The sequence below is a fragment of the Mustela nivalis genome (assembly GCF_964662115.1).
Source record: "Mustela nivalis genome assembly, chromosome: 11".
In the NCBI taxonomy this organism is placed as follows: domain Eukaryota; kingdom Metazoa; phylum Chordata; class Mammalia; order Carnivora; family Mustelidae; genus Mustela; species Mustela nivalis.
The window spans coordinates 80,449,673-80,913,317 of record NC_139030.1 but is presented as its reverse complement, the minus strand read 5'-3'; the positions used below and the strand labels follow the sequence as shown (position 1 = coordinate 80,913,317).

General features: G+C 38.9%; 2 protein-coding genes across 22 annotated transcripts; both read right to left on the bottom strand.

Annotated features, from left to right (window-relative positions):
• Positions 1-11,278: 11,278 nt before the first annotated feature.
• Positions 11,279-22,428, bottom strand: CCDC195 (coiled-coil domain containing 195). Its single transcript, XM_082689805.1, has 3 exons — positions 21,946-22,428; positions 16,816-17,068; positions 11,279-11,562 (listed from the first exon to the last, which is right to left on the bottom strand). Exons 1-3 carry the CDS (start codon positions 22,205-22,207, stop codon positions 11,439-11,441), a joined length of 639 nt encoding a protein of 212 aa, XP_082545931.1. The 5' UTR covers positions 22,208-22,428; the 3' UTR covers positions 11,279-11,438.
• Positions 22,429-64,647: 42,219 nt separating this feature from the next.
• Positions 64,648-326,121, bottom strand: DOCK10 (dedicator of cytokinesis 10). 21 transcript variants are annotated; one of them, XM_082690399.1, is made up of 57 exons: positions 325,658-326,121; positions 215,665-215,784; positions 199,898-199,987; positions 181,828-181,910; positions 173,831-173,903; positions 173,429-173,551; positions 173,040-173,174; positions 162,350-162,533; positions 160,653-160,738; positions 160,302-160,385; positions 160,022-160,177; positions 153,197-153,418; positions 152,887-153,009; positions 151,165-151,247; positions 145,507-145,629; positions 143,741-143,820; positions 141,388-141,575; positions 140,774-140,839; positions 138,945-139,037; positions 134,950-135,073; positions 134,635-134,756; positions 134,174-134,260; positions 131,242-131,334; positions 130,701-130,819; positions 128,853-128,922; positions 125,380-125,493; positions 122,543-122,614; positions 116,160-116,306; positions 108,748-108,831; positions 106,559-106,655; positions 104,652-104,696; positions 102,656-102,831; positions 102,413-102,529; positions 101,211-101,322; positions 100,377-100,498; positions 100,175-100,289; positions 100,018-100,084; positions 99,745-99,792; positions 98,890-98,991; positions 96,804-96,928; positions 95,417-95,529; positions 93,482-93,619; positions 92,954-93,136; positions 92,314-92,424; positions 90,111-90,326; positions 88,614-88,671; positions 88,188-88,286; positions 85,552-85,658; positions 83,710-83,832; positions 83,460-83,573; positions 76,050-76,196; positions 73,456-73,666; positions 72,121-72,311; positions 70,108-70,208; positions 69,852-69,990; positions 68,506-68,581; positions 64,648-65,406 (listed from the first exon to the last, which is right to left on the bottom strand). In XM_082690399.1, the coding sequence occupies exons 1-57, from the start codon at positions 325,778-325,780 to the stop codon at positions 65,345-65,347; spliced, it is 6,582 nt and encodes a 2,193-aa protein (XP_082546525.1). In that variant the 5' UTR covers positions 325,781-326,121; the 3' UTR covers positions 64,648-65,344. The 21 variants fall into 21 exon arrangements, with proteins under 21 accessions (XP_082546525.1, XP_082546512.1, XP_082546526.1 ...); XM_082690386.1 differs by having other exon boundaries at positions 100,377-100,471; positions 325,658-326,107; XM_082690400.1 differs by having other exon boundaries at positions 215,665-215,781; positions 325,658-325,913.
• Positions 326,122-463,645: the final 137,524 nt, after the last annotated feature.

Here is a 463,645-nt window from a genome sequence, read left to right as displayed (position 1 = left end):
GAAGGGGCAGAGGGAGGAGAGGGAGAGAATCCTCAAGCTGAGAGACTCCCCGCTGAGCAGAGAGCCCCATGCAGGGCTGTATTGCAGGATGCTGAGACCATGATCTGAGCCGAAATCAAGAGTTGGCCACTCAACTGACTAAGTCACCCAGGCTCCCCTATTTTCACAATGTTTTAAAAATTGAACACATTGCTAGTATTTATGTACTGGGATATTTTGCATAAAAATCCAGATTTTTAACACCTTTGGAATATAGGGCATGTGGCAAAAGAGTGCTTTCCCACAGAGCATTACAAAGGGGAATAGCTGTACTTCCCTTTGGTTTTTTGTTTTTGGTAAGCATTTTTCAAAAAAATTTGAGTATTGTTTTTTTTTTTTTAATTTTTATTTTTATTTTTTATTTTTTATTTTTTTTTTATTGAGTATTGTTAATACACATTGTTACCGTAGTTTCAGGTGTAGAACTTAGTGATTCGATAAGTTTATACAACATGCTATGCTCACCACAGGTGCAGTTGCCATTTATCCCAGTACATTGTTATTCCAATATCATTGACTATATTCATTATGCTGTGCCTTTTATTCCTGTGACTTTCTTCTTCCATAACTGGAAGCTTATTTCTCCCTCTCCCCTTCATCCATTTTTGCCTAGGCTCTTACTCTTCTTACCTCTGGCCACCATCAGTTCGTTCTCTGTATGTATAGTTCTAATTTTGATTTTTTTGGGGGGGCGTTATTCACATTTTTAGATTTTATTTAGATTCTATTTTAGATTCTCCATTCTATTTATGAGTGCAATTATGTGGCATTTGTCTTTCTCAGTCCAATTTATTTCACTTAGTATATTACCCTCTAGGTCCATTCATATTGTCTCAAATGGCATGATCGCACCCTTCTTTATGGCTGTGTAATATTCCACTTTGTGTACATATACCACATTTTCCTTACTGACTCATCTATTGATGAACCCTCAGGATGCTTTTATGTCTTGGCTATTGTTAATAATGCTGCAATAAACATAGGGGTGCATATATATTTTTGAGTTAGTATTTTCATTTTCCTTGTGTAAATACCCAGTGGTGGAATTATTGGATCATAACACATTTCTAGTTTTTTTTTTAATTTTTTATTTTTTATAAACATATATTTTTATCCCCAGGGGTACAGGTCTGTGAATCGCCAGGTTTGCACACTTCACACCACTCACCAAAGCACATACACTCCCCAATGTCCATAACCCCACCCCCCTTCTACCAATCCCCCTCCCCCCAGCAACCCTCAGTTTGTTTTGTGAGATTAAAAGTCACTTATGGTTTGTCTCCCTCCCAATCCCATCTTGTTTCATTGATTGTTCTCCTACCCACTTAAGCCCCCATGTTGCATCACCACTTCCTCATATCAGGGAGATCATATGATAGTTGTTTTTCTCTGCTTGACTTATTTTGCTAAGCATGATACGCTCTAGTTCTATCCATGTTGTCGCAAATGGCAAGATTTCATTTCTTTTGATGGCTGCATAGTATTCCATTGTGTATATATACCACATCTTCTTTATCCATTCATCTGTTGATGAATGGTTCTTTCCATAGTTTGGCTATTGTGGACATTGCTGCTATAAACGTTGGGAAAATTGGACAGCCACAGGCAGAAAAATGAAATTGGACCATTTCCTTACACCACACACAAAAACAGACTCAAAATGGATGAAGGACCTCAATGTGAGAAAGGAATCCATCAAAATCCTTGAGGAGAACACAGGCAGCAACCTCTTCGACCTCAGCTGCAGCAACATCTTCCTAGGAACATCGCCAAAGGCAAGGGAAGCAAGGGCAAAAATGAACTATTGGGATTTCATCAAGATCAAAAGCTTTTGCACAGCAAAGGAAAGAGTGAACAAAATCAAAAGACAACTGACAGAATGGGAGAAGATATTTGCAAACGACATATCAGATAAAGGACTAGTGTCCAGAATCTATAAAGAACTTAGCAAACTCAACACCCAAAGAGCAAATAATCCAATCAAGAAATGGGCAGAGGACATGAACAGACATTTCTGCAAAGAAGACATCCAGATGGCCAACAGACACATGAAAAAGTGCCCCATATCACTCGGCATCAGGGAAATACAAATCAAAACCACAATGAGATATCACCTCACACCAGTCAGAATGGCTAAAATCAACAAGTCAGGAAATGACAGATGCTGGCGAGGATGCGGAGATAGGGGAACCCTCCTACACTGTTGGTGGGAATGCAAGCTGGTGCAACCACTCTGGAAAAACAGCATGGAGGTTCCTCAAAATGTTGAAAATAGAACTGCCCTATGATCTAGTTTTAATTTTTTAAGGAAACTACATACTTTTTCACAGTGACTGCACCAGTTAAGATACCCACCAAAAGTGCAGGAGGATTCCTTCTCCACATTCTCACCAACATTTGTTGTTTCTTGTCTTGATTCTAGGCATTCTAACAGGTGAGACATGATATCTCATTGTGGTTTTGATTTGCATTACCCTCATGAGGAGTGATGTTGAGCATAATCTCATGTGTCTATTGGCCATCTGGATGTCTTTTTTAGAAAAAATGGATATTCAGGTCCTCTGTGCATTTTTTCTCTTGGATTGTTTGTTCTTTGGGTGTTAAGTAGTATGAATTCTTTATATATTTTGCATACTAATCCTCATTGGACATATCACTTACAAATATCCTTATTCAATGAGTTGTCTTTTGGTTTTGTTGATGGTTTCTTTTGTTGTGCAAAAGCTTTTTTTTTTTTTAATTAATTTTTTAGAGGGAGAGTTGGGGGAGGGACAGATGTAAAAGAGAGAGAGAATCTTAAGCAGACTCTATGCTCAGCATGGAGCCTGATGTATGCCTCAATCTTACCACCATGAGATCATGACCTGAGCTGAAACCAAGAGTCAGATGCTTACTGACTGAGCCATCAAAAGCTTAATTTTTTTTTTTTTTAATTTAAGTAACCTCTACACCCAGTGTGGGGCTTGAACTCATGACCCTGACATCAAGAATCACATACCACTCTGAGTCAGCCACATGCCCCTTTACTATGAAAAAGATTTTTATTTTGAAATAATCCCAATAGTTAATTTTTTGCTTTTCTTTTCCTTGCCTTAAGAAACATATCTAAAAAATTGTTGCTATGGCTGATGTCAGAGAAATTACTGCCTGTACTCTTTTCTAGAATTTTTGTGGTTTCAGGTCTCACATTTAGGTCTTTAATCCATTTTGAGTTTATCTTTATGTATAGAGTTAGAAAGTAGTTTATTTTCATTCTTTTACATGTAGCTGTCCAGTTTTCCCAGCCAGGACCATTTATTGAAAAGACTGTCTTTTCCTTATTGAATATTCTTGCCTCATTTGTCATAGATTAATTGATCATATAAATGTGTATTTATTTCTGGGATCTGTTCCTGTTCTATTGATCTCTGTGTCTTTTTTTGTGCTAGTACCATACTGTTTTGATTACTACAGCTTGTAGTATATCTTGAAATCTGGAATTGAGATACATCCAGCTTTGTTCTTTCTCAGGATGGCTTTGGGTATTTGGGGTCTTCTGTGGTTCCATACAAATTTTAACATTATTTGTTCCACTTTTTTGAAAAATTCTCTTGGTATTTTGATGGGGATTGTATTGAATCTGTAGATTGCTTTTGGTAGTATGGACATTTCAACAATATTAATTCTTCAAATCCATGAGCTTGGAATATCTTCCATTTGTGTCATCTTCAGTTTCTTTCATCAGTGTTTAAAGTTTTCAGAGTACAGGTCTTTCATTTCTTTGGTTAAGATTATTTCTGGGTATTTTATCCTTTTTGGTACAATTATGAATTTTTTTTTTAAATTTCTTTCTGTGACTTCATTGTTAGTGTATAGAAACGGTACTGATTTCTGGGCCTTAAATTTGTATCATGCTATTACTGAACCTATTATCTCTGGTAGTTTTTAGTGGAATTTTTAGGATTTTTGATACATATGTCATCTGCATAATGACAGATTAACTTCTTTACCAATATGGATGCCCCTATTTCTTTTTCTTTTCCAATTGCTGTGGCTAGGACTTCTAATACTATGTTGAATAAAAGTGACAAAGGTGGATACTTTGTCGTGTTCCTGTTGATTTTGGCTCAGATTGTGATCTCGGGGTCACGAGATGGAGCCCAGCATCCAGCTCTGCCCTCAGTGTGCAGTCTGCTTGAGATTTTCTCTCTCCCTCTGCTCCTCTTTTACATTGTGCTCTTGCCCTCTCTAAAATAAATTAATTAATTTTAAAATATTCTCAATCTTTCACCATTGAGGATGATGGTAGCTGTGGTTTTTTCATATTTTATTGCAGTGTGTTCCCTCTAATCCCACATTGTTGAGAGTTTTTGTCATGAATGGATATTGAACCTTGTCGAATGCTTTTTCTGCATCTTTGGGATGATCATATGATTTTTATCTTTTATCCTGTTGATGTGGTGTATGATGTTGATTGGTTTGTAAATATTGAACCATCCTTGCATCCCAGGAATGAATTCCACTTGATTGTGGTGAATGACCTTTCTAATGTGTTGTTGTTGTATGAGGCTTGATGATATTTGGTTGAGGATTTTTGCAACAATATTCATCAGGGATATAGACCTGGAGCTTTCCTTCTTCTTTTTTTCTTTCTTCTTTCTTTCTTTCTTTCTTTCTTTCTTTCTTTCTTTCTTTCTTTCTTTCTTTCTTTCTCTCTCTCTCTCTCTCTCTCTCTCTCTCTCTCTCTTTCTCCTCCTCCTCCTTCTTCTTTTTGGTATCTTTGTCTGGTTTTAGTATCGGGGTAAAGCTGCATTATGGAATGTATTTGTAAGTTTTCCTTCCTTTTCTATTTTTTGGAATAGTTTGAGGAAAATAGGTATTAACTATTCTTTAAGTGTCTGATATAATTCACTTGTAAATCCTTCTAGTTCTGGACATCTATATTTTGGTGGTTTTTTGATTACCAATTTAACTTAGCTACTTGTAATCAATCTATTCAGATTTTCTATTTCTTCTTGGTTCAGTTTTGGGAGACTGCATGTTTCTGGGAATGTATTCCTTTTTTTCTAGGCTCTCCAGTTTGTGGTATATAATTTTTCATAGTATTATCTTATATTCCTTTATATTTCTGTGATATCAGTTGTTATTTCTCCTTTCTCATTTCTGATTTTATTTGGGTCTTTTTTCTTTTTTCTTGATGAGTCTGGCTAAGGGTTTGCAAATTTGTTTATCTTTTCAAGGAAGCAGCTCTTGGTTTCATAGATTTTTTTCTATTTTTTTTTTAAGTCTACATCACTTACTTTTTCTAGTTCCTTCAGGCATAAGGTTAGATTGTTTATTTGAGTTTTTTCTTGTTTCTTGAGGTAGGCTTGTATAGCTATAAACTTCCCTGTTAGAACTGCTTTTGCTATGTCCCAGATATTTTGAACCATTGTGTTTTCACTTTCATTTGTCTCCATGTATTTTTTGATTTCCTCTTTGATTACTTCATTGAATCATTTGCTGTTTAGTATAATGTGTAGTTTCCGTATGTTTGTTTGTTTTTTCCAGTTTTATTTTTCTTGTGATTTAATTCTAGTTTCATTCTGTTGTGGTCGGAAAAGATGCATGGCATAATTTTGATCTTCTTAAATTTATTGAGGCCTAATATGTGATCTATTCTAGGGAATGTTGCATGTGCACTTGAAAAGAATGTATATTTTGTTGTTTTTGGATGGAATATTCTGTATATGCCTGTTATACTCATGTCCAATGTGTCATTCAAAGACATTGTTTCTTTATTGATTTTCTTTCTGAATCATGAATCCATTAATGTAAGTGGAGTGTTAAGTCCCCTACTATTATTGTATTACCATCAACTTCTCTCCTTATATCCATTAATATTTGTTTTAGGCATTTAAGTACTTCAGTCATGGGTTCACATGTATTTACAATTATTGTATCTTCTTGTTGGATTGATCCCTTTATCATTAGGTAATGCCGTTCTTTGTCACTTACTATAGTTATTGTTTTAAAGTCTATTTTGTCTGATATAACTACTCCTACCCCAGGTTTCTGTTTTGTTCTGTTTTGTTTTTGTTTTGTTCTGCTTCCATTTGCATGGTGGGTGTTTTTCTATCCCTTCACTTTCAGTTTGTATGAGCCTTTAGCTCTGAGGTGAGTCTCTTAAAGGCAGCATGTAGATGAGTTATTGTTATTTAAGCCATTCTGGCACTTTATATTTTTGATTGGAACATTTAGGTCATTTACCTATAATTATTGATAGGCATGAACTTATTGCCATTTTTGAAACTTTTCTTATTATTTTGCAGTTCTTCTTTGTTTTTTTTTTTCTTTTCCTCTTGCTCTCTTTCTTTGTGACCAATGAGTACCTAGTGTATTTTGGAATTTTTTTTCTCTTTACTTATTTGTGTATCTATCATAAGTTTTTGTGTTTGTGGTTACCAGGAAGTTCATATTTAACATCCTAAGTAAATAGCAGGCCATATTAATTTGATGGTCATTTAAATTCAAACACATTCTTAAAAAAAGAAGAAAAACAGAAAATGAAAAAAATATTGTTTTCTTTTTTTTCCCCATTCTCTTCCCTTTTTACTCCCTTCTCTATGGTTTATGTATATGTTGTTGCATTTTACATCTTTTTATTCATATTTTTCTTTTTCTAATTATGGTCATTTCTTTTCCACTTAAAGAAGTTTCTTTCATATTTCTTGTAAGGCTGGTCTAGTGGTGATAAACTCCATTATATTTTGTTTGTCTGGGAAACTCTTCATCTCCTCTTAAAATATGAGTGATAATCTCACTGGGTAGAGTATTCTTGGTTGTAGGCTTTTTCCTTTCAGCACTTTGAATATATCATGCTACTCTCTTCTGGCTTGCAAAGTTTCTACTGAGAAATCAGCTGATACTATTATAGTGTTTCTCTTTTAGGTAACTTTTTGGTTTTCTCTTGCTGCTTTAGGATTCTCTCTTTGTCTTCATACTTTGATATTTTAATTATTATGTATTGTGGTATGGTCCTGTTTGGGTTCATCTTGTTTGGAACTCTCTGTGCTTCTTGGATTTGGATGTCTATTTTCCTCCTTAGGTTGAGGAAGATTGCAATTATTATTTCTTCAAGTAAGTTTTCTACACCTTTCTCTCTCTTCATTCTTCTGAGACCCTGATAATGTGAATGTTCACTTGATGTTGTCCAAGAGATCTCTTAATCTATCCTCATTAAAAAATTCTTTTCTCTCTTTTTGTGTTAAGCTTGTGTGATTTTCATTATCCTTACTTCCAGATTGCTGATACATTCTTTTGTGTCCTTGAAGTTACTGTTGATTCCCTCTAGTGTGTTTTTTAAAAATTTTAGTTACTGTATTTTCAGCTTTGATTAGTTCCTTTTAGTGTTTTCTATCTCTTTATTGAAGGTCTCAGTGAGTTCTTTCATTCTTTTCTCTAGTCTGATAAGTATCATTGTGATCATTACTTTAAATTCTTTATCAGGCATATTTTTTTATCTCTGTTTCATTTAATTTCTCTACTGAAGTTTTTTCCTTGTTCTTTCTTTTAGAGTATATTCTTCTCTCTCCCCATTTTGCTTGACGTTCTGTGTTTGTTTCAATGGATTATGTGAAATGGCTATCACTTCTAAAGTTGAAGGAATGGTCTCCTGCATGGTGACCATGTGCAGACTGTGTGTGCTTGATGGCTTTTGCTTGAGCTTTGACTGTATGTGCTAGTTACTCTTTTAAATCATGGCTTTTTACAGAGTGAGTCAGAAAAAAATCATAAAAGAAAATTATAAAAGGAGAGAAAAAAGAAGAAAAGAAAAAAGAAGAAATAAGGAAGAGGTGAAAAAAAAAAGAGAGATCAAGAAAGAAAAGAATAAAACCAAAAATAAAAGAATAAAAACAATGCAAGACAACACATAAATTTTAAAAAGTAAATAAAACAGGATAAAACAATAAAAATTACCCCCCCCCCAAAAAAAAAACACCCCACAGCTTGTTTTATGAGCCCCAGCACCACAGAGCAGCTGGTATGGGCTTGAGGGTCCTGGGCTCTTGGAAGTCATGAGCTCATGAAAAATATTGGACTCCCTGGTTGTGGTGTATAGACCCTGCTTCAGTCTAGGTTTTTAAAGTGGGGTGGAAATGTAAACTGTGTTGTTCTCTAGTCCCTCTGACCTGGAGGACTTTCCTGCAAGTCTTTCACTGCTTGGCAGAGTTCTAGCATTGTTTCTTTTACATGCTAGCTCCTCTTCTAAACCGTGTTTTTTGTTGTTGTTTGTTCTGTTTTGTTTTTGTTTTTGTTTTTGTTTTTCGGTGCCCAAGCATAGAGGGATCTATTCCAAGGCCCTCAGTAGTCTCCCTCCTCACTGCTCTTCATGGCATTGGGTTGGGTGTTCCCTTTGTTACTCTGTCTCCATGTCTCTTACTCTTCTCTTGCCATTCTCTCTGTCTTTGGATGTTCTGTAGCTGTTCAGTCAGCCTTCAATTCTTCTTCAGGAAGAATTTTCCATCCATAGGTGTAATTAAGTGTGTTCCATAGAGAAGGTGAGTTCAGAGTTTTCATATGTCAATATGAACCCAAATGTCAGCTTGCAACTCCTTTTGGATGGGGTCTATTCTCCAGAGCCCCCACTCATTTGTTTCTTACAGTCTCTAATAGGCATTTGAGTTCCTGACTTATAGAAGTTTGAGGCATAGAATAAGACAAATATCACTGGTGAGAACATGACTGGGATAGACTTCATATTCTTTGTGGTTCATCATATTTAAAAATCTCAGAAGGTTTACTATCAAACAGTATAATGAGTCAGGAAATAGAAGTGGGCTTTGTACTTTGGAGAACAGTGTGGAGATTCCTCAAGAAATTAAAAATAGAGCTTCCCTATGACCCTGCAATTACACTACTGGGTATTTATCCCAAAGATACAGATGTAGTGAAAAGAAGGGCCATCTGTACCCCAATGTTTATAGCAGCAATGGCCACGGTTGCCAAACTGTGGAAAGAACCAAGATGCCCTTCAATGGATGAATGGATAAGGAAGATGTGGTCCATATACACGATGGAGTATTATACCTCCATCAGAAAGGATGAATACCCAACTTTTGTATCAACATGGACAGGACTGGAAGAGATCATGCTGAGTGAAATAAGTCAAGTAGACAGAGTCAATTATCATATGGTTTTACTTACTTGTGGAGCATAACAAATAACATGGAGGACATGGGGAAATGGAGAGGAGAAGGGAGTTGAGGGAAATTGGAAGGGGAGGTGAACCATGAGTAACTATGGACTCTGAAAAACAACCTGAGGTCCTTGAAGGGGCGGGGCATGGGAGGTTGGGGGAACAAGATGGTGGGTATTAGAGAGGGCATGGATTGCATGGAGCACTGGGTATGGTGCAAAAGCAATGAATACTGTTACGCTGAAACGAAATAAAAAATAAAAAATAAAGAAGTGGGCTTTGTTTCTTCTTTGTTTCTTTAATCATTATATTAAATATTTAATATCAAAGTTTAACATTTGATGGGTGTTTTTTAGTGGGCAGTGTTGGAATCTTGTAGTTGTTAATTCAGCTCAGTTCACAGAGCATATATGAAATGCCAATCACATATTAGTCATTAAACTTGGTATTGGGGATAATTTGTCATTACAGTTTTGTCAGTTATTACATTTTAATTTGGGTGATTGTCATTTATTTATTTAGTTTTTTAACTGGTAAATGTCTCATTTAACTCATGTTAACACAAAAGTATTATGTAAATGGTAAAAAATAAAATTGTGTATAAACTAAAAACTAAAAATGCCAGGAATCTCATAGGTTACTATCTTAATTATCTATTGAGTATGTGTCTTTATTCCCAGATGAATGTGCTTTTAAATCTCATTTGTATTTTTCCCCTCTGGTTATAACCTTGCTCTACGGTACATCTGTTTTAATGTTGAGAATATTGTTAATCTTAAATGAATATCATAAATAAAAGGAACATTTGACCCATTATGTGGCTTTTACCTCAGGGTATTCATTGATTCATCCATCTGCCTTCTAGGAGCCTGTCTGCGACTATTAAAATCCTTTCTTAGAAATGGATTGTACCGTTCTTACCCTTTCATTGCTTCACCACTTCCACTTCAACTTAGCCCCAGATTTGGGAGCCCTGGAGTGTGCTTCTTAGTATTTACAATAGTGAATTGTAAGCATTACTGTCTAGCGGAAATCAGCTGAGAAAGCTTACTTAAAATGGGAATTTCTGGTTTGCTCCCTGTTGGTCCCCCTACTTCTGTAGTCAGTTCAGTTGTCTAGGGTGAGACCAAAGAATCTTTATTTTAATACTCTGCCTATTTTAATGTATTTTTTAAAAAGAGTATTGGCATTTGGATGGAAAGAAGGAATCTGCATTTTATTTTTCTTAATATTTATTTATTTTAGAGAGAGCATGCACATGGTGGGGAAAGGGGCAGAGGGGGTGAGAGAGAGAGAGAGAGAATCTCACGCAGACTCCCCACTCAGCTTGGAGCCCAGTGCCAGCTCGATCTTAGGATCCTGAGATCATGACCTGAGTCAAAACCAAGAGTTGGAAACCTAACCAACTGAGCCACCCAGGTGCCCCAGGAGTCTGCATTTTAATGCTCTGAATATTTTAATATATTAGTATACAAGATATTAGTTTTTTTTTTTCAAGATATTAGTTTTAAAAGGGTATTGGTATTTGACTATGATTGCTGTAAACCAAGATGGGGAAATATTCTCCTGAAAAGAAGTTCCAGAATTGAAGGAATTCTGAGATTTCCAACTCCTAAATAATGATCATCTGAAGCCTTTCTGCTCTCCTTCCAAGCAGGTTTAGGCTTTGTCATTAGTGAGCCCACAATTGCTCTGAGCCCACCATGGATGCTGTGGGAGTCTGCTGTGTTTGTGCTCCCATGCCTGTGACATAGGATATTAAAAGATGAAATGAATTAGTATCAGTGAAATATCAACCAAGAATTATCTAAAAGGATAATTATTCTTGCTTCTATATCATTAATCAAAACAAGAACTTTTTTCCCCCTATATTTGTTGTAAGTTCATCTGGAGAGGGACACTTATAATGTAAACAGCGGCATTTCTTGATGGCAGAAGGCAGCTACTGAACACTACCATGCAATTTAATTTAATTATGTTTAATTGCTCATTGCTGCATAGAGAGACTGCAATAGTCACTGTACAGCAATCAACATTAGTATTCGACAATGACATAAAGAAATTACTTCCATTTCTTGGCCAAGTCCATTCACAAGTCCACTGACCTGATGCCAAGCATTTTGTGTGTCTTACTGGGAATCTTTCCAGAGCTCTTTGTAGAGGAGGACACTGACCCAGAGGGGCCTAAGTGTTCTCATTTTTGGGAATCAGCTGTTTCTTAAATTTCATCACCCCACGCAGCCTATTCTGCAATGGTACTTAGCTCATTTGTGGTCCGATTTGGTGAACACTTCAAAGAACTTGAATCTTTGGAATATGAAGACAAGTCCATGGGTAACTGGAAACTGACTGTCTTTATCTTGTCCCTAAAGAAAGCAGAATAAGAAGAAGATAAGCAAGACTTTTTAGTGAGCCTTTATATTAAACATCTACTTTTTTTCTAAGCCACCAAAGATTGCCTAAACTGTTAAAAGCTCATTTGAAACATATCACAATATATTTTGTTTAGTTATTCAACAATAATACAAAAAATATATTGGAATTGGCTTTTGATTAAACCCAATGAAGGATGTTGATGAAACCTAAATTTAGAACAATTGAGGGAAGATTATTCTCTTGATGTTTAAAGTTAAAGAATATCATATTGTCTCAGGTGAAGGGTCTTTCACATTAGAAATCTTCAGGTGAAATGAAGCAGAAATTTGAGGCAATTATTTTATAATCCAGATCAGTCAGCAATTATAGACTTTGAATTAACGGAATATCCATCACACCTAAACAGTAAAGGGGAGAGAGGAAAGACAGCAATGAATCATGTCATCTCAGGGATTAAATTGTTATATAGAATCTTGACATAAATTAGGATATATCGTTCTCAGGAAAAAGTAAAAAGAATAGTGTTTGAAATGTTTGCCTTTTCTCCAATATTGTCCTCTCTCTGTTCTTCTTTCTTTGTATTGGATAAGGCAATCATTTCACTGAGTGGCATATAGTGGTGTGCATCGAGGGGAACACATCTGCTCCCTCCCTTGAGAGGAAGGTCAGTGGTTCCATATGTTGGAATCAATAAAATAATAACTGCTCTGTCATTTATTAGCTCTCACTTGACTATCTCATTTATTCTTCACAAAAACTCTGAGGTAAATGTTATTGTGATTCCTTTTTTTTAATTTTCCATTTTTTTTTTTTACAGAAGAAAGAACTATTATATAAAACAGACTGATAACTTTTTTTAAGGCCAATGATGCAGTTGAGATTTTAGCCATCTGATTTCAGAGGTTGCCTTCTTAACCATTTTGATATGAAAAGGAAAAGGTACAGTTGATCCTTGAACAACACAGGGATTGGGGGCACTCAGCCCTGGGGCTTTGGAAAATCTGCACATAACTTTTGATTCCCCCCCAATCGCCTACTATTGACTTGGGACCTTACCAATAACATGAATAGTTGATTAAGACATATTCTGTATGTTGTATCTATTATTTACCATATTCTTACAATCAAATACACTAGAGAAAAGAAAGTGAAGGGCAATCATTAAGAAAATGTTCCTTAAGAAAATCATAAGGAAGAGAAAGGACATTTACAGTACTGTACTGTACCTATTGAAAAAAATCCATACATAAGTGGACTGGCACAGTTCAAATCTGTGTTGTTCAAGAGTCAATGGTGTATGAACTTAATGTATCTGGTTTTTTCTATCTGCAAAATGAATAATATAGCATTTCTAATTAAATTAGTGATTTATTACTAATTTATATTTATATTAATTTATAATTTATTAAAAATTAGAGTATAGTTGACACACAATGCTACATTAGTTTCAGGTAGACAACATAGTGATTCAACATTTCTGTGTCTCATGCTATGCTCCATATGGACGCTTTCTCTTAATCTTAAGCTTTTTCTTAAATGCAGGACATTAGATTTCTAGGTTCTAGTTTCTCTGAAAATCAGGAAAAATTAAAATTCTGTCTCTGGTTTTTGGAGAGCATTTGTTCTTAGAAATATTGACATTGGCATTATTCTGTAAAACACTTTCTTGGTATAATAATGAAAAGGCTCACAAGCAAATTAGGTACGATGTTTGACTGCTTCAAAAGCCAGTTCAAACAAATTGGTTCTTGATAAATCTTTTGAAAAAATTTTTAAGAACTATTAGAAAGTAAATGAATTTACAAAAAAATTAGTGGGCTAATGTAATGACACATTACTTGACTAGTTAATCACCGAGGATGTAAAAGACAAAATTAAAAAAACGCTATAACAAAAAAATACACGCTTCCTTTTTGTCAACAGTTCTCTGCAATTGACTGGGTTTTATGCCAACCCAGCTGTTGATTTCAAGCCATTACTGACTTTCTTGTTTTCACAGAAACCTGCAATTGGCTCAGTCTTTCCCATTAAAGTAGATTCTAAATTACCAATAGATTGTGTTCTAAATAGTTTATTCCTTGGCAGCTTGGAATTTGGAAAACATTTTGTTTTAGAAAAATAATACATTATAAATGTTGGCTAGGCTCCCAAGCAATCACAGAAAATAATGTGAATTTTATGAAAATTAATAATACTGTATTTCTCAACATGATAGGTTTGTGAGAATGTAATGGATTAAGTGCAAAAAATAAAACATTATGATAATGTGCACTGCACAATTTCAAAATAGGCAGACACAGACTGGAAAGATAGATGCGCATCAAAATCTACCTGGTGGTTATTCAGACAGTAAGTTATGGAAGATTTTCCTTTTTATACTTTTTTACTTTGAATCTTGCATTTATACTTTGTAATTTGCAATTTTCTTATTATACTGAATATTTAGTTCCATTATATAACTGGATATATATATGAATTTGGATATATATATGTATATATATATATATAATTTTTCAAAACAAAAGACATTCCTTTTTATGATGAACATTTAGTGTATAATATGTATACACATATATATATCTTTTTTTTAGCAAAAGATACATCTTCGCCTTTCCTCTTTCTTCCCTCTGAAAACACATGGTCATCGGGAGGCCTGGGTGGCTCAGGGGGTTAAGTTGCTGCGTCTGGCTCAGGTCATGATCCCAGGGTCCTGGGATTGAGTCTTGCATCAGGCTCCTTGCTCGGTGGGGAGCCTGCCTCTCTCTCTGCCTCTGTCTGCCTCTCTGCCTGTTTGTGTGTTTTCTCTCTCTCTCTTTCTGACAAATAAATAAATAAATATAATCTTAAAAAAACAAAAAAACAACAACAAAAAAACACATGGTCATTGACACACAGTGATTGGTTATACACTTCTTGTTTCCATGTCCCACATCTGCTCTGCCAATAAATCTTAGGAGCTCCATATTCAAAGTATATCCAGCAATCACATCCACCATTACTACCTTGGCCAAGAAATGATCATCTCTTTCCTAGATCATATTTTTTAGCCTTAAACCTGGTCTTTTTATTTTCTGTATTTTTTCCTACAATCTTTTTAAAGCAGAACTCCCAACATGATCCTTTATCTTTATTTTTATTTTTTTTTAATGAAAAGAATATGTTATGTACTCAGTGTACTTGGGATAAATCTAGAATCATTGGAGGGGAGTGGAAGGTCACCGCTAGTGCTTTGCCTTCATCTTCCCCTGTTCTCTTGCTTGCTCACTCTTCCAGCCACACCAGCCTCTTTTCCCTTCCTCAAACACAGTCATGCACCCCCTCTCAGCATCTCTTGCATTTGTTGTCCTCAATTCTTGGAAAGTTTTCCCCACCCAGAAATCCTCAGAATGCTTTCCCTTTTCACTCAGATGGTGAGGTATTTCCTAGCGACCATATATACAATTTCAATAATGCTTGCTTCTCTGACCCTTCCTTTTCTCTTTGAATTGGTTTGATGTTCTCTTTCATACGTATCACCATCTAATACAAATGATACACTTTTATGTATTGTCTTACTTATGGATTATCATTGTACAAAGGAATGTGCAGGGACTTCTGACAATTTTTTTTTTCCTACCCAGCACATAACATGCCTCCAGGATTATTTGTTGAATGAATGAATGAATGAATAGAATGAAGGCATAGAAAAAAATAGGTCAAAAGGATAGAGGCAAAAACTCATGGTCCCATGTGCTCATTGGCAGGACCAGGGAAAAGAGATATAGGATTTTTCTCTCTGTTAGTAACATCTCTTCCCTTTAATATATAAAAATATCTGAAAAAAAGCGACAAAATTCTTGCAGAGTAAAACAGTGATCTTTGTAACTTTCATTCCTGAATATTTTTGCATTTTAAAACTTTTCAGAAAGACATTTTGTACTAGTTTTCCAGTAAGTACAGGACAAAACACACACTTGTGAGCCTTGCCTGGAAGTCCTCTTATGATGGTCTGTGCTCCCTCCTTCACCCTCATTCACTTGACTACTTTGGTTTTCCCCATAGTCGTGCTTCCTTCTGTCTTGTCTTTCCTGCTCTACCTGAGGTGATCTTCCCATTTTCCCCTGCGTGACTATATGCAGCTGTCCTTCAGGATACAGGCTACTCTCTCTGTTCCTGTAATAGCACTATCTGTAAGGGAAACACAATTTTCATCCTGTCTTATAAAATCCAAATGAAACTGGCTCAGCCTTTGTGTCCTGTATCATGTGGTAGGTCCAGTACTCTTTCCAATATTGAAGAGAATCCCTGAAGGGCTATCACGGTTATCTCTTGATTTGATTTCCTGTCACTGCTGAGCGTGATGATTTCTTTATTCTCTCTGCACCCCATTTATTCCATTTTCTCTTCTTCATGAGAACCCAGGCCTCTTTTTCTCCTTGAAGGAGACAAATATGTAGAGACTCTCCCTAGAAAGTCAGGGCCTAACTGGGAATTGGAAGTTGGGGTGGAGCATGTGGGAGAGGGGAGGTCATGCTCTAGCCTTATAGAGGGGATAAGTTAGACTTGATAGTGACAGTTTTGTTCTGAAAGGGGCCCTTGGCTCTATCCACTCCTGACGTCACCATCTGACCTTCCTCTTAGAAGACTCCCGCCCATCTCTCAAATGTCTTCTTAAATCTCTCTTTTTCACAGACTGAGCCTACCTCCCCAAACATCAGCTCCTGGATTTTGAAAAACAAATTCCTTTTCTCTTTGTCTCTTGGCCGTCTTGAGTAATGATTTTTGTATACCACCCAAAAGCCACTGGGTCACTTCCCCCTCAAGAACAGTCGTCTCTCAGAGAAGATTTCTGTGTTCAGTTCCTAAAAGAAGTGTGTCTTTTCCTTGAGAAGTATTTTGTTAGAGTGATCAGTTCATTGGTGTGTCTTTGTCATGGAATGAAAGTTTTAAACGTAACGTTTTGGTTTTGCTGAATCTTGTATCACTGGCGGCCAGCTCAGAGTACAGTCATTAGTGCTCGATGACTAAGGGCAGACCGATTAAGTCTTCTGCTCATAGAGGCATCTGTTAGAGTGACAGTTGATCTCAAAAAATATTTCTTTCTTTTGACTCCCTAAATACACATGTGAGATGGAAATTATTTTGGCCTAAGACACTATTTGGTTGTTTCTTCAACCTAAGACCTTGCCTATCAATGGAAATGCCTGAGTGCTTTCACAGCATGTGCCTATAATCATTCTAACTTGAGGCAGATGATACATTACCTGGTTACATTATCAAAAACATGATCAGGAGAGGTTCTTTGGTTGGAACTAGTGCTGGTTAAAGAATCTGCTGCAAACAGATTTTCTTCATTGTCTTGCTTCTTAATTGAAGAACATGCCAGAGATTTAACTCTTCCCTGAGCTCCTAGAATTCCACTCTTTGGGTGTCTTTCCTCAGGTTTCCAGGGATCATTTGCAGCAAATGAATGAATTGGTGAGGAGATGGAATAGCGTCTAACAATCATGACGTTGCCTGTGTAAGAGACACAAAATTTAAGTTTATGAAAATTTCACCTTTAATGATGTCCACAGATGTCATATTATATTAGTAGTACTTCATTAAAATGACCTAAGCAAAACTATTACTTTTGATTAATTTTTTTCACATAAACTACATCTAGTCATTTATTTATTTGACAAATAATATCAGGCACTTTTTTGTGAGATAGAGATGAGGATAGTGGCCCACTCAAAACTCTTGCTTACTATCTTTTTGTGCAGACAGGTGATAAACAAACATTATGTGATAAAATTCAGGTAGTGACAGATCCTAGAAGGTCAAGTTAGGCTGATAAAGGCAAGGGGATAGAGACATGAAAGAGGAGGTCTGGAAGCTCTATTAACAGTGTGGTTGGCAATACCTTTGTAAGGATACAGCATTAGAACAGAGACCTGGACATGTAGAAATAATAAAACAAGACTTTAAAATGGGAAGAACATGGCTATTCTGGAGATGACAATGCTGGACATTTTTTCTCTCTCCTTCTAGAAGATAGTAGAAGAACATATTCATCATAGCCTCTCATCACAAAAATTGAACTGGCCGCTGCTAACTGGGCTACATTTGTGTGTCTTGACTTTAGACTTTAGTTGAGATGGTCACTATGAGGAGGCCTGTTGACTGAGAGACGAAAGCACAGGAGGTCTGTGGAAAGAAGCAAAGGTGCCTCAATAGAAAACTAGAGTGTTCTTGAGAGAGATGGAGGGATTTATGGCCTTGTTTGTGAGGGCTTTCAATTCAATTTTTGTCTGTAAATGTCTGCCAATAAACTCTTTTCTTGATGTGAATCGAGTATTCTCTGCTCCTTGTAACTCAGGCACTTCTATTAAAAAAGCTTTGTTTTACAGAGTATAGTTTTTCTGAATCCCTGTGACACCAAATCTATCCAAAGTGTTTAACCGCATGCAAATACTGTTCCTAAATTATCTTTAAACACTACTTTGGCCATACTAATGCTGACCAGACATCCAGTTCTCATCCAGGGGGTGAAGAAGGCTGACCTCGGGTTGGTTTTCATTTTCTGGAACACTTAAGGAATGTTTACTGAATCTTTTTTTCTCTCTAGTCACAGCCTTGGCATGAACTAGCATGGGTGTTTAAGAAAGGCTTGCATCATGTTTGGGTTTTAAGAGTGCTAGAAGCACAATTGTTTCTTAGTTAAGTTTGCTGCCCACATCTGCAGAATGCAGACAGCAGATTATTAAGGCCATTGCAAAATGTGGAGGCTGCCTTGGCTTTTTATGGTTTGGAAGAGTGGAAGATCCGCTTTCAGGCAAGAGTTTGGGGCAGAGAGAAGTGTTTTAGGTTCAAATCTATCCAAAGTGTTTAACCGCATGCAAATACTGTTCCTAAATTATCTTTAAACACTACTTTGGCCATCATCTATAACTTCTATAATTGTCTAAGAACAAATTTATGTCTATTGACAATCATAAAAGTTTCTGTTTGGAAGGATTATAAAGTATTCTCTTTAAAGTGACTGGTAGGAAATTACAACCGAAGAAATTGTGCTGATGATGGCAAGGGGAAGTTTATTCTTATTTGGAACCTGTGCTCCAGTTTGACTGACTAGCAACTTGGCTCTTTGTTCATCGCTCTGGGTCACAAGTACAGACTCAAGTCTGTATCCTTTAGTTTCTTATGAATAAAAGGCAAAGGATATTCAACACAGCATCATGGGGTCATTAGCACAATTTCAGAACTTGCTGCCAAATGCAGTGTATTTGCCCGCAAAGGACGTGAATACATTGCAGAGACCTGGAGGTCCAGTGATGCTGGGGGATCCCTCTAAAGAGTTATTTTTTGGGGCACCTGGGTGGCTCAGTGGGTTAAGCCGCTGCCTTCAGCTCAGGTCATAATCTCAGAGTCCTGGGATCGAGTCCCACATTGGGCTCTCTGCTCAGCAGGGTGCCTGCTTCCTCCTCTCTCTCTGCCTGCCTCTCTGCCTACTTGTGATCTCTCTCTGTCAAATAAATAAATAAAATAAAAAAATAAATAAAGAGTCATTTTTTTTTTTAATATATAAGGGCAGCATCTGTGAAAATGCTGGTTGATTTCATATCCACCAAGTGCTTATCCACTATGACAGATGCTTCCATGAGAATTTAGCCAGCAAAGACTCTTTCTAAGCAGGTGCTCTTCTGCTTGTTACTATGTATATGTCCCCATATATACTATAGATACATAATATAGACATCCCCTTATTACAGGCATATAATATATATATCCCTTTATTATCTATATCTATATATCCCCAAGCAGCTGTGTTCCTGGGCTGTGGCATATATATGTCCATATATGTATGTGTCCTACTCAGCATTGACTAAGTATTATAAAACTGGGACTGCCATCTGGTGTCCTCATGTTCAGGCCAATGTTCTTCCTACTTATGTCCCTTACTTTAATGATAGTATATTGCATTTAAGACACGGATAAATACATGTAAAGTAACTCAATGGGCTTCCAAGCACAAACTTAAATCATGTGTCTTTCTGTGTTTAACTGATACAACTAACTAGAGTCCCCCCAATTTTACCAGTCCATTTTTTTTTAAGATTTTATTTATTTATTTGACAGAGAGAGAGACCACAAGTAGGCAGAGAGGCAGGCAGAGAGAGAGAGGGAAGCAGGCTCCATGCTGAACAGAGAGCCTGATGTGGGGCTCCATCCCAGGACCCTGAGATCATGACCTGAGCTGAAGGTAAAGGTTTTAGCCCACTGAGCCACCCAGGCACCCCCCCACCTTTTAAAAAATTTTATTTATTCACTTGACACAGATCACAAGTAGGCAGAGAGGCAGGCAGGGAGAGAAAAAAAAGGAAGCAGGCTCCCTGCTGAGCAGAAAGCTTAATGTGGGGCTCCATCCCAGGACCCTGAGATGATGACCTGAGCCAAAGGCAGAGGTTTAACCCAGAGGCACCCAGGCACCCCTCACCAGTCCTTTTAAAAGTTAGTGCTAACGTTCTTATTGGGAGTTACCATCCATATGTTGAAGGAGTATGCTATCAATTGTGTGCTTAGCTCTTATTAATAGTCTAAACTCTCCTAAGCTTGATGGCATTCAGGCCCTAAGAGTGTAAAGCGTATGCTATACTTTTTGTTCTTTCACTGGTGTATTTCTTGTTGTAAAATAGCCACAATATATACTAAGACAAAACTTATGTTTTTTGTCAAGATAAGTTTTATAGAAAATAAATTTGATAGAGTGTCATTTGCTTTTGGAGTAAGGCCGTGGTTTTCAACTGGGGGAAATTTTGTCCTTTGGGCAACATTTGGAATCTCCAAAGACATTTTCCTGACTAGAGGGTGAGAGGCAGGTATTACTGGCATGTAGTATTTAGAAGCCAGAAAAACTACTAAACATCCTATAGTGAAGACAGACCCATACAAATACAGAGATAGTCAGTACAAAATGTCCAAGATTGCAGAGGTTGGGAAACTTTAGGGTAAGGATGTATTACAAATATCTTTATCTTTCTTTTCTTTTTCCTTTTTTATTTTTTTTTAAACCAGGAGAAAGTCTAACCTCCTTGTTAGTTACCCTTTTAGTTTTATTAAATATCCAGCAGACAGAACTACTCAGATCCAGAGTTGCACTTGACAAAGAGGGAAAAAGCTCCGATGGGAATCTCTTCTCAGCCTTGAAATGTAGGGTCGCATGCTAGAGAGAAACCTCTCCAACAGAGGAAACCAGCTGGCAAATAGGACCTGTTCCCTTGCCAAGCTGCTCAGAACCTCTAAATGGCATTGCCTGAAGCCTTTGACAGAGGATATTAAAAGAGAGTTGACTATTTAATTACGTATAGCCATTTTATTTGAATCTGCTGCATGTAGGCAAGCACTGATCATTTACATGCAGAACATAGTTTTTGCCCTGCTGATTTCTGACTTTGTGTAGAGTCTTAACAGTCAATATTCTTTTCCCACAAAAGGTGAGAGATTTGATTCTTAGAATGTATCAAACACTGACCCTGCATCTTTTTAAAAAAATTAACCTACAATGTATGATTTGTTTCAGGGGTACAGGACTGTGATTCATCAGTTTTACACAATTCACAGCATTCACCATAGCACATACCCGTCCCAGTGTCCATCGCCCGGCCACCCATCCCTCCTCCACTCCTCCCTTCCAGCAACCCTGACACTGCATCTTGAAGCCTTCGACCTGTACAGGATGTTGAATTATGGGCAACACACATTCACACAGGGCAGGAAATTTCTTTATAAAACATGGATAAGAAACAACATCTGCCATTTGTTGTGTGCTCGCCAGGTGTCAAATTAAGCACTCAGTCTATTATTACAGAGAGATAGGTACCATAACCATGTCAGGTAGGTACTCTAACACTTCCCGACGTAGAAAACAAAGGTGAAAGATGTCTCCTAAGTATCTCTGGGTCAAGTGGATAATGAATGACAATCACTTGCAACCATAATTGTCTGACTGTCATAATCATACGTTTAGCTATTGTGCAATATTGTAACTTAATAAGTGAGCATGGCTTTTGACACACACCCATTCAGTATTCTATGATGGGACATTTAAAGGCTTGAGGTCAAGAAGGAAGAAAACACATTGTTTTTTATGTGACTGATTTTCACAAACCTGCCATTCCCACCTTTCCAGGAAGATCTGGAAATAGTGTTTGATGTTGCTAAAATATGTTGCTTGAAGATGCTAAGGATTTTTCCCCCTAGGGATTTAGAGGTAATCTACCAGGAGAAAAAGGATGGAACTCACCACTACCAAAGCCAACTTCTGCAGTTATGTGAGAGGCACCATAAACCTAATGTTTAGGAGGGCTTTGCAAAGATGGGCACAGCCCAGAAGAGCTATGGATATTCGGTACCTTGATGTTCAAGCACAGCTGGTGCTGCATTGACGGAAACACCACCGTGAAGGGTTGCTGGAGATTTTTCAGATGCTTTTTCGAGGTTACCAAGGTCTGTGACTTCCTCTTCCCTTTCATCTTCCGATTCTCTGCTGGGGCCTGGGGTTCTCTGACTACTTGAGGCCAGCTTCATCTGGAGGACTTGATTCTCTTTCTTCAGCTTGTTGATCTCTGCCCGCATTTCCTGGATAATCCTTATGAACTGGATGTTAGCTTCCATTTGCCCCTTCTCGGGCGGCCCTGGTTTGCTCCTCTGGGGAGAGAGGTCACCTTTTGCTCATGGACCGAATGCACCGTTTACTCAGCAGGCCTGGTGGATCCCACCCATAAATCTTCCTGAACAATAGATGTCACTCTTCTCTGGGCCATCTTTCAGCACCTGGGGAGTTAGACTGTCAGAGAGGAAAAGGATCTCCATGACTTATTCATTCTGGGGTTTGTTTTTCAGAACAGAGCTTTTCTTTGTATCTTTCATTTCATATCAATCCACAGTTCTAGAATATTGCTATGTGACTGAAGAGAAGGGAGCATTCCGAAAATTTCCAGGGTGTAATAGAATCTCTTGTTTCTGTTGTGAACTCACAACCTACCAGCTACTCAGTTTTCTGTGATACTACTTCTGGAATCAAATGTTTTATAGAATCATCAACTGTCATTATTAAATGAAAATGGGTACATAAGAATTGTGCCTTGTTTTTTTCTATAAAATATGTCATAATTCTGTACTTTTGGGGTAAGTTATTAATCTTGACACTTGTTGATTGAGGGTAACAGTATTCATAGGGAACATATGATTATAGAGATTATTATAAAAGATAATTAGTTATACCTAAATCCCTCAAGATAAGGGCACTTATCACTTTTCAGTAGGTTTCTATCTTATAAGCATTTTTGCTATTACTTGGTTTTAGATTGTTTGTTTGGGCAAAGGTTGCCCAGGGATATTTTGGAAAGGTAAGAAGATATAGGTTGAACATTAATGTTGAATGAGAAGGACATGGAACAATTAACAGCTTTCATTACTTATTTCCTGAAGAGGCTTCTTTTTGGGGAATGAAAAGTATGAATCTTAAATAGCATATGCTCTGATAGCAGTATCTGTTTGGAAATTCAATTAATGTTTAAACATATGCACTTCTGCAATAGGGTAAAATGATTAGAAAATTTTTCATGGTGATTGTTTTCTCTGCACATTCATTTCCTTCTGTTTTCTGTATATATCGATTTTTTTTCTTTTGCCTAGCTTAATAAATATTTGTTGATTGATCCAAGGCTGCAGTTTGAAGGAGTGATTAGAGAAAGTCTTATTCCCTTTATATGTATACACATTTTTGTATGTATTTAATCTTGGGATGTGTTTATTAAAAAATCAGTCTAAAAATAATGAGGCTATTTATACTACTTCTATTTGTATGTAAATGAATTCTAGTAAACATTTCTGTGCCAGGCACTCTACATGCTGTAGCAGTGGGTAGTGGGAATATGGAATTTGGATTTTAAAGGTTATCAGTTGAACCACCTATCAGATGTTAAATTCTGTTCCAGAACATCTCTGTAATGGATTATTGACCCTATATTTGAGAATTTCTCCTTTAGGGGGGATCCCCTTCTTATCAAGGTATGCTGTTTATGTTTTTTTTTTTTTAAATATTTTTTCTTTATTTATCTGACAGAGATCACAAGTAGGCAGAGAGGCAGGCAGAGAGAGAGGAGGAAGCAGGCTCCCTGCAGTGCAGAGAACCCGATGTGGGGCTTGATCCCAGGACCCTGGGATCATGACCTGAGCCGAAGGCAGAGGCTTAACCCACTGAGCCACCCAGGTGCCCCTGCTGTTTATGTTTTAATTAAAATTATCCACAATGACCAAAAATTGGCCTCTATCTATATTGTTTCTTGTTCTTTTCTTTGGAGAGCTTATGTAACACATCTAATCCTTGTTCTAATAAAAACTCTTATTCCATCATGTTCCAATGAATGTCTCTTCTCCAGAATGAACCTCCCCAATTTCTTCAGCTATTTGTGATCTAAGGTGGGATCAAGAGCCTTAGGTCCATCATAGACACTCTCTTTCAAACATGTTTCCATTTGTTGATAAACCTCTTGAATTAGAATGTCTGCCCTGAAAACATTCTCCTGAAGGATCAGAATAACGTAGAATACACTGCCCTAGGTTCTATAAAGTGTTTTTTGGAAACTATGCCATGAAAGTGGTTAGTAAAAATTATTTTTGGAATTGCATCCAGCACAACAGAGCAGGAAATAAAAATAACTTGTATAACTGTTGGAAATGACAAGAAAGCCATCATTGTATACAGACAATTTGATTGTGTATCTAGAAAGTTCAAGGAAAAGAATAAAAAATTTTATTTTGTAATTTATCCTTATGTTGCAAAATAAGCATTTAAAGATCGATAGTTTCCCTAAATACAATTAATAACTGTATAGAAAATATAATTGAAAAGTACTCCACTGACAAAAGGTCCCCCCATATATAAAAACTCAGAAATGATCTTTTAAAAAGTTTGTAAAGTATATAACGAAGAAAAATGTAGCATTTTATGGAGATGTAAAACTTGAGAAAATGGAGATTACGATCCCAGTAAGAAGATTATATATTTTGAAGAAGTCTTAAATTATTTCAAATTTATAGATTTAATGGAAGCTCAATTGAAATCTCTATGAGACTTTAAAAAACAAAACAAAACTGATGAACCCATTCTAAAGATCATCTGGAGACAATAGTTTTGAAGTATGTGAAAGCAGAATATTTATTGGGTTCTTGCCTTATTAAATTTTTCAGTATAGTCTGAAGCTCTGAAAGTGAAAACAGTGAACATTGGCAAATTTGCAGATGGGAAGTTACAATTCCTAGAAGAAACACAAATGGCAAAAAAATGTGAAAAAAGCCCAGTATCACTAGTAATTTCACAAATTATAATACTGAAATACTTTTTTCTTTTTTTTTTTTTTTGGGAGGGGCCCAATAAGTTAACAAAGGTTTTGATAAATGAATAAAATTAATGTAAAACAACAATTGTTTATTGACATATATCAACTGACAATACTTATTGATTGATAGGTTTCTTTTTGATAAGCAATTTAAAAGCAAGTAGTAGGGATATTTTAAAATTTTTTAACTGTAGACTTTTAAGTTCTATCTTTAGACTCTACCTAATAAAGTAATTACATTTCAAGTTTTTTATATTTTATATTTTTATTTTATAAAAGGATGCTCTTTGCACACTAATAGCAAAACCTTGGAAATATCTAAATGTTCAAAAAAGAAGAATCAATAAATAAAATATGGAATAGACATAATACAGAATAGTATTCTGAACCTGAAAACACTGAGTAAAAAAGTAATATATCCAACTGTATATAGACTAAAATCAAAACCATGTGAAATGGATTGGAAACACCCCAAAAGGAAAACAATTCCTATTTCTGGGAAGATTTTGGATGATTTTTATTTATCCCTGTATGCTATCTGAATTAAAAAAAAAAAATATATATATATATATATATAGTTACTGTAAGACTTCCATAAGGAAAAAATTAAGAAATGGAAAGAAAGTAGGTAATATGAAAGAAATTTAATAAAATGAACTAACATCACATTTTCTTGGGATTTCTTTTTAACTTGTGATTAAGCCAAATGGTTGTGAGAACTGGAAATTTTTTTCCTTCCCAAACTAGTTTTTTTTTTTTTTTTTTAAGATTTTATTTATTTATTTGACAGACAGAGATCACAAGTAGGCAGAGAGGCAGGCAGAAGAGAAAAGGAGGAAGCAGGCTCCCTGCAGAGCAGAGAACCCAATGTGGGACTCAATCCCAGGACCCTGAGATTATGACCCGAGTCGAAGGCAGAGGCTTTAACCCACTGAGCCACACAGGCGCCCCTAGTTTTGGTTTTTAATAGTTGTCAGTAATTTTGAAATTTGATGTATGAGTGAAAGCTATTTAGAATTGGTACATTTTTATGTAAATGCTAGGACTATAGGACTATATATAGGACTATAGGACTATAACTATATGTGATTTATTTTCAAGTAATAATACAGGCAATAAATTGGCTTGGGGATCCAGTCTGAAGAATGGCAGAGAGGAGATTGTTGATGTGTGGAAGGACTATGACCACTGCCACCATGACTCCTTGATGGGGCTTTTGCTCTTTCTCTTGAGCCAGCAAAATCAAGACTCTGGGTCTTTTTTCTAGAGCAGGAATCCATCAATATCACCTGGCAGTACTTGCTAAAGTGCAGGTCTAGGGTTCAACCCTGCACCTGTTGCACACTCTCCTGCAGTAGACTTGGTAAATTATATTATAAGAAGCTTCCTGAGAGCAATTACAAAGCTTCTGGTAGCACATTTAAGAAGAAAAAGAAACAGATTAAATTAAGGTTAATATATTTTATTGAACACAATAGATCTAGAATAGTTACATTTCAAATGCAAATAAATATTAAAATTGCTAGTGAGATATTTTTACATGATTAATGCTCTTGCTAAGTCTTTTTTTTTTAATATTTTATTTATTTATTTGACAGAGAGAAATCACAAGTAGATGGAGAGGCAGGCAGAGAGAGAGAGAGGGAAGCAGGCTCCCTGCTGAGCAGAGAGCCCGATGCGGGACTCGATCCCAGGACCCTGAGATCATGACCTGAGCCGAAGCCAACAGCTTAACCCACTGAGCCACGCAGGCGCCCACTCTTGCTAAGTCTTTAAAAATCCAGTGTACATTTTACACTTACAGCCCATCATAATTCAGACACTAAATTTTCATTGGAAATACTTGGTTTGTGTTCAGATTTATAAAGTTATTTGAAAAAGTGGATTTGTACACCTGAGTAAGTTCAGACATACTTAAATGCACTTGGTATTAGTCTGTCTTCTGCACAGTAGCCTCCAGTTATCCTCCAGAGCAGTGGGAGTAAAGGGCAAATTCCTACAGTGATGCTCGAAGTCTTAGCCCTCTGGTTTTGGTTCTGTTCTCATTTCATCTGCCACTCCCCTTGCTCCAACACTCCATTCCACCCCAGTCACATGGGCCTTCTACATTCCCTAAACACTCCAGACACATTTTTGCCTTAGGACCCTGGTCTTAGCTGTCCTTGGGATTGATGGTGCTTCTCCCCAGATTTCCATGTAGTGAATTCCCTCATCTTCTACATCAGCTGATAAACCACTCCCCTCCAGCATGAGTGCACATGGTGGGAATGCAGTAGATCTTTGGCTTTTCCTACATCTAAGGAAAAAGTTTAAGAAAGCAGATGAGCTGCATTAGGATGTCTATTTTCCAGACAACAGAGTTGGTACTGCCTTCGATCCTCCTTGAATAAATGACGACCCAGCCTGTCTTTTTTCTGGACATAAAATCATGCCTTGCTAGAATATGGTGTGTAGAGCTGATGTGGCTTCCTTAATGTGTCAGAACCTTCAGTTTTAGTCAGTGATAGAGGATGAGCAAGGTCAGATTAGAACTCTGGGATTTAACTGCATCATTACCACTAGACCACACGTCCTAGGTAGAAACACCTGATTGCCTTCCCCTCTAAAACATAAGAGAAAAATGTCACTTACGTGAAATCTTACGTCTTGCTTTCAGGCAGGCATACATCCTGCTGTTTTAAATTATTTAAACAGTTGCTGAGACATTTGACTTTTGCACGATCTGCTGAGAATTCACTCTGACCTTGAACTTGATATGTAGCCATTGTCAGAGTGATTTCCCAGGTGACCGGAAGCATCTGGTGTTGCAATGAGCCCAGACTCAGGAGCCTATTTGACAGTCTGCCATCTCGCCATTGTTTTGACATTTGAGTACCACACAGTGCCAGAGCAGCCATGTGGAAAGGAAGGAGGAGATGAGAAGTTTTTGATGGGTACAGCATGCATGAAATGCTAAGTTTGTGAGAGGGATGTTTAAAGATGCCCTAGGTCAACTCACATGAAAGAGATTAGCTGCCTCTGTGCAACCTGATGTGAGATGATCTTGCATTGGCTGGCTTTGTGAGCATGAGGAGACTGCTGTGGAGACAGGCATGGGAAGGAACAACCACCATCTGATAGGTGACTGCGGAACTCTGGTGAGTCTCTAATTGGCGAAAGAATTTCAGCATTTCCCTGAGACTGGCATGTGCGCAAAGAATTTGCACTGATATAATCGACGGGGAAGATCATGGGTCCTAAAGTCCTAACTTCTGCTCTGTCACTAATTCATTATTAAATCTTATTCACAAATTATGGGCATCGCAGAAATTATAAATCAAATGCCTTACACAGAGAGGCGGTAAAGTCAATGGATGAGGATGCCAAGTTCAGCAACTACTCACCTCCTGACATTTGTTGCCATGAAGGAATGCAGTGCTTTGGATTCCCCAAAAAGCTGAGAATCCAGATTTTATATGAGATCTCCACATTTTTAAAGCTAGACAACTAATTCAACTTTTCAAATATACTGTGCGGCCCCAACAAAACGTGCTAGAGAGAATGAGTAGATTCTCTCAGTTTTAAATGTGTGGAAACAGAGTCCTTCCTTTTTCTCACCAGAAACTTAGGATCAGAAAAGTAATACAGCTCTCCAAGATCAACTTGCGTTAATGAACGTTTGCTGAGTCCCAAGTTTATGCCTCCAGGCAAGATAACCTGTAAAGATCTTTACTGGAAAAATTTTGACTGCAAGACCAAGCCACTCCTTTTTTTCTGAGCTTGTATCTGTACCTGTAAACGAAACAGAAGTACAGTTATCTCCATGAATAACTGTGAAGAGTAAATGAATTTACAACAAGTACTTTGAAATGAGTCAATTTCAAATAAATGTAGTTGAATAGCATCAAATGTTAAAATCGAATAGTGCTGGTTGGTCCTTCTTTTTGTTTTCCAGCATCAGCCCTGCAGGGAGAGGGCTTCTCAGGCGAGGAGGGGGATGGGAAGGCGGAGGAAGGGGTGGGGAAGAGAGCCTGGTCTGCTGCAAGGTTTGCAAGCTTTATGTAAGCTTCATACTTGTGTCACCATCAACAAGTTATTCCTTTCTGCTGAGCCATTATATTTTTACTTTCTGAAAATCCTTCTTGTCACTTATGGGTCATTTGGGAAGAATCAACATCTTTTCTGCATTAAGTCTTTATTACGACATTTATTCAGATCTCCTTTTAAGTACTTCCATGGGGTTTCTTAGTTTGATCCATTGGAGTCTTGGATTTGTTTTATTATGCAATACTTGCATTATCATGTAGCTCTGAATGTTTTGTCATTTCTATTGTTATCATCACATGCATTCCGTTAAGAAATATTTACTTCTTATCATGTGCCAAGCCCTGTGCAAAGTACTGGGCTTTTACTAAAACACAAGACAGACAAAAACTCCCTACCTGAGTGGAATTTATATTCTAATCAGATGGAGAGCAAAGAAGCACAATATATAGGAAAAATGTAAAGCATATGAGAAGGGGTGTAGCTATGGAGAAAAATAGAGCCGGGAGAAGGCACACAGAATGCCAGGTGAGGGCAGTGAGAGTTCGATTTTAAATTCATTTTAAAAGCTGAGCAGCTAGGAAAGGTGTCCCTGTGAAGGTGATCCGAGGAAGGGAGGGAGAACACTGATGAGGAAGCAGCGTGTCTGGCATAGTGAGTGGAAAGAACACAGGCAATGAGGCAACCATATTCTTGTCATGTGTGCTGGTGTCACAGAGCCCAGAGCCAGCTGAATGGATAGGATATGGGAGAAAGTACTAGAAAGTCAGGCAGGTAAAGGGGTAAAGGGGGAGAGCAGGTGGCTTCAGATGATTTTTCCAAATGATAAATGTATGAAACCCAAATTATTGATGTATTTGGACTCATTTCTACTTAATTCTCTATTTGCAATTCTTTTCCCCTTGGCTTCCTTTTCTTCCTTTACCTCTGTCATCAGATGACTTCATAAAATCACCTTTATGTCGTACTATAGAAAGGAACACAGTCTCTAAAAGTGATAAAGTTCTAGAACATAGGTGAGGTTCGGTGGGGTGAGGTTCGGAGCCGATGACCAAAAAAGAATTCTTGAGACATCTTTGATGCAAAATGGTGGTCTGTTAGAGCACAGGGACAGGACCCATGGGCAGGAAGAGCTGCTGCCCCGGGGATGTGAGGAGTGGTCTATTATATACTAGTAAGTTCGGGAGGGGTTTAGGGATGATGTAAGTCTTTAAGGAATTTTAGAAGCAAGGTTTCTAGGACCTTGAGGGGCTAGCTATTTCTGGGGAAAAGGTTATCATTACCAGTAATAAAGCCTTCTTGTGAGACCCTTTAGATATATATCAGTGGGCCATAAGCTTGGTAATGATTGTCGACACTATCTTGGAGGTTTAGAGGTAAAGTTTCCTAAGGGAATTGTTAAAGTAGACTTACTTTACTGGTTGGGGGTAGGGGGTTGTCAGGCTAAAATTGTCCTTTGCCTTTAGCAAAGTCTTAAGGTGGAGGTCACTCTGCCTGTTTTAAGGGCTTGTCAGGGGGTAGGGGGTTGGTCAGGCTAAGATTGTCCTTTGCCTTTAGCAAAGCCTTAAGGTGGAGGTCACTCTGCCTGTTTTAAGGGCTTGTCAGTAGGTAAGGAAATTTAATAATTATTCTTCTGCCTCTGTGTCCCACATCAAAAGCACTCTCTGGCACTGAGTTCTGGCTTTCCCACTTTTTAGCAATACGACCTCGGGTCTGTCACTTCTCTGTACCCTTGGCTGCCTACCGGAGAGAAATGCTGACTAGGACGGGTCCTCTCACGGCAGGTTGTAAGGATGGCATGGAGCCCTTCAGCAGTGGCTAGTATACAGAAAGTCCTCAAAATGTGTATGTTATTCTTCTGCTGGTTTGAAAGCTCTGTACTGATTATATTTTACACTGTCAATTTTTAAAGACACATTTTTTAATAATATGAAAAGTTATTTGATATTACTTCCTCCTCTTGGCCACCACAAAACCTAACATTTTTTACCTTCCCCTTAAACATTTCTTATTTGTGATTGTTACTTAGAATGTGTTTTTTAAAAACATGCTTTTTTTTTTTTTTTTTGCCGTCATCAGATTACTAAATTTAACAATATATTGTGACTCTTCTGGACTTGTTCTGTGTTTTCCTTGGATTCCTCTCTCTTCTTGATTGAGTGTATTTTTTTTTTACCAGTTTTTTTTTTTTTTTTTTTTTTTTTTTTTTTTTAATGAGGGTCTTTGGGCATCTGAACTATGCTTTTATAACTAGATAGGCTTTTATTTTGTTCTAACTTGTGAATAAGGGTTTACTGGGATATAAAATTTCACAATACTGGTAAGGATTCCTGAAAGTTCTTGAACCTCATTGGACATCACTTTTTTTTTTTTAAACACTGTGTATCAACTACAAGATCACAAAATTGTTCTGAGCACTACAGCAGAGAGAGGCAGGTGAGAGGATTTTAGTACCCGGGATCTCTCCAGCTTGTTCCCACTTTGTTTCTATGTTGGTCATTACTGATGGAATCAGATAGTGTAAACATTGTAGCTTGGATAACATCCTTCATCTATAAAGGAATATGAGCAAGATTTGTTCTCTGTGTGATTCAACTTTTATTTCTCCAGTAACATTGCACTTTTGAAGGTACCTGTATTTGTATGGACTCTACATAAAAGGAATTTATTTGTTCAGAAGAAAAAATTGTATTTTGAATACACCTTTTGGTTGCTTTTTGGCTTCTGTTGCTAGTGAATTTGTGGTAAATTTAATTCTCATTCCTCTAGAAGCAATTTTTCTATTCATCAGAGTATGATTTTATCACTATTTATCTTGTTCATGATTCATAGTGACTTCTGGTCTGTTCACATGTCTGCTGTTAAGAGTAAATAAAATAACCAGGCCCCTGCTTACCTCTCATTGTTCATCTTCATGTGACCCTTCTCTCACTGCCACATTCACACCACCTGCACCTTTATAGATGTCCAAAGGTCCTCTTCTCTTAGAGAGTCTTGACACATCTTGCTGGTTTTGACCTGAAAACTCCCTTCTACATCTTCTTCTGAAACCTATTTATCCTTCAGGTCGCACCTTAAGTATGTCTTCCTTGCAGATACTTATTTGGAATCCCCTGACCAGCTTAGAGACCACAACACATTCTCTCAGGGAACTCCATATACTTCCCTGGTAGCTTTTGTCAAAATAGTAAGAAAAAAAAATTGTTCCTTGTATATCTGCCTCCGCCTTTGTATTTTAGGCCCCATGAAGACAGGGACTGTCTTGTTCCCACGGCATCCCCAGTTCTTGACTGTGCCCATCTTGTGCTTCCCAGAAGCAGATGTCAAGAAGGGTTAGACATACAGGAGATTTCTTAGGGGAAGTGTTGTGAAGGCTAAAGGGGAAAGAGGGCAGAAACCAACAGGGAGAGTCAGGGAGCGGGGGAAGGAAGGGTTGAATAAGAAGAGTGTCCGACTTCAGCATGACATTGAGAAAATCTGGGCCAGGTCCGTGTGGAGTCTGCAAGCAAAAGCTGCTCCTTAGAGAAAGCCCGTGTTGGGCAAAAATCTCCAGCATGGGTCACCCTCCACCCCCCGCCGCTACCGGGCTCAGCATGGACCCGGAAGAGTTCAGAGACGTGGGGCTTGGACATGTTTGTCCCAGCAGATCTGGAGCTGTGACAGCTGAGCTGCGAATGCCAGGCAATAATGCTCCCACAAAAGGTCCTCTCGAGGGGGTTCTGGGTGGGTCTTCCCACGGGTCCCAGGCTCGTGTGGTTTCTGGAATGGATCGAATGGGCTCCCCAGAATCAATGTCTACGTCTCGGTGCCTGGACCCTGTGAATGTGATCTTATTTGGAAAAAGGGTCTTTGCTGATACAATTAAGATAATGAACGAGATGAGTTCCATAGCTGCATGGAGGCTGCATCGGACAGTCTAGACCCAGAACCTATCCACCGACCTGGGAGATCCTTCAACAGTACAACTCCTGATTATGCTGTTTATCGCAAGCAATGTGATAAGTGTGTCTGTGTGTGTGCATGTGTGTTCACCCTCACACACACAACACCTAAAATCTTACAGAAGGACTATCTGAAAAATGCACACTTCCTGCACCCAGCAGCAGGCCTCAGTGTGGGTCAGATCCTTTCTCGAGACCTGTTTGGTGCTCTTCCTCTCTCTTACTCCTTTTATTTCCTCAAAATGTTGCTGGAAGAGCAAACAGTTCAATAAAAAAAGAAGTATCTCCCACTGACTTGTATTCCCTAACTGATTTCAGTGCCTTTTATTTTTGAAGAGAACTTTCTCTAGACAATAATTCTTAGTTTAGGCTGCCTCTGTGTGTCTGTGGACTCGTATTTCCAAGCTTTCTCTCTTCTCCAAACGTTATTGTCTGAGGAACTGCCGTGACCCAGAGGGACTGTCCCATTTGGTTTTTCAGGTGTGCTGGGCTAGAAAAATCCTGGAAACAGTCCGTGAGCATTGATATGCTTCCTTATCGTCACCTGATGATGATCATATGAACATCCACACTCACGTACAGCTCTGTGAGATGATTCACAAGGAGTCGGCAGAGCGCTCCGTCTTTCCAGGAGGCCATGACTCACAAGTTCTATCCCTGAGAGGAATAAAGTTACGCAAATAACAAAAAAAGTTACCCATTTAGAAACATATCTGCTTTGGGAAGCCAATTTGCTCGAAATGTGTCTGGGGTTATATTGCTTATCTTGTTTTACAGATGAAAAGAAATCTGTGTCTTGTGGTTTTGCTGAACCTTGGCTACTATTAATTATCAATGAGATGGGACTTTGAAAAATTTCTGATTTCATTTAGTGTCTTGCATAGCATGATGCTCCTAATCCTAACAGTGTTAAACAGACTACAATGTCTGCATCAGGGCCTCCCTACTTTTGAAAAGGCATTCCTTCTTTCTCCCAAATGGTCACATTCCATTGGCTCATATTGCAGAATATTACAAAGCTGTTGTCTAGCACGAGCTTCTGAAAATAGAAGCTCTAAGGAGGATAGTTGTTACCTAGGCAGTATGTGTCTTCTCTCAGTCCTGGGAGGTTGTTGCTTCAGTCGCCTCTATGGTGCCAACCTTTTGCTTATTAACATTTTTTTAAAGGAAAGATTGAAGCTCTTCTGTTAATCTAGATCCCCTTTGGGTATTTTCATTATGCTTCTCATTAGCCAGCATCTTGGACAGGAGTACAGAGAATTAGGTTTGGAATGAAGGACAAGAAATAAATAGGGAAGGAAGAAGCCAACTTTGTAATGACTTTTGGTAGACGGTCAGCATTCTGAAATTTAAAAAAAAAAAAAGTAATCAATTATCAGAGTTGCTGTGTTTGGACACTTCTTATTCTGTGTGCTTCACCCGTTTATTGTGTTGATTCTTCTTTATAATTAAGTTTTTTTTTGTTGTTGTTTTTTGTTTTATTTGAAAGAGAGAGACACAGCAAGAGAAGGAACACAAGCAGGGAGAGTGGGAGAGGGTGAAGCAGGCTTCCCACTGAGCAGGGCTTCCCCGCCCCCGCCACGCGGGGCTCAATCCCAGGACCCTGAGATCATGACCCAAGCTGAAGGCAGATGCTTAATGTTGGAGCCATCCAGGGACCCATATTGTGTTGATTCTTTAGCTCTTAGTTCTTTACAATTACTCACCACACAAGTAAGCCCCACTAAGATGAAACTACAGCACTTTATAAGATGTTTATGTTGTAAGAAACAGCAACATTCCCGGAGGTATTAATTCTGTTTTAATTCTTGTAGTACATGAATAGTTACAGAGGATTTTCCCATTCACTGCCCTACTTGGTTCTAAGAGCAATCCTGTCTTATGGAGCGCTATCTCGTGCCGTGATGGATACTGTGTTAGCTTTGCAGAGAAATGGCCCTGAGTTGTAATTCCATCTCTGTCACTTTCTAGATGTAGGACTCATATGGTCTGAATGTTTGTGTCCCTTCATAATCCATTATGTTGAAGACCTAACCCCTCAGTGTGGTTATAGTAGGAAATGGAGCCTCTAAGGAAGTAGCTGATCGCGGTCCTAAGGATGGTCTTTGATCTGATAGGATGAATGTCCTTATGAGATGAAACACTAGAGAGATTTCTTTCTCTCCCTCTCTCTCATTCTTTCTGTCTCTCTGACATCTTGCTCCCTCTTCATGCATACAAAGGAAGACCATTTGAGGACATACCAAAAAGGTGGCTGTCTAAAAGCCAGGAAGAGAGCTCTCACTAGAAATCAAATTTTCTGGCACCTTGAAATCACGGACTTCCAGCTTCCAGAACTGTGAGAAAATTAATTTCTGTTGTGTAGGCTACTTAGCCTCTGGTATTTTGTTATGGCAGCTTGAGCTGATTCATACAAGGATCTTGGATGCATTCACAAATATCTGAGTCACTTCTGTATCATAGAGACCTGGAGTTTCAGGTCATGGTATCTCAGAGTCATTTATTCAGTGTTCTGTTTAATGATCAACTCCTCAAAAAGGCTTTTATTACCTAAGACAGTGGCCACTATCACACTCTACCTCCCACCTTGTTTGTTTGTTTTTTTTTCCCTCCTGAGACCATCTCTACTTGACATCATATTCATTTGTTTATTTCTTTATGCATGTGTACCTCTCTCACCAGAATATAGGCATTATGAAAGGAGGCTCTTGGTCTGCTTTGATTTTTACTGTATCTTTATAACCTAGAAGAGTGCCGGACACATAGTAGTAGCCAATAAATACTTGTTAAATACATAGGTTTCTGGAGGCAATTAATGGAATGCATATGTTTTGAATCTTAGAGGGTATCTTTCTCATAGTAAGTCCTCAATGATGGTAACCATGATTAAAAGGATGGCATACGAACACAAATTTTACTCTGCCATTTTATCAAAAGGCATTTTCTTAATTCCTCCCTATATGCTAGTCACTAATCTAGGACATGCAAACAAGTTCAAGGTTATACAATTAATTAGAGGCTGATAAAATCTTGATCATTTGGGAGTACCCAAATATTTTGGAGGTTAGATCTAATCTTACCAGTAATAATTTGTCCATTTAGGGGCACCTGGGTGGCTCAGTGGTTAAGCCTCTACCTTTGGCTCAGGTCATGATCTCAGGGACTTGGGATCAAGTCCCACATCAGGCTCTCTGCTCAGCAGAGAGCCTGCTTCCCCCTCTTTCTCTGCCTGCCACTCTGACTACTTGTGATCTCTGTAAAATAATAAATAAATAAAATCTTAAAAAAAGTAATTTGTCCATTTACCTCTACCATTTAAGTTGAAAATATAGCTAAATTATTTTATTTTGCTACTAGTTCCCATCCGTGAAATGAAAGAACAGGCAGAAAGGAATTTCAAGTCAAATAAAAAACTATTTTGTATGTATTGAAAGGTTTGTGGTCGTTACAACAACGTAATGATGTGGTTAACAGGAAGATGAGAGATGACACAATAGAAAGATATACTTTGAAAAAATAAGCATGTGAAAATTTATTGAGGTGGCTACACTACAGAGAATGTTGACGTCCCCCCAAAAGAAGTTTTCTAAGATCCACAAAAACATAGAACTACTCACAGACCTGCTAGGGTTCCTTACCTTTTCAAAAACTGGCTACAAGTCCCTCTGTTCATGAGGAGTGAATAATGAATGTACACTACTGCAGTAGATTCTTGGGTGTACTTTGATTAGGTGAATCAAAGTCCCATTTTCTAGGCCAATGAGAGAACAGTTTGGAGACATTGGGAATTGATCCAGGAGTCTCACATCTGTCCAGTAAGAGGTCCCAAAGAAGTCAAAGCAACTCTGGGAGATTAAATATGCCCACAAATTCTTTCCAGCTCCTCTCATTGATATAGGGAGTCTGCTTCCCTAGTCTTGAATCTAGGTAGTTCTTGACACTTGCTTTGACCAATAGAAAATGATGGAGGTGCTGTGTGACTTCATTTAGACTCTAGGATCCCCTGAAGTTTCCATGTGTGTCTTCTTAGAATGCTGCATTGAGTCTCCCATGGTATGAAGAAGCCCAGATGGAGAGAGTGTTCCAGTTGAGCCCAGCCCGGGCTGACTTGCCAGCTGAAAGCAACAGCATGAGTGACCTCAGGTAAGGCCAACAAAAGAACCACTCAATTAATTATCCACAGAATTATGAGAAATAATGAAGTGCTTTAAGTCTTGAAGTTTCGACATGGTTTGTTATGTTGTGACAGATAACTAATAGAACAACAATAGAGATTAGAAAAAGAGGAGAAAATATATCTGAAGAAAATATATCTGACATGCTGAAGAATGGCACATCTTCTTGAGTGCTGAACAGGAGGAATTTTTTAAAAAGACTCATATCTGGATAGATCTTAATGTGTCTACTATCAAAATCTCTAAGATGAAAAGAAAACTCTTTAAGTGTCCAGAGCAGAAAACAAATGGACAAAAACAATTCCTGCTCCCAAAACATTTGTCATTGGCAGCACTTGGACACTAGAATAAAAGGAGACATAAATATCAAAGTCTTGAATTAGAATATTTTTTTTTTTTTTTTTTTTTTTTTTTTTAAAGATTTTATTTTTTTATTTGACAGAGAGAGATCACAAGTAGGCAGAGAGGCAAGCAGAGAGAGAGAGGAGGAAGCAGGCTCCCTGTGGAGCAGAGAGCCTGATGTGGGACTCGATCCCAGGACCCTGAGATCATGACCTGAGCCGAATATTTTTGATCCTAGAATTCCATACCCAGCCCAACAACATTTAAGTGTAAGAGCAAGAGGAAGAAAATTTAAGACCTGCTAGAACCCAGAAAGTTTACCAGCCACATACATTCTCTGAAAGATTTACTCAAGGATATATTACAGCAAACTGAAAAATGAATCAAAGAAAGAGTAAGATCTGATATATAAGAAATTGACAGGTAAACAAAATCAGTAAAACACAGAATTAATCTTTGATGCATAATATGGAAAGCAATTCATAGTAACCTATCTGGAACTAAAGTCCCATAATTTATGACCTGATGTATTGTGGAATTGGTAAAATGATTGAGTGTTAAGTTTCTTTTCCTCTTTAGGAAAATATGTAAATATTGATTTATTTCATGTAACTATAGAAGAATATAGATTTTAATAGTTCTGTCAAGAATGTAAAGGCAGGGGGCACCTGGGTGGCTCTGTGGGTTAAAGCCTCTGCCTTCAGCTCAGGTCACGAGTCCTGGGATCAAGCCCCGCATCAGGCTCTCTGCTCAGCAGGGAGCATGCTTCCTCTTCTCTCTCTCTCTCTCTGCCTGCCTCTTTGCCTACTTGTGATCTCTGTCTGTCAAACAAATAAATAAAAATCTTAAAAAAAAAAGAATTATTAAAAAAATGTAAAGGCAGTACTGAAAAAAGAGAAAGAGTATGTATAGGGTTCTAAACTACTAGAGAAAAAAATTTACAGTACCACCAAAAAACCACACTTGCTAGTTAATAGAAAAAAAAACAACTAAAAGAATACTTCTAAACATATCAATATTGCCCTAATTATGGATGGATAAATTTCACACAGATGCTTGGGTTGGGGATTATGTGTGGGATTGTACAATCTAGCTCAGTGTTGGCTACAATGGAAAGATTTAAAAGACACAGACAATCTAACAATAGAGAAAAAGAACATGATATGCTGGGTCTTCAAATTCAGCATAGCAGACAGAATGTGTATGTTTTTCTCTACCTCCTCTCACAGGTTCATTAAAGAGAAAGGAAAGGAAGGCATGACCCTACAAGGACAAAGAGACAATAACAATTTTCTGAAACTAGAAATCAGAGATAAAAGTGGTAATTGACCTGGCCAACCAGAGAGAGAGGGCATGGGAGGCTGGGTAAAATCTCTGAAAGGATGAATCATCATGAAAACCCTGAGAATTTGGTGTTAGGTACCTATAAATGTGCAGATATCTGAAAGGCCAAAGGAAGGAGAATGGTTAAAACAATTGGGTTCCTAGATGCCCTCCTTGTGCTACATATCCAGTTGATTTCCCATGTGTTAATTTAACATTGGAGATTTATTCTTAGGTGAGAATGAACCGAAGGGACTCTGAACTGGGCACACCAAGTTCAAAGTGTGAATACCATACTGAAAGAGGAGGATTAAGTGAGCATTACCATTTTCACCATCATCCAATGGTGAAAATTCCAGTGTAAGGGCCAATTTAGCCAGAGGGATTCTATCCCGTTAAACAATGACTTTGAATGACTTTGTTGTTTATACAGTAAAACTTAAACTGTCCCTGTCCCCACCACCCCCAGGGGACTTACTTAAAAGCAAGTCCCAGAAACCAGTCCCAGGTAACAAAGCCCAAATACAAAGGTGGATCAGGCCAGGTGGAGGTATCCAACAGTGGGGGCGCATACTGTCTCCCTAGCTACCAAGGAGTATGGGCCCCACCCTTTGGGAGCCTTTTGGGTGCCAATTCTGACCAAGGTGATAGGCTAGTTCAAATACCTATTATAGGGTAAATTGTAATTCAATTGATTCAATTGGTCACTTTTGTGTGACCTAGCATGATTGTGCAGCTTTCTCTGTGTGTTACAATCTCATTGGCCACCTGTGCATGGCCAGGCCCAACCACATGGCCTTTGCCCTTAAAAGCTAGTCTGTAAGGCAGAGAGAGGTCACCTCTTTGCAAGAGATGGCCCTGGCCGGTCGGTTTGATTCTTGATGCTTGGTGCAAAATAAAGCTTTGCTTGACCTTCGCTTTGTATCAGTCTCGCCCCTTTGACCATGGACCCAACACAAGAACCTTTTAAAAAGATGCTTGTAACTATTAGTTAATTTTCTCTGGTTTCTGGGACATTGATCAGCCCAAGATCTATAGACATTGTCAGTTGATGGTTTTACCCATGGAGAGGTAATTTCTCTTTTCTCACTCCATCCCCCAATCTCATATACACTGAGTTTATGTCAGCTTGTAGTAGTACCTCACTTTGCATATGAATGGGAAGTAAAAAAATAACAATCAGGAGAATTATCTATCAAGAAAGACGGAGGTCAAACAAACCAATGGAATAAAGGTCCTTGTAGGAAATAGAGACAAGTAGAGGGAAAAGAAAATTTAATTAACTGTAATTAACATTCCTGGAAAATATGTGAAGAATAGCATTCATGAAAAAAATCAAAATATATATATAAAAAGAGAACATTTAGAAAAATAAGGAACTGATGAAGTCCCAGAACCTAAGTCAGGTTCGGTGGGGTGAGGAGGTTCGGAGCCGACGACGAAAGAAAGAATTCTTAAGGCGTCGTTGGTGCAAAAGGTGATTTATTAGAGCACGGGGACAGGGCCCGTGGGCAGGCAGAGATGTGGCTGCCGCCCCGGGTTGTTAGGAGTGGTTGGTTATATACACAGGAGTTGGGTAGGTGAGGACAAAGGGGTATTCAGGAGGGCTATGTGGGCAAAGAATACTATCAGGATATTGAAGGCTTAGTTGCTATCAAGTAAAGACAATTAGGAGTCTGGTGGAATGTTACATTCCTGCTATCAAGCATCCTTGTTAATGAGATTTAGGTTTAGAAGAAATTTAACTTTATTTACTTTTCCTTCCACCTCCGCCTCCTTAGGTTTTATGGAGGGGAGGGTGACATTTGACTTGAGAAACTGAGTTCTGTGTCCTTGGAGATTGGGCTATTGATAAGGTAACTTCTTTGTTGTAATCTCAAAGAAATTTGCAAACCAAGGGAGACTCCTGTCTTGCAGGATTGTGATCTCAGCAAGTTAACTATTTATCACTTTATGGCAGTCAGGGGTGCCTGAGGAATGCTACACCTATGGAGGGGAGCGGATGAAGAAAAAAAAGGGGGGGGGGTTGCAAGGCGCCAGCTCTTGCTTTGTCCTCAGCCAGCCTCCTGCTCCCTCATCAGAACCTCTGAAAATTAAAAATAAAATAGTGGAGATTATGAGTCGTGGTCTCTGAAGATAGTAAATATGGACAAAAGGAGCGATCTCTATCCCTTACCCCAAAGAATTCACCATATAGAAATGAAAAAACAGTTATGTCTTAAAAAAAATTAAAATGAAATTAGGACCGTTAGAAATGAAGATTTGTGGGGTTTGACTACAACAATCTTCAGAGGAAAATATCTACAAATGTATTTATTTTTCCTTCTTGGCTCACATATAAACTACATTTCCCAGCTTCCCCTTTAGTTAGGTGGAACCACGTGATTGAGTCCTGGCCAGTAGAATATGGGAAGAAATAATTATGCTCCTTACACACCGGACCTCTGACAAAACTTGTTCTCTAAGACTTCCTATTCCTTTTCTCTCTCTTTTCTCATAAGTCAGCCAGATGGAAGGATTCAGTGGAGGCAAGTAGTGAGTGTCAGTACACATTACCCCTTGCTGCTGAGACTGTTCTGGTTTTCTGACTGGTGACAGTAGTGTGTGTGTAGGGGGCAGGTTATTTATCCCTGTGATGAGGAAACTGAAGGCTGGCTGAGCACAAAGCAAAAGACTGATACCCTGCAACCTTCCCCTATCCCCACTCCTGGGTGGGACATATGTGACATTCTTTGGGAATACCTTGCTAGAGGGAAAAACCTTGACAATGGCAAAGCCTCAAGGCCCCCTATATCTTGTAGGTCCTCTTTAGCATATGAAAGTTCTTTTGAAACCTCCCTTTTCCTTACCCCCCCCCCCCGCCCCCCATGGTACATAACCTGTCACCCCTCACAGCCCCAGGGCAGCCCCTCTTTCTGCCCATAGGTCCTGTCCCCATACTTGAATAAACCACCGTTTTGCACCAAAGGTGTCTCAAGAATTCTTTCTTGGTCATTGGCTCCAGACCTCAGTCCACCGAGCTTGGAAAGGTATCTTTATCACAAGCTAAGATGCTCTGTGTGTCATTCTTTTTGAGAGTTTGAAGCAATTCATTTATTCCCTCATCTGTTCATTTTCATTTTGGGAAATAACTTTTTAAGCATCTACCTATCGAATGTACTATGCTGGGCATGGAGACAGATAGGTTTCATGCTTGAATAAGAGAGACAACTAAATAAATACAGACAATAAAAAAACATAAATTGTACTTAGCATTATGGTTAGTGGTTGTGTTAATCAGTATTAGGAAGAAGCCATGCTTATTTAAGGAGACTTTTCTTTGAGGATGGTCAGGGAAGATCTCTCACAGCACAAAGGGTGAGAACGTGAGAACCCTACAAAAAAACTGCAAGATGGATGACTCGGGCTTTCATTTGGAGTCTTTTAAGTTTTAAAAAGGTCTTTTGGGCTTTGATGGAAAATAGATTAGAGCAGATATTAAGTAACTGGTAATGAATGTGAAGAGACAGGATGATTTATGAGAAAATATTTTTGTGATCCATTAACATGTAATGTCATATAAGGAATTTCTCCTACCCAGGATATTTTAGTAAAATAATTTTCAATCCCAAGCTTGCCAACAATGATCTTGTTATGACATGTTTGGAAGGGTCTTGCTTTTGGAGTGACAATTTTATTTTCAAGAAATACTATTTACTGTGTCTGATTATTTTTAAGTGGCAAGATATCCTTGGGTATATCTGAGGATGAACTGTCTCACTGAATTTTGTGATTTGTGTGTGATTTGAAGAAAAAATTTCATTTCAGTGAGGAGACTAAATGAACTATTTTTGTTCTCTTACTAGTTTACGTTAGAGACTGTTCAAAATAGACTGTGCTATTTTGACTACTGCCATTGTATTAGAACAAAGAGCATTCTTTGTTCCTTATACTATTAGGGCATGTTTGGTAAAGAAAGGAATGAATAGTAATTTTCTCTGAATATATTTAAAAAAATAAATAGAAGGTACTTTGCCAATAAAGAGAGAAGTAAGAATACCTGCTTAAGAAAATGGCTCATGTCCTAAAAATGGACCCTGTGGCTGATTCTTCTATAAGCACGGAAAATACTTTGGATTGGACACGAGTTTTTGACTATTTAACTCCAGATGGAATCTCTGTGAGGTCATTGGTATGTGGTTTTATGCAGTCTGGCTGGGTTGGGACGTCTTGAAATAGGGATCCTATGCCCCTTCTTTTCCCAACTACACTGCCATTATAGTGGCCTGAGGTGGACCTCTTATGATAGTAGTAATTCTCATGACAGCTCATGGAAAAGGGTTCACAGGGCAGAGGAGCCATTTGACTATGGGACTTTTAGGTACAATGATGGGCAGGGGTGAGTAGTTCTCTTTTGATCTTGCCAGAATTACAACTCACTGAAAATGTGATTGGATTTTACTTCACTCTGGTCTAGTTTTTACATGAGAACTGTATTAGATCTGGTTCAGTGGGTTTTATGATAGATTTGGTTTAATGAGTACAGAAACATATAGGTTGAAGTTAACAATAAAAATATATAGTCTTTGATGGCATTCATGATTTTGTTAAAAAATATTTTCCATCAAGTATTTAAGAGTTTATTCTTGCTTATGTTCAATTCAAATTCTTGGTTTCTGGAGGTGCTTATAATTAAGCAAATGGCCATCTGTTTTTGTTTGTTTTTAGACAGCCATTCATCCACTGAAGCATTTTTGAGGCTGTCTCTAGCTCTAGGCTCTTGGGAATGAAGCAGGAAAACATGTTAACCTTGTTCAGGGACCTGGTCCTCCTCTATGATTTCTATGATTCTAGAGAATAGCAATGTTTCAGAAGGTGGGCTTTAAAAAAAGTATCAAGGAAAAAAAAAGTATCAGAACTAAAGGACACGAGTAAGTGTCCTTTTGTTTTATTCCATTGAAGTTTCTGTATTTATATTGCTATTGCCATTTTTTTCTGACTTTCATTCAAATTAAATAGTCCATCAAAAAATTTTTTTTGTAGTTAATATTTGGAGGTCCTCTGTTCTTTTTTGTGTTCTTGACAGAAAAGTATTATGCTGGGTTTTCAGACTTGCCTTTTTTTATGTCACTCAGGTAATGATTAATCTGAAAGGCAATGGTTTGGGGATATTGAATGGTAATGAAGTGACACAGAAATAGGGTATCTTGTTCGGCTTCTATTTATTTCTTCAGGTTTTTAAAAATAAATGCATAGAGCAATTAAATACTGAGATCACCGATCACAGTATACAAACATTTAAGATCTGTTATTCTCTAACCATCAAGAAGAACTCTGCACATTCATGTTTTCTTGCAGCTCACTTTCCCATCTGTCGCTAGGTTCATGAACCTACTGAATGTTTACTGGTGTTCCCTAAAAGGATGAAGAAATTAAAGGTAGTGTTCTCAAAATGGCCAGTGACCATTTTGGTCCACTTTCAGATTTGTTCAAGCCTTTGTCATTTACAAGTCATCAACATTAAATTACATTTCAGTCCTCATCATTGTCTTTTTTCTAGATTATATTCATCATTCCAGAAAGAAACACTTTAGTTGTCAGCAGTCACTCCCTATGTCTGCTTCCCTCCCTGTCCTTAACAATTATTAATCTATTTTTTGGTATCTGGATTTTTATATTCTGGACACCTCATACAAATGGGATCGTAACATATGTAGCATTTTGTGTCACTAAAGATAGTGTTTTTAAGATTTATGCATACTGTAACATGTATAATTTTACAGCATGTGAATTCTATCTCAATTAAAAATGTACATAAAAGCCACGGAAGAAATAAAAAAAACTTGCCATTCAGATGGGGCCACCAACTGTATGAAAATATTTACTCAAAATTAATATGCAAAAGTATAATTCTTGGTTTCTAGGTTACCTCTAAATTCATGATTTGCTTTTTTTCCTATGTATTAAAAATGGATTTGAAATAACTCTTTTTCTACCACATCAACCATGCAATCAATACCTTCTCTTGGACACCTACTGTTCATCTTTGCTTCTTTTGGAAACAAGGTCCTTAAAACCATCCTGAGGCAGAATAAGTTGAGGACAAACGTGTCCACGTGGTGTTGAGTGCTGGGGTTTGTATTTTTGATCAAGGTGTGATGTGTGTTTCTTCTGCCGTAAAATAGAGACAGTAATAATCCTTCTGTAGGGTTGTTGTGAGGTGTAAATAGTGTTTAGAGCAATGCAGAGAACACAGTATATCTTCATTTAAAAAAAAAGATTTGATTTATTTATTTGACAGAGAGAGAGAGTGTGTATGAGCACAAACAGGGGGAGTGGCAGAGGGAAGGGAAGAAACAGGTTCCCCTCTGAGCAGGAAGCCTGATGTGGGGCTCTATCCCTGGATCCTAGGATCATGACCTGAGTTGAAGGCAGACATTTAACCAACTGACTTAGCTACCCAGGTGCCCCACAGTATGTTTTCAAATGATATAAGTGATTATTACTCTTATTGGTGCTGATACTTATACCAGCAATAGTGTCCAGTCGTATGTGCTCATGGAATGAGAAGTTTTGAAGTAATGATTATAAATTTTCAACAGAATGGAAAGGTCTCAATTAATTCCTACCTCCTACATTAGAATTCTGCATATATGGCTAATGAGGTTCAGCTTTGGTTGTTTATTCATGGTGAGCACTGTGGTCATATGACTCATGGAGAGCATAATGGAAATACAGATATGGAGCAGGGAGAAGCTACTGAATGAAAATAAAAGTAATTCAACTCAGCTTTCATGTTCAGCTAAGTATTGTTTGTGGTAAAGTGTTAGTTAAGAGGGTGGAAAGAACTTGATGTTCAGATTGAGGTCATCAATAACTAGAATTACTGAAATGCCAAAAAGCAGGAGCAACTTGATAAGAACCATGAAATTCCAATTCTTCCTCAGATTGGTAAATGGATTGCTTTCATCTAATGTTGAGATTATGAAAACAATCCCACAAAAATTTTAATTATTTGCAGATTTTCTGACATTTTTAACTGAGAATTTAAACTACTGACTTTTCATCTATAAGGAGCTTATTGCACGTAATAGTTATATAATATTTCACTTATTAATAAATATAACAAAATTGGAAGAGCAAATTAACACTGCTATTGACATCAGATACATTCTGTGTAAAAAATAATTTTATATCTTTAGATGAAGCTATATATATTTTTAACAGTAGCCTAATAGTAGTAAGATACCTAACTGGGGAATTTTTGGTTTACAAAGTGATTTTACGTGCACATACATGGATCTTAGCAGGACTCTAAATATACATATTAATTTACAAAAAATTATATTTTTGGTTTTTAAGATTTTTATTTATTTGTTTGAGAGAGAGAGAGAGAGTGCGTGCTTGTGCACAGGGGAAGTACAGAGGAAGAAGCAGACTGCCTGCTGAACAAGGAGCCCAACTCGGGGCTTCATCTTAGGACCTTGGGGTCATGACCCGAGCCAAAGGCAGATGCTTACCCGACTCAGCCACCCAGGCACTCCAATTTACAAAAATTTATTAAAGGCTTATTGTAAGCTAGATACCATTTGAGATTTTCAAGGTAGATTAGATTAAACCAAATACTGCAGATAAACATACCTGGCTGCTGTGGTCTGAATGTTTATGTCCCGTAAAATTCACATGTTGGTATCCTACCCTCAAGGTGATGGCATTAGCAGGTAGGGCCTTCTGAAGGTGGTCAGGTCATGAAGGTAGAACCCTCAGGGCTGGGGTAAGTGTCTGCTGCTGCCCCTCGGAACAATTTGTTACTTAAACTGTAACCCCTGGAGGATTTTACTAGTTACCAAGCACATTTAGATATGGCCCTAAGAAATACATATACTGGCAACAGGTCTTTGGGGAGAAGGATGATGTACGACCATGAAGCTGGGCAGCCGGGAATGCCCGGCCCGCCCAGGGCAGAAGGCCACCGGCTTCAGGGAAGCAGAGCACCCGGGAAGGCCCGGTCAGCTCAGGGTGGAAGGAAAACCGCCTGCTTCCCTTTTCTGTGATCGCTCCTTTCTCTTCCCAGAAGTTCCCGTTGTTAGTAGGATGAGTCCTTTGAAAGTGCTTTTTTAACTATAAACTTTACCCTCCTCCTTGCAAGAGGGGATTAACGTTTGACCTTCATCAATCCTTCCGTTGGCTATTGTTTCTATCTAATAAAAGTGAGACAATGCGGTTACTCGTGGCAGCAGTCCTTTTCGACTGTTGTCCGCTGCTGCCAATCTCTTGCAACTGACTTGCTTGTGCCTAATTCTTCTCTTGTCACCGACTAGAAGCCGCAAGTGTCCTTTAAAAAGAGACTTCAGGGGCGCCTGGGTGGCTCAGTGGATTAAGCCGCTGCCTTCGGCTCAGGTCATGATCTCAGGGTCCTGGGATTGAGTCCCGCATCGGGCTCTCTGCTCGGCAGGGAGCCTGCTTCCCTCTCTCTCTCTGCCTGCCTCTCTATCTACTTGTGATTTCTCTCTGTCAAATAAATAAATTAAAAATCTTTAAAAAAAAAAAAAAAAAAGAGACTTCAGAGAGCTAGTTTGTACCTTCCACCATGGGAAGAGACAGCAAAAAGACATTGCTCCTGAGGAAATGGGCTCTCACCAGATACCAAATCTGCTGGTGTATGATTTTGTACTTCCTAGCAGTGAAGTGGTGCGATGGTGAAGTCCATATGTGTTACCCATAGTCCCTGGAGACCTCTGTGATAGACAAAATTTGGTCAAGGATCAGAGCCAATCTGGGTGGTGCAGTTGGTTAAGCAATGGATCCTTGAGTTCAGTTCAGGTTGTGATCTCAGAGTCCTGAGATGGAGCCCTGCATCTGGGCTCTGTGCTGAGCGGGAGTCTTCTTGAGAGTCTCCCTCCCAGTCTCCCTCTGTCTCAGCCCCGCCTCTCGCCCTTTCAATTTTTCTCTCTCTCTCAAATAAATAAATAAATCTTAAAAAAAAAAAATCTAGGATACTGATCTGAAAACCAAACAGATGGATTCTGAGGCCTCATCTCATCCCTACCAATCAGATGCTCCTGGAGAAAAAAGCCTGGGAATCTGCTTTTTTAGTAACTGCATCAGTCTTATCTCATAAAGCAAACCTGAGAAGACTGAAATAGCAGGATGGGGGTCATCTAGATCTTCCCAAAATCTGGGTCACCATAAAATTACAGACACTGTACTATAATTTAAGAAAAATACCGAAGTTTAAAAAGTTTGCAAAGAAAAATCACCAGTAAACCTGGTAAATGGGCCTGTTTCTTCCAACATTTTTAGGAAAATTCTTACTTGCATTTACCTAGGATGTAAAATTGCTATTTAAACAGAGCATACTAATGATCATTGCACATTCTCACTTTTTTCTTTTTCAACAGAAAGATAGAATGAAAAATTAGATGGCTTGCATGTGTCTTCATTTTCCCAAATTTTTTACAACTTTGAGAATGATTGCATGAAATATGGGCACATATAAAAAGTAATGTTCCCTAATGACTGAATCTTATTCTCATTTTTTCCCCCACTACTGCCTGATGAGATGCAATTTTTGTAATGGTCCTTGGCAAAAGTTTCTCTGCTAGCTTTTGTTTTGAAGCAAAGAGATATAAATTATGGGACTGAATATTTCTAGGATATCCTTCCCTACCATGCCCTCAGAAACAAATATAATCTTAATGGGTATCCGTGGAGTTTTGTAGAGCAAAATTTAATTTAAAAATATACCATGAAGACTTGCTGCACCCCATCATCCAGTTTTATTCTTTGTCTGCTCTCTATTGTAAATGAGATTCTGGTATAAGCTGTAAAGGTATTTTTTCCTTCTTATTTTTGGCCCCAGGATCTAATAACATCATTAAAAAGAAAAGCAAAAAGACACAACCACTAAAATATTGAAACTAAAAAGACAGATAACCCCACATGCTGGTGAGGTTGTGGAACAGATAGAACTCTCATATATTGTTGGGGAGGTATAAAATGGAAATCAATTTGAATAAAAGTTTGGCAATTTTTATAAAACTAAATGTACATTTACTATTTTACCTATTAATTCCACTCTTGGGTGTTTATATAAGAGAAATGAAAAGATTTGTAAATAAATATTTATAGTAGCTTTATCTATAATAGCCCCAAATGTAAATAGCCCAGGTGATTATCAGTGGGAGCATAGAAAACAAATTATGGCCTATCTTTATAGCAGAATACTTACTATCCAGCACTAAAAAGGAACAAATGACTGATATATGAAAAAAGCTGAGTGACTCTTAAAAACATTGTGATAAATAAAAGAAGGCTTACGCAAAAGATAGCATATGATTCTATTTATATAGTGTTCTAAAATCGGCAAAACTAATCTGTGGATAAAATATTGGAACAGTGGTTACCTCAAGGGAGTTAGGGGATGAATTCTGACAGGAAGGAACATGAGGGAGCTTTCTGGAGTGGGAGTAATGTCATATGTCTTGAAAGAGAGGATATATATATATATATATATATATGACACATATAATGTTATATGTCTTGAAAGAGGAGAAAACATTTGTCAGAAATGTGACGAAGAGTACATTTAAGATTTGTGCATTTCACTTTGTGCAAATTTCTCTCCTCAAACCAATGAACAGATCTTAAATTCTAGTTAATGATATTCATGCTGAAGTTTGTAGGAGTGTTAAAAGTGATGTTCGAAATTTACCTTAAAATATATTTTAAAAATGAGACGGATGTATGGATGGTTATAAGAAGACACAGATGGATAGATGTGTGCTAAAGCAAAGATAGGAAATGTTTGTTGTAGAATCGAAGTAAGAGCATGGGCATGGTCTGCTCTCTATTTTTACATATTATATGACACCTTTCTTTCAAGTTCCCTTTGGAACTCTATGAAGTTCAAGGAATCCTCCTCAACCCTCTAAAATGCTTAGGTCTTTTCCTTCCGTAAATTCTATTATTATTATTATTATTTTCTACTCGGAATTCTTTTAATAAATGTAGCAGACATCACAACCTTTTGACACTTGATTATACAAGATCATGCATTTTCTGGAATCATGTAAATAGCATTTATCTCTGTGACTAGCACATAAACTTCTCGAGAGCAGACCAGTCTCCTTGTTTCCTATGACTTTCCCGCCATGTCCCTTCCCCTGCTCTCACAGCATTTATGAGAGTATCATCACATCAGGATAACGTTTGTCAGAATGGCTAAGCTTCCAGACACAGACAAATGTGACTCTTTTAATAATTTTCAGATGAGTCTGTAGTTTGTATTTTAAGAATAGCCTAGCCCTGGAGCACTGACTAATCTGTTTCCTGGATAGATTCCAATTTCCATTTCATAGGCCTGAACATTTACTATTTACAGCTCAATAGTATCCACAGAGAAGAGAGGCTGTATCTAAGAGAGACGCCAAAAGAAATTTCTCCAGTGAATCAAACTCAACCTTATTGAGTTGCATTTTGAGCATCTGGGACAGTAGTTCTTTCCTTGGCAGTCTTTAGAGACACTGAGAAAATGTGGAAAGTTAGTGAGACAAAATGACATGCATATCAGTAGCTTATGGATATCCTTATTCAACATACAGAACTAGATCAACAATCACAAAATTATCAGAGCATGGTTTGTACTAGGATGGCCTGATGGGACCTTGACACTGATCTTGACTTTCTTCAGTGGCTGATGATCCTTTTAGACACAGAATTAGGACAATATGAGTAGTTAATTGTCCTTGTTAATTCCAAGAACCATGCTTTCTAGGATTAGTGAATAGTAGTAATTAATAGTAGAATAGTAGTAATTAATTTATACCAAGAAAGGTACTGAAACCTCAAAGTAGATTATTAATCCCTAAATAAGGATGGGTTTAGTGTTCTAAGATATTTTCTACGTTCTCTGTATTTGGCTTTTATTAGTTATATCAAGTTTTTGCTTTTTAAAGTCACATTGTTTTTTAAAATAAATGTGGGACATTAATGAAGAAATTTGTTGTATTTTTGAAATGAGATGAAATTCTAATCTCAAATTCTCACCTCACTCCCAAGAGGTATCAGTTCAGTCAGCCTCTGCAGGATGAGACACATATTTCTATTTTATCTTTGGATCCCACCATTCTAACCTTTGAAATAATTACACTAGATCCTAAACAAACAAACAAACAAACAAACCCCCCCCCCCCAAAAAACCCTAGTGGATTTGACTAAAAGTTGCTTTTTTAAAAAATGTATATTTCTGTGGCTAAAAAACACAAACCATGAAATTTACCATTTTAAACATTTTTAAGTGTACAGTTCAGAAGTGGTATGTTCATATTGTTGTGTAGCCAAGCTCCAGAATTCTTTCATCTTGTAAAACTGAATCTCTGTACCCATTAGACAATAATTCCCTGTTTTCCCCCTTCTGTAGTCCCTGGCAACAACCATTCTATTTTCTGTTTCTGTGAGTTGACTACTCTAGATACCTCATAAAAGTGGAATCATACAGTGTTTGTCTTTTTGTGTCTGGCTTATTTCACTTAGCATAATGTCCTAAAGGCTTATCCATGTGGTAGCATGTGTTAGAACTGCCTTTCTATTTATGGTTGGATAATATTTTGTCATACATATATATGGTATACCACATTAAAAAAAAAAAAACAAAACCTCTTCAGCTGTTGATGGATCCTTGGGTTGCTTTCACCTCTTGGCTATTGTGAATAGTGCTGCTATGACCATGGGTGTACAAATATCTCTCTGAAATCCTGTTTGCAGTTCTTTTGGATACACACTGAGGAGTGGAAAAGTGAAATTGCTAGATCATACTGGTAATTCTATTTTTAGTTTTTTGAGGAACTGCCACACTATTTGCTATAGTGGCTGCACCATTTTTCATTCCTACCAACAATGTTCAAGGATTCTAATTTCTCTGCATCTTTGTTAGCACTTGTTATTTTCGGCTTTTTTTTATTTTCCTTAAATAGTAGTCATCCTTATGGGTGTCAGTAATTTAAAAAAATTACTTTTTAGTGGAAAAAGTCACTCTCTCACCAAACGAGTTGAAAATATGGAGGGAACAAAATCCAAATAAGATTCATTTCACATTACACCTGTTGTAGCCTATATCATTTGTCACATGGTTCATGCATCTTTTCTCCTTAGGTTTCTGAAATTAGCCGTATACTGAAAGGAACCACTTATCCCATTATTTACTGAGCAGAATTTAAATGTGAACTTTTGCAATCCCATTTTCTTTGGTGAATAAATATCTATTAGAGAAGTTACTTTCTAAAATTGTGAAAAACTGATTATATAAATTTGGTTTGTCGCTAAAAAGAGAATGCAAATTAGAGTTGGTCATTACCATGAACTTCAGCGTCCTCATTGTAGATAAACAAAGCCTTGTCTAGATGAGAGATGGCAAACCAAAGTACCCACAGGTCCCAGGCAGGCCTTGGAAATGAATGAAGTAGGCTGGTTTTGAAACAGGAGAGCAAGGAGTATCTGTGTCACATTAGGGGGCAGGAGTACACATGCCTTCAGAAGGAGGAAGCGTCTCAGGGCAGAGGCACCATGTCGGGAAGGAACACACACTTTTGTCCACATTGTGTATTGCTAGACCTTCAAACTCATCAAGAAAAGTTGAAAAAATGTTAAATATGGCTTTTTTTTTTTTTTAAAGTAGGTGTACTTTTAATCTTCTTTATTTCACCAATTCCCTGCTGGCCACCTCCCTTTAGGCAACTACCAGTTTGTTCTCCATAGTTAACAGTCTGTTTTTTTTGTTTGTTTCTTTCTTTGTGCATTTATTTTGTTTCTTAAATTCTACATAAAAACGAAGTCATACGGTCTTTGTCTTTCTCTGACTGACATATTTCACCTTTAACATTACATCCTTTCGCATCCGTGTTGTTGCAAATGGCAAGATTTCATTCTTTTGATGGCTGAGTGATGTTCCATTGTGTCTATATATATCACATCTTTTTTATCTATTTATCTATGGAAAGATCTTTGAATTGCTTCCATATATTGGCTATTGTTAATAATACTTCAATAAACATAGGGGTGCATATCCTTTTCAAATTAAGATTTTTGTTTTCTGTGGGTAATACTCAATAACAGAATTACTGGATCATATGGTAATTCTATTTTTAATATTTTAAAGAAAATCTATACTGTTTTCCACAGTGATTGCACTAATAATATGCCAATAATTTTAATTAATAGAAAAACACTGCCATGTAGGACAAGTAAAGCACATTTCTGAGTGGGATGTGGTCCATTGTCTGATGGTTTGCAATATGTGGATTAATGATCTTTAAGGTTCTTCAAGTTCTAAAATTCATTGATTTCCGGATTTCAAGAACATACTAAAAGTAGCAGCAATAACCAGAGTCTGTGACTTTGTTTTGTATCTTGGATTGCTCAAAATTATAAGCTTGAAACTTGGTTTCACTAGAATGGATCAAAATGACTCAATTGTTTGATGTATAGACACTGTCTGTTTAAGCACTATATTTATCTTCAGTGAATTGTACTAGGAAAGATTTGTGTGACAACTCACATCACATTTGAAATGATACATGGCTTTCTGTAGCAAAAACTGCTGTCTTTTATTTGATTTCTCAGATCTGTATTGAATTTCAGCAAAATTGAAGAGACAAAAAAAATCAGTTTATGTCTCAATCAACTTTATGAACTAAAAGACAGATGAGATTTCTTTTTTTGGCTTCAGATTTCCCTGTCTCTGAAGAATTGTTGGAAAGTACTGGGGGTTGCTTGAGCTCTTTTATAAGAACTCTTTTCTTTTTAATTTTTTTAAAAAAGATTTATTTATTTATTTGACAGAGAGAGAGAGAGATCACAAGTAGGCAGAGCGGCAGGCAGAGAGAGAGTGGGGGAAGCAGGCTCCCTTCTGAGCAGAGAGCCCGATGTGGAGCTTGATCCCAGGACCCAGAGATCATGACCTGAGCCAAAGGCAGAGGCTTAACTCACTGAGCCACCCAGGTGCCCCAAGAACTCTATGCTTTTAATAAGAATGTGGCCGTGATTGACATCTGTTTCCTGCCTGGTATCTTTGTTTTGTTTCCTTCTTTTGTTACTAGCATGTTGATTTCCCAGTGAGCCACTCCTGTTGCACTCTGGCCTTGGAACAGCGATTCTCCAAGTGTGCTCCCCAGACCGCAGCATCAGCATCATCTGGGAACTTGTTAGAAATGCACATCCTCAGGCCCTGCCCCACTGGGTTAGATAATTCTGGTGTTGCTGATCCATACCCTAGCTCTAGGCCTGGTCATTTATGCACTATGATTGGTTTAAGGATGCACATATGATTTAGGTCAGTGATTTTCAAGGTTTATGATGAATCTGAATCACTTGGAGTGCTTGGAGGCTGGTCCCCTCCCTCATTTCATAGTTTATGATTCTGTAGGTCTGGGGTGGGACCTACCCATTTTAAGTAAGTTCTGAGACAATATTGTGCTGCTCCTAGGAGATGCTGATGACCACATTTTAAAAAATTAATTGTTTTTATTAACATAAAATGTATTATTTGCCCCAGAGGTACAGGTTGGTGAATCGTTAGGCTTACACACTTCACAATACTCACCATAGCACATACCCTCCTCAGTGTCCATAACCACACCACCCCCTCCACCCCTCCTCCACCCAGCAACCCTCAGTCTGTTTCTGATCTAATGAGATCAAAACCTGAGAATTATCTTGGAGTTTCACATGCACGAGTTATCCAAAGCCTCATAAACGCTGTGTGAATGACTACCCCAAATCTTAGTTGCATGCAACAATGTGTATTGATTTCTCTTTTACAGAGGTGATAACTGTGACCACTGGCTGGTATTTGATAATTGGAGTCTGTTTGGCTGGATTGGGCTCCAAGCTGTAGGTTCAGCCCAGCTCTGCTCCATGGGCTACTCAACTCAAAATACAGTCCTTTAGTAAATGAAGGCAGAATGCAAGAGATCAGGTCCTAGTGGCTGAGATTTTGGCAGCTCTCACCCATATCAGTCATATTATTAATATTCCATCAGACAAAGCAAATCACATGGCCAGTGTTGATATTGAAAGCACGCATGAAAGTCAAAGGGAAGATCCTGAATATTTACTGAATGGTGATCTGATATATAACATCTGGGGAAAAGTGCTTTCTTTCCACTCATTTTTGAAGCTGGTAAACTGTAGTCTTGGATCTGTTAGTGACTAACTTCGCAGCCATGGAGGAAAAGATTGCCTCAGAATAAGTCAATAAAAAGAAAGAGTTGAGAGCTGAAGTGCGAAAGACTCCGGAAGACCTAGCGTCTTAGAAATCAGATCTGCCACTGGAATTTTTTGTTAGGTAAACAAGTACTTCTGTTTTTCATAAGCTATTTCTTACAACTTAAAGTCCATAATCCATAGCTGTAAACCAAATATGCAATAATTATTTTGCTGTTTATAGATCTCCATCGATCTTTGAGACAATGGGCATTTCAAAAAATACCGCACTGAAGTTGTATATTGAAATGTTTATTTGCCAAATTTTTTTTAGTACAGTAGTATTCTGGAAGTTTGATTTAAAGTTGGATTTACTGCAAAGGAATTTGTCTTTAGCCAAAAAGACTTTCAATACCTTTAACATTTCACTGGTCATACCTCAAAAGATAAGATAAAAGTTAAGTGGTTAAGCACCAGAGGTGACCAAAAGAGAACTCTCTCTTCATAGGAATACATTTGTTAGAAATTGCCTCATGATGCTAATAACAATGATGCTGGCTTAAATGAATTTTTAAGTTCTCTTTTTCCTCTCCAGAAATTCTAGTTCACAGATATCAAGGGTTTCTTGTTCCCAGGCCATATGCTACTGTTTCTGCTCTTTAGTTCACTTACTCCTCTTTACAACGCCATGGAATCAGTGTGTTCATCATGACCATTTTACAGATGAAGCTGAGGCTCAGTAAGGAAGCTCATGCAACATCACACACATGATTAGTGGTGGAGAAGGGGTTTTTAGATCTGCTCCAAAACCCGAACTAAAACCACTATGCCATTCCGATTTAATACTTCCGCCTCCAGTGGAAAATTAGAGTCATTAGTTGGTAAGAAGTTGCTCAAGGAAGTCTAACTTTGATACCTTTTTGCTTCATTCATTCATTCATTCATTCACCTACACATCCAGGGAGTGTTCATCAAGACCCTTCTCTATGCCAGGGACGTCGCTAGGACTCTGGACTGAGGAAGCATGCTAAATGTTATCTTTATCTTCATGTTTTGACTCAACTACTTGTTTTCTGTTTCCTTTTACGGAGTGTTCTCTTTTCTCTTGAACCAAGCAGCATCTTAGCTGTGAGAGGCCAGGAGAAGGTGTTTGTCTTTGACCAGTGACAATGGATTGCTATAGGAAGTCTTTCAGATCTCATTTTAATTGCATATTCAAATGTTAAGAGATCACAGTACAGAAATATAAGTGGTGAATTCTGACAAGGAGAATGTTACTTCTTTTTTTTTTTTTTAAACATTTTATTTATTTATTTGATAGAGAGAGACAGTGAGAGAGGGAATACAAGCAAGGGGAGTAGGAGAGGGAGAAGCAGCCTTCCAGGGGAGCAGGAAGCCTGACATGGGGCTTGATCCTAGAACCCTGGGATCATGACCTGAGCCAAAGGCAGATGCCAATCGACTGAGATACCCAAGCGCCCCAGAATGTTACTTCTTAATTTACAAAAGGCGAATATGCTAACCTTTCAGCTTCAAAAAACACATCATCTGATATGATAAATACATAATCTAAGAAGTTGCTAATTCTGATGAAGGATGAAGTGAATGAGAAAGTGAACTAACATAGTTCTCACTGCACTCAAGGCTGTTTCTGAGGTGAAACGGTGGAGCAACTTTCAGTAACTCCAACCACGAGTTATTTCTATGGCTTCCAGGAGAGGGAATGGGTTGCAGCTGCGTAGTCCCCTGGGAGCCCTGCATTTTTTGCCAAAGTCACTCTTTCTCAGTTTCTCTTTAAAGGAGTAGAAAAGCTACACATTTGATGGGACTGGAAAAGTTGATAGTAACCAAAACACTAAAACCCATTCTTCAAATTAAGGCATCTTGTTATCTTACTGACCGCTTGATTTGAAAATCCACCTTCTAATGATGTACTTATGAATAATGCCAAATGGAAGTTATTTTAAGAAGTATAAAATAATGTTGCCATGATATCCTCCAGCAACAAACAGATGTCTCATCGTACAGGCGCTTTTGCAAGTGGAAAACCTCAGACTCCCGAGGGCTGGTGATCAGCCTGGGAGTCAGGGAGGTGTTGGCTTACTTTGCTTGACTAGGCTTATTTGTTTCATGCATTTTTTAAGCCTCTTATTTCCTTCTTGCCAATGTATGATGTTAGGAAATCCCCATTTCTGGGGAGTGGCACCTACCCATCTACTCTTGAGGTTCTGACTCATTCCAAGCAGGACCAACAGTAAGATAGAAAAAAAAAAAAAAAGATGGGGAGAGAAGCTCTGTTAGCACAGTTATAAATGCCAATGACACTGCAGGATGCAGTGAATACTGGTTTCATCAGCCTGTTACTGTTTTTTCACCACTTTGTCCAGCAGTAACTCTAAATACCCGTGGTTTCTGAATCAGGGACTCTTAAAGGTAGAGTAAAGATCTTTTGCATCATGATTTGCAACTCTTAAGCTTGAAATCCTAATGGGAACAGTTTCTTTCTAGAAAGGAATCCTATTTTCAGCTCTTTTAAGGTTAAAGGCAGAGTGAGGGGCCATGTACTTCCCAATCCTCTAGCTTAGGAATAACTAATTCCATAAACCTAGGAGAGTCAATGCCTATTTTACTCAGCTGCTCAGGAGAGTCTGAACTTTGAAAACCACTCCATAGAATGTGATAGGCCATTTGACTCCCTGGATCCAAAGGAATATTTTTGAGCTGAGGTGGTAAAAGGCCTCTGCCATGGCCTTGGGTCACCGCTAGGAAATATTTTCAAAGAACACTCCAGAGCCTTCCTGGCTAGATTTCTAGTTTACTTGACTTTTGTTAAAAAGTAAAAATTTCTTTTCTAAAGAAGTGATTTAAGTTGGTTTCTGGAATGTTACTTTTCTTTTATTTTTAAATTGCTCATTCAAAGGGAAAAATAGCATTTCAGAAGATGAGTCCCTTAGAAATCCAAAGGGACTTACTAACCTCCCTGTAAGTATTATGGAACAAACTTCTTTGGTCAGTGGGGCATTCTATTTAATAAAATATCCTGCAACTATCACTCGCTATCTTATTTATAACTTAGAAACTGGATTTCGTAGTTACAGTACAAAGTCATCAGCTTCAAAAGCAAATGTCCTTTATACGTTAGCAATACATCCAAGGAACAATGACTTTATAGTTGGGTATTAATATTAATGATGTAAGAAAATGGCAAACAGATTCCTCTGGAGGATCCTTGACATTAGTGTTATTTAAAGTTATTCTTTGTAAACCCTCACACAATTACTCAGGCTTAATCACCATTACTTTCTCCAAGCAACATTCATGAACCCCATTTGGGCACGTTTTGATCTATTTTTTACTCCTTATTCTTGTAAGATCAACTTTATGTGCTTACTGTAGTATCTCTCTTGAGACTTATGATTTATGGTCATTCTATCAAATTATTCTTCCTTTCCTTCTCATCCCAAAGCACATGCATTCCCTATAGTAATATCTAGGGGCAAGGGGAAGGCAGAAGAGTTTAGAGCTTTCCTGGGAATTTCTCTCTTTGATTGATGTCTTCTCGTCTCTATAATTTACCCACAACACCTAATCATCCAGATTTGAGCTCAAACTCGTTTATCTGCCTATCTGTTCCCTAATCATAGCTGCTCCTCTCCCGGTCCCATAGGCAAATCAACACTCACCACTTCCGCATCTCAGGCAAATTTGCTCCTTGCCAGGATGGGACCGTGTTCTCTAAGTAGACCGTGGATATTCTCATTATTTTCAGGACATAACTAAGGTGGAGCTGCAAAAAACATAGCGAGGGGACTCTCAAATGTCAGTTCTTATGATGTCTTGAGCTCCTTTTCACTCTCTTTAAAAATTCAGTATCCTCCATAAACTTTCTCATGCCTTCAAGGTTCATTAGCATTTTGTACATGTGGCTCTCTCAGTGGCCATCATACCTTGAATGTTGTCTGAGAATCAGGAGAATCAGATACTGATTGCATTGGGATAATGTGGGAAGATAGCATGAGTTGGTAGGGTTGATATCTGACAATTTTCAATTAGTGACTAGCATAAGACATACATGGATAACACTCAACAAAGTACCCATACATCTGTTTTATTCATTTAATTTTCATAACAACTTGTTCAGGGGTGGTCATATCTTTCTCTTAGAGAGTTCAAGTGATTGGCCCAAGGACATACATAGCTGAGACTTCAGGCAATTAGTAGGGATGGTTTTTTGTAACTCATGTACTGTTTCACCTAGATCTGATTTAAATGAATACATTCAGGGATGATTTCAGCCTACATGGAAGAGATGATTGTCTATGCAGTGATACGGTAGAGAAGAGTGTGGGTTGAGGAAGAGCTTTAGTGGCAGAATATCTGAAGACCTACAATTCCAACATTTAGAATTTCACTTTCTGGGGTTTACGATTGTTGTTTGATTGGGTTAATCATGTTGTTAACAACAATGATTGTAGTTAATATTCCTAGGAAACCGTATCACTCTTGCCTATAATCAGACAGTGGCACTATAGCTTGAGATAATATGACGTTAGCCTTTGAGGAGGGTTCATGCAAGGATGGCAAAGGAACAGCAGGTAGGCTGCCATTCCTGGCTCTTGTGCCCATCATGTAGCTAGTGGAGCATATCTTCTGGGAGCAAAGGTGGCCTTGAATAATTCTCCCCATCCCCGCATCCCAGGCATCCCAAGCAACAACCTACCTTTGATTGGAATTGGCATTTGAATCAGAACCCATTAGGAAAGAAGGCAAGCACAGACTGGAAAGGTGTGGGGTTTCTGCCTGAGGAAGATAGGGCTGGGTGGAGGGCTAGAGTAGGGACGATAGTGAGACAACATTGGGTGATGGGGTGGGCATAGGAATCTAAGGGAACTGGAAACAAAGAGGAACTGGAAAGCTTCCAAATGAAAAACATCATGTCATTAATACTTTTGCCTTAATTTGTTCCTATGTGTCTACAAATTTAGTGCCAAATACTTTAGTAGCAGAATTCTGCTGAAGCTAACTGAGAAGAAACTGGAAAAGCAGTAAACTCTGATATTTTCAAAAATATTCCCTTAAAAAAGAGATTTGAGGACAATTGACTTCTGGCCTCAAACCTATCGTCTCACAATCTGCTCTTCATTCCTCTGCTCCTCATTCCCTTCCCTAGCATTTTTTTCTGGAATTGTTTCATCCTGACAAAAGTTTGAGAACTGGGCTCCAGAACTCTGAAGTTCAGGTCAGTAATTTGAACTGCCAAGAATACAAAGAATATTAAGACACAATATGTCTTCAAGGAAGGCATGATATGGTTGGGAAGAACACAGGTATGCATGAAATGATAACCGACAACATAATTAAGAAAAGAAAAATGGGAGATTTAGGGCAATTTGGCCACTGAAAAGCAGAGGATGTGAAATCCAGGTGAGCAAGAGTCATAAGCAAAGCATCTGAAAAGCTGTTGACTTGATCGATTCCCAAAGAAACAGAGTCTATGTGGAGGTGTACATGTAGGAAATGTATTGGGAATCAGTGCCTCTTGGGAATCCTCTTCAGAAGATGAGTGGACAGAGAGAGTTGTTCAATCATGATGTGGTTACAGATGACCTCTTATTTAGGAGCCAGGGAGCTGGGATGGCCTTTCAGAGTTGTCTTGGTTTGGAGCAAAGAAGCCAGGCTTTTGCAGTTTCCACCATCAACCAATCCTGATGTGTAAGCAATCCTTGAGTGTAAGCTTCCTCTGGGCAGTGATGTGACCTTGGGCCAGAGGGACTCAGTGGAGAGCTGTTAGCTGCCAGACCTCTGAGCAGCTGGCAGAATGGGTATCTCAGTCCTCAAGGGTGGAACTGGTGTGGTGTCACAGCATCCACCACAGGCATGAATTCAGCTAGTCCTGATGTCTATGGGTTGGATTTGTGTGGTTGGAGAAAAGGGAAATGGATCCCTCTGTCAGAAGGAAACACAAAATAGTTTTGTTTTGTTTTGTTTTTTTCCCCCAAGTGAGCAGAACAATGTGGATCTAAGTAAAGGGTACATGTAGGCAAATAGGCATGAAAAGAAACTAGAAGGAGGGAAAGGGGTTTCCTGCAGAGAATCCTGAACATTAGTCATGCCTGTACTTCATAATTTTCTGAACAAAATATCACATTTCATCATATAATATCTATTTTTACATATACATAATTTTTCACCAATACAAGTGTAGGAGTGGAGGATATGGAGACCACTTGTAATGTGAGCAAATTTAAAGTGTAATTTGGGATCATTTGTCACATTTGCTTTCAAATTTGTTTCTTTTCCTAACTGTTCATAAGAGTACTGATTTTATATATACATATATCTTTTTATATTTCTGAAGTTTGACAATACTGTAAGATGAAAAATCAATCTACACATATGGTAAAGTCTTGCAGAGCAGCGTTTAGGGTTCTGAAAGTTGATACTTCCCTATAATTTGTTCTCCATTTTTCAGAAAACAGTGTGTCATTCTGAAGGAAACAGGCTAATTGACCCATTTATATTGGTCTCTAAATGAATGAGAACCCGGTTAAAATAGGGACATACTGTGTGGGTTTGGATAATGGACACTTGTTTGTAAGGTAATTATTACCAAAAATTCATGGACATGTTAAATTTTTTTTAACAGGCTGGGCATTTTGCACTTTAAAATGAGAATGGGAAGAGAGGTAGCTACTGAGTGAGATGATGAATGAATGGTGGACAGAGCCAGGACTGAGCCCAAGCACTACCTCCACATATTCTGTGTTGGATACTTTCCAGGGTAAATAATGAAAATGATCCCACTTGTCTTATTTTTACTCTTTCCATTTCCATTTGTAGAACTGTGAGATTTACTATCATTTTTTTCTTTACTGAGCTTATTTTGAGGAGTTATTAATTTGGGTAAAATGCTGTAGATTGCTTTGAGAGAAGTTACACAAAGATAAAAAGAATATAAAATAAGAATTCACTGTCTTGGCAACTGAAAATCAGGTCACTGGTATACAAGGCATTGTCTTCTGCAAAGTACATTTTTAAGGGTAGTTAATTAGAGGACTCAATGGAATTTTTATACCCTGGTGTGCCTAAGAATCATGTGGAGCTGGGTATGGCTCCTAGGGGCTTCTATTTCAGAAGATTGATAGAGCTCAGAAATATGCCTTTTAACTTGTGTCCTACCCAGTTCTGAAACAGATGATTTACTGTCCACATCTAGTGATCACTATGCTTACATATAAAAAGCTTATCTGAACAGAGGTCTGCATGTGCCTAGGTCTAGGCAGGAAATAGGTAAGAGGGTTGATCAGGTGTAAGTCAGTTAGGACCTGGTGCCAACTCTGGCAAGCTGGAAGGCACATGTAAAGGGTCAACAGTACCTCAGTTTTAACTGATTGTTGTCATGTGGGAATTGAATCCAGCATTGCCATAGAGCCTGATTTCTTAACAGATGTTAAGAAGCTGGAATTTTATCTGTCTCTGAGTATTTAAGTGTTGATATCTAATTGCAAAAACCTAAAGACATTGTGTGCCACAGATAAAATATGGATGTGCTTGGGGCACCTGGGTGGATCAGTGGGTTAAGCCTCTGCCTTCGGCTCAGGTCATGGTCTCAGGGTCCTGGGATCAAGCCCCGCATCGGACTCTGCTCAGCAGGGAGCCTGCTTCTTGCCCCCGCCCCCCTGCCTGCTTCTCTACCTACTTGTGATCTCTGTCTGTCAAATAAATAAATAAAGTCTTTAAAAAAAAATATGGATATGCTGGCTTCAGTCTCCGAGAAGCCAATTTTTGATGCATCTGGTCTAAAGAAGTCAGGAATACAAGGTTCTGGGACTGTGCAGGGTGAGTTTTGATGCTGCTAAGGCAGAGAGGTTTCAGTTCATTGTCTCTAGAGCAATTGTGTTTAGGCTATTGCTATATGGGGCACCTAGGTGTCCCAGTTGGTTGAGTGTCTGCTTTCGGCTCAGGTCATGATCTTGGGGTCCTGGGATTGAGCCCCAGATTGGATTCCCTGCTCAGTGGAGAGTGTGCTTCTCTCTCGCTCCCTCTTGCATTCTCTGTTAAAAAAAAAAAAATCTTCAATGACTTGATCTCAGAACCACTTTGGAGCAAACCACAATGAAGTCATTGAACATACTGCTCTTTGTGAATAGAATATTGGGCATTTAACAAAAGTAAAAATATCTATTTTTAAAAATATTTATTTTAGAGAGAGAGTGTGTGTATATAAGCATAAGGGAGGAGGGGCAGATGTACAGGGAGAGGATTTTCAAGCAGACTCCATCGGAGCCTGCCAGGGGGCTCTATCCCAGGACCCCAAGATATGACCTGAATAAAAATCAAGAGTTGGACACTAAGTGGACTTAGTCATAGGTGGCCCAAAGACCCATTATTTACGATTACTTCCTTATAGATTGTATTTTCAGATTTGGACAGGTAGCCCATTGCTGACAGTGTCCTTGGGGCAGGGGGATGGATGGGTTGGGAGGGGCTTAAGGTCTTGAGACTAAAGGTGGAAATTGGGTGGAAACAGTAGCAGGGGAAGAGTCTTCCTGGGTTCTTGGTATAGTAATGATGAGGAAGTTAGATGAGATGACCAAGATTCTATCCCGCCAGACAAATACCCAGAAAGTTGGAATCAGAATGAAGCAGGGAATGTTATTCTGAATCAGAGGTCATCTCATCACAGGGCTTTATTTATTTATTTTAAAGACAAAGCAGTGCATTCTTTTTGAGAAAAGAGCAGTTACTTGAATCTTGAGTGATCAGAGTTTTCATCTCAAATACGATTTTATCACTTCTGTGTTCACAGTATTTAAATATGTCTTCTAAGCTCTACCCTCCTTTGTGGTCCTCTGCGGATAGTGGCCAATGGACTTTTGAAAGAGAAAGATGAACTCAGCCAAAGTCTCCGAACTGGAGGCCGGACCTGTGGAATGGCTGCCGGGGGTGAATGTAAAATGCTCATCCTGAGCTTGCCTTCTGCATCTGGAGGCAGCTTAGTTCAGCTGCACTGCTGCTGGTGTTGCTTGGGGGAGAGAGCTGGCTGGAGGAGGAGGTGGAATGTGTTAGTGGTTCCCAAACACGGTTGAGCATCAGTCACAATTCATCCAGGATGAGCTCATAATGCTGTGGTAACAAACAATCCCTGAATCTTGGGACCTTAATACAACCAAATGTGCTGCTGACTCAGACTGTAAATTTGACAGGGTTGGTGGGGAGTGGTGGTAGTTGTGGGGTATGGGTGTGTGTGTGTGTGTGTATGCTCCTTGTGGTCTCTTGGGGACTTGGGCTGATAGAGGCCTCATTTCCATGTGAGGGCCTCAGTGAGGGGATTGGGCAGAACTACTTACTGGCTGAAAATGACACATGTCACTTCTGCTTACATTTCAAAAGCAAGTGACATGGCCAACTCAACATCAAAAGAGGCAGGAACATGCTATCCCACCGCAAGTTTATATGGAATATTTGTGAAGAGCCCTATTAAATACTACAGCCCTCAAGATTCTGATTAATTCTATCTTCCCCAATCATCCTATTAATGTAGATTTGGAAACCTCTGGCATGTTGGTTTGATCTTTGGAGGAACAGCCTGTCTGAGTGTAGAGTCCTTTCCCTAACCTCTTAAGGAGGCACCATACGTACTGAGTGTGGGATTGCATTCAGCAGATGTCCAGTCCGATGAAACACATTTAGTAGGGACTCCACCCACTCTTCAAGAGGGAACCAAATGCAAAGTAATTGTATTTTTTATTTCTATTAACAACAAAATACTTACATAATTTCACATCCCATTGCTTTTAAGAGCACATATATTACAAATAAAGGAACTTCACAAACTTTAAAGGTTAGTATTTATCAACACTTTTGTACACATACACAAATATTTTAATATAATGGTATCTGAAATGTTATTCATACAATTTTAGCACTGTCATAAGTATTAACTAAAAAGGTTCTTTTAAATTTGGTAAAAACCATATATCTTACAATCTTCTATTTACATTTGAAATGTGCTTAAATGTTACAAAAACATTCACTTTGACCTTTAAAATGTGTGTACTAGGACTTGGTATTGAACACATTATAACTGGCAGCAAACTTGGGTTTGCTTTTGAGCTACACATTCATTGCAATTTCATGGCAAATGTTCAGCTTGGCTTCATCAACGTTGCTCAAGGAAAAAGAAAAAACAAACAAATCATAAAAAATGTGCAAAACCGGAGGCGGGCAAAATTTTCAAGCTAGCAAGGTAAAAAAAAAATTATTAACACTATAAAAACTTCAAATAAATTAAATCTCTCTCTTCCCCGAGATGAGCTGCAAATTCAGGGGGTTCCCTCAGAGGTGTGTCTGATGCAGCAGACCGCCACTCAAGCTTCCTCACTGGCTGAGATGGAGACGGTGGGCACAGTCAGGGCGGCCCTGCTAATTACCAGAGGGCAGGTTCGCTCCGCTCCGCGCTTTGACGGGTCGTCCCTGTATGTAATCTTGACAGGATGAAATGCAACACGGCAAATCAAAAGGAAAAATAAAGAGGTTCGTGTTAATATTGGCACAAAATTAAAACCCAGAACAGTGCTTCTTCCCCACCCCCATAAGGACCGCTGTGAGTTGTTGAAAATGAGCTTATCAGAATAGTTCTGGAAGTTTTTGCAAGCCCATGTCAGAAGCATTTTGGCAAGATTTAAAATAGCTTCACAATACTCTGACTATCAGAGATAACTTTATAAATAATGACTTTAGGATTGTATCTGAGTACTTCCAGAATTTCATTTTATTCTAAAAGTTTACAACTTATACTGTCAAAATACCAAAAAGGGGAAGCACCCAAAAGCTCATTTAAATGTTTGCATTAATGGAAATATAAGAAAAAAATACACCTTGCCTTCATTTTACTTTGAAAATAATATTATTGTGCCTAAAGTAATAACTTCCTGTCAAATCTGTGCAAATAATGATATGTAAATATGATAACTACAGTAGAAACTGTAGGTACCTCTAAAATGTATCTCTGGAAGGGAGAGACTTAATGGATATTTCAAAAGATTTTTCCACTTAGTTGACATATTACTGTGGTTTAGCTTTAACCCTCCAAGACAGGTTAACACTTCAACCTGCACAGAGCACGAAGCATCTGGGTATCCGAGACTGCCCATAAATCCTCCTTATGATAGATGCCACAAGTTCTGCTGAAATAATTTGGGAAATAAAGTGTTCGTAGAGTATCTGACACTCCCGAAGCAACATGCCTTTGCATCTTGCCTGCTTGCCACCATAACAGAGTGGACCCATTCCTTTCTCTGTATTTTATATTTGAGATTCATTATGGCTGTTGATTTCACAATGCTATCACTGTCAGTGCTGAAACAGATTCCAAATGAGTGTCTTATATTTATGTTTCTTCCAGTTACTTACATGTATCACTTTGGCCTCCATCAAAGGAGGTTTTATGTTTTTTGGCTACTTATAAAATAGAGTGGCATTCTGGCTGCCTATAAAGGTAGTTGTTGTCTGCCTGTCACTTTAGCAACCCGAATTGCTTCATCCCAATATCTCCATTTTACACGCTAGCATCCGCTTTATCCTAGTCCATCTCCTTCCGTATACTGAAGTTTCTTTCACTAAGTAGGTGGCTTCCGGATACCCTCTTAGCTAGGACTTTTCTGGGCACTCTTGGAGTCAACTGCATAATTAATTCCATTGCTATTTTTCTTTCTTTCTATGTCTATCTATCCTAACACTATTTCTATTTTTAAAAGTTCAATGGTAGAATTTCTCTCTTCACTGTAGCTATATATGTAATTATCTTCCAGAACATGTCATAAGTATAAAGGTATAGGAATGAATTAATGCATTACAAGATCATGCTAATATTAGACAACCCTTCCCTCCACTAGAGTTCGAATTCAGGTATTACAGCCAGATGCTTTTTCACTTAAAAAAACTAAGAAAAGAAGTAAACAATTTTTGTTGTTGTTGTTGTTGTTGTAAATCTGAACTGAGACGACACCCATGTTTTAAAATACTAGGGACTTTATAGATCTTAATCGTTGGCTAGCTCTTTCTGATTTTAGGAAATTGTTCATTACAACCAATGAATAACATTTATTGATGATTGCCATGAAAATAGCTAATTTCACTGAGATATCTTATAGTTTTGCTATGGATAATTTATACTTATGATTGATGATTATTAACTAGTTTCTCTTCTAGAATCTCTTTTACAGAGTTAGAAGTTTAACTTTGTCCTCATTTTAATTTAAGGTGGAAATATGGAAAACCCATATAATAGAGTAAATCATTTTTTTTTTTGAATTTCATAGCAGCTTTATTTTTAAGAATTGAAAACAGTGGAAATGTTCATCAATGTCCATCAATAGAGCAAAGACAAATTATGATCTATTCATTAAAGAGATTACTATTCAACATCAAAATGAACTATTAACAATTGGAGATTCTCAAAGTAATGGTGCTGAGAAAAGAAAAGCCAGGCAATGAATAGTATATACTGTGTGATTCCATGACTATAAAAAATCTAGAAAATACAAATTTATATATAGTCACAGTCATCAAATATATTGGTGTGATTTTAGTGCCTTCTTCTGTGCTCCCATAGCTTCCTACACTCGGATCTCTGAGCACTTGTTACACCATGTGAAAATATGAACTCTTTTTCTTTATTCTGTCTTACTAGAATAAGAATCCTTGAAATTTTATGGACATTTGAACTCTCAGTTATTAGCAGAAATTCTATCACACAGTAAGTTTCCAAATATAAAAGCCAAAGTTTTACAATGACTTCTAAGCTTTTACATGATCTAGCCTAGAGTAAATCATTTTTAAGGAAAACTTTTTTTGAAGGTAACATACATTGTTGTCATTGTCCCATATATAAATACCAATGTGACAAATCCCCAGGACCAGGGGAAAGTTTATCTGTCCTGCCAACAGATCTGTTTCTTTTACTGAATAATAAGATCTGTGCAATCCATACATTTCTTTTCTTTGAATCAACTTCCAGGAAGCACAAACTTAAACTTTGCTTCTTTTAGTAAAGGTATCCTGTAAAAGAATTATTTTTCTCTCCTCTTAATCAGCTGGTTCTTATATTTGTGCGGAAGATTTTTGTTGTTGTTGTTTTGTTTTTGTTTTTTGTTGTTGTTGTTGCAATTTGAGGTATACTGAATCTTTGTTTTAGATACAACTGACCTCAAATATATTTTACAAATTGGCTGAGTATGAATTTTCTTTTTAAAAGCTAAGTTGTTGGGGTGTCTCATTGGCTCAGTTGGTAGAGCATGGAACTCTCAATCACAAGATTGTGAGTTAAAGCCCCAAGTTGGGCATGGAGCCTACTTAAAAAAAAATAAAATAAAATAAAAGATAAGCTTTTAACTTTAATCAACAAGCTTTTTAAAAAAATATCAGTCTATCTCGAAATGGAAATAAAATTGTTCTAATTAAATAAACACTCAGAGAACACTAGACACCGTGGAGGTGTCTGGGGGAATATGAACAACCAGGAAGAGATAGGCAGACCAGAAGGCCACAAAGGACAGTGTAGACATAAGGAAAGAAAAACATACCACTTTTGCTTATAGTACTGAGGGAAATACTAGACACAGAGGAACAGAAGCTGTACAGACACGGACCGCGACAGAGCTGCCAGGAAAAAAAAGAGAAAAGTATTTTTTTGCCTGAAGTTTCAAGGTCAGACGTAATTTATAGTTGGAAACAAACATTTCTTCACTACCTTTTCCAGTTTTAAGGTCCACTGCTCGTTCTTTTGTTTCACTCGCAGATCTATGATGGCCTCCATGCAACCGAGGCATCTCTCTTGAGTGTTTAATTCCCATTGCCCCTTCAAAATCCCAAACCACTAACAATAATCCCTCATTGAGGAATCCTATCCAGGGAGATTAATGATCTCCAACATAAATCAATTTACCAGTTTCTTCCCCTAACTACTTTGGAGAGTTTAAAATGTGGGTAAAAGGAGACGGAGAAGAAGACAAAAGAAACAATGAGAAATGCACTGGGAAGAAAACATGCATGAGATACATTTTATGCTTTGTGAATAGTGTTGATAGTGCCAGGCCATTTAAAGAAAAGAAGGGGAACTAATCTTTAATGAGTGGCTGCTGTGCATGAGGCACTGTTAGGAGATTATTCAAATTCTCCTGCTCAGTTATTCTGTAAAGAGCACATCAAACTCCTGGAGAAACCATGAATAGTAAGATGTCCAGGTTGGGATGTCCAGGTGTGGGAGTTGATGGATGCTGGAAAGTCAAAGAGTGGCCCTTGGCTTTTCCGCTTGATTTCTGCACCTCAAAAAGTATTGTGATTAATGAATATCCAGATTTTGTGCATACCCTTATGGAACATGCTAGATGTGGATGACCTGCTGGTGGGGCAGAGGATCAAGTTTTACCCAATTCTGCACATCTTCAGGAATTCCCAGCCTCTCTAAGTGCAGTCTGGACCTTACAAAGCCTTGACCTTAGACCTAGGGTTCTTCTCGAGTATGGTGCAGAGACCCCTGGTGGCAGAACTGTAGAACTCCACCTCACAACCTGGGCGTTGCTGAGGTGTATATTGGGGTGACAGGAGTGGCAGCAAACCTAGTGGAATGTCATCCTGTGTTCCTTGGTGTTCCATCTATTTTAGAAAGCCAACTTTGCATAGAGTTTGGATAAACATAACTGAAACTTTGGAAATTACCTGGGTTCTCATCTTTTTTTTTTTTCCCCCTATAGATTTTTTCTCCCCTAACCTGATCTCTGCTTTGAGAGGCAAAGAATCTTGGACATGGAGGAGTGAGAACCTCTGTGCTCATGCTGTTCATGTAAGAAAAGGGACATTTACAGTCCTTCTGGCACTAGGGACAGTTTCTATAACGTGGCATCTTGGACCACCTCAAGCCAAGTCTTACCTGCTCGTTCATGATTGCGGAGAGTTCACTAAGCATGTCCTTATAATGGGACCTCAGTTCTTCCTGGTACTCCAGCTGGTCCTCCTTGATGAGCCGCTCGTTCACATCAAGGGCTTGCCCACATGCATCTGCAAATTGCCTTGAGTGACAGCGAAAAGCAAATGACCAATTAGCCGCAGAAAGTGGCAGCTCTGAGTCAAGCTGCTGAGAGACTCTGCTACCTGGTGGAGGTACGTTCCAACACAGAAAAACTTACCTGAAGATTTCCTTCAAAAGTTTTACTTGGTTGTCAGGGTATCTCTTTGCATTGGTTTCTTCAAGAAAAGCTCGTGCATAGGCCATAGGCCCAGCATTAACCTGTTGGGGAGAAGAGAATTGGCTGAGGACCATCCTGTCTCTTCCTTGGATGGGGCCTTCTCCACCGCTGGAAGGAGTAGAACCAATCATGCAGCACCCCAATCCTCTCACAGAGCCTGGTGACCTAATGATGCACTACCTGTCTCAGCTGCTGTCCTCTAACTCAGTAGTAAGTTCCGGAAGGACGAATCCGAGTGCTGCACTCCATGGCCACCCTTCGCAAACTGTCACTTGCCCATTGTTTCCCATTTTTGTCATATCTGCACTCGGCTTGCACCGTTATTTTCTCACTATCTTTGAAAACGTGACTCATTTTTCCTTACTTGAAATCCATTTAATTTTAACATCTGTGAAATCAAATATTTGATGTGCTCCTTATTATTTTTTTTTTTTTCTGTTCACATTACAGTAAACACTGAACTATTAACAAGCGACATTCCACGGTGGTGGTGTATGTGCTGTCCTGGGAAACTCTGTTTGACTGTATTCTACTTGACAGTCTGGCCTAGATACTGGCTGGAGGAAGCATTTATCAGATTTGCTGAGTGAATGCGCAATGCCAGGTCCTGTTCACGCACACACACGCGTAGGCTCACACTCGTGAAGGAGTCCATATTCTTTAGTGTTTGTAGCCTTTTGCTGTGACTGTAGAGCTTGGAAGGAACACGGTCACAGAAGAAGGAAGCTAACACTGTATTAGAGTTGTCTTCGAAGGCCCTTATGGGGGAGGGATTGCCTGCATGGCAGAATGAGTAAACGTTATGGATTCTCTTTTTTGCTTCTCCAAATCCAATGCTCACTTTCCTCGACACACCTATGTGCTGAGGGAAGCTGTTCCGTTTGGAGTATAGCAATGGGTCTTCTGCCTTCTGGCTTTAAAAGGTTTATTATTATTGCTATGTTGAGTCAGCCATGGGGGACACAGACAAGAGGTAGGTGCAGAAGCGGAGAGCAGATCATCAGGATCTGTATTCCTGATTTTGCCTTGGGCTCCATCGTAGTTGCACAGGGCATACTTACTGGCCTGCCTTTATTTACAATGTGAACACTTGGTTCATTATAAATTTTTTGACATTTTTAATTTAAAAAAACGTGCATTAATATTATTTTATCGTGGGTACTGAGTGTTTTGATGCCTATTTAAATTCTGTGCCCACGGTGAGTGCCTTGCTTGTCTCTCCCTAGTTCCAACTGGTCAGGGTGTTTTGGGACCCAGGGTTTCCTCCTTGTGGTCTTCTCTCTAGCAGAGGCAGCTGTCTGTCTGTCTCACCAGCTGGCTCTCCCAGCTCTGTCTCTGCTCCCATTCACTCTTCTCTCCCCTTGTCTTCAGATCTAGGGGGTAACGTTCTAGCTAGGACCTGCGCCCACCTTGTTGATTTTTCTAAATACTGCTTATGCTTTTGCAAACAGTCTGCTTGTTATATATTCTTTAATCCCCCACTGTGAGCAGGCCATCCGCTGCTTCTCAGGCCTCTGACAGTCAGATAAATACTGACACACATCTTATGAACTAATACTCTTTTAAGAATTTTGTTTTGGAACACTTTCGTAAGGCTCTTCCTTACAGATACTTATGAGAAAGCCACATTTATTATTCATTAATTAATTCATTGGTTAGATTTTAGAATATAGAACATAGTTTATCCAGAGAAGATGGGAAAGGAGGATTGAGGATGAAGAAATCTTATTTAGGCTAAAATTAAAAAAAAAAAAAAAAAAGGGTTTATCTCCTGGTGTTTAGCACCATCCATGTGTACTTACAGCGAAACAAAATTTGAAAGACTCAGATAAAGTTGCTGGATGGTATCACACAGAAAAAAGTCTCTCTTAGCCCTTTTGTAAAGAATTTCTAGGGTGTTTTATACCAGGCTTCATGCTATAACAAGCGCTTCTCCGCTCCGAGAGCGCCTACCTTCACGCTGACGCTTCCTTGGACTTTGAGCTGCAGTCGGATCATGTCTACGTCGTCCATCGTGCAAAGCTGGTTAAGCTCAGAAACCTTCTTGGACATCTCATCAATCGCCACTTCGATAGGATTCAGTTCTGTGCTCGACTGGCTGATGACTTGTATTCTCTTCTTCACATATGGGAACAAGTGACTCGCTGCACAAAAGACATGCAAGAGAAGGTAAAGGTTGAGGTGAGTCTGGGGTGGCCCTGGTAGGTCCAGAAATTTTTTTTTTTTTTTTTTTTTTTGGCATACAGCATCTTCCACTCTGCATGGTTTCTGTGTATGTGAGTTATTTTTCCTCCAGTGTACTGTGGTGTCTCACATCTCAGCTTGGGGCCCAGCGGCTGTCACCTGACTTGCTTTTCTACACTTCGCTAGCCAACGACTACTCATCTGTGGGCTGGGTTTAGGCTTTTAGAGTCTTGAAACAGAACCCCACCCCAAACTTCTAATTCAAATAAAAACTATACTAAACCACCCTAAAGAATGCTTAAATGTGTACTCAGTAGCATATAGTACGATAGTTTTGTTCTCATTTTTGGATGATAAAAGTTCCGGAAAAGTTTACGGAAGATGAATGTTTCCTATAATTTGGGACACTGCTATTGTATCTATTGCGTACTCCAGGACTGCTCGTCTCTCAAGATTCCTCCAGAACACCTTTGCTCAACGCTCTCTTTGGTCTGCCCTAGGAGACCGCCCCCTGCGCAGCGGGATTTCCTCTGCCTTCCCTTTTTCTTTCTTGCTCGCCTGGATTTCTTGCTTTACTTGGTTTTCTCCTACCAGACCGTGGACACATTGAGAGCAAGACTCGAGGTTCATTTATTTAAATTCCCAGGAGAGTGTCCAGCCCCTCTCATGCCCTCCTGGCATGTTTACCGAATAGGTAAGAGGATGTCGGAGAGGAACTGGGGAGGTCATCCCTTGCCTTCAGTTTACAAATGAGAAGCCTGAATTCCAGAGTGGTTTGGAATTTGGTCCCAAGGCACACACTCCGGAGAGCTGCTAACCCTGAAATCCCTGGGGGGCAGGCTCAGGGCGAGGGCAGGGGGAAGTTCCCAGTGCCTCTCCCAGGATGCGCACACCATGACCTTGACGGCTGGAACGTCTCAGGGGAAGAGGTGCATTAAGTAGCTCTACTGAGAACTTCTCTCCTAGTCGACTTTCCCAAGCAGGGGAAAGAGGTGCTTCCCAGCACACACATCTCATTTAGCGCGTCCCGGTCCTTGTCAGCAAGCCCAGAAGCACCCGAGAGCCACGCAGCCCCGAAGAGGGGCTCGGCTCGGCGGCACTTACTGGTGAGGACCGTGCGCCGCTTGCACTGCTCCTCCACGCCGCCGTGCTTCTTGCCCGACAGCGTGAACGGCGTCTCGAAGACGAAGCGGTTGATGTTGTGGTGCATCTCGAAGTCCGTCTTGCGGTCCTCTACTTCCTTTTCCTCAAAGAACGGCGTGACATAGGTCACCTGGATGTAGGCATATTTGGGGTCCAAATCCTTGGGGTTTACCTGGGTTAACACATTATGGCAAAAGAAGAGTGGTGAGCCCCAGGGGCTCCCGGAAGCCAGCAGGCTCTGCGTTCCCGCCGCTGGACTCCCAAGGGAGGGGCCTGTCCCTGTCCCCACGGGGGAAAGATGGGCGATGGGATCGCTTCAGAGCTGGGCCAGCTGAAGCGACAGGAAGGGGAACTGGCTAGACGGTGGTCCAGAGGCGGCAGAGCCAGCCCTCCACGGAGCTGAGGTTCTTGGACACCTAAGTACCTGCTTAGGGCATATAATTTAATCTTTGATCTTTCTCTTCTGTAATGAATACCCCTACCTTTGTCTAGAATATGAGCTTTGCTTTTTTTTTTTTTTTTTAAGACTTTATTTATTTGACAGACAGAGATCACAAGTAGGCAGAGAGGCAGACAGAGAGGGGGCGGGGAGCAGGCTCCCCCCTAAGCAGGGAGCCCGATGCAGAGCTTGATCCCAGGACCCTGGGATCATGACCTGAGCGGAAGGCAGAAGCTTTAACCCTCTGAGCCACCCAGGTACCCCTAGAATATGAGATTCTTGAGAGTAGAACTGTACCTCTTGGTCCCGCCAGGATTCAACGACATACCTAGACTGGGGCCATGGGCTCTGGGATTGTAATGTGGAAGGAAGGTTCTTCGTCTGTTTAGGGGATTAACTGATTCACCTATTTCATGAGTGCCAGAATTTTTATTTTCAGTTTCTCTATTTTTTTTTTTTCTCTCCTATCTGCAATAAATCATCCTAGATAATGTATTTACTGACTCTGCTGCAGTGACTAGCCTTCTCAAACAACAAGGCAGGCAGCCTGGGGGTCGGGGGTCCCAGGAACAGCCAGGGAATGGTTTTTGCTATTTTTCAAGGTTGGAAGAGATGAGACTCATCCTCTTTCCTAATGATTTCTGGAAGAATTTTCCAACTTCCTCCAGCTTTCTCCATCTGTTTAACCGCTTGCTGCCTATCTGATTCCAGAGACTTGAGGAAGCTTGAGAACTTCTTTGTAATGCTCCTAAAAATTACACTGTAAAATGAGTATAATTGTAACCACTTTACAGATTCAAAAAAAAAAAGAGAGATTCAGAGTGGCCACCTAGTTTCCCCAAGAGGGATCCCCAGCTGATAGGAGGTGTTCTGGTGGAATGAAGACTCCAGTGGCCTGACACCAAATTCGACATTTTTCTTGTCCCACTAGAAACTCTGTCTATGCCCCCTATTGCAGAGAGCCACCATGAGGGTAGCTCCAGTTCTGTCCACCTTCACGGCGAAGGGGATTGTACCTTTCCAGCTAAGGGAGAGAATGATGAGCCCATTATCACAACTTCAGTCTGGATCCAGTAGCCTCAGGCCCAGATACTTCCAAATACCAGCTATGTAAAAGAGGAGAGGCGCAAAAAGACCTTTTCCTTTGTGGCCTAGGAACAGCCTCTACATTTGGGCACAAACCAGCTTTTCCGGCTCCCTCACTCTGCCACGCTCTTCTCTCCAACCTGTGATTCTGAGACCTGGCAGGCTCTAAACACACCTCCCGCTTTCATTCCTCCCTGGCATTGCCTGTGCTGGGCTTCTTAGAATGCCCTTTGCTTCCAGCAGACACCTTCTCACTCTGCAATTCCCAGAGCAAACATTCTTCCTCTGTGGAGCACTGCCCAGCCAAGAATGAGCTTTTAAGGGAGCCCTGAGCTTTCTCCATGTGACTTGGACCATGTCTCTTGTGGCACTTCACTGGCTCTATTTAATTAACTGTTTGCATATATGCTTTTCTTCTTAACCCTATATGAACTGTGAGCTCTGGAAGGAAGAGACTCCATGTGTCCCAGCTTCTAGTTCTGGGCCTGGCATGTAGTAGGTGCTTGATAAAAGTTGGCTAAATGAATGAAAGCACACTAGAAGATTCAGTTTTGACTAATCTAATCAGAGTATGTAAGCCCTTGCTTCATGCAGCCATGAGGAAGTAAAATGAATGTTCTCAGTTTAATACAAGTCTGCCACTGTCACAGAGGACAGATTTCAAAATTGGTATGACTCCCAAAGACCTCCATGACTGAATACATACATTGTGCTGTTTCGTCCAACTCCACCATTGGGCCCAAACACTTTAACCCTTAGATTGTTGTTCAAATGCAAACAAATAACCTATGGCATAAGTACAGAAATTAGTAAATTGTTTCTATGATGACCTATAAGTTACTTGAATAACACTGACAAAAGAAAAAAGAAATCACCGATCAACCAGCTGATAAACAAATGAGGAAAACATCCAAAATAGTTGAGGTGGTTTACTTTGCACAGTCAGGCAGAAAATGAAAACTTCAACTACGACAGTGAGAAAAAATTAAGTCAACTCCTCACACTTGCGTGAATACGGGCTTTCCTTTACCTTATTGGAATCCTGGATTATCTTCACATTGTCTGCTCCGAATTTATCTGCATAGAGCTTGAGCAGTCTTTGGGAAATCTCAGAGAGGCCTGTCAGCTTAGGCTCTTTATAAATGTACTCTTTACCTTCCTCCTCTTCAAAAAAGCCCTAAGGGAGAGACATAATGAACCACCAACTTTTTTAGGGAACTCAAATCGCAAATCACAAGCAAAACAAAAACTCTACTTAAACAATACACCCAGTCTTCCGTTGTCATCCAAGCCATTGATTAGTACCCTATAAAATTCACAATCAGAATATGTCAAGTAAAGAAAACAAAATATCATGTTAGAATCAGTCGTTAATGAAACACTCCTGAACAGGCTAAAGACCCTTGTGAGATAATCTTACACATGTTTTTCTCTGTAGAAATCAGTGGTAAACCCTGCTTGCATATATTTTGGGAGAAGAATGCCCTCTTGTGGCAGCCTGGGGTAGAACACAGAGTCTGAAGTAATTTTTGGCCTTTTTAAATAAGGTCTTCTGCACGTCTTTTCCTGCATGTCATGGAACGGTATCTAATGCTATGCATTGATATGAGTCCCGTGTCATGTTAGAAGCAAAGCCAACATACTTTGGATCGTTGTCATCACAGAAATGACATATGGTATGCTCCCAAGTACTATTTTTAAAATGACTGTAATATGTTTTTAGAGGCCCGAAGCAACTTACGCAATTTCATCACTCAGTTGACTTTACTAATAGATCTTTTACATTCTTGCAAAGCTAGAATTGGGATTCAAAAGAGTAACCACACCGTCATTTTTATGCCATAGGTGCAAGTAGGTTTTAGCCTCTACTAATTATAGTTGTCTGATTTGAAACTGTGGGAAGGTAGGATTTCATTATCTGAGGATCACTCATAACTCCTTCCTTTTGAATACATACAGGTGCATCTTTCCTGTGGGACTCATGTGACCTCAGAAGACTAGGTAAAGTTGGGAGTTAAGAGTCCCAGCGCATACGGTTTTCTCCTGACTGCAGAATTTACCTCATGGAAACGGCTTTCGAGGGCCAAGTGAAGATACTGCAGATCAGAAAAGTCTTAGCTGTGCTGTTTTTGTTTTTATCATTTTTGACTAAAAAAATATTCATTTTATGTAACAACAAACATAGATAATCTTGTTGGCTCATGTGAGGTGATCTAAGAATAATGATCAAAATGCACATCTGTCCAGGTGTGACCACCGTGAGCTGTGTACTTTGTATCCTAAGTGGGCGGCAAGTGAAGACGAAAATCAAGGCACATTCACCAGCACAGGCTTTGTCAAGCATTTCCCAAAATCGATGTTGGGTTTTTTAAAGGCAGGGAAGGGTCTTTGTTCAACAGGGCACGTTCAGTGTTTAACACAGTGCTGGTCTTTAGGGAAAACTCACTCCACATTTGTCGAATGAATAAACAGGTGAATGAAATAATTCTCAGAGGGCATACATCTAAAAAAAAGGTATATTTGCACCAGGTATAGCTGGAAAAGATTCTATGGATTTTAATCAAGATGTTTTTATTGAACGATTTCTTTGAGACTGTTCATGACCAAAAACAGCTGAATATTCGAGTGTCCTGACCCCAAACTGCTTTAAGAAGTGACTTGGAGTGTCGTGAGCGTGAAAAGCACCTTGCGGTCTTTCCTCAAGACTTGGTAGGGGTAAGTGAGGTCTGGCTCAGTTCCCACATGACTTCCAGTCTGCCATGATTTCTCTGTTACTGTCTTTGTGAAGATTTGTCTGATTCAAGGTCAGAAGTTAGTAGCTAAATTGACAGACTGACACATGAGAGAGATACGGCTTCTGAGGCCATCAACCAGCACCTCCACAGGGCAAGAGCCATAGAAACTGACAGCTTCCTTTTCAGGAAGAAAAATGTCTCCAAGTTCCAGGAAAAGATTTTCTCACCACGGTGTGAAAACCAGCACAAAGGGACATTTCACTGCAATTTTTTTCCTCTAACAGATTTCTGAATCCAGGGTTAGCCAGAAAGGAAGGGTGGGAAGGAGGATTTTCTTGTCATTACTATGACCGCATGGCCTTGGTCATGAACTGTGACCTCCTCTCAGCCCTGCTCCTTGATCTGGGGGATGGGAACTCTACTGGAAGGCCCCAAGAACAGTGCCTGGTACACAATAGGCCCTTGGTGTGTGTTGGCTGTGATGAGAAGGAAAGCGGTAACAGAGAACATTCTGGGTCACTAGAGCAATTTGAGCTCTGTCTAACGTTTGGGGAACACTGTTTCACTGTTTCGAGTGCTTAAAAATACATACCCTCAGCTTCTCTTGCACGAACTCTACAATTCTCCTCATTGTAAAAAGTCTACTGGTGTTGATTTCAATATTTTGGTAAGCGATTACTCAGAAAAACATTGTGATTATTATGTATGTAGCCTGGAAATATCAACCTGTTGGGCCTGTCTTCCAAAATAAGGAGAAAGGAGCTGGAGTAGCAGAATTAAAAATTTAATCGGCTGTCTTCCTGGGATCGTGGAAGAGCTTTTGGAGCCGGATCAACGGCAGCTCTGAAAATATTTGGAATGTGCGCCTACTTTTCACCTGGGAAACAACCAAAGCACAGCCCACTGAGCCACAGGACATTGTCTTAAGTTCCAATTTCAGCTCTATGAAATACATGATTTATAATGAGAGACCTAGATGATGAAAATCCATGGGCAGTTCCTGTTTTGTTTTAATCCCAAGGTTATGAGTAGACTGCATTTCAGAGCAGTGGGAAATGTACATTTCCCCTGCTAGTTTGATTTTCTAAATGTCACTGTACAATGTGATAAATGTTCTGATCAGTTATCGTTAGGAAATAGCACATATTCCAGTTAAACAAGGACTTTGAATCAGTAGAGTTAACATGCATAGATTATGAAACTGGAAGGCAATAGATTATGATAAAAATGCACTTCAGTAAACTGAAGACAACTAAAATAGACTCTTGGACTCCCTCTTAGATGTTTTTGCAAGTTTTCGCAATGACCTTGAATCATCATTGGGATGTCAACTATAAGTGCCCCTGCCATTGTATTTAAGTAATTCAAAATTCACAAAGGAACGCATCTTAAAAGGAACCTTATGTCTAAATGTGGGTCAGAAAGTATTAAAAATAGGCTAAATACTATGAGAAGAGAAGCTCCAAGAAATGTTTTCATATAAATATAAGTCTTTCTTTCTATACATATTTTGTATACTTATTTTACGTATTAAAATGCACATTTTATATCAATGGTTTTCATATAGGTGGGGAGCCACAAGGATGTATCACAATCCAGAATGGAGAAGGGTTTTTGTTTTGTTTTTAAACTATACCTGCACCTTCCCTCCTCCCCTTAATCTTTTCTATCAAGATTCTGAGATACATCTGCACCCATGTAGGCATAACTGAGAATCGGGGACTCTATATCCTTTGGTCAACAGAAGAAAATTTCTCACAGCCTTTGATTTATTCATTCTGGGAGCATCTGATGTTTTAAGTTATGCAATGGGCATTCACTTGCTTCCTTACATGCTAAATATCAGAGTCTAAGTATTTCATTGATTACAGCTAATGTTTGATTACTACTGTTGTTTCATTACTCTGGAAAGGAATACTTTAGGGACACTTTAGAGGGTGCTGTATATGGGCTGCTCTGTGTAAAATTATTCCCATAGTCAATGATGCCAGGTGTCGCATTAGAAAATTCAAGCTATGCAAGACTTGCAATTTTAAGACTCCTGCCACGAAAGAACAGTTTCCAACTTGTCTTCTATTGTCTGGCTCATTGCAGACATAATATTAACTACTCTAGCCAATACCATGTAAAGAAAGCACAGTCCACATGGGACACTAAAATACCCAAAGGCCTTGTGAAGGTGAAGAGCCTACTGCATATTATATTCCCATAATCTTTGCAACATGATTGTGAGACATGCCAATTTGGATATTAAAAATGAATTTTACAGAGACATAAAGTACCATGATGAAAAGAGATTATTTCTGACTATGGGGATTATGCTAATCAAGTAGTTACGACTTTATCTTAGATCTTTGGAACCTTCATTCTGTACACGTTCAGGGAAATGTTCATATCTAGTTGGTATTTCTTTATCATCAAGTGTAAATTGATGTGCACCGTCTGCTTCTGCTGAATATCATAGTTCATATTCTCCATTTGGTATCCTGGGACAGGTATTTGAATTTCATTTGATGACTGAGGCTCTAAATGGCTGTGTATCAAGACGACTCGTTAGTTTTTGTTCAAAGGCAGCTGGAGTTTGAGCTTATAATGTACCATGCCTTGGCTTGCACTCAGGTCTGCAGATTTAACAAAACATTTTTAAGCTCAGGTTGGAATTTTTAATAAAAGACAATTGAGAATATTGGTGGCACATATTTAAAAAAAAAAAAGGCCAAATGTGCAATTAGCACTCGTTATTGAGAAATCTGCAAAAAGAACAAAGTTAGATCATTTGAAAGTAGCTCTTCCCAGTTCTTCCCCCAACCCCTCCCCCCAGTCTATTTAGTACAAGGGTTTTCAAGTATTCTTTTAGTAGGTGAGAGTTAAGGACCCATGACCCTCATTTTATAAATGAAGGTAGAAAATCTTGGTATGGACATGGGGAGGGCTTAAAGAATTACAAAAAAGTATGTTGTGGTCAGATGAGCAGAGCCAAATGTGGACAGGCAATGTGTGGATAATGAAAATAATTTGTTTTTCCAGCTTAATTAGCAATAATTATATTGAATTATGGTGAATAATTTTTGTAGGTAAAAAATGTATGACTATAGGGGCACCTGGGTGGCTCGGTGGGTTAAAGCCTCTGCCTTCAGCTCAGGTCATGTTCTCGGGGCCCTGGGATCGAACCCTGTATCAGGCTCCCTGCTCAGCAGGGAGTCTGTTTCCGCCTCTCTCTGCCTGCCTCTCTGCCTACTTGTGATCTCTATCTGTCAAATAAATAAATAGAATCTTTAAAAAAATGTATGACTACAGGCACTTTTACATGGTTCAAAAATGGAAGAAGATTCTTTGGTGTCACAGAGCTTTAGGTGCTGGCGTGTATCTGCCTCTACTGGCTTTCCAGAATTTCTTACATCACTTCTCTCTGAATCTTTAGGAGACCTAATCTGCCCTACTGGCTTAAGGTTTAGTCCACTGGTCATCTTTTGCATTGGGCATTAAGACCATCACGGCTGAGAATTCTCACCACTACAGAGAGCCCTGTTTCTCCACAATACTTATGTGGAAAGGAACAAGGTTCTTTCAGGAGCCTGGGAAGGTGCCTATCAATGGCAACAACTCCAACTTCTAAAACTCTGACCACCATGCCCGTCTTCATCAGTTGCAGTTCTCAGTGGTCTGAAATGAGCAGATCATCTCTAATACTAAGTCTGTCCTACACGTACTGCAAATATGTGGTGCTCATATTTATCTGGGTGTGCACACAAGGGTGTGTGTGTTTACGCAGGTTTTTAAACCACATTTACCTTTGTGTAGAATGATAATATACGTGAAAAGTAAACGATACATTTTTGTAATTCAGATAACTGGAATAAACACAATTTAGTTCAAGAAATGCCGGATGACTCCAAAATGAAGGGAAGCAGGATAATCTCACCTTTTTACCAAACGTTGATTTGCACACAAAAAGTTAAGGTTCAGTATGACTATATGGAGGGAAGTGTGAGGATATTAGAGCATGCCAACAGAGAAGAGAACACTTACCACAGCCTGGAACCATCAAGACCAAAAGAAGGAAAGAGTAAATGTCTGCATTAAAATCTGGTAGGAAAAGAGCAACATTTGTTTCTACCTGTTTAGTATCCCTATATTAGAGACCGGCTGGAGGAACCATCAGGTGGGCAATTGGGCTTTCAAGACTGGACTATTCGTGTCAACTTACTACTTTTTCTTTGGAAGGATTGTAGATTTGAATCTTATTTGTCACTTCCTTGCTGCTCAGTTAGCCTGTGACCATTCCCTGAATACCCTGTCTTTCCCTCTGCCATCCCTCAACACACACATTTCCTTTCCAATGGGGTGTTCCGCCACTTTTCTTGTCAATGTTTCACCAAGGTCAAATATTGCTTCTTTCCTTCATGATGTTCAAGATATCATTCCCTTACCTTCTTCATCCTCCCCTGAAGCTTCCCCCATTTTCTCCTTGCAAGGTACACCATCACTTCAAGGTACACTACACATGTAGACATGTGTAGACCTCACACATGTCTACATTTAGTCTGTATCTGTGGACTGTCTCCACTAGTTTTGGCTATCTCTGCAATCCTGGTGCTGCTATGTGAGGAGGAAAATCTAAGTTGGATGAACTCGTTTATGGTAAGTGGGTAATGGGTAATACTTCTCTTTCCAGGTAGAGAACAGCTAAATCTTTATTAATTCAGAAGTTAGTTTTTAAGCTGCCTTTGGCAATTGGGGGAAAACAGATGTTTTTTCAAAAGACTTTAATGGCAAGCAATATGGAATGACCATGCTGGATTTGACTTCTTCAGCTACTGCCTTTGAACATTCTGAGGAGAAAAAGAAGCTATCGGCAACACTGTCTTATGTGAGGGAAAGGTAGGAAAGGAAACAAGGCAGAGTCATATGAAAATAAAAGGATGGAACGTTCATGCACTCAGGTCAGAGTCCGAGGTATGCCTGCTGCACTGTCATCATGTTATAAGCCTTCTTGAAAAGAAGCAGAATGGTGCCTGGGTTTGCTCCACTTAAAGCACTGCTCAGAGACATTCATAATTAATAGAGAATATGTTACTTAATTTTCTGGCTAATGCTTTGGCTCACTAATATTATTATTCTGGTTCACTGCAAAGGTGGGAAGCTGGGCAAGATAATGCAACGGTTATACTGACCTACAATATAGAAAAAAAAAAAAAACATACAGTGTTCTGCCTGGAATCAGTGGTAGTTTAGAAGGAGGAGAAAAAAAAATGCATGACTGTAAGGTGAAAGGACTTTGACATGGTGGAGGCCCTACGAATTCTTTATTTCCCAGAATGTTATGAATTTCATTCCTCAAAACATGTTCAATTTAATTCCACTTTAACATAGGATGTGAAACTCTAATTAGATATTTGGGGTTAACTGGGAAGAAGATGATGCTGAAAAATAAATGCTCTCTTTCTCCACGAAGTTAGAAATCATGGTTTAACTAGATTTGTATTAAGACCTCTGGATCTCTCTGCCCATTTGTTCCCCAGTTCACTGCATTCCCATGGAAAAACATATGACCCTCACATCCATACATCCCCTCAGACATACCCAGATACACCCACATTCTCTCAATCCATTGGCATGTGGAGTTTGATGTCTCATAGAGAATCAAAGACAAAGTTTCATTGTTTAACAGAATGTAGAGGCCACATAGCTTCTGTTGAACTTACCTGCCCATAAAATGCCACACGATAGTAGCGACCAAACAGCCGTTTCTCTGAGTTGACCACCTCTGCAACTTTCAGGTATGACCGATGAATGTCGTAGTAGAGATCTGATAATTTCTGAAACCATAAATCAAAGGGTTTCATGAAGGTGATGCTGACACAAAAAACAGAGTTTCCCTTTTTTGAACATTGTAAGTAAGTCACCAACTTAAAGCAGGATGTTTTGACCAAAGTCTGGCCTCAGAAAACGTACTTTGAAATCTCTCTGCTTTTCAAAGACAGCGATGATGGGTTTGTTGACGTCAGCAATGAGTTCATATCGCTCAGACTTCCAAAGAAACTCCACACACATGTAGAGCTGTTCCACCAGGATATTCTGTAATTCCCCAAACCAAAATGAGATTTTACACGATTGTGTAAACACAGTGTACACATTGTGGTTCACCCCTGAAACTTGTTTTCAAAACCTTTAAAGTGTCAGTTTTCTTTATAGTAGGGCTGCTATGTCCCCTTTGTTACTGGCATTTACACCATCCTGGAAGGGATGGTGGTATCTTCTTGATTCTTCTCTTTCCATCACTGAATTCATCCTTCAAATCTGCTAATTTGAATCTACAAAATACCTTCAGCTCTGTCTAGTCCTTTCCCTTTCCATGGTCCCTGCCTTAGATCAAACCCCTCTTCCGTTACTTCCAGACCCCATAGTGGTCTTCTAGTAATCTGTTTTCCACTCTGGTCCATCCTATGTGTTGTTCTCCAGGAATCTTTCTTTCTAAAACGTAAATCTGATCTCAAGCTCTCCACCGCCCTAGACCTTTGTAGGAACTCCAGTGTCTCTGAATGGCCATCCAAACTCTCTGGCATGGCACTGAAGGAGCTCCACAGTCAGTCCAACCCCCCACTTGCCACCGACTTTGCACTTTGGTTATACCATCCCGTACCACTTCACTCTCCGAATACTTTTGCACCTCCGCACATTTACCTATGTTGTGGCTGCAGCTACAAGAACCTTATTTCCTCATTTGGCATCTTCAAGTCCCATCAATGCCAAGATCCCGTGTAACAGTCTGGAGAGCTTTTTCATGTATGTCCCAACCATCTGCATCCCAGTCACTGTCACTTAAAAAGTTTCCCTTTAATTGCCTAGATTTATAGTTGTTGGGTCTTGGGCTGGCTAGTCCCCACCCTGAAAAAATTTGTCCTTCTCAAGATTCTAAGCTCTTTGAAAGTCAGCGTTATGTCTTATTTATCTTTGTCCTCCACCCTGAACTCAGTGCCTCACCTATACTAGTGGTTTAAAGAATATTCAGCTGAATCAAAATATATCCTCACTAAAGCAAGTGGATAATATTGTAGGAATCTTTTCAACAATGTCTTTGAAGAAAAGATTCTTAGATGTTATTTGAAATAGTTAACAAATATGTTGTTGCATTTACTGTTTGTTTGCAAGGTATACGAAATCAACATTAACTATATGAATTTTAAGTAAAAATCCACCCCAAAACTTGCTTTCTGTACCCTTTTTTTCCCAATCTATGTAACATTAAAATTTAAGCAATTAGCTGGTGAAATATTTTATTTACTTGATGAGGGAGCTCTGTTTTCTTTATCAGAATTGTTGCTATGTAGATTAACACTAGAAAGCTTATTTTGAATTAATAAATAATAACCATGGTTTGCAAATCAAAAGGTTTTTTGCAGAAACCAGTTAGGCTTTCTGTTCAAGTGTATTTACAAACAAACTTTCTAATGCACTAAAAAGCTGTGGCCAGCTCACAAAATTTTCATCATCCCTTATGACATTTACCAAAGGACCAATGACTTCATATCTTATAGAAGGGATGACATTATATATTTGGGTCCATCTTAGAGAAATAAAGCTTAGTTTAAATATTCATTGAAAATTATGCTTTATCAATGGAATCTGAGGTCTATTAATCTCAGCTTAATTTTAGCCCGCCTTTCGCTTAACCTAAGTCCTATTCTTCAGTAATCTGATTTCTGAATAACATTTTCTCCTCCATATTTAGCTTAATGTAACAGTTCAATGCATCTTTTTACTCAGTTACTGTACGCTAGATTATATTGATCTAACCTCATTGTACGGTGTGTCTTGCATTCCCGAATCTTCTTTCATTGCTCCTTCTTCTTTAATATTTGGTGTAATGCTCAGAAAAGCTGGCCAGCCCATAGAGAACATGCCTTGAGTGGACCAACAAAATGTGACATTATTATTTTGATTCAAATCTTGTTTGGAAAAGATAGTGCCTTTCTTCATGACGTTACAAGTGGTAGTACAATAAAACTCATACAGTCAGTGAGATGGGTAGATAATTCTGTTGATAAATATTCTTTTCCAAGGCAACCAATCATCCTGTTTTATAAAATTGTATAATTTTTCAGATGACATTTTCTTTTAGAAGCTGGCATGGAATCATGGACAGAATATAGAATTTGAAGATAGATATGGTTCTAATATTCTAATTTAGCCAGACTTTGAGCCTGCTTCTCTCCATTTGCTAGGCTGAAGATGTTAATATCTATCTCAAAGGATGGTTGAAGCAATTCAAAACATTAATATTTGAGAAAACACCTGGAATGATCAGTGCATTATGGAAATAATGCCCATTCCTTGCAAATTTTCACTCTTATGTATTATCTAGAAACTTTCTTAAAATTTCCTAGCACTGTGACTACAAGATAAGAAGGAAAAGATCTGGCTCTACAGATAATATATAAAGATAGTTGGTCATGGGCCATGTCCCCGGAGGAAGGACTGGAACTGAACAGTGGGACATTTGAGTAGTCAGGAGCACAGCTTGGAGTGACAGACCAGCCCTTGAACTTTGATCCTATCACAAGCTAACCATGCACCCTGGGTCGGATTGTATCACTTCTCTTGGTTTTCTCACTTGAAAACAGGAGGCCCTAATAGCACCTAACTCAAAGACACATAAGAGGCAACTAATGGAGATATTGCCAGTATAAAGCCCAGTGTGGTCCCTTACATGGAACATGTGCTTTTAAAATTATAGCTAATACTTCTGTGAGGTTTCCATTTTTAATTATCAGCTCATGAGCTATGTAACAAAATGATCACTCCCCAAATGTGCTTGAAATTATAATTAGAATAGTTTTTGCAATTTAATCCTTGCATTAAAAATTCTACTTCCCGGGGCGTCTGGGTGGCTCAGTGGGTTAAGCCTCTGCCTTCGGCTGAGGTCATGATCCCAGGATCCTGGGATCGAACCCTGCATCAGGCTCTTTGCTCAGCAGGGAGCCTGCTTCCTCCTCTCTCTCTGCCTGCCTCTCTGCCTACTTGTGATTTCTGTCTGTCAAATAAATAAATAAAATCTTTAGGAAAAAAAAATTCTACTTCCCTACTTTTTAACATAACAATATTCCTTCTGTAATTAAACATATATTAAAATATATGACAACCCACTAGTAGGGATATATAGCAGAGAAAGTCATGATATATATTTTTCAGGATGATGATTATTACAGTTGTACTTTCTGGAGTTGTTTTTCTTTGCCTGTATTCTTATTATGTGTACATTGTATTGAAGGGGGTACTTTATTCCTCTGATTAAGAAACATCATAATATAAAAGTATATTGAGGACTTCAGATATATACCAATGGATATGAATATATGTTAATGCATCATAAAAATCATTAGACAAAACAGTGATGAGTTTGATGACGTGCAGATAAAAAGGAAGCTAAATCCTAAGTGTGAAACTAAGCAGGAAGATCCCTGCATTTTAGTATGGACAGGAGCCATGATGCTGGGTCTGGTCTCCTCCTCAAGTAAGTGACCTCACTGTCTCACCTTTCATTTTAGTCATTTGGTCAAATGCCTTATTTGGAAAAGCCACTGAGATTTTTTAGAAAATATATGCATATTTAAAAGAACAAGGGATTAATTATGCTTCCAAAATATTGTAACTGGAGTCTATTTACCGTTTGCTCAATTATTTTGATTTTAGTATCTCAGGATTTGTTTCTGTTTTTCTTACACTGAGCTTTCCACTACATTTTGAAAGTTAAGAGAGCACTAGGGAATAGATCGCAGGCCATAACCTTTGGGTTTGAACAAACTTTTGTAAGAGAAAACAAGTTAAATGGATTAGCTATATTGCTAAATGTTTTACAAAAAGTAATTCTTCAGTTATTGTTACAAAACCTTTCATCAAACTTTAAAGATGACATATTTTTCATTAAAGGGAATCAATACTATAAATTATTATGTGTTGCAAGTTTTTTTAATCGGTTTAGGCTTTTAAAAAAGAAAATGGAATATGATGAATATAGAGTCCTGCATATACATTTTTGGCATTCCTTGTTTTGAATGAGTTTTCTTATTACATTTCAAAATTAAAATAGATTTCTCTTGCAATTTTCAACAATTTTAGAATAAAATCCCAAGGGCAAACTCGTATGCAGATTGGTAGCAAATATGGCTATGACTCGTCATCCTAAATATTGGATAAGATGCAGTTCTCTATGCTGAGAAGTTTTCATTTCTAAACTTCAGACATTTGGGTAGATTTCGGAATGGTAGGAGCTTCGAGCTTTTATGAGTGGTAGTTGTGAAGGTCTGAGATAGTTTTTCTTTCAAGAATACATTTCACAGTTCTATCAAAGTCGACTTTAAGCAGCAATGGAATTTCTTTTGCACTGTTCCATGGGGGTAAAGGAGTTTATGTGGGAGAGTTAGGCCACTCACTTCCTCCACCAGGAGCTGTTAGTAATGGGTAGCTATCACAGGGGTGAATATCCTCCAGGAGCAGGGGTGGTGTGCAAATCTTTTCCACTTTCCAGTAACCTATGGTAGTGCGAGATGAGGTTAAGACATTGTTACATGTTAGTGTTAACACAAGCTTATGAGACTATTAATCATTAACCAATGAAACATTCTCATTTTGAACTAAGAGGCTGACGAGTTAGCCTTTTTGTACATAAAATAAACATGATAATGGCCCGAGAGAGCTAAAGTTCATAAGTACTGTATAATTAGAAATGTCTGTGAAAATTAATGTTACTTAATAAAACACAATTGAGATTAATACAACGTAAAATTAATAAGCTAATTGTAACTTAGGTTTCAACCTGTCAACTTCTAGACTTTTATCCCTGCACACGGTCGTCTTACCCTTTCTTTTCAGGTATTCTGCAATGAGGGCAGCTATATGGATGTAGCACATCGCAGCCTGTAATAAAAAAAGAAAACTGTTTCAGAGGATAACACAGTGTGGATTTCACTATTCGTCTAATCAGGATGAATCTTCCGGGGTGAGTCAATATTCCATGTGAGAATATGTGGAGGAATCCTTTTAGTTAAAAGAATCAAAAACAGGAATCAATTTGATTTCTAAAAAGTTCACCATGGAGAATAAAATGGGTATTTGGGAAATTTTGTTTGTGTTCATCTGGGTATAGTCTTCAAGTGGGTGAATGAACTGACCTGAAGAATTTTTCAACAGAAATATCTTCCTTCCTGAATATCTAAGTCTAATGTATATATTTTAAAATCCACAGTTCTATTTCCTTATTAAAACTATAAGCTATAGCACCGGGCTCTAAACTGGGGGGAAAATTAAGCTACCTTCTTACTGTTCCTACTACCAGTAATGGCCCCTTTGGACTATCTACTGCCTCTAAGATGGTCAACACACAAAGTGGTACTTGATTAAATAGTACGGCCTAATGAGCCATGTATGCTCCCGCCAACCACATTATATGGCAACTTTTTAAAAAAGGGTTTTATTTATTTAAAGCCTGACCTGTTGAGGGCTCCAAATGACTTCAGCTTTTCCCTTTAAAGGTTGTGGAGTTATTTCTCCATTTTCTGGGCCGTCCAAGGGAACCAGAGTTTCTCATTCTTGTCCCACCAAATTGCCTCCAACCGGGGTTTCTGATTGGCTCTATCTCTATCCCAGGATCCCTTATATGTGTTTAGAAAAACTTCAGGTGTTAGGATCATCCCAGATAAATTAATCTCTTCCCCAAAGGGGCATATTTCTGAGAATAAGGCAGAAGTTTCCCACTTGGTGTCCAGAAACCACTTGGGGGCTGTGAATTGCTGCATAAAATTCCACCCAGTGTTTGAATGGACATAAAAAAGTTAGGTATTGATTTATAACCTTCACACAGTGCACTCTCCTCACATGGCTCATGGGAGCATTAATATTTCCAACACCAGTTCAGACTAGCTGCAAATGAGGACAGATTACCCCAGCCTGAGATTACACACCACAGTGGCAAACTTCCCCATCCTAGTCCAATTACAGGGAAGGTGTTTTAAAACACAGAACATTAACTTACATAACTCACTTTCCAGACATCCTTACAACCATCCTCCTTAGTCTTAGGCTTTCATCCTTCGTTTCTGCATTGCGTATCCTACAATTACAGCTGATACTAACAACTCTGGCCTTGACTTGGTATCCTTTACATGGAGTTGGGCATTCTTGAATCCTACTTGCCAACTTAATGCACATCATATATCATTGGGTCATATCTAGATACATGGAAAAATATGGTAGCCTACTGTAAATGAAAATTCAATTGTCCTGATTAAATGTCCTGATGATTAAATGTCCTGATAAAGAGGACAATACCAGTGGAGGACCGAGCCTTGGCTAGTTACCTCAGATAAGTCTCCATTTCTCGCGTGAATCTTGGCCATGCTTTCAAGCCATGTCCTCCGCAGCTCGGGGGTGCTTGCATAGGAGTTTGCCAGACTGTACTGGAGATCCACCAGCATCTCAGGGTCCTTCTCATGCTCCTTCATCTGAGCTGTCGCCATCAAAACAGTCCTTATGCGTTTCGTCAGATCTTTCACCTCTGCTGGGAAGTTGCTGTTCTTTGGAAAACAGAGCACCTGGGTCGTTATCTGTTCTTAATCCCTAAGATAGGTTACTTGAAGTTATGCTATTAATCATGGCTTGGCTTCATAGTTTGGTGCACTCTCTATGTTGTTCATAAATATGTACTTTCTTTAGATATGATTCTACATATTGATTGTGGTTGTACACATTTGAACATAAGAACTGCAGTAGACTCCATCTTCTCTGCTCACCTAGCTTCTAGTAAGAGCATCCTGATTGCTCTTTGAAGCTCTCACCTCTCTGGCTCTGGTTCATGTGATTTGAAAGGGTCTACTTCATTTGGGGGCACGGATGTGTAGTCCACCAAACTGGCCTGGCCAATCACCTTCTTCGATCCCTCAAGCCAGTGATTGGTTTAGGAATGATACAAGGTTTAAACAAAGAGATTCAAGTCTGGGACGTTGATTGGCACTACAGAACGAAGTGTTTTTTCTTTTCTTTTCTTTCTTTCTTTCTTTTTAAACAATTTTATTTATTTGAGACAAAGAGAGAGAGCGTGAGCTGGGGGAGAGGGGGAGGGGCAGAAGGAGAGGGAGAAGCAGATTCCCTCTTGAGCAGGCAGTCCCACACAGGGCTCAATCCCAGGACACCAGGACCATGACCTGAGCTGAAGACAGACACTAAGTCAACTGTGCCACCCAGGTGATCTGAGGCACTTTTTCCACTTATGGAATATTCCAATGTCCTCAGGATTTCTGAAAGAGTAAGCTCGTGGGGAGAGCATTTACATTCACTTGTAAATGAAGTAAGCAAAGAGAGGCAAACATCCAGGCAATATGGAAAGGGGACCTGAAAACATGATCATTTTTTTAACATAATGATTATTTAATTAAAAAAACTTTTTTTATTAAATTTTTTCTCAGAAGTATCTGACATACATCACTGGGTGAGTTTAAGGCATACAGCGTGGTGATCTGATATCTATCTATCTATCTATCTATATATCTCAGGAAATGAGTACCACAATAAGTTCAGCTCACAACCATCTTCTCATGTAGATGAAATACAGAGGAAGAAGGAAAAAAAGGAAAAAGGAAAAGAAAATCCCCTTATGATGACAACTCAGGATTTTCTCTCTAAGCTAACTTTTCTGTATAGCATAGACCAGTGTTAGCTACGGTCATCATGTTGTACCTGACATCCCTATCTCTCCTACAATGAGAGGTTTGTATTGGTTGACCACCCTCCCCCAATTTCCCCACTCCCCACCACCTGCCTCTAATAACCACAGGTCTGATTTCTTTTTCCATGATTTTCAGGTTTTTTTTTTTTTGTTTGTTTGTTTGTTAAGATTACACATAAGTGTTAAGATACACATAAGTGAGATCATACAGTATTTGTCTTTTTTGTCTGACTTATTTCACTTAACATAATGTCTATCCATGTTGTCATAAATGGTAAGATTTCTTCAGTTTTATGGCCTAATGCTATTCCATTGAATATATACACCATGACTGCATTATCCATTCATTCACTGATGGATCCTTAGCTTGTTTCCATGCCTGGGCTAGTGTAAGTAATGCTGCTATGAACATGGGGGTACAGCTATCCTTTCAAATTAATGTTGAAACATTGTTTTAATCCCTGGCCTCAGTCATGCCCTGGACTCTATCCCTGGACTTTTTAGTACTATGACTAAAGAAGTCTTCCAAAATTTCTAAATAAATTTGGCCAAGAGTAAGATTATAAGAAAATGACTGTATTTCTGAATGTTTGTGGTTAGTTTTTTTTGCTATATCCCATTCAATCACACATCTTGCAAATTCCACTTAACAGATGACAGACTGACAGTGTTAGAACTGATTATTAATTCAAACAAGCAAACTCAACATTAGCACTCAGCTCAAGTCTCAATAAACAAAATACAGAACTTATATTTTTAAATGATTTTGATATTTCACAAAAGAATTCGGTTTAATTTTATTCCTAAGTCTTTGAAAATGCCCACAAAGCATTTCTTACTTTCATCTGCTTGTCTCCATTGGCAAAATTATTGGTAATTGCAAGGGAATGTTGAAACCGAGAGCCTCCAATCCCAGCATCAGCTATTAACTGGCTTACGGCCTTGATGAGCTAGAAGAGAAAAGAACAATGGAACTTCAAAAGTGATAATTGAGAAATAGCAATTTTAAAGAAATCCATTGGACTGGATGAATACATCTTTGATTTCTCCCTGTGGGTCCCAAGAATAGCATCTTCATGCATTAAATTTTTAGAAGGTCATGTCGTCTAGGGCGTTTCCTATAATTTTAAATATTTATATAAGAAGGTTGCAGGAATCTTGGGATGCCTTAAAGAAAGACATTTCTGCGAGGAGAATCTGGTGGGATTTGGCATTCTAGAGATAGCCTTGGTCTCCCGAGTTGTGTATTCTATTTGATTCTGTTCCCTGGCAGAAGAAAGGAAAAGTCCAAGTGGAGTTACGGACTTTGTTGATTTCTGCCCTCTTCTTCTGAGTGAGAGCTGACTGTGCCAAGGGTCTTCAAGGAGGGGTCTGGTAGAGGAGTTGGTAGCTTTTGCCTTGCAGCCAGGAGGCTTTTATCAGTGCTGGAACAGATGAGTGGTTTTCACAACAGCATTAATGAAACTTGACAGCACTTACTTGTAAGTGAGACCGGACAATTGACTTCTGCTTGTTAAATTCAAAATTCTTCCTCATGAAAAAGTACAGAAGTGCTGATGCTTCAGTCTGTGTTGACCGTGACCTGTGGTTACAGCATTTCAGAACTTCATAGCAGAATGATCCACACAGGTCAGCTGGCCCCTGAAAGAATGCTGAAGGAAACTATGGAAATAGAAGGACTGGTTAAGGGTGGACCATGCTTTCATGTCGCTCTGTTTATGCTCAATTTTAGAATTCCTTAGAACAGAAGGGATAGAATTGTATTTATTTAAGTCTATATTAATATTTTTTTCCCTAGAAATAATCATTCTCTACATTGTAAGTCTCCCATGCATCAATAACCAGTGACAACCCAGAACTAGAGATTAAGAGCTTTGAAATGCTTTCTATTCACCCAACATTGTTGAAACACAGGGATCCTTTCCTCCATACTGAGAGATGTCAGGATTAATATGCATTTATCAGCATCCTTCCCTGAGCTTTCACTGGAACCAGGAGAACGCTTACCTTGCATACAAACAACCTCAAGGAGGCAAACACATGCTTCAGTGCTGTGGCTGACTGGTTGACTTGGAAAAAGAGCATGTAGGTGTCAAAGACCCTCTTCATCATTGAATTTTGACATTCAGATTGTTGGAGCTGCCTCTGGAAATTTAACAAAGAAGTTATTTAGGATGAGTGAAAGGACAACTGTTTTCTTTTGAAAGATATTTATTGTGAACCTACTATGTGGTAGGCACAATTCTAAGTGCTGGAAATTGTAGTGAATAAGGTGATAAGACCTATGTTCCCACTGAAACTTATACAGCAGTGATTGAAAAAATTATGAAATAAGAAAATAGAGCAGAATGATAAAATATAATAAAAAGTAATTTGGGGATAGGGCTACTCTAGACAGGATACTTCGTCAAGACTTCTTTAATGAATGAACTGATATGTGAACTAAAGGAATTGGTTATGGGAAGATCTGAAGGGACTGTTTAGGGAGAGAGAAACAGATAGTACCAGGGACATGAGTTGGGAAGAAGCTTATGAGTTCAAGGTTGAAAAGAAAAAAAAAGAGCCGAGCAGCCTGAGCGTGGGGCATGGGGTGCGATGAGGAGAGGTGTAGAAGATGAGGTCACAGATGAGGTCTCAGAGAGGCTGGTCCTCGTCGGTTTTGATAGGGCCTTGGTGATGTCTGAGATTTGATTGACATTGTCACTGAGTAATAAATAATTAAAATATGGTGTTTGCTTTTCCTATGACCCATGATGACATTTCACCTGAAAGCAGAGCTTTCTTGGCATAATCATTCTGTTTGGTGCAGACTTTATTCAATGGATCCAACTCTTCTGAGTTCAACCCTGAACATCTATAAGCTCATTAGACTGAGCTAATAGTTTAAATATCTTTATTGAGGTTTAGCTGACATGTAATTTCTATAGTTCACCTTTCTAAAATTTTATGTAAATGGAGACATACAATACTAACTTTTTGTTTGGCTTCTTTCGCTGAACATGAGTGAGCAGTATTGTAGTATATGGATATATGACCATTAGTAAAATCCATTCACCTGTTGATGTATATTTGGGTTGTTTTCAGCATTTATTAAAAATAAGGCTTCTATGAATATTTGTGTACACAGTTTTGTGTGACCAAATGCTTTTATTTCTCCTGGATAAATTCTCAGTGTTGGAATGGCCGATCACACGACAGACACAGTTTTAACGTTTTAGACTGCTATACTGTTTTCTAGAGTGTCTGCATTCCCATCATCAGTGGAAGAGACTTCCAGTTTTTCTATACACTTTCCAAAAATTGGTATGGCCAGTCTTTTTAACTCTAGTGATTCTAATAGTATGTGGTGGTATTATTTCACCCAAGCTACATAAATGACAAATAAGCACACGGAAAGATGTTGGGTCTAGCTGTCATTTGTCTCTCCCCTCAAGACTGAAAAAGTAGAATTACACTTCCCTTAGCTGGGCTTGCCTGAGAGTGAAGCAGGAGGACCAAGGAAAAATGTTTATTATTTGACAATAGTGACGTATGTACGTACGTATATCATTTGAACAGTAGTCAACTTCTGTTAAATTCTGAGTCTCATCTTTCAAATTTTTTTACACTCACGCTTATGTTGATTTATGGAAGGTTAGTTGATTTCATAAAATACTTTAAAAATAGGTTCTTGACGACGCCTGGGTGGCTCAGTGGGTTGGGCCACTGCCTTCGGCTCGGGTCATGATCTCAGCAGGGTCCTGGGATCGAGTCCCGCATCGGGCTCTCTGCTTGGCGGGGGCCTGCTTCCTCCTCTCTCTCTCTCTCTGCCTGCCTCTCTGCCTACTTGTGATCTCTCTCTGTCAAATAAATAAATAAAATCTTAAAAAAAAATAGGCTCTTGACTTCCTACGACTTTTCTATCTCCCATTTTATGTTGTGAAGATGTTAGAATCAACTTACCTGGTGAATCTGGGTGAAGAGGGATAGCAGGTCCAGAATAGTTAGGCAAACCTCTGTAGCTATATTGGCCTCTGTGTCCACATGGTGCACAATGTCTATTTCATTGGAGTTGCCTACAAAATATAAGGTAGAACATGCATAAATGTCTAAGAAAATCCCATAAAGGACTTTTTTCTATTATAACATATTCAATGTTTACTGGTATTTTGTTAAGTAATTTATTAAATCAAGTGTTTTTGTTTGTTCAATTACCTTATTGGCTGAATCAAAAACTCTAGACAGAGTCTTTAGTGGATGCTATAGACAGTTGGTGTCACCCCCGCAGATTCATATGTTGAAGCCCCAAACCCAATATGATGTTATTTGGAGGGGGATCTTTGGAGGTAATTAGCTCTTGAGGATGGAACCCTCCTGAATGGGTTAGTGCCCTTATAAAAAGGGACACCAGAAAGACCACCTATCTCTCTGTCATGTGAGGACCCAACAAGAAGGTAGCTGTCTGCAAACCAGGAATAAGGCCCCCACCAGACATCAAATCTGTTGGCACCTTGACCTTGGGCCTCCCACCTTTCCAGAACTATGGGAAATAAATTTTTGTCGTTTAAGCCACGCAGACTATTAATGTGTAACAACTCAAACTGACTAAAACAGTGTGTTTTGCCCTTTTCATATGTCAGCTGTAGACGAGAGTGATCCATTTACCATTTGTTCTTAATTCTTTTCCATTGACACAGGCACTGACAGAGTCACATTTCTCTCATTCTCAGTCTGGGTCAAGTTTTATGCTCCAAGGCTAATAGACTAAACATACAGTCTCTGTGGACAGTGGGCATTAATGGCCATTAAAGGCACTAAAGGTATTTATAGGTGAAGGCACATGTCTTCAAACAGGTAACTCTGGTCATATGCCCAGATTCACTAACATGTACACGGTACAAAAAACACTGGGTCCATTTTTCCTCATTCACAAGCTGGAGTGTGTGCATTATTGTGTTCAAGATGTCACATACGTTGTTTCTAGTACATGGGCAACTTTCTGCTCTTCTTGAAGAGCAGACAATAATCTGGTTGCCAGAGGCCCCATAAGCCTGACAATAGCAAAGTCACTTGATACCAGAAGAGCTACACCCAGCAGATTATACCTAGTGATTCGCCTTTTTCCTTTCTTCTTTATAAGGACACAACATTTTTTAAATCTCCTTCTCTGGTGATTTTTTTTTTCCCTAAAAAAAATTCTCTGGGCTACAGCAAGCCTGAAAAGCAGTAATCTTGGTGGCACACCAAACATTTCCTACATTTCTGAAACATTATAATGCATTTCATGTTTTCCACACATCTATAGAAACACTGATCACCATCATGTTCCTATTATTTCTTGTTTACTTACTGGATATGGTGTTGTCTAACATCTGTAAGAGTTTGGGGTTTGAAAGTGCATTTTTGCCTCGAATTATAGGTAAGGTTTGTGATCTGTGCTGCTTATGCCCTTCATGACTGGACGTGGTATGCATCCTGAAAATTAATAGGAAAAAATGGTTAATGTACGAGAGATATGACATATAGGTGTTCAACCAAGTATTCTAGATTGAGTAAAACATAAACAATTTTTAAATAGAGATGTTGCATAAAAATATTGATTATAGATAACATGATAAAAAGGGGTTTTAAGAATACTCTAGGAGAAGTTTTTTTTAAATGAAAAAAAGGTTCAGAAGGATAATTAATACCAAAGTATGATAGAAGAATAATAGATACTGAATTTAATCTGAACAAGCATATTCATTACTGTTTAATGAAATCATGGGATTCCATGGGAAGTTCATGGGATTCTGTCCTGGTAAGGGAGAGAACTAGGGGGTCCCTGAGTGCAGGTACTTTCCAGGCCGAAGACAATGACCAGCAGTGGCTCTCATTTGATGTCTCCTTGGCACTTCCACCTGGGGAATGAGCCAGTGTTATGCGGAAGTAGGAACACTTCCCATTCTCAACTTTCATTTAAGCTATATTTTGGCCAAGATAATAAGAACATTTTTTTTGAGGAAAGCTGGCAATAGGAAAAACCCTGAAGAGTCAAGCCTATAGATATGGCAATGGTTTTCTCTTGGTGACACTTTTCAAGGCTCATTTGGTTCTGACCAAATCAAACGCTCCAGATGGACTGAGGCCCAGAAGATCTAACTTTGGTTTTCAAGAGCCAGAGGAGTCTTAGCTACAAGAAATAATGGGTCCTGGGCTGTATGGCTTGGACCTTTGGGACTGGTTTATTTCTAGGTTTTGAGTGTATTTTAGTCTGGAAATTCTGGAGGAAAAAATCCTGGTTTCTGGAAAGAGAGAGGTGGGAATAACCAGGACCTGTCTAGATCATTCAGGAAGAAGCCTGAAATCTAACTGACCAAACATCAACAAAACGACAGTGACCTCAGGTACATGACTATAGTCTTTAAACATAAAAAGTCGTTGTTTATAGTTCTCTATTCTATTACCATTTGCGAAACACACCTATTACATTTTCTCATTTACTTTCACACAAGGGGCCATTTTAAGGAATCTTATGGATGAAGAGGCAAAATTTACTCCATGATTTATTGGTTATTTACCACTTTCTTATTTCTAAAATTCTTTCTAAAATACAGCCATTTTCCTATTATATATTATTATGGTAACTCTGGGAAGAATAAATCAAACTGGAGAAAATTTTAGCATAGAATTCTTACTTACTAGACCCAGGGGAGAATTAAAGTAGGATTTCAGGGCAAAATTTCTCCACAGGGTAGGTTAATAAAGGATGACTCCAGGTCCTATATGCTAGTCAAATCAGTGTAATGACTAGGAAACCTACCATAAGCTTATGGATCCAACTAAATCCTCCCTGCCTTTGACCCTTTAGAAAACAATTTGAGCTTGAAAGATGCTGCTGACATATTACAATTATTGAGAGGAATGGGGATACAACCTCTCATTTTACTTTGTCACTAGGAGGTTAAGAAACATTAAACGAGTCATATATTGGAATTACGTCTTTTTGAGTTCAATTAAATTAAGGTACCTATTAACCCTCATCCTATGCATGGCATTGTGCCCTGAGTGCACATAAATAAAGCATAATCCTTGCCTCTTAGGTCTTCACAAGCTAGCGGGGCAGATCAGGCAGTACCTGAGAAGTTTTTTCAGAAAAACACAGTTACTTGAAATCTGCATTTGGTTTGAAGTATATGCATATATACACACGTGTGTGTGCATCCACGCATGCTCATGTGTGTACATCCATACCCCCATACACATATACACATCCATATCCATGTATCTATGCATATATATATACACACAAATACATATATACAATACATTGAAACATATGTATATATGTGTACACATATACATACATACACATGTATATACACACATGTATACATATATATACACACATTTATACACACAATATGATTACAAATATCAAGCAAATTTGATGTTACCATTGTGACAAGGGACCTGATGCTTGACAGGAAGGATTAGATCCCTTGAGAGTTCCATTGTTCTGGGTAGACTGCACAAATTTAAATGCAGCAGCAATTTTTCTGCAAGGAAAACATGTTTTAATCATAGCTTAGTATTAGTAATTTATTTATAAATACAGAATGGCAACTGGCAGGTTGATTATTGAACAAGAAAATAAGTTCACATGTTATGAAAAACAGAATCATATTTTCTTCCAGCAATGGGAGATGGGGGGTTTAGTGAAGGTACTGGGGGCTTCATGGTCTCTCACGAGAAAAGGATGCTAACACAATAGTTATTCCAGATTCATTTTTCTCTTTAGCATACTGGGAGTTAAATTTTTTCTTTTTTTCCTTCTGATTGAAGAATAGTTGACACACAATGTTATATTAGTTTCAGGTGTACAGCATACTAATTTGACAAGTCTGTATGTTTGTGGCAGTCACCAAAAGTGTACCTCATCTATATTCCTTATGTTGTACCTTTTATTCCTGTGACTTATTCACATTGGATGTATTTTCTTAAATAGGAATCTTCTACATTACATCTATACAAATGATAGGTAAGTTAGTTCAGACTATGTAGGATATATGGTTTCCTTTCAGAAAGGTATGTTTTGTGTTGTATTTTCTTAACAGCTTTAACTAGTCCTAGACCTACTATGGGTACAGGGTAATCATCAAACTCCTATGTCTACTGTGAAGCCAACCTTACAATCCTTATGTGCATTTTAAGATTTCTAACATATATCTATAAGTCTAACTGGATAAATTACTACTTGGCATAATTTTTTAAAAGGCCAGATTAACCGATTGAAATTTTAAAGTTATTACCTTATTATATTGCGTTTCCCTAGGTATCTGAAATTTTGAAGACAAACACTGGAAAGGCAAAAAAAAAGTCACATTCTAATTATTCATGCCCTTTTATTTATACAAACCATTAATTTAAGTACATTAGAAGAAAAATATTACATTTTCTTTAAATATTTCATCCATTACTAGTGATAGATAGTTTAGCAAATGGGTCCTTAGAATGAAGGATGGCATACTAGACTATTTTGAAGTTTCAGAAAAAAGTGTTAACAAATCAACTCTATAACTTACTCCAAGATACTGAAGAAGTCGGATACCTCTGGGCTGGGTGCTCTTTGCCAGTAGGCAATCAGTGTCTCTGAAAGGAAACACCATGGAGCATGAGACTCTTGGAAACTCAAAGTTTCTTCCTTTTTTCAAAATTGTAATTTTCAAGAGCTTCCCTTACCTTCCGAAATGGTCTTCATAATGTGAAGAAAGCACATGAGAAGACTCCTGGTTTCTGCTTGATCTAACTTGTCAAATCGAAGGGTTGATCCTATCAAAGACAAGGGTCTAGGGACCTAGAAGTGGAAGAACCAAGAAGGGTTGAGGTAGAGTGAGAGACTGCTGACCCGGAAGGTGCTGCATAGTTGGGAAAGAAGCCCCACCTTTTCACAGTTGTCAGTCTTCTCACTGCTCTTCTCATTGGTGCTTGGGTTGGAGTCAAGACTTGCTAAGGAGGCTCTGGAGTCAGCATGGTTTACTGTAGAAATAGCTATTGATGAAAATGCTGCAAACACAAGCCACAGCACACAGATGATAATGAGATGCAATGGGCACACACATGATGACCCAAAAAGATAAGGAGCATGGAGGTGGTGGCAGTGTTGGGCAAGGCTGACATAACGGAGTCTGGAATTGCCATTAAAGACATGCCACATTGTAAGAATGGTCATGAAGACCACACTGGCATTTAAGGATTTAGGAAAATTTAGGCCATTATAAATGGAAATAAAGTACTGCTTGTTCCTTTGATTTCTTAAAAGACTTTTAAAAGAAAGTTTCTCTTATAAAAATGCTTTAAACAATGTGCATAAGGTGGTTTTTGGGGAAGAAGCTTTCAAGTTTTGACAGTTTATAAGAATTGAAGATGACATTTCCAAAATAGTTCTTAGAAGTAAATTTTGAAGTTGATGGGCTATTATATTTTACAGGTTGTATGCAATGAACACTTAAAGATTGTTTCCAGAATGAAGCAATTTGCTAACATTTGAGCAGATTGCTCTTTGAGCCAAGAAAAACTGAATGCTAAGTAGAAGAGGAAGGCCCTGGATGGTTTTTAAATAAATGGGAAAAGAAACTCTTTAGCTATATAACTATAGTGTACTTTGACATACAGAAATTATGCACATTGAATTATGGAGTGGGTAAAAAACATGATGATATGTGACGTAAACATGGATGAGAGTGAAACACAAGTGTTCCCCAAAGGTCTTAAGTACCTGCTATGGAGTTTAAAACATCTTTAGAAAATGATGTGTCCACAGAGTTTGCGTGTTTCATAGCTGACTGGGTGTGAAATCCTCCATTGGTGCTGAGGTCGTCTCTAGACCCCTGCATTTCAAGCACAGAAGAGATTAATGGGAATTGCCATATTTCAACATTGGAAACCCACACATGCTTTCTTTGTTACGCTTTTGATTTGATGCTATTTGACTTGCCCTTTTTTATATTCCAGCAAAGGTCTTCTGCAAAAGCAGGTAGTAGAAATGGATAGTCACAACCATACTCTTTGACAAATCCATACCCCTAGTAACCACTTGATTTCTTATGTGATTTTTTCTTTTTTTAAAATGTAGTGGAAACTACCTTCTAGATATAAACTAAATGGTTGGAATGGCTACTGTTTTTTTATGGATTATGCTATAGATTACATATCATTATAATCATGGGTTATCTTCGGTATATTACTAATACTAAAAACTAATTCCAAATACTACGTGCCAGTCTCTATAAGTGTTTTCTACTAGACCATTTAATCCTTATAAGTGTCCTGTGATGGAGTAATTCTATTCCATTCTATAAAGAAGATGGTAGAGGTTGAAAGAGCCTGGATTACTTATCTAAGGTAACATTGCGAGAAACTGGCATCACTGGGATTTGAATAAGGTCTTCCTCTAAACAGCTTTCCAAAGGCATAGCTCCTAACTTCGAGGTGGTAATATTTTGCTTTCCGTAGTGTGTTAATTCATCTGGGATGTGAACAGAGGAATCCGATCTCAGGTGGCTTGCTGTGCAGCCACTATGGTGGCTTAGTGGAGGAGAGATGGCAAACAGGCCACTCCTGGGTGTGACTGAAGCACTTGGCTACACTAACACCAGGTGGTCATGAAGCTCATGTAGGGAAATGGTCAGGGGAGGGAGGAGGGGCACACTGAGGATGGAGCCATGCATGTAACAGAGGAACCTGGTAAAAACTGGACAGAACTGGAAGGTGATACAGAGAAGAGAGGAAAATGATGGATGAGGTGGAAGGCTTCAGGGACCGATGTGGACCAAATGACATTGATGCCAACATCTCAAAATGGCTAGCACAAAATGCTTAGTTTGCTCACAGTTGAGGGGAAATGGCTCTCCAGGGCAAAAATACAAAACAGGCAAACTCTTTATTAAAATCAACATTTGAACCATTTTGTAAACTCACCTGATTAGATGTGTTGACAGTAAAAGGATACAGGTCCTTAAGGTAAATCCTTGGCATGTTGTCCAGAAGCATGCCATAGAGGGGCATATATAAACTTGCTATCTGGGCCTGCTTCTCCTAGGGGGAAAGGTAGTCAAAAGAAATTATTCACATAAAAATCAATAGACTTGTAGGTTTGCTATGCATTTAATGCAGTGAGCCATTAAATGGTGTTTAGGGAAGGGAGAAAAGAAAATCACTCACTGGTTGTCTGTATCGATCATCGAATGAATGCTTAGCCATTAAATTTTTTAGGACAGCTAAAGCTAAGTGCCTGATGTCTTGGTCTTCTTGCAGGGCAAAGCCAACTTCTCGGAGTAGAATTCCAATTAAGAAGTGTTTGCGGCAAAATTCATTCGTGACTGAATATTCAGGCATATCTTCGTGAGGAAAGCAAAGAGATCATGTTATTGAAAATCAAATGATCACTTTATAATTCAGAAAGATTTATCCAACAGCTACCAACCCTCTCACCACCAGGGAAGGATTCAGTAATGCAGTCTTACTACAGAGATGAGAAATGAGAGAGAGGAACATCCCAGAAGTATTGTATGTACATTACTACCAATAATAATCACTGACCATGGTCAAATTCTATAAAAGTGGTATATCTACAATGTTACAGGAGTTGAAAAGAGAAGATTGAATTTTTGTCTGGAAGAATCAGGAAGTGTGACTGGAAGGAATATGTTGAGATGGGCCTTTGAGGCTGTTGAAGGTATGGAGAGGCAGAGGGTCAGGAGCCAGTGGTGGTGGGGGTAGGGTGTGAAAGAGAAGAGGTTGGGAGGACCAGGGGACAGAGTTTCATATGGCACAGATTTCTGAAAGCACAGTGTATGGGGATTATAGTTTGGGGGTGTACAAGTCAGCACAGCAGCCAAGATGGGGTGGTGGGAATTGAGACTTGAGGGGCACTTGGGGCCAGATGATGGACAGACCTAAACACAAATTCTTTAGCTAGTGCCTAGGACCCTCCACTATTTGGCACTGAATTCTGTATAGAAAGGATTATGTCACCAAAGGCTTTGAGATCAGACCCGTGCCTATTTATTTGCTCACATGGCAACAGGATGTAAATGAGTTATTCCTTGGGGGAAATGTGGAATAAGGGCTATAATAAAAGAAGTTTGACCCCAGGGAAGGGAGGGGGGAAGTGAGATGCATGTGGCCTGGGTTAGGAGGACCCCCGTAGTAGAAAAAAAATGACCAGGGCAAGTTGGCTGAAGAATGTGAAAGAGCAAGAAGAGGAACATCAAAGGGTCTGCAAAATCTGGAGCCTGAATTATGGAGAAATTGGAATCTTAAAATTTCCACTAAATATGGATTTATTCGGAATTGCCCAATGTGCTTCCTAAATGTAACGATTAATAACAGGACTAGCGCCCACTTCTAGAACACGTATTGAGTGCCAACATGAGGCCACACCCTTTATAGGGGTTATCTCAGTGAATCTGTGGGGTTACATGTTAGATGTAATGAACTGCTGAAATATTACAGTTCATCACTGACTAGGGGCAAATGAAGAATGTGGAGATTTGTAGTTTAGGACGATGCCACTGGAGGTGGAAGAAAAGGGAATGTGAAAGTTCTAGAAATTGTGGTCCAAGGGCGTAGTTAGGTTAAAAACATTTCTCTGTGTAACAGTGAGTATTCATGAGGGGCCAAAAGTAGAACACAACTTTGTAATTCCCAGCCTAGGGCTAGAGAAAAGTTCTGCCCAGACTGTTCTAAGTTATGAATCTATTTCAAGTAAAAATGATAAATTCAATCTTGAGAAATGAGCTCAAAAACCCGACCATGGTTTACTGACAGAAATATATCACATGAAGCTAGTTACACTGAACAATCATGTTATTGCATATAGCTGGAAATTTTATTTATGATACACCCTAAGAAAATTTTAGATGGTTTGGGAAATTTAAAAAAAGAAGTAAAACTCTGGAGAAAAAAATAAGAAAGAATTGAGGTGGGTAAAGCATTTAATTATCTGTAACCAATGTTCAGTCAGCTTATTGACTGTTTTGATTTTATGATAAACATATGGCTATTTTTTGGCATCTGGAGATTGGAAACTTGTAGTATGCATATCTATCAATATTATCTATCAATATTATATGTAGTATGAGCATCTATCAATATTATCAGATTATGGTATGGCTACTGATGCTTAGATAATGTAATATAAAATGTAATTATTTACCTGATGCATGTAACTCTTGAGTTGATTCTGAAGGTGTCAAAGGATCTGGATTTAATGGGAATAAATAAAAAGTTTAGATGTACACATACTCAGGTATACACCATATTCATTAACAATTGGTAATTTATACTGAAAAATTAAAATATATTTTCCTAAACTATAAGTAGGACTCTTCAATAAAGTTTTGTTTCTTGGAAACGAATACCATAGGTTGTTTCATGAAGAGAATTATTTTAATTCTTGGCCTTGTACTTGAGCACCTGTTATTTTCTATCAGAAATCTGCACGCCACAAAACATATATTTTTATGTTCATTGTTGATAATATTAGATCTATAAAGAGACTATTAGGACTTTTCCTGAGCTACTGACAAATAGTAAACAATTAGAATTAAAATATATAACAGGTTTGCTCCTCTTGAGTATCTTAAACAGCACATCTCACCCAATAATAACTTGACACTAATTTATACAATAAAAAGGAATACAAAACAAAAGTCGAAAGTGACATTTCTACCTCTTTTTCTATAAAGGCATTAAGATTAAATGTACTTTGTAAATAAGAAAAAAATGGAATAACTAATTAAATAGCTTATGTTAATTCCTTAATAGAATTCAGTAGCTTATATTTAAGATTAAAATGACGAAACGTTTATGGTATGGCATATCATAAGAGACTCTTAACTACAGAGAACAAACTGAGGGCGGCTGGAGGGAGGTGGGCGGGGATGAGCTCAGTGGGAGACAGCGATTAAGGAGGGCACCTGGGATAAGCACTGGGTGTTGTAGGTAAGTGATGAATCATTAAGTTCTACTCCTGAAATCAGTATTACACTATATGCTAACTAACTAGAATTTAAATAAGAATTTGAAACATTAAAATAAAATGACAACACTTTCATAGGCTGGATAATGTACTTTACCCTATTTTCCCTCCAAAATATTATGCACAATTTACTCTATTTTCCCTCCAAAATACTAGCTTTGTATAATACGTATAGTATAAGTTGCAATACATGTGAGGAGGCTCTTTACCGTCTTAGTGTCTGCTTCCCATGAATATCAAAACTGTGCCCTGTGGATAATTTACTCACACATTAGAAGCAAAGCATTTTGTCTTGCTTCCTCTCTCCCTCCATCCTTCACCCCACGCCCCCTTCCTTCCTTCCTCCTTTTTTTGAGGCATGATTGACTATAACACTATATTGGTGTTATAGTGGACAACACAATAATTGCCTATTTGCATGTATTGCAAAATAGGAAAAGAATATTTTAAGTCCTTAAATCATTTTAGTGTTTTCTTTGAATCTTGATGTTCGATTAGTTTCTGATGGCTAGATGTGTGATGGTCGTTTTGGTATCTGTCTATATTGGTATATATAACATATATATTAATAAAGTCATAAATGGAAACATTTTCTGTAGACCATTTATACTTTAGCAAATATGGAATCGAGGCGCCCCATTCTTCCCTGCACACACATCAGGGGCTCTTTCTAACCCACAGATGCTGAGTATTTACAGTGCCGCCCTCCTGCCTGCCTTTTTTTTTCTCCTTTTCAAGGCAAAAGTTTTTTGTTTTTGTTTTGTTTTTGTATAAAACTCATTTTGAGGAATTGCATTTTAACTAATTAGACACTTTAATTGATACCTTTAATTGAATTTGTACTCACAAAGTGTAACTTCTCCTCCCCATAATTTTCTGCTTTTCAAAATCAAAGGAAAGTTTTCTTTTGGAGGCAGTATAGTAAAAGTATTACTGTAGGTTAAAATTCTTTGATGTATAATCATTGAGGCACAAGCAAGACCAAGGAAGTAGGAAAAAAGCAACACATAAACAAAGGTAAAAACAAATAAACAAATTTGAATGTTCATTTTGTAGGAACGGGTGCAAATTCTGGGCATTACCTGGAATGTTTGCTGATCTTATGGGGAGACACAAAGGTATAAAGTGTTCATGCTGACATACTTCTTGAAGAAAATCAAATTTATACTGGCATAAGGTCTGAAAAAGAGGCAAACTAAATGACTTATTTACTCACCAAGAAGGTTAATAAAAAATCTGCCTTTGAATCTTATACCTAGAAAGATGTAGTTACTTTTGTGGACTTTTGTTTTTGAGCTTCTAAGAGATATGAAGATATGATCTTACCCAGTAGTATTTTCTATTTCTTTAAGCTTCTATCAGCCCATGTTTATTCTGAGAGAGCTTGAGTCTCACCACAGGTACAGAACTCTAAAACTACACTGAGCTCATGGAACAGGTCACTGTAATCAACCCTTCTTATCCAGTGCTAAGGAAGATAATGGCCCACGTGATCTCTCTGTAGGCCTTTTGTTCTCAGACTATATTATTTAATCTCACCTCTTTCCTGCCCTTGCAAACAGGCCTGTCTTCTCAATAATGTTTTGATTAGGACAGTGATTAATGGAATTCAGACATGGTCTAAGACAGCTTAATACATGTGTTAAAAACAATCACATAAGAAGAAACAATTAACAATTCATAAATATTCTGTTCTCCTCATTGTGCAGACCAAGTAATCAATTTTTAGGATCCAGTTAGGTTGTATTCATTGTAGTCACTAATATCAGCCAACAAAATAAAATATATTCCATTTGCTCGGATATTTTAGAATTATATTTTGTGGCAACTTCAGTTAATAATTTAAAATACTCTCATTTCAAACAAGGATAGTATTTGACTTAATCCTTTGTGCATCAAAGTGAATAAGAGCATAATTAAATTGTATGTTAATTATTTTTCATTGAGTATGTTCTGTTTGGTTTCTGAAAAAAATAAATAATTTAGGCCTCCTGGAATTATATCTAAAAGGATATTTGGCAAATTTCATGCATAATTGGAGCACTAGCAAAGAATATTCTTTCAAAAAATATATACAGAGGGAAATGGATTCTCAAAATCCAAATGGCATATAATCATATAACTCCCCTAGTCAAAAGTAAATCTCCATTGCCCAAAAGATAATGTTCAGGTTCCTAAGCATGGCATGAATGGATATAAGAAGATCATTATTTATTTTTGGCTTCTCTACATTCATTATTCTTTCCCAATACCTAGAAAATTACCCCTTGGGGACTTTCCTTCTTCCCAATGGGCAAAGGTTAATGGGGAACTATTAGTTCTGGTGACCTGTCTTCCCTCCTTAAGAGGCAGGCATGCGACCCGAAGCAGGTTGGTCACACATTTCCTCTCTGGAATGTAAATTTTAAGCAGAGGTTTAAGGGGAAGAAAATGGTCCTAACATATTTTTTAAGCAGTAGTGAGCCTTAGCAACATCGTTCTTCCTTTGCAACTATTCTTGTGCCCTGGCCCCTGTTCCTTCTCAAGCTCAGCTCTCTAGCTCTTTCACTGATGCCTTTATGCTTCTAATACTTTCCCTCTGCTCAAACTTACATAAGTTTCTGTTGCTTGCAACCCAGAGAGATTTAACTGGTACAGCTTTCATGATCTGGCCCATATCCAGTCTTAATTCCTTCCAGCATATGTCCTACTAAGTAAGCTCAATGGTTCTCAAAGTTGAAAGAATATAAGAATCACCTGAAAGCCTTATTGTAATACAGATTTTGGAGTCCCATCTGGATCCCAGTCAGCTCTGGGATCACTGGTCTGGGAACCACACTTTGAGAATCACTGCCCTCTAGACAGCATTGTTCCCAATCTATCTCCCAACACATTCTCCCTACTTGGGAAAGGGGGTTAATTGTCCATTTATCCCTAGGCTGAAGGATTTCAGAAAAGTGAGACTTTCAGTGCTAAAACCAAGTCAATCCCAAGCAAACCTGACCACAATAATTGCAGCTGAAAAGTATCACTCCTTTCACCGCCCACAGGAAATAGAAGTGAAACCTACATGTTCATTCCAGACTCCACACTCCACAGTCCCCTTTTAAGAAAGGATGTGGGAGACGAACAGATGGACCATTTTAAAAGGTTGCCTCTCATTGGGATAGAAACTATTTGTTGATGCAGAGAATGGATAGGCTAATGTTTTAAGCAGGAAAACACAGAGACTAGTAGATTTATTTATAATGCAGTGGTTTAGAAAGCAATCAGTCCTTCACTTGGTTCTTACCTTGAGATCACCAGAGGAGAACATGCTGACGTAATTGTTAACCATCTTAAATACAAAGCCCCGATCCATAAATGTAAAACAGCGCTAAAAAATACAAAATCGTAAATTCAGACATTTTTGCTTTAAAGGTCATTAAAGATTTTAGAAAAGGTGATTAAATATATTGAAGCAAAATGACATTTAACTAAATGTGTTGTGTAATAAATGTTTTAAAAGAACTCTACAATATGTTTAAGCATTCATCCACGTATGGCAACTAATTAAAACATGAGATAGTGTGCACATGCCAGAAAGTTACAAAACCCTCTTTGTCAATTTTATAAAACACCACTTAAAATATTGCAATGAAATATTATAGCCCTTTCCTTTCTATACAGGTTTTAGCTTTTACTTACCTATTTTTTTAAATCACTTAGTTACATTTTATTACTGTTCTTTTAGTAATTTGACTACACAGTTTATCAGGTGAAGATCCTTTGCTGTACAATAACTGGGTAGGAACAGAGGTGGTAGAGGCGGGTCAGGAAAACCTTTTTAAATCTCCGGCTTCCTTTAACCCAGTAGTTTCCTTTCCAGGCAAGGCAGCTTGAATTTGTGGAATGAAGGTAAGAGACCCTGAGATTTCCATCTCTTACTCTGTTGTCAAGGAGGGTCTTAAACAGCAAGTAGGTTGGGAGGAGACAGGCAAACACATTCCAAGTTGGCATAACATTCTCCCTCCAAAAGACCAATGGCCATGTAAGCAGTAACTGAGCAACATTAGCCAAATGACTGTACTGGGAAAGTGTGAAGTAGGAGGCACAGACCATATGTACTGATGCCAGACCCTGGCGAGGTCATCACTGTGTGCATGGGTTTGATTCCGTGAGGACATACATGGGAAAACCTTGCTGCTGCTGTACCACTTAGTAGGGAAGGTTTCTTTCTTGTCTCTAGAGTTTGACATGTACCATTGCAATAGTTGCACATTTTTTGGACTCTTCTCAATTTTACAAACAAATCTCTTCTCTCAGAGAGGACAGGATGTAAAATTGGTCATAGATAGTATATTTACCAAGTAGAAAGTCTCCCGTTGAAAGACATCTGTGCATAAAGAACTATTTTCTCTAGCAATGTTCTTCTAATTGTTAGGGATGTCATTTATATTTTTGTTTTATTTTCCTTTCCCTTGTCCTTTGGTTTCTTCTTATTGTTATGTCCCTACTCATTCCTTACTATGTTAGTATGCTGCCCCATTTATATTTTCATTTTTAATATGAATTTAAGTTCTTTCAATAACTCTCCATTCACTAAAAGGTAAATGGCTCCAGTGTCCTCCCAACTGCCAGTAGAGCAGTGGGGAGAGGCAGACACCAGAGCATAGTCACAGTCACAGGCTCAGAAGATGTAAAGAGATATAAAGAGATAGGCAAGGCAGAAAATAGGGGCTTTTCTGTTTCTGCACAACATGGGGTCCCAGCAGGTATGTCAAATACTTGCAGGTTCTCCAGCTGTAGGAGTTAGTCCCCAACCTCGAAATATCCCCAATGTGGAGTTTTTCCAGAGAAGACCGCCCTTTGCTGTCTTCTTTCTGTTGGAAAGGGGTTTGGGTCTGACCTTACAGAGAGAGGAGGACCACCCAATACAACTGTGGGACCATCCAGTACAACTGTGGGCTCTAGAAACATCTCAATAAAAAAGCAGATGAAAAAGAACCCTGGGGAGTCAATGGTAAAGACACAAGGGCTTTTGACTCAATGGAGAAGGGGTTGGTGAGTTCTGTCACTGAACCAGAGTAGTGGCAGTTGTCCCAAACAGGGGCGACAGTCCTTACTCTGCAGAGCAGACGTGATAGTTTTTGAAGGAGGTCAAACCCGAGCCTTAGTGACAGGGAGGGGAGAAGGCTCCCTGCCCTGGGAATCTAGGAAAACCCATTTAGGGTTTCTTGAGATTGAAGAAAGACCTATATGTAAGTTTGTCATCCTCTTTCCAAGGGGCAGTGAGGAAAAGGTATATATCCTAGGATGTAAGATCAGCAGAATCAGCCTTCTGACTGCAGAGAGCCCTCCCACAAGTCAAGCTTCATCAAGCACCTCTCCTGTCATGGGTCCATCTCCTCATTGCTTGACCCAAGTGCAGTAGCTCTTCAGCCTATTGCTGAAGTCTAGAGGGGTCTCTTTGCTTTTGTTTAAAAATAATTTAGGGGCGCCTGGGTGGCTCAGTGGGTTAAGCCGCTGCCTTTGGCTCAGGTCATGATCTCAGGGTCCTGGGATCGAGTCCCGCATCGGGCTCTCTGCTCAGCAGGGAGCCTGCTTCCCTTCCTCTCTCTCTGCCTGCCTCTCTGCCTACTTGTGATCTCTCTCTGTCAAATAAATAAATAAAAATCTTGGGGCGCCTGGGTGGCTCAGTGGGTTAAGCCGCTGCCTTTGGCTCAGGTCATGATCTCAGGGTCCTGGGATCGAGTCCCGCATCGGGCTCTCTGCTCAGCAGGGAGCCTGCTTCCCTTCCTCTCTCTCTGCCTGCCTCTCTGCCTACTTGTGATCTCTCTCTGTCAAATAAATAAATAAAAATCTTGGGGCGCCTGGGTGGCTCAGTGGGTTAAGCCGCTGCCTTTGGCTCAGGTCATGATCTCAGGGTCCTGGGATCGAGTCCCGCATCGGGCTCTCTGCTCAGCAGGGAGCCTGCTTCCCTTCCTCTCTCTCTGCCTGCCTCTCTGCCTACTTGTGATCTCTCTCTGTCAAATAAATAAATAAAAATCTTGGGGCGCCTGGGTGGCTCAGTGGGTTAAGCCGCTGCCTTTGGCTCAGGTCATGATCTCAGGGTCCTGGGATCGAGTCCCGCATCGGGCTCTCTGCTCAGCAGGGAGCCTGCTTCCTTCTCTCTCTCTCTGCCTGCTTCTCAGTGTACTTGTAATTTCTCTCTGTCAAATAAATAAATAAAATCTTTTAAAAAATAATTTATATTGTTTATAGTAATAAAAAATAATTCGTAGCAAGCTTTGGCAAACTGTGGCCCATCAGCCCAAACTGCTTGTTCGTTCATTCTTTCTTTCTTTCTTTTTAAGATTTATTTATTTGAGAGAGAGAGGGTACAAGTGGGGGGCGCCTCCAAGGTAGGTAGAGAATCTCAAGCAGACTTCCCATTGAGCACGGAGTCAGGCAAGGGGCTCGATCTCACCACCGTGAGATCATGACCTGAGCCCAAATCCCAAGTCTGACATTGAGACTGAGCTACCCAGGTGTCCCCACTGTCTGTTTCTGTAAATCAAGTTTTATTGGAACATAGCCACACTCAATCATCTACATATTGTCTATGGTGAATGGTTTATGGATCTATCGTGCTACAATGGTTAAGTTGAGTATTTGTGCCAAAGACTATATATCCTGTGTAGCTAAAGATGTTTAGTATTTGGCCCTTTACCAAAAAAGTTTGCAGATTCCTGATCTGGAGGATAACTTATACTCTACCAAAATATTCTCAGTTTGGTTTAATAAACTAAAAGCCAAATATTCTAAATTATGTGCTAAAATATATTGTTGTAATAAAAGAATATTTTTTATCTAACCAATTGTGAGGACAATAATAATTTTAGTCTATCATTCATTTGGTGAAGGGTATGAAACCCCAAACAGTAAAATGAACCAGATGAGAGTCCTTGCCCTTTCTTTATATGTTTTACAAAACAACTGGTCCTACTATTTTCTTTCTCATCTTGGATACTTGCTTTCAATCCTGTGCTAGATATTAGTTTAGGTACTACCCACAGCAACTTTTACATGGATAAACTCTGTGGAAAACACTTACTTATTAAAAATCGTAGAACCTTTAAGTCAAATAAACAAATACAGTGACCTTCTCCTTTTCAGATACTCACTTATTCACCTTCTTGTGATGTTTACAGAGAAATATCACAGATGTTTATTAAACATATTTTGTTACAAACCAAGACTATCTCCTATATTAGATGATTTCCAAATGTTGTCCAAAGTTAACTGAAAGAAAGTGATCAGTCAGGCACATGTGTCAAAAGACAATGTCTGCCTGAGCAGGAAAATAGAAATCACACTGAAATTTCCTTTGCCATCTCCCTGGTACTATGCCTATATAAGAAGAGTATCTAGATGGGTTCACTCAGGTAACTGAAGTTGTGACCCAGACTGGCAGTAAAAAGAAAAATGACAAAATCTCCGTAGATATTCACGGGTCCATTTGTATCCTATCTACTTTCAGGAGAGAACAATAAGAGAAACGGACAAGGTTTTGGCTTACTTGTTAAAAAAATATTACTTTCCCTCCCTTGTCCCATCTTGTTTCATTTTTCCCACTCCCTGCCCCCCACGACACCCTGCCCTAATGGGACCAGGGAGGGAGAAAAACCATAAGAGACTCTTCATCTCAGGAAACAAACTGAGGGTTGCTGGGGGATTGGCGGGGAGGGATAAAGTAGCTGTTATAGACACTGGGGAGGGTATATGCTATGGTGAGTGCTGGGAATTGTGTAAGACTGATGATTCACAGACCTGTTCCCCTGAAGCAAATAACATACTATATATTAATAAAAAATATTACTTTCCCATAATATGATATAAAGGAAGGCACATTCCCACCTAGGAATTTTTATATGCCCACACCAGAGATACTGTTCTTTCCATTCTTGGAAAGCAATCTTGGCACAACTATGGTGTGAAAATTATATTCCAGTTGTGAAATTCCAAAGCCAGTTCATTCATGGTTATTTGATTACTAATGTAGGATTTAATAACCAAAAGAGGCAAAAGTCATTTGAAGCCCAAACTGAGCAAATAATCCTTATCATATTTCTGGGAATATGAGATATTTATAATGCCAATAGCAGGAATGAGCAATGTCGAACAGCTGAAAGCTCAAAGTTCATCAATTCACAGGCATTGTGCCAAATGACTACATTCAGTTTTATACTTCAAAAAAATCACTCCTTCCTTTTCCCTTTTCCTCTCCTAGTTCAAAAGATTCATCTAATAATCTTTCAAAATGTTTTAAAATGTAGAATTAAAATATATAGCAGCAAGGGGAAGCTAAGAAAAAATAAAATGAAATCAGAGAGGGAGACAAACCATAAGAGACTCTTAACTCTAGGAAACAAACAGGGTTATTGGAGGGGAAGGGGGTGAGGGGAAGGGATAATTGGGTGATGGGCATTAAGGACACTTGATGGAATGAGCACTGGGTGTTTTATGCAACTGACGAATCACTAAACTGTACCTCTGAAACTAGTAATACACTATGTGTTAATTAATTAACTTTAAAAAAATTAAATAAAAAATGTTTTAAAAGAAGTTTTCAGTGTCAAATAAATACCATTGAAACTAAAATTTGAAAAACCATGCTTGGCAGAGAGAATCATAGGGGAAAGGGAGGGAAAACAGAATGGGAAGAAATCAGAGAGGGAGACTAACCATGAGAAACTCAAAGAAACTGAGGGTTGTTGGAGGGGAAATAGGTGGGCAGATAGGGTGACTGGGTGACAGGCATTAAGGAGGGCACATGAGGTCATGAGCACTTGCTGTTAGATGAAACTGATGAATCACTGACCTCTACCTCTGAAACTAATGACCGAACATATGTTGGCAACTTGAATTTAAATAAATAATTAAAAAAAGACAACCATGCTTGTAGAGTGGACTTTTATAATGTACAATATACTAAACTGTTTCCACTTATAAACTTCACAGTTTTATTTTTGATTTGCAGTCAACATAATCTATATAATCTTATAGACTTTTAAGACTATAGATGTAGAGATTATGCTTGTTTTTATCTATTGTCAGTCCATGCTTTTTACCCACAAATTTCACAAAACGACTGGTACCAATGTTAGTCTTCTACTCCATCTTGTCCTTTTCAATCTTGGACTTTTTTTTATTTGCTCCCAAGTGAGACAGTGTCATTTTATGTACCACAAGAAGCAACTTTTGTATGAATGTGTTCTAAGGGAATCACATTTATTCCAAGTATAGAGCATTTCAACCAAGGAGGGTAGATAAAAGGTCTTTTCTCTTTTTAAAAGACTTGCTCATTCATCATTCTTTGCAATTTAGCGAAGAATACTGCAGATGTTTCTTAAACATAATTTGCTTACAAATTGGAAAGTATCATTTTTTCTCAAATTTCTTCTTCTATCAAACACCTCAAATAAACTATTGGCATAGTAACAAACTTTATTCCCATAGGTCTTAAAATGTGGTAGAAAACTATTTTTTTCTTTTTTACCCTCTTCATCACTAATTCTGACCATTCCTTTTTCTTTCAAAATCAGGAAAAAAGCAAAAAGAAGAGACACAATTTTGAAGAAAAACAGTGAATTTTAGATGAGACCACATAGAGTGTATAATTTGAAATGATGTTTAATACATTAAAATTTGATTTAACTGGATTAAAACTCACCAAAGATAATTTGGACTAATTTTATATCTACATCCATGGCCTCTTAGCTTTCTTTATATAGTTAGCATTAATTTATGTATTCTTACACTTATCCAGTATGTTCCATGGGCATCATAAAGATACAAGAAAAGTGGCTTCGTCAAGTTTATAATAGTCAATAGTTAGGCAAAAGAAGGAATAAAAGAAGAAAATTATCTTTCTAGTTGGATATATTTTTAAAGATTTTATTAATTCAAGAGAGAGAGCAGAGAGAGAGAGAGGGAGCAAGAGCAGGGGGGTAGGGGTACCGAGAGAGGTACAGGAAGATGCAGGTTCCTGACGCAGGGCTTGATCCCAGGACCCCAGGATCATGACCTGAAGGCAGACATTTAACAGACTGAGCCACCCAGGCACAACTTTCTAGTTCTATGTATTAGCTCTTTAATGATATACTCTCATTCTACATTTGCTTCTTTTTTTTTTTTTTGACTAAGCATATTTCTTTTTCTCAATTCCATTTCTAATCCGAAGAAACATAACTATAATACTATGTGTGTGCGCGCGCGTGTGTATGGTGTTTAGTAAGTAATTTCTCAATCTTTGATTGTTTAAAAAATGTGATTAGTGCATAACAAAAATGTCAAATTACCGAAAGTTCCCAAAGCAGCTATTTGACATCATGGTTGGAACTATAGCCAATCAAAGGCAGAAATGCCCAAGATCATTTGCCACAGTTCAGCTTTTCCTTTAAAAACCTCATTTTTTATCTTTATCAGTGTTTAGAAATACTATGATTTGACAATAGTCAGTCAAATGGTTACTTTTATTGAAACTTGGTTTTTGTTCTATGTGATTCCAAATTGGAAAAAAAAGTATTAGAAAGTATTATGCATCAGTAGAAATATTCACTTAATAGTGGTAGTTTTGACTTTTTATCATAAATGGAGATGTGTGAATTGATTAACATTTGGAGTAGCTCACATCCAAGATCATGAAGGCTTGAACGGAATGGCAAACGTTTAGAACTGTACCTTAAGAAATCTGGCAACGCTATGATTTGCCCTTCTCGTTTCTTCAAGTGCATCCTTGTATTTCCAAATCACGTGATCGCATAGGACCATGACAAGATTGTCCAACTCATTCTGATAAGATTCAGGAAATCTTTGAGTCCGAGAAAGCTAAGGAAAAAAAATGGATCATTTCTTTATAATGTGGCATGTCAAATCCTAAGCCTGGAAAAAAAAAGAAACTGAAAGACGGATTTCATTTTGTATAACATCAAACAAAGACAGTGCTTTTGGAAACTTGAAAGTGATAATTAAATGGAAGCCATTTTAATTTCAAGATATTGATTTCCATCATTTCCATTTCATCTTTCCTTCTATTTTGCCCAATGAATTTTTCACTTTTTCATTAAAAAGTAAAATACATATTAATTGCAAACTATTCAAACAGTGTAGAAGTGTCACATGTTCTATGACCTCTCACATCTTAATTCCTCTCCCTTCCCTCTTAAAAAATAATTATAATGGATATTATTCTAGATTTACATTAACACATAGTTCTCTATTTTTTTTTTTAAAGATTTCATTTCTTTGACAGAGAGAGAGAGTGAGAGAGGGAACACAAGCAGGAGGAGTGGGAGAGGGAGAAGCAGGCTTCCCACTGAGCAGGGAGCCCCACGCAGGACTCGATCCCAGGACCCTGAGATCATGACCTGGGCCAAAGGGAAACACTTAACGACTGAGCCACCCAGGCACCTCATAGTTCTCTATTTAATTTAAAATCAATTATTTTGATTTTTTTAAGACTAGGCATGCCCCAACTATAAAAGTTCAATGAATGAGTAACTGAGTGAGTACAGATGTTGGCTTGAAATGTTCTCTAGTAAGTTCCAGGTAGTCTTTTCTGAAAAATTGATTTCAGCTTTATTGAGGTATAACTGACACATAAAACCGTAAGACAGTTAAAGCATACACTGTTTTTTTTTTTTTTTAAAGATTATATTTATTTATTTGAGAGAGAGGGGGAGTTAGCGAGAGCACAAGCAGAGGTGAGGTCAGAGGGAGAGGAGTAGGGGGGAGGGGAGGAGACCGAAAGAGGGAGAGGGAGAAGGAGGCTCTCGAGAAGCAGGGAGACTCGGGGCTTGATCCCGGGACCCTGAGATCATGACCTGAGTTGAAGGCAGATGCTTAACTAACTGAGCCACCCAGGTGTTTGATATACATGTGCACTGTGAAAGATTCCTTCCATCTAGTTAATTAACATATCCATCATCTCACATATTTATCTTTATTTTTGTGCGTGTGGGAACATTTAAGTTTTACTCTTAGCAATTTCAATCATACGACACACTGTTATTAGCTATAATCATCGTGTTTTACATCAGATCCTCAACCCTTCTTCATCTTGTAGCTGCAAGTTTGTACACGGTGATCCTAACCTCACAGTCCCAGCATATGCTGCAGCAGGTGCCAGCGAGAACTCTTAATCAAGAGATGTGTCTCCAGATACAAGCCTGGACCTAAACTCTCTGGGTCCCCAAGGAGCACCCCTCAGGTCCAGGAATCTTCTCCTCCTGTTGGACCTCCTGCACAGGGTGGGGGAATTTCAGGCAGCTAAGTTTTCCCATCTATCTGTAGTTCATGAGTTTACCCAGTCCTTTGGACAAGATAGGCAAAATTGATTCATCTTGACAAGCTGGTTTTAAAATTAGACTTACATTTTCACTATAGATAGAAACACAAAATTTAGAGAGAGACTGAACTACATAATTCTAAGATTCTCTGCACCCAGCCTTCCGTGCTGCTGAATAAAAGCCACGAAGGATGAAGTTATAGCAATCACTTAGAACATACATAAGTTCCACTATGGGAGGCTGCTTTGGTCTACAACTGCCTTTTTCTTTTCTCTTTTCTTTTCTTTTCTTTTCTTTCCTTTCTTTTTCCTTTCCTTTCCTTTTCCTTCTCTTCCCTTTTCTTTTTCTTCTCTTCTCTTCTCCTCTTTTCTTTTCAACTAAATCAAGGCCCTCAGGTGCTTCTGTGCACTGATTTTTTTTTTTTTTTTTTTTTTAAGTCAACTTACCAGGACACTGCTATATAGAGTTTTGGGATATTCTGGTGACACTGCTATATAGAGTTTTGGGATATTCTGGTTATCCTCCATGCATACTTAACACTTAGTGTGAAAATTAAATTAAATTAACAACAAATAAACCCAAGGAATTTAGTCATATGCATCATTTTCATTCTGCTCTGTATACCTTGGGAAATAAGAGTAAACAATTCTTCTACCCGAAAGCAACATTCATTTTTTAAATAATCAAAGCACATTTTTAGATTTCCTCTTTTCCTTTTGTTAATTCTCTAAGATGCATAAAACAGACCAGCACTGACATTGTCTTCACACAGAACACGTGTTGATACCTTGGGCTTTGATGTTCCCTGTTTCACTCTCTTTTTCTTTTCCTCTCAAACTGCCCTTGTGGCCCACTCCCACTCCTAACATAAAGGTGCTCTGACTGGTAAATACACGAGTAGTATTTTTAACTGTTCTCCAGAAGTATATCTCCAAGGCTCAAGGTGGGAGAATTTCTGCTCCAAAGATTGTGGACTTCTGTCTCAAGACAGAGGCAGAAAGGGGGGAAGGGGATGGCATAGTCTAAGCTCAAGCAAAAAAGCCAAAACAGGATGGGAGAATCTGGACTATGGTACGGTGTAGGTCACCAGGAGCAGGCATAGAATGCATGGGCTGACATTCAGGCATTTGGCAGTTTTTCAGGAGCAAGACATTGATGGGAAGCAAAAGGTTAGCCAGTACAATGAACCTTTTGCCACTAGAGAGGAGTGCAAAGAAGGCATCCAATAGTTCCTCGTAAACATAAGCTTGCCTTGGTCAAGGCAGCAGTGGTCATCGGGTGGTGCTATCTGCCTCTCAGGGGACTTAACCAGGCATCTTTTCTGACCTCCTCAAATCTCCCACACTGCATAATGACAAAAACTGTTTTAATGGTGGGGAAAACCATACACTTCCCAATTGAAAAAAAAAAAGAAAGAAAGAAAGAAAGAAAGAAAATGCAGATAGCTTCAGAGGTGTTTATTATGAATGTTTTTTGGTCAAATGATCATATCAGGTCTTTCTTACTGTGATGCAGGGAGATGGTTAGAAATCTGGAAGGTGATGGTCCCTGGAAGAAAACTGGACTGTGGGATTGCTCCTGCAGGGGACAGTGAGAAGGCAACTGGAATCGATGAAGATAAATTGTTAGACACAAAGACGTGGCCCATGATGAATGCCTTTATTTTTAACTGTTCATAAGCATGTCTGTGACCTATTTGAGTAGACATGTACTCGTGGGAATGAAAGGATTTTAGTCCAACCCGTTCTTTTTACAGATGAGAAAACAGGCTCTGAGATATTAAATGTCTTTTTTATCATCCATCTAGTTAGTGGTAGAGCAAGGAATTGTGGTGAAGTTTCCTAACTCCAACACTGCTTAAAAACAGAAAGATAGGGATCATTTTTATCTTCACATTAGATTTTCTCTTCCTTCCAGACAGGAGGTTTTTTATCTCTGGAGGAGGGAGAGTGGACATAGCTGAAAAGCAAATATATGACCTTAGAGATAAGTTAAGGAGCTCCGGAGATGATTAAATGTCCAAACAAGGCAGATCTGTTATGCTTGGGTCAAGCCATGGCTGGAGAGACCTGTGGTGTGGAGGCATGTCTGGGGAAATCTGGGTGGTTGACCTCAGCATGGTGGCTCTGCACATTTCCCTGAGCCCTCAGCACTAGTATAAGTGCCCTACACCTCCCTACTAGGAGATCACATTTCTCCCAGGTGGGAGACCCTGCAAAAACCTTTCCCTGCAAGGCAGTAGGCAAATCCTTCAGGAGATGTCCCTTCTCCCCTGGAGCTCAGGCTAATAACTGGGGTTAAGTCCCAGCTTAACCCAGCTATGAACCTGCTGTGCCTGAGAAAATAAGACAGAGAATATGCCCCAAGAAGATCTAAGAGTTAGCTGACCTGTGCCAAGCAGGAACCATGGGAATTCCTTTGAGATTGAATGTTAAATGTGTTTTGATAAGGGGGCCATAAAGGAGAGTGAGTAAGTTAAAACTCATTGACATGGGGCACTTTATCAGGACTTGGGATGAATTAATCCTGTTCTCATTATTAGGATGGATCTTAGAACCCTAGAGATAGCACATTCTAAGCAAAGGAAAATGAGAATGCTTGAGGTGCCCCTGCAAATGACAGAGGAAGGAATAAAGAGGAAGAGGAAAGTGGATATATAGGAATGCATATATTGACATCAGAAGGCCCACTGGATGGTCAAGTTCTATAGTAAGGTCCAGATGACACACCATCCACACCAAAGCCATGAAGAAGTTGCTGGGACCGACATCCCTCAGAAGATCAGGGGTCTCCCATCTGCAGGTGAGACAGGCAGTCACAGTGCTGTCTCACTAACGGCCATGGAGATGATGTTCACCAAAGTAGCAGGGGCCATGTGATGCTATTTAACCTCTAGGAGCCAGAAGCCTGTGATTATCCTAACAGATGGCAAGGTTGGAGGGCAGCCAAAGGGGCTAGACTCTCATGGAGTTGTAGAGCCAGTTAATAATGTGTGGGTTCCCTCTGGGAAAAACAGACAGCAACCAACAATGACAGTGTTTCATCCCCCAAGAGGGCAGGAATGGACTGTCAGAAGATGAGGATGCTTGCTCCAAAAAATATTCATGATGCCTTTCCCTGTTCCTGGACCCGAGTCAATGTTCTGATCTGGTACACACTGATTGAAGAAGAGAGGGAGTCTCTAAAAGACAACCCCAGCAATACTTCAGTAAGTATATACCACCATGAATCTGTCAGTCCTTCTACAAGGGACCCTACAGCCATTTACTCAGGTGACCACATTAAGGAGAGAGGATTACTCGCATAATTCAAGCACTATTAAACACAAGATCCGAGTTGATACTGATATCTGAAGGCCAAAAGAATCATGACATTTACCCTGTTAGAGTGGGAACTTAGAGGGACCAATAAGAGTCCTGATTATAATTCTGTTAATTGTGGGTCCACTGGTCTCAAAGATCCATCCAACAGTTATTTACCTGGTGCAAAAGTGTATTTATACATTATGCATAATTGACACAATTGGCATTTGAAGTAACCTTACAGTGGATGCTTAACGTGTGGAACTTTCTAGTGGAAAAGGCCTAGTGGAAAGGTCCAAAACTGCCCCTTCCTGACCAAGAGTGAAAATAAAGATGATATCGCTGTTCACCACCATCCCCACCCAAAACAGTATTCTGATTTACTCTCTTGGTGGCAGAGGGGTGGAGTCAGAGGTTCCCCTTGGTCTCACCCACTGTGGGAGTGCAGAGAAGTCTCTGTGGAACTCAGCTGGTCAATCCACTTGAGTCTTTCTTATTCCTCCTTACCCAATCATAACTACAAATAGTCTGGGTAGAGTGTGATTACCAGAGGCCGAGACCACTCTGGACCAATCTGAGGGCTGGGTCTCACCACAGTGTGGTAAGTCATCAAGGCCTTCAGAGGTGCTGGCCAAGGGTGAGGGGTAAAAAATAGACAGAAGAAAAGGGAAATCATGAGATCAGGTAGGGCCTTGAAATATACTGTGGAAGAGCAGGTTCAGGAGCACGTGGCCCAAACAGAGGACTGTGGCAGCCATGGATATGTACAGCTCAGATGTTCCTTCAAGACAAAAACCTACTAGGAAGAACATAAATAGTTGCTAAGCTTTGGGATCCACTCAAGTGCTCATGCCAAGGCCATGCTCTCCCGAGGCTGCTTCAAGTTCATAACTGAGCTTGCAGAGACATCAGACCAGACCATCAGCCCCATGCAGGAGTCTCCCAATGAAAATTCTCTGCTCTCAGATTGCCCACTGGCCTAACCGAAATCTCCCCACTGCAGAGTGATTTTTGGCCAACCCTCCTTCCTTCCTTCCCCATCTTCTCCCACAGGTGTTAGAACTTCCTGCTCCTGGGGCACCTGGGTGGCCCAGTTGGTTAAGCACCTGCCTTTGGCTCAGGTCATGATCCTAGAGTCCCAGGATCTAGTCCCATATGGGGCTCCCTGCTCAGCTGGGGGGGGGTCTGCTTCTCCCTTTGACCTCTCTCCTCTCATTGTATCTCTTAAATAGATAGAATCTTAAAAAAAAAAAAAGAGCTTCTTGCTCCTTTTGTCCTTCCCCCTCATCTTTCTGCACTTCTAATTTTTGTCCTGGCTTCTGAAGGACCTGTACTGACACACACAATCACTTCTCTCACTTAAAAAGCAATTTACATAAATTGCTAAGGTTTACGAAGTAAATAAAAATGGAACTAATGAGAGCGTATTCATCAGCACAATTGTTGGATAATATTGTATTACCTATGATCTTACCTGAATTTTATTTGTGTCAATCAAGTGCTGAGCCATCGATTTTAGGATAATTGCAAAGAAGAACCAGGAGTGCTATTAGAAAACGAAAAGACAGTAAGAAATTTATTATGTTACAGCAAAATAATGATGACTCCGTGCTCTAAAGCATGTCATGTTATAAATATTGATTTTAAAATGTATTTTGGAATGGATGGGCTAGCTGCACACATGACCGTCCAGTCTGCACAAGTGAGTGCTGTCCACAGACCAGTGACTCCCACTTTAAGGTGCTTCTTCCTCCAGCCTGGAGTTAAACTCTGGCATCACGATTTCCCCTCTGAAGGATGGACTTAGGAAAGAGGCCTTTGCAGAACCAGGAATATGCCAGTAAGCCCTTAAGGCGGGAGCCTCCTGGGGATCCTTATAGGTCCAGAAAGGGAGTTAGGGGTTCCAAGTGCGCATTTCTCTTGGCTTCTCTCCCACCTCTTCCTATGGGGAGGTGTGTAGCTAGGGAAAACCAAAACATGTACCTGCATGAAGGTCCCTCTTTCTTGGGTCTAAGGGTCAATCTTACCCAGATACGGAAAGTATATGTTGTCTATGTACAGTTTAAAGAATATGCCTCCCTCCCATTTTCTCTACCACAGATAACAATTTTGAATTCTGTTCAAATGAATGCCAATCATCCCCTTACTTTACTTGGTAATTTTGCAACCAATTTCATACATGGAAGCAGTACTTAATTTTGTCTGCCACTGAACTCCATATAAATGGAATCATCTTGTGCGGATTCTTCTGTGATTGGCTTTTTCATTCAACAGATTCTGTCCTGAAATTCATTTCGGTTGAGCCACGTAGCTGGAAGTATTGTCCCTGCATTACACACATGACCGCAATTTACGCAATCTGCTCTACCATGGACGGGCATTTGAATTCTATCCAATTTCAGTTGAGACAAACTATGCTGCTAAGAACTCCTGAGTACACAGTCCTAACTCCAGAATTCTGTCTGAGGGGAGAGGCAGAGGAGGTCTGAGTTCTAACAAGGCAGCTCTGGCTTAAGGAAGGGGTCACTTGATCTTGGAAATGGAACTCATAATTAACACAAGGCACATTGTTAAAATCCCCTAACCCCATCTTGTCAGAAATGATATTTTTCACCCCAATGTCCCCACATTTGCCTCTTAATGCAGCTAATACTTACCATGCTCCACCTCTTAGCACTCTGGCTTGCCTCTACCGTTTATCTTGAGTCCACCAGGGTTAATGAAATTAAACCTTTCCCTCACTTCGTGTCTGATAAGAGAAACCCTGCTCCCCTCCTGCCCTCCAATATCTGTTGGTCTCGTATATTCCTTTTCATGTGCACCCAGCCCACTGCTTCCTAGCTCCTGACTCCCTCTTGACATACCTTCTGGAATGCATGGTCCAACATCAGCAAAGTCTTCTGAAGGTCCAATTTCTCCCAAATTCCCTTCACCTCATCTTTTAACTGAGGGCTGACTCTCCACAGAGAAGCCTGCTTCTCTGGCAAGCAACCCCCCTGAGCACCCCAAGACCATCCTCACCCCATTAAAGTCTGTTCCCTACACAACCATCAGGTCCGCTCACGTCACACTCCTGCTCAAGACCCTCGAATAGCTCACTTTCACTGAGTGGAAGCCAAAGTCCTTGCAATGGTCCATCAGGCCTTAACTACCCCCCTACCACTGCCCCCCACCTCCCACCCCTGCCTGCTCCAGCCACACTGGCCTCTCGGCCGCCCCTCCGACATTTCAGGCACGCTGCTGCCTTGTGACTTTATACATGTCTCCCCTTTACCTTTACTGTTCTCCAAGCCAGTTCCACATGGCCAACTCACTCTCTTCCTTTGCGCTTTGTGCTTAAAGCTTGCCTTCTCCAGAGCTCTATCCTGACCATTCTATTTAATCTGCAAACCTCATTCTGTACCCCCAGTGCACCCAGCTCCCCTTACTGGCTCAACATTTTCTTTTCCTATAGCACTTCTCAACTTTCTAATACACGATTTAATTAATTTTGTTACTATGTTTGCCCTTTATTGTTTTTATCCTCCAGTAGAATGCAAACTTCCCAAGGGTGAAGGTCTTTATTCTATTCTCTGATGCCCGCCAAATGCTGAGTTTGCTGTCTGTCCCATGGGGGGCACTTGGAACATCTTTGTTGCAGGAACAAAATGAATATACTCATAAGACTAATTTAAACACACTGCTTGGCTTAGAATAATTTGAGTTTAGGGAACTCATGTTGATGTTTATTGATCCCGTCTTCTCTTTCCAGCTACGTACTAATCAATCATCCCTCTGTCAAGTCATGATAGGTAATTAATTTAACTAGGGACTAAGTCCATTCTTCTATAATAATTTAGTCATCTATTAACAAGCTTCTCACCATTTTATGTGCCTACAAATGCATGTGTTTCAACTTTCTGCAGTCAAACCATGGTTGCTTTGTCTGTTTCCTCTCCATTAGTATATTCATTAATACCTCACTAATCCTTTTGTTGATACATTTCCTCTTGCAGTGCCTAAAAGCACCACAAACTTTATTTTTGCTACAGTTAGCACTTCATAGTGTTTCAGATGATTCTTAATAGTTACTCATTCTGTCTGTGGGCCAATGGACTTCACTTGGGACCACTGTATATTTTCTGTTCCTTTGAAACAGATCTCTTTTGCTTAATGTTTTTATGTACTACAGTTTCAATACAGTTTATGACGTGAATCCCAGAAACTATAAGAGAAATGATCTATGGAAATCAATGAGTCTTATTATCTTCCAGGGATGAGAGCATGCGATCTCTTGTGCTAGCTGTTGAAGGATTGTTTCAAATTCTTTACCTTCAAGACATGTTTTACTGTTGTTGAGTCATTTGATTTCAAAAGACCAGTCACATTTTTAGCCAGTTCCTCATGTATTGTTCTCTCCTTGCATGCCGTGGTCTTGAACACAAACTGAAGGAAACCCAGAAAATGAAAAAAGTTAAAGACTTAAAAAAAAAAAGCATCAAAAATTATGTTACATGAATAACTCGTATTTCACAATTATCTGCTCATGCCAGATTTTTGTCATGAAATCAATGAAGGCCCAATGATAAGAGTAGTACACAACCATTCCTATTTAGGGCTTTGCACAGAGAGGGCTCGGCTCACCTAAGCTCTCCTTGAAACTCTTTTTGCAGAAATCAAAGGAAAGAGCCAGAGAGCAATTTAGCAGGTTCAAGGAAACATGGAGGGCTTTGACCCACCTACTCAGGACACATTTCCCCTTCTCCTTCCTTCCACTGGTAACAGGTGGCATGGTAGCATTTCTTCATCCTGAAAGGGTAGAGCACCCACTCAAATAGCCAAGTGGGGAAGCAGGTGCCTTCCAGAGGCCAGTAGGTGAGCTCCCCACACGCCCAGTTTCTTTCACCTCATGCTCAGACACAGCTAACAAAGGGTTCATGAACATTGGCCATCAGTAAGATAACAAATGCTGCTCACTTTTTTTTTTTCTCTTGAAAGACTGGTTTTGGGGTGCATTTCTGAATGTACGTAATGGTTTTAATTTTCAGTATTTCTTCCTAGATTTTAAGGGTATCAGTACCCATTTATGCACATATCTTAAATATAAAATGCTTATCCCTGATTATACTGCTTTACTTATGAGTTGGGTTTGCCTCAAGAAAGGTTATTTCTTCATAATCTTCACCACCCAGACTTCACTATAATCAAGAGTGAAGGAAGGCAAGAAACTCAAAGCAGGAGCCCATTCACATTAGGATTTATAATCGTATCTTTGAACTTTGCAACTCATAGACACCTAAGTTGCTCTGATGGAGCCTGACTTCTCCAAGCTCATTGCAGAGGAGAAAGACAAAGCTAAGAGATAACGAAACTGGCCCAAATCAAGAGTAATATGACTTTTTTCCCCCTCATGAATTGTAACTCATCTGAGGGTAATTTAATTACCAGCTACCTGGTCCCGTGTGGTTATTTAACACCAACAGCATGAAAACTAGCTGTGAGATATTCTTATTTTAAAATTTTGGCTGGAACATGTCAGTGCCATGAATTGCAATAAACCATGGCATTTAATTAGATTGACTTGAGACACACATCTTTGCAAAAGACATGGTGTATGTGTGTATTTTGGATATTGTAAATGGGGTGAGTTAGCAGCATTTAGCACCACTGAACTTGAAATGGTGTTTAGTTTGCTCCTGAATGTATATAAATTCCATTGAATATATCACATCTTTCAAGGACATCAAAGCATGTATTGGTACCAGCCCATCAGTTTTCATTATACACCTAGATATAGGCCTTAATATTCATGTACATGTTAAAAAATACTTTTTTCCACAGGGAATTAAAAAAAAATCAGACTCTTTAGTCAAGGTTTAGTCTGTTTATCATGTACTGCAACAGGAGGTCAATTATAGACTCATAGAGCTAGATGTTCATTAGGTTCATCCCTTCTCACTTCACAGAGGAGAAAAAATAAGGCACAGAGAGACTGATTACTCAAATTAACTATTTAGCCGACTAGAGTCTAATTTCCCACTTTCTAGTTTAATGTTCTTTCTGGAGTAAAATTCCGGTTGATAGTATTTATTAGGGTGTGTCCACTTTAGATATGTGAAAATATTTTTATGAAATACCTTTAGGAATTGTTATAAGCTTCAAAACCCACTTAGGTATACATTTCTGGATTTCACCCACTTCAAAGTAAACCAAATAAGCAATCTCTTATATTGCAAAATCAAATTGTCACATCAAGAGATTTCAAACATCCTGGTTAAAAATGAAGACCATACCAGGATGCATTCCAATACACCTTTTCAAGAGCATCACAGAATGAGCCTGAGGGCTGATTTAAGGTTCTCATAAGGAACTTTCTTTGGCTGTCACAAAAACAGTCATAGCATCGGTGGGTTCTTAACGTAATCTTCAATGATTCCATTGGAACGAGGTAAATACTTGTGTTGAAATGAAGATGGCTTTGTGTAATATGGACTGGGGAATTGTTTTCTTCTTAGATCCTTTGGTGATTGAAATGGAAAACGTGAGTTAAGCATTGAGAGAAAGTTCCATAGATGATTCTGTTGAATGTAAATTCATCAGTACTGGATTAAAGTATGCTACCGTTCTGTCTTAAACAGGGAGAAAAATAAAGAAGCATTTGTAGGTCAACTGTCTTTCAGCAACTGAAATGTACATTGTGTTGGATAAAATCATACTATAGGGAAACTATTGTGAAGGAACTATTTTTGGCATATGGGCTATTTTAAGGAAGGGCACACGCTCATACTTGAGTATTTGGGAAGATACTTAACATTTCAGGCAAGTAGAAATTATGCAGATATAAAACCATAATGTAAAAGTCCTTCAGAGGGATTCACTCCAGAATGAAATTTCATGGGATGTTTTGTTTTGTTTTGTTTTTCACTCATTTCTAGCACAGAAACCCCCACATTCTCCTCTAGTCACTTTTCTAGATGTCTAAATCATAGGAATATATGTTTATTGGTATAGATTAATGGAATAAATTATTTGAGTTAAAAAAGTTCTGTGTCTCAAAAAGGTTTACTCTGTACAGAAAAAAATAGAAATTGAGCTCCTCTATGCAGCATAAAGTAATACAAGACTCTCTCATTTATCTCTGGATGGATTCTTTCTTTTCATTCAAGAAGATGACATTTAGGCAGGAACTCTAATGTGCAAACATCATCACAAGTTCACTGGCATTAGTTCATAGGCCAACTGGAAATGAGAATATGAACATGTCTGAGTGAACACTTGACAAAGGACGCTGGAAGCAGTGCACAGGGATGGAATGGGCTAGTGGATCATGCCCGAGGATAAAGGACTTAACATACCAGAAGCAGGTACAAATATACAGTAACTGGGAAAATGAAATAATGCCTGAGAAAACAATAAAAAGAGCTAAGAAAACATTACCGAAGAAACACAGAGCATTCAACAAACCAACAGGGAAAATATTCCATAATTTTACACAAGAATTGTATTTATTTGTAATGTGAACTTCAAGAGGGCAATACTTCTTTCATTTTCTCTTCTCTTTCTCTGCTCTTTTCTCCCATATAAATATTCATTTGCACAGGTACATGTTATTATACATTTAAATAATATGTCTTGACCATCAATGCAAAGAGATGGAATTCTAAGTAGCTAATGGGAATGCTTGATATTATTGTGGTGGGCCCCATCCAGTTAAAGGGAGAAAGGTCCCACCTACTGCAGACAGGAAACGAGACAATCACACAGCACAAGGGGATACACCCAGGGTCCAAGTGGCAACTTTGTACCTTAATGTACGACTGGACGGAGTGGTCCAGCTGCTCCTCATGGCATTTGGCCACAATGTCAGTCAGAACCCTGGAAAAACAAAACTGTTTAGTGGTCTTTCTGGGAAAGGTGAGAAAATACAACTTGGTTGGGCACTGGAGTGCTTCATAAACTGGGAATTTAATAGGTACTGAATGAATGCAGAAACCAATTTCAGACTTCCCCTTCAGATGCCCCAATATCTACATTACCCATTAACCATCTCCAGCCTTGAAATCTCTCAACACTAAGATACGAGGAGTATCTATGCCAGCAATATTGCACGGGGGAGACTCTTACGGCTGCTATGTTGGTTGACACTGTCTTCTTGAGAAAGGATCATCTTTGGTATCTCATTAAAACTTAAAACTTTTAATCTCTAATTATCATAGTCCTTTTAAAGAGGACTTCCCTTCCAAAAAGGCAACAGTACCTATACTTTTGTAAAAAGCCATTAGGTTGAGATTCAGGGTTTTGTTTTTTATTTCCCATCTTAGCTGGTGAAGTGTTTCTAGCAGCAGTGGTGGTACTATTTTCATGTTAATACATCCAGCTGCTCCATGGCTGTAGCATTTTGGAATGTCTGGGAATTTCAGCACATCTCTGTTAAAACATTTAGGAGTCTTATTCAGGAAGACCAGTGTATTCACGCTGAAAAGAGCCTCATTTGAAGGCACTGCTAGGGACTTTTAATCTGGGTCTAGAACTGGCTGTGGTGGGATTGTTAGACATACTTTAATTTTCCAGAGCTTCAGAGTGCTACTTTAAAAACAAGACTAAAGACCTTCATTCTGAAAGAGATTAATAATATGCTTACAGGTTTGTGAAAGTTCTGGACACATTTCAATGTTGAGAGTAATTTTTTTTTCCAGAGTTCTGTGACTGCTTTTTTTTTTTAATGAAATTTTTAAAAAATGAACATTAGACATATATGATGCTTTTAACTAATTTAAAATAGTATCTCTATGGAGAGGAAATTAAGTTCATCAAAGTTACTAGACAGATTAGTAATGTTGGAAGAATGTAGTATAGACAAATTTAAAGATTACAATTAAAAATTTTTAAAAATCTAATGTGAATGTGAAATGGTACAACCACTCTGGGAAACAATTCAGTATTTTCTTAAAAAAAATGCATATGCAACTATCATAACCCAGCAATGGCACTAAGTATTTACTTCAAAGAAATAAAAACTTATGTACACCTAAAATCTACCCCAAACTGAAAAAAAAAAAAAACCCAGATGTCCTTCCTATCTATGTGTCTGTCTGTCTGTCTGTCTGTCTAAGTATCTATCTATCTATCATCTATGTCTGTCTGCCTATGTATCTATCTAAAATTTTAACAGATTAATAGTTACCAGGGCTAAGGGGTGTGGGCTGGGGACATGAGGGAAGTAATTTTGTATAAAGGGCAACATGAGAGATCCCTGTGGTGATGGAAATGTTCCATGTTCTGTTTCTATCAATGTCAATATCTTTGTAGTACCACCACGTTCCAGTTTGGCAAGATGGTACCCTCAGTAAACTGGCTAAAGGTATCTCTCTGCATCATTTCTCATGATAGCATGCAAATCTATAATGATCTCAAAATAAAATCTTAATTAAAAAACAAAAGAGAAAGTTTAAAAAAGAGGTCCAAATCTTTATCCAAATGATAACAGATTTGAAGTCAAGAACTCAAGAGTGAAAACATACTTAAAATCTGAGACATATGTTCAAGTGAAATGCAAGCATGCACAAGTGGGTGGCCATTTCCTTATCATCACAGTTTTGTGCACTCACAGACAGTAAGATCTCACTCATCTCCTAAGATCGTGGGAGAGATACCTGGTCACCGTTGTACTTATTTCATCTTCTTCATTCTGTACCAGCACCTTGAAGAGCTGATTCAAGATTATAGGCAGAAAACTCATGATTGCGTGAATCTTTTCCACATTCAGTAAGTTCTGTGGTAAGTTAGTGGGAGAGAAAGGGCACTGATTAAATTTAAAGCACATTCTGCTGATGTGCTTCAGAACTCAAATACGAATCCTCTAGCTCACCTCTCTCTGGCTTTATTCTCCATTGCACTTAACAAGCCACGTGGCATTGGGAAATAGTTGTGAGGAACTGATATGCAATTATCTAATTTAAAATCAATTGATTCTGATTTTCAATCATTTTAATTTGGGGAAAAAAACCCTGAGGTTTGCTTGTTTTGTAAACAACAGGCAGAAACAGTTTAGGAATTGAGAAATAACCATGCACTCTCTGAATTGATAAGGCATTTAAAAATTGTCTCTTAGTTTGTTACTCATTGGAAACTGTCAAGGTCTCTTTTGCCTGTTTCTGCCCTGGAAACACGGAAACTATTTGCGTGTCATGTTACCTTACAAGAGCGGATGAAATTTGAGGTAGGTGACTGAGACATATCTTTCTCTCTTTTTTGGCACTGTCGGAAAAATGCGTTCACACGGGGATCCTGAAACAGCAAATAAAATGTTTATCTGATGACACATAAGCTGTATAGCAATTATGCTGATGGAGGGCAAGTATTTCTGGAGGACAGATGCCTCGATAAGCAGGTGCTTTATCAAAGAGTCGAGTGTGTGCTTTTCTTCTTAGTCACATGACAGTGGCTTGGGAAGCACTTCTCTTGGCTCTCCCACTCCCATTTTTTAATTGTCTGGGTTTTTTTTTCCTACAGACTTTGATGTATTTTTCTTATATATTTCTTAACACACATGAGAAGGTGTACTCTTAATTTGCACAGGGATATTTTCAGACTTAGAATGCCTGAGCTAGTAAAAAATTAGGAAGTTCACTCTAACCTGATGAGATAAAACTGATTGGTACCCTTTGTTATGGGATGAATTGTGTTCTCTCGTATTCCACATGTTCAAGTCCTAACTCCAAGGACCTCAGAATGTAACCATATTTAGAGATAAGGTCTTTAAGGACATAGCTATATTAAAATGAGGCAGTTAGTGTGGACCTAGTCCAAAATGACTGATGTTTCCATAAAAGAGGAAATTTACGGGCACCTGGGTGGCTCCACTGGCTAAGTGTTTGACATTTGATTTCAGCTAAGATCTTGATCTCAGAGCCATGAGTTCAAGACCAACCTACTTACAAAAAAAATTAAGGAGGAAATTTGGACACAGGGATAGACAGCAGACATGTACTGGCATAGAAAAAGACCTTGAAAGGACCCAGCAAGAAGATAGCCACTTACACACCAAGAAGAGAGGCCTCAGAAGAAACCAACCCCACCAACACCTTGATATTGGTCTTCTGGACTCCAGACTGATGAGAACATAAATTTCTGTTGTTTAAGCTGTCCAGGTTGTGGTATTTATTACAAAAGCCTGAGTAAACTAATTTTCCCTTTAATGCTATTTCCTGAAGAGGGTGGCACCTTAGAAATTCTCTAAGTTCTGAGCTAAGGGTCAGAATTATATAGTCGGAAAGTGAGACAAAGAGTTTTAGTGAAGATATGCACTCTGGGTATTTCTCTGGAACGTGCTGATTCTGGAAGGATATCTGTGATTTGGGTTTCTCTCAGTTCTGAGGTGTGTGTTTGTGTTATATTTTCAGTTTCATTTCACTTATTCATCTATTTGACAATTATTCATTGGAAGCTGACTATGTGCCAGGCCCTTGGCAGGCGTGGAGGACAGCGTGGAGGGCCAGGAAAACCCAGCTCCTTCCTCTGTGGTCCTTCCATGATGCTAAGGAGACAGGTACCATACCGCCATGTCGACACACATAGGTAAGTGCTTCCCAGGAAAGCAGGGGCCATGTGGGTACACAACAAGGTGACACAGCATGTCTGAGGGGTCAGCAAATAGGAGAGGCTTCTTTGAGAAAGTGACATTTGAGCTAATGCCTGACGGACCAGTGGGAGCTGACCAGGCCAATGCAGGGAGGGGAGGAAGAGAGAGAGATTGCCTTCCTGGCAAAGAGGGCTGAGTTTTGAAAGGGGAAGCTAAGCAGATGGAGGGCATGGCACTAGAGATGGCCTGGGCATTTGGTCACTGAGGTGAATCCTGGGATTGATGAAGGACGAATGTGTCCCACCAGGGCAAAGAGCACGTGGGTGGTGGCAGCGGAGGCAGAGAAAGATGTCAGAGAAACACCTGGCCCATTGGGAAGAAGCAGCTGGATGTGTGAGGAAGAAAGACTGATATTCTGAGGTATACAAAGGCAGGATTGGGTGGGGAAGGGCCATTCTGTGGGACTTGAGGAGTTTGGGTAGAGGACTGGGGAAGAGGGCTAAATCTGGCTTGAGGACCCAGAGATTATGGAGAGAAATTCTGAACCAATATGTGTGTAATACCTGGAAGATGTCTTTTCTCTCAGCAAGTGAGTATTAGCAACACACTGAATTTAAGAGAGGAGAAATACAGTGTGTGTAGCTAATGATTTGCTTTATACTTTATAATTTGTATCATGAAAGTCCTCGCACTGACGTAAAATCAGCTGTCTTGCAGTGGAAGATGTGCATCTGTGGTAATATAGCAACAGCAATAGCAACATCTATCTGTAGAGCATTTTTCAGTTCCTGAGATGTTTTCCCATGCAATTTCTCATTTTGATCCTTCCCACAACGTCAGGCAGATAGTACTGTCACCATTTTCCTGCTGACAAAATAAGGACGGCAGGGGTGAGGGAAATTGTGCAGGATCACTGTGGAAGAATGTGGCTGAGGAGGCTCTCCAGGGCAGTTCTGCTGACCTCGTGGCCTGTCCATCAGGAGCACCAGGTAGGCCCTGGAATCAGACTTAAGTTTTTGTCTTGTTTTGTTTTTAGATTTTATTTATTTATTTGATAGAGAGAGAGAGTGAGAAAGAGCACAAGCACACAAGCAGGAAGAGTGGCAGAGGGAGAGGGGAAAGGAACCCGATGTGGGACTCGATCCCAGGCCCCTGGTATCATGACCTGACCCCAAGGTAGACGCTTAACATACTGAGCAACCCAGGCATCCCTCAGGGTTAGTTTTAAGGTAAAGATAAAACATCTTTCATTTCGACCTTTCCCATTTTTAATACTTGGGTGTTGTCAGTGAAGCAAACTGTATTTCCAGGAGGGTATCATCCTGAGACAGATGCGTCTGGTGTTCTAGGCCTGAAAAGCTGGGATGTTCTAGCTCTCCTCAGAGAGGCATGAAGTTATGCTGCAGACATTCTTCCTTCGCAATTCTCAGTCACCTGCCCCTCTGACAACCTGGGAAATGGTGAGTCCCCTCGTCTAAATACAAGAGCCCCCTGATGATTCTCCGTGTTAGAGCAAATGCTGAGATTTCAGGACAACACACTGACCTGAGTGTTCACTGTGGATACCACAAATGTAGATACTTTGAAGAGTGGTTTGCCACCGTCAACCCACTTAATGTCACTCCCACTGTGCTGTAAAAAAGAGTATGTTACTGTCACTGTGGCAACTGAAGAAAAGAAAATAAACAGGTTATTTAGCTTATGTTAATTTGCCATCCAGATCTACTCACCTTGCATGGCTCTAGAGAGGCAAAACAGAAGAAACAATTACATTGGGCAATATTGGGGAGGGAGGCCAATGTGATATCAGGGGGCCATTCTAATGGAACATTTCCACTGGCCAAAAATGAAACAAGACCTTTGAAATATTGTAGGTACTCAACTCATAACGATAGTGGCTGCTTATACTACAGTCTTTGGGTTCATTTAAATAGCAGACAGAAGGTAACCTCATGCCATTTAGCTCATGTATTTTTTTTTCTCTTAAATTATACATCATTCAATACCTTTCCACTTGCAGAATCTTGAAAGCTTAAATAATTAGGAGGCAGGCTTGTTGCTATTGGGATATTGTATTCTTGAGAAGCTATCTGATCATGTTTCATCAGGGGAAGCCAAGCATATCCAACTGTGCAAAGGAAGAACAAAGAGAAAACTTCTGAGTACAAACCTCCATGGTGAGGGGTAAAAGCAACATTATTTGTCACTTATGAATAGAAAACCTCATTAAAAAATTTAATAAATGGGAGCTTTACAATACTCTCCAGTTCAAGTCACACAGATGACATGTAATGCTGTCTCAGATCGCATCCTGTCAGTACCTGAAGTTTCCAGCGTCTCCTTTTTCTTGGCATTAGCCTTGGCATTTATGTCACAAGTGACGTGATAAAAAGAAAACAAAATATGGTGCTTCTCATGGAGCTGGGTCGGGAGCTCAATTTTCACCTGGAAGGAGAGAGATAATAGCCAGACTAGGATGAAACTCTTTTGCCCTGGGTCAGGGTAAGACAAACCATAGACACTTTGGTCTTCTAAAAATTCTTTCCCTGAAACTGAGGACCACATTTCTTGGTGTTAGAAGGACTGATTTCACACTCAGTGAATATTTGTCCTGCTAGCAGTCATGTGTTAAGGGGCTGATATTTTTATTTCTTTATTGTGTTGGGTGATGATAATTTAGAATGACTGGTATTTCTCATTTGATAATATATGTTAGTAGAGGATGGATTACACACACACACACACACACACACACACACACACAAACACACAACTACCTGCAGGGTGTCAAAAAGGCATAGATTGATCCTATCATCAAGGAACATACATTGAATGAACTGAGTCATTGCCTGGTCCTTTGTGCACAAGGACCAGTGCACGAGCATTGCTTGGGAGCTCATTAGAAATGCATAGTCTAGGACACTGCCCCAGACACGTGAACACAGAATCTGCATTTTCATAAAATCTCAGGTGACTTATAGACTCAGTGTTCAGAAACATGGCAGCAGGGGATGATGTAACTGAAGCATGGATGTCTCTTTATAAAAAGAACAAAAAATAGATGAAGGGTGTTATTGTGTTAACCAAGCAATGAGCTATTTTGTGACGACATCATGCTGTAGCTACATGAAGGATGCTTCCGAATAAATATAAAACATAAAGTTGATACATGGTAAAAATAGATGTAATGAGGAGCCTACTCCATGTTCTTAAAAAGAAATGTTTTGACACCCTCTATATTGTATAGTGCTTTTCAGTTTCCAAACCTCTGAAACATATGTTGTGAAAGTATGATGCATTGTGTGTCATGTGTCAGGTTGTGAGGATGACACAAAGGTAGGAATTGTGTTGAGAGAGGGCACAGTGCTTTGACTCACTAGGAGTTTTGCAGTCTAATCAGTAATAGAATCTTCCAGGATGAGAAACTGTGTTTTTCGGTAAGTCCTTCATGCAGGACTAACAGGATCCCATGGATGTAAGCTGCTTTCAATTCCATGTGAGCAGCTAGGTAGTTTCCAGAATGGTCAAGCAATAAGGTGGTAGAAAACCAAGAAGATTATCTGACAGATTCTGTATTAGACTCCTTCTGCATCTATCTATCCAGCACATATTTTCACATCGTTCAGGAAAGGATTTATTACACTGATATTTAAAATGTTATTCCTGGAATCTCAGCAACATCATCTGGAAACTTGATCAATGAGTATCATGTCAGTTTTCAGACCCTGTTCCAGACATCTGGAATCCAAAAATCTGGGGTGGGTTACAGTAATCTGTGTTGTAGCAAGCCTTCCAGGTGATTCTGGTGAATGGTAAAATGTGAGAGCTTCTCAATTAGAGTGGTTTACAAGTTTACACATTCTTTATATCCCAATGTTCTAACCTGGTAACAAAGGCTGATGTACACTTAAGAATATACAATAATCAGCCATGTACCAGGTAGAAATTTCCTTTTTCTTAGCTAACATAAAGAGTATACGGGAATGCAATAAATTCTCAAGAATTCCAGTTAACTATGAATGCATCCTTCACTTAAATACTGCAAATATTTACATTGTAAAAGCATCATGAAATAATTCCTATCAATTTTTGCAATTAATGTAACCTTAGTTTTCAGTATGCACTGCAGAGTTCACTGGGCTTTCATTACATGAATGTTCTCCTATGGAAAAGTCCATGGTTTTTATAAGAATTCTGGGAAACACATGTGAGCAAGAAAGATTAAAAGCCAGAGTTAATAGTGAGAATATTCTCTCTTTTTTTTTCTTTTTGAAAAAAAAAATCTTATGTCTACAGTGAATATATCTTTCAGAGGGGCTTTTCCAAGGGGTCAATTGATACAGTAAATATTCTATAATATAGTGATGGCCCTTTACCTTAATATTTTTTCATCTTCTGTCCTGAATTTATAGGGAAAAAAGTTTAAAAGCATTAAATGGATGTGGAGGAGAGAGATAAGGGAAGTCTGTGGTTTCACTGAAGTTCTTTTAATTAGTTTTGAAATGATTGATGTAGAATAAGGTATGATGGCAGAATAATAGCTCCCTAAAGATGTCCTCATTGCCCTAATCTCCAGAATCTGTGAACAGGGCAAAAGGGATTTTTGAAAGTGATGAAATTAAGGATTTTAAAATGGAAAGATTATGGGGTCCCAATGGAATAACAAAGTCCTTACTGGAGGAAAGTCAGAGTTAGAGATGCAAGAAGAGAAGCAGACATCAGGGTTAGGAAACTTCTGGAAGAGGGTCACCAGTCAAGGCCTGCAGAAACTTCTAGAAGCTAGAAAATATGAGGCAAGGAGCCTCCCCTAAAACCTCCAGAAGGAATGCAGGCCTGCTGACACCTTGATTTCAACCCTGTGGGACCCTTTTCAGAGTTACGACCTCCAGAAGTATAAGATAGTGAACATGGGTTTTTCTACGCCACTAAACTGTGGTGGTTTACTATCAGAGCAATAGGAAACTCATGGTAAGATGTGATATTTTTAATCCCAGACACCATATCAGCAGGTTGCATTGGTTCAGACTTTAGCTCTATAGTCATAAATTAAATTTAATCACTAATGCTATTTGTCTGAAGCTCTTTATAATATTGAGTTGCAATATTGACAACTTGACATGCACAGAGTAATCTCCATTGGCCCAACTACTTTTTTCACACATCTTAGAGCAGGGTGGTGAAGCTTGAGGCCCCGGAGTCCTGTGGCCCAGTCTGAATTCTGATGATCTCTTATTAGTGGTATGCCCTTAGCAAAGTTACTTCTCTGAGTCGCAGTCTCCTTATCCATGAAAACAGGAAGGTTAATTTTATGTCAGTTTGACTGGGCTAGCAGAATGCCCAAATAACCAGTTGAACACTATTTCTGGGTATGCCTTTGAGGATGTTTCTGGAAGAGATGAGCATTTGAATTTGAGGACTGAGTAAAGCAGAGGTCTCCCCCACCTCCCAGCATGGGTGCTCATCATCCAATCTGATGAGGGCCTGAATAGAACAAAAAGGCAGGAGGTTGAATTCTCTCTCTGCCTGACTACTTGAACCAGAACATTGATGTTCTCCATCTACCCTTGGTGCCCCTTGTTCTCCAGCCTTCAGACTGGAACTGGAATTTACACCATAGCCTTGCTGGCTCTCAGGTCTTCAAACAATACTACTTGTTTTCCTGGGTCTCAGGCTTACAGACGGGAGATCTTCTTGTCTCCATAATGATGTGAGCCAATGTCTCATAATAATTCTACCCATCTATACATATACATCCTCCTATTGGCTCTGCTTCTCTGGAGAACCCTGTGGGGGTTGAGATGATGCCTATATGGAGTATACAGCATGGTGTCTGGCACATAATAAGAGAGTCTCAGGAGTCGGCCAGGGCAGGTCATGTCTCATGCCACAGTCAGAGATGATGAGATCCAACATCTCTCAAGGTCACCTACATCATGAGGCATAGTGTTGCCTCACACTCTATGTTCTTTCCACTATGACATGAAATGTGGCTATTGATTGGTAAAACTAACACAATCTTTATTATATTGATTAATGAAATAAAAGAAAAAAAATTCTCACTGAAAAGACTGATACCATAAAAACATAAGTATTTTTGAAGGGCGATCCAGCACTGAAACATCTGGATTTGCCACAGAACTCTCAGAGCAACTGTCAATTAATATAGTTTCTAAGTCTTACTTCAATAAACACCTGCCAAGGCATGCCCTCAACCTGAGACGTGGTCCAGAGACAGTGTTTATCTTTGTGCATGACCTGACCCACTCGTTCATCTATTTAGGAGCTCCTAGAGGGGCAGTGGAGGCGTGGCCCTTACCTCATCGGAGAAATCTGGATTCTGGGAATGGTGCAGAACTGCTGTGTGGGCAGCTGAGGTGAAGAGAGGGCCTCCAGGTTTTCCATAAATACACTGTTTAAAAAGTTGAATGATTATGAGTGTCTGAAATTAACCCGAAGCACAAAAAGAAAAAAAAAAAAGTCACCACTCTTCAGTTAGCAATCCCGGAACAAAGATGAATTTTGTGATAACTTGCCAAGCTTCACTGATATCTAATTAACCTTGAACCTCTTCCACTTGCTCCTTGTATTTCTTATACAAGTTGGCTGCCAAAGAAAGTTTGAAGGCTTTAATTCATCATGTAGCCCTTACACCAACCTGAATCAGTTTGTTAGCTAACTTTTGATGACCAGGAGATAAGAGGTAAATTGCTCAATTCTGATTCCTGCAAGATGAATTCTTGAAAGGGCCCGTGGTATCCAGCTCTGGTTTAGAATTCAAGGCAGTCAGTCCTGGGTGACTACGAGGTTTGGTTGGACCCAAACTCCTGAAAAGCCAGCTCCCAACCACGAATGCTGAACTAGAAGGATAGGAGTGGTTCCAGGTTCCACCATTTTGCATTACTCTTCTATGCCAGCCTCTAACCAAGCCAGGGGATGTTGTAGGGTAGAGCCTAGGCATGCAGCTTCAAAGCTGCCTTAGCCCAAGGCTCATGGTGCCTCTTCTGGAGTCTTCTGTATCTTTGTATGATCCTTTAGAACGCACTGACATAGGACACCCATACAGCAGCTATTATTCCCTTTTGCTAGAATTTTCCCCATAAACACTGCACTAGCGGGCCTGCTGTGCTTGTCCTCTGGTCATTGCCTTTGTTTGTTTGAAAATTCCATTTTGCTTTAGTTTTTCTCTCCCAATGCTAACTGATGTTACTGCAGAACTTGGAACCTGTGGAGACTGACAGTGGCTCAAGACCATTTTAAAGAACTCTTTCTCCCCTGCATGATTCATTCAATCACTCCGACTGAGGCTCCTTCTTCTGAATCATGCTATGAACCTTCTTGCTACAGAGAACATGGCTGGTACCTTACAGAGTGCATTAAGAGATTATCTCAGATAAGGGGTTAATTAGAAATCAGCTTTGTGCTTTACTATTCCATCCCTCTGATTCATTGAAACTGGGAAGATCCGGCCACAGGTGCACTAAAAATAATTTTCCTTTCTTTCTTATGGATTACTCTATGTTGTTTGAAGTCTCTAAAATAAAAACAGTCTATATCAGAGATGAACTCTGAAAAAAATGACATCTAGTTGCTCTTTCGGAGGTTAAAAAGCACAGTTCATACAAACCTTATAGTCTTACGGGTTTCATTAAATCACATGATTTACAGCAGGAACACACTTTCCAGAGCCATCTCTCTAGCTTCTTAGGCCACGTGCTCCTTCCGTGGACATGAGCATCCCATGAGCCCACTGCCCCAGCCCCTTAGCCAGTATGCTGTAGCCCCTCAGCACAGGCCGCTCGAGGGCCGGCTGTGACGGGACATTTTAAATGAAACATGCTGAATTGAGAGGCGGGCTCTTTGAAAAGGGCAGTCTTGCAGAGGGAAATCTTTGCATTTATTTCACACTAGAGCGGTTTGCTTTTTTTTCCAAGTCATGAAAAGCCAAGCAGAGCTATGAGACTGACATTTCTAATAAAACCAGGTAATGATGGCTATTACATCAGGTTCATTTTAGGAAATCTAACACAAATGTATTGACTTGCTCCTCCTTCAGTCACACTCAAATAAAAGGCTCCTTGGTGGTGAGGAGAACCTAAGCGCTGCCTTCCCCCTTGGATGCTGTATCCCGTCATGGACTTGGCTCACCTTCACGGGCTTGGCACCTTCTTCGTCAGAATTTTTGAATTCAATGCACACGGTTATATTTCGAGCCTGAAATTACAGAGAGGGGAAAATGGAAATTGTAATTTCCTGTAAAGAACACCACACACACACACACACACACACATACACACACATACATACACACACACCCCCCCATCCAAGTGTCTAAAATAAGTAGCTTCTAATTAAATCTGAAAAATGTAGAATACCCAACACTTTCTTCTGACAGTATCCATAGTGCTCAGAAATAGCAGAAGGACTTGGAGATATTATTTAAAAGGGAAGAAAAAACTCACATCAAAAGGAAGCAGATATGCTATTTTCAGAGTATCTTAAGAAACTACAAAAAAAGAAGTCTAGAACAAAATAATTTGGGGCCGACTTGAGAAAAGATTATTAATATGTTATAAAACTGTGCCTCCTTAAACACTTTGAAGGTGAAACTCATCACGGCCCCTTATTAAGCACGATCTGCAAATGGATTTTTATTCCACAGTGTTGACCTATAATAATTTGTATTTGAACTTTCAAGAATCCGTCTTAATATGATCTCAGTAGGGTGCAGAGAGAGCACAGATCTCAGAAACATATCATACCTTGTTGAAACATTTCTGGCTATCGTACTTGAGGTGCCTGGGGTAAATGTAAATTTGGTTTTTGTAGACTCTGTAAGGACGGCAGTACTTTGTTGAGTCGTAAATAAATTCTTCCACCTCTACTGTGGGTTCTAGTTGAGCTGTTACATCAAAAGGCTTGACAGGGATAAAGGACGATGTTACACAGTCTTTAAAAATCAGAAAATAAGAGTTTGTCATTTAATGGGATTGTTTAAGGTGAACAATACTTAACATAGTTTAAAATGAATTCACTCAAAATAGAAACTCCATATTTGCAAAGGAATTTATGTTAAATTATGCAAGCATGAAGAATTCGTAGGAGGTCGAGATGATAGATAATCAAGCCATTTAATATCAAAATTGATGTCTCAAAAATGGGTAAATCTTTTGGATGGATATATAATTACAATCTTTTTACATTAAGCTTCATAATGAAAATTAAATTTTAGCTGATGATTCTCTGAACAGGCTAATCAGGTATTATAAGATAAGGATTAACCCACTGACCTTTACCTAACATTATAAAAATAATACAGCTATTGACAAAACTTTGTCCAATCAGTCTATTATGGATAGTACCTAATGAATTGATAGTAACTTTTCCCCCATGGAATGATTTCACAATACAAGCCTGCAGACCCCTCTGGATTATTTGGTATAATTTATTCTATTTTTCTTTCCAGTTCTTACAATCTTTTAAAAAATTTTTTTTAATTTTTTTATAAACATATAATATATTTTTATCCCCAGGGGTACAGGTCTGTGAATCGCCAGGTTTACACACTTCACAGCACTCACCATAGCACATACCCTCCCCAATGTCCATAACCCCACCTCCCTTCTCACAACCCCCCTCCCCCCAGCAACCCTCTGTTTGTTTTGTGAGATTAAGAGTCACTTATGGTTTGTCTCCCTCCCAATCCCATCTGTTTCATTGATTCTTCTCCTACCCTCTTAACCCCCCATGTTGCATCTCCACTTCCTCATATCAGGGAGATCATATGATAGTTGTCTTTCTCCGATTGACTTATTTCACTAAGTATGATAATCTTGAAAAACCTAGCCTTGTAGGAACGGCCTAAGGAAAATAAAAAAGACAATTTGAAGTTTATAAATCAAAACTTCTGTCACTGAACAGCTTGGGGCTGTGCTGTGGTCACTGGAAGGCAGCAAGGCCTTCTACTTTCTTTTACCCCATCTGGAATTTTCCTGTTTCAAAAAAGCAAAACGGTCAGCTAAATATGCTTGGGAATCAGATTACAGGGATTTTTTTCCCGCCTGAAATAAATTATAATATTTTTATTATATGTTCCAATTTCTCTAACATCCTATAGTAATTTCAAAGAGAATATTCTAGCTTTTTCTTTCTTTATTTTTCTTTCTGTAGGTAATAAAAGACAGACACATCTCACAAATCAGGTAGAGGAAATGGCTTAGTTTATTCTCTATTTTTCCACACCAATCAATATAAAAGAGATTTGGAGCCATGGCTTAGGTTAAAATGCTTATTTTATTTCATATTAAAATTATTTGTAAAAAAATTATAAAAATGAAAAACTTAATAGTGCTAATGGTAATTCAAATATCCTATGGTAATTATCCCCTCTCTGTCTGTAGTTGATTTTAGGATGCCTTTATTCATTCTTTGCATCACCGAGAAAGTCACAGAAAAGGCAGAATCAGAAGTAAAAAAACAAAATAGATCCATCTTGTCACTTATGAAATAAATTCTAAAATTCTTATTTATAAGTTAATAAAAGCTCCTTTTAAAATTCAAATTTTCACTGACTTAAAAAAGATACATGCTCCCCATGTAATAAGAGAGTCTAAAAATATTCTAGTGATAATTACAACGTGACCACTTGGGTGGCTACCCATGGTGTTCAGAGCAGCCCTTTGGCACACAGTATGGGGGGACCAGCCCTGTATATTGAGTCAGAGGAACTGGATAGAATATAAATTCTCCCATTATGATTACTGGTTTATGAGTCTATCTGAACCCAACATTCCTCATGTACAGCCCTTCAGGGTTTTGAGGACTAAAGGACATTATTTAATACCTTGCAGGGTGCCTGGTACACTCGAGATATATATATTAGTTTACAATGAATATGGTTCCTGTCTTATCATACTGATAGTCTGTCTTAATGGAAAAAGAAAAGCCCCAAATTTCTGTAGGATAATGAATTCCATTTATCCCAAAATTTGAGAAAAAACTCACAAAGTATTATAACTAACTAACTATCCAATGAACCAACCAACCAATCAACCAACCAAAAAGACCACTAACTATTCAGAACTCTACAAGTAAATCGTGACATCATCATCATACTTGGATGTTCCAAAGGAATGTTGTCAACAGCAATATCCAGGCTTCCAGGGATGGTCTGTGTTTTGCTTACTCTGTCAGCCCTGTGAAAGTAAGGAACAGAAACACACACACACACACACACACACACACATTGAATTATTTTAGTCGTCAAGAAAATGAGTCATCTGTAATTCTGAGGTTTGATAAGAGTAAACAGTACAACCTGAAACAACCTTGTGAATGGTTTCATTGAGCTGGTTTTATATTAATAGAAATCAGTGAGGGATCAAGTTACATATATTCTGAAGAATGTTTTAGGTTTATTTGCTCCTTATTTCAGATAACATTTATATAAATGGCCAAACAAGTACAATAGTAAATAGATCATTTTTTAACAAAAAGTTCTAGTATTTGAATTGGTTAAAGTGATTTTTCTAAAGACTTTTAAGAAGTCTTTTCTAAAGACCTTTCTAAAGACTTTTAAGAAGTTTTGAGGACAAGGGTAGTCTTGGCTACAATTGCTAAGTGGACAGTCTGCTTGTTCCCTCTTCACCAATAACCACGGACAAGGAGCCTTTGCCTGACCTTGGTTCTTCTGCCATTCTTCTGCTTCATGAATGTGTGCAGACACCCTCTTACCACCTATCCCTGTCCCCACATTCACTCCAGTTCTCTCCCTGCCTACCAAAACTTCTGACCTATCGTTCTTTTGTAGTAAGATGAAAGTTCTTGAAACTGATAACAGTTTCAACTGTTACCCCTTATTGGAGACCTAACAGGTAGAATAATTATAGTGGTGGGTCCAACCCAGCCCTTCCTAGCATGTGAGAGCTGACTGTTAAATTTTCCATCCTATGGGTGTCAGGGGAGTAACAGTTTAAAGTCAATCACTTATCTTGAGAGATCTTATCATCACCAGATGTTGAACGCATGGTAATACATTTAAGAAATGCTGTGGGTTTTATGAAGTTTTTCTTCTTTTAGCACTAACTTTCATTGTCTTTTCCAAAAGCATTTGAATGATAGAAATACTATGAATTATGGAATTCACAGCAATGAATTTCTCTGTGGAATTTTAATACATAGCTCTAAAATTCTTAACACCCCTCCTATTTAGACATGTCTATGTTTCCTTTCTTTGAATTTAGGCTATGTGATAGATTGACTGTATATTATGGCAGAAATGTCACTGTGACAGTTTCAGGGTCCTGGTCTTAAGAAACTGGTAGTGATCACTTTCGGAAAACTTACTCTTAGAGGCCAACTATCCTTCCACGAGGAAGCCATAGTATTTCATGGAGAGGTTCCCATGGAGAAGAACCAGGGTCTCTAATCCACAGCACCACCTGAGCTCCCAGTGAACAGTGCATGTCAACTTGCCAGTCATTCAGTGAGCCATCTTGAATGTGGATCCTCTGTCTCCATTTGACCTCTGCTAGCTGATGCCATGTGCAGAAGAGACAAGCTCTCCTTACCTAACCATGTTCAAATTATGGATTTCAGAAAGTAAGTGATGCTCTTTAAAGCCACTAAGTTTTGGGGTGATCTGTTACATGGCAATAATAGTTAACTGACATGGTTTTACACTCTTTACCTATAATTCTAGCAACTTGACTTTTGTTGTGTTATTCAGGCATAAGTTGAGGTCATCTGTAAAGCATCTACTTCCCAGAAGAGTTTGGACATTCGAGAATCAGGTAATCAAATACTGTTTATGCAGAGTTAATAAATCAATAGTAGCAATGTAGCTGATTCATGTAAATTTCAAGAGTATTCAAAAATCCTACCTTCTGTAATCTGACACTAGTTTTAGCAGGTCCTCTGTTGAAATCTTGCTACTTTCTTGTCTATACAATGGTGAAAATCTTGAGTCTCTGTCCACATTTCCCTGGTTGTCCTTAAATACTGATCTGAAAGAAAATAATAGTTGTTCAGGTTGGCATGTTGTTCAGGTTGTTTACCAAGTTGTGTTTTTAAGGTGACAAATGATTCAATTTCCCATTTGTAATGGAAGAAACTTCAGGAAATAATGAATTAAAAAAGACAAGAAGACTTCTTAGGCAAAAGTTTCATTCAAATACTATCTTTGATATCTTTAATTCTTTATTTTCAATTCAGTATCTACAGGGACAGCAGCCCATTTATATTATAACCACATTTATTTAGGAATTAGTAACATATCAAACCTTGGAATATTAGGGGAAGAATAAGAACAGGTTAGTCCTTTTTTCATTATTTTCTGGGCAAGCCAAGGCCATCTCAGTTTGGGTGGTGCCATCAGAATTTATAAATAGTGGAAAAAGAATAAGGTGTGTGTGTGTGTGTGTGTGTGTGTGTGTGTGTGACTAGACGACCAGACTCTTGAAACAGTTTCCTGGAGATAAATATGCCCATGTCCTAAATTTTAGGACAGAGACAAAGATCAAGAGAAGAATACTTGAGTCAGAATTTTGTATTACATTAATGAATGTAATTTATTTTCTTCCCTGGTCCATTTCATTGGAACTAGATAGATTTAGTCAGAACACATAAATTATTTTTGTCCAAATAGTATAGTAATGTCAGGCAATATAATAGCATACTTAAGGTTAGGGTTTCTTCCTTATAATTAATCATGCTCCATGCCTATTGAAAAAATGATATCTATGTATAATTAATTTTTCATTTAATGCTAGAGAGCTGCTGAAATTTTATTTCTTTTAACTTAAGGAACTTGACTATTTTGTTACTCTTTAAATTAATCAAAGATCTCAATACACAGGCTGAGGTGGCCATTTAGATAGATATCTGCTCATAGAGCATTAGAGTCAAATAATACAGAAAATGGGCCCGAATGATATTTTTAGACTGCTTCAACCTTTCTACTCATTTTTCTCTGTTAAGTAGTCAGGGAAGGGGAAAAAGATCCCCTCTCAAATAACACTGGGGAAGCAGAATGAAAATACTTAACTCAAAGAGTATTTTTGTTTAATTATTATTTAAAGCTTTTGTGTGCATGGTGTGTTGAAACCAACTTGATGTATTTACAACATAGCAGGAGGTTGAACTGAGCTTGAGTAGTATGTGTGTGTGTGTGTGTGTGTGTGTGTGTGTGTGTAATTAACCAGTCCCTACAAATGTATCAATTGATGTGAGTTGTATAACTCATTTTTGCTTTTAGCCACAGCTCTGTCCTGGAAAGAGCTCACTGACATTGGACACATTGTAAAGAGAAGGAAGAGCACAGCACTGTGGAAAAATACTGCTCACAGAGCCATACACACTGGCCTTGCTCAATAAATATGCTAACTGGCAAGACAACAGAGAACTGACTCATTTACACAGATGGCTTCAGAATGACTGGGATGTTGTGCTTCATTCCAGCTGCTGCAGTTGGACAATGATCAGTTTAAGGTGAGGGTCTCAAAACCATGACACATGGGGTATTACTGAAGAAAATGCACAGTTTAGCCTGAAGGAAAAGCAGCTTAGGTATCCCCGAGAGCCTCATTCCTAAGCAGCATGAATAGCTGTGACCCATCAAAAGAATAGGGGTATTTTTTTGTGGTTAATGTAAGATAAAACATAAAAGTAATTGTCAGGCAGTTTAAATATATTTTTAAAAAATGAATTATTTAATCAGTTGAGCCATAAAATGATGGAAGGCGCCCCTGGGGAATGCACCTGAGTTTTTGTCACTTGGAAGGATTCAGCGGTTGGACGACATATGTTGGGGATGCTGTGGCAGCGTATGCCTTCTGTAAATATATAGATATAAGAGGGAAATTGTTCTTTTAGTTTTGTTCAGTCTTAAAGAAAATCCAGGATTGTGCACGGGTCTACTCAGAATATTGTGTATGAGGAATTAAAAGAAATCAGAATCCTGGCATGTATTTGGGCACATATGATTATAGGCATATTAAGCATGGAAAGAGTTCCCTTTTACAATAAGACACATTGGTAAAGGTCAACTTTAACCCGAATCAAAGAGCGTAAAATACCCATTGTAGCCATCTGAATATGTTCTCTTTATCTCCTCCAAGAATAACTTTTTTTTAAAAACCATAAAATGGCATTACAGCTGGTGCCCAAAATAAGAAAACACACCAAATTCATTTCAGAAAAACTGTTGACAGTGAAACTGTTGACAGTGAAGAGCATCTGTGCATGCAGTGGTGGGAGGGGTGGGTTGGATCTGGGTAAAAATGTGGTCCTCAGCTAAATTTTAAGGGCCAAAATGTTTTAGGGTACACTCACAACTCTATTGTTAGGCAAACTGCAATTTAGAATATTAGCAGGAAGAAACTGGGCCAGACAACCAGCAGTACCGATAGAGGATTGAAATATGTCAGCAGGCTAGTTTATATCAAAACGGCTCGAGGGACCACAAACCCTCCTCTGATTCAGTCACCATTCATTTGAAGCAATTTCCACAGTGTGAAGAGTAGATTAAAATCTTGTTTGGCTGAATCTTGTACTTATTGTTGCGATTAGCTGTTCCAAGTGGTTTAACATGAAATCTTCAGGACTGCGCTGCTAACCATTTTTCTCAGATGGCGGAGAGGTTTATGAACATGCAAGCTGTATGTTTATACCCACAAATTGGTGGTGTCTCCTGTTTCCCAACCTACAACCAAACCACTCATCAGGCATTAATGTAACATGAGCTTGTGGTATTGTTGGCTTTCCTGTTTTGCACATAATTACTCCAATAGCCAGTAATATTGTTAGTCTCCCTAGAAACTTCACCTGTCATTCTTCCAGCATAGTTTACTAGGCAACTGCACAGGACAATTGTTACTTCTTCTCCTTACTGCTCTATGGTAAGTGATCATTCTTTCCCTTCTTTTCCCCTCATTATTCTTCACGGCCCCAAATTTACCAGGAAGAGGGATTTGTTGCAGAAAATATGGTCTCTAGAGGTGAGTTAATAATAATCATATAAGAATAGTGCCTTCTAACCATGGCTGTCTTTTATTGGGTACATATCTGTGCTCATTAATTCCTACAACAGTAAATTAGATATTAAAACAGAGGTAAGGACAGACTATGGTTACTTGCCTAACTTTTCTTGGCAACTAAGTGGAATTGAGATGTCAAAACCAGCTCTGGCTCTCAAACACCTGCTTCTAAAACCTTACAAAAGTTCTGGATCCTTTAAGAAAACATATGTTCACCCTTGTAATTTGGCTATATTTCACTCTTGCCAGGGGAAACCTTGCCTCTACATGCTGCAATGGGTTTTCTTTTGGGAACCAAGAATACTTATCAATATGAATAAGTAGAGAAATAAAAACAATGAAATGCAACACAGAGGATTCAGTATATTCAAATGCTATCTGTTCCACGCATTAGATGATGACCTTAGCTGTTCTGCAGGGAGAGACACACAAGAGAGACAGAGAGTTATGTGTGATCTACTTTATGTCAAATGCTTTTGTATCTGAGACAACACCCACTGCCCATGAGGTGGGTGTTGTCAGCTTCATTCTGTGGAAGGGGTTCCTGAGGCCTGGAGAGGAAACTTGCCTGAAGTTACCACTCATTAAGTGATGGCCTGATTTGGACCACATCTGTCCAACTCCTGGGCCTGGTCTCTTTCTCCCTTATGACAGAGATGCTGAGGGCAAACTCATTCTTGGAGACGGTGTAAGTCTGTCTGCTGACGTTTCTGCCTTTCCCTTCCCATCCACCTGTCCCCAGCGTGAAGGAAAAACCTCAAAAGGATAACAAATACTGGTGGATTCACTCTAATTATACTCATCCCTGGGTACTGGGAGAACTAAAAAAATGGCAAAAGTAGCAAATTCTGTCTTCCTTCTGGATTTTAAAGTTACCACCACTGGGGGACAATGTCACCAATACTCAAATGGAAACTTTTAAGGCTGTCTTACTTTGGAGCACTAATTAACTTTTTAATGTTCTTTTGGTTTATATGTTGCTAACTTCTCTTATGCCTGTGACGGGCTTTTCCTCTTTTTAAATCTCATGTTATTAAAATTCAATTAAATTAGCATAAGTGTATCATTGGTTTCAGAGGTAGAGTTCAGTAATTCTTCAGTTGCATGTAACACCTCATGTTCCCTCCTTATTGTTCACCACCCAGTTGTCCCATCCTCGACCTCCCTCCCTTCCAGCAATCCTCAGCTTGCCTCCTCTAGTCAAGAGTCCGTTATGGTTTGTCTCCCTCTCTGATTTTGTCTTGTTTTATTTTTTCGCTCCCTTCCCTTATGATCCTCTTTTGGTATTATGCTAAGTGAAATAAATCAATCAGAGAAAGACAATTAATCATATGATCTCACTGATATGAGGAATTTGAGAAACAAGACAGGGGATCATCCAAAAGGGAGGGAAAATGAAACAAGATGAAACCAGACAGGGAGATTAAACCAAAAGAGACTCCTAATCTCAGAAACAAACAGGGTTGCTGGAGGGTAGAGGGGTTGGAGGGATGGGGTGGCTGGGTGTTGGAAACTGGGGAGGGTATGTGCTATAGTGAGTGTTGTGAATTGTATGAGACTGATGAGTCACAGATCTGTACCCCCAAAACCAATTATACATCATATGTTAATTAAAAAAAAAAAGAAATTTCTACAGACATAAGGAGGCCAAGAGATTGAGGAGGACAATAGGAATTGATCTTTAACCAAATCCATAAGCAATTCTTATTCTTTATGCAGAGGTTATCTGTCCAGGAGGAAGATTCTACCCATAGTGTCCACATAACTCAGCATTTCTATCAGAGCATGAACCGGTACTGATAAATTTAGTGAAATCAAAGAGAGTTTTGATGATCAAATTGATGGTTTCATTTGGACATCCAGATATAGCCCTGTGCCCTGCACATAGATGAAAATATGCAGCTGCATAAGAAATCCATGCTTCCATCTGAATTTTATACACACCAAACTCTCAGGATTGATATAATATCAAGTGTTTATTGAACCAAATATGCATAATAAACAAGTAATGACTTCAATCCTACCAAGAAGCCATAGCGTATCTGGTCACGCACACACTTGCACTCATGTCGCAGCTTTAATATATTTTAAACTGTCTTGCTAAATTGTCTTGTAAAACACATGTTTCTGGGAAGCACTGTTTATGAAGATGACCACAGTAATATTCTTCTAGGTGTTGGTATATTAAAAATACCGGGGGGCGCCTGGGTGCCTCAGTCAGTTAAGCCTCCACTTCGCGATTTCGGCTCAAGTCGTGATCTCAGGGTCATAAGATCGAGTTCCGTGTTGAGCCCTGCACTGAGCAAGGAGTCTACCTCTCTCTCTCTCTCTCAGCTCTTCCCCCTCCCTGTGGACATGCAAGTCTCTCTCTCTATCAAATAAATAAAAAAAATCTTACAACAACAACAACAACAACAACAAGGTAACAGAGAGGTGTTCAAACTGAAGTTTTCAATGGAGACTACAAATGCACAACTCTTCTGTTGATTGTAGCTGTCAACCTACCTCACTGCCCAAGCAAAAGGCATGCGGTATTTTCCCAATTTGCTGAAGAACTGCCTGTTGGATTTTAGTATCTTTTGTGCATACTGAGGGAAAAAGAAACAAAAATATGTTTAGAACACCTCTTTACAAACTGTCCAAGTAAAATACTAATACATACTTATCTTATCTTACATTGAAACTCTGAAATTCTGCTTCACTGGCCTGAAGACTCTGTCTTGTAAAGAACCAAACACTGTCCTCTGTGTTGGACCTACTGAATTGTGTTCTGGAATTTTCACTCCAGAAATTTCAAATACAGGTTGTACCCCTGTCTTGGAATGCCAACTTTTTTTCAGACTTGAAAGACCTTAAAACATTGAATGGAAAGTGTTTTCAAATTTGCACTCACAGTCTGTGTTATGCAGAGGGTCACACAGTAAATATACTGGGCTTTGTGGACCACATGGTCTATGTCACAGCTTCTCAGCTCTGCTTCTCTAGTGGGAAGGTGACCACAGACAATCCATAAGTGGATCAGTGTGACTGTGTAATTAAAACTTTATTTATAGAAACAGGTGGCAGGGGGATCTGGCTGGCGTGTCATAGTTTGCCAAGCCCCAAATCTCATAATTATGCTAAACACTACCTTAAAAGCTTACACATGCTCAAATTTAATGTTCAGGCATTCTTTCCCCAATGTATTTCCTTTGTGTGAAAAATGACATTTAACATTTATCTTCTATTAAATAGTAACATTTGATTATTAAAGAGAATATAGTTATTAAAAAAAAAAAAAGGAAGAGGCGCCTGGGTGGTTCAGTCAGTTAAGCCTTTGACGCCTGATTTTGGCTTAGGTCATGATCTCAGGATAGTGAGATTGAGGCCCACGTCAGGCTCCACACTCAGCGGGGTCTGCTGGAGTTTCTCTCTCCTTCTCCCTCTCCCCCTGCCTCATGTGCCCAGTCTCTCTAAAAAAATAAAATAAAATAAGTTAAAAAAAAAAGAAAAAAGGAAGAAAAAATGTCTTGTAGTCCCACCATTCAAAGAACTTTTACTATTTCCTCTTTCTTCATTTAGGTATATTAGAATAATTTGAATAAAATTATTATTAGACACAAGATGGGATTGGGAGGGAGACAAACCATAAGTGACTCTTAATCTCACAAAACAAACTGAGGGTTGGTGGGGGGAGGGGATTTGGGAGAAGGGGGTGGGATTATGGACATTGGGGAGGGTATGTGCTTTGGTGAGTGCTGTGAAGTGTGTAAACCTGGTGATTCACAGACCTGTACCCCTGGGGATAAAAATATATGTTTATAAAAAATAAAAAATTAAAAAAAATTATTATTAGAAATATTAATACTAAATTCTAATATTCTAATATTAAATTAATATTAGAATAAAATTATCTATCTTTTTTCACTTATTTCATCATCAGTAAACTATGTATCCACTTGTTTTCAAATCAGATTAATCCTAACTTTTCATTATTGCTAACACTTTGATCCTTGGAGTTAAAGCTTCACTCACATTTAAGTTTATTTCTACTAATAGATTATCAGAAGTCAGTCAAAAACATAAACCAAGAATAAAAACTTTCAAATTTTCCTAATGGACATTCATTTTACTAAGAAGTGTCTATTTCAAGACTTACATTTTACCAAGCTTGATAATTCTTCAAGGCAAGGTGATTTTATATCTTGAAAGGAACTGAAATTATTTATGGAAAAGTTAATGCATTACCTTGTTGGAGTCCGGATTCTTAATATAAGGTTCAGCGCCACTTGCAATGTTCCCCATCAGTACTTTTTCGATTTTGGCCACGAAAACAATTTCAGAATGTGGATTGCTTACAGAAAATATAGCCTATGTACGAGGAAAACAGCTAGTAAGAATCTAAGGAAGCATACTGAAGACATTAACAAAATTCCCATTTTTTTTTTTTTAAGGGACAGCTTTAAGGGAATTTTTATTTCAGAAACTGATGTAATCTTTTGGTGAGAACAATGAAACAAGCATTTTTGGTGCCATCACAAGTAAACAAAAGTGCAACCTGTTTTGGAAATTTCAGCCATTCCTCTGGAAAGCCTTTGATGTGAGGTTCTTCTGATTGTCTAGGAGTGACAGTGTCAATGTTTCCATTTTCCAAAGCCACCGAAGACCCTGAGAGCATCTGCCTGACAGCAGTGTGATTTAGATCCACATGAAAATCGGCAGAAATCTTCCTGTTGTCTCTGAGGTCATAAAGTGCCACACTCACAAAAAAAGGCTCAATCTGCAGGAAAAACAAAGAGCCAGTGGTTTTGATATAAAATCATTATACCTGCAGTTGTCCCATCAGTATCTTATTTAAGAAAGCAGTAGGCAAACTACATAATATTTTTCATATCATAATATATATCAAGTGGTAAGTGATCAGCAGTTTTAAAGAAATATTCTAAGACTACTCCTATGTCCTGATACTCATCAAACCTAATCTACTATGGGTCACTCCCACTAGAATCAACAACTCTGATGGCTACCAATGGTGATTATCTAGTTCAATCATTCCTTCTCCCTTTATTCATTGGCATTCTACTGTAGTGATGAGCTTTCCCTTCTTATTTATTTATTTATACAAGTATAGACTTATGGACTACTACTATTTTATTCAACAGATTTAAATCTCTTACTATCATTATTTATAATAGTGCTCAAATTGTCCCAGCTTTGGCTAGAGGTAGCTCCTGTGTCTTTTTGGTGGATCCCCATAATTCTGGGGGACACTTCTTTATTCAACAAGATGTTCTATGCTCATCTTATACTTCCATTGCTCCAGTCATTTCTCCATAGAGCTCTGCTTCCTTTTTGTGAGGGTGACATTTAGAAACCAAGATCTCAGGGCTCATTGGCTCATTTTTACTGGGACGCGGAGACACATCTACAAACACATGCATACACATGCACGTGTCCCTCCATGTAACATTCACATCTACAATGATTGCTTTATCTCTACTTGTACATGAATATTTATTAAAAACTCATCAGTTCATGTTGAAACTTATATTTCCAATTCAAATCCAAAGACTTCTTTTGAGCCTTTCCCCTATTCATATTTCATGTAACTCCTTCCTTTAATAGTGAAAGATTTGGCTCTTCTTATCATTGACCTATTTCCTTATTTGTTCAATCAATTTACTTACTGGTTCAAAGTAATCAGTCTCCCAATCACAGCTGCCTCCTCTAATTGCCTGCTCTGTACCACTCTGCCAAATGCCCCAGATCCTGGCAAGACCATGTGCAAGGATTCTGTGCCTTCACATGGCTTTCTGCCCCTTATCACATGGAGTTCTTGTATGCTCCAAGGCTCTGTGTGACTGCCCCTCCACCTCTCACTGCCATGCTAAGAAGAGAAGGGAAGATGCGAAATAAAGACAAAATGGGAAGAGAATGGAAGACGGAAAGCAGAGGGAAGTTTCTTGGTTGAGTTTTTGTTTTTTAAAGATTTTATTTATTTATTTGAGAGAATGAGAGAAAGTGCACATGGAAGCCGTGGAGGGGAGGAGCAGAGGGAGAGGGAGAAGCCAACTCACAGCTGATCAGGTAGCCAGCTGAGCATGTAGCTGCTGAGCATGTAGCTTCCCAGTTAGCGTGGGGGTGGGGGGCTTAATCCCAGGACCTCCGGTAAAAATGTGATGAGAAGGGACATCTAGGATTGGTTGAATGACATGTGCAAAGCCATAAATTCATGAAAGAACATAAAGAACACGAAAGGATGAATTTGTAGGAGATGCATTCGAGGAATATTAAGGAGGTACAATCAAAGGATGCAGAAGTCCACTGGGTGTCCTGGTTGGCTGGAGAGAGGTGTTCACAGGGGCACACATGAATAAAAGAAAAGTCCTAGGTTTGAGTACATAACAAACTAAGTGGATGTCAATGTCATTCACTAATATATACGACAAACGTACAGAGGTGAGTGCTGGATGGTACGTACAGAGTCATCTACAGGTCATTCCAATCACAGTTGAGTTTTGAGCTCAGCCAAGGAAACTGGGCTTGACAGTTTTGTATGTGGGCTCTTGTCTAGCCATGAGATAAAGGGAAGAGAATCAGAATGACATCCTGGGAAATATCAGCATGCAAAAGATTGAGATGGAGAAGGGAAAGCAGTTTATTAAAGAGACTGGGGAGTAGAAGGGGAGATTTAAAGAGAGCAAACAGCAATTTTCATATAGGCAGAGTATCATAGAAATCAAAGAAAGATTCAAGAAAGAAGGGATTTTCAACTAGACAACCATCAAATGCAACAGAAATTAAGTGAAACAAGGACTGAAGTAAATAGATGCACATGTAATTAAATACATATCATGCATATGTACATATACACACATATAATTATAAACATGCAAATAGATTTAATTGTGCATAATTAACTATGGGCTTCTAAAAATGGAATATACTTACGAAAAACATTTTTACTTTTGCTTATGCTACTTAATTTTGAATGGATGCCTACCAGCAGGTGTTCTGTGGACAAGCAGGTTACATACAAAAATCACATTATGTTCATCACTGTACAGACTCATGCTGCGGATTGTACTGAATGTTTAATAGGTATCTCATATGCTTCAAAACACAGTAAGATGGCTAGCTTATTACAGGGCTATTAGTGTAATTCCTTAGTATTAGCAGTACTTGCCAGGTCCCTTACTATTAGAAACAGAACTACACATATAAAATGAAATTCAATAAATTATTAAAAAATAAGCTAATTAAAAAGTAAAAGTTTTATATTTTACCATTTTAATTTAGTTTAGAAAAATTCTTGGTTTGAATAGTGGTCATCTACCAAGAGTTGAAAATGCAAAAATTACATGAAAATAACTCAGGTAGGAGCTCCAAAACACATTGAAGGTCAAAGGAAAAAAAAAATAAACCTATTATTTTTCATGAATTGGGGCATTTTGATTTTCATTTCTGCTTGGTGAATGGAAATAAATTACCCACTTTGATAATCCATAAGAAATTAAAGCTCATACGGAGATTCATTTATTTCTTCCAATCCATCTTTTCAACTTAAATGTCAAATCTTACTTTTTGAATCACTGGCTTTTCAATAAGGATTTGTTTAATCAGACACTTGAAAGCCTAACAAATTAAGTCATAGGCTTCTTATGTTTAGAATTCTGTATTTTCTTAAAAGAATGAAGAACATACAATTTTAAAGTAACTCTGCTGTGAAGCAAGTTTATTTGTTCAGATTTTTGGAATCAATTGCTATTTTCAAAGAAATATTTTACACTAGAAACCATCAACTTGGATTTGGTTTTCAACGGACTGACTACAAGATTACATGCTGTCAAATATTGTTTCCTCATCATGGAAAAGTTCTTTGAGGGAGTCTTTTCAGAAACTCATTCATTAATTACAGGAGCTGGTTCTTCGGCAACCTGCAGAAATATTTCGATTAACTTAAAAATACGCTCACAGAATTAAAAATGATGAGCTGTTTAAAAACAGCTACATCAACAAAAGAATGTCACTGAATAATATACAGAAATGTTTAAAGACAATGCCATTACATAAAAAATTACTGTGGAGTTTAGGTGAGGCTATTTTGTTAGTTTTTTGTATTATTGTTTATAAGCACGATGAAATTATTTTTTTACCAAGCCATTTTCTAATTTTTTAAACATTTGTATCAACTTTAAAATAAATGAAAAACAATATGGGCATTCAAACCATCTCAAATCAACTTGTCCCTTTGGATTTAAAGACATGAAAGGTTATTCTGATGCGGGTTCTGAACTCGGGCATGTTCTTGTGCCTGGCAAGACTGGCCCAAATACAAACATTACACTTCTGTCTATGAGTTCTAGTACAGGGAAAGGAATCCATATGGAAGGGGTCATTTGTTTACGCTGGAAAGAAACACGCATTATCTTCAAGTTTCACTTTCTAAACTGGATTTTTTAATCACACTTAAGATCGTGCCTTGTTAAAAGCAAACAAACAAACACCAAAAACCAAAAACGAAGAACATTTATTTTTATTTAACAAGATGGTTCAATGCCAGTAGGAATTGGGTTATGTTTTCTTGATATTTCCAAGTAGTTTCAAGAAACAAGTTTCTAGTCTTTCTATTTTTTTTTTTTTTAATTTTAATCCTGAATGAAAGTATGTTTTGATGCTCCTTCTAACCCTTTCATTCCATGGAAATTTCTCCACCATAGTCCTTGGCATCCTCCATGTGGTCACAACTGCGGGGCTCTTCTCTGGCTTGCTGTCACTCTCGGGTCCTCAGCCCATGCCACATGGGTGACACTTTCTCCCTTGGCATTAGGACCCACTCTTCTGGTTTATTTCTATTTCAATGGCCGTTCCTTCTTAGGCCTCTTTGGTCATTCCTCTATTCATCTGTTAAATATTTGTTTCTGGCCCTTTTTCTATGCACACAGAAATCCCCAAATATGTCCCTCCAGGTCACTGACTTCTAAGTTTATGTCTCATTCATGGCCACTCCCTTGCACTCTAAACTTGTTTTTGAATCTGCCCAATGTACATCTCTACTGGATATCCAGCCTCACATGCCCACAATGGAATTCTTGGCCAATATCCCCCAAATCTGTCTTCATCTAGTTTTGTCTTCTTAGTAAATGGCACCATCATGCATAGAAGTGTTCACAGCAAAAACCAGAGACTCATCCTTTCCCTTTATCCTTATATCCAATGGATTAGAGAAACCTGTTGATTCAGTTTATGCAACATCAGTCAAATCCGTCCATTTCTCTCCTTCTTTCTTGCAGTCCTAGTCTAAAGCATTCAGTGAACTATGGTGATAGCCTCCTATCTACTCTCCCTAGTCAACTCGTATTTCCTCCAATCCATTTTTTTTTTTTTTTCTGATGGGATCTTAAAAAAAAAAGCCAAACAAACAGAAATTGAACCACACCATTTGAAAGTATTTTAAATCACTCTAGCCTCCACTCAGGATAAATCCAAATTCTTCACTGCAGCCTGTACCTCACATTATTTTACTTGGTACTGTTCCTCCCATATTGTCCTGGTCTACTCTTCTCCTCAGTACATGCTTCGTGTTCCTAGAACTTGCTAAGACTTAGTGGTTTCAGGGTATTCCCACTTACTCTTTCTTCTACTTTGAATATTTTTCCTTGACCTGTACCCTTTATCCTTCTCACCCTTTACGTCTCTGTTCAACTATCACCTCCTGAGAGAGGCCTCCTATGACCACCCCACCCAGAAGAACTTGTCTCCCCATTCCCCTGTATTGCATCTGTCATACTGATTCATTTTAAGGAACTGTGAACAAGATGTGATTATTGGGTAAATTTACTTGTCCTTTTTTTTTTTTTTTTTTTAATATACTGTTTGTTCTTTCCAAAAAGAATTGATCTTCAAGAGGGCAGAGGGTTTGTTATTTTGTTCCCTGCTGTTCCCCAGTCCCTTGAACAAGTCTGTCTCCCAGGAGGTATACTGATTAAGTATTGGCTGAGAAATAAATAAATGTGACCTCCAGAATGATCACATTTATTCAAAAACCTAGTGCACAATTACAGTTATAAAATAGGAGGAAGTTTCATTCTGGGGCAAGATTCTTACTGGTGACACCTTTCGATTTTATCTCATTTATCAATAAGATTCTCACAAGGAACACTCAAAATAGTATTCACAAATTTCAAAGCCATTTCCCACATATTGAAATAACAATTAATACGCAATCACTGTTTTCTGTCCCACCAAGTATTATCTAAGTTCTTTCCATATGTTATTTCATTTAATTCTCACAATAATCATCCGAAATAGTTACTGCTATCTTATTTACAGAAGACAAGGGTTAGGGCAAGCCACTTGCCCAGCATGGCAGAACTCATCAGGGAGAAGGTCAGCCATTCTGACCCCAAAGAGGCACAGGTCCCTTGGTTCTCCTCATTAAATCTGAGGTCCATAGCTTTTCCCGCTAACACAGGGTAAAGAAAGCTCAGAGGATTCGTGTGTTGCCTGTAGACCCAAGGGCAGCAGGTATGAAAGTTTCCTGGAAGAGTTTATCCCCCCTGCCAGCCACTCACAGTCACAACTAACAAGCATCCTACATATAGAGATGTGTGTGGGATTGCATGTACTCAATAAGCAGAGAAAACTTGTATCTGTTCTGTCTTCTAAAAGCAAATATGGCTCATATCATGGATCTAGAAATAAATTTTCTTCTTTAAGGTGAAAGATGATAATTAAAGGATGATTCATGAAAAATTAAAATGGAAAGCATTACAAAATAATGAAAGGGAACATGCCAATAAATAACACTGATTATTATTGATAGTAGGATTAGGTGCGATTTTTACTTTTTTCTTTTTTTTAAAAAATATTTATGTATTTGTGTTCCTGGGTGGCTCAGTGGGTTAGGCCACTGCCTTCAGCTCAGGTCATGATCTCAGGGTCCTGGGATAGAGTCCCGCATCAGGCTCTCTGCTCAGCAGGGAGCTGCTTTCCTCTCTCTCTCTGCCTGCCTCTCTGCCTACGTGTGATCACTCTCTGTCAAATAAATAAATAAAATCTTTAAAAAAAAAAAGCCATCTCAAGTACAAATAATATCATTGGAAACTGTGAACCACTGCGTGATTTAATTGAAAGGACCCTAAAATGAAATCCCTTTGATGCTTCTTCTTTAAAGCAAAAAGAACGTTTTATGGGAATATTTTCACAACTCCACATCAGAATTTGTGCACTTTCCTGATGTGGAAAATACTGTCACTCATACTCCTTCAGAGAACAGAGGGTATGAACTCAGTGCCTGGAATTATCAGCAACAGAAAAGATTTTGGGCATAGTGGGTGTGATGTTGGCTGATCCTTATAGGATGTAACAGGAGGAAACTTACATTCGTGATCGGATCATTCTCATTCTCTGTAACACATCCCTGAAGATTTAAGTTGAGAGCTTTACAAATGATCATGATTCTCTTGGCAGCTTTTTCTTCAAACGGTTTGATCACAGAGTCAGGTTCTAAAAGGTCTTTTTTCTGAAGTTTCAAGGTCTGAAAGAAAATGTTGAAGGTCTTTCTCAACGAACACCCATCACAGAAAATAAAAGAATTCTTAATCATAACACAGACGTGTGTGGATCAAGTTCACATCTGCTTAGAAAGAATTCTGACTTACATCTATATCTGGATCCAGCGAGAACAGATTTAGCCTCTCCATATTTCGAGTTGTTTTGACAGTCTCTTCAGTTTCTGTGAGGTACTACGGAGAAAACTGTGTTAGCTCTTGGTAGCTAAGTATCCAGATACTTACAGCTCGGCTCCATCCACATGGGCAAGAAATTGTTCCTTATTATTACACTGTTTTAATATCCTCCATCAACACTCAGCAAATCTTATCAAAACATGCTTTTAAGTGTTGTTTGTCTTAGTCTAAATCTTAAAATACAGCATTTCCATCTTTTTCACCAAAGCAATAACTCATAAGTAATTCAAATTTATTTGCATAGCAAAATGTCAGCTTTATTACTTTTGCGAAGTCTGGGTGTAGGCTGTTTTCTGAAGACTCTGTTTCCTCTGGCGTGCATTCACAAGTTATAGAATTATCCAGCGAATCTTGAAAAGATACACCAAGAGAAGTTACCAAGTAATACTTATTAATCATACATTACTCTAGGCTGTGACATATCAAAACTGCATGCGGGGTGAATATTAGTGAGCAGATGCCTTCATTGTACCTTGGCTGTAGGACTCTATACACTTATAAGATCTGGACCTGGAAATCAGACCTCCTGATGGTTATTTTGGGATTCTTTCCATGTCACCATCCTGAGCCCATAAGAACTCTTGATCCTTCTAATACTACCTTTATACCTGGGGTTGTCATGGCTTACCTCATCAATGCATACTGAAATGTTTTATACGTGTATACATTTTTGATAATTCTGACTCTCAGGCCATCAATGTCAAACTTGCATTCTAGCTTTGGTTAGTTAAACTCTCTAAAATTCTGTAAACATTGATATTCTTGTTGACCATTACTAAGTAAATCATGAATGTAGAACACCCACCACAGTATATAGTAGTTGCGTTAAAGTCAACTTCAGTGTTCTTCCTCATGACCGCATGCCTCTTTCATATGATATTTAGACTACTAGAATTTAGAGACTCTGGTTTCTAACATCCCACAGTGCTGGGCAAAAGGACTTAAAATAGTTTTCCTTTGGGAGGAGCGACCAACTCTGAAGGTAAATTTGTCTTTCATAGGTCACATGTCTACGACGCAGGGAGAGACCTGTTTTTCTACCTTTCTCATCCCCTGTCCTTTCCTCTCTCTTGCTCTCTTTTCTTTGCGTAGAATGAATTAGAATCTTAAGATGTAATAAGGATGGGAAAAAGAAAAGTTTTTTTTATCTTATAAAGATCTTGAGTACTGTGCAAACTTTATGGAACGGTCACATATAAGCTGATCTCAGTATGGTCAAAAAGCATTCGTGAGAAATAAGTCAAGCAGAGAAAGACAACTATCATATGATCTCCCTGATATGAGGAAGTGGTGATGCAACATGGAGGCTTAAGTGGGTAGGAGAAGAATAAATGAAACAAGATGGGATTGGGAGGGAGACATAAGTGACTCTTAATCTCACAAAACAAACTGAGGGTTGCTGGGGGGAGGGGGTTTGGGAGAAGGGGGTGGGATTATGGACATTGGGGAGGGTATGTGCTTTGGTGAGTGCTGTGAAGTGTGTAAGCCTGGTGATTCACAGACCTGTACCCCTGGGGATAAAAGTATATGTTTATAAAAAATAAAAAATTAAAAAAAAAAAAAGCATTCGTGAAAGATATCTTTCTTCCTTTTTTTAAAAAATATCTTTCAACTAAAAGGATGTAATATAAATTTGTCTTTATATAATATCATCTTAGTTAATTCAATCCAGTTAAATTAAATGCTATGAAACACAACTACCCCATCTACATGAACCTCCCATCACACTTGGGTACATTTTAATACTACTGACAAATGACTTCAAAATCATACCTGTGTGTGGTGACCCTCACTATTCACTAAAAGTCAAGATTTAGGTGTGATTTTCTGGAGCAAAGAGCTCAGGGATGGATAAGCGGGACCTGACAACTACCCCAGTTACGAGCGGTTTAAATGAACGCAGATGCCTGGGTCCCACTTTACAAAGGAAAGGAAGTGGAAGTGGAGGCATCTGCTCTCACCCAGCCCCAGTTCTGCAAGCTCGGTGCTTCTCCTCCCCTGAGAGGGCCCCTCGGGGCTGATCTGCAGGATGCGGTTCAGGGTGTGGATCCATTCATCCATATCTGACTCTGTTTCCGCCGCCAGCACAAAATAGGTTAGGTCATTCATTTTCAATTCAAAGGCATATTTTCTTAATCTGTTATTCTGTGGTATAAAAAGAAAGAAAGAGAGAAAAAACACAAGATAATAAGTCTTAGAGCGCGAAAGACCTTTTTTTTTATGGGGTCACGCTTCCCAAGCGCTTCCAGGCAGGAGAGTAACATAAAGATCAAGAGAAAAATTTGGCTAGGTATGAATTGTTTTGTTTGTTATTTTTCACGGCTTTTTATACAGATAGATATTTTATTTAGGTTTTTGTTGATTGGATGAGCACGGTGCTTCAAAATTTCTTCTTCCGGTACCTGTGTGGGAATATACTCTAAACTTCAGATGGTTGATTTGAGTTTCTACCTTCACTTCTTCATTCCTGTGTTCTGTCCACTACTCACTCCATTTGGGCTTCTGGCCCTGTTATACCCCATGACAGCACTTGTCATGGTCATTAACAAATTCTATGCTGCTATATTGTCCAAGGGACATTCCTTTCTTTGCATCTTCCTGACTTTTCAGTTGAATTAACATGGTGGCCAATTGCTCCTTCTTGAAATCCGTCTGTGTCTGGTTTTCATGACCACACTCAATTCTGGTTCTCTTTCTTTTTCACTGGCCACCACTTTCGGTCATCTCTACTGGCTCTTCCTTAACTTGGTGACATTTAATTCTGACTTTGGCTTTCCCTCAGACTCCTTTTCTCTCTCATCTGGTCCAATGGCTTTAAAAGACATGACATCCACGTGACAGGGCACTCCATTTCCTTCTGTGGCTCTGGCTTTTCCATCAATCTCCAGATTTTTCTCCAACCTCACATCTCTACTTTGCCTTTGGTGATGAACCCATGAGGCTTTGCTCTAGTTCCTGAATGTGCTCCTGTCACAAGCTGTGTTGCTGTCACAAGGCCCGAAGCGGCCCCTCCACTATGCGTATGCTTGCACACAATCAGCACCATGTTTGCCCCTCATCTACTCAGGGTAATCGTAGTCACTCTTCGGATTTCAAATGAAGTTATACTTCCTCAAGTAAACCTTCCCAAATTCCTCTGTTAGCACAAGGTTCTTGTCTTCCAGGGCACTTAGTCCAATTTGGAATGATATACTAACTCATTTTCATTTGTCTGTTTTGACCAACATGTGTTTCCCTCATGGCTGCATGTAGGAGCGCAGGGCCGGTTCTGCTCACCATTATACCCTGTGCTATTGTAGAGGAGGGTTCAGGACCAAGTGGGCTCAAAATAGTCACCTTTTATAATGGAATAGGATTGGTTCCTATTCTTGGGGGAACTGACATTTGTAGGGAACAGTGAATGAAAGGAATAAACAAACTGGAAAACAGAGATCTGTGCTGTTCAGAGAATGAAAATGGGCTAAGGGGTTGAGTAGCTACTTCAGACTTCTGAGTAGCTACTTCTTCCCTGGAAGGGGCATCCAAGTTGAAATCTGCCAAAAGAGTCAACTGTTCCAACGGGAGAAGCCCACTGAGAGTGGGGGGAATACAGGAGCAAATTACAAGAGCACTTTCCTAGTCCATTTCTAATTCACTTTCAGGTAATTCTGATACAGGTAATGATCTCTTACCCATACTGCTAGGAAACCATTAGGGCACCCACAATTTTAACTAAGTGAAGGCTACATAACCAAGTAAAATATAAACAGGAGACGAATAGTAAGATGAGAGTATTGCCATACTGTGAGATTATGGCTAAATATCAAAGTAAAAAATTCTTTTTGATAATTCTTGGTGGCAAGAAAAAAACAATTTTTAATAACCTTCTGTTAATATCTTCTTTGCAATGTTCTCAGAGACTATCCTAAAATAACTTGTTCCCTTCCACTTCCACAGTATCATGATTACTACCACAAATATGACACTTACTAAACACCGGTCATCTAGATGCCAGGTACCATGCTGGGCATTCACAGCCATTATTCCACTTAGTCCTGTAACAACTCTGTGAGACAAATTGTATTATTCCATTTAACATAGAATGATATGGAGACTTGGGGAGATAAATTAAAATGTGTTTGGGATTCTGCAGGTAACAAGTGGCAGAGAAGGGAAATGACCTCTATGTACTCTAACACCCACTGAGGTTACCCAAGATGCTATTCTCCTTCCCTGCCCCCTCCTTGGCAAATCAAGGGCATACCAAACGGTCATGGCCTGGGATGTCATAGATTCTCTACATGCTGAGAACAGACAGGAGGAACACATATGGCTCAAGAAAATATAAAATTCAGGCCCTGAAGGAGAAAGAATTAGCTTAAAAAGTAGCAGTGATTCTCACTGGAGAACTTCATAGCTTAAGTGCCACTTTCTAGATTCTTTCAAGGACAAACTCTTGGCTCCAGCTCATGCTTTTCTGTATTATCTTCAAGTATTATTATCTCTTTGCCTTGTAATGACTCACTTGCTGGCTGGCTCTTTTAATAGTCTGTGAGCTGGAGAAGGGCAGAGGCTGGCTGGTTACCCTCAGTGCTCAGTGCTGTGATAGCATTCATTCATAAAGTGCTGTCTATCGGGTTCATGGGTTGTGCTGGACAAAAACAGACAGTCTCCACCCTGCCAGAACAGGGGAGACAACCAGTGAATTACACAAATGTGAAATTGGAAGACCTGTGAATGTGTTGAAGATGAGGTATAAAATGAAGGTATAAAAATTCTTCTTGAGAACAGGAATCCTATTGCAACATGAGAATACTGCTATTCTCCTAGGACCCTCTGGGTTCTGTAAGAGCAGAAGACAGGCTGACTTTGACTGATAAAAGGCCAGAGATGCATTTTTAGACCATTTTGGTTGTAGTGTAAACACAGTGGAGGTTGCCAGAAAGACAGTTATGGCCCTAGAGTTTAGTGTGCAAAAGCAAGCATTTAGACAGCTTCGTTCAGAATGCCAATTCTTAGAAGCTACGGTCTTCGCAGGTGGTGTGGGCAGACGCCCTCCGCACACCCTGCCACACGTGTCTGGAGTTCTGATGAAGGAAGTCCATAAAGCTATGTGCACTCTGCACCCACACAGAAGGTCTAAGGGCAAAGACAACTTGGCTGAGAGCAAGTATAAAAGAAGACACAGTTTTCCTTTACAAAACAACAAGAAGAGAAAGAAGTCAGAATGCTCAGAGTTCAGGACATGGCTTTGGCTAGAATATTGCTAAGTACAGCAAAATGCAAGCAAATCTCAGTGTTGTCTTGAAAACAAACACATGAAAGAATCTGCTTAATTAATCTCATGCTGTAAGTAATGTGGACAGGGAGATGCAAAGCTATGTAAAACGCTTACATTAATTATATTAATTAAAATGGATTGAGTTGCAACCTGCTTTCAAATGCAGATGACAAGGAACTAAAAGAATTCTAGATAGAAAACATGACAAAACGTGGACAGAACTTGATTTTCTAAATGGCATTCTGTATTTCAAAAAAATTGATTATGGTTGCCAACTCCAGCAATATTTTAAAAAATATTTTGGGGGCGCCTGGGTGGCTCAGTGGGTTAAAGCCTCTGCTTTCGGCTCAGGTCATGATCCCAGGGTCCTGGGATAGAGCCCCGCATCGGGGGTCTCTGCTCAGCAGGGAGCCTGCTTCCTCCTCTCTCTCTGCCTGCCTCTCTGCCTACTTGTGATCTCTGTCTGTCAAATAAATAAATAAAATCTTAAAAAAAATATTTTGTAAAAATTTGAGCAAAGTCTTCGTTTTCTTCTGTTTTTCTTCTTTTCTTTCTTCCTTTCTTCTTCTTCTTCTTTTTTTTTTTTTTTAAGATTTTACTTATTTATTTGACAGAGGGAGAGATCACAAGTAGCAGAGAGGCAGGCAGAGAGAGAGAGGTGGAAGCAGGCTCCCCACTGAGCAGAGAGCCTGATCTAGTGGGGCTTGATCCCAGGACCCTGGGATCATGACCTGAGCTGAAGGCAGAGGCTTAACCCACTGAACCACCCAGGCGCCCCAAGCCCTTGTTTTTCAAAAAGAGATTTTTATTAGTGAAATAAATATTCCATTTGCAGCTGCTCAAAAACTAAATCATCTTTTTCTATTTAGGGCAAAATCGAACTACTTACTTGCAATGTAGAGGAGTTTATGCTGGGGAAGATTATGATGCCCTAAGTGGTTTCCTATCTCACTCTCTGTGATCTCTAAGATAATGGCATACAAAATAACAAAAAAGAATGGACAAAAATAGAAAATCCTTGAGACAGTTTAATAATCTCAAAATGCAACTGTTACATCATTACAGCAGTAATCCAGAAATACTCACGTTCTTTTTGTTCTTCCCCCAGTTTTCCTGTATCCCTGAAAACAGTGTCCTTTGTGGTAGATGCAACTACTTTGTGTACTCAAGCCCACCACAGTCCATCTACACAGCTTGATAAAGAACAGGAAACTGGGGCGCTTGGGTGGCTCAGTGGGTGAAAGCCTCTGTCTTCAGCTCAGATCATGATCTTGGGGTCCTAGGATTGAGTCCCGCATCGGGCTCTCTGCTCAGCAGGTAGCCTGCTTCCCCCTCTGTCTCTCTGCCTGCCTCTCTGCCTACTTGTGATCTCTGTCAACTAAATAAAATCTTTAAAGGGGGAAAAAAAAAAAGAACAGGAAACTGCGAATATGCCCTAACACGCTCTGATGTGTCTCATGAGTGGTAGCACACTGTTTCTGCAATATTCATCTGGAAAGGTTCCAGAATAGATACTCCAACAGAGCCACCAAAGGCGATGGAGAACCAAATGTCAAAGGAAGTTATCCAAACAAAATACTCCATCATGCTGTTGTTCCAATGTGTTACTAGCAACTTCTGCAGAATTTTGCAGGAAGAAAAGAACGGTTTTAAAAAGAAACACATATGTCACATACAGGTTACTGGGGTTGGTGGATACCATTTATAGAATCTTTCCCATTCTCTGCATGTTTATTAATTTAATTTCACTCAACAAAAATGCACTAGGCACCTTCTATGTACCAGAGACATAGTGTTAGAAAATTTCAAGTAAAGCACTTGCCCTCACTGAACTTACATACTAGTGTTATAGAATGCCAGTAAACAAATAAGCAGAAATACAGCATACTTTACATATATGTATATGACTATATATAACATCATAAAGCCTCATGCCATGATACATGCAATTTATATTCTTGCATATGTTTTCAGAATCTATTGAGATATGTCCCTCTCTGTATCTGCATGTGTGTATTTTTTTTTTTTCTTTTCTTGCACATCCTCTCCCATAGGCTGGGAGCTCTTTGAAGACAGGAGCTGCATTTGATCCATATTTGGCTTTCCCACAATGCCTTGCACAGCAAAATTTTCAATATATATTTGCTGAAATAAACCCTGCATTTAAACCTCATGGCTTAAAATGATGCATGAGCTTATCTTTTTAGTGTTTCTTCTGTCTATGTGGCTTGCAGGAAAATAGATGTATGTATGCAGGCATGCCCACATGATGTAGGATGACTGACCATTTCCTTGGGCATCCTAATTTTTTTTTTAAGATTTTATTTATTTATTTGACACAGAGAGAGAGAGAGACAGCAAGTGAAGGAACATAGGAGGGGGAGTAGGAGTGGGAGAAGCAGACTTTCTGTTGAGCAGGTAGACCAATGTGGGGCTTGATGATCAGCCCCACAGATCAGATCGGATTGGATCTGATCTGATCTGAAGGCAGATGCCTAATGACTGAGCCACCCAGGTGCCCCCTTGGGCATCTTTTGGTGCTTTTGGACGTTCCTCTCCTTCAAACCTAATTTTTCCATTTACTAGCTCTGTGGTTTGGGAAAGCCACTCGAGCTCCGTGAGTTTTATTTTAATCCAGTGGGATAATAACCATGCATGTTTCATCAACTGTTGTCAAATAGCATATTAGATGAAGAAAAGTATAAGTGTCATTCTGGTTTTTATTGTTATCATCGGAAATGATGTTCTGCAGAGCCTGACTTTGTTAATGGGAGGTTTATAGGTCATACGTAGTTTCTAGATTTGTTTCCCTTGGCAGGTACACTCCATTTTTCCCTCCTAATTTGATTCCCTTTCTGTGGACGAGCCCAATCCAGATCTGCACAGTCCACGCTGTGCCCTGTTGTGTGCACCTTGACCTACTTCCCTCGTGTGGCGGGCTGTCTGAGCTGCAGAATGGATCTGAGTTTCTAGACTTTGGTCAAGCCCATGAGGCCATTGTCTTTTTTTTTTTTAATTAAGATTTCATTTATTTATTTATTTGAGAGACAGACAGAGAGAGAGAGAGCATATGTGTGTGTGAGTTGGGGGAGGGACAGAAGGGGAGAGAGAGGGGGAGAATCTCAAGCAGACTCTGCACTAAGTGCAGAGCCCTACACAGGGCTTGATCTCATGACCTTGGGATCATGACCTGACACAAAACCAAGAACTGGATGCTTAACTGACTGAGCCACCCAGGGGACTCAAGGCAATTGTCTTGGAATCCATATCCACAAATGGCAGATTCAGCACTGGGAGGAAAGAAGCAGTGTTTGGCAGCCTCAATCCCATTTAAGCCTGTGTCAAGTGACATCAGTCATTATTAATGTTGAGGTAGGAAACCTTGCAGATGGAATTCTTGGACTATTCATTCATTTTCTTCCATAACTGTAGGACCTTGAGTGGATGGATGGGTAGGCCAGTGGATGAATGAGTATGAAGACTTTGAAGGAACACGATAAGATCACAGAGGCTTGAATATCCCTTCATATCAGATCAGAATGGAAGCAGCAAAAACTGGAAGTTCTGCTCCAGATTGGGAATGCACAGCATATAAAACAGATCTAATATTACTGTTTGATGATATTATACAGTGGAAAACTACTGTTATTTTTTTTTCTTTTTTAACTAGGATCCAGAAAATTTCCACTCATAAACGTCACCAAAAATCTCTGAGAGATTTACTGGTTACGAGTCTTTCTCTACTTGATATCACCCTTAAAATATATTTCTCAGAATTCCAAGGGCTATTCTTAGAACACAATGATATAGATTGGGTGTGAATGAAACAAATGAAAATGGCTTGTTTTACTAAGACTCTTAGGAGTCTGGACTTTCTTAGAATGACAGATGGTAGGTATCACTTCTGAGGTAAGGTCTTTGTTCCTCTTTTCTATTTTATTCAAGGGAAATGGATTATGATTCTTGACAAAATAAGTCTGACTCATTCTATTATTCATTTGTTCTGTGTTTTTGTGTGTATGTGTTTCATCTTCAGGGACATTTTGTACCTGAGAGCTTGTGATAGCAATGACTAAACTTGCAGTGTATCATTGAGAATCTTCCTTTCAGTTGTAAGAACTCCTAAGTCAAAAAGAGCTATAAGCAAATATGTAAGAACCAGGATCCAGATACAAGGGGATAAGTAACCCAGATGTCTATCTTCCCAAAGTGATCTAAAGAAGCTGGAGGTCCTCCCCCTACAAAAGGTTACAAGGTCTTAATAAAGAGGAATAGAAACAAGGAGGTATAGAGCTGAACTCTAAAAGGTGTAATGAATGTTCCCAAATATTTGAATGGCTCTCTCCTGGAAAATGAAGTAGGATTATTCATTTGTGCTTTAATGTGTAAAATCTACTTGAGGAATCCCGCTGGCTGACCCAAAAGAGTTCATTACTCTTATGTGCTCCTAGAACAATTAACAGTAGGTGCCCTTTATAGCTTTTGTGACACTGTATAAGTTAGGAATGAGCCTGTGTCTCTCTGATTATGACTTCAGCAGAAAATTCCCAATGCTTGAGCAGAGTTCCTAGTATGTCAGAGGGACTAAATAAATTTGTTGAATGAGTGAATGAATGAACAAAAAATAAATGAATAAGTAAGCATATTTAGGTAGAAATTTCAGGAAGGTGAATTGAGTTTTTCTAGGAAGGCCTTTCCACCATTGAGTGACTATCTCTCAAAGTTGTGACCTTTATACTTAAAGAAAAGACTATCACCAGCCAGATCTGACCTTCACTGCTCACTTGCTCATACCCCTGACCTTGTCCCACATTTTTCCTTAAGCTCCTTTTTCTGGCATCTCTTAACTCAGGCAAAAGACCTGAAGGACACAGCATCCCATGATGGAAGCCAAGACAACTCCACAAGTAGTAGCTGCCTGTATGAAGAACTCCTGGAGCCCAAAAAGCACAGACCAGTTTGAGCTTGACCCCCCAACCCCACCTGTGCAGATGGACCTTGGAGTGACCTAGAGTAACCGACAACTACTTCTTCCTCATTATAATATTAAAATGTATATTTATATTTACATAATTGTATTATGCATTGTAATATGTATTGTTTTATGTAATTTATGTAATATGTAATTACATTTTATGTAATTGTAATATATGCATTACATATATAATATGTATTAGTTACATAATGCATAATGTCATTTATATAACATACATTGTTTGTAGAGGCATGTTCCCTTATGACACTTGCATGATCTTATATCTGTCTCTACATTGACAAGGCTCTCCTTTCTAACATTCAGCCTAAGCTTAAATAAAGTAAACCCACTCATCCTTGCTGGGGAGTCACAACTTTGTAAGTTATTCCTCATTATCTTCATATTTGCTGCAAATGAAGTTTCTCTTGCATTACAATTCACCTGGTGTGTTTCTACCTGTGACTCACCAAGGAGTGAAATCACGTTAGTTTAGTTATAAGACTAGGGAAGAATGGCTGAGGACACACTGTCTCCTAGATCCTTTTTCCTTTTTACCGATGAGGAACCTGAGCTCAGAGCTTGAGTAACTTACTCAAAGCCTCCAGCAGTAAATGCTGAAACCAGGATTTGAACGCTAAACCCATGTGAACCCCAAGCTGTATTTTCTCCTAGGAGACACTCTCCAGCTCCAACATCACTTAAACAGAGACCGAACCACAGCCCAAGACAAAATGGAGAAGAGATTCCAATAGTGAAGGTCAGATTTGAATGCCAAGGTATTTGAATACTTGGTATTTGAATACCAAGGTACAACATGGAGTTGTAGGATTCTTTGAAGAAAAATATCATATCAATATGTATCTCTGCAAGCTTAATATGTAGCCCGGCCCACAGTGATACTTTCTAAAAGATGATAACGCATTTGCTAGAGCAAGCTTTGAAGGAAAAAATAGAAAAGAAAATATTTAAATTTTATTTATTCAATTTTCAATTTTTTAGTTCAATGTCTATAAAATGTAATCATTGATCTTTAACCTACTGTTCAAGTTTTACTTGATATTTCTAAAGCCAAAGAGTTTCCTTTGTGATCAACAATGGAAAACGATCTTCACCCTCCACTTAGACCCTTATTGCCCTTTCCATATGGAAAGCTGGTGTCTGCATTAAAATGCAATTATCTTTCACTTCCAACCTAGTGCTCAGCAACACTTAATTAATTCTTTCCTTTTAAAGTTCAGCATTATTACTTTCTGGAGGAATTCCAGATTTTAAAAGATAAACCATCCAGAAAAAGGCTAGGCCTAAGCGACTAGAAAAAACTCCATTTTTGCATCTGCAGATCCAAGCGCCGCTGGTATTAATCCAAGACATGATCCCAGCTATGAAGCAAGCTATGTGAATGCCTGTGGCTTGGTGGGAAGAGAAGGATCTGCTCCTAGTGGCCTGGGACCAGAAACACAGTCCTCAAGCTCAATGAGCCAGTATCTTCCTGTGAAATTCAAGAAGAGTTTGCTATAACATTTGGTTGCTTTAATTTTTATGCAAGAAGGAATAAGGATACTTATTTCATCAGAGCAAAAAGAATAAATGAAAGCAAGATGTCCCAATAAGGTCTATGGAATTTTTCTGCTTTCCTTTGCCACGGTGGTCCTCATCACATTGAATACTAAGAAAGACAGTTTGAAGAACAAGAGTTCGCAGAACAGCTATTAAAAGCACTGTGTCTTGTTTCTGAAATTAAGTTCTTGGGAATCAATATAATCCTTGTCTTTGAAGGAAACCTCCTTCAGAAGGAAGATGATGTATGTGTACACTGTAAATTTACTCTCTCATTATTACCCAATAATATAGTACTTATGTAGTATAGTGAACTATATGGTTTACATATTATCTTACTGAATTCTTTAGCTTAGTGGCTCTCTACACTGTAGCTACACAGGTGGTCATTTCCCCCCATCTTGAATACACCAAACTTGCTCTTATCTCAGGACCTTTGCACTTGCTGCCCTAGTCATTCTTTAGTTTTCAGATCAAATAATTTCTCTTTGAAAATGTTTTTCCTCACTTCTGCAGCATTAACATTGCTTTCCAACCTTGCCATTTGTCTCTCTCCTTTCCACAGCTCTATTTATTTACTTTATTCCAGATTTCACCAATGGATTCCATTCTGTTGATTTTTTTCTTTGCTTATTTTCTGTTTTTCTTCTTTTATGGAAAGTGAGTTTTGTGAAAGCAGAAAGTGAGGCTGCCTTAATTTCCACTGAATCCTAAGGTCTAGACCAGTTCTTGGGTCATATCAGATACTCTGTAAACTCTTATGGAATGAATGACTGATGACTGGATGAATGCACTCTGATTAAAAAACCTGAGAGGGGGGAAAAAAAAAACACAAGGAGGAGGAGGGATTTCCACTCACCTGTACCACACCTGTACAGGAATCCAAAAAGATGCAGCCTTTGGGTTCTTTGGATATTTTTTCATCTTTGTAAAAATTCATGATGTAGGAGTTATCTGGCAACTGAGTCAGCTGGAAGTAGCGCTTTTTGAAGGACTAAATAAAGGAAAAGATACACAGAGGTAGTGCCAATTGCCGTGCACCATTTGAGAAATTAGAATTTTTCCAATTCCTTCAGGAGGGCTACATTTCTAGGGCACTGTTCTAGAGAACAGCATCCTCCTTTCTCATAAATAAAATATGACACGAAACATAAACCTAATGCAAATGACTCTCCTCTGTGCTGTGACCGAAGGAGGGGGTGTCAAGAAAACTGGCAGAAACAAAGATGAGTCTTGATGTCTCCTTACCCGAACAGTAACGGTATTGTTCACGGTGCTGTTGAAATTCCCCTTGTAGAGCCACCCAGACTTGAAAACTCCGGTTCCTCCCGCTGCCCCACCACCCTTAGATGATGAGTGGGAGGTGGTATCCTGGAGAAGAAGCACCATTGGCATGATTGCAATCTTGTGAATCCCAGATCTTAGACCCTGCACTTAAAAATGAACCTCCTCTTTCTCTCGTTGGTTCATCTTAAATAATCCTGTTCCATTTCAAAACAAATGTGACTCATTTGGACGAAAAGTCCTTATGCAAGTAGGGCTAATCTGGTCAGAATGTGTTAATCTGGTCAGAATGTGAAATGCTCTAGTGAAAGACAGGAACTAAATATCCTCCCATTTTAAACATTTCACTTTCAACAATGTACTTACTTCATCCTTATCAGCATCTTCATGGTCAACCTCAAAGGAATGTGAAGGAAGTTTCTCTGGTTTGTATTCTGCTCTGGTATGAAAAACAAACAAAAAACCAGTTTCTGATTTGTCATTTGAGACGTGGCTTTCGTTTTCCACTATTCCCTGGGTAACAACTCTTGCGCTTTTTATGTAAAATAACGTAATCAAGTGAGGGCCCTATTTCCTTTGGAAGTATTAACGTTCCCCTACACCATTACATCTTATTTCAGGCAAAGAAACCTCTTATTTTCAAACCACGGAGTTAATATTTATTCAGATTGACACATATCTTCTCGAAGGAGATGAAGGAAATCAGGACAGTTTTAAAGGCTTAGTGGTTTCTATTTTTCTTCATCCACATTCGGCTGTGGAATATGAAGTATAAGGGTACCTCTTAAGGATATGGAGATGAACATTTGAAAAACCACGTTCCTGAGAACCAGTCTGTGCTCCGGCCACTAGGGTGCGCTGTTCTCCTAACCGAAGTCTCCACCAAAGAACACCCTCACCTAACTTCGTGGAATTGTGTTCACAACTGTGAATACAATTGTGTTCATTTCCTTGGTGCATTTCCTTGGCAGCACTGGAAAGCTGACCAGCCCACAGCAGCAAGAGTGTGCACCTGGTACTATAAATGGTGAAACAGGACAAAAATAAACTTCCCTTGGCTTGATTGTATTTCACAACTCAGGGCTGAATGAAGGGGTGATCAACAGTATCCAAGGTTCAGGCGCTCCTTGACACCTAGCTAGAAAACCCTACATGCAGAATTTGCGTGGAACACTTCTGTTTTTCAGGGTGATTTATATTGTGTAGAAGCAACCTCAGAATCTATTGAGAAAAAAATCCCAGGGTGCTCATTCAGTTATTCCTATCACAAATATTTTCCTATGTTGATGGTATTCTATATAGAAAGGGGCATGACCAATGAGTCTTTATTAAAGCATGCATAAAATTACCAGACTGGATTCACACAGGGATTCAACGCATTCAGATGGGTCCAAAATATTCTTTACCTTCCCTGGGAAAGACCTGAACATGCCCGTTCCCGGCTCACAGCTGGGCAAGGTGGAGCAAAGAAAGAACACTGACATCATTATTAAAAATGGAAAAGCCTGAGATCAGAGCCACAGTCTCTCTCCCTGACAAGAGAATTTTTTCCAAGTGTGGTAAAAAGTACAGAATAGGAAAATTACGATTTTAACTATGTTTAGTGTCCAGTTCAGTGGCACTAAGTACATTCACATTATTGTTACCATCCTCACCACAGCCCATCTCTCCCTTCCCCCACCCCTGGTAACTACTGTTCTACTTTCTGTCTCTATGTATTTGACTACTCTGGGTACATGATGCAAGTGGAATCATCCCATATGTGTCAGTATATGTCTGGCTTATTTCACTCACTGTAAAATGTTTTCAAGGTTCATTCATGTTATGGCATGTATTAGGATTTCATTCCTTTTTAAGGCTAAATAATATTCCACTGTAGTCTAAAAAGTGTTCATGCCCCCAAAGTAGTTTCCACAAAGGCATCCTAGACTCTACAAATGAGGACTCTCTTCCTGTAGATGTCAGACACACATCTGTTGCAATGCTTACCCAAATCTGTTACTTGCATGCCTGTCTTACCCTCCACCAGATTACATGTTTCTGCTTTTTTAAAAAAAAAAGATTTAATTTAGAGAGAGAGTTGAAAGCGCATGATTGGGAGGGACAGAGGGAGAGTGGGAGAGAGGAGCTCAAACAGACTCCCCACTGAGCTTGGAGCCCTACACGGGGCTAGATCTCATGACCTTGAGATCAAGACCCTGAGATCAGGACCTGAGCCAAAACCAACAGCTGGACTCTGAATGGACTGAACCACCAAGGCATGCCAGATGACATATTTCTTTTTTTTAAAGATTTTTATTTATTTATTTGACAGACAGAGATCACAAGTAGAGGCAGAGAGGCAGGCAGAGAGAGAGGAGGAAGCAGGCAGATGACATATTTCTTAAAGCCAGGGCCTTCACTGAAGTCCCACCTACACCTCCCCCAGCTTTGTCTTTTCCTTCTGTAGAGAAGCTCAATACACATTTGCTGATTGCATCATAATAGGCAAGGTAACCAAGGAGATGACATAGTGAAAGAATGCAAAATGATAGCATTTAAAACTGTTCTTTGAAGGCATTTTGGTGATGCTAAAACACATTTTTTGGTGATTGGCATCCTAAGATGCACCTCTAATGTGTTAAACAGGTTTCTAAAAATGGTCTTATTACTATTGTGAATTTTTATCTCATAAATTCAAATTAATGTAAGTTACTTGCTACCAAAATGAATAACCAAGAAAAGTAAAGCGATTCTGGGGTATATAGTCGTTGGTATTGGGTATTAAAGATGTTATCTGGGGTCTTCCTTCAGCCCTAGTCCTGATTTATTTATCTATTTTGTGTGGGTTGTGCAGTCTTGATATAAAATTCCAAAGCCCATAGGTAAGTAGTTGTAAATGGTAACAGGCTTATTTAAAAGCCAGAACTTGAAAGAACGGTGGTAGGGAATGTGTATTCTAAGATTATCTCCACCATAGTTTCTGGCACATGGTAAGCAAGTGATAGATGTCTGTTCATTGATGTATATTAACTTTACTCAAATGGGTGTGCATTATTCCAAATTCCAGAAACATATTCATATATACATAATATAACGTTCTTCCTCCATGACTTATCTGCAAGTTCGAAAAAGCTCAAAAATTTCTAAGATAACAGAACGTTTGTACTGAAGTCTAAATATGTACTAAACAGCATACTGCTTTTTATTAAATTATATATGTGTGTAATCAGTCATTTGTAAACAAATGCCAGAACTCCACAGTCTAGTCTAGTCTCACTGTTGTACTGAGAAGAAAGCAAAATCCGTAACAGCTACTCACGTAAACACACAGGGCAAGAGGTGGGATTAGAAGCCCTATTTCCAAAATGCTACTTCCTGTATGTAGGATAAATTAATCCAAACCAGCTTTAATCAGCATAACAAGCAAGACTGTAGCCATTGTTCTCTTCTAAAGGACGCTGGTATACCTGTACCCCTTTCCCCTTCTTACAGAGCTTTGGAGATACTCAAGCATACCTGTGCCCATTGCCCTTAGTGTTAACTTGTTCTGCCTCTTTGGGTTAAGGTCAAGTTTATGTGAAGGCAGACCCAGTAGCAGAGGACAGAGTTATTTTAAGACCAGTGGGAAATTTTTCCTGTCATACCCCAAAATATCCCTTTTCTCCTTAACAATATCTTGACATTCCTGAACAAAGAGTCGTTCCTTGCACTTGGCAAAATAAAGTCCCTAAACACAACTCTTCCCTCTCTCTCTCAATCCACAAGACGCAACACATTGCTTGAGATTCAGAGCAGATTCATAAGGTTGATTTCAGAGCAATTACTCCACATAATCTGTCTGCAGAGAAGAGAACATGAATGTTCCAGGATTCTTAAAATAATGGCAGGACAGTGAAGAGAGTATTAACAAAACATCCCAAGGAAACATAAAGGAAAGTGCAGGAAAAACAGGGAGAGGTAGCAAAACCAAACTTGTATGTGGAATGTTGACATTGAGCTCAGGGGTTGTCCTATGCTATATGCTCATTATTTATTAGTCTCCCTTTGACCTTGACACTAATCTTTCTCTTTCTAAACTTCATATTCTGCCCTCTTCTGCCAGCGTGATGTACCCATTCTTCTCTTTCTTACAAAACACCAGTTGGACAGGCATTTATTCTTGGTAACTGTGGATCACAATAGCGGCCATATACCTCAGTGATTGATCCATCGATCTACCTACCTAACTACCTGTCTCACATTTTATTTGTCCATTCATCCATTGATGGACCTTTAGGCTGTTTCTATGTCTTGGCTATTATAAATAATGCTGTAGTGAACATGGGGGTGCACCTATCTTTTTGAATTAGTGTTTTTATTTTCTTTGGATAAATACCCAGAAGTGGAGTTACTATGTCACATGGTAGTTCTATTTTTAAATATTTTAGGGACCTCCACACTGTTTTGCATATGGCTACACCAGTTTACATTCCCACCAATAGTCCATGAGGGTTCCCTTTTTGACACATCCTCACTATAACTTGTTATTTCTTGCCTTTTTGATACTAGCCACTCTAATAGATATGGGGTGATATTTCACTGTGGTTTTGATTTGTATTTTCCTGATGATTACTTGAATTTCCTAATGATGAGTACTCTTCATGTACTGATTAGCCACTGTCTGTCTTCCTTGGAAAAAGGTCTATTCATGTCCTCTGCTTGTCTTTTAGTTGGATTATTTTATTTTTTGCTATTGAGTTGTATGAGTTTCCTGTATATTTTGGATATTAATCCCTTATCTGATACATGATCTGCAAATATGTTCTCCCATTCAGTAGATTGCCTTTTCATTATGCTGATGGTCTCCTTTGATATGATTTTTTTTTAGTTATTTTTATTAACATATAATGTATTATTTGCCCCAGGAGTACAGGTCTGTAAATCATCAGGCTGCTGTGAAGTTTGTTTTAGTTTTTTTTTTAAAGATTTTATTTATTTATTTGACAGAGAGAGATCACAAGTAGGCAGAGAGGCAGGCAGAGAGAGAGAGGAGGAAGCAGGCTCCCTGCTGAGCAGAGAGCCTGATGTGGGACTCGATCCCAGGACCCTGAGATCATGACCTGAGCCGAAGGCAGCGGCTCAACCCACTGAGCCACCCAGGCGCCCCTGCTGTGAAGTTTTTGAGTTTGATGTAGTCCCACATGTTTATTTTTGCTTGAATGCAGTCAGATCCAAAAAACCTCTTTGTCAAGACAAATGTCAAGGAGCTTACCACCTATATTTTCTTCTAGGAGTTTTATGGTTTTAGGTCTTATATTCATGTATTTAATCCATTTTGAGTTAATTTTTGTGGATAGTGTCAGATAGGGCCTGGTTCCATTTTTTTGTACGTGTCTGTCCAGTTTTCCCAACACCCTTTATTGAAGGATTGTCCCTTCCACATGGTATATTCTTGGCTTCTCTGACATCGTGTATTTTTTTTTCTTTCTTGTCTCCTGCAAATCCCAAATTCAGTGCTGATTTTTTTATGTGAAGGCTTGTATTTTACACTCTAGCCTGAAATAATATTTCTCTCCAGTATCTTCCTATGAACAGACACTTAAAAAAGCGAGGTTCTTAAGAATTAATAATAACATAATTTAAAGTTTAAAGAATAAAAATTAGGGATATAAACACATGCTTCTCTTTTCACTCTGCCATAATTGCAAGTTTTTATTTTGGACCCTCAGCAACTCATAAAAAGAAATGATCAGTTTAAACTGGTAGCAGACATAGGAGAATTATCCTAATCTAGGAGGCATGAACATGATTTACTTCTAGTAGCCTCCGAAGGCCAAGTAAATGATCTGTTCCCACTACTGACCTAAATATGTGTAGTCCTTGATGGGGAGTGCTTAGGCTTTGTAAAATCATTTTGAAAATAATTTTTCTATTCAGTGTTACAGTCTTCACCATTTCAGGGGAGGTGTGAGGATAATATTCTGGAACTTCTTATTTTCAGTTTGAATACACATAGTTCATTAAAATCTCCTATTTTGTGGCAATATTATTGTTCCCCTTCTTGGTATCGACTTCCACTTTCTTTAGTCAATTAAGGGAAATTCTCAACAGTATTTCGGTTATGTTTGTCTCATTTCTCCTGAGGTTTCTTCTCATGCTCCATGAGAATTCTAATTCGACGGTGATATCTAGGCTGTGTTGTCACGGGAGGTGTTTCTTCTGTTGTTTTAATAGAGAATGAATACCATGAAGGTGAAATCTTTCATTTATTTATTTTGCTTGAGGTCATCATGGTGTGCAGGGACAAAGCCACTGAAGATTTCAACAAACCTTGATCCCAGAGTCCTGGGATCAAGCTCGGCATCAAGCTCTCTGCTCAATAGGGAGCCTCCTTCTCCCTCTCTCACTAACCCCCTGCTTGTGCTTTCTCTGTCAAATACACAAATAAAGTCTTAAAAACAACAACAACAACAACAACAACAATGATTTCAATATTCCTGAGGTCAGCAGGAAGGCATATACTTAGGAGGGCAGTAAAATGTCACTTACTACAATCTCTTAATTCACATAAGGTCTTCCAACCACTTGGACTCAGCTTCCAAGCTGTAACCGCTTCTCCTAACAGTTTTTAGAAAGAGGAAGTCTCGATGTTAAAAAATGCTTTGCTTTTCAGTTGTGCCTACAAAAAGTGTGTGACTAATGTGCAGACATTCCAAATACAGTAATTACTCAGGAAAGCCTAGCATGTGGTGGGACCTTCCCAACATGAAGTTAGAGGAGGTTATCTATCAGGAGCGACCTGAATTTAAAGGGATGTTCAGAGAGTTAGTTAAAGTTAATATTCACTGGTTTGCAAAAAAAAAGATTTTGCTATTTTGGAGGAACACTGTTTTGCTCTTAGTAATGCAACTGAAAAATAAATGGCCCCTTTCCCCTCCGCCTTTTTTTTTTTTTTTTCCTTTTTGTATACTCACTGCTACAATCCCATTTTCCTTAGAGTAACTCAGGTGATCTTTTAAAGAAGGAAACTGGATGGCATCACACTAGGTTAAAATTTCCCCAGGCTTCTGTTGTGTTGAGAGTGAATCCAAGCTCATTTCTAGCACCTTCCAGCTCTCGTCTTCTTCCACGGTTTCGTTTTACTCCAGCTTTTCTAACCATCAGTTCCAGCCTCCCCACTCTGCTCAGGAGACCATATTGGTTCCCAAGCCAGGGTGCCCGCCCTTGCTCTTCCCTCTGGGACTCCTTTCCAAGATCCGTGTGCTGGTAGCTCCTGTTCCTTCATAGTTGAGCTCAGGTGGCACCTTCTTTGAGCTATTCCATGTAGCTCCTTCAAATTCTGTATTCAGGAGTTAAGAGCAGACTTTCCAAGTATCCAAGCCTGGAACAGTTGTTTCTGGGGGCAGAGGAAATCTGGGCCAATAGTGCCCAAATCTAAACCGTGTGTCCACTAGAAAGTTAGATGTAATGTGTATCTTCTTGACATATCCACTTGACGGAAGGGCTGATAACAACCTCCCTTTTGACTAAGTGTTTTTCTGGATTATTTGCATCATTGTAGTTGGATGACCCGATGCATTAGGGGATTCCGATTCATTGCAGTTCTTTCACTTGAGCCACTCCAATCCCAGACAGGAACGTTGTATTTCAAAATTTGCCATTCGCTTAGTTTATATATCCAATAAGTAGTTATTGCACACCGACCATGGGCCAGGAATTCTCTCAGCCTGTAGGGGATTCTGCAAAGAAAAGTCCCTGCCCTTTGGGGATTTTTGCTTTACCGGGGGCCAAAGAACCTGAATAAATGACTACTTTAGTTCAGGAGTAGGTCAGGCAAGCTTGTTCATGACGGCGACATTTGAACAGGTGCAAAACAAAGACATCTTCTCCTAAACACTTTCTTTCCCCAGAGTACAGAAAAAAAATAACTATTTATTTTCCCTTTTTGCTGTTCTTAAACATATATCACTTCTGTGGAAGTTGTTTATTTTCATGACTTTTGATATCACAGCATGAAAACACATGAAACCAGTGGCAAATCTGAACGCTAAATGCAGAATATAGTCAGAAAAATGTTTTGGTCCAAGCTGTTCCTTTCTAGTCCTGTTACACCTGCTATTGAAATGACAGCTCACAAAAGAGTGATATAATGACACTGTAAGACTTTGTTTAAAAATTAAATAAGAATAATTTCTATCTCACAATTGATTCTGTGCATATACAACACAATGTTTGTATGTTGTTGAATAAAATGTTCTATCGTGACAATTATTTTTAAATTTTATGAAATATACTTGGACACTAGATTAACACACATGTATTCATAAACAATGGTAGAACTTAAGCAGAAATCATATTTTGTATATGGAAACACCCAAGGAATACTCTTGATAGGTTCTTACCGGGGTAACTGTCGGATGTCTCCAGAGTACTGTTCATATTTGTAGTTGACCACATACCATTGGGAACTGTAAAATTTACAAGCCTGAAAGAAAAAAAAAATGACAATTAAAAATTATCATTAAAGAGATCAGATGCCCTGGCAAAAAGCACAGCAAATATAGTTCTTGTAATCTCTGGGGTATTACTAAGGTGACTATGTCAGCAATTTTAAGGTAGGTAAGGGGCTTGCTCACTATAACCATTTTGTATTTTCAGGTGAAACAGAGCTCGGACCTTTCCCAGACTCTTGGACGAGGAACTACTCAACATATTTATTCTATTTTATGCCATCAAGGAAAGCTTAATTTAATCACCCAATGAATCATCCCAGATACATTGCTAACATCAAGCACTGTCATTTTTCAGCTTTCCTTAGCAACTTCCCATTATTTAACAGTTCTTAGTGGTGGAAGATATTATTTCTATGTAATCTTTTCATCGTACTTTTAGCCCATTTCTGCCCATTCTTGAGTCAGTAACTTATCTTTTCTCTTCTCTGCGGTGTTGTCAATTTGAAATCAGTTTTTCAGTTTTACCTCAGTGTTTTCTCAGGGCTGGCCTTCTCCATTGATTTTTATAAATATATTTGAATAAAAGAAGATCAAAACTTGATATGTAAGTGGATGATTTTCCAGTACTTACTGATGGCAAATATTTCCCAAATACCTACCATGCACCTAGCAATGTAATGACCATAGTAATGGGGGTTTCACTAGGTGTCCTTTTTTTTTTGAGAACATGCTTGAGGTGGAGAGGTAAGGGGGGTGAGGGGTAGAGGGGTGGGGGGGCCAGACGGAGTGGTAAGTAGAGAATCTTAAGCAGACTCCACACCCAGCATGGAGCCCCAGGTGGGGCTGGATCTCATGACCCTATAATCATGACCTGAACTGGAATCAAAAATCAGATCCTTAAGCCACTGAGCCACCCAGGCACCCCTCCCTAGGTGGCTTTTAAGATTCCTTTTGATTCTAAAACTACATGAACCTGGGGATTCAGCAGCTGACATGAAGATTACAATGAGATCTTGTCTTCTCCAGTGGAGAAAATGAGGAACAATGTCTCCTGCAATGTGAGAAATAAAGATCTATGGTTCTTAGGGCCCAGGAAGGGGACAGGCAAGGAGTTCTGCATGAGAGAAAACACTTGGGGTGTGGAAGTGCTACAAGCAAGGGGAACACTGGCACGGTCTTTGTAGAAACAGAAAGTGGGAGAGAAGGGCCCTGAAGTTGCGGCAGAAAGGTTGATGGAGAGCACTGGGTGCAGGCAACTGGCTCAAGAGGCAGAGAAAGGCAGGGCGAGGGGAGAGTCGTTGGGTGTCCTCAGCAGCTCTGGACTTCTCTGGCCTCCAACTTTCTCGGTGCCATGACTTTATTTGTTCCGGGAAACACCCGCAAATGGGGGATAGGGGCTAAACAAGGCGTGAACCTGGGACCAAGACTGGAGTAGGAGAACGTTGGCAGAGAGTGGTGGAGAAAAGCGGCAAGACAAATGGATGTGGATAACTGCAAGGGGGATTCAGGAGATGGGGGCGGGAGAGGGGAAAGGGAACATTTAGCTAAACCTACGTGGCTAAAATGAAATCACTTAACTTGCGATTCCTGAGCCAATTCTGCAAATCCCATGTTTCTGGAAAGAAGAGGAAAATTAAGCCCTGATAGGCTCCTTGGCTAAAAAGTTCTATCTTCATTTAGATAAAGATGCCAAGGATTCAGGCAAGGAGCATATGGGCATGAGGCATCCCACGGTCATGGGGACAGAGCATTCATGATCACAGTTCTTTTTCCTCTTACTGCCTTTTCCCTATTCCTGGCAATAGCTCCCAAATGCAACAAAATATATTTAGAAACGGAAAACAAAAAGCATAAAACCTACTCCCTTTTTGCATTCCCTTTCAAACTTTTTTTTCTGGTATATAGTTTTACCTGGTCTCCTTCTGAGTGTATATTTGAACTTGAATGTTGTTTTTTTAAATTCACTCAATGGCATATTCTATATATTTTTACATTGGCTTTCTAAATTTTATGACCATTTTAAATAGGTATAATAAAATATTGTATCCAAATTTACTAATCCAGTCTCCTAGTTTGGGAGGTCATTCATTCATTCAGCAAACATCACTGAATGCTTACTAGGCTGTTCCAGGTGATGTGAATACATCGGTGAACAAGGGACAAAAAGGCATGCTCTTTTGAAACTTATGCCTTGTGAAGAGCTGGTCAATAAAGACAAAATAAGTAAATTGTGTATGTGTTGGAAAATGGCAACTGTCATGTGAAAAAAAGCAGAACGGGGTACAGATAGAGTTGGGGAAGGGGGACAATTTAATAGAATGTTTAGGGTGGGTACTGCAGAGATGTTAGCATTTGAGGAAAGACTTCTAAAACAGGACAGAGTGAGATGGTTATTATAGCTCTACAAATTTTGTGCCATTGTAGAAAATATGCGGTTTTTTAAAATAAAAATGAGTCTTTCATAAAAAATGAAAATTAAAAAAAAACACAAGTATTCAGAGTATTTGTTCATGCAGTTGGTCTTCCTATCCTCTCCCAAGTCTGACCTATTTGTGGTTATTTTCTTAGGATAGAGTGCTCAAAGTATTTTAAGGATTCTTGGTAAAAACAAACAAACAAACAAACAAACAAACAAACAAACAAACCTGCCCAAACAAAGTGCATTTGTTATAAGAAAAAGGTAAATTGATGGTACAGCTCTGAACCGGGAACTAAACTACTAATATTGACTTTCAACGTGACTTTTGGTCAAATATTTATTAGGATCTCAGATTTAGCTAGTGAACAACCAGAATATTAGATTGGATTGAGAAATCTCTGTCCCATAATATCCATCTCTACCCTCCCTAATTGGAAGATTTTAATGGGACAAAGATGCACTGGTTTACTCATTACCCTTTCTTATCACTGAAAGTATCTATGTTTAGTTCCCATAAACATGCATATTTCATGTGTATTTCACATGATAATGAGTCACCATGATACACAATGTGTCACAGGCTTAACTGAATCTGAGATATGTATGTCCTATGTCCTGAATCCCACCAACCCAAAATGAATGTGGAACTTTCTTATATTACTATAGTAGCAAAGAAGTACTTGTTTTCTGGTTTGGAGTGGCACCCAATGGTTAGATTCCACACTATTAGGTGCTTTACATAGGATTTTTTTTTAAAGACTTTATTTATTTATTTGACAGAGAGATCACAAGTAGGCAGAGAAGCAGGCAGAGAGAGAGAGGAGGAAGCAGGCTTCCGCCTGAGCAGGGACCCCAAGGTGGGGCTCGATCCCATGACCTGAGCCAAAGGCAGAGGCTCTAACTCACTGAGCCACCCAGGTGCCCCTTTATATAGGATTTTAATGAGACCACTATGAGATTTTATATCTATTTTATAAATCCCAGAGGCAAGGAGAGGCTCAGATCATTGCCAAAGGTCCTACACAAGATAGAATTGTAGGCACATCTGGACCATCATTCCAGATGTTTGTGTGGCATTTTTGCTTCTGTCTTGGAGTCAGACAGACCTGGTTTTGCATTTTGGTGTTAGCTGTGGGATTTCAATTAAGTAGCTTAGCATCTCTCAATTTCTTTATCTGCCTAAATAATACCAACTTCATAAGGATCTAATAAGAAACTTCCCATAAAGCATCTAACATAGGGTAAGTACTTAATAAATACTTGCTTTGAAAATAACCAGTTTTCCCAGCATGTTTGACTCAGTGTATAATTCACATTCACAAGAGTTGATAAAGCATCTAGTTTTTCTTGATTTATGATGTACAGTTTTGGAGAGATATATTAGCTCTGATTATCAAAGAAGTCTGCGTTAACCAAATTCTTTCTGAATTTATTTGCTATGTTTCACATATCTGATGGTGGGCAGATGAAGATTGGGAGGGGGTGGAGTAGATGATCCTTAAAAATCCTTCTAATTCTGTGATTTCTTGGATTCTGAGACAGCTAGTGCATTTTACAAACACATAAATGTTTCTCCTGCATAGTAATGGCATTTTGGAAATGTTATGCATAGAAAATTATTCTCTATTCTTTGTTCCAGCCCAAACAGTCATTCTCATTAAGAACTATTTTAATCATGACTACAACCCCTCTTTGTCCAAAAACTAAGCTGAAAGGACCTGTTGCAAATTCAAAGTTCCAGGCTACCACTCTGCTTGTTACAGCAAGTGTTCCATTTCCCCTTTACTAACTCCCTAGCCCACAACACGGGTTTCAAAATGCCAACTCCTTATCCTTGCAGACTGCCAACACCTACTTCAAAGAGGAAGACTGAATATCCGGCAAATGTGTGCTGAGCTGGTAAATTTTTCTAAACAGCAATGCCCCAATTCACATTTTATTAATTTATTATGTTTGCCTGTTCAGCTTTTATGCTTGCTATCTCTGCTGTTATGCGTTCAGACACAAAAAAGCTGAGCAAGGTCAACATGCTCGAAGGCTTTTATGCCATTACGATAATGCTTCCTAAAGTGCATTGTGTTCATTAGTTATTAGGGATTGTTAATTAAAATGCAGATTCCTGGGTCCCACATGAGATCCACTGAATCATACTCTTCATGAGGCTCCCAAATCCATCATTCCACTGGAGTGGCGATGGGGTTGTCTGTGAACTGAAAGCATCAAGGTCCTGACTTTGTACTGTGAGCTCTAGTAATTGAGGTTACCCTCCAGCTGAAAGACCAGGGGACGTATCATCTCTAGCATGGCATTTTTATTTATAGTGGACGTTCAATATTTGTTTGAACGAATGTATTACCTATGTCCTTTTTTCTTTTAGAAACAACTAAACATGACACTGTGAAAGTTCTAATCTAAATACTTTAGAAAAGATTGGGCAATTGTAAAGGACACCCTAAAATACTATAAAGAAAATATTTCAATTTTTCCTTTCCTCTTCTCTTTAGAGAATCATCAGAATCAATTCAAATCATGTTACTTACCTCAAATAGCAATTTGGGTTTGGCAACATAATTTGTCCATCTCTTAAAAGGGCTGATTATTAGATTCTGGCTATAGAGGAATAAGCAGGTAATAAATGGCTTTTCAGATGCAGAATTCTTTTTCTTTCTGGAGATAGAGGTTTATTTAATCACACGGCCAGTATCTTGCCAGAAAGATGTATGTAACCACAAAAAGTATTAGTTTTGAACCTGAGTCACCACTGGGATTAATTCTGTATTTGTAAAATGATGGTGGTAATTTCACATTCATGCCAGTCTTTATTAAATTTAGAAGTAATTATTCTTATTGTATAAATGTTGAAAATGTAACATCATGAAATTATGTGAATTTAGACAAATTATGTACTGAAAGAGTGGCTGGATAATTTATTGTCCACACTGAGACACTACAAAATGAGAGAAGGAGCTATTAGTCAGGCTCACAGGTAGAACACAAGACTATTCCTGCAACCAGGACATGGGGTCATTCAATATGTTGATATTTTAGAAAAAAAGAGAAAAGGCACTGAAAGTATTTTTTTTCTTTAATTGGATCACATCTATGTATTCCTTTAAGAGGAAATAATTAATTTTTGCTGTACAAAAATAAGTAGAACATGATGATTTTTTTTTAACACTTATACTACAGTCTTGGGAAAGAAGGAAAAATGTTTGGACAAAAATAAGCGATGTAAATATAGATATGACTCAGTTTCAGAAATCATGGTACAATCCAAACAATAATGGGTTTTGGGTCTGGAGTTTAAAAATATTGCTTGATACTAGACAGTGTTACTATGGATATAAATATACATGTACAATGTAAAACAGAATGTCCTATCAAATGCCAAAATAAATGAGAATCATTTCTCAGCTATTATGTTACTTTGAATTATAGAGCAGCCTAAATTGTTATCTAAATTGGAAGCGAATCAAAATACTTGGTTTGTTTTTTTAAACTGTGTTGTATTAAGGCAGTTGAGCAAACTGTAAAATTGAACTTTCATAAATCATACCTATGCCTGAACTGGGAACATATATTCTAATTTCCCAGCGAGATCTGACAAGAAATTTGTCAAGACATGAATAATGGATAGTACTAAAAACCTTTGTAATATTATGATCAGATTCATTCTTTTCATGTAAGGCATAAAATCTGGGTTGTAATTCAATGTGATTGGACTTTTTAGGTTCAAACTTAAAATGGGTTCATTTTAAACATTTTTATATGCCAGGGTTTCAGACTTGTACTTCTGTGTTTCTATCCACTTGTCACTCAACGTTATGGAATGATTTTTATTGTAGAAGAGGAAGCCAATTTAGAACCAGGAGAGATGTTTATATTTGGAAGCTAGACTATTATTCTAGGGATTTTGGTGATGAGACAGTAAGACAATAAATTTCTTCAAGGTCTTTAAACTTATTTTGTTTTCATCAGGGTTTTCTATACATTTTATCCCAATGCTACTAAAAAATAAATGCATTTGAATTTACTTTTATCAACTTTTGCATGTTTAGTATCTTTAGTTTTATCCACGCAGTGTAAAAAAAAAAAAATGGGTGATCCATTTTGCCCTGACCATGACAGAAACAAAAGTATTAGACATAAATAAGATTAGGTCCAATATAGGACAGTAATAGATTTTGATCTCATTTTCCCATTACTTGAAGTTGCAAAATAAATAGAGCTTAACTTGTAAATTCACTTTTAAAAGGCACAGACAAAATGAAAAGTCCCGTAACCTCCAACAAAGACTTACAGTGAACTAAGGACCCCATTCTTCAATACAGAAACAAAATTTTTTTTTATTCATACTAATTTTATTAAGAAAGGATTATAGAAGTGCCTGGTGGCTCAGTCGTTAGGCATCTTCCTTCAGCTCAGGTCACGATCCCAGGGTCCTGGGATTGAGCCCCACATCGGGCTCCCTGCTTAGAAGGGGAGCCTGCTTCTCCCTCTCCCACTCCCTCTGCTTGTGTTCCCTCTCTTGTCGTCTCTCTCTTTATCAAATAAGTAAATAAAATCTTAAAAAAACAAAAAAGAAAAAAAAGGATTATGGCTTTTTTCTAATCTGGAGATTTTTTTTTTTTTAAGTTACATTTTCCCCGATAGTTTTCAGTAATTAAAACTGTGCAGGTAGTTCTGATGCTTTATCAAAGGAGTTGTTCAACAGTGAGGAAATCATGCTTACTGTGCTCTGGTGGAAAGTGAATGAATGCATTAGAATCATTCCCTTTGCTGCCTAATGATTCAGAATCAGAAAACAGCATTCATTTTTACTTAATTTGTACTGGTAAAAAAAAAAAAAAAAGCCCAAAATCATTATTAAAACACTTATTCTTATTTCGGGGTAAGTTTGAGTGCATCTTATCCTACATATGAGATTCAAACAGTTTGCATAAAGTACAAAGGCACTTTGACTATAAGAATGGTTTCTTTATCAATGCCCATAACATGCAGTTCAAAATTAAACATGAAGCACATAAAATTATTTTAATTATAAAAGTGAGAAATGGAATTCCTTATTTTTTTGAAACAGGATACATTTCATTCTAGTTAGATATGTTTCTTTTAGTTAACAAAAAATGGGCAGTATAAATTACATTTTAAATCATAGCCAATCCAACTCTCCCCATAATTTTCTTTCCCATGTCTGGGATCCAAATTCTTTAATATCTTCTTTTCTTCTCAATAGGATACAACTTCTACCTTGAATATTTATAATTTTATCTTGAATTAGTTGAATGCTATCTATCTGGGTCCCAATGGTGGAAAAGGAAGAAGAGGTGCCTCAGAGGAAGAAATTTCTTTCTCGATATTATACTCATTTGATAGTATTATTTTTTAACTATAAATTTATAATTATAAATTTAATTTTAATTTATAAATTAACTTATAAAATTAATTTTTTAAATAAATAAATTTATATTTTAACATTTATATTTTATATGTGCATAAATTATATAATTTATAAATGAATAAATTTCTATTTAATTTATAATTTATTATTAAATAAATAAATTAATTTATATAAATTTAATTTTAACAGATATATTAAATATAATTTATAATATAAATTATAATTATAAATTTACAATTTAATTATAAAATTATAAAATTTAAAAATTTATAATTTTTAATTATAAAATTTAATTATAAAATTTCCCTTAACAAATCAAGCACTATTTTATTATATAATGGAACAGCCTACTGAACTATCTTTAACTTTAGTATGCATAGAGTATTTTGACTGAAGAGTTCAAGTACTTTTATTGGATTTACTCTCAAGGTGCTTTGTAGATAAAGAGATAACAATGTACTAACACCTTCTTTGATAAGATAACGCATCTTTTCAGAGTTTAACCCACTGTAATCAGGTTGCTCTCACAGCCTCTGAAAATGTTCTGTTAAAGAACAGCCTATGAGAGCTACCCTACAATCCAGCAATTGCACTACTAGGTACTTACCACAAAGATACAAATGTAATGATCCGAAGGGCCACCTGCACCCCAATGTTTATAGCAGCAATGTCCACAATAGCCAAATCATGGAAAGAGCCCAGCTGTCCATAGACAGATGAATGAATAAAGAAGATGTGCTATCTATCTATCAATCTATCTACCTATGTATCTAGCTACGTACACACACACAATGGAATATTACTCAGCCATTAGAAAAAGAAATCTTGCCATTGGCAATGACATGGATGGAACTAGAAGATATTATGCTAAGTGAAATAAGTCAGACAAAGAATTATCATATGATTCCACTCATATGTGGACTTTAAGAAACAAAACAGAGGATCATAGGTGAAAGGAGGGGATAATAAAATAAGATGAAATTAGAGAGGGAGACAAACCATGGGAGACTCTTGACTATAGGAAACAGGCTGAGGGGACATGGTGGGGGATTGGGGTAACTGGGTGACAGGCATTAGGGAGGGCATGTGATGTGGTGAGCACTGGGGTGTTGAACACAACTGATGAATCATTGAACTCGAACTCTAAAACTAATAATATACTATATGTTAATTAATTAAATTAGAATAGCATTAAAAAAAAAAAGAACTGCCAAGTCCAGTGAGTCCTCTCTTTTATGATACTTTTTGGCATTTTATGTCATTGACTCATGCTTGCTATGGACTCCTTTTTAATTCTGAGAAATCAATTTCCTCTTGCTTTCTTCATCTCCCTGTCCACTCCATCTCCACCTCCTAAGCAGGGTCCTCGTTACCAGTGCCCTGCATGGGAGTGTAGCCCAAGGACCTTCCCAGCCCAAGGACCTAGCCCAAGCTGGACCTTGTCAGCTCCAGACAAGTCCCCATGACATTCCTGGTAAACTGTTGCAGGCTCAAAGCTTCTACTTTTCAAGTGCAGAGCAACGGCCCTCCCCTCCTTTCCTTCCCCCTACATTGAGACCTACCTATTTCTCTTCCTCCGGGGCATCTCTGTCTCTACATGCATGTTTGCCAGTGACATTATCTCATTTGCTTCATCCTTTCCTGCTTGAGCCATCTCTACTTTCTTCTGAGCGTCTTATTTAAATCACTACAGAGCTATCCAACTAATAGCCCCAGGCCGACATGTGGGAGTAGTCGCTGCCATATTGCTCTCCCTTGCTTTCTTTCCAGTCCCTAACTTCTCTCAATTCCGTGTCTTTACTATCACCACTATCGCACTGCCATATGTTAGTGTAGGTCTTTAGCCCAGCTGGACTATTAAAATAAGTAGTCTTCTTTGAGTCCAGCTTCTCTTCTGTCTTATTCATCCCCCTGCACAAGCAAGCCAACCCATTCTCTGGTGTGTTTTTGGCTAATTTTTTCTACCATGTGAACCTGACCTTGTTTCTCTATTTTATGGTACTACTCCAGGGATCCTCATTAGATTGCATTGGAAAAATCCAATGGGGGGGGTCCTGTTATTTCTTGCCTCGTGGTGAGCTCCTTAAATTCGAGGACTGTGTTATGTCCATTCGGTATCAACAACTTAGTAAGTGCTATCTTGTTGAATAATAAGCCCAGTCCAGTCTTTCATGCAGTGGACAAGGCCTTTCACGGCAGACACTTTGTATGGGATCCATAGTAACAGCATGAATCAGTGGGAGAGGAATGTTCTATGTGAAGAATTTAACCCTTTGTAAAGACAGAGTAACCAGCTTCACCCAACTGAACTCTAAAGGAGGAGCTTGTTTAAGCCACTGAGTTCACATTTGCTTCTCAGACAAGAATAAAATAATAATTCAATAATTAGGTAAGGGGTTGAGAGGAGAAATTTTAAGGCTGGAAAAGGTGCTATTCTGAACTTTATGAACATTATTATTTACTACAAACTTGGAAACTAACCTTGTATATACTTGTGATTTGCTGTATGAAGCCTAGTCCATAGAACAATGATATGTGGGGTATATTTGAGATTGTGTCCTAGTATTCCAAGTTTACCCTCTGGACAAATTCAGACACTTTTCATACAAATGGTAAGAGGTTTGTCCATGAAAAGAAAGAAATAACTTATTTGATCTTTTGGGAACTTTAATATTCCTGTTCTCTTCACCACCATCTGCCTTAATGAAATGCATGTCAAGTTTCACCCAAGATTCTTTTTTTTTTTTGGTTAAGATTTTACTTATTTATTTGAGATGGGGGCAGAGAGAGAGAAGGAGAGAGAGAGAGAGCGAGAGAGAGAGCGAGCATCAGTGCAGGGCAAAGCAGGGGGAGAGGGAGAGACAGACTCCTTGCTCAACAGGGACCCAGAGGTGGGACTCAATCCCAGGACTCTGACGTCAGGACCTGAGCAGAAGACAGACGCTTAAGCAACTGAGCCACTCAGGTACCCCTTCACCTAAAAGATTCTGTTTCAGTTGAGTTGTACTCTGTCCCTAGTTTCTGATAATCTCCTTCCCTCAGATTCACATCAGCATTTCTCAAAGATGTTTTTTAAGAGACTTTGGGAAGATGGACAGAATTTCTTCATGGTCAAATAAATATTGGAAATACTATACGTTATATTCCCTTCTGAGATAATCTCTGTGGATATTGGCAAGCTAAGAACTGAGTCTGTGTGTGTGTGTGTGTGCGTGTGTGTGTCCTGTGGCCATCCCACAGACCTGGATTTCTTTTCTTTTCTTTTTTAAGATTGATTTTATTTATTTGAGAGAGAGAGAGAGAGAGAGAGAACTAGAGGGAATAGGATCAGAAGAAGAAATAGACTTCCCACTAAGCAGGGAGCCTGATATGGGACTTGATTGCGTGACTCCAGGATCATGACCTGAGCCAAACGCAGCCACTTAAACAACTGAGCCACCCAGGCGCCCCAGACCTGGCTTTCAGCAGAACATTCCATGCATCTGTGAGACTGGTTTCTTCTCTGATCTCAACCATTTGTTTTGTTGGTTTTTAGTGTGCATTTTCTACCAAAGCTTCGAGATTTTTACATTTATCATCTGCTTTGAATCTGATTTGTATTTCCTGTTCAGTCTTGGGTCTTATTTCATCATTTTTTTCTTCCTAGAGAAACCAGTATTTCTGGTCTAGAACCTACTTAAAATCTGAACCTTTCCTTGTCCCAACAACCTAATACTTTCTGGATGAGGATAGTACCTAATCTGTGTGTGTGTGTATGTGTGTGCATGTGTGTGCACATGCATGTGTGTGTTCATATATAAAAGTAAATATGGGGAGTGCCTGGGTGGCTCAGTCTGTTAAGCACCCAACTCTTGATCTCAGCTCAGCTCCTGATCTTGGGGTTGCAAGTTCAAGCCCTGCACTGGGCTCCACACTTCAAAAACAAACAAACAAACAAACAAACAAACAAATAAATGTAGACATAGATATTTGCTGCTATTCTTTTAATGTTTCCATGACTCTTAACATCCCCAAGTGTTATATGTCTTGACCAAAGTGGGGCTTGGATTCTTGAATTTGTGATTTACTTCTTACTTCATCATTATTCTACTCCTGCAGCAGATGGGTTTCCAGAGGTTGGAGAAGGCCTTGTTGGCAAAGTAACTTGCTACAGCTAAGTACTTTGTCAGTATTTCTCTCAGTCATTCAGCTGAAGTGGTCCCTAGACCATTGCTCCCTATTGGGCCACAGGATCTCAATTCTCAATTCTCAGCTTTCATTCTCTTTGTTAAGAGAGATCCAACTGAGAGCTTAGTTTTAATTAGTCTTCTAAGCTATTGGCTTTATATTATTCTTATGTGTATATTAAAACTTTGCCATAGAAGTTTTGCTTAAGAAGTCTGCATCCTGTTTATAGAGCCCTTTAATTGCTCTCCCAATCCCCAGTGGGAGGGGGTGGTGCTTGCTTAAAGACGGAAATGATTTTTTTTTTATGGTTATAGTTGTTGATTTTAAGCCACTTATGAGAATCTGATAAAGACGCTGCTCCCCATTTGTTATTCTCCAAGTGTTTTCATATCATTGCTATATTTATTTTTAGAAACACAATATTGGAATTATTCATATGCTTATTTAAAGATAAAGAAACTGAGGCAGGAAAGTTAAATGTTTATCAAAATGAAGGACATTTGTGAACAGTGAAAATATCCTCATCAGGTCAGACTGTTAAATGAGTGGTTTAAAGGCATTTCTCAAAGGGGTCAGAGGTAACCAAATTGGTAAGGACATGGAGCTTGGGGGTCAGAGAGACCAGGGCCTTAATTATGGCTCTGTGTGAAGTGGGACAAGTTAATCAATCAACCTAGAACTTGTGTTCTAGGTTGTAAAGTGAGGTAGTAAGACCTATCACACAGAATGTGATATCAAAGTATACATACATGTACCATGTTTACTGATGGCTTGATGATCATTTATCATAACTTTGTGAAGTGCTTTAGTGAAATAAACCTTGTTGGGGAATATTTAGACTTCTATTGAATTGACAAGGAAGAGAATTAATAACAGATCAAACAGAAAAGGGACAGACTGTTCATTTTATTTAAACTCCTATTAAAAATATGAAGTCATTCCAGATTAAAAAAAGAAAAGAATGCTCGCTGCCTTTCAAAAGACGCTGAGAATTGTCAAGGTAGAGCGAAGTGAGAGATAATTCAAAATCAGTATTGAACTGGATGTGTTTAAATTAGATTCATGCCCGTTTGCTGCCTAGCAACCACAGTATTTTGTCCTCGCCACCCCGTGGGGAGCCACAGGGCACTTAGTGCAGAGAGGACCACAAAGGTTGCTGAGTGCAATGAAGCAGGGGCTGTAGGGGAAACACGTGTTTCTACAAAACATCAATGAATTCATTTCAGTGCTGGCTTAATCCAGTTTCAAAAATCCAACCAGCGTTTCTCGAAGTGTGAGCCATTAACTATAGGCATCAGAGTTACCTGGCCAAAATGAGTGGGCCTGTCAGGAAGGGGACTGAGGGGCGTAGTCCTTCCAGAGGGTAGGTGTAGTAAAGCATCTTCTGGGCACTTAGCATCCTGGTTAAGAGGCCAGAGGCCACTGTGGCTGCATGGCAAGGGTAGGGATGCTGGATCTGTCCCAGCTCCGTGATGCTGAATATTTGCTTAATCTTTCTATAAAAATTCCGTCGTCTTTACAAATTGCTGCTGCTACAGCAACATATGTTTATAATCACTGCAAGTACAGAGCTTAGAAGTGTATCTGGCACAAAGGAAGTCGTCGATAAAGGTTAGCTGCTATTATCTACGGGGGTCAAGACTTCTTGGCAGCATAATTCCTCAGTCTTAACCCAGCTCTCTGGTGGCCATTTCTTTTTATTTGCTGTCTCCAGGCTTGACTACTCATGGTCTATTATTATCACATGATATTTGTAGCTGGAGTTTGTCTTCTTCCTATCCGGGAAGTACAGGCTTTCCTTTATTTCCATCCTTAAAACCAAGCAAACTGGGGCAGTTCTCACAGGTAGTGATGGAGAAAAATTAGCAGGGAAGAGAATAATTTCTTCCCAGGCTTCCTCTTCTTTCTCTTCTTTTCCTCTTTCTACTTTAGATCCATGCAGTTGAGAAAAGTGTAAGGTTCATTCATGTTGCCCAGACACATGTTCGGTCCTGAAACTTGCAACAGAAAAGTTGGGCAGATATCTGGGAACGAAGGTAAAAGACACTGTACTTGACTTCTCCTTGGAGCAGTTCTTGGGAGAAAGGAGAGGCCGAGGGTAGAAGTGAGAAAAGCAGAAATAACCGCAGGCTGCAAACAGCTGAAAGGTAGGAACAAAGGTAAAGGGGAGAACCTTTGCGCCGGGAGAAATAGCAAAACAAAGGCAAATTTTGGGGCCAATCTCTTCTCCCCCAAAGTTGACATTCTCAGAAAACTACAAGAAAGACAGGGGTCATGCCTGCCGTTGGAAGTTGTGGTACAGAAATTCATGAAAGTAAAATCGGAACTAAAGACCTCTAAGAACACGTAGAATATCTTCAGAGGTCTCCAGTGTTGTACTGGTCTTCTTTTCAGGTTGGTTGTCCTTTCCTTGGGAAAGTAGCTAAACTGGACACCATGATTAGATGCAGAGACTGGGGATAGGCTTTCTGAATCCATCTTGAGATTCAGGATTTGAGCCGATTGGCCCCACCTTGAAGGCATGCCAGATAATAAAACAAGCAAGTGTGACGAGCCAAGGGCTGCAGCAGGTTGGCCATGAAATCCAAGGTCTCCGAGCCTCAGGTACCAGAGACCCACAGCAGACCACTAAGAACCCCTGGTTCATGTGAGTGATTTTTCACAGCCTAAAGCAGACTGCTGAAAATCTAGAAATAGACAAATACCCAGTGTACACAGAAAGAGGTAAAAAGACCATGAAATGAAAATTTCCTAAAATTGTGGAAATGTTTATAAATCCACAGTAGTTCTATTACAAGTGGTGATGGATGGCCTATATCAGATGAACTTAATTGGCTTCTATGATGAACAGACAAGGCCAGCAAGTGGAATCGTAAACCAAAGTAATAGGGGATTTTGATCATTCTGCATATTTTCACTGTCAAAGTAAAATAGTAATAATAATAAAATCTGATGTCATCTTTAAGGCAACTAATGAGTGATTTAAAGAATAAAATTGGATTTTAACTTTTGGAGACAATTTTAAGAGAGACACTTGGGTTACCTCCAATTCTAGCAGCATTTTAAGATGTACTCTATTTTTTTCTGCCTGCCTTTCTGCCTACTTGTGATCTTTGTCTGTCAAATAGAGAAATAGAATCTTTTAAAAAATAAATATTTTCTTTTGGCTTTATTTATGGCACTTTTAATTGTATAAAAATTAAAATGAAAGAATTTTATTTCCTTAAATCTGTACATTTCCCCTAAATTTCTGATTAAAAATGTTCTCCTATAGTTTTAATATTTTTGTTTTTAAAATTTAAACTGTTTTTATTGACCTGATGTTAATTTTTGTATTAGTGTGAGATAGAACCTTAACTTTATTTTCATCCAGAATGAATAACCAAGTGGTGTTCATGAAATTATCTATCCCTGAGAGATATTTGAGAATTTGAAATGCCATGTTAGTCATTTATTATGTAATTTATTACATAATTTACATATTTATTTTAATAATTACATATTTATTTGGCTATGTATTTGGATATGTTTCTAGATACTGTCTTTCATTTCACTGATTTATTTGTTTATTCCAGAAGATAGAAAAATTTGGAGAGTGTCGCAGATTTTTAAAGCTAGCATTGGTTTAATACCAAGGTGAGGAAAGAAAATTAGAGCTAATTTCACTCATGAATATAAATGCAAAAGTATGAAATAAAATATTAGCAATTTGAATTCAGTAAAGTATTAAGGTAATAATACAATTTGAACAAGGAAGTTTATACCAGAAATACAAATATGAATCCACAGGACAGAAACCTATTAATTTTATTACAGAGCTAATTCAAGTGATAAAGCTATTATATCAGAAGACTGCATATAAATTTCATACTATAGGGAAGACAATCTTTAGAAGCACTTAAAGAGACCAGAAAAGATCCTTCTTAGACAATTTTTTAATGCCAGGAACTGTCATAACACCAAGTTTCTTAAAACATCAAAGATGCTAAAGGCCTCCCTCTAAAATCAAAATTAAGACAGGATGTCCAATATGAGCATTATTATTCAACATTGTTTCAGAGATATCAGATAATAAAACAAGGCAAGAACAAAGAAAATTTTAATTGTTTGCAGATGATACCATACACACTTAAAAAATCAAAGAAGAACCATAAATGGTGTCTTTCTATCTGCAAAAAAATAAAGTAAAAATGAAAAAAAAACACTAAAATTACAAAAGGACTATTAGGATAAGGACATTTAGTGAGCTGGTGATACATATTCAAAGGTCAATATATTTTCAAAAATATCAGCAATGAACAGTAAGAAAAGGAATTTGTTTTAAAGAAATTCTCTCATTTGTGGGTTCCTTGGTGGCTCAGTCAGCTAAACATCTATCTTTGGTTCAGGTCATGATCCGAGGATCCTGGGATCCAGTCCTGCATTGGGCTCCCGGTTCATCGGGGAGTCTACTTCTCCCTTTACCCCTTCTCCCTGCTTGTGATCCCTTTCTCTCTCTCTTGCTCTATAAAATAAAATCTTTAAAAAAATTCTCATATTTGCAATAAAACTATAAAGTACCTGGAAATAAATTTAACAGCAAGTTAAAGATCTTTACATAAAAGTGCAATGTGTTAGGGAAGAACATTCAGGAAGCACTGATTAAATATTCCCAGTTAGGAATTCAATATCATAAATGTTTCATATCCCAAGTTAGCACCTATTTACATATTTTCTGAAGAACTTTTGTAGACCTTGTCTTAGGGATTCTGATTTTTTTGTGTAAAAAATGATTTGTCAACTCTTTTTTAAACTGTGATGCCCTACCAGATATTAAAACTTCCTCTAAGATGAATGTAAACAAAGTATTTTGGTACTGACGTCACATTTATTATTTTTATCAGTAAATACGAAAATAGTATACCCAGATAGCCTGATGTTATCTGATTCTGTTCTTTTTCCTTTTTTTTAACTCCTTAGAAGGTAGTGTAATTTAGTGTGAACTCTGGGAAATAAATATGGAACTGGAAAAAAAGACCCATAAATTTATGGCAGAAGATTTGGACTGAAGTGTATAATATAAAGTATGTATGTTTAATACAGATTGATATTAATATGTATGTTAATAAAGCTAGCTTATATTCATGCACATATGTTTAAGAGCTGAGAAAGGGTTTTGCTATGGGATATAGCTTTAATTAAATACTAACTGGGATACACCATTTTCTGTCAGAATTCAGTTTGACCTATGCTAAATTTTCCCATTGCATTTTTTGTAAAGGAAGGATTAGCGTCATTTATTTATTCCAGGAACATCTTCTAAGGAGCTGCCGTAAAGCATTCTAGGTCTGGTTAGAAGAAGAAGCAGTTTTGTAGGTCTCTCTTATACCATCTGAATGCGAGCAAATGCTATACCAACAGATTTTTATCATAACCACAGGGCTTCACCATGAACTATTTCTATAATTAGTACTTAAAAAAGATGTATCTTTCTCTCTCTTTTTAAAAAGATTGTATTTATTTATTTGAAAGAGAGATAGAGCATAAGCAGGGCAAGGAGAGAGAGGGAGAAAGGCTCCCCACTGAGCAGAGAGCCCAAAGTGGGACTCGATCCTAGGACCCTGATATCATGACTTTTGTTGAAGTCAGACACTTAACAGACTGAGCCAATATTTCTCTCTCAAAATAGAAACTCTGTTATCCAAAATTCTCACATCTTATGGCCTTGCCAACAACTCAGTCTAGATAAGCAAAATAAAATTAAATTTTTCCATTAAGAATACAGAACTATTCCTCAATGTGAGGAGTTTAAGCAATATAAAAACAAAAGAAAAAAAGTCCAAAGCTTGAAGAGTCACCAGATACTGAAAAATGATTAACAGGAAAATGCAAAGAATCTACAGGTGACACCAGCTGGAAGACATCAATTAATCATAGCATCTGGAATTCTCTGTTGAAAAGTAAAGGGAGGCAATGATGATAGGAAGTTGAACTGAGCTCAGTACAACTTTTAACAGAGCTTTATAAAGAAATGATTGGAAGCTCACATTTACCTCTTTCACCAGTAAATTTTCTGCTTTGTGCTCTGCGTCTTCAGGTACTGTGGAGTACAAAGTCCGGATATCCCAAGACACCGTTGCCGTCTGGGAAGAACGATAAAGAGAAATTAAGTTTCTCCAACTTAGAAGCACGGAGCAGACCATCATACCAAAAATATAATAGAAAAGTGTCTTCAATTTTATTACCTAACAGTAAAAGAAGACAGAGAAACTTTCAATCTCTAGGAGAGAAGAGCCAGCCCTCCGATAGCTTGTCAATGCCAGCACTATTAAATTACTCTCTATCAGTGGAGCTCATACTTTGAGGCTATTTCATTTTGCTGTAGGAAACAATAGTTGGGGCATCTGTGTATTCTGACCAGCTTATTTCTATTATGTCTTTTGTTGTTGTTATACTCCTAAAATAAATTTGAAGTGGAAGAGAAAATTTATAAAAGCATCATGATTTTAATCGTAGTGTAAATAATTTCTTGAAGGTAAAGTTAATCCATTTTTAGAAGCTGTGAGTGTGTGTGTGTGTGTGTGTGTGGTCACAATTTTAAGGGTGGGAGGAAAGCAAGGGCATTCAGTAAACCTGGATCTTGAAGAAAAAATAACTCGTGCTTTTGGCCTCATTATTTTTGTTAAAATAAGTGAAATGTTTTTACCTTCAGTGCTCAGCAAACAACTCTGCATTAAATGAATAGACGTATGTTAAAAGTATAAAAGATCTCTTAAAATAAAACATCCAAAACAGAATTTCATAGGTTGTTTCTTCTTTATATCATATAGAGTGTTCAGCTCCATCAAGTTGTGGGGAGTGTGGGAGACCCTAAAAATGGTAGTTTTCTCTCACCTGCCTGTAGCTTTCTTTAGTCTGTACTCCTTGGTGGTTCCAGAGGCCCTGGGGTGATGAGTCTGTTACCATACATGGCACCAACCTTTGGGGTTTTTCCGTTTGCATATCCCCAAATCCTCAAATGATTCATCAGCATTTCTAAAGCAGGAACTAAAGTTCATTTGAATTGTTCTAGGTGAAGTGGGTTTTTTTTCTAGACCAATTAATGAAACAGATGAGAATCTCAAAACCCCTCTTGAGTTTTGGAGAAGTTGGATAGGGAAGGGGCTCAGGGAATTTGGTCCCCAACTGCATCATCAGACCTTTTCTTCCAGTCCAAGACTCATGTTTTCTTCAAATGACCCTTTTGCTTCACCCTTGATATAAGCTCCCTGAAGGCAAGAACTTTGGTTTCTTTTGTTTACTACTATAATCTCGTGTCCAGTTGGGTATTTAAATATTTATTTCTTAAGTATGTTGAGTGTGTGAGTATGGATATGTGGGTTCTGTGCATGAATGTGTGTGTGTGTGTGTGTGTGTGTGTGTGTGTGTGTGTCTGGTATGCTGGTATGTGTCTGCGTGAGCGTGCATGATTAGGCATAGTACAGGAGTGTGTCTGTGAGTATGTGTGCATGGGTATTTGATGATGCATGATGGTATGCTATATTTGAGTGTGTATAAGTAGGTGTAGTATGAGTGTGGGTATGGTGTGTGTGTGCTGTGTGAGCACGTGTGTGTCTGTGCATGTATGAATGGGTATGCTGAATGTGTGTGTGTGTGTATGTGTATGTGTGTGTGTGTGCATGTCTGTGTGTGTGTATACTTTGGAGCACGGGTTTAGACACTGTGAAAGAGGAAGAATGTCATGCGACTCTATCAAAATCAGAGGATAAAAAATAATGAGAAAATGAAATTCTAGATACATCATATGATAATAATCAATGTCCATCCTAAAATGCAGCTGTAGACTGAGTTTTTTTGATCAGTGGATTTCACTGCAGTTGTGTGAACAGAGTTCAGAAGTGGTACAGGGCCATAGCTATCAATATAAGCCAAGTGTAGATACACCCATGTGAAATAAGATAGGGTCAATTTAGGACTTATTATTTAGATTTTACATTTTTTATTCCTATTGAATTGCCTCTTTCAAGTTGCATCTTTTATGTTGTATACTCCTTAGAAGATGAAGAGTACATAAATTATATTGAAAGCTTGAAGTAAAAAATTAAAATCCATGCTAAAATTGAGTTTTGGAGATTCTTTCTAGATTTTCAATTATCTGGGGAGAACTCATTTCCTGTTTGAATAGATAATTCTCAGATACACAGTGTCACCAACTTGGTGTTTCTGGGGAACATTACATACTATAATCTACTGGCAAGATTAAGGATCTTTTTCTCTCTAGTCAAAACAATTTTATATATTTCAGTCATTACTTTGCAATACATTTATACAAAAATACCATTGTTCTTTCTCATTATCCTGTGCAGTTTCCTTTTAGTTCCTTGCTTTAAAAAACAGTAGTTGCTGGAGGTGAGGGGAGCAAGATGGTAGAGGATTCTGAGACTGAGATATCATCAGGAGTTCAGCTAGAGAGTTACCAAACCATTCTGAACACCTACAAACTTAACAGAAGATTGAAGAGAAGAAGAGCAGAAATTCTAGGAACAGAAAATTGACCACTTTCCGGAAGGTAGGACGTGCGGAGAAGTGAATCCAAAGCACCAGGAAGATAGACCGTGGTGGGGAGGGGCTGGCGCCTGACAAGTGAGAGAGCAGCTGAGTACAAAACCAGAATTTTTAGAAGTCTGTTCCACTGAGGGAAGTCACTCCAGAGGCCAAGCAGGAGGTGGAGCCCTGTCGGGGACAGTGTGATCTCAGGACACTCGGGCCACAGAAAGAACCAGGGGTGTCTGAGTGTGGCAGAGCTCCCATGTACCAGAGTGAGGAAGATGGCTGCAGAAACCGAGCTGAGCAGTGGGTTCTCAGCTCGGGATTACCTTAAACCGTGATTCAAGTCACAGTCAGACCACTGCTCTTTGAGCAGGGACCCTACAAGCAACAGATCCAGGGAGACCCCCTCCTTCCTCCTCCAGAAGGAGTGGTGTGGGAGCGTGTTGCAGGAATCTGCTGGGTTTGGAGACTCCAAACGGGGCTGTGTGCCAGAGATAGAAACACTTGGTCACAGGCCAGGTGAGTACAGAGTGCTGCAGAGACCAAGGAGATGGGAGGGATTGACTGCTTTTCTCTGAGGGTGCACTGAGGAGTGGTGCCCCAAGCTCTTGGCTCCTATGGGACCAGAGATTGGAAGGTCACCATTTTCATTCCTGTCCTCCAAAGCTGTACAGAAAGCGTTCAGGAAACAAAAGCTACTGAGAGCGAACTCAAACAGATTACTTAGCCTGACCCCTGGCAAGGGTGGTGCAATCCTGCCTCAGGCAAAGACATTTGAGAATCACTGCAACAGGCCCCTCCCTCAGAAGATCAGCAAGAACATCCAGCCAAGACCAAGTTCACCAATCTATGAGAACTGCAGAACTCCAAAGCTAGGGAAAAACAACACATAGAATTCATGTTTTTTTTTCCCCCATGATCCTTTAGCCTTTTAAAGTTAAATTTTTTAAATTCTATTTTTTTCTTATTCTATTTTTTAAAGAAATTTCCTCTTTCCTATTTTAATGTTTTTAACTATTTTTATCTTATCAGTACCTTTTAAAAAATCTTTTAAAAATTTCACTGTTATAGTCATATTTTATCCCTTCATTGTATTTAAACTTATTTCTTATAACACTTTTTTTTTTCCCTTAAAATTTTGGGATACAATTTCTTCTACTAGATCAAAATACACCCTAAATCTAGTGCATACCTTCCCTACATATATTCAGACCACAATTCTTTGAAACAGGAACTCAATCATAAGAGGAAAATTGGAAAGAACTGAAGTAAGTGGAGGCTAAAGAGCATCCTACTAAAGACTTAATGGGTCAACCAGGAAAGAAGAATTTAAAAAATTCATGGAAACAAATGAAAATGAAAACACAACTGTTCAAAATATTTGGGACACAGCAAAGTGGTCCTGAAAGGAAATTATATAGCAATATATGACTTTCTCAAGAAACAAGAAAGGTCTCAAGTACACAGCCTAACCCTACACTTAAAGGAGCTGGAGAAAGAATAGCAAAGAAAGCCTACACCCAGCAGGAGAAGAGAAATAATAAAGATCAGAGTGGAAATCAATGAAATAGAAACTAAAAGAGCAGTAAAACAAATCAACGAAACTAGGAGCTAGTTCTTTGAAAGAACTGATAAGATTAATAAACCCCTGGCCAGACTTATCAAAAAGAAAGAGAAAGGACCCAAATTAATAAAATCATGAATGAAAGAGGAAAGATCACAACCAACACCAAAGAAATACAATTATAAGAACATATTTTGAGCAACTATACATCAGCAAATTTGACAATCTGGAAGAGACATATAAGCTACCAGAACTGAAGCAGGAAGAAATAGAAAACCAGAGCAATGAATTTTAGAACACTGAAAAAATAAAATAAAATTTAAAAAAAGAAGAAAAAGAAAAAGAAAACCTGAACAGACCCATAACCAGTAAGGAGATTGAAGCAGTCATCAAAAATCTACCAACAAACAGGAGACCAGGGCCAGACAGCTTCCCAGGGGAATTCTACCAAACATTTAAAGAAGAATTAATACCTAATCTCCTGAAACTGTTCCAAAAAAAATAGAAATGGAAGGAAAACTTCCAAATTCATTTGATGAGGCCAGCATTACCTTGATTCCAAAATCAAAGACCCCATCACAAAGGAAAATTACAGACCAATATCCTTGATGAATATGGATACAAAAATTCTCATCAAAATACTAGTTAATAGGATCCAACGGTACATTAAAATGATTATTCACCACGACCAAGTGAGATTTATTCCTGGGCTGGAAGACTGGTTCAATATCCACAAATCAATTAATGTGATAAAATACATTAATAAAACAAAGAACAAGAACCATATGATACTCTCAACAGATGCTGAAAAAGCATTTGACAAAGTATAGCATCCTTTTTTGATCAAAACTCTTCACAGTGCAGGGATAGAGGTTATATACCTCAATATCACAAAAGCCATCTGTGAAAAATCCACAGTGAATATCATTCTCAATGGGGAAAAGCTGAGCTTTTCCCCTAAGGTCAGGAACATGGCAGGGATGTCCACGGTCACCACTGTGATTCAACAGAGTACTAGAAGTCCTAGTCTCAGCAATCAAACAACAAAAAGAAATAAAGAACATCTGAATTGGCAAAGAAGAAGCCAAACTCTCACTCTTTGCAGATGATATGATACTTTATGTGGAAAACCCAAAAGACTCCACTCCAAAATGGCTAGAACTCATACAGGAATTCAGTAAAGTGTCAGGATATAAAATCAATGTGCAAAAATCAGTTGCATTCCCAAACACTAAAAGCAAGACAGAAGAAAGAGAAATTAAGGAGTCAATCCCATTTACAATTGCACCCAAACCATACGATACCTATGAGTAAATCTAACCAAAGAGGCAAAGAATCTGTACTCAGAAAGCTATAAAGTACTCGCGAAAGAAATTGAGGAAGATGGAAAGAAATGGAAAAACTTTCTATGCTCGTGGATTGGAAGAAGAAATACTGTGAAAATGTCTGTGCTACCTAAAGCAATCTACACATTTAACACAATCCCTATCAAAATACCATCCATTTTTTCCAAACAATGGAACAAATAATTCTAAAATTTATATGGAACCAGAAAAGACCCTGAAGAGCCAGAGAAATGTTGAAAAAGAAAACCAAATTTGGTGGCATCACAATTCCAGACTTCAAGCTCTATTAAAAAGCTATAATCATCAAGAGAGTATGGTACTAGACACATAGATCAATGGAACAGAATAGAGAGCCCTGAAATGGAACCTCAACTCTATGGTTTACTAATTTTTGACAAAGCAGTAAAGAATGTCTGACAGAAAAAGATAGTCTCTTCAACAAATGGTGTTGGGAAAATTGGACAGCCACATGCAGAAAAATGAAACTGAACCATTTCCTTATACCACACACAAAAATAGACGCAAAATGGATGAAAGACCTCAATGTGAGACAAGAATCCATCAAAATCCTTGAGGAGAACACAGGCAGCAACCTCTTTCACCTCAGCCACAGTTTCTTCCTAGAAACATCACCAAAGGCAAGCAAAGTAAGGGCAAAATGAAATATTGGGACCTCATCAAGGTCAAAAGCTTTTGCACAGCACAGGAAACAGTCAACAAAACCAAAAGACAACTGACAGAATGGGAGAAGATATTTGCAAATGACGTATCAGATAAAGGGCTAGTATCCAAAATCTATAAAGAACTTTTCAACTCAACACCCAAAGAACAAACAATCCAATCAAGAAATGAGCAGAAGACATGAACAGATATTTCAGCAAAGAAGACATCCAAATGGCCAACAGACACATGAAAAAGTACTCAACATGATCCGGCTTCAGGGGAATACAAATCAAAACCACAGTGAGATACCACCTCACACTAGTCAGAATGGCTAAAATTAACAAGTCAAGAAGTGACAGATGTTGGTGAGAATGTGGAGAAAGGGGAATCCTTCTACACTGTTGGTGGGAATGTAAGCTGATGCAGCCACTTTGGAAAATAGTATGGAGGTTCCTCAAAAAGTTGAAAATAGAGCTACCTTCTGACCCAGCAATGAAACTACTGGGTATTTACCCAAAAGATACAAATGTAGTGATCCAAAGGAGCATGTGCACCTGAATGTTTATAGCAGCAATGTCCACAATAGCCAAACTATGGAAAGAACTAGACATCCATCAACAGATGAATAGATAAAGAAGATGTGATGTGTATATATACATATATATACACCCACACCCACACCCACATACATACCATGGAATACTATGCAGCCATCAAAAGAAACGAAATCATGCCATTTGCAATGATGTGGATGGAACTAGAGGGTATCATGCTAAGCAAAATAAGTCAACCAGAGAAAGGCAATTATCATATGATCTCTCTGATATGAGGAATTTGAGAGGGAAGGCCAGGGGTCATGGGGGGGTAGGGAGGGAAAGAATGAAACAACATGGGATTGGCAGGGAGACAAACCATAAGAGACTCAATCTCAGGAAACAAACTGAGAGTTGCTTGGGGGCAGGGGAGTAGGGATAAGGTGGCTGGGTTTTGGACATTGGGGAGGGTATGTACTATGGTGAGTGCTATGAAATGTGTAAGCCTGATGATTCAAAGACCCGTACCCCTGGGGCAAATAATACTTTATGTGTTAATTAAAAAATAAATAAAAAACAATAGTTGCTCTCAAATACTGTATGTCTGATTGAGAGTAGAGTAACACGACTCAAATGCAGACTTCTTTTGTAGCTGTATCTGGTGCTCCACTAAGATCACTATGGTATAATACCACCTTGTGAAGACTGAGCTGGTTTAAGAAAATTTTTGTTTCCTTAATGGTAAGTTTCTGATATCTGGATTCAGGTTTCCAATAATAATGATCACATAGCTACTTGATTCATGAACATCATACAGTAAAGATAGAGCCCCTCATGCAATGTATGAGATTGGAAATTCATTCAGGTTGGGGCTTTTAAAAAAGGAACCATAGGTATAATGGCTAGGGGTGATTCCTGATGACCTCTAGTTATGAAATGATATTGGTTCTTAATAAGACAACTGAGTCTGAATCACCCTCATGTAATCGTGTGATAAATCTAAACCATTATTTTACAATTTGCATTATTTCCCATTTGTGCAGAATACACAGGTATAAGAAAAGGCATACATGTATAATCAACGCCTATGACATGCTAGTTATCTCAGTTATATTTTGCTGTGCTTCTGGAGAATTTGGCTGAAAAAGAAGGCCTCCATAAGGTTTCAGCTTTAAGAACTGTGGCCTTTACACTCACGATTCTTGAATGTGTCTCCACTGAAGCAAAGATAAATTGATCAAATAAGAAGAGAAGTATGCAGTCATATTTGTTGAAGGTATTAATATGGTTGCAAAGAACTTCTTTTCTGAGAATTAGATGCTTTCAGACCGCTACAAATTGTCTTGGCCACAGAAGACTTCCTGTTCTTTTTTACAGACCTTCTGGTGGACAATTAGAGGAGCTCAATTGCATGAAACGGATCCGAAACAGCACTGGAACTCAGCCGAGCTCCTCTTGGTCGTAGAATTTTATAAGAGGCTTACTGTCCAGAGATTAGGCGTTTGGAAATAAAAACTGTCACTTTATTTATGCAATGAGGCATGCAGCTCTAATGTTTGTAATTTCAGGTCCATGATACTCAGACATTTTTAACTACCACCATGACACTTTCTGATTCCTTCCACCCTTTAGCGGGTAGTCTCTGTGGCTTTGACACAGCCACCATTCTGCTGGCTGAAGTGACCACAGAAGACTTTGTTTGAAGCACATCACGGCCATTTCTCAATTGGCCAAAGGCCATTGGTCAAAGTATTAAAAAAAAAAAAAAAAAGCTGCTTTTCTTATCCTGTAGCTAAAGCCTCCTCGGACAGTACTGTAGATCCCAGCTGCTTAAAAAGAACAAAAATGATGGTGTTTATAGTAACTAATCAGTCTGAAACTGGAGAATTCAACAAGCCTTATCGTTAAGACATTTCACAATCAATTCCACCTAAAAATGTGTGTAAAAGTGATCTTCACCTAAATTTTTCAAGGCACTGATATGGCCTTATATTCTGGTAGAGCAGACACTTGTACTTGAACAGAAGCCTTTGCAAGTTGCTTGAAATACACCTTTTATTACATTCAGAAGAGTACTGTTGTGGTTTTTGTTTTATTTAAGTATGTGAGAATATCATTTTAATACCTTCGTTGTGCTCACCCTTTCGATAATTTCCTCTTAATTCATTCATGTGTTTATTATTTTAAAAAAATTTGAATATAGTTGATGCACAATTTTACATTAGTTTCAGGTACAACATAGAGACTCCACAACTCTATATGTTATGCTGTGCTCAGCGTAGCTACCATTTGTTGGCATACCGCACTATTACAATACTGTCGATTATATTCCCTATGCTGAACCTTTCATCTTTGTTGACTCATTCATTGTGCTTTAAGGGGAAGACTTTCTTGTTTTGTTGAAGTTAAATTGTATGGGAAATGCACAAAAAGTGAGCCGTTGCCCATAACTGGATAGTTGTCATCATCTAGCCAAGTCAAGCTAGAACTTATCACAGTATTTAATAAGTTAAGTAGGGGGCACCTGGGTGGCACTGTTGGTTAATTGTCTGACTCTTGGTTGTGGCTCAGGTCGTGATCCCAGGGTCACGAGATCAACCCCGCGGGGATCCCAACGTGAGAATTCTATTAGTGCGAAGTCTTCTCAAGACTTTCTCTCCCTCTGCCCCTCCACTCTGCTCTCTCTCTTTATCTCTCAAGTAATAAGAATATAAATAGGGACATTTGCAGACCTGGTTCAAGTTTTTTACTCTTAGATTGGTAAACCACTTAGCAAGTCATTTCATTTTGTGTGTGTGTGTGTGTGTGAGAGAGAGAGAGAGAGAGAGAGAGAGGATTCATTTTGCAGGCTCCAAAATGTGTCTTGTATCCTCTGAAGAGGTAGGGATGATACATTTTACATATGGGAAAATGTGAGCATTCATAGAACACAGTGCTCCAACGATACACTTAGTATACCTTCCCTTGGCAAGTACTCAGAGGTTTTGGTCTGAGTTCTCTTTCCAGGAAGGCACAGAGAACGAACCTCCTTGATGTGAGGCCTGTGGACATGGTCCCATGACGGGCAAGGCCTGCCACCAGCTAACCTGCTTACAGCCAACTCAACGTGCATCTTTCCATAGGGCTGCTCACATGCCTTCTTCCACACTGGACTCATTCTTGCACAAGCCCCATCCATGCTCCTCTTCCTCTCAGAAAAGTCCTTGCTTTTTCTTGTTCTTTTCTAACCTGAGGCTCTTAGTATTAAGTGCCATCTCCTGAAAATCTTCTCTAATTTATCCAACATACATTTTCTCTGCTCTGAACTCTAAAATTTATTGTCTGTATCATACATGACGGTGGCAGCTCCATTCTGGAATATTTTAGATTCAAAATCTCTGCTAGTGATTAATTCAACATCTCTCTCTCTTTCTCTTTCTCTCTCCCCCCCATATATATACATATATTTCTGGTTATATATATATATATTATTATATGCATATTGCTGATATATAAGCAAGACACATTAAATATGCATTAGAAATAAAAGGTAACAATAAATTAAATGCTTTACCATGTTCTTTATTGTTTCTTTAGTACACCTGTTTATTCCTTTAAAAGAGTGAAGTACTTGCATATAGACACGTATTGTGATTTTTTTTGCACCCTATCTCTGACCATCTACATTACCCTTACATTAATGTTTAGAAAAATCCTTTCTTAAAAAATAACAGTGCTATTAGGACATAACTGGCATGCCATAGAGTTCACCCTTTTAAAATGTAGAATTCAGTGATTATATATATATATATATATATATATATATATCCCCCCCCCCACAGGGTAGTGCAGCCATCATCATTTTTTACTTTGGAATATTTTCATCATGTCCAAAAGAAACTCTATATTTCCTAGCAGTTACTTCCCGTTCTTCTTTATTCTGAGGCCTTGGCAACTGCTAACTTCCTGTCTCTGTGGATTTGCCTTTTCTGGACATTTCAGTTGGACTCCTACCATATGTGGTCTTCTGTAACTGGCTTCTGCACTTAGCATAATGGTTTCAAAGTTTCACCCATGTTGTAGTATGAATCAGTTATTTCATTCTTTTTTTTATGACTGAGTAATATTCCATTGTGCGGATAGACCACAGTATATTTATTCATTCTTCAGTCGATGGACATTTGCACTGTTTCCTCTTTGGAAACATTTATGAATAATGCTTCTATGAACATTCATGTACCAGTCTATATGTACACTTTTTGTGTCTATGTTCCTAGTTTGATCAAGCCCAGAGAAGTCGCCACATATTCTTACTCAACTGAAATAATCCCTCTAGAATTCTTCACTACCACACCAATTTTCTGATGGTACCCATTGTGGGATTCAGGGAATTAATATTTCCCCAAATAATGCATCTTATTTCTCTAAGGAGCTGCTGGCCATAAGCATGCTGTGTAGACAGAACCGTAAACGTTTCTGTAACGTTTCTGTTACGTGTAAAACGTTACATTTCTGTAGCGTTTCTGTTACATAAACAGAAACGTAAATTACAAGTCAAGGTGCTGGTGTTTGATTTCTGTCTTCACAGATACACTACATCCTTGAACAAGAGCCTTTGAAAATCTCAACCTCATTAGCTTACAAATGAGAGGAATATTAAAACTTAGAAATAACCTAGTTTGACAAAGACTGTCACTTACCTTTTAAATTGCAATTACAATTGTTCTTTCATCAACACTGTGAGCCATTTAAAGCCTACTTTTTAGTCTCAGAAGCCAAAAACTGAAAAGAGGTTGAGAGTTTTATAAAATGTTGAGCTGTGTCTCAGTAAAGAAAGAAGAAGGAAAAAAAAAAAACCCACTAATGACTCAGCACCTTTCTGCTTTTCAATTTAAAAGATGCTGGGGTCTTTCTGCTTCCTAGCAACAAAATGAGCCATGTGGTTGAGTCCAGAAATCCCCATACACCAGTTGCTTTTTATAGCTTTAAACATACTATGGAAAGAAAAAACCATTGGTACATCAAGAATTCATGATTCACTCAGTAATAATAATAAGCCAATGAGAACTGCAGGATACACTGGGTAACCCAGAGACACTAATTCTGAACTACTGAGATGAAGAGGGGATTTGAGAATATCGTGTAACTCTTCAGGCAGGTCATTTCCCATGCACAACACAGACTTTTGACTTCGAAAGTGGCACCTCCTGGTGTCAAAAGCATAACCTTTCAAGTGTAAGCGCTGTTTCTTGTTCATTTTGTTGCCCTTGATACATGCAGCTTAACTCACAGAAAGTAAGCCATGGTGCTGAGTTGAAATAGAGCAGTTCTCCTGGCATGGGCAGTTTTGAAATGCAGGCAATCCAGGGGCCCTCCACGGTGTGATAGCTTACAGACCTCTGAACTTTCTTAGTTAAGCTTTTGTTAAGTCCGGAGGTGATTCCACATCAGGCTTTCTGTGTCTGTTATTCAATAGGAAACTCATTCCTGGCTTTCTCATTTTTGGTTTTGCTATTTTTTTTTTTTTAATCAGTTCCTCCTCAAATTGAATCACTCAACACTATGATTCACTGTGTCCTTGAAACTGTTCTTTAGTTCTTGTTTTTCCTTTCTTAGTCTCCTTGCCTATTTTATGAAGCCACAATTTGGTGACTGAGTTTCTTATTATTTTGGTCCTAAGTTTCTATTACTAACTGCTTCAGAAAGAAAGATAAGAAAAGCAAGAGTCCCAAATACAATAAATGAAGTAGCTCATGTTTTTTAAATGAAAGAGCTAAGAAATATACCTAAGGCCGTTTATTCTTAGTGATTCACTATGATGCAAAATGTCCCAGAGATCACAATGCCTGCTCCCAGGACCCACGCACTGGATGTGCCAAGACAATGGGAAATGCTTTTACTTCAGTTTCTTTACCAGGAAGAAGACAATTTTTAAGTCAATGTTCCATAATCTTCACGAAAGCTCACGACCCTGTCATTGTGTTGGGTACTTAAAATACAGATAAAAACTGATTTCTCCCACGCCTAGGAACAGAAAGCAGGTACATTATGGGGTGCAGAAAGGAAATCAGCCTCTGTTGATAGTGGCTATGTGGCAGGCACTGTACCCCCTGAATGAGCTTCTGGAGCTGATCTTAGCGATCAGCTGATCTTAGGGCTGTTTTCCTAAGGTGATATGTTGGGTTGTGTCGAAGAGGAAAGTATCACATTAATGATCACTTTCCTCCTCATCAACCAAAACCAATTACTTCACTCTCTTTATACTAAAATTCCACTTTGGAATTTTTGGTTTCTAAAAGTACTCAAAGAATTAAAGGTATATTCTAAAATAACAATCCACATGTTTTTAAAAGATAATTCATGAAATAAATGTTAATTTTCCACCTGCTTTGTGACAAGTGCCACTCTAGCTGCTGGGGGAGGGGGGTCTCCCAGTGATCAAAACAGAACACATCTCCATCCTGCTCGAGGGTACATCCTCATGGTAAGGAACGAGTGATAGAAGAGAGAAAAAGCAAACTGAGGTCCTTCTAGGTTTGGCAGGACTAGAAAGAAAAGAAAAATGTGGTGTCATAAAGGGACACTACAAGGTTGGAGTCATGGATGCTTCCTTGGACAGGTAGCATTTGAATTGAATTATGAATGAAAAGCAGGAATCCGTCGTGCAAGAGAGCAGACTGGCCCTGACACAGGGGATGAGCTTTGCCAGTTCAGGGAACCATAGAGAATGCTAGGTATCCATGCAGTGACCAAGGGAAACAGGGCGGGGAGATAAAGGCTCTGAGGTCTTGCAGAACCAGGTGCTGGGGACAATGGCGACATGTTGGTTTGACACTGAACGCAATGGGAAACGATTGGAAATTTTTAACTAGAGCTGTGGCATTCATTGCCTGATTTGTATTTCTAAAACTTCCTTTAAATGAGGGCAAAGGAAGAGGGCAGGAAGACTGGTTAAAAGCTACTTTTGGGGATCTAGACAAAAAAGGATGTGGTGGTTTGGGTCAGCGGGGTGAGTAGGGAGAAACACTGCCCGAATCCTGTCTTGGTAGAAAATAATTTCCTGTAAGATATATTAAATAACAGTTGAAGCCCCTGTTTCTTGGTATGTCTCAACCATAAGAAGCCAGGATTCTTAATCAACTGTTATTTTCATCCATATTAGGGCACACACTCCTTAAATACAGGGCTTTTTCTTTTCTTGCCTGCCTCACTTATTTGGGAAGTGCAGTTCTATATTCAGTGCTTCATGGGTGCAAAATAAATATTGATTAAATAAAGCCAGTAATGAATCAGGTCTGCCTAAAGTAAGGGTGCTTGATAACATGCAAACATGGAAGTGAACTGGATTCTCTCACCTGTAGGGCATAACCAGGCTTGGGGCTTTTGGAGGGAGGGTGGGAAGTTTGGAGCTTCTCCCCTCCTTCCATTCTGTGATGCCCCAGGGATGGGGGTGATCACTCTATTACCACTTCCCACTGGGTGAGCAGAGTCTGTCCACACACATCCCAGGTAATCCTTACCCATTGCTCAAAAACATGATTTCCCTTCATTTTGAAGGCAAGGGGGGTGGCCACAGAGGGTGTTGAGCAAAGGACCGGAGGAGGAAAGAATTCAGTGTATTTACTGGAATATTCACTTCTGGAAAACAAAGAAGTATGTATGCTATTATATGCTCTGTTCACACCATTAAGGAAGACAAAGGTCCTAGAGTAATCAGACAATTTTTAACTTAAATGATTGTGAAAAAAATGCCAGAATATGAATTTAAATTCAGTGCAATTGTTACATCCCATCCACTTTCTTCTGAAACTAGGGGAATTTGGAGTAGCTTTTGTCATATATCTGGATGACAGAGCTAGAAGAAAATGTCTCCAAGTTTCAAGGATTTTTGTATTGTCTGACAGAAAGAGTCTGTTCATAAAGTTTTATCTTTCTTTATGAAAGAAAGTGAGGGTGTGGAAATAAAAAAAAAATAATAATAATAAAATGTGGCTCAACTTTGTGCTTGCAGTTCAAGCCCTGGTGGTCTAAACCACGGAAATGACATTTCTGCATGAGATCCGCCTCTCTTAATGTGTGTCAACCAGTAAAGTAGGACCCGTGTAAAAATCTGAAAAACAAATTGGGATAGTTCCTTTTTTTCCTTCCTATAAATCTATCTCCTTTCTTCCATCATTCTCTATACTTGGAACAGAAAATGGTGAACTTCCATCTACTTTCTTTTTTAATAATCCATGGAAGAAGGTGAAAATAATTCACCTTAGAAACCAGAAGCCAGATCTGCCCCAAAAGTAAGAGGAAAGAATGGGAGTGTGAGGCTGTTTGAAGAAGCATGAGCATGAGGCCCCAGAAACTCAGCAGAGGTTCCCATGGACAGTGGTTACTTCCCAGGGTTACCCTGGAGCTACCTTTTCATTGGCTTTAAGATATTTATTTGTGATATCTGAACACCATTCTTTTAGGAAAAGACATGAAAGGTCACCATCTGCTCATTGAGATCTCCATTTACACAGATATTTTTTAACAATGTAAAAATGTTTGAGATGACCACAAATGGAATGCTGGAGACATGTGAGTGCTCATCAGCCATAAGTTTACTGTGTTTGTTTCCAATTCCACGATGAACTGCCCTTTTATTCATTCTCTCTATGATCTTCAGGACATTCCACATGCCAGAGAGCACCGTCTTCAGATCACAAATCTTTCCATGAAGATGTGTTGGCCTCTCTTTCTTTGCCCGCAAGCCTTACCAGTTCCTTACCAAAGGACAGCCAAGATTAAGGGTGATTTTTAAGAATTGCATGTTCTGTGCCAAGAGATTCCTCCCTCTGCCTTTGGCTGGTTTAACTCGCTCAGAAGCTTTCAGTTAGAAATGGGTGAGAGAAAAAATGCTCTGGGAGGCTAGGTACCCAGACTTTGGTATGGACACGGGTACGATCTGGAATGAGCAGTACCCTGTGCATCTCCCACCCCAAAGGCCACTGTGGAACTTTCAGCTATGCCAAGACCTCGGGCATTCTCTATTGGCGGATGTGGCTTCCCACAGTGACTATGATGTAGGGCAGCCCCAGGAAAGAGTACTGCCCAACCTGAATCTATAAGGGAAGACAGTGACCCAACTGGAGAGGATCTTTTATCATCTCTGGGGCCATCCCAAACTTAGATGGTTGAAAAATAACACTTACTGAAAAGTCATCACTGGGGAAGAACAGAAGATCTTGAAGGGGATCATTCCGATAGGTCTTTTCAAGTTCTTCAATGACAGTTTCATAATCCAAAGGCTCAAGGAGCCTGGGCTTTTCCTGCTGTGGAAAAAGAAAATATGGCATTAACCACTGACACACATAATTTTGCTTCTTCTCAACGTGTGGTTGAATTTCGCTTCTTAGCTACCAAGGCTTTGACATGATGCAGTCCTTCCAGTAGAGTCACAGAGATTCCAGGCATTTAGGGCAAAGCCACAAAACTATTATTTCCAGATCTGAAATAATATGAAAAGATCCTGAAATACTTGACTTCTTGCTCAGTAATTCAAGCTGTTCTCACTGAGCTCCCAAAGCTCATGCTATTCAGCCAAACATACCCGCTGAATTATGTGAACTTTATCTTTGTCAGTTTGAAGAAAAGTCCTCTGCTTTCTTGCTGTAGTATTACGATCATCAACAGTTTTGCTGAATTAGATCCTTCCTTGTGAGATTTACTTGGATCTATTTAAAAATGTTGGCTCCCTATTAGCAAGCAAAGTATCACGGGCTGTCTTCGTTGTCCCTGAAGCATGGATCCTGTGTCGGGATTAATTGCTTGGCTCTCTGTTTCTTTGCCACAACAGAGAGAAGCTGGGTAATTCTCTAGCAGGGTTGAACAATGCAACTATTATGGATGCATTGTGGTAGAAATGGAGAAGAGTCTGAAAAATTAGCCAAATGATCACATCACCTTAAAATCTGGAAGCCAAGATGAGAGGCACTTCCCTCAAAGAAATGGCCTATAGCACCAAATGACAAATGCCAGAGGGGAAAAAGGTGTGATGGTAGCATTACAAGGCTGATGTGTTTATGCCAAACGTGAGAAAAATGGGTCCCCAAATACAGAATAAAACATTGCAAAACAGAAAATCAAGGACACAGTCTTGAATTCCCTTGCCATTTGATGAAATATTTGTACAACTTAAGTGACAAGGGATGGTCTTTGAGATTATTTGGGGGCTGTAAGGAGCTGGAGTGGTCACCATGAACTTTGGAGGCTAAGAAAGAATCTCATAAATGGAAAAAAACTTTTTTTTTTCTCTAGCACGCCAATGCCATCAACAGTTTCCTGTTGTCCTCACCCCTCCCTAGTCTGCAGAGCACAGAGGTTTAGTTTTGATTTCTAAGACCTTCTTTGGAAGATCTCTGCTGGTGAGGCCCTAAAAACTTCCACGAACATTTTAATAATTGCTGACTGGCTCCTCTAAGTAGCAGTTGATGTTTTTTCTAAATATAAACAAAATCAAAAACAAGATGTGACATCGTGGACCACTAACAAGAATTTCCATGTACTTTCAGCATTAAAACAAAACAGAACAAACCCATTTTACAATGCTTAAGTAAACTAAAGATGATGTATGGTGAATATTCTCTCTGGAGTGGCCCGTCGAGTTAAGACTGCCAGACTTAGCAAACAAAAAACACAGGACTCCATGTAATTTTTGGAGGAAAGATGTTTATTTGTCCCACACAACCTCTTTAGGGAAAGAGCTGTGTGAAATGTTCACTGTTTCGTAGCATAAGACACAGAGACACTATGGCATGAATCCAGTAATTTAAAAAAAGTCCTAGAATCCCTGCCTTTTGACTTGATTCTTCTATGTAGATTTGTTTTAAGTTCTGATTCCCTGTTTTCCCAGGCCAAGGTTGATCTCAAGGACCACAGACTCATGGCTCATGAGGCAAATGCAGGCTCCAGATGTTAGATTTGGCTTTATTTTAGTTTATTTTTAGTTGGCTTTGAATGTCTTCAAGTAGTGGTGACTCAGTGGAGCTCAGCTACGGACCTCAATGCTCTGCCTCTAAGATCTCTTACCCTGTAATGTCACATGCTGCTCCCTCAGACCTTCAAGTCTGAAATATGTAGCTTCTTTGGGAACCTCTATTTGTTCCCTTCTTCTTTTAAAATTGTGTTTGTGCATGAAACGTAGCAAATGAACCATAGATTTCGTTGGTTATGTCACTTTCCCTCACTGGTTCTCCAGTTTGCAGATGTTGTTGCTCTTCAGTGCTCACATACCAATAGCCTGTAATGTATCTACCAAGACTTTCTTCTCGCTGTCCTCGTTTCGACATGAACAGGACTGTGAGAGTGTCACTTGTTATTAGTATGTGTTGCAACTTATGGGTTTAAAAGCAAATGACAGAATATGTTTTCAGGGGCCTTTTACCATCCTGTTCTCACTCTCCTTTTAATTTTATCTCCCTTAGTTGCAATGTGACCATTAATATCAAGCTGGAGTCAAGAAGACCTTCAGAGAAGATGTTTCAGGTAGCCCACACTCTACCTAGAATTAGCCCCACCTCAATTAGTACAATGGGAAAATCAGAGCTCGCAAGTCACAGGGTGTTAATAAAACTGTAGAGATATTACATCCCCACCTCTCCTTGATGCACCTAATAAAAGGCATAGCCTACGAACTTCTGCTGGAAGGTATATTTTTATTACATCATTTAAGGCTAGGACATATCAGCCAATCAGCGAATGACATTTATTAAGCTTTTCCTGTTTAAATGTTGCGCTTAGGTTATTTTGTCATAGGGCTGCAAAACCTAGCAGAGCTGCTTCAAATAATGCATTAATTTTTTGACTTCTGAGGGACAGATTAGTAAAGTTCTATCTTTCCAGTAAATGTGTTAGTCAAGGTGCAGCATGCAAAACATCCAGTGTTTCATAATTTTGTGGATATGAGGTTTAAAAATGAAAATAGCAATGATATACCCCGTAGCACCTAGGGCCTGGGATTTGGCTATGCTTGGCACGAAGGCTTTATGCATCTGTGATGGTGAGGGTTCATGTCATGTGACGAGTAGTTCTCTCTGGAGCAAGAGAGCTGTCTGCTCAGTGTTTCGGTCAAAGAGACACATGTATATGAGCATGGTGGAATCAGTTAATTTCTCACTATGGCTCCTTGCAGAGATGTTGAGCAAAAATGAGAGCTAAGTAGCATTGATTTGTAGCTTTAGAACAGTTGGATTGTCCCTCCTGAATTTAATGTGTCTCTTTCTTTTGGAAATACACCAACTGGGCTAAGGCGTGTGCCAAGATTACCCTGAATTGGATTGGATTTTTATAGTGCTTTTTACTCTTGCTCTCTCTCAGATGACTAATGAATTTCATTAGCTGTTCTAAAATCTCTCCAGGCATGGGAAAAGGCACCCACCAATACCTGTTATCATGCAGCGGAGCTGTGTTGCACTGCAGTGGTAAGGGACCCTGTTCTTCTCATAAATATTGAGGGATTTATTTGATCTACTTTCTCAAATCCTCAGCTCTCCTCCAATTCAACTTCTCAGCAGAATAATGGGCTCCTGTCACAAAAACAAAGGCTTTCCTTCCTTCTACTTATTCTACAACTTCTCATGGAATGTCAGCACAATATCTTACTCCTAGAGTTGATAAACCTGCCATTGTAGTAATAACCCAGGCTGTCAAGAGTCGTTTAATTTGGTTTGAAGGAGCAGATTGTGCCTTAGCTAAAGACGCAAATTTCAAGGACATAGTATACTGTTGCAAGGATCTGAATTCATTTCATAATTATAATTCAAAATCAAATGGGTGAAGAAATGACGACTGAAGATCTCAGCATTTGAAAGTGTCTAACAATGACAAGTAAAATAACTAAATTATCAACCTAGAATAGAAGTACAATTTAACTAAGAAATAAACTAGACCACCCAGCCTTATTTTAGGGGAGTCCAAAGTAAAAAGTGGAGTGTGATTATAAGTGTTTTATGCTGAGATGAATAGAGTGTAACATTTACTCTGGAACCAGAACCCTTGGTATTTTAGCTCTGGAATTGCTGCTTATGGGGAATGGGAGGTTGGACATGTTAATTAGAATCTCTGTGCCTTAGTTTCTAATCTGTAAAATGGACATCTTAGTAGGAGCTATGTTATAGTATTAAATGAGGTAATATAGGTTATACTTTTAGACTAGCACCAAACCCATAGTACTAATTCTGTAAGCTTTAAGTAAAGTCTGTGAGTTTAAATTTCCCTTAGTCATGAATTTAAAGCACTTAAATTGCAAATTTAATGTGTATAAAGAGCAAAGAGGAGGCATTCAATAAATATTTGAGTAAAAAAGTTTACATCTTTGGACCCAGGAATTCCTTTTTTGAGACTGTATTTTAAAGAAATAACTACACATACAAGCCAAGACGTGTAAGTGTATGTCTTTGCAATATTATCTTTGGAACAAGATGGAGAAAAAATATCGACCTTAATCCAAGAGGGATAAGGAAGGCAAGCAGGATGGTGGAGGTCATATCCCCAAAGTGAAGACACTAGAGCTGTTGCTCAGAAACAATGGTTCCTCAAAAAGTTAAAAATAGAATTACCCAATGACTCAGCAATTTCACTATTAGGTTTTTATCCAAAGGATACAACCATAGTGATCTAAAGGGGCACATGCACCCCAATGTTCACAGCAGCAATATCCACAACAGCCAAACTATGGAAAGGGCCCAGATGTCCACAGATAGATGAATGGATAAAGATGTGGTGTATATATACAATGGAATATTACTCACTCATCAAAAAGAATAAAATCTTGCTATTTGCAATGACATTTATGGAACTAGAGGGTATTATGCTAATCAGAATAAGTCAGAGAAAGACAAATACCATATGATTTCATTCATATGCAGGATTTAAGAAACAAAACAGAGGATCATAGGGGAAGGGAGGGAAAAATAAGATAAAAACAGACAGGGAGGCAAACCATAAGAGACTCTCAACTATAGGGAACAAACTGAGAGTTGCTGGAGGGGAGGTTGGTGAGGGGAAGGGGTAACTGGGCATTAAGCAGGGTGCTTGATATAATGAGGACTGGGTGTTCATGTAACTGATAAACCACTAAATTCTACCCAGAACTAATAATATATTGTATATTGACTAAACTGAATTTAAATAAAAAAAAATTTAAAACCAGTGATTGATATTTTTCAGACTTGTGTGTAGTGGACAGAGGCTTGCTGTTGTAATGGGCTTTGGAAAGGACATTGGAAATAGGATGTGGATTAAAACACACTAATGAATGATTGTGTAGTATCTTCCTTTGTTTCCTCCTTGTAACTCTTCAATTCTTTAGTAAAGGTAGTAATGACATTTTGAATATGTTTGGCTTTTGAGGGGAAAATGTGAGAAGGCTGCAGTCCATGATCAAGATGTCCAAGAAGACAAGCATGTCTACAAAAGGAGAAACAAGGATTCAAGATGCACATATATTGTGATTTGAAAGACTGAATCCAAAACACTTCAGTCTCTAAGAGGTAGTGAGGTCTGAAAGACAAGACCAGCTAAAAATGGGAAATAATAAATCACTGAGGCTAAGGAATGATTAGGAAATTATGGTATATCCATTCTAAGAAACAGTACATGGACATTACAACTGAACTTTTGGGAAGTTGGTAATAAGAAGCAAAATTGCTTATGTATTATTATTAAATAAAAGTGGGAATAAATATTGTACACTGGAATTTAAACTTAATCTGCACAATATCTAAACAATTTAAAGAAAGATTAGAGATATAGATCTAAATGCTATTAGTTATTTATATTTGGATGGGAGATGACATTTAGGATTTTACTCTTTTGCCTTCTCAAATTTTCCAAATTTTTCTGTAACAAACGTGTATTGCTTTCATTGTGGTTAAAAAATGAACTAGGTCTTTCAAAACTATCATGCCTCCATGGAAACACTGGGGAATTATTTGATTTTAAAACTGTTTACCCTTGGAAGATCCACCAGAGAGGAACAGTAAAAAAGTCACAGAGGGGACTTCACATGGAATTTCAACCAGGAACAGCTTCAAGTAATTAAAAAAGATATATAAAACACTGGGGAAAGAAGACTGGGGAAAATAATTACAGATTATGTATGTGGTCCTAGAATCGAATGTCAGCAAAAAAGAGAAGAACAATTAGCAATGTATTAACTAAAGTATTTTGAGCTCTGTAGGGAACCTCAGACATCTGCTAAGTTACTTAAACATCTCTGCATTGGTCATTGTGGCAAAAGAATAGAAGTCAGGATCTCTAGTTGGAGGGTCACAGTGTTTTACCTACAAGCTATGTAACTTGGGACAAGGTATTTACGTTGTGCTTGAGTGATTTTGATTTAAATGAGTCAAAGGGCAACTTCCTGTTTGCAGCAGTGTTATTACAAGGATCAGGGAGATGAAGTATGAGGGAGGGGAGTAAGTGAACCGCTAAATGCCAGACAAATATAGAGAACTGTCTTTACTGAAAAGGACTGAAAATTACCCCACACGTTGTAGTCAAAAGCACATAACAAAACCAAGTCAAACCAACCAACCAGTTAAACTCATTACACTAAATTTGTCTTCATGTACCAGAAACTGTGGTACATGTTTCTATATTTATTATATAAATTTCCTTTAAAAAAAAAAAAAGCCCTTAATTTCTAGTGATTCTGTGGAAGCAAAAGAAGTAGTAACATAAGGAAAACACTGACTTTTTTTTTTAGAAAAAGGGCAATGTCTCTTCTGTGACTTTCTTGAAGTCTGGCTGTTCTACCCCTCAAAGGCAAAAGAAAGGGGGGCGCCTGGGTGGCTCAGTGGGTTAAAGCTTCTGCCTTCAGCTCAGGTCATGATCCCAGGGTCCTGGGATCGAGTTCCGCATCGGGCTCTCTGCTTGGCAGGGAGCCTACTTCCTCCTCTCTCTCTCTCTCTGCTTGCCTCTCTGCCTACTTGTGATCTCTGTCAAATAAATAAATAAAATCTTAAAAAAAAAAAAAAAAGGAAATCTACCTAAATCACATATATCAACACATGAAGGTAACTTTGAAATTCTACCTTTTACTTTCCTTGAGAGATAGCCTAGAAAATATTTTCAGTTATTTATACTTCTGGATTAAAACATTATTGAATTAAAATGAGTTTAGTATTAAACTCATTGGCTTTTCAAATATAAATACCTAGAGTACAATCAGGTTGTAGATACAGAATTTCTTTCTGTAGCTCTAAGCTACATTCATGCAGGTCAAGCTTGTTGGCACTCTGAGTAAATAGGATCGCTAAGGACTAATCAGGGAAAGTGGTTGGATGGGATGAAGAATGGAGAACCACTACAACAGTAAATTCTTCATTTTGGAAGGCCACATATTTGTATTCTAAATTTTAAGTATAATTACGGAGCTAAGCCTTGGTTACTCACCACTGGGGTAAGGGTCACTCTAGTTTGTTGATCTGAACTAGTACTATTCCTTTGGTCCTCCTTTTCAAAAAATCTGATCTTTTCAGGGAACACTATTATAAAAAAAGATTGTCCACCCTGCCTTTGAGAACTTTTATATCCTTTCTGTAACATGCATACCCTCTGTTATGCTAGTTGAGACTTTCTCAGTCTTCCTCAATCAGCCTTGTCCTTTCCAGATATCGGTACATTTATTCTAATTTGAATATTCATGACAGAATTAATTTACATCTGAGTGCCTTCTTCAGTTTACAAAACCATTCATTTTGACTAATGATCCAGGAGAACAAACAAATAAAAGTTGATATTTACTTCAAGACCAATACAGTAGACTCTATCAAGGCATGACATTCCAATTATTTAAACATCCTCTTCACATCTTGGCATACAGACAAGCAAAAAGCTAACAATGACTATCCACAGGGTTTTTAGAGAAACTCTAAAAAGAATTCCAATCTCAAGATCTCTAAAACAAATCTGAAACAACACAGCTGTTAACTAATTTAAGCATTATCAAGATAACTGGTTGAATTTCTTAGAGGAAATAAAAATACAAATGACACATGGATTCTTGAGACCTTAACTCAATCCAGGACCCTTTGGCCTTAGTGCAATTGGAACGGAACCAACTTCCACACTATCTGTGTTTAAAATAAATGAGAAAATTGGAGAGAGCCCACACAGCTGTATCCATGTCCACAGCTGTCAGCCAGTGGTTGTGTGACAGATTAATTCAGCCTTTCATCAAAGGGAGTTTTACTGGACAACCTCTCAAATGTTTGAGCTTCAGAAAACAAGACTAGTTTTCCTTACCAAAAAGGAAATGATTAAGTAAGGAATAAGCCATCTCATACTGACCTTTTAACATTCTCTCTGTCTTGAAGTACACAGTTTCATGAGAATGGAAAAACACTAGCTAAATCAAAGTTACGAACTGTACAGCTGGGCGGGCTCAGATTGAGCTGAATTTGGAAATGGTTCCCTTGGTAACAAAAACGGACAGAGATCGCAGAAGAAATCAACCAGTAGTAACATTTAAAATGTCTTAGTCCATTTCAGTGAAATGAAGCAGGTTAAAGTTGGTAAATTATAAAGCCCTTTACAAATATAAAGAAAGATAAAGTCGTCACATTCAACACAAACATTACAGTTAGAAAAATCAGAACATTCCATTTTGTTAACCCTTAATGTCATTGGGATAACTAAGCACACCAATGAGCTTTTTAGAATCTCTGATGTAAGGTGTACTTTCAAACTGACCTTTTCAGTCTTATTTTCTTTAATAAGGAAATTTGATGATATATACCTTTTAGCAGTACGACAAAATTCTCACATTTTTGTGTAGCAAATGATGGTTAAGAAAATAAGAGTGGTTGCTTCTGCATCTAACACTGGTGCTTATAAAGAAGTAGAAAATGTCCAAGAAGATCTGGATCGAATTTAATTATATGTCTAATTCAGTTTTCTAGAAACACTTGAAAGATAATAAATATCATTAAAAATACATCACAACCCAATTACAAGTCTGCCTGATAGCAGACAAAGTAATGTCTTAGAGCCAACTTCTGGGAAATTTAGATTAATTTATATGAAATCTGTGATGAAAGCTGCCACTGGCTTAACCTTTAACACTATTTTAATATGTTAACCATCACACCAATGAACTTTCAGGATGAGTGTGAGGAGTGTGTGTGTATGTGTGTGTGCAAATATATATATATATATACATATACATATATATATATTATATATATATATATATATATACACACACATACACATAAACACATACATGCCACACACAAAAATGTAAGTAGTTCTGTCAACAACATGTGTACTATATGGTCAGTAAATCTCTCCATAATGACAGTTAGTTCCTTCTTTTATTTCCTTTCTTACTTTTGGTTACTTGAGATTGAATGTGTATTCTGGGCATCTGGTTTTTTTTTTTTTTTTCCCCCAGGCAACATCTGCCCTGCTTTCTTTTTGTACTAGCAGTTTATTTGCCTCTGCAGACTTCTCTCCCCACCCCCAGTAGAGCCAGTCTTGGTGGGTCTCAGTGTGCAACTAATGGACAGTTGTGTGGGTCTCTGGCCTCTTTCTGCTCAAGATTCAGGATGCTGGTGGAAAGTATTGAATGTACCTTGCTAGAATCACATGCCCTGGACCATCACGTAAGCAGGATCCTTTTAATTATCAGACTCACCCAGGACCATGATAAGTAGTTAACACTTTCTCTCACTGAGTATCCTTATGAAACCTAGAAGAGATCATTATTGCTTTATTTTATAGATCCAGAAATGTGGATTCTGGGGACTTCCTCAGGAACTGATATCTCAACCCAGCTCAGTGTGAAAGACCTATGGTCCTCCCCACTCCACCAGCCAAGGTCATGGCGTTGCAGGAATAGAAAACAGAAAACACCCCCCCCCCCACATGCCCTGACACTGCAGGGAAGCTGCTGAAACACAGTCATCGTTTTGAGTACTAATTCTGTTCCCTTTGAGAATTTTTGCAGTGAAAGACATCTGGAGGCTGGTGTGAGGTCCCTGGGCACCTCATGGAAGGCAATAGTCAAAAGAGGACCAAATAATATTTGTAAGTGGGTAAGGAGGATGAAGAAAAGGAAATAAAAGGTATATTAAGGAAATGTACATTGAATGCTAGCTAATGAATGTGTCAAAAACCACAACGGAAATTGTCACTAATTGGGGAATCTCTACGTTCATGAAGATTTGTGCCATTACCACCATCCGGGAAAGAAGAAGAGCTATCAGGATAATGGCATTACTTCCCGTTTGTTGTGCATGGCCTTCCCTGACAATCGGTCCACCTCCTGCTCAGATGTAATAAAGGGCATCATCATGAAGTTGACTCTGCCACATTGGCAGTTCTCCTCCAACTCGCTTTCCTCCTGGCTTAATGCCTCTCCTTCTCTTGGCAGTTGGTCTTGAGGAGAGTAAGCTCACTTTTGCTTAAGTCGCAAGCACCTCTCCTGGGTCCATTTAAAAGCGTCGTCTCTGCATCTACCTGGCACATGAGCTGGCTGCTCCTTCTTGCTACCCTCAGAGTCCCCTTCCTAGGTTCTTGGGTCAGATCAAGTTTCAATTTACACTTCTCTATTTACATGGTCAGATTGAATTCAGATTCCACCCCCCCCATTACTTCATTTTTTTTTTTTTTTGCTTTCTCCAATCATCTATTTATAACTCTCAGCACTGCTTTCCATTGTTTGAACCTGGAATCTGGTCCTGTTTCATTGCTATCTGCACCCATAATACTGAGACCCTCGCCTGTGCTTCTTTTCAGCTAACTGGCTCATTATGAAATAGCCCAAATAAGTAATTGTGAATGTCTATATAAATGAGGGGTAATAGTAAAAAGGTAGCATAGATAACTAGGGAGAAAGGCTGTTCACAAATGTGTAAGAATAGATTAAAAATAGACTTAAAAGACAATAGCACAACATATTTTATAAAATGATGTGTGTGAGAGGTATCTTAAAGATGTTATTAGATTTTCTTTCTATAGTTTTCACTTTTCTACTGAAGGGCTAAAAGGCTATTATGAAAGACCAGAGCAAGAATTTTCACATGTATACAAAGTTTTCCAAATACTTTCAAATCCTGCAGATTAATAATCCACAAGCCAGTAACAACTTAAAGATAACAACTTACATTTATTTAGGTGTATTTTGCATCTTTTTTTTGATTGTACATATAATTGATATAATAATTCAACTTGACCGTGCATTTAATCTTTCCAAATTAGGACATGCAACTTAAGGAGGAAACTATTTTTTTTTACTGACTTCCTATGCACTAGAGATCATACCGAATGATTGGTTAAAAAAAAAAATAAAAATAGACAAGCAGTTTTTAAAAAAACAACCATAGAGTACCATACACACTCCACAAATTAAGAGAATAGTTCTACTTGATGATCTAACAAGTAAGTTTCATTTTCCTTGAATTTCTCTTATGATGCAGTTGCTGTCTCTTACAGTATATCAACTGTGAACAGGTGGATTAAAATATATCAAGGGCTTTCTAGATAGTACCCTTACAAATTGGATTGATAAAATTCCAAAACAACTAAAAATTCCAACAGAGGGGCGCCTGGGTGCTCGGTGGGTTAAAGCCTCTGCCTTCAGCTCAGGTCATGATCCTGGGATCAATGGTCCTGGGATCAAGTCCCGCATCCGGCTCTCTGCTCAGCAGGGAGCCTGCTTCTTTTCCTCTCTCTCTCTCTCTGCCTGCCTCACTGCCTACTTGTGATCTGTCTGTCAAATAAATAAATTAAAAAAAAATTCCAACAGAATTAAATAAACAGCTTCAAACAGCATCTGAAGGAAATGAAATAAACAAAATGGTGGGTCTGTGTGTTACGAGAGTATCAGGTTTGGGCTGTATGCCTTTTAGGAAATCACTGTGTTCTAGTTAAGCATTCCAGATTACTGTGGAATGAAACCAATTCTAAATTTGCCTTAGAACAATAACTGGTTTGTCAAATTCAAAATGCACATGATCACAACAAAAACAGATAATCCATCATAATTACCTACCACAATCATCTTCTCTCCTTTCACTACACTATGAGTATACCCCAAAATTCAAAAAAAAGTATTTTATATTCCCTGACATAACCTTAAGCCTTGTCCTCATGTGTTGGGTATTTTGTTATTTGAATTGCTTCTTTCTTATCTCCTATCAAGTCATCTCTGAAGCTTGCCTAGAGATATTGGCTTCATTTTTAGAAAGCTTAGATAATAGTGCTGTGGAAAGTATAGTCTGGCTTTGGGTACTTTGGATAAGGTGTGGGTAAAAAACCACTAGTCATTTCTAAGGCATAACACATAGAGCCATCTGGGACCCCCTGAGTGCCATTTTGATGCAGTTCAGAATTTTGTCTCCTGAGTGACTCTGTCACTCCAGCTTTTTCCAAGGCTCCCAGGAGGAAGGTGTCACCTCTACAGTCCAGTGGCTTCAGTCACCATCACTGAGAAGGCAATGTCACTACAATTATATCCCCCCTCCCTTGCCCTTGGAAATGGAAATACTCTACTTGGTTTTACTAACACAACATAACATTTGTTACCGCCCACTAATCATCTTCGTGGTGACCATGCTCAAACTGAATTCCAATGAGCCATCTGAAGACAGACTGGTATTGCTGTGAACATTTTTATGGAAGAGTAAACTAAGGTTCAGAGTGCTTTCAGTAATCGGCCCAAGGGCGTACAGAGGGAAGGTGAGACACAGATAGAATGACCCCCCAGCATTTTAATGATGTGTTTCACTTCTTTGAATTCTGTTTTCCAAAAGTAAAACCCACATCTCTGTATAATACTTCGGGTGGATTGAGCAATCCCCTGCTCTACAGAAGAGAGCACCTGGGAAAGAAGATACGCCTATCTCTGGAAGAACAAGGCAGGCCGCAGTGGCGGAAAGTCCCCAGTGCCTTCCACAGAAGAAAGCTAATCACAGTATGAATGATCTTAATTAAATGTGAATGCATAGCTACTGAATGCGGTGGGAAAACTCCCTCTTTACTGGCTGCATTTCCCATAGTGCTCAGTAGCAATACCTTCAAATTCAATTAAGATAATTCCTAGAATGATTAGCTTCATTATATGGTGAGACATTGGGGACTGTCCTACTGCCAGGCTGTGTGTGTGGTCCCTTTGAGATAGGCAGATTTTCTCCTGCCTGTTGTCTCTCTTACTGGTCACTAGAAGTCAATCTCACAGTAACGTCACCCGCAGAACTTCTTAAGGCAACTGGGAAATTATATATTTTTTGACTGTTCTAAAGGTTAATCATCCCAAACCAACCAAACGTTCAAGCACTTATCCTTTTTAACAGGCTCGTAGTAAATAGTGGATGAGGGGTTTGCAAGCCAGTAGACAAGACACAAGTAGGAATCCACAATGGACACATCCGGACCAAGAGGTTGGTTTTAGGACTCTGTGTATTCCATTTATGAAATGCTGGGTGCAGTGATATGGGAACAAGGCTGAAGGGCTCATTTGGCTGTGTTTCCCAATGGGAGACATACACCACTGAGATACTGAAGACAGAAACCGACCAACAACAACACGCCACCAGTCCTGTGAGCCAGACCTCTGATAAATTCTTTTCACGTTAAATTACCACCAAATACATTGTCCGTGTAAACAGAATCACTATTACTCAAGACAGAATATTCTTGTACCTGACTTTGGCCTATCAGGGGCTGAGTGACTACTCATTAATTAGATTATTCATATTCAATAAATGACCATAAATAATCATTATTATATATGTAATTTTTAAAAAGCTGCTCTATTTCTAGATTAAGGATGTTTATATGAACAAAAGATTCTTTACCCCTAGAGCAGGAGTTCTCAACCAGGGCAATCACCCTCCCTATTCCAGGGGCCATTTGACAACATTTGAAGACATTTTTGATTGTCACAACCGGGAGTGAGTGTTTGCATGTAGTGCACAGAGGCCAGGGATGTTGTTAAACATCTCACAATGGCCAGGACAGCCTGGCCCAGGATAGCTTGGATCCAAAATGGCAATAGTGCTGAGGCTGAGAGCCCCCACCCTGAAGAAAGCAAGCAAACTCTGAACCACTCCGTAAAATGAACGTTCCTGTAAGAAGAGCGGCCTCATGATGTTGTCACAGCCATTTACCATATAACATGGACCTTCCACGTTACGTGCGAGTCACTGATGTACCCCAGCAAGAGGCCCTGATATTCAGCCACGGTAGTTCCTATACATAGATGTCTAGAATTCTAGAATAAGTACACATTTCCAGAGCACTCATTTTGTTTGCAACAATAATAAGGCAGAAACATTTTTAACCATAAAGAAACCAAATATTTTTAACCTTTAAAACTTACTATTTTTCACTTTCTTACTTGGCTCATTTAATCAAATATTTATGTACACTTTCATAATTTAGATCATTCTTTTGAAGAAGTTTAAAACAAACGAGTGATATATGATCAAAATAGAGCAGTAATTTAAGAAAAAAAACCTACAGTTACATACAAGTCATCAATTGAGGTCAAATTGAGGAGATTATAAGCTTTCTTTAAAAATGAAAATAGTCTAGTAATATTCTAGTAATAGTTTAACTTTTTAAATTCTCTATCAATACATTTTAAAATAAAGATTAAGTAATTCAAAAACAATCATGTAAATAAAAGAGGATGTTTATGAACCAAATAGAATATTCTGTTCATCTAGGACCTTGCCCAGCACCTATGTTAGAACACCACCCACGGCTAATCTCTCTCTGTTTTTAGAGTATTGAAGAAAAGATTAGAAACAAACATTGACATTTAGATACCTACAGAGCCTAATCTGTGGATTTCTTCTTGATTTATTCTCCTTACTGTTCTTCTTTTCTTCCGAAATTCACTGGCCTCCCGTTTAAAAACCTTTCCTCTGAAGCTCATTGTTTCCTGTTATTTGAGTCACAAAATATTTAAAAAATACAAATTTCGTAAAACACCTTCCTTCTGAAGCTTCACCAGGCTGAACAAATCCTCCTTCTCTGGTGAAAAGGGAAATGCTCATGCTATATTACCATAACTCAACAGAAAGGAAAAGAAAACCAACAAGTTACCGCTTCCTGTCACTACTAGCTGTTCTGATATGCTTCTGTGTGCGTCTTCTCCCTAGTCACCTGCTTTAGAGTACGTCAAAAACACAAAATGGCTTTGGACATTTAAGACATTTATCTGGACATTTATTTAGCTCACAGGTAAATAAATCATGGGATGTAAAATCACCCATGGAACCAAGTCCAGACTGAATTAAAGAGCTGATTTACTATAGGGTTCCATGTCTGCCACTGAAACAGCTGCCAGACTTCACCACCCTGAATGGATCCCAAAGAGAAGCTGTCATAATATACCTGGGATCTGAGGAGTCTGTTTCAAGCAATAGCTCATACGAGTATAGATTCAGTTAGTGGTCTTCCAAGAGGGTCACTTAGGGCACAAGGAGAAATGAGAATTCTATTCATATTGGTTATCTAAATAAATTGTACTCTACTGCTATTTAATATAATAAATATTGACATGGACACCTTGCCTATGCCAAATGGTTACAAATAGTCAAATAGTTAATTCCTTAATCTGTACTCACTTTTTCTGGGTGGCTATTTCGAACTACAACTCTCATTTCAAACCTACCTGAATTCTCCTTCCTGTTTTATTCTTCTCTATGACACTTTCTAGCATGTGACACTACGAGATATTTTACTTATTTATGTTACTCATGGTTTGTCGTCCTGCACTCGACTCTATGCTCCACAGAGTGGAGATTTTGTCAGTTTCATGTACCATGTCTTCTGTGATGAGAACAGTGCTTGGCATTCAGAAGTTTCTCAGTATACAACTATTAAGTTTAATAAAAGAAAACATGAGGGACTGGAGTGCCTAGGTGGCTCAGTCAGTTAAGCGCCTGCCTTCAGCCCAATTGATGATTTCAGGGTCTGGCGATGGAGCCCCGTGTCAGGCTCCCTGCTTGGTGGGGAGTCTCCCCTCCCTCTCCCTCTTCTCCCACTCCTCTGCCACCCCCCTACACCTTTCCATGCCCTCTCGCTGTCTCTCTCTCTCTTTCAAATAAATAAATAAAATCTTTATTAAAAAATGAATGAGGGACTTAAATTTATTATGCTTAACTGTGAACCTAGTCCCCTATGTATATTGTGTTTTGAAATATGAGTTATTGATAAGAACTCTATTAATTTGTATAAATAAACATAGACTATGGGAGTGTGGTCAAGCTTTTTCTACTAAGTGTATGAGGTAAGAAATATTTGAAGACCACAGGACTAGCAATTCACTGATAAGATGAAACATTTGAAAGATTGAGTCAAAAAAGACTGTGTGAGATGGCTGTTCAGTTGAAGATTTTGTTTCTTCACCTGGAGCATGGACCTAGTCAATAGCGCTGCCGACAAGTTTGATGAAGATGCTAAAGGAACCACTGCTTGTCCACGAAGCACTATGTGGGTCACAAAGATGATTGAAGGAGTATTTCCCCTGAGGACTGATCTCTATGACCCCCAAGATAGAAGAAAGCCCTGCCAACTTCCTAGGATGAGAGTCCTAAAGAAGGAGTACTATGAAGAGAGTAATTATGCCTGTTTTTATGTTAGGGAGGGTCAGTTCTTAAGATATTTGTCAAAGGCACCCCTGTATAAAGCACAGTATGGGTACATTGTGGATACAGACAAGACACTTAACCAGGAGAGCAATTTCTTTGCAAAGAGTTCTCAATACGCTGGAAATTTTGACCTTTAAGAAAGAAAAATAACCAGGCTGTTAACTAGCTCACACATTTTGCTCATGCCCTAGCTGGAAGAAGTATTAAGCTAAAGCCAGAAAGGAGGAGTATTAGGGCAATGTGGGACTATGAGCAAATAGAGTGTGGTTTTTGTGGAGACTTTTGTTCCAGAGCCCCGTCTTCTCATTCATTTGCTCAACACATTTAATGGTGCAGGTGCACAGTGGCTGCCTTGAATGATGCAATGAGCAACCCGGAAGTGAGTGCTCCTAGATATCCTGTGGCTTTCCCTTAACTTCCTTCAGGTCTTCCAGCAAGTGTCTATTCCTCAGAAAGCCTCCTTTGACCATCAGTTTAAAACTGTGGCCTTCTCCCCCAACACTTTATTTATTTTTTATAAAAAAATTTTTGGCCATAGAGAAAATAGAATAAGACATTTTTCCCGAGAAAAGAAAAGAAAGAAAAGAAAAGAAAAGGCCTTCTCAGGAACGCCTTTCTGAGAAGTCACTTTTGCAAACACAGTTCTCGATTCTGTACTGAAGGTGATGATCTTCAGGAAAACTCTCACTTAACCAGCTCATCCAAACCACAATGGCCCAAGTAGATGTCATCTGCTTATTTAATAAGCCTCCCCCTGCATCACAGTTGTTGTTAACTAACACGGGCCATTCCCTCTGCCCCAGTAATAACCAGACTTAGTTGAAGCACCTCCGTACACCCCAGACTTGAGGCACTCATCATCTATTTCTACCTTGTCAGGCAGTGATTTGTATAAGATGGAGAAAGAGATAGTGATTGTTCCTTGTCAAAGTGTGGACGAAGCGTCTTTCAAGAACTATGAGAAAAATAACAAGATACTATAAAAATAAGAAGTGGGGAGGTAAACTGTATCATCATTTTAAAACTACCTTGGGCAAACAAGGATTCCACGCAGCACTAGCCCTTTTGTTCCATGGTCACTGAATATTTAGCAATATATGTCTTCAGCTCCGGAAGGATTTTACCCTCTAAGTAATTCTTTGGCATCTGTTAGATGAGCACAGACATGCAGAATTTTCAGATTTAACTTGTTTCTTTTAAGACATTATCAGAGTCTGCCTCTGGTCACTTGATTTCCTGGGGTAAGATTATGCTTCTATTTTAAGAGCTGAAAATAGTGTTTTGCAACCATTTTTAGATTATGGACCCATTTGAGAATCCAATAAAATCTTCAGACTCACTCCCAGAAAGATGTTAGTATTCAGAAAATGTGCGTGCATAGTTGGAGGTCTCAAATCTCTGAAGTCCATCCATGAACTTTATTATCCATGGTAGCCTAAATCCCCAACTTGTGATTTTAGGAGATAGGAATTTGTCTTGTAATGAAGCATTTAGTAATATTGAGCAATTCTTATGTGGCTTCCTCTCTTTCTAAAATTTGCATTTAGTCTCTCCTCTATTCCTCTTTAGGCACCACAGTTCTTTATCCTGGAGTCCCTCCCACTTCTTGACTTCTGCAAAGTGAGAATGACTCATCTGTTCCCTTGCTTAGCTGTTGACTGAAGCTCTCTTAAATACCGGCAGAACAAGACATTGCCAGGCCACATATGGAGATGTCAGATAGGCATGACTTGGGGTGACTGCAAAGGAGGAGGAAATCCTGTAGCATAGAGTGTGCTGTTGCATGGGACGGCTCCACTGGAGACCTGCACTGGGCTGTGCCTTCCTTGATTTCAGACCAAGTTTGTTTCTCCAGCATTCTGTAATACTCCATACCATCCCAATAAATTCCTTTCCTGCTTAATTTCATAAATGTGTTAGAAACTAAAAAAAAAAAAAAAAAAAAAAAAAAACAAACTACCTAGGACAAAGGGTAAGAATAAACAGAAATTAGAAATTGGTTGGCTCAATCACCAGGAGTCATTGTCAAGCTCATTAGTAGAGATCTGGTACCAATACATCAGAACTTATTAGACACTACACTCAAGGCATTGCTGGCTTAGTGAGATATGAAGCTAGCCTTAAGAAGCTTGCTCCTGACAAAGGAGTTCACTAGAGTTGATGGAATCTAGGAAAGCTTTATAGTAAAGACAGAGCCTAAGGCAGACTTTGATTAATAGGTGGGAGTCAAATAGGTGGGAGAAGGGTAAAGAATGTTCCAGGAAAGAGGAATGTAGCATGATGAAGACATAAGATAGAATGGTTAAAATCATGGGATCTGGAATCAGCTTGGATTCAAACCCTACGTCCATTTCTTCCTCACTGTATATCTTCAGCTCAGTTTGCTCATCCTTCATAAACTAAGGATAGCATAATAGTCACCTCAGAGTTTTTGTGGAAATAAGTGAGATGGCACTTAAAATTGCCTTATAGTTCCCTTCTGGGGAAAAGCCAGCAGTGAGATATGAGTGAGAAAAACAGTTACAGCTCTGAGGAGAAACAGCAGAGACAAATTTGGAAGATGAATAGTGGCGGACAAGTAATCAGATATATAAACACAGAAAACAGAAGCAATAAGCTAAGGCAACAGATCACAAGGTCATTTTTTCAAAAGACTTATTTATTTTAGAAAGAGTAAGCCTGTGTGAGAAGAGCAAAGGGAGAGAGAATCTCAAGCAGACTCCCCACTGAGCATGGAGCTGGATGCAGGGCTCGATCTCACAATCCTGAGATCACAACCTGAGCCAGAACCAAGAATCAGACACTTAGCCAACTGCGCCACCCAGGCACGCCTATGAGGTCACCTTTAAAATGTTTAATTCTATTTGCACAATATTTGAATAGGCTGTATGATGGGCAAATGATATCCTCACTGAACCTAAGAAACCAGAGGACAGAAACTTGGGTTTCATTGACACTGCATCTGAGCCAACTTGATAAAAATGATCCGAAAAGTACCGTTGAGAGTACAGAGTAACTGAAACCTTGGTGGTTAAGTCTTATACAGCTACACATGATGTCATGCTCGAATCCACAAAGCCCAATTTGAGCAACCAGTAGAGCAGTTTCCTGTGTACTTCCACCTGCTTTCATGATGCCTCTGGATTCCATGTTATCTCTATTCCAACTTTTTCTCCCTGCTAAGTTCTTCACTATGTGCTGCGGTTACTCCTCCATTGTTAGAGGGTATTTAGATAAGCCATTTTATTTTTCCTCTTCCATTTCTGATCGGTTTCCCCATTGCCTGCAGGTTTGTGTGCTACATGGCTTTGGTCACATAGGACAAAACAAGGCTTTGTCTCTTGGTTCAGCTCACCGCCGTCCAGCTTGTTTAGAGGAAGTAAAGCACAGGTAGCTACTTCCTTCTTCACTGTGGTCTCTCCTGAGCCTGGCCCCAGGCAGCAGCACTCTTTACTGAGGTTTGCTACTTCCTGCTGAACAGCTCAGAGTCACCCTGAGAGAGCCTTGAGGGGTTTAAATGAACACAACAGGGCACCGGGATGGATCCGTCCCTTAAGCATCTGTTTTGGCTCAGGTCCTGAATCCTGGAGTTCCTGGATCAAGCTCTGCATGACAGGGGAGGGGGGGTGGGGCCTGCTCAGCAGGGAGTCTGCTTCTTCCTTTCCCTCTGCCATTCCCCCTGCTTGTGCTCTCTCTCTGGCCCAAGGTCTCTCTCTCTCAAACAAAGAAACAAAATCTTTAAAACATAGGAACACAACAAAACCCATTTCTTTTCTTTATATATATATATATATATATGTGTATATATATATATATATATATATATATATATACACATATATATATATATATATATATTTTTTTTTTTTTAAACAAAGCCCATTTCTAATGTAAATCTTTCAGGGGCAACGTCTGTGGAATATAACAGTTCTATCCTCTAACTTCCACTTCAAATAGTGTTTGTTTTATTTATTTATTCATTTAAATTTCTTTTCAGTGTTTGTTTTAGTATAAAATATTGAGAAATTTCGTGGAAAAAAAGGGTGCCATGCAGTGTGAACCACTGAGGGAGAATGTAGACATGGCAAAAATAGAAACAGACAGCAGTTGTGTGTGTGTTTGTGTGAGTGTATGTGCGCTACTGTGTGCATGTTGTGTGTCTGTGCATGTATGTAGGCATAAATGATCTTTACTGCATTGAAATAATTTATAGTATTCAGTTCATAGCCCTTCAAACATATATCAGGTTGTAATGATATTGTTTATATTGTTGAATTTAAATAGGTCTTGGGGGTAAAGTTTCCCACTTAATCAGGATTTGATGTGGGAGTGAAGGGGGGTTAAAAAAACCTCATTGCTTGCAACGTCTCGTGAGCCCATCTTAGAATCTAATAGCAATCAGTGAAAGGGTGATAGCTTTTTCCTTCTCAATTGTGGACTTCATCATTGACTCACAAATTTCTACCAGGAGAAACACTGCAGCCTAGAGGTATTCATACTCCTTGCCAATAACTATCTTAATACATTATATAGGAAATGAGGAAGATTAGCTTTAATGTTTGCCCTCTTCTCAATGTCCTGTTGGTTATTTAGGTGTTTATCACCCATCCTAAAGTTTTTTCTGCTTTATGGTTAAGACACTCAACCACTCTCATTGGTCTGTTACAAAGCTGGGAAATCCTAAGAGGCAAGCATTCATTTTTACAGAGACCATGCCTTAACTTACACTCTCTTGCCACCATGCTCCAAGCCAGAGCACAACAGCATGACAGTAACAAGAGCAAACATATTATTTGATGCTCTAGGCTTATGTTTCATACATTTATACACACACACACACACACACACACACACACACACACACAGCTAGAATCTTAATGATCTTATAAAAAGTCATGTGGCTAATTCTTCACCTAATGTTCTTTTCCTATTTAAAAAAATAATCCACCTCAAATTAACATACTTTCTACTGGACAATTTTTCTTCTATCTTTTAAAGAAGACTGAAAGGTATTCTGGATTGAAGCAGATGATTTCCCTCTCAAATGATCAGATGAAGACATTCAAACATAGCCTCCCAGAAGATGGAAGTAGAAGGACTCTGAATCAATGCTATTATCTTTGATCATAGGGACTACTGCCCAACAGCCTTTTCCCCCAGAGACAGGCATTCTCTCTGTTGGCTGGCTTGGATCCCATGCTGGCTTCCCATTGCTGGCAAAGTTAACTACAAACTAGAGTCATTTCTTTTAAAATAAAACAAGCACCCAAAATTGGCCTCCTATAGTCATTCCAATTGCTAATGACCTTCCTTTCATGATGACTATCACACCCTGTTTAATAATTACCCTGAAAATCACATTGTACACAAGTTTTATGGAGAGGGCCAAGGTCTTTCAAAGTTGTGACTCTCTAACGGTAGGATTTGTTAATTTATATAACATGAGCATCACATGTATTTTATTCTTGCAGTGGTCATTTTACTGCAGGCGGATGTGTCTTTACAAAGAGAAGGCAATGAAGCATTCTTACCTAAGCAATTTTGATAAGGAGACAAATTGTCATGTAAATGCCAAACCCAGAGCATACATGTTACCAACTACTCAGACCAACACTGTTTGCTGGTCCATCTGACTGATAGCCTACGTAACCTCTCTGCAACCAGTCTGCCCACAAACCATTTCTTTAATGATGTCGCCGTGCATTCTTATCTCCTAGGGCCTCTGCCAGGAGGAGGCAAAGCTAATAACAGACTGATTTAACCACTTAATGCCTTGCATGGTAGATATTGGAGAATAATAGCAGAGTCTCAGTTTTTCCAATCAAGGGCTTCTTTCTATTTTGCAGAGAATTAATTGTTGGGCTTGCCTGTATAGCTGTATGCACTGTGGTAAATTGTTGACCTTTTGATGTATGATAGGTCAAGGTCCCCAGTTAAAAGACAAATTAACCCTCCTCTATCTGTTCTTGTCAGGTGCCCAGGAAGGATTGAAATAACAAACAAACAAGCATGGGACAGTTCTGACAGGGGCACCAGTAAATATTTAATCTGGTTGATAAGAATGCCAGCAAATGCAGAGAGGCTCCAATTCTTTGTCAAATATTTCTAGGTCCTGGTCCATGCCAGGTATGAATGATAGTCTTTGATAGACAATTAAGACAGATTGTGCATCCACAGTCCCCGTGAGAGATGGTGGTACACATCAAACAATCTATGGAAATACAAGAAGACAGAAACTAGGTGTCAAGTGAAGAATAGGAGCCAGAACATGAGGTCACACAGCCATGGGGATATGAGCCAAGCCTGGGCAATGGTAGGACTTTGAAAGTTACCACTATACGAACCCTAAGATTAGAGATTCTCTGTGTGTTCAAGAATCACATGGCAAGTTTGCTAAAAATATGGATTCCTGAGCCCTCTCCAGGACCTCAGGAGGTCTGGTGGGGCCCCAGTAATCTGGCTTTGTAACTAACATCCAGGTGATTCATTTGAAGATGCTATGCAGACTACACTTTGAGAAACCATGACTTAGAAGCTGGTCCACCTAAATAGTTTCCTTAGGTAGAAAATCATATAATAGTGCCCTCTGGGGCCCCACGTCCCAGTGCAATGTTCTTTACACTGGGCTAAAAATCTTATTTATAAAATCAAATATTGGGACACCTGGGTGGCTCAGTGGGTTAAAGCCTCTGCCTTTAGCTCAGGTCATGATCTTAGGGTCCTGGGATCAAGCCCCACATCGGGCTCTCTGCTCAGTGGGGAGCCTGCTTCTCCCTCTCTCTCTCTGCCTGCCTCTCTGCCTACTGTGAACTCTGTCTGTCAAATAAATAAAAGAATCCTTAAAAAAATCAAATATTTTCTTTCCCTTATGTATACTCAGTCAGGCAGAATTAACTAACCAGCTACATCACCCTGAATGTTTTGGGGACCAAGGAGAAAAAACTCTGGAGTGAAACCAGCCATTGAAACTGGGCCAGAGATGGTTCCCATTTCATTTCATTTCCTCTTTATTGGCCATCTCTTGGGCTTTTGTAAGTCTGATCATACTTGTCCCTTAGTTATTGTCCAAATAAAGTTTCCTCAAACTTGCAATACTGAAGGACATTCTGTAGAGAGCTGTCCTGGGTCCTGCAGGATGCTTAGCAGCACCTCTGCCTCTCCCCACAAGATGCTGGTAAATCCCCCACCCCATCTACTGTGATAGCCACCAATGTCTTCAGACATTGCCAAATGTCCTTTGGAGGGTGAGGGGAGGAGGGAAAAATCATTCCTGCTTGAAAATCCTAATTTCCTTGATGATGGCTTTCAGGTCCAGTGACCTTCTGGCAGATAACAGAGGTTGCTCTCCAGACCAGGGCTAGCTCCTCTTGAAAGCCAAGTTGGCAGTCAGTTGCTTGGAAGAACCTCAGGGCTACTGGCCTTCCAGTCAGTCCCCTGTCTCACTTTTCCATACCTCAAAATCCCATTCCTGGAATTAATTTGGGTCTGGGTTTCTGTTTCTGTTCTAGGCTGTCCTTATCAAAGCACAGCTATCACTTGCTGGGAAAAGATCTGAAGACATTATCCTCTTCACTAACTTGGATTTCGTAGAGCCCAAAATACAAGTATATTTCAGCAGCGTGAAGGATAAGGTTGGGAGTGTCGTATTTGCACTTGTGGGTATGATCACTGGGCTGGAGTCTGTAGGTCTCTATGTGGTTCCTGGCCTCCCCGTGTGCTTGCTGTGGGCCTCTGGACAAGTTACGCAACCTCTCTGAACTTGAGTTTCCTCACCTGTAAAGCAAGGATAACCACAGCACCTACCCCAGTGAGTGCTGTGAAGCTTAATGAAAGAATATTTATAAGGAGTTGAACACAGTACCTGGAGTAGAATAAATGCTCAGTGGTTGTTAGCTGTAAGTTTGATGAGAAGGCAGTTGCGTTCAGGGGGTAAGTGATCATAGCCAGCTGCCACCATATTCAGGGAGCAGATGTTTGCAGATGTTTGTGTACTGAATAGCAGAAAGGGGGAGTGTTGATGATGAGAAGGATACCAGCTTAAAAAGTGGCAGTGAAAGGGAAAAGACACTCCAAAATGAAGGGAGTGGCCATAAGACCCTGTTGGCCTAGATGTGGTCAATTAGGCTAAATGGCCCCTCTTCCAATGTACACTGGATCCTTCACAACTGACTCCTTTGTTCTCCTTGTGCCTGGCAACCCTGCACATTTCATTTTAGAATCCCCACTGTGCACAACTACAAAAGCTTCCAATTATCCTATTTCTGTCATCTTCCTTCATCCCACACAAAAGACCCAAATGCCAAGGAAGTTAAGAAAGCCAAGACTTAACCACTATCATACACTTTTTTATCTTTTCACGGTTACTTTTCTTCCCAAGCAGGATTGTAAATTCCCAGAGCAATAAACAGTATCGTCTTTATGTCTGCACTGTGCCGAGTCCACTACTGGCATGCGGCAAATACCAACATTATAATTACCAATTTGATGTTGTGAACAGGAGAAAAGGGCACTGCACTTTCTTTTTCTCTGTCTTCGTCTCTCTCTTTCCACAACTTTCCAAGGCCACAGCGAGGTATTGCAGTACACTGACGAGGAGACATTTAATCTAACTTCGCTCTCTTTTTCAAGAGTGTCACAGATTAGGAAAGAGAACCATTACCTAGATTGTATCAAAAGACCTTTGGTGGCATTGAAGATTGGCATCCCTCTTGCTTTGATCGACCTTCAGGGCTATATTTTCAGTATGCAGTTCTGGATTTGTGTTCACTTCTTATCTTTTGGTGCCTGTAACTACTGAGTGGAGACTGTTGTTTGTAAATCATTTCTTTTGTTCTGGCCAAGCACATGTGTACCCACAGTGAGAAGAGCATGGTTGACAGGAGGCCTGTGTTCCAGAATCAGTCCATTTACTGATAGCCCAAGTACCATGGGCAAGGCAGTCACCACTCTGGACCTCATTGTCCTAAAGCTTTTTTTTGATCTCTAAAATTCTGTGTGTGTGTGTGGCTGTGTCTGTGTGTGTTTAATAAAACAATTTGTATTATCCATTTTCAGACTAATGACTAGGCTGAGAAAATGAGGTTTATTTTATTTTATTTTATTTTATTTTATTTTATTTTATTTTATTTTATTTTATATTTTACCTCAAGTGCCACTTGGAAAAGAAAGATAAGCTGCAATCAGATGCCTTTCTCCATATCCAGTCCAGATAGCAAACCCAGAGAGATGCTACCTGTCCCTTGCTCCCGGTTCCCAGATAGATTTCAATTCTGAAGTCAACAGCTGTGCCTTCTCACTAGATGATATTGTTCTTGACATCTTTTACAAACAGAGCACTGAAAAGAATTTTGGCACTGTTTTGACACCCACTTGTTTTACTGATATTCCTTGATTTTCCTATGGGGGACATTTCATCTCTCCCTTACCTTCCAGAACACGTCAAAGAGGGGCTCTGACTCTGCGTGGGCTGGAGCTTTGAGAAGAAGGAACCAAAGGCAGAAATTGTGATTTATATCAAACACTGCCCCAAATCCTGCACTCTGTGGTTCCTGGGACCTTCTCCCTCCTGTGCTGATTAAGACCTGCTGAGTTCTGCCTTCAGTCTGATGGTCTTTCCCCACCTTCATACTTCATTCCCCTTGACTGAGGCAAAGCCCTTCTCTCTTTGCATGTTATATTTACAACCATTTATTTATTTACTCGGAAAATACGTAAAGATATTGTGCTAAGTATTTAGGATCACTGTAAAAATAAAACAATTTCTTTGTCTTTACAGAATTGAAAAGAGAGGGTTTGGCAAGTGCTGTAATGGAAGGTTTGCATTAGAAACTACTAAAAATCAGGGGCACCAGGGTAGCTCGGTCATTAATTGTCTGCCTTCCGCTCAGGTCATGATCCCAGGGTCCTGGGATTGAGACCCATATGGGGCTCCCTGCTCAGCGGGTAGCCTGCTTCTCCTTTTCAAGTGCCCCCTGCTTGTGTTCCTTCTCTCACTCGCTCAGTCATAAATAAATAAAATCTTAAAAAAAAAAGAATACTAAAAATCAAACAGATAGAAATCTCCTTTTCCCCAAGTATCCCTTTTTTTTTTTTAAAGATTTTTAAAAATTTATTTGAAAGAGAAAGAGAGAATGAGTTTGGGGGAGGGCAGAGGCAGAGGGACAGCAGACTCCCTGTTGAGCGTGAAGCCTGAAGCAGTGCTTGATCCCAGGACCCTGTGATCATGACCAGAACCAACGTTAGGCACTGAATCCAATGAGCCACTCATGTGCCCCTCCCAAGCATTCTTTTAAGCACTAAAATCAAGCAAGCCAACGCATAAAAGAATACGTTCATTACCTTTCTTTCCACACACCATTCCACATGGCCTCATCCTCAGGTTAATATCACCATCTACCTGGGTGATAAAATCAGGGACAGGATACCCATTTTCAACTTCCCTTCTTCCTCATCTGCATAACCAGCCCATCACTAACTTCGAAAGATTATATATTTTCTCTTGAGCATTCCTGGTTCCACCATGTTATTCCCAGGCTCAGAAGTCTTAAACAGGCTACCCAATTGACAACATTAATGTTTCCCAAGCTGTGCTCTAGAGCTTCCTGATGCGTCAGTCAGTGCTTCTTCTTTTAAAGAGACATCCAATGTCAAATAAACCTGAGAAACAGTGGGTTGAGCAAAGCCAAACCAGCGTCCTCCCTAAAGAACGGCCCAGGGCTTTCCATTTCCATCATGCAGTGTGAATCTCTTGAGGCGGGTGTACTAGCCAATATTTCCCACATGGATTTTTGCACAGACGCATTTTCTTGCAGAATGCCTTATATTCCCTGACACACGGTCTGGGGAATGGTCTCTGCAACGCTGCAAATGCAGTGAGACACCCGGGGAGACGGAGTATAAAATACTTTTTTTTTTCCTAAAATATTTTCGAAAGACAAAATGATACTGGCATCTTTTCCAGGATAGATGGAAATTGAAGGAGTTTATGTGAAGAGGTCTGAACTGGGACAGATGCGAGGTTGCACTGGTGCTAAAACAAAAGGAAGGCAGCATGGTGGCTGGTTGCCAGGGCGACTGTGGCCTTGGGGGTAAGATCATTGGATCTCTGCCAGTTTGGGCTCTGCTCCTGCCCCAGAGTGGGCGCCAGATGTCATCCACCTGGGAGACCCGCAGTGACAATTCAGAGCAGCATAACCAAGACACTCGTGCACAGCTGCAAGGGCGACACATACCTTAAATAACTGACATAATTTGCTTACACTGGGCAAAAGGTAGTATCTATTTATGTACATGGCTTTTGATTTCTTGGGCCTCTGTGAAATCTCAGCCTAAAAGGATAAGGCAGGGACAGATTTTCATGGTTGTGTAGAAAGCACAGAATAAGCACGGTTCTCGGCATGAAAAATAATTCATGACCCAGTTATGGTGAAAATATGGGACATCTGAATCCTTCCTCCATCCCTGCAATAGTGGGGAGACTCTGGTCCGGTTTGTAAGCAGAGTTCTGCAAGGATTTATTGCTTTCGATGCATTAGTTTCCATGTCTTAGGGCTTGCATTATGTTGCTGAAAATTAAGTTAAGGGTCGGATATTCATGACCACATTCCCCTTTGATATTTTTATAACCAAGAAAGGATAGTCTGACTTAGTATTATTTAATTATACCTGTGGAAATCTTTCTGAATTAAGAGTCAGAGTACACGTTTTTTTGAAATCTAAGTATGATCTTTAACCATACCCTTCCATTAACGTCAGAATTGTTTGCCTCTCCTATCACTCGAACATGCTATCGTGTGTTGCAGGCAGTGGAGTCCTCACTGGCTCAAGCTGGAATGCTGAATTAAAGGGAAACTCTCATAAAAACTTACAAGAGAATGACAATCAGACAGCCAATGACTCAACTTGGTTCTCCACTGAAGTTTTCCTGTCACTAATGCTTTCTGGGTTTTTTTGCCCACTCATGTGTTAAAATATTGGAATTAGTTGATAGCATTTTAAAAAAGAAGATTTTACATAAAATCTCTGGCCACTGGCTTCTCTTAAAAAAAAAAAATTCAAGATCTGATGATAGTGATCCTACCTTGGGACATGGGAACAATGCCCAAATGGAACAGTGGCCACACCCTTTGTGTGGGCCATGCATTCTTTAATTTACCATGATCCCCACTGCTCCTATCTGTCTCCTTGTCTAGCCTGTATGTGCCAAAAGTGTTTGGGTTGAAAGCCCTTGACTTGAAGTCACATTCAACATCGTATCTTTCAGTAAGGCTGTTGTACCTGGGAATCTGATCTAAGACTTACATGATCCGGATCTCTACATTTAACAAGTAAGCCTAAAGATTTCTATGGCCAGTATATTTGCAGTTAATCCAGGTCTATATGAGATGAATGATTTACTCCTGGGGTTTCTCCAAATGGGAATATGCACCAATATCTTATTAATACCATGTAGTAATAAAATTGTGCTTCTGTTCTCACATTCCTACCAGAACATCCCCTCCTTGAGTGATTTGGCAAGAGAACATTTCTGGCATTAGTTAAGCCATAAAATGGATGAGCGTACACTACATTTCTTCTTTAACTTTTTAAAATCAGAACCATTTTGGGGCTTGTGTGAAAAACTGGTGTGGCAGTTAATGGCATGGTTCAACACCACTTCATGTAAGTTATGGGAAAATGACACCAAGAAAAAACCTTTAAGAAGTAACAAAATATTTGTTTTAAAAGAGGAAACAGAGGTGTGTGGGTGGCTCAGTCTATTAAGCATCTGTCTTCAGCTCAGGTCATGATCTCAGGGTCTTGGGATGGAGCCCTGTAGCCCTGCGTAGGCTTCCTTGCTCAGTAGGAGGTTTGCTTCTCCCTCTGCCCTTCTCCCCTATTTGTGTGTGCATGCTCTCTCTCTCAAATATATGAGTAAAATCTTTAAAAAAATAGAAGAGGAAACAAACATTCTTTAAGTAGCAATTGTATATTAATGATGAAAAATCATAAAAGCCTTTATATAAGAGGTTATCATGATATTTCTAAGTTATTTATCTATACATTTAAAATTATTCCATGTTGCATCACCCCACCATGCATTTTTAGAACATATCAGATCTGGATAAGAAAGTCAGCACCTTGTTCAATAAAATAAGGATGGCAGATTATAAATAATCTTAAAGACACTTGATAAATCCCAAACTCTATATGTTAGAAGAGTATAGCTATGAAAGATGGAAAAATGTTTCCATTTCTTCTCTCAATTTATCCTTGGAAAATTATGAGAATATCATTGCTTTTTCTTAATTCAGCCTCCCTGTACTGGTAATCACCTAAGTTGTGATGAAAGACTGCAGGAGAATTTCAAATAATTTAGTGATTTCATAGTATTATTTCCAGATAGGCTATGGCTGCATTTTTCTTCCCACTGAAAGATGGTCAAGAGAGGATTCTGCCATACTTCACACTCTCCAGCAACATGTAGCTATAGTGACACTTTTCTTACTAGTTTCAGAGAAGATTTTTTAGGAATAGGCTTATCGCAAGAATCCTCCCTCTAAAGTACCTACACCATTTTCTTGGCTTTTCCATCATTTCCACAGTCAGGGTTTCCCTGCTAGAATAGTTAGAATTGGGCAGAGAATCACCCCTAATGTCCCCATCTATCTCAGTCAACTACCTTTCTGGCCTCTGATGTCAACATTAAACCACACAACTTTTAAACTGTCCTAGGAGTATAGTCCAAATATGATGCCAAGACTTTGTTTGCTGACATCTTTTGTATTAAATGACAAATGCTTATAGCTTAGCCTCACTGTTCCAATAGTCAGCTGGACCATACACCAAATTCTGCCCTCTGAAAAAGAGAAGAATGAAAAAATGTAGAGAATCGGGGAAAAGATGAAGAATATAGGAGGAATATGGCATTATTCCCAGCTTCTCTCAAACTGTGAAAGACGAATAATTAAAATAGCTTGAAATAGTGTAACTATTGAATGGGATATTTTTATTTCAAAAACAATAACACTAACAACAGGAGGGGTTGAGAAGGGAGAAAGACAAAGTTACAGTGAATTTCTGTAATTCTCCAGTGTAGGTGCAAGCCCATTTTTCCCTGAATTATTTTGATATATGATTAACAAGGGGAACAATTAGCAACTTTCCAGCTTGGATTTAATCCTATTACTATAAAATTTAATAAGGTTGGGCTTGCATGTTGGGAACACAGGTCACTCCCATAGGTTCTTTTTCATGAAAGAACTATTTGGCTCTGGAAGGTATCTAGCATCTTAATCCAAAATTTATTACTTTCATAATGCCTGGGAAGCAAGCTTTAATGTCTAAATAATGTTGGGAGATAATATAACATTCACACCTATTGATAGCCGAGGAAAATGGGACAGGGATGTTCAAGAAGGCAAGGAGGCACTTCAGATATGTGTGTATGAGTTGGTGTGAAATCCAGCTAGATGGGTCTTAGGGACCTAAACATTCTTTGGTTCAGAATCATCATGCTTTTACAATTTTGGGTGAAATTCAAAGAGGTATTTCCTCCATATTACATTTTCAAAGTATCTATTTCAAGTTTATGTTTGAAAGGACTAAAATGCAGGATGCTGAGCGTTAGACATAAAACCTCTTGTGGGTGTTTTCCTTGGTAAAATTGAGAGAACTACCTGTGTTCAGGTAGATGTAATTAAAAATACGTCACTGAATTTCAAATAAATTAGAAAAACTCTTTAAATGATAAGTAGCTATAAATACAAGAGATATTTGATAAACAGTCAAAATTTAATATGTCATTCATTTTCTAAATGCAAATGATTCTTTAAGATAGCTTGATCTTTAAACAAAATCTCTCTGAAATAGATAATGCTTGATTCATCAGTAATTCTTTTTTTTTTTTTTAAAGATTTTATTTATTTATTTATTTGACAGAGAGAGATCACAAGTAGGCAGAGAGGCAGGCAGAGAGAGAGAGAGAGGAGGAAGCAGGCTCCCTGCTGAGCAGAGAGCCCGATGAGGGACTCGATCCCAGGACCCTGAGATCATGACCTGAGCCGAAGGCAGCGGCTTAACCCGCTGAGCCACCCAGGTGCCCTCATCAGTAATTCTTTCTTGAGGACTTCTAGGAACATAGGAACCGAGGATCCAGGAATCAAACATGATTTTTCCATAGGTTTAAATCTTGGCCTTCAAATATTTCTAAGAAAGACTATTATTGGTTGTGAATATCATCAACAAATTAACATTTAAATTTCCTGTTTCAGGGACACCTGGGTGGCTCAGTGGGTTAAGCAGCTGCCTTCGGCTCAGGTCATGATCCCAGCGTCCTGGGATCGAGTCCCACATCGGGCTCCTTGCTCAGCAGGGAGCCTGCTTCTCCCTCTGCCTCTGCCTGCCATTCTGTCTGCCTGTGCTCGCTCTCTCCCCTCTCTCTCTCTCTGATAAATAAAATCTTTAAAAAAAAAATAAATTTCCTGTTTCACAAATATGCCTTCAAGAAAGCAGAAATCTCTGCCTTTATTTTTTTTTTTCTTTCTTCTTTTTCTTTTCTCTTAAGAGGGAAGAATAGCAATATTATAAAAACCTATCTATACCTCACGGACTTAGGACTAGGAGAGGGAGAAATTCAGAATTAAGTGGATGGACATAAGGCTGTCCACTTTTATTGCCAAGTTATTTCTAGTGTGAATGTCCACAGCAAAGGTACTTCTCCCTGATGGGTCATGTCAATCCTACTGCATCAGATAAAGGGAAACAAGACAAGAAATTTTACTAATCAACTTTTTAATTGTTTAGAACAATATTAGTAATTATTAGGTTGATTTTTTTTATAAAGATCAGATTTTAAAAAAATAATCAGATTCTGGGGGCCTGGGTGGCTCAGTGAGTCAACCCTCTGCCTTCGGCTTGGGTCACGGTCTCAGGATCCTGGGATCAAGGCCCGCACTGGGCTCTCTGCTCCGCAGGGAGCCTGCTTCCCCTCTCTGCCTGCCTCTCTGCCTACTGGGGATCTCTTTTTCTGTCAAGTAAAAAAAAAAAAATCAGATTCTGGATTGTGCATTTTCCTCAAAATATAATCATTCAACCTTCTTAGTGTATGGAATAAATGGCCTATTCAATGCCAAGTGCTTTAACTTCACAGTGGGAGAGTTTGAGACCTAGCCAGAATCCCAAAAGTGCTCAAATTTCCTGTTGTATAGAAGATGGAGCCGAAACTGGCATATAGGAGTTATGAAAGTAAATGTTTGCTAATTGCATGCCTAAAAAGAGGTACTGCTAAGCACTTTTCCATGGCAAGTTCAGTGTTCTGACTCAAGTCTGCAATTTGCTCTTCTGCCCTCATCTCCCAATATGATCCTTATATAATCCATAATGCAACCCTGCTTGGATGGATTCTTGTCTTCCGTTTCCCTCTGATGAAATCTCATGGCACTTGCTTCATGCTACTCTTGTGGCAATGACCTATTTCTCCTTAGGTTGTATTCACTTAGTACAAGCCAACTGTCCTATTGCTGGGGCTATCTTCCTAGATCCATAGTTTCTTAATTACTTTCCTATCCTTGAGAGAGCATAGTATCAGAACTCTCATGTAGCAGGTGCTCTATGATTATTAAGAATTGAACTGTCTGCTCTAAAACTTCCATATAATATGTTAAGTCTGAAGTCTAAAGCACCATTTCTCAAGAATGTATTTCAAAGGGCTTAAAGAAGAAACTTGAATTGTATTCATATGCACAGGAAGGGCCCCAGGCAGCATATAAAACTAGAATGTTCTTCTCACAGGAGTATTTCAGAGAAATAATTTTTGATCTAACCATATTTCATATATATATATATATATATATATATATATATATATATATATATATAAACTTTTCAAAGAGCCATCTTTAAGTGCCAAATGAAATGCTAATTTTAGAAATTGGAATGTATTATTAATCATGTCGCTGTGGCTTCCAGGGAATATAATTACTTACTATCTATGGCAGAATTAAGCTAATTGATTAACGTTACCCTGTGAAAATGTAAGTGGGCACAACAGACTCTCTGACGCCTTTCTGATAGTTGGCAAACAATGAGGGCCGAGCCTATACATCATCCACTCTCAGCCTGCTCTTTCCCTCCAAATTCTTTAAAAAGACATTTCTGAAGAGCCTGCATATTCCTGAGCCGTAAAAATTACGTGGGCAGCTAGGGAAGCACAGACGGATGGTGCCGGGTCACATCTCCAGCTCCCTGCTTAAGACTCACTATAGCCAGATCCGAAGGCATGGCCTATTTGCCTCGGCACCATTCAATACATCTTGTCTTGAAATACAAAGTTAACTATTACATGGCCCTTTAAGGTTTATGTAACACTGAATTTTCATTTTTCTACAACTGTAAGTTCCCGAATATAGTTCTTGGAGCAACAAAAGAGAAATGTGGCTTTGCTCCTACTTTCTAGAAATCTTAGGTGTTTATTTCCTCCTTCTTGAACATCAATAAGACGACGGCCTCTGCTATGTGAATCATAAAACTGATCATATAGGCTTTAAATTTTTAAAAAAAGATTCATTTATTTTAGAGAGAGTGTGAGCAGAGGGAGAAGCAGAGGGAGAAGAGAGAGAATCTCAAGCAGACTACCTGCTGAGTGTGGAGCCTGATTGGGTGCTTGATCCCAGGACCCAGAGATCAAGACCCGAGTTGAAATCAAGAGTCCAACACTTGGGATCCCTGGGTGGCTCAGTTAGCTAAGTGTCTGCCTTTGGCTCAGGTCATGTGCTCCCCCCAACCCAACCTCCTCTCCCCCCCCTCTGTTAAATAAGTAAATAAAATCTTAAAAAGAGAAAGAGAGAGAGAGAGTTCAATACTTAACCGACTGAGCCCCCCAGGCATCCCCTGATCATATAGGCTTTAAATCTGAGAAGTTGGGGTGCCCCGGGTGGCTCAGTGGTTTAAGTCTCTGCCTTCAGTTCAGGTCATGATCCCAGCATCCTGGGATGGAGTCCCACATCAGGCTCCTTGCTCGGCAGGGAGCCTGCTTCTCCCTCTGTCTCTGCCTGCCACTCTGTCTGCCTGTGCTCGCTCGCTCTCTGACAAATAAAAATAAAAATCTTAAAAAAATGCAAATGTGACAAAGAATATAATAACTGGCTCTATAACAAGTTTCTTTGGACTAGACCTTAACACTTGCTGGATTTATGGGCCAATTATGTTTTACTGAGGTTATGAAAAAAAACATGAATAAACACTTCAATGCCAGCTAGCTCATGGATATAAAATTAAATATCATCCTAAAGCAAATATTCAAGTAAAAAATAAAGGCTCACATTTAACCAAATCTATGACGAATGAGGCAGGAATCATTGATCTATTTGGATACTCCATTATCTCTAAAATCTTATAGGTCCTTAAGCAAGTAAGAGCTCATGAAATGATCGAGTCTGTTGGACATGAATTATTAGGGTCAAACAGATAAAATTCAACCTACCTTCTAATCTTCTCTAATATTAGAAAATTTGTCTTATAGACTTGATGAGCTACATAAGTAAAAATTTTAGTGTTTGCCCAATGGCTTGGCATCTGCTAGGATGTACCCTAAATATGATTTTATAATGAGTTATCTGAAATTGCTATTTTATTTGGTGACTATGACAGAAAGTAGGTTATATCAGTAACTTTAATAGGTCTCCTTATCAAATTATAATAGAGAATTAAATAAAAATTTTGTCCTGTGCCCACATATCCTGGGTCTTGATCATGTTTAACTTTGTGATTAGAAAGATCTCTCTTTTTTGGGGGGAGGGGTGGAAAAATTTTATTTTCATTTATATTTTTAAAATTAATTAATTAATTTTAAAATTTACATTCAACTAAATGTTAGTGTATTATTATTTTCAGAGATAGAGTTCAGTGGTTCACCAGTCTTATATAATGCCAATATCTCATATTTTGTTACAAAAAAAAAGAGAAAACTGTAAATAGGTGTTACTAATGACTGTAGGGTTGCAGTGGAGTGAGGGAATGTATGGAAGAAGTCTGAGTAAAACCCCTGAAACAGGGGTGCCTGGGTGGCTCAGTGGGTTAAAGCCTCTGCCTTCGCCTCAGGTCATGATCCCACGGTCCTGGGATTGAGCCCCGCATCAGGCTCTCTGCTCAGCAGGGAGCCTGCTTCCTCCTTTCTCTCTGCCTGCCTCTCTCCCTACTTGTGATCTCTGTCAAATAAATGAATAAAATCTTTAAAAAAAAAAAAAAACCCTGAAACATTTTCATTGTTTATCTTATTACTGACATGCAGTACGTAATACTGTTTGCATAGTGTTTACTTCCTTTACAATTTAAAAAGTACAAAGAAAGAAGAACCAAGAAGCTTTATTCAGTCTTGATTCCTTGCTTCCTCTGTGGTCTTGAGCACACTTGGTACTGAGCACACTTGGTACTGAATCCACTTGGTACTTAGGATTTGGTATTTTCTGTAAAATGGTGATAAATCGACATTTATTGCTAGAAGATAAGAGATTAAATGAAAATCCGCCTGCCAAGATTTAGGAATTGTACCACAAAAATTTCGTCCTCATTGGCTTTATCTTCACAAGGTTCTAAGTAAAATAACAGATTCAGTGCTGGGTGGCTAATTAAGATAATAGATTACTTCTTCCATACACACAGGGCTCCATTCAAAACTTCGGTTCCAGGCTAGCTGAGTCCATACCCAACTTCGTGTCATAAGGCCTGCACCCATGTAATCATGAACTATGCTTGTATGGTTACAATGGCTCCCTGTGTTTAAATGCAACACAAGGTTACAAAGTTTTTTTGATTGCAGAACAAAGGGAGCCAGAGACGCACATGTACGTCCAGATCTACCCACACAAACCTCAATCATACTGAGCTAGAAGGTTGGGAGGGTAAAATGAAAGCAGGTCTTGCCAAAGGCAGGTGGTAAAGCCTGCAGGGAGGTTCAGTGTTTTCAGCAGAACCCCAGTACAAAACTCTCCCACTGCCATTTCTTTAGTTCTTCTGGTCTCAGTTTGAGATTGTGTTCTCTGCTCTCCCCAGAGGGCTTTCTCAATGAGCAGTTGTCTGAAGAAGTAGCAGTTTTCCCACACTGAAGGCAGAGGCTTGTTCTGGTACTTTTTAATTTACATAGTGAAAATCTCCACAATCCTGTTTCTCCTTTCAATCCTTCCATCTTTGAAGAAGTCATCTAAAGCCTTGATGATTTTTTCAGTGATTTTAAACACATCTGTAGTGAAATATATTTTCCTCAATAAGAGATTGGAAAAGCACCTGAAAGATAGCTTAGGTGATCCCAAAGGTGTTTAGTGTTTTGTGATGAATCCATGCACAGTTTGTAATATCTTTTCTTGTTAACTGTGCCCAAAAAGACATACTTGGGATCAGACTCTCTCTTCCCCACTTCTTTGCAAATGAGTTTCAGGGCTGTTGGTCAAGACAACATTTATAGAAATGTTCATTGGTTCATGTGCCTGTCTGTCCCAACAAAAGCCTCCCCTGCCTGAGGATGTCAGAGCCTGAGGATGATTCCGCCCCAGTTCCCTCAGTTAGAGACCTGCCACTCTCTATTCAATAGTCTCAGAGCTCAGAGAACGTCCTGGTTATATACCATCTTTAACTCAAAACCCATCAGCATTCTTTTTCAACATTCTTTGCCCACAACAGTGTGGGCAAAATGGAACAAAATATGGCGCCTATGAAGACCAGACAGATTTAAGGGAATAAACATTAGAGTACAGAAGTGACACAGATGGGAAAGCCCCCTTGTTTTAGAGTACAAAAGCAGACTAATTTTAAAGCAGTCCTTACAAAAAGACCTCTTCACAACCCAGTGCTACTTCTATTTGAAAGCGGGGGGGGGGGGGGGGGGGCGCATTTCACACTTCATTTCTCTCCCTGCTCAGTGAGCTCCTTCCTCACTTACATCTCTCTTTGTCCTTGATCCCCATCTCTGCATTTTGGTTCACTGATTTCCTCCAGGAGCTTTCATTTGCAGAATGTCTTGGTTCACAGGCTTTTTTCACGGAGTCCCCTTTCTGAATAACTTTTTTTTTTTTTTAACTTGATGAGTTTCTTAATATTCTAGCTTCCTTATGGGGTGGAGAAGTAAAGAACCGTCATGCATACCAAAACGTCTCCTTAGAATGAACACAAAATAATAAACAGGGCATGTTTTCACGTAAAGTAGTCATTAATTTCTACAAGGCAGGTGGGCAGTAGGTATTTTGCTCATTTTACACATGAGAAAGAGGCACAGTGCCTCAGTGTAGTGGGCGTTACGCTGCGTGCTTTTCCTTACTATTCGTTTAGGTGAACAGCCCTGTGAGGATCCATTACCATGCTACAGGGCAGGCCACTGAATTTCAAAGAATCCAAGGAATTCTCCTATAGTCCCAAGTTTTTCAAATGACACAAGTCTGACACCGAAGCCCAGGTTTACAATTCTGTTTCTGTTATAGTATAGCATTTGGGACTCAGAATATACTTCTGTTCCACACGTAGAACTCTGTAAACTCTTTAATCTAAAGAGATTACAAGGAAGTGATTTGCCTATTTTATTTTTAACTCTACAGATTAATTGGAACTCCTTCTTGTTGTATTTAATTCTTAAAGAAAGATCGAGAGACTAGTTTAGAGCAAGAGTCCCTTATTTATAGAATGGTAGAATTGTTTCATCCCTGCAGAGATTTATTCCCCTAAAACAATCAGAAAAAAAGCAGAAACTGGATAAGATTGACTCTATTACTGATGTTAGTATTTTGCAGTCAGCATATATGTGGTTTTAGCTGAAATTGTGCATATACTCTGGAACTACATCATCTTTGGATTATGAGGATGGAATACTATGTAGTTAAAAAGAGTGTGTGTCTCTCCTTTTGAGACCCAGGCAATGTCCTTGCTCTACCACCATCTCTTATACAAATCACAGATGTCAACTTGTCTCTTTGGCCCTGACTTCCAGCTTTCAAGTGAGGTGAAAATTCTATGATCTCCAATTCCTAATATTTCATTTCTCTGTATAATCTATATGGAAAACCCTGGATTTTTAAGAAAAGACCCAAACAGTTTGCAATATTGGACACTGAGCAGAAGGATGTCCAGGCACATGATCTCAGACCTGAGTCAACAGAGACAGGAGGGCAGGCAGGTCCAGTGGGAAAGGGGAGCAAGGCTAGGCTGCTGGAGGGGAGAGGAGGACGGGCATGGAGAGGTGGGCATGCCTGGGCCGCAGGGAAGTTATAGGGTTGACAAGAGCCACACTGGGCTGGTCCCTGACTTCATCTCTAGCCTAGGTAGTTTTTCACTTTTATTTTTTGTGCTTTTGTCTGTTTGACTCATTTGCCAATTTAATAGGGATGACATTTATGCACATACATTTTTAATTCACTTCAAATCTCCTTATTAGTGGATATTTTTGTTTCCACTGCCCCTCCCTACATGTTTTAAAGAAATTAAATGATTGGGGCACCTGGGTGGCTCAGTGGGTTAAGCCGCTGCCTTCGGCTCGGGTCATGATCTCAGGGTCCTGGGATCGAGTCCCGCATCGGGCTCTCTGCTCAGCAGGGAGCCTGCTTCCTTCTCTCTCTCTCTCTCTCTCTCTCTCTCTGCCTGCCTCTCAGTGTACTTGTGATTTCTCTCTGTCAAATGAATGAATAAAATCTTTAAAAAAAAAAAGAAATTAAATGATTTATTTTGTGTAGTTTTGTTTTAATCAAAGAGACAAACACCCATGCAGAGGCAATAGAGCATACACTGATAAAGGCAGGCAGAATCATGCACCACTCATCACTCTGGTGTTTTCAGAGAGGCAGGTGGTGTAATGGGTACAGGCAATGACTCTGGTTCAAATCCCAGTTAAAGTCCTTACTGAATGGGTGACCTTGGGCAAGGTCAGCAATTGCTCTACATGCACTGTACAAGGCAGCAGCCACTAGCCATAGGTGGCTGCTGGGTGCTTGAATTGTGGTTAGTGTGATTGAGGAAGTGAATTTTTCATGATAGTTAATTTTAATTAATTTTGATTTAACTCTAAGAACTGCTGCTCTCTAGTCATTTGAATATGTCCAACTAGCTTTGAAATAACTGAGATATGTGAATTTACTCTTTCAACTAGTAAATTTTATGAAATCTAAATACTGAACAAGTACTTGGGATAAATATTTGGTCTCCAAATCGAAATGTGTTATAATCAATAATACATATTGAATTTTGAAGACTTACTATAAAAACATGTAAAATATCTCATTGATAATTTTAAATGGACTATATGTTAAAATAATAATAGTTTGGACATAGTTAAATAAAATATATTATTAATTTCATTAAAATTTTTAAAAAATATAGCTATAGGAATTTTTATATTATGTGGCTTGCATTATATTTCAGTTGTACAAAGCCACACTTTAATATCTTCCTCAATGATACAAGAATAAAAACAATTTCCTCCATTGGTTGTTGTGGCAACAAGAAAAGATAACTGTGTGAAGTTCTTAGTGAATTGTCTGACAAAGAGCTGGAAGTACTCACTAAAGAGCTATTATTTTGTGAGCACTATTTCCATTCCTACTTTCTCTGACATAAAAAGGAGAATTTGATGATATTCTGTGGGATAGTCAATCTGTTCCCCTCAAGTGTATGAAAACAAAGAAGGCCACTGATTACACTGATAACACAGAGGTATCAATGCACATACATTTTTAATTCACTTCTTTTAAGATCATGTGTATATTTTTTGTTCCTTGTCATTTTTAAATGTGGTACGATTTGGAGAATGGGAAAGATGCAATATTCCTTTATAAATGATGAATGGGGAAACAAGAAAAAACTCAAAGTTAAGTGTCAGAAGAGTAGCAGTTGGTGGATAACACAGAAGAAAATCTCAAATACACACAAACATTCTTCAACCATCTATTTGTGTGAATAGTCTATTCAGTAAACATCACATTGCTCCAGGAAATAAACGAACTTTAAATTTCTATTTCCCTACATTCCATGAAGCACAAATTAGGTTTCCTTCAAGCAGTTTAATTCTTTTTCCTAAAATAACTCCTTGGAGTATATTACATTTGTGAACTTTTCTTTGTTTCGACAAGACAATAAAGGAAATCATAACAGCTAAAAAAGGGACTTCTTACAAGGTTCCAGGAGCTACTACAGGTCTTTTACTTATATTAATTCATGGGATTCTTAAAATAATCCTATGAAATACTATGATAGGCAGAATAACAACACCCCTTCCCCAACCACCAAGGGTGTCCATGTCCAAAGGCCCAGAATCTAGGAATTTGTTATTTACATGGCAAGGAGGGAAGTAAGGCTGCAGATGGAATTAAGGGTGCTAATCAGCTGGCTTTGAGATGGACAGAATATACTGTATTGTCCAGGTGGGTCCAGTGTAATCCTGGGATCCTTTGGAAGTGGAAGAGCGAGATAGGAGAGTCCGGCTCAGAGTGAGAGAGAGGTCTGAAGATACCATGCTGTTGCTAGCTTTGAAGATGGGATAGGGCCAAAAAACAAAAGGCAAAAAACCATAAACAATAAAACCCCAAACAGATTCTCCCCTAGAGTCTCCAGAAAGGCATGCAACCCTGCCAATTTCAGCCCTCTGAGACCCATTTTGGATTTCTGACTTCCAGCACTGTAAGATATGAATGCGTGTTGCTTTGAGCTACTAAGTTTGTGGTAATTTGTTACAGCAGGAATAGGAAACTGACAGAGATAGGTACCCTCTTTGTTCCCATTTTATGGAAAGCCAAGACATAGAGAATTTATTTTTTCAAAAGATTTTATTTATTTGTTTTTTTTTAAAGTTTTTTTTTTTTTTTTTTTTTTAAGATTTATTTATTTATTTATTTGACAGAGAGAAATCACAAGTAGTCGGAGAGGCAGGCAGAGAGAGAGAGAGAGGGAAGCAGGCTCCCTGCTGAGCAGAGAGCCCGATGCGGGACTCGATCCCAGGACCCCGAGATCATGACCTGAGCCGAAGGCAGTGGCTTAACCCACTGAGCCACCCAGGCACCCTATTTATTTGTTAAAGAGAGAGAGCACAAGCAGGGAGACTGGAAGGCAGAGGGAGAGGGAGAAGCAGGCTCCTCACTGAGCAAGGATCCTGGGGCAGGATTTGATCCCATGACCCTGGGATCATGACCTGAGCTGAAGGCAGACACTTAACCAACTGAACCACCCAGGTATCCCAGGCATAGAGAATTTAAATAATTAATCCAGAGATCACACAGAAAGCAAATGTTGTTTGGTTTTTATCCCTTGACAAGTAAATAAAGTCAAGGTTACACATGGCATCCTCTCTCTCTCTTCTTAGCATCTATTTACTCCTCAAGTTCCAGCTCCATTGCCACTTCCTATGGGAAACCTTCCTTGACTGTGTTGATGAGGTCGGATACTCAAAAGATAAAAGTGGTAAGGTAGAACCCAACTTTCATGTGAAACACTATGGTTACAGTTGAACATTTGTTCCAGTTCTGTAAGCTCCATGAGAGCAGAGCAGCGGCTGTCTGCTGAGATTCACTCCTGTCAGACATAAGGGCCAGCGGTCGCTCAGTTGTCTACTGAATTTTTGATGTTTAGGCCATGTAACCATGATGAATTCACTTGAGCGTATTGAATTTGTTGAACATGGTATTAAAGAATGAAATACATTTCAACAGGATAAAGTAGATTATTGGAAATGAACTTCAAAATCCTCAACTTTTGCCCCTATTTAAGTAAAAAAATCAGCTCCGTGGAAATAAAACTTGAGAGACTACAACAATGATCCAGAAGAAACTTGTTGAAGCATGGGAAAATGCTGTGTTCATCATCAGTTTGCCAAAAGATGCATTTTGTCCTTAACTGTAGTATTCAGTGTTCACAAGATTTCATTATATCAAAGCCTGGTACTTGGGGATAAGCTTTAAATGCACTCTTCTGGAAAGCAAAGAAACAAACAAAAACAAATATAACCAGGCTTTTATATATTTGATTACTTTTAAAAGCTAAGGGACTTTTTATGACTGTTGATTTGTTGAGTCTATGCTTTTTCTAGTCATATGCCTGTATATTCCTCCTTGGTAATATACTTTTTTTAATCTTCAAGGTATGGCCTCTCCAAAAGCACTCAGAGTCACTAAGAGTATAATGTTCTCTATATTTTTAATATATATTTATACCTATCTCTTTATGGTCAAATTCGCTAATTGTGTTTTGGTGAAAGTTTCTGCATACCCCACCACACCTGCTTTCCTGCTTTTCTTTGCCATTGTGGTGCCTTTAAATTTTAAACATTACTTTTTTAGATGTCATACATTTTTTCTTTGTTCCTTATTATTTCTAAATTTGCATCACATTCAGGGAACTGGAAAGATGCAAGATCCTTTGGATGAGCTGATACCAGATGTAATCTGAATTTAGTAAGCCTTGGCCTCAAAGATTCGTGTTGCTAATTGGTAAGACTGATCACATTCAATTAATTCTTATACCCATGGAGAAGCCATTCAATTCATTTGTCCATCTTCTGCGCCTTTGAAATTCAACTCAAAACTAGGTCACGAAGAAAAATAACTGCTAAAGATTCTCTGTGCTTTTAAGATCCACATTACACCATCTATGCAGACCTTTTAAAATCACACTCCTCTCACAAGCTTCCTTTCCCCGGGGAATCTTATATTAGTAGACTCAAGATTCAACCCCACTGAAATGAAATCAGAACATTAATTCAAGATTTAAAAAGTGTTTGGAAGCTGTTTCTTCTTCACATATTTTTTCAAAAAGATGACACTGGGCAAATGTTAAAATCCCTTCAATAATCAAGTTTTATTAAACTAGTATATTTATTAGAGAATAAGAAGAGAGATCATTTTATTTCCTTGGAAATAATTCCCAGAGTATATTTCTCTCTGTTCCTTTATTCATAGGACCCTCATTGATGTCTCTCTTTTGGCCATACCCCCCCCCCCACGCTCTTCTGAGCAATGTACCACCATTTTGGGATAGGTGTGGAACAAATAAGGTAAAATGCTGATTGACTGATTTGAGAGAGAGAGCGAGCACACATGAGTGGGAGGTCAGAGGTAGAGGGAGAGAGAGAATCTTAAGCAGACTTCAAACTGAGCATGGAACCTGATGCGGGGTTCCATCTCATGACATTTGAGACAAAAGCAAGAATGGGAGACTTAACCAACTGAGCCATCCAGGCTCCCCAGTAAAACCCTGATTTAAAATGGTCACCCAGAAGATAAAGATCTCTCATCAACACACCGAACTAGAGTGGATCTCTAGTGCTCTAAGTTAGTCAGTCTACCTATAAGCCTCTGGCTTTGACATAACACTCACTAGCTTACAAAATGATTTCATAAAAATAAACATTCCAGTTCTTCCAACAGATAGGATATATAGTATCCCCCATTTAACAAATCTAGCTCAATGAATCAACACATCCGGAGAGACTTAAGACTGATACTGGCCTTCTGAGTCTAAACCTCGAATTCATCATTGAATCATAGCAATTTTCAGGTATTCGGAGGAATGGAAAGTGCTCAGGAAAAACCTGAGTTCCTTTGTATGTAGTTAGGCAGAAGAGCAAATACACTGCAAATCAAAGGTACAAACAAGTGAGTTTCCTTTCTGGTTGAACCCACATCATCCACCAGGGAAAGCTTTTCCTGTAGAGGGTAACTACTTCAACCTTTCGGAGCCCTTTATGGTCTCTCTTACATAGTCTTCTTTATTTTTTGTTTTATAAAATTTTACAACTGTGAAAAGCATTCTGAGTTCACAAGCCCTACAAAAACAAACTGAGGGCAGGATCTGACCCAGGCACCGTAGCTGATCAGGGCCCTGGACCTGGCATTCCAGGGCACCAACCAATGACTGGGAATGCAGATCTCTGGGCAGTAACTGAAATTCCCTGGCTCTGAAATGTTTATCACATAAGTGAACATCCTTGGCTCACAGAAGAGATTTCACCTCTTTGCCTCTTTGACTCACCACAAGTTTAGGCTAAGTGATTCCCCCTGTCTTTAACTAACATGAAAAACAAAGCCATGTCTGACTTGCTCTATACACTAGATCTTTGGTGTTCCCAAATTTATGTGTAATGGTTTCTACTACTTAAAATTCTCATGGATTTTAAGTCTTTGACTTTTAAGTTGAGACCTTGAATCTTGTGTGTAGGAGCTGGTTATACAGGGAGAGAGAGAGAGAGAGAGAGAGAGAGGCCTGCCTGGCACTAGCTTCCTGCTCTCCTCCTCTGGTGTCAAGCCTACCCTCCAGTATGTGAACAGAGAGTTACTCTTTTGCAAGAGACGGGGGCAGAGTGGGGAATAGGGGGAACAGGACTTAAAATGGAGGCCAACTGCCTAAGAAACAGCAGATCTTCATCAACTTCATTAGTGTCTGAGACCTTTAATGAAATGAAATATGGAGCACTGGGTGTGGTGAAAAATAATGAATACTGTTATGCTGAAAATAAAAAATAAATTTAAAAAAAAAAATAAAGTAAATTCAAAAATAATTGACAAAAAGATTTGTTACTTCTCCCATCAGAGCAAAAAATTTTGAGTGAGAGATACTTCAGCTTTGAAAGAATTTCTTATTTTTTTCCCCAGTTAAACTTGATTGCGTGTTAATAGGCCATTTTAATACTCTCAGAGGTTAGGATTCATGCATTCCTTGTAAATGCGAAAGACCTACAATAGTTTATTTTGATGTCTCCCAAGGCATTCCCTTTCCACTTTGGAGCACACAGCCAAACTACAGTCAAAGACAGCCCAAAACTTATCTCTGTATGAATTCAGAACCTGGACTAAAGGAGTGAGATTCTTTTGTATAATGAACATCTCGAGTGCCAAAGCCTTCCCAAGAGTATCCACACTCACAACTTTGTATTTATTTATTTATTGTAGTAGCTTTCTCCATCCTTAACTTACTTCTGGACATTTCAATGAAGAGTTAAGTAGACAGCTTTATCAATGGAGCTTTTGATATCAATTACTTAAAATTTCAAAGAATCAACAATCCTTATATTCAGTTTTTAGTCTATAAAATGAATTGAACTGGGCAGGCATAAAGCAGACCTAGCTCCTACCTATATGAGGTTTGCTGTCTACCAGTAAAATAAGAAAAATACTTGAATACTATATAAAAATAAATAATTAAGAGTTCAATGAATAGTTCAAGATGCGATTAACTGCAAATACACACTGTAAGTACTACATAAAACTAGAAAAGAGATCATTTATTCATTCATCAATCATTTAATTGGTATTTATGTTGTGTCAGACATTATATCTCCTCTGTAGACTGTGCCTCGGAACTCAGACTTGTATACCCAATTTTTTATCTGAAATCTCCATATAAGGACATTATATGGACAGACATTTCAAACTTAACATGTCTTACAGTGAATTTAAATTCTCTCGCCAAATCTTCTCCTGCAGTCTTCCCCATCTGAAAGGCAACTCAGTCCTCTGGTGGTTAAGGCCAAAAAACAAACAAATCTAAACCCAAAACAAAATACCACATTCATCCCTGAGTCCTCACTCTTTCTCACACTTTCTGTTGAATTGGTAAACAAACCCTATTGGCCCTACTTTTGAAATGTATTTGACTCCAACCACATCTCACAACCTCAAAGACTACCATTCAGGCCTCTGCTGGGATCACGTGATAGCATCAGGATTAATGGTGACCCTGGTTCAACCCTGGACCCTCTGCAACCATAGATCCTGTCCCCCTCCCAATCAAGGCCATCTAGATGAACAGGCTTGCAGATCAGAGAGCACTTACAATCTATCAGACACGTATCTAAGCTTGTTGCAAGTATTACTGAATTCTCACAAGAACTTTACACTGTACAGACTATTACTCTCTGTGTTTTATCAGTGGAGAAACAAAGTCACAGGGAGGGCAAGTCATTTGTCAAGATCACACAGCTGGCACGTCGGAAAGACAGGGCTCAAGTCCTGACATTCTGGCCCAGGTTCTTGGTTTCTGGGCTACCTCCCTCCATTGGCTTCCCTTCTCACTCTTGGGAAAGCTCCCTCCAAGTCTTCATGATGGGCTTCATGATCTGTCCCCCATTACCTCAACGGCTCACCTTCTACTACCTCTCTTTGGCTTGCTTGGCCCCACTGGCCTCTTCACTGTGCCCCAGACACCCTTAGTGTCTTCCCAGATTAGCAACTTCCATCCTGGCTCGTCCTTCTGCTTTAGACATTTTCCCGCAGACAGTGGCATGATTCACTTCCTTACCTACTTTGGGTCTTTCCCCAAATGTCACTTTTTTACTTATTGAATATCTCCCTTAACGAACATCTTAACCAATATATCTAGACGTGATCCTAAACACTTAACATATATTTTACTTCATTAAACCCTCAAACCAGCTCTGGGTTGATGGGAATGTTACCTCCATCTAAAAGATGAGAAAAAGAGAAATGTTAAATAATGTGGGGAAGCTCACATAGCTGCTAAGTGGTGAAGCCAAGATTCCAACCTAGAGGCTCTGGCTCCCAAGTCTATACTCTCTCTCTCTCTCATCGTCCCTCCCTCTCCCCACCCACCTCTCACACACATCACATGCAAACACACATGCAACGGTGTCTAACGGGTGACACAAAAATGAAAGAGAAAAAAAATGAGTTTGTTCAGAAGCTTAGAGCCAGAGTAAGAAGATGATTAGCTTATCAGTATAAAGAAGGACAAGAGGTCAAGAGTGCAGATTATCAGTTTCCAGAGCCGTGGTTCTCTGGATGTCATCCATGGGGCTCCTCCATCAGAAGTGCTTGGAGGGGGCACCTGGGTGGCTCAGTGGGTTAAGCCTCTGCCTTTGGCCCCGGTCATGATCTCAGGGTTCTGGAATAAAGTCCTGCATAGGGCTCTCTGTTTGGTGGAAAGCCTGCTTCCTCCTCTCTCTGTCAAATAAAATAAATGAAATCTTAAAAAAAAAAAAAAAAAAAAGGAGTGCTTGGAGGTGTTTGCTAAGAATGCAGATGTCCAGGCTGAATTCCACACCTTCGTATATAGAGTCTCTGGGTCCAGAAGCCCAAGTATTTGTTCACACATAAGAATTCCTAGGTGATTTTAAAGCACATTAAAGTTTTTGAACTGCTATCTTGGAAGATAAGGAATAATTTCATTGATTCAAATTTGTATACTAAACATGACAATGCTAATACGGCATTTCCATAACAACAACATTTGGGAAATGTACTGTCAACGTAAAATTTTGCAACTCAGGACAGGGATCTTTGGTGGGTTTGTTCATGGGTGGATTCCAAATGCCTAGGACCGTGGCTGGCACATAGTGGGTCACCAATTAATAGCTGTTGAATGCATGAATTTAGAGAGGCCCAGAGGAAACACTTAGGATGCACAATGATTCCATATGAGCAGTCGGAGATTTCCATCAGACTTCTCATAAAAATTCAGTTATGTCCTTATTTCCTTAGAGATATGAACAGAGTGGAAATTATACTGCCTTTTGTAATCCTTGATCTAAGTGTGACTTGAGGGTGTAGCATTTAGTAGCTGTGTGATGTGAATAAGATATTCAATCTTTCTGAAGCCGTTTCCTTCACCAGTAAATGGATCCTCATTCTATTTAATGTCCATAAACTTATTATATAAATTAAAGAGATCTTTGAAAAGATAAGGCATTGTTATATGTATTTATTTTTTTAGTATTCTGTCACTCAGAGAGGCACAGCCCAAATCAAATGACTTTCATTTAAAAACTTTTAGTGTAACAGGTACTTTCCATTCATTATTTACTACATCCTGGATAGCTAAATGCTGAAATCTAAGAGGAAAAAGTCGATTGTGCTGAAACCATGCAACATCTCCCCAATTTTTGAAACATTAGCACACCACCTCCATCCATACATGCGATTCCAGTGACTAAGCAGATCTCTCCCTGAACCTCAAGAAAAGACGCTACCCTCTACTTTTTTCTTGCTGATAAAATAGGTGCACAAAGAGGGAGTAATATTGTCTTGTATAAGCAAAGCACAGACAGAAATGTTAATGTTATTTGACAAATGACAAGAGACAGCCTTCTAATTTAAACACCATGCATTCCGCAAAATTCTCAAAAAACTTTATTCTGATTTTTGCCTAACTTAAGCATTTTTAAAGGCATTCCCATTGCCGGGTCAGAGATGAAAGTTCCAAATACCTGGAAGTTAAGCCATTTAGCTCCTGACACCTATACAACTGGATTGGTTACATGTAATCGAAAACTATGTTTGGGGCTCTTCTTTCAAATTAGAGACACAAAATACAATCCACTGAGACCAAACTCCCCAAGTTTTCTTTTTTTCTCTGCACAGAAGCAAATAACAGCACATAGAATGTGAGGCAGAAGAGAATTTCTAACAGACCAATAAATTGCACATTTCGTGACAGATCTAAGAGAAGGCTAATCAGCTCTGAGTGATGGAAGTAGTTTTAAAGATTTCCCCCACATTGTAAAGCACAGTAGTAAACTCTAGGTCCCACATTCCTTTATCTCAAGCTGAACACCCCAAACCCTAAATTGCAACCTCATCTCTATAATAACAGTTCCATCCACGAAGGCTGCTTCGCCACAAATACCATACCATGATGATGAGGGTTCTGGGTCTACTCATTTCATCGTCACTTTCCAGAGGCAAAATTTCGTGGGATGGTTCCTCTTGGCGTCGTCTACAAATGTGTGGACAGCTCCTCTGGACCACAGAACGAAAAGCTTGAAGCAGAACAATGCTGGCAGAGCAGCCCATTGCTGCATCTTGGAGCCACAAAATAACTTCTATGTTGATGCTATGTTTGAGAAACAGTGGCTCCTTGTGCCTGAAAACAGCCTACATTGCAGCTGCAGCCAGCTCACTCTCCAATCACTTCCTTGAGCTCTGATCATCTGATCACCGCCAAATAGCTTGGATGCAGAGATGGGAAAGATTTGATCCACTGAAACTGAACACGCTCAGGAATATTAGAGCATTTCGCCCGGAGAGTTATTTCTCAATTCATTTCAAGAACATGTTTCCTGTTCATTACAATGATTCTCTCTGATTCCAGTTTCAGAGGTCTGAATAAATATATCTTTTTCCCTCATTCAAACAAATCACTCTTTTTCAGACTAAGCAACTGAAAATCTAACTCCACATTGACAATTTCCCAAGGCAAATGGGGGGTCCCATAAAGACTGAAAAGGATTGTTTTCTTTTTAACTGTAAGCACTTCTGCAAGGAAATTTTGTTAGACACCTCACAAAGTGATGGGGGTTTGACTTTTCATAGCTCCTAAGTTCCAGAAATGAAATTGGCTCATTCGAGATGCCGAACCCGCCGAATCAGAATGACTTACCAAAAGCATGCACACATTAACCAAGCCCACGTGAGTGACACCAGAGTTACCCCTGTGAGTCCCTTTCAATAGTATGGTTGTTCTGTTCCCACACATGCAGTTCTGCAGCCTAATACATTTTTATATTTACATAGGCGGTTTGTGGGGCTGAAAATATCTTTATCACTGAAGTCACTTGGTGAGTTCTGCCAAGCTGACCTCTGAGAAAAGGCAGTTGTAAAGCATTTTCACATCCTATCAGTAAGAATTCAAGGCTTCAGGAAGGACTTTGAGGTCTTCGGTAGTTAAGAGTCTAGTATTCCCTGACTCCTGGGAGACTAGTCACTTAGGAGGGAACCAGAGAGATGCTTAGAAATCACGTGACCTGCTTGGAATGGCTTCAAGATCTAATGGTATACTGTAAGAGAATAGGACAACAGGGGATGCTTGCACTAAAAATATCTCACAGCAAATGGATTTTGCTTACAAATGAGGAAAGTAAGAAATCCCCAGTAGGATTTTCAATGTCGGGATCTTTCTGTCAAGCTAATCCTTCCAGTGTAACTCTCAGGGATTCAAAGTAGAAATGTTTTCTTTGGTTTCTGCGCTCTTCAGTGCAAAGGGTATTTTGCAGGAAGTTTGCAGTAGGTTTGTTTTGCTATGAGGCGTGGCCATCCAGCTCCAGCAAAGTCGTTCTCACAGAAGCGTCTTGCATGATGCTCAATTAGGCATTAATTGCTCAGTAATCTGTCACAACACAGCATTATTTAATTGGTATGTTTGCCAGAGAAGTAAAACATTTTTTTTTCTTTTAAGAGGTACTGGCTGCCAGTAGTTTTTCATCTCCCTCTGTTTTGAGCAAACATATTTTAGTGCTGCTGGAAAAAGAAGAAAAAAATGCTAATGTTGCTGGCAAGTCCCCTAACCCCTCTGGACCTTTGTCAGAGTGCCCGGGTGCTAATCTAAACCATTGCTACTCCAAACAACTGGGACATTTATTGGAGAGAGGCTACAGTGTAGCCTGTCTGGCTTGTGTGCCCTGAAAAAAAAAAAAAAAAAAAAAATATATATATATATATATATATATATATATAGTGTCCACCAGAGACAAAGCAGGAAGTGGGCTTCCATGATTATGAAATGATTATGATTTTTTTTTTCTTTCAAAGATTTTATTTATTCATTTGACAGAAAGAGACACAGTGAGAGTAGGAACACAAGCAGGGGGAATGAGAGAGGGAGAAGCAGGCTTCCCGCCAAGCAGAGAGCCTGATGCAGGGCTTGATCCCAGGACCCTGGGATCATGACCTGAACCGAAGGCAGATTCTTAAGGACAGAGCCACCCAGGTGCCTCAAAAGTGTCTTTTCCAATATGATACAGTTGCTTCTCCAGGTTCCTAGTGTGCTTGCGCCACCACTGCCACACCCATGCCATGGGACTTTCCAGTTGTTCCCTTAGGGTCTGCTCATCTGCTCAGGAACGAGCAGGTTGGATGCAGCAAGGTACTGACTGTAGATCCTTAAACATTCCACTAGCTTTAATCGGCAGTGGGAAAGAGATCCTCTGCTGGGCACCATAGGCTTGGAGGGGACGGGAAAGTCCACATCCCAGACTTCGATCCAGGCTCCTCTCTCTCAATCTGGCTCTACTCGGGGGTGGCTTTTGGAGTCAGATGTTTTGGCAGATGCTGAAGTCTTTGGGGAAAACAAGCGAGATGCTTTCTAGCTATTAGAGTCCTGTTTTCATTGATCCCCTTGTTGCCTCTGAGGGATTCACCCCTATTATTGATGCACTGCTGTGGGGCTTTCAATCTTCTGTCTCGCTTTTTCTTTCAATTTCCATCATCAGGGAAAGGCAGCCTCCAAAAATTAGTTTCTTGGGAATTCAGTGCATACTATAGTTACCCAATGGGCAAGGGACCATCAGGACAAAAGACAAGGAATAGCAGACATATAAGCTCAACTTTTCTTATGAAATATTTTAAATGTGTAACAAAGTTGCCAGAAAGGGGTTGAATTCTGAGTTCTAAGTTTTGCATAGTAAATTAAGTTGGGGATGGGGTGGGTCAGGAAGAGATAAAAATGAACCTGAAGACTGGACTCCTACCCTCTCATATTTGGCATTCATGTTTATACACAGGAAATATATATTTTTAGAGATTTATTTGCTTGAGAGAGAGAACACACATCCATGACTGTGAGTCGGGGGAGGGGCAGAGCGGAAGGGACAAGCAGACTCTGTGCTGAATGGGGAGACCAGAGAAAGGCTCCATCTCATGACCCTTAGGTCATGACCTGTGCCAAAATCAAGAGTCTGACATTTAACCGACTAAGCCACCCAGGCACCCCTTTACACAGGAAATATTTAAAAACAAGGTGAAACTGAAAAAAATAAATTAAATAAATTTTTAAAATTATCTACAAAAAAATAAGTAAAATTCCAAGTTAAAAAATAAATAAAAACAAGGTGGAAATCCTTTACAGATGTCTGCTATTTTCATTTGAAGTATTAATAAGACAAATCGTTAATTTGGCTCTCAAGCATCAAATGTGCATAGCCTCCCTAGTAGATAACTTTTAGAGACTCTCTTTGGGCTCGTCTACCTCCTTCTCCTAACTGGGTTTTATTTTATGATTCACCAAGATGTTTATTAAATATAAAATGTGGAAAGCAAGATTTTTTAACTTACTGTCATGAATAAGGACATAATGTCACTAACATCTGTAAGACTGAATTTTCCAAATAAGTGGTGGGAACTAGATTTCACACACACATAAAACATCATATGTGTGTGTGTGTGTGTATACACATATGTTATTTTATAAATGTGTTCATTTATTCAGCACTCATGAAATATTAAAAGCGTGTACAGTGAAAAGCCTTCTTGCTTCAAAGCAGAGATGATAGCTTATCTATGAAATAGCCTTAGTGTAGACAGAAAGTAGAAGGGAGTGGGGGTGATTATTGATAAGGTTATGCTTATACTTATTGATAAGATTATGATTACACTTACACTTATGGATAGAAAGTTAACTGTAGGAAGACAAAGTAAGCAGCTTTGGAGAGTAAAGGATGTGTGTGTGTGTGTGTGTGTGTGAGAGAGAGAGAGAGGGGGAGAGAGAGAGAAGAGAAGAGAGAACCAAAAGGAAGAATGAATGAAGGAGCAGAAGTGAAAACATTTCCAGAATATCCCTGAACACTAGGGTCACTCTTACTCTTCTCTGGGACAGCTATTCACCCAGCCATACATCTCTTTTTAAAAAGTCCTGACAAATGAATTCTATTTTTAGAGCTGTTTTAGAAAATCTTTTGGACCAAGAATCATCTGATTCTAGATGTTGATATTTCTGCTGTTGGAAGAAAACATCCAAAGATCTTTTGACAACAAGAAAGGAAAATCCATATTTAATTTAAATAAATGATGCCTATTAAGAGTGTTGGACTGTCTCAGCTTCATTAAATTATGCAAGAGCTATATGTCTAAATGTAGGTTGAGATGTAGGCCAGGTTGGACTGGAGTGTGCCTAGAAACCGTGGAGGTGAAGTGACACCCTCTCCCACCCAAAATGTGCCCTGAAGCCTCTGAGTCTGCTCTGGCTCAGTGATAGATCTATTTGGAGGGAGTGAAGTTTTCTGTCATTTTCCTGTGTCAAGCTCACTGACAGCTCTTGCTGATAATAATATGTTGTCTTATAAAAACAAACAGAAGCTCAGATGAAAATACTTCAGTGGAGAAGTGAAGATTAACTTCCCTGCTGCTTCTTGGATACCCCTGATGCTGCCCAGCTTCATGTTTAAGCTATTGTGAGCTGCTGGTCACTATTTATAGAGGAGAATAGGGCCGTGACTAGATCTCACTTATGAACAGAAATGTATGATTGGAATTTTGAGAGTAGAAGACCTTGTCTACAAAAATTACATTCCAACAATCACATCTCAAGTGAATTGTCAACCCCCCAGAGATAGGTTCTCAACTCCCCACCCCAGGTTAAATTAAACCTACCTTTCTGCCTGCATCCAAACAAAAAGGTTCTGAAGCCACTTAGGACCTGCTTCTCATTTCACCTGCATGTCCCAGGCCGGTAGAACATGGTTTCCACCATATTTGGAGTATAGGCGTATAGGAAGAGTCTGAATGAAGTATGACCTTCTTCCCCAGGTCCAAATGACATGACATAACAAGGCAGTATATGAGGGAACATATTGATTACAAGAGCAAGAAAAGGGTGAAGCTCTGGGACATTTTGAGTAGAAGAGAGTTTTCTGGAAGTATTTCTGAAAGACTGCAAGTGAATGTCTGAGTGATGAACATCAGGGAGGGTATGTGCTATGGTGAGTGCTGGGGCCAATGCTCCGCCAGGTGTAAGCTGTGTGACCTTGAGAAAGCTGCTTAACCTCTCCGAGTCTCAATAGTATTCCCTATAAAATCGAGCTAATTCTATATGCGTACACTTAACTGAGAAGATCATTACAGAGCCTGACCCATAGTAATCATTAAGGGGACAGGTGTGGTGCTGCCTCCCCTAATGGTAACAGCAGAGGCTGGTCTTCTCCCTCTCAGCCTCTAGGCTCAGCTTACACATGACAGTGTCTTGGAGAAGCCTCCCCTGACAGGCTTTACCTGAAAGCCCTGAACCTCAATCCTTATCACTGCGTCCTGTGGGTTTTCCCCCTAACACACAAGCCAACATTAAATTCTGACTGGTTTAATTTTTAAAAAATATTTATTTATTATTTGAGAGAGGGAGAAAGAATGTGAGTAGGGAGAAGGGCTGAGGGAGAGAAGCAGGCTACCCACTGAGTAGGGAGCCCAACATGGGGCTTGATCCTATGACCCTAAGATCATGAGCTTTGCTGAAACCAAGAGTCAGATGCTTAACCAACTGACCCCCCAGGTGCCCCCTGATGGGTTTAATTTTTAAGCGATGTCTGTCCTTCTCTGTAAGAGCTGGGGCTATACATACTTGGTTCACTTTATGTCTGGTGCTTACCATGAAGTCTATAATGATGATGATGATGATACTAATAATAAAGCAAGCCCTTCTATGGTACTTATTATATGCCAGGAAATTTACATGTATTGTTTTATTTACACCTCACTCTACAAGGTAGTGCTTTGATCATCTGCATTTTACGGCTAAGGAAACTGAGGCACAGATAAGTTAAGTGACTTGCTCAGAGAATCATACTACGTGGCAGAACTAGAATTTGAGTTTAGCCAGTCTGGCTACAGAGTCCGAATTTTTTTTTTTTTTTTGAAAAAAATTTTTTTAAGTAGACTGTTATTTATTTATTTATATTTAAATTTTTTTTCATATAGTAAAAATTTTTTTATTTTTTTGTGTTATGTTAGTTACTATAAAATACATCATTAGTTTTTGATGCAGTGTTCCAAGATTCATTGTTTATGTACAACACCCAGTGCTCCAGGGAACACGTGTCCTCCTTAATACCCACCACCAGGCGTACCCATCCCCTCACCCTCCTCCCCTCTAAAACCCTCAGATTGTTACTCAGAGTCTACAGTCTCTCATGGTTTGTCGCCAAAAGATTTTATTAATTTATGAGAGAGAGAGAGAGAGAGAGCGCGTGTGTGCACACATGAGTGTGGGGGAGGGGCAGAGGGCGAGGAAGAAGCTGACCCCCACTGAGCAGGGAGGCTGATGTGGGGCTCAATCCCAGGACCCTGGGATCAGACCTGAGCTGAAGGAAGATGCTTCAACCAACTGAGCCACCTAGGTGCTCCTCCAGAGTCTGAATTTTTTTTTTTAAAGATTTTATTTATTTATTTGACAGAGAGATTACAAGTAGGCAGAGAGGCAGGCAGAGAGAAAGAGGAGGAAGCAGGCTCCCTGCTGAGCAGAGAGCCCGACGCGGAACTCGATCCCAGAACCCTGAGATCATGACCCGAGCCAAGGCAGCAGCTTAACCCACTGAGCCACCCAGGTGCCCCAGAGTCTGAATTTTTAACCAGTCCAAATGTCCCACTTACGCCAAGTAAGCCTTGTGTCTTCCAAAGGTGGAAAATAACCAGAAAAAACTTCAGCACGTGGTAGGGTGTAGTGAGGTAACCTTAGAAAATCCCCTTTGAGGGTTGGTATGTTTCTCCTAGGAAAATCTGTAATGTTTCCTTGCATGAGACTTTCAGAAAGTAGCTCGCAGTCTTAGAAGACTGTTTGGGGGTGGTCCTTTAAATTGTATTTTGATGGGAATTTAAAACATTTATAAATGTAATGAATTTGGTAAGAAAAGAATTTAAAAACTTTTGTTGTGTGAAGTGTTCATTGGCACTCATCTATTCAAATTGGCTATAAAAACCTACAGTGGTGATATGGAAACGTGATTGGGCCCCTTTGCAATGTCTTCATGTATCATCTATCCTTACCTGATGTAAGATGTTGGTTAGCAGCGAAATGTGCATCCCTGCCCAGAAAAGGGGTTTCTTTACATCCAGCAAGAATGGAGCCATCATCCCAGGATGTCCTTTGTGCCTGGACATGTCAAAGAGGAAGGTGGCTGCCAATCATTCTCGAGTCTGCTGGAGGCTGACAATCTGGACACGTCACTGTGGCACTGGGAACCGGCCACCAGCAGGTCTGGGCTAGTGTGAGCATCATGGGGGTGGGGAGGGTGGTGACTAGCAAGCTGGTCGGACTGCAGCTACCTCAAGAGCTTTGTCAAACCTTCCCCACCACCAGAGGTCATCTCTGCAGACTCATGGAAAGAGTGGTGGCCAAGACAAGGGGTAGAAAGCCCCATGCGCTCCTTAGGTGGTAACGCATCTTTTTCCACCGGAACTCGGTGATTTGCGGAAGGAATGAATCAGTCAACATGTGATAAAAATCAGCTCCCCCTCTAATTCCTCCTGCCCACTATCATGATCATCATCAAGTCTGAATCTTATTGGGCTTCTCTGTAAATTTCCCAGAGGCTCACAAATTGTTCCCAAGAGAAAGTGACCCCAAAGGAGTAGAGCCCCCCTAGATTAAAGGCAACTGCAGATGTACTCCCCTCAGACTGAGGAAAACCTGGTCAGCAGGCTTGGCCGTTTTCCAGGGTAGGGATTAGTGAGAATCTTTTTCCTTGCATCATTTCCAGATGGGTAAGCCCTCTCAGGCATAGAAACTCCAATGGTAAGGAGAGCGTTTATCAGGGCTTTCTTAGCTAAGAAAATTGCAAACACAACCCAGTGATGGGATCCTCCTTAAGGCCTTTATCAGCTTGTGTCTCTGCCTCTCCTGGTGCCTCTTTTCAAATCTATGTTGATAGTGACCCTTGCCCTCTTTTCCCCATATCCGTGATTTCAGAAGGGCTCACTTCTCGCAGTGTCTTGTTCTTCACTCTCACTTAATGAGAGCGCCCCCTCTTCACAGAAGGCATCTTTCCCACGTGATGACGTCTATTGAGTTGTACACTAATCACTTTGGAAACAAGTGCACTGTTCCTCCATTTCCAAAATCCAGGAGCTACTGCCAAGTTCCCCTTTATCCTCCTGTTCCTACCTCGGGCGCTGGCGCAGCTCAAAGCAGACGAGTTTTGCTGGTGCATTAGAGGCATCAGGAAATGATCCTTTAGTGCTCTCTAAGGCAGCTTCCCCATCAACAGCCTTCTGCAGCCCGCGAGGATAGTTTATGTTCCATTAATGTTATAGCTCACATTTCTCGGGATTTAAGTTTGATTGAACTCTTCTAGGGTCAGAATAAACTGTTCATATCCTTAATAGAAGGCAGTGTAGGGCAGCAGGTAGGCAAAGGCTCAGGAAGTAGTCGGCCAATTTCAAATCCCTGTTGAGCCACTTAGGACCTTTGTGACTCTAAGCAAAATGTGAAGCCTCAGTTTTCTCTTCTGTTAAATGGATGAGTATTCATGAGGATCTAATGTCTGTGTCAGAGCTTGTCACAGTAAGAGACCCATGGAGGTCTTCAGTGTACATCAGTTAGTTACATTAGAAAAAAAATTTTCAGATATTGCTTGCTTTTTCCCCTACCCTTTCCACAAATTGTATTTTTAAAAAAGTCTCCTGACTCCTCTTGCTCAGGGACACACAATGTTCCCTGCACGATGGAGCAACCGGGGGTGGTGCGTATGTCTCCACTGTGCTTTGAAGTGAGCTCTCATGATAATGGGAGACAATTCCCATAACCCCTTCTCAGTCCCCTTCATTGAATAAACAAATTTGAAATAATATAATAATACCTCTCTTACTCGGAGACCATTCATTTTACGATCTCAACTATTCTGATCACAACCAAGTCCTGAGAAGCAACAACAACAACAACAAAAATTTTTTCAGGGCCAGGAAGAGAGGCACCCAATTCATGAGTCTCTGAAGCTTCAGGGGGCAGCCTGCAGAAGGAGTCTTCATACATTCACCATTTACAGCCACCTTATGCAGGACTCTAAAGAGCTCTCTGAATGAAGCTTGCAGTGGCCTTTGACCAAAAGCAGTATAATTCTGACCTGCCCTAGTCCAGAGGGAATAGGGAATAGCCACTTAGAACTGGAAGGATGTGCCTGCTGAAGTCAGGAGTATAGACAGTTGTCTGACTTCTTCAAAGGACTGTGGTGGGCCCAGCCATTAAACCAGCCCACCAAGACTCAGCCACCAGATGGGATGGGGGCTTGTGTTGGGGGAGAGGAATGAGGGTGTATTATTCTAGTCTGGTTTCTAGAAGGTTGGAGCAATAACCATGAACGTTGGAGCTGAGGAGAATGGAGTCTGAATTCTCTGAGTCTTATTTTTCTCAATTGTCTAGTGGAATTAGGATGACCTCTTTTGCAGACTTATTGTAACAAAATACACTATGCATAAAATATTGGCTGGGTGCTTGGGTGGCTCTGTTGGTTAGGTGTTTGCCTTCAACTCAGGTCACGATCCCAGAGTTTGGGCTCCCTGCTCAGTGGGGGAAACTGCTTCTCCCTCAGCCTGCTATTCCCCTGCTTGTGCTCTCTCACTCTCTGTCAAATAAATAAATGAACAAATATATCTTAAAAAAATAAAATAAAATACTGGCATAAATGGCATTTAGTTATTCCTTTGCCACTATTATTAATGAAACTAATATAAATGTCATTATCCTAAGAAAGCACCAATGAGGGTGAGTAATAGTCACACAAATCAAGGTTTGAGGCTAATACAGTCACATGTAAACAGTAACTCAAACAAAGAAGACATCCTTGGCACTAGATTGAAATGTCAAGGTCAAGAGCTATGTGAGGCAGGAAGTATCACTGTTTCTTCTTCACCAGCCCAGGACTCCAGGGTACGTGGTCAGGCCAGATTAATTTAGGTTATGAGCCCTGCCACAAAAGAAAGGGACACATGAAAGACAGTCTGACAAAAATAAAAAGAAGAAATCAATATCCACAATATCTGGGGCAAATGATGTTGGGGGCTCTAACACCATAAAGGATGTAATTTGCATGGTGTTCAAGCTCTGACAATAATGAGTGATCCCAGCAAGTCTGCTGATGCATCAGAGAAAGTCAAATGATGCCCAGTGACCACAGTTTCGGATGGAAGAGGAAGCTAAGAAACATGCTACATTCGTTTCCACTGACCACTTCCAATTTTTTGAAAGTTTATGATTAAATGGGGGTAAATTTGGTTATCTTCACAAGTTGACTATGTAAAAAATATTCTCAGCAGAGGCTGAATAAATAAGCCGTTAACTGTACGTTCAGTACTTGTTCTATTTTGTTTTCTATGTTCATTTTTCCCCCCTTTGAATTGTGACAGGAATTAGCCGCCCACATCCTAAACATTCCAAGTTAAATCTAGTTTACAATAATCACGAACTGCTTTCCAAACATGAAAATGGCAGTGTTTTAAGTCATTTGCAAATGTGCCTCCCAAATCATTAAAGATGAAAAGGGTGCTGTCAACCTGGGCTAATCTCCACTCCGCATTTTTCACCAGGACTCTGGGGAAAGGCATTTTAGGGTCCCTACAATGCACCCAGGCTCAGTGTTTTCCAAGAAACAAGGACAAAGCAAGATTTAAAGCCAGCAGGAGTAGGAAGGGCAGGGCTGTAGTCAAAGGATTAGCTTGATAAGATAATGTCCAGCTTCTCTTTAAACCCTAAACGGCACCATATGGATTCTTCAAGTCTGTGTTCCCATTACCTCCGGTTTCTGCTCCCGACAAATGAGGCTACAGCAGTTCTGCTAGAGGACCTTTATACCCTGCATTCTAGCCTGATATTGATGGGAAAAACAGTGGTTGGAGTTGGTCTGATCTGACCCGAATTACAACTTCAGACAAGTCTTGTCACCTCTCTTAACTCTGGATCTGAGTGTGCCTGTCCATAAAATTCAAGAGTTAGGACAGACCGTCCCAGGCTCCTTCTAGGTCTAGGTCTAATGGCTTCATCTAACCACAACATTTGGAGAGAAGACTACCAACTGATGTCTGGACTTTGGAATGAAGAGGCGGATAGGAAGGGTTGTTGCTGGTATATACCACATTCACCCCTCTCACCACTTTTTATTTTTTTTAAGGCAATACTGCACATCATAAGCAGTGATGAAAAAGAGGTAGAAACACTCTGACGAGTTAGAAGGGCAAGGGAAATATTGGAAATGAGGCAGGGGGAAAGAGGTCCAACCAAACTCATTTCCTTTTCTTGGAGTTTAAGTCATTGCCAAAGAAGCCAGGAGGACGTCATCCCGCAGCCTCCCTGCCCTGATCCAACCAACTGACAGCATCATCACGGCAGTGAGCTCTCATGGGTACAACGCAGAGCTCTACGGAGTAGGAGCAGATTGCTGGGATGGTAACCATAGGACTCATAGGTGGTTCTTTGGAGATGTGATCATTTTGTGTAACAGACCTTAATTTGTCATTACCTGGATTTGTGACCCTAAGCAAATGACCTTTCGAGCTTTGTTTCCATTTCAGGGAAAAGGGGATGCTAAATTTTATTCGTACCTTATATAATGATGGAATAAATTAGATAATCTGAATGAAGCACTTAACCTTGTGCCTGGGACATACAAATAGCAAAGCTCTCCTGTTTGTGAATTCAACTCGGGAACTTCCATAGTTGACAGTTATATGTCAAGTGACCAAAAAGTGCCTTTCACTGCTGGGTGGCGTTAGTGTCCTGGCAAGGCAGAAAACCTCCTGTAGAAAAAGAAATCTCTGAGCTCCCAGCATTTGAGAACAGAAGAATGCAAGACAGAATACAGGATATTCGTGTTTACCCTTCAGGCAAAGTATTGTCATCCTGTTTTCTATTCCAGAGCAGAAAGGAACAAGAGGGGGACTCACATTTCATAATGAAAGGAACTGAATTTCGACTACAGAATGTAACCCTCCCTCCCCTTAGCCCACTCTGACCCCCACACAACAAGAAAAACAAAGCCCTGCCCTGCACTGAGGGATAGGCTACAAATGCTCCACCCAGCCTGTGACCATCTTCCCACCAGTCCAGACTAGACAGTCCTTATTGGAGCAAGAAGTAAAGTAGCCCAGCTCTGGTGGCCAAGCCTCCGGCGGGCAAAGGCGTGGTCTGAATGGTGATTTTCCTTAGGGAGGCCGGATTATGGCTGAGATCCTCAGCCAACGTGTTGGTGTTGCGTGGTGTTTAAGAGCTTTGAAAAGCTCTTGCACCTGGCCATACACGAAATTTCTCAAATTCAACCTCATGTGCCCTTAGAGCTTTAGAAATACATGTGTGATCAGGATAAAATTCTATTACATTCCTCAAAGGGAATGCAAAATATCCTAATGCAATCTTAATAAAGGTCTAACTCCTACCCGACAGGGGGATGAAGAGAAGGAATTTCCTATGAATATACTTTGACTTTTAAAGCACAGCTTATTACTACACATCTACGAATGAAGGTACTGACATTTCAGATCAGTTTGTAATTCATTGACTGTATAAAATTTATTTTTAAGAGTTATCAGTTTATATTATGACCACCTTCGTAGGAGCTCATGGCGACAAAAGATCGAAAATCAAGTTTAACTTGGTCATCAGAGGCAGTACATGTAATGTACTAGTTTAGTAGGACTAGGGAAAACTTCAGCCTTGTTATGAGCCAGGTCTGCCTCTCACTAGCTTGATAAACTTCAGCACCTTTTAAAATCCCCTGATTTCAAACCTACCACAAAGGACTGTTGTCAGAATTAAGAGAGGCAATACACATGAAAGTATATATGCACTACTAGGTATTTACCTCAAGAATATAAAAATACGAATTCAAAGAGATACATGTCCCCTGAAGTTTCTAGCAGCATTATCAATGATAGCCAAAGTATGGAAGCATCCCAAATATCCACTAACGGATGAATGGACAAAGAAGATGCAGTGTGTATATGCAATGGAATACTATGCAGCCATAAAAAAGAATGAATTCTAGCCATTTACAACATGGATGGAACAAGAGAATATCATGTTGAGCGGAATAAGTCAAAGAAAGAAAAATACTGTATGATTTCACTCATATGTGGAATTTTGGAAGCAAAGTAAAGGTGGACGAGAGAGAGAGAGAGAGAGAGAGAGAGAGAGAGGCAAACCAAGACATGAGACTCTTAACTATAGAGAACAAACTGCTGGTCACCAGAGAGGAGGTGGGTGGGGGAGGGGGGAATTAGGGGATGGGAATGAAGGAGGACACTTGTCGTGATGAGCATGGGGTGATGTAGGCAAGTGCTGGATCACTATATTGTGCACATGAAATTAATATTGCACTGTGTGTTGGCTCGCTGGAATTTCAATAAAAACGTAAAAGAAAAGTATATACCTGGTATGCCAACAGCTACTCTGGAACACTGCAGCAAGGTGAGATCACCTGGTACTGATGTAAAGCCATGGTTTCAGGTTACTACTATTTCTGTTTAAAGGCTGACCGACACACTTTGACAAACTCTGGACAAGACGGTGTGCAATCAGGGGAGACTGCTGGCACGCGACTTTCAGTTATGAGAGGGAAACGGATATTGATACATGGGTGAGGAATGTGACATAAACTGTGTGACGTTCAGACAATTCTTTGTTTGCAAGATGTGAAAAGTCATGGTGGCTGCATTTTTGACCTTTTTTTTGGAGATAAAGGTGTTGCCATCAGATCGAAGGTGTTTATTTATTTATTTATTTATTTATTAAAAAGATTTTATTTATATATTTGACAGAGAGAGAGATCACAAGTAGGCAGAGGCAGGCAGAGAGAGAGAGCGAAGCAGGCTCCCCGTCAAGCAGAGAGCCCGATGTCAGGCTCCATCCCAGGACCCTGAGATCACGACCTGAGCTGAAGGCAGAGGCTTAACCCACTGAGCCACCCAGGCGCCCCAGATTGAAGGCTTTTAAATAGGTATTGCTTACACTCTTGGCTATAAACTTGTTTTAGCATGAAAAGGACACCACTGATTGTTCATACTTCAAGTTTTACAAAAACCAAGTCTATTGATACCAGATGAACTTGTACATGGCACAGCTGTTCTCAGGCATTTTAGACCGTTATGAAATCGATACCATTTTCTTCTTTGGAATCAATTGTGGCATAATTTGAATCAACTGGTAAGTTGTCCAAAATACATGGCTAGGCCATAACTTGGCTTAACCATTTCTTGTTTTTAATAAAAATCTTGTTCAAGTCTTTTGCACTAAGCTGCCCACATCTTCCATTCCTAAAAATAAATTTCTCGTATGTCTCCTAGCCACTCGAGCAAGCACCTCACCTCTCTCTATTACAGCCCTCTATGGAGAAAGCTCCCCTTCTAGCTGGTGTCTCCAATTGGGCACCCTGGGGCCTGGTGGCCACTGCGAGTGGGGACGGGAGTGAGAGATGATAAGCTACAGAATATTAGAAATATCAAAACTAAATAGCAGAACTAATTTAGCCGTAGAAATGAACCTTAAGGCCGAGGCATCCATTAAAACTTCAAAGGGACTAATAGTACCCATGGATCCAAACACAGTGATTTCCATGCTGGTGTTGTAAGGTTTGATACTTGTGACCCAGTCTTGGCTCAGACACTTATCAGCTATGTGACAGTGGGGGAGAGACTTAACTTCTCTGTGTCTCATCTGTCAGCTGAGGACAGTAAGTGCAGTAATAGTTAGGCTGATCATATAATTGTCCTAACCAGAACCCTCTGAAGGTGAGAGAGGGTGCTACCAAGAATTACGGTAAGACAGCAGGCAAAAATAGGAGCCATGCACAGACAATACTGGTGCAGGGTGACTTCGGTAATACTTTCTAATGTCTATGTTTGCTGTAAAACTCAAATAAGCCAATCCATGTGAAATTAATTAGCCAAAATTTGGGCATAATAGTGTCCGTTAAGTGTTAGCAGCGTAAGTGGGGCTACTAGTCAAGGGGTCCAATCTGAACAATGCAAAAGTAAAAAACTCTGAACAGCTTTCAAACTTGAAGGCTGGCTGGCTTGTGGGCAGATCACATTTCAGGATGGGAGGGATGCATGCCACCGACATGAGCGGAGGTATTGAGGTGACTCTCCAGGATAGGTGGGGAGGGGCGGAAGCAGGCAGAAGCAGATGGAGATCAGGCTGCGCTCCTGTAGAGAAGCTGGCGAGACGGACAGGAATAGGATCTGAAGCTTCACCAGCCACACTGACTTCAGATGAGGGGCAGATGGAAAGCAAAGGGGAGTTCCCTCCCCATGTTCATGTGGCTTCCCATGACCTTGGTTTGCTCTATACCCGAGATCCCTAAATCCTCACTTCCAGCTTCAAAATCTACTCCAACCCCAAAAGCCTAGGCTCACATTCTCTCTAGAGAGTCTGCTCCCCTCTAGAGAATCTGCTCCCCACTAATGCCACACTGCCCTTGGAGCTTCGTTTCTGAACCAGCTTTGCCATGCTACTCCCCCTTTGCTTTTAGTTGCCCATTTTCCCCCTCCAACACTGGGGTGGTCTCTGTTGCCTCCCTTTGCATTACCATCCACCTGTGATGGGCAACAATGCACAAGCACACACACACACACCTGCTGATGGCGGTCGTGAGTCAGAGAGCAGCCAGTGCTGAGAACACTTGTGTGACCTGGGGCTTGATGTCATAAGAAGCTAATCTCATGAACGGGGAGCCCAAGATGTAAAGTCCAGAGCTGCTCGCAAGCCAGGGAAAGCCAGAGAGAGAGAGAGAGAGAGAGTCGTTTCCTGACATGCAATGTGGTCCCTAGCCACAGAGGGGATGTTGGATCTGAAGACAGATCCCCAGAGGGAAGACGGGTGTCCAAAAGAGATTGGAGATCCCAAAAAGGCTCCAGAAGAGCGAGCAGGATGTGAGTGTGTAGGCGTGGGACAGGGACAACATTCTGCTCAACAAACACATCCCTCCAGCTGTCTCTTGCCTCTGTTTACCACCATGTGGATTCAAAAGGCTGTGAGACTCTGAACCCTCGGTTCTCCTAGTGACTCGTAAACACGTTCCTGTATTTCAGTTCCTTGTGCCACCCCACCGACCATAGTTCTTAGCATTTTCGATCTCAAGGTATTCCAAGAAATGGAATGACAATCTCTTTCCTAGAGTGGATCTGAAATGAAGTGATCTGAAAAAGGCTGATCTCTTTAGAGTTCTGCCGATTGTTAAGTTTTCCATATATTTCCTTGATATGTGCCTCTTCTGCTGTTTGAGTCTGCTCAAGCAGATGAAGAGAAATGAATGAATAAGTAGCCAGCGAACTTACTAAAGTGGTCCAGAAGCCTCTGGTTTTTCTTGGCTCAGCGCCTTGGTATTGTTTGTATTATTGTTGTTCTTTTGAAGTCTTTACTCCGCATCCTCCTAACGCTCCCTTGGTGTCAGAGCAAAGGAAGCCTCCCCTCGTCGGACCTTGTCTTCCAGACTCTTGCTCCATGGACCGTTCCTCTCCCCTCCCCTGGCTTTTCCCCTTCAGCAACATGAAAACTTCTCCCACATATTAAATAAACAAATAAGAATAAAACCTCCTTCAGCCCCGAAATCCTCACGGCCACAGCGAGTCTCGCCTGCTCTCACAGGCCAAGAAAGACCCAATTTCCCTCCTTCCTCTTCTTCCGCTTGCTCTTGACCCCGAGTGACGGACGGTTCACATTCCTGCCACGGCACCCCCCATCCAAGGGTCACCAATCAGCCCTGGGATAGGATTTTTATAAGGAAAAAAGATGGGTGAAGTTCTCGGATGTGTTTCATTCTCTCACAAAAGTGTTGCTCTTGACATCTCATTCAGGGTATGACGTTCCTTGTGAAAACCTTCCTCAGGGGGGCTTTAGCGTGGTTATTCTAGGAAAGGAGGTTCAGCTTAATGAGGTGTTGATATGCCAACTTTCCTTCCTCTCCCCTCCCTTTCCTTCCTAGTGAACATGAGATGAAGGAATGGAGGGAAGAAAAGGAAGATGTTTTCTCCATTTAATGAATATTTCTCCATTTAATAAATATTTACCAGAGGCCGGCCTCTGTCAGCCTCTACCCCAGGCCCTAGGGACAGAGCAACGAACGCAAAGACCAAAGAACTAGCCCTTTGGAGCTTGCATTGTGTTGTAAATCGCAAATAAAAGGTGATTCCCTTTTCAAAAATATTATGATCTATAAACACCATAAAGGTTTTTTTGGTGGATTCTTTAGCCTAAAATGAGCATTGTCTGGTTTGACACTGGTAATTTCAGATAGGAAAAATAAAGCCCAAATATGTAAACTTTTCCTAAGGTTCCCAGCTGGAGAGTTGCAACCTAAAAACATGCCACAGGAAACATTGCAAGTTACCCTACTTCATGCCAAGCCTTGGAAAAGCTCCGGGATGTATTGAAAGCTTTACTGTGTGAGATGTAATAGGTTCCCCATGATCATTTTTCTTGACTGATGTCACCAAGCACTGAAGCAGTCACTGTGGAATTGGTAAGTGACCTCAAATTAGCAGATGACGATATATCAAAGGATAAGAGAATGTGACTTTTCATTTCATTCACCTTGTATGCATAAATACATTTGTGGTGAGTTTTCTGAGGCCACAAAAGTTATGTCCTATCATTTATAATAAAGCACTAGGATCACTCAAGTCACACATACACACACACACACACACACACACACACACACACAACTACTTGCACAGCCACTATAGTTTCTAGTGGTTTGTGTTGCTGGTTTCTTAACAACACAGGAAAAACCCATGATCTTTGGGGAACTCCTAGCGTCTGGAGATATGTATTCTCTTTCTTACAGTCATTAATGAAATTGTGCTTTCCACCTCTGGAGGACCAAAACTTAAGTGATTTCACAAAGGAAGAAACAACCCACATTTTCTCTCCTCTCCCTTCTTTTTTTTTTCCTTCACTGTGGTAATAACTTTTTTTCTTTTTACTTTATATATGTATATATATATAATCTTTTTAAGTTTCTTTTAAGTGTTCCAGAATTCATTGTTTATGCACCACACCCAGTGCTCCATGCAATATGTGCCCTCCTTAATACCCACCACCAGGCTCACCCAACCCCCCGCTTCCCTCCCTCCAAAACCCTCAGTTTTTTCTCAGAGTCCACAGTCTCATGGTTGATCTCCGCCTCCAATTTCCCCCAACCCACTTCTCCTCTCCTTCTCCTCATGTCCTCTGTGTTAGTCCTTATGCTCCACAAGTAAGCGAAACCGTATGATAATTGACTGACTCTGCTTGACTTATTTCACTCAGCATAATCTCTTCCAGTCCCCATCCATGTTGATAGAAAAGTTGGGTATTCATCCTTTCTTATGGAGCCATAATACTCCATAGTATATATGGACCACGTCTTCTTTATCCATTCGTCCACTGAAGGGCTACTCATTTCTTTCCACAGTTTGGCAACTGTGACCATTGCTGCTATGAATATTGGGGAAGAGATGGCCATTCTTTTCACTACATCTGTCTCTTTGAGGTAAATACCCAATAGTGCAATTGTAGGGTCATAGGGTAGCTCTATTTTTAATTTCTTAAGGAATCTCCACACTGTTTTCCAAAGTGGCTGCACCAACTTGCATTCCCATCAACAGTGTAAGAGGGTTCCCCTTTCTCCACATCCCCTCCAACACACGTTGTTTCCTGTCTTGTTAATTTTGGCCATTCTAACTGGTGTAAGGTGATAACATTTAACATGAAATATACTCTTTTATCATGAGGTATTTGGATATACTCTATTTAACACGAGATACACTCTTTTAGATTATCAAGCGTATACTGCAGTATTGTTATCTGTAGCATGATGCGGTACCACGGATCTCTAGAGCTCATTAACCTTGCAGAACTGAAACAATACCCACTGATCCCCTTTTACCCTCTCCTGGCCTACTTTTTGTTTTCTTAAACGGCCTTAATTTTTTAGAACAATTCAGGCCACGTTTAATCTGTATTGACTGAGTATTTCCTGTGCGCAGCTCATGGAAAGGAATATTGCCAATCCTCCTAGGTGGCCACCAGAATTTCAACATGTTCCCAAAGTCTTGCAGGTATCAGCAGCAGGGTAAGATGAAGGGGTTAACTAGGGTGACTCCATGAGCTAGCCATGGCTTCTGTCTTTCCTTCAGAAAAAGGCTGCCGAAAGAAAACTCGAGGTACTAGAAAGAAGATCATTACTAGAAGCTGGTGTGTTAATTTGACATTGAAGGAGTTAACTTATCAAATGATTTAGTGTTGGTTTGGGTGAATGATGGGCCACGAAGGATTATTATGGGCAGTGATATCTTATCAGTGATACCAGTACTTTAAAGTCATTATCACTGAAGGAATTGGTTAGCTAGTAACAGAAGTAATAGTGGTAGATCCAGCAGTCTTTCCCGGTATGTGTATTTGCTAACAAGTATCAACAAACCAGTAAGTAGGTGCCAAACATTTCGGTGAGTCATGGGTGGGGCTTACAGAGGCTCGCAATAGTATACAGCGGCGTTCCTACAACACATTTGTGTTCAAAGTCTATGGCAGGGAAGACAGAGGTAGTTAATTGGGCCAGGAGAGTTAGCTATGGTTTCTCAGAAGCTGAAGTATTTGAGCTGGCTCATGAAAGATGAATAAATGACACCTGGGAAGTGAAGTAAGGAAAAGTATCTCAAACATACAAAACTATGCCCCTCATGATGGCATCCCGCTTTCGGAGGCAGATGCCGCGTCGCTGTTAAATGTCGAAATCTCTAAATACAGGCATTACTTTACTTTATTGAACTTCACAGATACTGGTTTTTATTGTTTGTTTTTACAAATGTAATCTTTGTAGCAACCTTGCCCCGAGCAAGTCTACTGGGGCCATTTTTCCAACAACATTTGCTTGCTTCATCTGTGTCACATTCTGATAACTGTTGCACTATTTCAAGCCTTGTTATTATTTTGTTATGGTGATCTGTGATCAGTGATTAACAACTCACCAAAAGTTCAGGTGACGGTTAGCATTTTTTTTTTAGCAATAAGCTACATTTTACATAAGAGAGATATGTAAAATGTAGCTTATTTTTTATATATATGCATAATGATATTACACACTTAATAGACTGAAGTTTAATGCAAACATAACTTTTTATATGAATTGGAAACTAAAAAATTCATTTGACCCGCTTTATTGCAATATTCACTTTCTTGCAGAGCTCTGGAACCAAACCCACATGATCTCAGGGATATGCCTGCGTAAGTGTCGCCCCCTGGTGTCTGTTGTGAAAGAGGCATCAAGTGAAAACATTCAGCCTCTTTGCCAAATTGTTTTATAAACATGACCACGCTGTCCTCCTCAGTATCATTTAATCATAGCATCAGTATTCCAGATTCTTGCTTCTAAATGGCATGATGTAGAAGAGCATTCACAGACCCACGAGTGCAAATAACAACACAAGGCTTTTTCCACATGAGCTTAAATGGAAGTAAACCAGCTTTTTCTTCTTAGAGTCCTTTGATGACAGACAATAAAGAGAGTTATTTCCATTCATTTCTTTCCCCTACGAGGCTGAGATTTGGCTAACTATCTAGTTGTCCTTAACTTAGGTGTGTACTGGGATATAGAAAGGTTTTTAGTGACTCCTTATCACAGTATGACAATAGCCACACCAGCCCATTCCAAAGAGTTGGTCATAAGCTCAGGCAGAAGGACATAAACATCTTATGCAGAAGGAAAGAAACTTGCAGATGGCATCTTGTTACCCATGCCTTCCAGAAAGTGCCTGGAGTATTGTTAGATGCCTAGTGCACATCAAAGAATTGGTATGAACCATATCAGTATGGTCTGCCTTGGTGTGGACAGGTAAGAACGAAAGAATGAATGTGAAAAATTTGAGAAAATGAAAATATCATCTCTAGGTAAGAATGGAAAGCGATTTCAGGAGGTTAGAGTTTCAAGGTAGAGTCTGCGGCATACCTCCTCCAGGAGAGTTTGAACTCCCTGTTAGTGGGAGGTTGGCTTTTACTTTACCATTCCACTAGGATATGGATCTAAGGAGGAGAATTACCACTGGAAGGGTAACTTTCTTAATTAGAATCAAAGAGAAGACCCACAATCCTGAAATTAGGCTTCATTGATTTTGTTAACTTTTATTCAAAAGTGACACAGCCAAAGCCACAGAAACAGTTTTCACTTATTTTAGTTTCAAATGAAAGTTTTATCTAATAGTCCTTTTTCCAAATTTTATGGAATGCAGTTGTTGGTATAGCATTAGCATTCTTGATTGTAAGTGGCCTTCACTGTCTGCTAAAACCAGAAAAAAAAATCCCTTTCAAGTTTTATAATGTGAATTTTTGTGATAATATAAGGTCCATGACTCCAAAGCCACCTTTGGGGAAGAAGCCATGTTTTCTTGCATGAAGTGCTCAAAGGCCACTGGAGTCTTATATCTTCTCCTCATTGGTCTAATTACAGTAACACTGTTAAAGTCAGTTAGGTCTACCAAGTGCAAGTATCATATCAAACCAAAATCAAGGGAGTATTTAATAATCATAAAAATGATGAAGACTAACATTGCTTGAGCACGTCCAGCATTTTCTCATTTAACCTGTGATGTACACATATATGATCCTTTGTAGTGGGTTAAATGATGCCCTCAAAAACACACGTCCACCTCCCCATTCTTGGAACCAGTGAATGTGACCTTATTTGGGAAGAGTCTTTGTAGATGTAATTAAGTTAAGGATTTTAAGATGAGACCATTCTAGATGATCTGTGTGGGCCAAAATCCAAAGACAAGTGTCCTTAGAAAAGCATGGTAGGAGACACAGAAGGAGGAGGAGAGGCCATGTGAAGATGGGTCAGAGATTGGAGTGATACACCCACAAGCCAAGGAATTCCTAAAGCTACTGGAAACTGGACAAGGAAAGGAAGGATTCACCCCTAAAATGTTCAGAAGGAGTGCAGACCTGCTGCCTTCTTGATTTAAGTTTTCTGGTGCATGAAAGAATAAATTTCTGTTGTAAGCCACCCAGTTTGTGGTAATTAGTTATGGTAGCTTTAGCAAACAGATGCATCCCTTTTTAAAGCTAAAAAACCTCAAGCTCAGAGAGGGTAAATAACTTCCTAGGGCCACACAGCTGGCATTAATATACGGTAGAGTCATGTCTGAACTCATCTTTCTGACTCAAGAATACAGGCTCTAAGCATAAAACCACCAGTCTGGCTTAAAAGTCCAGAGAGCATTTATTTTCCTAAGTGAAAAAACAAGAAGGCCTGGTATGCTGATGCAGAGTTTCAGAGCATACCCTTCCAGCAACTTCCTGCCTCCAGAATCAATTGTTTGCATTAAAAAAGCCATTAGGGTCTATCCATTAGCCCTTCATACCTCACGTGGCCTTGCTTCCCAGCTCAGGGATAAGGCAGTTGTGCACTTGGCCCTCGAAGGTGCAGTCCTGGCTTTGCTTTATTTCTCTAATCTTACAGATGATCATCTTTACTCAAGCTGGGCAACAATACAAGAGGGAATGAACATTAAATTAAATCTATAAAGAGCTTGAAATCAATCACGCCCTCCATGAAACTAATTTTAGAAAAGAGGTCATTAGATATATTAGAGTCGATGTGGAAGTGAGCAGAGAAATGGGACTTCATGTTCTCTTCAGAAAAAGCTTCTGTCTTGAGACAGAATTTTTATTATCTTACATCAGAGATGTACAGTTAGTTGCCACAGAACTCTAAGTTCTAGTAGTCAAAGCAGCGGTTTTATGTCTGAGGAGAATGGGCCCTGGCTGCCTACTCCCCCTCGTGGAGAGGAAGCAAACACCATGTGATTCTCCATCTGCCGCCAGGCAGGCTTTCAAGGACGCAAGGACAGGATTTCAATCACTGGTAAATTCAGTAGAGGGGAAAAGATCTTTAACATGCAAAGTTCTGGCAATTCCAATTGGACCTTCAGTACAACAGTGTTGATTGAATGGTACTTGGTTTTTGCCAAATGACTCCACCCCTGCGTGTATACCTAAAATCCTTTGGATGAGTGTCTTAATTTTTTTCTATAAAGTTTTATTTTTTAATTAAAACTATATGCCTTGATCACAGGTGACATAGTGTCCGTTGTGAAAAGTAGAATAAAAAGTAATTTAAAAATAGGACAAAACTAAGTCAACACTGCTATATGACTGCACCTACCAAATTCTACCCATTCCCCCATGCCACTAATTCTGTCTACCAACGTCTAAGCCCAAGCCCGCGCTCCTTTTGTAAGAAGGGGGAGTAAAGCAAATGTGAGGCAGGTGGAAAAGCAAAACTGAATCCCAACTGAGACTTTATCATTGGTGTAATCAAGAGTATTGAAAAAGAATAAAACAGAAAGCATCTTTTAACAATGTGAGTCAATGGTTTTTTTGGCTTTTGTTTTTTTGGGTGGTGAGGGAGGGGTCGATGTTATTGAAAGCTGCGTGTGAAACCACTGAAGTAATCTTGGGTAGGATCAGCAGTATGCAGTTCACACTTTGGGAAAGAATATTAATTTGGGGCGGAGGGTAGGAAGGGAGATAAGATAATTTTCCAAAACACAGCACATACAATCTATGTACACTCTAAAAATGTGATTCCTGTAAAATGCAGCTTCATTTTTTTCTCTGTACCTTTGGACTGTACGGACTGTTTCTACACCTTCCATTTATTGCAATCTTTGCTGGAATGGCATGTTTCACTGTAAAATCTCCTAATGGCCTTTCTCGCTTCAATGTTCCTCTTTTGGGTTAAGTACAAATTTACTTATATCACAACTCCAGTTGAACACTTCCAAACTTTCCTTAAGTTTATCAGATGATTCAAACGAGGAGCAAAGCCTTGCTTAATTCAACTCTTAACTTCTAGGTAAGCTAGTAGTTACCTTGCCATGTCTTAAAATATTTAAGCACTCATTCATTTGCATTTTGCTCCTGCCATTTTTTTGCACTTAGAGTCCCTCTCAGTGCTTGCAATCAAAATGTCACTGGTTTCTCAAAGACCAGCTCAAAACCCGTATTTGCCGAGGCTCTGTGATCACAGCCGTTCCTCTGTTCTGCATTCCTTCCTATTTTCTCTACTATACCCATCAAGCACTGACTGTCTGACATGACTTATTTGGGGGTACTTGTTATTTGTATTGATAGTTTTAATTTTTGTTCAGAGAAAGGAAAGCATCAAGGAAGCTACACACCAGCCACTTAAGGTTGGAGAAAAACACTGATGGATATAAAAATTGGCATCTCATACTGTTTGTATCTTCTCAATGTCAATGATCTGTGCTCAAAAAGTGTCAGGCAAACCTTGGAAAGGAGAAAATAAATCCCCAAGTTTTTTTTTTTTTAAAGATTTTATTTATTTATTAGAAAGAGAGATCACAAGTAGGCAGAGAGGCAGGCAGAGAAAGAAGAGGAAGCAGGCTTCCCGCTGAGCAAAGAGCCCTATGTGGGGCTCAATGCAGAGCTCCATCCCAGGACCCTGAGATCATGACCCGAGACAAAGGCAGAGGCCTAACCCACTGAGCCACCCAGGTGCCCCTAAATCCCCCAGTTTTAACGGAGGCCTTGCTGCCCTGAGGATTTAAACTCCAAGCCCATGAAATTACATTGAGGTATATTGCAAGACTCATTCACCTGCAGTTGGGGATTTGAGAGTATACGGACAGGCCAGAAGACTTGAGATGCACAAATACATCAAAGAATTTATAAAAAAGAAAGTGAAACAAATTCTGTAATCCCTCATCTTGCTTTATGTTTATTTCCAACGAATTGCTAGAGAGCACCTTAACAGGATGGTTAGTCAGCTCTTGGGAAAGGGAACCTTGGTCATGAAGAGTCTCTACAGATCACTGACATTGAATTGGGTCACAATAATCTTGTCTCCTTTTACCTGAGCCAGAGCTAGGATGATTATATGAATTTTATAAAGGCATTTGACAAGACCCCAGAGATGTTTTTGTAGACACGTTGGAGGGTGGTTTCTAGCAGTGAATCTTAACTGCTCTCTCTTGGCTCTGTTGAATTAGACACATGTATGAATGGATTATGTGACAAGGTTGTGGGGCTGGTTTGTTGTAGCTGACACAAAGGTTAAGAGCAGAAGTAAGTAATCGGTTGACATATCCAGAATCCCAAAATGTTCCCACACACAGGCTAAGTCTAAGAAGACCAACTTGAATGAAGGTTAAAACAGATCTTGATTTAAGTTTATTTTTTTTAAAGATTTATTTATTTATTTATTTGACAGACAAAGATCACAAGTAGGCAGAGAGAGAGAAGGGAAGCAGGCTCCCCGCTGAGCAGAGAGCCCGATGCGGGACTCCATCCCAGGACCCTGAGACCATGACCCGAGATGAAGGTAGAGGCTTAACCCATTAAGCCACCCAGGTGCCCCTTGATTTAAGTTTTTTAAAAAATCATGATAATATAGAGATGTGATTTACCTGCACCTTCATGACAAAGACTTGGGTATTAGTATAAACTAACACGTAGTTATATTGTACTGCAGAAAAACCAAATTTAGCATAAAGCTGATGGTAATCCAGGTTTTCTGGGCATTGATAAAACGTTAAAAATGGTGTTCAGGTCTTTGTGACAGAGGAGGAAGGATATAGGAAAACCATGACCCATTCAGAAGAGAGTACTGAGGACATTGCACAACGTGCATAAGGAAGTTCTAAAGAATGGTGATTAGATTTAGAGATACAGCGGTGCCTGGGTGGCTCAGTGGGTTAAAGACTCTGCCTTTGGCTTGGGTCATGGTCTCAGGGTCCTGGGATAGAGCCCCACATCGGGCTCTTTGCTAAGCAGGGAGCTTGCTTCCTCCTCTCTCTCTGCCTGCCTCTCTGCCTACTTGTGATCTCTCTCTGTCAAATAAATAAATAAAATCTTTAAAAAAAATAAATAAAAATAAAGAAATATAAGACTATATCAGGCATGAGAATTCTTATAAAAACCTTAAAAATGGCCATGTAAAAAGAATTATGCCTAATTAAGAGCATGCCAGTGATATGCATCTCATGCTTTGAGAAATTCTTATCATCTATTTTAGTAGTGGGATGGGAAAATAAAAATAACTCTGCATGTACAGCAAAAACAATACGCTCGATATAACCCAAAGGAGTACATTTAAAGCCAGTGCTTGAAGCCCAGAGGGATAAATTCTAACTCCACATAATAAAGAATATTCTAGAAATAAATTTTATGCCAAAAATGGAATTAGCCATCTTGCCATTCATTCAGTAGCTATTTCTTTTTATTTATTTATTTATTTATTTGACACAGAGAGATCACTAGTAGGCAGAGAGGCATAAAGAGAGAGAGGGGGAAGCAGGCTCCCTGCTGAGCAGAGAGCCTGATGTGGGGCTTGATCCCAGGACCCTGGGATCATGACCTGAGCCGAAGGCAGAGGCAACAACTATTTCTTGAGTGAAGATTCTTTGTTAAGCACAGTGTTAGATTTTGGGTAACTGACACTTGCTCCCATGAGCCAGTATTTTAAGCCAATACCTTATGCTGATGTTATGGTGTTTTTAAAAGATACATTAAAATGTACCTATTAGGATTTATAGTTTTCAACAATCAGCTGTATTTTTTTTCTCAAAATTTGAGATTTCTTCTTTAGGCTGACCAAAATTTCACTGGGTAACTACCTAAATTTCCTTAGAATTAGCAGTTAGGAACACTGGCATCACTTCCTCTATCGAACTGCACAGAACTATTATTATGTACCAAAGAGTGTATCACGGAGCTAGTAGGATCATGAATTTAAAAAAAAAAAAAAATCAAGACCAGTTCACCAATCCTACAAAGAAAAGAAACAGAAGTGCAACGAGGTATGTAACTTCTGTGTCGACGTACTCAAAGGGAAAGCATAGATCCCCTGAGTCCATTCTTTTTTTTTTTTTTTTTAAAGATTTTATTTATTTATTTGACAGAGAGAGATCACAAGCAGGCAGAGAGGCAGGCAGAGAGAGAGGAGGAAGCAGGCTCCCTGCTGAGCAGAGAGCCCGATGCGGGCCTCAATCTCAGGACCCTGAGATCATGACCTGAGCCGAAGGCAGCGGCTTAACCCACTGAGCCGCCCAGGCGCCCACCCCTGAGTCCATTCTTAACGTTCTATCTGGTACTCCTCCCGATGTCCAGAGCGTTCCTCAGGCCACTGCATGTTGACACAGAGAGGTACTAAGCAGAACTCAACAATTACCACCATGCCAAATAAACATCATTGGCTCCATGCATCAACGATGTCTCCCTCGCTATAATGCTTAAACAAAATGCACGCCGGGAAGTATGCATTTATCATGCTAAAATGAAGGCTCCACTGTGGACAGATTTGCTAAAAGATTCCAATGTGGTCATCTAAATGACTTCAGCCTCACATGACGCTATGAGGCCAGCAGCCAACGTTAGAAGGACCAAGTCAGGATGTGAGGATATGGCGCCCTCTAGGGAGAATTGCTTGAAAAACCCAGTCCATTCCTAAGTAATGGGTCACAGACAGTTTAGTCCAGCTAAAATTTCATGTCACCATAGAAAAGTTTCCATTCAAATAAGTATTAGACTTTTAGCTAAGGAATACTATTCTGTGAACCAAACACAAAATGCCAATCCCTGAATGGCAATGTTAAAAACAGTGGATGTTAAGCCATTTAAAGGGAGAAACCTAGGCAGGGAAGCAGTCCGAACAATAAAATAATCTTAGCTGAACTTCTCAGTGAGTATGCTTAGGGAACTTTCCTCTTTAAGTTTTCAAAAGCAGGAGTGAAAATATCCACTGCATTCATTTATTTGCTTCAGCCAAATAGGAGATTACTTTTGCAATTATCTTTCCTATAAAAGATCGGTTTAATCTACCCCGGTAGATTACTACCCCGGCAAATCTCATTTCACCCAGGTGGCTTTTGGCAAAGTCAGCAGAATGTCTACAGAGAAGAAATATGGATGAAAGGGTGTGATGGACCCAGGGACAATGGCAACCCCTGGGGTTTCAAAAAAGTCAGGAAAACGATATTCAGAGTTTGCTTAAAAGAGAAAAGTCTCCAACAACAACTAATTCAAACTGGCCATTTAAAAGACCCACCCACAATTCAAAAGTAAGTTAAGTCAACAGTTCATATAATTGGGAAGTAAATAAATTTTATAATTTGTTTTTAATTTAGTAATGTCTCTAAGAACTCTATAAACAGAAATGAAGTGAATAAAAGTATTTTTACTTTAAAAAAAAAAAATAAAAGACCCACCCACGAATGTTCATTTTGACTCAACAGTATGCCTGGGTTCCTCACACTTCCTGATGTGGTCGAGTCCCTCAGCTGGATGGATATGATTTCTAAGAGCCTGAGAAGGACCTCTGTATTGGCCTTCTCCTCTTAGTTGAGACAGTAAGACAGCTTTAACAGGTGTAGTTGTTAGTTTGCTCTTGCTGAATGACAAACCACCCCAAAACTCAGTGGCTTCCCAAACAAAGAGACCGTTTTTTTTTTGTTTGTTTGTTTGTTTTTTTTAATTACTAAGGAGGCTATGAGTTGGTTGGAGATTCACTCCTGTGTCTGCAGTCAGGCACAGGTCAGCCAGGCGGCTGTGAGAACCCCTGGCAGACTCCCCTCTTTTCCACAAGCCACCTCCTCCAGAAGCTAGCCCAGGCGTTTTCACAAGACAAAAACGGAGGAACAAAATAGAAAGCAGAGGAACCCAAGAGTTTGTTCAGCCTCTGTATGTGTGTCTCATTGGCCAAAGGGAATCAGAACACCAAGACCGGAGTCAGCAGAGGCGGGGTCCCCCCAAAAGCCTGGATAGAAGGAAGCATGAAGAACAAGGGAGGTAAATGCAATTTCCCAGGACAGGGAACAGGATCGTCTAGAGTCCAACTAGAAGTAAGGCACACACAGCCAGTGCCTCAGACAGAGGCACCAGTCGCTGCTGTACATGCTAGACAGCAGTTTCTTTGGAAGAGTGAAATTTGAAAAAGGGAAGGAGGACCAGGAAAGCAAAAGAAAGTTTCAGAAGGGGAATCCAGGGAGGGTATGATCAAGTCAACTGCTCTCAACTTTCCTACTCACCAGGATTGCCCAGAGGCCTTGCCAAAAAAACACATTGCTGGACCCTACCCAGCGTTCCTGAATTAGGAGGTGATGGGTGGGACCTGCTAACCAACACTTCTAGCAAGTCCCCTGGTGATACCTCTGCTACTGTGGGAAGGGGTAGTGGGACACACGCTTTGGGAACCACTGCTACAGAAAGCCTAAGGATGCCCAGAAAGAGGCTTCAAGTACTTACTTGTTTCAATACCAGTTCAGGCACTTTGCCTTTTGGTATGAGTCAGACGGTTCATACAGGTTTGGGAGTCCCCATTTTGATTTTTTATTTAGTTCTACTTTTTAAATTTTGGGAGCAGCAATCAACATTTTTAAAGCATGGAATGGAGCTGGGAATAATGGTTCAGTCTTGAAAAACAGATAATAAAAAGAAGACAGAAGTGTCTTCTTTTTAGACAAGGAGAAGCATCAAGAAACCAGGCTCAGGAACAGTAAGTTCATAGCACTAAATTCCGTGAGACGTTTCTTGCAAAGAAGCATCGAGCTTGTATTCAAATGGACCAGCTAGTAAGCGATACAGCACCACAGGCTCCCATGGACCCCAGCATCCTCACAGCTAAATCAAACTCAACATGAGGAAAGAGCCCTCTGTCTTCTCAGCTGACGAGTCACATACTTTGAAGGAAAGCAGTGAAATACTTCAAGTTTTAGAAGCAAGCCTGACTGTGACTCACTCTGCCTAACAGCAGGACATGCTTTTTCTGATAAAGTTAAGTGGTGATGAAAAATATTGATATGGTATCAGTCATAGTATAGTCCAGATTCTTACACAACACGCGAGTCTTGTCAAATGACTGGGTTTACAGAAAGGTTTGTGCTAAAAAAGATTAACACCGAAACAAACAAACAAAAAAAGACGATGTTGCACTAGCTGCCAGAAAGAACTTGGGGTTTATATGGGAAGTGGGGAAGCCACAGGAAACATATTTCTTCCTTGCTTCTGGGAGGAAATTTAAATAAAAGTATCGTATTGGCCACACAAACATATTCACACCAGAACTTTCGGCTTTTTTTTTTTTTTTAAGATTTTATTTATTTATTTGAGAGAGGGCAGGAGTAAAGGGAAAAGCAGGCTTCCCACTGAGCAGGGAGCTCTACACAGGGTTTGATTCCAGGACCCTGGGATCTGACCTGAGCTGAAGGCAGCTGCTTAACTAACTGAGTCACCCAGGCATCCCCAGAACTTTCAGCTTCTTAAAGTGATTTCCTGTCATTAGCCAGAGAAGAAAGAGGTTGGAAAATCAAGTTAGCTTAAAGTACAACTGAAAATTAATCTAACATAGCTCTTAAACCGTGCCAAATCCTGAGATTAAGGTCACCAGTCAACAGGAGAGTAAACAGAGGTCCCCAGTTATGACTCTGGTATATGTATGGCTTTCCCATATAACAAAATGGTCATGACGTAGTTTTTAAAATGAAATGCATTCATTTAATCCTGATCTTTAAAGAGTAAAGAAGACAGAAGGCTTCCTGCCCTTCAGCAGAGATGATCAGCGGAGTTAAGTCCAGAGCGGGGTGGAGCTGAGCGAGAGAAAGCCTTTAGGGCTTGCAGGGACATCTGGCTACTGGCTGGAAGTCCGTGTCAATATGCAAATTGGCACAGGCATTATAAAAAGGCACCCAAAATGTCAGGCTTTCAAAGGGAAGTCTAGCTGTTTTCAACCACAGCATGAGCTTTTATACGTAAAGTCCATATAGCCTAAGCGGCTTTTGAGACGAACCCCACGGAGAACAACTCACTGGAAGAAGCTCAGGGCAGACTGGCCTCGCAATGAAAAGTAGTTCACCTGCACTACCCAGGGGAAGAAAAATCAACTGCCTCACAAGCTCATTCTGGAGGAAGGAGCACTTGAAAATGATGTACACAGTACTGTCAGCTATCAGTAACCATTCAATAGAGGATGTGTCCGAAGATGTCTCAAAATGAGGCCCCACTCATTCAGAATCTGAAATCCACAATAATGGGGCATAAATGTCATCTATGAATTCACCAGAAGTATGGTGAGGCCCGCTCAACCCACACAGGTTATACTCAAAGCCCAAGGCTCCCCTTCTGGGTTGCTTGACTCTGCTCTGGACCAGACAGCAATGCACAGCAATCAGCCATGATCCTTTCACACGACCCCAAGGCTAAACGTATTCTTAATTATCTCTTTGTGAAATGAGGAGCTCTGGAAAATAGTTGGACGGGTGAACGACATAATTCATCCAAAATAGACTTCCAAGTTCATTTTATTCCAGTACTAATTTCCCGCTGAATTCTATCTGCGTCCACTTTATTTTTGAAATAAAACAGAGGAAGACAAGTCCCAAATCCTTTCATCTACTTGTGTAACAACATCTGTTTTCTCAGTTTTGTACTCAGCTTTCACACCATTGTAGTGCCAAGAGAAGTCGGCTTTCACATTAGATCTCAGAAGGAGACAGGAGCAAGGAGACCCAATGCACAGCCCCTTAGAGGGGACAAGGGGCTCCCCATTCACGAAGCCTCTATCCCACTGAATGCTCATACCTAATACTAACAGCCAAATAATAATTTTGCTTACAAATTATGAGCACTGTATAAAAGATAAAATGTCAAGAATCCTTGCTTTAAACAAAATCAATCTTTACAAAAGCTCCAATAGGCAAGTGTGATATTGTCCCCATTTTGACAGAAGAGAAAATTGAAGCTCAGAAAAAGGTTCTGTCAGTTGTCTAAGGTCACACACACTCTATTGTTCCTGAGCCTTCATTGCATATCAAAACATTCAGACACTCAGTTTCCTACTAGCTACAGCAGAGTTAAATAATGACTCAGTCTCGATGAATACTCTGAGTTCATTCACAGCAAGGAAAGTAGGCAGATAATTTCTTTGTTTTAAAGTCAAATCGCGTTCCCTTTTACTGCAAATATATGGAACTTTCAGTATACAAAAAAAAAAATTGAGGAAAATGATCATTTACATGTGGGATAACCAGCATTAGCAAAACCTCCTGAATATAAAGACCTCTGATCGCTCACTCGAAAGGACATATATTGGTGCTCGACGTGTTAGCTGTGCTGGTATGAAAAGTGTGGTGAGGCTTAGTGTATTTTATTTTTTAGGAAATATTTTATTTACTTATTTATTTATTTAGAGAGTGAGTGGGAGGAGGGGTAGAGGAGCAGAGGGAGGGGGAGAAAGAGGATCTTAAGCAGACTCCCTGCCTGAGCGTGGAGCCGGTCATGGGGCTCAATCTCACAACTCTGAGATCATGACCTGACCTGCAATTAAGAGTCAGCAGCTTAATGTTTAATGGACTGAGCCATCCAGAAACCCCTGAGGCTTAGTGTATTTTAAAGTATTACCTGTTAGAAACTGTTCCGGGAGGAATATAGTAAAACCCCATTCACCAATCTGTGTTTGTAACTGACGAGATTGTGAACAGAAGGTTCATGATTCTGATATGAATGACATTATGGAGGTCCCATCATTGCAGCCAAAGTGGAGAGTTGGGACGTGTGCATCAGTTAAGCTAGAGTCTCAAATTGCTTAGATCATAAACTCTCCAATGTGTCATTCTGCTTGGTTTGGGGCAACCTAATCTATCTGTGTCTGACATTATTAAAGAACGGGAACCAAGGATGGTATCCTAGGTGGTATCCACCTGGGTGGCTCAGTTGGTTAAACTCAGGTCTGGTCATGATCCCAGGATCCTGGGATTGAACTCCGAATCAGACTCCCTGCTTAGAGGGAATCCTACTTCTCCCTCTCCACCCGGTCGTGCTTCTTCTCGCTTGCTTGCTCTCTCTCAAATAAATAAATAAAATCTTGAAAAAAAAAAAAAAGGGTGGCATCCTACATGTGTTTATTGTCAGTGTTTGAAAGGAGAACTTCTTGTTTCTTGGGGTGCTCTTCCGTTCAACCACTGACTCCCCAGGACCACCAACGATGTCATCGAACTGAGATAGGAGATTCAGCATAGGCTGCAAGGCTGTGTGTGTGTGTGTGTGTGTGTGTGTGTGTGTACACATAGGAAAGAGAGACAGAGAGAGGAGAGAGGGGGAGGGAGGGAGGAAAAAGAGGAAAGGGGAGGATGAAAGAGGGAGAGAGAAGGAAGGGCAGGCAATTAGCAGGCGAGGACAAGTAAATTGGTAGCTCAAGAAATATTGAGTTTTCTAAAGTTTATTTACTTACTTATTTGTTTACTTCTTGAGAATGAAGAGAGAAAGAGAGAGAGAGAGAGAGCATGAATGGAGAGAGGGGCAGAAGGAGAAGGAGAGAGAGAGAGAGAGAGAATCCCAAGCAGGATCTGCACTCAGCAGGGAGCCCGACCTGGGATTCCATCTCACAACCCTGAGATCATGACCAAGGCTGAGAAATCAAGAGTCCGACGCTTATGTGACTGAGCTACCCAGGCATCTGATACTGAGTTTTCTAAACATTTAAGAATCTTACATATTTTTCTCCCTTCTCCTTTCTGTGTCCTTTAGCAAATTGTCACTTACCAAACAGCCAAAATTTTTAAACCTTTAGGGAAGACCCCTGTCTATTTCCTCTTACCAGCACACTGTGCAACTGTCCTTTTTTTTCTCAGACTCATGCCTGCTGGTTGAAGTCTACTCATAGGCTGGTTGTGCAAGCCCAGGGTGTGATGTACCACTGGTGGCCCAATGACAGAACCACAGGGAGATCTGTAGGACACTGGCTCAGTCCTACTCCACAGGAGACCCCTAGGCCTGGCAGGGAGCCCAGACTGAGGTTCCCCAAATTGCACAGAAATGAAACCACTGTTTAATTTCCAAATGGAAATGAATGCCACCCTTTTCCTCCAGGACCTCACGGTTCCTTGCAGAAAAAAAGTTTTTCTTTTACAAAGAATCTTCCAAGGTAATAATGATGTGATTTTAAAGACATCTGTCACTGAGAAATCATCATTTCAGAATTGTAGATGTACTTGGGACTCTTTCCTCCTTAAATATGATTTATATGGTATCAAGCTCCAGGATTAAACCATATTTGGGCATCACCTCTCCATCTTCACATTTTTGGATAAACTCCTTTTCTATTTTTTGTAGGGAAATTTCCTTTCACTTAATTAGGATTTTTAGCAGCTAAGCTATTCTCAACACAGGGACACCCAAAATATCATTTCAAAAATTTCTCAATGTCTCCAAAAGATATATGAGAAAAGCATTTTTAGGGTAACTATGATATTTCATAACCCTAAGAAGCAGATAATATTTAAAAATTGCAGAAAGATAACATGTAAAAGTTATTTTTAAAACTAAAACTTAAAAATTCATCAGAAACAAATGTCTACGGCAAAATAAAATATCTTTACATCAAAATGTAGATTTTTAAACCCACATTTTGCCCCTGGGAATCTTTTAAATGATATCACCTCCTTCCCAGGCTAGCTAGATATTATGGGAGCCAGAGTGATTTTCTTATCTATCTTTTGGAGACAATGAACATTTTCGAGATGACATTTTGGGTATTTCTGTATTGAGAAAAAGCTTAGTTGCTGAAAAATTCGAACTAAGTGGAAGAAAATTTTCTTACAAAAAATAGAAAGCATTTTTAAAAAGATTTTATTTATTTGTCAGAGAGAGACACAGTGAGAGAGGGAACACAAGTAGAGAAAGAGGGAGCAGGCTTCCCTCTGAGCAGAGAGCCTGATGTGGGGCTTGATTCCACGACCCTGTGATCATGACCTGAGCCAAAGGCAGACACTAAATGACTGAGCCACCCAGGCACCTCAGAAAGCATTTTTTAAAATTCAAAAAATGTCATAATATTATATGACATTATATTATAGTACATTATAGTATTGGTAAAATTACCAAGTATATTCTGTTTTGTAGTGGGGGAGACTAATCGGATCCTATTTATTGTAACTGATTATTGATGTATTTAGATTAATATCTGTAATTTTATTTTAAGATATCTACTAATGATGCTTTTTGTTTTTTTTCTATTATTCAGTTGAAATGATGTTTTAAATTTTTTTCTTGTTTGTTTAGAAATTCACCATTTTATTTCTCCTCTTCATTTTACTTTATCTAAATATATCATTTTTTCTTTTTCATATTTTTAAATTTTTATTTTGTTTTTTAAGATTTTATTTATTTATTTTTCAGAAAAAAACGAGCACGAGCAGAGGGAGAAGCAGCCAGAGGGTGAAGCAGGGTCCACTCTGAGTAAGGAATCCGAAGTGGGACTCAATCCCAGGACTCTGGGATCATGACCTGAGCCGAAGGCAGACGGTTAATTGACTAAGCCACTTAGGTGTCCCTATCTTTCATATTTTTAAATCTCCTAATTTCTCTAAATTTTGTCTTGTGGGAATTCAGTCTTTTTAATACATTAGTTTTCTCTTGAACTGGGTCTAGTCTGAAGTTTATTTCCTTAATTTCAGGGGACATCACTTTCATTTCTACGATTTCCAATTGGTTCATTTGCTCTTGTCATTTCATTCTTTCTAGGGTCACTACTTCTTCCTTTACTTCTTAAAGATTCTAAAGTAAACTCCATTAAAAGGGGATGCAAAATACTTCAGTGTGGTTTTAATGTAACTGGTGATTGATCTCTATCATCTGCCTGTTCTCATCTGAAAGATGAATAAAAAGCATTCGTTCCTGGGGAAAAGGGAGTTGAAGGGAAGGTGTCATTTAGAGGGGAGCACTTTATAATTATTTGAGATTTTCTTCACTTACTATATGGTACAAAATTTGTAATAATAACCTGCTTTAAAAAGAAAAAAAAAAAAGCTTACTAATATATTCAATAAAGGTACAAAAATAGAAACCGTTTTTCAACAGGACCTGGAAGACAGCCAAAATTTATTTCATTATTTTCACAATAATGCAACATGGCAGTTTATGTGACTGAACTTTTATTAGAGCACCACTCTTCAATGATGGCATGTTTTAGTGTATTTTCAAAGCTCTTCTGGCTTGCATTATTATTTACACGTAATCACAACCACATTCACCTTCTGATTTTTGACCGAAGCGGGCACTTCTCTCAGCATTCGTCTTCCTTATATGTGCTAAAATCTTAGTCTGTAGATGAATCTTGAGCCAGAGGATAGGGCCATCCCACTTTCCTTCCTGGCCTGGTGACTCCATCACGAGGTAACTGGACAGACCCAAGACCCAGGCCATCTGGTAGGTCGGCCACGGCTGGGAGGCTGTGTTTTGGGAATGGGAATGGGATGGGTGGCAGCTCTTCCCAGGGCTTTTTAGAGGCACAGGTTCTCCATTCCAGTCCCTGGTTTCCAGTGTTGAGCCTCCAATGCCTGCCTTGAGTACATTCGGTATCCATTGCTCAGAAACAATATCCCTGACACATAACTGTTTGTTTCAAATCCCCTTTACTGCTTTTTGTTTCTGTTTCATTCCTATTTTTATTCAAAAGATTTAAAAAATCTTTACACTCGGTAGGGATAGAAAAGGTGGAGGGGTATCCTTGAAATGTCAACTAAATGCAACAAAATGCCACTCACTAGAAAGAAAAATAATCAGCTAAAATACAAAAATTTTGGCCAGAAATTTCACTCAAACTCTTTAAGCTTCAGTGTCCCCATCACAGAGTTTCTGAGCGGCTTAAATGAGATAGGATTATTTTAAGATAATCACATCTTAAATTACTTTGCAAACTATAAAGACACAAAACATCATGTTGTATTTATGTTTATAATCTTGGCTATCATGGCTGCTTCATTAGATTCAGGTAGCTTGGACAGGACAGGTTTTGCTAAAAGGTTTCTCCCAAGCATATAATTTGTTTTTTCTTGGTTTTTTTTTTTTTTTTTTTGCATGAGAGAATGCAAGTGGGGTGGGGGAGGGGCAGAGGGAGAAGGAGAAAGACTCTCAAGCAGACTCCACACCTAGCCTAGAGCCCAATGTGGGGGGTTCCATCTCAGGATGCTGAGATCATGACCTGAGCTGAAATCAAGATTGGGATGCTTAACTGACTGAGCCACCTGGGATCCATGCCTTCTAAATATCTTACTATGACCTTTTTGACATAAAATATGCAAGTAAAAATGAAAATTAAAATAGTTGGCTACATATCAAGATTTTCTGTTTTTATTTGAACTTTACAACAGATAAGAAATTTCTTAGATTTCTTCAAACAAGATCCACTTTTATTAATAGATCATAATTCATATCTGTTTAGAAGCTTTTGATCAGAAAAGAGCAGTTTTCATGTTTTGGTTGATATGAGAAGGCAAATATTTTATTAGGAATCTAGAAGGTGGCATTATCGAAATATACATTCTTTTCCAAATGAGAAATCCTCGTACTGACATTTCTAAGTTTACAAGCCCAAGATCAAAAAAGACTAAAACTAAGACAAACTTTTGAAAGAATTTCCTAATCAAATCTGTGATCCAGTAACTTCATTTTTAAGAAATGACAAGAATGGATATGTCATTCCATCCAGCTTGGGTCTTTGATGTGCACTGCCAAAGGCTGTGCATTCTGATAAGTCAAAGAGGTCAGTTTAGAGTGCAATCAATCATTCAACTTTTATTTTTGAAACTAGCCGAGCCACGGGGGGTGGAAAATAAACCTCACTATTCATTCAAAAACTTATGTGGAGGGAAAGAGAAATAAAATGATATTGTGGAGAGAAAGATGGAGAGAGACAGACACAGACTGACTGACGGATCCGGCAGTTTGACCTGGTATGCCATTTGGGGTGGACAGCCAAATTAATTATTCAGCATGAATACTTTTCCAGTTTGTCCATTTTCTTTTAGATTTCTAAACAGAGTCTTTTACTAATTTTTTCTGCTTTGTCAAAAAAAAATGTGGATAGTACTGTCTAGCCAAAGAAGCCAATAACTGGAGCCATTCCTATTGTTGAAATAAAGCAAAAAGTAAATGCTGGCCCTGCTGAATATGTTTAAGCTGGCTTTCCTTTTAGATCTCCACTAACAAAGTTAGGTTAATCATTGATGAAATCATCTAGAAAATTGAATCAAACAAAACCCTGTGTTGACTGAGTTATCCAAGTAATCCTGGTTTGGGCCATAATTCTATTTATAATTGCATCTGTTCTTCTTTCTCTCTGCCAACAGAGAACAGAGGCCAGCGTCTGGCTGCCAGCCCCCATTCCCTGCCTCTCAGTGTCAGTTACTCTGTTGGAATAACATGAATTCACAGTCATGGGAGCGGGTGGCCTCCTAGCTTGGAGATGCCCATAACTCCTGTTTGACTGGATTTTTCATAACAGAAAAGTGAGCTTTTAGGATTATGATACCAATGTGACACCTTCTTTCCAAATGTAGTATTCATCATTTTCAAAGAAAAATACAGTGTACGAAGAGACATTTTTCATAAGCGTTATTTTTAACAAAGTATTTGTCTCCGTTATTCTATCCTGTGTATTTTATCAATCACTGGGACTGACTTGTCTATCTCTGCTTCTGAAGAGCTGGCAAGGAGAAACACGGACCCAGGGATTGGGGTGGAGGGACCCTCTGATCCCCATAGGACTGAATTAGGGTCTAAGGGAAATGAGCAACGTGCACCTCATCTTAACCCTGGCTCTCTCTCTAGGACAGAGCTTCTAGCTAGCTTCATAGAAGGGCAACCTCCAGCAGACATTAAAGCTGGGGGAGCTCTAGGCCTTTCCAAGATGTCATGTAAATGTATGTAAAGCTCTGTTACCAATTAGCAACCATCTATTTTTGAATGGTTGTACATTTTCTAAACCTTTCTTTCTGAATTGTTAAGAACATGCTGGTGTTTACCTAAGAAAGAAAACAGCCTGATGGATTGGGCCCCAGTGGAGACCAGTTGTCTAACATTTTGTCCCTCAGGTTGTCTGCCTGCACGCCCCTCCAGAGCCTCGGGGGCTCTGCTGTTATATGTGGGATTTGAACCAGTTAAGACTGTCACCCTGACCACATGATGTGAACAGATATGGAGAAATACCACATTCCCCAACTAATACAGGCTCTGGGTTTCCAAGATCGGAAACAGACTCTCATGGTTAACTAAAAAGAAGACGACTGTGAATTTGGAGGTTGGTAACTTCAAAGCTCAAGAGATGGTGGTTTTTCCCCCTGGCCAAGATACAAATCCTCAGGCCAACCCACTTCAGTGTCCCATGCTCCTGCCTGGTTTTCTTCTTTATACCCATTTTTGATTGTCCTGGCATCTCCCCCTTCCTGGCTCCCATTTGGTTCCAGCTGTTCAATGCCTACTATTTTCTGTCAGACACAGTGGCCTGCTGCACATTCATCTGACACCAGATCCTCCATTTCGACGCAGAGGATTTATCCTCTCATCGCTGGAAGCTCCTTTGCAGACACAGCCCTTGGCTCTGGCATTGGGTATCAGGCTGGAATGTGAGAGTTGAATAAAAAGATTAAAAGTTTTTAATGTTCAGTTATTATTCTGCAAAGCACAGCCTACTGATTTCATGACTATTAAGCTCAGGATCAGCAGCCAAAATCTGAATATAAGTTAGGCAAGTTCCCATGCTTTCAGTCAAGCTGTGTGACCAACTGACAAAGCTGAACCAACAAGCTACAGCCCGAAGACACGGGTGTCAGTTACAAGCATATCTGCATCCATATGTTGTTCTTGGACCTGATTCCTTGTGGATCTAGTCAGTCACAGATACCCACTCAACATACATGTAACTCTTTGCCTAGATCGATAGAGCACTTCCCTTTACGGCTTTGCATAATCTGAAACGGCTGACAATTTCATGTTATTTTTCTCTCTCATTCTAGAATACTCACGTTAGTAATGATTCATAAGTGAATAGTCTTGAATCACTATCAAAGTATATAATATTTTTAAAGGGGAGTCATAAAAATTGTAACCATATGCCATTGCTATTTTGTTGAGAATAAGACACACATTTATGTTCGTCTGTTGTCAATACAGCCTATAGAGCAGAACAAATGAGTCACAGCAAAGACCATGATAAAATATGGTGAGCACATTGGCAAAACAGTGGAGGAATAATGAGCTAATCCTGAAGCAAAAATCTGCTTTCTGCCAAACAACTTAACCCAGCAAGACAGAATATTTTAAAAGTTTCTTTCCTCCTACATTTTGTTTATTCTGATTGGTCTCCAAAAAATCATACTTTATGACATTATTTGGATGGACAAAAGTGACTTTGACTGCTGGTATATATTCTGGGGGGCTTCTCTCCTCTGAGTAGAGGTAGCTATTTTAAGACTCTAAAAGACAATTTATCAACTTAATGACAATGATGAGATGATGTAATTTTCTAAAAATGTGTGTCAAACATCTCAAAAGGAGATGAATGAGGCAGCACTTGCTATCATTTAGGACAATCTCCACCCTCAGAAATCCAGTTTCTGTCACACACTAGAGTATTTCCTCCTAGTAAGGACAATGAAATTGGTTTAGATTCCCAAGAACCTTGGGTTTCAGACACACACCCTTCTTGCATGTGTATGAAAATAACTCCATAAATGTGATGGAATGCACAGTGTGATATAGAAATATATTACTTATATTCATTGGTTTTATTTTATTTTTTAAGATTTATTTATTTATTTTAGAGAGAAAGTGTGTGCACACAAGTGTGGGGTAGGGAAGAGGGAGAGGAAGAGAGAATCTTCAAGCAGAATCCCTGCTGAGTATGGAACCTAACTCAGGACTGGATCTTAGGACCCTGAGATCACGACCTGAGCCCAAATCAAGAGTCAGACACTTAACCAACTGAGCCCCCCAGGAACCCCTATTCGTTGCTTTTAAACACATCTGCAGAGAAGTAACAATCAGCATTTTGTTTCCGGAACTACACTTTGGGGACAGCTGGGCAAAAAAAAAAAGGGGAGGAGAGTTGGAGAGCTTTGCCTCATGTTGAACAACCTTCGTGGTGGGCGCCATAAGTGTCCAGCTCCGCAGCATATCCTCCAGCCATCAGAGAACCTGACAACACCACTAGGCAGTAGACTGAATCATGAGTTCCTTATTTCATTTCTACCAAAGCTAAGCAGATACTAATGTTTCCCTGCACCAATCTAGGGCCCTATGTCCTCATTCCAGGATGCCGATTTATTATTATTTCCCCATTCAAAACTGTCCTTGATTGTGTATTTTAACCAGTCTGTTTGTTTACGAAGTGGCAGAGATGTGGGGGAAAGATCAACTCAGGGAGGAACTTGTCCGTGAAGACAAGACCATGCACCCTCTGAGGTGGAAATTCATCCTGTGTTCGGTCCAGGTGGACACCGCAAATGCCTACAGCAAGTTCTGGAACAATCCCATATATTGATCCACTTTAGGATTCTTGAATTTGCACTTTGATTTCCCTAATTCGGTTGGGAGAGAGCACAGAAGGAAGAGTCTTGAGGATCTGATGTGGTGGCTTTGTTTGCTCGATTTCCCTCCCAGCTCTCCTCCAACACAAACTTGAGTGTGTGTGTTCTTCAGTCTTCTTAAGGCCGCTCCTCAACATCAACAGTCATGTCAGTATAACAAAGCCCATGCAGCTCCTTCGGGACACTTGAGTCAGTCGGAAGTTTACCTTGAGCAAGCCACCTGGCCATGCCTCACCTGTCTCTCCTGATGGGTCACGCTGAGTTGTCTGCTCCGCTCCTCTAGGTGTCTGTTGATAAATCCCGATGCTTTACGCTTGCCCACCAGAACCCCTGCAATCGCATTCCCACATCCAGTTTCGAGTCGCAACCCTGAGCGGTAGCAACCCTGTGGCAGTAAAAATGAGTTATTCTTCCATGTCAAACTCATGTGCCCAGCCACATAGCTTCCTACAAGCATAGACTTTAGCTGTTAACCTAAAATCAAAAAGAATCGTCTAAAAACTTACCTGCTGCCACGAGAATTTGTGCCTGGGAAAAGAGAGACTTTGAAATTGCTCTCTGCCTTCCACTCTGGGTATTTACCGTGACTCAAATGGAAGGAACTAGACATTTTTAGGCTGTATAATTCAGTTCGATTTAAATGAAACACTTACACAAAGAGTGCTTTGGGCCAGAACATTCTGTGGCCCAAATAACCCTTTTGTGCCTGGATTTGGGCAAAGTTCAAATACTTGGCCTTTTCCTATATGGAGACACCTGCTTGCATTTATTGTTGTGAATCTCATTATGAGGATATTATACAGGACACTCACGTAGTGAGTAAAGAAGGCCAGAAGCTGGATGATGGGACAGTGCTGTTCCTAATTACCAATGTGGTGCTAAGAAAATGCTGGCGAAACTTCAAAATGCAACTTAAATAAATTCAACAAAGTTCCTTCTACAAAAAACCCTTCTAATCATCATCCTACCATTAATTTTTGAAACCCTTGCTGACAGGACCTCAAATCTCCCAACTGTATGCTAAATTGTCAGTGTGAAAGGGAAACAAAAATAGCTCGTAAACATATAAAAAGATGCTCTACTTTCAAAACAGGAAATGCAGCTGAAAACAGTAAGACGATGTTGCTATCTTACACCCAGGAAACCAACAAAAATGAAAAAGTCTGGAAATACGTGTATCAAGGAAGCATGCATGACTGAGGAACAGGGCACAGTGTTTTGGGAAAAAGTCTGGCAGCATCGCTAAAGTTGTAGAAAGGCAAGTCCTCCAGAATCCTCTCCACTTGGATTTGTAAGAGCCAATAAGGAAACAAAACAAAATGGAAAAAACCTAAAAGTCCAGCCACTGCATTAGCTGTTTCAGGAAAGTATCTCCAGATGCTAAAATTAGTGGCAAATTCTGAGAAGAAGCAGGGGAGTCTCAGAGGATATCCCCACAAGTTACTGGTTAGTTGCAGAGGGAACTGGTTAGTTCCGGAGGATGGAACACTTGAGTCCCCCAGATTCATTTGTTGAACCCCAAATCCATTAATGTGTTGGTATTTGGAGATGGGACCTTTGGGAAGTAATTAGATAATGAAGGTAGAGCCCTCACAAATGGAGTTAATGTCATTATAAGGGATGCCAGAGCTTGGTTCTCTCTCTGCTTTTTGTTCTGTGAGCATATACCAAGATGTCCCTCTGTCAAAGAATAAGAGGTCCTCACCAGACCCTGGACCTGTGTACACCTTCCTTTTGGACTTCCAGCTTCCATAACTAAGAGATGTGAATGTTTATTTAAGCTACCTGGCCTATGGTATTTTGTTCTAACAGTGCCTGCTGACTAAGACAGGAACCTAGTAACTTTATAGAAGATCAACCTGGCAGGCACCATCATAACTAAGTGACCAGTAGTGGGACAAACTGACATCATGTCCACCCAACAGGTTGCACTGAGGATACACCAACAGGTTGCACTGAGGATATGTGCCCCAAACAGCGTAGCTGGAGTGTCATCAAGAAAATGCATCCGTCTAAAACCAGACTGAGGGTCATTCTACAAAGCAACGGGCCTATGTTTTTCAAAAGTTCAAGTTCAAGAAAGACACAGAAAGCCTGAAAAACTGTTCTAGGTCAAAGAAGACCAAAGGGATATGATATCTAAATGCAGTTTAATCCTTGGATCCTGAACCAGGAAAAAATATAGTAGGTCAATTGGCAAAACCTAAGTAAGGTTTATGAACCAGATATTATTATTGTGTCAATGTCAATGTCTTGATTTCAATCATTATATTATAGGTATGCAAGAGAACTGCTTTCAGAAAATATACCTGAGCTACTTTGAGCTAAAAGGGCAGTATGTATGCAATTTTTCTCAAATGTTTCAGAAAAGAAATAGTATGTGTGTTTGTGTTAGAGAGAGAGAATAAGAAAGAGAAAATGAGACAGAAAGACTGGTGAGAAAGAAATTATTATTTTTAATTGTGATAAAATGGTAATATTCAAGGAAGCTGAGGGAAAGGTATATGAGATTCTTTATATTGTTTTACACTAAAAATATATTTACAGACCTTTTTTGTAAATCTGAATGTTCTTCAAAATAAAGTAAAAGGGAAAGCAAAGCAGGGAACTGATAAGCACATAGTGTGCAGGGGTTCCCTACAGGGGACGGAGGGGCTTGGGATGAAGAGAAGCAGAGTGACCACGGTCTGGTGGGTGATCAGGGAAGGATTCCTTGAAGAAATGATGAGTGAGGAGCTGAGGGAGTGAGGAGCTGAGGAAGAATGGTGAAAAGAGCTCTCTGGGCTGGGGAAGAATAACACAAAAGCCTACGGCTCACAGGTGCATGTTGCATGCCAGGTGCTCAAAAGTGACCCGTGAGCAGGAAGAGGATGCTGGGGTTTGGAGCTCTTAAACCAAAGATTTTCCATGTTAACAATGGTGCAATTTAATGTCTCTGTATTTCTTCCAGCAACTGGATAATTCATAAAAATTTAATGTACAATGTATTGTGCAACAAGGAAAAGAGTTTAGAACCAGTAGAAATGTTCAGGAGCTAAAAATTCCAGTGAACAATGATAGGGTGTGCACTTTAAAATATAGAGAAATCAGATTGAAATGCAATGTTACCTTAGAGTCACATCACATCATTGAAAGGCAATAATTAAAATGGGTCCTTTAAAAAAAAAAATCTCTGAACCTGTTCCATTTTCTCGAAAGCACTGGATCTGAATGCTGGGCTATTATTTCCAAAGCTAAGTAATATTTAGGCATCTATGAAAGGAAGAGAAAGATAATGCCATATTCTCCTCTTGCATATAATATCTGCCAGGCATTTCACTTTTGAAAATGACATGGAGTGGTAAATACACGTCAAAGAATTATAAAAATGCACATGCATCTCTCATCCATCCAACCAAGAATCATTTATTATATTATAATAAAATGCTGTAACTGTCTGATGAGGTGAGACAAGAACTAAATAATTACAACAAAAAATAATCCACATGTTCAGGAAGTGCTATGGAAATGTGTAAGAGGAAGGGACTATCTGTCAGTGGCCTCAGGAGAGGGTAAGAGGTGAAGGAAGAAATGAGTTGGATCTGGAAGGCAACAGGGATTGAACAAGACAAGAAAGAAAGGCAGCCTGCTGCGAGCATCCGGTAACATGCATGGCTTACGTGGGAAATGTCCAGAACCTTGAGCAGACTTAGTGCGGAAGAAGTTGAAGATAGAATCTAATAAAAATCGAGGCTGGAAAGGTAGGTTGGAACCAGGTGAGATCTGATCCCTGGGGGCAGTAATCATGTTCACTATCAGCATTCAGGAAGAAATGAATCACGATTCAAGCTGCGTGCTCACAAGTTAATAGAGGCAAAGTGTGGAAGGTGGATTACAGCTAGTGTGAGTAGATCAGAGACTAGTTAGAAGTCTGGAATAAAACCCTCAACGATATTGCCCAGAGATGACTTGGGAAAGAAATTGTGAATGACTAACCTAGATCACTGAAGTCAGGGAGATATTTGCATGATTCAGGAGGTAGCACTGCCTGCACAGGGAGTATGATCAGATGTGAGGTAGTAGGGAGGGGGCAGGATTCAGTACTGTTTGGGTATGAGATTAACTGGATCAACTAAGATATGGAACTCAGGATAAAAGAAAAACAGATTTATGAGGCAAGAAAATGTTGAGTTTGAAGTCACTGAGGGGCTGCTGAGCCAGGAAGGGGCAGAGCACAAGGTGGAGAAGGAACAGGGAGTTTCTGTGCACAGGTGAGAGCTGAACCTGTGTGAGTAGATGAATCCTGTGGCGGGGGGGGGGGGGGGTTCAGGAAACACAGAGAGAAGAAAGTCTAAGGCTGGATCCCTGGTGAACCCCAACAGTAAGTGGTCCATTCTCCTTTAAGATATCTCAAGAACTGACAATATATTAAGGAACACTTGATCCATTCTCTGGACCAATGCATGTACTGGGTTTGAATCCCTCCTTATTAGTGAATCAAAGATGCTATTTTGAATAAAATTGCATATGTTAAATGATTCATTTAGCTATTAGGTTAAATGATAAAAGATAAAGGATAGTTTCAGCCTATCTTTCTGAGTCATAATCATTAAGTCAATATACCCAAATTGTAGGCGGCTTGTTTGGCTCTGACCTGCAGAGTATGTAGTCCCACCTACCAGGCTTCTCAGTACATGATACTAGACAGAATATGGAGAAGGAAGTTCAGGGTCTGCTAGGCTTGAGATTTCCTACAGATCAAGCTACTCTCATAATGATGAGGCTTGGGCAGAGATGGAGCAGGTTTCAGACAGAGTTCAGATTCCCCTGAATGCCAGGGAATACCCCATTACAGTCATATTTGGTGATAGTCTCTTGTCTGCTAAGTTACAGTGATGCTCATTCCTAGGAACCAGGGCACAGAATTCGATGTGTAATGTTCTCCTTAGATGGGTAATGTTCTCCTTAGATGGGCGGCATCTATGACAATGAACATGAATGTAGCTTAAGGAAATTATACATGTGTTATCATTTAATCCTCATGAAAACTATATGTATCCTTACTTTACAAGGAGAAAAACTAAGGTTTTTTAGCTTGATCAAGTTCACAGAAATAGAAAGCATTTTGGAACTCAATTCTGATCTCCTACGATATACTGTTTCCTCCACTTCATAGTAGAATCAGAAAAGAGTACTTGGAGAGGATTTGCTCCTTTTAATAATACTCCCGGATGTGTTTTTGGTAGACTCCTCTGAAATGCTCACATTGTAATCCTCAGAATTTTGGAATATGCCAACTCTCATGGAAAAGGGGACTTTGTCACTGATATTAAGGTTAAAGACACCAAGATGGGGAGATTATCTTGGATTACCCAAGTAGCTCAATCTAGTCACATGAGTCTTTAATAGCAGAAGAAAAAGGCAGACAGATACAACCCATGAAGAACTTGGTCCACCACTTTTGGTCTTGGAGATAGATGGAAGGAGCCATGAACAAGGAATGTGGTGACCTCTACAGGCTGAAAATGGCCCTCGGTTTACATCCAGCAAGGAAACCAGAGCTTTGGCCCTTCAGTTCAAGGAACTGAATTCTGCCAACAACCCAAGTGAACAAGCATCAGATTTTTCCTCCTTGAGCCTGCAAAAAGGGGATAAATCCCTGCCAATACCTTGATTTTAGTCTAGTGAGAACCCTACCAGACCTCTCACCTGCACTATGGTAAAGTAATACATCTGTGTGAAATACGTGGTAACCTTGTTTATGGCAGCCATGGAAATCCAGTGACCGTGTTTGTATCTCTACAAAGTCACAGAGACCCAGACTGAGTCCAGTTCTGATCACTTTTTAGGACACCAGAGATCACATGCCATCATTCAGGTCACTGGAGGCAGCAACAAAAGACATTGTGCCAGCTCACAGGAATTACACAAGCCCAAGGACACAACTGCCCCCTTCCTGACACTCACACACCAGAGACACACAGTTTCAATCTGTCGCCAAATGTAAATCAGAATCTCGACAAGCAACAGGTAATACTGACTTCATATGCTCAAGAAGTAAACCACACGTGTACTATATAAGGTTCTCTGCAAGCAGTGCTCTATTTGGGTAAAAGGCTTAATCACTTTTACTGGAGAGGCCAGTGGAGATATAAGCAAAATTCTGGACTTTCATTTAAGGGTAGTAAATTATACTGATGGCTGCAGATGGTGCAATGACTTGAAGGACAAAAGTCAGTGGGTTTGAGATCATCTGTGGCCTTGCTCTGTGACCCTGACCACATCCACTGAAACCTCTTTGTGATTCAGTTTCCTTTTCTGCTTTAGACTAACTTATCCTTCAGTTCTAAATGTTTATAGCTATAGGATATGCAAGAAATAGGATATAGGATAGCCAAGAAATGCAGTACCAATTCTCTTCCCTCACTCAGAACATGGATTTCATGTGGGATTGGTAGACATGAGTTCCAGAAGAAAGAATCCTCAGGACAAAATTGAGCTTGAATCACTTAATGCCCATTAAACATTTACATGTTCAGTGTTAGCTTAAATGTGTGTCAGAGAATACTTCTATCAACAGAAAAATGCTCCAAATAAACACACCAAGAGTTGCTACTAATTGTTATCATGAGCTTTTTTTCTTCATTATCTTCTAGGTTTTGAGTTACTAAATTTAATAAAAGCCATGTGAGTTTAAAAAGTACATATGTAGGGGCGCCTGGGTGGCTCAGTGGGTTAAGCCGCTGCTTTCGGCTCAGGTCATGATCTCAGGGTCCTGGGATCGAGTCCCATATCGGGCTCTCTGCTCAGCAGGGAGCCTGCTTCCTCCTCTCTCTCTCTCTCTCTCTGCCTGCCTCTCTGCCTACTTGTGATCTCTCTCTGTCAAATAAATAAATAAAATATTTTTAAAAAGTACATATGTAAAAAGAGACTATTAAGTGAAAATTGGAATTTAAAAAAACCCATGGAGCATGTTATTAAGGTATCTTAATACAGTGCTAGGAAAGCTCCCTGACCTAAAGGAAAAAACAGAGTTTTTAAGAACTAAAATAGCATGAACATTCACTGATAAAATCATATAGCTTTGGTGGTAAAGGAAGTGTTTCTTGAATATATAAACCACTGTTCATCATGGGACTGCAAATGGACTGCTGTCAAAGTTCTGTCGCCCACGCCTCCTGAATTTTAATCCATCCTTTTCTGCACCCAGCGCAGAGCCTCATTCTGCCCCAGACTTGTGACTGCTCACAGGGTCGCTGGCCAAACAGAGAGGTCTGTGTGTGCCAGCGAGGTGCCCACAAGGGAAGGAGCTGGCGTTGGAACAATGATAACACCTGCTCAGCTGAATCTTATTTATTCAAGAGTACATATTCATGCCAAACAATAATTAACTTTTTGGGGGGGAGGGTCTTTGAATAGCCTTTTTTGGAATCTTAAATTTGATTCCATTCAGTTTACTTCAATTCAATTTATGCCCATGGAACAGCTACTATATGCTGATACTCAATCGTCTAAATGTTTCTTCTCTAAAGGACCCAGGACCTTCTTTACGGCAAATCAGGCACTCAGATTCCCTTTTGCATACCCAACCTGTACTTCTGCCGTGTCTAAGGGGGACATACCTTCTTATACTTCATAAGCATTTAGTTACTATGTGCCAGATATTTTGCTGTCCCAGAAACATGGAAACAATAATCACACTGCCTATTCTTGAAGGCCTCTTGGGTATTGGAAAGTTGCAGACCACACACAGGCCCAGGAGGACCAGGAGAGGCAACAGGGACCAGGGTCATGTAAGTCGTGGTTAACTGTGTTAGCTAGCTACAAATAAAGTGATGAAATCACTAGTTTGTGGTTAGTGATGAGACCACTAGTCTCCCATTCCTACGCCCTTTTGTCCCAAGGGACCCAGGCCTTTTCCAAGGTACACCTGCCAAGGAACTGATTTTCCCTTTGGCCTGAATTTAAGTCAATGGTGATCTCGTGTATTTAAGGTTGATCTCTAACTAATGAATGAAATACCCTAGACCTTGTTTTGGATCAGTCTTCTGGATGAACAATCTGGGAAAGAAGAGTCTGCTGTCTTTCTAATGCCTATGAAATCATACTAGGGCAGAGACAGACAATGCTACCTTTCTCAGGTGTAAGAAGGCAGTGATAGAGGCAGAGACCAAAAAAACCCAAAACCCCAAAAAAACTAAAACCAAAAAACAGAGAACTAGCAAGAGAGTTCTTGCTTTTTTGATGGCAGAGAGCTGGGAAGCTTGGGGGAGAGTTCAAACTCTCCCTACCACTCACCTATATTCTGTACATGTAAGGGCTGGGAGGAGGTTGGCCAGGCCTGTAAGCCAAAGACCAGGGTGCTAGAGCTGGAAAGCTCCATCTCTTAATGCAGGTGGGTCTTTCTATTCTCAGCAGGAAGGCAAAGAGGGAAATGAGACTGCAACCTTGCACTGGAGTCCCCCCTCCCCAGTTTGGAAGAACCTGTCTCACACGCCTTTGTCACTGCTGACTGTTCTTTTGCCAATTCTCGTCCCCCTTGGCCAGTCCTTTGGGTATATGAATGGTCACTTCATCCATTATGTCCTCCAATAGCCAGGTTCTACCATTTTCATCACTGAAAAACAAATTTGCTTGTAGCCTATTTGAGCCAGTTCCTCCAGTTGCTAAAATCAGGTATCTTAATCAATAATGATGTTATTAAGATGAGAAAAAGTATATTTTAATCCTGTATGAAAAACTTTAAAAGGAGAACTCCCTAGATTTTTAAGACTAAAACATCTTTAAAGGTCTCAGTGTCCAACCTTCTTGTTTTAAAGACACGGAACCTGAAACCCAAAGAAGTGTAAAGCCTTGGTCAAGGTTACACAGCCTAGAAGCCATTGCTTCCTAATAACAAAAAGATAATTTTTTTTTTCAAATTGATTGGATAGTAGCCACATAATGGTTTTGACTTCAAAAATTGAAATTGATAAATGAACCTTTCACGTTAGCACTCAGAAAGGTCCTGAAAGAACCTCTCTGTCCATATCAATATGCCAATAAATTTTATTATTAACATTTTCACATATAGAGAGACCTTACGGTTATGTATATAGATATGCTTTAAAGCAAATGGGAATACTTTTCATTTGGAAAATAAATTCTCTTTTGAATAAATGTCAGATTTTTATTTTTATTTTCTTAAAGATTTATGTGTTTGAGCGAGAAATCGAGAACAGGGAGATGGGCAGGGGAGAGAGACTCTCAAGCTGACTCCATGTGGAACACAGAGCCCACCGCGGGGCTCAATCCCACGACCCTGAGATCAGGACCTGCGCTGAGATCAAGAGTCGGCCGCTTAACCGACTGAGCCACCCTTAAATGTCTGATTTGTAAATAAATAATGTAAAAGAATAAACATAAATAACTTTAAATATTAGATATCCATATTTGAATTTTCTTCTTCAAAAAAGTCATTGGGCTTTCATATCACTTCATTTTTATGAAAGTTACTCAGCTGTAAACAATTTCCATTTTCTCATTCTAAAGAACAGTGACGAAAGGACTTCTAAGAGCTAATTGAATAAATAATGGCTGTTCAAAAATAATTTAATTATCACATTTCACTGAGTAGCAAATTTTATTTAAGTTTTTTTTGTTTGCTTGTTTGCCACATCAAATGTTCACGCCTGTGTTCTTTATATAGAATGTGCAATTTGAAAGTCCAAAGCCATTGGCCATTTTGACAAACTTAATTAGTCACTTAAATTGGTAATTGCTAGAATAATTATATAAAGAAAAGCTCATTGTGCCATCATAAATGGTGTCATCTTTTTAAACAGACCACCCTCCAGATCCTATTGTTAAACTCTGTGCCATTTTGGTCTTTAGCTTAAAGAGCTGCCAAGCTTCCCCAATTCCATGTCAGGAGAGGTGGTATGTTGAAATTGAATTAGAAAAACTGACTATTTTCACATTTAGCAGCACAATTAAAGGAACTTTGCCTAATTTGGGTCCATTAATTCTTCTAGTCTCAGAGGCGTTTCTACTTCAATCCAATTGCAAAATATTAACATTTTCAAAAGCAAGTATTTTTCTGTATTGCCACTAACTCAGTCACATTCATTAAATTTTATTATTTCTACATCATTTAATGTAGGTTAACATGTCGCGTCCAGCAAACACAAGCATTTCTTTCCAGCTGACTGATATTGCAGTAAAAGATAAGAGCAAACAAATCTCACTTCAGTGGAAAAAACTCTTCTCATTTGTAAACATGAGCATCAAAATCAAGACTACAGAAGACAATGTAGCAGATGTAATGCTGCAACCCAATTATTCCATGCTTATCGTGCCAGAAATGGATTTCTATAGAGAAGAATCAAATGATGCCCCTTTCAGAGTTGAAGGAAGCTTTGTTTGCAAAGCTTAACCCACTGCATGCTGGTCATTCCTAGGGAAACGACTGAGCGCAGATACAGTGTCCAAAGCAGGAGTCTCTCCTGGTGTCCTGCATTGCTGAGATGTCATGGATAAGGCATGGCTGAGCAGAGCAGAAGTAGCCACAGGTCTTCTCTTGTTAAGAAGCTCCTTTTCAAAACCTCTTCCTGTGGCAAGTTCTCTGGGGTTTCCTTTTCTATCCTTGCTCTCTCTCGCTTGGATGCTGACTGCATGGGTAATGGGGCTTGCCTGCCCACCCGCCTTTGGCAACTGGTCTGCAGGACAGAGCAGCTGTGGAGAACATTGTCTCTGCAACTGAGCTACCTGCCTGTGACTCCAAGATCCATCCATGACTAGTCATTTGATCTGGGGCAAGCCCGACCTTAACGCATCTCCCACCACGTCTCTAGAATAAGAATAAAAATCATTTATTGTGTACTTGTCATCAGGATTAACAGAGATTGTATGAGTCAAGTCCCTGGCACATAGGATACGCCCACTCTCTTTCTGAGTACACTGTGAAGAAGATGACTCAAGGAACATCATTAGCAGACACCGACAAACTGGCCATTTGCAAGTCATAATTCCATTACAATCACTCACTGGTGCACAACCAGCCCACTCTCCTGATGCTGCTTTTAGCACCTCATTTGCAGTGAAAAGGGAGACTCCCCCCGACTTTCATATAGTAAATAAAGTATAAAAGTAGTGAAACAGACACCTTTCCTTTTCTCAATGGCATATATATTTGAAAAGAGGAAGTTTGGGAAAGAGAAACTAGAAATTAAATAAGTAAAAAGATCTACTTCAGGTAGTGGTTGGAGCCATGAGGAAAATAAATGGAACATGTGTTCCGGGAATGGAACACAGAAGGTTGCAGTGGAGGGAAGGCTGAGGAACACCAGCTTCCACTTGGTGACCCAGGAAGATCCTCTGAGAAGGTGACATCTGAAAACCCAACAGAGGAGAAGGAGAAGCCATCAGAACTCAAGGGCTAAGGAATGGCCAACAGAAGGACTTAATTGCGTCATCTTCTAATTTCACAGATGAGAAAACGGGAGATTGCAAAAGGAGGCATGACCCGGTAAAGGGCCAGGGTTGGAATTCTGCTCTCCAGACTCACACGCTCTGAGGTTCCCTGCACCAACTCCCAAACTGGCCAGATTGCTCAAATTGTTCATGAACAGTGGAAGAGAGGAAAGAGTATCCCAAAACAGGCTGAAAGACAGCCGGTCAAAGGGATCCTGGACCATGTCACAACATGTGGGGAAATCTAGACCTTAACTCCAGAGAATTCCATCCTGAGAACATTCTTACGAGAAAGAGAGACATCATGTTTCTCTGAGACTCAGTGACTAGAAGAGAAAAAGAGAGAGAGAGAGAGAGAGAGAAACCTTTCATGATTTTGATTCTAGCTATCAGATTTCCTGGTATAACCAATTATTTTCAAATCACTAACAGTTTCAATGATAGTAACATAAATCTTATAAAGCAACAACGAAAAGTCATTATTGAGTGTCCTTCATGAGTGTTAGTGTTCCTGCTTTAAAATTCTCTGGTAAGCAGGGTAACACCAGCTGCACCCTGGAGCTGGTCTTTAGGGCTGTAACCCGGGTCAGGACTTTTTCAGATTCAGATTGTGCCTATTTTATATACATTATGGAATTTTTTGCTTAGCCTGGAAGCACAAGATTACACTACAGTTAAGATGTGACATGAAGGAGAAACTATAACGGAAACTACCAAGGCAATTTCCAAAGTCACTCAGCAAGGAACCAATCCATTTTCATACATTTCTAGGTGAACTAAACTTTATTTTTGCCTCAGGCAACTCTTTCAAAGAGTCATGGAAGAAACTCTCTTGTATTGGACCCTCACCCAATTGCCTGACTGACCATATACTGCAAAATTATGGTTATAGTTGTAGCTTAATTTTTGTGTTTCTCAAATGGTAGTATGCATATAAATTACCAGAGGATCTTGTTAAAATACATGTTCTCTTCCAGTAGATTTGCCATGGGGACTGGGATTCTGCATTTTTAACAAGCTTTCAGGGATTCCAAAGCAGCTGGCCCATGGACATTCTAGGTGGTGGGAATCTATATTGTCCTGAATGAAAATCATAGGAAACAATGTCTTGTCTCTTGAGTCTCAGTGTAAGTTAAAGCTGAACATGTACAGAGCAAATTATTTTCTTTTACATTGAAGACCTCTTAATCTCATGGCTGATCGTATTTTCCTTTTCAACTTGGCCACTAGGAAACAGTCTTAGCAAGACTGTAGGAAGGAGTTAATGGCTATGAGTTGTATTCACTAACACTTCTCCATTAACCTACTCTTGACAATGTTTAACTTTCCTAACACTGCTTTTTTGTTGTTGCTATTATTGCTATTTACCTTTACTCACTACATTTTTCATTGTTGCCTTATATGCATCTTTGTAAGACACTTCAAATCACTCCTTTGAATAAAAAAGTGCATGAAAAAAGAATCACAACACAACCTAGATAAATGAAAATACATGCTCAAGGACACATGAGGCACTGGAAAATTTCAGGCACTGGCTGGAGTGGGGCGAAGTGATTGAGATGGAGACGCAGGCTGTTCTAGACAGAGGTAGACTTGAGAAGAAATAACCCCATCCTCTTTCACAATGTGCTTATGGCTTTGCCAGATTGATAGCATAAGGATGGCGGAACAAGTTTACATTTGAGGGACTTAACAACTGAACTCTGGTTACTGTAAGAGGGTTTAAAATTATTATGTTTTTTAAAAGATTTTATTTATTTATTTGACAGAGGGAGGCACAGTGAGAGAGACAACACAAGCAGGGGGAGTGAGACAGGGAGAAGAAGCTTCCTGCGGAGCAGGCAGTCCAATGTAGGGCTGATCCCTGGACCCTGTGATCATGCCCTAAGCTGAAGGCAGACGGTTAATGACTGAGCCACCCAAGCGCCCCAGGGTTTAACATTATTATGGGTCTTGGAACAGCTTTGGCTTTGGCTTCTAACCCCACAGGAAAGCTGGAGTGGGCAGTGATAGATATACTGAATTATCAGCGGGAAGGACAGAGCTCCTCTTTCTTAGGTAGAGCTCACAATTAGAGTGCAACATCAAGCAAATTCAACTCCTCATGCTTTCCAGTTTAGAGATGCAGCTGGAAGCCGCTACAGAACTGGAAGGTAATGCTCTGCTAGTTACTATTCAGGGTGCAAGAGAGGTTCCTTAACCTAAAGTGAAGTCTTTAACCCTATGAATCTCAATGGCTTCCTCTGTAATTTGTAACAATAATAACGTCCTCAGGATGGCTCTGAGAATTACATACTGAACTGCATGCCAGGCACTTCGTGGGTTCTCCTTCAGTGGGTTATCCTAACACATGCATTTGCCAATCTCTTTCTTGGTGAGGCTTCAGGGAAAATTGTGAAGGAGAAGACAGCCACAAACCACACACACATTACTTTGTTTTTGGACCCATCTAGAAGTTGTCTGGATCCCCTGTTGCTACCGTTTATCTTCAAAGTCCCTTCTGCAATGTGCTTGAGAAGTAAGAAAAAACAGTAGTTGGTACAATCAATAACATTCAACCTTGATGTTGTAAACTAAGCTTGTGTTGACTTCTTCACCATGCCGGGTACCTTCCTCATGAAGGAACACCATCAACATAAGCTGTGAGACTATGATTTCTGCTAAAGTGTAAACACCCTTGTTATGAAGACCCCTGTCAAAACCAAACCAAACCAAACCAAATCAAACCAGACTATGCTGTGGGCGCCGAACAAACAGGCCCTCACTCTGCATCCTGCTTGAACCCAAGCTGAGGACAGTGACCCAACTGTTCTATTTCCATTCAGTATCACTTTTTGCATGTATCACTCACTCTCATTCCTAGCATACTACTTTTTGGAAATTCTAGTATCTCCCACTCATGTGTTTGAAGCCCCTCCTACTCTTAACCATTTACATATCATAAAGTTCAGAGGAGAGGAAATTCTTCCTTCTGCTCCTGTAAACATGTTTACAGACATTAGTTCTCAACCAAAGATCTTGGGTCTCTCAGAGGTTCTGCTTCTTATTCAGAGCTTCCCAGAGTATCAAAAGTAGTATCACTGGAGGACAGCAGAAGTTACAAAATGTCAAAGGAAAGTGAGGTTATAGAATTTTTGTGATTACAGAAGTCAATAGTGTCCTTTCTCAACCACTTACCCTTTATGTTTTCTGCTTATGCCCATACTGGGTAAGTACAATCACTTCTGGGAGGACGTTTCCTCTTTAAAAGATGTTGATAAACAGAAATATCATGTGATTCATTAATTCCACTACTGGGTATTTAGCCAAAGAAAATGAAAACACAAATTCAAAGAGACAGAGACACCCCAATGTATAGTGAAGCATTATTTACAATATTCAAGATATGGAAGCAATCTAAGCAAAAATCCACAAACGAATGGATAAGGAAGATGTGGTGTGTGTGTGTGTGTGTGTGTGTGTGTGTGTGTAGTGGACTTTTATTCAGCCATAAAAAGAAGGAAGAAATCTTGCCATAGACCAGCAGGTGTTATGCTAAGTGAAATAAGTCAGAAAAAGACAAATATACCTTATGATTTCTTATATGTGGAATTTAAAAAACAAAACAAATGTGCAAACAAAAAGACAAAAGCCACTTAAATACAAAGAACAAACTGGTGGTTGCCAGAGGAGTGGTTGTGGTTGGGTTGTTGTATGGATGACATAGATGAAGGGGAATAAGAGGCACAAACTTCCAGTTATAAAGGAAATAAGTTACAGAAGTGAAAAGTACAGTATGGGGAATATAGCCATGGTGTTGTAATTATGTATGGTGACAGATGGTAACTACACTTGTCATTGGAAAGCACTGAGTAATGTGTGGAACTGTAGAATTACTGTATTGCATACCTGAAATGACTATAACACTGTGTGTCAATTTTACTTCAATAATAAATAAAAATAAATAAAAGAAGCTAATAAAGTGAGTTACAATGCAACAATGACTCACAGAGGAATTTTTGTGTAACAACAGAGTAAATGTCATAAATGCATTCAAAACCACATATAAATAAAGTGGTTCCCATCTGGGAAATATATAAGAGGCTTCAGGCAAAAATTGACCAGATGATTATTTATTCCTCAGAGTCTTCCATTTCTCTGACTCACACCATCACGTTCCATAAATAAAGATCTATATCTCTCAAAGTGACAGTCCTAATGTGGTGTTAACAGAAAAGTCATCTCTACTTTCCTTAAAAGTATTTTTCTTTTAAAATGCTATTGAATATAAATGCAGAAAAGTGTGCAAATCTTAGATTGATAGCATGAATTATAGAAAATGCTCTAAAATAATTCAAACAAAAATAAAAAAGCACCTCATACATTCTAAAAGAATAGTTTCCTGTAAAGAATTTCTAATTAGTGGCATTATAACTTTGAGGCCAACATCGTATGTATATTCAACCAAAGTAATAAAACACTGAACAAAACTCCCCCACTGACATGGAAGAAATGTTTCCAATCATTTTTCAACTGAGATTCTGCTCTCAAAAGGCTTGCTTTGTGAGCATGAATGGGGTGTCTGGAAATTACTTAAACTCTACTCGATCTTAAGATGGGCATTGAAATGAATTGTGATTCATTTGTTTTCCATGGAAAAATTTTAGAATAACTAAGGAGCAAATATTTCTCTTATTAAAATATATGGCTTTTGTTCATAACTGTTATGTATTATTATCATTTTTTTTCCTTTTTAAGAACTTCATTAAAATGCGATGACATATAAAAATTGTATACATTTAAGGAATACAATTTGATGTTTTGATACATGTTTACATTGTGAAAAGATCAGCAGGATGAAGTTAAATAAATTAGCCATCATCTCTACATGGTTACCACTGTGTGTGTGTGTGTGTGTGTGCGTGTTGAAAAGATACTACTAAAAATCTATCCTCTTAGCAACTTTCAAGTATTTAACCCAGTATTGTTAACTAAGCTGCACAATGGATCTCCAGAAATCCTTCATCTTGTGTAAGTGAAACTTTGTAGTCTTTGACCATCATCTCTTCCTCCTCTCACTTCCCTACCTCCTGCCCCCTGTAACCCCCATTCTCCTTTTTCCTTCTATCAGATTTACTATTTTAGATTCCACATATAATTAAGTTCATGCACTATTCGTCTTCCTGTGTCTGACTTGTTCACTCAGCACAACATCCTCTAGGTTCATCCACAGTGTCTCAAATGGTGGGATTTCTTTCTTTTTTAAGGTTGGGATATAGAGCACATTTTCTTTATCCAGTTATGCCTCTACAGACATTACAGAATGTTTCTGTATCGTGGCTATTGTGAAAATGTTGCAGTGAACATGGGAATGCAGATATCCCCTCCTCTTAAGAGGGGTTTAAATAAAGTTGGCCCTGGTGAGGTATCTTGTCTGCACATGAGTCTGCCATACTGCCGTGGGTTAAAACTGAAATCAAGTTTGCTCCGGTTTATAGCTCTACTTACTTCAGTAACTGCCCTCAAAATTGGCCCCCTAGTCAATTGCTGTCACCCAGCATCTCTTTGCCCTGTGTTCTCCATAAATCACACACATTTTGAAGCCTCCCTGTCCCTTGTACATGTGTGTAAGAGTGTGTATATACCCACATATCCCATTCTCAGAGTCTGCAACTCATAACTACCTTGTTAATCTGACAACCTTGTCTATTCTTATTGGATAGAGCAGAGTTTCAACCCTACGACAATCTCTCTGTAACATTCTGGAGGATTTTGGCCCCCCAAACAGGGTTTATAGAAAGGGCATCATGTGAATCTAGCATCATGTAAACTAGAAGGTTCTATGGAACCTTCTCTCAAATGTTCTTCAATATATGACAGCTTGCTCCACTATACACAATTCTACCTGACTGTATTGAAGTGGGCTATCCATAATCTTCTTTCCCTATCCTATTAATATTCTCCCTTGACAACCAGGATTTGAGGACTTGAAGCAACAAACATAAAGGATCTTAAGGGATTGGATCACATAAGCTAGGATTAGTCTCCACACATAGTCCAATTAGAAGGTTTTAGGTTCAAAAGAGATGCTCTGCCCCCACAGAATCCTACTGAGTGTGGGTGCCAACTCAGAGAACTCATCACCTTCCTGTTTCCCTTAAAGAGTTCCCTGATAGAATGAAATTCAAAGCACGTGTCTTCTTGCTGCCAAAATCGCTGCCCAAACTGCCTGACTAGATGTGTAAGATCCAGTGAAATGTCTTGGCAAAAGCTAATTCAGGAGTGTTGGCCAAGGTGCTGAAGTGAGGGGAGGGAGGAGGGACACCTTTGCCAGTGAGTTACCCCCTCCCAGACTCTTTTTAATACATTGAGCTTATTCATTTTGACAAGATACCCTAGGATCTCAAGCCTGACATAAATTCAAAGAAAGTAATGGGCTCCTAACTAGAATCCAAATTCTTTATAGAAATTCTTGCACAGAACTCAGGAGAATCCCCTTAAAAACAAAACAAAAATAAAAAACAACATTTAGAGCTGTTTATTCCAAATGCATGCTACTTATATCTCTGCACCTCTCCAACAGATCAGTCCAGAGATTCAATAAAACAAATCGACTGCACAATGAAGTTCCTGTACAGTAAATGGCAGAGAACAACAAATCCACAAACCCGACTGATCATTCCAAAGTAAAATTTATTTTCTATGTATATTTGAAGATTTTCTTATGATCTCTTTTGCTCAAATTGAACCTCCCACCCCCCTCCACAATGTCCTTTCTGACAGTTTATCCTTCCTGCCCTGAAATAGTGCATGCTGATATCCAACCACGGGCAACCCTTGGCACAGGGTTGGTGAACAGTTGAAATCACCTCTGGGTAACTGCGGAGTGCAGCCAGTGGTAAGTAAAAGAGAAGGCACCCTGGCCACCAACCCTGGCTACACTCCCATCACCCCCGCCCTTTTGGGCATCTGATGCCTAATCCCTCTGCCAGGCAATTAGCTTCCGTTCTGTTCAACTTTCCGACCTCTGGCTTTAGAGAAAAGTCCTGGCTGTGGGAACTGGCTCTGGGCAGCTCTTGGCTCCCTCTTCATGGGTGACTGGCAAGAGTAACACTTTCTTTGACACCCTTAAAAGAAGCCGTTTAATTCCTAATGATATTTCCTGGCAATAAGGAAAATGAAACCCACAGCGTGGGATTCCGGTCCAGCAGAGGCAGGCCAAGAGTGAGGCTGTTGAGCCCACGTCTGACTGGAGCGCTCTTCCCACTCTCTCCCCATTCCCACCAGAGTTGATTTTTTTTTTTTTTTCCTCCTGACACTTACACCCGGGAGTATGACACCTACTGGAACTTATGAGCATCTGGAAACACAGGGATAGGATTTGGGCATCAGACAGAATGGCTGGCTGCTACCCCAGGGATTTCCCGCGGAAATCACCCAGAACTTAGAAGGCGTTATAAAGAGGAAGTAACCAATAAAGCGATCTCGGCGGGAGAACCCCGCGAACATCTTAGCAAAAACCAGAAACCACTGGATACTGAATGACCCACGTCTCCTCCAAACAGTTCCCCGCTCCCTTTCTGGAGGAGCACAGAGTGGTTTGTAGTTTTTTTACCGCGTGGACGGAGGGTGGTGCGAAGGACATTTATTTCCGCGATAGCGTTAACGCGGGGCTCCCAGCTTCAGCCGGAGCGAGGACCTCAGGTCACATCCTCTCCTCGGGGCGCACCAGTCGCCAGGGGTGAGGGAGAGCGCAGACCTGAGGACCGCCGGCTCCGCTCGCGCGGATCCCCCACCCTTCGGGTCGCTCGCACCCCACAACCTAGTGCCGATGTGACTCTCGAGGCATTCCTGCCACCTCCCCAGCCCCCGAACCCACACACATCGACTCCCACGCTCTGCGCTTCTGAGTGTCCCCGGTCCCCCCGCGCGCCCCTGGACAGGAAGCGTCGGCGGCGCTGCCTCGCGGAGGGGACGCGGGAAGGGGCGGGAGGGACGCGCATGGGCGCTCCGGGAGGCCGGGCTCGGGGCCCGGGGCACCCCGGGAGCGCGGGAAGGCGCGGAGAACGCGCCACACTCACCCGCTGCTGCTGCCGGCTGCTGACGGCCACCGCGGCGGCGGACGCGGCGCTGTGCCGGAGCTCGGCCGCCTGCCCGGGTCTCAGCAGGCTCCGGGTGAACCTGCGGGTCCGCTCGCCGGCCATTGCCTGCCGCGCCGCTCGCGCGGGGGCCTGGAGCGCGCGTCCCGCCGGCCTTCCCCGCGCCAACCTTCTCTACCCACCCGCCGTTCAGGAAGCGGAACTCGGAGCCTCTCCCCCCCTCTTCCTCGCTCTACTCGCAAGAGGCGGGTTTTTCTCTCGCGCACCCCCACTCCCCCACCCCCTTCCCTCCACCGAAGCTTCGCGACGACTTTGCAAACTCTGCGCTCCCAACTCGGCGAGCGGCCCCGGCTTGGCTGCGGCGGCGTCTCGGCAGCGGGGGCTGCAGGGCGCGCGTGGGGCGGCTCCAGCAGGCCGGCCCGGGCTGTCCCTGTCGCCCCAGGGACGGCGGCCGCGGGGGAGGGCTCGGGGCGGCAGCCTCGGGGCTCCGGGCGGGGCCTACCCACGCCTCTCGCCCCCATTTGGAGGCTCCTCGCACGTTTGGGTCTCTGGCCGCTTTTGCCGGTTTACCGCCCTACCTTCCTAGGCAGGCGGATGGGCGCGGGCTCAGCTGAGTTGGTCTTTCCATCCTTAGGAGGAGATCAGAGGCTAATTATGAGTCTGGTGCCTGGGATCTCTCCTGCATCGCCAGAGCCAGGCTTTATAAGTCTTCTTAAGCTTCCAAAGTCATAAATGCTTTCTACCGGTATTCATTCATTAAGCGCCCACCATGTACCAGTTCACATTGTTCTGGAAACCCGGGATAAGGAGGGGGAACTTACCAGGCCTTCCTTAAGGTTGTGTAGGACTGGTACATTTTTGGGGTTAGGGGTGGGAGGCAGCAGATTACCATGTTAAACAAATGAATTCAAATATGTGATCAAGGACATTTCGCATAATAAAAGCTAACGAATAGTAAACCAGGGTAAAGTGGTGTCAGAGACTTGGGGTGTGTATCTGATAGACTGTGGGGACTAGAACTGACTTGTGGGTTTACCAGGTAGGGGCAGTCAGATACGGGGATGACTTACACTTGTGTTGTTTTTCTGCTCCTGCTCTGACCACGCATCCCTTTGGTCTGCACTTTGTCTCCAGTCAGCTGATAAAAGTCTACTAAGAATTCTCCTGAGTCACACCCAGGGTCGTTTTGGGGGCTGGCTGGGGAGAAGAGCAGTTTGCCCCCCCCCCCCATAAGATACTAGTCTGAAGAGATCCAGGACAACCACTCCTAAGTATTCTAGGTTTTTCTTAACTGCTTTTTATAAATTTGTGACCCTGACATTTTTTTCCAAAGCCAATATGTAGTTTTATTTTATTTTTAATTTTTTAAAGATTTTATTTATTTATTTGACAGACAGAGATCACAAGAAGGCAGAGAAGCAGGCAGAGAGAGAGAGGGAAGCAGGCTCCCTGCCAAGCAGAGAGCCCGATGCGGGACTCGATCCCAGGACCCTGAGATCATGACCTGAGCAGAAGGCAGCGGCTTAACCCACTGAGCCACCCAGGCGCCTGCCAATATGTAGTTTTAACACAGTGTTGCCCTTGGGTATAAAAACTTCTTGAGCAGCTGATAAATGTGCTTGAGTCCTGAGGGTGGCTGAGGTGTTGAGGGGGAGGGATAGGGTGGGTGGGTGATGGACATTGGGAAGGGTATGTGCTATGGTGAGTGTTGTGAATTGTGTAAGACTGATGAATCACAGACCTGTACCCCTGAAGCAAATAATACATTATATGTTAATAAAAAATAAATTAATAAATTTAAAAAATGAAAAAACTATTCTTGAGTTGGCTTTCTGTTTTCTGGGATTCAGTTCATCAGAGGTACTGATTGGGCATCATTTCAGCACATTCTAGAAATCAAGATAGGCAGAGGCTTGGTCGGATTGGGGAAGAGCCATCTGAAATATTAGTTGGTTTTACAGTACCCTTCATAACAAATTACTAGTCTTACATTGTACGCTTTCACATTGCTAGGCAACATGGGAATGGGGTCACCCTTAAGGTTAAGCAAAGTAGGTGGTTGCCTGTGTGGTGACAAATGTAGATCTCTGTGGGAGTAACTCCTTAAACCAAGCCCTTCTCTGACAAGGGTGCTCAGTGTTGATCCCCTTAAATGCACCTTTTTTCTAGAGAGATAATGTGTCAAGTACTTTTAAATAAACTTGAACTTTCCAAGTAGAGATGTCTAGTCTTTGTCCCTGATTTCAGAGCACTGCCTGGCTCATGGTAGACAATAAATACTGGTTTAGGGATGACTTTCCCGAGTCCCTCGATGGGCTGGTGCCATCCCAGAGCTCAGAGTGCTTGAGGACTGGGAAGACAGAAGAAGGAGAGAAAGGTATGCTAGAAAGGAAGGCCCTAGTATCAAAAATACTCCAGAATGTGTCCTACATATAGCATCTTGCTGCACTGATCCAAAACATTGAGCAACATCCCACATGACCCATTCTTCAATCACAACCATATCAAGCACCAGAAAAATCACTCGTGCTTTATTACTACATATTTTACTTTCTCTAGCTTCAAGGGGTCACCGGGAGCATGGGTGTGAGACTTGATAAAGTTGAGGAACCAGGTCTATTTCCTCTGTCCATACCATGTATGATGTCCATTCCGTGGGTCACATTAGAAGGAAGGTAGCTGTAAGTGGCCTTTAAACTTGGGACATGTTGATAACAGTAATCACTGGGTCATTCTTCAGCCTGTGACAGTCATGTAGGTTTTAGTTATCCTAAAATGGAGAGCTGAATGTCTCCCCCTGGCCACAGCATGGACACACACATTCTTTGCTATAAAAACAGGACTTGCAGGTCTGCTCATTTGGAACTCTCTGACTCTGCTGGTCACTTATCTCTCACTTCCCTGGAGAGATTTGGCTAAGATGTTTTGTAAAGGCAAATATATGAAAACACCATGAAGACCCTAATGTAAACTATAGATTTGTGGTGATTTCGATGTGTTGTTGTAGGCTTCTCAGTTGTAACAAGCTTACTGGTCTGGTGGGAAATGTTGATAATGGGGAAGACTATGGATAAGAGGAGAGGAGAGAGTCAATGAAACAGAAGGAAAAGACAAATCACCTATTGGGAGGATGGGCAAAGGATGTGAACATACATTTCTGCAAAGTAAATACGCAAATGGTCAGTGCTCAACATCATTAGTCACCTGGCAGGTGGAAATCCAAATCATAGTGAGATGTCACACCAATGAAGATGGTCATAATGAAAAACATGGGGGAAAAAAGTGTTGGGAGATGAGGAGAAATTGGAATCCTCATACATCGGTGGTAGGAATGTAAAATAGTGCATCTGCTTGGGAAAACAGTTCGGCCGTTCCTCAAAATGTTAAACATGGAGTAACCATATGACCCAGTAATTTCACTCCCAGAGAAATGAAAATATCTATTCACACAAAGAGTTCTACAACAATGTTCACAGCAGCATTATTCCTGACAACAGAAAAGTAGAGACAATCCAGATATCATCCATCAACTGATGAAAGGATAAATAAAATGTGGTGTGCCCATCAATGAGATATTTGTTGACATTAAAAAAATGAAACATTGTTATGTGGTACAGCCTGGATGAACCTTGAAAACATTTTGCTGAGGGAAAGAAGTTAGCCACAAAAGACCACATATTTCAGATACCTTTTTTAATGAAACATCCAGAATAGGCAAATCTAGACACAGAAAAGTAGATTTCTGGTTGCCTAAGGCTACATTGGTTTGAAAAAAAAAAATGAGGAGTGATGGCTAATGGGTACAAAGTTTCTTTTGGGGGTGATGAAATGTTCCTAAGTTAATTGTGGTGAAGGGTGCACAAGTAACAGATTATAATTGTAATTTCTGGCAAAGGGAACTTGCTGGCTGGGAGACAGAACTGTGTACATATATTATAACATTATATACCCTGTATTATACTATACACACTGTGTGCTTATTAAATTTTGTATGACACTGTAATAATTTATTTACAAACAAACAGAATGATATCTTATAAAGAAATTAAACTAGGAGTGAGAAAAGGATCATAGTTACAGATTCAATAAAAATTCAAAACTAAAAAAAAAAAAAGTCCTGAAGTCTGTTAGGTTTCTTGGCTCATATTTCTGCTTGGACTTCATCTTCCCTACCTCAACTTTATTTCAGTCATCTCACTCGGCTGCATTCTGCTTTCTGTACCTGCACCATTTCATTTTAAGAGATACCAATACAGAAACATACCCATCCTGATTCCCATTTCTCAGAGAATAGTCAGTTAATGAAACAAGTGAATCTTCAGTGGTGTCTGATATCGAGAGTAGTGGTTACAAGCACTTGCTATGGACTCCAACCGTCTGGGTTCAAATCACAATTTTACTTCTTCTTTCAGCAAGTTACAGAAACTCTCTAAATCTCAGTTTCCCTATTTGGAAAAGCAGGGATAATGGTGGGTACCTGTGTGACATGGCTTATGGAGATGAGTTCAAATTTCTTAAAAAGTACCTAGCACAGAGACTACAGTGAATGGTTTTGTTACTAGAGTTGCAGAGCAGTTAGGAATTTTTAAATATTTCATGTAACAATTTGATATGTTTATTTAATACATTTAATCATACATGAATACATTTGATTCTCATAAGAACTTCTGCAATTGAGCAATGAATGCCATTGTACAGGCAAGATCATGGACATCCAGGCATTCTGAAAACAATGTGTTCACCCAAATCAATGACTCTGGAATTTCATGGACAATAATATAATCTGTATATTATAATATTCATTCATCCAATGTCATGTAAAAATGTTCAATATTAACATCCAATAATAACATAGTATGCTGCAGCTTGGAATACAGTTTCACAATATATTATTGAACTTGTGTTTTAATATATTGTTTTCTTTTTTAAGATTTACTTATTTGAGAGAGAGAGAGAGAGAGAGAATCCTCAAGCAGACTCCCAACTGAGCCTGCAGCCTGACATGAGTCTTGATTCCAGGACACTGAGATCATGAGATAAGCTAAAGTCAAGAGTTGGATGCTTAATCGACTGAATCATCCATGTGCCCCTGCATTTTAAGATATTCTAAAATGTGGTTGCTCAGCCTACTGATCTTGTGTCTTGTTGTGTGTAAATCTAGATGGATCACTAAGGAACCCAAAGTTCACAGAAGAGATATTTTAGGGACAGTGGCAGCAAATTTTGTTCCATGACTTCAAATTTAAGCTTTTATATTCTGTATTTTCTAGTATTTAGAAGTGTAGCCTGCAATCAAGTATTATCAAGTTCTCATTCTTCTCTTTATTTGGGTTGACATGACCAACCACTCAATCAGAAAGAAATATACCTGCTCAACAGACATTCATGGATTATTGACTATGGACAAGATCTCACCCGAAACTATGCAAGCCTAGAGCTAAAATGCATGGTCTATACCTCCAAACGGCTTAATTTGAAATAGAGAAACTGACTTATAAAATATTAGTTGGCAGTGGAGGGGGTAAGATTTTAGAGATGGAATCTATCAGATAGGACTTGTGCTTGCATTTTATGTTTTATATTCTTATGTCTCTAATATTGGACAAAGAATGGCCACATTAACATGGAATTTTCTTCTTCTTCCACCCACCCTCCCTCCTTTTTCTTCCTCCTTCCTCCCTTCCCTTCTTTCTTCCTCCTTTTCTTCCTTCCATCCTTCCTTCCCTTGATTCTTTAAAATGAACTTGTCCATAACTCTCACCTGTCATCCTCTCTATGACTTTGCCCAAGGCTGATTATACTGGTATTATGACTAAAGAAAGGAAATTTTCATAACTAAATAAGTATAAACTTATTTGTGGTATCATGATGTGAAAATTAAGTGATTAGTTTAGGAATCTGAAGACTTGGGTGTCAGTTCAAGTCTTGATACTCACTGTTTGTAGAAAAAACTATCTCTTGCATTAATTCCATGGCATTAAGCCTCCTTTCTAGAGTGATAGCAAGTCTAGTATATCCTGGGGGTCAGCCTGGACATCAGCTTATCTGGAGGCTTGGCTACTTCACGTTTGCTTAATTCACACAATTTACAAAGTACACCCATAATATTATTTGATTCTCAAATCATTCATCCTAAAGGGCAGATAATGTGCAGGTATTATTGCCTCCACTGTATAGAGAGAAAGTTGAGAGAGAATTTAATAACATGGAAATAAGAAGGAGGAGTATTTTGCTATTAGTAAAAGGGCAAAGATATAAGAATACAAATGTTCAAGTTAAAATGATTTTCTGATATGGTATCAAGCCTTCCTTCATGATTTCCCGTTGAGGGAAAAGTATATTTATCCTATTTGTTTATAATAGGAAAAGAAGTTCAAGGAAGCACCCTATACTGTAAGTACCCTACACTGTACTTACTCTAATTGGGGTGGGTAAATTAAATTAATTGAATTTGTCTATTAAAAGGATACAACTTATCTTATTCAGCAAGATAGAAGATACTTTGCTGTAAACACTTCTTTCTTCTTTAATATTAAGAAAAAATAAAACAATTCAATTTTTTTCCTTGGATACTATTTAATATGGTATAATTTTTTTTCACCTTACCAAGGGAATATTATAAAGCAACAAGAAAAATAGGATTTGAAAAGTGTGATATATGTGGAGATCCATTCGTCCTTGCCAGAGCCATTTGACAAAGCTGAGTGACTCCATGTTGTTTATGGGCGATGGCATCAAATTTGATATGGATTGGTTACTATGTTTACAAGATAGATCACTCCTTGGGAGAAAATTACACTGAAGGAAATGATTTGAATGTGAACGTGAAGCTCTCTGCCTGGCTATGTATTGTGCGCACATTCCACATGCAGTAGGACATTATAGCACTGTTAATCCACTGGAATCCTTGTCGGGGTGGGGGGGCCACATATGTCAAAGAGAGGCACACGGTTGTGAGAAAAGATCAGTTTCAACCAGAAACCAGTCTCTGAATTCTCCTTCCTGCTTTGGCTTTAATTTGTAGTCTAGCCTTAGGGAATTAATGTCCTGGGACATGTATTTCTCCATCTGCAAACATTATTCAGAGGCAGATTTTGACTTGATAAGAGGATGAAGAAAATGATTCTTACATGGACAATTAAACTCTGTACTTACTTTACTCTTCCAGGCATCTCAAGATATTAATAACACCAGGCATCCACTATTGTCACAAAATGCACCTTGATATATAACAAAATTATAATTATTTCTTTTATTTTTTAAAGAAAGCAACATAAAAACAAATCTGTTTTCTAACATTTCATTGAGAGTTTTCTATCTACATGCATGAGTGAGATTGGCTACTTTCTCTTACATGTTGTCGGGAAGGTTTGTTTGCTTCCTAAAGTGGATTGGTTCAATTCCTGTTCCTTTCCGTGGCCTTTAATAATTTAAATAACATTGGGATCATTTGTTCTCCAAAGGTTAAAATAGAATCCAGCTGTGGAATCATCTGGTCCTGGAGCATTTTTTAATTGGAGATCTGTAGTCACTTTCAAATCTCTTCTACTGTAATTGGCCTCCTCAAGATTTACGCATCTTCCTATAATTCTTCATAATTGATTTTTAATGGAGGGTATCACTCATTTTCCCATTTTTAGAAACATTTCCCTTAGGATTGTATGGAGAATCAATTTATTTATTTTCCCCTCATATGTGTTCTTTCTAATTTTATTATAAAAAGATTTTAAACATTCCTTAAAAGTATCAAAAAGAATACAATGAACTCCCATATAACACCTAGCTAAATTTAATCATTTTAAATCAAACAAGTCATGACCCTTCAATTCTAAATAATTCAGCATTTATCTCTTAGAAGTAAGGGGATTCTTTTACATAACTGCAATATTGTTTAATATACTGAACTTAATTAACAAAACTCTTTAAATAACTTTTATTACTCAATTCATTCAAATGTCTCCAACTATTTCCCCAAATACCTGTTATTGATAGCTGATTCATCAATCCAGAATTGAATCACTGAAGACACTGTTTTGGTTGTCATGTCTCTTAGACCTTTAATTCAAAGCCCTTCCCCTCCTCCCATTTGGTAGTGGATTTGGTTAAAGAGACCCAGGGTTCCACAGGTTTTGTTTTTTCTTACTGATGTTTAATTTGTTTTTTTTTATCTAAAGTTTTTTCTTATTCTTAATCAGGGATTTTTTTTTTTTTTTTACCCTTAATTGGGTTCTCAAGGGGGATGATCTGTTGTATTAGTCTTTTCAAGAAACTGGTTTTGGGTTTTATTAGTTTGCTTAAGTTTTATTGGTAGTTTTTTCCTTGATAGGGTGATATCCTCTTAGTACAGGAATCCTAGATATTAAAGAAGTAAAAAAAGTAGTATTTTAATACATAAAACTTAAGAGTTCACTATGGCAAAATATATAATAAAAGAATCCATTAGGCAATTTATATAATTGGGGAGAATTCTTTGTGAAATATGTGTGTCTATATAATCTGTTGTTTTTACTACTGTACCTTCTTAACATTACTCAGAAATCATGACATTAGTGAACAGAATGGTACACTAGATCTATACTTAACAAATCTCAAGTGATTATTTATTTTCCAAAAGAGATATTAAGGGTGTTTTTTTCTAATAGGCAACATCACAAGAAGCATATTAATACTCAAATCTATGCATATAGCTTTTCAAAGCATTAATTCCATACCCTGATTAACTGGGCAGAAGATTGTTGGAGAAAAATGTTTTTGGCAGACCTAATTGATAAAAACAAGTGGTTTTACTTTCAGGAAATTTTTCTTTTGAGAAAAACTATCTTTTGTAGTCCCAGCCCTTTCTCAGGCCTGTGGTTGCCGTGTGAGCTTGCTTTTGCACTAACCATTTCCTGTGCGTATGCTCTGTTCGCCTCTGCTCTTGCTGCTGTAAAAAGAAGTAAAATAAAAATATAATAGCATGGCACAGAGCTCCCTTTTTGAGGAAGGAAAGCAATACAAACTGCACGTGCGTTTCTGAAGCCCAAAGCAAAAATGGCAGACTGACTAGTGTTTTCAATAGACTAGTCTATTCAAATGAAAGTTAGTGGGCTTTTGTTCTTCCCAGAATGATCATTAGAATTTATTAATACTGAAAAAAAAAAAGAATTCATTAATATGAGACTAGAGTTGGATTTTTCATAGCTTTATCTTCTACCAATTTCTCATGTGTAGGCTTTAAAATGTGTTGCTGTTGTTAAGATAATAATGAATATTGTCCCCTTTCTCCTTACTTGTTTATTTGCTAGAGGGACAAAAAGAAGTAAAATCGCTGCTTTCATAGAAATGTTCAAAGCAATGGGAGAGTTATTAGACAACTGGTTTAAAATATCCTAATATGATCAAAGTACTTTTTGTGCATTTTTTAAGGGTGCAACTGGCATTATCATGTGGACAGAGCTCCAAGCTCACATTAACAAGAGGCCCTTCTAACCTGCCACGTAGCCTGTCTTCTGTTAAAGAAATGTTAGATGGGAACTATTTGAAAGCATATGAGGATGATTCTTAAAGCCCAATAAAATATTCCATAAAGGCACCAGGTTTTTACTACCCTTCTCTGCTTTCCTTGGTTCTAAGATTTCTCTGACCAATGTTGGTCAGTTTGAAGCAGACCTGGTTAGTATGTAAATCTCCTTAATAGGCTTTATTTCAGTTGTTGAATATGTATTCTCTTGTTGGATTCCCATTCAGCACAGGGGTGGAGCATCTGATGTACAGATGATAAGTCAACTGGTAATAGCTGCTGAGCTACTCTTGGGTGTAAGTGGATTGAATCATTTCAGAGACTACCAAAGCTGGAAACGGTCATCTAAGTCATGTTTGTTTGGCTATTTTGTTCTTGTTCTGCTGGTGTTGTTTACGGAAGGGGAAGCAGACCACCAGAAACTAAGGGTTGTACCTAAGATCAGATCGTTAGTGAAATCTACCTGGTGGCAAAGGTAAGAATGCTACCCACATATACTGCTAGTTCAATCTCTATTCCAGTGTATCATGTGGAAGCAAGACAAAAGGGAGAAAAGTCAGAGGCTCATGACGTTAAATTAAATACCGTTCTGATAAAGTGTTCTAGATTTATAAAGCCACTGGAGTCCTGGTCATACCTATAGGATCATGGGTATAGATCACCTAAAAGCATAAAATTGGACAAAAATCAAAATGGATGCTCTCATGCTTCAGCAAATCTTGATTTTAAACTATGTAACATTTTTCCTTTCTTCTGCCAAACTTTTCTCCTCCTTTCTTAGCTTTTTGTTTCAAGAACCTGGTACCCCTCTACAGACATGATAAAGGAGGCTGGTACCATATACACAATTCCTGTCAGAACTGGCTAGATCCTGTATTTGCCTAGAACACCCCACCCTCAGCCCCTCCCTCTGGGTGGCTTGCAGTCTTTGAAAGTCATGTCCTGCTGCAGCCTCTTTGGCCCAGCAAAGCAATAAAGATATTTTTTTCCTCTTTATCCCAAACTGTCTTCAAGTTATATTTTGGGTCTGAAGCACAGAGGTCAGTTTTCGACAGCAGTGGGACCAGAGAGAAACATCAATATTTAGAATTACCTTTCCCCCATTTTTTGCCTGGCCCTGCTCATATCTCAAGATTCAGTTCAGAAATCACATTAATAAGGAGCCCTTTCTCCCTTCGCAATCTGTTAGCTGTGCCTTCTGCAAGATCAAATAATATTCCTTGCATCCTGTAGTTTTCTGTTCACTAGTTCTTTCTCCATTAATAATTGGCATGGGTCTCTGAGTACCTTCAATGTGTCAAGCATCTTACCGGGAACTTTGTGAAAGCTGTGGTGAGTTCTTTAAAAACCCTCTGAATCAGTTATGAGTATTCCCATTTTTATAGCTGGGGACACTGACGTTCAGACAGGTTAAGTAGTTTGACCAAGGATGGACACCTACTAGGATAGGAAATCCCATTTATCAGGCTCCCAATCCTATGTCATTCCTACATGTTATACTGATTAAATTCAGGGTCAGAGGGCTGTGACCATGGATACTAGACTTACTTCATGATTCATTATATTTCTCTGTTGACCTCTGAGACTAAAAAGCTAAAACCTACATTTTCTAAAGAGATTTTATTTATTTATTTGTTTATTTATTTATTTATTTATTTGAGAGAGAGTGCACGAAGGGGCAGAGGGTTAAGGGAAAAGCAGATTTCCTGCTGAGCAGGGAGCCTGATGCAGGACTCTATCTCAGGACCCCTACAGGACCCTGAGATCACAATCTGAAGGCAGATGCTTAACTGACTGAGCCACCCAGTCATCCTTAAAATCTACATTTTAGAACTCCATTGATTTCAGGATCCTGGAGATGACACAAGGCATGCAGTTAGAAACACTAGTGTGAGATTTGGAGGCACTGGTAACATTGCTGGCCATTTTCCAGATGTTGTGGTGACCGGAAAGCAAGATGGTGGGAATGTGAATGTGTAGAGACAGTCAGAGAGGACAGAATCAAAGATCCAGAGCCAGTCACCAGCTTTGAGGTTTCAGTGGCAGTTGTGGTAACAGCCTCCAAAGCTTTCTGGCATCTGGATCACAATTTTGAGGTATACACATATCCTTCGACTTGATAGTCCAAGAGGGGCCTCTGAGCTCGGGTTTCCCTTCCCAATGCTTTTGTAAAACTACATTTTTAATGACATTTCTATTGGCTTCAAACACCTCAAGGGACATAATGGTATTTCCCGTATCTATTTTTACAACTATAGACTGAAAACACAACGACTGATTATTTATCATGATTCTGGGATTGGTTAGAATCTTTTGTCTTTGCATGATTGACTGGGAACACTCATGTGGCTGTGTTCAGCTAGGAGTTCTGTTGAACCTGGAGCATCTGAGACAGCCTCACATGTCTGCTGAGGCACTCTGGCACTTTGCCCTGTGGCTCCTCTCTCCACATGGGCTTTTATTACTAACCTGAGCAGGAAGAAAGAACTGTTATTAGTTACCTAAGCTAGAAATGATATAATTCTGTATTTAAGTAGGAGAAATATAAGTAGCAGAAAAGAGAAAAATCTGAAATCAACATCAAGGGGAGAAAGGATTCAGGTATGAGATAGACAAAATGTCTCATTTTCCCATTATAATTATGCAAAATGAATTTTATCATCCATGTATGCTACCAACATTTGTTTCAAATATATTATTTAAAGTAAACATTCTTGGTGCTTGCTGTAGAAAAGTTATGCCCTTGAGGAGAGAAATGATACTATACAGTGCATATAATAATCCACAGAGAGGAAGTCACCATCTCCACTAAGCCCTCAGGAAAGCAGTCTAGGAAAATCACCCTAAAGGAAGGTCTTGAAGACTTAGTAGGAATTTGAGAGGATGAATAGATTTGTTTGAAGAAAAGGGAATGCCATAAAATTTGGAGAAAGTGTCACAGCACAAACCTCTGCTTCCAATGGTGATGGGATGCATAATCGAGAGTGAGGATAACTGGAAAATCAAGTTGAACTATGTGATTGTGAGTGTGTGTGCTATTTTGTAATATACAGACACAAAGTTAATGAGGATGTAGTTTTGAACAACATAATTAACAGAAGGCCTACAAACTTGAAGTGATCAAAATATACATTCATTTTTATAGATTTTATAGATTAATTTATAGATTATTTTTTAAATTACTTTTTTAAAAGATTATTTACTTATTTAATTATAGCACAAGCGCCTGGGAAGGGCAGAGGGAGAGGGAGAGTGAATCTCAAGCAGAATCCATGCTGAGACTTGAACTGGCTTGATCTCACCACCCCGAGATCATGACCCTGAGATTAAGAGTCAGATGTTTAATGGATCAACTTCTTATTTTTTTTTTAATTTTATTTTTTTATTTGACACACAGAGAGAGAGCACAAGTAGGCAGAGAGGCAGGCAGCGGGAGAGAGGGAAGCAGGCTCCCCGCTGAGCAGAGAGCCCGATGCGGGACTCGATCCCAGGACCCTGAGATCATGACCTGAGCCGTAGGCAGAGGTTTAACCCACTGAGCCACCCAGGCGCCCCCGGATCAACTTATTTTTAAAGCAGTTTTACGTTCACAACAAAATTGAGCGAGAAGTATGGAGAGTTCCTGTATATCTTCTGTCCCCATCAACTCACAGCGTCCCCCACTGTGTCAGTATCCTGCACTACAATATACGTTTGTTATGGTCCATGAGCCTCCATTAGCACATAGTTATTACTCAAAGACCACAGTTACCATTAGGGTTCACACTTGGTGTTGTATGGGTTTTGACAAATATATAATGAGATGTATCCACAAGTATATGATCATAGATCATATAGAATACTTTAACTGCCTTAAATATCCTCTGTGCTCTGTTATGTATCCTTTCCTCTCCATTAATCCCTGGTAACCAGTGACTTTTTATTGTCTCCATAGTTTTTCCTTTTTCCTGTATAGTTGCTAATATTTTGTTGAAGATTTTCACATCTATGCTTATCAGAGATATTGGTCTGAGTTTTCTTTTCTTATAATGTCTTTTCCTGATTTTGGTATTAAGGTAATGCTGGTCTCATAGAATCAATAGAAAGAAAGGGAGAAGGAAAGAAGGAAAAAAAAAATATTCCAGGTCTAATGACATCTCTGAGCAGTTCTAACTTTCAAAGAAGAAATAATTCTAAAATTATACAAGGTCTTCCAAAGATGGTTTAACTGGGATGAGAATTGGAGCTGGTGGGGTAGGGAGAAGGGCAGCCATGGTACAAAGGAGGTAGGTACACGGCAGGACTGAAAAGGAGGCAGAAGTGGTCAGACTTCAGGAGAGGCATGAGAACAGTTACTGAGCTCCTTACCTCACAGGACTGGACTCCCACAAAAATCTCATGTCATTTTTGCAACACAGGGTGCTGTTTCTCGTCCAATATTTTCAGTGTGGAGCAATTCCAGCCCCACCCCCTCAATAGCATGAAGGGAGCTGTTCTTCACAGCCGGCTCTGAAAGATTAAAAGTATTTTATATACTCCTTGGGGCAGGAAGGGGAAATAGGTCTTGAAGCAGCTAGTACAGGATAGAAGTTTTCTCAATAGCTTACGCCGCACATCCTTACTAAGATAATATGGTCCCAGAAGCCTATGCATTTTTCAATCTGCTTTGTGATTTTTTACTCATTTCTGCAGCTTATTTCAAAGTCATCTCCTTGGCTTGGAATTTCCTCTCTGCTTATCTTACTTCAAACCATCAAATCACAGCACAAGCCAATGATTTCCTATGGTGTATTCCCTGAACAAACCGACAGACCCTGCTTATTATCTAGCACTGGCAGGTTGGTGGAAGGAGGCAGGGTAGGGTGGGGCAGGAGTGCAAAGGAGATGAGGAGGAGGTTGCGGGAGCAGACTAGTACCCCAGGGCTCATTTTCTCAAACAGTTCCAACTAGAGTAATTTTAGTTTCCTCTAAAGGGGGTGCAGGGGTGCAGGGGAATTGGCAGAAGGGAAGGAGAAGCAGCTCCCCGTCGAGCAGGGAACCCAATGAGGGACTGAATCCTGGAAGTCCAGGATCATGACCTGAACCAAAGGCAGACTCTTAACCAACTGGGCCACCCAGGTGCCTGATAATGTATTTAATATCTACTCCCAATATATTTGACCTTATCCTCCTTATAATATTCAAGGAAAGTAAATAAACTATTTTAAAACATATTATTAAGATTGACATAATTTTCAGCAGGGTATATGTTATATGATGTAAATTTCTCATCCTTATTTATGCAATAATATAAAATAATAGTCATATAACAGCACAATAAAAAAATACCATATATTTAATGTATCCATTCATTCAACAGATACTTTTTATGAGCAAGGCAATGGTAGGCATTGGAGCTAGAAGGCACATGAGATACATTTACCTTCTAGGTATAGACAGTTTATCTTACTTACCTTCTAGGAGGTATATCCTCCTGTCCTGGGACCCATCTTAGTTGAGGGAGAAAGACAACATATAATTGATTATTAATTATTAGTTGTAATTGTGGTAAGCATGGTCATGGAGAATTGTTAAGTCTTAAAAGAGTGTTGTAGTGGAAACTGAATTTGTCTCCTGTGAAGTTAGGGGTGGCTTGTATCTTTGTTTCTTGGGAGTCAGAAATCAAGAGTTTGGCACCCCCTTTGGAGTAAAAAAGCAAAGCTCCCATTCAACAGCAAAAGTAGAGTCATGGGAGAAGATATTCTCAACTTTCAGAATTCAATCATTTAAGAATGATAGCTGCATCACAACCTTTGAAAATGAAACGAATCATTTAGGGCATGATTCAGATATTTACCAGTGTGGTTTAAGAATAAATATCAAGAGGGGCACCTGGATGACTCAGTTGGTTAAGCACGTGACTCTTGATTTGGGCTCAGGTCATGATCTCAGGGGCTTGAGATCAAGCCCAGCTCTGGTTCCCCACTTAGTGGAGAGTCTGCTTGAGATTCTTTCCCTCTGCCTCCACACCCCCCCACTTGCTTGCTTACTTTCACATGTGCATTCTCTCTCTCAAATAAATAAATTTTTAAAAAAGAGTAAACATCAACAACACTGTAAAATTGATAGTTCACATGTCTTATTGTCAAGAACCAAAAATCAAGGATGAATACATAGAAAGATGTTTTTGAAGAAATCACCTTTTCTGATTCATTGTTTTAAATCCAGCGAGGCAGAGAGTGCTATCACATGAAGAAATATTTTCGAGGATTTAGAATGACATACGGCAAAGATTTTATTACTTCTCTGCCCAACCAGGGGACTAGTGACCTCCTCTGGCAAGGTGAAGTCACTTGATGGGATCCTGAAGAGTAAAGTGCTGTCAATCTCAAGGTGCGGTAAAAGGGCCTTTAGAAAAAACTCATTTGGAAACTTATTTTTATATATCTCTTAGTTTCCTATGGCTGTTTGTCACAAACTTAATGTGGTTTCTAGTTATAGCTAAAACAGCACACATTTATCCCCTTTAGGTTTCAGGGAGATCAGATGTCCAAAGTCAGTTTCTCTGGGCTGAACTTACGGTTTGACAGGGCTCCACTTCCTTGCCTATTCCAGTTTCTAGAACTGCTTTTCTTGCTTTTCCTTGTTCCCGTCCTCTTCATCCATCTTCAGGACCAGGGGTGAAGCATCCTCAAAGCTCTCTCTGGTCCATTTGCGCTTCACTTTCTCCTCTCCCCTGTCTGGAATCTTCTGCCTCTCTCTTACAAGCACATGCCAAGGCATTTAGGGCCCATCCAGATAACCTAGCATAACCTTCCCATCTCACAAATCCCTTATGTAATCATATCTGCAAAGACACTTTTCCTATAGTAAGGTAATATTCACAGGTCCTGGGAATTAGAACATGGGTATCTTTTTTTTTTTTTTAAGATTTATTTATTTATTTGACAGACAGAGATCACAAGTAGGCAGAGAGAGAGGGGGAAGCAGGCTCCCCGTTGAGCAGAGAGCCTGATGTGGGGCTCGATCCCATGACCTTGGGACCATGACCTGAGCCGAAGGCAGAGGCTGAACCCACTGAGCCACCCAGGCGCCCCAGAACATGGGTATCTTTTGATGAAGAGTGTGGTTGGGGGGAGGACATTTTTCAGCCTATCTACCTCCACATATCTCTTTACTCCCCCTGTGTAAGCTTATGGCTTTGGGAGAAACCCAACCATTAGGTTTTATTTTGTCATTTCAGAACGTATTCTTAATTATTTTTCAAAATTTTTTCTTGCTTAATATAACTCCTTATAAGAAATTTCTTTCCTTTGTGTTCTCTTGGAGGAGGATCAAGAGTCTGCTTTTTTTGCCAGCTGCGTAGCAGTGAAAGTCACTAATCATGCTGTCATTTAGAATATGGGACTGACAGCTATCATTTTCATAAATTCCTTCCATAAAGCATGGCAAGGCCAAGTTCTATAGTTTCTCTTCTCAAAGGGATATATTTGCTCTGTCTAGTCCTGAATGTTGTTTACTCATTTCTTTGAGAGTACTGAAGTATCAGAAAAGAAAAAATCTAAAAATACCTGTGCCAAGCCAATACTCTACGACTTTTCAATGCTAGGAAAATATGTCTATTATTTTTGAAACAACTCTGATTTCCATGTTTTATAAGTATCCTTAATGTTTTTCATCAAAACTGTGAACTAGAATGACATTATTATCCTAGAATAGGCAATTAATAAGGCAGGCTGCACAGAGCAAGTAGTGGTTTGGAACTTATCCAAGAAGTAGAGTGCATCTTCAATTTTTCCATTCAGATAGGTACCAGTTGAGATGTATTCAGTTTAAGACACAAAAAATCGGGGCGCCTGGGTGGCTCAGTGGGTTAAGCCTCTGCTTTTGGCTCAGGTCATGATCCCAGGGTCCTGGGATCAGGCCTCACATCGGGCTCTCCACTCAACAGGGAGCCTGATTCCTCCTCTCTCTCTCTCTCTCTGCCTACTTGTGATCTCTGTCTGTCAAATAAATAAATAAATAAATAATCTTAAAAAGAAAAAGACACAGAAAATTCAACCAAAATTTGCAAAAGTTGTTTCAGCAATTGGATGTAGGTCCAGATATAAAGCAGGTTCTAGGCTTGATGTAACTTTGTGATTCAGAGGTATTCTCTAGGATCCAGTCTCTTTCTGCCTCGCTGCTGTGCCTTTCACATATCCTCCTTTTACAGCCAAATTCAAGCTACCATGGAGACACTAACCACAAAGTTGAGAATAGGTGCATACAATTTTCTGTCACAAGCTGGTCCAGAGCCATCTATTGAATCCATAGGTAAGAATTCAAACAGCTTTGGCTTTATTCATCCTGATTTATATAGGTCATTAACCAACAAGGTATTTTTATCTATACTTTTAACTTTAAGGAGGAGTAGAATTTCTAGGTTGTGACTGAATAAGATTGAGGGATATTTGTTTTATTCTTTCCATTTCTTTTTCTCAAGGAGTATAAGGGTCAGGATTATTTTTCAATAACATTATTTACAGAAAAAAACTTATATCAGAGACCCACTAATATCACTTCCAATTAACAGGGAGTTGGTCCTAAAATTCACATTGCATTTCCCAAGTGCAGCTCAATGTCCAGAGAGTAGATTTAAACAAAAGTTTTGAAGCCAATTATTACTGCTGTCAATGTTTTAAAACATTTCTGCCTCACCCAGGTGTCTCCATTTTTCCATCTATTACTCAATTCCACTACTTTTGTTTTTCTTCTCGGGAGTGTTAGAGAAACTCCAGTATAGAAAAACCACAAAGTATTTAGGTTCAACAGATAGTTGATATGTACCTTGTATTTAAGGCTAAGTGTTAGTTATTTATTGCTGTGTTAACAGATTACTCCTGAATTTACTGGATTAAAATAGCACACATTTATTATCTTCCAATTTCTGTGAGCCAGGGATCCAGCTGTAGCTTGGCTGGGTTCCTCAGACTCAGAATCTCTAATAAAGCTGCGATCCGGATGTTATGAGGACTGGGGCCTCATTGCAAAGCTGTACTGTGGAAATATCTACTTCTAAGCTCACATGATTATTGGCAGGATTCAGTTTCTTTCAGGATGTTGGTCTGAGAGCCCCTGTTCGCTCATAGTCATCGGTTCCTTGCTGCATGGGTCTCTCCAATATGACTTCTTGCGTTGTCAAAGTCAAAAAGGGAGAGAGTCTGCAAGCAAGATGGAAATCACTCTCTTTATGTTACGTAATCATGGAAGTGACATCCCATCATGTTTGATGTATTCTACTGGTTAGAAGCAAGTCACTTGGCCAGCCCACACTCAAAGGGTGGGGATTACACAGCAGCATGGCTATGATGGTGGGTTTCCATTCTTATTAAGCAGCCTGTTTACTGCATCCAGATAATGCAAGGAAGTTCAGAGAGCACACTAAGTAAGTGTAAGAGATATACAGACAGTTACTAGATTTTAGAATAGACTTCCTATCAAACCCCAAACTAGGACAAAGTGTTGAATTCGCAAAATTTTAGATTTTATTACTCTCCCTGCAAAAGCATATTTTTAATCTTTAATGGAAGAAAAAAAAATAAAAGGTAAGAAAGGTAGTGGTGAAAGTTTTACTGCAGTTATGCCCAGGAGAGTTTGGTCATTGGTTTCCCTGGTCACCCTGGCCAAGGAAGAAATGAAAATCTGAAGCATGTGTGGCAAGCCTTTCTGAAGCCTGCCTATTGCACACACACATTCTCAACCTCTCCTTTGTCTATCTCTCTCACAGTTGGATAAGGAAGGCAGGTTTTATACTCATTGGCACAACTTCTGGAATTATCTAAAACCAAGACATTGGAAACTTATTCTGGTCTTGGATTTTATTCTTCTTGGCATCATTTGATTTGATTCTTGAAGGAAAGTGAAGCCTGGCAGTATTAATGCTTTCCCAAATATCTTTAAAATATGTTCAGAAACCATCACAGGGATACAAATAGGCACCACTGTAAGCTTGTAATGGTGAAATCAACTATTTTGTGGGGAAGATAACTTTCATTGTATTTCTTATGAGTTATTGACAGGCACTGGAAAGAGAACTGAAAAGAGTTAGGACTGTAGTATTCAATCAAGGACAAAGAGGCCTTAGTGTGTCCAAGGTCTTCTCATGCCCCACGGCTCCACCCCCACGACAATAGCTCTGCTAGCTCCTAAGTGTGACCTTGAGAAAGTGAAGTCATCTCTCTCAACAGTTAGCTCCCTTCACCCCATTCACAAAATGAAAATGAAAACTTTCAGCATGGCTGTACTTGTGTGGACTTAAGTGACTTTAAATCCATGAAAACATATAATAGTGCTCTATCTTTAAATTCTGTTTCTCATCCAGATGGATATGTTGAAATCCATGGAGGTCCATGCTCTTTATGGAATTCTTTAATATCTAGCTTTTACATAAACATAGTATCTCTATTCATTTCACTCCCCTTGGGGGACAGTCATGATAAACACAAAGTTCTCATCGTATATGAAGACATGACCAAGAGCCATGGAGGCATCTAGCCATTATGCAGCTGGTTGGCTAATGGGAAAGGCTTGAACCAGCAAAGCTGTCATCAAAATATGTGTATTATAGATAGGAACAATTTTAGAAAGAGAAAAACCATTTACTCTGGGCTTCAAAGGAGGGGAGAGGCATGAAAACTCCCACTTATTATTTTTTTTTTCTCCTTCACAGTTTCCCTTCCTCCACAGAAATAACACCAACCTAGGGAGAAGGGGTCCTAGGTCAAAGAATGGAGAGGATTTGAACACTGTGACATGTGTGTTGTAGGGAGGGAGGTTGTATTGTGAACTTTTAGATTGGAAGTAGCTCTGGGAGTTTTGGAGCTTTTGAACTGCTGGCATCTTTGAAGTTTTGATTTCCACATGTGTACCTCTTCATTTTGCATGGTGGAAGGTAGATTTTGCCTGGATGACAACAATGCCTCTAGAAAGCTAACACTATACAGGTGGGGGCTAGGAAGGCATTGGGACCTGCCATTTGGGGTTGGTTTGAGGCTCAGCTAACAGAGCTCTGGGGCAATCCTTCAGATTGGGGCTTTTGTACTGCTTACCCAGCTCTGCAGGCCTTTGGGGAATCCTCGGTCCAGAAAAAAATGAGCCTGTGTTTGACCGGAGCTTCCCTTGCAAGAAATTAAATAATCCCAATAGTAATTTTTGGGTGACAGTCAAAATTAGCATTTTAAAGTTCATTTACTAAACTTTGTTTAAATTTTCTCCATTTATTAGAAATTCAGTGGTTTATTGGCTTTCTGAGTATATATAGTGTTTTTTAAAAAGTATCAAGTCTTAGAAGCAGAGAACAAGGCAAAATACAATTCTGAAAGTAAAGGGGAGCCTGTTGAGATTTTCCAACCTAAAATAAACAATGCTTCTTAATTTGTTGGAAGCTTCTGCTTCCTTAATGGAGGTCTCTAGGGCCATATTTCTATATTATTTTATAAGGTGAAATTAGACTCTAAGAATTCTTAAAGAACAGATGGCTTTGTGAACTTAGAACTCATCCTAATGAGTGATTTGTAGTTCAGTTCTCTATTGCCTTTTAGGCTTTAATATAACTTTCAAAATCTGAAATTTTATTGGCAAAACTATGAGTGACCATGTCATTTCGCTCAGGTAAGACCATAGCGCTTCATCATCAAATCGAAACGCGAAGGACAGCGGGTTAGGAGACATGTTCTCCTTGGGATTCTGCACCAGTTTCCTTGTCCTATAGTGAGGTTAGACCAGCTGTCCCCAGATCCTCTGGCTCCTGGGCAGAAATGGAAAGTGAATGAGTGAAGTTAGGCTTGATGGAAACTGTGCAATGTGTGATTGAAGACTTCTTCAATAGTCAATCGGGTTGCTGGGTTGAATTATTTAACCTTGTCCCTGCTCCCATCCGTGCTGTGATTTTGAAGTCTTCCCCATTAACGGGGCAGTTTCCATTCCCCCATTCTTTGATGTAGTTCAGTGTGTGACTTGCTTTGTACACTTGAGAGAGATGGGCATGAGACCTTGCTAGTTATGACTCTGGACATTAAAAAGGCTTGTGTGTTTCCCTTGCCCTTTTTCATTTCTGCCATTTTCGTGAGAAGAAGCTGTCCCAGTTTCTTCGCTGGTGGTGGAAGGGAACAAGTGACATCTGGAGCAGAGCCAAACCACCCCAGCCAAACCCAGCCTACATTACTAGAGCCCAGCTGATCCCTGGACACGTGAGCAAAACAAATGCTTATTGTTTTATGCTGCTGAGCTTTTGGGTTGTTTATTATGCAGTGTTATTAGGGCCACAGAACGAATTTGATCTGTTTACCCTGGATAAATCTCCTCTTCTACAACATGCGTGGGTCAGAATAGGGCTGGCATTCCAAATTCCAATTGCCATCAGGGCAGCAAGGAAAAGCAAAGGAGGGAAAGAAGACGGTGTTTGCTGCCCTCTCACATACCCCTTCTGAAGAAAGTAACTGTCACTCAGCTGCAGATAAGAGTGTGCACAAATGAAGCATTGTACTGCCAGATCCGGCTACTTTTCATGAGAAGTTAGAAATCTGGAGTTCTTTGATACGGAGCCTCCAAAACTTAAGTTTCCGAACCATTCAAGTCTTCGTAGAGCTCTGTATCGGCAGGATGTGTATATCCCAAGTAACCCTGGTGACTTCTGGGGGAGTCTGGAGGTCTCTATCAGCTCTAATGTTCAGGGATCATTGTCCTCAAGGTATTGCAAGTGTACTGTGTGCTCCAGCTCATCCAAGGTGTGTTTGCTTTATAACAAATTGACAAATTTTCATTTAAAAATATTTTAAAAATGTGTTTCTTTTATCCCCAGTGGACTCTTTTACAACTATGGTCACATGTAAAAACTTAAAAATAACAAACAAAAACATCAGACGATACCAAAAATCCCCAACTATATGAAATCTTCAGCTACTTCAAAAGCTTAAAAATAACAAATCAATCACTTAATTTTAAACAACAGAAACAGACTTTATCTTATTAAAGGGTTTTTTTTTTTGCAACTTTAAAATCTATTCTTGTTTTTCAGTATGCAAATTTTAGAATAATCTATTGTTATTACATAAAGCAATCTAAGGTCTACTTCAGAAATATGTGTAATATGTGTCTGTCAGGGCAGACTAGGAATTGTTAAGTCCTTTAAATGATTTTTCTTAATAAATTAGGCATCAACTGGAAAAATGATCTGGCATCTCTGTTAAAGGAAAAGAAGTCAGGAAGACTTCGTTTAAATCTTCATTAGCTACTGATTAAGCCAACAAGAGGGCTTCAATCTCCGGATTTCCTTGACCATGGATTATAAACCCAGGATAATTAAATGAGAGGAATGTAACCTCCACACAGGGTTCTTGATTGGACTAATGATTATACATGACTTGCAAAACAGAGACTGTGCATGTGTGTCAATTTAATTTAAATAAAATGTACTTAGTCCCATCCAACTGCATATTGGATACATGGCAAGGCACTGCACAGAACATAGAAGAGATGATTCTTGCTCTGAAATAATGTACAATTAAATGAAGACCAAATGGAGAAAGCAGCACCTGGGGAGATTTTGTTTTATATTTAGAGTGAAAGGTTAAGGTACATTAGTTATTATTGCTTCATACTTCATTATACTTGGAGAAATTTTTCTCTATGTTATGTTCTCTGTATTCCTTTTCAATGATGGTTTTTAGGATTTTTTAACCAAAAGGAAAAGGGGAGGTTGTTTAGTACCTGTTGAGTACCCAAAATGTGTTAGGTTAACTTATTAAATATGCATAACGAGCCTGTGCAATAAAGCTTTTATTTCCATTTTACGGAATGCAAAAAAAAAAAAAAATGAGGTTCAGTAGATCCAATGAGTCAACTGAGACATTACCTCTTCCCAGAAGCCTTCCTTGATCTTCACAACCTATAAATTGCCCCGTGAGCACTGTAAAACCAGGGCATACTTTCATTCCAGCACCTAGCACATTTTAGAGTGATAGCTGCTTACTTTCTGCTTTCTTACTGAACGATGAACTCTTGGAGGCTAGTGTTTGGTGATAAAGTCATACAACAACATTGCAGTTTTCCTAAATATAAATTCCCTGCACTTTCTGTCACATCCCCACTTCAAAAGTTGAAGACTTGGGAAATATGTCATGAAATTTCTCCTCAATAGATACATGAGATTGCATCAAACTAAAAAGCTTCCACATCACAAAGGAGACAATCAACATTGTGATGATACAACCTACAGAACCAAAGGAAGTATTTATAAAACATACATCTGGTAAGGGGTTAATATCCAAAATATATAAGAAAATAGCAAGAAAACATATAATTGGATTTAAAAATAAGCAAAAGACCTGAATAGACATTTCTCAAAATAATACATACAAATAGCTAACAGATATATAAAGAAACTCTCAACATGACTAATCATCAGGGAAATGCACATTAAAAACACAAGGAGATATAGCTTAAACCTGCAACAATAGCTGTTATTAAAAAGACAAAAGGTGAACATTGATGAGGATATAGAGGAAGGGGAAACCTTGTACATGGTTGGGGGGAATGTACATTGTAAGGCTACTATGTAAAATGTATGACGATGCCTCAAGAAATTAAAAAGAGAACTATCATATGATCCAGCAATCTCACCTCGGGTGTATATACAAAATCAGTATCTTGAAGAGAAATCTGAACTGTTAAATGTTTTAAACTCAAATGTACCCTGTATAAACATGCTTCATTAGAAACGTCCATCCTCATTAGAAACTTTAAACCAATACTTTAAATCAACACATGACTAGTTAAGATAGTTTTCCAAACTGGCATGGTGGTACTAATCACTTTGGGGCCTGTTAAAAAAATTGGGTTCTTTGATCCCATGCAAACTTAGTAAACCATATTCTAAATACAGAAGGGTTTGGGAATCTGTTTTAAAGTGCCCTAGGTGATTATTATCATTAGACAGATTTTAAAAATACTGGTTGAAAATCGTAGTAGGGTATATGATGAGGTGGACTTTAAAGAAGAAAAAACTATTTTATCTACTTGATATCTGGAGATCCAGAATACAGTCCCACTTGGAGAAGATTCATCTGGGATAGGAGTATTTTGGATGATCTCTCTTGTTACGTAGGATAAGGGAAGCTGGCACCCATTGCTTTAGGTCTGAGCAAAGGTTGTCTCTCCCAGTACAATATGGAGCTCTGGTGAAGGGTCACATGAAATTGCATAAGGATCCAGGAGCCTAGAGTGAAGGGGTGAGCTCCCAAATTCTCAAACAGGAGACTTAGAATTTAGGTAGGCTTACTGAGGTAAATTCATGGGCCCTTCACAAGGCTAGTATCCCAGAATGGCAACTAGGCCTCTAAAATTAAGTTTTCATAAGGTCAAAAGAGAGATCGGTGTGCTGGTCCATGCACTGATCTAAAGACATTTTAAAATGGGAAAGAATGGCTAAGCTCTAAATTCACGGGCACTAAAACCCCTTTTGTTTCAGGCCTCCCAATGGGTAGACAAGGTCACTAATAAAATGGCTGCTCGAAAGAATCCAAAGAACTTTGATCAATTTGGCATGCAAGTTTAAAGACTTATATGGGGAGCACAGACTTTTTGCTAGGGGGGATGGCAGTTTACGGCTGAGGAGGAAAGTGTGCTAGTATCTCCCACTGCCCATTTTAGCCCCAGACCAAGCAAACTCCACAAGTGCCTTAGAGATGTGACTCTCACTTCTCACAGGGGAAGAACAGAAGGGGAGGGGGTGTTTGACGGGGATTAGAGAGCTATTCCTGTGAGGTAGCCCATCAGGGTTTTTTTTTTTTTTTTTTCTTCTTTAAGATTTACTTATTTTAGATATATATAGAGAAAACACATGAGCAGGAGGGGCAGGAGAGGGAGAGAGAATCTCAAGCAGACTCTGTGCTGAGTACAGAACCCAATGCAGGGCTCGATCCCAGGACTCTGGGATCGGGACCTGAGCTGAAACTAAGAGTTGGGAGCTTACCTGACCCGCCATCCAGGTGCCCCTGAGCCCATCAGTTTTTAAAGGACCTTTGTGTAGATGGAAGAGAATACTGGTCTGCAGACTCTAAGTTCCTCAAAGAAACTCCTCCCAGAAATGGTGGAAAACTGGAAGGCTCTCTTGGCTACTTTCCTGGAAAAAGACCCCTTTTGAAGCTTCCTGCTATGAACTGTATACTTCTTGTAGACTCCAAGAGGGCAGGGAGTATTGACTACATATTCCTGATACGTGCCCTGAACGGAGATCATTGCTGGGCACATAGTGAGTTCTCAATAAATATTTATTAATGAATAAATGAAGGAGTGATTGGATAGAAACCCAGAACCTATACACATCTAGTCTTTCTTTAAGGAGTTCAGCTATCAGTAAAGGCTGATACACCAATGACACCAAGAAGTCATTGTAATAGTTTCTGATAATGTGTGCAATACTAATACAACTATCATGAATTTATTAATTAAAACATTTAATTATTATATTATCACAATAACCATCATTATTAATAATTGGATTAGGCAAATAATTATTAATATAGTTTCTACTATTATAGTATATTATATTAATTAATAACAATGGGTCAAGTGCTTTGGGAGTACACAGAAAGGGGCAATTGATGCTGAGGGGGAGGAGAACTGGTGCTGTGGAAGGCAGATGGAGGTGGGAAGGGAAGTGTGCATCTGGGGATGTGGAAGGGCATGCAGAGTTCAGGATGCTCAGAGTCCCAGGGGACTTGGCTTTGAAAGAACTTGACCAGTGGATTTTTTCCTTGTCCTTTACATCTTTGATTTTTAAACCAAAAACTGACCATCGAACAATATTTCATCTTGTTTGGATTTTTTCAGTAAATATGTTTTATTTTTATAGAATACTAAAGATATATTTAAGGAAAATGGTTTACAAAAAAATGCAACCATTAAAAAGAAAAAAAAAGGAACAGAAAACAAAACCAAAAAAATCCCTTCCTTGGGTAACAGACTTTAATCTGTTTCACCCGCCTCCCCGACCACCCTACTCCTTGTCCTGCAGCAGCTGCTCCAGCAATTGCTGAAAAAGCTCCTCCCTCCGGTCTTCTACATCCTCTGCCTGAAATGTGTCTCCTTCCCACCCCATCTTTCTCCCTTCACCTAGCGATTCTCTACTCATCTCCCAGGAGTCAGCTAACCCTTCCGGGCCTCCAGGAGGCTTCACCTTCCTAATTCAAGTTTGTGTTTCTTTTCCATGCAGCCAAAGCACTCGGTCCTCCTGTTTCTGGATATCTGAGCATTCAACATGGAGCCCTGTCTAATCTGCAGACAGGCCAGTTTTATCTGTTGTGTTCACCATTATGAATTACTATCATTTGTCCTGGGGCCCGTACATCTTAAGTGTTCAATCGTCCCTTGTGGAAGAGGTGGTTGAATCCATGTTTCCTCCTTTCTTATTGAGAATATTCCATGATTTGGGACTTGGGCAGATGTATCTGAATGTGGAGAGTTCCCCACATGGGTCCTCACCCAGGGGCCCACGATGGATGTGCTTATGATCAGACACAAGCACAGAAAACAAGGATTGAGAGAGACCATCTCTGCCTTTTTAATAAAGTAAATAGAAACTCAATGCACACTTCAAGAAATGCATTTTCTTCTTCCCTTGCCTCTTGAGTGTGTTTCCTCTGGAATGCAAGTGGAATTTGTTGTCTCTTAGTGGAACAACAAACAGTATCAATATGGGGATGGAATGGAAATTCATTGGCAATTCAGCAATGGTCATGTGTCAGTGACTTGCTCCTTTCCTCATGAGTGTGGGTTTTGCGAGAGGTAACACAAGACAAAGAAAGAGCTGGGCTTATGAGGTACCAGCCCTAAACTATGTTGGGAATTCAACTAGTAGGTGATGGTTTGGTTATGAGACCTCAAAATTACCGTACCCGCCTGTGATGTTATGAACTACTTACCAGCCTGTGAAGCAAGAATCCCAGCTTGGTGGCTGTTTCTAGCCACTAAAGTGGGCCTAGCTGGCACCTCAAGCTTTTCTGTGCGCGAAGATTGATCATTCCACTCTCAGCTGTTCGTTACTAGGCAGTAGGTTCAGCAAATGTTCAGTATACTGAGTTCAAAATCAGAAAAAACAGGCTGTCCCCCTCAGCTCAGCCAAGGTTTAGATGTTGCGTCTGGTAGAACTTAAAGAGGCCAGCTCTGACGTTGCCTTTTACAGCCCAAGAATGTCAGAGGCAGGAGCAGGGAGATCTTCAGGATGATTAAAAGATTTAATCTGTCAAAATTCTTTCCCCACTTGCATTCTTGGGCACTTATCTCAGAGAAATGAAGATTCATTTTCTCACAAAAATAGGCAACAAAAGACATATGAAATTTCATAGCAGCTTTGTCATAATGGCCCCAAACCACATGTCCTTCAATGGGTGAATGACATAAGAGACAGAGGTGCTTCCGTAAGCAGGGAATATGGCTTATAGGGGGGAAGCAACCAATGGTGCTTGTGGCAGCATGGATGAAGCTCTGGGAGTTATACTGAATGAACAAAGTCAGTTTCGAGGGTTATGTGTTGTATGATTCCATTTGCATGGCATTCTTAAAATGACAGAATTGGGAAGTGAACAGATTGGTGGTTGCCAGGGATTGGTGACAGAAGTAGGTGTGGTTGTGGCTATAGAGGATGGCAGCATGGTTCTGTGTCTTGTATCCACACAGATGATTAAACAGAATAAAGGTATACCCTCCCCCACCCCCTTCACACAAGCACATGCATGAAATGTTGATGAAATCTGATTGAGTTGGATTGTGGGGGTTATCAATTTTTTGGTTTTGACATTATACTCTAGTTGCACAGTTTATCGTTATTGTGGGAGGCTCAGATATGTGGGATCTCTCTGTACACTATTTTATTTTTGCAACTTCTTCTGAATCTATGATTCTTTCAGAATAATAGGTTATAAGAAATAGTTTTCCCATTTGTGACAGTTAAAATTTCAGTGGAATTTAAGGAAGGGAAACCCAAGTCCCTTACTATATGTCATTTTTCCTTTGTTCTCTGTTTTGCTTTAGGTTATTTTTAGAAGTTTTAAAATGCCTTGAGTTAAGAGGATTTAGATTGTAAGTTGTGATATTGTCAGATTTTTATGCATACACAGTGTGGGAGTTAATAGTTGATCTATTTTTATCCCCAAATACAGAAAACACAAAATCTCATGGATAATAAAGATAAACATTACAGTTAGGCTTGCTAACTTTAACAGCTCTGATGGCGAAAGGCCGTGCTGTCTCATAGGCACTATGTTGCACTCTCTTGTTACTTTGGTGCTCACCACACTGCTGGTGGGTTTCGTTTGGCATTTACCCCATACCGGCTTATGTTGTTGTCTAGTCCATATGACAAACCCTAACTGGGTTTGACCATGTCCATGGATAATAGGTACTATGTAAATGGGATAAGTGAGGGTAGTGTCTGCTAGGCATTTTCACGAGAATTGAAAACCATGTTAACGAGGATACTTTCCTCAGACGGGTAACAGAATAACCAACTTAAACTGAAACAGGGGAAAAAGGAAAATATTGACTTATGTAACTGAAAAGTCCATGGCTTCAGACCATGTTTCTCTCCATCTCTCAGCTCTTTTTCCATATTGGCTCCGTTAGCAATAGGGTTTGGAACCTGGTGTCGCAAGTAGACCACAGGTGCCTTAACTTCACTCCTCCAGCGGGAAGTGCCATTGAACAGTCTTTTTGGATAGTTCCCATAGAAGTCCAAATATTCACTCCTTCTCTGGCTATGTTGGGCCACATTGACATCCCTCAGCCAAACAGCATAAAAAAATATACTGACTGGTCTAGTCCGAGGTCATATGCTTTGGCCTTGCATCCTGTAGTAGGGCCCCTTAAAAACCTTGCAAAGTAAAGCTGAGGAAAGTAGTTCCCATAAATTGGGAGGTGTCTCTTAAGTTTGTCAGTGAAGTCACAATTATCTCTTATAAAAATTTAGAGACTCCTGCTTCCTTTTTGTGGTAGACTTATATTAGGGGAAGGGGGATCATTATGAAGCTTTGGAGTGGTCACTGGAGATCTGATTATTAGCGATTTGCCTCTTTTATCATCAGAACACAAAAGTAAATAAAGGATTTATTATTTGATGTGCCATTAAATATTAAGATAGCTTGTTTGTCTTATGACTGACTTGTTTTAGTGTTAATAAATAAGTTTATAGAGTTTTTTATTTTGCTGGTTCAAACTGCATCAGTAGAATTTATAATCTGCGTAGCAGTGCTGGAGAGCTAATTGGTTTTGGTTTATATTCAACATAGACTTCATTATCTTCATTCTCCTCAGGAGAAACCCTTAATTTAGCCTCATAATTTCCTTGCTGTAATGCACTGATAGTTTGAAACCTCTAAAATGTGTAATTATGAGTGATAACAATGCCCCTCTGCAGGGTTCTCTTTTTCACCTTGTTTCTGTTAATGACCTTGGAAAATTTGATGGCACCACGCATGCTATCAGGAACAGCAGGCACAGCAGTTTGCAGTTTGTCTCTCTTGTGCTTCCTGAGTTAGCCACATCCTGGATGTGGTTCCTTTTCCAGCTAGAATCATGTGGGAGACTGCTACAGGCAGGCACTACTGCCTAGTATATAGCCTTCATGTTATAGACATGTTCTGATTTCTTAGAGGCATTTTTTTTTTTTTTTTTTATTAATCTCACACTTTGGATTTTCCACCAGCATGGATTCCTGCTCAGTTTCTTTTCTGGAGAAATGCTTTATGTCCTGAGCTTCTAATCACTCACCTGTCTGGTTTGGGTTCCCATCTGCAAGCTGTGCTTTCATATTTTACCCTAACTGTGGCTTTCCTCTCATGACTTATTATTGTCTTATCTGCCTCATTATTTGTTCATCATATCCTGGGATGGCTACTTTTTGGTACTCTGATTGAACTCACTTCCTCTTTTGTCTATCCCCATTCATCAACTTTTCTCTACACTCTAGTGAGGCTGAACATTTTGAAAACATAGTCCATTAACGTAAAAAACCTGTCCTCTTCCTTCCAGCCCACCACTGATTTGTTGGTTACTTGGGTTCAATTATGGTCCTTGTTGCTCAGCAAGGAGACTTGACTTTTCTTTGCATCCTCAGAACACAGGGAAAGAGTGAGGTTGTAAAGGAGAAATTTGGAAGTGACATGGCAGGAAAACATAAGCTCACTGTAAGTCAAGTGGACACTACCGATGGCTGGGCTTTGTTTAGTCTTTACTCTGGTCCTTCATGCAAGAAGTCCTTTGCTGGATAAGGAAAAGCCCCCCATGCACAAACAGTGCGTAGATTTTTTTCGGTGGGGGGTAAGAAGTGTTAAACTGAAGAGGGCTATCCAGAGCCATAACTACCTGTTTTAGCATAGCAGCCTCTACAGAGTCCCCTCATGTAAGAGTGGGCAACATTTGGGAGCCAGCGACATGAAGGACTTTGGTATCAATTGACCAAAGGAGAGGAATGCTCTCTGTTCAGTCAGGAGAGGGAAGCTTACCTTCTCACCACTGCCTCCTTATCAACCCAGCATGAGGGACTAGCTTGTGCCTGGAACAGGGAAGAAGGAGAGGTAGGTCCAAAGAAGTCCTTCCTTTTACCTATACTGTCCTCCCAGTTCCTCCCCCACCAGCCCTAACCATAAGCTGCTGGAGTCCTGACTCTTAACTGCTGAAAATAAGGTTTTTCAAATAAGCGAAATTAAGTGGAAAATGACAGAATCTTGCCAGAATGTCATTAAAGCACACAGTGGGAAAGGGGGGATGAATATTAGCACAATTTGAGAACAGTGACTAGAAAAAATGAAATCTTTTCCTGTTTAGACCCCAAACCAAAACTCCTCATTACACTAGTTAGAGATTTAGAGACAGATATTTTAACACCAAAAGGCTAGTTTTCCTAAATGATAATTTTGTCACATTCTTTCCAAGCTAAAGAAGATAAGCCAAAGCTTGTCTTTGCCAGAATACAAATTAGATATTTGGTGTGAAATGTAAGGATTTCTGAAACTTATTTCATTTAAATAACATTACTAGATACCAGTCTTTTATGGCAAGTGATCTTAGAGACTTTTGAAGATATGATGAGAATGTATATTACAAATTTTAAAAGTTTAGACTATTATAAGATAATTTATATGTTGGAGTTTTGGACTTGCATTGCATATTGCTTTAGGTGATGTTTTGAAACAAAAAATACACCACAAAAATAACATGTTTTTGAAAAGGTTAGGGTTACTGGGAAAAGTTACAAGTAAAGGAAAACAAATCAAGATAGGAGAAAACAATTGCACCAAAATAGAGGTTATCACATTTTCTTTAGGTTGGCCAGGACTGTAATACTGATCTAGAATACAGATATCAGGATTCTGTTTAAAATAAAGCTTAAAATAAAAAGTCATATCTTATGGATCTATTATTTATCCAGTACTATTCTAGTCACTATGTGGAAGGGAAGCAAAGTTGAATATTTGAGGAACTTAAAATCTGGAAAGATCTGGAACTATGGAATTGTGGTCTGATCAAGCAGGAATCTGGAAGTTGAGGAAATGGGTGAATCACCGTGAATGTACCCTGTGAGTCATTCTGTCTAAAGCATTGAATCATGCTGGATGTCTTGAGAGAAGGATGGAGGAGTGGGGGCTGGCCAGTTGTGTCTCATGCTGAGAGACATTAAGAGTACAAGGAACCAAACAAAGACTAGCTCACTGGAAGCCTTGAGAATTAGAGAACGTTGGGGAGTGGAGGTGGGGTGGGTTGTATATCTGAAGAAGAAATGGAGGAGGGTAGAGAGATCCGTTTTAGGAAGATACCTATTAAGGGGAAGGGACATCTATGTGTTATTTTAACATAAACATGTGATTTTGTGGATTTCGAATAGTCTTATTTGTATCTGCTCAAATATTAATCCCTCAACATTTACACTTGAGTTGAAAAAATAAGACAAAAATAACACAGACTCACATCTCTCATCAAGAGCAATACTTTGTAATTAATTCAGTGAAATCCATAAACAATTTTTAAAAATTCATAGGGTTTTAAAGTTTGGATATTTTTGCATATTATAGCAGCTAAATTAGAGCCTTAATTTTCCCCTGGTGATTTAATCATTTCATTCCAGTGTCTCAACCCTTGAATGATTTATTCTTTACCCACAGAATTGCTTATTATTTTAATGATAGCATTGAGGGGGAAATGGAAAACAACCATTTAAAGATGCATTTTCAAGATTAGAAAGAAAATTATGATGGAAAAGATAAGGAATAAGACCCACACTTTGCCGTCAAAAGTTTGTAGCCAAAAGGATGTTTCTCTTTTATAGTACTTTATATCAAATAATAGAGATGCAAGGAAAAATAAGCAAAGAATACAGAGGAACTCATAACAAAAAACCAGTTTCCCACCTCAACTTTCCCACCTCTCTCCATTAATTAGAGGCAAACCATTTTAATCATTCCAATTTTTATTCTCTTGGGAGGTTTCTCCCTTCACAGTGATTGTGTTTATGCTATAACTTCTTGGGCTTTCAACTCCTCCAAATGAAAGTTGTAGTTTTACTACCCATCACTCTCCAATTTTCTATAATTCTAATATTTGCAGGCTTTCTATTGGTTACCTGTTTATTTTAAAATAGAATAACCTACCTGCCTTGTTCTTTTTTTTTTTTTTTAAAGATGCCTTGTTCTATGGACATTTGTCACCTTACCAAGGAAGCTGAAGGTATCAGTACTCTTACCCTCTCCTCTGTTTTTGTTCTCATTTCTGTCTCCTAAATTCTGTCACTCTCCTTGGGGGAGGGGAACATTCAAAATATTTCACAATGAACAAGATCATCTTATTAATTGGAGGTTAGATGTTCAGATACAATCCTTTATGTTGTTGACCTGTTCTCCCATTCTCTGCCATTTTGTTTTTGTCTTGGAGGTTGACATAAATGCTATGGTAATATAGCAGACTTACATAGAGCTGAAGATGTGAAGTCATAAATGTGTACATGGAGGAATTCCTTAATCCTTGTAATAGCTATATCAGGTTAGCATTTTAAATCACTACATTGTTTTAAATGTACTTTGTAAGGAGGAGAACTAGGATTCAAAAATGGGCAACCATGTTCTTAAAATTTCATGAGAAAAAAAGCATATCTATATGTTTACTTTATATTACATTAAGTATAGTGAAATCTATTAATATATGTCAATTGTGTATGCATAACACATATTATGTTAGGTATCTTTAACTTCATATTCCAGTAACTGGAGTTTGTTTTAATAATTTTCTAATTGATCTATTCTATTCCCTGATTTGATTCATCTATTTCCTTTAGGCTCTTTTATTTATTTACCTTGGGTTCTTCCTTTCCGGTTTCTGGCATTCTTCATGTGTCTGCTGTGGATCATTGTTTGTCCTTCTGTATTTAATGTCAAATGTCTCAGTGGCCAATCTGGGTAACCTTTGCTTCCGTGTAGGTAGATCTGTGCTCCATAGGCTGATTCTGAGCTCTGTAAACAGGGATGGGTCTTCTTGACAATTAGAATTTGCTCTCTGCAAGCAAAAGGAAAGCTGCACATTAAACCGAGGACTCCCTCCTGGGGACTCAACACCACAGGGGCGGCCTCATTTTCTGCCTTTGGGGGAAGTGGAAGTGGGTCAGTAGGGGAAGCCATTCAGTAGGCAGACTTTAGGCACTAACAGCCAGGTGTTCAGGCCCATTCTTACTCCCACTCCCATCTGTCAAATTTTATCTTTCTCCAGCACAGAGCGTAACCACTTCCCGGTCTCTCTCATGTATAGTTCCTCCTCTCTCAACCATCAACCGCCTCAGTATAAATCAGACTTTTAAACTGTATCTATAGCCCTTATTGGTTGATACTCTTATTGCTTTCTTTCTATTGTTTTCTATTTATTCTGAGAGGTGAAGGATTGAGTCCCTTGCTTTCTGTCCTCTACGCTGGAGGATAGCAAAGGACGTTGGCATGGTTGCTAAGTTAGCCAACCTGTAGTATTTGTCACTCCAGGATTGCTGATAACACTTTCGGTAATTTTGCTGTTGGCTTTGTCTAAGATCTGCAGCGCAGTTGTCTTTTTTTAACATCTTCCCACATCCGAGTGTCTCTTTTACTGAATTTGTCACTGATTCTCTGTATATTGTCATTTGGAGTTACAGATCCAGTGTCATTTTAAATGGAATATGCATTTCTGCTTTTCATTTTCTCCCTCAATCTCTCTCTCTTTCTCTTCAATCTCTCTATCTCATTCTCTCTCTGCTGCGAGTGGGGTAGGCACAAGCAATTGGTGTTTCAACTTTTCTGTTTTAGAACTAGAATGTTTGGGAGAACCTAGGTGGTTCAGTGGGTTAAGCATCCATCTTCGACTCAGGTCATGATTTTGAGGTCTTGGGATTAACCCTGGAGCTCCACCCTCTGTGGAGGCCCCTGTTCTGCGGCAGGAAATCAGCTTCTCACTCTGTTCTTCCCCCTCCCGAGCTTGTGCTCTGTCTCAAATAAATAAATGAATAAAATAAAATTTAAAAAAAGAACTGGAATGTTCCTGTTATTTGAGTGGTGTTTTGGGTAAGAGGGAACACAAACTCATATTTTTTAATCTGCTACGCAGAAATGGCATTTTACTTTTAAATAAAATTGAAATTCCATTTTAAGTGTTTTCTCATTCATAAGGGCCTTCTAATCAGGAAGCAGGTAGTTATGTATCAGGATACTTTTCTGATCATTTCCTTTCTCTGAAAATAAAATCCTTGATGATTATTCACAAGTTCAAATGCATGCCAATTTTGCTAAAGAAGCGTAAACTGCATTTTCTCTTTCAGATCTGGAGAAAAATAACACTGAGATTTTCACTCCTTTGAAAACCTGAACTTCCTATGGAGTGTCTTATTTTCAATGGCCTAGATTGCTTGGCTGAATCCCTACACGACAGCTTATCTGTTATCAGTGAAAACTGTAGATTCTTTGGATGGCTGTAAGCTGGAATTTCAGTCCCTCTGGAAGCTGATGGCCAAGTTGGAGTTGAGATTCAGTTATCTAAAATAGCTTCCTAATACCTGATCTATAATATAATTTGTACAATTCCTCATTCACTCAACTATTGTGTCAGGAATAGCTGAAGTGAACTACCAAGTCATGGCCTGTGCTCACTGCCACTGATCTTTTATGTCAACTAGGATTTTTACTTTTGTCATTCAATTCTCACTGGAACTCAGGTTATTATTGTCTCCATCTTACAGTCCAAAAAAATGAGACTTGGTGAAGTTCAATAATTCACCCTACATCATAGGGGCGGTGCCACAGCCCAGGATGTGAATCCAAGCTCTTTGGCATCTCTGCCAGTTATTTTCTTCTTCATCCTTGGATTCATCTTCTGTGCTTCCCTTGCTCTGTGCTGGATTAGAGGAGTCTCGTCTGTAAATATTACATGTTCCCAACTCCTTTGACAGCTAACTTCTCATTAGGTTTTATGGAGAAGAAATGCTGGTGGAAAACTGGAGACCAGGAAGAGACAGAGATTAGCATGTAACTTCCCCTTTAATTATACTTTGTGTGGTTCTTAGCCAGAGTTGTATGTCTCAGTTGCTCTAACCCCACCAGGTAGCCCCCACACTGCAGAGCTGGCCTCTGCAGGTCACTTCCTAGGCTCAACCTTATCTCCTTTCCTTGGCTCTGCAGTCTTAATGGTAAAAAAAACTATTTGGAGCTGCTCTGCTCAGGGTTTTCTTATCTCCCCCCTTGGTTTGTTCAGCTCTTTATACACCTACAGAACCGGTTGTACATATTAATTTTTTTTCTATGGAACAACAAATATGAGTGCCCTGTTTTTTGGACAGAACCTGATGCTTTCCTCTAAGATTCCTTCCACTTCCCAAATGCAGTGACTTCAATATTAGCTTCTCATTTACCTTGCTTTGAAATAGAGAAATGATGAGATTTCCAATGTTCAATAAGGACTAAGTCACCTCAAAATCACGTTTTTCTTTCTTTCTTTTTTGTCTCTTGCTGTTCAGAGGGTAATTAAATTTGTACATATTTGTAACCCTAAATATTTGAGGTCTCACTTTTCAATTATTTGTTAAAAGTACATTGATAATGTACCATATGGTGGTCAACTGAACATAAATAATGAAAAAAGTAGTAAAAAGTAGGTTTTTGTGTAAAGTTCTTTTTTAGTATGCATTAAAACTTTTGGAACTGATACTTATCTACTGCTAGAATGATTGGTCAACATTGATTATATCCCTTTCTATGGAAGAGAAACAATAAAATAAAAGAAACAGGGATCAGGGTGGTTGGGTGGCTCAGTTAGTTAAGTGTCTGCCTTAGGCTTGGGTCATGATCCCAGCGTCCTGGAATCAAGGTCTGCATTGGGTTCTCTGCTCAGCAGGGATTCTGCTTCTCTTTTTCCCTCTGCCTGCCTCTTTGTCTGTTTGTGATCTTTCTCTTTGTCAAATAAATAAATAAAATCTGAAAAAAAAAAAAAAAAAGAAACAGGGATCAAATATCTGAGCGCATGTTTAGAAAATTCTTTCTAGACTTTGAATATTTATTCTTTCTTTTCAATTATAGTGAATATATGCAATTTTAATTCTGCCAAAATGGTAAATTTGTGTAACTGGGAAGAGAACTGAAATAAACAATTATTTGAATTTTGTTTTAAACCGAGTCACTGAGAACAAATCTTCCATTTTCATCTCCCTCTCTTTTGACACCACTTACAAATTATTTCCAAATGGTAGAGAATGACCAAATGGCAATACACGTGTGGTATTACATGGTAAAACCTTGCATGGCTGACCAGTCATTGTCATTGAACTGGATAGTTGATAAGACCATGCATGGCTGAAAACTAGTATCTGGTACAACTTTTTTAATAAATATATTTTTAAGGATATTTATTTTTGCTTACCTCTGTTCAGAGACATAGAAATGTGACTTTACAATTGCACATGCTTCTGTAGAATTGATGAGTAATAAGAAAAAGTTCATTCAGTATTGCTAGTCATAGTGGCATTTTTCAAGTTGGAATTCCCTCAGGCACTGAAATTTAATGCTATCATTACCTGTAGAGGAAACAGCCATACTAGCTATGTTTTCTTTTCCAGCTATGGTCTGACAGCTCCACATATGAGGCCGCTGACAAAGTGAAACATAGGTTGTGCTATTGTTGGTTATGGATTTTCATTATGCCCACATCAACCTCAATTTCTGTTGGAGAGTGAATGAATAAGGATGGCATAAACTTACCCAAAAAAAGGACTGGGTCCTACAAGCCAGGATATGTATCCTCAATGAAGATGGAGCTGAAATAAGCATTATCTTATGTCCTGTATGGAGGATTATGCAAGATTCCTATGGAAGCCTTCTTATGGAAGGGTTGGAGTTAACTGCACATTATCCTTGTATGTAAAGATTATGATCATATGGATTATAAGGACATTCAATCTGAAAAGAACATGTATTACAAAAATAATTTCAATATATATGTTTACATTTAAAAATTTTTTAAAAGATTATATTTATTTTGACAGAGAGAGACACAGGAAGAGAGGGAATACAAACAGGGAGAGTGGGAAAAGCAGGCTTCCCGCTGAGCAGGGACCCCGATCTGGGGCTCGAACCCAGAACCCTGGGATCATGACATGAGTCAAAGCTTAACAACTGAACCACCCAGGTGTCCCTACATTTAAAACTTTCTTTTTTTTTTAAATAAAGATTTTATTTATTTATTTGACAGAGAGAGATCACAAGTAGGCAGAGAGGCAGGCAGAGAGAGAGAGGAGGAAGCAGGCTCCCTGCTGAGCAGAGAGCCCGATGTGGGACTCGATCCCAGGATCCTGAGATCATGACCTGAGCCGAAGGCAGCGGCTTAACCCACTGAGCCACCCAGGCGCTCCATTTAAAACTTTCTAATTGAATTTTTATTTTAGAAGTTTTCAAACCTACACAACACTAGAGAGGATAGAATAATAAGTCATTTCCAGTTCCAACAGTTAACAACATTTTGCCAGTTTTGCCTTATTTGTCCCAATCCTACTTTTTTCCTTGGTGTATTTAAGGCCAATTTCAGGTGTCATATCATATTACACAGAAATTAGGTTTCTTTCACAGAGAAAATATCCTTTAAAAAGTGCTTAACTTTTCCACCATTATCATGCCTAACCATTAAGGATAGAATTTTAATATTTACTAATGTACAGTCCCTCTCAAATTTCCCAACTGTCTTAAAATTATCTTTTAATAGTTGTTTGACTGGAAATCTAATGCAAATCCCCATACTACATTCAACTGTTAGAACTCTTAAGTTTCCATTAGCCTGTATGAAAAGTTACCCCTTCTCCCTTATTTATTTATGACATTTCTTCATTCTGGAATCCATGTTATTTGTAATGGATTCTGAATTTGGCTAATTACATTTCTGTGGTCTCAATCATCATGTTCCTTTATTTCTTAAATTTCCTGTTAACTAGGAGTTCAGTCTAAAACCTTGATTAGATTTAGGGTAACTTTGGAGGCAAGAATACTTCTTGGGTAGCTTTCTGTATTTTCTATTACATCATATCAAAAGAAACAATAGGTATATTTGATAGTTTTAATACTGCTAGTGGGATCATTGTTGGCCAACAGTTTCATCTATTATGAAGTTTCCCTGTCAAACTTCCCCCTAAAAGTTATCAGTAATTGCCTTGATCTAGACCCATTATTTAACTATGGGGTTACAAAATGGTGAATTTTCTAATGATATCATTCTTTCAGCATTTATTAGGTGATAATCATATATCCTGAAAGACATTTCTTCATTAACTACTTGGTCATTGAAATGCAATTCAAAAAGTAAGGTCAAGATAAATGCTTGACTTTTTTTTCTTACTTACCAATCCTCAGAAGGGTTATTTCATGCTGACAACCTCCAAAGATGACCAATGAATCTTTCATGTTTTTTTACTTCCTGTATATCATTAACTCATGGATTTTGATTTTGATTCACTTAATTATTTCAGATGTTCCAACTTTAGCCAGAAAATACTGCTACAAATTGGCTTTTTTCTCCTTTTGTACCAATATCAATAATCTTCAAAAATTTCCTTGATTTTTGCTCCAATAGCATTCTAGGCTCATCTTATACATCTCCTTTCCCACATCCAAAAATCAGCTATTAGTTCAGGAAACTATTTTTCCTTTTTCAGAGATAACATTTAGAGACCAAATCTGGGGCACCAGGGACCCCTTAGTTGTCCCTTGGTTGTCATTGTTTTCAAGTCCCTTCAATAAACAGAGATAGGATATATATACATTTTAGAAACAGAAAAATAAGGCATAAGCTAATCTTAACAGTTCCAATTCTAGTTATAAACTAGAAGGTTGTACTCAAAATTTTTGGTTTTACACCAGTATCTTTTTGCCTGTTATGCTGAAACCTCTAGTACTGATGCCATCAGTGTAATTGTTGTGCCATATTTATTGTAGGCACCATCACATGTCTGTGCACCTGCTTTGAATTTTGTCTGGAGAGGCCCTAGAAACCACTTTTACTCTTGCCATGGTATTGAGTCAAGTCCTTGCTGCCTTCACTGCTGTTAAAGACCAAAAGTGCCATGGTGCCAGAGAGCTCTAATCTTTCTTGTTACTTTATAGGTGGGTATTTCTTGTGTTTGTTCCTATAGCCTACTGCTCCAGAGCTCTCCTGTTGCAGTTGAGATAGGAAATCCTGTCAAATTTGCTAATCCCAACAGGAAGTGAGGAAGTGTGAAGTCTCCATGAATGACTTTGACCAATGAGAGATAAAGAGAAATTCTTATCCCTTCCTCTCGTATTATCAAAGATTCAATAGTTTCCCAATACCTTCTTCTGTATTTTATTTATATACACTTTTCCAGGTTTGTTGAGATATTGTTGACATATAATCTATATAAGTTTAAGGTGTACAATGTGATGATTTGATCCACATATATATTGCAAAATTATTACTGCAATAAGGTTACCATATCTCCATCCCCTCACATAATTACTCTTTTATTTTGTGGTGATGACTTTTAAGATCTACACTCGAACATCTTTCAAGTATATAATACTGTATTGTTATTGTAGTTACCATGTTGTACATTAGATCCCTGGAACTTATTCATCTTATAACTGAAACTCTGTAGCCCTTAACTAACACTTTCATGTTTCTCCCACCCCCAAGGTATGACGATTTTGCTCTCTATATCTTTGAGTTCTTTTTAAGATTTCACATATAAGTGAGAACATACAGTATTTGTCTTTCTCTGTTAGACTTATTTCACTTAGCATAACACCCTCAAGGTCCATCTATGTGCAGAATTTCCTTTGTATGATTGAATACTATCCCATTTCTCACACACATATAATGCATGTAATATACATGCATGCATGTATCATATATATGTAGAATTTATGTTATAAATACACATTTACACATGCTTTCTTTACTCATTTATCCATTGGTGGACACTTAGGTTGTTTCCATGTTGTGGTTGTGGTGAGTAATGCTGCAATGAACATAGGGGCACAGATATCTTCAAGAAAGTGATTTCATTGTCTTTGGAAATACACCCAGAAGTGGGTTTGCTGGATTTTAAGAAAATTCTATCTTTAATTGTTTGTGGATGCTGTTTTCCACTGTGGCTGTACCGATTTGCATTCCTACCTACAGTGGGCAAGGGTTCCCTTTCCTTTACACCCTCATCCATACTTATGATCTCCTGTCTTTTTGGCAATTACCATTCTAACAGGTGTGAGAATTGCCATTCTAAAGGTGTGCCATTCCCTGTGGTTTTGATTTTGCTTTCCTTAATGATTAGTGATGTTGAGCATGTTTTCATGTACCTTGTGGCTATTTGTATGCCTTGGAAATAATGTTCATTCAAGTACCTTGCCTATTTTTAATCAGATTGTTTTATTTGCTGTTGAGTTGTATGTGTTCCTTATATGTTTTAGATATTAACCCCTTATCAGATAGACAGTTTGCAAGTATTTTTTGCCTTTCCATAGGTTACCTTTTAATTTTGTTGATTGTTTCTTTTGCTGTGCAGAATATTTTTTTAGTTTGATATAATTCCACTTACTTTTGCTTAGCAATGACTTTTTTTTTAGACTTTATTTATTTGAGACAGAGAGAGACAGAGAACATGAGCAGGGATGGGAGTAGGGGAGACAGGTAGAGGGAGAGGAAGAGTGAGAAGCAGACTCCCCACTGAGCAGAGAACCCAATGTGGAGCTCCATCCTAGGACCCTGAGATCATGACTTGAGTCAGAGCAGGGGCTTAACCAACTGAGCCACCCAGGCACCCTGTTTGGCAATGACTTCTTAAAGATGTTCTGCAAGACCGAGAAGGTAGTATGTCCTAAAGCTTTGGCTGACTTTGGAATACATTCTCTTATATTCATGCTCTCCTTTCTAATTTCATTCCCCCACTCCCTCATTCTTGTTTTCCCAGGATTGCACTCTCAGATTGAATGTTTACACAAAATATTTTGCTTTAAGCTTTCTAGGAACTCAGTCTAAAACAATTTCCCAGTTGCCTAATCTTGCAAAGTATGTAGAATAATTTCAAAATAATACCCAAATCTTTTCCAACAAAAACTATTGAAAGAACTTTTCATAGTTCTTTTGGCTTTAGGACATATCCCCCAAGGGATGAATAGTCAAAATATGTGCTTTATATCATTTGAAAAAAATTTTCTTTATGTGCTCATGCCCTGATTTGATATTCAGATTGATTCATTTATTTGTTTTAGATTTTAATTTAAAAAATTATGAAACAAAAAAAATCATGAAACAGCTTTTTATTTTTACCAAATCAAATGAGAAAACCAACGTGTTTATAGAGATCAAGTTTCCAACCCTGCCCTCTGCCTCCCTTTCTTCCCTCTCTTTCAAGGTGACTTTTTATTTATTTTGGGTTGGTTTATTCTTTCATATTTGTTCAGCCTTTTGTTATTAGAAATAGTGTTTCAATGGGCATAGGCTAAGATTTTTAAATACATTGATTTGTTGGCAAAATATAATGATGGAGATCAAACATACTCTCTACCTGAATTATTTTACCATCCACCCAGTCTTATGCTATAGCTTACTGATGGCAAATATGCAGATAAATGGGCACATTGAAAATACATGTTTTGAGTGCGAAAGCAGGTTGCAGAAGGCATATACAAGGAGAAGGAACTATTATAATCCTTAAAGAAGCACTATGCATTATATATATATATATATATATATATATATGTATCATATGCAGATATCTATCTGTGTATCTATCTATGTATCTATCTGTCATCTTTGACAAAGACTACAAAAGATACACATTAAACATACAAAATCATAGCAGGATGATGTCTGAAGAAAGGGAAAAAGAGCTAGAATTGATAATAATGATTGAAAGGGACTTGAGATATATGCTCATTTTTTTTTCATCATAAGTATAACTATAATAACCATAGTCAGAAACTCTTTTTTACCATCAGGGTGATGCAGGTAGGGGGATAGCCATGTCAGAGAGGTACAAATGAGGACCCTTTTGATTTTTTGAGTGGTTCTTCAAAATATGATGCAGTGGTAAGTTACAACAACAACAATGAAAACCTCAGTAAAACTATACCAATATCATCATTACTCTGTATTGATGTCCTAGGCATTCATGGTAGGAATGGTGAGATTGTGAATGATTTTCAGTCCTCCCCCCTTCATCTGTGAATGCAGTGGTTGAGAAAAGACATTTTTAATCAATGAAAGGGTCCACCTTCTAGTTTTCTTGAAAGTCATACAAAAGTACCCCAATGTTTATAGCATCAATGGCCACAGTCACCAAACTGTGGAAAGATCCAAGATGCCCTTCAACAGATGAATGGATAAAGAAGATATGGTCCATATATACAATGGAATATCACACCTCCATCAGAAAAGATGAATACCCAAACTTTGGTATCAACAAGGACAGGTCTGGAGGAGATTATACTGAGTGAAATAAGTCAAGAAGAGAAAGTCAATTATCATATGGTTTCACTTACTTGTGGAGCATAAGGAATAACATGGAGGTAATTGGGAGATGGAGAGGAGAAGGGATTTGGGGGAAATTGGGGGGGGGACAAGCCATTAGAGACTGTGGACTCTGAAGGTTTAGGAGGGGAGAGGGATGGGGGGTTGGGAGAGCCTCGTGGTTGGTATTAAGGAGGGCATGTTGCATGGAGGACTGGGTGTGATGCATGAACAGTGAACCTTAGAACACCGAAAAAGTAAAGTTAAGAAAAGTAAAAGGGTAATAAGAAATATGAGTACACAATTCACATGTCCACATGTTTGAAGAAAGAAATAAGAGAAACCTAATAAAAATCAAACCAAATATCAACCAAAAGTCAAAACAAATAATGGAGAAAGAACTGTTAAAAAGTTAGGTTATTTACCCCTCAGATCCCCCCAAATTTCTGGAATTGTGGTCAGTGGATGCTATAGAAGATAAGAGTAAAGTAAGAAAAAGTTTTACAAAATGAATGGAGCATGTGCAAAGATTTAGTTGTATATTTAAAGAAACTAAACAAAATAAAGACATTTCTAAGTCCAAGAAAACTGGTATAATATTAATATAATTAATATTAAGGACCTATTATATGCCACATACCATTTTAAGGACTCATATGTTTTATCTCAGTTAATGTTTGTTTGGGGTTTCATATAATGTCTCCTTTCCCCAAACTGCACATAATTAGTGCATATAACTTGGTTATATACTTGGTGGGTTTACACTCTAGGGGCCAAGGGCAGGTTGTCCCAAAATGTGCCACTTTGGCATATTGATTATTTTAAATAAGAAATATGTGAGAGACAGCTATTCAAGAGGGACACTCAGAGCAGTGTCCCCCGAGTAGCAAGAAACAAATCTCCCATGTGAGAGGTAGCCTTCCTGTACCAGGAGGTAAAGAGACATCCTTATCACCAGAGAAAGAAAATTCAGGGCTGAGGAAGCTGTATAAAAACTTTTGCTACTTTTTACTAATTTACTACCACAGCCTAAGTCCTGTCAGAATTCCTTACTAACTAAATTTCCCAAAGTTAAGTTTCCTTTGTCCTGTCAATTCCTCACAAATATATTCTCTCTTTGTCTAAAAAGTATAAAAACTTTGGTCACTTCATTATGTCTCAGTTTCACTATTGGGCCTCTGTGCACATGTAATAAAACTTTATGTCTCATGTAAATTTAATTCTTAGTCCAGTTGGAAGAACTTGATGGGTAGAGACGAAATTTTCCTTCTCTTTAGTACCGATATATACACTCAGGTGACCAATGCAAGTAATAAACATATCTATCACTTCCAGAAATATTCCTGGGTCCTTCTCTGTTTTTAATGGTAAAACTATTTTCACATTTTTAAGTACACAGTGTCATCTTGTTAGCTATAGGCACTATGCAGATTAGCCAATCACTGCAAATTACTCATCTTGAATAACTGTAATTTTATACCCAACCTTGTGATGTCTTCTGGTTTTAGGAGGATTATCCTGAGTTAGGAAATATTCTCTCTTCCTCTTTAATATGGGATGAGTCTATGTAAAATATGTATTATTTCTTACTTAGGTGACTGTGATGGTATATGTGTGTTTATTTTTCTATTATTTATTATGTCTATTTATAGATATATATTTATTTATAATAATATACATATTATATCTAGATATATAGATATATATCTAGATATATATTAAATAAATATATATATTTATTATATCTATTTCTATTATTATATATCTATATCTTATGCCTAAGCTCTTTTTCCAGATGCTTACAATTGTGGCCTTTGTCTTCCATTAATTTTGGAAAATTGTGTCTTGATTATTAGGTCTTCAAATATTTCTTCCGTTCAATTCTCCATCTCTTCCTCTTTGAGAAGTCTAATTATGTCAGTGTTTGTGCAATATTGGTGCATAGATCTTCGGCACACTTTTTTTTTCACATTGTTTCTTTTTATAATTCAGTTTGGATAATTCCATCTTGATGTACCCTCAGGTTTACTGATTTGTTCTTTTGTTGTGTCCAGTGGGCTGGTGAGCCCATCTAAGGAATTTGACATCTTTGATGTCATGATTTTCATTTTTAGCATTTCCATTTGACTTTTTGACCCTTTCTTGTAGTTTTTTTTTTTTAAATTCCCTAGTTGTTCATTCATTCTTTCTAACCCTTTTCACTACAAGTTTAGCATTTTTTATTTTTAAAATATTCCTCGTGTGATACATATAAAATGTAGGCCCACCCTGAGTGAGGCTGTCTTAACTGCTTTATTGATCAAAGGTGGTGTGTAAGTCAAGCAGAGAGTCAATTATCATATGGTTTCACTTATTTGTGGAGCATAACAAATAGCATGGAGGACATGGGGAGAGAGAGAGGAGAAGGGAGTTGGGGGAAATTGGAAGGGGAGGTGAACCATGAGAGACTATGGACTCTGAAAAACAATCTGAGGGGTTTGAAGGGGCGGGGGGTGGGAGGTCGGGGTACCAGGTTGTGGGTATTTTAGAGGGCACGGATTGCATGGAGTACTGGGTGTGGTACAAAAAAAAAAAAAAAAAAAAAAAACAATGAATACTGTTATGCTGAAAATAAATTAAAAAATTAAAATAAAAAGTGGTGTGTGTATGCGTGTGTGTGTAATAGTTTTGAAGAATGTCAACCATATGATGTTTGTCTCCTTCCCTGCCCTCTGGTGGGAGAGAGCTGGAGAGAGAGCATGATTCAGACTACTGGGGGTTCTAAACTGTCCCTTTAGCCTGCAGCCTTTAAAAAATTTCAATTTGTTCTTCTTACCTGCTTTTATGTCTGCCCCCTCTTGTTATTCTTCTCTGTCTCAGGTGAAATATTCCCTGACATTTCTTCTTGGAGGGCCTTGTACCCTTTGTTGTCCTGGTCTTCTGGCTGCCCTGAGATGTCAGCTCTCAGACAGGTTTACACAGTTATTCCGGTTTTGTGGATTACCTAGCTTCCTCTTGTGGTTAGAATAGGAATAGACTCTCTTGGAATTTTCTATACTATAAGTGGATCCAAATAGGATTTTAGCCAAAAACAAATACCTATTTTTTGGGATGACGAGAATTGAGTAGGGAAATGACTCAACTAAAATGCTAAATAAATGACTAAAATAATACTAAGTTTTTCCCTCTGAGTTGAGTCAGCAGAGGTAAAAACTAGAAGGATGTTAGGATGTTAAAAGACTGGAGAGTGGTCGCCCATGGGAGGAAGGAGGAGGCAGTGAGCTCCTCAAAGAAGAGCCAGTAAGGAGGAGAAACAAGAAACTTCTCTATTTCATTATATGCTTTTTGTCATTATTTGGCTTTTCAATTCTTTGTAGGTGTTACTTTGATCAGAATTATATTTTCTAAGTATTAATTGTTTTTTATGGCTGATGAAATTTTATCTTAGATAAGAAATTTTATTGCTTTAGTGGAAAAAAGATGGTCATTATAAAATATTCATGTGATTCTGAACCATCCCAAAACAGAAAAAATAAAAAAGGGGGAAAAAAAGGATAAAAATAAAAGGAAACCATCCCTTCCTCAGAAACAAATGTGTCAGCATCTAATAGTAAGCCTTCCAGCAATCCGTCTACACAAATAAAATTAGGTGACTAAATAGATTGATAAATTATGTGTATGTTTGTGTATTATAAAGAGTTTTCCTTTAAAAAAATTACTCATAGTTTTCCCTTTTAAAAACTACATATGTTTTTAAAAAGTATATTTAAAAATTATAAAAATACTAATATTTTTATACATATCAAAGTTTACTTATTATTAGATAGAAATTAAAAATGCAACCCAGAGGGTTTAAGTTTTCCCCAAATCATAAGGCTCATTTATTACACAATCGGGACTAGAACTCAAGAGTTTTAACATATTAGGTTGTTTACTGTCCTAATTTTAGACAATTACTATTGTGCGTGTGTGTGTTTGTAAGACGCTATAATGGATTTGCACCAGACTCTTACCTCTAGTGATAAATTTTCTTGAACCATATCTGGCTTTGTTATGTAATTAACCTTTAGAAATATTTGAAAATTTAAAATAAGAGAAAGGTACTGTTAATGCAGACAAGGATCAAGAATGGTGGGTTGTTAAATGTCAGAGTATTGTGAGTCCAGAGTTTGTGAATAACTAGATTTTTAAAATAATTGAGCTAATAATGACCATAAACAAGCTAGATTCAAATTCATGTTATTTATTTTTAACAGTGACTGTGATAAATGAGAGCATCTACAACTTTTTCTAATTAGTGACTGTCAGCTGGGAAGAAAACACTTCAAAGATACAATAAAATTTTATTTATCATTTTAAAAACCTGTAAAAAAACTTACATATGTGTTCGGACCAAGAAAGATTCTAATCATTTAAGTCATAACTAATATAAGTTCATGTGTATCCTTCAAAAGAACAGAACTGGAAATGACTTTTTGGTTTTAAAATTTTTATCATGATATAATCAATAATATACAACTTACACTTTACCTTTAATTTGGAAAGCTTAACTGTTTTAGAGATTGATATTTGTGGCTTAAGCATGAGAGAAAATGTAGGTTACCAATTTAGCACTTATTATTGTGTCAAAGTACTCTTTTTAAATGCTCATCAATGAATTGAGGAAAGAACAGTAATTTGAGAAAGAAATGTTCTCTGGTTTTTTATTACACATATTGCTATGTTTCTTTCTATTGAAATCACCCCCCATTGCTTCAAAGGAAGATTATGACATCATGTGTAATTGGAAATGTTCTGGCTGTTCCTTCACATACTCTATCTTGACTGAGTCCAATGATCATATCCAGAGTTTGGTGGTCCCATCCATCCATCTCTAAGTAAAAGTGAAATCAAGTCACATTGTAAATAGCATAAGGAAGTCCAACAAATTCAAAGTTCTAAGATTTTCTGTACTGACTACCTCAGTGCTTTTTTATTTAACCCCCCAAATAATTTCTTATACATTTTTTTATTCTCTGGCTTCCCTTCTTTGCTGGTGCTCTGTTGGGTAATCCAGCTAAAGGATGCCAATACTCTATCTTTTGGGAGTTTGAAGAGCTGGTCATTTTACTGGGAGGTGGTTAGCTTTAGGTAGGGTGACCAACTTGTTCTGATCTGCCCAGGGCTGTCTTGGTTTTAAAACTACACGTCCTGAGGCATGGAAGTCCTGTCCTTGGCTAACTGGGTCATTTCCTCAATCAAGTATGAGGTGGCATATGCTCACGTTTCTATGGACTATCTAGAAAACATGGCAAAATGAGAAGAGAATTTTATTACAATTGTGCTTTCTGAAAACTCACTTTACTAATAGACTCAGTCACTTTGTGAGTGAATGGATCTTCCTTCAAAACACGACCTTTACTATCTGTGGGCTAAAGATTATGGATTCTTACATCATTACATAATGGTCCATTCCCTGTTGATACATAAGCATTTCATTTCAGGCTATTTGTCTCTCATTTATTCGTTGACAGGAATGAAGTTCAGGATTCCTTAAGTTTGAGCATGGGGTATAAAATGCAGGGCACACAAAAATATAGCACCAAAATAAAACTTTATCTCCATTTTATATTAGTTGTACCCAAATAAACAACTGCTTTAGAAGTCTGAAATTTTGAATTTTTATTAAAGTGTCTTCTTTTTATCACTTTCTGAAACTTTAATATCAACATTTAATTTTTTTTTCCTGTAGGAACATAGTGATATATTTTTTAAAGATTTTACTTAATTATTTGACAGACAGAGATCACAAGCAGGTAGAGAGGCAGGCAGAGAGAGAGAGAGGAGGAAGCAGGCTCCCCGCTGAGCAGAGAGCCCGATGTGGGACTCGATCCCAGGACCCTGAGATCACGACCTGAGCCGAAGGCAGAGGCTTAACCCTCTGAGCCACCCAGGTGCCCCATAGTGCTATTTTTAATTCTTATCCATAATTACCAGAATACATTAAGGTAACATTTATATTCTCGGCAAAACATCAGTCTATTGTGTGATTAATGTTGCAGGTATTTTTGCCTACTGTCTTCACTACTTATCTTAGTTTAACCACCACTTTCTAATTTACTTAATGACACATCACATAATCATGGTTTGTTCTTAAATTAAGCTTTCCATTTAAATGCTAGCATGAATTATTGACACATCAATGAAGATGTGAGCACAAATACAAAGTAGAAAAGGGACAGAGAGTCGTACAATGACACATTGATGATTGTTGATTCTACTTGTTGCACTGAGCTCAGAAATGGTATTAGTGTCACAGATCTCTACAAACTCTGCTGTTTCCAAGTCTGTCCTTGTCTTCTTATTTTGCTTTCTATTTTCATTTCATGCTTTCTTCTCTGGCATAATCACACTTATTTGTCCCCATAGTTGTTTTGAAATTATGGTGAATTTAAGTTCAGCTGTCTTCTTATTACTGGTTCATTTCTTTGACTTTTTCCCATGAGAGTATCTCCTGCTTTCATCCCTCTCTTCCTGTGTCCCGGCATGAGCCTGCCTCCTCTTCCATAATCCTTGCAGGGTCTCAGCTGCGGGCATTGCTTCCCACTTTACAGAGCAAGTCGACACTCAGACATTTATTTCCTTGAGAATCAGCCTCTCCTTCCACGAGCTGGCTCCTATTGCATTGTTGCTTACTTATTTCAGGTAAGCATCAACAAAAAGACGATGTCATCGGCCTCATCTCTTACATTTGTCTGAGCAGGACTTCTCTCATTTATTTTTGTACCTTGGGGCCCATCCTCTACTCAGGACATGTGAGGTAGTCAGTCATTTCAGGGAATGAATGAATGAATAATACTAGACAATGTTAGCACTAGACATGAAAAATCAAGAGTAAAACTGCAGATAGACATTACCTGCAGATAGACCTATCTATCTCTAAATAGGTAAATCAAAGCAACAGGTCTCGAATAGGGTGTTGCAAGTGCTCAAATTAAGTGAAAAGATTATGGGAATAAAAGGCACAGCAGAAGGAAGGAGTCAATGGCATTGCCATCGCATTGGATGGTGACAGATGGTAGCTACACTTGCAGCGAGCGTGTCATAATGCGTAAACTTGTCTAATCACTCTTTACACATGAAATTAATGGAACATTATATGTCAACTACACTCAAATAAAAAATAAAGATTATATTTGATATTAAACTCATAATTCCACAAACAGCTGCCTGTTCACACATGACCTCAAGTAAAATTGTGGTTTCTATGCTTTCTATCTGAAGATACAGAGAGACTGAAGGCATAGTTTGCAGTTTTTAATAGAACTTAGACAAATCTTAATTTTGATTTAAGGAAATGTGGACCAGAAAGACTTTCAAATGTGATTGATGATTTCTATTTACACTGATACTACTGTGAAACCATGCAGAATAAAAATTGGTCCCATTAAATTACATAACAATTGTATATACATAATAATTTTTAAAAAACTTGTAACATCTTTTCTCTGTTGAGAAGGAAAGGAAGTTGTTGAAAATAATTAGTTCTTAAAATGCCTTTGAAAATATATTTAAATGATATTAGTGAACTAGAAAATTTTCTGCATTGCATCCACTTATTTCAAGATAAAATAGCTTTGCTAAATTATTATAAAATAATGTGTTTATAATTAAACAATATGCATTTATCAACAAATCAGATAATTCAGAAATGTATGAAAAAGGAAATGAAAATGACCTGTAATATGATGACTCAAAGATGTCCACTAAGATTATTTTCATATATGATTTTTCTGACATGTTTTACTCACATCATTAGATATATATATATTTTTTTATCCTTAACTTATTTTTATTTTATTTTTTAGAGAGGGAGCATGCAAGCAGGAGGTGGGGGGAGGGGGAGAGGGAGCGAGTCTGAAGCAGACTCCATGTGAGCATGGAGCTGTTTGGGGAGCTCAGTTCTCAGGAACCTAAGATCATGACCTGAGCCAAAAAATATATATATATATATATATATATATATATATAGTTGGATGCATAAATGATTGAGCCATACAGGCACCCCTCATGGGATATATTTTATAAAAGCTGGCTCACATTATGTACCATGTTCTATAAATTTCCTTTTTTATATAACAATATGCTGTGAGCAGATTTCCATTCTAATAAGTGTAATTCTGTGTCATCACTTTTAATGATTCTAAAGCATTCCATTGATAGAGGCACAAAAAATTTATTCAACCAATTTCTTATGATTGGGCCACCAATTTTTTAAAATTACACATTAACATAAAAATGCCATGTAAAATATCAAAAAGCATTAATATCTGTACATGTCAGATACTTGCATTAGGAAAAAATATCTGAAAGTAGAATTGTAAATTTGTAGGGAATACACATATTGAAAGATATCTGTATCTATATCTGTGTGTGTGTGTGTGTGTGTGTAAGTGTGTGAAGACTAAGCATGGTGATTCCATCCAGTTGATTGGTGAGAGAATACACATTATTCATTTTGGGCTAGTGAGCATAACAGAAATCTTAAAATTATTTTTAACTCTTAAAACTGTTCATGAAATAAAACTTTCCTTCTGTCTCTGGTATTTATTATTGAAGTCTGGCACTATGGCAGCTCTAGAACCATGAGGAAACCAGCCAAGAAGGAAAGGCACAGCCTTTCAGAATGGCGCAGTGGTAAAAATGGAAAGTATCTGAGTTCTTGATTATATCAATGAGCCAGCAAATTAATTCAACCTGCACTCACCTTACCTCCATTGTTGTATTATTTATTTAATACTTACCATTTAGCCTAAGGCATAGATTCTCAAGGAGTGAGAACCTGAGGGGTCCCCTTGAGAGCTCCTGAATTCAAAACTGTATTGGTTTGTCTAGTGAGCAATTATTTTAAAGTCATGTGAACTGATTCGTGTGTTGAGGTAAAAAGCAAACAAAACCCTGGAGGATTTATTGACAAGGCACTTTGTGTGTGGAGCCACACCTTATATTTTCCTTTGAAATTCACACATGGAACAGGTCACTTTAACCCTGAAGTGACCCATGGGAGCAAGACCTTTTTCTTGGAGAATGTTTACCACTGAATGACATCAATATTGGAGACTATTGAAGCTTAGTTACTTTCATAACACCCAGCTGATTTCTTAAAATGTATAGAGTTACAAAAGTAATTTCTTAGGCAAATGGGCAGAAAAGTGGTAACTTTTACCCCTAACAAAACTCAGCACTGCAGACTGATAGAACTTTTCTGTCCTACTCCAGTTTCCCTAAATTGGTAGGTGCATTGATTGATTTATATGCATAGTTTTCAGACCTTCTGTGTGATTCAACCTGAATGATGATTTTTCAAGTGCTTTTGCCTCAATAAAATCTGTCACTTTGAACTTACCTTTTAAAAATAAGCATTAATAGTTAGAAGTAATCACAGGTCTCCCTTTCTTTTTTTTGTCCAAATAATTGTTTGACTTCAGTACGAAAAATTAAGTGCATTTACTGAGTACCGTTCTCTTCTTTAAAAAAAGAAAAGCCTTCCTGTTATACTAACATAGAGTAGGAAGATCAGTTGACAGTAAAAGCCTTAGTGTGGTTTGAAAAAGTGAATTTATGACAGCATCAACTTTATATAGTTCATTCTGCTTTCATTTTAATCCCTCACATATGGTAGGGAATGCAGTTACTTAACAATGCCAAATAAAACAAAACCTTACACAAGGTGATTATAATTAATTTTTAACAATAAAAATAGTATTGTACAAGCCTCCTTGGGCACAGGAATCAGGAGTTAACCCTTTATTGATGGGAGCAGTCATTAAAGTTAAGGTGAAGCTAAGTTCACATAACAAATGGACCTCAAACACAGAGCAACTATGTCTTTCTTTGAGGTGAATGGTCTTGATCGTGAGGGTGGCTCTACTCCTAGGACCAACTTCCACCATTTTGTTGTTTGGCCATCCCCTAGACATTCTCTTCGCCTGCAAAGTTGAGACTGGGTCCTAACTGTGTCTATTTCATAGAACAAAGGAGAAAGAGAAGAACTCTAAGGTAAGTGGCTTGTGTTTTAAATGGAAAAATACCCAGACATTGCAAACATCACTTGTATTCAGTCCGATTGGCTTTAATGCAGTCATCTGATTACATATCTCTTTGGGGATGGTTGATAAACATTATTTCTAAATTGGCAGTCTTAAACTTTATTACTCTGGATGAAGGAGAGAATGAATTTGAGACGACAATTAGCAGTCTTTACTATGTTGACATGACAGGGTACTTGGTCTACTTTTCCAAGGGACACCAAATATCTTCATCTAATTGAGGTATCTTTTATTTTTTCACTTACTGAATATATAACCTACTGTGTGGATTGGATTGTAATTGCTAAGAAATGTAGGAGATGCAAAGAAATAAAATACAAGGTTTGCTAAGTTTGGAAGTTTAGTTAGTGATCATGATACCTAACAGTTACTATAAATATCCATACTTGTACTACTGGTGGTTTTATACTGCACGTGCAGAAGCTCTGCAATTGGGATCAACTTGAACAACTCTCTGATGCTCCATTAATGAAAAGAGACTCCATGATCCACAGACCCTAGATGAAGCCCTCTGGAACACAAGCTTTAAATAAGCCTGGGTGGTTCAGTAGGTTAAAGCCTCTGCCTTCGGCTCAGGTCATGATCCCAAGCTCCTGGAATCAAGCCCTGTGTCAGGATCTCTGCTCAGCAGGGAACCTGCTTTCTCCTCTCTCTCTGCCTAACTCTCTGCCTTCTTGTGATCAATCTGTCAAATAAATAAATAAATAAATAAGCAACAAAGATTCAGTGCCAAAGATTATGTACCATGGAGAGATTTTAATCAAACCTTGTATCAAAGAGTTATCCCATATTTAGAAATAAATATGTAACTTCATATGGAATTTTCTTTTAGAGCCTTGGGTTGATAATAGAGTCTGGAATCATAAAGTCACACCTGTGGGGGAGAAAAAGAAGAAAGGAAACAGCTTGTTCATTTTCATATGCAAGACCTAAAGTTTGAATTATGCTATTAAGGTATGTAGGAAAGTCATGACCCCATCCATCAATAATTTCTTTGACAAATCTTTCTAAAAGGATGTTGCTGGAAATTTCTTTAAAACAAAGTTACCTTCAAAATAAGATAATTCTGAAGCATAATTTGCCATTTGGATTTCTGCAGGGATGTAGCCTAACTTCTATAAGGGCTTGAGGTTTGTGCTAGAAGTTTCTTTGGCCTGAGAGTCAGGACACTTGGCTCTGGGTAGCTGACCTTGGGGAAGTTATTTAACCCCTCCACTTGTCTTGCTTTCTGTGGTGGCTGGGGAGGGAAGGAACACATGGCAGAGAGCAGAATTCAGTACTAACTAAGGTGCCTCACATTCTCTTGTTTTTTTTTTCTGTTCCCTGGGTTTTTGTGAATATTGATCATGTATAATTTTCTTGTTATTTGGTGTGAATTTTGCTTTACAGAAGAAAGATAGAGGTTAGAGTTTGTGCCCAGCACCTGGTAAAGTTTTATGTTGGAGAAGTTTTATCATGTTGATTAAAAGTGGAAGGGTACCACCTGGCGTGCCTGATCAAATTGTATGACCTTTGGCAAGTTACCTCCTCTAAGTCTCAATGCCCTCAAATGTAAAATGCAGAAAATAGTAATACCGACCTTGTGGATTTTGTAAGCATTAAGTGATGTAATCTATGTAAAGTACTTAGTACAGTGTCTGGCATTTAGAAGTGTTCAATAAATTTATCATTATTATGTGCAATTCAGATATTAGTAAATATTTTCTAATGCATTTGGTAATGATGAAGCACTGTTTTTAAGCTGGAAAATTTATTACATTTCATATAGCGGTGATATTAAGTAGCTCCTAGAGAATTAAAGCTGCTTAAATGAAGTCAGACTCTCATTCTTCTCTGGGAGCAATTATAATAGACTAAAAGTATTTGTGTGCATTTGCAATGATGAGGCACTAGCCTTGCTTTCCTGGTGTGGGAAGTTGCCAGTCAGCTGGGGAGACATGGAACAGGCAGGGGCAGGAGAGTCAAAGGACCAAGGATTTAATCCCTACTCTGCCACCACTGAATGACTTGTTGAGGCAAGTTGCTTAGCCGCTCACTGTATTAGCAGTCTGATTTCTAAAATGGAAACAATATTCTGCTGGTAGAAGTGGTTCAAGAACAAAATGAGATAACTCAAGGTGCCTGGCGCAGAGAGGGGTTTCTATGTCATTTGGTTTCCTTCTTGAAAAACAGTATTTGAGTAACGCCAAATGAAGCTTATTAAATCAATTGAATTGTAGAATTTTAAGAGTTTCTTACTTCAGCACGAACTCAAGCTATTTGTGTAAGTTTCAACTTACTCTTTCTAAGACTGAAATGTCCTCAACTTCTGGAATTAGGGATTTTATTTTATTTTACTTTAAATATTTTATTCATTTATTTGCAGAGAGAGTGATCACAAGTAGGCAGAGAGAGAGGAGAAAGCAGGGTCCCCACTGAGCAGAGAGCCTGATTCGGGACTTGATCCCAGGACCCTGGATCATCACCTGAGCCAAAGGCAGAGGCTTAACCCATGAGCCCCCCAGGCACCCCAAGGGGGGCTTATTTTTAATGTACAAAATAAGGAGTCTCACCTTGATAAAAGAAGACTAGAAGAATTTTATATTGCTAGAAATTTTCCAATGTTGTTTTCATATTATGTCTGTGGTCTGTGACACTGAACTTTGAATTCCAGGTGTTCCTAGTCTCCTTGGAAGCACCTGGGCATTGCATCACTGTGTTTTCCTGGTGATCCAGTTTTCTCTGAATCCTTCTCTCTGGCCCTACATGATCATAACCCCTTCTCTTTAATCCTTCTGGTTGCATTATTGGAAGATCAGCATGAAATTAGCAGTTGATAAGCCTTTACTGAATACCAGAGGGTGGCAAGTGGCAGAGCATTACATTACACAATGGAAACATCATTGGATATTGTTTCTAAAGTGCAAAAATTGAACTGCATCACAGAGAAATCCTTAATTTCAGCTGCCTCCATCCCTTACACCAGGCCTACTTCTGGTTGTCTTTGGGTTTATGCAGAGCCCCATTCCTTTTTTTATCTCATCATTTCCCCATTGTTGACTCCTATCTCTCCAGCAGGCCTATCCCCAAGGCTTTTTTTTTTTTTTTTTTTACATGAAATTAACATAATGAGCTCAAAAAGACTCTTCCCTCTTTCTATAAACTGAATTGTGTGGTACAGTTCAGGCCACTCTGTTCTAACTTCTACATTCCAGATTATGTGGCAGGGCCACCTTCCCTACCTGCAACAGCTGTTTCTGTGGCAGTCCTCTCCCCAGAGGCAGAAATGGTAGCAGGCTGGACGCGCCCACTCGCACATGCCCTTTAGACTCCTGTCACTCCTTACACCGGACTTTATGCCTTCAATGCACTGGATACTTCCACGTATTGTTATTGGGCCATCCTTTAAAATCTGTTATGTACTAAGAACAGATTAAAAACCTGGAAGGTTGTTAAAATTTTGAAAGTTTAAATATCTTGCTCAAGGATAAACACTTAAAAGTGAGAACCTAGAGTTAAACTTTGCTCTCTCTGATGCCAAATCCCTTCCCTTGCTGCATCTCATGGAGCTTTTGATTATAAAAACAACAGAGCAATTCCCAATACAGTAGATTGTCATGCTAGGTATGACATACGTATACATAGGTAGCAGATATCCCTAACAAAATCAAATAATTGCCTTCAAATAATTGCTATTGCTTTTTAAAAACATTCATAAGGAATTATGGAAATATAAGGCAGGAATTTCTGTCCATGTAGAGCAACATTTTGATCTCAAAAGCTGTTGAAATCTGATTTCTTTCTCATCTGTAATTCAGAAATCCCTAAGGTCCAAGACTATCTAACAGTGGTACAAATGAAATAGATGTTTCATTGTTTATAAGTGCTCAGTATAAATGTTGGCAGTCCAGCTAGATGATGGGAGACTGCATTTCCTGGTGCCTGTCCCCAACTGCCAAAAAATGACAACTGTGAATTCTCAGTGCTCCCGAGAGGCATGGAATTTACAGTACAGAAATCAAACCCATAAAAGAAATGTGCAGAATCTAAGAGTGGATAAGACTGTATCTCAAGTCTGGTAGCCAAATTTAATTTTTGACTGCTGGTGAGATCAGAAGATTCTTCTTGTGTATGTCCACTGGAACCCCACACTGTACCCTGTCACTATTACAATGGCATTATAGAAAACTATGTCATTATCCACAGAAATACAGTAATTCTGTATTCTTATTTATCACTAATGCCTTCAGCATGTTAACTATAATTGGTTCGTATCAAGTGAGCTTCAGTAGAAATTGCATTATTTTGGGTAATAAATTTTGTACTCATATATGCCAGGGTGCTGTCTAAAATATATAATGCATCATTAGATGGACATATTAACAACTTTTTCAATCAAATTATTTAATAGTTGTTTTCCAGATAATTTTGTTACAGCTTAATTTTTTTTTTCTATTTGGTCAACCAAATGGAAAAAAATTATTTGGTAGAATGGTGGAAAATTCATTAAATTCTCCAAACAATTTTCTCATAGAAGTAATTTTTCATAGTGTAATGGTGAAACCAGCACTTGCTGATGAGATTTCACTGCATCTTGATTAATGTTTCAGTCCAGAATCTCCCTAATCAACATCTGTTAAAAAATGTAAAACAGAAAAAAATTAATAACTGCCGAGATTTTTGAAGTACACACCTAAGTTGTGTACACATTTCTACCCCACATTTTGTGGAAATAAAAATAGTTGGTATATTGGATCACAAAGCAATAACAAGAATTGCTTTCTCATCTGGTCTGGCATAGGAGAAACCCACAAAACAATGCAGGCACTGACCCCGCAGGTGTGCAGGCTGCACCATAACAAAGAAACATTATTCCCCAGACTCTCTCTAGTGGTATCATCGTTTGTGCTGAGACACAAAGAAGTAAACAAATGCCCAGTGCTGGCTTTGCTTTTGTGTTACCCCACTTGGAAGCTGGAATCGGGTCAGAGAGGAGTCAAATGAGAGGGGATGGTGGCCAATTTTAGCTGTCAGCTGATATTCTGAAGAGAAGGAAAGGAGATGGTAACTGGAGACAGTGTTTTCAAGGTTATGGTGAAGATATTGCTAGAAAATTCTGTCATATTTCTTTTTAAATTTATTTTCCTTAAAATTTGGATTGTTTTATGACTAGGAAGACTGGGTAAGGATTTTTCTTTTTATGAGATAAGAAGAATCTTTGTTTTCCTTTCTTCAGCCTATGAATGGTTTTTATTTCAGACGGGGTTGACAACCCCATGAGCTTTATTGCCTCATTTGAAAAGTTGTAAAACAGCAGACTTGCAACCCTCAAGATTACCTCTTTTTACAATGGTGAACCCAACAAAATGTCAACTGAAATTGTTAAATTTAATGATTTAATCTAATTTTATATCGTGACCATTAAGTAAGCCAAATCTAGTATTTGATTGCTGAGAAGCCAAGAAGACCTGAGGGCCACTGTCATGTGGTTTGATGACAGTTTAACAAAGATTGAATGTTACTGTTGATTTTTTTTAAAAGATTTTATTTATTTGACAGACAGAGATCACAAGTAGGCAGAGAGACAGGCAGAGAAAGAGAGAGGAGGAAGCAGGCTCCCCACCGAGCAGAGAGCCCGATGCGGGGCTCGATCCCAGGACACTGGGATTATGACCTGAGCGGAAGGCAGAGACTTTAACCCACTGAGCCACCCAGGTGCCCCTGTTGCTGTTGATTTTATGGATGCTCATGCTTAGTTTCTCTGCACAGTTTATAGAATTCTGAGGAGTGTAAACTGCAGCAATCTTTTTATTTTGTAAGTCATATTTCTAGGTATCGTTTCCCGGTAGCTACAAATGAGTTGATATTTCCAATAATATCCCAGTCATGAGAATGGAGACCACACATAACCTCACTAAACCTTGGGGCTTCTCACAGTGCCAATAAAAATGTCTGTGAGTTTCCTGGGGGCTGCCTCATGTGAATGTAACCCTACTTGACTGTCCCTCTATCAAATTTCTTTGTCCCATGTTGATTATCTACTAATTTTTCCCCATCTCACCATAACCAACCCAGGAGTCACAAAGCAGCCAGGGAGTAACCCTGGAATTTTCTTGGCCCCACACTTCCCAGTCCAATTTGTCACGAATCCCTATGGGCTTTTGTACCCCTCCCAGAACTGTGGCATCTCAGCCATTTCTGCTTGCTTCCGCTAAATCCCAGAATGAGAGTATCTGCTTCTCTAAGTCTGAGGGCTCTCCCTGAACATAGACGTCCACTCTGCCCACCCTCAAAAAGTAGCTGGAGGACCTGGGGAATTAGCACTGCCATTCATCCATCCTCCCCATCTCCCACTCAGCAGGTCTCAACCAATGACTCTTAGGGATTGGTGGATAAGTACTCCAGATCCTGATTCCTTGGGTAGAATAACTCTGAAATGTTTTCTAGAATTTCCCCAGGAGAGTAAGCTCTGGTTGACTATTGTAGTCGTTGGCTTAATCACATGCCATCACTCACTGTCCTCCTTTCCTGTTTTACTTCCCTGCCTCATTTGTGTGCCCTGTACCTCCCACATAGACTACTTACACTTGAATCTTTGTCTTAGAGTACACTTTTGGGACAAACTGGGAAACTATATTCAAAATATATCCTGAATTCATGATCTCCCTTCATCTCTTTTGCTATCATTCTAGCACTGCCCCAATGGTAGCAAGAACCTCCAAAAATTTCAGCTCAAATGCTATTGCTTACCCAGAAGTCAGCCTATTAGCAGCTGGTTGAGTAGGTCTTGTTATAGAAATATCCACTCATTCAATTAATTCGTTTTTTTTTTTTTTTTAAGTCAGTACCTATGAGCGCCTAATGAGATAATAAAATGAGAGAGCTTAAAGACTAAGGAAGGAGATTCTTTCATATGGGTAATACATGGTTCAGGTGGAATTTATTCTTAGAGCACTAACCTGAATATTAATCTGATGTCATCTACAGATGATGAAATTTGATTTTTCCATATATATATATATATATGTATATATATATATGAGCTTTTCTCTCTATATATGTATAAACTTATACTGTTTTTTAATGCAGAGTTGCCTTCTCCATATATATATATATAGACATATATATATGTCTATATATATATGTCTACATATATATATGCACCTTGCCTTTTTCGCATATATATGTATATATACTTACACTGTTTTTAATGTAGATTTCAGTCTTCTGATTAATTGATAACAAATATTCTTCTCTTGTTCCTGAACATAATAGGAATACATAGGAATACTTCTACTTTTTCTTTCTTTCTTTCTTTCTTTCTTTCTTTCTTTCTTTCTTTCTTCTTTTTCTTCTCCTTCTTCTTCTTCTTCTCTTTCAACATTTAGGTCCAAAAACTTCTTTTGTCACTAGTTATATATATAATATAGAAAGCATAAAAATCATTGCAAAGATGACTTCATTTATATATATTCTACTAAGGAATGCTAATTAAGAATTTGTTTTTATCCTTCTATTTTTCAATCATACATATAGCAAGATACATTCATTCACTTTCTAAATTAACCATCTTTGCATTCTGGGATGAATCCCACTTGGTCACAGTGTAGTTTCCATTTAATTGTTTGTGTGGTTATTTAAATTCTAAGGCAGTAGTTTTCAAATGTACTAAGCTTTGAGCAGAGGTGCCTGAGGAGTCACAGCAGGGAAAAGAAGTGCTCAGAGGAGTGAAGCACTCTTCCTTAAATTGATGCCCTCTGCTTTCATCTGTTTCACATATTGTGCATTTTATATTTGGAACATCTACAAGATACTCTAAAACTTGCTCTCTGCTGGGGGAGGCACAGTTCATTGCCTACATTGATTGCTGTTTGCCCAACTTTATTGCTCTTTGATACCAAAACTTCCATTTTGCACTTGTGTTGCTGGGCAATGCTCACAGACAAAAGAAATGAGTCACGATTGGGCCAAATGAATTGGGGTACTCTCACCCTACTTTGCAAGAAATTAGGACTGGTGTTGCCAAACGATCCAGGTATTGTGAAGGAGATACAAAAAAGACAGATGTTTTCTTGGATTCTTCTGTGAGAAATTTTCCTCCCTAGTTCAAAGAGGGAATTGTAAGGAGGGAACAGAGTTCCCTTCCATCATTGGACATGAGGATGGCCTGTCTCCATGGGCAGAATCATCTTACTAACATGAGGTGAAGGTGAGGAGAAGCAACTCAGGCCTATGAAATAGCTGATCTTTCAATGGACCCGGATACAATCTGTTTCTGACTTTGTAGATGAGAATTATTAACCTGCTCTTATTGCTTGATCCATTTTAATCAGGCAGCCAAAGGTAGTGTAAGCAGTACATCTGCTATGATACAAATTTAAAACCTCTGTCTGGACCATTGTTTTTCCTTAACCAATATATGAAGGACTCAAGATTAACAAATTCTATTCTTCAGTAAACTTAGAGAGGAGTCTCTGGCCAGTGGTCACTCCAGTTGTTCCATCAAAATCTGCCCGAGGATTCTTTTTATTCTCTATTTGCTACAAGTCAACTAATAAAGAAGGCTCTTCATCTGGCTACCTCTTAAAATTATTTTAAGCAGAAAATATTCCTCTCAAGTGGATAATAATTAAAAGGAGGAAAAAATTATTAACGCCGTTTTTTTTCCATTTAGCGTTTAAGGTACACAGAAGTTATTTAAGAAGAGTTTTATATTAGAAAGCTTAGATCCATTATGGATGATTCCTTATTCAGAAAGAAGAAGAGAAACAGTGTGCATGCGAATGAGCTGCCTTATCAGATTTAAGGAAACAATAATTTGTGAAATGTAATGTACTTTCTTAAAACCAGTAGCACTGGCAGGAGATTATTCCAGACTCCAAGGAGCATGGGAGTTCTCTCCCACTTGAAAAAGTAAAAGAAAGACTTCCTGCAAACCAAAAATAGGAGAGCTGGAATATAAGAGGGGACTGACTGATCCTTTCCTCCCTACACTAGGGGCTCCTAAGCCCTTGACAAAGGTTATTTCCTTTTTACAAAAAGATTTTATTTATTTATTTGACAGAGAAAGATAGACAGTGACAGAGGGAATACGAGAAAGGGGAGTGGGGGAGAAACAGGTTCCCCGCTGAGCAGGGAGCCTCATGTGGGGCTTGATCCCAGGATCCTGGGATCATGACCTAAGCGGAAGGCAGACGCTTAATGACTAAGCTACACTGGCACCCCAACAAGGGTTATTTCCATTTCACTTCTCGCTTTTTATTTTTATGGATTTTTTCTTTTCAAGTTCATTTGGCATTCCCCCTCTCTCCAACCCCGCACCCAAAGTCTTTATGGATAGAATTAAAAAAATTGTCATTGTTAGTAAGCGACATACCATTTCAATTGATAGACCAGGTCACAGGACAAAAACTGGAGAGAATTAGGGGCACCTGGGTGGCTCAGCCTTTAAGTGACTGCCTTCCGCTGGGGTCATGATCCCAGGGTCCTGGGATTGAGCCCTGCCTAGGGCTCTCTGTTCAGAGGAGATCGTGCTTCTCTCTCTTCCCCTCCCCCTTCTTATGCAAGCTCACTCTCTCTCTCTCCCTGTCAAATGAACAAATAAAATCTTAAGAAAAAAATAACTGGAGAGAATAAAAAATCACTGGCACACAAAATACTGTAGGAATCACATATATAACTAAACTGTGGGAGAAAGATGACAAAACCCAGAGCAACTGGGGCAGACCGTGATCCAGGTGGAAATGGATCCAGGATCCAGGACATTGGAAGAAACAGCCCAAACTTCCTGAGGTATGTGCACTCTGCGCTGGCCCTGACAGCACGGCCCAGACCGGCTCCTGGGGGATGGAATTAAAACCCCCAGGAGCCTCTGGGATCCCCCACTGTGTTCATGCTGAAGCCCCTCTTCCCCAGGGCTATTCCCTCACCACGTACTGCAAGAGAAGGTACACCTACGGCCTCTTCCTGCCAAACACAGGCCTATGCTAAGCGGTGGCTTCAGCTCAAGGGCTCCCCGTTAGCATGGTCCAAACTTTCTTACGGTGACACAGCAGCCTGTGACGCAGGACCTCTCCTCCTTCCCTTCCCGCCCCTTCACAGGTGGTCGGGATTGCAGGGCTGTCTGCGGACCTGCCTGCCTTCCCTGAGTCCTCATCCTCATCCTTCCTGGGCCTCCTCCCAACAAATCCCGTGTGTGCTGAATCCTGTCTTGGCATCCGGTTCCTGGAGATTCTGAACGGATGCCTATGTGTGCATTTCTTTATCACACAAACATGATAACATCAAACACTGTTTTGAGGAAGAAACCAGAAAACTATTAGCCCATTTCCTTCCACCTGTTTTTCATGTTTATATAATGATAATACCTCGATGACGATTAATTGTTGTTTAAAAATGGTTATGAATTGTTTCTTACCATTTTATCTTGATTTATTTGACTACTGGTTATGTAGTTCTTTTTTATGCTTAACTGTAGCCATGTTATAGTGTTTTAGTCGATATACCATAAACCATTTATAGATTTATAGTCATTTATATATCACATCCTTATCCCAAATGGTGTTGGAAGAAATTATATATATATTACATATATCTATAATATACATCTATATTACATATATATAATATATTACATATATAATATAACATATTACACATATATGCAATATATTACATATATCATATAATATATTACACATATATGTAATATATTATATATATTGTATATTATTATTATATATTATATGTAATATGTATATTATGTGTATATTTTTCACTCTCCTTTTTAAAAAGATTTTATTTATTTACTTGAGAGAGAGAGCGAGCGAGAGCGAGAAAGCTCATAAGGGGGGTGGTCAGAAGGAGAAGCAGGCTGTTGAGCGGGAGCCCAATGCAGGACTGGATTGCAGGACCCTGGGATCCTGACCTGAACCAAAGGCAGAAGCTTAACCAACTGAGCCACCCAGGCATTCCTCCCCCTACTTTTTAAAAAGGGGTTTGAGATGATAGTGTCCTATGGAAAATCCAGAATGACTCCCTGTTGTTTTGAGAACCAACCAGTATGGCTCCTACCTTACTACAGGAAACATTGCTGAGGAGATACCATGGGTAAGGCATGAGTGTTGCCGTTCCGAGGTTGGTTTTTGTCTTTATAAATATAATAAGGGCACCTCATAAAATGTGAGGATTATTAGGAATTTAGTTCTAGCATGGACATACCACTTAGTTATTAAATGATATTATTGTTGGTATTGATTTAATAAAATTCTTTAGAACAGGAAGATTTTAAAATCTCATTCAAACATTCCCTCTCCACAGTCACCAAGAACTCCTTCTTTGTCACTAAGAGAGGTTTTTCTCCATTCACACACCAAAGATGATTCACTTGAAATTAAGTCATTCTGTATTCAACTTCTAATCCATGACACCCTCATTTATTTCAAAATTTCCTGCATACTTTGCTTGTTGAGAGACAAAGAAAAATTCAGAAGTTGTGCACAACCTATTACATTAAAATTTTTATTCTAAATTTTTATTCTGAGGGATTTTATTTTTAATTCTGGAAGCCAAGTCTTCAACTAGTTGAAGTGATTAAAACTGAACTGAAAATTTGAAGATACTATAAGAGAATTGCAGTAAGGAAAGAAAGCTTAACTCAGGGTCAGGTCACTGTTCCCAAAGTGCCTTTTGTCCTTGTCATCATCATCTACATGGAGATCTTTGCAACCAATATTAGCCTCTCTACCTTAATGCTTCTTTTTCCCCGTCTCTACCTCAATGCTTCTTTTTCCCCGTCTCTACCTCAATGCTTCTTTTTCCCCGTTGCAGAAGCTCTAAAGTCCCATCCTCCAAACAAGTAAGAATAACATAGTGTCATAAAATAATTCTGTGAGTGTGTATGTGTATCCTTGACAGAAAGCTTTTTCTCCAAATTAAAAATTCCCTTATATCATTAAACATGTATTTAACATCCCATGGCTTCCTCACCCATGTTGATGCGTGGGTGAGTTCTTGAGTTTTGACTAAGAGCATTCACCAGTGAGCCTTGCTTAAATAGAGAAAGAGTTTACCCCTAAACCTCATCCTGTCTGCTTCCACCTGGAATTCCACTAAACAAATTTCTGGACATTTTACAATAGATACTTTGTCCTTTTTACAAAGTCTTCTGATATTTTAAACACTCAGATGTAGTCTCAGAACTTGCGGTCGAATACGGATCCTCAAAAATGATGTTCGGCACAGTCTCTCCTTATACAGTAATTTTCATCTGTGCTCTGTCCCCGTCATGGTTTTATCTGTGTAAAAAATGAGTTTCTTTGAAGTGAGCGGTTAACTAATGCAGTCTGGCTAGGAATCTGGTTATTACTTTCTAATTTGGAATATTAATCTGTCTCCTATTGTAAGGAAGTATATTATGATACTTATACATCCGTTTGCAGAGTTAGCTTACTTCTTAATTGAGAAACAACATGTTTTGTTTTATGTATAGTCCACTAGATTATGTGTAGTAAAATTATTTGAGACTGCTAAACGAAGCATGTATAATAAATTTTTTATTGCTAGCAGTTTTCTCACTTGCAGTTCTCCAGTCTGCCAGCAGGCTGCAGCAGAGGGCTAGCTTTAGCGTTAAATTAGCATGTTAAGGGTGTTAAGATCTTTTCCTTCCCTCCTTCCTTTCTTCCTTTTCTCTCTTTCTCCTCCATCTCTCAGCCCTCTTCTTGCCTTTTCCCTCCCTTTCTTTCTCCTTTCTCTTTCTTCCTAAAACTGGCTCTATCTTATTAAGTGGAGGAATTGGCTCAGTAATGAAATGTGTATGTCAACATTTGATTTTAAATAACGTCAATGATACTCAATTTCTAATTTTTTAAAATAAAGAGATGGAGACTAGAATAATAACAACAGGAAATTATGAATTTACAGTTTGATTAACACAGATAATAATAGCAAAAATCAGATTTTGTTTAAAATACACAAATTATTAAGATTGTATTCCACTCCCATAGCATATGCAAATGACCTCCTTTTTGCTACTACATTTGGAAATGTGGAAAAAGGCATTTCAATCATAGCTCTCATCAGTTATTCACTGTATCCAGGCCTCTCGATTGTGTTTCTTTCTTTAATGTAATAGTAAGCAATAATCTCACAGCTGTGCTTTATAGAGTGAACTATATAAGCATCTATATTGAGATTTCATACACACATAACATAAAAGGGAGAGAAAAGCATCTCAAATAGTGCTTGGCCCACTGCAAAAGCATACAAAAGAACTAATGAATCTCTCTCAGAACATCTTTGTAGAGTGACCAGCTGTAAGGCATGATTTGTATTCCATAATGGGATCACCATTCCAAAGTCACGTATTTCAAGGTATAACACTACTTTCCCTGTGAGGCATTAATATCTTTAATTGCACACTCTTGGTCCCTGTGATGAGTAAAAACAAACTCCCAAGCCAGAATTTGTTTTCTTTTCAATGGGCTCATTCACTCTATCTACTCAAAAGCATTTACCTAAGCTTCCCAAACACTTTGCGTACAGGTAAAATATCCTAAGTGCTGACTTTTTGCTCTAGTATTTGCAGTTGAGTGTTTATTGTTAAGTGGGATGTGTTTTGAACTTACATTTAATTCACAGACGGGTAGTTCTTCAGCTGGTTTTGGCCAGCAACAACACTTTTGAGTGTTCTGTAATAGAAGTTTTGTAGCACTAGTTTTGGGATATAACACTGGCTTTCATTTCATATGCGGTCCACAGATATTTACTGAGCCATTATCACTGGCATGCATTAAACAGTTGGGTCCGGGTCTGTGCCCACGTGGGGCTTAGAAGGGGACAGGAGGGAAGACAGAGTTCAGCTGCTAATTGCATCGATCTTTGAAATAATTATGATCATGTTAAGGGCTATGAAGGAGAAAAACATCGTGTTATGAGAACATGTAAGAAAGGCACTCAACCTGGTCTGGGGGTGAGGAAATAGATTAGGGAAGCTTCCCGCTGTGATGAATAGGAAATTCATTAGTCTCAGACAGTGGTTTAGAGGGAGGCTTGGTTATTGTCTTTAATTTCTAATTAAATGAGGGAACCTATAATTAAGCATGAATCAAAACCTTAAGTAATATAGCCCATTAATTTATTGTATGGGATCGTCATTGTGGGAAGTGGTAATACAAGACAGAGCCACTTCATTCGAATGGTAATAGCTTGAGTCTATGGTAAAGGTTTATGTTTCATATGGCAAGCCCACAAAAGTGTGGTCAGTATGGCTTGCAAATCCAGAGACCGAATATCTTAAATTATATGGCCATTTATCCATACGTTATGACTTTTTTTTTTTGAATTATGTTGGAACATACGGATTTTTAAAGTATACAGCAAAATTCCATTTTGATGTAGAATAACACATTTTCATGGGATCCATTTGTTTCGTCTCCCCTTTCTCACCCTTCTAGTATTCTTTTTTTATTTTCAGCGTTTTAAAACCCATATTCGACTTCTGTTTTAGATTTTATAATGCTATTTTTCATTGGAAACTGTATTTACATGCTCTTCTTTCAGCGGTAGAGTGGACTAACTTCCTAACCTAAATTGATGCTGACTGAAAACAATGAAGAAAGAATAATTACTAGGTTGCATAGCAATAGGTGGTGCAAATATCTTTGTTAATAGAAAAAGAAAAAGAGAAGGAATAGCCTAACATTACCAGAGATTAGTGGATTAAGGTAGAATACACATAAAATGGTATAAAAATATAGAAGACAGCTGACCAGATTATGAAAGGAAGGTGATAGTGAGGTTGGAGTCTGAAGGAAATGATGAATCCTGAAATCAGCCAGACTCCTAGTCCCAAAAAGAAATGCTGAAATCAGAAAAACAAATGAAAATCGATTAAAAGTGTAATTCGGTTAAACCAAAGTAACATAGTAGGAGACCTCAAAAACCTTTTGTGGAGGATACTCTGACAAGTCTAGAAGCGGGATGAGAATAACAGGGCCATCCAGGAAGGAGCAAAACAAATGACTAATACTAGAAAAGAATGACAAACACAGGATAATCAAAGATGCGGAAAAATTACAAATGCTGAAGGTAAAAGGTATTGTGGTTTCTTATGAGAAAGTCAACAGGACAGCGATATAAAAAGAAATGTATTCTAAAAGAAGAAAAGGAAATGAACTGATAAATGTGAGCTTTGAGCTGATGACCTAGAATTATTCCAAGATATATACACACTTTTTAGAATTTTTTTTTAAAGATTTTATTTATTTATTTGACAGAGAGAGATCACAAGTAGGCAGAGAGGCAAGGAGAGAGAGAGAGAGGAGGAAGCAGGTTCCCTGCTGAGCAGAGACCCCGATGTGGGACTCGATCCCAGGACCCTGAGATCATGACCTGAGCTGAAGGCAGCGGCTTAACCCAATGAGCCACCCAGGCGCCCCACACTTTTTAGAATTTTAAGAAAGATTTGTTTGATTAAGTAATGAAAGCAGTGTGACCATCGTGAATGGCTCGGGGGCTCGAGTCTTTCTGGGGAGCTGTGTTTTCTTTGGGGTCTGTGCAGGATTCACGTGAACCTTAGAAAGATAGAACAAATGTGACCAGTGAAATCAGCGCATGTCCCACCTCAGCACTCTCTCTCCCACATCCGCTTAGGGGTGGAGGAACTGCAGGAACCTTATGAGCAGACACATAGACAGAAACGGCTGTCACTGTTGTCCCTTGTCTGGTTAATTCCCCAATAGATTGCAATACAGTGTTTTAGTGTCTGTTTTTGTTTTAATTTCCTGTGCCAACTTTGAAACCCTAAACTCTAGAATTTATGTTCCAAAGAAGAGAAAAGAAGCATTCCTTTACCGTGTTAACACCTCTTAGTTCACCAAGGATTATACTTGTAAGGGCCTGCTTAGCCAGAGCAAGCCATTTTGTTGTTTATGCAGTAAACTTAGATTGACCCTGCCCCCCTCCATCCCCAGAGAAACTTACTTAGAAACAAGTCTGGGAAACCAGAAAAATATAACTAATCAGCCCCTGATAACAGAGCCCATATACCAGGACGTGTCAGGTCAGGGGGAGGAAACAGAGCCCAGAATACAAGGATGAGCCAAGCCCAGGTGGAGACATCTAATCAGGAAAGCACCTCCCTAACCACCCAAGAATGTGGGCCCTGCCTTTTGGGTGCCAATTCTGACCAGAGTGATAGGCTAGTTCAAATAACTATTATAGGGTGAATTGTAATTCAGTTGGCCACCTGTGTGTGGCCAGGCTTGATCACATGGCCTTTACTCTATAAAAGTTAGTCTGTGGGGCTGGGAGGAATCGCCTCTTTGCAAGAGATGGCCCTGGCTGGTCAGTTTGATTCTTGATGCTTGGCGCGAAATAAAGCTTTGCTTGACCTTCACTTTGTATCAGTCTTGCTCCTTTGACCATGGACCCAACATTGGGGGCTCATCCACGATCAAACCGACAAGAACTGAGCCAGCATTAGAATTACTGGGAAAAGCCTCTGGAGGTAAGATCTCAAGACCCCTTGAGATCCTGTCTGTCTGTCTGGTAGTGGAGCTCCAGGGTAAAGCCCACCGGGGAGAAGCTGGGTGCAGCACAGCTCCCCGGGGCTGGAGTGGATGCGGGGATGTCCCATCCGTCTGGGGAGGGATCGCCAGGGGTTACGGGCCCTCCCAGGTGGTCAGGGGACCAAGAAAATCCCCACCAGCAAACATATCTAGGGGACGGAGAAAATCCCCACCAGCAGCAGGTTGTGTTTTTGAATTGGGATTATATCTTGCACACCTTTGGGCTTGACATCTGGTTGAAGAAGGGCTGCTGGGTCTGTGGCTGTCTTTGTCTTGTCTTTTTATTGTCTGCTGTGTTGTTTGTTGTGTTTAAAGAAATGGGGCAAACAGAGAGTAAGGGGGCTCTTTCATCTCTCCATTCCTCCTAATAGATGTGGGGCTTCTCCCTCACTCATTTCCCGTGTTAATGGCTATAACCGGAGCCAACTGGGGTTAGTCTAACTCGAGACAGAGACCATAAGGAATATTCCCAAGCAGCTGCCAAAACTCTCTTTGTTTGGGGGAAATGCCCTGTCTTCTCTGGCCCAACCTGGACTGCTTAGACCCTCCCCCTTGCTGGCGGGAAAACATGGCGTCTGCTTCTCTCTTGGAGCTGATGAACTCTAAAACTGGAAACCCTTCCTCTGCCTTCTGGCGGCACTTTCTTCTGTTCTTTACTGTCAGGAAACAAGAAGAGCCACCCCGAGACCTGACACCCCTCACTCCGGATCTTCCCACCCGGGGGAGGGCCCAGGTGGAACGTAAATCACTATTTAAACTAAGTTAGGTTTGTTGGTTGAATTAAGATAAACATGTCTTTTAAGTTATCAGCAGTAAATGTGAAACTTCGAAGTTTATTGAAGGTCAAATAAGCTCGTGTTATTTGTTAAAATTTGTTAGCAAAGAAATTACTAAACTGATGGTTAATTGTCCGTCTCAAAGTTTTAAGGGGTATTGGCTGAAGTAGCTTTCAAAGCCTTTGGTAACCTGAAACTTTAAAGTTTTGGTTGGATGACAAATGGAATTAAATTATGGACATCTAGGTCTTAACCAAATGGGATAAAATGCTAGATCGCTGGCTGCTGCAACTAGGTTAGTGCTTTTGAAATCTGTTGGTAAACATGTTTTGTGCTTAACTGATTGATAAATTTGCCATCTAAAAAATTCTGGGGCCATTCACAATTGGTTAATAACTGATTAAGGTGTTTCTAAGAGTACAACATTCTGCTAAGTGTAACTAAGACTGATGGAAATAAGGGAAACAGCTCTGTGGAAAAGTAGATGATATGTAAGAAAGATTTAAGAAATGGGAGTACATTTTGTTGAAAGTAAAAAAAAAGGTAATTTTGTCCTAAATGAAATGGTTGTTTGGAAGAAAATGGCTTGGGACAAAATATAAATGCAAAGAAAAGTTATAAAAGATTTGTAAAGGGAAATCTTCAGAAAATAAAAAAAAAATTTAGATATGGTCAGGATAGACTAAGGAAAAAAAAAAAAAGAGAGAGAGAGAAAAGAAAAAGACCAGATGCCTGATCCAGTTTGAATAAGAAAGAAAGAAAAACAGCCCCCAAGGTGATTTAACACTCTCTTGACATACCTCCACATAGATTATACTTCCAAGTAAAAGGGCCATTTGGCCTTGAGAGATTGGAAAAGTGGCCTGGCCTTGAAAGACTGTGAAAACAACCTGTTACCATCCCCCATTGCCTGTAACCATAGAAACTCACCCTTGTTCATACAGAATCAAAGGCAAGACTGATCACCTCCACTAACCAGGGAAACGCAGAGCGGGGAGTCCAACCTTTTTGAATTTGAAGAGTGCCTGACTGTGTCAGTGTGTCTATGTGGCTTCACTGCTTCGGCTACAGAGTCTGAGTGGGCTGCACCCTGACTCTCGCGGGGTGTCATATGGCGTAATGGCCATCTAGTCCACGGAGTAGCCTGGTCCAGGGTTTATACGGACAGACCTTAGCTAAAATGCTCCTAAGTTCCCGCGAGGGATGCAAGCAGTACAGTATCTGAAAAATCCCCCTCCCTTGGTCTGCGGTATCATTCACGATGGTAGGGAAACCCAGAAAACTCTCAACTTAAGACTGTATGCTTAAAAACAAAAGGAAAGACATTGGTATAGAAAAACTGGTTTTCTCTCTGTTTAAAAAGGCAAAGTTTTCTTAAGTTCATTGATCTGTTACAGTTTTCTCTTTGCCGGCCCAGAGTTATAAATTAGATCTCTTTGACTCATAAGACTTTTCCTTGGTATACGAAGTTACTCAGTAAGTACTGCTAAACCAATAATAAACCGTGGGTTACATTTGGATAAATGCTGTAACTATTCTAGAGATTCTATGCATTTCCTAAAGTTTTAATGTTTTAATAAGGTCATCACCTGGTAATTTAACCATATCTATTCTGAGTTTTTGCCATTTTTAATTGTTTTAATTCTCTTGTAAGATGAATTCTGCCCTAAAAGAACTTCATATGGGAGACTTTCAGGACAAATACAGGTCTTTGATATATTAAAATCCTGGAACTGACATGGGTAAGAATTTACAGAAGGAAGAGCTGCATTCAGACTAAACCAGAATTAGTAACATGGGACTAGAAGAACTGAAAGGTTGTAATGTTGTGTCCCTTAATGTTTTAAACATTACTGGTTCTGTAATATTTATTCCTCTAGACTAGGGAAACTTTTTCTTAAGTTATCTATAACTTACAGAAATGTAAAAATATTTATTTGCAAAACAAATCAAGGCATTCAACTTTTCTATCTAAACCCTCCAAAACCAAAAAGTCCTAGTAAGTATTCTTTCTTCTGTGGCAATCAGTCATTTGCATAAGTTCAACAAGAATCTGTTCTCATTGTAACAGGACAGCATTGGAAACTGGTTATTTTACCAAGGGTTTGACTGGAATGTCAATTTGAAAAGACTCAGATATGACCAGACAGCTTAAAGGAACTGAGGTTGACTTTATAAAACCTGGAGCCGTAAAGCCCTTTGGAACTGTTGGCCTGATACCTTGCTTACAGAGTTCCCAGCAGCCTCACCAGGTGAGTAAAGAATGTCACTTCCTGGCAGAATACTTTGGGAAGCTCAGGAAGAAGAATTCACCCAAATCGACAGGTATTGCAGGCTTATCTGATGGCAAGTACGTGGCTTGGCTTCTGGCTCAGAGAGGCTACTAAAAGTTCAACCTAGAGTTTCCTTATAAGAATTTCCAGCAAAGCAGATTCTAGAAGATCTATATGATTATTCACTGTTCTTGCTGAACTTACATAAATAATTAGGCCAAGTTTGTTAAAACTGGATTTGTTTTTCAAATAACTTAGTCCTGATTTGGCTATCTCTGGAAATGAGGGTTATTTTAGAGAGAAAAATTCTATTTTAATAACATGCCTTTATGGATGTTAGATTCTAGATTTGGTTGTCTTTAAATGTTTGTTTACCTAAGCTAGAAAACTTGAGGCAAACTTCAGAGGAAGATTTGAAATATTTACAAAAATGGGTTAAACTAGACTATGAAGGGGACTGGGCTGAGACTAGAACAGAAAAGTTAATTCTTCCTCAAAGACTAGGAAGAAATTAGTAAGCCAAATACATCTGGGCACTCATTTGGGGACACGCAAGCTTAAGGAGCTTATGGGCAAGCAGTTTCCCATTTCTAAATTATGGCGTATGACTCAGGATGTCGTTGATAGATGTGCTCAATGTCGGGCAGTAAATGCGGGAAGAACTAGAATGGGAAGAGAGAAGAGAAAAAGAGGTAAGGAGCCAGGAATTTATTGGGAAATGGATTTTACAGAAATGAAACTGGGAAAATATAGACACAAGTATATGTTAGTTTTTGTGGACACCTTTTCAGGCGGGGTGGAGACTTTTTCGGCCAAACATGAGATGGCAGAAGTGGTAGCCAAAAAACTACTAGAGGTTTGGGTACCTCTCACGATTGGGTCAAACAATGGCTCTGCATTTGCGAGTTCAGTCTCACAGGCATTGGCCAAAGCCGTGAGCACTAACTGAAAATTACATTGTGCCTACCAGCCCGAGTTCTGGGCAAGTAGAGAGAATGAGCCGGACTCTTAAAGAGACCTTGACAAAGCTAATTCTGGAGACTGGCGGTGGATGGGAGGATCTCCTTCCTTTTGCCCTCCTCAGGGCATGATGTACACCCTGCTTAAACAAGGAGATCCCATTTGAAATAATGTTCGGGGAGACCCCCCCCCCCCCCCGGCTCTGCCTTCAGCTACAAGAGGTTGCCCTAGCAAAAATGACTGGTCAGTATGTACTCCAGTCACTGCAGGCATTACAGTCTGTCTAGCCCACACAGGGGTCTGAACTGCCCACACTGAGACAGAGACGGAGCTGGAACCACATCCTTACCAACCTGGGGACTTGGTTTGGATATGCCATAACCAAGTGGGAAACTTGGAGCTTCGCTGAAAGGGACCTTTACTGTCATCCTGACCACCCCCATGGCAGTGAAAGTAGGTGACATCCGGGCCTGGATTCATGCAGGTCACGTCAAACGAGCCGAGGACGAGGACGCCCACCAGAGATGGAAGCTGCCGCCGATGGACCCTGCTGACCGTGGAATAAAGCTAAGACTCAAAAGACTATGAGTTCATTGTTGCTCCTATTGTTACCTGTTTTTTTTTTTTTTTAAGATTTTATTTATTTATTTGACAGATAGAGATCACAAGTAGGCAGAGAGGCAGGCAGAGAGAGAGAGAGGGAGAAGCAGGCTCCCCGCTGAGTGGAGAGCCCGATGTGGGGCTTGATCCCAGGACCCTGGGATCATGACCTGAGCTGAAGTCAGAGGCTTTAACCCACTGAGCAACCCAGATGCCCCTATTGTTACCTGTTTTTGTAAGAGCTTCTAAGTCACCTCATAAGAGAAGAGTATAGGTGGGAAATTAAACGAACGGAATTAGGAGAAGTGGAAAAGGTTATACAAAGCAGTAAATGGCTAACTCATCAGCCAACTGTGCAATTTAATGTAACCTTATGCCAACTGGCACCTATTAACCCTTCTTTGGATGCCTTACAGTTTTACATGTGCCTTAGCACAGGGCCTCCCCAATGCGGTGGGGGGAAGGGCCTGGGGACCCACCAGAGTACTATTGTGCACAATAGGGATGCTATAAAAGTTTGTTCAACTGGTCTCCATGGACAACTTCCCTAAAATCAGCAATTGCAGGCCCCCTGGTTTTATAATTACTAATATTACTTTTTGGACCTTGCATTATAAATGCCCTAATGTCATTTGTACAAAAGAAAATATGGAAAACCCAAGAACAATAAATGTTAATCGTACATGCTCAATATAACCTCTTACAACAGAAGAACATAGAACTAGGCTAAAAAGTCAAGGATTTGACTAATCTCCAAAGAAAAGGGGGGAATGTAAGGAAGGGCCTGCTTAGCCAGAGCAAGCCATTTTGTTGTTTATGCAGTAAACTTAGATTGACCCTGCCCCCCCCCCCATCCCCAGAGAAACTTACTTAGTAACAAGTCTGGGAAACCAGAAAAATATGACTGATCAGCCCCTGATAACAGAGCCCATATACCAGGACGTGTCAGGTCAGGGGGAGGAAACAGAGCCCATAACACAAGGATGAGCCAAGCCAGGTGGAGACATCCAATCAGGAAAGCACCTCCCTAACCACCCAAGAATGTGGGCCCTGCCTTTTGGGTGCCAATTCTGACAAGAGTGATAGGCTAGTTCAAATAACTATTATAGGGTGAATTGTAATTCAGTTGGCCACCTGTGTGTGGCCAGGCTCAACCACAAACAGCAGTCTGTGAGGCTGGGAGGAGTCGTCTCTTTGCAAGAGATAGTCCTGGCTGGTCAGTTTGATTCTTGATGCTCGGCGCGAAATAAAGCTTTGCTTGACTTTCACTTTGTATCAGTCTCGCTCCTTTGACCATGGACCCAATAATAATGAAGTCCAATTGTCTTTCTGAAAGGTTGTTTTGTTTAACAGAGATATTCTAACTCAATTATCTGGGAATGAAAGGAACAAAAGAAAGCCATTATGCAAATGTCAGCAAATCTGGAGTTTTCAAACCAGTTTATAATTAATATCAAGCTTCTTCTCGCATGTCATTAATATTATAACCTCTGGAAGGTGAGAACAATTGGAAAAAATATGAGATGTAATAGGGCATTAAAAAAAGGTTAGACCATATGAGGTTTAGGTCATGTTCTTGATGATAATAAGGTTCCAACCGATCAGGTTGATTGTGGAAACTAGTCATAAAATGTCCATTGTGCCTTAAAAAAACTCCTTGCTTTACCGAATAGAGAGATGAGAGTAAATATCATTTTAGCTGAGGACTGACCCTCCTCCCTTAAAATTCTAGGGATACAACTTCTCCAATTCATAATGTGAAAATGGAATAATCTCTGTGATGTTAGAAATTTTAGAGTCAAAGATGGAAAATTGAAGATAAAATTATATTTGACTTGGGACAGCACTGTGCTCTTCACAATATATCAAATTATATTATATATAATTTATATATACATTTTTATATAAGTTATATATAATATATAAAATTATGTTGAATTATATTCAATTAAAATAAAAATTAAAAAATAATTTAAAAATTAAATTGTAATTTAATTTTGTAACCACCTCACAATAAAATATAGTATCATGTATTGTATCATTATAAATGATGTAATATATATGTGTGGTATAATATATACATGTGGTATGTATATACTTTTTTTGAGTAATTATATACACTGGCAGGCAAGTGAAACTCCTGAGGTTGTAAATATATATACAACATATACACATACAATCTAAAAATACAAGTTGGGTGGCAGATCTTAGAAATTTTATTTTTTTATACTAAAAAATGGATCTATTTTATTGGAGGTAACTTATACCTCAATAAGATTGATATTCAAAAATTATCTGGGAAGTAATTATTTAGGGTAAATCAGCTCTGTTAACTCTCTCTTCTTCTCTTGAAGCTGCTCCTATTGTAACCACCTCACTCATTCTCATAAAACACATTTGAAAAATGGGAGACAGAATGCAAGAGATATTCAAGTAAGTCCATTTTTCTACTTTTTAGAAACTGCGATCATTCATTTGCCTAAAAGGATGTTTTAAGAAATCTTGCTTCTGGTCTCAAAAATTGACATCAGGAAACTACTATAATCCTTACTGTCCTCAAATGTAGAAAAAGCAAAGGTAATCAGTAGCACTGGACCCAATCCCTGGATAAGATACAGGTAAATCAAATTCGTTAAAGCCGTAGAAAATTTCAGTGTTATATGGAGGAAGAAAATATAAGTGAAGTGCTGTCTAATTTATCTTGAAAAGAAACTGAGAAGTGTAAGGTTTGGATTTTTGTTGTTGTTGTTATTTGTCTTATGAGAACATGTTTTGGGCAAAAATGATACTAGCCTGCAGACACATTTTTCATGGGCTTAGGTAACGGCCATCTGCAGAGCTTCAAAACTGGCTTGGTTTTATCTCGGATAGATGTTTGTAGAATTCTGGAAACACATAAAAATCAAAGGAAACTCATGTGTCCCAATAGAAAAAAGCTAGATTAATTTTCTCTGATAGTTCTTAGTTGCAGACATATTTCATCTCTGGATATGGTCTGGGACATTTTATTTGAAAAATAACCCCACTGGGCCTGGGTGTCTCCTGTGTCTTCTCTCTTGGATTGGTATGAATGGGCTCTCTGTCACCCTTCTAGTCTGACCACTTCTAGCTGGTCTATGCTACCCATCACTGGAATGGACACCTCTGTTTTCAATTTGCTAATTTCTTCTTTTGTGTACATATTTATGTTTCTATTTTTCATATTTTCTTCACAAATGGTCATTTACTGGTTGTGGTGGTTGTTGTGGGTTTTTTGTTTGTTTGTTTGTTTTGTTTTGTTTTGTTTTTTGTTTTTTTCCAGGATCCTGCTCAAACATACCTCACCTAGAAGTCTTATTTCCCTAAAGAATGATCTTCCCTACTGATTTATTTGCCTATTCTTCACTTCATTGGTGAAGGAGATGTTCCTGCCTTGGGGTTCTGGGATTTGTAGGGACCAGGACATGTGACACTGGACAGCTGAGATGGACAACAATTTATTATATAATTGTGAGTCACATATACTCACAGTCCTGGGGAGAAGGACACTGAGCCCCACACGGAGCCACATGGGGATTGCATTGGGGAACAGAGTGAGCCTGCAGGTTTTGCTGCACCAAGAATGTCAGGTAGCTGTGGGAGTATGCGATTGCCTTGTTTGAGTAACTGTGTGGGCTGGTGGGAAAGTGAGTCTCCTTAGGTTGAGAAGAAGGTGAAATACAGACTGTCTAGAAAACATGGGTACTAGGTGGGTGGGGAGTCTCTCCTCATGTGTGATAGGCATATCTGGTAAGAGCCGGGGAGCTCTTGGTTAGGTCTTTGGAGCCCTGTGAGGTTCAAGCCATCAAGGAAGTGCTTGAAATTTTAGCTCTTGCAATATGCTGACTAAATCATTCTTCTTGAAAAATAAATTTTTTAAAAAAGATTTTATTTATTTGACAGACAGAGATCACAAGTAGGCAGAGAGGCAAGCAGAGGGAGCCGGGAAGGCAGGTTACCTGCTGAGCAGAGAGCCCGATGCGATCCCAGGACCCTGGGATCATGACCCAAGCTGAAGGCAGAGGTTTTAACCCACTGAGCTACCTAGGCGCCCCTCTTTTTGAAAATGTAATTTCATACTTTATGTTTCTAATTTGCCCCATAAAAATCTGGCACACGATGCTACTTCAGTGTACTGTTGCTGGTGGTTTGCTAATTTAACCTAGTCTTTCTATTAGATGATAGATGAGAGACAGTTTATTCTTCTTTATGACTTCTCCATGCCTCCCCAGAATTGTCCCTTTCACCTGAATTTTATATGAATGGGTGCATATTGTATTTATTTCCTGGTGCTGCTGGAGCAAAATACCACACACTGGGTGGCTTACAACAACAGAAGTGACCTCTCTCAAATCTCTGGAGGTCAAAAGTCTGAGATCAAGGTGTTACAGGGCTAGCCTCCCTCGGAAGGCTCCGAAGATGGATCTTTCCTTGACTTTTCCGTGCGTGGCCACACAGCTCCAATCTTGGCTTCATGTTAGCATGGACTTCTTATTTTGTGTGTCTCTGTATGGTCTTCTCCTTATAAGAATGCCAGCAATCGGATTTAGGGGCCACCTTAATCCAGTATGACCTCATCATAACTCAATTACATCTGCAAAGACTTTAAAGTCTCATTAAACACAGAGGATTAGGGAAGATATGCATGTTGTGTATGGATATACACATTCTGGAGAAGTTCCTATAAATGACTTGTCCAAGATTATACAGAAGGCAGGTACCAGTATGGAAAGACCTCAGACCACAGCAATTCTGCCAACTTCTTGTCAAGTGCTGAGAATGGATACTACCTCTCAGTGTACCTTGGTGCATAATTTGCTTCTCAGACATTGTGAATTTTACTCTGTAATTATGAAGTCCTTTAGGAGGTTCAAGGACTATCTCAATACAAGCCAATTATTTGCATGAAGTTGCTATAATTCACACTGACCATGATAGGAAACAGACAGGAATATTTGTGTTGGCTCTAGCTTGTGATTTTACCTGTAGCAAGAGAACATAATATAGAAGGTTGGAAAAAAAAAATGATTATTTTGCCTTTATGACCGAACAAGCCATAGAATGAGGTTTGAAGCTTTCTTGGCATTTTCTCCATATCCAGTCCCTTTCTGTTAGTTTGTACCTAATCACAATTGGCAGAACCAGCGGTCCTCCTGTGGGTGAAAGTTTTGTGTTGTTTCCTTACACTAGTGATTTCCTCTTTCCTTCAAGGTCAAGGAAACAAGCCACATTAATCACTCACCTTCTCCATTACAGAGGAAGCCTGTTACCACTAGGTGTTTGCACCAGCCACGTGAGAGGCGTTACTCCCATAGGCTGCTTTACTGAGCAAAGTAAAGTGCATAGAAAACAAAGAAGGGTCAGAGAGCAATTTACTGCAGCCTCAGTAAAGTATCATGCTTTAATTTGCCTTCTCCTCAAAGACTGCTTGCTTCAGGTTTAACAGAAAGACACAGGGATGGCACATTTTATGTGTCAGCTGACCCAGTTTAGCTACTGAGAAAGCTTTCCAGATACATTTATTACTTTACACTCATTAGTATTGGGCACAGACTGGGATGGAACCCACTATCATGTATTTAAAAAAAAAATACTTGCTAAGTGTTTTGGGCTCTTGCTGTGTTTCTTAAAATTGAAGAGGGATATTCCAGATCAATGTTCATTGACAAGTATAGGGAGTCGTTTGGGATCTATTATTTGATAACTTACCTGGTGGTGGGTGTTGGGCAAATTTGGTAGTTCTCATAAAGTGAAAGTAGGTGATGGGAATTGGAATTTCAGGTCATGGATTAAGAGTTTCCTTGTATGGCTGGCCTTGGTCAAGTCAGTGTAAGGAATAAATGTTGCAGAAGCTTCCCTACATCTCTCTCCTGTCCTATTCATTGGTATCACTGCCTGGATTCCTGTTGGAAATCTGTAAGTCAGGAATCCTGGGCTGAGAAGAGCATAGATTCACTCTTCTGGTCTCCCAAGTCAGAGAGCAGAACAATGCAGGCACTCTGAATTACTACTGCATAGCATGGTACTGGTAATAATAATAACATAACATAATATTTCAGGCCCTGGATTTCCATGCCACTCTTGGAGTCAAATCTCTTTTCAGCACCTTGCTAGCTTTGTGATGCTAGACAAGTGTCTTCAGTACTCTATGACTACATTTTATGGGAATAATAAAAGGTTGTTAGATTTAGCAAATAAAAATATAGAATATGCTGTTAAATTTAAATTTAGGTAAACGACAATTTTTTAAATGTTCTGTATGTCCCAGACACTGCTTGGCATGTGAAATTTCAATTTAACTGGACATTCTGGATTCCATCTTGCAACCCAAGGATGACAGGTATACCTACCTCAAAAGGTTCTTACTAGGTTAAATATGATGATCTTTGAATAGCATTTAACATGATACCTACCACTTAGACATATCAGTTATTATTTCTCCTAATTGCAACTGCCATTTAATATTAGACTTTGTGTTGGGCATTTTGTATCCTATCATTGAACTTCACAACAACTCAGCTAGATTAGCTGATTTATAATGAGATAAACCCAGATCAGAGAGTGGGAAATTTACACAGCTAGTCTATGCCTGGGTTCAGAAGCTGGGATTTTTCAAGTGTACCATATTACCTTGTTTTAGATTTTAACCTAAAAGACCCTGGATTTCACGCTAAAGTGGCGAGTGTTACAGCTTAATGGGATGTAGTTTGTTGTAAATTGTGGTATCCTAAGGCTTTAAAGTCTGTCTATTCCTTCCCCTTTCCTAGAATGACTATATATAGGAGCACGGCTGAAGTCAGAGAGGGTTCCACCCAGGAAATGCAACCACCTCTTCTGAAAACACCTATTATGGTCTTTCTCCCTCCTGTGGATTTAAAAGATGAAAAAAGATGGAAAGCAATGATTTACCATGTAATTGTAGCATTTTAGGTTTATATTGTCCACTATTCTCTTTGCTCAGAGAGAACTATTCATTGGATGGCTTGTGAACCAAAATAGATGGTCTTATAATTTCATATTTGATGCATATTTGAGAAATGTTTATAAGTCATTCAGGAAGCCTGTGGAGTTTGGACAAAGAGATTTAAGAGATTCCTTTATTATTATTTTGTTAATCTTCCTGCAGGGTAGTGCTGGTGGGGGTATTGGTGAAGGAACCTCTAGAAACAGAACTTGGTACTGACTGGGCACTGAAGCTATATGGTTGCCTTAATGAAAGTGTTTCAAATCTTAATTCACTTATACTGACATAACTAAGTGTTCATATCTGGAAAAAGTACTACTGCAGTCAGCAAAAAGATGGCATTCCCTACGACCCATCCTGAAAAGGGCTTGAGTCGTCTGTGGAGACAAAATCCTTTTCATTCCTGAGATGATTAATATCGAAACTAATGGCAGGGTCGACTAGAGAAATTTCATTCACACTTTCTGATGCTTACTTCTCCTAAGGATAAGGGTGGGGCCACATGTCAGATTTGGAAAAAGAAAGGACATTGTTTGGAGGTTCACCAAAGCTTGTCATGATGACCTCCATGTTTCTCAAAGACATAAAAGGGTATGCACAACATCGCATCTGAACATTATGCTGATTTGCACACAGGAATGACTTAAATTCAGAAAATGAATTTTTGCATGTCATTTGTATAACGATACTCAGGGCTGGAGTCCCACTTCCTTCCCATGTCATTTACTACTTGGTTTACTTTTCTGCAACTTTTTTTTTCCATCCAAATTTTAAGCCTTTTATTTTTTTGGTCTAATGCTATAATTCATACAGCTTCTGGAGGCTGACAGCACCTACTACAGTGTAAGGCACAAAGTATTTTCTCATTAAAATTATGACCTGAGAAAGCATTTATTGGTTTAAGCTACTAAGTTATGCATTAAATGCTACCTGAAGCACTAACAGAGCAAACATTTAATTTTTTTTAAAAGTTCTATTTTAAGTAAGATTATGCCACTTCTGTGTTAAAAACCCTCTAAAATGGGTGTTTCCAAAGCCCTACAAAGCTATTCATGTTCTGGTGCCCTCTTACCCTCTCCAACCTCATCTCCTATTACACTTCCCCTTGCCCTGGTCCTCTGGCTATACTGGTGTTCTGTTGTTTCTCAAACTCAATAGGCACACTGCACCCTATGGCTTTTACACTGGCTCTTCTCTCTTCCTAGATCCTTCTACTATCCCCTATCCCTTTGGTTAAATCCCTCACCTTCATCAAGTGTTTGCTCATCTTCTAACCATCTCATTAAAAATTGCTACCTCACTCAAAGCTTTGATATACTTACTGTGATTTATTTTTCATCCATGGAATTGATGTACTACATGCTTTACTTATTCATGATGTTTGTAGTCTAATTCCTTCACACTAGGATGCAAGATGTCTCAGGATTGTCTGTTCTGCTTGCTGCTGATTTCCCAACACATACAATAATTTCTGGCACAGAGTAGGTCCAAAATGAACATTTATTGAATGAATGAGTTATGGAAAACATGAGGGGTGGGATAGCAGGTGTATCCACATTTTAAAGGAGCTTTGACTTGTTAGAAGAGAGAAATCTCACTATCACTTTGAGTTTAGAGAATTAAGTGTTTTATTAAAGTCTGTGCATGTGCATGTGTGTGTATCAATACACAGAGATAGAGGACAAAGTCTGTTAGTTTTGGAAGGGATGGAAAGTGCTCTCTTCTCTCATGGCTATTAGAAAGATTCTAGACAAGTGAAAAGACAAGTAAGTATACATCAGTGCTTTTAAACTGTAAAAAAAATGAATGGGAGTTCCAAAAAGTCAGACTTGCTGATTATCTTTTAAATATTATTTTCTCTCTGAAATATGCCATATTTATAAGTTATTATCCTTTGCATTGTGTGACCTTTTTGATGGTCAAAGACAGGTGCAGTATTTTATAATTCAATGTTCTGTAAGTCAGAATGAAATAGTCTTTTTACAAAACAAAGTTTGAAAGTAAAATTGTGCTTTGCCACTAGTCTTAATTCTTAGTAAACACACCTTTAATCTTTCTGGTGCCTCGAGTATATTTTCTTTCATGGACACTGCAAAGGTCAGAGAAGACAATTTCCTTTTTAAATAGATTGCTTGTGAACATCTCATATTTTATTTGTTTGAAGATGAGCCTCTTAATGCTTTCTTCTCTCTTTCCCTTCATTGTTAATGAAAAAAAAAATAAAGTGTGTCCTGTACTGTGATGTTTAATGTGTTAAATTTTTTTCCTTCATAATGATATTCACTTTCTGAATCACTCTAAAATGGTTACCCAGACTCATTAGCATATTGGTCTCTGGGCATGCTGTCCTGTTATAAGAATTCTTAACTGGGGGGCGCCTGGGTGGCTCAGTGGGTTAAGCTGCTGCCTTCGGCTCAGGTCATGATCTCGGGGTCCTGGGATCAAGTCCCGCATCGGGCTCTCTGCTCGGCAGGGAGCCTGCTTCCCTTTCTCTCTCTGCCTGCCTCTCCGACTACTTGTGATTTCTCTCTGTCAAATAAATAAATAAAATCCTTAAAAAAAAAAAAAGAATTCTTAACTGGCATTAGGTACAAAAATATGGATGAAATTTAGTTTAAAGTAACAGTAAGGTACAGGAGAGCAGCATCACTCTCACTCATTCATTCATCCATCCGTTCATCCAATGGTAAGTTCTAGACTACTTTCAACCAGGCTAGGTATATGGGCAATAGAAAAACAATGTCATCCATAGGGTTTTTCTTGAAAAGGTTAGTTTAGTGGTGGGAATAGACACATAAAATCTGTGTGTGCTATTAAAAAAGGTCCCTATGCAAATGCTCTTCTTCTTCTTCTTCTTCTTTTTTTTAAAGATTTTATTTATTTATTCGACAGACAGAGATCACAGTAGGCAGAGAGGCAGGCATGGAGAGAGGGGGAAGCAGGCTCCCCGCTGAGCAGAGAGGCCGATGTGGGGCTCAATCCCAGGACCCTGAGATCATGACCTGAGCTGAAGGCAGAAGCTTAATCCACTGAGCCACCCAGGCACCCCTGTAAATGCTCTTCTATATCTTGATATCTTATACAGAACAACCATTTTTCATTTAATCAATTAATTATTGAGGAAAATTTCCATTTAATCAATTAATTATTTTAATATTTTGTAGAGTAGCCTTATTGTATCTCACATCAGAAATCTCTTATTTTCCTACAATATGACTTAAAGGTAGCATGGGGTTATTTTCAACTAGAAGGTCCTGGAACATAAATCACCCATGGTTCAATGTTTGCTTTCTGTCTCTGCAGGGAAAAACAGTGTGAGTGGTTGTGGGAAGAGAACCTGACTCCATTGGTTGCATATGTAGGAAAAATAGAAATTCGTATACACAAACCCACCATGGCCTCATTTCTATGTGATTATGATAATCAAAGCTTCTGCTAGAGTGCCTAAGATTTGGGATCATTATATTGCCCTAATTAAAAAAAAAATCTTTGAAACCTCCTTTATTCATTTCATTTTATTTTGCTTTTATGTGTGAAATCACGAGCTTTTATTCACTCTCTTGCCATTGGGTATCATATACAAAACCTTAAAAGCTATATGTTTGATTTTCAGTTTCTTTAAGCTTGAAACCCAGCTGAGTATTGACCATTGATGAGACAGGGCTCAGGTGGTATTATTGTCAATCTTCCAAGTTGAGCAGAAGGACCCCCAAGGAGATAGAGATATATTAGAAAAATATTTACAGCTGGATAATATTTGAAGAGGAAAATACACTGAATTTCTTAAAGATGGTATTTATCTTCATGGACAAAAGATTAGGGAGCCATATCATATCTCAGTCATTAGAAACAGGAAAGAATGTTAGAAAACATAGTGCTAACCTCATGAGAAAGTATTAAATTATTTTTATCCTGTATAACCATTAAAAATCTAGGGTTATATATCAATTTGTATAAAGGTTATTATAGACTTCATATAAGAAATTATGGAAATGTAAAAATAGGGTAAAAGTGCAATGTAAAGACTTGCAGGAAAAGCAAAATGTAAGGACATTGTCATAGGTAAATATAAGAAGCAAAGGAAATACGTAGTTGATTAAAATGATCATTTGGAGGAAAAAAAGTAGTTGGTTTTATCTTATAGTTTAGAAATATGAAGATTACACATATAAACACCAATGTATAAAAGTTATGTACAGGGACACCTGGGTGGCTCAGTCAGGTAAGCCTCTGGCTCTTAATTTCAGCTCATGTCATGGTCTCTGGGTCATGAAATTGAGCCCCCCACCATGCTCCTCACTCAGTGGTGATTCTGCTTGAAATTCTTTCCCTCTCCTCTGGCTTTCCCCCTGCTTGTCTGTACTCTCTCTTTCTCTAAAATAAATTTAAAAATCTAAAAAAAAAAAAAAGCTATATATAGAAATAGAAGTCATTAAAAAATATGGCACTGTTACCAAAATTAAACATACAAATATGAAAAAATATATTAATAGCACACTTAATCCAGAAAGAGAAAGTAGGTGGTGACTTTAATGAACTGTTTATTAGAAGTCGATTCATGGAAAGCATGAAATTCCTTGATATGACTTGGACAGTGATAAATTATCAGGCTATGTTTCAAAGAGCAGAATATAGGAAAATTCATTAGACTATTTTAGCCACAAACTGTCAATAGTCCTACATTGGATTAAAGAGGCTTCCTACTTGTCTTCATCTGATTGGCACCAACATTTGGGGAATTCACTCATCTGGAACAAGTAAGACTTGGTAAGAAAATGTTAAGTCCTTTCAAAGATTCATTTCCTTATCAAACACTGAGGGAATGAAAAAGTCCAAAATTCCATGGACTATTTGGAGGAAATCATTAACAATTAATATTTCTATAGCATTTTTTATTTCATTGAGCATTTCTGTTTCCATATACTTAGTCCTTCTGGTCTCTCTTTCTTTAACTTTATGATATCCAAAATATTTAAATGATTGGTTGGGCATAGTTATTGACCAATTAGAATACAGGTAGGCCTTAGTGGCCATTTAACTATACAGAATCAATCCTGAATTTCTTCTATAATTAACTTTTTATAGCTCTGTTATTATCTTACTATTACTATTCATTTAAAAGTCATATTTTCAAGGAAAAACATGTTTTGTTAAGGACAATTTTTGTTGGAAGTGACAGAAACTCAACCCAAACTGACTTAAGTAAACAACAGCAACAACAACAAAACCACCACAAACAGCAACAAAAACTCCCACAGATTTTGTCTCACGTAGCCAGGAAGTCTAAGCATGATTGATACAATGGCTCAATCAAATAATATTACGAAAAATGTTTTTCTTCCCATTTTCAGATTTGCTTGTCACAGGTTAACCTCATTCTCTCATGCTGGAGGAAAGAAGAGTTATGGAGAGCCCTAAGTCTGTATCTTCAAAATGTGAGATCAGCAAGGAAGACAAACTCTCTTAAGGCTAGTAATATGAAGTAGCAGCTCTGTGATTGGTGCTGCTTGTGTTATACTCAATGAACCAACCGGTGCCATGATTGGCAAGACTTGGTTAAAATGCTCACCCATCTACCCAGGGAATGAGTGGGCATTCTATGTCCTGGTGTTACTAAAATCACATGAAGTGGGGAAAGGGGTAATTTCCCAAGGAAAATCAAAGGGGAATGGGAACAGTTGTTCAGTAGAAATGAAGAGTCATTGTCATAATGAACTATAGAAATGAATCACAAAGTAATTCATATTTTAGAAAGGGTAGCATACTGATTAGAATAATTTTTTTTCTCCACTGAATTTCTTCTGTGTCGTTTTTCTGTGAAAAAAAAATAGCGATTTTTAGAATGAGCAAAAATAATGATTTGCCAAGTTACTTTAATTTGCTTGTACAACCATTTACTAAGAGGGAAAATGCTCTGTTTTGTTGCTTTAATCTGTGTCTATTCTTTCACCGAAACCATTCTGTCTTGATTTATACTAAGTCTTGAAGTCTGTCAGTCTTCCAACTTTGTTGTTCTTTAGTATTGTTTGGTTACTGTTATAATCTTTTCTCTTTCCATATAAATTTGAGAGTTACTTTGCCTGAATATACAATATAGTTTTCCGGGATTTCATTGAACCTATAGATTAGTGAAAAATTGACAATTTGACAATGTTCAGTCATTCAATGCATGAACACAGAATTTCTTTCCATTTATTTAGATCATTTTTATAGTTTCCCAAGTAGATCCTCTATATTTTTGTTAGATATACACCTTGATTTTTCTTTTTATTGGGAGCTATTGTATTAATGAGATTGTGTTTTTAACTTCACATTCCAATAGCTTATTGTTAGCCTGTAGGAAAGCAATTGACTTTCATATGTTAACATTATATCCTGCAATCTTGCTATAATCAGTGATTACTGGAGGTTTTAAATGGTTTTATTGAGTATACTCTTTATCAGTCAAATGGATTTCTGGCACATCTTTCCCAACTATTATTATAAATTATTTAAATAAAGATGCTGTGGATTATATATCTGTACTCCCACATAAGTTACAGTCATCACAAAACGCCCATTAAACAACCACAAAAAAGGACAGTTTTATGACTCTCACTTTGACTCTCCCCTCAACCAATTACTCACTCAACTTCGAGAAACTCATGTGGAAAAGGGAGATAGTAATATTTATTTCTTAATAAAAGTCTTGTTTTAAATATCAAATGGGAGACTATGTACAAAAGTACTCTAAGACTTAATAGCCATACAAATTTATTCAATATTATAACAAAAGTGTAATAATAATAATTGTATAAATATAATCAAGGCCATAAACATAAGCTTGAAACCTTGATGATACAGAACGAACATTACATTCTCCTATTTTATGATGATATCTGTGAATCATTTCCTTTCTCTACTTACATAAGTGAGCCATACACATTAAAATAATTCATAAAAGACTACAGATCTGAAAGTTAGTAAATGCTTTCCCATTTTAGAGTTATACTAACATTTATTTGAAATCTTGAAATGCTTGAGCACATTATCCCCCAAACACAGGATTGTAGATGAGTAAATTCTTGGTCTAAAAACAATGGGTTTTCCTCCCATTCTTAGAAAAATATTAAATACTATGTAATTGGTACACACATAATACATAATGCATAATATATTAGTACATACCTAATTAGTAAGTGTATAATACTATGTAATTAGCATTAGACTATTTCTTTTTTTTTTTTAAAGATTTTATTTATTTATTTGACAGACAGAGAGATCACAAGTAGGCAGAGAAAGAAAGAAGGGTGAGCAGAGAGCCTGATGCGGGGCTCGATCCCAGGACCCTGAGATCATGACCTGAGCCGAAGGCAGAGGCTTAATCCACTGAGCCACCCAGGTGCCCCAGCATTAGACTATTTCTGATTTTATTTTCATTTTCACAATCAGTAAAAAAACAATAGATTAATAGTTAGAAAAAGCATATACTCCCTGCATCTTTATGAGTTTAAGATATTTTGCAAATTTAGATGACCTTTCTTTAAATCCATGTTCTGAGAAAATCATATGCTTTTAAATATTTGGAAGACCAGCTTCAATGCCTTGAAGTCAGTAGGTTCACTGTCATGTCTAATCATCAGCACAAATGAAATCTTGAATGTAATTTTGAAGTTTTGGCTGATGTCCATAATTGGATGTTCTTTATGCTGTCCTGTGCTCAGATTCTGAATGTGCACTCAGGTGAAAAATGATAGCTTATTGTGACATTTGATCTTTTATTCATAATATACATCTTACAAAAAAAGCTTACAAAATTCATGCTTATTCTTTATGATTTGGCTGGTGATTTCTTAAAATCTGATTTTAAAGAAATAGCTGTAACTATTGATCTCGTAGACGGATTTTTAATTATTCCCCATCAATATATTTAGCTTTTCTTTTAAATGAAAAATAAATAAAATTATGCATCAATATATCATACTTCCTTATTGTATTCAAATATTTCAAATACCATGCCCTTATTGTATTCTCCTTTCAGTTTTTTTTCTTTTAGTTTTGACATGGTCTTTGTAGTCTCATGCATGCATTTGATTATTGGTTACTCCATACAGATTCTTGAATGTCATCTCTTTAAAAAAAAAAGGCGTCAGCTATTAATTAAGTATAGACGCCGGGAAAGGCTTAAAAGCCAAAGCCCTGCTTTCCAGGCTTCTACTGATTGGTTCCATTTCAAACAAACAAACAAACAAACAAGGAAACAAATAAATGCTCTACCTAGTAACTGGGTTCTACTAGATCAATTTAATGTCCTTCTTGGTGGACCTCCCTCAACAACCTTGTTTAGTTTGGCTTTCAATTTAACTTCTGTCTATTTCATGCTTTCCAAACTATGTGTTCAGGATATTTACATTTGAATCCTTTATTAGAATGTTCAGGACATTTAAAATATAATAGAATGTTTTGGGAAGAGAAACAAGGTAGAAATGAAGAGTTCTGTATTTGTCTAAGCTCTGCCTTTGTTTTTCTGTGTCTCAAGGATTCTGTTTGTTTCTCTGTGAAATGGGAGTGTTAGATCAGGTCATCATTTGTAGATTCCTTCTTGATGGATTCTTGCAACATCAAAACCCTGAAATGGTCTGAGTTTGGCTGTTTATTAAGGTCTAGGTCTTGATTTTTTAAAAATAATTTCTTCAGAACCTTTCCGGTTGTGCAGATTGTGACATTCTCTTTCATATCTTATTTTAAGAAAGTAATTATTTGAATTGATATTTTTCTGTAAGACGTTAGATTCATGTATTACGGGATTCAATGGTAGTTAAACATTTTAAATTCCCTTGAAAATGTAAACTAGCACATGATTTCCCTCTGCTTAAAACTCTTATCACTTCCTTAAAAAAAACTATTAGACTGGTTGAGAAAGCTCTCCCAATATATCCCTCAGTGGCCTGTGCCTTTTCATTGCTGATCACTATCCTTGCTGACTGCTGCAGGCACTACAATCTCCTGGCTCTTCCTCAAGAAGGCAGTCATACTTGCTTAGGGTCTCTGAATGTACCATACAGTCTGCATCCCAGATGCTTCGTCCTAATGTTATGGTTCAATTCCTTTTTCTCCCCTCCAAATATCACTTCACTGGGGAGATTCTTTCTGGAACCACCTCTTCCAACACTCCATATCCTTACTTGGATCCATGATTTTCATAGCACTAATCACCACAGTACGCATTGCTAATTGTCCCCTCCAACTATAATACACTTTTGGAGAAATAAATTTTGTTTGGCTCACTGCTGTATTCTCATTATCTGAAATGGTTTGCCTTAGAGATATATTTATTCAATAAGGGAAGGAAGAAAGGAAGAGAGAGGGAAAGAAAGGATTGAGAGAGAGTGGAAGAGAAAAAGAAGAGGAGGAAGAAGTGGAGGAGAAGGGGGAAAGACTTTTTATCCAACTGGTCTTTGACCCTGATTCTAGAATCTTGAGATACATGAATCTTTGCTTGCTCTGCTTTGGTGTATCAAGTCTCTACTAAGAGACTTTTGTTGTTTTGAATTTTTAAGGGGATCTAATATATTTGCCTAAAATAAAATCTTACAAAATTGATGTCTTCACTAATTGTTTCCTTGTTAGTCTACTTCGCCTTTCTTTAGTCTTCCCCTTCCATATTTGAAAATCTGTTAAACCGATGAGTTGGCCAGTCCCTGGTTATCCTAAGCCTTGTGTTTATGATTTTCTATGTCATTAAACAGATTAAGCTTTATTTTATCTTCAGTGGATCACAAATTTTCAGAGAATGAATAAAATAAAAGGTATACTAAATTTATGTAAAATGTATGTATAATGGTGCTTAGAGAATATTTAATGATATCAAAATTACTTCCATATAAAAAAATCACTGTTTTTGGTCTTTTTATAATACATTGTATTCAGGGTAAGCAAAGATCCAGTCCTGCACCGAAACAGAATAGACCCTTTCACATGTGATAAAAATCAGAAGGATTGAAAAATCTCCCTTGCTCTACCTTTAGCTTGCTCCAAATTCTCTCCCAGCCACTTCTACCTAATGCCCAAAATATATCATTTCTTATTTAATGACATAAAAAAGCAAGGTTTCTGCTCTACATCATGTGGAGATATGCCATTTGAATTCATTATCAGTCATTAACAGCCTAGCATAAATTAGTTAACATGGAACTCCATGGGGAATTGAGAAAAATGGCATCAAAATTTGATGGCAGTGGAAGTTGGGAGGGTATGGTTGTGAAAGCAATGACAAGACAGAACCTCAGAAGGGGAGCTTCAGAGAAGGAGAAGAAGCAATCACTTGAAGACACTCAATTCGGGATTAGTAAGAGTGTGTTTTATATGGAAACTTACCTGTTTGCTAATAGTCTTTCTTTATTCATCAAGAATGTTGGACCATTTTCAACATTCTGAGGAACCTCCATGCTGTTAAACCATAAGTGACTCTTAATCTCACAAAACAAACTGAGGGTTGCTGGGGGGAGGGGGTTTGGGAGAAGGGGGTGGGATTATGGACATTGGGGAGGGTATGTGCTTTGGTGAGTGCTGTGAAGTGTGTAAACCTGGTGATTCACAGACCTGTACCCCTGGGGATAAAAATATATGTTTATAAAAAATAAAAAATTAAAAAAAAAAATAAAAAAAAAAAACCAAAAAAAAAAAAAAAAAAAAAAAAAGAATGTTGGACCATTGATATATTTCCTCTGCCTCTCTTGTGAGTCTCTGAAGTTAAGCTCTCTACCCTTCAGGGCACACAGGTCATTTTGTTTAGGGAGAGTTTGGTAAGGTACACCTAGGGAGGTACCCTTTTGAGTAACAGAATGTGTGAATAACATTTAATTTCTGGTGATACATTTGAACAGTTAGGCTGTTCAGGGGTAACTTCCAAAAGATCACATTTCACTCAGATATGCCTTTCCATAGGAGACACTTTGAGGATCCAATTTATCTAAACATGGTTCTGCTGCATTAGCAATATCATATAATTTTAAATTTATGTAAAATGAAAACTAAAGTATTCAGCAGATGTTATATTTTCTCCACCAAATAAATTTGCAGAACCTCATTTTAATAGAAAAATGCACTGTAACAGCCACTGTCACTCGTACTTTCAAATATTTTATATTCTTCATGATATCAGTGTCCAACAGCCCAATTTCTGTTTAGGATATTTTATTTCTTTTGAGAATCCAAGAAACGTGGATTTTCCCCTAATATTTCAAGAAGGGGGTGGGATTATGGACATTGGGGAGGGTATGTGCTTTGGTGAGTGCTGTGAAGTGTGTAAACCTGGTGATTCACAGACCTGTACCCCTGGGGATAAAAATATATGTTTATAAAAAAATAAAAAATTAAAAAAAAAACACGAAAAGAAAAAAGAAAAAAAAATGCACTACATTGGACCTTGTTTAATTTTGTGAGTTTGGATAGATGTTAAGAGTTTAAAAGTAATATTAGTACATGTCCAGATTTTTAAATCAATCTCTCTATTTAGTGATGAGAGACAATGCTAAAAATAGTTTCAGACAACTTTGAGTTAATTTTTCCCAGCATGTGTGAGACCCTGACATTCCATATGGACTCATCACAGAAGTCTGTTTTTGCTGTGTTCTCCAAAATGAGCCTGTTAAATGAGCCCTTCACTTTGTTTAGAAGCTAATATTAATTGTTCTGGAAAATATGGTTTAAACACTTAAATAAAAGTGCATTTGCTAAGTTTAACACAAAAAAGGTTGCAACACATTGTGCTTCGGTAATGTGAATGGCTTCAAAGCAATTGATTGAAAATGGGATAATTTTTGCAACTAATTTTGAAATTAAGATTTTTCTGGTTTGACCAAAGATTCATAGCATGCATAAACTTGAAATATGCTGAAATAGCTACTTAGTCAAACCAGTCTTCCTAACCAGATGAGTCATTTGTTTGCTTCATTTCTTCTTAAGACCTATGAGGGACTTCCAAGCTGTCCCTCTTGCAGCAGATGGAATACTCACAGGAGTCCATCCCTATAGCAACCACAGCTGCACTGGGCAACCAGTGCTGTACTGATTTCCAAATAGCATGGGAGGCCACTGGAGTCTGTAAAGCCTTCCTTCTACCAACTGGGTTCCCTGCTGATGCTATTTGGATAATGTCTAGTTTGACCTGCATCTAAGAGAAAGATGGCTATCTTACACATAACTTAGGAGGACACTCAATCTAAAAATAGAACTGTCTTAAGGAAAAACATTTTTTCCAGGTCATTTTTTCCTTAAGTCATATTCTAAGCACTTTACTTATATAAGATTATCTGCTATAGATAAATCTGCATCACAGTTGTATTCTCATTTGTTTATAACTTTGAGTCCATTGAGGAACTACCCTTTTAATTAGTGTGTGAAATCTCAACCCTTATGATCATCAAAACCTTATTCTCTCTCCCTTTGGGAAGGCAGATTTGAGGTTTGTGTTCTCATCTCTTCCTTTGGCTGCCTCTTGAATAAACTCTTTCCTTGTTGGATACCTTCTCAAAGACTGGTTTTGCTGTGCATTGGGCAGAGGGACTTAGCTTGGTTACAGAGCAAAGCTATTAACCTGCATTCATGTAGAGGATGTTCTGACTATGACTGGGGAATCTCAACTTGGTACAATTGTGTGATTTCATTGTTACATCCTCATCCTCGACAGTCCAACCATAACTACCCTCTCCCTATTCTTGTTTCTGAACATTTCTGAGTTAGTCTAGGAATGGGAAAATGGCCAAATGTGCTAGCAGCCTTGTGCATTCATATATCATGACCAACACTGTTTTATGGGAGCTGATGAATGCCAGAAACCCAGAGACCAGATGGAGTGTACACCACCCCTCACGTCTCCCACTATAGATATAAGCTTAACCTATCCCCAAGAGTAGATTAACCATTTTGAGGTTCTCAAGAGTAATGTCTTTCAAAAATCCAGTTTCCATACCTTAATTTAAGGATCTATCTAGGTTACAACAATGTATTGGAGTGAAAAGGAGTCTAAGATTCAGATAGTCTTTGTGTAGTTCTAAATAAACAATTGCTTTCTATCCTAGAGCCCACATATCCAGGTGGCAGATGGGGTATTCATTTTTCCTGTTTTTGGTGTCATATAAACAGAACTTTTATGTCATGTGCTTGCTACAAGATGGTTGCATATGGTTCCATTGAGGATTTCATGTTCATAGAGTGGAACTATACCATAATATGAAATATGGAAGGCTAGAATCAAGCATTGGGCCAAACTTGAATTCCCTCCAAGGATGTTTTGAGTTCGTGAGAATGTGCACATAGGTACTCATGATAACATGATTTTGTTTGTAGCATAGACCATTAATGTGGACCTTGAGGATAACATTACAGGGAAGCTCTGTTTTTCAGGGAAACGTCTGCTTGCCAGAGAATTGTACGTGTTCCCCCCACACACATTCGTTATGTCACCAGCTGTTCTCTGTTATTGTCACTTCCAACTTTGTAGGCTGGGTCCACTCAGAAGCAACTCTCTCAGGGTGAGAGGTAAACAGAGACAGCTGCCACCGAATCTAAACCTTCTCCTTGTCACCACTGCTCTACAGAATCTTTCCTTTGCCTACCTTGCACTGAACCATCAACTGTTTCACTTACCGGTTGCCTCTAGTTGCTTGACCCTCTAACCCTGCTGCCCCTGCATTCCTGTGTTCCTTCAAGTTCTGACAGTCTGCAGTTTGCTAAGGGTGACTGGCTGCCTCTGGCCTTCCTCTTTTTTTTTTTTTTTTAAAGATTTTATTTATTTATTTGACAGACAGAGATCACAAGTAGGCAGAGAGGCAGACAGAGAGAGAGAAAGGAGGAAGCAGGCTCTCCGCGGAGCAGACAGCCCGATGCAGGCCTCGATCCCAAGACCCTGCGATCACGACCCGAGCCGAAGGCAGAGGCTTTTACCCACTGAGCCACCCAGGCGCCCCCCTCTTTTCTAATACCTGTGGCCTCTGTCTTTCTCTTATTGATCAGGCTTTTGACTCTGGTGTTAGTCCTTGCATCAGCCCATGTGATGTTCCCTCAAGCTATACCTACAGTGCTACACTCTCTTCCTATTTCCACCCATAACCTAGAACACAGATACCTAGTCACTATAATAAGAGTGAAACCTTGCAGAGCTTTGAATTGCCATGAGTCAAATCTCAATCATCATGTACTGGCCTTATCATTGGAGTTTGTTTTCCTTAAGAAGATTCTTGTGAGATAGTGACTAACTTCATTATTTAGAATAACTTTCACTGTCATCTAAGCATTAGTCACTTCAGAAATTTGGGTGAATAAGGAGAAAAACTAGTAGCTTAGTACTTCCAATTAAGTTCTTTAGAGTGACATCTAGAAGAAATAAATCGGACCTCCCCCCCATCTTCAAGGTTAGACTTGTAAAATTGTAATTACAATCTAATGAATTAGTCCTCAGTTTGGGAGAGAAGAAGTTTTCAGGGTTTAGGTTTGGTATAAGCACAGCTTTATAGTTGGTTGGGCATATGCATAAAGCCATGTAAACATAATTACATACATGATTAAGTCAGGAGTATATTGTTATATTTTCCTTATCCTTACTTATATTGGACAGAATTTCAAACTGGAAACTCTTTGTCAAATTTGGAGAGTGATCTTTGAAAATTATCTGCAGTTTACATAAGGAGAGCAGAAACAATCAATCTATCATTTTCAAATACTTAAGGCAAACAAACAATTTGTCTCTTATTGGCGTACTTGTGCTTTTCCTTTTATTCCATTTCTGTGCACTTGTGTTCTCCTTCTGATCTCTGAAGTCTGCAATTTGAGATCTAAAGGCTTAAAATATATGAAAGAAATAAACACACTTAATTCTTCTTCCCAACCATTTGTACTCCCTGTTAACAAATGTTGGGGTCTGGTTTGAATTCTTTCTATCGCTGTGGGTTCTCCAGAGTTCGTGTGTTTCTGAAGTCTCCAATTTTTATAGAGAGAAGTCAGTGCTCTCTTTCTTCAGAGAGGTCTAAAATGCAAGTCCCGAATCTCCATCATGCTAGACAAAGACACACCGACATCCCCTTAACCAGAGTCATTCCCTGCTTGCCACTGACAATAGGAATGAGTATGTTCTTAGCTCTGACGTGTGCTCTCAGCTGTTGATTTAAACAGCAGCCCAAGGAACTGTTTTGGCTCCACTTTGTCCCTCCATGCCCCCTCCAGAGAACACAGCATTTACTACATTTCACAGTGCTTTAACTAGCATCCAAAATGACTTGAAATCATAGAAAGTGATTGCTACTCAGTGTAGCAAGTTGGTGCTAGGAATAAAGTGAGCTCAGATTCATGTGGAGCTTAACATCTGGATGATACTAGAAATGTTAATTAGATAAGTACAAAATGTAAAATCAGAAACCAAGTTAAGTCTTCTAAAGGAAGAGGACATGGTACTCAAAGCTATAAGGGGGAGAAGAGAAATGTTCCCCTGAGGAAGTGGCATTGAGTTGAGATTGAAATATTAAGAGTTAATTGCAGGGGGATGGGTATATCAAAAGTAACCCAAGCTCCCGAAAGAGCAGGTTCTAAGGCCCTGAGGTGGAAGGGAGCATGCTGGTAAAATGAACATGAAGGCCATGATCACTGTAGCACAGAGTGAGTGGCAGAGAGCACAAAACATGAAAGGTGGCTGTATCAGCCAGAAGAACAGAAACCACTCTATGTATTCAAGGTACAGAGGGACATACATAACACAGAAGAGGGGCCAAATAACTATGAAAAGTGTGAACACCAAATGTCAGGAAAGCTTCTGTCAAAGACTGAAGCTTAAAGCACAGAAACAAGCAGTTGTAAAAAGCTCACTGGAACCAGCTCCTACTTTCGTTGATTTGTTCTATTGGTTTTTTGGTTTCTATTTCATTGATTTCTGCTCTGATCTTTATGATTTCTCTTCTCCTGCTGGGCTTAGGGTTTCTTTCTTGTTCTTTCTCCAGCTCCTTTAGGTGTAGGGTTAGGTTGTGTACCTGAGACCTTTCTTGTTTCTTGAGAAAGGCTTGTACCGCTATATATTTTCCTCTCAGGACTGCCTTTGTTGTGTCCCACAGATTTTGAACCGTTGTATTTTCATTATCATTTGTTTCCATGATTTTTTTCAATTCTTCTTTAATTTCCCGGTTGACCCATTCATTCTTTAGAAGGATGCTGTTTAGTCTCCATGTATTTTGGTTCTTTTCAAACTTCCTTTTGTGGTTGAGTTCTAGCTTTAGAGCATTGTGGTCTGAAAATATGCAGGGAATGATCCCAATCTTTTGATACTGGTTGAGTCCTGATTTAGGACCGAGGATGTGATCTATTCTGGAGAATGTTCCATGTGCACTAGAGAAAATGTGTATTCTATTGCTTTGGGATGAAATGTTCTGAATATATCTGTGATGTCCATCTGGTCCAGTGTGTCGTTTAAGGCCTTTATTTCCTTGCTGATCTTTTGCTTGGATGATCTGTCCATTTCAGTGAGGGGAGTGTTAAAGTCCCCTACTATTATTGTATTATTGTTGATGTGTTTCTTTGATTTTGTTATTAATTGGTTTATATAGTTGGCTGCTCCCATGTTGGGGGCATAGATATTTAAAATTGTTAAATCTTCTTGTTGGACACACCCTTTGAGTATGATATAGTGTCCTTCCTCATCTCTTATTATAGTCTTTGGCTTAAAATCTAATTGATCTGATATAAGAATTGCCACTCCTGCTTTCTTCTGATGTCCATTAGCATGGTAAATTCTTTTCCACCCCCTCACTTTAAATCTGGAGGTGTCTTCGGGCTTAAAATGAGTTTCTTGGAGGCAACATATAGATGGGTTTTGTTTTTTTATCCATTCTGATACCCTGTGTCTTTTGACAGGGGCATTTAGCCCATTAACATTCAGGGTAACTATTGAGAGATATGAATTTAGTGCCATTGTATTGCCTGTAAGGTTACTGTTACTGTATATGGTCTCTGTTCCTTTGTGATCTACCACTTGTAGGCTCTCTCTTTGCTTAGAGGATCCCTTTCAAGATTTCCTGTAGAGCTGGTTTGGTGTTTGCAAATTCTTTCAGTTGTTGTTTGTCCTGGAAGCTTTTAATCTCTCCTTCTATTTTCAATGATAGCCTAGCTGGATATAGTATTCTGGGCTGCATGTTTTTCTCGTTTAGTGCTCTGAAAATATCATGCCAGCTCTTTCTGGCCTGCCAGGTCTCTGTGGATAAGTCAGCTGCCAATCTAATATTTTTACCATTGTATGTTACAGACTTCTTTTCCCGGGCTGCTTTCAGGATTTTCTCTTTGTCACTGAGACTTGTAAATTTTACTATTAGGTGACGGGGTGTGGGCCTATTCTTATTGATTTTGAGGGGCATTCTCTGAACCTCCTGAATTTTGATGCTCGTTCCCTTTGCCATATTGGGGAAATTCTCCCCAATAATTCTCTCTAGTATACCTTCTGCTCCCCTCTCTCTTTCTTCTTCTTCTGGAATCCCAATTATTCTAATGTTGTTTCGTCTTATGGTGTCACTTATCTCTCGAATTCTCTCCCCTCATGGTCCAGTAGCTGTTTGTCCCTCTTTTGCTCAGCTTCTTTATTCTCTGTCATTTGATCTTCTATATCACTAATTCTTTCTTCTGCCTCATTTATCCTAGCAGTGAGAGCCTCCATTTTTGATTGCACCTCATTAAGAGCTTTTTTGATTTCAACTTGGTTAGATTTTAGTTCTTTTATTTCTCCAGAAAGGGCTTTTATATCTCTCGAGAGGGTTTCTCTAATATCTTCCATGCCTTTTTCGAGCCCGGCTAGAACCTTGAGAATTGTCATTCTGAACTCTAGATCTGACATATTACCAATGTCTGTATTGATTAGGTCCCTAGCCTTCGGTACTGCCTCTTGTTCTTTTTTTTGTGTTGAATTTTTCCGTCTTGTCATTTTGTCCAGATAAGAGTATATGAAGGGGCAAGTAAAATACTAAAAGGGTGGCAACAACCCCAGGAAAATATGCTTTAACCAAATTAGAAGAGATCCCAAATCGTGAGGGGGGAGAAAGGGGATAAAAAGAGGTTCAAAAAGGAAGAAAGAAAAAAAAAGAAAAGAAAAGAATTTATAAAAAGAAAACAAATAAGAAAAATATAAAAAAGAAAAAATATATATATTAGATAAACTAGTAAAAAATCGTTTAAAAAGAAAAAGGTAACAGTTAAAAAAAAAATTTTACCCAAAGGTGAAAAAAAAAAAAATGAAAAAGAAAAAAATTAAATTAACTGCAAGACTAAAAAAAAAAAAAAAATCACAGGGAAAAAGCCATGAGTTCCGTGCTTGGCTTTCTCCTCCTCCGGAATTCTGCTGCTCTCCTTGGTATTGAAACCGCACTCCTTGGTAGGTGAACTTGGTCTCGGCTGGATTTCTTGTTGATCTTCTGGGGGAGGGGCCTGTTGTAGTGATTCTCAAGTGTCTTTGCCCCAGGCGGAATTGCACCGCCCTTACCCGGGGCCGGGGTGAGTAATCCGCTTGGGTTTGCTTTCAGGAGCTTTTGTTCCCTGAGCACTTTCCGTAGAGTTCCGGAGGACGGGAATACAAATGGCAGCCTCCTGTTCTCCGGCTCGGAGGAGCCGAGAGCCCAGGGCCCCACTCCTCAGTGCGCCCTCAGAGAACAGCGCCCAGTCACTCCCGTCTGCCTGACCTCCGGCCGCGCTCCGAGCTCACCGAGCCTGCGACCGGTTCAGGTCACCCCGAGCTGCGAGCTTACTGTCGGCTCTGTCTCTGCAGCCGGCTTTCCCGTTCCAATACCCGCAAGCTCTGCGACACTCAGACACCCCCGATCCTTCTGTGACCCTGCGGGACCTGAGGCCACGCTGACCCCGTGTGGGCTTCGCCCCGGTTTAGCCTCTGGAGCGATGTCCCTCAGTGGAACAGACTTTTAAAAGTCCTGATTTTGTGCGCGGTTGCTCTGCCGCTTGCCGGGAGCCGGCCCCTCCCCCTGGGGTCTATCTTCCCGTCGCTTTGGATTCACTTCTCCGCCGGTCCTACCTTTCAAAAAGTGGTTGTTTTTCTGTTTCCAGAATTGCTGTTCTTCTTCTCTTCGATCTGCCGATGGATTTTCAGGTGTTTGCAATCTTTAGATAAGCTATCTAGCTGATCTCTGGCTAGCTGAAGTAGTCTCAGCTTGCTACTTCTCTGCCATCTTGACAATAGCCAAACTATGGAAAGAACCTAGATGTCCATCAACAGATGAATGGATCACGAAGATGTGGTATATATACACAATGGAATACTATGCAGCCATCAAAAGAAATGAAATCTTGCCATTTGCAACAACATGGATGGAACTAGAGCGTATCATGCTTAGTGAAATAAGTCAAGCAGAGAAAGACAACTATCATATGATTTCCCTGATATGAGGAAGTGGTGATGCAACATGGGGGCTTAAGTGGGTACGAGAAGAATAAATGAAACAAGATGGGATTGGGAGGGAGACAAACCATAAGTGACTCTTAATCTCACAAAACAAACTGAGGGTTGCTGGGGGGAGGGGGATTGGGAGAAGGGGGTGGGATTATGGACATTGGGGAGGGTATGTGCTTTGGTGAGTGCTGTGAAGTATGTAAACCTGGTGATTCACAGACCTGTACCCCTGGGGATAAAAATATATGTTTATAAAAAATAAAAAATTATATTAAAAAAAAAAAAAAGCTCACTGGATGCAAAAGAATTGAAAACAGGGACATGACTAGTTCTTCGCACAACAATGTACATAGCAGCATTATTCACAGTAGCGGAAAGATGAAAATGACCTAAATGCCCGTTGATGGATGGACAGATAAACAAAATGTGGAATATATACACAGTGAATACTATGCAGCCTTACAAAGGTAGGACATTCTGACACAGGCTACTACATGAATGAACCGTGAAGACACGCAAAGTGAAATAAATCAGTCGCAAAAGGACCGATAGTGTATGATTTCACTTACACGAGGTACAAAGAACAGTCAAATTCACTGGGACAGAAAGTGTGATGGTGGTTGCCAGAGGCTGGTGGGAAGAGGAAGAGCAGGTTAGTGTTGATTGGGTACAGAGTTCCAGCTGAAGAAACTGAGAAATCTTTGAAGATGGAAGGAATGAAAGGTGATAATGGTTACCCAATGTGAATGTCCGTAATGTCACAGATCTGAATGCTGAAAAATAGTTAAAGTGGTAAATTTTATGTTCTGCGTATTTTCCCCAAACCTCTTTTCATGCCTCTGGAAGCAGCCTTTGACCAAAAATGAATGCACAGTTAGTGGACAGAAGCTCGAGCAACCTCTCTCAGAAGAATATTTATCAATCTGGAAACAATAAGAGGTGGTAAGGATTCGGTATAACCCTCAAGCTGATCAGTAAGACATGATAATTATATGGTCTTCAGGCACGTGGAGGCTGATAAGTTCAAATAGGGGAGGGAAAGGCAGGCTGCATTGGTTCTTAAGGGGCACTCAGAAAAATCTGGGTTATTCACTGTAATTAGATTCATTGTAATGTGCCCATTTCAATTATTCATGTTGCATTCCTTTTCTATCAATCCCATAACTTTAACATCAGAGCCCTACCAAGGCTGTAATTCAATTTTTCTTATAATTCAACCATCCATGAGATTACAAATTTAGTTTTCAGAAATCTCACTTTGTAGATTCAAGATACTAGGAATTCTTTCCAGGAAGTCACAACATCTCTGGGGTACTCTGCTCTGTGACTTGGACTAAGAATATAAAACCCTGAGTTTGTCTGTTTCTTTCTCGAGTTCTCCAGTGCACTTAGATAAAGTACATCTATGGAGTAGCTACTTTTGTCTTCAAAAGCTTTGTATTGTGCAGAAACTACAGGTTATAATATAAACAGCTCTGTGCCCACTTCCCTATGTCTCCTTGGAGCTGCCACCATATCTCTACGTGCTGTGGGTTGTTTACTGTCGTTGCGGTGGCTCTCTGCTTGAGGACTTCTCTGTTTCTCTTTCTGCCACAGGAACACACTCAATCTGCATTCAGGGCAAGCTAAGTGGATTGGGGAATCCATGCCCCTGGAAGTATTCTTTGACCAAAAATAGATAGTCAGTCAGTGGAGAAAAGGTCCAGGTTCCCCTCTCAGTTGGAGTAATAGTCCTGTACTGTTGTCTAGCACTGCTGAGTCCCAGTTGTTCACAGCAGTGATGCCCAGATAAGGGATTTTTTCTTTTCCTAGCTCTCTCATTTTCCAGTTTTTTAACCAGTGTTCCCTGACACTACCTCTCAGATTAACCATTTGCATTTATTTATTTTTATTTTTTAAAAAGATTTTATTTATTTATTTGTGTGTGTGTGTGTGAGAGAGAGAGAGAGAGCAAGCGCAAGTGTGGGGAGGAGCAGAGGGAGAAGCAGGCTCCCCACTGATCAGGAAATCTGATGTGGGACTCAATCCCAGGTCTCTAGGATCATGACCTGAGCTGAACGCAGATGCTTAAGGGCCTGAGCCACCCAGGCACCCTACCATTTGCATTTAAATTTCTGTTTCAGGGTCCCCTTTTGGGGGAAACCAAACAATGACACCCATGTCCATAGGTAATGAGGTCATTACTGCCTTAAATTGAAGCAGACCTGCAAACCAAACCTGGAATTCCATCTTTAAGGTTTGTGCCCAGTTCCAGGATGAAAACTGGTCTCAGACAGGATTTGGTTAAGGAAACAGAAAACACTATATTTGTGGGTCTGAAATACAGGGATGTATGCATCCACTGGAAGGGCTGAAGCAGTAAAGTTTGTAGAAGTTCAGGAAACCTGCTACTGAAGAAAGCACCTCTGAAAAACAGGGGAAAAAATACGTCCGTTGTCAAGGATTTCAGCAGTGCATGTAGTTTTCAAGAAGAAGCTGCTGTGACTCTCACAGCAACTCATGCTTCTGCTGCCACAACATGAGAACAATGGGCTTCTGCCTTCAGAATCTTGTGTAAGTGCCTGTCATCCCCAAACTCTACACATGCAAAAGTGCTCTTAGAAATGCAGTGCCTGGATTCTCTTCTTTGACACAGGAAAGTTTTTGGAAGGGGGTGGTAGTGATGTGTTGTTATTGGCCCATCTGAAATAATAAGCAAAGTCTGGAACATGAAAAGCCTTGTGTGAAAATTTAAACATTCTTGTTTTTATTCCAAGAGCAACGGGAACATGTTGACAGGTTTAAAAAGGGTGCGGTATGATCATTTTGCATTTGCTAATCTTTGATTAGAGTGCAGAGTTTAGGATGCAAAAGAAAGCCAGTTTGGGAAAAATATAGCTTTAGTCCAGGAGAAAGTTGATTGCCATCTATTTGGGTAGGGCAATGAAGATATAACAGGTAGACAAGATTAAGAGTTACCTAGGACATAAAGTAATTGGACATGGATATAGACTGGGTTTGAGAAATGGAGATGATGAAACTATGAGGACTTTTGATTTATATTGTCAATCATTCAGGTAGGGAATACTAGCATACAGCCAGTTTGAGGCAGGGTGGCTGATTTAAGGGTAGGCTATGATTTTGGTTTAGGGCATTGCTGAATTTGACATGTCTTTGAGGTGCTTTTCAAGGATGCTGAAAAGACAACACACTGAGACACAGTATATGCTTTAGGAGGGCTTCAGGGTGGGTGCTCAGTACCTCTTGGCAGTTTCTCATGGCTGGCCACTAGTAGTAATGCCCAGCAATTGCTTCCATGTCCGGTGTTAGCTCCTCAGGGCAGTGGAGGCTCTCCTTGGCAATAGTTTCTCAAAGCAATAGCTCCCAAGAGCCTCCTCTTAATGTTAGATGGTCGGAGATTCTTGACAGTGGTTTTATATACTCCCAATTATATTTCCCTTCACAGGGAAGATTTTGCAGATTATTGACTGTTAGCTTGATGTTACTAGCTCAGCCACCCTTCAAGGCAACTAAAATGGATCCTTGCTGAGCTGTCTCCAGGAAGTTGTTCATGCCTAAAAGAACCACCTCAAAACATTCACTTTTAATTGAGGAAAGTAAACCTATAGAATATCATATAGTACTCTATAACACTGCTATTCTCTCTGGTTTTTTATACCTTGAGTCAGGCTGGCTCAGGAGCACTGTTGTTTTCTCCAGTTGTGCTGCCCAGGGACTTAAATGACAATAATCTTTCTTTTCCTTCTGACTCGATTAAGCTTACTTTGGTAACTAAGGAGCTTGGCAAATCCATATGCCACCCAAATTTCCATGGGCCTGGGGCGTGGCTTGCACCATGCATAGGGTACCGAGTGACCCAAATGTTCTCACATAGTATGTGAAAACTCTTATGATAACCCCTACATTACATAAAGTCTTATGCTATTTATAATTCTCTTCCAAGGGAGTTTTGCCTTTGTTTCCCCTTCTCATTTATTTATTTACTCAATTATTTATTTGTATCTGTTTGGATTTAGGTATATTTATTTTATACTTTGGCTTATAACCCAGTCCTACATTACTTTGTTGCACAGATCATTCCTATTCTGACCACTGGAAGTTCTGTCAGATTAGTTCCTGGTTCCAGTGTCTCTAGGAAATGCCTCCATCCTCCTGTGTTTTGAGCACTTCCTCTTTCTGGTACTACATGATGTTCAAGGTTCATCTTGCAATTTGTTTCCCAGTCCTAGAATCAGCCATTTCTAGAATGAAACCAAGATCTGAGCATGAGTATCATCGCCCTTCTGCACGAAGTACTCCCTTCATCTTGTCTTGTGATGCAGGTCTCCTGGGTGTGAATTTTGCCAGCATTTGAGTATCTGGTGGTTCTTACCTTGGCCTCTCAATTTCCTAACATGCATGGGCTGGTCAATAGCATGCTAAAAATTAAGGAAACCTTCCACATGTCTCCAGAGCCCTCGGGGCAGCCGCCCTCTGTCCCCATAGCTGCTTCTACCTGCTAACCTGTACACAATTTCCAGCTGCCCTGGGTTCACCCAGCTCTTAGGTTGGTTTGCTCAAATTAGAGACTCCTAGTCTCTACTTTGGTTTTTCCCTCAGGCCCCTCAGTATATAGACACTCCAGACAGTGATTTGGGATTATCAGACTGCTCCCCATGTTTGCTTCTGCTCCCCAAGGATCACTAACAGGAGCTGCTTGTCGCTCAAAACCTACTTGTCTGAAAGTAGTTCTGGAAACTACTGCTATTTTGTTTGGCTATTTGCTTAAGGCAGAAAAATAACTTGGCTTTCTGTTACTCTGTCTTTGTTGGGAGCAAAATTTCTTCTGCTTTTTCTTTATACTGTTTTTAATGAAGTTACAAAATTTTAGAAAAATATTAGCAACAATGCTTGAAAGAGAAGACTTATTTAAAATTATAATAAACATACCTCACATTTTATTTAACAGAGTCATGAATAGTTCATGTGGTGCTTCCTTGTGAATTAAAAAAAAGACATTCTTGCATAAGAACCTTTTACTTTTATCCTTAAAGAATTTGAAATAATAGACAGATTTTTCTAGCACAAGACCCATTACTGCTATCTGCTGGAAACATTCCACTATGATATATATAAATCTTTGATGCTTTCAATGTAAATGTCATGCTCTACATTTTTTTAATGTTCAACCTTCAGAACTGTCTTTAAGGTCCCAGAAAAACTTCCGGATGTGAGGAGGTAAAGTATAAGGAATTAAAAACATATGGAAATGTTTGTATTTTCACTGGAAGAAATCAGTACGTCTGTGTGTCACTTTTCCTCTTCATCAGAAAGTCTAATTTGAAAAATCTAAACATATGTACTACTTAAAGAATAATATGGTAATACTTTAGAATCTCTGTAAAAAATTATAGATCAGGGGTGCCTGCGTGGCTCAGTGGGTTAAAGCTTCTGCCTTCGGCTCAGGTCATGATCCCAGAGCCTGCTTCCCTTCCCCTCTCTCTGCCTGCCCTCTGCCTACTTGTGATCTCTGTCTGTCAAATAGATAAAAAAAATTAAGAAAATGATAGATCAAGTAAAGTGACGCCTTTTGTCATAAGTGGGATGATATTAGAAAATTTCTACATAAAAGGGAATATTAGGAAATACAGATGTTAAAAAATAACCTGGAAGGAAAGAAAAGGTTTGTAGTAGTAATAATAAACATCAGTTTTCATAAATATGGGTTAAGCCCTCAGTTACAAAATATTAATTTGTATTAAATGCAAAACAACAAATCTCTTGTTCTTTGTAATGAAGAACACTTAAAAATTATAATACAGCAAAATTGTTGCAAGAATAGGTAATGAATATCTACCGACCACAAATGAAAAGCATGTGGATAGTGGCTGACAAGGTTAAGAAGATGCTTGATCGGACAAAGAGATGACATTCGATAAAGATAAAAGAGACAAACTTCAATAGAAAATCAATAGTCATGATTTTTTGTGTGTGTGATAAGTAAGGTACCATAAAACAGATAATGGAAACAGTGAAAGTCCAAAGTTTCGATGGATTAGAGAAAAATGGATTTAAAGGAATTTGGTACCAACATTTATATATTTTATTTAGTAAATGTTTATTTTTAAAATAGACTGTACTGTATTGTCATAAAAATTTTGATATATTTAGAAATTTATAAATTTTATAAAGCTAGAAAGATGTGAAGTTCAAATTAATATAAAAGTTAAAATGTTTAAAAAGCTTTAGCCATTTGGAAATATGCCATTTTAATGAATGATCTTCTTGATAAGTAAATGATAAAAATGGCAGTACTATACATCAAAGGAAATTAAGCTAAATTCTAAGAAGAGCTAGTGGCTTTTATTATTAAACAAGAAAAAAAATCAATGTAAGTTTATTAAAATTTAACTTATAGGAAGAAAAATTAAGGAAATCTTAAGAAATGATAAGAAGTTAGAAATGATAGAATTTGAAAATAGAAAAACAACTGAATTTATAAATAAATGAAGAAGGCTGTTTTTGAAATAAATCCAATAATCCTTTAAGAACCTTTAAATAGACCAGTGAGTAAAAGAAAAAGTCAAAATAAAATATAATTAGAATTTAGAAGATTTTAAATGTCAGTATAGATGAGGTTTTTTTTTTCAGATGAAGTTTTTAAATGTAAGAAAATATTATCTTGCTATCAGTCCTGATAGTTTGAAAAGACAAAGTAGTATTACCAAGGAAATAAATGAAAATCTCTCCCTAGAAAATGTGAACACTTTTCTGATCCCATCAAAAAAAATAAAAATGTACTATGTCAACAAATTAAAAATTGAAATTTAAAAGAGGACCTATTTACAACACCAAAACTTACTTGTAGGCTCTCTGCAATGGACTGGAAGTTTATATTCCACCCCTCATTCAGTTGATGAAATCTTTTTTTTTTTTTTTAAAGATTTTATTTATTTATTTGACAGAGAGAGATTACATGTAGGCAGAGAGGCAGGCAGAGAGAGAGGAGGAAGCAGGCTCCCTGCTGAGCAGAGAGCCCGATGTGGGACTTGATCCCAGAACTCTGGAATCATGACCTGACTGAAGGCAGCGGCTTAACCCACTGAGCCACCCAGGCGCCCAGTTGATGAAATCTTAACCCCCAGCACAAAAGAGGATGCTTGCCAGAGCTCTACCACTCTGGCAACCTGATTTCAGGTGTCCAGTTTCTAGAACTGTGAGACATAAAATGTTGTCATTTATAAGCCATATAATTTATGGGACTTTCTTATGGCAGCTGGGACTAAGACACTGAAAGATGGAGAGAGCAAGAGTGAGAACTCACATGGGGGGAAGAGAGAGAGAGACACAGAGAGGGAATAAAGAAAGGAATTCAGTAATCCAGAAGAGAAAAGATTTATTTTCCAAAATAATCCATATATTTATTTTAAATAAATTAAAATACTAATGGAATTTGATACTAGTGGGGTTTTAGCAAGGTAAATCTACAATATATCTGAAAGAATGGTTAAATGAGGATGACCATGATAACGTTGAAAGTAAGTCTCTCTTTTCCTCAAGAGAGACAACCAAGACTAAGACAAGTTAAATGTCTTACCCAATCATTTGTCTTATTACTGGTAACACTAAGATACAAATCGAGCTTTTTTTTGGTAAAACCTCAAAGCCATAGCTCTCCCCCAGTGTGATGTGTACACACGTAATAGACGTTGTATTGGCATCCAAATACATCCCAAGGACGTTGTCAATTGCTGTGGGGATTGTTGGCATGAGAAAGCTGGTTCACAAAAGTTATCGCCCTATCCCAGGGGTAGCCCATATCTAAGACCTGTTAATATGTGGGGAGGGGGTACAGAGACCCACCCCTGGCCTCAATTTTGGATCGCCCTGAAAGGCCATCCTAGCTCAAGCAACCCTCTGGAGTCATCCTAGCTAGACTACTGGGGTCTTTTTGCAAATGTATTACATTTAACTTCATCCTCTCCCAAATACTCTCCCCTCCCTCCTTAATACGTGTTGTTCTTGTGCCCTATGGAGGTCCTGCATGCAGCTCCTTGTCTTAGAGTGAGTGTGTGGGGAGCCCAGCCTCATATATTTATTGCCAAGAGTGGTCCTAAGGAAATAGATTCAAAAAGAGGGGAGAAGGGAGTTGGGGGAAATTGGAAAGGGGAGGTGAACCATAAGAGACTATGGACTCTGAAAAACAATCTGAGGGTTTTGAAGGGGTGGGGGTTGGGAGGTCGGGGTACCAGGTGGTGGGTATTATAGAGGGCACGGATTGAATGGAGCACTGGGTGTGGTGCAAAAATAATGAATACTGTTATGCTGAAAATAAAAAATAAATTAAAAAAAAAAGAGGAATGTAGAGTTGGATCAACCCTGGCCAGCAGGCAATACTGGTAGGTGGAGCATTGCTGACATCTGACCTGCTGTAATAATAATTGTTAGATCTTCCTGGGTGGTGAACTGAAAAGAGATGCTAGGGAAGGCAACATATTGGTTGCTGTAAAATCTCACAGGTTTGAGAGGTTTGGGGAAACAACAATTATAGAAACAATGGAATTGGAATACCACTGATGCATTGGGCAAAGACAATGAAAGGCTGATGGTGATTCATCAACAATTTAAGGTCAAAATGTGAAAATCAAAAGGCTTATTTGATAGCATATAAAGAGTCCCACTTTTTGCAGGTGGAGTCCAGAAAAAGCTGAGCATTGGACCAGGATATAATGATAAGAGTAACAGAGCTTCAGATAAGGTTACATGCTCATCTTTAGCAAGTCTGGAGTTGCCAAGGTGAGGGTCATGGTTTGAGAGGTCTAGAACCTGAGAACTGGGGTGGGGACACCTGAAATGATGGTACCAGAACGTTGCAACATCAAGATATTTGAATCCACTGAGTCTGGTCCACTCTTACCAGTTAAATCCTCTCTAATCTATTTGAGGACATAGAAGCTATTGCTTCCACCTCTTCTCCTTGATGATAGACTAATAACTGGGGTTATCACAAGATAACCTGACTGGTGTATTCTAGTGTATTATGCTAGAGTGGTAGGAGTGCCATTTCCTGAAAAAGCTGAGAGCCAGTTAACTATAACAGCAGGAGCCAAGAGCATATATATATGGGCCTGGATCCTGAGGTGCTGGACCATGGGGATGGGTGGGAGGCAGAATACAAAGTTTAGTAAGGGAGTGTTAATGTTAACACTTTCTCTGGTACAAAGTTTTATACCCTGGCAAGGAATCTGGAAAACACAAATTTGCTGCTCCACTGGCTCTCTGAAGCTTGGAGAAAATGAAGGCTTGCATTTAGTGAAGGAGAAAAGGCAAAACTGCTATGCAAATGATAGAGGAAGAAATACAAGACTCAGACTGTAGGCACATTAGGTGGGTATACTGTGTAAGGCCAGAGAATCAACTACGTTCTGTGGTGGGCCCAGGGAACACTCCATTTATCAATAAAGAATGTGTTGGTGAGAGGGACACCACTACAGATTGTCTCCTGCGAACAGGGGAGATGGAAAGAGATGCTGTAGCAGATCTGTGCTCCCTGATTAAAATGGAGTGATACAGTCCCAAAATAATAGAGGCAGGTGGTGGCACTTAACACTCAGAGGTAAGTTGTGCACAAGTATCATAAAGGGCAGCCAAGCTAAAGCAGCAGCCAGGGTGGCCTGCTTGTAGAGAGCTACTGAGATGGAGAGAGAACATGACTTTGCTCAGGGCAAAATAGATGGGCAGACAAGAGTCTTATTCAGTACATAGAGTCAAAAGAAATCAACTATAAGGAGTAAGAAAACTAAGGGTAATAGAGAGTTATAATCTATTTTTGATGGTTCATTTTTCAGACTCAGAACCTACTGATGGAATAAGAGTTGGGCTCCCATTCATCAAAGCTTATTTAACTACTACCTTTACTGAAGGTCCAGCAGATAAATGAGAGCAACAAATAATATAGTCCTTTGGAGATGGCACCATCTCTCAAAGTGACAAGTCAACCACTTTGTGACAAGTTGATCACACTGGATTCCTTCGATTCTGGAATGGACAGTCATTCATCTCAACTGGAGATGTACATATTCCTGGTATAGATATGTCTTTCATGCTTTCATGGCCATTATTTGAAGACTGACAGTATTTGACCCACTGGCAGAGTCTTTGACATACAATACCACACACTGGCCCAGAAACCCAATCTAGAGTGAAAAACATTCAGTCACAGACCCATAAAACACCACAGTGAAACTGTTGGCTTGATAGAGCAATGATCCATCTAAAATCTGGTTTTTAGTAAAACTATGTTGTACAAAATTGGACAGATTTTCTGAACACATGATAATTATAAACATTATTTCACTTTAACAATTTATAATACTCCATTTCTATGTTTTTATTGTAAACACAAGAAATAAATTCTATCTCTAGCATAAAGTGAATTTATTGGTGGATATACAGAAACTCACAGGAATGAAGGAAAAGCAGAACATTGGGAAAAACAGGAACTTGGAATAGTATAGGGAATCTCAGTACAGAAATCATCTGACATTAGGGTTCTAATGCTTTCATTGGAGGAATCAACTGCCTTTATTTCTTCCATGTTTAATTCTTTATGCTCAAATTTCAAATTGGCTGGGAAGAAAGGCCAATTGCTATCACTTTCGTCATTTTTCTGTTCCCTCACTTCTATAAGGCAGGAAGAACTATGATTTGTCAAAGTCTTTGGGGTTCCCTTTGGTTTTCATTGAGGGAGGTCACCGTGATTTATCAGGGGCAGAAGACATCACACAATGTACAGGAGATGTAATTCACCAAGTGAAATCATGCACCTATTAGCTAAGAGAGAAATGGATGCTAGAGGACTAGAAACACATCAATTGTCCTCTCATACACACTTAACCACTCTTTAAAGTAACCATTCAGTTATTTCTGGTCATGTATATGCTGTTGGGTATATTGACAAGCACGTTCTACCTGCTGCTCCAGTGTCATTTTCTTCCCCTTTCATGAACTGCACAGAGTTTAGGCAAGGACACTATTCTTTGAGTAGTACAGGTAAAATCACCTGCTGGCCAACCTCATGTTGCCATTCTGGGCAATCCTGCCCTCTGATGGGAAGTCCCATAATTAATGAGTGGCATTAATGAGTGCTATGGCCTTTGAGTTACCAGGATGGCAGTTTGTTATATGAAATTACATGAGTCCTTGCCAAAAATGTTTACCTTCTTTCCCTTGGAACTCTTTTTTTTTTTTTTTTTTAATCACTTTTTCCTTTCTTTCCCTTGGAACTAATAGCAAATTTTGTACATGGATACTGAGAGATGCTGTTTGTGAATCAGAGAGTGTAAATAACTCTGTTGGTTTGGCCTGCATTCCTCTTAGAAGGAATGTACAAGTTACCCATGTTCAGTAAGAATTGGGGATCAGGGATGTATATAGCAAACTATTCTTCAAACACTGCCCCTATAGCTCCTTTGGCCATATTCCTTTTCTCTTGTCATTCTCATTCTTTGTAGAAACCTTCAATCAGTTCCTTCTTCCTACTGCATGAGTTTCTCTAGCTTGCTCCAAGTCCAAAGTAAATAAATCAAGCACCCCTTATTTGTATTAAAAAAGAATCCTTTCTTACAAAGAAAGTTTAATAAGCTTCTCTTAAAAATCGCTCATTGCTGATCCTGGTTCAATTCATAAACATAATACCTCCACTCTAAATTTTAGGTAAAGCCAACCAAGTCTGCTTTTATATCATAATCTGAGAAGCAATAGTAAGAAAATAGCATATAGCTGGCAGGAAATTATTCAAGCTGTTCAGGCCTCCCTCCCTAAGCCAGTTTCAAGAGAATAGTGAAATGGAGTTCCCTGATAGGAAATACGTTTTGCTAAAGGACAATGAAATCATGCTAAACTTAATGAGAATGTTTTTAAATTGTTCCTATTTCCCCTTTCAGGTGATGCTTGAAACACATTTATTCTATTCTCTTGATACTATGACAGGAAAGAAATTGTGTTATTACTTCTACTACCTAGGGAACATAGCTGGTTGGCTACCTTCGACTTTTAGACTGTTCTCAAATCATTCTCTTAGAGCACAATTCTTTGCCTTATTTTCAATGGCAGAGAAATAAGGCCATTGTATAATTTCCATTATCGTTAATGACTCTTCAAATGATTTGATGTCTGATGCTTTTTATTTTCATTTTAGAAAACACACCTACTACAGAGACTAGGTCCCTTTATTGTTCACTGTAAATTTCCCCTGAGACATTTGTTTTGTGTAAGTGGGGAAGGAGATAATAAATAAATAAATAAATAAATATTGATATCACAGTTAAAAGTGGACTAAAGTCAAGTTGATACTTATGCCTCCAACAAAAGAATAAGTAAATACAAAAAGTGCTTATAACACAATATCCATAAAAATATCTGATTAAAAATTGAAAATGTAAAATGGATGAGTGACTGTATAGCTACGTTTATTTATTTATTTATTTATTTTTAAAGATTTTATTTATTTATTTGAGAGAGAGTGAGCAAGAGAATGACAGGGGAGAAGGTCAGAGGGAGAAGCAGATTCCTCGTGGAACTGGGAGCCCAATGCGAGACTTGATTCCGGCATTCTGGGTTCATGACCTGAGGTGAAGGCAGTCGCCCAACTAACTGAGACACTCAGGTGCCCCTAGCCATATTTATTTGACAAGATAACTGAAAAAACTAATATTGTATTCAACCAATATTTTCATTTATAGGTGTTTTATAAGCATGACAGTTAACATTTTTGTTTCTGATATACCTATTATTTAAATGTTCAGATAATTAAAGCTGATAATCTAGTTTTTTTTTTATATATATATTCACCCCTGTGTTTACTGCAGCATTATTTACAACACTCAAATGATAGAAACAATCAAAGTGTCCACTGGTAGATGAGTGAATAAAGAAGATGTGGTGTTTATCAACAGTGGAATATTATTCACTCATGACAACACAAAATCTTACCATTTGCAACAACATGCATGGACCTAGAGGGTATAACTGTAAGTGAAGTAAGTCAGTCAGAGAAAGACAAACTGCATATGATTTCGCTCATATGTGGTGTTTAAGAAACAAAACAAACAACTAAAAGCAAATGGAGGGGAGAGAGAGACAAAGAAACAGACTCTTAATTATAGAGAACAAACAGATGGTTACTAGAAGGGAGGTGGGTGGGAGATGGATGAAATATGTGATGGGTGTTAAGGAGGGCACTTGTTGCAATGAACACTGAGTAATGTATAGAATTATCGAATCACTTTATTGTACACTTGAAACTAAATCACACTGTATGTCATCTGGAATTAAAACAAAAACCTTAAAAAATAAACTAAGAAAAGGAGAGAGAAAAAGAAAAACAAAAAATCCCCTAAACTTCTTCTTGTGTATCAACCTAGCCTGCAAATAAGGCTCTTCACAATTTCTCTTATCAGTAGGTGGTATCTGTTTTCCTTATTTCTGAATCTGGACTACCCTTATGACTTGTTTTGATCAAGAAAATATGACAGAATGATGTTGGACCTGTTCCAGACCCAGGCTTTGCACCCCAGGGGGCGTTGTACTGTGTAAAGCCAACCACCAAGGAAGTTTAGTGCTTTAGTGCAGAAGAAGTCCATGTGGGGAGGAGGTCTTGGCATTTGAGAGACTATTAAGAAAAAAAAGAAGCCCAGACAGCCCCCAACCCTTCCATCTGCCTCAGCTTAGCCACCAGGCATGAGAGTGAACTGTTTTAGAATCTCCAGGACCACCTCAGCTATCCCAGTCAAGCATGTGTGGGACAGAGAGGAACCACCCTCAGTGAACTAGGCCAAAATTTTAGAATTATGAGCAAATGAACAATTGCTGCTGACTTAAGACCCAGAGAGTTAAAGTTGTTTGTTACACAGAGAAAGAGAGAGTTGATGTATTACTTCCCTTCTAGTCTTCACTGGCTCTGACTTCTGCCTACCTCCTTAATCCTTTCTATCATATCCTTCTAGTTTAAGGGTCAGCAAACTACAGCCAGTGGTGATATTCTGCTTTAATAAACAAAGCTTTGTTAGAATATATAAGAACTATGGATGCTTTCATGCTTACAACGGGAGTTGGATAGTTGCAACAGAGATGCAGCCTACAAAACCTAAATTATTTGTTCTCTGGTCCTTTACAGAAAAAGTTTGCTGATCTATGCTCACTTGACCAAATACCTCCCTAACTTTCACTTGCAAAAACTGTAAGCATTTTCCTGCCTGGGGACTACTCAGTGCACAGTGCTAACCTCACAGCTTGGAATACACATTCCCTGGCTCTTTAGATGGCTGGGTCCTTTATATCTTCCACTCTTAGATCAAATATCAGCTTCTCTGGGAGACTTTTCTGGACCATCTGAATCAAAGCCACCCCAAACTACCTGTTCCTGCACACTACAAATTATTCTATAGAACACAATTCTCTTTATTTGCTTTATAATGCTCATAAAAATAGTGTCTATAAAATGATATTCTTCACCTATTTATATCTTAATTCATTTCCCATCTCCTCCAAGATAAAGATTTATGGGTAGAGGAGAATGATTTCAGCAAGATGGTTAAAATCAGCGGTTCCTAACTTTGGTGCCCCATATGGAAAGAACGACTCGGTATATATATCCACAGACATGATGCTTTTGTGAGGATTCCAAATCTGGGGCTGAGGTTGAAGCATCCCCTTGGGCCACCGAAATAGAAAAATTCCATGAGGAGAGTAAAAGGAATGGTTTCACTTGGCTGCATTACCTTTTCCCAGGCTGGTACCAAGGAGTACCCTTGGGCCTACGGTTTCTCCAGTGGGAAAAGAAGATCCCAACATAAGCATCTAGCTGCCCCAGAATCCTGGGATGCTTCTTGGGAAGCTCACTTAGATATTGCTTCATGGAGGTCACTGGGAAAATTAGCTAGAGACAAAGGTTGGGGTGGGGCTCACAGCAATGAGTGTGTAGATTTCAGTAGACTGCATTCTTGCTGGCAGAGGTGACAAATCAGAGAAGATATCTCAACCAGTAACAAAAAATCTGCCAGCAAAGAAAAGCCCAGAATGAGATAGTTTTATTGGCAAATTGTACCAAAAATTTAGAGAATTAATGCCAATTCTTCTCAAAATCTTGCAGAAACTGAAGAGGAAAAACATTTCCAAATTAATTTTATGAGACTAGTATTACCCTGATACCAAAGCTGGATAAGAATATTCCAAGAATTCCTGTACAAGTTCTAGCAGGTTTGGAGTGGAGTCTCTTGGGTTTTCCACATAAAGGATCATATCATCTGCAAAGAGTGAAAGTTTGACTTCTTCTTTGCCAATTTGGATGCCTTTAATTTCTTTTTGTTTTCTGATTGCTGAGGCTAGGACTTCTAGTACTATGTTGAATAGCAGTGGTGATAATCGACATTCCTGCCATGTTCCTGACCTTAGCAGAAAAGTTTTCAGTTTTTTCCATTGACAATGATATTTGCTGTGGGTTTTCCATAGATGGCTTTCATGGCATTGAGGTATATACCCTCTATCCCTACACTGTGAAGAGTTTTGATCAGGAAGGGATGCTGTGCTTTGTCAAATGCTTTTTCAGCATCTATTGAAAGTATCATATGGTTCTTTTCTTTCTTTTATTAATGTATCACACCAATTGATTTGTGGATGTTGAACCAACCTTGCAGCCCTGGAATAAATCCCACTTGATAGTGCTGAATAATCCTTTCAATGTACTGTTGGAATGTATTGGCTAGTATTTTGGTGAGAATTTTCACATCTCTGCTCATCAAGGATATTGGTCTGTAATTCTCTTTTTTGATAGGGTCTTTGTCTGGTTTTGGGATCAAGGTAATGCTGGCCTCATAAAATGAATTTGGAAGTTTTCCTTCCATTCCTATTTTTTTGAACAGTTTCAGGAGAATATGAATTAATTCTTCTTTACTGTTTGGTAGAATTCCCCTGGGAAGAAGTCTGGCCCTGGGCTCTTGTTTCTTGGGAATTTTTTTGATGACTGCTTTAATCTATTAACTGGGGGTATGTTCAGGTTTTCTATTTCTTCCTGGTTCAGTTTTGGTAGTTTATACATCTCTAGGAATGCATCCATTTCCTCCAGATTTTCAAATTTGCTGCCATATAGTTGCTCATAATATGTTCTTATAATTGTTTGTATTTCTTTTGGGTTGGTTGTGATCTCTCCTCTTTCATTCATGATTTTATTTATTTGGGTCCTTTCTCTTTTCTTTTTGATAAGTCTGGCCAGAGGTTTATCAATCTTATTAATTTTTTGAAAGAACCAGCTCCTAGTTTCATTGATTTGTTCTACTGTTTTTGTTGTTGTTGTTGTTGTTGTTGTTTGGTTTCTATTTCATCGATTTCTGCTCTGATCTTTATTATTTTTCTTCTTCTACTGGGTGTAGGCTTTCTTTGTTGTTCTTTCTCCAGCTCCTTTATGTGGAGGGTTAGGTTGAGACCTTTCTTGTTTCTTGAGAAAGGCTTGTATTGCTATATATTTTCCCGTCAGGACTGCCTTGCTGTGTCCTAAAGATTTTGAACAGTTGTGTTTTCATTATTTCATTATCATTATCATTATTTCATTATTATTTCATTATCATTTGTGTCTATGATTTTTTTCAATTCTTCTTTAACTTCCTGGTTGACCCATTCATTCTTTAGTAGGACAAGAATGAACTATTGGGACTTCATCAAGATCAAAAGCTTTTGCACAGCAAAGGAAACAGTCAACAAATCCAAAAGACAACTGACAGGATGGGAGAAGATATTAGCAAAAGACGTATCAGATAAAGGGTTAGTGTCCAAAATCTATAAAGAATTTATCAAACTCAACACCCAAAGAACAAATAATTCAATCAAGAAATGGGCAGAGGACATGAACATACATTCCTGCAAAGAAGACATCTAGATGGCCAACAGACAGATGAAAAAGTGCTCCACAACACTCGGCATCAGGGAAATACAAATCAAAACCACAATGAGATATCACCTTACACCAGTCAGAATGGCTAAAATTAACAAGTCAGGAAATGATGGATGCTTGCGAGGATGCAGAGAAAGGGGAACCCTCTTAGACTGTTGGTGGGAATGCATGCTGGTGCAGCCACTCTGAAAAACAGCATGGAGGTTTCTCAAAAAGATGAAAATAGAGCTGCCCTATGACCTAGCAATCGCACTACTGGGTATTTACCCAAAAGATACAAATGTAGTGATACGAAGGGGCACATGCACCCGAATGTTTATAGCAGCAAAGTCCACAATAGCCAAACTATGGAAAGAACCTAGATGTCTATCAACAGATGAATGGATAAGGATACCTGGGTGGCTCAGTGGGTAAAGCCTCTGCCTTTGGCTTGGGTTATGATCCCAGGGTCCTGGGATCGAGCCCCACATCAGGCCCTCTGCTCAACAGGGAGCCTGCTTACTCCTCTTTCTCTCTGCCTGCCTCTCTGCCTATTTGTGATCTCTATCTGTCAAATAAATAAATAAAATCTTTAAAAAACCAGATGAATGGATAAAGAAGGTGTGGTATATATATACAATGGAATACTATGCAGCCATCAAAAGAAATGAAATCTTGCCATTTTCAATGACATGGATGGAACTAGAGGGTATTATGTTGAGTGAAATAAGTCAATCAGAGATAGACAATTATCATATGATCTTCCTGATATGAGGGGTTTGAGATGCAATGTGAGGGGTTTGCAAGGTAGGGAAGGAAAAAATGAAACAAGATGGGATCAGGACAGAGACAAACCATAAGAGACTCCTGATCTCACAAAACAAACTGAGGGTTGCCAGAGGGAAGGAGGTTAGGGAGAGGGTGGTGGGGTTATGGACATTGGGGAGGGTATGTGCTAAGGTGAGTGCTGTGAAATGTATAAGCCTGATGATTCACAGACCTGTACCCTTGGGGCTAATAATACATTATATGTTAATAAAAAATAAATAAAAAAGAACATTCTAAGAAGAGCAAACCACAGGCCAAGACCCCTAATGAATATAAATGCAATACTTCCCATGAGAATACTAGCAAATCCAACAATACATTAAAAGAAGCATACGGGAGTGCCTGGTTGATTCAGTTGGTTAAGCATCTGACTCTTAGTTTCATCTCAGGTCATGATCTCAGGGTCATGAGATTCAGCCCTGAGTCAGGCTCAACAGTCCATGTGGAGTCTGCTTGAGGTTCTCTCTCCCTCTCTCTCTGCCCTTCAACATGTTTGCCTTCTCTCTCTCTCAAATAAATAAATCTTAAAAAAATCATGCGGCATGATTTAGTGGGATGTATCAAGGATGCAAGATAGTTCAACATACGTAAGTCAGTAAATGTGATACATCACACTGATAAACATGAAAGACAAAAATTATATGACCTCAATAGATGGAGAAAAATCATTTTTCAAAATTTAATACCTTTTCAGGATAAAAACTCTCAACAAACTGTGTACAGAAGGAATGTGACTCCAAATAATAAAGGCCATATATGCCAAATCCACAACTAACATATATTCAGTGGTGAAAGTTTGCTTTTGAGTTGTGTATTTATTGGGTAAGTCCTTATCCAGGTTATAGATTTCATAGATTTATATATAGTGAAGGGAAAGAAATAATCAAGATGACTAAATAAGAATGGTGATATTTATTAGAAGAAGGTATGTCATTCTCTTGGGTTTAGAGCTAGAAAATCATTGCAAAACCATAATTAAACACAATTTTTAAAAAGCCTATGTCTGGGAAAACACATCGCAGGAGCAGTGTCATCCAATAAAAATACAATATTGGCCAAATATGAAATTTTAAATTTTTCTAGTGGTCACATTAAGTAGAAACAAAAATTAATAGGCAGAATGAATTTTGGTAATATACTTCATTTAACCAAATATATCTGAAATGTTACCATTGCAACAAGTAATCAACATAAAAATTGAGAGGTTTCTTTTTTGTACTGTTTTTGAAACTCATATATTTTATACTCAAATCACATCTCAGTTCAGACCTGCCACACTGCAAGTGTTCAATCAGCATTGCTCTGAGATAAGGAATAAATGTGAACATGAGAAGAATTGGGAATAAATATTAGCAGAGACCATTAGTGCTTGTCGTACAGCCTGTCTATTCATAAATGTATTCATTCAACTATTCCAGACTCCCCTGAAGTTAAACTGAGACCATGTAATTAATTTCTAGCCAATACAATGTGGGGGAAATTTATGGAAGCCACTTAAAAGCCTGGTCCTTAAAACCATCCCATGAAGTCTTTCAGTCTTTTTCTTTCCTGCCACGATGACTTGGAGGCCATGTGGTCCAGATGGCACGCTACAATGTGGATGATGGACACTCACCCAGCCTCTGATTATCATCTGAACAGTCAATGAACTTTTATTGTGGTAAGTCACTGAGATTTCAGGGCCTGTCGTACAAACTAGCACTGATTGCCCACTATGTGAAGAGAGAATTACTGCTTGGGCTTTGCGAAGGGACTATCCAGAACACAAGTAGTGATATTAGCTGAGTAACCAACCAACCAAACAAACATAAAAACTTAAGTTTTGTTTTGCAGGAAAAATAGGAACTGTGGGGAAAATAAAGAAAAATAAAGAAGAGAGTACTTTGATCTAATGAATACTTAGCTTACAAATGTGGAAGAGAAATTGGATTTAATTGAAGAAGTAGGTTGAACTTTAAAAAAACTCAGCTAAGATCTGCTTGAAGGGAGATGGTAATAACAGAAGGAGATAGAAATCGAACCCTGGAGGAAATAGAGACATAGCCATCTGGTGCAGGAAAAACACCATAGAAAAGAATGTTTTTGCTACAATTAAATAAGTCATGATTTATTCAAGTCCAAGAAAAAAAAAATAAATTCTGAGTCTAGGTGAGAGTTGGGAAGAGTGGTATACGACTAGAGATACATTGGCTTTGAACTTTGCTTGGAGAATTTCCTCTTATGAACTTAAGGTGCCCATGCCAGATGCCACAGAGTCAGGGTCCAAAGGGAAATAACCAGTACATTGTTGTAAATAGGACTGAGACCAAAGAAAAGGAAGAAAGTCAAAGAAAACTTGAAGACTTCGGGTCCTCATTTCTATAGTTTGCAAGAATATAGGAGTGTTTCCTAGTCAGAGGCAAGCAGATGCCCCCTCCCCCTGGTATCTGGGAAAGTGAAGCTAAAATACTCCCCATAGAAGATGGCTGGAGTGTAAGTTCTCAAGAAGTAATTAGACATAGGCATACACTTGAGTGAGACTCCACTGGATGCAAGTGGGACAAGGGAGCTAGTTTTGACTTCTCATCCATCTTAGAGATAGCCACTTATTATCTGTGCCTACTCAGTTACCTTTTAATTCAAGAGTTTTCCTCTCTCTGGGATGCCTGGGTGGCTCAGGCAATTAAATGTCTGCCTTCATTTCAGGTCATGATCCCAGGGTCCTGGGATTGAGCCCCACATTGGGGGGGTCCTTGCTCAGTGGAGACCCTGTTACTCCCTCTGCCTGCTGCTCCCCCTGCTTGTGCCCTCTCTCTCTCTCTCTTAAATAAATAAATAAATAAATAAATAAATAAATTTTTAAAAAGTTTTCTCTTTCTGATCCCATGTTGTTCTAGCATGTCTGACAATCTCAATACACATCCTGAATCTGGCCAGACATTGAACCTCATGCATTATCTGTAGGGATTAATCTAGGGAGTGAGCATGGAAAGCAAGCCAGATTCATCAAATTGTTTCCAGTAGATTTAATGGAAAGACGATGAAAAAGAGAAACAGTGAAAGACTGGCTTTTGTGCTGTTTGAGACCTTGTAATCTAGCTTCACTCAAATTAGATTGGCTTTCTTATTTTCTGGCTACTTACTTATTTAAAATTGTTCAAGTTAGGTAATTTGGTTTTGACTACCTCATTGCATTTTAGTTACACTGCTAAGCATTCTGCAATTTATGATATATATCTGGCAATCTAGTTTATGCAATATAGCTGGGCACAGTAGTAAATAATAACTAGGTGTGAATAGGAATTATTTAGTTTCATGATCTATCACTTGTCATAATGTCTAGATACACTGAGGAATTGTGATGCCTTCTAACAGGACTCAGTGAATACATAGGAACAGGGGCTTGTATTAGGAAGTGATTATATGAGTGTGAAATGGAATTTCTTGATAATTCACTAACCTTGCTTATGTCGAAGGAAGAGAGGAACTGAAATTTCTTAATTACACTTGTGTATGTTAATGCAGTAGTAAAACAGAACAAAACAAAACAAAACAAATATTACTAGGATTTTTTCATCAGAGAATGACATTCAAGAGCCCTTAATGTTTTCCTATCCCATTCTATTTTCAACAGGGAAAGTTGGTAAGCATTTGCCATGGCATCAGGCCATGTTTATTAGCAACTACAGTCCCTGTGCTGGAGAACAGAACAAAGAAGGTACTTCCACTTCGAGAGTATTTAAGTTATTATCTCAAATACGGACATCTCTTGGGCAAATGGACACAATAAGGATAAAGGACTGGGTTCCAGTCTGCTTTTGGTTTTTGTGGGGTTTTTTGTTTTGTTTTGTTTTTTAAGAAAAGGAAGCAAAATCACATATTCTGTAAAAAGCACTTGGATTTAAAAAAAAAAAAAAACAGAAGGTAGCAATAGGTAAACACAAATAAGCAAAACTGATTTTTGACAAAGATGCAAAAGTAATAACAATGAAAGAACAGATGGTCTTTTAAATGGTTAATTATGAAGTCATGAGATGTCCATAGACAAAAAACTTAACTTTAAGATTATTTATTTATTTATTTGACAGAGAGGGAGATCACAAGCAGGCAGAGAGGCAGGCAAAGAGAGAGAGGGGTCTCTGCTGAGCCGACAGCCCGATTTGGGGCTTGATCCCAGGACCCTGAGATCATGACCTGAGCTGAAGGCAGAGGCTTAACCCACTGAGACATCCAGGTGCCCCCCAAAACTTAATCTTGATCTAACTTCACCCCTTCTGCAAAAATCAATTCAAAAATGTGAGATATAAAACTATATAAAACTATAAAACTATAACACTTTTTGAAAAGGTAAGAGAAAGTCTTGGGATCTAGGACTAGTCAAAAGCCTTAGAATCTTGGACTTGACACCAAAAGCATGATTCATAAGTAAAAATCAAACAAACAAACAAACAAACAAAAAACAAAGATTGATAAATTTTACTTCACCCAAATTAAAACCTTTTGCCTTGTAGAAAGGCCTATTAAAATGACAAAAAAATAAGCTAAAAATTGGAGGAAAATATTTGCAAACCACATATCTGATAAAAAGCTAATAACTAGAATATACAGAGAATTCTCAAAAATTACAAACAAGTAATCCAATTTAAAAAAATGGGCAAGACTCATGAACAAATGTCTCACTAAAGAGAATATACAGTTGGGAAATATGTACACTAGAAAATGTTCAACATCTTTAGCCATTATTAGGAGAATGGAAAATAAAACCACAATGAGATATTACTATTTATCAGAATGACTAAAATAAAACACACCACATGGGTGTGAGGATGTGAAGAAACTGTAGCACTCATACATTGCTATAAAATATATGTATAAAATAATATAGCCACTCTGGAAAACAGTTTGGGAGTTTATTTAAAAACTAACCACGCAAATTCCACATGAACCAGCAACTGTACTCATGGGCATATAGTCCAGATAAATGAAAAGTCTGCTCATTCAAAAACCTGTAAACAATTGTTCAAAGCAGCTCCATAAGCAATAGCCAAAATGGAGATGCCCTTTCAGAAATGAGTGGTTAAACAAGCTTTCGTATATCCCTACCATAGACCACTGCTCCCAATGTATGGGGAAAGATTACTGATACATGCAACAACTTGGATGAATTTCAAGGCTGTTATGATACCTGTGAAAAGCCAAGCCCAAAGGGTTACATGTTGTATGAAAATATTTATGTAACATCTTGAATTTTAGAAGTAGAGAATTTATTAGTGGTTACCAGGGATTCAGGAAGTGGGCTTAGCAAGAAGGGATGGAGGTATGTTACCAAAAAAGTAAAATGAAGGATCCTTGTGGTGAAGAAACTGTTCTGTATCCTAACTCTGTTGGTGGATACATGAACCTGCAGATGTAAAAAATTGTATAATGGTGAATTCTAATGTCAATATCCTGAGTACACAGGACCACTGTATACTTTTTATAACTGTTTGGGAATCTTCAGTTAATTCAATCTGAAAAAAGTTTAATAAGTAAATTCACCACTTTTCTCTCCGCAATCCAGACAAACTGACAGAGGGACTGTTCCTTAACATTTTGCTTTCCCTATTCTTTCTTTTTTCTTTCCTTCTTGATATATGTGTGTATGTGTATATGTATATATGTGTGTATTTACTTATTTTTATTGAAGCATAGTTGACACACAAAGTTACATTGGTTTCAGATATATTTCTACTATTTCTTCAATATAGTTATCTTCTAAAGTGTGATGACAGCTGAGATTCAGATTTGAACTCAGGTAACAGAAAGCTTCTTACTTGGGTCATGTTCTGTAGCTCAGCCTTCCTGACATCTGCTTTGAGCCCAAACAATAAAAAGAGTGTTCCTTTATTTCTTTTGCAGACATTCTGTGCTAAGCTCTATGGGCAACTTAGTGAAGATAATTACCTTTGCTCTGGAGCAGAGTTCAAGTATTTTCGTGTCCTTTTATCATAAAATCATTTTAATGCCATAAGGACCTCACACCAACTTTAAAATTAGTCATCACTGAGATAAGTTTCTTCAAGTTTTGGTGTCCTTCCACCACTACCTCTGAATTTGCACTGAGAGACTAACAAAAGGCAACATATATACTTTTTTTTTAGGTTGGCCATAAATGATATATATGAATTTGAGAGATATTCTCTATAGGGATTAGTTTATGTATTCTTTGGAAATACTATAATTTGCCTCAGTCACACTATCATTGTGAGTTCTATGTGCTTCATTCTTTTGACACTGCCTATGTGTTTAGTGATGAACAGATAGAATAGACAGAAGCCGTATTTTGTAATAGCATGTCTCTTGACACAGAGAGGATTGAATAGTGTTCTTTGATCTCTTTTATCACCATTGACCATTAATTGCCAACCACTTTGTCATAGGAGGTGTTTATTTACCCTGGAGCTGGTAAAGCCTTCTGCTTTATGGCATTCTTGCTTACCCAACCAACAGAGCAGTTTTGCCATTCCACTGAAACTCAGGTTCCTATTTCTAAGGATGAAATCAGCAAGGCAGCAGGCAGTATTAGTTAATTAGATCTCAAAGACTCGGAAACTCCAAGTGTCTGTCTGGTCAAGTTTACTTAAGTTCCATGTTTTCATTAACAAATACTATAGCCCTCTTTCTTAGAGAACTGGTTGGAAATGAAGACTGCTGTCAGTGTCATAAGAGTGAAATGATTGTTTTTATTGCTACGCCATCCTGGATTGGATTAGCAGAAGAGGAAAGAAGAGAGCATGGAATGGCAGTATTGTACATATGTGGCTCCTCTTTCACCAGGAAATACCAGAGAGAAAATAAGGTATCCAGAATTTAGGATGTGTCATGTAAGTTCTGAGATAAAAGGCATTCATAATTCTATTTCCTGAATTGTTTTATGTCCTAAATTTGCCATTCCAGTTTGAAAATCCTATATTTCCCCCTGATATCAGTGATTCTTGACACGAGGGTGCATTTGGGAATGTTTGGGGCCCATGCACAAAGACCCAGACAGAAACACATTCTAAAAGCTCTCCAGGAGATACTGATTTGTAAGCAAGGGTGAGAGCCCTGCCCCACATCCAGGACTCTCTCCGTAGTGGGATTGAAATGTCAGGTGCTGATTAGGGTGACAGAAAAGTGCCAAATTTCAGGTAAGTTGAAATGGGATTTCCATATTTCCTTGGAGTCCCATGTTTGTATCAAATACCATATTTCCCCAAATCTCCTGCTCTAAAGGAATGATGCTCTCCCATACTCCTTAATGTAACTTTTACTTTACTTTATGCTTTCAAGCCCCCTTGTCTCTTTATCACATCGCTTCATCATAAGCACTGGTGTGTACCACTAAAACAAACAGCTCATTTCTGAGCAAAGAAAGACTAAGATTTGTTCTAGATTTTGGCAAAATGCCAATGGCAGAGGTACTATCTAGGAAACTGTTTTATAGATGATTTTATAGATTTCTTTATTTGGTTCCTAAGATATGGTAATGAGGATAGTACTCTGGCCTTTGATAAATCAACTAGATAGATTTCTTGGCATTTTGTAAACTTTTTTTCTTTCAGATCTCAGAAATTATGTGGCATCCACTGATCCTGCCCAAGGTTTTCAGAGAAACAGAATCCCAGAGATGGTTTCTTATGCTCATGGGCTGTTGATAATGAAATGCATCTGTTTTTCTTTTTGGACAAAGGACTTGCTAATTGCCTGATTTTTAGACTGTTATTTAGATCAGACTATTAATAAACTGATCAACAAAGACATTTTCAAAACAGAATTCATAAAGCAAGGTGTATGCCCTTCTTCAAGAATGAAGTAATACAGATTTTCTGGATCAAATGTCCTTGTCATTTGAATAAAAGAACATCTTTTCTGTCCACTTGAACAAATTGAATTGAATTGAATGCACCCCCTTTTGATCTTGGCATTTTCAAAGTCGTGAATAAAGCAGTTTGCAGGGGCAAAATGAGATTTCTGAGAATTGACCTGTAAAAAGTCAGAAGGCAGCTTGCCAGAACTAACATCACATATAAAAATCTACTTACTACTATTTGAATTTCCTATCATCATGACTTTAGCAACTGGGCCTAGAGGAGATAAACCTGAACTTACAGAATTAATGAAAACTTTCTTAAGGATAGTTTAGAATAATTACAACTTAAAATGTCTCAAAAGAGCTTATTTGATTCACTAGAATACCTGTATATCTGAAACAAAAACATAAAGAACATATTCATATGAAAATAAAACCTTTATGTAAGAACCAATATGATCATTTGTGTTAATATTTTAATTTATACAATTATGTTACAGTTAAATTATAAGTATATGGACTTTAGCCAAATCATCATACTTTATAATCAGCACAACCCCAGGGAGACTTCAGGGCAGATTTTATTTTATGGAGATACATTATGCTTAAGAGATTTGTTTTAGATATAAATATAGTGCAAGGGTATTACTGGAAGTAATAGGAATATAGGGCCAAAAAAGTTCTCTTGCTTCCAGCCTTGAAATAATTTCTAATTTACATTTTGAAAGACAACTCATTTTTTCCTAATGGTTCCATGTATTATTTGTGGGAGAAAAAAAAAAAAAACACATCTTTTCTAGTAAGATGGAAAAGAGGTAGGCATTATTTTCTTACCCATAAAAATATACTAAAGCTCAACAAATTTAAATAAATCCAGCGCCTAAAGCATTGTTAAAGGGAAGATAAAAAGAATGAAGAAGTGTCTAAATGAGGTCAGTCACCCACAACCACAGAATGAGCTTGAGAAAACAGCACAGGTTTCCCTCATTTATAACTCTAATTCCAGTTCAATAGATTCAGGACTTCCTGTATCCAAGGGCTGCCTGGGTAACCCTCCTGTCTCTTGCTGTACTTCTGCAAGTAGATCATTGTCTCTAAGAGTTCCCCGCAAGGTTAAGAATGCTTAACTGGCAGCAAGCTTGCATAATTTGTGATTAGAGAGTGATAAACCAAGCTTTTTGTTTGGAGGATGATTTTATAATTCAATGAAAAGTCCCCATTATCTCATTAGTGTCTCATCCAAACCAGGATTGTTTTCCCTCATTCTCCGTCTGTCTCTTTCTCTCTGCATTCTTTTATTGGTAATTACTAAGTAGGAGGGGTTGAGTTTGACCAATCCATAGAGTCTTTTGACCAGTCCAAGTTCAAGACTGGAGGTCATTTGAGTACGCTTCACACCCAAATGCAGGTAATTAATATACTTTTCAGAAATGCCATATAGGATTACTGGTCACTTGGGAAATATTTAATTTTATGCTGGCTAAACCCTAGTTTTTCAGAAGGTTTTAGTTTTATTTCTACTTACATAATTGTATGTCAGACACTGGGCATAAGGGTACAAATCTGTATTAAAGCTTTCTCATTCTGTGAGAGCTGGAGACATGTATCAGGAAAGTTTCCCACTTTGTGGCCTCATTCTGCCATGGTGATGCATATGTTTCCCCTATTCATTTGGCTGGGAGGGCAGAATTAAGTTGTTTCTTGGAATAAAATGATGGTAGGAAAGAAAAGTTGAGGTGCACCTGGGTGGCTCAGTTGTTAACTGTCCACCTTTGGCTCAGGTCATGATCCCAGGGTCCTGGGTTTGAGCCCAACATTAGACTCCCTGCTCAGTGGGAAGCCTGCTTCTCCTTCTCCCACTCCCCACTGTTTGTGTTCCCTCTCTCATTGTCTGTCTGTCTGTCTGTCTCTCTCTCTGTGTCAAATAAATAAATTAAATTTTAAAAAAAGATAATTGATTATTGAGTTCTTGCTATAAAACTGGCAATTCAATATGTTTAAAAAATTTGCGCAAATAAAATGTCACTCAGATATTTTAGGATAAAAACATTTTTATATTTTATATATGCAAAGAAACACCCAAGGTTTTGCTTATTTATCAGAAAGTTTACTTTAAAGTATGGGATATTGTTACAAAAAGCGAGTGAAGATGTTTAGTGTATACCAGAACACCAGACTATCTTAAAAATGGATATCTTAAGTTAGTAAATAATAATTATCTGTTATCATAAGGATTATGTATAAATGAATGCTTAAAGCCCTTGAAATATTCTTTAATGAATAAACAGATAGTTTGAACTGGTTTATACTAGACATACTTAGTAAAACATCTTCTGAAATGAATAGATGTATAAAAGTCAATGCCATTTTAGTCCTTTCCTGCCTAAATTTTTAAGATGTCCAAATTACTGAGTTTTAACTTTCTGGTTTTATTGTATCAGTATTTTGAAATATAGGGCCATAATAAAAGAACTCCTCAAACTCAACACTCAAAAAACAGATAATCATGTCAAAAAATAGGCAGAAGACATGAACAGACTCTTCTCCAAAGAAGATATACCAATGACTAACAGACACATGAAAAAATGATCATCATCATTAGCCATTCAGGGATATTCAAATCAAAACCACATTGAGATATCACCTTATACCAGTTAGAATGGCCAAAATTAACAAGAAACAAGATAAGACAAGAAACAACAGATGTTGGAGAAGATGTGGAGAAAGGGGAACCCTCTTACACTGTTGGTGGGAATGCAAGTTGAAGGAGCCACTTTGTGAAAACAGTGTGGAAATTCCTTAAGAAACTAAAACTAGAGCTACCCTATGACCCTGCAATTGCACTACTGGGTATTTACCCCAAAGATGCAAATGTAGTGGGAAAAAAGGGGCATATGTACCCCAATGTTCATAGGAGCAATGGCCACAATCGCCAAAATGTTGTAAGAGTCAAGATGCCCTTAAACAGATGAATGGATAAAGATGATATGGTCCATATATACAATGGAATATTACGCCTCCATCAGAAAGGATGAATACCCAGCTTTTGTATCAACATGGACATGTCTGGAGATTATGCTGAGTGAAATAAGCAGAGAAAGTCGGTTATCATATGGTTTTGTTTATTTGTGGAGCATTAAGGAATAACAGGGAGGACATTAGGAGAAGGAAAGGAAAAGTGGATTGGGGAAATCTGAAGGGGAGACAAAGCATGAGAGACTGTGGACTCTGAGAAACAAACTGAGGGTTAGGGGGGATAGGTGAGTCTGGTGGTGGGTATTATGGAGGACACGTGTTGCGTGGAGCACTGGGTGTGGTGCATAAACAACGAATCCTGGAACACTGAAAAATAAAATAAAATTATTAAAAAAATAAAGCAAAAAAAGGGGCCATAATAAAAGGAAAAATAAAGGAGCTCCCTTTAAAGCAGATAAACATTCTTAATCAGTTATAAATTTTATATGGTATAAAATAAATGTCATTTAAAAAAATGCTAAAATGAGATGCCATCATATAATGGATGAGAAATTCAATATCCAAAGAATTCAGTGAATTTTTAGTCTTCTCAGGGAAGAGAGTGGAACAATAACTGATGATTTTCTCCTTCCAGTTCAAGAATTATAACCTTGGACAGAACAGCCAACAGCCAGAGAATCAACTTAAATATAGTGATAGGGCCAGAGAGAGAAAAGCTTTCAGATTTTTGTAAATAGCATTTTAAATATGTAGTTTTGTCAATAAATGAGATGTTTTACCTAAGTAAATATTCTGGATAACTAAGCCTAAAATAAAATATTTAAACACTATCAACTAAAACAACAACAACAACAACAAAAATGCTTAAAAGTATTTTATTCATTTCTCTATCTTTTTCAGTAGTGAGAAGTCTAACCTAATTACCTTTGATTTAATAACTCAGTGCCATTAATACAATGCTCTCTGAGGATTTTCAATACTATCTCCAATAAGCGATGCCACCTGGTCCTACTATATTCCGAAATTACATTAATTCTCCTCATAATGTGTTTTCCACTTTAATTAATGTCAGATTTCTTTGCAATAATAATGAATTAAAGAATAATTTTTTAAATGTTAAAATCATGATGGTCATACAAGCATAAAATGAACACTCATCAAAGATTTTATAATTAATTAATAAGGGCACCAGGAAGGCATTCCAAGTCGCTCAAAGGAAAATTCTAAAAATGCGCATATCCATAGACAATCAAGAATGTTGCAATGACTTGACACAGAGTTGTAAAATCAGTCAATAACCACAGCGTGATAATCAGTTGTTTTCTATCTCACAAGAGTCTTTGCATTACTGTTAGGTTTCTATGATTTCTAAAGTTTTAAAATAGCCCAAGGATAATTAAAGGCTGAGATAATCTAAAGCAGTGAACTGGATAGGATACCTAGTAATCTTATTTTTGCCTATTTCACAGTCTTCCATAGTTTTTCCTGATATAAATTAAAATGAAATAAATAATATTAAGTAAAATATTTCATAAGTAAAATATTGAAATATTTACTACTTAGTACTCCAGGCACCGTTTGGGAAATTTTACATACATTAATTCATGTTGTCTTTTGAAAACAATTTTATTATTAATAATAATGTTCATGCGAATAATAGGAGGAAACATTGTTACTATCCCCATTTCACAGCTGCCCCAGCTCTCATAGGTAGGCAGTTGGTGGGACTTGACCCTAGGTAATTTGACTCCGTCATTTATCTCTGTGCTATACTATATTTGATATTATCCTGAAGCTTTTAGCAGACACATTTAAGTGTAGCCAATTCTAAAAATTTCTTAAGGAAATTCTTTATTGCTATTTACAACAAACAAAATGAAATTATTTTCATATTTCCATGGAAGATACCACATATAGGACTCTTAAGCCAATAGTCTTAGTTACAAACAATTCACTCCACTGGCCTGGGAATAAAGCTTCATTAGGCAGCTCTGAGCATTTTTTTCTGAATGAGCAGGTATGACTTTGTGTCTGCTATTGCTTTTATTTTAACCACATCACTGTGTTTCTGGTAGAAAAGAATCCAGCTTTTGGATAAATGGGTAACTATGTGAAGTGCAGATTTTACTACACTTTTAATGGAGAATAACAGAAATTAGGATGAAATAATGTACACACCTTCACATAAATTTAATACGCTCCAATCATTCTTATAAAATTAAAAATGTAAAATAAAATTATTCTGTATATTAATGGTTCTCAAAATGTAGTCAGTGAAGCTCTGGGGAGTCTTTGAAACTCCTTTAGGAGACACAGAAAGCAACAACTATTGTTTTCATAATAATAGCAAGGTATTATTTGGCTTTTTTAGTGTATTGACATTTGTAGATGAAAAATCAATGGTGAGTAAAATTGGTAACCTAGAACAAAGCACTGTAGTGCTACAAAATTGGAAGTAGGCATAAAATTTTCTGATGCTTGGCAAAAGTATGATGTGGTCTCAAGGCAGAGCACTTGTGCCACTGATTTGTCAGTCCAGTTAGATATAATTTTACTTACCAAACATCATTTTACCTGAATGAGTGACTAGAAGAAAAATATTATACATGTGTAATTGGATAGATAGTTTCTCTGAAGTGAACAAAATGAGTCATCTCTTCAAGGAAACAATGGACTACACAATGCTAGTGGTAAAGTCAGACTTTCATACACAAATAGAATTTTTGAAACTTGTATCCGCTATCATGAAATTTTTGATGAGTCTAGTGGCAGTATTATTGAATGTGCTTCTAAAAATAGTATTGTATAAGAAAATGTGTTAAAATTGGAAGATCTGCTTAGTCTATATATAAAATATATATCTCATATATTATATTATATATAATTTATATGTTATTATATATAATTTATATATGACATATAATTATATTATATTGTATATATTATATGGCCTGTATATATTATCCTATATCTATCTATTTATCTATCTATATATATCTATATAGATATATATATAATGAGAAATAGTAATGTGGAATAATTTTCAGTCTTTCAATATCAAACTTATGAAAAATGTAATTTTATTGTACACTTGCAAATACTAGTACAATAAGTAAAATTTGGGCATTTTGAATGAGTAAGAGAAGCAGGTTAATCCTACTTTTAGTTAACATTTGTGTTAGGGATGCAAGATGGGGAAATGTATGAAATTAAGCTCCACTTAAAGAAAGTGAGTTAGTGCTCAGAGAAAACTGCATGGGGGTAAGTCCCAGTGGGTTCTTTATTCCTCTTTGAACTTAGGGTTGGGATATGTTTATTAAAAATAAATTAAAGAAGTCTGTGAGATTTGGGGAGAAGACAGATCTGTGGGCTTCTGTTCTTTATAAAATAATGTCAAAAGTTGCAGTCACTTTAATCTTTAACACTGAAGACCAGTCACCAATCAATAAATGTGTTTTGTTATGAATATACATGCAATTAAGTGCCTATTATTGGTCATTATTATAATATTTAAATCCTCCATTTAAAAATAACTAGTAATGCAGATCTAATTATGCAAAGTGAAATAAGTTAGTCAGAAAAAGACAATTATCATATGATCTCTCGTATGAGGAAATTGAGAGGCAGGGAGGGGGTTCTTTGGGGGGAGGGAGGGGAAAATGAAACAAGATGGCACTGAGGGGGTAGACAAACCATAAGAGACTCTTAATCTCAGGAAACAAACTGAGGGCTGCTGGGGGTGGGGAAGGATGGGTGGCTGGAAGATGGACACTGGGGAGGATATGTGCTATGGTGAGTGCTGTGAATTGTGTTAGACTGATGAGTCACAGACCTATACTCCTGGGGCAAATAATACATTATATATTAATTAAAAAATTAAAAAAAAAAGATTAACAAGAATTAAACATGACTTTTTAAAAAAATATGGGTTAAAGCTAAGCATATCAAAAAAAAAAAAAAAGCTAAGCATATCTAAGGAAATGCCTTAGAAAGAATAACATAGTAAAATTACATGCTTCAATTTTTAAAAAAAATTATACTAAGAACTTGCAAATGTTTTTTCTTAAGAGAAAAAAAGTATAGATTTGTACATAAGAAGACATTGGTTGCTAGCCATAATTCCATAATGTTAAAGGGAAAAATTAGCACTGGGTCTGGCTATAGTTTTTCTTTAGGTGAAGTTTATATGTCTGAATGACAAGAAATCTCTTTTGTTTCATTTTATAATACATTACTCTGCATTGCTGTGAACAAGGTGTTACAAAACAGTAGCTAGCACTCTATGGCTTACAGACATGTTTATTTGCCAGCCTATATTTTTTAATTGAATTTGTTACTAACATTTAAAATTCATAATACTTCATTGAAAGGTTCAGATTTCCAACTTCTTTTGGAAAATTAAAAAAATCTAAGACTGGAACACTGACACTTCCGTTCAGAAACTTTTGTGTGGAGCTCACATGTTCGAGCTGTCCTTTTCAATGGGAATGACTTCCTTAGTTCCCCTGGGTCAACTCAGCACCATCTCTTTCCCTCTGTAGAAAGTGTATTGGAGTGCAAAGAAGTATAAGTGGCATTACTATAGGGTTAATATTAAACTTCCTTTCAAGAAAAAGAAAATAATCCACAAGTGTTTGGCACTCTTATTTAGAACACGTTTCTTGTGATGCGCCTCACAAATGGTAGGTAAGTCGTCATAAAACTCCCACTGAGAAAAAATGTTAGTGCTGTCAGGTTTTGATCAACTATTATTTTTGAGGGTTTGGGGAGTACTAAAAATTAATGTCTAGGGTGCCTGGGTGGCTCAGTCAGTTAAGTGTCTGCCTTTGGATCAGGTCATGACCTTGGGGTTCTGGGATGGAGTCCCATATCAGCCTCCCCGCTCAGCAGGGAGTCATCTTCTCCCTCTGTCCCACGCCCCCTCCAAGGTGCTATTTCTCTCTCTCTTTTATGGTCTCTCATTTGCAAAAATAAATAAATAAAATCTTTAAAAAATAAAATAAAAATTAATGTTTAGATCACAAAAAAGTATTCCATAAATTCTTTGCAAAAATAACTTAGAGGGCAGCTGAGTGGCTCCACTGAGCTTGAGCAACTGACTCTTGGTTTTGGTTCTGGTCCTGATCTCTGGGTGATGGGATTGAGCCCCCACATTTGGCTCTCTGCTCAGTGGGGAGGCTGTTTCTCTTCCTTTTCCTCTCTTCCAGCTCACGCTCGCTGTCTCTCTCTGTCTCTGAAATAAATAAATCTTAATTTTTTTTTTTTTTAAAGAGATTGGTCTGCCAAAACATGCACAAGTTTGACTTTGAGAGAAAGCTCAAACTTGGAGGTGAACTTCTGGAGAGGTCAGGGAAATGGTTAAATTTGGGGCAGGTTTGGGAGTATAAACTGGAATTAAGGATCGCCCTTCAGTGGTTTAATTTTTTTGACAGTGAAAGGGCATGTGAATTCAGATTTGTGCCTAACTCTCAATGATGTCCATAGAATATCAGTTAGGCTTCTTTCAGTAGAAAGTAAAAATAAATAAATAGATAGATAAATAGATAGATAAATAAATAAAACTTAAAAAATTCAAATTCTCTTATGGAATAAAGAAGCAATTTTTAAGTGGAGAGTTCTGTCCTTCCGTGTGATATGATCAGGACTTTACGAGATCACCTGGATCCATTGCTGGGCTCTGCCTTCCATGGGCTGGTTGGATTCTCTTAGTCCACATGGTGGGTCCACACTTTGTGCTCACTGTATCACAGTATCTGGTTGAGCCTTGGACTTCTACTCTCCCATTGAAGCACTGTAGCAAGGAAGATTGTATTAACTATCTTTTCTTTGCTCTCCGCCTCTTTTCACATCCTGGTTTTCAGCGGTAGGTGGCTGATCTGTTTGGATTATATCAACAGGCTCCCATCACTCAGAATTTGGTTTGAGCTCAGCCAATGGGGAGTCTTGGCAGGAAATCACTGGCATGAAGAATGGGTCAGGTAATTACTTCTCTATTTCCCCGCTGGTGTCATTTTGTGTTTCACCAAAAGCCCACTGGTCCTTGCTTTCCATGGTTCTCTCTGCTTCCAGTTTCCTATATCCTCTTCTTCCCCAAATACTTTGAGTCTATGGGTGGTAGCAGTTCCAATGAACTTGGATTTCCACATTATCTTTAATGGTTTCTCTATAACCTATGTACCCTTTGTAACTAGTCTGTTTGTAAATAAATGCTCCTGAATGTATCCTGACTGGATTGTGCCATCTGTTTCTGTTGGGTTTCTAACTGTTAGAGAGATAGAAATCACTGATTGCCTCTGATCATACTTATGTCCTGCCTGAGGCTAAGGGAGCCCTACTTAGACAACATGAATAGAGTGCTACAAACTGGAAGCAGTTATGGGGAGAGGTAGGAATGGATGCTAGAGAGGCAGACAAAGTTGATTAACTATAAAGAGGTTTGATCTTGTGGCAGGGAAGCCTGATGAGTGTTTCTAAGGCAGATGTTTGGTGGATGTTTGTCTGTAAGGCTTTCCAGATGAGCTACCTTGTTAGAGCATGTCTATATCACTTTAAGGATATAAACACAGGATACTGTCTCTGAATGTATGACTGGTAAAGGCTGGAAAGAGCTAGGCAAGTACACTGAGACTCTGGTTTGTTTATGTAACATAGTGCTACTTTGTGATAATGTATACACATTACATGGTTGTTTATCCATATTACTGAATTTCACTTCATGTAATTTTGTCACATCTGCACAAATAGTTGAGAGGCCAGAAGATAATTTCATTACAATTCAGGAATTCAGAAATTCTGTAGAAAGGGATATGCATGAGCTTGGAGAAATTACACAAAGAAAATCCCAAATATTGCTGATCTGCATTTTATCTTCTCTGAACTTGGTAGATGAGGACCAAGTTTTTCTTCCATTCACCTGGGCATCTTGCAAAAGCATTTTTTTCTAGTTAGTTTTTGGTCATTTTTTAGTCATTTAATTAGTTATGCTCAATGAACAGAAGTGCACTGGATGAAAATCATTTGAATACTGAACTAACTCATTCCTATATCTTACTAGTAATTGTTTTATAAATAAATATGGTTAAAATTGATAAATCACTCCATATTTTGAAGATAATAAGTCCTGTAATTATATTTTATTAAAGATATTTAATTATATCTTTACTAGGATATAATTGTTAAGTATGTTTTGCTTACTTTTTATCTTGTATTTTTTATTATGTTATCAAATACTTTTGATTACGGTATTGTGATCTGCAAGCTGAATATAAGTTCCCAGTAAGCCTAAGATGTGTTTGAGTTGACGTTGCCAAAAGAGAGAGCAGGTAAAAATTATGTTCCAGCCAAGCTTATTGGAAATCTAACCTCAGTCAAAATTTCAGATGCTATTTTAGAGAAGAACACTCTACTTGATTGTTTTGTTTACTCTGGCAACCACCTAGACACAATTATTCACCCCAATGCCATCGGTAGTCTTGAGAGCTATTTGATTGTGTTGCCAGTAATTCTATTTCAGCAAAAATACTAGTGAGAGTAGATATTACTAGAAACTCATCAATATTTCTGAGTTCCTAGTGTTCTGTATCAATAGCTCATACTATCTTTGAAGGAAATTATTCTATATTGCTAATCTAATAGCTGAAACCAAACCAATGTATCAGGAAGCATGATGCAATAGTTATTTTGTGGAAAGTCACATATGAGCATTAACTGTTCCTGCTGACAATTATTAGATCTCTTTCCAAATGATTTTCTCCTCCTTGCTCTTTTTTAATGAATTAGAAACAGCTAACAATCATGTTTACAGAATTTCCATTAATTTGATCTGATCTTTAAAAATTGACACATTAAACTTGTAATAGCTTCAGTGATGAAATTTCGCCTCCTGCCACCCGCCTCCAATCATCATAATTGCACAGACCACTGGCTTTCTACTAGCTCAGAGTTCTTTGATTTATTTTTCGTGATATGATCTGCTTATTTGTGAATATTAAATACTTCCACAGATCTGCATTTGGATATAGTAATATGTTCCCTTTTCACCGTAAGATCTGTGGATATGGATAGGGAATGACACTAGATATAGAAAATATATCTGCCTGTTTTCTAATCTTAGATCAGTGCAGGTATGTATGTGTGTGTGTGTGTGTACATGCAGGCCAAGAAAAAAAGGATGATAAGTGGCAAAAGGGACAGACCTCACCAGTCAGAGATGAAGTCACAGGAAACAAGTATAACACCTTCAACATTATCTTCAAGGAAAGAGCTCACTTAAGAAGAGCCCCAAATCTGTGATGTACACAAAGAATTTCCATCTGTAGTTTTCTTCAAGTGTCTTTTTTCGTCTT

Excerpts from the sequence above, each read along its gene's own strand:
- CCDC195 (XM_082689805.1), bottom strand. The coding sequence starts at position 22,207 with ATGGAAGCTAACATCCAGTTCATAAGGATTATCCAGGAAATGCGGGCA. Across the intron at positions 17,069-21,945 it reads AGCTGTGCTTGAACATCAAG|GCAACGTCATGATTGTTAGA; the intron begins GTACCGAATATC and ends TCTCTTACACAG. Across the intron at positions 11,563-16,815 it reads GTTTTTGATAATGTAACCAG|GGACAAGATAAAGACAGTCA; the intron begins GTAATGTATCAT and ends TGCTTTCTTTAG.
- DOCK10 (XM_082690393.1), bottom strand. The coding sequence starts at position 264,863 with ATGGGCTGCTCTGCCAGCATTGTTCTGCTTCAAGCTTTTCGTTCTGTG. Across the intron at positions 135,074-138,944 it reads ATCCAGATTTCTCCGATGAG|GTGAAAATTGAGCTCCCGAC; the intron begins GTAAGGGCCACG and ends CTCTCCTTCCAG. Across the intron at positions 93,620-95,416 it reads TCTTCACCCAGATTCACCAG|AGGCAGCTCCAACAATCTGA; the intron begins GTAAGTTGATTC and ends TTAAATTTCCAG.